Source organism: Podarcis muralis, chromosome 8, assembly GCF_964188315.1.
Source record: "Podarcis muralis chromosome 8, rPodMur119.hap1.1, whole genome shotgun sequence".
In the NCBI taxonomy this organism is placed as follows: domain Eukaryota; kingdom Metazoa; phylum Chordata; class Lepidosauria; order Squamata; family Lacertidae; genus Podarcis; species Podarcis muralis.
The window spans coordinates 600,039-1,106,751 of NC_135662.1; the positions used below are offsets into that span (position 1 = coordinate 600,039).

The 506,713-nt window shown below is 52.3% G+C and overlaps 21 protein-coding genes and 1 long non-coding RNA gene across 47 annotated transcripts in view; 14 read left to right on the forward strand and 8 right to left on the reverse strand.

The window, feature by feature from the left end:
- The window catches only part of LOC144328652 (speriolin-like), a 4,635-nt gene extending 3,496 nt beyond the window's left edge, over positions 1 to 1,139 (forward strand). Inside the window, exon 2 of the mRNA XM_077932649.1 lies at positions 760 to 1,139. Within this exon, the coding sequence (XP_077788775.1) occupies positions 760 to 1,089 (330 nt within the window). The 3' untranslated portion in view covers positions 1,090 to 1,139. The remainder of the gene's footprint in view (positions 1 to 759) is intronic.
- A 3,428-nt stretch (positions 1,140 to 4,567) lies between these two features.
- On the forward strand, positions 4,568 to 25,483 carry LOC114600115 (sphingomyelin phosphodiesterase 5). 5 transcript variants are annotated; one of them, XM_028735902.2, is made up of 9 exons: positions 4,568 to 4,789; positions 7,773 to 7,899; positions 19,254 to 20,296; positions 22,269 to 22,341; positions 23,226 to 23,366; positions 23,462 to 23,551; positions 23,886 to 23,949; positions 24,306 to 24,456; positions 24,640 to 25,483. In XM_028735902.2, the coding sequence occupies exons 3-9, from the start codon at positions 19,361 to 19,363 to the stop codon at positions 24,736 to 24,738; spliced, it is 1,554 nt and encodes a 517-aa protein (XP_028591735.2). In that variant the 5' UTR covers positions 4,568 to 4,789; positions 7,773 to 7,899; positions 19,254 to 19,360; the 3' UTR covers positions 24,739 to 25,483. The 5 variants fall into 5 exon arrangements, with proteins under 5 accessions (XP_028591735.2, XP_028591734.2, XP_028591732.2 ...); XM_028735901.2 differs by lacking the exons at positions 4,568 to 4,789; positions 7,773 to 7,899 and adding an exon at positions 14,797 to 15,238; XM_028735899.2 differs by lacking the exons at positions 4,568 to 4,789; positions 7,773 to 7,899 and adding an exon at positions 17,932 to 18,124.
- Positions 25,484 to 43,112: 17,629 nt separating this feature from the next.
- Positions 43,113 to 70,830, reverse strand: OPLAH (5-oxoprolinase, ATP-hydrolysing). The gene is made up of 26 exons (XM_028735906.2): positions 70,514 to 70,830; positions 69,547 to 69,738; positions 67,742 to 67,850; positions 67,470 to 67,593; positions 64,812 to 65,007; positions 64,442 to 64,607; positions 63,818 to 63,956; positions 63,215 to 63,282; positions 62,866 to 63,119; positions 61,214 to 61,326; positions 60,926 to 61,096; positions 60,580 to 60,717; positions 60,319 to 60,457; positions 58,578 to 58,690; positions 58,267 to 58,418; positions 57,892 to 58,052; positions 54,894 to 54,995; positions 54,438 to 54,612; positions 54,144 to 54,328; positions 47,209 to 47,355; positions 46,281 to 46,415; positions 45,767 to 45,916; positions 45,119 to 45,276; positions 44,535 to 44,695; positions 44,193 to 44,290; positions 43,113 to 44,026 (listed from the first exon to the last, which is right to left on the reverse strand). The coding sequence occupies exons 1-26, from the start codon at positions 70,679 to 70,681 to the stop codon at positions 43,898 to 43,900; spliced, it is 3,843 nt and encodes a 1,280-aa protein (XP_028591739.2). The 5' UTR covers positions 70,682 to 70,830; the 3' UTR covers positions 43,113 to 43,897.
- Positions 70,831 to 71,246: 416 nt separating this feature from the next.
- On the forward strand, positions 71,247 to 73,318 carry EXOSC4 (exosome component 4). Its single transcript, XM_028735908.2, has 3 exons — positions 71,247 to 71,524; positions 71,631 to 71,837; positions 72,694 to 73,318. Exons 1-3 carry the CDS (start codon positions 71,354 to 71,356, stop codon positions 73,051 to 73,053), a joined length of 738 nt encoding a protein of 245 aa, XP_028591741.1. The 5' UTR covers positions 71,247 to 71,353; the 3' UTR covers positions 73,054 to 73,318.
- A 2,198-nt stretch (positions 73,319 to 75,516) lies between these two features.
- On the forward strand, positions 75,517 to 85,730 carry GPAA1 (glycosylphosphatidylinositol anchor attachment 1). Of its 3 annotated transcripts, none has more exons than XM_077932650.1 (13): positions 75,517 to 75,621; positions 75,917 to 76,013; positions 76,127 to 76,306; positions 77,958 to 78,069; positions 78,171 to 78,318; positions 78,726 to 78,827; positions 79,194 to 79,426; positions 79,656 to 79,852; positions 80,290 to 80,443; positions 81,334 to 81,429; positions 82,711 to 82,907; positions 83,112 to 83,282; positions 84,560 to 85,730. In XM_077932650.1, exons 2-13 carry the CDS (start codon positions 75,940 to 75,942, stop codon positions 84,801 to 84,803), a joined length of 1,908 nt encoding a protein of 635 aa, XP_077788776.1. In that variant the 5' UTR covers positions 75,517 to 75,621; positions 75,917 to 75,939; the 3' UTR covers positions 84,804 to 85,730. The 3 variants fall into 3 exon arrangements, with proteins under 3 accessions (XP_077788776.1, XP_028591742.2, XP_077788777.1); XM_028735909.2 differs by having other exon boundaries at positions 75,518 to 75,621; positions 79,230 to 79,426; XM_077932651.1 differs by lacking the exon at positions 75,517 to 75,621 and adding an exon at positions 75,629 to 75,773.
- On the reverse strand, positions 81,759 to 88,679 carry LOC144328653 (uncharacterized). The gene is made up of 2 exons (XR_013393843.1): positions 88,229 to 88,679; positions 81,759 to 84,038 (listed from the first exon to the last, which is right to left on the reverse strand). It is a non-coding gene; the product is annotated as an uncharacterized LOC144328653 (long non-coding RNA).
- Positions 88,680 to 88,758: 79 nt separating this feature from the next.
- On the forward strand, positions 88,759 to 93,712 carry CYC1 (cytochrome c1). The gene is made up of 7 exons (XM_028735914.2): positions 88,759 to 88,912; positions 90,821 to 91,014; positions 92,132 to 92,258; positions 92,499 to 92,656; positions 92,783 to 92,943; positions 93,040 to 93,140; positions 93,393 to 93,712. Exons 1-7 carry the CDS (start codon positions 88,823 to 88,825, stop codon positions 93,495 to 93,497), a joined length of 936 nt encoding a protein of 311 aa, XP_028591747.1. The 5' UTR covers positions 88,759 to 88,822; the 3' UTR covers positions 93,498 to 93,712.
- A 116-nt stretch (positions 93,713 to 93,828) lies between these two features.
- On the reverse strand, positions 93,829 to 110,679 carry SHARPIN (SHANK associated RH domain interactor). 2 transcript variants are annotated; one of them, XM_028735913.2, is made up of 14 exons: positions 110,443 to 110,679; positions 107,951 to 108,125; positions 107,065 to 107,175; positions 105,604 to 105,745; positions 105,352 to 105,442; positions 104,922 to 105,198; positions 103,751 to 103,878; positions 103,289 to 103,462; positions 97,252 to 97,412; positions 97,038 to 97,149; positions 96,536 to 96,715; positions 95,413 to 95,511; positions 94,931 to 95,074; positions 93,829 to 94,445 (listed from the first exon to the last, which is right to left on the reverse strand). In XM_028735913.2, the coding sequence occupies exons 1-14, from the start codon at positions 110,647 to 110,649 to the stop codon at positions 94,365 to 94,367; spliced, it is 2,082 nt and encodes a 693-aa protein (XP_028591746.2). In that variant the 5' UTR covers positions 110,650 to 110,679; the 3' UTR covers positions 93,829 to 94,364. The 2 variants fall into 2 exon arrangements, with proteins under 2 accessions (XP_028591746.2, XP_028591745.2); XM_028735912.2 differs by lacking the exon at positions 110,443 to 110,679 and adding an exon at positions 108,201 to 110,246.
- Positions 110,680 to 113,061: 2,382 nt separating this feature from the next.
- Positions 113,062 to 118,319, forward strand: MAF1 (MAF1 negative regulator of RNA polymerase III). Of its 2 annotated transcripts, none has more exons than XM_028735916.2 (8): positions 113,062 to 113,359; positions 114,408 to 114,551; positions 114,687 to 114,815; positions 115,360 to 115,525; positions 116,334 to 116,455; positions 116,815 to 116,934; positions 117,063 to 117,188; positions 117,393 to 118,319. In XM_028735916.2, exons 2-8 carry the CDS (start codon positions 114,469 to 114,471, stop codon positions 117,412 to 117,414), a joined length of 768 nt encoding a protein of 255 aa, XP_028591749.1. In that variant the 5' UTR covers positions 113,062 to 113,359; positions 114,408 to 114,468; the 3' UTR covers positions 117,415 to 118,319. The 2 variants fall into 2 exon arrangements, with proteins under 2 accessions (XP_028591749.1, XP_028591751.1); XM_028735918.2 differs by having other exon boundaries at positions 113,062 to 113,350; positions 114,405 to 114,551.
- Positions 118,320 to 121,700: 3,381 nt separating this feature from the next.
- On the forward strand, positions 121,701 to 171,071 carry WDR97 (WD repeat domain 97). Of its 2 annotated transcripts, XM_077932652.1 has the most exons (33): positions 121,701 to 122,595; positions 123,875 to 124,068; positions 124,729 to 124,910; positions 126,808 to 127,397; positions 131,483 to 131,604; positions 133,047 to 133,695; positions 135,866 to 136,014; positions 137,932 to 138,168; positions 138,274 to 138,364; positions 139,408 to 139,540; positions 139,648 to 139,775; positions 140,355 to 140,430; positions 140,792 to 140,947; positions 141,258 to 141,404; positions 141,903 to 142,046; positions 142,130 to 142,360; positions 145,814 to 145,927; positions 146,564 to 147,067; positions 147,912 to 148,049; positions 148,689 to 148,784; positions 149,455 to 149,580; positions 151,237 to 151,440; positions 152,469 to 152,590; positions 153,190 to 153,349; positions 156,089 to 156,160; positions 161,559 to 161,621; positions 161,819 to 161,890; positions 162,530 to 162,616; positions 164,136 to 164,204; positions 164,989 to 165,152; positions 166,303 to 166,364; positions 168,650 to 170,587; positions 170,706 to 171,071. In XM_077932652.1, exons 2-32 carry the CDS (start codon positions 124,044 to 124,046, stop codon positions 168,850 to 168,852), a joined length of 5,316 nt encoding a protein of 1,771 aa, XP_077788778.1. In that variant the 5' UTR covers positions 121,701 to 122,595; positions 123,875 to 124,043; the 3' UTR covers positions 168,853 to 170,587; positions 170,706 to 171,071. The 2 variants fall into 2 exon arrangements, with proteins under 2 accessions (XP_077788778.1, XP_028591753.2); XM_028735920.2 differs by lacking the exon at positions 170,706 to 171,071 and having other exon boundaries at positions 161,562 to 161,621; positions 168,650 to 169,776.
- Positions 171,072 to 171,659: 588 nt separating this feature from the next.
- On the forward strand, positions 171,660 to 218,796 carry NUGGC (nuclear GTPase, germinal center associated). 2 transcript variants are annotated; one of them, XM_028735923.2, is made up of 28 exons: positions 171,660 to 171,720; positions 177,519 to 177,703; positions 178,018 to 178,205; positions 185,329 to 185,438; positions 185,851 to 185,922; positions 187,366 to 192,202; positions 193,511 to 193,649; positions 193,946 to 195,010; positions 197,209 to 197,434; positions 199,202 to 199,414; positions 199,711 to 199,917; positions 200,668 to 200,849; positions 201,794 to 201,911; positions 202,907 to 202,996; positions 203,171 to 203,290; positions 205,227 to 205,449; positions 205,633 to 205,766; positions 207,299 to 207,484; positions 208,851 to 209,002; positions 210,160 to 210,319; positions 210,622 to 210,730; positions 211,128 to 211,261; positions 211,631 to 211,742; positions 212,569 to 212,765; positions 213,911 to 214,038; positions 214,381 to 214,480; positions 215,434 to 215,482; positions 216,828 to 218,796. In XM_028735923.2, the coding sequence occupies exons 2-28, from the start codon at positions 177,603 to 177,605 to the stop codon at positions 216,971 to 216,973; spliced, it is 9,498 nt and encodes a 3,165-aa protein (XP_028591756.2). In that variant the 5' UTR covers positions 171,660 to 171,720; positions 177,519 to 177,602; the 3' UTR covers positions 216,974 to 218,796. The 2 variants fall into 2 exon arrangements, with proteins under 2 accessions (XP_028591756.2, XP_077788779.1); XM_077932653.1 differs by lacking the exons at positions 171,660 to 171,720; positions 177,519 to 177,703; positions 185,329 to 185,438 and having other exon boundaries at positions 178,055 to 178,205.
- Positions 218,797 to 225,607: 6,811 nt separating this feature from the next.
- On the forward strand, positions 225,608 to 234,069 carry HGH1 (HGH1 cochaperone). 2 transcript variants are annotated; one of them, XM_028735926.2, is made up of 7 exons: positions 225,608 to 225,750; positions 228,040 to 228,590; positions 230,116 to 230,216; positions 230,742 to 230,840; positions 231,065 to 231,156; positions 232,574 to 232,696; positions 233,428 to 234,069. In XM_028735926.2, exons 2-7 carry the CDS (start codon positions 228,058 to 228,060, stop codon positions 233,596 to 233,598), a joined length of 1,119 nt encoding a protein of 372 aa, XP_028591759.2. In that variant the 5' UTR covers positions 225,608 to 225,750; positions 228,040 to 228,057; the 3' UTR covers positions 233,599 to 234,069. The 2 variants fall into 2 exon arrangements, with proteins under 2 accessions (XP_028591759.2, XP_028591757.2); XM_028735924.2 differs by lacking the exon at positions 225,608 to 225,750 and adding an exon at positions 225,831 to 226,191.
- Positions 234,070 to 236,926: 2,857 nt separating this feature from the next.
- Positions 236,927 to 248,297, reverse strand: LOC114600130 (testis-specific serine/threonine-protein kinase 5-like). The gene is made up of 8 exons (XM_028735942.2): positions 247,567 to 248,297; positions 246,316 to 246,423; positions 244,601 to 244,803; positions 242,172 to 242,227; positions 240,056 to 240,188; positions 239,575 to 239,690; positions 238,198 to 238,380; positions 236,927 to 237,425 (listed from the first exon to the last, which is right to left on the reverse strand). Exons 1-8 carry the CDS (start codon positions 247,768 to 247,770, stop codon positions 236,947 to 236,949), a joined length of 1,482 nt encoding a protein of 493 aa, XP_028591775.2. The 5' UTR covers positions 247,771 to 248,297; the 3' UTR covers positions 236,927 to 236,946.
- Positions 248,298 to 249,300: 1,003 nt separating this feature from the next.
- Positions 249,301 to 307,731, forward strand: MROH1 (maestro heat like repeat family member 1). 7 transcript variants are annotated; one of them, XM_028735930.2, is made up of 43 exons: positions 249,301 to 249,323; positions 256,047 to 256,491; positions 260,832 to 260,977; positions 267,455 to 267,586; positions 268,440 to 268,602; positions 268,865 to 268,963; positions 271,198 to 271,349; positions 272,700 to 272,840; positions 273,202 to 273,294; positions 274,194 to 274,272; positions 280,873 to 280,986; positions 282,053 to 282,126; positions 283,471 to 283,590; positions 283,936 to 284,055; positions 284,622 to 284,766; positions 285,142 to 285,182; positions 285,851 to 285,998; positions 286,430 to 286,482; positions 288,213 to 288,320; positions 288,571 to 288,690; positions 288,834 to 288,956; positions 289,791 to 289,937; positions 290,074 to 290,100; positions 291,417 to 291,539; positions 291,959 to 292,038; positions 292,374 to 292,506; positions 292,967 to 293,062; positions 293,345 to 293,449; positions 295,103 to 295,238; positions 296,052 to 296,164; positions 296,417 to 296,569; positions 297,154 to 297,308; positions 298,173 to 298,338; positions 299,214 to 299,410; positions 301,018 to 301,155; positions 301,791 to 301,905; positions 302,987 to 303,133; positions 303,366 to 303,554; positions 304,120 to 304,275; positions 304,376 to 304,510; positions 305,321 to 305,423; positions 305,553 to 305,618; positions 307,100 to 307,731. In XM_028735930.2, the coding sequence occupies exons 2-43, from the start codon at positions 256,470 to 256,472 to the stop codon at positions 307,183 to 307,185; spliced, it is 4,959 nt and encodes a 1,652-aa protein (XP_028591763.2). In that variant the 5' UTR covers positions 249,301 to 249,323; positions 256,047 to 256,469; the 3' UTR covers positions 307,186 to 307,731. The 7 variants fall into 7 exon arrangements, with proteins under 7 accessions (XP_028591763.2, XP_028591761.2, XP_028591760.2 ...); XM_028735928.2 differs by lacking the exon at positions 249,301 to 249,323 and adding an exon at positions 252,989 to 253,126; XM_028735927.2 differs by lacking the exon at positions 249,301 to 249,323 and adding an exon at positions 253,862 to 253,974.
- Positions 307,732 to 308,160: 429 nt separating this feature from the next.
- On the reverse strand, positions 308,161 to 375,929 carry BOP1 (BOP1 ribosomal biogenesis factor). The gene is made up of 16 exons (XM_028735940.2): positions 375,614 to 375,929; positions 373,577 to 373,765; positions 365,341 to 365,460; positions 314,998 to 315,152; positions 314,561 to 314,678; positions 314,365 to 314,466; positions 312,775 to 312,987; positions 312,426 to 312,587; positions 311,817 to 311,897; positions 311,533 to 311,602; positions 311,281 to 311,413; positions 310,119 to 310,299; positions 309,615 to 309,903; positions 309,292 to 309,376; positions 308,543 to 308,650; positions 308,161 to 308,433 (listed from the first exon to the last, which is right to left on the reverse strand). The coding sequence occupies exons 1-16, from the start codon at positions 375,665 to 375,667 to the stop codon at positions 308,280 to 308,282; spliced, it is 2,214 nt and encodes a 737-aa protein (XP_028591773.2). The 5' UTR covers positions 375,668 to 375,929; the 3' UTR covers positions 308,161 to 308,279.
- Positions 319,743 to 332,402, forward strand: SCX (scleraxis bHLH transcription factor). 2 transcript variants are annotated; one of them, XM_028735943.2, is made up of 3 exons: positions 319,743 to 321,058; positions 324,584 to 324,657; positions 331,749 to 332,402. In XM_028735943.2, the coding sequence occupies exons 1-2, from the start codon at positions 320,528 to 320,530 to the stop codon at positions 324,629 to 324,631; spliced, it is 579 nt and encodes a 192-aa protein (XP_028591776.2). In that variant the 5' UTR covers positions 319,743 to 320,527; the 3' UTR covers positions 324,632 to 324,657; positions 331,749 to 332,402. The 2 variants fall into 2 exon arrangements, with proteins under 2 accessions (XP_028591776.2, XP_028591777.2); XM_028735944.2 differs by lacking the exon at positions 324,584 to 324,657 and having other exon boundaries at positions 319,746 to 321,058.
- Positions 375,930 to 380,912: 4,983 nt separating the features above from the next.
- Positions 380,913 to 426,586, forward strand: HSF1 (heat shock transcription factor 1). Of its 3 annotated transcripts, XM_028735945.2 has the most exons (14): positions 381,038 to 381,284; positions 393,071 to 393,179; positions 394,059 to 394,195; positions 395,491 to 395,615; positions 414,855 to 414,930; positions 415,697 to 415,758; positions 417,158 to 417,254; positions 417,370 to 417,506; positions 419,413 to 419,670; positions 422,071 to 422,157; positions 424,176 to 424,281; positions 424,392 to 424,451; positions 425,132 to 425,201; positions 425,650 to 426,586. In XM_028735945.2, exons 1-14 carry the CDS (start codon positions 381,168 to 381,170, stop codon positions 425,850 to 425,852), a joined length of 1,644 nt encoding a protein of 547 aa, XP_028591778.1. In that variant the 5' UTR covers positions 381,038 to 381,167; the 3' UTR covers positions 425,853 to 426,586. The 3 variants fall into 3 exon arrangements, with proteins under 3 accessions (XP_077788780.1, XP_028591778.1, XP_028591779.1); XM_077932654.1 differs by lacking the exon at positions 393,071 to 393,179 and having other exon boundaries at positions 380,913 to 381,284; XM_028735946.2 differs by lacking the exon at positions 422,071 to 422,157.
- A 1,876-nt stretch (positions 426,587 to 428,462) lies between these two features.
- LOC114600133 (uncharacterized) lies at positions 428,463 to 437,816 on the reverse strand. The gene is made up of 9 exons (XM_077932655.1): positions 437,686 to 437,816; positions 435,850 to 435,905; positions 434,587 to 434,637; positions 434,083 to 434,139; positions 433,489 to 433,524; positions 432,964 to 433,098; positions 432,192 to 432,236; positions 431,743 to 431,788; positions 428,463 to 430,130 (listed from the first exon to the last, which is right to left on the reverse strand). The coding sequence occupies exons 1-9, from the start codon at positions 437,799 to 437,801 to the stop codon at positions 430,025 to 430,027; spliced, it is 648 nt and encodes a 215-aa protein (XP_077788781.1). The 5' UTR covers positions 437,802 to 437,816; the 3' UTR covers positions 428,463 to 430,024.
- An 8,129-nt stretch (positions 437,817 to 445,945) lies between these two features.
- LOC114600134 (riboflavin transporter 2-like) lies at positions 445,946 to 456,798 on the reverse strand. The gene is made up of 4 exons (XM_028735949.2): positions 456,664 to 456,798; positions 450,675 to 451,693; positions 449,145 to 449,268; positions 445,946 to 447,377 (listed from the first exon to the last, which is right to left on the reverse strand). Exons 2-4 carry the CDS (start codon positions 451,640 to 451,642, stop codon positions 447,165 to 447,167), a joined length of 1,305 nt encoding a protein of 434 aa, XP_028591782.2. The 5' UTR covers positions 451,643 to 451,693; positions 456,664 to 456,798; the 3' UTR covers positions 445,946 to 447,164.
- Positions 456,799 to 460,821: 4,023 nt separating this feature from the next.
- Positions 460,822 to 476,525, reverse strand: SLC52A2 (solute carrier family 52 member 2). 3 transcript variants are annotated; one of them, XM_028735956.2, is made up of 8 exons: positions 476,429 to 476,525; positions 474,567 to 474,628; positions 474,147 to 474,252; positions 468,653 to 468,748; positions 466,901 to 467,039; positions 464,028 to 464,889; positions 462,385 to 462,508; positions 460,822 to 462,043 (listed from the first exon to the last, which is right to left on the reverse strand). In XM_028735956.2, the coding sequence occupies exons 5-8, from the start codon at positions 467,028 to 467,030 to the stop codon at positions 461,831 to 461,833; spliced, it is 1,329 nt and encodes a 442-aa protein (XP_028591789.2). In that variant the 5' UTR covers positions 467,031 to 467,039; positions 468,653 to 468,748; positions 474,147 to 474,252; positions 474,567 to 474,628; positions 476,429 to 476,525; the 3' UTR covers positions 460,822 to 461,830. The 3 variants fall into 3 exon arrangements, with proteins under 3 accessions (XP_028591789.2, XP_028591787.2, XP_028591790.2); XM_028735954.2 differs by lacking the exon at positions 468,653 to 468,748 and adding an exon at positions 469,721 to 469,860; XM_028735957.2 differs by lacking the exon at positions 468,653 to 468,748.
- On the forward strand, positions 476,514 to 486,648 carry FBXL6 (F-box and leucine rich repeat protein 6). 4 transcript variants are annotated; one of them, XM_028735950.2, is made up of 10 exons: positions 476,514 to 476,596; positions 479,281 to 479,862; positions 480,130 to 480,285; positions 480,474 to 480,537; positions 481,373 to 481,504; positions 481,656 to 481,763; positions 483,734 to 483,847; positions 484,352 to 484,583; positions 485,399 to 485,648; positions 486,448 to 486,648. In XM_028735950.2, the coding sequence occupies exons 2-10, from the start codon at positions 479,333 to 479,335 to the stop codon at positions 486,614 to 486,616; spliced, it is 1,755 nt and encodes a 584-aa protein (XP_028591783.2). In that variant the 5' UTR covers positions 476,514 to 476,596; positions 479,281 to 479,332; the 3' UTR covers positions 486,617 to 486,648. The 4 variants fall into 4 exon arrangements, with proteins under 4 accessions (XP_028591783.2, XP_077788783.1, XP_077788782.1 ...); XM_077932657.1 differs by having other exon boundaries at positions 476,547 to 476,596; positions 479,285 to 479,862; XM_077932656.1 differs by lacking the exon at positions 476,514 to 476,596 and adding an exon at positions 478,063 to 478,269.
- Positions 486,649 to 488,211: 1,563 nt separating this feature from the next.
- On the forward strand, positions 488,212 to 499,079 carry CATSPERQ (catsper channel auxiliary subunit theta). The gene is made up of 6 exons (XM_077932658.1): positions 488,212 to 488,506; positions 489,955 to 490,052; positions 491,645 to 491,647; positions 494,732 to 494,924; positions 496,120 to 496,205; positions 498,872 to 499,079. Exons 1-6 carry the CDS (start codon positions 488,380 to 488,382, stop codon positions 499,025 to 499,027), a joined length of 663 nt encoding a protein of 220 aa, XP_077788784.1. The 5' UTR covers positions 488,212 to 488,379; the 3' UTR covers positions 499,028 to 499,079.
- The last annotated feature ends 7,634 nt before the right edge of the window (positions 499,080 to 506,713 follow it).

Genomic DNA, 506,713 nt, shown 5'->3' on the forward strand with positions numbered 1-506,713 from the left:
TACGTAGCTCAATCTAAAATGATTTTAGTGAATCACTTTCTAATAAATAAATAAATAAATTGATTAATATGATAAATGTCTTTTTTCCTGTTTGATTAAGCTTAAGGGTAATTTTTGGTTTACGTAAGGCCCTAGTGATATCTGCGTTAAATGCAGTAGCCATTGTCTTCCGAGAGATGGATGCTGTCAACGAAGGAAACAGAAATGTACAGTGGTACCTCTGGTTACGTACTTAATTCGTTCTGGAGGTCCGTTCTTAACCTGAAACTGTTCTTAACCTGAAGCACCACTTTAGCTAATGGGGTTTCCCGCTGCTGCTGCACCGCCGCTGTGCGATTTCTGTTCTCATCCTGAAGCAAAGTTCTTAACCCAAGGTACTATTTCTGGCTTAGCAGAGTCTGTAACCTGAAGCGTTTGTAAGCTGAAGCGTATGTAACCTGAGGTACCACTGTAGCTGCCTATTCACAACATGTGCCTACAACTTTCTCTGACTTTGGGGTTTGAACTCTCAAACTGACTGGCTAGGGCTGATGGGGGGATAGCAGCTCCAAACCAAAGGAGGGTGCCAGCTTGGGGGTGGGGAACTGGCACTGACCATAGGGATTAATCAAAGATGCCTCTCCCCCCTCTTCTGAAGATGCCAGGAGCGGCAGGAGTTTTTCCCATTTGACCCTCCTGGCTGCATAAAGCTGCAGCTCCATAAAGGCGGCTGGGGAGGCTCAGAAACCCTCTTTTCTAACGCTGCTTCTCTCCCCACAGGCGGCCAATGACCCCCTGTCTCCAATGTCAGCAGAGGAGCACCAATCCATGGTGGAGCGCTACGACACCATCATGAATATGCTGAAGCCAAAGGGCTATGACCCAAACTTCCACTCCAAGTTCACAGAGCACATCGTCAACACCTACGGGATCCTGAAGGAGCGCCCAGACACGGCAGGCCCCGAAGGAGACGTCTACAACAACCAGAGCTACCTGCGGCAGGTGATTGAGCAGATCGTGCCTCCGGAGAAGATGACGGACTGCCTGACCCTGCTGGACTGCCTCAGTTTCATGGCGTCCACGGACGGGAAGCCCTTGTTCATCTGGTGACCATCCGCCTGTCCCCCTCCTGGCATACCATCCCACTACAGCCACAATAAACCATCTGGAAACAGCTGGCAAAGCGTCTCGTGCAAAGTCCATCCCACGGGGGGGCCCTGCCGCCACCACAGTCCTTCCGTTACCTGGGAGGAAGCCATTCCGAGGGCCCCTCGGGGTCTTCGACAAACGGACCCCAAACCCCACAGTCCTAGGATGGCGGAAAGCTGCCTCAATCCCAGAACCAGAAGTCCAAAGCAACATGGCGGCTGGCTGAAAAAATGCCGTCCAGTCGGCTGCTGGTGCTATATACCGTATTTTTCTGTGTATAACACTGTGTATAAGACGACCCCCATTTTTTGAGCCCCAAATTAAGAAATAAATAATTGCAACATTCCGTGTATAAGACGACCCCCAATTTTAAACTTTGGGGGGAAATATAGTCTTATATACGGAAAAATCCTGTAATCTTTAGAGGATGTCTGAAGGCAGCCCTGTATATGGAAGCTTTGTGTGAGGTTTTATTGTGTTATTATATATGTTGGAAGCTGCCCAGAGTGGCTGGGGAAACCCAGTCCGATTGGAGGGGGGGCTACAAATAATATGTAATTATCGTAGCCCCCCCCCTCCATCGGACTGGATTTCCCCAGCCACTCTGGGCAGCTTCCAACATACCATATTTTTCCATGTATAAGACTAGGTTTTCTCCCTTAAAAAGAATGACAAAATGTGGGGGGGGGGGCGTCTCATACACGGAGGCCATCTCCCCCATTTTCTTAAATTGGAGTCCCCCAAAATAGAGGGCGCCTTATAGATGGAAAAATACGGTACAGTGGTACCTCGCAAGACGAATGCCTCGCAAGACGGAAAACTCACAAGACGAAAGGGTTTTCCATTTTTTGAGGTGCTTCGCCAGACGAATTTCCCTATGGGCTTGCTTCGCAAGAAGAAAGCCCATAGGGAAATCTCCGGGGACCTCTTTTAAAATGCTGGCGGTCGGGAGCAAAGACTTTCGCCCACCGCCGGCCTTCAGAAGAGGTCCAGGACCTCTTCTGAAGGCCGGCGGGGGGTGAAAGTCTTTGCTCCCCCCCCCGCCTGCCTTCCCAGGACAGCGGAGACTTCTCCGCTGTCCCGGGCGATCTTAAAATGCTGGCGGGCGGCAGCGAAGCCTTCGCTGCCGCCCGCCAGCATTTTAAAATCGCCCCGGGACAGAGGAGGCTTCGCTGCCGCCCGCCAGCATTTTAAAATCGCCCCGGGACAGCGGAGAAGTCTCCGCTGTCCCGGGGGCTTTTAAAATGCTGGCGGTCGGCAGCAAAGCCCTCCTGTCCCCGGAGCTTGCGGGGCGGGAGGTGGGGAGAAGGGCTTTTCTTCCCACCGCCAGCCTTCAGAACAGCCTTCTGAAGGCTGGCGGTGGGAAGAAAAGCCCTTGTCCCCCCCCCCCCAGCCTTCAGAAGAGGTCGGGGGACAGACTGTCCCCGGACCTGGTCTGAAGGCGGTTTCCATAGGAACACATTGATTGATTTTCAATGCATTCCTATGGGAAACCGTGCTTCGCAAGACAAAAAACTCGCAAGAAGAAAAAACTCGTGGAACGAATTAATTTCGTCTTGCGAGGCACCACTGTATATAAAAACACAATCAATGAGCCGATTGAAAGGTGAGATCATTAATTAATTGGCCTTGTTAATGGAAAAATCCGAGAGCTCCCTTGGACAAAAACAAAGACACCAACCAGGATTACTTGGAGCAAAACAGCAGCCTGTAGGCTTGGCCTTTATTGATCTGTTGCAACAGAGTGCTCCCCTCACTTGCAGGAGAGAGGAAAGACCCAGAAAGATGGTGTGCAGGGCCTTATAAAGACTTTTGAAATTGCCGCCCTGTAGATCAAGACCACCCCCAGAAACATCATACATACATCACAGAAGAGGCGGTCCAAAATAGAAATTTTAATATTTTTCTCCTGTTGTTGTTTATCTCCTGTCTGGCAGGTCACTTGATTGGATTGCCTGGGGAGCCTGGCCAGTCTTTTGTAGTGAAAAATACTTAGTTCTTGAGTCAGGTCACAGGCTCACACCCTATTCAAACACGAGACATGCCCTTTAGACAGGATTTGTGAAGGAAAAGACAATGGGGAGGCTTTTCCACTTTGACCTTGCATAATAATAATAATAATAATAATAATAATAATAATAATAATAATTTATTATTTGTACCCCGCCCATCTGGCTGGGTTTCCCCAGCCACTCTGGGCGGCTTCCAACAAAGATGAAAAATAAACTAAAATGTCACATATTAAAAACTTCCCTGAACAGGGCTGCCTTCAGATGTCTTCTGAATGTCAGGTAGTTGTTTTTCTCTTTGATATCTGATGGGAGGGCGTTCCACAGGGCGGGTGCCACTACCAAGAAGGCCCTCTGCCTGGTTCCCTGTAACTTGGCCTCTTGCAGGGAAGGAACCACCAGAAGGCCCTTGGAGCTGGACCTCGGTGTCCAGAGAAAAGATTTGCTCAGTTTAGGAATCAAAATGGTTCCAGGTCGGTCTTCCTGTGCTGATCTATGTATGTGCTTGGTTGGTACACTTATGAACATCACCATATATTTAAGAGCATGAAATTCCTATTACAGCCTAAATCAATTTGGCAAAGGGGGGGGGGGGGTGAAGAGGAAGTCTACTCCCCTTCTTGGAGACCTTTCTGCATGGCAGGCATTGCAAGTAAACCACTGGGAGAACGTTTTCAAGCTCTAATCCGGCCGAAACGTTTTCTTTCCGACTTGTACCTCGCTAGGAAAGTTGAACCTTGAGCTCCGTCTGGAACCTGAAGCTGAGCCACTTTGAAAGGTCAGAAAGGCCTCCTTCCTTGCGGCCTTCCCCGGACCTTTCCGGAGAGGAGCCCCGAGGCCAAGGCCTTCAAGGCCTAGTCGGGGCTCCTTCTGGCCGGCCCCCCCCCTTATTTCTAGCCCCCCATTCGGAAAACAGTGAAAACACAAGATACAGCCATCTGAAATCACAGGCAACCATCAAAAAGTCCTCCAGACTTACGCCTCCAGCGTCCCGAGAAGAAGCTCGTCCTCCGGAAAGGGAGCCGCGAAGGCCCCAGGCGCCCCTCTGGGGGGAGGGAGCCCCATAGCTGGGGGGGGGGTCCTTGTTGTGACAGGGGCATCTCGTCTCCCCCCCCCCAAGACGCCAGGCCAGGTTCTGGGGGGGAGCTTCTGGGGGGGGGCAGAACCTGTTTGGGCTGGCCCCCCTCACAGACCCACTGGGTCAGGTTCTGGAGGGGCGCCTGGGGGCTGAAATCTGAGGCGAGAGACTTGGGGGGGGGCGCAGAAGCAAAGCCAGTCCCCCCACAAAAGCTTTTCCTTCTTGAGGCTGCCCCGTCTGCCATGGGGGGCTGTGGGGAAAGCCCGTCGGGGGGGGGGGTGTCCTGAAAGATGGCGGCTGCCTCTGAAGGGGCGAGGGGGTTTTGCCCTCAGAAAGCGCCCCGCCGCCCAGGCTACTCAGGCCGGCCTCGCTCTCCAGAGGAAAGGGGTTAGCACCGTCGAGAGAGATGGGGCAGCAGGATGGGGGTGCTTCTCTCTTCAGGCGCCCCCCAAATCCCCCCAGGTCCCATCATGGCGCCGGGCGAGGAGGAGCTGCCCCCCAAAGGCGAACCCCACACGTCTCCTCAGAGAGGGGAAAAGGCGGGAAAAGGAGGCGCCACTTGGACAGAGAAGAGGTAGCGCGCGCTTGCTTTCTTTCTTTCTTTCTTTCTTTCTTTCTTTCTTTCTTCCTTCTCTCCGGGAAAGGGCTGAAGGCGGACTACAGATTAGGCGGGGGGAGCACAAAGCGGGGAGGAATAAAAAAAGTCATTTTTTTATATACAGAGAGAGAGAGAGAGAGAGAGAGAGAGAACCTTCCTCCACAGAAAAAAGCAGTGAAAACAGACACGGAAAGAATTTCGTATATTTATATATCAGGACCACCTTCGTCCATGAGGAAAAATAAGTTAAATATAGAATGCATATTTAAATAAGCATAACTGTAATATAAATATTTTTCCCCAAAATTTTTTATTGGTTTTTACAATATTATAAGCAAACAAACAAACACACGCAAGACAAACAAAAATAACCAACAAAAATCGTAGCCTTATTGAAAATTACAGTTATTAACTTTGTTAAATGACTTCCTCGCTTCCCCTTGGTTGAATTTCATTGCATGTCCTTGTAACGGTTTTCCAAATCCCAGTTTTTTTTGAAATTTAACTTAAACATTAACATCCTTAAATCTTCTCCTTAATTTATCACTTAACATAAACAAAATCCTGTAATATACTATACTGTAATATAAATATAAAATATAAAAAAAATAAATTTAAGAAACCACAGAAAGAGGGGGAAGGAAGTCGAGTCTTGAAATGTTAAGGATTGTAAACTTTTTGAAATGTATAAAATGGAAAATTGTTAGTAGTACATAGAAGAAGAAGACCAGGGCTATGAAATGCAGCCAAGAGGAAGGTTGGCATCAAGTCCCAAGAGTCACGTCTGGCCTTCAAAGAGGAAATTTCTGCCCCGAGAGGGCTGCTCAAAACCACAAGAAGCGGAGATCCTGCAGGAATCCATGTCTCAGGTCAGGAAAGGGATCGAGAGAAGGCCAGCATGGCTAATGGGCAGAGTCAAGGCAAGGAGATCTCCCTCTGTAAAATACAAACAAGGACAAGAAGATGAACGCACACGAAATGCAAACGGAGATGTGTAAGAGAAGGATAAGAATTGGAGGAGTATATCGAGAAATACATGAAGACCAACAATTTATAAAATTTAAGACTTACTGATAAATTTCCCTGTCAGGGAAAAACATGGGATGTCAATATAAACTCTTTATATAATCTATACAGAACATTAAACAGTATGGAATATATGAAATATGCACTTTCTGCAAAACCAAATGAACAGAAATCTTATAACTCTCTGAAAGTCACAAAATATGCACTCTTGATGGAGTCTCTTGAAAACATAGAACCAAATAAACATAAGATCAAATAAACATAGAACCAAGTAATATTACTGATAATTGTTTGCAACACAGGGGTTTGATTGCAGGGAAAAACATGGGGCATAAATAAATATACAGAAATAATGTAGTTGTAGTAGTAATAGTTAAAGCGAGATGAGCGCCGCAACCCCAGAGTCGGTCACGACTGGACCTAATGGTCAGGGGTCCCTTTGCCTTTACCTAGTAGTAATAGTAGTAGTAGGGGAATTATAGAGTTAAAAGGGACATGAGGGTCCTCTAGTCCAACCCCTGCAATGCAGGAATCTCATCCATGACAGCTGACCTTCCAACCTCTGCTTTAAAACTTCCAATGAAGAATAATATTAATTTATTTTTAATGAACGAAAACGAACAAATATCTGAAGGGCTGTCACATGGAAGATAGAGCCAGCTTGTTTTCTCCTGCTTTGGAGGAGAGCATGTTAATTCCTCAGATTAATTGCTCTGTCAATGTTGTTTATTAGTTCATGACACCATTAATTGATGCACATTACATCCAATTGCTTTAAGTTACTTTATCTTCGCATATTTTACCTTACATAAGTTGTTTTATTTAAGTTCTAGAAGCTGTCCCAACACCGTTTAGCTTTGAACACTGATAAACCAAATGATGTGTTCCAGTTACAATCTTGAGCAAATGCAAACCTTGACTGAGGAATCGAGTGAGCGTGGCCAGGATCTGGCCTGGGATGTGCCGGCCTTGAATGGATCTCCAAATTACCAGGCTTAGTTTAGTATCAGGAGGAAGCCCAGGGCAGGGGGCGGCTGCAGGGTTGTTGTTTTTTTTTGTTGTTTTTTTGGAGAGCTGAAACTACAGAGCTCCTCAGAAACTTAAGGAGCTCCTTGGCCACCTTACGTTGCCTGGTCCAATCCAACTTGGAAATGTGGGGAGCTTCCCCAAATCACCCCAGTTCACACCCTTAGTAAATGGGGATCCAGTTCAGGAGCCAGGGTCATGTGACCTCTGGACATTTTGAAACAGCTGTAGCCCAGGAACCTTCTTTCAGGCCAGCCCCACATGCAATGCATTGTAGTTGAAAACAATAACTCTGCCTTGTGAGTGGATGGGAAGACAACTATACCCCTTCCCTTTCTGGAAACTGCCTTTCAAGCAAATAGTACTGTATTTTTAATAATCCAGCTGCCTTCTCTCCAGTCAGTTCTCCCCCCTCCCCAATAATTTTTATTGATTTTTTCCAAATATCTTAAACACAATACAGCTTAACAGTATTATTCTCCTTTAAATCTATATCTTATCCCAGGGGTCAGCAGACTTTTTCAGCAGGGGCCGATCCACCGTCCCTCAGACCTTGTGGGGGGCCAGACTATATGGGGGGGTGCATCTCTGAATTAATTCATATGCTCCACAAATGACCCAGAGATGCATTTTAAATAAAAGGACACATTCTACTCGTGTAAAAACATGCTGATTCCCGGACCATCCACAGGCCAGATTTAGAAGGTGATTGGGCCGGATCCGGCCCCCGGGCCTTAGTTTGCCTACCCATGTCTTAACTGAATTAACTTCCCTCCACCCCTTTTCGGGCTTCTCTACATTGCTCTTGCTTAAACATGTTTACTATGTATACATTCTATAAATGTCTATAATTCCTTAATAAATTTTTGTATTATACTTTAGACATACATTCCTTATTATATTACAGCATTACATCTTGTGGTCCAACCAAATGTTTACAATAAACATTATGAGGCAAGGCCAGCCACTTCACTGGAGGTACTGCAGGTAACTGGCTTTTTCAAAGTTGGCAGCAGGTGGAGCTCTTGCTTAAGGTAGGTAATTCACAGGTTTGGTTTAGCTTTTGCTTTCCTTTCGTTGAAGTTGAACCATAACTCATAAGAACATAAGGTGAGTCTGCTGGATCAAGCCAAAGGGGCCCATCTAGTCCAGCATCCTGTTCTCACAGAAGCCAAACAGGCCCCAGTGGCAAGCCCACACGCAAAATTCGAGCACAAGAGCAACTCCCCCCCCCCCCCCGTCCATGGTTCACAGCAGAGTGGAAGGGCAGAGCATAAGCCAGGGGTCAGCAACCTTTTTCAGCCATGGGCCAGTCCACCATCCCTCAGACCATGTGGTAGGCTGGACTATATTTTGGGGGGGGAAATATGAACGAATTCCTATGCCCTGCAAATGACCCAGAGATGCATTTTAAATGATAGCACACATTCTACTCATGTAAAACCACCAGGCAGGCCCCACAAATAACCCAGAGATGCAGTTTAAATAAAAGGGCACGTGCTACTCATATAAAAACACGCTGTGATTCCCGGACCATCCGTGGGCCAGATGGAGAAGGCGATTGGGCCGCATCCGGCCCCCAGGCCTCAGTTTGCCTACCCCTGGCATAAGCCTTCATAGCTAGTGAAGTGGAGAAGAGAAGCCTCAAAGACAGCGTCCAGTCCAGCTTTCCTGCCGTGGGCCCTAGTCCTCTTGAATCCGTTCTTCTCATTGCGCAGATGAGGGCCTGAGGCTGAGCGCCACAGCCACATGCTCCATGTCTGAAAAGGGCTGGGCTTGAACTTGAGTCTCTCCAGCCCAACTCCCTCCCCACCTTCTTCCAGAGGGTCCTGGAGGTCCTGGCCACAGAGCTGCTGGGATTTTCCTGGGGTTTGGGGGAGGTTTGCCAAGGCTGTGACTCAGTCCCCTCAGCACTTCAACATTAACGTAACAACCTCTTTGAAGCCAATGTTTCTGCTTCCTTTCTCCCTCCAGGCCCAGAGCAGGGGTGGGGAACCTTTTTGGCTCCGTGGACCAGATCCTTATCAGGATCCAGCACATGTTTACCAGGCTTGGGGCATGTGGCCCCCTCCTCACCACCCGCTCCCTTCCCCTTCACTGGAGTGCACCATCATTTGCCTCTTTCTCCTGGGCCCGATGGCAAGGGTGGTTTGAATGGGGAGGATTTTTATACTTGCTTTGTGGGGGTTGGACTAGATGACCCCTAGGAGCCCTTCCAACTCTACAGTTCTATGAGGGCCATTGACCAGAGTGCAGTTCAGGTGAAGGACTGCATTCAGAGCCATACAGGCTTTGGGGCCCTTCGCTGCTGCTGCTGCTGTTTCAGAGTCATAGCAGAACTGGAAACCCCTTCACTGCTACACATACACTCTCAGCCCCCACATGGCTTCTGCATTCTCCATGGTCCACCCCCCTCCCTGCCCCCACCATAATTTGCCATGAGAAGCAGAGGGGCAGAAGCCACCAATTCATGCACACCTGTTTGGTAGAGAGCACCCTTGGATTAGCGGGGCTTCCTTTAAACATGCGCAGGATCAAGTGATCAATGTCCAGACAGAGATCTTGTCCCCTTTCCATTCTGAGACCACAAACAGATCTTGCCCGGAGGGGAAGGGAGAAGAAGTAGGAGGAGCTGGGGAAGATGCTGCTATCCAGCCACCAGTGGTGTCTCTCTCCCACAACTGCCACCAAAAGGGCTTCTTGTCCTGAGGGGAGAAGGGGCAGAGGAAGCCCCCCCCCCCCCCCCCGCAAGTGTCCTTCTCATTGTGCATTCATTGTGGTTTATGCTCACAGTACAATTGGGGCTGTGCTTTCCATACCATATGCACCAAAAACAGTTTAGGGGCAGTTGTACTCCTTCAGCTGCAAGCTGTGCATCTCCCAAAGTTGCTGGCTAAACCCTCTAACTTTTTGTACTGCAAATGTTCTGGTTCTGGGCTTACTTCTGAGTATGCACAGGATTGTACTGCCTACGCTTCTGCTAACCTCTTGGATAGATTACTGCAATGCATTATACATGGTGCTGCCTCTGAAGACGGTTCAGAAATTCAGTGGCCAGGTTGCTCACTGGGGCAAGACAGTCTGAGCATGTTACACCGATCCTGGCCTGGCTGCGCTGGCTGCCATTTAGCTTCCACGCCCAATTCAACATGCTGGTTTTGACCTATAAAGCCTTAAATGGCTCAAGGACTGCCTCTCCCCATATGAACCAACCCAGACCCTGCAATCATCCTCTGAGGCCCTTCATGTGCCCCGTCCACAAAATATTTGCCCAGAGGGTGACAACATGAGGACAGGCCTCTTCTGGCATGGCTCCCCATTTGTGAAATGTTCTCCACATCTCCACAGGGGGGCTCAACTGGCGGCCTCACTAGGTTTAGACACCAAGGAAAACACACACACACATTCCCTGTGATCCTCAGATAAAGGTATAGAAATGTAGTGGTAACAATATAAATAATGAAACAAAATTAGCCCGGAGAAGAGGAGGTTAAGGGGTGATATGATAGCCATGTTCAAATATATAAAAGGATGTCATATAGAGGAAGGAGAAAGGTTGTTTTCTGCTGCTCCAGAGAAGCGGACACAGAGCAATGGATCCAAACTACAAGAAAGAAGATTCCACCTAAACATTAGGAAGAACTTCCTGACAGTAAGAGCTGTTCGACAGTGGAATCTGCTGCCAAGGAGTGTGGTGGAGTCTCCGTCTTTGGAGGTCTTTAAGCAGAGGCTTGACAACCATATGTCAGGAGTGCTCTGATGGTGTTTCCTGCTTGGCAGGGGGTTGGACTCGATGGCCCTTGTGGTCTATTCCAACTCTATGATTCTATGAAAACCCTCAGAACAATTGATAGGGTTGCACCAAGTAGTTTTTGAAATCCTCAAAGAATCTTCAAGCTCTTCTTCAGGTGTGGACATTCAAAGCAACCCTTAAAAGGAAAACTCAGTAATATGATACCACGTTAGCACTTGGAACATTGATACCTGAGGGAGCACCCATGAAAGCTTATGCCAGAAAAGTTTCTTCCCATTGTCAAGGTGCTACAAGGCTATTTGTTGCTTTTGATGCAGCGGACTAACACGGCTGCCCTTCCTCCAGAAGTTGTTCAAGTTATTGTCTCACTTTTCTGCCAAGCCTTCCTGTTAGACTTTAGCCTGTTTTTGGGGGTGTTGCCTCAGTCCACCACACAAATCTAATGCAAAGGCTGTGCTTGCTTCAAAAGCTCCTGATACATCTTAATCTAGTTCAGAATCTACAAGGAAGTCAAGAGCACACTCTGGCCAAGATCCACAGGGAAGCTCTCCTGTGCAAGGGAGCCCAGCTGACAGAATCATAGACTTGTAGACTTGGAAGGGACCGTGTGGGTCATCTAGTCCAACCCCCTACAATGCAGGAATATTTCCCCCAACGTGGGGCTTGAGACAGGACTTGCACTCACAGAAGCCATGCTGGTTCCACTTTAGCAAGGCATGTTCTTCTCCACGTTTGGTAATTCTGTTGATAATAAGTTTATTATCATTTTCCTGGAACTGATGTTACTAGCCTGTAATTTTCTGGATATCCTCTGGATCCAATTTTAAAACCTGGCATTCCATTGGTGACTTTACAATTTTTAAGTACAGAGGCTGGTCTAGGGACAAGGTACATGTTATCCTTAGATGATTATTTTCAGCTTGCGCAGCGGAATGTCCCACTGGATTGGCCCTCTGTATTTTCATTCCTTATACAAGAAGGATCTTCCTGAGACCTTTGGAGTCAGTGTTTCAAACCAACAGGAGCCCTGAGTTAAAATCCAACAGAGGTGACTGGTCTTCCTGCGCAGGAGGTCACTGGTTTTTGGCTGCAAAGGACTTTTGTGGGGTGCAGATTTCTTAGGAATTTGCAGAAGTGGGCTGGTTGTTGGCTCACCTTCCTCTCTACTTTTTTCTTTTTAAAAGCCCAGTCATGTTCACTCCCCAAGGCTTTCCACACGGTCCAGAGAATGGCTGGAAACATGCTGCTGAGTGAGAGCAGTGTGTGCACCCTGCACCCTCTTCAGCCAGCCCTCAGGCGCAGTGCGGGATGCTGCCCCACCGATGAGGATGAAGAAGTCAAGATTCCATTTGCCGGCCCAGCCATCTAGTCACAGGGCGCATGCACCTCTTGCCCTCCTCCCCACGGTCGGCGTTGCCAACAGGGCTCTTAATGAATTAGTCGGCGGGTACGGAAGCTGATCCAAGGCAACTTGGTGGTCAGAGGCTGAGCAGCCAGAAGGCACACTGGGATTCTGGCATCCACAACCTGACCCTAAAGCATGTTGACCAAGCAAGGTGGATGCCGTACATTCAACATGGAGAGAACTGTGTCACCTCTGTCACAGTAATTGAGGAAGATGTTAAATAATTACCATTCATTAGTAGAGTCAGTCATGAAGGGAAAGAAATTCCAATGCGGGTAACCAAGAGTGCGGGTCAGGTGATATTTAGCCTTTTAAAAATGAACCTGGACTTGATAGAAATTGCTTCTGAGATCCTCCTAGCCCTCCGTGGAGCTGTGCCTGGGGGTCAGCAACCCACCCAGTGCCCACATTGGCTAAGAAGACTGGATTCCCAGAACCACATCCAAGCAGACCCCGCTGGCTCAGCAGAAAAGGGCCCTGGGCCAAATCCTGTTTCATAACTCCCCATTAAATACCAGGTGTGAGATAAACGTGACAAGAACAGGCAGAGTGTCTGAAAATAACCTCAGCTCATACCTCATCAATCTTTTTTGGCAGCAAGTAACTTGGGAGATGAATTCCTCATCCACAAATCAATAAAACCACCTACACTGTCTTCTGGAAAGGGAGATTACTTGGCAGAGAAAGGGGCTGGGAGTCTTGCCAGAAAAGGGTGAGGGTGAGACTAGGTGTTGGGCATGAGCCACTGTGCAAGTGACACCAGAAAGAAGGGGAGTTGTGCAAAAGCATGGAAGGTGGATGCAGAAGCCCAGACCCAGAGTTCATGGACACCTGAAGCCCACCTGGAGCTCCTGGGGAAGCAGGGGCTTCTTTGCTCTGTGCGCCCACTCTGTCCTGATGCCATTCTCCTCAGAGCTGGAGTGAGGCTCAAGCATCACAGCACCTATGTGCACACTAGGGATGGGACTGTCTGTGGAGTCATCATCTTGCTTTGAGGGAGGGCTGCCTCTGAGCAGCCTGCATGGCCCCTCAGCTGTTGAACCCCACGGCCTATCAGTGATGCACAACAATATCATCTCAGAAACACAGGGAGATAAGATCTCCTGAAAGCGTTTGCAGCAAGAGGCGCTTGCGCAACATCTGGGCAGATGCAATAAATATCTGTATTTATATCGCCACATGTGGGGAAACATGCTGCTCCTGGAACCATCCCAACTCTCAGGTGAGCAGGTGAGGGCCTGCCTCTCCTCCTCAGCCTTGGGGGCAGCATGGCAGACAGCCAAGTCTTCGGTTCTGTGTGTGTGTGTGTGTGTGTGTGTGTGTGTGTGTGACTGTGACTGTGATGCAGCTTGTACTTGCAAGGGCCTATGGAAGGCTGGGGGGATATTTGCAGGCCTTTCTGCTTATGCCTTCATCATCATCATCATCATCATCATCATCATCATAATTTTTTATTTGTACCCTACCCATCTGGCTGGGTTTCCCCAGCCACTCTGGGCGGCTTCCACAAAGACCAAAAATACACTAAGGTGTCACACATTAAAAACTTCCCTGAACAGGGCTGCCTTAAGATGTCTTCTGAATGTCAGATAGTTTATCTCATTTTACCAGACATCTGATGGGAGGGCGTTCCACAGGGCGGGCACCACTACCAAGAAAGCCCTCTGCCTGGTTCCTTGTAGCTTTGCTTCTCGCAATGAGGGAATCGCCAGAAGGCCCTTGGTGCTGGACCTCAGTGTCCGGGCAGAACGATGGGGGAGGAGACGCTTCTTCAGATATACTGGACCGAGGCCATTTAGGGCTTTAAAGGTCAGCACCAACACTTTGAATTGTGCTCGGAAACGTCCTGGGAGCCAATGTAGGTCTTTCAAGACCGGTGTTAAGAGAGCATATGCATCCTCCCAGTCAACTCAGGATTCACCAGGAATGGGGGAAAGGTGGTGGTAGCTCTAGGTTGAATAAGTCACACGACCGCTGGTTTTCTAACAAAAATATGTAACATATAACCTTCTGTACCCAAGGAACTGGAAAGTAGCCAATTTTTAAAAGGGTATGCAGGGTGGATTATGGAAATTACAGGCCAGTTAGCTTAATGTCTGTCCCTGGAAAACTAGTGGAAAGCATGGTTAAAGATAAGATAATCAAACGTATAGAAGAACCATTAGCTGGCTGCAGCCACACACAGAACATGCAACATCTGGAAAGTGTCACCTCATCATGGGAGTAATCCTGAGCAGCCTGTTTCTCCTTCCACCTTCAGCTCCTAATATGAAGCTTCACAAATTTGAAGCACCTTTTTGGCAAACTCTAAAATGCTGCCCACCCCAGAGGCAGAGTCTCACTGGCAACATTTCAGCTCCAGTTTGGTGCTTTGAATTCAGTCTAGAAAATGCTGAAAGGTCCCAAAGACAGTAAGCAAAACATGGCATGTAAGAAATACTTTCCGGGCCCGAATGCTGCATGACCCGGCCGGTGGAGGTGTGTGTCAGCTATTCTGCCAGCTACAAACACCACGCATGGCATCAGGAGTGGAGTGTGGTGGCAAGGAGTTCTGCTAACATACGTTTGATGCTGATGACTTTCTCAGTGCCATGCCAGGAAAGAGGAAGAGGGAAATCTGCTTCCAGGCAAATGTGTTTATGACTGGGATGTGCTCCCTCCTAAATAATCTGCATCTCATTATCTGAAGCTTGGCAGAACACTGTTTGCCTGGAGAGAACGCCCTCTTTCTCTGGAGTGTAAAACCCTCCCCTGCACTCGCCTGCTACTGCACTCTGGCCGCAGCACATGAGCTGCCTTATCACCACTGCCATCATCACCTCCTCACGTGAGACCATAATTAGACCTTTTACCTCTGGGCAGGCTCCTGCGAATTTGTAGCTCTGCAGCGTTTAATCTGCAATCAAACAAGGAAGCTGAAGGAAGTCCGGGTGCAAGACCTGTTAGTCAGCCGCTGGGTCTGAGCTGGATTGCCCAAAGCGCCTGCCCTTCAGGAGCTCTCTGGCGAAGCAGCTGGATCACAATGAGCCATGACTGAGTGCCCGGCTATTTAGAACACATGACAGGACACCTAGAGTGGCTGCCTAGATCCCAGCTGTGCCTCACTTCCCCACCAGGCCTTCTTCTCTCAGGTGCTCTTGGGGAGGATCTCAGCTGGACACAACCAGCAGCCAGCCAGTTACCCCTGGACCGCTTTGGACAAGCACCCAGAGAGGTGAGTGCTTTGGGTTGGGGCTGCTCCCTTTGCCCTCGCACTGTAGTTGGGCAGAGGAGGTCTGTCCATGCCCAGGAGGGCACGGGGGAAAAAGGCTCGTTCCTCCAGCCTCATCCGAACCTCCTTCTGGGCCACCTGGCTTCAGATCCCTAAGGAATTTGCTCTCATAGAATTGTGGAGTTGGAAGGGACCGCCAAGGGTCATCTAGTCCAGCCCCCTGAAATGCAGGAATCACAGCTGGAGAGTTCCTGGCAAATGGCCACCCAACCTCTGTTTAATATCCTCCATTGAAGAAGAGTCCACTGCTTCTCAAAAGCAGAGGACTTTGGTCATAACTTGCAGGTGGAGGTGTTGTGTAATGTGACTCCTCCTCCGTTCAGTCCTTGGCCCTTGCTGGTGCTAGTTTACTCCTAAGCAGCCCCTCAAGCAGGAGGGGCCCAAATGGCTCTCCCTGCACTGGTTCTCTGTGAAGGCCAGGGATGGGGGAGGCTGGCTGCTGGGGCTGCTGGGAGTGCCATGGTCGCATAGTCACTTTGGTGGGACATCTGTCAATGGCCTTGAGCAGTGCTTTTTTCTGGGGGGGATGCATGGGTACGCATACCCCTAAACATTTTGTGAATCTAAGTTTGGCCTCATTGGGGCAGTATTTCCATATGAGTAGGAAATTGAGAGTACCCCTAAACATTTTTTAAAGAAAAAAAGCACTGGCCTTTATTCATACGTAAAAAGTAGTTTGCAAATAATTAGGGTATAAGCACGCACGCAAGTCTGGCCCACCTCGTGACCTGTGGTAATTCTGTTAATCCTCTAGCACCCACGTCCTGTTCCTTGAATACAAAAACAGTTCAGTGTACTCTGTATCTTTATATCTCATCTTCTCTGCTGATAAACAGAACTAATTACTATTCTCGTCCTCTTCCTTTTGACACACTAGGAAAGCATTTATCTTATCTGGTTTGCTGCTCTACCTCAATGGTGCCTTTGCATTTTTACTTCCATGAGCAACATTTTCTTTGGAGCCCTTAGCTGTGATCCCTGCATTGCAGGGGGCTGGACTAGATGGCCTGTTGGGTCCCTTCCAGGGATACCATTCTATGGTCTTCATGTGCTTCTCTTTCATAGAACTGTAGCATTGGAAGGGATCCTAGGGGTCATCTATTCAAACTCCTGCAATGGTGGCTTCCCTCAGTGGGGAGTCTGGTTGGCCATTGTGGAAAACAGGATGTGTGGAACTAGGTGGGTCACACACACACACACCCCTTGGACTGATCCAACTGTAACCAGCCTCTTATCAGGAGGCTCTTGGCATGGGAAAAGGATGGCCTGCGCTGCTCACCTGACCTCTCTCCAGCTGAGCCTCTGCTGCATCTTGGGATGGAGGGACGAGGATGGCGCAGCGCAAATGCTTCAGCAAGATTGGCTCTGCTGGCACATTTGCACCTCGCCCCTCCCCTCCTCCATTCCAGAATCCAACAGCCACTCAGCTGGCAGCCCCACCAATGAGGTATGCCAATGAAAAAGTGCTGCCATTTCACCAGCTCATGAATGTGAAAAAAGAGCGGATGTTCTGGCCTCCGCCCACCAGCACAGGCTCAGGTGTGCTTGCTCTCGAAGGCACTCAGCAGGCCTGTCTGTGCCTTGGAATTGTGGTAATTAGGATGATTAGGAGAATTCTAATGACAAGGATGTTGACGTTGTTGTCCTCGTGGCATCCAAATTGCTTTGCTCACTCAAACCCACAACCTGGTCAAACGGGTCCCTGTTGTTTCTGCGGCACAGCACAGAAGGGATCTGAACCCAGGTCCACCAGCATTGTCCACTCTCTTAGGGGTGCCCCACGGGAGGCTTATATGGGGAGAGGGGGAAAGAGACACCTAGAGGGAGGTAGCGTTTCACCCTACATCAACGCCCCCTAACTCGCCCTCAAAAACTCCAGGCAGCTGGTGCGTCTGTGGCAGAGGTTGAGAGGGCTCCTGAGGAGCAGGGTGGTCCCAGGGCAGGTTTGCTGCGCAGCCTCCAAGTAGCGGCCTTAGATCCAGGCTCTTGGTCCCTCTAGCTCAGCGCTGTCCACTTTTCTCTTTTTATTCTTCATTTCTGTGCCACCTCTTTCTCCCAGGTGGCACACGTGGTTCTCCCCCTCCACTGTTAATCCCCCACAACAACCCTGTCAGGTAGGTTAGGCTGTCAGCAGCGTTGGACTTTGGGCTCTCAAATTTCAGCAGCGTCATTCGTGATGCCAACATCTGGTGCCCCTCCACCTCTTGCCTTCCATTCTGTCCCATAGGCTCTGCACCCACTGCAGCCGAAGCGACACACATTCCCCTAAATCTGCCTTTGCTTAGAGGTGGTGACTGACCCACGCTCACCCTGGGAGCCCCATGGCCGAGTGGGGACTAGAACTCCCGTAAGGTAAAGGTTAATAATAATAATCCGCTTCAACCAAGCCTTGGAAGTATTCCCCATCAATTTAAGGACTTTTAAATGTTATATTGTTAATATAATAAATAGAATATAATTAATACAATGAAACATTAATAGGAGGGGCGCTGGGTGCAAAGGGGTGTCCAGTGGAACTGGGGTAGTTTGGGGGGGGGTCGTGGCAGTGGTCCCTGGAGAGGGGAAACGTCCTCTCCTGAAAAAGCCATTTAGGCTGCTTTGTTCAGAGCAGGTGGGTTGGAAGGGCAGAGGGGGCTATAGGAAGTGCCTCGATGTGGGGCAAGTGGGGTGAGCGCAGGCCCTTTGCCCATGGGCCGAGGAAGGGGCCTTGGGGGCCGGGCCCCCTCCCTTCCCTGCGCGCTCCTCCGTTCTCTCTCCCGCCCGCGGCAACGGGAAGGAGGCGGGCGGGCGGGCGCCTCCGCCCGGGGTGGCGCCCGCAGAGCCCAGGCGGTAAGCTCAGTGGGGATTTCCCTGGGGGCTCCTCTTCCCCGCCTGGATCAAGGGGGCAGCCATGATAATGATCCCGGGGGAGCGGGCACAGGACCCCCCTTCCTTTCCTCTCTGCCCGCCCTCGCGCTCCGCGGGTGCCAACTGCTGGGCTCGCCTTCAACCGCCACGAACCGCCAGGGATGCTTGCGCTGCGCGCCCTGCATCGCGCGGAGTTGGACGGGACGAGCCGGAGCGTCCCTTCCCAGCCCCGCAGGGAGAAGCAGCTCGAGGGAGGCTGGCTAACCATTAACTCGCCCGCCAGGTGCAGCCAGCGCCGCCCCAGTCGCCGGGCAAGCAGGGAGGCCGGGCGGACGGGGCGAGGCGGGTCCTGGAGGGGACGGGCGGCTGGCCCTGGCTCGGAGTCCTCACCTGCCGGGCGAGAGGCCAGGCGCGCCCAGAGGGAGGCGGCCGGGCGCGCTGACTACTCCGCTTCTAGACGCGCGAGGTGGCTGAGGCATCTGCGGGAAGGAGCAGGGAGACCCACTTTCCGGGGAGGGGGCAGCTATCCCGTCTGCCCGAGGTGGGGGTGAGTGTGGAGGCTGGACAGCAGCAGCACCTTCAGCCCAGCCCCCCCCCCCCCCACGTGGGCACCTTCTCCCCCTGCGACGCCCCCTCTTTGCATCTGCTTAAAAGAGCATTTAGCCCCATAAACTGGAGAGCCGTCTCTGCAAGGCGCACCTGAAGAGCGACCCCTGGAACGAGATCAGGCCTTTGGGGCTTGACACGCTCTTCGCCCTTCCGGCATTTTATCTATTCTGATATTTCCCCCTCAATGTTCCTTGTGTTTCAACTGCCAAAAAAGAGCTGATGTTGAGAAGGCATTTTTCAAATGTGGGGTTGAAAAAACGGTGACTGAGCACGAACAGGAGAGCCAGTTTGGTTTGCTCACTCCAGCACCTCTCCTCTGGCAGCAGAGCCAAAGAGTCCTAGTTGGACCCTCTCCCCCCAAAAAACGACTCCATCCTCACTCTGCTCCCTTTAGAGATAAGGGAGGATGCAGAATCTAACTGCCAGACCACATCACTGAGCCCGAGACCCCCGCCTCCCTTAACCAGAGTAGCCTCTCACTTTTACTGCTTCTCTTCCACAGGGTCCGGCCCCCCAGAGCCAAGAGGCCAGCCACCCAGGATCCATTTGGGGCCCAGAGTGGCCCCCCTCGGAAGGCCCTGCTGTTGCTGCTGCTGCTGCAGCCCTAGGATGGGTCTGCGCGAGTCGCCCTACTCCAACTGTGTCCTGGGGGCCATGGACTCTGTGCTGCGGCACATCCTCTTCCCCAGCTATTGGCTGGTGAACCAGCTGCTGGCCCTGCAGCAGACCACCCAGGAAAAGCAAGAACACCAGCGCGGGCTGCCCTATGCCCTGGAGGCGGCGGGCAAGGGGATCGTCTTGGTGCCCCTGCTGCTCCTCTCTGCCCCTTTCTCGCTGCTGGCCTTCCTGCTGTGGCTGCCCCTGCAGGCCGCCCGCCGCCCCTTTGCCTACCAACACACGCCAAACCAGGCCCCGCCAGACCCGTGGGTTCTCCCCGGCCCGGCAAAGACCTTCAGTGTGGTCAGCGGCAACCTCTGCCTGCTTCCCGTTGGCTTGGCCAAGTTCAGCAACCTGTCGCGGACACAGTGGCGTGCCAAGAACATCGGCCATGCGCTGGCGCGGGCGGCCTCCGGCTCCCCACCGTCTCACGAGCCAGGCCCCCGGGGGGACTTCCAGATTGGCTTCAGCCCCTCGGGCGTGAGGAAGTATGGGTCCATGGAGGCCAGCCCCCCACGGTCCAACCAGGGCTCCCCTCAGCTCAGCGGGGATGTGATACTGGAGGTGCCCCTCGAAGAGGAAGGAGCGGCTGCCGGGTCGCCCGGGGAGATCACGACCCACTTCCCCCCCTACGCGGACGTTGTGTGCCTGCAGGAAGTCTTTGACCGGCAGGCCTCGGGGCAGGTGCGCCATTTCCTCGCCCCCTGCTATGAGCACATCATCTACGACGTGGGCACCCTCGGGGTGGTGGGCTGCTCGACCTTGAAGCTCCTGAACAGCGGGCTCTTCCTGGCCAGCCGCTACCCAGTCCTGGCCGTGCAGTACCACTGCTACCCCAACGGCACTGGCGAGGACGCCTTCAGCGCCAAAGGACTGCTCTGTGTGCAGGTGAGAGGCGGGGGGGGGAGGCTCCTTGGCTTGCTTGCTTGCTTATTTACAACAATATTTCCATACCACTATGTCATAGAAAAATATCATAAACATAAAAATAAGTTGAAAGCAAAAGAATTAAAAACAAACACCAGCAGACCATTGTGGGGGATGTTCTCTCAACTGCCTACATAGGCCTGATGGAATAGAAATTTTTTTGGCAGGTATTTAAAAGTTGAAACAGAAGGTGCCTGCTGAATCTCTAGTGGCAGGGAGTTCCACAGGACTGGGCCCATGACACTAAAGGCTCAGTATCTTGTTGTCAAACAAGCCTTGCCAACTCCCCCAACGACACTGCAGATGATCTCAGTAACCAAGCCGGGATATGAGGGTTCAGACAGGACCCTAGTTGTTCAGGGATTTGTAAATTAATACAATAAGCTTGATTTCTGGGGTTGGACTAGATGACCCTTGGGGGTTCCTTCCCACTCTACACTAGACAGACCTACATTGCTCTCTTGTGGCGTGTTTCTGTGACCGAAGGAGGGAAGCCCTCCTGCTGCTGCCTGCCTGCCTCTTCTCCCCTCCCTCCTAAAAGCAGGACTCCCGCTTCTCGCTTATGGGACCCACAGCTAATGCCGAACTCTAGCAATGCCCCCCTCAAACTCGCTGGCACAGAAGGAAATGACATGGGAGGGGCCATTTCACTTCCGGAGGCCTGAACTGGGTGCTGAAGAGCTGCTGCTGCTGCTGCGACTGCTGCCCCCAGGCAGTCCTGGGAGGACTAGGCAGCCTTGAGGGTGCTGTTGCGTTGGCAGGAGTCTTTGCTAAGGAAGGTTGGCAGTGCTGTGCCCTTGCTGCTGCTCCTGTACTTCCCGTGCCAGCAGGGACGTGGCTGGATTAGGAGCAGGCACCTCCAAAGAGAGCTTGTCACTTTGCTGCCATTTTCTGATCAGCATGGGAACCCAGAACCGGGGGGGGGGGGGGCGAGGGAGCAAAGAGATTGCCTGGGGAGCAGCCCTCCCTCCCACGCTCCCTTGGATCCGCTGCAGGGCTTCTCTCTGTGCATTTAAAGCACATGGCTTCCCGCAGAGAATTCCAGGAACTGGTTTACCCCCTCAGAGAGCTACAGTTCTCAGCACCCTTAACAGATTACGGCTGTGAAGCCATATGCTTCAAACATATGTTGTGCGTGCAGCTGAAGATTAGAGAGTCCTTGAGCGTGGGTGGAGGGTGCTTCCTCTTGCAGCTGGGCAACCACAATGAGGTCTCCTGATTTCATGGCAACCCTCCTCCCTGCCTGGAAATGGATCTCTGGGCTCAGCAGGTGCCCTCGGGAGGCGCAGAGCCAGCGCCGCTGGGGCCCAGCAGCAGATTGGGTCTCCTAGCCGAGCACCAAGAACTGGTATCACCCCACACCCTAAAGACCCATTCCAGGGGAAAAAATTATCCACTGGTCCGAGGATTTCCTAGCCCTGCCCTCCACATGCCTCCCTGCCCGAAATCAAAATCACTCTTGTTTGTCCAAGATTTGCACTTTCTCCAGCCCTTGGCAAACATTAACTGGAAGACCAAGCTGAACCTGATCAGAAAGTTGCTCCAGTGTGCGAGTGCGAGTGTGCGGGTGCACGCTTGCAGGTGTGGAAGTTGCAAAAGGAAAAGCGGTTCTGTTTCCTGCCTTTGGGGTGTGTTTGGGGTTCCCTTACAGCAGCCCCAGAGTTAGCAAAGGCGCATTTGAGTGAGGGTCCTCAGAAGCATGGCAGGGGGCGGGGGGCGATGACAACTGCCTGTGCCTTCTGCAGATTCTGCCCTCATTTAGAGGGGGGAGTTGTTTTTCCAGGAGGTCTGTAAGGGGGTCTCCTGGGGGCTGGAGAATGGACCGAGATGGTCTCGGGGCTGCTTGCTGGAATCTGTTTTCTCCCTGGAGTGCCTCCCCTTAGACTGTTTCCCTCGGTGATGCTTGGCCTGCCATCTTTCCTGTGTGTCTCAGGTGCAACTGGGAGCTTCTCAAGGGCAAAGGATTGTGGGGTACCTGAACTGCACCCACATGCACGCTCCAGAAGGTAAGTGAAGGATGGGGAGAGGGTGTCTTCTTCTCCCTCTCTCACATGACGCTATATATAACATACCTTGTGGACATCCAGCGAAGCCGCATGTTGGAAGACGGTTTGAGCATCTCACACTGATCCTGCTCTGACTGCACTGGCTACCCATTAGTTCCCGGGGCCAATTCAAAGTGCTGGTTTTGACCTATAAAGCCTTAAACGGCTCAGGACCACAATATCTCAAGGACCGCCTTTTCCTATATGAACCTACCCGGACCTTGAGATCAACTTCTGAGGCCCTCCTTTGTGTGCCCCCTCCTCGAAAGGTTCGGAGGGTGGCAACACGAAAACAGGGCCTTCTCTGCAGTGGCTCCTCGTCTGTGAGATGCTCTCCCCAGGGAAGTTTGCCTGGCACCTTCATTATATACCTTTAGGCGCCAGGCAAAAACGTTCCTCTTTAACCAGGCTTTTGGTTGATTTTTTAAAATGTGTTGGGGGTTATTGGGTGGTTGTTTTTATTTTGATTATGTACTTTTTGAATTTTATATTCTGGTTTTATCCCGTGAACTGCCCTGAGACCTGTTGGTGTAGGGCGGTATATAAATTAAATTAATAATTATAATAATAATAATTATATTAATTCAGGATGGATAAAAGAAAGTCCTCCTTCGTGCAGAGCAGAGTTCAGGTATGGCACTCGCTTCCCCAGGAGGCAGCAAGAGCCACCAACTTGGACCATAGGCCTGGCCCAGCAGGCTCTGAGGGTCTTGTGTGCTTGCCCCTCCCTGTCTCTCCTCCTGCCCTCTTGCTCTGCTCTCCCCACATCCCGGCAGGAGAGGGAGGGTCCCTCTGGCCTCTCCGCCTCCCCTCTTGGCCTGACGCCGCCTCCCACTTTCTCCCAGCTGACAGCCAGGTCCGGTGCGACCAGCTGACGCTGAGTCTGCTTTGGGCCCAGCAATTCCAGGATGCAAACACTCAGCCCGGGGACATTGTGGCCTTCGACATCTACTGTGGGGACCTCAACTTTGACAACTGCTCGACAGGTACGCAGGTGGGGTGCCTGGAGGGAGCTGGCAAGGGGGGTGTCTGAGGATTCCCCCTCACCTGCCCTCCTCCCTCCCTGCTCCTTTCTCCACAGGGGATGCGCTCGAGCAAGTGCATGAGATCTTCAACATCTACACGGATCCGTGCCGCATCGGACCCCGGAAGGACAAGCCTTGGGTTATCGGTGGGTCTCTGCCCCCACACAGCATGCCTGCCCCACCTTGGCCTTGCCTCTGCTGCTGCCAGCCCTTCCTGCGCTCTGCCCTGTGGCGCAAGGACGGGTTTTTCTCTCTGTGCTCTGCTGTTGGGCAGAGGCCAGGTGTTTCTGCGGGGGGGGGGGGGGCAGGTAGAGGGGCATCATGGGAAGTCAGATGGGGGTGGGCTGTGCTGCTGGCCTCTTCTCTTCCCAACTCTGCACCTAGCCTTGTAGGGCAGCCCCCCAAGCATGAACAGGTGGGGGGAGAGCGCAAAAATGCCACACCTTGAACTGACAACTGTCCCTCCCCCCCCCCCCACAGGCACCCTGATGAATTACCTGAAGATCTATAGCAAGGCTGTGTCGACCCCAAAGCGCATGCAGAGGTGAGGGGCTGAACTGGGCTGGGGGGGGGTTCCTTCCGTGGCAGGATTGCTGGACTTGGCAGAGCTGGGGGTGGCAGCTGCTTTCTTCCTTTGCTGGGGGGCGGGCAGCAGCAAAATTGACAGGATAAAATTTGGGTTTTGCGGGGGGGACTTTGCACATGGTCTTTTCCATGTTGAGCTGGGGGCCAGGGGGGGGGGGAGCCCTCTGAAGAAGAGCAAGGTGCTGGGGGGGCTTTTCTGGGGCCGTTTGCAGTGGAGCATCAGCATGAGGTGTCCCAGTGCGGGACCCCACAGGAGGGGCTGCCCTGCGACCCACAGCCCCTTCCTGCTGGACACGTCTTTCCGTTGCCTCGCAGAACCCTCACAGAGCCCAAGGGGCGGAGGAAGTACCTGGCTGGCCCCATCACGGAGGACGGGACCCCCGACCCCTCGGTGACCTCGAGCGAGGGGCGGCGCATTGACTACATCCTTTACCGGGAACACCTCAACCCCCTGGAGCTGAAAACGGTGAGTTGGGGGGTGCCAGGCAGTGGCTGCAAGTGCGCAGTGCCCTGGGGGGGCCCTTAAATGCTCTCTTGCTCATGAACTGAGGAGGTGGGTGTTGCAGGGGTGCCCAAGGGGCTCCTGCCTCTGGGCTCGCTCTCCTCTCTGCCCTCATGGTCTCTCTCCGCCCCCCCCCCTTGCTTCCAGGCTGTGGAGAAGTTCTTCTTCATCACTCGCCTGGCCACCTTCTCAGACCACCTGCCAGTGGGGCTGCAGCTTCGCCTGACAACACAGCCAGAAGTGTGAACTCTTCCCATGCCTGCCAAGCCAGGGAGGCATCTGTGAGCAGGAAGAAACACACCCTTCTCAGAGCTCAGCAGCAGCAGCAGGATCAGGCCCTGGGCCCAGCTTGAGTGGCGAGGAGGAGCCGTGCTTCTGTACGGGGCAGGGGTTCCTGGGGCAGAGGAGGCCTCAGGCCAAGCTGGAGTGTGGGAAGGGGCTGCACTGGCAGGCCGCTTTGTGGGTGAGGCACTACCTCCACCTGCCAATCTGAGAACGACCTTCAGGAACCCCCGTTGCTGCCCCAGGGCCAAAGGGCAGGCCTGCAACGGCCATCACCCCCCCCCCCCAGCACTTGCAAGCTTTCGAGGGTTTTACCAAACTGAGGCGTGAAAACAAATGTCCTGCGTGACGTGATTGTGACTCGTCCCTCTAAGGCCCTGTGGAGCGTGGAATTGGAGGGGTGACCCTCATTTGTCAACTCAAGGTGGCTTCCCCAAGCGTGAGGGATGGTGCCTGGAGGGTGGCAGCACCACTCAGCTTGGCGGAAATAGGGGAGCGTGGCTGGCGTGGCCTACCCTCTGGGACTGCCATGCTGGCCATCGCCCGCTTCAGGGCTGAAGTTTCCCCACACCAAATGCTTGTGTTTTCACCCAACTGTTTCTCTTTTGTGAAATGCAGAAAGACTTCTTAGCCCCTCTGTGCCGAAGGTGAGTGCTTACCTGCTCACCTTCATACCTTTCAATAAACTTCTGCTCGTTTTTGTGCAAGACCCGTGGCTTTGGAGTGGCACCTGGCCAGAGTCCCAGCAGCTCGCCTTCCTGAGATCCGTGGAGCCCTGAGGCTGGGCTGCACTCACTGCCATCCCAAATAAGCGCCGTTCCCTTTGACGTTCGCTCTGAACACTGCAGGTTTAACTGTAAAAAAGCAGGTTAAGACGGCTTCTGCTGAGATAGTTCTGCCTGCTGCCAAGACGGCCGGCCTGCCCTGCGTTCCCGTCTTGAGCAGAGCTGCCCCAGTGGCTGCACATGGTCATGTGGAAGGAGACTTGTGCGTCTCATGGCATGAGCAGGGCTGGAGGCTCCTCTGCCTTCTCTGCCATGGATTCCTACATTGACAGAGGCTAGACAGAGGACCCTGGAGTGTCCTTCCGCTCCACACTGCTATCATTCTTATGAGGAAGCAGTCTGTCTACTTCCCGACAAGTCTGGCCCTTTGCTGAGGGAGGGGAGCAGAGCCAGCTTCACGTTTCTGGGAGGTCCATTTTGGGCACAGGGTACCATTGAGCCCCTCGTTGTCATCCCCCACTTTCTTCCTCAAAACCACCATCCTCCTCCTCCTCCACGCTGGGCTCTGTCCCTTCCCTTCTGCTTCTTTACTTTCTCGAATATTTCTATCCTTTCTCCCCCCACCCCTTGTCTGCCTGGCATCACCTGATACTCCTCTCTGTGCCTCTTGCCCCACATTAAATTGATGCCACCTTGCCCAAAATCAAAACGAACCAGGGTTTCTGGAGAAGGTCCATCACCTGCAGCAGACGCATGCCTAGGAGCTGGGTACGGTGTCCCCCGCCAGGAGTGCAGGTGGCGGGAGGAAGGGATGCAGAAACCCCACTGCTGCTTGGCACCTCCTGGAAGGCGGACTGGGGAGGGAGAGCTGGGGGCGGGTGCAGCATTGTGCCCTCTCACAAGCATCTCTCAGGAGATGTGCATGCATTGTGGGACTGAGCACACAACATCTGGGGACGTCCTCCTCAGACCTTTCAAGTTTCCCCCATGGGATCATTGCAGAGAGAAAAACTTGCCTGGGTAGGTTTTCCTTCGGCTCAAACTCCTGGTGTGAAACTGCCTTGGTTGGTGGTCTGCTTCCTTTCATATAAGAGCTCAGATAACATCCTGAGAAATCTTCTGCAAAAAGGATGGCTGGAGGGCTTTGTTCTGAGCAGACAGGTGCGGGATTGCAGTGTGAGCTACCTGCCAAACAGGTACGGTAGTTGCTGAATCCCAGCAGCAGGGCATCACCCACAGACTAGAGCAGGCACGAAAGAGAGAAAAGTTGCATGAAGCACTTGTAAGGAAAGGGGGATAAAAAGGATGAACAAATAGCAGCCATGATTGTGCTGGTATCATTCCTGTGGCCTAGGTGGGGGCCAACCATTCTCAGGACCCCCAGGTACATTTGCAAACCAGAGCAAAATGTGGGCACCCCCTGCCAGGTGGGCAGTGATCTCGGGCTGGGCAGAATTCTGAGTGGCTTCAGCAAGAAACCAAGTGAGCCTGAGCTTTGTGTGGCAGAGGCAGCTGCTGCATCCTAACTGACTCCCAGCCCAGGCTGTCAGGGGCCACTAGGAGAAGCAGTTCCCCAGAGCAGCAGAGCCTCTGGTCTCACTGGTCTCTGCTCTGGAATCCCCCAGGGAAGACAGCCCAGTCACAGCTGGAAAACTTCATGCACCCTTTCAAGTGCCAGGAGGACGGAAATCCTGTTTGCCATCAATCAGCGTTTGCAGAAGGTGACCAATCTATGACAACAGAGGAAACCTGGGGATTTTTAACTTTCTCTGGGTTGACTCTTCTTATTCATTTAGAACTGAGAAGCCCCTGACCAGGGTCTTAGACTGTTGTTTCTGGTTATCTTATGAATACTGCAGGATTAATTATATTCCAATTATTTCATCACTAAATAATTAAGTAATAGTTCAGTCACTGAATAATTAAGACAGCGAACCTAATATTATCTACAGAGTGGGCCCTTCCATTGGGCAGTTTGAATAAACCCAGATTCTCCCACACTGAAGAAACATATTTCCCTAATGAAAAGGGTTTTTTAGTTTTCCAAGTCTTGCCATTTTACAATTTAATTTTTAAAGGCCACTGAGCCGTTTTCATTCTGCATCAGTGCTGTGCTTACACTCCTATGCACCCTTAAGTTCCAGTCTGGCCTTCCTTCTGAGTAGGCTTGGAAAGGATTTGCTTATTAAATTGAGTTGCGGTTTAATTAAATTAAATTTAGTTGAGGTGTCCCAAAGGGTCTTGCCTCGTCCTGCAGGGAAGGCTGGCCAGGGGATCCGCAGGCATCTTGCCATGTCTGGGCTGTTGGTCGGGACCAACTAGGAGCCCCCTAGTGCCAAACTTGGATGGGAGGCTGGCCACCCAATCTCTGGCTGGGCCACCATTTCCAAGGCAGAGAGAACAGGGCCGCCCACTGCACTTGGCAAGATGAGGACTGTGGACTGTCAGGAGGAGGAGTCTTGTTCCGGAAGCTTCCTCTTCTTCCATGCCTTTCCCTTTCTCCTCTTTATCAGCTGCTGCCTCTCCTGCCACTTCCATTCCTCCTCCTCCTGCACAGCCAGTCCTGCTCCAGGTTTGCAGCCAGGGAGCTGGATCTTCAGGGTGGGCAGGAGGACTGTTAACTGAGAAATCCGACGGCTCCCTTGGACAAAAAACAAGGACAGCAGCCAGGAATCCCAGAGCAAAACAGCAGCCAGTAGGCTTGGTCTTGATTGAAGACTGTCGCGACAGGACTCCCACCTGCCACCAGGTGGAACAAGATGGAAGCCCTGAACAAAAGAGAACCCAAAGTTTTATTAGCTGCTAAACCCCATGTTAAAAGGTAAAGGCACCCCTGACCATTAGGTCCAGTCGTGGCCGACTCTGGGATTGCGGCGCTCAACTCGCTTTATTGGCCAAGGGAGCCGGTGTACGGTTTCCAGGTCATGTGGCCAGCATGACTAAGCCACTTCTGGCAAACCAGAGCAGCACATGGAAACGGCGCTTACCTTCCCGCCGGAGCGGTACCTATTTATCTACTTGCACTTTGACGTGCTTTTGAACTGCTAGGTTGGCAGGAGCAGGGACTGAACAATGGGAGCTCACCCCGTCACGGGGATTCAAACCGCTGACCTTCCGATCAGCAAGCCCTAGGCTCTGTGGTTTAACCCACAGCACCACCTGGGTCCCAATCCCCATGTTACACCCCCCCCAACTACCGGTACATCACTAATACGGTACATCACGGTTACATCATGAAAGGGAAGGTCTGGTGGCCGTAATCTGAGCATCCTGGACCCTGCCCCATGGTTCTCCTTGCCCTCCACCAAACACCCATCAAGCATAACAAAAGATATATTTACATTTCCCTGTTTCCCAGCCAAGTTCATCCCACCCTTTTGTCTTCATCTGGGTTTGTTATTTCTGGAATGGCTACCTGTCTGGCATTCGGGTATCAGGAGGCCAGGGATTATCACTCAGGCAGAGGGGCTGCTGAGGAGCTGAGCTCACAGGTCTAGATGAAGTTTCCCCAGTGAGCCAGTACACAGATACATTGATCAGTGAATTCTTACATTTGGTATCATGCTGCAAAGACCCTTTGAATCGATAGGAAGAAACTGTGATGAAGTGTTTTGTGGGGACAAATCGCAAAAGGGATTGTGCTGATTTTGGTAGTAGGCTGCATGTGCATGATATCTGCTGGAGGGGCAACCCCCCCCCCAAACCTATACATAAATTCCTGCAACAGGACCAACCCCAGACAAGGTGATTCCCTCCCAGGAGCACCTTCCTGACAATATCCGCCCTCCCTTCCCCACAAGTGGGCGGGGTTTGCGGCATAGCAGGGCTCACCTGGGCGGGTGCCACCCACCTGCTTGGGCCAGCCTTTGACCCGCCCTTGGCCAGGGAGGACAATGGACAGCCAGCCTTGGGTGGGCCTAAGGCCAAAAGAAAAGAGGCTGACTACGTTGTCCAAGCCTCTTTTGCTGTTCTTCCTTCCAGGATCACCTTCCTGACAAAGGTGCCATCCTTAGTCAGGGGCTAAAACTGAGCTGATCCCAGCAGAGCCACCACTGAAGTCAACCCCCTGGCAATGGGGCGGGGAGCCTCCATGGGAGCAGAGCCAGCCCCCACCTACCAGCCAGTCAGAAGAACATCCGAAGAGCCTTGCTGGATGAGGCCGAAGGAGGGCTCGTCTAGTCCAGCACCCTGTCCTCAGTGTCGCCAAGCAGGTGCCCCAAGGGGAAGCCAGCAGGCAGGATCCGGGCACAAGAGCAGCCCTCTCCCCTCCGTTGTTTTCCAGAAGCATCGCTGTCTCCAATTGTGGAGGGCAGAGCCCAGCCGTTGTGGCTGGCAGCCACCAATAGCCCTCTCCTCCAGAAGGGCCAGCTTGGCCCTGGGTGCCATGCCGTGAAATTTGTGGGTGACCGGCCCCTTCATGGGGAATTTTGTGGGTGCTGGGGCACGCAGGGAGTTGGCACCTATGTTCTCCTCCATGCCTATTGGCGTGCTTCACCTTAGACCACCCGAGCAGTTCCTCCCTGGCATCTTGCAAGGCAAGTTTCTGCCTCTGGGGTGCACCCATCCCAGTTGATTTATTGCGCGTCGGGGATTTTGCAAACTTTCTCACTGACAAAGCATTTGCAGCTCTAGATACACCTTTGCCCTGAAGGCTGATGCGACCTTGACTGCGCGTTGGCCAAAGGCAGGAGTTGATTTAGGTGTTGGCAATGCCCACGGGAGCCTCTTTGGCCTCAATCTGGGGCAGGGGGCCCATCCAGCTCAGGGAGTCCTGTGGCACCAGTTCCCACCCACCACTACAATTGGACCACTTGGAATCTGAGGAGGGTCCAGGAAAACCACACAATCGTTTGTCTGCCTGTTGTGGCCATTGGAGTGTGCCATGCAAGGCACTTCAGCCCAGTGATTCCCAGACTTTGCGGGGGGCAATGCTCCCTTGCTCACCCCCAGTGCCCACACACCCTATAAAAAGCAGTATTCAGAATAGAGGTTTGCATGGCCCACTGAGGAAGATAATAACACAAGAGAATTCAAAACAGTAACAATTAATTGCACATTTATTCAAAATGAAATGAAAACTAGTTTAATAAATTCAAGAAAAGTGATGAAGTTGATCTAGTGTCATCAGCTTTTCAAAGTCTGATAGGCAATCCCATTTTTTACCACCCACTTTGGGAAATAATAATAATAATAATAATAATAATAATAATAATAATAATAATATTCTTACCAACAAAGGTCCGTATAGTTAAAGCCATGGTTTTCCCAGTAGTGATGTATGGAAGTGAGAGCTGGACCATAAAGAAGGCTGATCGCCGAAGAATGGATGCTTTTGAATTCTGGTGCTGGAGGAGACTCTTGAGAGTCCCATGGACTGCAAGAAGATCAAACGCATCCATTCTGAAGGAAATCAGCCCTGAGTGCTCACTGGAAGGACAGATCGTGAAGTTGAGGCTCCAATACTTTGGCCACCTCCTGAGAAGAGAAGAGTCCCTGGAAAAGACCCTGATGTTGGGAAAGATGGAAGGCACAAGGAGAAGGGGACGACAGAGGACGAGATGGTTGGATAGTGTCTTCAAAGCTACAAACATGAGTCTGACCAAACTGCGGGAGGCAGTGGAAGACAGGAGTGCCTGGCGTGCTCTGGTCCATGGGGTCACGAAGAGTCGGACACGACTAAATGACTAAACAACAACAACAAATAATATTCTTAATACCACACCCATCTGATCTGGCTGGGTTTCCCCAGCCACTCTGGGTGACTTACAGTACATATAAAAACATAGTAAAACCTCAAACATTAAAAACCTCCTGATACAGGGCTTCCTTCAGTTATGTAGTTCTTTATCTCCTTGACATCTGATGGGAGGGCGTTCCACACGGTGGGTGCCACTACCGAGAAGGCCCTCTGCCTGGTTCACTGTAACTTCACTTATTGCAGTGAGGGTACCAGCAGAAGACCCTCGGCGCTGGATCTCAGTGTCCAGGCTGAATAATGTGGGTGGAGATGCTCCTTCAGGTCTACTGGGCCAAGTCTACTGCTTTAAACCACTGCTTTAAACAGTATTGTGAGAGAAATACCGTGGACCACCTGAATGAAAGTGGTGGAGCACTGGTGGTCCTCAGACCACTGCTTGGTGTTCTGGACTCCAACAGCCTCAGCTGGAGGAAGGCTGGTCTTTGCCAACTGTTGGTGCCTCTCAGGTGATTCCCAGTCTTGCCTGGCAATCCTGGGGGTGGCCTTTCGCATGCAGGGCATCTGCCCCACCCTGAGTTGTGGCCCTTCCCCAAATCAAGGAAAGGCTTGAGGAGCCCCCAGGAGAGGCTGGAGGTGACCGTTGTTGCTGAGCATAGCGAGAGTCCTCCCAGCTTCATAGACTCGCTCCAGGCAAGGCCAAGTCAGGCTCTCACTTGTGCAAAGCGGGAAATTAACTCGCCAATGTGCAACTGCTCATGAAACGGCTACACCTGAATCCAACCGTCCATGCAAATCCTCCCCAGGCCGCAGAACCTGTTTGGGTGAAGTGAGGCATGTCTTGTTCCCTTATCGCTGAGTAACTGGAGATAGTCACGGCCCAGTCGGCTGCAGAGGTCAGCGTGTCCAGGCAGACTTCATTCCTGTCAGGAAGCCTGGAACGCAGCCTCCTCTGGACGGCCGGGTGCGCCACGGGGACTTAACGTTTGCAGGCAGGGAGAGAGCCAGTGCTTGCAGCCCAAGAGCTGCCGTGAGGCTCCCCTGAAATGCGGGGCCCTTTGCAGGATCCCTCCAGCTAGGAGCCACCGAGAGCCCTCTTTTCCATAGAAAGAAGAAAGGCCTATTCGTCCAAATGCCTGTTGCTCTGAATCACAGGTGGGAAGAGGCTTTCCATGAGCATGTGAGAACAGGATGCTGCGCTGCGATGGGTCCCCCTTGGCCTGATCCAGCTGCAGCAGACTCTTCTCATGCTCCTTCAGCACATCCTCCGTGATCCAGCAGAGCTCTTGGCAGCAGCAGGAGAAACTATCCCACAAACGCAGAAGGAAGCCTGTTGAGGCACATTGCAGCCACCGTGACTGCCGCCTCGCCAACCCCATCATTACCTCCCCACACGCTGCCTGCCAGACTCCGGAAGCAGGCAGGGGAGGCAGCCCTCATGCTGAAATGACCCATAGGAAAATGGCAGGCCCTGTCAGCCTGCCTTTCTCTCCGGGTAGATTTGTATCTCGATCATAGAACAGGTCGCCTTGCATTTCTCGCTAGAGGCAGGCAGGACGTGTCAGGATTTTTATCCACCCAAGCGGCTCAGTAGTAGCTCTATGGTTGTTTATACAGTGGTACCTCGGGTTACAGACACTTCAGGTTACAGACTCCGTTAACCCAGAAATAGTGCTTCAGGTTAAGAACTTTGCTTCAGCATGAGAAGAGAAATCGTGCTCCGGTGGCGCGGCGGCAGCGGGAGGCCCCATTAGCTAAAGTGGTGCTTCAGGTTAAGAACAGTTTCAGGTTAAGAACGGACCTCCAGAACGAATTAAGTACGTAACCAGAGGTAGTCTCAGGACTGTGGAGGTTTACTGCTGGAGAAGTTAGTTTCACTTCTGTGTGTTGCTTTTCTGTGCGGGGGCTCAGAGAGCACAGACATGCTGATGGATTCTTTGTATAACGTAAAGGTACCCCTGCCCGTACGGGCCAGTCTTGACAGACTCTAGGGTTGTGCGCCCATCTCACTCAAGAGGCCGGGGGCCAGCGCTGTCCGAGGACACTTCCGGGTCACGTGGCCAGCGTGACATCGCTGCTCTGGCGAGCCAGCGCAGCACACGGAAACGCCGTTTACCTTCCCGCCAATAAGCGGTCCCTATTTATCTACTTGCACCCGGGGGTGCTTTCGAACTGCTAGGTTGGCAGGCGCTGGGACCAAACAACGGGAGTGCACCCCGCCGCGGGGATTCAAACTGCCAACCTTTCGATCGGCAAGCCCTAGGCGCTGAGGCTTTAACCCACAGCGCCACCCGCGTCCCCCCATTTCTTTGTATAGAGACTGTCAATAAAGTGGTTTTAGAGCTACTCATTGACTCTTTCTTCTGCAATGAGATTCCAGAAGATGAGCGCGCTCCTCTCAGGAGGGAAGGGTCTCTCTGGACCGAGGAAGATTTACAGCCAGAGAGTGACCACCGGAGAGACGCCCCAGTGTCTTGGGAAGGTGGTGGCCTTCCTGGGCATTTTTTCCAACACGACGCAAATCCTCACAAACCACTGATAAACCTCCGATCTGAGGCTCCTGTCTAAGCTGTGTGGGGCTGCTTCTGGAAGATGAAGATGCAGCCCTTTGCTGTGGCTTTCTGACAGCTGGGGTGTACATTTTAGGACGCACCTTGTTGTTGTGACTATATGTTGTTTTAAACTCTTCTTAATATTGTATTTTAAAGTTGTAACCTGCCCTGGGACCTTGGGGTGAAGGGCGGGGTGTAATACATAAAATCTACAACCAAGGTTTTGGGAACAAGAAGGTGGTTGTGACACAATAAAACAAAACAAAAAGTTATACTGCAGTGACATCTGAAGGCGAAAAGAGGCAAAAGGAAGGACATGTCTTTTGAAAGTTAACTTTTCAAAGATTTTCTGGCCAGGCATGAAAGCAAAGCCCCGGAGTGGGCCGCTCTGCTCAGAAACTGCCCTTGCAAATCCCACCTGCAAGGAAGGAATGCTGCCCCCCCCACCTTCTCCCACAGCCCCTTTGAACCTCAGAAAGGAGCACCTGAGCACCTGGCAAAGGATGTTGGTTTCTGTTTTCCTTCACTGTGCAGCGAAAGGGCTTGTCACGAGACAGGTGTTTACATTCCACAGTCTGTACTGTTGGAGTTTCTCACGGGAAAGGGAGACTGGATGTGACGTACACTGGTTTCCTGTTTTTCACTGTGTGATTCTCTCCAAGCTGTTGAGGAGAGAGGATGCTTTTTCTGCTCCTGCAGAGGCAAGATGTCTTTCTGTAATTTATCTGCTTTGAACTGTAAATAAAGCAATATTGAGTATGTAGTACGTACTCCTCATCCTTCCGCTGGGCACGGAACTCTGCTTTACACCAACACGTGGTTATGGGCCCAGAAGTCGAATCGGAGTGCCGGCAAAGCATCGGAATGCAGAGGGACAGATCGGATTGGAATCTGCTCTGCGCGTAAAAGTGATTGATGAGGTATGTACTACTGCTCCGGGCAGCCTGCCAGCTTCCAGTTAATGGCTTTATGGCTGGACTTTGAACTTTTAAAGCCGTTTTGCCGGGAATACGCAAAAGGCTCCCAGGCACAAGTTACTATGCTGGGGAAATCGAAAGTAACTTTTAAAAGCGCCTTTGGAATAAAGCAGCTGCAGCAGTGACGCAGCAAGATTTAAAGCAGCATATATGACGCTGAAGGCTAATGCCAGAGTCATGATGGCCCTTCAGGATGCTTGTGGGATTCCTAAGCTCAACAAGAAAAATTATGCGGACTGGGTTCAGTATGCAGAGGCAGTTCTGCGGAAAGAGGGTTTGTTTGAGGTGATTACAGAAACCCCCCCAGCTCCAGTTACAGATGCATGGAAAGCTAAGGATTCCAAAGCACGGGGAACACTTACATTGATAGTATCCCCAGAAGAGCTCTGTCTATTGCGTGATAAGACCTCAGCCAGAGAAATTTGGGAATCTTTGAGGGAGGCTCACTTAAGGACAGAAGCTGGATCTACTATGTTTTACTTTAACAAGCTGCATAATATGGCTCTTGCTGAAGGTGGAGATGTGCGTTTACATCTGATGGAGATGCAAAATCTGAGACATGAGCTGCAACAGAGAGGACTCAACTTTCCAGAGGCTGTGTATTCTTTCATGATACTACAATCTTTGGGTTCAGGTTGGGAGTCTGTTGCAACCCAGATTGCTGTGCAGCCAACAGCTCAGCTGACAGTGGACTTTGTTACTGCCATGATTCAGAATGAAGCAGATCGCCGGGGTGCTAGCTGCATGGGCAAGGGGGAGTCTTCACAGACGTCATCCCATAGTGCAGTGGAACCACCAGATGGCGCCAAAGCTTTGAAGGCAGTGAAATGCTACTCATGTGGACGTCTAGGCCATATGAAGAGGGAATGCAGATATCCCAGGGCCAAGACAGAGCAGCGCAGCGAAAGCTCATCGCGTGGAAAAGGCCGAGGCAAAGGCAAAGGTCCGGTGTCTAGGACAACGCAGCACAAAGCTATGGTTTCACGCTTCACTCCAAAGGTTGCAGAGGTCCAGAAGAAGTCTAGATCTTTCTTCGTTGTTGATTCGGCGGCAACCCACCACATGTGCAATGATAAAAGACTGTTTGTGTCTTTTACACCGCAGGAAGGTGCGATTCACCAGGCGGATGACCACACAATTCCCAGTAAAGGCTACGGAACTGTTGTTCTTCACAGTTTGGACTTATCGATACAGAATGTCCTTTACGTGCCAGACTCCAAACATAATCTTCTCAGCGTAGGACAGCTGAATGAGCGGAACATTGACGTGTCCTTCAAGAACAAGAAGTGCATCATCACAAAGAAAAATGACTATGTATTGCATGCTGAATATGTTGATCGTTTATTTGTTTTGTATTATGATGATGTTGTGCAGGATGACACTTGTTGCATTGCAGGTTCTAACAAAAGTTTGCATGCAGAATGTATTCATGATTTTCATCGAAAATTTGGTCATTTGCATTTTGAGGCAGTATCTAAAATGCCTGCCTTGGTTGAAGGTATGACTATTAAACCCTGCAGGTACCACATGAAGTGCAAGGCATGCGCAGCAAACAAGGTGAAAATGGCTGCGAAAGGTAAGGTGTCTAGTAGGCAAGCTACGGAACCATACCAAATTGTTCATGCTGATTTGGTTGGACCACTAGCGCCCTCTTTGGGTGGAAATAGGTACTTCATGGTTCTCATTGACGCATTTTCTAGGTATATTTTTGTGTACAATCTCAAGCAGAAATCAGAGGCTTTTCCTAGGTTCAAGGAATTCTGTGCTTGGTTGGAAAATGTGCATGGTAAGAAGATAAAGACTCTTTTCAGTGATCGCGGGGGAGAATTCACTTCTCAGCAGTTTGAAGCTTTTCTGACTGAGAAAGGAATTCAACACGATTTGTCTAGTCCTCGCTCGCCATGGCAGAATGGACTTGCGGAACGGGCAAATCAGACATTGCTTCAAGGGTTAAAAACCTTGCTGCATGATGCCAATCTTCCAGAGAGTTATTGGGCCGAATCTCTCTCGTGTTTTGTTTACAGTTACAATCGCAGGTTATCTTCAGCGATTGGTTGTACCCCCTATGAGAAGATGTTTGGCAAGAAGCCATACATCAAACACATGAAAATATTTGGTTCTGACATGTGGATTCACTCACCACAAAACTCCAAGTTAGACAAGCGTGGATTGCATGGTATCTTTCTAGGTTATCAGAAAGGGTCTTACAGAATAATGATGACTGACTCTAAGACAATTAAGCTCACGAGAAGTGTTGAGTACAATGCAAAGTGGGGGGAGAATGTGGGAATTTTCCAATGTTATCCTGATGACAGTGATGAGACTGAGGATAGTCAAAAGCAACCACAACAACCCACTGATGAAGGTTCTGAGTCTGAATCTGAAACTGAATCAGGTGATTCAGAGGATTTCAAGAGTGCGAAAGCCTCTATGCGACCCTCTGAAAGCTCTGATCAAGAATTGGAAGAACCATTGTTCACAATAGGTCGCTTTTCTCCTAAGAAGGAAGAGGAGAGTGTTGAAGACTTAAGGCTAATTCGTAGGTCACAGAGAGCCACAAAGGGCAAACCTCCAAAGAGATTTGCTGATGAATTTGCTACGATAGCAGTAACAGCTGTTAAAAGCTCCAAGAAGGTATTTGAACCTTCAAGTTTCCAAGAAATCCAGGGTTTGGATTCAAAGGAAGCTGAGCCATGGTTAAATGCCATGAAGGCTGAGCTTGATTCCTTGGAAAGGAACAAAACTTGGGAGCTAGTTCCAGTAGTTCCAGGAATGAAACTGCTTGGAAGCAAATGGGTCTTCAAAGCGAAGACTGATCAAAATGGCAAGATAGTCAGACACAAAGCCAGATTGGTAGCCAGAGGTTTTGCACAGGTACCAGGTGAAGACTATCACGAGACCTACTCACCCACAGTGAGATATGAAAGCATTAGGCTTATGCTCAAGCTAGCTGCAGAGCAAAATCTACACATTAGTCACCATGATATTAATACAGCTTTTCTGTACGGATCTCTGGATGAATCACTTTATATGCTTCCACCTGATGGCGTACAGGTAAAACAGGGATTTGTTTGTGCTCTGAAGAAATCCCTTTATGGTCTCAAACAAAGTGCACGGTGTTGGCACACAAAACTCACTGAAGTATTGTTTTCTCTAGGTTTTAAGCAAGGGAAAGCTGATCCATGTGTATTTGTCAAAGAGGAGGGGCAAAAGAAACTGTACTGTTTGTTTTATGTTGATGATTTATTATTCTTTTGGAAAGATGTCGCAATGTACAATAACGCCCTAGCTCAACTGAAAGAGCACTTTGACATGAAAGATCTTGGTGAGGTAAACAACTACCTATCTCTGGAAATAGAAAGAGATCAAGATGGTAACATTCTAGTACACCAGTCACGGAAAATTGCTGATGTGTTAAGCAAACTAAACCTGATGGATGCTAACCCTGTAGACACACCGATGACAACAGGTTATCAGGTAGATGACACTGAAGAAGCATTTTCTGACACTACACTGTACAGAAGTGTGCTAGGCAAGCTAAACTTCATTGCCAGATGTTCAAGACCAGACATTGCTGTTAGCTGTAATTTGCTAAGCAGACAAGTCAACAATCCTAGAGTCAAGGATTGGAAAGCTCTGAAACGCATAGCACGGTATTTGAAAGGCACTATGCATTACAGACTGAGATTTAACAATCAGAAGTCTGGTGGTCTTGAGATATTTGCAGATGCAAGTTTTGGAAGTGACATTGCAGACAGGAAAAGTACGTCTGGAGTTTGCTACATGTACAATCAGGGTCTGTTTGATTGGTCATGCAAGAAGCAAACAACAATTAGCTTAAGTACTTGTGAAGCTGAACTGAATGCACTGTCTTATTCACTTAAGGATTGTGAATGGTTGATACAATTGTGCAAAGATATGAAAATTCCTGTCGAATGTCCAATCCAGGTTTACCAGGACAACAAAGCATGTTTGGCTTTGCTGAAGTCTGAAGGTTGTAAGCAAAGCACGAAGCACTTGCAATTAAAGTTGCAGCATGCTAGGGAATGTATTCAGAAGGGACTCGTAACGGTGTCCTATATGCCAGGTAATGAAATTCCTGCTGATGTATTGTCCAAGATTGTATCAAAGGATCAACACTGTACCTATGTGCAGAAGTTGGGTTTGTACTGATATTGTACGAACACGCTGCCCAGTGATGTTCACAGAAAGGGGGAGGATGTTGGTTTCTGTTTTCCTTCACTGTGCAGCGAAAGGGCTTGTCACGAGACAGGTGTTTACATTCCACAGTCTGTACTGTTGGAGTTTCTCACGGGAAAGGGAGACTGGATGTGACGTACACTGGTTTCCTGTTTTTCACTGTGTGATTCTCTCCAAGCTGTTGAGGAGAGAGGATGCTTTTTCTGCTCCTGCAGAGGCAAGATGTCTTTCTGTAATTTATCTGCTTTGAACTGTAAATAAAGCAATATTGAGTATGTAGTACGTACTCCTCATCCTTCCGCTGGGCACGGAACTCTGCTTTACACCAACAAAGGATGGGGAGAAATGACTGATTGCTGGACAAAGACCTCCGTCTTGGAGAATGCCTGTGCAAGCCTCTAAAGTAAACACCCCCCTTGTGAAGAGGCCCCTTTACAAGGCAGCTGGGGAATGCAAACCAGAGGAACTGGAAGGCCTCATAGCCCCTCCAGCCTCTGAATCAGCTCCCCTGGGCAGCGGAAGAGCAGGTGCCCAGCTGCCCAGGCGGGCGTGCTCCCGAGGGAGGCGGGGCACGGAGGGTGCCCTCCCAGGGGCAGGATAGCTGCTTGGGTGCCCAGAGCAGAGCGCATGCCCTGCAGTCGGGAGGTGGAGCAAGCCACCCAGGGCGGACATTTGGCGTGCCGCCCGCCTGCGACTCCCAAGCCACCCCAAGCTGTCAAAACAAAGGGGGGAAGGGGGAATGCCGCCAGCAAAGCAGCGCAGCTCCTCCCCTTCCAACTGTTAACGGAGAAATCTGGGGGCTCCCTTGGACAAAAAACAAGGACTCCAGCCAGGAATACCAGAGCAAAACAGCAGCCAGGAGGCTTGGTCTTGATTGAAGACTGTCGCGACTGGACTCCCACCTGCCTCAAGGTGGAACAAGATGGAAGCCCCCAACAAAAGAGAACCCCAACTTTTATTAGCTGCTAATCCCCATGTTGCCATTTCTGTGCGCTGCTCTGGTTCGCCAGAAGCGGCTTAGTCCTGCTGGCCACATGACCCGGAAGCTGTACGCCGGCTCCCTCAGCCAATAAAGCGAGATGAGCGCCGCAACCCCAGAGTCCTTTACCTTAATCCCCATGTTACACCCCCCCAAACTACATCATGGTTACATCATGAAAGGGGAGGTCTGGGGGCAGTAATCTGAGCATCCTGGACCCTGCCCCATGGTTCCCCTTGCCCTCCACCAAACACCCATCAAGTGTCACAAAAGAGATCTTTACATTTCCCTGTTTCCCAGCCAAGTTAATCACACCCTTTTGTCTTCATCTGGGTTTATTATGTCTGGAATGGCTACCTGTCTGGCACTCAGGTATCAGGATGCCAGGGATTATCACTCAGGCAGAGGGGCTGCTGAGGAGCTGAGGGTTTCCCAGTCAGCCAGCACAGAGATACATTTATCAGTGAATTGTTCCATTCAGTCTCATGCAGCAGAGGTCCTTTGAATAGATAGGAAGAAACTGTGATGAAGTGTTTTGTGGGGACAAGTGATTGTGCTGGTTTTGGTAGTGGGCTGCATGTGCATGATATCTGCTGGAGGGGCAACCCCCCTCCAACCCTTATATAAATTCCTGCAACACCCCAATGTTACGGGGTAGGCTTGGGAGTCATGGGCAGTCGGCGAGCCAAATGTCACCCCCCTCAGCGATGACACCCAGGGTGGTCCGCCCCCTCCACACCCCCTTCCTCTGCTCCCACCCCTGAGTGGTGGGGGGGGGGCTGGGAGGGCCAGGCACAGGCCTGGTCTGGATGCTGCTCTTAAGATCCAGCCCACAGCCGGGGGGGGCAGTTTTAAGGACTTTGCATGTCCTTGAGGATGTGTCTATGGAGACAAGGGGGCCTGGAAAACCCACCCCCTCCACCTGCCCTCAAAGGCAAATTGAGCTTTGTGTTTTCAGCAGGAAACTGTTGGTGCAGTGGGAGCCCCTGCTTCTCCTTCAAAATAAATGTGGTCAGTTCCAAGTGTGGTGGTCGAGAGCACAAATGATGCCTCATGCAGAGCCCAGAGGGGCTTCTCACCATCCTTAACTGTCCTGAGCAAATCTGAAGAATCATGAATTGTGCAGGCTGTTTATGTTAGCCAGATTTAATATGTTTCCCTCTATGATAGTGAGAGCAAGATATTTAGCTCTCCCAGAATCAGAGCGTCTCTGCAAATGTAGTAAACAGGAACCGGATACTTTGGAGCGTATTTTCTTTCCTTGTGATTTTGGCATTTATACCAGAAGACAATTGTTAGAGGCCTTACCATTCAGTAGAGGCTGAATTCTATGCTACCAACGGTTCAGGACCTGCTTTTGGACACGAATGATCAAATTACTTTAATAGTGGCTGAATTTTTGAGTGCTGTCCATATAGAAAGACTGGGTCATTATAAAGAAAATTAGTGGTTCTTAATTGATCGGGGATTCGGTAGTGCAGTATTGTATTATTTATGCAAATTGATTTTCTCTGGAGTTAAAAGATCTGACTGGGACAAATCTTGTTTTGTTGAGCTCGTATTTTGCACAATTTGTGTATGGTGTCTGTCTGATAATGTGTGGTTTGCTATGCCCAATAAAGGATTATATTATATTATATTATATTATATTATATTATATTATATTATATTATATTATATTATATTATATTATATTATATTATATTATATTATATTATTATATTATATTATATTATATTATATTATATTATATTATATTATATTATATTATTATAATGTTATATTATATTATTAACTGTCCTGAGCTCTGCATCTTCTGCCCCAGGAGGGGCAAGGGGCAGCTCCACTAGAGGGAGGGTCTCTCTGGCAGGACCCCCCCCCCCAGACAGACAGCAAATCTCCCAAGGCTCCTCTGCGCGTGCACAGAGTATGTGCAACCCAAGCAGCTCTGAGAGGAGAGGTCAAGGTGAATCTCTACACACAAGCACCCCCCCCCTGAGTTTCCCCCATGAGGGAGCAATCCAGCAGCTGCTGTCGATGGAGCTTCAGTTCCAGCCGGGACCCAAAAACCCTCAAAAAGTGAGTGACAAAGGCATGGAGCTCCCTCCCCTGCATGGTGCAGAAGTGCAGAGTGTGCACTTGGGTGTGCAAGAAATCACGCAAGGGCCACAACTGGCATCCACATGAAGCAAACATCCCCCCATTTCTGCTCAAAAAGGTGGTGCTCTCATTTAGAAGTGCTGTTTTGTCGGGAGGTTGGAGGTCAACTGGGGTGATGCAGAGCCCCTTCCAATTCTTGGGGTCCTGTATCCAGGGAGGGCTAGAATGATAGAGAGGTTGCTGTACTAGTCAGGCCGTACCTGCCCTAGTGCTGGTTGTGATCAGCATCACAAAAGGATGAGCTGGAATGCAAGAGCTCCAACTAAGTGAGGGGGCCCTCCAGGCTAAAGGGGGGGGGCTTTTCCTCCCCTGCCCCCCCCCCCCCCGTCGCTGCTAGGCAGGAGAACAAGAGCCAGAGAGAGAGAGAGAGAGAGAGAGAGAGAGAGAGAGAGAGAGAGAGCCCTGAGCTGGAAGCTGGAGACCCTGAGCTCTGTTTGCTCTGTGCTGGATCCAAAGCTGTGACTAATGGAGACGCAAGATCTATTGGGGTGTTAATGCTGGGAGCCCCTCTGTCACTGGGCTCAGGCTGTGTAGATGAGTGAATAAACCATATAGCCTCCAATGATCTTCATTCCCAAGAAGTTGAGTCCTTTGTAAGCAGCTGGAACCCCTGGCATCTCTCATCGCCTGGAGATGGGCGGTGAGCAACCAGATTACCCGATACAACCAGCTACTCTCTGTCTGGCAGGAAAGTGCTTCTTCCTGCAGGATCTTGTGGGCTTCGCAGAGAGAGCTGTTTGGGGCAGAAGGGGCCAAGACCCTCCTCTGGCGCTGCTTCCATGCTGGGCCTGAGGCCAGAAGGCAGGCCAGCTCCAGGCCATTTGGGTGCGTTGTGGACCCTTTTTCCGGGAAGAGCAATGCTAGCCCTGACCTCCCCTCCTTCCAAGGGTGAAACCCCTGGGAGAGCCTGGCCCCCGTCTGGGGGGGGGGGGGTCAAGAGCAGGAACGAAAGACCCTCCCATGTGGGAAGGGGACGAGGATCCTTCTGCAGCAACCCCTCAGCCCAACACCTGGTCTGCCCCAGCTGCAAAAACGACACAAACAGTGGGGGAACTTGCTGGTTGCAGCTTTATTCAGCCCACAGGCTTGGAAGTGAAGCTCAGAATCATCCCAGCCGAAAAACCCTCCTTCCCAGGGGAGAGCCGAGGGGCTCCAACTGCAGGACCCACTCTGCCCGAGGCCTTGGGGGGCCCCACAGCTGGCCACTGGAGTGGTTTCGGTGGTGGTGGTGGGGTTTGAGGGAGGAGCCCGGCTTGGAACCAGGAAGAGAGTGGAGGGTCTCCCAGAAGCCTAGAGGGGAGGGCATATAAAGGCTTTGGCCAGGGAGGTACTGCTGGGACCCCCCAGACAAAGTGGGGCTGGCCCTCCTGGTGCTGGGGGGGGGGGCTGGAGGAGGAATGGCTGAGTAGTGAGCAAGCCCAGCCAGGCCAGAAAACCCCCAGACCCCCCCTTTCCAAAGCCGGAAGAGAGGAATTTGTGGGGGGCAAGTGCAGGGTTCTTCCCCCTTCATCCCAGCTTACATTGCCCAGCGGCAAACCTCAGGCCTTGCTGCCCCCTGGTGGGAAGAAGGGGAGTGGCAGGTGCAGCTCTTCTCCCCTCACATGGGGAGTGGGGGCCCCCCTGGAGCGCATGGCATGGCTGACCTAGGCTCATTCAGTTCAGTCGGTCTACCCTGAGCAGGACGAGTGCTGAATGCCACTTGCATGCAACGCCTGCTCCCCACGGAGGGAGCCTTTCAACTCCCCCTCTTGCCCCACGGCTGACAGAGACTGCCCCCCTGCAGACCCCCTGGTGAGGAGGGGGCCCATCACGCTCTCTCCTGGGCCAGGCGGTAGTCATAGAGGCTCCCTCGCTCCAGGAAGGGCCAGCCTCTGGGGGGGGGCTGCCTGCCCTTTGGGGGGTCCCGGGGGCGCGGCGGGTGGTCCGAAGCCCCCTCCTCCCGGGGTCTGCAGGCAGAAGACGTCCTGAAGGGAAGGAGAAGGGAGACGTTTGGGGTGGGGCAGAGGAGGAACTCTGTGCTGGGGGGAAGGTCCGCTTGGGGGGCAGGCAGGCGAGGAAACCGAGATGGGTCTGGGGGTCCAGAGCCAGGAGCAGGGGGAGGGGGTGCGCATGCGCGGACCGGATCCTTACCCCAGGCATCACTTTCACAGACGTTTTGCCGCCCAGGTTGATGGTGTGGCCGTCCTGTCGAATCAGCAGGTTGAGGCCTGGGGAGCCAGACTCACCCCCTAGAATCAGTGGGGTGGGGGAAGAAAGTCATTACAGCGGGGGGGGGGGGAGTCCCAAAGAGCCAAACTGAGAAGGCAGGGAGAGTTTTGGGGGGTGCCTCTGCTCTCTGCCCATAACACAACCCTCCCCCCAGATTCAGCCAAGGCTCCCCGTCCCCACAAAGTACCCCCCTCTGCCCCCCACCCACAAAGCAACCTGGGCGGGAGGTGGGGGGCGAGCGATGGGAGCCGGGAGCCCCCTCACCTTGCAGGCCGTAGGGGCGGAAGGCCCGCCTCTCGCTCAGCACCGACAGCACCATCTCCTCCCGGAACTGCAGTTCCCGACGCACCCCGTCTCCACCTCGGAAGCGCCCGGCGCCCCCAGTGCCCGGGGCCAGCTCAAAGCACCTCAGGACCACCGGATACCTTGTGGGGGGGGAGGGAAAGCGGTGGGAGTCATTCAGGACATGCCACAAAATCTGCCCCCCTAAAAAAGGGTGGGGGGCTGCAGAGATGGGGGCTGAGAGGGACCCTACAAAGGTTTCAAACTATAACTCCCACAGCTCACAGGAACTGAAGCCCCAGACTTATGGAGGGTCCTGGTTGGTGGCACGCAGGGCTCTCCCTGTGGGGCTGGGTCTTTGCTGTGGCTCTTGCCTTGCAGGGGTCAGACTAGAGAACCCTTGGGGGTCCCTTCCAACTCTGCAGGTCATCCCAGCGTGAGCCACACAAGGCCCAGCCCCCTCTCCTCCCAGGGGGCTCAGCTAGATACCCGGGAAAGGAGACGGAGCCCACCCTGGTCCCGCCTCCTCCCCCTGGAGGCCCCCCACCCTCCCAGAAAGCACCCACCGCTTCTCCAAGATCTCGGGGTCCGTGATGCGGGTGTTGGTCATGTGGCTGTGCACCCCACTGCGGCCGTGCCAGTGGGGCCCTGCCCCACACCCACCAGCCACCGTCTCGTAGTAGCCGATGCGCTCGTTGCCAAAGGTGACGTTGTTCATGCAGCCCTGGGGAGAGGGAGGGGCCGTGAGGAAGACGCCCCCCAGACTCCCAGGGGCCAGGGTCCCCGCCTGCCCCCAACCTCTTCCCAGGGGATGATGGGAAACAGGAGCCACGCTCAACCCCCCTCCCCACCCACATCAGCCGGGGGGGGGGGAGGCTCCGGGGAGCAGGCAGGGCAAGGACCCCCCCCCCCATTATGAGGGGCAGGGAAGGTTGTGGGGTAAAGAAAGTGGGGCTTTCCCCATGATCAAGTATCGCAGAGCCAGAGACAAGCGTGGAGGATAAAATTGTGATATGGAATTATAAAAACATCGATGAGAGATGAGAGGCAGGACTGTGATGCAGAAATGCTTTGGAATTCAGATCGTGGGAAGTCACAAAATTAAGGTTATTATTTGGAAGACAATTGGATTTTTTTTTTTTTTAGTTGAGACCTCCCACCTCGCCCTCTTAGGACCACCCTGGCTCGGCCCACCCTCACCTGCCCCCGCTCACCTGAGAAGCTGCGCAGGCCTCAAAGGCCCGGAAGATGACGTCGACCACCCTCTGGGAGGTCAGGACGTTGCCCCCGACCACGGCTGCGTCCGGGGAGGGGTCCAGCAGGGAGCCTTTGGGGATGAGGATCTGCACGGGCGCCAGGCAACCCTGCGGGGAGGGAGGGAGGGATGCCAGGGACCAGCCTGACCAGGAGGGCAAACCCCAAGGAGACCGGGGGGGGGGAGAGACACTGGGGGCCCCAGGCAGGGATGGACTCCAACTGCCAGCAGCCAGCAGGGCCAGTGGGAGGGAGGGGAAGCTCCTCACCACTTGCCCTTTGGCCCCAGTCCAGCACTCTGACCACTGCGCCACACTGCCTCCCCCCAAGGGACTCAGGATCCCCGTCTTTTGAGTGGGGCCATCCCTCGCCTGGGGCTGGAAGGCTCCTCTGAGGGCAGGGGCCCTCCCCACTCCTTTCCGCTGGGGGGAGGCGGGACCCCCCCCAGGGGCCGCTCTCCTCCCCCTGCCCTACCTGGTTGAGGGGGATCTCCTGGCCCACCATGCAGCGCAGGCAGTAGATGAGGGCCGAGAGGGTGATGGCGCGAGGGGCGTTGCAGTTGCCGTAGACCTCGTGGCCGGAGCCCCGGAAGTCAAAGACAGCCGTGCCCTGCGGGGGGAGAAGAGAGGAGGCTGGGGGAGGAAAGGGGGAGAGGCAGGGGTCCCGGCTCCCCACCCCACTACCTCTTGTGGGAGGGAGTTCCACAGCTGAACTCTGTGCTACACAAAGGACTTTCTCTTCTCTGTTCTGAATTTCCCAATAGTCATCTCCCCTGGATGTCCACAAGTCTGAGCGTTACGAGAGAGTGAGAAAAGCTTGTTGGGATACTGCCGGGGAGACGGGGGCATCAGGCAGGCCCCCAGCTGGCTCCAGCCCCCGGCCGGCAGCCGGGTGATCTCCGGTACAGCATCAATCAGCGACACGAGCCTCAGATACGTTTAGAGACTCGGCACGCTCTATCAGCAGAGTGAATAAATCTTCTCACAACGGAAGTGGCGGACAGAAACCATGTGTAAGCATATTTACAGCATTTATTCAGCATAGTTCAGGAATAAAGGAAAAAACATGTCTGCTTCCCTTTGTGTCCAGCAAAATATGCAAAACGGAAGTTCCCAGCAAGCCTGTGCTGGAAGTAAACAGGCATGTGACACCCAACAGTCATGCCTGTTCCTCTTAAGGTGGAATGGAACTATATCCTCTCTCCATCATTTGACAAACTTTTTCCCTGCCTCCTTTTGCCCCCCTTCTCTCTAAACTCCAAGGTCCCAAAGGCAGCCGCATTTCTTCCATCCATCCCCTGCTTGATCCTTTTGGCTGCCCTTTCCTGAACTTTTCTCAACTCAACAAATCTCCTTCTGGAGGTGAGGAGACACAGCACCCCCCCTGAGCCACCTGCGCTCACCTGCTGGGGATCCACCGTCACCTTCAGGCGAATGGGGGAGCCATCGTCCAGGAAGTCCTCCGCCTCCACCTGCAGGGGGCGCCCCGGCTCCCCCTGGCGGGCAGCAAAGTCCTTCAGCATGTCTTGCACGGCCACTTCTGCGTTGGCCTGGAGGGGGGGCAGGGGCAATGGGGAGGGGCACAAAGGACAGCAGAGACTTGGGGGGTGGCCCTGCAGGTCTCTCTCCCCCTGCCCACCTGCCCACCCGAGTCCAGCAGGCTCCTCCACCCACCACGCTCTCCAACCTGCGCCCACGGCGGAACTGGGGAGGCGTTTGGGTGTTTTGTGACAACTGTCTAGTGGCATCTGTAACATTGCTCTGGCTTTCCGTTTTATACTGAGGGCTGCTCTGGAAAGGTTTGGGTTGAAATACGTGAAATTATACACACATATAACCCCATGGATTAAGGAAGACCCTCAGGGTGTTATTGCACACTTCTAATAGGATTCTAAACTACAGAGCCTAGGACTTGCCGATCAGAAGGTCGGCGGTTCGAATCCCTGCGACGGGGTGAGCTCCTGTTGTTCGGTCCCTGCTCCTGCCCACCTAGCAGTTCGAAAGCACGTCAAAGTGCAAGTAGATAAATAGGTACCACTCCAGTGGGAAGGTAAACGGTGTTTCCATGCGCTGCTCTGATTCGCCAGAAGCGGCTTAGTCATGCTGGCCACGTGACCCGGAAGCTACACGCCGCCTCCCTTGGCCAGCAAAGTGAGTAAAGTAATGGTCAGGGGTCCCTTTACCCTTTACCTAATAGGATTCTAAGGTGGGGGTTTGGGATGCAGACCAAAATGCAAGACATCTATAGAGGAGGATGTCAGGATTCACAGAATGCTGTGTGAGATATAAGTCTGCAGGCTTGAGTCTGCAAGCTGATGCAAGTGGCTGATGCAATCAGCCTGCAATACTTTCTATGCAAGTGCAGCGTCAGAAAGACGTGGCAGTAATGTGCTGTCAGTTGACTGGCTGTCATCGGTTTAAAAGGGAAACCTGTCCAGCAGTAAGTGGTGGTGTAGAAGATGAGAACGGCCTTGGGATATGAGTGGCACGGCAGAGGAGATAAGAACCAGATCTAAAGCTAAACTAACACAAAAGAAAAGAGGTTCAATCTCTGGCAACACAGTGCCTGCACCGGACAGTGTGACAGCAGCATCAATGGAATCTATGACACAGGCACTGCTTAAAATAAATCAATCCCTAGAGGCCTTAACAAAGCAATCTACAGAAAACTCAAAAAAATTGACAGAACTTACAGCAAGATTGGATTTAAACACTACATCAGTGGCAACAAATACAGAATCTATAAATAGACTGATCCAGGAATCTTCAGAAACGAGGAAAATTGCAGAGAGTGCGAAATCTGTTGCAGGTGAGACACAGGAAAGACTTGTGCCGATTGAGAAAAAGGTGAATGAGCATGAAGCGGCCCTCTCCTTACTGGAATTACAACGGAAAGAACGGAATTTGAAATTTAGACAGGTTCCAGAGAAAGAAGAGGACAATCTGGCGGAATTTCTCACAGAGGCAATTCTGGAAAATTGGCAAGGAGATCTCGAGGAAGACGAAGTGGAGATAACAACTGCTTTCAGACTTGGCAGAAAGCAAAGCAAGAAGTCAAGGGATTGTCTGATTACCTTTAGAACCAAAGAGGAAAGAGACAAGATACTGAACCTTCACTATCAAAAAGCTTTGGTGATTGGAAACATTCAAGTCCAAATCTTTAAGGACATCCCTAAATACATCTTGGAAGTGAGGACTTTTTACAGAGACCTTGCCAATTTGTTGAGGAAGAACCTTATACCCTTCAGGTGGGAATTTCCACAGGGGCTGTCCTTCAACTACAAAGGGAAGAAAGTGAGAATAAGAACAGTACAGGAGAAAGAGTACTTTTTGGAGAGAAACCTAGAGGACCTACAGAAAGGTACGGTGGACCTGGCAAGAGAAGGACAAGGATCAACACCAGAAGGAGGAGGGCTAACGGACATTGCAAATCTATCATTTGGACTACCACAACCGCCAACTGAAGAGGAAGAAAAGCTTGGAGCAGTCGGAGGATCAAACATTTAACAAACAAAATGTCTCTGCAACTTCTAAGCTGGAATTGCAATGGTTTGAACCATCCCAGAAAAAAACGACAAGTTTTTCACATTTTGAAAAGGGAACAACTGGATCTGATATGTTTACAGGAAACTCATATAACCAGAGCACACAGGAAACTGTTGGTGAACAAAAGATTAGGACAAGAATTTATATCTTCCGATAAAGTAAAAAAGAGAGGAGTAGTGATTTATGCAAAAGAAAAATTGGACCCAAAATTAAAATTTAAGGATGAAGAAGGAAGATATCTGGCAATTGAAGTACAGATCCAGGGGGAAAAATATTTGATAATTGGAATAAATGCACCAAATGATGGGAAGGCAGAATTTTTTAAGAAGTTGCATGAGACTTTATTAGACTATCTCGACTGCAAAATAATAATGATGGGGGACATGAACGGAGTGGTTTCTACAAATATGGATAAGGCACAAAGACAGACAATATCTAAAGAAGGAAGACTACCAAAGACTTTCTTCGAGATGACGGAAAATATGGACTTGATTGATATTTGGAGAACAAAGAATCCTCTCGAGAGAGAGGGAACTTTTTTCTCGGAATCTAAAATGACATGGACAAGAATTGATCAAATCTGGGTATCTAGTGTGATGGCTACAAAGATTAAAAAAGTAGAAATCTGCCCAAAAACCTGCTCCGACCATAATGCTGTAAAGATGGAAATGAAAATGACAACGACTGGATCCTTTAGATGGAGAATGAATGACTCCTTATTTAGAGATGAACAATTCGGTAAAAAGGCCCTAAAGACATTGAAAGATTACTTTGAGATAAATTTGAGAACAGATGTTGAAAAAAGAACAATTTGGGACGCGAGTAAAGCCGTGATGAGAGGCTTCCTGATACAACAGAATTCAATCAAGAGGAAAAAGCAAAATGAAAGGAAAGAAAGAATTTTAGAAAAAATGAAGGAAGGAGAAAAGAAACTGAGGTCAAAACCAAAGTCTCAAGAAATTTTGAGAGAGATAAAGTATTACCAGACGCAATACATGGAATTGACAAATCAAGAGATAGAATGGAAAATTAAACAAATGAGACAAAGGACTTTCGAGTCAGCAGACAAATGTGGGAAGCTCCTTGCATGGCAACTGAAAAAGAGGCAAAAACTGAATACAGTTACCTGTTTGGAGATAGAGGGAAAAAATATTCATAAGCCAAATGAGATAAGTAATTGTTTTCAAAGCTTTTTTAGGAAATTATACACACAAGGGCCAGTGAACGAACAAGAAATAGATGAATTTCTTAAAAATCATGGACTAACTAAAATTTCAGAACAGGGCAAGTTGATTTTGAATGAGAAAATAACAGAACAAGAAATAGAGGAGGCCATTCAGAAGGCACAACTGGGAAAGTCTCCAGGACCAGATGGCTTGACGGCCAGATATTATAAAGCTTTGAAAGAATGTTTAGTGCAACCATTGAAAGAAGTCTGCAACGAAATACTGGAGGGGAAAAAGGCACCTGAAACGTGGAAAGAGGCTTTTATCTCACTTATACCAAAGACTGAGACTGAAAAGAAGCAGGTTAAGAACTACCGCCCGATATCATTACTAAATGTGGATTACAAAATTTTTGCAGACATTTTAGCAAAAAGATTGAAGAAAATATTGATAGGTGAGATTCATAAGGACCAAACAGGCTTTCTCCCGGGAAGACACATGTCTGACAATGTGAGGAATATAATAGACATTGTGGAACTGCTGGAAATGAACATTAACAGAAAAGCGGTTTTGATTTTTGTGGACGCGGAGAAAGCCTTTGACAACATTTGTTGGAGTTTTATGAAGAAGAATCTCCAAGGGATGGGGGTAGGCCAAGGTTTTGAAAATGGTATAGGTGCAATATACTCTGAGCAGAAGGCAAAGCTAATTGTGAATAATGTGGTAACGGAAGAGATAGCTATAGAGAAAGGAACACGACAGGGATGCCCTATTTCCCCTCTACTTTTCATACTGGTCCTGGAGGTTTTGTTAAATATGATTAGAAAGGACCAGTTGGTTAAAGGAATTCAGGTCGGAGTGAGAGAGTATAAACTAAGGGCATTTGCAGATGACCTAGTTTTGACTTTGCAGCAGCCAAACACTAGCACAAAAAGAGTTTTAGAACTGATTGAGATATTTGGTCAAGTTGCAGGATTTAAATTGAACAAACAAAAAACTAAAGTCTTAGAGAAAAATCTAACAAATGAAGAAAAAGAGACATTCCAGAATGAAACAGGTTTGGAGATAGCAAAAAAAGTGAAGTACTTGGGGGTGAATTTGACAGCGAAAAACGTGAATTTATTTAAAGACAATTATGATAAATGTTGGACAGAAGTTAAGAAAGATTTAGACATATGGTCAAGGCTGAAACTTTCCTTGTTAGGCAGAATTGCTGTTATCAAAATGAATGTATTGCCTAGAATGTTATTTTTGTTTCAGACATTACAAATAATAGACAAGATGGACTGTTTCAAGAGGTGGCAGAAAGACATATCGAAATTTGTTTGGCAGGGCAAAAAGCCAAGAATAAAATTTAAGACATTAACAGATGCAAAAGATAGAGGGGGTTTTGCCCTGCCGGACTTAAGGCTTTACTATGAATCAGCAGCGTTTTGCTGGTTGAAAGATTGGCTGCTCCTCGAGAATACAGACATTTTGGATCTTGAAGGATTTGACAACAGATTTGGTTGGCATGCATATATATGGTATGACAAGGTAAAATTGCACAAAGGTTTTAAGAACCATATGGTGAGGAAAGCCCTGTATAATGTTTGGATAAGGTATAAAGATCTGTTTGAAAGTAGAACCCCCAGGTGGCTGTCACCAATGGAAGCAAAAGAGGTGAAAAAATTGAATATGGGTTCTAATTGGCCTAAATATTTTGAAATTATAGAACAAGATGGTGAAAATGTAAAATTGCAGAGTTTTGAGAAACTGAAGTTTAAGGTGAGAGATTGGTTACATTATCGACAGATAAATGAAGTATTCAAACAGGACAGAAAGAAAGGCTTCCAAGTGGAGAAGTCAAAACTAGAAACAGAACTGTTAGAACCCAATACTAAAAACTTGTCAAGAATGTACAACTTGCTGTTGAAATGGAATACTCAAGATGAAATGGTGAAATCCAGTATGATCAAATGGGCACAGGATATTGGGCATGATATTGAGCTTGCCGACTGGGAGCAGTTATGGACCACTGGTGTTAAATTTACGGCATGTAATGCCTTAAGAGAAAACATTATGAAAATGATCTACAGGTGGTACATGACTCCTGCTAAGTTAGCAAAGATCTATCATTTGCCCAACAACAAGTGTTGGAAGTGTAACGAAACGGAGGGAACTTTCTATCACCTTTGGTGGACCTGCCCGAAGATTAAGGCTTTCTGGGAAATGATCTATAATGAAATAAAAAAAGTTCTGAAGAGAACCTTTGTTAAAAAACCAGAGGCCTTTCTCTTGGGCATGGTGGGCCAAATGGTGCTAAAGAAGGATAGGACATTTTTTATGTATGCCACGACAGCAGCAAGAATTCTTCTAGCAAAGTATTGGAAGACGCAAGATCTACCCACGTTGGAAGAATGGCAGACGAAGGTGATTGACTATATGGGACTGGCAGAGATGACTGGCAGAATTCGAGACCGGGGGAAAGAGGCGGTGGATGAAGATTGGAACAAATTTAAAGTTTATCTTAAAAACTGTTGTAACTTGGAAAATTAGGGGCTCAGAGTTATAAGAGACAAAGAACTACAGTTGTATTAATAATTAACAGAAGTTAAATGTATGAAATATAATTAAGTTTATTATCAGAGGGTTGCTGGAAAATCTTGAAATAAGAATGCAGAAAAGGGGTGGTATGGGGAAGTCGATTTTGTGTTTGTCTATGTTTATGTTTTTGCTTTGTTTTTTCTTTATTTATGGAAAACTAATAAAAATTTATTATAAAAAAAAAAAAGTGGTGGTGTAGAAGAGTGTGGTCAGAGAGATAGAGAGAGAAAGGTCTTCCTATTTGCCTATTTGCCTTAAGACCAGGGCCCTGCGGGACTTGACATCTTTCCACTGGCCTGCAAGACAGAGCTGTTCCACCAGGCCTTTGGCCAAGGCACAGTCTGACCCCCTCCTTTGGTCATCCTCATAGAACTCTAACCCAATGGTTGCCATTAATTTGATTCTGAATTGATTTTAGAATGAATTGATTTTAGAATGCTGTGTTACTTTTATTGTTAGCCGCTCTGAGCCCGGCTTCGGCTGGGGAGGGTGGGATATAAATAAAATATTCTTATTCTTATTCTTATGCAGCCTCTGTTTCGATCGGCAAGCCCTAGGCGCTGAGGCTTTAACCCACAGCGCCACCCGCGTCCCTTATTATAGCCCGTAGATTATTGTATATATTTGTGTATCTATAGCTCACAATAAATATACTGCACTACACTGAAGAACCTGGAACTCTGAGCTAAAGTGCCGTGGAGAATTCGCGACAGAGGACCATGTTTGGGGCGGGGGGGGGGGGGGGGGAGAGACAGACCCTGGCTGGCCCAGGGCGGCAGCAGCTGCTGCTTCCAGCCCTGGATCTGCAAAGGAAACGGATGGCTCCATCCCTCCAGTTTACAATAATATCCACATACGAGGTTCTTCAGCCATCCCTCAGGGATTCTTTAGTCGCAACTGCTGCCTTGCAGAGGGTTGGGCTGGATGACCCTCGGGGTCCCTCCCAGCAACGATCAGAGGCTGTCCACTCCTAAAAGCCTCTCCCATTTCCAAGGGCCGATGTAAAGCCCCCCAGCCCCCCCTGCGGTCTTCCTGCTCACCTGGATGTGAGCCATGTAGGCCTGCACCACTTCTAAGCCGTACTGACCAATCAGCTCGTCCACCAGCTGGATCCCCTTCTGATTGGCTGCCACCTGAGCGCGAAGGTCAGAGAGGTTGTCCTGCAGGTTGCGCGTGCCGCTGCTGCCGGGGAATCGGGCGGGAGCCATCAGGGCCTCCGTGACGGCTGCGGGGGGAGCGGGGGGAGGCAGGTGAGCCCCCCAGCAAGGTCAAAGGCCACCGGTGGGCAGAGAGACCCCTTGATTCTCCCCCTCCTTGGCTCAGCCCCCACATACCCTCCTCCTGGAAGACGCCGCCCTTGACCAGCTTGAAGGAAATGAAGACGGCTCCCTCCTCCTGGAGGGAGCGGGAGTGGGGGGGCATGGAGCCCGGCGTGATCCCCCCAATGTCCGCATGGTGCCCCCGGCTGGCCACAAAGAAGACCGGCCTGGACTCTCCTGGCCAGAAGACCTGCGAGGGGGCAGAAGAGCGGAGGGGGCTTGGTCCACGGAGAGCGGGCATGGGGCAGGGCCGTGGGGCAGGGATGGAGGGAGCCACAGGGCAATGGGGGGAGCTCCTGGGACTGCTACCCCTCCCAGCTCCAAGGGCACTGGGCACCCCAACCCTCCCCAGTCCTGAAGGGGCCCAAGCCACACACCCGGGCACGGCTGTCGGTCTGCCAGGGCAGAGATGCCAGGCCAGGCTGCGCCCCTGGGACAAAGACCCCTGCCCACCGGGAGACCCCAACTCACAGGGGTGATGACGGTCAGGTCCGGCAGGTGGCTGCCCCCCGCGCAAGGGTGGTTGCTGAGGAGAACGTCCCCCTCGTGGAGGTCGGAGCCCAGGTTCCGGATCTGGAAGGGCAGCAGGAAAGAGAAAGGGCAGGGGGAGGGAAGCAGGGGCGCCCAGGGCCAAAAGGGGCAGTTCCTCCGGCCCCCGAGTCCTGAAGTCCCAAGACGGCTGACCTGGAGGAGGGAGCTCTGGCCACCAGTAGAGTCCAGCTGCTCCATCCAGGCAGTGTGACCTAGTGGTCAGGGTGCTGGGCTAGGGACTGGGTTCAAATCCCCACCCGACCATCATGGCCCGGGGGAACCAGCGGCTCTACATTGAGCTCCTTGGAGGAAAGGAGGGAGTGAAAGGGGATAAAGAATAAGAGAGAGAAGGACACTTTCCCTTTTCCATTTTTGGAGTCCCAGCAAAGGAAGAATGGAATATGCAGAAACGGCAAAACTCACCAGAAGAATAAGAAATCAAGATAACAAACATTTTATAAAAGAATGGAAATGGTTTATTGAATATTTGCAGATAAGTTATAAACAGATAAAAGCAATGTCAGCTGCAGCTATATAAGAGCAGCTACCGTATTTTTCGCCCTATAGTGTAGCAGGGAACCCCCCCCCCCCAATCATTCAGTTTGTACAAACTTCACACACATTCACACTCACACACTACATACGTTGCGCTTCTGTTATAAATTCATAGAAAATCAACCATACATCGGATTTGCACTGTTCCACTTTTATTTTACTCCATGAAGGAAGGATTACAAAATGGGGAAGGTTTGATACAGGGCAGCCATAATCCCTTCACCATCCCAGTACATCCACAGGAGCCCTGCCCAGTTGCTATGCCAACCCTGATGGTCCTGGACCAGGGGTCTGCAACCCGTGGCTCCGGAGCCGCATGTGGCCCTTTTACACCTTTGCCGCGGCTCCGGGGCGGATACTAGCGAGGGGAGGAGGCGCATTGTGCGCCCCGACACTCCCTACTGTGGCGGGTGTTGTACTAGCTGTGACGTCGCATGGGGGCAGTGTGTGTGTTAGTCACGCACCGTCCCGACGTCACCTTCCCGCCCGCTGTCAGATCGTGGCTCCGGAGATATATTTGTTTTAAATGTCGCAATGGTTTTGCGGCTCCCAGTTTTTTTTTCTTCGGAAACGGGTCCAAGTGGCTCTTTTTGTCTTAAAGGTTGCAGACCCCTGTCCTAGACAGAAGACCATCAAGATCACAAAGAACTTGCATATGGGAGTGGATTCAGCACAGACTGGAACAAAGGACAATAATCAGCTCTTCCCTCTGGGGGCAGGAAACTGGAAACTCCCCTCTGTCACCTGGAAAGTACTCATGGGGGAACCAGCCAGGTGACAGGACACTCAGGCTACCACCACCACCCCTCCCTCAACCCCTCCTTTCTGTGATGTATGTATGAAGTTTCTGGGGGTGGGCTTCACCTAGAGGATGGGAATTTCAAGTCTTTATAAGGCCTTGCACACCATTTTTCTCTGTGCCTCCTCTCTCCTGCAAGTGAGGGGAGCACCCTGTTGCAACAGTTCAATAAAGGCCAAGCCTACAGGCTGCTGTTTTGCTCCAAGTTATCCTGGTTGGTGTCTTTGTTTTTGTCCAAGGGAGCCCTCGGATTTTTCTGTTAACATAGGACACACTTTTTCCCCTCCAAAAATCAAGGGGAAATGTGTGTGCGTCTTATGGGGCGAATGCAGGCTTTCACTGAAGCCTGGAGAGCGAGAGGGGTCGGTGCGCACCGACCCCTCTCGCCCTCCAGGTTTTAGGAAGCTATCCGCAAGCCCGCTGGGCTCCCAAGGCTTGCGGGCAGCAGCCTGCAGCCCGAAGCACGGGGTGCACTCCGGAGCGCGCCCTGTGCTTCGCGCAGATGTCCGCAAGCCTTGCGAGCCCGGCGGGAGTTGCCGCCGGGCTCGCAAGGCTTGCGGGCAACAGCCTGTTCTGGGGGCTGGGGTCGGGGGAAGCTCGGGCTTCCCCCGCTCCCAGCCCTGCAAGCTCTGGGAGCGATGGCGAGGTTCAGCACAACCTCGCCTTCACTCCTGGACCCCCAGCCCCGAGGCTAAAAACGAAGCCAGGACAGCTAGCGGGATCCATCTCGCTCGCTGTCATGGCTTCTTTGCTCTTTGTGGCTGGCACAGGCCACAAAACCACAGCTCGCCCCTATACACGAAGCCAAGCCAGAGCACAACTAAATGTAGTACACCCATCTTCTCAGAAAAACTCTTCGCAAAGTTCAAGAGGTCAAGACACAAAGGCTTTAACAACTAATCCACACCTAATGACCCACCTAAGTGGTACTCAGGATATCACTCAAGAAATCACTCAAGATATCCCTCAAGCAATTAAGGAACAAAAGAAGAAAAGGCACACTAGCCTGGGAACTTCCTCTCTGCCCAGAACATAGGAGGCCACACCTCCTCAACAGTATTTATAGGAACTCAAACACTGAGATCCTGCTCTGTTCCAGTAACAAGAAGCCGAAAGCACCAGCCTGAAGATGACGAGTGAGACCTCGTCGAAACGTCGCCTAGACACCCCAACTTTTACACGGGAAGATACCCGAGGACACCAAAACCTGCATTCCTGTACCCGTGAAAATCTACGAAAGCAAATATATATATATAATTAATAAATGATCAGTTTGGATGTGCAGAAGATATTAAAAATAAATCTAAGGAACCGCAGAAAGAGGGGGAAGGAAGTCAAGTTCTAAAATGTCAAAATGAATGTAAAATAAGTGAAATGTAGATATCTGGAAAGTATAATTTTTATAAAAAAAAAAGACTAAGAGAGGCTGCACTGGGGCCCAAAGCCCATGGCAACTCAAGACCATATATGAAAATACATATAGGGTTATGGATAGAAAGGGGGGAGCCGGGCGCCTTGGCCCCCTCCCTGGCTTGGGTGCAGCTTCGCAGAGTCACCTTGTGGAAGTCTGGGGGGGCGGCTTACCTGAAACTGCACCGTCTCCTGCATGGCGCCCAGGTGGACTGGGATGTGGGGTGCGTTGGAGACCAGCCCCCCATCGGGGCCAAAGAGGGCGCAGGAGAAATCCAGCCTCTCCTTGATGTTGGTGGAGATGGCCGTGCGCTGCAGGATGCGCCCCATCTGCTCTGGGGGGGGGGGGGAAGGGTCAGGGTTTTTAATATTCTGTCGGGAGCCACAAAGAGCGGCTGGGGAAACCCAGCCAGATGGGCAGGGTATAAGTAATAAAACTATTACTATTAATTATTATTATTACAGTATTATTATTCTGCCCCGCCAGGAATCTTCTCCAAGGAGACACTCTCCTAGCCCTGCCCCAGGCAGAGCACGCCCCTCACTCACCTGCAATGCTCATGAAGCGATGGGAGAAGATGGATAGCTGGATGGGATCGATTTGGGGGCCGACGGGGCGCTCCGTCCCGGACCCCACAGCGATGCAGATGTCTCCGAGTCGGGTCACGGAGGCCGTGCAGCCGGGCTCCACCAGGATGGTGCTGGGCGGGGGGCACAAGAGTTGCAGTGCGGCTCCTTCTTCCCCAATCACCCTCCCGCCTCTTTGCCCTCCTTGGAAGCAGCCCGAACCCGGGGTGCCCCACAGCCAGCCAAAGGCACATGGATTCATCGCAGGGCAGGGATGAAGCCCCCCCCCTCACCTGTTCTTGTCAATGATGATGCTGGGACCAGGGATGGAGTGGCCCCAGGTGAGCTCCTCCAGCAGGTAGACGCTGGTGTCCAGGTAGCCGCCCTCAAAATAGCAGTGGGACACCTGGGGGGCAGACAGTGGGGCTGGAAGGTTAATACGAAGGACTGCTGGTTGAACTGTTGCAGTTGAGCTTCCTGCACTGCAATTCTACCATTCTAATTTATTGCCCCCCCCCCTCCACCCGGAGTCCCAGGGTGAGCTGCACAGCCAAAAGCAACTTTCAGCCTTGGAAATGAGGAGAAAGGAAGCCTAGGAATTTACGCTGCTTTCCGGAAGCAAAGAGCGGTGTGGCAGAAAACATTCCTTTTCTATTTCTGACCCACCCAGAGAGGAAGAAGGACAGAACCAGCAGAGTCCAACGCAAGAGCCCCGAGCTGTTGGCAGCTGGGTCTGGGGGGGACCAGGCCCCTCTCTCAAAGCCCCAGCACAGACTCTGGGGGTCCCTGACTGCTCCCCAGGCTGGCCTGCTGTATTTGCAAACAAGTGGATCCAGTCATACCTAGGCTCCCAAACGCCTTGGGAGTCGAATGTTCCAGCTCCCAAACAATAGGAAACCGGAAGTGAGTGTTCCAGTTTTCGAATGTTTTTTGGGAAGCCATACATCCGCTGCGGACACCGCTATTGTTTCCGCCACACCTGCGCAACCAGGAACCAATCGGAAGCCACCCCTTGGTTTCCTAACTTTTCGGAAGTCAAACAGACTTTCGGAACAGATTCCGTTCGACTTCTGAGGTACGTCTGTATTGCAAAAAGGTCACCCATGTCTCCAGGACCTAATCCTGCCAGAGGAACGGTGCCCTGCACTCCCCATCTTCCTGCCCCACAGCTCTGCGATTGTATGCTGGGATATACTGTATTTTTTGCTCCATAAGACGCACCTGACCATAAGACGCACATAGTTTTTAGAGGAGGAAAACAAGGGGGGGGGGGAATATTCTGAACGAAACAGTGGATGTATGATTTTTGTGGTTCATGCTGTGGCCACAGACATGTGATTTGACAGTGAGTTTGGGGTAGCCCAATGCAAAATTCCTGAGAATCCATGTCAATCTGTTCTTTGTAACCACGTTTTTGCACCGTTGCGCCCCCACGCAACAGTGGATGCGTGATTTTTTGGGGGCAGGCTGTAGCCATGGACATGCTATGTGATCTGATGGTGAATTTGGGGTGACCCAATGCAAAAATCCTGAGGATCCATGGGCTTTTACCTCCCCACTCCTAGGCAGCCTCCTTTATCTCTAGAGTCCCTTATCTCCCTCCCGATCCCTTGCTGATAAGCTGCTCAGTGGCTTTGTTTCAACACCCCCTTCCCTCTTGTTTGCCTTAGTGTCTTTTCCTTAGCTGGAGCAGTTTTTTGCTCCTCCTTTTCTTCTAATTTCTCTCCTTATTGCTTTAGTCTTCCTGTCTCCTCTCTTTGCAAGGTTCCAAAAGCACCTGAGCACCCAGCAGTTGGGGGAGTCCAGCTCCCTCCCCAACTCAGGGCCCCCCCTGGATGCTTTGGACTCCAGCTCCCATCAGCCCCTGGGCCAGGTGGGGCTGCCAGGAGGGGAGGAGCCAGAGTGCAGAGTTAAACTGCGGAACTCCCTCCCACAGGGACGGCTGTCAAAGAGCATGGAGCAGGAGGGGGCTCTCAAGGGCAACCAGCCAGGAGGGGGCAGGGGCTGGGAAAGAGGGGCAGGGGGGGTCCTTACCCTTTCCCGGCGGGGGGGCTGCTCACTGGCCGGCACCGGCTCTTCCTGACCCAGCCCGGAGCTGGCCGTTCCCCTCACGCGCACGTCGTCCACCAGGACGGCTCGGCCGGGGATGGTGAAGCCAAACTCCTGCTGGTACCTGGGGGGCCAAGCGCAGGCTCAGGGGGGCGACTGCAAAGCATCTCCCGGCCCCCGCTGCAGAAAAGGGGCAGCTGGGCGCTTCCGGGCCGCGGTGCCAGGCGGGAAGGGGAGCCCACTGACCTGGTGGCAAAGGCAGCGCCAAAGTCCCCGCTGCGGCAGGACTGGGCGGTGGCCGGGTAGCCCTTGGCGGAGCACATGAGGGCGCAGTCCGTGCGCTCGTAGCGAAGGTGCAGGAAGGGCTCCGTGCTGATCTGGGATCTGGGGAAGGCCGAGGGGAGGGCAGTGAGCAAGCGGCTGGCTGGGGGCTGTTTTGCCCACCTCCCCCCAAATGTAACGCCAGCCCCGCTTTCTCACATGCAGCCCCCAGGACTCTGCCTTCCCCTGACAGTGGGCCGTGTTGCCCACAGCAGCTTGCAGGGCCTTCTCCCCCCAGGCCCCTGTCCCGCCCTGCAGGGGCAGCGCTCACCTGGCGAAGCCCTGGGCCTCCAGAGCCTGCACGCACTTGGCCTCCAGGGCAGCGACTGTCTCGTCCAGCTGGGCGTAAGCCTCAGGGCCGTAGGCCAGGGAGCAGGGCTGCTGCGTCTCGTGAACCACGTCCGCCAGAGCCAGGCCAAAGGCGGACAGGATCCCACTGTGCCTGCGGGGAGGAGGAAGGGAGCGAGCGAGCGAGGGGGGGTTCTTCCTCTGCCAGGTCAAGTGAGGGGTCCTGGGGCCAGAGACCCCCCTCCCCTCCCTCCCTGCCCTGGGCACCTACTTGTGGATGAAGACCTTGCTCATGCCCAAGGCCTGGGCGATGGCACAGGCGTGCTGCCCGCCAGCTCCCCCAAAGCAGGCCAGGATGTGGCGGGACGTGTCGTGGCCCCGAGCCTGGAAGGACAGAGCGGCCGTTGGAGCCCAGAGAGAGAGAGAAAGAGCAGGCACTCTCCCCCCACCCCACCTCCCACAGGGGGGCCAGGGAAAGGGCCCCCAGGCAGCAGGATTCGGGAAAGGGAAGCTCTGACCCCCTTCTTCAAATATCTCAAGGGCCGCCCCATGGAAGGTGCTGTTAGTTTCTGTTTGCCACTGTGCAGCTCCTTAGAGTCACAAGACTCTGTTTACATTCCAGAGACATTCCAGGCTGTTGGAAGTCTCACGGGAGACGGATGTGACGTTACTGGCTTCCTGTTCCTTTGTTTGCCAGTTGCTCTCTGCTCTCACAGAGAGAGGGTGATTTCTTTTCTGTCTGCGTAGCTAGAAAATAAAGCCTAGCGATGAAGCCATAAATCTCATCCCTTCCGCGTGCTGCTTTGATTCTCTGCTGAATGGAAACCTTCCTTCCCTAGAAGCAGCCCAAATTTGGCCGGGTAATCATTGTAGCATTCTTGAAACTGTTCAATCCAAATTTTTAAGGCAGAATTTTTCTGTACCACCTTGTGTCCCAAATGCAGCCTTACGACTGGAGGCAAGTCTTCCCTCTGTAGAAGCTTGGTCCTGGCAAATAACTCTTCATTCTTGGCTCCGTCTAAATCTAAATCCACCCTGTCTACTGCCCTTATTGACACAAGACCCCCATAAAAGTGCACGGTCTAAAATTGTGCACCAAAAATCCCTCTCCTGCGGACTCCACCCACATCAGCTTCTCACAATGGACTTTATTAACGCAAAAATGCTAAAGGACTTAGAGCAACAGGGCAATCTGGCCATTATAAAGAAACTCTGTCCTTGGTGTGCCTTTCCCCCCCCTTCTCAGTTTGATTCCCTGGCACCATATTTGTATAAATGAACTATCCCAAAATACAGACGTGCCTTCACACTGGCCAGACTGGACGTGATGCCCTCTGCCATACTTGAGGGCAGATCCCAAAAGATTCCAACTGAGAAACGACTCTGTCCCTGTGGAGATGGCAGTCTGGAAACAGTGGCTCATGTTCTCCTGTCCTGCCCCCTTTATAAAGATCTGAGGAATGAGATCATTACCCCACTCCTACTCACCATCCCAGGCCGCCCATCTGCGGCCACATTGTTCTTTCTTTTATCAGATCAGACAACAGCAAAGGTTGCTCGGTTGATCGAGGGAGCAATGAGATTAAGGGCCACTATCTGAACGATAATCCTGGTTATTTGATTGTCCTTTTTACCCGTTGTTGTATTTTAATTGTATATATTGCTTGTTTTATGTTGCTATGGCCGTTGGCTAACGCAAATAAAGTTTGTCTATCTTTGTGATCCCTGGAAGCAGGCTGAGGCTGCTGCCCCGATCCGCAAGTGGCCTGCCCTCCCACCTTCCCACCTGGCAGCTGGCCTCTGGGGCCGCTCTGCTCCCTCTGTGGCCCCTTCAGGGGCTCCCAGAGCAAGCCAGGAGAAAGCCCCTCCCCCCCCCAGTGCATGGGGGGGCTCTGCCCCACGAGCCTTGGCACAAGCCCCTACCTGCGTCAGGGCGCGGATGGGTCTGCACATGGCCTCGTTGGCCACGCGGATGAAGCCCATGGCCACCTCCTCCACGCTGAGCGGGGGGCTGGCCCCCCGGAAGGCGTTGACCCTGGCAGCCAGCTCCTCAAAGGCCTGCAGGGTGGCCTCTGGCGAGAGGGGGAGGTTCTCCGTGGGTCCAAAGATGTGGGGGAAGTAGCTGGGCAGGAGGCGGCCCAGGCACAGGTTGGCGTCCGTCACCGTCAGGGGACCCCCTGGGGGACAGAGGGAGAGGCGCAGTCAGGCACCCACCCCCAGCACCCTGCCCCCCCCCCCACAATGCCACCCCTGCCCCACACGGCCGCCTCACCCTTCCGGTAGCAAGCGGGGCCAGGATGCGCCCCGGCAGACTCAGGCCCAACGACAAAGAGCCCGGACCTGGAGGGGAGGAAAAAGAGAGAGGAGATTAATTGGGGGGGGGGCGCAAGGAGCTGCCAGGCCAGAGGAGGAGAAGCGCCTACTGGATCAGGCCAAAGGGCTCCATCCAGTCCAGCAGGGAAACCTGCAAGCAGGATTGGAGCCAAGAGCATCCCTCTTCTCCTGAGGAGGCAGCGCAGAGCCGTCCTGGCTAGGAGCTATCTGTGGCCCCCTCCTCTTCCACTAAATTGTCCAATTCTCTTTCATCCCGGTTCGTGGCCCTCCTGTGGCAGGGAGTTCCACAGTTTAACTCAGGGCCCTGAACTCAAGGCAGGGAGAGCAGGAGAGAAAGCCCGGCAGCAGGAACAAGCGAGGCAGGGTGTGAGGCCCCAAGGAAGTGGCCCTCAAAGGAGGCGGGGGCCGCGGGGTCACAAGGACGCCCACCCCATCGAAGGAAGACGGGGCGGAGGCAACTGGATAGGTGCCAGGAGGCCCTCCCAGCAGCCAGAAGAGGGAGCAGCAGCACCCCACAGATCCTGGGGGCCGTGAGCCTGACCTGAAGAAGAGCCGTGAGCCCCCTCCGGCCGCCACGGTGTTGATGTCCAGCTGCGGGGCCTGGATGCTGACCCCGGCTGTCGTGGCCTCAAAGACGTGCTCGTACTCCCCGGCATAGCGGCTCACGTCGGTGGAGGTGCCTGGGCGAGAGACAACAGGTGAGGGACCCGCCAGAACAGCCCCACGCAATTTCTTATTTTATTTATTTACTGAATTTATATACCACAGAATCAGGTCTCACAGAAAAGACCTCCATACACTGGACACTCAGGTTGTGAACGTGATCTGTGCGGGAAGCATGTTTGCAACCCGCAGCGTCCGCAACCTGCAGTGGCGCGTCTTCGCATGTGCAGGTTGCGATTTGGCGCTTCTGCGCATGCACAAAGTGTAATTTAGCGCTTCTGTGCATGCGCGACCGCAGAAACCCAGAAGTAACCCCTTCCAATACTTCTGGGTTTTGGCGGTCCGCAACCCGAAAAAACACAACCTGAAGTGGCTGTAACCTGAGGTATGACTGTATATAAAGTCAAAATGAAAACAATAACCCAATAAGGCTCCCCCTCAAAAGGAGCCACATTTTAAAAGGGTGCTGGATGTCCTCTCCACGCCCCGTGGTCCCTCTTACCTCCCATGTCAAAGCCAATGACAGGCTGTCCATCTTCCCGGCGGTAGGTGGTGACGGCATAGCCCACGACGCCCCCTGCTGGGCCAGAGAGGATGGCGCGGGAGCCGCTGAAGGCCTCCATGGGGGTCAGGCCCCCGTCGGAGCGCATGAACATGACCGGGACGCCCTGCGGAGAGAGGCCAGGCTGAGGTCGTCCCATCTGGCGGTGCCCTAAGGATGCCCCCCCCCGTCTGCTGTGATGCCCCCAGGGAGACTGGGAGCAAAGCAGACCACCCCTCTCTGTTTTCCAGAGAGAGAGAGAGGGAGGGAGCTTGCCAGAGGCGTGACTCGAACCCAGGTCTCCCCGGACAAGTCCTCCCCTGTTTCCCACCTGGAGCTGCTGAGCGAAGCCGTCCCGGAAGCTGCTCAGGTAGCGGTGGATGCAGGGCGTGAGGTAGGCATCTGCGCAGGCCGTGTAGCCCCGGGGCACTGCCCGCACCATGGGCATCACCTGGGAGGAGAGGGAGACCTGCTGGAAGCCCAGCTCCTTTGCCAGGCGCCCCACCTGACGCTCGTGCTCCGGCCACCTGCGGGGGGAGGAGATGCTCAGCGCTGGTCACGCTCCGCCCTGGGCGCCAACGTGCGACTTGACATCTTTCCGCAGGGCCTGCAAGACGGAGCTGTTCCGCCTGGCCTTTGGCATGGACTCAGTCTGACCCTTCTGTTTCCCTCCCCTTATGGTCTTGATCTATGGGCTACTTTTAAAATGAGGCTGCACTTTAAATTGCATTTTAACCTGTATTTTAAATTGGTTTCCCCCCTATTATGTTTTTAACTATAATTTTACTGGTGTTAGCCTCCCTGAGCCCGACTTTGGCCGGGGAGCCTGGGGTATAAATAAAAATTATTATTATTATTATTATTGTTATTGTTGTTATTTGTTACGGAGCAGCCCCTGCTTTTCTTCTGAAGCTGCCTCACTGTCTTGGCCGTCGCTTCCTCGGGGGCTCTGGTCTGGATCAGGCCAAAGGGGGCCCATCCAGCCCCAGTCTCCTCCTCTCCCAGTGGCCAGCCAGATGCCCCACAGGGAAACCAGCAGGATCCGAGCCCAAGAGCAGCTCTCGGCTCCTTGGTTTCCAGCAACTGGGGTTCAGAAGCACGCCAGCCTCAGACCAGGGGGCAGAGCATCACCATCCCAGCTGGGCGCTCTGCAAGGCCTCCTCCTCCTCCATGAATCGGGCCCATCCTCCTCTCATCCCTCCTGCAGGACCTAGTTCCAGAGTCAGACTCTGCGCTGCATGAAGACTTCCTCCGCCCTCAATCTTCCAACATTCAGCTTTTCCGCTGTTTGCCAATGTAAACACAGCTCAGCACAAGACTCTTAATCTCAGGGCTATGGGTCCGAGCCCCACGTAAAAGATTCCTGCCTTGCAGGGGATCGGGTGATCCTTGGGATCCCTTCCAGCTCTGCAGTTCCATGATTGCACTTCCTTTTCCGCTGAGGCTGCCTAGCTGGCTTGCCTGCCGGTTTCTGCTGGCAAAGGACTGGATGTGGGTTGCGAATCAAGGCTCTGGGGCTGGAGAGGAACTAGGCTGCGTCCAGGGCAGCTGTCTCCCATCTCCATCTGGTATGCAGGATGAGACCCTCCCTGCCCGCAGGCTGTCTCGCCAGAGTGGTGCATGCTCTGGTTATCTCCCGCTTGGACTACTGCAATGCACTCTACGTGGGGCTACCTTTGAAGGTGACACCGGCCAAACTTGCAAAAATGTATAGAAATCAAGATAAAAATTGTTGGAACTGTATGGAGAAGGAGGGGAATTTCCTCCATATGTGGTGGACGTGTACTAGGGTGAAAACTTATTGGGATATAATTTACAATGAATTAAAAAAGATATTTAAATATAATTTCTGTAAAAAAAACTGAGTTATTTTTGCTAGGTCTAATTGGAGATGATTTTTTTTAAAAAAGATGTGAATCTATTTACGTATGCCACAATGGCCGCAAGGATAATTTTGGCTCAGAAATGAAAATCACAGGAGATTCCAACACTGGAAGAATGGCGGAGTAAGATGGTGGAATACGTTGAGTTAGCAAAGCTGACGGGGAAGATCCGGAATCAGCACGATGAACTGTTTCAAAAGGACTGGAGCAAATTTATATTATATATGAAAGCATATTGTAAACATCTGAAAACGTTTGTAGCTTTGAGCTGAAGTGTTTTGTAATGACTATATAAGGAACTGATTTACATTTAACAAGGAGAAATATAAAAACAAGAGAGAAGGTAAAAAAGTGGTTATAGAAATGCTAAGATTAAATTAAATATATATAGAAGCCAGGAAGAGGGGCGGGACGAGGTCGATGCTCTGGTAAGAGCAAGGTTTGAGTTTGAGTTTATTGATGTTTGTATGGATATTGTGGTTATAAAAACTAAAAATGTAATAACAATTATTTTTAAAAAATGAAGGTGACCCGGAAACTACAACTAATCCAGAATGCGGCAGCAAGACTGGTGACTGGAGGCGGCCGCCGAGACCACATAACACCGGTCCTGAAAGACCTACCTTGGCTCCCAGTCCGTTTCCGAGCACAATTCAAAGTTTTGGTGCTGACCTTGAAAGCCCTAAACGGCCTCAGTCCAGTATATCTGAAGGAGCGTCTCCACTCCCATCGTTCTGCCCGGACACTGAGGTCCAGCACCGAGGGCCTTCTGGCGGTTCCCTCCCTGTGAGATGCCAAGTTACAGGGAACCAGGCACAGGGCCTTCTCGGTAGTGACACCCTCCCTGTGGAACGCCCTCCCACCAGATGTCAAGGAAATAAACAACTATCTGACTTTTAGAAGACATCTGAAGGCAGCCCTGTTCAGGGAAGTTTTTAACGTCTGATGTTTTATTCTGTTTTTAATCTGTTGGGCCCAGAGTGGCTGGGGGAACCCAGCCAGATGGGTGGGGTATAAATAATAAATTATGGTCATATTATTATAGGCAGCCCCACACCCTCAACCCACAGCGCAAGACTTCCTCCCACCTCAGGAGCAGAACTCACATGTAGGAGTGCAGAAGGACCACTGCCAGGCTGCGGATGCCCTGGGCCAACAACCCCTCCAGCTGCCCTCGCAGGGCATCTAGGTCCAACGGCCGGTGCACCACGAGGGACTCCCCTGTCAAACCTGGGGGGAGGGGGTGAAGAGGAAGAGACCTGCCAGGTGAACCCTTGTCTGGGAGAACCTCCCTGCATCATCCTTACACAGCCCCACAGAGCCAGCCCTCTGGGACAGATGGAGGCAGCAGTGCCCCTGCCTGGGGAGGAGCTCCCACCTGTGACTTTGGGGGCTGAACCGTAGAGCTGGCATCCCTCGCGATGGAGGACCAGGCGCTCGTCCACCTCCAGCACGGCCTCGTACAGCAGGTCTGGCATGGAGACGGCCTGGGGAGAAGGAGGGGGTGGCAGAGGGGGGGTCACAGGCAGATTACTGTATGTTTCTGAGCACAACTCAAAGTGTTGGTGCTGACCTTGAAAGCCCTAAATGGCCTCAAAGGCCCAGGATACCTGAAGGAGCGTCTCCACCCCCATCGTTCTGCCCGGACACTGAGGTCCAGCTCCCAGGGCCTTCTGGCGGTTCCCTCATTGCGAGAGGTGAGGTTACAGGGAACCAGGCAGAGGGCCTTCTCGGTGGTGGCGTCCGCCCTGTCGAACGCCCTCCCATCATGTCAAGGGAATAAACAACTATCTGACATTCAGAAGACATCTGAAGGCAGCCCTGTTTCGGGAAGCTTTTAATGTTTAATAGACTATTGCATTTTAATATTCTGTTGGAAGCCGCCCAGAGTGGCTGGGGAAACCCAGCCAGATGGGTGGGGTATCAATAAAAAATAAATCATCATCATCAGGGGCCGGACATCCTCACTCGCAGGCCGGGAGAGGGATCTGCACCCCTTTCCCCCGTGGGTCATCTAGTCCAACCCCCGCAACCCTGGGATCACCACCACTGGCTCCTCCTCCATCTGCTGGGGGGGGGGGGGACTCTGCCGTCATAAACATGTTGGGTTTGGTGCCACACACGGCTGCCGCCGCTCCCTGCAACATGTTCCTGTGCGTGGAACCAGAATGCCAAGCGCAGGTCAGCCTCCTCCGTGGAGCCACATCGGGTGGTGCTTGCAGGAGGCCTGGCTCCCCAGGGCAAAGCTGCCAGGTGGGCAAGGCAGCCCCCCACGCGCAGAATGGCCTCGTGAATGAAAAGCAAAACCTTGAACTTGGCTCAGGAGCAAATCAGCAACCAGAGGAGATCTCTGAGCAGAGCTTTCATGCGCTGGCATCCTGTTAGCGACCAAGCTAAGAGCATAGGAAACTGTGCCAGGCTGTTGGTCCATCTAGTTCAGTGTTGCCTACTCTGGCCGGCAGCCCCTCTCCAGAGGTCTCTCCCAGCCCCACCTGGAGACGCCTGGGATCAATGCAGGGAAGATGCTATGGCCCTTCCCCTATGGCTATGGCTGTCCTTCAGAGATTCTTCCTGCAAATCTGCAAGTTCATGATTCTATCCTGTTTCCTTGGCCCCCCCCCCCCCCGGCACAAGAAGAATTTAGGGCATTTGAGGGCAAGTCCAGCCATGAAAAATGTGCTGCTCCACTGAGATTCTTCGCAGAACTTGCCGGCAGGGGAGGGAGGGCCCAGACCAGAGTGAGCAGCAGTGATTGGGGTGGCAGGAAGGGAGGGAGATGCTCAAGGCAGCCAGGGGTGGGGGCACCAGCGCATGGCAGCCGCGGCTGCTCCCCCCCCCCCCCAGCCTGCCAGGAAAGCACCTTCTCCAGCCTCTATGGAAACCAGCAGCAAAGCCCCCCCCCCTTCCCAGCTGGCTGGCTGCCCAGTTGGCTCTGCCGAGGGACCTCTAAGCTGTTCCCACATGCCCCCCCTCCATGCCCAGCCAGCAGGAACGCTTCAGCGCTGCCAGCCAATCCCGAGAGTGGCACAGCACCCGCCTACCCCTCCAGGCTGCCCAGGAAGGTGGCACCGGCTGGCACAGGCTGGAGTCCAGACCGCTGCCTCTTGAGGGCAGAAGGGGACGGCCGAGCCCCCTCTCCCGTTGAACACAGAGGAAGGGGGGGGGAGGAGACCCGGCACTGACCAGGTCAAAGATGTGCGGCCGCGCCTGGTTGCCAATGTGTAGCAGGTCCCTGAAGCCTTTGGTGATGAGCAGCGCCAGGCGCTCCCCCTTGCGCTCCAGAAGGGCGTTGGTGGCCACCGTGGTGCCCATGCGGATCCACTCGATGCGCGAGGTGTCCAGGGGCTGGTCTTTGGGGAAGGGGACGCCGCATTCCTGGGGGGGAGCAAAGCGTCCGTCACGGCCTGCCAGGCTGAACACACACACAGGACAAGAGGACAGGAAAAGCTCCTGCACAGCCTTTCCTGGAAGGCAGAGCCCTTGCACATAATGATTTGGAAGGTGCTCCTGTCATATTTTGGACTAAGCTCCTAAGGGGCACTCCTGCTCTGAGAAGCAAAGAACCAGCCCCCTCCAGCCCCCCAGGAGGACCATAGCAGCCAGGGGAGGACACCCACCTGCCCACCAGGGCACTGCTGTCCAGACCCATGGCTCCGACTCCCCACACAGGGAACACACAGGTGGGACACCAGTGCCTTACACTGACTGGCAGCAGGTGGCTCTCCAGGGGGCCTGGCATCCATCCAAGGGTTGCCTTTAAAGCCCCTCTTTAAGACCCCCGTCTAGCAGCTGAGATGGTCTTCAGGGGCTTCCTCCAGGTGCCCTCAGGTGGGCAGGGAGCAGGGCCTTTTCTGGGATGGCACCCCAACTGCTGGAAGAGCCGTTGGGCATCCTGGTCGCCCTCTGCGAAGCCCCTCCCCTTTGCCTGGGGCTGGGGGGCTTCAACTAGCCTCACAGTAGGGCTGGGGGGCTCTCCAGGGCCGCCTCTCCTTGCGTAGGGGCTTGCAAGAACTTCCTCCGGGCCACAATCCTTTCCTGCTGCTGCCGCCGCTTTCTTGGCAGAGGCAACCCGAAGGCGCGTCCTTGCCAGGCGCCCGGGCGGCTCTCTGCCCCGCGCCCCGAGGGCTTTCCCGGCCCGCGGCCGCCTCACCTCCTCCAGGACGCGGCGGATGCCCTCGGTGGGCGCGTCGCGGTAGTTGGCCGGGTCCTCGGAGAGCAGCTTCAGGACGCGCGCCTTCCCTCCGGGGCAGCGGGCGAAGACGTCGGTGAAGGTGCCGCCGCGGTCGATGGCGAACTGGAACTTGCCGGGCGCAGCCATGGCCCGACGGAGCGCCCGCCGGACGGGCGGCGGGGAGAAGGGCGCCGACGGGGATCGAAGGGACGGCCGAGGGAGGGGGCAGAAAGCCCGGGGTCCCCGCAGCCCGGCTCTAGCGCCTCACGGGGAGGAGACTCGGCCGGCAGCCGACTGGCTCGACGGCGCGCCCCTGGCCGAGAGCTCCGCTCGGGAAGCTCCTCCTGCCGCGGGAGGGGCCGGCTCGGCGCCCCGCCTGACTCGTTGGACGGGTTCGGGCAGGGAAGGGAAGGGGGCGCTGGCGAGGCGGGGGGGGGGGCGCCTCACCCCCAGTCGAACAGTCGTGCAACTGCCGTCCCGGGACGCGAGACCCCCATCCCCGCTCCCTCCTGCGAACCCGAGCGGGACCGGGAGGCTCCAGGCGCCCCTTCAACGCTCCCCCCCGACGGGCCGAGAGAGTTGATGCCCTGAAAGGCGGTTCGTGCCCCCGCCCCGACGGGGGGCGCCCTGCAGAAACTTCGGGCGCCGGCGGCCACCCCCTTTCCTGGCCGGGTCAATCCCCGATCCCCACTTCCCGGCTTGTTGGGGGGCGCGCAACCCTCGGGAGCCGCTTGCGCCCCGCGTGGCGAGGGAGGCGGCGAGGGGGCGGAGCGGGGCCGGGCTTCCTCCTCCTCCTCCTCCTTCTCCGGCTGCCTCCTCATGGCGGGGCTGGAGCTGCTGTCGGAGCAGGGCTACCGCGTGGACGGGCGGCGCGCCGGGGAGCTGCGCCAGATCCGCGCCCGGCTGGGCGTCTTCGCGCAGGCCGACGGCTCGGCCTACCTGGAGCAGGGCAACACCAAGGCGCTGGCCGTCGTCTACGGGCCCCACGAGGTAGGCAGGCCGGGCGGGCGGGCGGAGGGCCGGGGCGGGATGGCGGGATGGCGGGGCCCGAGGGCGCAGGGCTCTCCTCTCCTCCTCCTTCTCCTTCCTCCCGCAGATGCGCGGCTCCCGCGGCAAAGCGCTGCCCGACCAGGCGCTGCTCAACTGCCAGTTCAGCCTGGCCACCTTCAGCACCGGCGAGCGCAAGCGGCGGCCCCACGGCGACCGGCAGGCGGGCGAGATGAGCCTGCAGCTCAAGCAGACCTTCGACGCCGCCATCCTAACCCAGCTCTACCCGCGCTCGCAGATCGACATCTACGTGCAGGTGGGACCGGGGGGCGGCGGTCCCGTGGCTGGAAGCCCCCCCCCCGGGAGACTGGGGGGGATGGTGCAACCCCCCTCCAGCATCCTCTAAGAGAGCAGCAAACTTGGGGGGGGGGGGGGCTTGGTCCCACAAATCCATCCCAGCGCCCCCCACCCTAATTAATTAGGTAGGACTCATCCTTCCCATTTGTATGAAGTCGTTCAGAGGGGCTGGGGCAACCCAGTCGGATGAGGGGCATATAAGAAATAGAATAATAATAACAATCTAATAATATAATATCAACCCTGTCAGATGGGTGGCATATAATAAATAAATTATTAAAATTCCAGTAGCCCCTTAGAGACCAACTAAGTTTGTTATTGGTCTGAGGTTTCGTGTGCATGCACACTTCTTGGTCTCTAAGGTGCTACTGGAAGGAATTTTTAAATTTTGTTTCGACTACGGCAGACCAACATGGCTACCTCCCTGCAAATAAATTATTATCATCACCATCACTCTATAAAAAGCATAATTCAGAATAGCAGTTTGCACAAGCCGCTAAGGGAAATAACATCCTAAAATTCAAAACAGTAACAATTAATTGAACTTTGATTCAAAATCCAATGAAAATTACTCAGTTTAATTAATTCAAGAAGAGGGGCGAGCTTGATCCAGTGACCCCAGCTTTGCAAAGTCCATTACCCCTTGACGCCTCCTTGCCGCTTTCCCCGCTCCCCCCACAAGACGTAGCTGTGCGCAGTGGGTGCCCTTTCCCCGGGCGTGCTGGGTGCCTGAGGGCCTGGCTCTGGCTGGGGGCCTTGGGTGGGGAGGGGCTCCTTCCGCCGGGTCCTGAGGAAGCCTTTCCTGCGCCTTCCAGATCCTGCAGGCGGACGGCGGCAACTACTGCGCCTCGGTGAACGCGGCCACCCTGGCGGTCATTGACGCCGGCATCCCCATGCGGGACTACGTCTGCGCCATCTCGGCCGGCTTCCTGGAGGACACGCCCCTGGCCGACCTGAACTACGTGGAGGAGGCGGCCGGCGGCCCCCAGATGGCCCTGGCGCTGCTGCCCAAGTCGGAGCAGATTGCGCTGCTGGAGATGAACGCCCGGCTGCACGAGGACCACCTGGAGCGCATCATGGAAGCCGCCAGCAAGGCCTGCAAGGACGTCTACGCCGTGCTGGACCAGGTGGTGCGGGAGCATCTGCGCGAGGTCACTGCTCTGCTGGGCAAGTGAGCCCCCTCCCGGCTGCAGTGGGGGTGGGGGGCGCAGAGCGGCGGAAGACGCCTCCTCCTCCTCTGCCCTTTTCTCAGGTGGCGCCCGCTGGATGTGGCCAAGAATCTCCCCCTTCCTCCCTGAACTGAGCCGCTCTCTGTGGGAGAGGAACGCGCAGCTAGATGCAGGCCTGTGTTGCATTGCCTGCGGTGCTTTGCACTAAGCCTTTTTGTACAGGGTTGCTTCTTTTTTACATGCCAGAGAATTAAATATTCTTCCAAAGAAAGTACAGAGTGTGGATCACTTGGGCACACGTCACGTAGCTTCCCTCTGGCCTCAGGACTGGTTGAGATTTAAGAGCAGGTGAGCCTCGCCCCCCGTGACCCGGGGTTCTGTGCAAGTGTCTTCAGTAAACGCACCGTTGTGATGCTTGACTTGGCCAGAACAACTCTGGCTGCTGGGGGCCACAGAAGGGGAGTCCAAAGGCCTGTCACTTTGCACAGCTTACATGGGGCCATTCCTTCATCTTAGCTGTACACATGCATAGAAATTAAGTTGCACTCTCAGAGGAAAAGCATGCCTGCATTATCAGAGCTAACCAGTGATAGAAACTCAGATATATAATCGAATTGCCCAAATGGCACCTTAAACCTAGGCTACGGTTGCCACAATGAGATACCCAGGCACTGCTCCCCACCGGTGGTATGCAGGAGCTGGGACCGAGCAACGGGAGCTCAACCTGTAGCGGGGATTCGAACCGCCGACCTTCTGATCGGCAAGCCCAAGAGTGGTTTGGACCACAGCGCCACCAGCGCCCCTAATTTATATACTACTTTATATTATAAATAACAAATCTCAAAGCAGTTTACAACACGTTAAAAATCAAATAAAACAATCCAGAATAAAACAGATTCAAGCTTCAAGGAAAATATTTCACATCCTTCTCTAAGTGACATTTGGCTTTCCTCATTCACCAGCCCGGCATCCAGGGATCTCCACATGGTTGCCGCAGTTAGACGCGCACCAGTCGCAAAACATGCCTGGTGAGTTTCTAACACTGGATAGGAGATCTAGCAAAGCATATACTATAACTTCCACTACAGTTCTCTCCAGAAGCAGCCCATCCACACTGAGTGCCCACCAAGGTTGGCAAGTGCTTATGCCATGTGCTCTTTGCACAGGATGGTGCCTGTGGCATGCCACATGCACCCGGGCTTCTCTGCAGGTCATTTTGGCTCTTGGCTGGCATGGTGGGTTCTACCCTGGGCAGGTAGGGGGAGTCAGAGTGGGTCACTTCTTGGGCCCTTCCAGCCCACATTGTGGAAGAATGCAAGTGGGGGGAGGCTAGCCTGGGCAGGAGCTCCTTCAGTGGCCCTGGGGTCAGGCGAGGGGCACATGCCAGTCTCAAGCTTTGGGGGAAAGGGATTAACCTCAAGGAGGGGCACCAGCACAGCCCCATCCCACGTGGTCTGAGAACTGTTGCTGTGCCACAGAGGTACTACAGTCAGCAGATAATAAATGCAAGAGCCGCGGCCAGGCCTGAGTGAGCTGCAACATTTCCCAGCAGAGACCTTGGAGACAAGTTGTCCTTGCAGGAGCAGGTGGCAGGAGCAAAAAGTGGGCAAGTGGGAAACTGCCTTATACCAAGGGATTGGCCCCCTAGCTCAGTGGGTCTCTGGGGTGTCAGGCAGGAGTTTTCCGAGCCCCACCTGGAGACGCCAGCAGGGACTGAGCATGGCATGCACAGTGGAGGCTGTGGGTTCGTTCCCAGGCTAGGAAAACACAGCTGCCCATGGATGTTCAGGTGATCTCTGTTGGTGGCAGGTGGTCCTTGGAGAGACGCAGCAGGGCCTGTCCCTGAGAGGCGGCCACAGGAGCTCCTCTTGTGCAGAAGACCTGTCTGCTGTGCCATCCAACCGGGAGGGGGGCTGGCCTGGGGCTCCAGGGGGGCTTCCTGGACTTGCCCTTGAGCAAGTCACCCTCTCCGAGCTGCCAGACTCGGCCCAGGACGCAGCCTGGAAGACCAGGAGCCAAGACGCAGGGGGCCCGGGGAGGGCGCCAGGGGGAGCAGAGGGGGCCTTTCCCAGGCAGCCCCTTCTGGCCCTGGGCACCACAGCTGGTCTGGGGCCAGGATCCGGCTTCCAGCTGGCCTTGGGAGGGTCACACGGAGGGGAGCCTCTGCTGCCTCTGCTTCTGCCTCCAGCTCCGGGGAGGAATGCAAAATGAAATGAAATTACAATCCCCCAGGCGGAGAAGGAGAGTTGGGAGCGGGTCTCTGCAGTGCGGGAACCGCAGCTTCCCTTGGCGAGCGAGGCCCCGAGTGCACTCTGCACATGCTCGGAGGACCTCTTGTGTCCTCCCCCCTCGAGAGAGAGTGACCTTCTTGGGCCCGGAAGCACCGCTACACCATAGACTCCGCTAGAGCTCTAGTGGGCTAGAGCGGCCGTTCCGGAGGCGGGACTTCCGGCGGGCCCCTCGCCGCGCCCGCCCTTCCGCTTCCCCTCGCTAGGGCCCCGGGGAGCCGCTCTGGCCGGCTCCTCTCGCTGCTCCCGTGCGCTCGGCCGCCCCGGAAGGAGCCCCGCCTGGACGGTGGGTGCGGGGCCCGGTTTTCCCCGCCCACCTCCCCTCGCCCCGCCCCTCGCGGTGGGGGGGGGTCCTCGTCCCGCCTGTCTGGCCCCCCAAGGGCCCTGCGAGGGAGGCCGGGTGAGAGGGAGCGGGATTCGAACCCAGGTCCCTGTCAGGTCTGAACCCGAGGAGAGAGCAGAGCCAATGAAACGGGGAAGGGGGGGGACGGGAGGGGTGAATGTTGTTGTTGTTCTTATTATTGTTGTTGTTGTTCTTGTTATTAATGGCGTTGCCCCCCCCCCCCTTCTCTGCCCCCCAGGGCCCTGAGAGCTCTGCGCGGCCATGGGGCTGCTCTCGGACCCCTACCGCCGGCGGGCCCTCTCCCGCCTCCTGCTGCGCCTCAACACCCCGCTCTGGTGAGTAGCATCGGGGCAAGACCTGGGGGGGGGGCTCCCTTGGGGCACAGCCCCCTGCCCCACCCACTGCAGCTTCCTGCCCCCCAACGGCCTCCCTCTCCTTCTCTCGGCAGCATCATCAGCTTCCTGGTGGGGCTGGGCTGGTTCCTGGGCTTGGCCTTCCACCCTTTCACGCTGCGCATCTACATGTCGGAGAACGCCATGGGCTCCACCATGGTGGAGGAGCACTTCGTCCACGGGGAGCGCGCCCTCTCCTACGCCCGGGAGTTTGCCGGCCACAAGAAGAAGGCGGGGTGAGTGAGGGGCTTGGGAGCTCCCTGGGGGGCAGAGGACCTTCTGGGCCGCACCCCGAGTGCGTCCGGGGCTGGCACTCTCGGGCCTCTGCAGCCCCCCAGATGAACCCAGTGGCTCAGAGCGGGCATTTTGGTGCCACCCCCAGCATTGCTGAGCCAGGGTCTTGCCCATCAGGTTCAGAGAAACCCCACCGCTCCCTGACTCTACAAGAAGGAAAGTCTTCCATTCTGCCAGGAGTGGGATATCGCACGGAAGAAGCAGTCTTGCCCCCAGTGCAGTTTAGGGCCTTTCTGCCCCCGGTGGGTTGGCCTTGGCACACCTTGGCAACTGGCTTCCAATCTCTTAACAATGGCAATAGAAAGTGAGCATTCTGCGTGTACGTTTTCGATGTGTAGATAAGCCTTGCCTCCCCTTTAACCTCTTATATAGCAAAGAATAAATTGTCAGTGTTGAGTGTTCCCTTCCCTTCCATTTCTTATAAAAGCAGAAATTTCAGAGGTTGAGAACAGGGTTCTTCAAATGTGCACATGATGTAAAGTACGCAGGTGCTCAAATGCAGAGGCAGAGGGCCTTCTCGGTGGTGGCACCCTCCCTGTGAAAAGCCCTCCCATCAGATGTCAAGGAAATAAACAACTATTTGTCTTTTAGAAGACATCTGAAAGCAGCCCTGTTTAAAGGTAAAGGTACCCCTGACCGTTAGGTCCAGTCGTGGCCGACTCTGGGGTTGCGGCGCTCATCTCGCTTTATTGGCCGAGGGAGCCGGCGTACAGCTTCCAGGTCATGTGGCCAGCAGGACTAAGCCGCTTCTGGCGAACCAGAGCAGCGCACAGAAATGCCGTTTACCTTCCCACCGGAGTGGTACTTATTTATCTACTTGCACTTTGACGTGCTTTCGAACTGCTAGGTTGGCAGGAGCAGGGACCAAGCAACGGGACCTCACCCCGTCGCGGGGATTCGAACCGCCGACCTTCTGATCGGCAAGCCCTATGCCAGGGGTCAGCAAACTTTTTCAACAGGGTGCCGGTCCACTGTCCCTCAGACCTTGTTGGGGGCCAGACTATATTTTGCGGGGGGAAATGCACAAATTCCTATGCCCCACAAATAACCCAGAGATGCATTTTAAATAAAAGCACACATTCTACTCATGTAAAAACATGCTGATTCCCGGACCGTCCACGGGCTGGATTTAGAAGACAATTGGGCCAGATCCGGCCCCTGGACCTTAGTTTGCCTACCCATGCCCTAGGCTCTGTGTTTTAGACCACAATGCCACCCGCGTCCCCCTGCAGCCCTGTATAGGGAAGTTTTTAAGGAATGATGTTTGAGTATGTTCTGATATGTGGTGTGAGCCGCCCAGAGTGGCTGGGGAAACCCAGCTAGATGGGTGGGGTATAAATATTATTATTATTATTATTATTATTATTATTATTATTATTATTATTATTAAAGTGTAATGCAGATGATCTCATTGCATCTCTCTTCATACTGTGGTGACACAGTGTAGGATAGCTCAGCCAGCCTAACTGGCCCTTCTGCCATCTGGTGGAGACCCCCTCCCTCCTCAAGGGGGGCATTGCTGTGAAAGCTGGTGGAGCAGAAGAGGAGAGCTGGGCCCTCACCCGCCCCTGGTGCCCCTTCCTCTCTCCCCAGGGGCATGCCGGTGGCCTGGCTGGAGAAGACCATGTGGAACCTGGGCCTGGAGGTGTACAAGCAGTCCTTCTCCCGCACACTGCCTTTCCCCGACGAGATGCGAGAGAGATACGTAGGTGCTTCCAGGCTCCTCCGTGGGCAGGCGGGTGGGCGGCGGTGTGGCTGTTCCGCTGCTGGGGAGATGAACCCTGGGGGCTGCCCTTCTTTTTGCAGATGGTCAAGGGCACCAACGTCTATGGGATCCTGCGGGCTCCCCGGGCAGCCAGTACGGAGTCCTTGGTACTGAGCGTCCCCTGCAGTGAGGGGCAGCAGAACAACCAGGCTGTGGGGCTGATGCTGGCGCTGGCCTCCCACTTCCGAGGTGAGCTGGGAGGGGTGGGCTTTGGCTGCCCTTTGCCAGGCCTTTAGAGATCCTTCAGCTGATCAAGGCTAAGCTAGAGATGTGAAGGTGGGGGGTGTTGTCCCTGTTCCCCTCTATTTGTTTCCCAAAAAATGGAGGAGTGGAATCCAGGCCAAACAGGCTCATTTGCATTTGTGCCAGTTTAAATCTGGGTTTCCCGTATCTCAACCTTCCCAGAACTATATTGCATGAAATTTCCTAGAACGAGACGGGGGTAAGATCCAGCTTCCTCCCTGGTTTCCCTTCCCCTGGCTGGGAGGGAAGAAGCTGCTCTGCCTGTTGCTTCCTTTGGGGGGGGGGTGATGTGTGCCAGTCCTGGGCCTGCCCAGGGGGTTCATGGGGGCTGCTGAGCTTCCCCTCTGTCCTAGGTCAGATCTATTGGGCCAAAGACATCATCTTCCTGGTGAACGAGCACGACCTGATTGGGATGGAGGCCTGGCTGGAGGCGTATCATGACGTCAACGTCACAGGTGAGAGGGCGCTGCCTGGGGGGGATTGCCCAGCCGCCCTGGGGGAGTCTGCCTGGAGCACCCGCCTTGGAGCTGCTGGGGGGCTCCTCTGGTTTCTCCAGAGCGGCCCCATGTGTCTCCCTGCCGGTTCTTTCGCTGTCTGCATTCCCCAGGCCTGGCCCAGACCCCCAACGCCCCTTCACCCAGCCAGCTCTTCCAGGGTCCTGTTATCCAGCCACAAAGGCTCATCTCCTAACCCCCCCCCCCCCACGGGCTTCTGCCCTGCCCTGTCGCAGAACAACTGGCTCCCGTCCTCTGGGAATGAAGGGCAGCGCCCCCTTGCCCCGTGATGCGAACGGCCATCACCCCCATCGGCTTTTATTTTAGCACCCTGGGGCCATCCTTTCTCTCCGCCCCCCGCAGAGGTGCACTCGTCAGGGATGTTGGGTCGGGCAGGAGCCATCCAAGCCGCCATTTCCCTGGAGCTGAGCAGCGACGTCATCACCAGCTTTGACGTGGCCGTGGAGGGGCTGAACGGGCAGCTGCCCAACCTGGACCTCGTCAACCTCTTCTACTCCTTCTGCCAGAAGAACGGGCTGCTCTGCACCATTCAGGGCAAGGTGGGGGGGCAGGGGGGCTGCTGGAGGGGGAGGCCATTTGGGCCCTGCCCAGAGGTCTGGAGCCCCCTAGGCAAAGGCCTGCGAGGGAGGTGGCCCCAGCTGGCTGGAGGGGAGGCTCCGGCCTTGCCTCTTGTCCTGGCCATGGGGTGGATTTCTCCGCTCCTGGGTTGTGAGGGCATGGAGCTGCTTTGGGCCAATTGTCCTGAGCCCCGTCTCCGCTCCCCTCCAGCTGCAGCGCTCCGACTGGGACTCCCTGCCGGCCTTCGTCCACTCTCTGCAGACGATGCTTCTGATGGTGCTCAAGCAGGGCTCCGGCCGGCCGCAGGGGGACCACGGGCTCTTCCTGCGCTACCACATCGAGGCCATCACCCTGCGCGGCATCAACAGCTTCCGCCAGTACAAGTTTGACATGGGCATGGTTGGCACGTGAGTAGGAGGCCTTGGCAGGGTGTGGGGGCGAAGGACCCTCTTTGGGGAGCAGACTTTGGCCTGTGTGGAAGCTGAGAAGGGTTGGGATACGCCCACACCGGCCTCAGGAGGGGGAGGCGATCATCAGAATTGCATGGGTACTGGATCAGGCCAAAGAAGAGCCCCTCTAGTCCAGCCTCCTGTTCTCACAGTGGCCACCCAGATGCCCCAATGGGAAGAAGGCCACAAGCAGGATTCGAACCCAGGAGCTGCTCTCTCCCTTCCTGTGCTTTTTGGCAACTGGTTTTTAGAAGCCCTCTGCCTCTGATGGTGGATGCAGAGCAGAGCCATCCTGACCAGTAGCCATCCATAGCCCTCTCCTCCTCCATGAATTGGTCTCCTCCTCTTTCAAAGCCACGAATTCTGCCTCTCCCCCCGTCCCTTGCCTTTCCCAGGACCCTGGAGGGAATGTTCCGGAAGCTGAACAACCTGCTGGAGCGCCTCCACCAATCGTACTTCTTCTACCTGCTCCCGTCTCTCTCCCGCTTCGTCTCCATCGGGCTCTACATGCCGGCCTTCGGGTTCCTCATCCTCATCCTGGTCCTCAAGATATCCTCCTCTGCTGTGTGGGGAGCAGGGAGGGGGGCTGGGGGGAGTTTCTGTCTCTTGATGCTTCTGAGTTGGGAGGGTCAGAGGAGAAGCTCCCACTTGAGGAGCCCAGCTGGGGGGCCACATAGTGGAGGACTCCCCAGGAAGCAGGCGGACTGATGGTCTCAGGAGAGGCTCCCTCTGACCCCCAAGCGTTGGGGCCTTGCAGGGAGGTGCTGGGGAGCCCAACTCGAGGGTCCTCTGGCCTGAGGGTGGCTTTTTCTGTACCTCTTGGGAGCCAGAGGACAGGACAGGCTCTGGAGCTTCTGCCCTGACCAGCTGCGTGGAAGAACAGAAGCTGATGGGGCCTGGGGCATCCCCTGTTGGGAAGGTGGCCTGAGCAGACTTCCGTGGTGCCAGGCTGCCAGCCCTACCCTTCAGCCGGACAGCGTCCTTGTGCGATGTTGTTCCTGTGCCAGAAGGAACACTGCATCCCTCTGGACTCCTCTCTTCCATGCAGCAACTGCAGCCCATAGGCCTGGCAGCCAAGCCCTTCAGGAGCAGCCCTGGTTTGCTGCAGCCCCTATCAGCGGGCGAAAGGCCTCCCTTGGGTGCCCCCTGTGTCTGGCTGACCAAGCTGTGTGTCTCCCTCCGCTTGCCATTCATCTCAGCAGAGCTTCACCCTTGGAGCAAATGCCAGAGGTGTTCTGACAAGGGGGCAAGGGATGTTAGGTTCCCTGGCGTCCCCTTAGCTAGACCCTGGAAGCCCACCCCCCGTGGTGCTCCTCTGGATACTTGGGGAGGGGATGTCTGGTTGGTGTCCCCTAGGATTTGGGTGAGGGGAGTTCCTGGCTTGGCTCAACGCGTCCTCTGAGGCCCTGCCTTTCCCTTGACTCCTCCTTCCTCTTCACGCCCTGGACCTGTGGATGAAGCTGAGCCGCTACGACGTGGACCCAGATGACCGGCTCTGCGATGGAGACCAAGGACCTAGTCCTGTTGCTCTGGAGGTGAGATGATGTGGCGGGGAGTGTCGGTGGCCCTGGGGAGCGGGCGGAGAAGGGAGTCGGTGGGGGAAAGGACCTGCACGAACATTTCTCTCCTCTTGCAGTCACCCCGGAGCCCTGCACAGCCCATTCCTGTAATCCTGCCCCCCCTGAAAAAAACATGGGTGCTGCTTGTCTGCTTCTGGCAGTCCTCTCACACTGGCTGCTTCCAACGCATGCCATTGTAGCGTTCCCAAAGCAAGGAAGGATTGGACTCTGATTAATAAAATACCCACAGAGGCTTGACCAGCAAGACTCTGGGAGGAGGTGCCAATAATAATCCCTCTCCACTCCTTGGTCCAGGTCATTTTATTCACAAAAGAACTTTCTGCACAGTGTTCGTAAGAACCAACCAGATTTCCTCTGAGCATTTCAAAAAACCCCACGTGGGACAAAGTCAGATCAGAAGAAATCCTTTTAAATACAAAGAAACAATTTCCTACTTGAGCACGCATATGTAGTTCAGAGTAAATAAAATAGGAATAAAAGGAGGAATGCATTCAGCAAAACTCCCAGAGGTCATAAACAGGAGTAAACAGTATTTGCCATCTCCTTGTGAACTCTCTTCCTGGCCCTTAAGATCTACATCAAAGCTACCTTCTATCTTGATGACCCAGGATGCCTGGCCTGTGTTTCAGAATGCTTGTACATGCCTGTCAGGCACAGAGAAAGCAAATGGCCGAGGTGCAGAGACTTGTGGGATTCGATCAGAAACTATTGTCAATGAATCAAACCCAGTCAACGCCATGCTTTCATTGCTGTCACAATGGCTTGCTCCATATTTCATCATTCCTCATAGCAATCCCCCCTGACCCCCACACTCTGGATATTTGCACCCCTACATGGCATGGCCAACAAAGAGAGAGCACCCCAAAAAGACATGGCTGGTTGAGGAAGAGAACGGCTTGGAAATGTGATGCTCCCTGGACACACGGAGACTAAAATGCGCTTGAAGATCCTCCCGAGTCTGCAGGCCCTGAAGAGCCAGGCTTTGCTAGGCCCCTCCCCTCTTCTACCCTGGGCCAGGCATGCTGTGGGGGCTCAAACTCGTCCTGTTTTCGGTGCAGTTGCTGCACTTGTTCCAGCAGAGATCCCCCAAATGCACAACGAGTTCTTCTTTGGAGGAAAGGGTGAGGTTGTTTTCGCCCCACACGAAAACCACACCAGCCTTAGCCACAACTCCTGGCCCTCCCATTCTGGGAGGGGGCCCTTCTCCTGACCCCTCCGCCCTCCTCTCTCACCCAGGAGCCCAAGCCCAGCCTGCTGACGCTGGTGCCCCCGCTGCTGATCTGCCACGCCACGGGGCTCGCCCTCTACTTCGTGCCCATCCTGGGGCAGCAGGTGGCCACGCAGCACTTCCCCGTCTCGGAGTCGGAGGCTGTGGTGCTGACGGTCATTGCCATCTACGTGGCGGGACTGGCGTTGCCCCACAACACGCACAGGTGACGGGGAGGGAGGGGAGGAGACTGCCCGGCCAGGCGGGGGCCCTGTGCGACAAGGCAGGGAGAGGGCGAGACGTGCAGAGCTTGAAGGGGTGCCTGATTGCCCAGCGCTCTCTGGGGCAAGGGCCAGGCTGCTGTTGCTCTTCTTTTCAAGGGGCTGTGGTTGTGCCGCCTGCGGACTGGCTCTGTCTCTCTGCCCTGCAGGGTCCTGACGGGCTCAGGAAGCGACCGGGGCTGGATGACGCTGAAGCTGGTCTCGCTCCTCTACCTGGCCATGCAGCTGGGCTGCATCGCCCTCATCAACTTCTCCCTGGGTTTCCTGCTGGCCGTCACCATGGTGCCTGTCGCTGCCCTTGTCCAGCCCACGGGGCCCAAGTACGTACACCCTGGGGCTGCTTCCTGCTTCCCTCTCTGCCCCCACCCCACAAGAACTGGGCTGCAAAGGACAGGGATCACCAGAATTGCCCAGGGCAGAGGACGGGGTGTCTCCTTGCTGCTCCTCCCCCTGAGCTCTGTCCTCCAGCCACAAAGGGAGACAGAGGCCTCTCAGTGTTGCTGGGAGTTCGCAGCTGCCCTCAGCTGCAGCCAACACATCAGGGAAGGTTGCTGTTGTAGCCTTACGACATCAGTTGGGCACTTGCAGCCTCCCCATCTCTGGCCTAATGAAGTGGCCGCGTTCCCCCTCTTCTGGACCAGTTCTTTGCAGGGAAAGCCAAGGGCCTGTCCAGAGGAAGAAGCAAGAAGGCAAACGCTTCGCAGAGCCAGATTTGTTTCTGTATGTTGGGCTTCCTCAGGACGCGCAAAGCAGAGCTGCCCACATCAGGACGATGTGTTTGGCCTTAGTTTCAAAATAGAGATACAAATAGGACTCTTTTGTCCAAAAGGTGCTTTGCAGGAATAGAGTCCTCCCCATTATCCTTCTGTGGGGGTGTTGCGGGGAGTGGGGAGTGTGTCCCCCAGGCAAGCTTCTCAGCTTTTCAAATTTGTGGCCCTGGACCCTTGGTCCTGTCCTTCAGGGCGGTGGGTGTTTCAACCCTGTCCGTGGCTGAAGAAGGAACGGTTGCTTTAGGAAGGTGGGGGTTCTCGGTTTGTTTTTGTTCCTCAGTATCAAACTTTATTTCTGTCACAGACCTGCATAAGATAAAAAAATACTGATAAATAGAATGCGTAAAACTTAAATGAGGTAAGGGATAAAAACTAGTAGTTAAAAGGTGATATCATACATAACTTAAAAAGATAGAAACAAGGACAAACGGTTAAAAGTGACTGTAAGAGAGGGAGTGTGAAGGAGCACAGGTCTTGCATTTGGGGCCTAGTTTGTGGCGCAAACCGCCCTTTGACGGATATCCATCATGGCAGCGCAAAATCTAGCAATTGAGTATGTAACATCTGGGTTTTCATCTTGAAGTAGCAGGGAGGGATGAAGTTGTTCTGTGCGACTTGGAAATGCTTTTCTTCTTGTTTTTCTTGTGTATTCTCTGTTTTTATCTTGTATTTCTATCTTGTGAACTGCCCTGAGATCTACAGGCAAAGGGTGGCATGCAAATTTTAACAACAAACCCCACAAGACATCCTGCCCTTTCGGGGCGGGCCTGCCCCCGCCCGTGTGCCCACAGGAGCCCAGAGCTTTCTTTCCCCGTTTCGTCCCCCAGGTACCTCTACGCTGTGCTGCTGGTCCTGGTCACGCCAGCGGCCACACTTCTCTTCTGCATCTTCCTGTACCAGGAGCTCATTGAGTACCCCATCTCCCTGCTGGAGGGCTGGCAGCGCTTCTTGCAGGCGATTGCTGAAGGGCTGTTGGACCACCACCTCTACGGCTCCATCGTCTTCCCCTTCATCGCCATCTTCGTCTACCCCTGCTGGCTTCTGCTCTGGAATGTGCTTTTCTGGAAGTAGCCCCCTGACGACGCCCCTGTGCTTGAACTGGCCTGCCCCAATCCACTTTGGACGGGACTTCCCTGGGGCAGCCAGGGGAGATTTCCCTTCCATCCTGCTGGGTGCCACTGTGATTTCAGAAATGTGAAACTCGGGGGCAGGCGGGTGAGGCCTCCTGAAGCCATCAGCTGGAACTATGTAGGGGATGCCTGCTTGGGAAATATCCTGGTCTTGTGGGATTTGACGTCTGCGGCAGCTGCAGCCATGGTTTTGGGTGTGGGGCAGGCTGGGCAGCTGCTCAGAGCTTGCAGGAGAGGGGGAGCTTGGGCTGGGGTAACTGGATCCTGGTTCTTTTGTGGTGGTCCTGCTTGATAAGTCATGAGTGTGACTCTTAGGGGCGGGGGCCAGCCTGGGGTGTGGCTGGTCCCTTTCTCGGTGGCTTCAGCTTGCACGTGGACCACGTGGGGCCAAGAACCAGCTCTGATGTTAGCAATGCGAGATGATACTGGGGGGGGGGGGGGAGAGTGGCTGTGTACAATCTTTAAATAAAAATAAAGACAAAAGGTTTTGATACAGTGCTTGCACTTATTTTCATCCTGACTCTTCACCAGAAACACAGCTCTTGGGGCGTCTGCAAACAATTCAGAATATCAACCATAACCTTGAACTTAAGATGTATTAAAAGAGTAAAGCAAAGCAGCAGCTGGTCCCGTTATAACGGGGGTGGGGCACATCTTTGGCCCTGCAGATGTGGCTGGACTGCAACTCCCATCAGCTCCAGATGACAGGGCAGGCGTTTATACTGCTGCAGTTTCACTGGTTTCATGTTGTCTTTTTGTTGTAATGCTACTGGGTTTTGTTCTAACGATACTGGTTGGTTTTATGTTGTACACAGCTTAGAGATTTTTATTTTATTATTTGTTAATTAAAGTTGTATACTGCTCTTCATCCATAGATTTCAGGGTGGTTCACAACAGAAAAATACAAGATTCTCTCACTCTATAAAAAAAGAACAAAACAAACTAAGACACCCCCCCCACACACACATTTAAAAGGGTATCAAATGTTATTCAGCCCAAGGCCTAGTGGAAGAACGTTTTTGCCTAGCGTCTAAAGGCATATAATGAAGGTGTCAGACAAAACTCCCTGGGGGAGAGCATTTCACAGACAGGAAGCCACTACACGCTTTGAATTGGGCCAGGAATGTGCACCTGCCCTTAAGGGGCCCTTAAGGTGCCAGGCACCCGGGTGGCCCTTGGGCAGGAGCCTCAGCTGCTCCTGGGCAGATTCCTCCCTGTGCCTCTGCCAGCCTGAGCTGAGGGAGCAGAGGGTTGGGGCTGCAAGGCAAGGCTTAGAAGCAGCACAAACCGACCCCACTGACCCCCTTTTCATGTACAACAAAAGGAGGCGCTGGGGAAGGTGAGAAGCTCCTGCCTGAAGCCCTGGAGAGCCATTGCTGCCGGTCAGTGTCGGCAGTACTGAGGTGGATGAGCAGCTGGGTCTAGAAGGCAGCTGGCTGGGCTCCTTTTCCACCCCTTGTTGTTTAGTGGTGTCCGCCTCTTCGTGACCCCCTGGACCAGAGCATGCCGGGCCCTCCTGTCTTCCACTGCCTCCCGCAGTTCGGTCAGACACATGCTGGTAGCTTCAAGAACACTGCCGTCCCCTTCTCCTTGTGCCCTCCATCTTTCCCAACATCAGGGTCTTTTCCAGGGAGTCTTCTCTTCTCATGAGGTGGCCAAAGTCTTGGAGCCTCAGCTTCACGATCTGTCTTTCCAGTGAGCACTCCGGGCTGATTTCCTTCAGAATGGAGAGGTTTGATCTTCTTGCAGTCCATGGGACTCTCAAGAGTCTCCTCCAGCCCCAGAATTCAAAAGCATCCATTCTTCGGCGATCAGCCTTCTTTATGGTCCAGCTCTCACTTCCATACATCACTCCTGGGAAAACCAGAGCTTTAACTATACGGACCTTTGTTGGCAAGGTGATGTCTCTTCTTTTTAAGATGCTGTCTAGGTTTGTCACTGCTTTTCTCCCAAGAAGCAGGCGTCTTTTAATTTCGTGACTGCTGTCACCATCTGCAGTGATCATGGAGCCCCAGAAAGTCAAATCTCTCACTGCCTCCATTTCTTCCCCTTCTATTTGCCAGGTGATGGACCCACCCCCTATGAGGGTCATTAAGGAGTTAAAGGGACGGAGCACGCCGTTCCTAGAGGGGACCTAGAAAGCGCAAGGAGGTGACACTATAGAGCGGCTCCTCCCCGACTGGCATTTCCCGCAAGGGGAGCTGGGCGAGACTCCAAGCGGGCAGCACTGCAGGGCTGTCGTTGGGCGGCCCCCCCCCCCCCCCCGCTTCGGAAAAGACTCAGCGGCGCCTCTCCAGCTCAACGCGGAAGCGTCCCATCCGCAGGAGGAGAAGGACCTCTTCTCCCTTTATAGCTCTATGGGGATTCTTTCGCCCTCCCCGTAGAGCTACAGATATGAAGAGAAAACAAAAAAAGTTCCTTCCAGTAGCACCTTAAAGACCAACTAAGTTACTTCTTGGTATGAGCTTTCGTGTGCATGCACACGTCTTCAGATACACTGAAACAGAAGTTGCCAGATCCTTCTATATAGTGAGAAGGTGGGGAGGGGTATTACTCAGAAGGGGGGTGGGAATGGGTGATTGGCAGATAGCTGTGATGAGCCTGTTGACGACTCTTAACGACTGCAATAGGTCTTACAGGGAAAAGCAAGGGGTGAGAAGGTGAAAAATGGCTTTGTCATGTATAATGAGATAAGAATCCAATGTCTTTGTTCAGACCAGGTCTCTCCGTGGTTTTAAGTTTGGTAATGAGTTCCAATTCAGCAGCTTCTCTTTCCAGTCTATTTCTGAAATTCCTTTGTAGTAAAACAGCTACTTTGAGATATGAAGAGGGACACGCAGCCTGAACTTCCGGGAAGAATAGAAAAGCCGGCCTGGCATAGGAAGCGAGGAAGAAGAGCCCCAGCTGGATCCGGCCAAGGGGCCCCTCGAGTCCAGCCTCCCCGGGGCCCCGAGGGAAAAGCCGCCAGAGCCCCAGCATTACTGCTTCCCCTCCTCCTCCTCCATGAATTTGCCCGGTCCGCTCTTAATGCGCCTGAGTTCGTGGCCAGGGGGCTTCTTCCTCGCGTGGGGGGGGGGGGGAGTTCCACAGCGGAGCTCTGGCTCTGGCTCTGGCTCTCCCAGCCCGCAGCTCCGAGGGCGACCCAGATGAGGAAGGGACTGGGAGCCCCGCCTGACGAGGAGCGGTTCATAGAATCCTAGAGTTGGAAGAGACCACAAGGGCCATCGAGTCCAACCCCCAGCCAAGCAGGAAACACCATCAGAGCACTCCTGACATATGGTTGTCAAGCCTCTGCTTAAAGACCTCCAAAGAAGGAGACTCCACCACACTCCTTGGCAGCAAATTCCACTGTCGAACAGCTCTTACTGTCAGGAAGTTCTTCCTAATGTTTAGGTGGAATCTTCTTTCTTGTAGTTTGGATCCATTGCTCCGTGTCCGCTTCTCTGGAGCAGCAGAAAACAGCCTTTCTCCCTCCTCTATATGACATCCTTTTATATATTTGAACATGGCTATCATATCACCTCTTAACCTCCTCTTCTCCAGGCTAAACATGCCCAGCTCCCTTAGCCGTTCCTCATAAGGCCTCGTTGAAGGAGCGGGGAAAGAGGAGCCGAGGAGGGCCGCCCGCCAGGCTCTCCAGGGCCGCTCCGCTTCTCCCGCTCGGGAGGGCAGGACTCGAACCCGGGGCTTCAGGTGGCAAGGAAGGAGATGCGCCTCGACACCCAGAAGGGCTTTCTGCCTGGCGGCGGAAGGGAGACCTTCAAGCAGAGGCCGGGCGCCCACCTCTCCCGGGCGCTTTGGCCGGGGCTGGACTAGATGCCCCCTGAGTGTCCCTCCTGACTCCTCCCCCCGCCTCCGACGGGGAAGCCCCGCCCCTCCCGGAAGTGACGCCCGACCGTCCCCGCCTCTTCCGCCGCGCGGTGCCTTGTGGTCGGCTGGGCTGGCCGGCTCCTCTGCAAGATGGCGGCGGCGGCGGCGGCGGCGCGGAGCCTGGCGCGATCCCGGGGGGGCCTCCTGCTGCCTCCCCTGCCCGGGGGGCCCCGCCCGCGGGTAAGAGCCGGCCCCGCCCCGCCCCGCCGGCCCCCCAGGCCCCGCCTCGCCCCGACGGGGGCGGCCCAAGGTCACCGCGTCCCCCGAGGGGTCACTGGGGGGCAGAGGCGTCCCGGGCGGCGGGCGGGGCGGAGAGCCGCTCTCCTTCCCGTGGCGGGGAGTTCCGCAGGTCCCGGGGGGGGGGGAGCCTGGCGACCCCGCTGCCAGGCCGGCTTTTCTCCCGAGGGGGCTCTGAAGGGCTGGGGCTCCGGCAGGGAGGCCCTGCCAGGGCTGGAGCGGGGCAGCCGGAGCGAAGGGCATTCCTGCTTCTCAGGATCAGGGCCGGATTAACGTAGAAGCTAAACAAGCTCTAGCTTGGGGGCCCCCAAAAAATTAAAAGGGTGGGGAAACTGGGTGTACTTTTCCAAAATATAAGATTAAAAGCACATAAATTGAAACCTGCACCCAGCAGCCGTGTTTTGTGTTGTGTAAGCTCCTGTGATGTAAGTCGTGGCCCCGCCTGCCAGCCTGCTTCTGTCTTCTTGAGGGTGCCTCCATTCTGCATGTGCAAATGGCTTTAGATACCTGTTAGGGCCAGAAACCTGAATGCGGCCCTGCTCAGGACGCGGCTGGAGAGTGGCAGACCGAGGGAGCTGGGCAGCCAGGCGTGGGGACAGGGACCACGCAAAGCAGGGCAAGAAGGGGGTCTCAGTCTCTGGGCTGCTGGGTCCGGAGGGCCAGAGGGAGTGGAAGCGTCTCTGGGATTCTTGTGGTGAGCACCTGAAGTGCAGCTTGTGGGCTTCAGAGGGGGCGATTTGGGGCATCTGCAGAGGCTGCAGGAATAGAGGTCGACCGCAGCTTATTGTCACCTCTGGGTTTTGCATGAAGAACGCATCGGTTCTGGCGGCAAAGCCTAGATGGGTGTGCTTGGGGTTTGCTTGCGGTTCTTGTTCGCGGTCTCTGCTCAAGAATCCCTCTGCGTGTGCCAGATGCAGCGCGATGACTTTGCCAAGGGACCCCCTTCCCAGGAACATTGAGGCATCTCCTAATGGTTGTAGCGTTGCTCCGCCTCTAGTCTTATCTATTTTACTTACAAAAATATATAGTGCTATATCATAGAAATATATCACAACAGTTTACAACAATGTAAAAGTAGAAAACCATACAGTAATAACATTTTCAGGCTGCCTTTCATGCCCGCTTTCCTCCACCCCCACAAGGCATGTTCTTGGCTTGTAGAGGATTGCCTGCTTTCCATGCAGAAAGCCCCAATTTCTGGTCTCCCAGTATCTCCCAGCTAAAAGGAGCAGAGGTCTTCGGCTGGAGAGCTGTTGCGAGTCCATTCATTCATTCATAGTTTAGACCCTGATTAACATTCCCCCTCCCCTCGCAGAATAGATGAGACTAGATGGATGGAACGTCTGACATGGTGTTTGGGAGGCTACTTGTGTTTTTTTTAAAATTATTATTATTAGTATTATTATTATTATTACTATTATTATTACAGTTGTACCTTGGTTGCTGAACACCTTGGAACTCGTATGTTTTGACTCCCGAACAACTGAAAACTGGAAGTGGATGTTCTGGTTTTCAAATGATTTTTGGAAGCTGAACATCCGGCGCGGCTTCTGATTGCAGCCAATCAGAAGCCGCACTCTGGTTTCCAAACGTTTTGGGAGTTGAACAGACTTCCAGAACCGATTCCATTCAACTTCCAAGGTATGACTGTATTATTATTATTAGAAATTATATAATGCCCTATACCTGGAGGTCTCGGGGCGATTCACAGAACAATACTAGGCAAAAGTCCTCGACAGGAGCCTAAGTCTTGCTTCTGGAAGGCCTCGGTGAAGCCGCTCCTGTTGTCGCCACGACATCGGTCCAGCCAGGGTCTGCCCACGAGTTCACTCTGTTGTCCTTTCCCCCCAGGCCAACCTGACCTCCTTGGCAGGTCTCTCCCGAGGCAAGAAGGTGGCGCTGACCACGCTGGGGGTGCTGACGGCAGGCGGAGCAGGTCTGGCCCTGGCCCTCCACACCGCAGTGAATGCCGGTGAGCTGGAGCTGCACCCCCCCAACTACCCTTGGAGTCACAACGGCATGCTGTCGTCCCTGGATCACAGCAGGTGCGGACGGGGCAGAGGTGGCGAGGGAGGCAGAGCAGCGGGGGGGGGGGATTTATGAGAACTGGGGTACCCCTTCCCTTTTGCAGCCTGCAAGGGAGCCGTTGGAGGTGTGCGGTGTTGGCTGTGCCAGTGGCTGCCCTGTGCCCTTGTCCCTGTCTTGGTTTCTCAGTCGGATGACTCACATCAAGCACAAGCTCCTCCCCTCCCCCCCCCATGCTCTGCTTCCTCTTCCCAGCCCCAGAGATGAACAGATCAGAACTGAAGCTCCTCTCTGTCAGCGCCCTTCCAACAGCTGGCACTTGCCAGGACCTGCCACCCCCTTGACCACCAAGGCCTGTACAGTGGTACCTTGGTGAGGACGCTGGGACCGCTTCCCTGCTGGGTCTCCCACCTTCTCCCCAAGCAGGAAGCAAAGGCTTCTTTATTCCCTGTCACTGTGACCCCATAGTCTCTCTCCTCAAGTCCACACGGTCATGCCCTGCCTTGCTTTGTGCTCTCACCTTTCTTCACCAACCCAGGCACTGACTGTACCCTTTTTTCAGCAGTGGGTGCCACACTCCCCATTCCCTTGCATAGGGGCTATCGCTTCCTGCCTGCTCTGGGCAGAGTTCTGGGGGAGTTGCCCCAGAGCCAGGAAGGTTTATCTTGGCTGGGCCGGATCAGTCCCGTGGAGATCCCTCTGTGGGCTGAATTGCGCACCCGTGATTTTCAGCGTCTGTGTTTGCACAGATGCGATTTTCGGCGCTATGGAAGTGAATCGGTGTGCCGGGCCAGTTTAGCACAGCACGAGAGCAGGCAGCTCGATTCAGGGGCGGCTCATGGGTCGGTCAAACGACCTCCGCGGGCTGCTTCCAGCCCATGGGCCTTAGGTTGCTGACGCCTGCCCCAGAGTGTCCCATCCGCCACCCCAATCCTCCAAGAAGGAAGGAAAACTCTTGCCTGCCTTCATCCTCCCTCATGGCTGCTGCTATCTTTGATTATTTGACTTAGTTTGGTTTTTCTTTCATTTTTAAAAGATATTGTTTGATATATTGTATTAGTTGTAAGCTGTCCCAGGAGGGTTATAACTAGAAGGGGGGCTATAAACACACCAGAACCTTCTTTGGCTTGTCTCCAGCGTCCGGCGTGGCTACCAGGTGTACAAGCAGGTGTGTTCCGCTTGCCACAGCATGGAGTACCTGGCCTTTCGCAACCTGATTGGTGTCAGCCACACTGAAGCGGAAGCCAAGGCCCTGGCTGAAGAGGTAGGCTTTGAGTGGGGGGGCACTGGGGTTGCTGTGGCTGGGAAAGCTATGTCCTGGAGCCCCTTGCACAGCTGGTCCCTGACTCAGGGGCTCTCCTGGGCTGGCTGGCTTTATGGACGGCTTGGTTGGCGGTATTGGAGGGTGGGTGGGTGGAAGTGGGGGGGGGGGAGAATGGGGGGAAGCCTTGCTCCCTGGGGCAGCTTGGGACTCTGGCACTCAAGTCTGCCTGTCCCACATTAGGCTGAGGTGCTAGATGGACCCAACGAGGATGGTGAGATGTTCACGCGGCCTGGAAAGCTCTCGGATTACTTTCCCAAGCCCTACCCAAATCCCGAAGCAGCACGGGCTGCAAACAACGGGGCGTTGCCCCCCGACCTCAGCTACATCGTCAATGCCAGGTAACGCTGCCCAAACCAAGACTGGGGTAAGGCGGGTGGCCTCTGGCACATTGGCACAATTTTGTGCTATTCCTGGCGGAGGAGACAAGTCGCCTTTGGTGGTTTTGAGCCTCCCTTCCCTTCCAGGCACGGAGGTGAGGACTACGTGTTTTCCCTCCTCACTGGCTACTGTGATCCACCCGGCGGTGTGAGCTTGCGAGAGGGGCTTCATTACAACCCCTTCTTCCCTGGGGAGGCGATTGGCATGGCACCCCCGATCTACAACGAGATCCTGGAGTATGAGGATGGTGAGTGGGGCCGGGCAGGACTTCCCTTGGGCCGGTTGTGGAGCCCCACAGCGGAATAAAAATAAAGGGCTGCAACCTCTGCCCTCTCCTGCGCAGGCACCCCGGCCACCATGTCGCAGATTGCCAAGGACGTCTGCACCTTCTTGCGTTGGGCGGCGGAGCCGGAGCACGACCACCGCAAGCGGATGGGCCTGAAGGTGGGTCTGTCTCTCCCCGTGGGGTAGGGAGCCCTCCAGGCGGCAGGAGCTTGGCTGCCCCCCGAGAGCGAGCCGGTGGGAGGTCTGGGAACAGGCAAACAGGCCTGCTGAAACGGCCCCCTTCTGCCTGTGCGCTGCTCTCCCAGGAAGGGCAGGGGGTGGGGACTCCAGCGATTCCTTTCCTGAAATCATTCTGAAGAAAAGTGACTTTATGCTGCCCCCCCCCTGCTGTCTCCCTCCCCCCCCCCCCAGATGATGCTGATTATGGGTATGCTGTTGCCCCTCATCTACTACCTGAAGCGGCACAGGTGGTCCGTTCTAAAGAGCAGGAAGATTGCCTACCGGCCCCCCAAGTGACCCATGCTGCCGGTGGGGCGGACCTCTCTCTGATGCCTGAGCTGCGCTGCCTCTACTGCCCTGGGAATGTATGCACAGACTGGCAGGCGGACAGGCGCTCGTCTCCATGCATTTGCTGTTATTTAACGTCTCCATCCGTTCGGTCACCCACAAAGCCTTGGGAAGAGGACCCTGGGTGGGCACCCAATAAAACGCGTTTCTTCAACCAGAAACAAGCGGCTGGTGTCTGTGTTGAAATCCAGGTAGTACATCGTATGGATTGTCTTGAGTGGCTGTTTTATACACACCCCCACACACACCCCGGGAAAAAATCTCCTGCGCATGCCCCGTGTTTATACTTTTTCTTTTTTATTGAAGGGGTTTTAACCCCTCCTGTGCAGCAGCATACATCCTGGGCACCTTCCCCCTTCCTTGGTGCTGATGTTGCCCCCCAAAGCTTGTTACCCCACGCCGGGGGCTGTCAGTTGAGGCGAGGGTGCTTCCAGGAGTGGGACCCCTTTGGGGAGCCCCGTCTCCTTGGCCAGGGGGTCGCGGAGTGAGATTCTGGTAGTGCAAAAGGGGTGAGGGATGGGACTCAAAGGCACAGTGGGGCGGAGGCAGGGCCAAAGCAGCCCCTTCTTCCCTCAGGCAGGGGAGCGTGGCCGCCCCTCGGAGGTCAGTGCAGGGAGTGGGGGGCAGAGCATCTGCTGCAGCCGCAGTGGGTGGGGCGGGTGGGTCTTTCATCTGCTGCATCCTCTAAAGTCTGGGGAGGGAGCAGCCAGCCTTGCTGAGGCCTCTTCCAACGGGCCGCTTCTCATCTCCGGGTGCAGAGGCTCCTTCCTTGCCAACGGGAGTCCTGGCAGCATCTGATGCCCCTTAGGCAGGCGCTCAGTGGCAGTTCTGGCATTGGGGGTGGCACCTTTCCCCATCCACGTTGCACCGGCAGCCTCCGCTGGTGTCACCGGGACCCTGCCAGGGAGGAGGACAAAGCGCATCAGGGGGAGACCAGCCGCCCAGCCAGAAGGGAGTTCCGCAGAGTGGAGCTGCCTAAGGATCTGGTGCTTTGGAGGCCTCCAAGCCTCACTTCCCAAGGAGCCTGTCTCCCAAAGTCTGCAAGGCAGGGCATTGCTGGCCTCAGACTTGCTTCAGCTTGAAGTCCATCTCCCTCTGAGAAAGCCCTTAAAACTTGCTATCCTCTGGCCGCCCTCACCCCCTCCTTATATCTCTCTACTGGGATACCCTCTGCACATTGCAAAGCATTCTGGGCCACGTCATCTGTTGGATGGTTTGAAGACTGGGAGCAGCTGACCACCCAGCCCCCCTTTTTCGTCCAGGCCCCCCGTTAGTCTCTTCTGGAGGCAAAGCCTGGCTCTTGCCCCTCCTCCTGCCTGGTGTGCCAGCCCCCGTGCCAGCTTCCGTCCTAAGCCCGCTCCCTCCCTCCATCCCGCGCTTACCCCAGGCCCCCAGCGCGGCCCCTTGGTCACCCAGCAGATCTCCGTCTGGCATACAGGGCAGCGGAGCCAGTCGCAGCCCCCCTTCTTCTGCACCACGATGCGGCAGACAGGACAGTGCATGGCCTCTCCTAGCTGCACCAGCGTCTGGCGGAGACAGAGAGAGGGTGGCCATAGAGGGGAAGGGCTCCCACGGGTCATCTAGTCCCACCCTGTCATGCCCTTTGTGCCAAGAGGAAAATGCACCCAGAGGCCGTCTTGTAGGGGGGAGAACAGGCCCTTGTCCAGTCCCTTTGAGCTGCTCCCCATCTCCCCCCCCCCCCTGGCATTGATCCCCTCAAGGTATCCCAAGGGTTGGCTCTGCCGGTGCCCACAGCCCAGGCGATAGGGCTGAATACTGTGCCAAGGAACTTGGACTTTGAATGTTTTGTTGGGGTGGGAAGAAGCGGGCAGGCCCCAGCCCCTCCCCCTCCTGGCCAGCTCACCTTCAGCATGTTGCTGGTCTCGCGGGCAGCAGCGTCGTTGTGAGCCTGGAACTGCAGCTTGTCCTGGTACTGCTTGCAGTTCATGCCCTCGTGGATGGCCTGCGGGTGGAGGGCAGAGAATCAAACCCCTGGCGTCCCTGCAAAGGGTTCCTTCCTGCTGCTGAAACTGGCCTGGGGGTGGGCAGCAGCCCCAGGACCCTCCCTGAGTGGCCGAGGCGTCTTAAGCCAAGCCGACACGTACAGACGGGCATCGCCTCACACCAATTTTAACTGTCGCTCTCAGAAAGTCGAAAGCTGCCACAACCTGGAAACAGAGAGCTTGACGGCGCCTAGTTAAACTGTAGAACTCCCACCCGCAGGAGGTGAGGACGGCCACCAAGGTGGATGAAAATTCATGGAGGGCGGGACTGTTGATGGTGCCCAGCCAGGAGGGCTCTGCTCAGCCTCCAGTCGGAGGCAGTGATGCTTCTGAAGACCAGTTTCTGGAAACTGCAAGATGGGAGAGTTGCTCTTGTGCTCAGATCCTGGTTGCCTGTTTGGAGCATCTGCATGTCCACTCTTGAGAGGCTGGACTAGGAGGGCCATTGGCCTGATCCAGCAGATTCTCTTTATGTTCTGAGGCCTCCCTGCAGGGCCTTTTTATGTGGTGAAACATCCCCAAGGGGCCTTGCCCTTCCCCTGCAAACTGGCTCTTTGCATGTGTCGACCCAGGCTGCCCCCTACCATGACCACCTCCGGTGCCCAGGAGCACCCCCACCATCCTGCCTCCCTTCCCCCAGGGGCTGCTGAAGCATGGGGCCAGGGCGGAAAGGAAGGAACTTGATTCCTTCAAGGAGATTTCTCCCCTCCAGTGTTTCGAAAGATGCTAGAAAACAGTCTGGAGGCTGCTGACAGCTCAGAAGACGGAATGGGGGAGGGAGACCTCCAAGATGCTGGAGGAAGGGGGCGGCTGTGCTCTGGCCACCTTCAGCAGCCTAGCCCCCTCAGAATCACAGAACTGTAGAGTTGGAAGGGACCCCCAAGGATCATCTAGTCTGCCTGCACTTCTTCTTCATTCTTTCCATAGCCAGTCCCCGTGAAGGTGGGGGGCCAAGGGCACAGTGCTTCCCCTGCCTGGGCTCACCTTGCAGACGAGGCAGTTGAGGGCCCAGCAGATGGGGCAGCGGAACTCGTTGACGTCGTCCTCATAGATGCACCAGCCCAGGCAATCGGCCGTCTGGCAGTGGTAGCTGTTCTGGGCCCGGCTCTCGGCCACGGCCAGCCGCCGCTCCAGGAAGCGCTCGTACTCGTCCCACGACACCAGCTGCGGAGACCAGGGAGCCGGCTCAGAGCCCCTGAGAGAGGGAGGGCAGGGCATGGGCTGGCCGGGGGGCACCCCTTGGCTTCCGTGGCCGGAAGGGGGTGGAAATCAAAGGAGCGTCTGGCCATGGCAGCCTCCTCCACTCCCCCCGTCTGCAGGAGGTCCTAGCTCTGCAAAAAAGACCTCCAGAGCTGGCCTGCTCAAAATGCCACTCTGCATCTCCAACCGCTCTCGATGACAGTGGCAGGACAAGGGGGAGCTGAGCTGCCCCGCCAGCCTGCCCAAGGGACCCGGCCGGAGGGATCCTTGAGCCTTGCGGACTCACCGCTCGGATCTCCCTGTCCTGGAGGTGGCTGTTGCAGGCATAGGAGTCGTCCCGGAAGGGACAGGCCACCTGGGGCTCCTCGCTGCAGTTGATCAGCTGGCGCAGGCAGTCCCTGGAGAGGGAGACGGAGGGACGGCAGTGGGGTCAGGCCACAGCACCCTCCCTTCCTCCACCCGCACCCCCGGTCCCTCCTGCCCCAGGCAGGCCAGGTTACCTGCAGAAGCTGTGCAGGCACTCCCGAAGCAGCACGCCCTCGCCAGGCTCCACGTTCAGGTAGCAGATGCGGCACTCAATCTCCTCCCGGTTGGGCACCAGCGCCGCCTCGTCCAGCTGCTGCAACTGCTGGAAGTTCTGCTGCCGCTCTTGCTCCAGGGCCTGGAGGGGGCAAAGAGGAGCAGGTGGTGGTTGCCCAGCAGGCAGGCCGCAGTCCCCTGGTTAAAGGTGGGTAGGGGGCTCGGCCTGGGCACACCCACCACCCAGGCTGGTGAGATTTGGAGGGTCAGCTAACTCTGCAAAAAGGGGCAGAAGCCCCATTACTATTATATTTTATTATTATTATTATTATTTATTATTATTATTATTATTATTATTATTATTATTATACTACCTATCCTCCAAAGATCAGAGGGTGGTTTACAACATAAAAATGCAAAATGCATAACATAAGAAAAACACAACCTGCCCACCCCCAGGCACATTTAACAGGCCGCAGATTGTTTTAACAGTGGAGGAGGAACATTTTTGCCTGGTGCCTAAAGATATTATCACGAGCCGGAGTCGGTTGAAGGTCAGCAATTAAAAAAAACCCCAGTATAGTTGAAGGTAACTCTTTATTCAAGGGACCAAAACAGCTCAGACCCAGTGATCTCAGCAACTTTCCCCAGCAGGTCTTGCCCCAATAAGGCAGTTGCAAGGACTGAAGACCCCCGCAGCTGCCGAAGTCCCCTCCTCTCCAGGGTTTGTTTCAAGCAAGCAGAGACTGTGGCAGCTCTCCTCCTCTTCTGCCCTTTCCGTTTCTCTGCATGTTCTGGGAGACCAGCGGAGAGGGGAGCTAGTCGCAGCAGGAGGGAGAGACCCCCTGGACTCTTCCGCAGCCGGTCTCCCCTCTGTCTCCTGCCTCTGCTTCTGGACTGCTCTCTGCCACAGCCTCTTCCTGCTCACTAAGCCCTGTTGCCTCTTCAGCCTCCAACGCCTCCTGCTCCCAGTCTGCTCCCTCTGACCAGGCATCCTTGTCCCACCACCAATTCATGGGCTCTGAACCTTCTTCCCCTGGGAGTTCCCTGGCTGGAGCCTCGCACCACTCCTCTGCATCTAGCAGGTCCATGACAGAAATGGAGTGAAGGTGCCACCCAGAAAAGCCTAATGGGAAAAGTAGGATACAAGATTCTGGAACAAACGCTCTGGGAAGAGGCATAAAACAAAGGTGGTGATCCCAAAGAGGTGTCTCAAAGCATCACCTTCTGAAGAGCAGCAAGAATGTTGGAAGATAAGGCACACTTTGGGTGCCTGATCTCAGGAGCCCTTTTGCAACACCCCCTCTAAGGCAGTCCAGCAACTGCATGCATGTTTTGGGGAGGGAGCAAGGCGGAGAACGAGACTTTGTAAAGGGGGTGACCTCACCGCCTGCAGAAGACCCTCCCCTGACCAGGGCAACTGGCACCCGCAGGATCTTGCCAAGACGGATCTGCTTGCTCAGGCCTGTGAAGGCCTTTGCTGCTGACCCAACCCAATGGGTGCGCTTTATTCTTCTGCGGTTTTATTATAGGGCTTGTTTACATTCCAAGTGGCTCTCTGCTCTAGAAAGGACAGAGGAGAAGGACAGCTTCTTCCTGCTTTCAGTCTCCAACTCTCAGGGAATCGGGATCCTGAGATGTCTGGCAAGCACATCACAGCAGCATTCACAGAATTATGGAACTGAGTGAGTTGGAACCCAGGGGTCATCTAGTCCAACCCCCAGAAGGAGCTTTTTGCTGGCTCCCTCCTCCTCTATGCTTGTTTAATTGTGCCTCACTTTTTGCAAAATGTCTCATAGCAGTTCATAAAATATTTAATATGCAGAACTTAGCAAAGTTTTAAAAGCCGTGACAGAATAAAACACTGGGTGGAATCCAGTGTAGTGCTAGGCGTGGGGGTCTGTTTGCACAACAGGACTTCTCCCCTCACACCTCTGTGGGGCTGCTGAACGCATTCTGGGGTATCCCCCAAACCTTCAGAGATTTAGCGGGTGAGGGATATGAAGGGAGGGGAAAAACTCCATGTGCAAGCAGACCTCATTGTCCATGCAACAACTTAATTACTGCCCCTTCCGTGTAGTGGGCCTGAACTTGTGGAACTCCCTGCTAGTTGAAATTAGGCACATGACTAAGACTTCCTTGTTCCGGCAAACAATTTAAGGCAGTGCTCAGTTTTATGATACGTTTTTATTCTTTTGCTGTCCCATTTTTGGTGGCTTGTTTTCATGTACCCCGAAGCAGTGAGGCTGCTCCAACCCTTGAAGTGGCTGTAGCAACTCCTTTGCAGGCAAAAGGGCCGTCTGTGGCAAAGAGAGCCTCACCGAAATTCTCTTGAGGGGAAGCTCACAGCAGAGACCCCTCAGTCACCACTTTGTGGCTCAGAGAGGAGAGTGGGGAGACTTATTTGGATCAGGACCCCCCCTTTCTCATCCCCCCACCCACACGCATACCTCCTGAACAGCCCCTGCCCCCTTTCCCCATCAATGACACTACAGAGAAGTACCAGGATGGACCGTCAAGCCAAAATGAATCATTTAATAGAACAAAGGATTTGCTCACCAATTCATTTTTTAAAAAATCAAATTTACAAACACGTTATGCAGAAATCAAGCCATTTCAAAACAGGTCCCGAAACTTCTGCTGCTGAATAATCAGTGTTCAGTACAGAGAGGGAGAGAAGGGCGTTTGCTGCCCCATCAGGGGCCAGGGCAGCAACGACTGCCCCACGGCGAGGGGAACCACCTGCTCCAAGATCTGCTGGCTGGGACGAGCAGGAGCTGGGGCAGACCCCCAACGCTCAGGCGGCAGCACCCCCTGACCCACTGAGAAACAGCCACCTTCGGGGGAGGGGGTTACAGCATTTCTCTTTCAAAGTGCTATCACGGCAGAGGTCCCGCAGAGGGTCTCTCTTTCTAGTCCAGCTTCAGCATAAGCAAGACCCCAAGGCAGAGACTGGCCTTGCGGTTCAAACGTTGCCTGACCTTTGGGGCTGGGCAGGCCATGGCTTCTCCTGGTCAAAGGCACACGGGGAGAGCAGCCTCCATGGGGGGCAGAGGGGGGAGAGACCTTCAACGCAGGCCCCAACCAAGCGAGGAGCACAAAGCCAGCAAGCGGGAGGCTCCCGGCAAGCAGCAACGGCGCTCTGGCTGTGCAGGCCTGAGGGCAGAGCGGAGGAGAGCCAGAGGCAACTAAGGGAGGAAGGCACTGCGGGGCAAAAAGGAAGGAAGCTCCTGTAGGGCAACGGGCTCCGTGGGTTGGGCAGGCAGCCCACAGATCCGATGCACAGTGTCAAATACAGCAGATCGACTGCCTCCGCTGGGCAAACAGTGCACACACACACATTTTCATGGTGGGGATCACAGCCTATGAACAGCTCATGGTATTCAGGTGGCAGCCCCACTGCAGGGGCTCTCGTGGCCCAGGAGACCGACCTGGCTCCAGCCTCTGAGGCTCACACAGCTCCAGTCTTCCATGAGCGAGAGGCAGGGAGGCTCTGTGCGGCTGCCAGTTGAGCTGGGAAATGGGCCGAACTCCAAGACCCAGGTGGAATGGAGGGGCAAGGGGGGAGCCTAGGCAAACCCACAAGCGTTGCATGGCTGCGCCCCAAAAACTTCAGGTGGGACGCAGCTCTTGCTGCTGTCGCAGGGGGCTCTCAAAGCACCCCCCCAATATGGCTTCGCACCCCCCGCCAGCCAGTGAAGCCGCCAAGGGCCAGCAGGGACTCTCAGCTGCTTGCTCTCAGCAGGGGAAGGTGGGGGGCAACCACAGAAGCCCACCCCTGCCGTGCCCCTTGGGCTTCACTGTCCGCTTGGTTCATCTTGGCAGCCCTTGGTGCTGCAGCCGGGACTAACACACGTCCCCACTGCAAGGCTGGGAGGGGCAGTGGTGGCGATGGCGGCCCCGGCTCTGAGGAGGGCTATGAGAACTCCGAGGAGAGGTGGATAAAGTCGTCCGGGGTTCCCAGGCTGTGGGCACAGGGCACAGCGGAACCGTCTTCTCTCCTTCCTTTTTCCTGCCACAAGAGAAAGAAGAAAGAAGAGAAGAGAGTCGTCAGGTGCTGCCGCCACCACTGCTGCTGCCGCCAGAGATTGCTGCCTGGAGCCTGACGCACCTTCACCGCCCCCAGAATGGACTGCAGCCCTCCCTGAGAGCCCCACCTCCTTGGAAAGCACAGAAGGAGAAGGACGGAGCCCAGGAGATTTTGAAATTCTATTATTTTTCTGGTGTACTCTACAACATGTTTTTCGTATTTACAGGAAATGTGACGAAAACAATACACTAAGAATATACCACCAATGAAACATTAAAAGGGACAATCAAATCATAATTATTATCTCATTATTTAAGAAAATGAATCAAGCAAGAACTAAACATCACCTGCATAGTTGGGGAGCAGGATTTGGCCAGTATGTTAGACCCTTAGCTCCCCATCTGACGAACCAGCTGACATCACCATGACGTTGGGAGACAACTTCATGAGAAAGGTACAGGGCTCTTTCCTCCCTCCCTTCCTTTGCAGGCAGAGATTGTGCCCAAAGATGTTTAAACTCAGAGGTGTGACGTCAGCCATAGCAGAAGGGAAGGGGGAACCTGACCTCGCTCTCAGGACCATCCTGGCATCTGCAGCCTCGGAAACAGGACACGTTCATTTCCACCCTGCTTCCACCCCATTCAGCAGTTTTGTTCCTTAATTTACACTCCTCTCGTAGACCACAATGGCTTCTGGGCAGGCAGCAACTTACCCCAGGGCAGAACTTAAGTGATTTTGGATGAACACTTTTTTAGCACATTTCTTATGATGTAAACTTATAGCACTTCTCTTGTAAATAGCTTTGGCACTCCTTTTGGTGAAGTGATCAATAAATTTAATAAGCCGAACTTACCATCATCATCTAACTAGAAATGCCAGAATTAAGAAGAATCTGCATGGAGACTCTACAAGCAAATTTGAAACAGAAAGTGCCTCTCAAGTGGGGAATACTTTTGAAAGCCTCCAGAACACAGCTGGGGAGCTGGCCACAATGACGATGTTTCCTGCCCGCTTTTGTAGGCAGCAAAGACCTCGGAATAACACCAGGTGCTGGGAGGAATCGCAAGTGGGGAGAGTGCTGCTGCTGCTGCTGCCTTTAGGTCCTGCCTGTGGGCTTCCCAGAAGAGGCAGCTGGTTGCCCACTAGGACGACAGCCGGCTGGGCTGGACAGGCTCCCCTTGGCCTCATCCAGCTGCTGCAGGACACTTTTGGGTTTCTTAAGTGTAGGAGTGCAAATATCCAGAGGTGGGATTACTATGAGGAATTATAAAAGATGCATCAGGCCATCGTGTACGTGATGAAAACATTGCGTTGACTGGGTTTGATTCATTGACAATAATTTCTGATCGAATCCCACAAGCCTCTGCACCTCTGCCATTTGCTTTCTCTCTGCCTGACAGGCACGTATAAGCATTCTAAGACACAGGCCAGTTGCCGGCTGCTGCATCAGGCATCCTGGGTCATAAAGCTAGAAGGTAGCTTCGATGTACTTTGTTAATCGTTCACAAGGAGATGGAAAATACTACCTATCCTTTCTCTCCTGCTTATTGCTGCTTATGACCTCTGGAGATTTCTAAAAGCGTTCCTCCTTGCTTCCTCCTTTATTTACTCTGAATTGCATATGCATGCTCAAGTAGGAAATTAGCTCTTTGTAGTTTTAACTTTATTCCATGTGGGGTTTTTTGAAATGCTCGGAGGAAATCTGATTGGTTCTTATGAGCACTGTGTAAAAAGTTCTTTTGTGAATAAAGCAACCTGGGCCAAGGGGGTGGACAGGAATTATTATACACACTCCTCCCAGAGTCTTGCTAGTCAAGCCTAGTGAGTATTCTATTAATCAGAGTCTAATCCTTCCTTTGCTTTGGGAACGCCACATTAAGGAGCTGCATAAGGAGAGAGAGCTGGGAGCAGCACACAAAGCTCCAGACCCCTGCAGCGAGCTTCTCCCGCGGACTGTGAGGCACAGGAAGGGAGCTACCCAAACCTACCTTCTGGTACTGTAAGATGCCCTCCTTCTCCTGCTGCATCCGCCACAGCTCCACCTCATCCGGCCTGTAGCTCCCGGGAACCACATAGTTGGCAGGCCGGTCTGTGCTGCACATCTCGCAGCCGGGCCGGGTGGGCTTGTTGATGAAGGTGCAGGTGGGACAAGACCAGCCAGTCTGCAATGGGAGATGAGGAGGAGGAGGAAGAGACCGCTAGACGTGGCGCCTGCAAGGATAGCCCAGGATGCAGCCACGTGCCCCACGACCACCCCTCTCCCACTTGTGCTTCCTGCTGGGCGATGAGGCTCCCCTCCCCAGCAGGCGCTCTGGCCCCTTTCTTGAGCAGACTACGGGGTGAGGGGAGACAAGGCCACAGGGAGCCCAGGGACTGGGAAAGAGAGAGGGGCCATATATATGGGGAGACGGCTGCCTTGAGTTTCACCCCTTAGCAGAGAGAGTACATACCGGCACGGGAGAGGGAGGAGGGGCGGCAGCCGGGGGCGGAGGAGGGGCTCGCGAGTGGCCAGGGAGGAATTTTCCCAGGAAGTGGCTGCTCTCACCAACATCCCTCTTCCTGTTAGAATTTTTCACACCTGCAACGGAAGAAGGTGGCTTAGAAGAAGAAGGTCTAAGAACTTCGCAATTGCAAAGTTTCTCTTCAACAAAAGCTAGGTTAATATCGATCAGTCTGAATATAAGCATGTTAACTGTTTGAGAGATTTTAATGATTGTTCACAAGCTTTGTTGAAATAAAGTTAAACAAATAAATGTTGTCCCTATGGTTAATTTCTAAACTCTTCCAGATACATTAAAGGAGGCTTTTCTATGAACATGAAAAACTGGTTGGATCATTTCTCAGGTATGCAGATTTGCACTCTAACAAAAATCAGAGACGTTTCCTTTTCAGGAAATACAAGTCCTCCTGACTCCCAGAGGCCATCAGGCCTGACTGCCACCTACAGTCAGACCTCAGGTTGAAGAAGCTTCGGGGTGAATATTTTCGGGTTGCGCTCCACGACGACCACTATACTGGTCATGGGCAGGTCATTTTTGTTGCTGTTGGTTTCCTCTTTTTGGGGTGGGGGGTGGGCCAAGGCAGAGCAAAGCAAGGAGCAACAGGGACAAGAAGAGGGAGGAGCTAAGAGTGCTCAGCATACAAGTTCCTATGTCCCTCACTCACTCAGCCAAACCTAAGCACCTGCCCCCCCCAGCACAAAGGGACAGATTCCTATTAGCATCATTTATGAATTTATACCGTTTTAGGATTGGACCTTTAACCACACACTGTCACGAGCTGTGTATCCAGATGTAACAAAGAGATGCAAAGCTTGGCTGTAAGCATGAAACAACGTTAACAATATGCCATTTAGTTGTAAATTAGGGGTCAGATTTGCACCGCAGAGGAGGAAAGATATGAAAAAATGAGAAACTGGACTTCCGTAACTGAATTTGGCCTTTTGTCTTCCTGATTTAAATTGCCTTGACTTGCAGGCAGAAAAGCCTTTGGGGAGAGGTGTAACCTGTTCTGAGGGTTCCGAAATGAACCCCCTGCTTCTAGCCAGATGCAACCTCTTCCCCTCCCCCCCCCCCAACTAAGAGGCCCCCGCCATCCCCAAAGGGCTCCCTGCCCACTCACTTTTCTTGGGCAGGCAGGTGGGCAAGGTGCTGAATTTGTGCCTGGCCTCCGTGTTGTCCGCCAGGGGCGAGGGGGGCGGCTGCAGCACCACCCAGTCCCTGTCCTCCTTGAAGCGCTGCTCAGAGAGGTGGGCGCCCTTTGCCGAGAGCAGGTAGAGGAAGGCCGTGTCGCCGTCCTTCCGAATCCCGTAAGAGCCAACGGTTCGGTCATCCACACAGAGACACTGGCCAATAATCCAGCGCTGGACACTGGGGTGAAATCCGTAATCCTGAAAGACCTGGGGGAAGCAGAGACGGGGTCAGTGGGAGTCTGAAGGCCTCTGCAGCTGGCCAAGCAGCCAGGCGGTTGTTGGTGCTTTCCCCCAGAAGCTGCACCAGGGAGGGAGCCAGAAGACAGCATCCCCGCCTCTGAAAAGCTGTGCCCGGGTTACCTTCTGCCTGAGACCTGCAATGGTGGTGTACGTGTGGACACGGGTGGTGATGCTCGTCGAGCAAGTGGCGTCTTCCACCTGCACCTTCATGCTAAAAGGAAGGGAATCGGCCAGTGAGACGAGCACAGTGTGTCCCGCAAACGGCCATCTTCACAAGAGGAGGTGTGCAGGGAATCGGCCCCAAATCACCCAGCCTAACCCACCCAGCCTCCTCCAGAGACACCAGCTCCCTGCCCAGCTCTCTGCTCCCACCTGATCTCGCTTGTGGGGTAGCAGGACTCCTTCAGCAGGATCCGCAGAGCAGCGTGTTGCTGGGCGAGCAGCGTGGCACAGCGCATGGCCTCCTCCTCGTCCCCGAGCTCAATAGCAGTGGACAGGTGGAGCGCCAGGTCCTCTGAGGAGGAGACAAAGCCAGGCATGAGTTGGCCAGGTTGTTGTGTGCCCCCCATCTCAGGCAAGCCTCCCGCCTCCCCCCCCTTCTCCAAGGTCTGCGATGGAAAACCTCCAAGGGAGCCACCTACTGCTGAGAAAGAGATCTCAAAAGCAGCCCCACCCCCTGCCCCAAACTTGGCTTGCTGTTGCAGGTGGTCAGACCCAAGACTTCCTTTCAAGTGAGTTGTAAAAGCTTTCTTATCTTATTCTGTTTTAAGCATTTGTACCCTGCTCTTTTCTTAGTCACACAGAGGCCTCGTGCAGCTATTGGATTGGTTTTAGTTGTCTTCAGCTGCAGCAGAACTTGGGCGAGGACCTGGGAGGCCAGGGTTCGAATCCCCAGTTAGCCACAAAGCTCACTGGGTGTGGACCTAAGCTAGTCATTCACCCTCGGACTAACCTACCTCAAAGGGTTCCTGCGAGGATAAAATGGGGAGGAGGGGACCTGTGTCAACAACCTTGAGCTCCTTGAGGAAAGGTGGGATATGAATGCAATAAATGACACTCTTCTCTTCTTTTATGTTGACTCGTTGTTTTACTTTTTTACAAAAAATGAAAAAAAGTTGGGGCAGTTGGAGGGGCTCACAATATGGGTGGCAAGGGCAGCCCCCTCTTCCTCATCCAGCTTAAGCAGCCGCTCTTTCAGGACATCTATGCTGCTCTGGTGTCTTATACAGGGCAAACCGCAAAGCACGGCTGGGGAACCTCCAACCCAAGCCCTGGATGCGGCCTCCTACTTAACTGCATGTGGCCCCTGGGTATTTCCAGCGACTCCTCACCACTGAGGTGGTGGATCAAGCAGGCACGCAGGGAAGGTCAACATAAAAGGAAATAAAACCAACCAAGTGCTTTTAATGCAATCAATAACTGAATACTTGCATGGGCACCAAATGAAACCCCCATCCCAGTGGATTAGCCTCAATGGGAAGGAAAGGCTCAACAGGAAGTGTAAACATGGATTGCTTTTTAAATAGGTATTATTTATTCATCTGTTTACCTCTTGCTTGCCAAAATGGCTTCTAAGCCATAGAAATATGGGGGAGATTTTGGGTAATTACTGAAACCAAGTTCTCTCTCAATTCACCATCTCAACAATACTTCACAAAATGCACCCACTCCTCATTACCATTGTGCAACAAAACCAGCTGCCTAACCTGATACAGGCAGAAGGAAATTTCAGATATGCAAACATCACGTTTCCTAGCAGCTGAGTAGCGTTTATGATGTGTCTTCAAGGGCACACTGCCAGTGGACAAGTGTCCTGTGCCATCAGCCACCCACCTTTCCTGGCAAGCTCCAAGGGCAGGGAGACATCGATGTCAGACAGAGAGTTGAAAAGTGCCAAGGGAAGGGGAGAAGGCCGTCCTGTCAGCAAACCGCTTCCCTCAGTAGCTGGGGAGAGAAGAGACTTTAGAAGAAGTGCTCCAGCAGGCAGACACAGAACATAAGAAGATCAGACTAGCTTGCTGGATCAGGCCGATGGCCCATCTAGTCCAGCATCCTGTTCTCACAGGGGCCAATCAAATGCCTGTGGGAAACCTGCAAGCAGGATTCGAGCACCAGAGCCTATTCAGAGACTACTCCATTAACACAGAAAATGATTATGCTTCAGAATAATAAGCTGGAGAGTTTACCAAAGAATAAAGATGCAGAATTAACCAGTTTCCCTCGGGGGTTTTCTGGAGGGCAGAGCAAGTCTGTCTCCACCCTCCTGCCCCACCAGGTTTCATCACTGCTAGCTCTTGGTCAGCACTGCAAATGCACCTGACATTCAGCTAGACATCAGGTGGCTATAGCACAGCTTACTACCTGCAAAGCCTCCTGAGCTTAGGAGCAGAAGCAGCTCTGGAAAAGGAGTCTATGGTACAGTTCAGGTGTATAGCTGGAAGCGAGAGCCTGGGGGTGACTGGGGGCGGCGGAGAGGTACATTGTTTCCCCCACCCCAGAGCTGTTCAGCCACAACAACCCATTTTCTCAACCTTCCTGCTATACTAACTGCCCTACAGATCAAGGCAGGTGCATCTGATTGCATTGAGAGTGCAGGCCTCTCCTCTGCTGACCACCTCTTCAGAACGGACAAACCATGGCTTGTGTAAGAGCCATGCCCTCTCTCACTACCAGAAGCCAAACCATGGCATTGTAAGTGCCTTCCGGGGCAGGAGCTGACCTTTCTGGAGCTCCTGGAGGGAGCTGCTGACAACTGTCCACCACTTCTGTGCCTCATGCTCATCCTCAAAGTAGAAAACAAGGGGGTCGTCTGGGCGGGCTAAGAACTTCAGCTCATGACACGTGGCAGTCTTCACCTCATAGGAAATGTCTCTGAGGTTGTACTCAACAAGGCCCTGGGGGAAGAAAAGCATTAGTGGGCGAGTGAAAAGTCAAATAGCCCCAACCAGCTCTTGTTGAGGCCTCTTTACCTCAAGCAACATGGGGGTCAAAGCACCCATTCTGTTCTTCAGCCAAGTCTCATCAGGCTCCCCCTCATCAGAGCTCATGCTGAAAGCTGCTCCCACGGCTGAAGAGCTCAAAGGATGGACCTCTCCTTGCACAACGGGACTTGCCCCTCTCCTCCCTCTGTGCAAAACTGCTTGAGAGGTTCTCCCATCCCTCCAGAGCAGATTTTGAGGGTGCATGGTGGACTGCAGGGGAGAGAGAGAGGAGGGGAAAGTTCCATTCTGCAAGTGGAACTCCTCAGAACAGAGGGAGAACCTGCTGAATCAGGCCAATGCCCCATCTAGTCCAGAATCCTGTTCTTACAGTGGCCAGCTAGATGCCTCCAGGAAAGCCACAAGCAGGATTCAAGCCCAAGAGCCCTCTCCCCTCCTGTGGTTTCCAGCAACTGCTATTCAGAAGCATTACTGCCTCTGACTGCAAAGGCAGAGCTTAGCCATTAAGACTAGCAGCCATCAATAGCCCTCTCCTTTGTGAATTTGTCCAGTCCTCTTTCAAAAACACCCAATCTCTCGCAGGAACATTGGATACTGCCTCGAGGGAGGGGGTGTCTTTAGAACTCCACTGGCAGAAGCAAGAGGAGCCTGCATGTCCTTTCCTGTTCTGCCCTATTTGTTTACAGCCCCTCAGGATGAGTGCGAGTCCTGTGTATGGTAGGCAGGGTGTTATAGGGGTAACGAGAATGTATAAGAGGCACAATCCACAAACGGCACTAACCAAAGCAGCTTCAGTGCTGCGCCCAGGCCTGAAGCTGGATTTAAATGGGTCCAGATAATCAGTTTCCTCCAAGCATGCCTGGAGCTGGACCACCAATACTGTCTCAAGGACTCTTAAACTGTTGTTAAACATGTTGACTGCAAGCCATTTTGGGTACCGCTGTCTGCGATGGAAATGAATTTACTATTTTAATGAATAGTACATTATGAGCAGGCATACTTGAAGCACACAATGGACTAAGGCATGCCGAGGAACGGACCCGGCCTTTCTACTTGATCCAAGAAATCAGTGCATTTAACAAAATGGAAGTGCAAGGGAAATGGAAACAGGCTGCTACCATGATCCTTGCTTGGATAGATGAGTTGGATATCCTATGATCAAATCCTTGGATGTTGTTTGTTATTAATTAATAAACACTTAAAAAGGTAAAGGTAAAGGTACCCCTGCCCGTACGGGCCAGTCTTGACAGACTCTGGGGTTGTGCGCCCATCTCACTCAAGAGGCCAGGGGCCAGCGCTGTCCGGAGACACTTCCGGGTCACGTGGCCAGCGTGACAAGCTGCGTCTGGCAAGCCAGCGCAGCACACGGAACGCCGTTTACCTTCCTGCTAGTAAGCGGTCCCTATTTATCTACTTGCACTTAGGGGTGCTTTCGAACTGCTAGGTTGGCAGGTGCTGGGACCAAATGACGGGAGCGCACCCCGCCGCGGGGATTCGAACCGCCAACCTTTCGATCAGCAAGTCCTAGGCGCTGAGGCTTTTACCCACAGCGCCACCTGCGTCCTTAATAAACACTTAGGAAACACCTAATTCTTTTTCTAAGCATTGTTCATACATTGAGACATCCTGTAAAATGGGGGGGGGGGGAGAAACAGATCCTGTAAAGGACGACTTTGCTGGCCTCTTGGGCACCTCTTGTGAAAGAGGCAAGCCTTCAGCGCCACTCAGAGGGACATTTTCCAGCAAAGGCCGACAGCGGCTAGAAGGCCCCAAACAGCCTGGGCTTTGCCCCTGGCGCTGCTTCCCCACGGCGGGGCAGCCCCCTCCAGCAGCTGAAATGCACCCACTCCGGTCTGACGGGTTGGGGCAGCAGCTGCCGGCCCAAGAGCTTCAAGGGCCTGTGAGGAGGAAAGGCAGGGAGGAGGAGGAGGAGGCAGCCGCCTCTGGTAAGCGGGCGAGACGAGCCTGTGCGGCAGGGCCAGAGGGGCGGACCAGGACCTGGGTTCAAATTCCCCTTGGGCCACGGAGCCCAGTGGGCGTGACCTTGGGGGCCAGTCAGCCTCGGTCTACCTCGCAGGGTTGCTGTTGCTGGGGGGGGGGGCGTGACCTTGGGGGCCAGTCAGCCTCGGAGGGTGGTTGTTGGGGGGCTGAGAGGAGGAGGAGGACCACACCCCCCCCGTTGAGCCCCTTGGAGAAGGAAGGCGCGGTGCCAAGGGAGGGGTCCTCCTGCCTCCGCCCGGGGCTCCTTCCCTCCCCTCCCGCCCCCTCTCACCGCTTCGCCCCCCGACTCCGCCGCGCCCCTCAGGCCGAATCGGAAGCGCTCGGGGCCGGGCGCGGCGCTCAGCTGGAGCCGGAAGAGGCGCTGCGCTTCCCGGCCGGCCGGCGAGGGCGCGTCCGGCGAGCGCGGCACCCAGGCCTTGGCCGAGGCCAGCAGCACCAGGCCCGACGGGGACGGCGAGCAGCCCGGCGCCGCCGCCATCGAGTCGCCGCCCGGAAAACCGGAAGCCGAGCGCGGCTCCCCGCGGGGCGCTTCCGGCGCGCCTCCGTCCACTCACCCACCGCCGCCGGGGGGAAACCGCCGCCCGACTCCGAGGTTCCGGGCCAGGAAGGGACCCCGCTCCGCCGAAGCCCTCCTAGAGATAGATTTGGACGGATTTACCTGTAAGCTAAATAAGCTCTAGCTTAGGGTCCCACTCTCTTGGGGGCCCCCAAAAAAAATTAAAGGGGAAAAAAACCTGGATGTACATTTCCAAAATAGAAGATAAAAAACAAAACAAAATAAAACCTTCATACAGCAACAGTGTTTTGGGTTGTGTATGGACCTATTAGGTCCATATATTGCCATATAGCATATATTCAGCACAAAAACAGCAACAGTTTGTTGCTGACAAAGGAGATATAAAAGGCCCCATTACCTTCAGGAGCTTAGGGCCTCATCAAACCTCAATCCGGCCTTGGCCCTCCTATATACAGTATATACTGTATTTGGGTGGTATGTTTGACGTGGCACTTGGGCTTCTTAAAAGATGGTTGCGGCCACCCCCTGGAAAGAACTTGCCTGCCTTCCGCATTTCAACACCCAGCCCTCCTGGCCCCATTGGCTGGGGCTGATGGGAGTTGTAGTTCAAGGCTACCTACCTGCATCGTAGGGGGTTGGACTAGATGACCCTTGGGATCCCTTCCAGCTCTACAATGCTATGATGGCACCTTGTGAGCGAAGTCTGCTGCCCCCTTGGAGCTTGGTGGGAAGGGCAGGCCTTGTGCCAGCTCTCAGGCTGATGTGGAGCAGCGCTGTCAACAGGGAGCATGGGCTGTGCTCCCTCTGCTCTACAGTGGGCTCCTTCCACCAGCACGTTTTCCCCCATTGGCAAAGGAGCATGTTTGGGGAGTTACACTTCTGTCACCTCCGAGAACCCCTCTGCAGCTGGGCTTTCTGCTTAGGGCAGCCCTCTGAAAGAACTTAACACCTGCATTTGTTTGCAATCCAAATTGCCACAGGAGATCTAGCGTCCTGTCATGTTTATTAATAATAATTAGTGACTGACTGCTATATCTTCTATGAAAGAGGGCAACCAAAACTGATTGCAATATGTTTGCCCACAACAGACACATCTCGCAGGCTTGAAGGGCAGCCTTCTACCAGGGGAGCCAACTTCCATGCTAAATCCCTTCCTCAGAGGCTTGTTGCCACATACTCACCCCTGACAAGACCCATGGGCTTGTCGGTGGTGGTGGTGCCAATTTTGTGGAACTCCCTCCTGAGGGACGTGAACCTAATGTTCCTTCCCTGGTATTCCAATACAGAGGCTAGGGCTGTGTCACTCTACAATGCTTTTGGACTAGTGAGCCATCTGGAGCAGAATTGAGCTTTATTATTCCTTTTGACATCACCTTGCCAACAAAGGTCCGTATAGTTAAAGCCATGGTTTTCCCAATAGTGATGTATGGAAGTGAGAGCTGGACCATAAAGAAGGCTGATCGCCGAAGAATTGATGCTTTTGAATTCTGGTGCTGGAGGAGACTCTTGAGAGTCCCATGGACTGCAAGAAGATCAAACCTCTCCATTCTTAAGGAAATCAGCCCTGAGTGCTCACTGGAAGGACAGATCGTGAAGCTGAGGCTCCAGTACTTTGGCCACCTCATGAGAAGAGAAGACTCCCTGGAAAAGACCCTGATGTTGGGAAAGATGGAGGGCACAAGGAGAAGGGGACGACAGAGGACGAGATGGTGGGACAGTGCTCTCGAAGCTACAAACATGAGCCTGACCAAACTGCGGGAGGCAGTGGAAGACAGGAGTGCCTGGCGTGCTGTGGTCCAGGGGGTCACAAAGAGGTGGACACGACTAAACAACAACAACATCATTCCTTTCAATGAATTTGTGCTGGTTTTGCTGCGGAGATATCCTAGGTTGGTTTTAAATTATTAGCATCTGTCTTGTGGCTGCTTCATATGGAAAAAGCAGCGGGCAATTTTTGAAATGAAATGAATAATGCTGGTCATTTAAAAGATTGCCTGAAATGCTTGGCCTTCCCAGAAGGAAAAGAATGGCGGCTGCATTGGCGAAGCGGGTCCCGATTCCGCAGCTGGACAGGCGCCCTCCCCCGCCCTCTGGGAAAGGGGCGTGGCTCCTCCCCGTTGAGTGACAGCTGCCCCGCCCCTTCTTTGTTCCCCGCTCGGCTCGACAGCGCCTTGAGGCGGCCGCCAATGAGAGCCCGGCTCTATCCCAACGGGTGGGGCTGGACACATGCCGTTGATTAGCGTGCAGGGGAGCCACTGGGATGCGTCATCCCGAGTGATGGGCACCCGTTTCCTCCAATGGAGATGGCGGACCTGGCTGGCGCCCAATGGGTGCCCGCGCGGGGCGGAGCCGCTCGCTCTTGTTGTCGTCCTCTGCTCGAAGCCCGAGGAGTCAAGTCGGTCGCTTCGCCTGACAGGAAAGAAGAAGGAAGCAGGGAGGCCCGGAAAGCGACTCCGCGCCGGGCGCTCGACTAGCGGCCTCGTCGTGCCGAGCAAGCGGGGCCATGGCCGGGTCTGCGGGGCCCCTGAGGGCCGCCGGGCGGAGACGGGCCCAGGCGGCGGCCGAGGCGACGGCGGCTGAGGCGGCCACGCCCGCTTCGAGTTCCCCCCGCGGCCTGCGCTGCTCGACGGCGCGCAGCCCCTGAAGGAGGAGGCGGCGGCGGCGGCAGCAGGTGGGTCACGGGGCCTGCCCGGGGCCTGCGCTTCCCGGCATGCCCCGCGCGGGGGCCGCCTCGGCGGGCGCCGTCCTTGGTGCCGCGGGGCATCATGGGAAGCCGAGTCTTTCGGAGGCCTGGGGAGGGCGGGGCAGGGCGGGAAGTGGAGGTGGAGGCCCGTCTCCTTGGCGGGGCGGGGGGGGGGGTCTTTGACGCTCGTCCTCTGCCCTCCCGAGGAGCCGAGCCGCGCTCCGACCCCGAGGCTGAAGCACCCCAAGCTCCTCGGGGGGCTGGCCGGTCTTCTAAGTCCTGCACTAGATGACTCTGGGGGTCCCTTCCAACTCCCCCCTCCTTCTGCGCCCCCTCTTTCCCATCCCAGCCAGACGTGACTTCAGGACTCGTGTTTGCCTCTCACCCAGGCTATGCGTGAGCGTCCACGGGGAGAGCAAAGTAAATGCTCGCTAGCACCCGAGAACGTTTCTCCTAATCACATTTCCCTTAGAAAATCAAAACAGGAAGTACCCCACAAAATCTCAAGGAGGATTCATTGGACACATTTGATCACTAGGATCACCATTTGATCATGTAACTTTTCTCTCTCCTCTTTTAATGCTGTCACATCCGCCTGCACCACATCCACTTTCTTCTTAACCTCATGGTTCTCAGATGATTTTCCAGGTGCCTCCTCCACAGAGACTGTTATTTTAGTTAGATCTAGAGGCCAAGTGCAACTGAGTGCATGGAATGATGGTGAGCTCCTAGTTGGGTGGCAATTTGGGAGTTGAGGTCAAGACGGGAAATGTCAGGGCTTGGGTATCACAAAACTCACTTTTTCCACTGAAGTATTTCACAGGTGCTGACTAGAGCTGGGGGGGAGGGGGGTGTCATCTGCATCCCTGTATGAGTCACTGCCTTGCTGGTCTTCCAGAGCCAGTGCTGGCCGCCTTCCCTGTCTGCCTTTTTTGATATGCTTTGAGTATAGTGTCCCCTTGTGGGTGGGCAGCAGCAGAGCCCAACGTCTTCTGAGGTGTCAATTAACAGGCCCTTCTCTCTCTGTCACTGCCAGGAAGTTCCAACCTTGAAGCGGTAATACTGAGAATTTAGTCCAGCGCCAGGAGGTACAAAAAATGAAGCTGTTGGAAAACTCAAGTTTTGAAGCCCTAAACTCCCAGCTGACAGTGGAAACGGGAGATGCACACATCATTGGCAGGTGAGTGGCAAGGCAGCTCCTGAACTGGGACATCTTGCCATGTGGCCCCAAGGGTGCTTTTCTGCAGCTCAGAGGCCTCTCCAAACTGAGAGACACCCCCACCTCCCCAGCTGAGTCTTGCCTGTCTTCCCTCAGGATTGAGAGCTACTCCTGCAAGATGGCCGGGGACGACAAGCACCTCTTCAAGCAGTTCTGCCAGGAAGGGCAGCCCCACGTGCTTGAGGCCCTGTCCCCACCTCAAACCACCGGGATCAGCCCCAGCAGGTATGTGCTGTCCCTTGCTCACCCCACATGGAGGAGGCAGAGCTGGCTCATCATCACCAGCTTCACTTGGCCTTGCAGGTCGGTGGGCTGGATCAGAGTTCTGTAAGCCAGGAGAGTCTCACCATATAATAATTGTTGTTGTTTGTATATATCCCACCCATTTGGCTGGGTTTCCCCAGCCACTCTGGGCGGCTTCCAATAAAATATTAAAAATATTGCCGGGGGTGGGGGGGACGACGACTCAGAACTTCCTGTTCCCAGCTTGCTGGGGCCAATGGGAGTTGGGAGTCCAGTAACACTGGAGTCCCCCATTCTTGGTTTAATGCTACATGAAATGCTGCTTCTGTTCTCTGGAGCATCCCAGGCCCTGCCCTTTCTCAACTGGTGCTTTGAGGCTGTTGTGTCAAGATCATTCCGCACAGCCCAGATCTTCCTGCACCTTAGCAGTGGGAAAAGTGCATGGCAGATTCCAAGGCCACGGCCTGATGCCCACGGCTTCCTCCAGGAGGAGGTAACAGACCACATCCTGTCCCTTGTGCGCTAGGCTCAGCAAGAGCCAAAGTGGCGATGAGGAGGGCCCCCTCAGTGACAAATGCAGCCGCAAGACCCTCTTCTACCTGATAGCCACCCTCAACGAGTCCTTCCGTCCTGACTACGACTTCAGCGCTGCCAAGAGCCACGAATTCAGCCGGGAGCCGAGTCTCAACTGGGTAAGCCCCCAACCTGCTATGATAATCTGGTCTTCAGACCCCACACAAGTCAGCAGATCTCTTGGCCCTCCTTGTCATCCCAGGTCTCATAGCCCCACATGTGATAGCAATGCTCCAGCGCTGCTTTTTGCATGGATGCCTGCCAATTCTTCCCCCCCTTCCCCCCCCCCACTGCATTGAAAAGTCCCAGGGTCCCAGGGAGAGGCTTCTAGAGAAGGTGGGGCAGGATTTCCTTCACGTTGACCCAAAGGCTCCATCTCCCTCCCATTTTTTGCCCTCTTCCCACAGAGAAAGGGGCATCTTTTGCCCCTGAGATGCTTGGGGTGGGGAAACATCCGCCTGGCATGAAACCCCTCCCTGCGGTTGGTGGTGCTACAGAGGACCTGCTACCTGCCTCCTAGGATTTTTGCAAACTGATGGAAAGGTTACCTGTATGGGATGGATCAGGCCAACCCGTTGGCATATCTGGTCCCTTTTCCAGCTTGGATGCCCCTGGATCCCACCCAGCTCTCCCGCTGGAACCTGCATCTGCTGTCCTAGACAGGCCCCGCCTGTCTATCTCTTGGAGGATGCCCCTCTTCAGTCCAGCCTAAGGCTGGGGCTTCCCTGGCCCCTTCACCTGGTCTAGGACTGGGAGGAGCTGCATCCTTTCTGTCTACCTGAAGCCTCCCACGCTTGAGCTGCTGCAGGGCCACGCTGTAGCCGCCTGGGGACAGTGCAGGGATGGTGGGGGGCAAACGTACACCTGCGCCCCCTCCCTCTTTGCAGCACCAGGCCCTCACCAAGCTCCCCTCTGGGTCTATTTCAGGTGGTGAACGCTGTGAACTGCAGCCTCTTTTCTGCTGTGCGGGAGGATTTCAGCGCCCTGAAGCCCCACCTGTGGGACGCTGTGGACCAGGAGATCTGCCTCTCAGAGTGCGACATCTACAGGTGGGCTCCCAGTGCGGCTCTTGGGCACCAAGGGGTGGGTGGGTGGTGCTTTGCTAGGAGCCCGCCCTTTGGAACACCCTCCCATCAGATGTCAAGGCAATAAACAACTATCTGTCTTTGAGAAGGCATCTGAAGGCAGCCCTGTTTAAGGAAGTTTTTAACGTTTCATGTTTTATTGCATTTTTAGTATTCTGTTGGGAGCTGCCCAGGGTGGCTAGGGAAACCCGCCAGATGGGCAGGGTATAATAATAAGTAATAATAAATTTTATTTATATCCCGCCCTCCCCAGCCGAAGCCGGGCTCAGAGCGGCCAACAACAAATTCTTCTTATTATTATTCTGCTTTTTCTGCCAATGTAGCTACAACCCGGACCTGGACTCGGACCCCTTTGGAGAGGAGGGCAGCCTGTGGTCCTTCAACTACTTCTTCTACAACAAGCGACTGAAGCGGATCGTCTTTTTCACCTGCCGTTCCATCAGGTCAGGGTCCCTGCCAAAGTGGCAGCTTTTGAGCCCCCCCCCCCCCCCGCTCCCTGGGTCCCCTTCCTGGTCCAAAGGGCAGCTTGAGGCCTTGGGAGACGTAACGTGGTGGGCTTCTCTTTCTGCAGTGGCTCCACATACCCTCACCCCGAAGCGGGAAATGAGCTGAACATGGATCTGAGCGAGGATGATGCGGAGGAGGAGGAGGCAGCCGGCCCCCGCGACGAGGACGGGGCCAGCCTTGAGGAGGATAGGTGAGGGGGCTCTGTGTCCCCACAGGAGTTTGCCAGACCTGGAAAAGGCCTAAGGGTCCCAGCTGGGGACAGCAGCAACCTTTTTGTGGCCTGCAGCTCAGGTGGTGGCCCCTCCTGGGAGCGAGGTGCTGGGTGGGCTTTGCTTCTCCCTGTGGTTGGAGACAAAGGCCGTGGGGTGCTGAGGACCTCCTTTCCTGTCTGCAGGAGACAAGTGATCTGCATGTGACTTCTTGGGCTCTTTTGCGCCCCCTCGGAAGACGGCTCCTCCAGCGTGTTCCCCCAGACCAGCCCGGCGTCGTCGTGTTGCTCTGCCTATTGGCCCTGTGGATGCTGCCTGACCAGCTGGTGCCTCCAGACTCCCAAGGATGCTGCCAGCCAGTCCCTTTGCCCGCCTGCAGGCTTTGGCACCCCTGCAGCACTGGAAACTTTGTCCGGCCCCCAAGAAGCACTTTTCTGTTCCAAGTGGCGTCAGAGCAAATGCCCTCCGTTCATCTGCAGTAGCAGCTGCAGCAGCCATGGTGGGGAGGCTGCCCCTGTTTGGGTTTGGGGCTGTGCCTCTCTATCCTCAGGACGCTGGACCCTCTCAGACTGACCCTCCCTGGAGATTTGTCCGTCAGTTTCAAGTGTCTGTGGCCCCTTTTTGCCCCAGAGTTGGCCTCTGCTGGCTTCCAGATGCTACAACCTGCTAAAGACTGCACAACATGCAGAGGCTGGATTTCCTGAGGATGGCATCTTCCCCTCCCTTGTTTTTGACCGCAAAAGACATTGGTGCCGAGTGTCCTGGACTGGCAGAAGTCAGGGTTTGGGCACCTTGGTGGTTTGGCTGCTTTGCTTCCCCCCAAGGGCTCATAGAGTTTTATTTTTATATTCCGGCCCAAACCTCTGTGCTCGTGTCTCCCCCGTCCACCCTCCCTGCACCCTTTCCAATGCCAGCCTCCTTCCACCTGATGCCACACCTCTTCCTCCTTTCAGGCTCCACTCCGTAGCCCAACAGACTCATTTCTGGGTTGGTAGGAGGGAGCGCTTGGTACCTCCTCTGCTCAAGAGCTGAAGGAACATTGGTGCTGGCAGAGCAGGAGAGGGCTGCTCCCGTGCCCTTGCCATCATACTGTGGGGCTGTGAAAGTGCACTGACTTGGATTCCCTTCAGGGGGGCAGGGTGTCTTGCCGTCTTTTCTGCAGTCTTGTGATCTGATTCCAGAGGGCTATGGCTGTAGGGGCCTCTATCCCTTGGCTTCTCATCTGGGCAAAATCACTCCAGGTCCACCATTTGGAGCTACCTGCCAAGGACAACAGGCCTGGTCCCCTGTTCGCCGCCCCCCAAAAAAGGTTGAATTGAGAAGTAGCCTGCCTTTGGTCCCCTTGATGCTTCCCCGCTGCTGCTTCCCGCTGCTTCCCTTGCCCCTGTGCTAGGCAGCAAGTGATTTTGGAGCACCCCTTGGCCTCTTTCCCTTTAGATCCACTGGCTTGTTTGCCACCTCCTGTTTAATTCTGTTGCCTAGCAATTTTATTGTTGCAGTTATAAACGTTTTTCTCCCTGTGACTTGACATCGTTCTGTTTCCTCGAAGGAGCATCCGGATAGGGGGAGAGGGTGCCAGAGGGAAGGGTCTGTTCTGTGACTGCCCCCCACAGCCCTCTCAGAACTTCTTTGTTCCCGGGAAGCTGTAGCTGTGAGCGCAACAGGTGGGGTGTTGTGCGCTTCTGTGGGTCAGCCTCATCCTTCAGGATTGCTCTTGCATTTCTGGCCCAGCCTCTTTCGCTCTCTTTGGGGCAGGCAAAGAACCACAGAGCAAAATGATTTCTAGAATTCTCTCCCTGTCCCTGGTAAGTCTGCCTTGATATCCCAGTGGTGAATTGTATGTGTGGACAGACAGAGGGTAGTTTTGGAGGGTTGGGAAATAGCACTCTTGCCCCTGAACTGGCACAACGTCAGGGGTCTGGGTCTGGACCACAGTGTGGCTCACGGGTTGGGGTGTTGTGACATCATCCACATGCACCAGTACTCTGAGGCCTCTTCCTCCACCCTGCCCACAACATGCAAAGGTCAGCCAGTCCTGGCTCACACCTTGCTAGAGGGACGTGGGGCAGTTGTATCTTCACTGAGCCTAGACAGTCAAGCCTTCAATCTAACTGGTTTGTATGTGTGTGTTTGTGTGTGTGTTATTTATTTAAGACAGTTATATACCATTTAATCAGTAGCATTTCTAAGTGGTGTCTAAAAACCATATAGACATTGAAATAATAAAAGTATCATAAACCAGAACACTTCCTTAAAATGCCTGCTGGGACAAGAAAGTCTCAACAAGGAGGGTGTCTGTGTAATCTGAAGCTTGCCCCCCTCGCCTCCACTGCATGGGGTTACTGGGGGAGGAGCAGCCTCAGGCCAGAGCTGGAGGCCCCGTCTTCAGGAGGAACCTGCAAGACCACAGCCAGGAAGCCAGTGTTTAGAAAAAAAGAAAAAAGGCAAAGGATGCCTGACAGTTCAGTCCAGTCGCAAACGACTCTGGGGTTGTGGTGTTCATCTCGCTTTACAGGCCGAGGGAGCCGGTGTTTGTCCACAGACAGTTTTTCCGGGTCATGTGGCCAGCTTGACTAAGCCGCTTCTGGCAAAACCAGAGCAGCACACAGAAACGCCGTTTACCTTCCCACCAGCGGTACCTATTGATCTACTTGCACTTTGACGTGCTTTCGAACTGCTAGGTTGGCAGGAGCTGGGACTGAGCAACGGGAGCTCACCCCGTTGTGGGGATTCAAACCGCCAACTGCTGATCGGCAAGCCCAAGAGGCTCAGTGGTTTAGACCACATCACCACCCACGTTAGCCTGTGCCAAAATTTGGATTCTGGCAAAAGACCCTCTGCTTTGGATTGCTTCCGTCCACTGGTGCCAACTGGGTGGGAGAGATGTTGCCAGTGGTGACTCTCAACGTTTTCCATCTGCTTCTTCACTTCTGAAGTTCCTGTTTCTCCACTGACATTGGGGGGGGGGGGGCAAAGTTGCAGCATTTCAGAGCAAGTCTGCCTTAATATGTGGGACAAGGGGGCAGCTCCACCAAGTGTTTTGGGGGGGGGAGTAATCTGGGGGACTCTGCTCACTAAGCCTGAGCTCTCCCCACCTTTCTACATAAATCATTCTCAACCAATTAACATTGCCCTCGTCCTTCCGTATGTCTCCTGCCCCAAAACAAATGCAGGCAGGTAAAGAGACAGTGTGTGTAACAAACTCTATTGCCTGCTGGGCTCTCTCAAAAAAGCCCTAACCTCCCTCACAGGGTGGTTGTGAGGATGAAATGGAGAGGAGAACCATGCAGGCCGCCTTGAGATCCTTGGAAGATAAAGGTGGTGTATAAAGGAAGGGAAATAAAGGACATCTGGTCAGCCACTGTGAGGAAAGGATGCTGGCAATTTTATATTCTTCTGACTCCTTGTGGTAGGGAAGGCCAATGGAATTCAACTGGGCCTGCCTCAATTTCAGCTGCTGGGTTCAAATGTCCGTCCTGGTCAGTATTCCCCCTCCTCCCAACAGAAGTCCCACAATGTTCCTTAAAAGCTTGCTCTGGCATGGGGGGGGGGTCACCTGTGGCACCTGAATGCTTCCTGCGCATCATTTCCCTGTTCCTGCTGGTTCCAGGAAGCCACTGGGGACACAGACCATTGGCAGCTGCTTGATCTGGTGCCAGTGGTGTGCGACTCACGGCCCTTTGTGCCTACACTTTGTGCTGTTGCCCTGCAAGGGAGAGCTGGCTGGGGTTTCTAGGGTGCCAGCACCCAGGTTTCCAGCAGCAGGCGTTTGGAAGCATTGATTCCTCGCAACTGGGGGTGCAGAGCAGAATCACTCTGGCTGGTAGCCATTGGGATCCAGCATTGAGGGCCTTCTGGCGGTTCCCTCGCTGTGAGAAGCAAAGCTACAGGGAACCAGGCAGAGGGCCTTCTTGGTGGTGGCACCCACCCTGTGGAGCGCCCTCCCATCAGATGTCAAGGAAATAAGCAGCTATCTTCTTTTTAAAAGACATCTGAAGGCAGCCCTATCTAGGGAAGTTTTTAATCTTTAATGCTGTATTGTTTTTAACACTCAGTTGGAAGCCACCCAGAGTGGCTGCGGAAACTCAGCCAGATGGGCAGGGAATAAATAAATTATTATTATTATTATTATTATTATTATTATTATTATTATTATTATTTATTATTATTATTATTGGTACCCCTTTGCCTAATTCTCAAAGCCATCCACCACTGTCTCCTGGGGGAGGGAGTTCCACGGTTTAACTCTGCGCTGTGTGAAGAAGGACTTTCTGAATCTCCCAACATTGAGCTTCCTGGGATCTCTGCAAGTTCCAGGGTTGTGAGAGGGAGAGAACTTCTCTCTCTCAACTGTCTCCATGAACCTCTGTCATGTCACTCCTTAATCTTCCTTCCCCAAGACGCTGCAGCTTTTCTTCACAGGCGAGTCTCTCCATCCTCTCCCGCTTCCCTTCAAGAACTCATTCCGAAAGGTGGGCACTGAAGGGGGCAGAGCCTGGTTGGGGGGCCACAGCCTGGCTTCCTGCTCCTGGTGCGTTCGTGAGAAGCAGCTCCTTCTCTGCTAACAATACGGAGCCCCCTTTTGAATTGCACCCTCTCCCCAAAGGTGCACGGGTGTCATAGAAGGAAGACCCCCTAACTGTGAACTGAGTCTGGATGCAACCTTTCTCCCTCTTCTGGGGCTCTTGAGGAAACGGACCCCTTGCTGGGGCGAGAGACGGCAACCTCTATCTCAAAGACCTCCTTGGGTTGCAGGGTGGGGCAGTGGTTAGAGCGCCCTGCCAGGATCTGGGAGAGAACAGCATTCCAATCTCTGCTTAGCTGTGAAGCTGGCTGGGCATGACCTTGAAGCCAGTCGCTGCCTCTCAGCCTAGCCTACTTTGTAGGGTGGTTCTGAGGAGAACATGAGAAGGAAGAAAACCCATACGGCCCCCTTGAGCTCCTTGAAGGGAAAGGTGGGGTGGAAACACAATATATAAGTAAATTAATAGCAATAAAAACTTCATCAGAGAAGGCAGACCACAGCCCGGTCACCTAGGAGACCAAAGGGATGCTCACTGATCTGCAGGGCTGGGGAAAACTTAAGCTGGCTGCCCTCCTCGCCCTCCCTCTGTCCACACTCAGGAGGTTGGCATCCCTGGGCCAACATGCAAGTGCGGACAGGCAGGGACCTCTGTTCCCTCCTGAGGACTGGCTGGCATCTCATTGCACCCCCTCTGGGCGTGCCAAGCCCAGCGCCCTGCCTGGAGGGCTCCCTGCGCCCGCCTGCATCCCTCCCCGGCTGCGTTTCCTGCCCCGAGGACCAGGCCCGGCCTGCCCTGCTAGTCAACAGAATGCCTGTCTCCATGGCAACGTGGCTCGGCCGGTCCAGGCTCCCGCAGGCCCCAGGTAAATGCTGCCAGCTTGCGGGTGGGCAGTGTGCTGCCCCAGGAGCCAAAGGAGACGAGGGGAGGCTCTCCTCCTGCTGCCGCCCCTCAGGGATGGGGCTGGGCAAAAGCCTGGGCAGGTGCCAGCTCCTCCTCCCAGGCCCTGATCCTGTGCCCTTCCTGGAGGCAGCCTGAGCTGCGGGCGGCCATGCTGAGGCCGTGAGGGCCTCAGGCGCACCACCCCCCCAGCCTGAAATGCGTGCAGGGGGGCAGCCTGCCCTTTGTGAGGGCTTCCTGAGAGAAATGGGGCTGTCGCTCTGGAAGAAAGTGGAGTTGTCAGGTGTTTGGGCCTGAGCTCCAGAGGGGTACCTGCACTTTTTCAGGGGGGAGAAGCTGTGTAAGAAATGGGTGCTATAGCTTTTCACTGAGATCTGTGTGTGTGTGTGTCATTGGGGTCTCCTGATGATACACTGGCCTGCATTTTGTGGATTTGCATGTAGCAGGTCATTGTTATTCTGAGCTCCCCTCGGATGGAAAGCGCATCTCGTACATTGAACAATTGACCAGGCTGGTTTTCACGTTGCTTTTAAACATTTGCATTTCATCATCTAACCTGCCCTGGAAAGATTCTGTCTGACGATGGGATGGATCTTGATATCTTATTAAGAAACATGCATCTCTTTTACCTCGCCTGGCAGCACCATAGCTGTCAACGTTTTCCTTTTTTTAAGGGAAATTCCCTTATTCCAAATAGGATTCCTCGTAAGAAAAGAGAAAAGTTGACAGCTATGTGCTGAGATAGGACGCTCTCTAGTTGTGATTGTAATTGGTTTTAAACTGTTTTTAAGACTGAATTTTAAATGGTTGCAACCTTCCCTGGGACCTTATGGTGAAGGGAGGGTAAGAAATAATAATAATAAATCGCCACCACCATCACCATCGGGACAAAACTCATGGTGACTTTATGGTTTGTTAAAGAATCCATGGTTTAGGTTGATGTGCGATGAGACCTAGGATGGGTGGCTTCCTTGGGTGGCTCTCATTAGATCTTCTCCCCAATTCCCTATGACAGGCCTACTGTTGTGGGGAGAACTGAGCTGGATGTACATATGAAAAGGCACGGTACAGTACCTCCAATAAATATGGACTATAATTTGCAATTCTGCCTTGTCGCTTCCAACAGATGAGCTGAAAACCCTCTGCATTTCTACAGAAACACTCTCATGCTTAATGGTTACCTAGGGTGGCTAGGCTTTTAATAACATCATTATTAAAAAAAAATATTATTGCTACTTTTCCAGGTTCCAGTGCGGACCCCGTGCCTTGAAAGCTGGTTCCAAGTCCAGCCTAGCAGGTTCTAAGAAGGCGTTTGGTTCCCTTTGCCCTTCAGCATCCTCCGTGTGGATCAGCTGCTCTGTTCTCCCCTGATACGAGGAGTCTGCTGTCCAGAGCAAGGCAGAACTTACAGGGATGATGGAGGCGGAACACAGAAGCTGTAAGCAGGGTTGCATCGGGGTGGGGTGGTGTTTATAGCAGCCCTGGGGGGTCCAGACCCTGCCCCTGGGTGTGTTCACCAGCCTCATCATGCTGCTGAGCTAAGCCAGGACTGGTCCCCGAGGTGTGATGCTCTCAGGGGCTTGTGTGGGGAGAGAGAGACCCAGAGACAAATAGGTACAAATGAGTAAGTAAAGGGACCCCTGACCATTAGGTCCAGTCGTGGCCGACTCTGGGGTTGCGGCGCTCATCTCGCTTTACTGGCCGAGGGAGCTGGCGTACAGCTTCTGGGTCATGTGGCCAGCATGACTAAGCCGCTTCTGGCGAACCAGAGCAGCGCACGGAAACGCCGTTTCCCTTCCCACCAGAATGGTACCTATTTATCTACTTGCACTTTGACGTGCTTTCGAACTGCTAGGTTGGCAGGAGCAGGGGCCAAGCAACGGGAGCTCACTCCGTCGCGGGGATTCGAACCGCTGACCTTCTGATCAGCAAGCCCTGGGCTCTGTGGTTTAACCCTCAGCGCCACCCGCGTCCCCCTGTACAAATGAGTACCTCCTGTAAAAAGGGGGGAACGAAACAGCATCTCACAGGGGTGTGGAGGGAACCAACGGGTCACTTGTGAGTGACATCGTTATCAGCTCCCACCTTCCTCCAACAGCCACTCGTGGAGAGCGAAGGAAGCGGCTGCGCCTGTCCTCAGAGCCCTTTGAAAATACGAAGGAGGTGGGAGCGGAGGAGGAGAAGCAGAATGAGGCACAGCCGGTACCCAAGGCTCAGCCAAGCAGGGCGTACCTGCACTGGATCAAACTCCAGAAACGCCTCCGCCGCGCTCTGGACCTGGTAAATTTATTGGGGAAGAGGCCGGTCTGGCCAGAGGGATCCAGGTGTGTCAGCTGTGTCTCAGTGAAATCCTCAGCACCTGGGGATCAGGAGAGGAGCGGTGCCAGGGCACCAGCCGCTCGGACCTGCTCAGAAAAGGGCACCATGCACCTGTCTCAAGTATCCTGCTGCTGCTTCAGGTGTCCCAGAGATGTTTCCTGCCATAGCAAACAGGCTTTTGGAGGGGCTCACATGAACCCTCTTGCGGAAGGGAACACCCAGTGCCTTGAATGGTCATCCGTTGGTGCCTTATTCCTCTCTTCCTGCTCCCTGCAAATGTGCTCTGAATATCAGGGGCCAACAAGATGCCTGGGTGAGCCCTCGAGAAAGACCCAGGTCCCTCAGGGCTCTCCTCTCCTCACCTGGGATTCCTGGCACCTGGCCTTCAGAGGCATTTTCTGCCTCCAACAGGTGGCAGTAAAACACAGCTGTTGAAGCCAGCAGCTTTTGCTCGCCTTTTACTCCATGAATGTGGCACATATCCTTTTAAAGAAATCTGAGTAGGTGACCATGACCATGAAAGAGAACGTCAGGGCCAAGCCCTGTTGGTTGTCCTGAACTCCTCTGCCGCCCATTCTGAGCCCCCTCGCAGAAGGAGACAATACTCGCCGCTCCCTTTGTGGGACCTTCCTTAACATGTTTTGTTCTGCCATCAAAGTTTTTCCCAGCCTCCTGGTCCCCAAGAGCTCTCCAAGGTCCCTGGGACCTCACAGCTATAGTCAGTGGCGTAGCTAACCGCTCGGGTGCCGGGTGCGGGGGCGTGTCTTGCAGCTTGGGGGGCGGTGATCTGCGCCCATGGGGGGGTCAAGCCTCTCTGATGTTTGGAGCCTCTATTATTATTATTATTATTATTATTATTATTATTATATTTTATTAAATTTTATTTATACCCTGCCCTCCCCAGCCAAGACCGGGCTCAGGGCGGCTAACACCAGTATAAAAACAATTGATTGAAATACAACTTAAAAACAAGATTAAAATACAACATTAAAATGCAGCCTCATTTCAGCAGAAACTCAAAAACTTTTTGGGGGGATGAAAACGTCAAGTCTTCACCAAGGCCAAATATCCAGACTGGTCCTACGTGGGCCAGAAAAAAGCCAAGGAAGTCCCCAAATAGGAGTTCCATCACAGGAGGAGAAAGGGAAAAGGAAAGAGGGGAAGGGAATCAAGTTGATTCCAAGCCAAAAGCCAGGTGGAACAACTCTGTCTTACAGGCCCTGCGGAAATAAATCAGATCCTGCAGGGCCCTGGTCTCATGAGACAGAGCGTTGCACCAGGCTGGAGCCATCACTGAAAAGGCCCTGGCTCTGGTTGAGGCTAATCTGACTTCCTTAGGGCCTCTAGGGTGTTGTTATTTATGGACCTTAAGGTCCTCCGTGGGGCATACCGGGAGAGGTGGTCCCATAGATATGAGGGTCTTTCACCTCCCCCTCAGCTGTAGGGCAGCTGAGGGAGAGGCAGGAGGCAGACACAAGTCCCACGCTGCTGTTACAGGCAGCATGGAACCTGCAGCACCTAAGCCACCACATCACTCTCCTAAAAAGTTTTGTGAGCCCAATTTTTCTTTAATTCATTTTGTCACCCCCCCCCCAGTGATGACACCCAGGGCTGGCCACACACCCCTTCCTCTGCCACTGGCCTGAGCCCCTGGTGCCCATAGGGGTCTCTGCCCATGTCCAAGGAATGGGCAGCTCCCATGAAGCTTCCAGAAAAGGAATCATAACATGGTCAAGTTGGAAGGGACCCGAGGCTCATGCAGTCCTGGAATAAGCTTGCGCAGAGAGCGCTCCACTCGGCCCGATGCTCTTGCTGGTGGTGGGGCCAACGCTGCCTGTCCTTCCTCTTCCTCTTGCAGATGAAGAAGGAGGACTTGAAGCCCATCTACCTGAGCCACGGCCTGCAGCACCTGAGTCGCTCAGCCTTGGGCAGCCCCGTGCGGTGCGTGACGCATGATGTGCACGGGAAACGCTTTGTGGCGCTCGACTCGGAGAACAAGCTGCACTCCTTGAAGGAGGAGGGCTCCTACAAGAGCTGCCTGAGGGCCCCTGCCCCCATGGCGGGAATCCTGCACACCTCCCTGGTCAACCAGTTTGTGGCTTGGGACGAGGGCGGCCTCCAGGTCCTGGACTCCGGCTTCCAGCTGCTCTCCCAGGTCCGCTCCGCCATGCCCATCCGATGCGGGATCTACAGCGAGAACCTGAACCGGATCGTGACCGCGGGGGACGGGAACCTGACCATCTGGGACTTCCGCTACGGCTGCCGGAGCCTGCAGTGCCGCGTCGTCCTGAGCGAGGGCCTGGGGCCCGGAGACATCTTCTCCCACATCGCCCTGGACACCAGCAGCTTGCAGCCCCAGCGCTGCTTCGCCTCCAGCACGATGGGCGCTGCCACCTGGGATATCTCCAATGGGAAACTTCTCTCTTTCAAGAAGGAGCTCCACAACAGGTGAGGCTCCTCTCAGGCCCTGCAGAGAACCGGCCTCCCAGCAAGGAGAGAGGCCCCCACTGGGAACAGGCTGCCCCCATGGAAGGATGGACTTTCAGTGCTGCTCTCTTGGGGGCAAAGCTGGGGCAGGTTCCATCTTGTTCCGTCTTGGACTATTTAAGGAGCGGTTCCCAAACTTTTCTGGTCTGCCACCCACTTGGTTCTGTTAATTCATTTCCACTGGCCCCCCAACCCTCCTTTATAAAAAGCATCATTCGAAGCAATGGCTTGCACAACCCACTAAGGGAGATAATTATTGCAGATATTAATATTGTGCAGCTTGAAGCAATCGGATGCATAAAAACTGAATCCTATTAGAATACAAATTATTTGGACCCATAAATCAGATTCAAAGCTTCACTATCTGGAACTTCTTCAAAAACAGGTACAAAACAATAGTACCTCCAGAAAGTGTATGCATATTCAAGCACAGGTTCTTCTTCTTAAATATATAACATAATTACAATCTGCAAAAATCAAAGCTACCGGTATGTTTATTCCATAGCTTGCTTGTGTGAGCCTGGATCCAGCCTAAGTCTATGTGGCTCCTGGAGAGGGTAATTTACACCTCCTTCTCCTTCTGTTCCTGGGAACAAAGAGCCAAAAGGCAACTCCCTTTCAAAATGGCAAGTTTGCAATTGAATACCTTAATCATGTGACTTAAGGTTAAACACTGACCTGTAAGAGCAGAGAACATCATCAGTTAATCATTAACGCGCTTAGAGAGCTTCTTCAGAATGGCCCAGTGGAATTTTCCACTGCGCCCCACCCTGGCTGCGGCTAGTTTGACCCTCACCCTACCCCCATGACTGAGGAGCACCTCCACTTGACCTCCTGTGGCCCCAGCGTTATTTGTTTTTATGATTTCTTAAATTTGTTAGTCACTTTATATTGCCCAGGGCAACCCAAAGCAACTTGGGACTTGAGGAGGGAGGGGTTGCATTTATCCAAGGAAGCCAATGGGAAGTAGATCCCAAAGAGACGGGAGAGAGAGAGAGAGAACGTCTCTTCGCGCACAAAGCACAACGAACGTCCAGAATTCTCTCCCACAAGTTGTGGTGGTGGTGACTGAACCCTGGGGCTCCAAAAGGAACAGTTGGATGCCCCAATAGCGAAAGAGGAGGTAGAAGAAGCCATAAAAGAGTTAAAAAGAGGGAAGGCACCGGGGCCGGATGGGTTTACTGCCAGCTATTATAAAGAAATGAAAGACATATTGATAGACCCGCTGACTAAAGTTATGAATAACATCTTAAAGGAGAAGGACATGCCAGGAACATGGAGGGAGGCCTTCATTACAGTGATACCGAAACAAGATTCGGATCTCACACAAGTTAAAAACTATAGGCCTATATCTTTATTAAACTCGGACTATAAGATCTTCGCGGGAATATTAGCTAAGAGATTAAAAAAGATATTAATAAAGATTATACACAGAGATCAAGAGGGATTTCTGCCGGGCAGACAGATAAGAAATAATATAAGAAATATAGTTAATGTTATTGAATTTCTGTCCGAAAGATATGATAAACCAGCTAGCTTAATATTCGTAGACGCGGAAAAAGCTTTTGATAATGTAATCTGGGAATTTATGATAAAAAATTTGGAGGTTATGGAGATGGGCCAGGAATTTGTCAACGGTATCCAAGCAATTTATACAGATCAGAAGGCAAGATTGATAGTAAATAATGTCATCACGGAGGAACTGGAAATAGGTAAAGGCACAAGGCAGGGATGCCCACTCTCGCCATTACTATTCATAGTGGTCCTGGAAGTCCTTCTAAATGCAATTAGGCAAAACAAACAAATTAAAGGAGTGACTCTAGGGGCAAATGAATATAAAATTAAGGCATATGCAGATGATGTGGTCCTGACGGTGGAGGAACCCATAGACAGTATACAGGAAATCTTAAACGAAATGGAACAATTTGGCAAGTTAGCAGGTTTCAGATTGAATAAGAGAAAGACAAAAATGATAGTTAAAAATATGGATAGAGATAAGATGGAACTTTTACAGCAAAGAACCGAGATTGAGATAGTAAAGAAGATTAAGTACTTAGGAATCTGGCTCTCCGACAAGAATATTGATTTATATCAATATAACTATGTCCCTGTATGGAAAGGTGTAAAAAGAGATCTGGAGTCTTGGGCCAGATTGAAATTATCACTCTGGGGTAGAATAGAAACAATAAAGATGATGGTGCTCCCCAAACTGCTATACCTATTCCAAACGATACCCATAATAAAAGGTATAAAAATTTTTAAGGAGTGGCAAAGGGTGATTACAAGATACGTTTGGGAAGGGAAGAAGCCTAGAATTAAATTTAAATTTTTGACAGATACTAAAGAAAGAGGTGGCCTCTCCCTACCAGACATGAGAATCTATTACGAGGCAGCATGTTTGTGTTGGATAAAAGAATGGGTCAAATTGGAGAATAAGGAATTATTAGATCTTGAAGGAGTTAATAACAGATACGGGTGGCACGCTTACCTTTGGAGTGATAAAAAGAAGGTACACAAAGGATTTACAAATCACATTTTCAGAGGGGCTTTAATAGAGGTTTGGGACAGATACAAGAATATATTAGAGCCTAATATTCCACATTGGCTCTCCCCGCTAGAAATGAAATGTATTAAGACAATTAATATGAGGGGGAAGTGGGGAAATTATGGAGAAATGGTCTTTAAAGAAGGAGGGAAGTGGAAAATAAAACCTTATGAACAAATCAAGGCATTAACGTATGATTGGCTAAACTACTTCCAGATTAACGAAATGTTTAAAAAAGAGTTGAAGGAAAGGAGTTATGAAGAAAAAGATTCAATTTTTCAAAAGGAGATAATAAATAATGAATATAGAAATTTATCAAAAATGTACAATATACTGCTGGAGTGGCACATGAAAGATGCAGAGATGAAACCGGTGATGGAAAAATGGACTAAGGACTTAGGGTATAATATTAAATTAGAAGAATGGGAAAGGCTGTGGAAAGAGAACATAAAATTTACGGCGTGCACGTTACTGAAGGAAAATATGATCAAAATGTTTTATAGATGGTACCTCTCTCCTACTAAACTGGCAAAGATGTATAAAGTGGATAATAAATGCTGGAAGTGTAAATCAAAAGAAGGGACTTTCTTCCACCAGTGGTGGGAATGTGGTAAGGTTAGAAGGTTTTGGGAGGAGGTATATAACGAGCTGAAAAAGATGCTGAAGTATACCTTTGTGAAAAAACCGGAAACATTCCTATTAGGTATTATAGGGAAGGATGTTAGGAGAAAAGACCAGAAACTCCTCCAGTATGCGGTGACAGCTGCTAGAATTGTGATAGCTCAGAAATGGAAGTCGGAGGAGACCCCGACGGTAGAGGAGTGGAGAACAAAATTGATAGAATACGCTGAGCTGGATAGATTAACAGGGAAAATTAGACACACTAAAGATCAAAAATTTATTAAAGACTGGGAGAAATTCGTGTGTTATCTGGAAAGCAACTATGGGGTAAAAATAACGCTGGCGGGATTTAAAGAGGCTTTGTAATTAAATATTAAATATTGCCAAACAGAGATTGGGAGGTAGGGAAGAACAATCGGCAATAGGCAAAAAAGAAAGGAGTGCGTATCAAAAGGACAGTAACGAAGGATGATCAGCAACGCTGAAGGAAGTCTAAAAGGGACATGAGTGGTGATACAACGATGTGTTTTAGAAGCTTGGTTTTGTCTGTATGTTGTATTCTGTATATTATTTTTTTCTTTTTTTCTTTGTCTTTTCTTTTTTCTCTATTTTCTATTCTGTTATAAGAAATTTCAATAAAAATTTTAAAAAAAGAAAAAAAGAAAAAAAAAAGAAAAGGGGGGCAGTTCTTGGTTTGTGTCCTGCCGCTAATACCCCAGAGCCACCTGGCTGAGCTGCTTTGGGAAGCGGAGGGCTGGTCTGCATGGTCCATGGAAGCATAAGATCATAGAGTGGTAGAGCTGGAAGGGATCCTGGAGACCACGCAGTCCAAGAAGGACCTGACTTAACCCGGGCTGCTCTTCTTCGTCTTCTCTCCCAGGGTGATCACAGACCTCACCTACTGCGAAGTGATCGGCTGCGCCATCACGGCCTCACGGGACACAACCATCAAGGTCTGGGACAAGAACTGGCACATTCAGATGGTCTTTGTGGGCCACACGGGTGAGCGTGGGTGCGTCACTCTCAGCCAGGATGCGGAGAGAAGGGCAACTGAAGAATCCCCCCCCCCCAGCCGCTAGGAAGGCCTTTGGCAAGAGACCAACGCCTCTCTCCCCCTTAGGCTGGGACACCTCTGGCTCCTGCCTCCCTCGCAGGAGTGGCGTGTCCAAGAGGGGTGCCTCATCGTCACGGGGGCAGCCCGGGCTGCAGTGGCCCCTCTTTCCTCCTACAGGATAGTGTGATGGCCAGAAAGTCAATGGGGGAGTTTTTCCCAACATGAAAATGCAACGATGGGAGGCTGAACCTGTTGAATTTCTGTCTAGCACACAGCTGCTAAAAGGCATAAGGCTGCCTAGCAGTTGTTGATGTTGAATGACTCTAGGGCTTTGATAGGGTCTGCTGAGCCACCGTTGGACATTTGAATCCCTAACCTGGCCAAAACATCTAGCTACCGGTGTACAGTGGTGCCCCGCTAGACGAAAGGGTTTTCCGTTTCGGAGGCGCTTCGCAAGACGAATTTCCCTATGGGCTTGCTTCGCAAGACGAAAACGTCTTGCGAGTCTCGCCATTTCCCCCCCGCTCCCCCCCCTTTTTCTAAGCCGCTAAGCCGTTAATAGCCTTTTAGCAGCTTAGCCGCTAATCCTTTAATAGCCGCTAAGGCGCTAAACCGCTAATAGCGCTAATCCACTTAGCCGCTAATGGGGTTGCTTCGCAAGACGAAAAAACCGCTAGACGAAGAGACTCGCGGAACGGATTCTTTTCGTCTTGCGAGGCAAGTAAGGAGAACAAAGAGCTCAAAGCAGGACCAGGTGGAGCCTTTTCTCCTTCCTGCAGCTATTATTATTATTATTATTTATTATTTATACCCGCCCATCTGGCTGGGTTTCCCCAGCCACTCTGGGCGGCTTCCAACAAAATATTAAAATGCAGTGGTACCTTGGGTTACATACGCTTCAGGTTATGTACGCTTCAGGTTACAGACTCTGCTAACCCAGAAATATTACCTCAGGTTAAGAACTTTGCTTCAGAATAAGAACAGAAATCGTGCTCCGGCGGCGCTACGGCAGCGAGAGGCCCCATTAGCTAAAGTGGTGCTTCAGGTTAAGAACAGTTTTAGGTTAAGAACGGACCTCCAGAATGAATTAAGTTCTGAACCCGAGGTACCACCGTACAGTAGTCTGTTAAACATTAAAAGCTTCCCTAAACAGGGCTGCCTTCAAATGTCTTCTAAAAGTCTGGTAGTTGTTCTTCTCTTTGACATCTGGTGGGAGGGAGTTCCACAGGGCGGGTGCCACTACCGAGAAGGCCCTCTGCCTGCTTCCCTATAACTTGGCTTCTCACAGTGAGCTCTTCTGAAGATGCGTGAAGGCATCGATCCACTCCTGTCTCCATCCCCACATGGCTGTGACTGGCTCTGGCCCCCTTTGAGCTTCTTGTGCCCCCAGGTCCGGTCGTCGCTGTGACCATCTACCCTCAGAGGCCCCTCATCTTCTCCGCCTCCCAGGACGGCACCATCCGCACCTGGAACCTCAACACCATTGACCAGGTGGACCAGGTCCATTTGTCGGAGCCCGTGGAGACCCTGAAGGCCGTCACCCTTTCTCACGTCGTCTCCGTCTCCGGCTCGTCCCTGACCCTCTGGAAGATCAACAAGCTCTACTCGCTGTACACGCCCGTGGGCTGCCGCGTCCGGCGCATCAGCTGCGTCAACCTGGAGGCCCTGGGCAGCTTCCCCGTCCGCGCCCTCTGCGTCTGCCAGGACTCCACCGTGCGGATGGTGGACGCTCAGAGCGGAGTCATCATCGCCATACTCTTCCTGGACAGCCCCCGCCAGGGCCTGGACGTGGCGTACTGCCTGCCCCGGGAGACCCTCTTTGTGCTGATGGAGGATGGGGCCGTGCTGTGGGTCAACAGCGCCCAGGACCCCATGCAGGTCAAGAAGAGCCTTCCGGGCCACACCTGGGCGTCTGCCCCCTGCTGCCTCCTGGTCTACAGCCACGTGCTGGACCCAGAGAAGGCCTATTCCCAGTGGCTGGATGTGCTGGATTGCAAAGGCTACAAGAAGCAGTGGCTGAAACACCCGGATAAAAACAGGTAAAGTGGGTGAGATGGACGGGACTCGAGAGAAGCCCCTCTCTTTTTTCTCCAAAATTTTTAAATTGGTTTTCACAACATTATAAACAAACAAACATAAATCATAGCCTTATTGAAACTTTCACTTATTAACATTGTTAAGTGACTTCCTCGCTTCCCCGTGGTTGGATTTCATTGCATAGCCTTTTAACGGTTTTCCAAATCACAGTTCTTATAAAATTTAACTTAAACATTAACATCCTTAAATCTTCACATTATGAAATTAAACATATTAATTCATCACTTAACATAAATAAAATCCTATGCCAATTAAGTATCTGCAAGCTGTTTTCAGTTAATTTAACTTAACATATTAAACTAAGTAATCATTAAATTTAATCCACTCTTCCTGATACTCCTCCTCCTTCTGGTTACGGACTCTTCTGGTTAGGTCAGCTAGCTCCGAAAAATCCATCATCTTCATCTGCCATTCTTCTATCATTGGTAATTCTTGGGTTTTCCACTTTTTAGCTAACAAAATACGAGCGGCAGTTGTGGCATACTAAAATAATTTAACATCTTTTGAGAGAAGCCCCTCTCCCCTCCTTCATTGCCAGGGCTGCCAGTGGGTCTTACTCTCCGGTAGGCGCTGCTGCTGCTGCCACCCTCCCTCCCAACGACTCCTTCATCCTGCCTGGCAGCAGTTGCTGGCCAACGTTCCCTTATGAGTTAATTTGGCGTGTAAAGGCAGCCCACACTCTCGTCTGCAGACCCTCAGAAGAGCCTGCGGGGTTAATAATAATAATAATAATAATAATATATTTATACTCCACCCATTTGGCTGGCTTCCCCCAGCCACTCTGGGCAGCAAAACATTAAAATACAATAATTTATCAGATATTAAAAGCTTCCCCTGCGACTCCATTCCTAAACTCCCAGTAGCAGGACCTCCAGGCGCCCCGGCACATGGGATGCTGAAAACCAGAGTCTGCCCTGCCTAGCAGTGCCCAGGCTCCCCGCTCTGCTGGAAGGGCCAAGGCACCCGGGCTCTCCTCCTGACACACAGCAGACCACAACAGACACGGCTTTTCCATGTGCCTTGAATTCTGTATTTTACATTCCCCATGTCTGCCTGCCTTTTCCTCCACCCCCCGCTATTTTTTTATTTATTAATACTGTATTTTTTATTAATATTTTAACAATAAGAACACCAAACATCACATTTCAAAAGCAGGAGCTGTAGAACACCAAAACTATAATTTCCCCTTTAGAAACACGCACAATCACTGATTTGGTGTTGAGTCAACATATAAAATCACGGACGTGGGTGGCGCTGTGAGTTAAATCACAGAGCCTAGGGCTTGCCGGTCATAAAGTTGGCGGTTCGAATCCCCGTGACGGGGTGAGCTTCCATTGCTCGGTCCCTGCTCCTGCCAACCTAGCAGTTCGAAAACACGTCAAAGTGCAAGTAGATAAATAGGTACCGCTCTGGCGGGAAGGTAAACGGCGTTTCCATGTGCTGCTCTGGTTCACCAGAAGCGGCTTAGTCCTGCTGGCCACATGACCCGGAAGCTGGACGCCGGCTCCCTTGGCCAATAAAGCGAGATGAGCACCGCAACCCCAGAGTCGGCCATTACTGGACCTAATGGTCAGGGGTCCCTTTACCTTTACCTTTTACAACATATAAAATCATGATAGAATATGACAAACTAATCAAACTACAAGTAATAGCTATACCAAGTCATGATACACATAAAAAAAGGAAATAAAACAAAAATATCATGCAAAGTCTTAAAATAAATAATGCTTTGAGGTGGCTTGAAATTAGAAGAAGAATGAAACCTTAGACTATTCATAGAACTAAAGAAGTGCTAAGTGGCAGAAGGATGTTATCCCCCCCCCCCAGGTGAGCCAAGTTCACCCAAGAACCTGGGCGGGGAGAGGGGGGGGGGGTTAGGAAATGATGCCAAGCACACAGTTCAAAGCGCTGGTGCAAGAAGATTACCAGGTTTGGCTATGCTCACGAAATCTATAAAGTCAACCCAAGTTGCAGCAAAATTCTCTTTTTGAACTTGACTTTTCAGATTGGGCTTTTCTTTCCCCCGACCCCAGAAGCTGCCATTCCATCATGCATATCTGTCTGAACATACTTATCAAAGGACGCTTCTCTCTCTCTCCCCCCCCCCCCCAGGTTCCTGCTCATTTTGGGGCACAAAACGGGCTTCCTGACGGTGGTGGAGTGGTTTCTGGCCCGAGACCGGTACAAGGTGGAGGCTCACGGCTCCCAAGCGGTCACAGCCTTGGCTGAATACCCCACGCAGATGTGTATCATTTCGGCAGGTGAGTCCTCTGGTTAGGCAAACCCAAATATCAGGGATAGGGGGTGCAGAGGGTGATCTTCACCCTCCATGCATCCTGCCCCCCCAGGCACATGAGTACTGCCCGGCAGTAATACGGGGAGGAGCTCAGACCCCCGACCCACAAATATTGAGGGGGATGAAGCCCCTTCTGCCCTCTATAGTTGGTGTCTCCAAAGGTCAGAGAAGATCTTTTGGTAGTCCAGCTCTGGAGCTGCCTCCCCCAGGAGACCCTGACCAACGTGGATGGCTTTAAAAGAGGATGAGGTAAATTCATAGAAGCCCCTGGATGGATATTTTGCTCTGGGAGACTTAGCTTGGTCAGAATCGAATCTACCCTTCCAGAGTTAATGCTAAATACATCGCTTCTGGTCAATGAGCCACCAGAGCTGCCAGAGGGCTGTGAAAATTTGTGTCTGGGGCTTTTTAGACTCGCCTGCCCATCATAGCTGTCAACATTTCCCTTTTTGAAAGGGAAATTCCCTTATTCCGAATAGGATTCCTCGCAAGAAAAGGGAAAAGCTGACAGCTATGCTGCCCATACGCTCTCTGAAACCCAGGGGGCACCTTGGTTGCCAGATGTGAAATATCACATTTACTCAAGTGTAATGCTCACCTTTTACATCGTGAATATTAGGGTGCACATTGGATTTGATGGCGCATTTACAATCGCCAGCAAATCCTTTTTTGGTTTCAGGGTTTTGAAAATTGAGGTGTGCATTAGATTCTCATAAGTATGCTATACTGGCAATGTTTTCAGCTCTCCTGCCCCACTGCAAGGAGGGTACAGTTTGCAGCCTAAACGTCTCAATGATTTGTGCCCTTCAGTAGGACTTAGAGAGAGATAGGGGCCAGGAATTTAGCAGTTCAGAGGTTGATATAAATACAGGGATGCAAGAATCAAACCATTCATTGACGCCCCCTATTTTTGGGGACTCAGTTGTAAGAAAAGGGCGGGAGATGTATTCGTGTATAGGTAAAGGTAAAGGTACCACTGACCATCAGGTCCAGTCGTGACCGACTCTGGGGTTGCGTGCTCATCTCACTCAAGAGGCCGGGAGCCGGCGCTTGTCCGCAGACAGCTTCCGGGTCATGTGGCCAGCATGACTAAGCCGCTTCTGGCGAACTAGAGCAGCGCACGGAAACACCGTTTACCTTCCCGCCAGAGCGGTACCTATTTATCTACTTGCACTTTGACGTGCTTTCGAACTGCCAGGTTGGCAGGAGCTGGGACCGAGCAATGCGAGCTCACCCCGTCGCAGGGATTCGAACCGCCAACCTTCTGATTGGCAAGTCCTAGGCTCTGTGGTTTAATCCACAGCGCCACCCGCGTCCCATCCGTGTATAAGACACCCCCTAATTTTTGACATTATTTTTAAGAGGAAAAACCTAGTCTTATACACGGACAAATATGGTAATTCTGCTAAGTGGCTACAGCAAAATTCTGTGACTTTCAACAGTGGAATCCACCATAAGATATTTAGAATATTTGCTGGAACCAAGACCACTGGTGGGGGAAGAGGAGTGCGGGGGGAGCGCACCGCCCCCGGCAGCGCAATCCTGGTGGGGTGCCATCGTGGCTGCCCCCCGCCTGCACTGGGCGCCACACCCCTGCAGGCGGCATGCCCCGCCCCAAGGACACGCACCAGCCCTGCCCCAGCCTGCTCTCTGCCCTCCTGGTGCTGGAGCATGAAGCTCTGCCACTGAACAAGACCCCCGGCTAGAAGGGACTCGTGCATCATGCAGACCAGCCCCTCCAAAACTCAAGGCAATAACATGGTGTAGATCTGCAGAAACCAACCCAGGGACACTGGGTTGGGGGGGGGCAAGAAGGAGGAAGAAAGAGGAGCTTCCTCTGCCCCGGGGGCTGACCCTGTTCCTCTCCTTGCCCCCGGGGCAGGTGCCGACCGCACGGTGAAGATGTGGCGCGTCTTCCCCTACACCACGGAGTGCCTGGTCCCGCTCCTGAGCTTCTCCTGCGCCTCCCCTGCCTTGCACCTCTGCTCCCTGGGGGAGACGCTGGCGGTGGCCTTCCAGGACCCCCAGACGGCCACCTATAGCGTCGTCTACTACAACCTGATGAAGCAGACGCGCTCCGAGCACAAACCCGAAGACGACGCCCAGGACGACATCACAGGTGCGCGGGAGCCGGGAGGGCGCAAAGGCCAGGCCGGGGGGGGGAAGGGGGGCTCGGCTCTCCTGTCTCACGGCTGTCGCCCCCTCGCTGCCTCCCTCCCTCCAGGCCTCTGCTGCTGCCCCAACCTGAAGCTCTTCGCCTCGTCCAGCAGAGATGGATCCGTGAAGATCTGGGACATCGAGAACAAGCTGCTGCGGTGACTGACGGGCCGGATTCTGAATGGGGAATGGGGGTGTCCTGTGGGCCGGGGCAGCCCCCTCCTCCCAATGGGGCTCTCTCCCTTGGGGAGCCCTTCCAGCTGCGCACAGGGCCATTGGGAGCTGCAGGCCACAGGCTCCTCCAACTCAGCATCAGCCGCACCGGGGTCTCCCCAGACTTGGTCTCCAGCTGTTGTCAGACTACAATGCCCATCATCCAAAGCTCACAGGTCCAGAGGCCAGGGATGATGGGAACTGTAGTACAAAACCAGCTGGGGACCCAAGTTTGGGGAGCCCTGGTCTACACTGACTGGTAGCAATGGCTCTGGCAGGCTTTGAGCAGGGCTCTCCCAGCCTCACCTGGAGACGCCCAGGGCCCAGCCCCAGTCTGGCACCCTCTCAGTTGGGAGCAAGCGCCATGGGGATCCATCAGGCTTGATTCGGAGCAAGCCCACTCTGTGTCGTGTCCCACACAGGGATGCCTGCTTTGCTTGCAGGACAGTATGGTGCCCCCTGGTTGTTTTGGAGGCCGTTGGATGTTTGAAACGTCCGCCCTCCCCAATGCCTCTCGCGACACCTGAAGCTTCAAAAGAAAATAGCTGCAGACAAGCCTCATCCTCTTCTTCCCCATTTGGAGTTTCCATCACTGCTGCTCTCAAAATTCCTTTCCCACCTTCCCTTTAATTTCCCTGATCCATGCATTTCTTGTTTCTATTTAGAACTGTAGAGTTGGAAGGGACCCCCCTGGGTCATCCATCCCAACCCCCCACAATGCAGGAATCCCGGCTGAAGGATCCAATGAGACTTTATATCCATAGCGACCTTTCAAGCCACCATGCCTTTCCCACACGTGACAACCGAATGTTTTGCTGGGGTTTTAAAGCGGAGCTTAAGGCGGCCTCCATGCGCCTTATGGTTTTAATGTCCACGGCGGAGAGTCTGTGCTAGGCCCTCTGCTCTGGCTGCCCAGCCGGGGCTTGCGGGGGTTTTGGGAAGGGTCCCTGGAAGCCAAGCTCACCCCCCCCCCATTTCTGCCCTGCAGGCACCTGAAGATGAACAGCATCCCAGAGAGCCTGGCCTTTGCCAACCATTGGGGGGACCTGCTGGTTGGGCTGGAGAAACACGTCTTCCTCATCCACCACAACAAGTACCTGCCCAACTACTACAGGATGAAGGTCTGGCGTCCCTGGGGGGTGGGGGGCAGGCTCCCTGCTGCTGCCCCCATGCTCTTTGCTGGGGAGGTCTGTGCCCTGGGACAACGACCCCTTCCTGTCTCTTGCAGCTGCTGTGCGCCAGGTTCCTGGAGCCCCTCAAGGGCGTCCCTCTCCCCATCAGCGATTCCCACTTTGAGGCTCTGGTCAAGGAGAATGTCCGGCGGCTGAAGCAGGACCCGCCCTTGGAGGAGACCGAGTAAGATTCCGGAAAGCAGCCTTCTTGCTGAGCACCCAGTGCCAGGGGCACAGCATCTGGCTCCTTCCCTCGCTCTGGTGCCCCTTAGCAGGGCTGCTGAGACGAGGACACCTATGGATCTAGCGCTATCCAGGCACACAGGGCAAGTTGAGGGTGCAAAACGACAGGTCCCTGCCCCGAGGACTTTACATTCTGTCATTTTAGGAGGGGAAAGGAAATGGAAGGAGGGAAGAAACAGGGGAATCAGAGTGTTTCTTTGGTCAATTACTGTGTAGGCTAAGCTGCAGTGTGCTTTGGGGGGGGGGGGGCTGCAGGAGCTCGAGGTGTTGTGGCAAAGGCTCCATAGAAAGGTTGGTTTTAGAAGGGAGAGGAAGGAGGGCAGAGAGAAAGATCCCTGCTGGGTCCCTTCCAGATCTACCATTCTGTGGTTCTGTTTGGGGGGGCAGTTCCCAGGGCAAAGAGGCCACGGGGTGGCGCAGGGTGGGGCTTGTTTTCAGACAGGGAGGGCGTCCAGAGTCAGGATGCCAAGCTGCCTCTGGCGTCTCCTCTGTCACTCTCTCTCTCGTTCTCCCCACGCAGGTCCCCTGTGCCTGGAGCCCGCAGGATGGCCTTGCAGGAGTCCAGAGTGCTCCGCGACATCCACGCCAGGGCGGAGGTAAGGCCTGCCGTCCCCCCTGAGGAGACCAGAGCCGCTTCAAAGGGCAGCAGTGCCCTCTCTGGTGCCAAGGCCAGCTCCACAAGAGCCATGCGCCACTCAGCACCGGGGGAAGCGGCCCTGGAGTCCCGTGTGCCATGTTTCACAACAGGCGCTGGTGAGATGGAAATGAGGGTTCAAGGGAGAGCAAAGATCAGGCACTTCCCAAGGGGAAACCAGGCTGCAAGAGGGGAGAGCGTGTCTGGAGGGGGGGGGGGAGAAGGCTGGATCTGGCTGGGCAAGGGGCTCTCTGGCCGTGGGGCAGAGCATGGGAGGGAGGAGAGAGGGGCAGAGACGCCTTGAGCCCCGCACCCTCTTGCAGGGACTCTCCCAGATGGCCGACAGGGACCAGGATCTGGAGCTGGTCCAGAAGGGGAAAGTGAGCGTGACCAAGAAATCGCGGCCCACCAAGGAAATGAAGGAAGAGGCCTTTGAGAAATACCTGCAGATATTCTACAAGCCGCAACCCAAAATTGAGGTGGGGCTGGGCTGCTTCACTGGGCTGGGGGGTCGATGGGACTTGGTGGCAGGGAAGGGGCACTTTCCAGGCAAGGGGGTCTCTGTGGAGGAGGTCCTCCAGCCCCTCCCCGCCTGGGATGGAAGGGTGAGGGGAGGCCAGCAAGGAAGAGGTTAGACTTCCCAGGAGCTTTTGGTCCTTTGAGCATCTCCTCTGCAGAGCGGTGGGAGAGAGACGGGGGGGGGGGTAGTTTTGCATGTTCATCCAGTTGGGCCGCCTCACAGGTGGCGTTTATTGCGTCTCCTCCCCTCCGCCTTTTCTCTCCTCCCAGATCCCGGTGGAGGACACCTTCAATGCCGATGAGGTGCTGGAAGCCATGTGCCGGGCGAAGTCCATTTCGGAGCTCTATGGGCCAGACGGCATGTTCCTGGGGTCCTTCCCTCCCCCCATTTCCTTGCAAGGTCCTGAGACGTTGGAGGTAACTGGAGGGGCGGCGCCCCCCCCCCCCCGCCCTCCATGCTCTGCCTCAGGAGACATGCGGTCTCTTGCCTGGTGTCTCTGCCCTCTGATCGGTGGCTCTGAGCTGAAGGCCGACTCAGTTTCCCTTGGCGAGAGAGGCCTTTGAAGCCACCAGGGTAATACAGCCCTGAGGCTGTGCTGTAGCATTTCCGCCAGGGCTTGCCAAAACCTTTCGCCTCCTCGGTCCTCGGAGCGTCTGAAGGCAGCCCTCTTTAGGGAAGCTTTTAATGTTTAATAGACCACAGTATTTTAATATTCTGTTGGAAGCCGGCCAGAGTGGCTGGGGAAACCCAGGGTATAAATAATCTATTATTATTATTATTATTATTATTATTATTATTATTATTATTTGCCTGAGGTGATGCCACTGAGTCCTTGTCCAAGGTGGCACCTAGGGGCGACTGTGTGGCGCCATCTTGGTTTGTGAGAGACCCCCTTCCTCCCGCCTTCCCCGCAGGACACCAGCCCCCCTGCAGAGGGGAGCCCACAGGCCGTCGTCTCAACAGCCCCGTCTGTGTCTGAAATCAAAGAAGCTTTAACCCCGCTTCCTCCTCCAGCGAGATTCCCACTTTTTGGAGTGAGGAGGTCCAAGAGTGAGCAGGTGAGGGTCTTTGGGGGGCAGCTGGAGTGGGGAAGGGGCTGGGGCAGCGGCAGGGGACTGAGAGTGCCCCTCTTGTCTCCCAGTTAGGCCTGGCGCAAAAGGGAAAGAGACCCCCCATGGAGAAGAGGAGGAGGCTGCCCCCTCCGGTGCCCCCGCCAGTGGTGATAGCCCCTGAGGAGGTCCTGGAGCCCAGCTCTAGCCCCCCCTTGGACGAAGCGGAGAAATCTCCCCCCAGCACAAGACGTCCTTCCCCCGGCCTCATGCTCTCTGGCATGGACACCAGGGGCAGCAAGGTCAAGATCCGTCGGGCAACGGTGAGATTCCAGAGGTGGGGGCAGGGGGCATGGAAGCAGGAAGCCCACAGACTGACAAATGGGCACACACAATATCTGTTGTTTAAAATGTGTGCTCGCCTGATCCCAGAAGTTGTGGGCGCACTTAAAGCTGCTGCCTTTGGTCTGTCCAGCCCAGTGCGGTCTTCTCTGGCTGGCAGCAATCACTCTCTCTAGAGTGGGCTATTTGGGCAGTCAGACCCTTTGAGCTTGAGATGCCTTGAAGGATTGAACCCAGGACCTTTGGTATGCTGAGATGGTTTCCCTCACACATCTCTGCAATCTGAGCATCGGATGGGGGGCTCGCGGCATCCACACCCCGCCCAGCCTGCTTCTTCATCGGTCTCAGCTTTGGATCCAGCACAGAGCAAGCAGGTCTCTGGGGCTCCAGCTCCCAGCCTGCTCCCAGCCCAGCCCAGCTCACAAACACACACAGCTGGGGGTGGGGAGTGGAGGACTAATGGCCCATCCATTAGTCTGGAGGGCCCCATCACTTAGTTGCAGCTCTAGCCTCCCAGCACAGGATTTTGGGAGGCTGATGAAGACACTTCCATGGCCAGCTAGTGTGTTGCCTCCATCTATTTTCAGGGGTAAAGTCAACCCACTGGAGAGTTTTGGCGCCTGCGGTGGCTGTAGAGACCAATACAGGACAGACATGTTTTATGGCAGGAGGGCCTCTTCTGTGGTGGCTCCCCACCTGTGGGATGCTCTCCCCAGGGAGGCTCACCTGGGGCCTTTCTTACATATCTTTAGGTGCCAGGCAAAAGCATTCCTCTTCTCCGAAGGCCTTTGGCTAATTAAACAACCTATGGCTTTTTAAACAGTGGGGAGATGGGGTGTCATTGCTTTTCTTTGTTACCATGGTATGTATTTTTTCATTTTAATATTGTAAACCACCCTGTGATCCTCGGTTGAAGAGCGGTATAAAAATTTAATAGAGAATAACAAGAATAGTTTTTTATTAAAAAAAATTTCCATAAATTCTCCCATCATCATTTTTCCACAACACATATTTTGATTTGTTGAACTTCCCTCAACTCCTCTGAAATCTTCCATAATTATTCCTTTATCTACACATTTCTTAATTTTAATATCACCTTTGAGTAATATTTGAATCCTCATTTATCTTTTTGCGATATTCGTTGTTTTTCACAAAGCCTCTTCAAAGCATACTAGCGTTGTATTCTCCTCACATACACTTTCCAAATACTCTCTAAATTTACCCCAGTCCTCCAAAAACTTATAATCTTTCTGAAATCTAATTTTTCCAGTCAGTTTATCCAGTTCCGCATACTCTGTTAGTTTTGATCTCCATTCTTCCAAAGTCGGCACTTGTTCCTGTTTCCAACGTTGGGCTATCAGCATTCTCGCTGCAGTTATGGCATATTGGAAGAGCTTGAAATCCCTCTTGTTTATTTCCTTTCTGGTTATCCCTAATAGGAAGGTCTCTGGTTTCTTTACAAAACTGTACCTTAGGATTTTCTTTAACTCATTATACATTTTCTCCCAGAAACCCTTCACTATCTTACATTCCCACCACATATGCATGAACGAACCCTCTTTCTCTCTATTACAAGAATAGTAATAATAGTCTTACAAAGGATCTTGTCAGACTAGTTTGGCAATTTATTCTATTGAATTCTAACCCTCCCTACATGCAGGGCTCCAAGTATTGGAAGGGACTCGGGGCATCATCCAGACTGAACCCCCCGCCCTGCCCCAGCCCACAATGACATTGTGTTTTAATGTTGCAACCCACCCAGGAACCTTAGGGTAAAGGGCAGGTCATTAATAGCAATCATTATAGTCCCAAGAGAGGACTGAAGTCTGACAAAAGACCCTTCTGAGTTTGGCCTGCAAAGTTAACCTGAGCTCCTCCTTTTCCTTGCCCTTCACCCTAGAGCCAGTGTGGTCTAGTGGTTCAGAGCAGTAGTCTCGTAATCTGGTGAACTGGGTTTGCTTCCCCGCTCCTCCACCTGCAGCTGCTGGGTGACCTTGGGCCAGTCACACTTCTCTGAAGTCTCTCAGCCCCACTCACCTCACAGAGTGTTTGTTGTGGGGGAGGAAGGGAAAGGAGAATGTAAGCTGCTTTGAGACCCTTAAAGGGAGTGAAAGGCGGGATATCAAATCCAAACTACTCCTCCTCCTCCTCCTCCTCCTCCTCCTCCTCCTCCTCCTCCTCTTCTTCTTCTTCTTCCTCGTTTCTCTCTGGTCGGGGACAGAGGGTGGCACTTGGGGGGGAATTGTCATTGCGCCACTCCTTGGTGTGTGGAGTACCCCAGGGTGCGATACTCTCCCCAATGCTTTTTAACATCTTTATGCGCCTCCTTGCCCAGCTTGTCCGGAGTTTTGGGCTGGGTTGCCATCAGTATGCCGATGACACCCAACTCTATCTGTTGATGGATGGCCATCCTGACTCGGCCCCAGACACACTGATCAGATGCTTGGAAGCTGTGGCTGGATGGTTACGTGGGAGCCGGTTGAAGTTAAATCCTTCGAAGACAGAGGTCCTCTGGCTGGGGCGGGACGATATGGGATTGGGGGGGCAACTCCCATCTCTTGCGGGGGTGCAATTAGTGCCAGCACCGTCCGTTAAGAGTTTGGGTGTAATCTTCGATACCTCCCTCTCCATGGAGGCGCAGATTGCAGCTATAACAAAGGCGGCATTTTTTCATCTCCGCCAAGCTAAGCAGTTGGCTCCTTACCTCTCTCGCCCTGACCTAGCCACTGTGATCCACGCGACGGTCACCTCCAGACTGGATTATTGTAACTCGCTCTACGTGGGGCTGCCCTTGAGACTGACCCAGAAACTCCAGCGGGTGCAGAATGCCGCAGCGAGACTCCTTACGGGGTCTTCGCTGCGAGATCACATTCACCCGGTGCTATACCAGCTGCACTGGCTCCCGGTGGAGTACAGGATCAGGTTTAAGGTGCTGGTTTTAACCTTTAAAGCCCTATACAGCCTAGGACCCTCGTACCTACGGGACCGCCTCTCCTGGTATGTCCCACAGAGGACCTTACGGTCTTCAAACAAAAACATCCTAAAGATCCCAGGCCACAGAGAGGTTAGGCTGGCCTCAACCAGAGCCAGGGCTTTTTCGGCTGTGGCTCCGATCTGGTGGAACACTCTGTCACAAGAGACCAGGGTCCTGCGGGACTTGACATCTTTCCGCAGGGCCTGCAAGACAGAGCTGTTCCACCAGGCCTTTGGCCAGGGCACAGCCTGACTCCCTCCCTCGGCAATCTTCGCGGAGCTCTGGCCCAATGGTTGCCAGTGGCTTGAATTAATTAATTTTTATAATGAATGATTTTAGAATGTTGTTTATGCTGTACTTTTGTACTGTTTTATTGTTATTAGCCGCCCTGAGCCCGGCTAAGGCTGGGGAGGGCGGGATATAAATAAAATTTATTATTATTATTATTATTATTATTCAGTTGAATAAAGACTTGGATACAATCAAAGAGTCCAAAATGCGTCCTTCCGTCTCACCCCCTTCACAACTGTCCTCAACCCCCAGTTTCCCTGGGGAGCCCATCAAGAGCGAGAAGGTAAGAGGGGCCCCCCCTTGGCTCACCTGCTGCTGTCGCATCCCTGCCTCCCTTGGGGGCTGCAATTGGCGGGTGCGGCTCTCATGGGATGTCCTCCCTCAGGACCCAGATGAAAGCTTTATCCTGTCCAAGGCAACCCAAAGTGACTTCCAACCAAACCACGGAAATGAACAGGTTGGGGCCATCATTGCCTCATGAGGAAGGGAGTTCCACAGTTTCGCTCTGTGGTGCGTGAAGAAGGACTTCGTTTTATTCGTCCCGAATCTTCCTACTCTCAGCTTTGTTGGAGTTCTGACACCACCCCAGAGCCCAGCAGAACCCCCAACCCCCTCAGTTCCCCATTTCTCTCAGCCACTGCCAGAGGGAGAATCTCCCCCTCCCCTGTATAAGAAACGGCCCACCCACCGTGGGTGTAATTCTACGTCTTTGGGCTCCAGCGCAGGAGGGGCTGGCAAGGCCCCCGATGTGGACGTTGGTGGGTGTTGGGGTGGTTCTGTGTCCTGTGCCGTTCCCTGGCTGCGGGAGGCATTTGGGAGATGGGGGCAGGAGGTGCAAGCAAGGTGAGGGGGAAAGGAGTGGGGTACGCAGGTGTCCTCCCCTGTGCCTCACCTGGGCGACCCTGGATTGTGTGCCTAGAGTGTCGTCTTCAAGGAGTCTCCTTCGACAGACAAGAGCCAGGGGTCTCCTTCGTCACCAGACAAGAGCCAGGGGTCTCCTTCCTCGCTTGACAAGAGCCAGGGGTCTCCTTCGTCACCAGACAAGAGCCAGGGGTCTCCTTTCTCGCTTGACAAGAGCCTGGGGTCTCCTTCCTCGCTTGACAAGAGCCAGGGGTCTCCTTCATCACCAGGCAAGATCCAGGGGTCTCCTTCCTCGCTTGACAAGAGCCAGGGCTCTCCTCTCTTGCCAGCCAGGAGCCGGACGTCGTCTCCAGCTTTCGCAGCCAAGAGCCAGGAGTCCCATCCATCTCTGCCAGTCGGGAGCCAGGAGCTGCCTCCCTCCTCGCCTGCCAGGAGCCAGGAGTCTTCGGCCAAGTCCCTGGGCTCCGTTTCCCGCATGAAGAGCCAGACATCTTCCGTCATCATCAAGGGCTTCTTTCCTGAGAGGCCGCCTTCCGGCAGCAAGGAATACTTCAGACTGCAGGTTGTGAGGCTTCTCTGGGCCGCTGGCTCCTTCCTCTCCCCCTTGTCCTCCTCCTCCTCCTCCTCTGGCTCCGGGGAGAGGCCACAAGCCAGTCTGCTGCCAGGGCCTGAGGCAGAGAGCTGGCAATGCTCCTCCTCTCTGGCAGCGCCCTGAGCAGCTGCATTTCCAGGGCAGTGTCATGGCCGGGCGAGGGGGGCCTCTCTCCCCCTAGAAAAGCTGAGCTGGAGGACCACTGCTTAGGTGTGCTCTGGCTGGGCATAAGAAGCTAAGAAGAGCCTGTCTGCTGGATCAGGCCCACCTGGTCCAGCATTGTGTTCTCACAGTGGCCAACCAGATGGGCATTAAGGGAAGCTCCCCAGCAGGACCTGAACGCAGCACTATTCTCCCCTCGTTGCCCCCCATTACATGGGATTTAGATGTAGACTGTTCCTGGGCATGGAGGTTCTGCTTTCAAAGCAGACCTCTGTAAGAAGAGCCTGCTGGATGAGGCCCATGGCTCATCTAGTCCAGGAGCCAGGTGCCTCTCTGGGGGACACCCACGAGGGAGACCTGAGGACAAAAGAGCATGTGCCTATGGCTGACAAGCTCTGTGTGACCTTCACGGGAAGGGAGCAGGGGAAGAAATCCAATTCCGCTCACACCTAAAGCTGAATTTAGCAAATTCCCTCTTTCCAAAAGAATACGAGAACTGAAATACAGGCACCTGTCGAAAGTCACCCGATATTCCCTGTCCAATGAGACAAGGTTTACAAAAATTCCAGAAGGGGTGGGGCAAGCCCCCAAGGTTTGCTGTTGGGGTGCGGAAGGCGGCTGCTGTCTGAACTGCTTTGCTCTCCCTTGCCAGGAGCTGGAGAGCCACCACGCCCCGCTGCCCAGGCTATCGTCTGGCTTCATCCCCAACTCGGTGGCCGCCCTGCAGTTTCACAGCCAGGAGATGCTGGCGGATGAGACAGATGAGAGACTCGTGAGGGTGGTGGAGCCGGTAAGGCGGAGCAGGGCGTCCTCCCCCTGCACCCTCAGTGCCAGGCCTGCTGGGGGGAGGCTGGGGGCCTGCGCTGTGCTCTCGGGGGGACCCTGCCTGGAAACCTGTGAAAGGAGCAGGCAGGAAACAGACTCAGCACCCAGAGAGGACAAGCCTTGGCAGGGAGCATGCAAGACACGCTTGAGACACCCTGGGGCAAAACCACAAGGCAATGCCTGCTGCTTCAGCTTAGCTCTAACTGCTGGTCTTCCCTCTAGCCAAGGGTGGCCAACTCCCAAGAGTTAAACCCTGGCAGTGATCTACCCCAGTTTTTGGGGTTCAGGTCAAACTTGTTGAGCTTCTTTGGGGGGAGCAACTTCAAACAACTTCAAAGTTGTTTGGCTTCTTTGGGGGGAGCCAGTGATCTACCGGTGATCTACCACAGACGTCCAGTGATCTACCGGTAGATCGCAATCTACCTGTTGGTCGTGCCTGAGGGCTCCAAATTGGCCTCCCACTTGGAACCTGTCCTGGTTCAGACCTGCTTAGCTTGGGAAGTGCAGCCATCTCAGGAGGCTGTCTGTGGGTGGGGCACTGTGGGGCACAGGGGGGGCTCCTCTTGGCCGAGGGGGTCTGCACCTTCCCTTCTGCTTTTGCCAGGAGACAGAAAGAACGGTCCCAGTGTGGAAGGAGGACGAGGAGCCCAGGACACGGGTTTCTGAAGAGATCAGCATCATCAAACCGAGTACAAAACAGGTAAGCGGGCACCTCTTCCTTACCTGGGATGGCCCTTCCTCTCTCCTGCTGCTGGCAAGGGATGTCCTGAGAGGGTCCCGTGTGGCAAGGGACCCATAAGCCAGGGACCCCCAAGTCAGGCTGTTTCTCTCTCTCTGTGTGTGGGTCTCCTTTGGTTTCTCCTCATTTTGGTTTGTTTTAAATAAACAAAACAAACAAAAGATAAATAACTTAAAGTATTTAATGCCTTAGAAATTGAACTTAATAGGTAAGTTAGGATCGGATAAAATGTCAGCGATGTGGATTAAATAAAGCAAATTACACATACATCTGGAATTGTTCTCAAAAATAAATATTCTGGAAATTGGTTCAGGCTATTATATCTATTAGGATGTCACATACCATTGGACAAAAAATATTTCTCCTAAATATTATGTAAAATATTTTATTCCAGAAAATGGTCAAGAAACTGTGTTTAACCTTATAACTGCTGCTAAGATATAAATAGCTAAAAATGTGGGGAAGCATATATCTGCCTATATCTGAATGGAGAAAATTTGGTCTATGGCAACTATGGTTAATTTAGAAAGGAATGCATATTAACCACTCTAACGGGTTTATGGGGAAACTGGCATTTTTGGCAATGTTTTGGAGGAACATTGTGAAAAATGGTTCCTCCTCTTTATTCCAGACGGATCTTCCTGAGATCTTCCTGACGCAGCTGGATGAGTCTCAATACCCAGAGCCGAAGAAAGAGCCTCCCTTCTTCGTCTTGCCATTCCTGGACATGCTGTGGTTCCAAGATCTCTTTCCTGAGGTGAGAGGCTGAAGGACAAGGAGGATCTGGAGACCATCCCTAAGGGCCAAGGAGGGCCAAGGAGTCCTGCTACCCACGGGGCCTTCTCCCTGCCCCCTCCCTTCTATAGCTGGGGCTCTGCTTGCCACAGACCTGGAAGACCAAGACTTCCTCTACTGGTAGAGCCACTTTTCCTGTAAATGGTCTTCTCCCCAAGAAAGAATGGCAACAGGCCTGCAACCACAGGCTGATCCTATATATAACAATAATAACAATTTATCATTTATACCCCACCCATCCGGCTGCGTTTCCCCAGCCACTCTGAGCGGCTTCCAACAGAATATTAAAATACGAAACCTATTAAACATTAGAAGCTTCCCTAAACATGGCTGCCTTAACATGTCTTCTAAAAGTTTGGTAGTTATTTTTCTCTTTGACATCTGGTGGGAGGGCGTTCCACAGGGCGGGTGCCACCACCGAGAAGGCCCTCTGCCTGGTTCCCTGTAACTTGGCTTCTCACAGTGAGGGAACCGCCAGAAGGCCCTTGGCGCTGGACCTCAGTGTCCGGGCAGAACCAACTAGGCTGGAAGCGACTTTGCTGCCCATCTGTGATCTGAAGGGATCTCTAAACCCAGCTGACAAGGACCCCTCCCTTAAGCTCTAGAAAGGTCAAATGAAAAAGAGCTTTAGATTTGTGTTTTGAAAGCCCAGAGGATGCAGAACAGAACAACTGTGTGTGAGAGAAAGAAAGAATGAAGGAGAGAAAGCTTAACAGCCATGCCACCTATCACATGGGGAATAATTTTAACGAGAGACTCCAAATTCCTGTGTAAACCAGTGAAGTCAAATATCAAAGTATAAACAATTTTATTTGGGAAATGTGAGGGGAGAGAAGCAAAGAAAAGGGAAAGGTGACAATATTTCGCTCACAGGCGACATATAACTTAGCTGGTTGCGTTTCACCTGCTTGAGTGAGTCCTGGGTTTCGGAGGATGTGCAGAGTTCTGTGCAGAAAAGAGATTCAGAGAGAGCGAGAGTGAGCTTCTTCCTCGCCTCTTTGGATGGTTCTGAGGAGGCAGAGGAGGTTGAGGGGATGCCTCCCCTTTATGGGATTTTGAGACTGTTAAGCCCCCCTTTCTTAATGGCGATGGGGGGGGGGTTTGTCTGGGCCAGTGTAAAGAGAAGCTCCATGTGGTCCCACTGGCCAGCCAGAAGGGTATTCAGAGGCTCTTTCCACCTCCATAGTCATTCCTAAACTCCCACTGCAAAAGAACTAGCCAGTTCTGGGAGGTTGGGGTGTTGTAAAAATACTCTGCTGTTACTCATTGGTAGAGCATTTGCTGCTAGAGACCCCCAGAGAGAGAAGATAAGCTGTGCACATATTATCTCTATGGGAGGGTGAGAGTGTGGTCTGAATGAGCAGATTCCTCTGGGGCAGCGTGTGGGTCTGGGGCAGGCTGTGTGCACCTATCCTTTGGCTAAGTTGGCCTCCCGCAGCTCCTGCAACTGCTGGGGCCATTTCTTTTGCTCTTTCAAGACCCAGCAGGCTCTTCTTGTCCTCCCGGGGGAGGGGGGCGCATCAGCTCAGAGGCGCTCCTAGAATCCTCGAATTGGGAGGGACCCCCTGGATCGTCTGGTCCAAACCCCCGCAAGGCAGCTTCCCTTCCCTCTCACCAGGGCTTTCCGCCGGAGATGACCTTGAACGAGTTCTTGACGAAGATGATGGCCTTCTTGGTTACCACCAGAGACTTTGGCCAAAAGGCAGAGCTGGTTGCAGCCATCGCCAGCCTGAAAGACGAGATGGGGAATCGGATGAAAGAGCTGGTCTGCAGCACCTTTATCCAGGTGTTGAACAAGAGGGACGACCCTCCTTCCCTCCGGGTGAGGGTCACTCTGGGCTCCTCGCTTTGTGCGGCCGGGCAGATCTTGTCTTGTATATTCTGCTGGGGGAACACACACGCATGCGCGGAAGGCTGGGCTTCCACTGTCCCCAGCCGCTGGCTAAAGTTTCTGGTCTTCATAACTGAGCAGCCCCTCAAAAGGAAGGTGGGACCTCCTTTTGAGAGCCAGTGTGGTGTAATGGTTAAGAGCGGTAGACTTGTAATCTGGGGAACCGGGTTCGCGTCTCCACTCCTCCACATGCAGCTGCTGGGTGACCTTGGGCCAGTCACACTTCTCTGAAGTCTCTCAGCCTCACTCACCTCACAGAGTGTTTGTTGTGGGGACGAAGGGAAAGGAGAATGTTAGCCGCTTTGAGACTCCTGAAGGGGAGTGAAAGGCGGGATATCAAATCCAAACTCCTCTTCTTCTCTTCTTCTTCTCCCCACTGGGTCTGGTGGAGAAGGTGCTTAGGCCCAAGGGGGACTTTTAAAGGGGTGGGAGATGTTTTTGAAGCAAAGCAACAAGGGGAGGAAGGGGAGCCAGCGCTTGCAAGTGCTGCAGATGTCGTTCCTGAAGACGGTTCTCTCCTTCTGGTGGAAACTGCATTTTCCCAGGAGGGGAAAGAGATTGTGTGCAAAAGGCCAGCAAGTCCCCAGTGTTGTGAGTGCCAGATGGAATGTGCCCCCCTTCACCCCACCAGAGAGGGAGGCCCCCCGGCTGTCAAGAGATTTCAACTTCCCTGCTGGCCAGACCCAGGAGTGACTTGCAGGGCCATAGAATGGTATCATTGGAGGGGACCCCAAAGGTCATTCAGCCCAACCCCCTGCAATTCAGGAATGCCGTATCTCAGGGCAGCTGCTGTGCATAGCCAGTTTGGAAAAGACCTCTGTCTCTCCTCCTCTCTTTGCCAAAGCCCGTGGGGAGCCACTGCCAGCCAGAGTAGGCACTGCTGGCCCAGGCTGGCCCTTGGCTTTGTGGGCTCCTGTGTCTGCCTGCCAAGATGCCCTTGTCTTCTCTCGACATTCCAGGAAAGGCGGCATCGGAGGTTCATCCTGGGCACCTTGCAGGGCCTCGTGAAGATGGACAAGGAGAACAAGGACCTGATAGTGGAGCTCATGACCTTTTACATGCAGGCTTACACCCCAGACAAGTAAGGGCCTGGGCGGGGGGGGGGGGGGCACAGGTAGGAGCCTAGGCCTTAAGGGGGGCAGAGGAAACAAAAGGCTTCAGGACAGTTTGTCAGAGTTGCTGCTTTTCAAAGTCGCCAGCTGCTCTGGCTGGCTCCATCTTGATTGCTCTCTCAATAAGCAAACCCCCCCCCCCTTTAAAAGAAAACGATTTGAAAAGCCTTTACTGCAAGGGCTGTGTTGAGGTTTTGTTTAAAGGGAAACAAAACACATGCCACAGGTGAATTGATTTCAGCACAGCTTCTTTTATCCGCATGGTTTTAAAATCAGGTTTTAGGACCACGTGGATTTCCAAATTGCCCGCCCAAATCTGTTTGCCTTCAGTTAGCAAGTTACAGGCAGCAGAGACCACCCCCTTCCATCCTTGCCTAGATGCACATTCTCAAAGAGCAGGTGGACAGCAACCGGCAGGGGAAAATGGGTGTTTAAGGAAAAACATTCCTTTAGCTCATTGCTCTGACAGGTATTTTATGGCTCAGGTCAGCAAATGTGGTGGAGTGGTCCTGTGGGTGCAATTCCCCCGCCTTGCAGCGTGAGCCCACCTGCCTCTTTCTCCTTTCAGGGTCGTCATTCACAAGCTGATGCAGGAGGTGGGAATCCAGGACCCCCACAGCTATTTCACCAAGGAGCTGAGCTCCTGGCCGGTGGAGGCGAGCCACTCCAAAGAGACGATGCGAGGAACCTGCGACCGCTGGCTGGAAGGGAAGATGCAGGAGCTCAAGGTGCCTCTTCCCCCTTCTCTCTTCCTTCGGCCGGGGAGGGGTCACCTGGCTCCAGCCTGCCCCCCCCGCCCCCCGCTACAGAATCTGTCAAACTCTGCAAGCAGGAGCCAGGCTGAAATCTGCAACGCACCCATTCTCTCCTGGCCTTTTCTCTAGCGTGTCAGGGGGGGAGTCAGGGTCTGTTCTCATCCAGGTGCGGCTCAGAAAATAAGGTTCCCTCCTCTGGGAAGAAACCAGCAATTTGCCAATGCAGTTCCCCAGCCAGCAGCTTCCCCACTTGAGTTGTCTGGGCAGCTAGAATGATCTCCCTTCGTCAGAGAGGAAGGTCTGGCTTACACCGGCTGAGTACAACCTTCAGCTAAGAAGCTAACTTTCATTAAGGCTTTCAGCCCAGTGAACTTCAGGGGTTGGGAACTTCAAATATGGCCCCCTGGGGCCTCTCTATCTGGCCCTTGGGAGCTATGAGCTCCTTGAGTGATTTAGCCAGGCTGGAATCGTCATCTTGAACTTTTCATAGAATATTTCATAGAATCATAGAGTTGGAAGAGACCCCAAGGGCCATCGAGTCCAACCCCCTGCCAAGCAGGAAACACCATCAGAGCACTCCTGACATATGGTTGTCAAGCCTCTGCTTAAAGACCTCCAAAGAAGGAGACTCCACCACACTCCTTGGCAGCAAATTCCACTGTCGAACAGCTCTTACTGTCAGGAAGTTCTTCCTAATGTTTAGGTGGAATCTTCTTTCTTGTAGTTTGGATCCATTGCTCCGTGTCCGCTTCTCTGGAGCAGCAGAAAACAGCCTTTCTCCCTCCTCTATGTGACATCCTTTTATATATTTGAACATGGCTATCATATCACCTCTTAACCTCCTCTTCTCCAGGCTAAACATGCCCAGCTCCCTTAGCCGTTCCTCATACTGTGGCAGTGACTCTTGCGGAGGGGTGCAATTGTGTGCGCAGATGCCAGTAATTTGGGCAAGGGAGAGTTTTCATTCATTGCTCCACCTTAAGGCACCAGCTGGATTCCAGCCTCAGCAGCCAGGAGCCCAAGCTATAGCACCAGAATCCAGTCCAAATGTCAGGGAGAATCGATTAGGAGAATATGGTTGATGGGAGAAATGTAATTCACCTGCGCCGGCCTATAGATGCTCCACTTAACCGCCTCTAATCTGCCAGCATTTTAAGCAGGGATGACTCACCTCCCCGCCCCCCACCACTGCAATATAATAATATAATTGCCAGGGGCTCAGGAGCAGAGAGGCGCAGGGGAGAGAGGAAATGGAGGGCGAAGGGGAAGAATCTGAGGGCAGCGTAGGGGAGTATGACAGTGACCCGAGAGATTCCATAAGCCTCTCCAGTGAATCAGAAGATTCCCAGAAGGGGGCGCCGATGGCCAGGGCAAGGGGGGTCCCAGGGGGGACACACCAGAAGCAGGGGGCCAGCGGAGACTCCCAGAGCAGTAGCTGGAAATCAGGGCCAGCTTCCCCACCAGAGCGTCGTGGGGGGGAAGAGCCCCATAGGTCAGGGCCAACGTCTCCTCCGGCAAGCAGGGAGGAGGAGTCAAGCCCAGCTAGTGTCCCCGAAGAGGGGAGCAGCGAGAGGAGCAGTATAACGGTCAGGAGGAAGGTGGCAGGCTGGGCGCGCGCGCCAAGTTCAAATGTACAGGCGAGCGGGACAGCAGGAAGCCCGGATTGGGAACCAGGTCCTAAAGCCCGCCGGAGGGAGGGGGAGGACTCGGGAGAGTCAGCGTCAGAAGAGTCTAGAAAGGGGAAAGCCCCAACAGACAGGCGGACCCAGAGGAAAAGGGAGCAGAGAAAGAGGTGGAGCAAGGCTAGGGTCTTAAACTGGTGTCTGGGGGGAGGAGACTCAGACGGAGCTTCGGCGGTCTAGGGTTTAAGACGTAGAGCTGCGCGCCGCAGCTGTGAAAGCAAAACTGAGCTTCAATAAAGACTGTTTTATATAGCAATGGACTGGCGTTGGTCCTCTGTGAGCTGGGACCTGGGGCAGCTCTGACAATAATAATAATAATAATTTATTATTTATAGGCCGCCCATCTGGCTGGGCTTCCCCAGCCGCTCTGAGTGGCTTTCAACAAAATATTAAACTCACCTGCGCCGGCCTATAGATGCTCCACTTAACCGCCTCTAATCTGCCAGCATTTTAAGCAGGAATGACTCACCTCCTCCCCCCCACCGCTGCAATATAATAATATAATAATAATAATTTATTATTTATACGCCGCCCATCTGGCTGGGCTTCCCCAGCCACTCTGAGTGGCTTTCAACAAAATATTAAAACTAATATTTTTATGCCCCCTCCAATTTGCCGTTAAAAAGAAATCGACTCCTCCTGTGGATCCCTTTCTGGGATGCTATGACACCAAAAGCTTTCAGTGACACTTTTTTTAAAATAAAAAAGCTTAATTACTTCATGAGAAAAATGAACTAAAAGCCATTTTTCACCGACTATTTCTATAGATCACCTGCTAGGATACTGCGACACCAAAAGTTTTTTATTTGGTGGGCCCCAAAGACCTCACCCGAAACTATATTACGGGTCCATGTGTCCCTCTGCCTGCCCACGACCCGGGGGCTCCTGCTTTTGAAAGCTGCCTCCAGTGGGGGCCGGGGGGGGTCCCAGGCCACGTTTTTGCACAGCAAAGGGATTTGCCCTTTGGGCAACAAACAAACACTCTTTTCTCCACGCTGGAAGCGGCACCTGATGATTCTCTTCCTCCCAGGAGCACAGAGCTCAGCTTTTGGCGCAGAAGGTTCCATCCAGAAGGCATTATTCCTTTAAACCTTTCCAGAAGGTAAGAAGTATTGTGCGTCCAGCCTGGTCTTTGCTGATTATTGTGGGAAGGAGGAAGGGTGAGGGCAGTTCTCACCTTCCTCCGTGTTATGTACTGAAGTTCTCACCCTGGGCCAGCAGGGGGATACTGTAGATAGTTATGCAAATGAAGGATCGAAAGTGATGTTCAGTGATTGGATAGTTTGTATGCAAATGAAGAATCGAAAGTGACATTCAGTGATTGGATAGTTTTAGAAAGTTGCTACAGTAACTGTTGTACTGGAGCTCTATATAAGCAGGCTGACTGAGCCCTAAGCCCAGTTCTGTTCTGGCCTCGGAATAAACAAGAGCTGTTTGAAGAATCGCTGTGTCGTCTGATATGTTCGCCCACAACTTAACACTCCTTCTCCTCTTCCTCCTTTGCCCCCACCTTCCTGCACCTCTCAGCTCAGCTCCCTTGTCCCCCCACCCAGGGGGTCTCCATCCTTCAGAGCCCCCCAGATCATCCAGGTTTTTTAAATTTTCTACTCCGCCTTGTTTATCGATACTCCAGGCAATTACAAAAAAAGCAAATGAAATCACAGTCCGTCCATTACAATATCTATAAAGAAAGATGTCTGAAAATCACCGTATTTTTCGCTCCATAAGATGCACCTAGTTTTTAGAGGAGGAAGGGGGGAAAGCCCCGTTTTTGGGGGGATCAGCTCACAGTTGTGCAGCTTCTTTTGCAAAGGGGGAAAGCCCCTTTTTTGAGGATCAGCTCAAAGTTGTTGAGCTTACTTTGCAAAGGGAAAAAAATCTTGTTTTTATGGGGTTCAACTCACAGTTCTGTAGCTTCTTTAGGAAAGGAAAGGGAGCCGTTTCTACAATTTCCAGACAGATAATCTAATCAGCCAGTCACATGTCGCTGGGGAAACAAACGGCCTCCGTCTGCAGAACATTCAACGATGGAGGCCTGGGCAAGGGGGCGAAAAGGGAGCCAGCGATCAACCACACATTCGCCCCATAAGACGCACGGACATTTCCCCTTACTTTTTAGGAGGAAAGAAGTGCGTCTTATGGGGCGAAAAATACGGTATATATAATTTACATATCAACTGCTGCTGCTGCTGCTCTGCTGAGTGTTTGGTGGGCCGCTCCCTCTCCTGCCAATTCCATCTGGCCTAGGGGGCGGGGCCTGCACTCACCACTACAGTTTAGAGGCCTGAGCAGCTACCTGCAGCAAGGGACAAAATGGTTTTAAATGCTTTAACTGCTTTTAATTTGCTGCACCTTAAATGGTGGTGGTTGTTTTTTATAATGTTTTATAATTTTATAATTTTATTTCTGTTTGCGGTTGGTTAAGTATTTAGTTAGGGTGGGGAACAGTTTAATTTTAGCACTATTGTTTTTTGCTGTGCTTCTATTTTTATTATTCTGTTAAGTTATTATATAGTTTGTATTTTGCCTTTTAAGGGGAAGGGTCAGGGCTGCCTGGGAGTGGGCCTCAGCAAACAAAATGGCTGGGGCAGGTTCCACAGGAGGGAATGTATTGGGACACCCGATCTCAGTGATCACGGGCCGGAGGAGGAGTTACGCTAAGACCAGACCATGTCATTACCGAGGAGGCAGGTTTAGTCGTTGGTTGAGGACTATCCCTGCCTCCAGGTCTGGTCCTGACCGGAAGGATACTGGAATCAGCAAGGGAAACCCACATGACCTGAAAGTGTTGCTGTGCAATGCCAGGTCAATGATGAATAAAACCACTGCCATCCACGACCTGATTGTGGATGGAGGATTTGACCTGGCATGTGTGACAGAGACCTGGTTGGATGAGGCAGATGGGCCTGTCCTTGCCGCTGCTTGCCCACCAGGTTTCTCTTACGCACAGCAACCCAGGTCATGTGGGCGGGGAGGGGGGGTTGCAGTGATTTTTAGGAAGTCATTAGTCTGCACCAGGCGTCCTATTGGGAAGACCCAATTTTCTGAGTGCATGTTCTGGAAGTTGGGCAATAGGGGCAGTACAGGATTCCTATTGGTGTACCGACCTCCCCGCTGCACCAAGGATTCCCTGCCCGAGCTGCTTCAGGTCGTGGCGGATATGCTCCTGGAGACACCTAGCTTGGTTGTCCTGGGGGATTTTAACATCCATGCCGACACGACCTTACAAGGGGCCGCTCGGGACTTCGTGGAAAGCATGGCCTCCATGGGGCTGTCCCTGAATAAGTTTGGCCCAACTCATAGCCGCGGACATGCCTTAGACTTGGTGTTTACCTCTACAGATGTTGGTGATCTGACATTATCTAAAAGCGAAACAAAAGAAGTGCCATGGTCAGATCACTTCCTGGTGCAACTGGACTTCTCCGCAACCCTTCCCCTCTGCAGGGAGGTGGGACCGATTCGGATGGTCCGCCCCTGCCACTTAATGGATCCAATTGGCTTCCAGAGAGTGATAGGAGATGTTTTATCCCAAGTTGATGGCCTTTCAGCTGATTCCCTGGTGGCCCGCTGGAATGCGGAGTTAACCAGGGCTATTGACTGTCTGGCTCCGAAGCGCCCTCTCCGATTGCATGGAGCCCGGACAGCCCCGTGGTTTTCCCCGGAGCTGAGGGTGATGAAACAATCGTTGAGACGGCTAGAGCGCCGGTGGCGGAAAACTCATTCTGAATCAGACCGGACACGGGCTAGAGCTCAACGTCGAGCCTACCAAGTGGCAATGGCGACGGCGAAGAGGGCCTTCTTCACCGCCTCCATTGCATCTGCAGAAAACAGCAGCAGGAGACTTTTTCAGGTAGTTCGCAATCTATCGGAACCACCTGCACCACCGGGGCCTGGTAGGGACCCCAAGATCTCCTGCAATGCTTTTGCAAAGTTTTTTGCAGATAAAGTCGCTCAGATTCAGAAGGAGGTAGACTCCACCGTGGGAGCAGGGCCAGGGCGGGAGAGTGCTAGAGTTCTGTCTGGTCCTGTTACATGGGATCAATTCCAGTCTGTTACCTCCGAGGATGTGGACAGGCTGCTTGGAAAAGTGAAACCGACCACCTGTCTCCTTGATCCTTGCCCATCCTGGCTGATAAAAGCGAGCCGGGAAGGGCTGGGCGATGGGCTCTGCGGGGTGGTGAATGCTTCCCTCTATGAGGGAGCCTTCCCAGACCCGCTGAAAGAGGCGGTCATTAAACCGCTTCTTAAAAAAACATCTTTAGACCCAGCCAATTTGGCCAACTATCGCCCAGTCTCAAATTTACCATTCTTGGGCAAGGTGATTGAGCGGGTGGTTGCCAGACAACTCCAAGCACGCCTGGAGGATGCGGACCATTTGGATCCCTTCCAATCGGGATTCAGGCCTCACCATGGGACTGAAACTGCCTTGGTCGCGCTGGTTGATGATCTCCGGCGGGCTAGGGACAAAGGTGAGAGCTGTTTCCTAGTTCTGCTGGATCTCTCAGCGGCCTTTGACACCATCGACCATAACATCCTTCTGGACCGTCTAGAGGGGCTGGGAGCTGGGGGCACTGTTATACGGTGGTTCCGCTCCTTTCTCCTGGGCCGTGTCCAGAAAGTGGTGGTGGGGGATGAGTGTTCAGACCCATGGGCTCTCACTTGTGGGGTGCCTCAGGGTTCTGTCCTCTCCCCCATGCTTTTTAATATCTATATGAAGCCGCTGGGAGAGATCATCAGGGGGTTTGGGCTGGGTGTTCATCAGTATGCAGATGACACCCAGCTCTACCTCTCCTTTAAATCAGAACCAGTGAAGGCGGTGAAGGTCCTGTGTGAGTGCCTGGAGGCTGTTGGAGGATGGATGGCGGCTAACAGATTGAGGCTGAATCCTGACAAGACAGAAGTACTGTTTTTGGGGGACAGGGGGCGGGCAGGTGTGGGGGATTCCCTGGTCCTGAATGGGGTAACTGTGCCCCTGAAGGACCAGGTGCGCAGCCTGGGAGTCATTTTGGACTCACAGCTGTCCATGGAGGCACAGGTTAATTCTGTGTCCAGGGCAGCTGTCTACCAGCTCCACCTGGTACGCAGGCTAAGACCCTACCTGCCCGCAGACTGTCTTGCCAGAGTGGTGCATGCTCTAGTTATCTCCCGCTTGGACTACTGCAACGCGCTCTACGTGGGGCTACCTTTGAAGGTGACCCGGAAACTGCAATTAATCCAGAATGCGGCCGCTAGACTGGTGACTGGGAGTGGCCGCCGGGACCACATAACACCAGTTCTGAGAGATCTGCATTGGCTCCCAGTACGTTTCCGAGCACAATTCAAAGTGTTGGTGCTGACCTTTAAAGCCCTAAACGGCCTCGGTCCAGTATATCTGAAGGAGCGTCTCCACCCCCATCGTTCAGCCCGGACACTGAGATCCAGCGCCGAGGGCCTTCTGGCGGTTCCCTCATTGCGAGAAGTAAGGTTACAGGGAACCAGGCAGAGGGCCTTCTCGGTAGTGGCTCCTGCCCTGTGGAACGCCCTCCCAGCAGATGTCAAAGCAATAAACAACTATTTTACTTTTAAAAGTCATCTGAAGGCAGCCCTCTTTAGGGAAGTTTTTAATGTTTGATGCTGTACTGTTTTTAATATTCAGTTGGAAGCCGCCCAGAGTGGCTGGGGAAACCCAGCCAGATGGGCGGGGTATAAATAATAAATTATTATTATTATTATTATTATTATTAACTGAAATTAATAATCCATTGCCTATCTAGCCACAGTGCTTGAAACGCATGCTAAGTGATTTCAAAGCTGGGCTCTGACCATAGCTGTCAACCGTCCCTTATTTGGCGGGAAAGTCCATTATCCCAGCGCCGTGTCCCGCTGCTGTCCCTTATTGATGATGTCCCTTAAATTTCCCGTGTTTCAAAGGAAGCAGCTCCTCTCCCTCCCTCCCTGCCGGCCAGGGAGGAGGGAGGCTCCAACTGGGTTGCTTGGCTGCGTTGCTCACCCAATAAGGAGTCTAAGAATGACTGGGGGATGGAGCTTGCATGCCTTGTGCCAATCAAATCGGCCGCGTTGCCTGGAGACTAGCCTTTGCTCAGTGCTTCCCAGCGGAAAGATTATGGTGGTTTTCCTTGCTGTGTTGATCACCCAATAAGGAGTCTAAGAATGACTGGGGGATGGAGCTTGCATGCCTTGTGCCGATCAAATCGGCCGCGTTGCCTGGAGACTAGCCTTTGCTCAGCGCTTCCCAGCGGAAAGATGATGGTGGTTTTCCTTGCTGCATCCCCTTTGCTGGGTTGCTGTGCTGTGGGAACCACCGCTTGAGGCTTTGTTTGGCTGCTGGCTGGGCTTTCTGCCTTTGGCTCGGAGGGGCTCAGAAGTTGAACATACCTGTGCCCGGAAAATCCCTTATTTTGGCTGCCGATCCCTTATTTCCGAGGCTGCTGGTCCCTTATTTTCAAATCTGTAAGTTGACAGCTATGGCTCTGACCCACATGTTGTCGTCCTTGTTCCAGCAGAAGAGACGCTCCACCATGGAGACGGCGAGCAAGATGTCCTCTCCGGAAAGCTACCAAGAGGTGAGGAGGCTTACAGAAGAATCTCATGAAGCCAGCCCAGGTTGGGTGCCTGGAGGGGCGGCCGTTCCTTCCAGGCAGCTCTTGCAGCTTCCATCAGCCACCTGTCCAAAACCTCTGGGCGATGCCAGGTTGGCCAAAGGCTAACCCCACAACTGCCCCTCAAAAGCCCCTTGGTACACCTTCTCTGTCTGACCCAGGAGTGGAGCGGCTCTACCGTGGACCAGGAGAGGCGGCTGGAGGGCAAATATTCCCCCGAGAGCTACAAAGAGGTAAGGTCTGCCGAAGAATCCCACAAAACCAGGCAGGGTGGCACCTGAGAGCGAGGGCTGTCCCTGTGCCAGGTAAGGAGGGGCCTCTTCTTCCTCTGTGATTCTTGCATTGCAGGGGGTTGGACTAGATGACCCCTGGGACCCTTCCGACTTTACATTTCTATGAGTCACATTTCTTTTCCCTCCAGGGGTTTGCCGGCTTCCATGAGGCCAGATCTGTTTAATTTTATTCTTTATTCTGGATGGCTTGCAGGAGAGAGAGAGAGAGAATGCTCAATCCAGTGGCGGGTTGTTCCCATGGAGACCCCCCAGAGCCAATGACCAGCCTGTCCTCCCCTTCCCTGCTGATTTCTCTACAGGGAATGCCGAGACGAAGGAGCAGGGGGAATCTTGACAGCCAAGGCCACCCCAGGAGGGAGGGCAGCTAGGCAGGTGGGGGTAGTTTGGGGACAGTGCCCCCCCCCCGTCACCCTCCACCGAACCACAGAGCATATCGGACAAAAGACGTGAATCCAAATATCCTAAAAAGAGAGGCTGGAACATCCAATCCTTTCCCCTGGCCGCCCACAACAGCCGATAGCTACCATACTGCAAGTATTGAACTGCAAAGTGAGGCTCTTGTTGGCGTCTTCATTCCAGGTGGGAAAAGACCTGAGCAAGAAGGAGAGGGCACAGAGGAGATCCCTTGCGAAGGAGAAGAGGGCGAGGAAGGAGGCGAGTCCACAGGTACGGGAAGACCCCCTGGAGCTCACCACCCAAAATGCCCCTTGTTGTCTAACAAAAGGTACCTGCTATAAACATTCCCTCTAAGAGTGAACTTGGATGGTTGAGTATCTGTCATTTTTTAAAATTTTTTAAAAATAAAATAAAATATTGAGTTTTAGATAATATTATACATCTAAAACAAAACCATTTCAAACATTAAAGTACAAGGTTCTTTCAAACCTTCAGACCTCCTCCTCTCCCTCCATGGGTTCCATATTTAAATTTAGGTTTATTGCATCTTTTACTGAAACCAGGAAGATCAAGTATCTTCTAGAGATTGGAGTAAATTTGTAATTTATTTAAAAGACCACTGTAAACAGTTAAAATCTTTGGCAGGGTTGTAATGACACTTGTAATGTTCAATTATTTATGGTAATTATGTTTTTGTAATAGATGCATAAGGGTAAGAGTATCTGTCATTTTTAGTGAGGTTTTTTAATGAGATTTTGGAGAGAGAGAGTTTTAATGTTGAATTGTTTTTAGTGGTTGTTTTTCTAAGTTTTCAGCTGTTCTTAGTACATCTGTAGGCCACCTTCTATTATATATAAATAACAGAAATAATAAATGAAAAGGGATCTTCCATAAATAAGACAGAGTGAGGCCTGGAGAAGACTTGCAAACCTCCTGATCTAAGTTGCCTGAAACCCTGAACATGAGCAATGCATTCAGAGGCTGCATAACAACAACAAGAATTTATTACCGCATTTTTCGCCCCATAGGGCGCACCGGCCCATAGGGTGCACCTAGTTTTTTGGGGGGGAAATAAAGGGGGGGGAATTATTTCCCCTCCAGGCGCGGGGCTGGGGCGGGGGAAGCCCGAGCTTCCCCTGACCCCAGCCCCCAGAACAGGCAGCTCTCCGCAAGCCATGGGAGCCCTACCGCGGCTTGCGCAGAGCTACCCGAAGCCCGGGCGCGACTGCTCAGCGCGCCCAGGCTTCGGGATAGAGACAGCTCTCCGCAAGCCGTGGGAGCCCGGCGGGAACTCCCGCGGGCTCCCAAGGCTTGCGGATAGCTTCCTGAAGCCTGGAGAGCGAGAGGGGTCGGTGTGCACCGACCCCACTCGCTCTCCAGGCTTCAGCGAAAGCCTGCATTCACCCCATAGGATGCATACACATTTCCCCTTCATTTTTGAAGGGGAAAAAGTGCGTCCTATAGGGCGAAAAATACGGTATTTATTATTTCTACCCCGCCTATCTAGCTGGGTTTCCCCAGCCACTCTGGGCGGCTTCCAACAAGAGGTTAAAAATACATTAAAACATCAGTCATTAAAAACTTCCCTAAACAGCCTTCAGGTGTCTTGTTTATCTCCTTGACATCTGATGGGAGGGCGTTCCACAGGGCGGGCGCCACCACCGAGAAGGCCCTCTGCCTGGTTCCCTATTGCTGGAGATATCCTGCCATGTTTCTTTTTGCATGTTCTGCATGTGTCAGAAACATTTGCCCAATTGCACTCTGACTGGTGGGTTTTCCTCTGACTTAGGAGCCAGAGGGTGGTGATGTCACGGAGGATGCAGAGCAGCCAGTGATGGAGGAGTCAGAAAACCTGGAGGTGAGGCCACCAGTTCCGAAAGTATAATAGATTGGCAATCACTCATGCTAGAGTACTTTCAATTAGCAAAGCTGACCGGAAAAGCCAGAGGAGCCCCAAATCAAAAAATATTCAGAGAATGGAGACTATTCAAAGAATATATAAGATTATATTGTAACAATGACATCCTAGCAGAACTGAATGATACTTGTATATAATAAACAAATGGAATAAATATACTAGATGAATATACAGGAAAAGTTATAAAACAAACTGTGCGATAAAACTGACAATAGAAAAAGTACAATGAGAACGATTGGAAGTCTCTTTCAGAAGACTTTATTAGAAAAGACAGGATGTTATAACCAATATTCATTTCTTATTGTTAACTCTTTTTTGCTTTTTATTTTCTTTATCTTTTTTCTATTATATTTTTGTGTTTAATTTTGATGTAACTGTCTGTAATACATATGTAAGATGATATTTTAAATCAATAAAGATGAATTAATAATAAAAAAAGGAGGTGAGGACACCAGTTCAGAAAGCCCCTTGTTGGTGGAGTGGAAAGGGGAGATCCCCCTGGCCCCCCGACTCAGGTTCCCCCCACCTGCTTCTTCCTCCTCCCGTGCCAGAGCCTGCCGGCCCAAGCTGGGCCCAGAGACTGGACACTTATTGAGAGGAAGCCCAAGTGTCCCGGTGCCTCCTGCCCAGACCCAGCATTGCCCCACGCCAAAGCCCCCTGCTGACCCCCGGGGCGAGGGAAGGGGCCACGCCAGGGACTCTCAGGGCTGCTCTCCTCTTGCAGGCGGAGGCGGCTCAGTTTGGGATACAGCCCGTCTGCCCCATCGACGCCATCCATTACTTCGTCGAAAAGCAGCTGGAGAAGGAGCTGGAGGAGATGAAGCAGCTGGTCTCTTCTTCACTGATCTCGCCCAAGGACACCGTCATGGCCTTGCCTCCCATTAAGAAGTAAGAGGGGCTGTTACACTTGAGGAAGCCCAGGCAAATGCATGGCTTTTCTGGGTGCTGCTGTTGCTGCTGCTGCCTCCCAGATCAGTTCCCCCAAGCTTGGCAGAATGATTCTGTCTGTCCTCCCCACAGATTTCTGGGAGCAGTGAAGGGCTGGGGGTCCTGTGTGGCCCTCCAGAGGTTGCTGGACTCCAGCTTCCCCAACCACCAGGGCTAAAAGTCAGGGATGGTGATGGGAGTTGGAGCCCCAGAGCAAGACCCAAGGGGGGGGGCACAGGCTTTCCGTGGCTGTGGTAGAGTATAGAAGGATCCAACAACTCTGGAACTTTGGGGGGGGGTTTCTCTCTCTACAACGCTGCCCCCAGTCTAGGCCGGTGTGATGGCCTGGGACTCGGGCTCGGACTCGGAACCAGAGGAGTCTCAGTCTGCACCGGATCCTTTGCCTCAGGCAGCAGCTGAACCAAGTCTGGGGCCTGATCCTGAAGAGCCCCAGTCTGCACAGGTTCCCCTGCAACAAGCACCAGCTGGGCTGAGTCAGGGGCCGGAGCCTGCCCTGGCTCCAGATGTGGGGATGACCTCGTTGCCTCCAGCTTGGCCATCACTTACAGCTGCTCCACTGGGTCAGGAGAGGCTGAGGCGGCCCCTGGGTCTAGTAACCCACCCACGTCTCCCGAGCTGCAGAGACTGAGGTCTGAGAGAAGGAGAGACCTGAGTACTCGCAGGAGGAGTGCTCGCCTCCGGACGAAGCAGGGAGTTGAGTCACCGGGGGATCAGGACCGGCCGCTACCCCAACAAAGATAAAAGGCTGTCGGTCCCTGCCCCAGGTTGCAGGAGCAACATTACTGTATGCTAGATCCTGCCTGGTTTCCTACCTCGTGTCCTGCCTCAACCCTGTTGGACTGACTCCTAGTGGAACCTTCGGATTCGGGACCGGACCTGGACCGCGTTACTCGGGTCACCCCCGGGCCCAGCACAGCCAGGCTCACGGCTGCTTCTCCCATATGTGGTGTCTTCCTAAAAGTGTAGCGGGTGAGCCTGGCCTCACCTGTGCCTGCTCCCCGCACAATGGATCACAGGCTGTGCGCGGGGGCAAGTGCCATTTCCGTGGACTCCTGCTGCTCTTGGTAAACCCGTGCCCTTGTTGTGACAGGAAGCGTGCCATCCTGCGGCTTGGAGAAACCAACGCCATGTTGAGGAAGAGAATACCCGAGCGTAAGTAGCTGCAGTGGCCGGGGGGGGGGGGTCTTCACCCCACTGCCTGGCCCTGTGGCTTGTATCTGCTTGCCCCCAAACAGACGTGACTGGGCCTGGATGGCACTGGGGGCAAATGCTCTGCCGCCCCCCACCCAGACCCTCCCACCCTTCCTCCTGCAGCAGCAGAAACTAACTAGTTCTTCAGTTTGACCCCAGATTGCTTTCTGTGACTACAATTGACATGTGGAAAGATTTATTCCAGTCTTTGCTTGTTAGGATGTTTATATCTGCCTTTTTTTATCTCTAAAACAAGACTGGCAAATCAAGGGCCAGGTTTGGCCTCTGGCAGAGAAGGAGATGAACAGACACGTCTTTGTATGTGCCAGCTGCTGGCACCATCTTGCTAGTTTGGGCGCTTGCACTTAGATGCCCAGGCTTGGCCTTTTTTAAAACAACTGGCTGCGATTCAGGGCCATCATAATCCCAGAGACAGCTTTGGAGACTTTTCTGTGGCAGCTCTGCACACACCTGGCAGATTAATCCTCCTAGATGCCTAGCCTTGGGCAAGAGGTGTGTCCTGTGTATTCTGGGGTGTCACTGGCTGGAAAGCATTTGGGGGGGGTCTATTTCTACCCAGAAGGGATTTGCTGTGTGTCCCACTCACCGTGAGCGAGCCAAAATTCCTGTTTGCACAAAGCAGGAAGGTGAAGATTTTCATAGAATGGAGGTAAATATTGTGACTATTGTTGCACACCACCCCAATCTCTGGGCGGCATGAAATTCCAGGTACTTTTCCAGGTACTTTTCCAGGGTTTGTTTCCTTTGGAATGCAGGGCAGCAGAGACCGCGGAGGCTTTGGGATCTCCTGCTTATGTGTACACCACCTGAGCCTGCGATGGAGGAGTTCACAGCACTAACACCCCAAGAGGGTCTTGCTTTTCCCATAGACACAACTGAAATCAGGCAGAGCTCTGACTCTCAGCCGCTCAACCTGCAGCCTGCCAGCTTCCAGCTTGAAAAAGCAATTTGCAACTCTGGCCTTTGTCTTTGAGGGAAGGGAGGGGCCCCACCTATTTGGTTTCTGGCACACAGCCACTTCCTTTGTTACCTTAATGGCCCACATGGAGAGGGCCATTACCTCACTAGGAAGCTAACCTGGCTATTCCAGGAATTGAAACTGTGCTGGATCCAGGCATTAGAAGGGGCCCAGCCCATAACACTATCATCACCCGCTAATCCAAGCAAGACACAGGGATGCTGGTCCAGGTTTTTGGATGAGGGGCTCCTCTCCATCTGGGGTGCTCCTAGGACCTTGGAGCAACGTTGGCCAGGAGTGCCTGAGCACAGCTGTGGTTTGTGCACCTGATGCAACTTGTCCTGCAGAAGGCAGAGCTGTCCAGGGTCACACCTGGCGTCATCATCACATCTACGCTGGGTTGGCGCATGGTCCTGCTTCTGAACATGTTTAGCATCTCAGAACGCTGTGACCAGGCTCCTCTTGGGAGCTCAAGACGTGGGTTATTTTATTCCACCGTTCTTCTGTCTACATTAGCTGCTAGTTCATATCCAAGCACAATTCAAAGCGCTGGCTAGATTGACGTTAGAATTTTATGGCTACTCTGCTCCTTTATCTTCTTTGATCCACTTGAATTGTTTTTTTATTGGATGTACACAATTTCTTACATTTTTATGAGCTGCTTTGTAGGTCTTAGGGATGCGGGTGGCGTTGTGGGTTAAACCACAGAGCCTAGGACTTGCTGACCAGAAGGTCGGTGGTTCGAATCCCTGCGACGGGGTGAGCTCCCATTGTTCAGTCCCTGCTCCTGCCAGCCTAGCAGTTTGAAAGCACATCATAGTGCAAGTAGATAAATAGGTACCACTCCGGCGGGAAGGTAAACGGCGTTTCCATGCACTGCTCTGGTTCGCCAGAAGCGGCTTAGTCCTGCTGGCCACATGACCTGGAAGCTGTACGCCGGCTCCCTTGGCCAATAAAGCGAGATGAGCGCCACAACCCCAGAGTCGGTCACGACTGGACCTAATGGTCAGGGGTCCCTTTACCTTTACTTTTGTAGGTCTTTTTAAAAAAGCAGTTATATAAATATTTAAATAAAAAAGATGCCAGTGCATTGAGCTGTTGTTGAAAGCAGAAGTACAGTGGCTGGTTGAAAAACGGACAGCCGAGTTGTTTCCCAGCTGATCTCTGCTGGATTAGAGTCGGGGGCGAGGAAGGAAAGGGGAGTCCAGGGGCTTCTCCCATGCCCAACGGCCTTCCTCTTCCTCTTTGTTGTCTCCCTCAAACACAGGCTTCTACTGCCCGTACATATTCCCGCGCTACCTCATGAAGGGGTTTGCGCCCTTTGTGAAACTTCCCTTGCCGAGAATCAACTTGGACCCCTTCCCACCCATTCTGGCGAGGCCGGCATCACCCAAGTCTTTCACCGCCATGCAGCAGTTGGTACGGAAGTATTTCATCCCCAAGTTTTCATACGCCGACAACTACCCTTGAAGGCTTCAGGAGACGCCTGAAGTTCCATCCGAGAGGTGAAATTCCTTCTGGCTGGCAATGGCTGGAGGGCTGGCCAGCGCCACGTCTCATGGTGCCCCAACCAGGCAGAAGGCAGCGATGGGAGGCCGCCCGCCCGCCTGCCCGCCACAGATGCATCCAGACAAAATGAAAAGTCAATAAAAGCAAACTTATGCCCAAGGTCACCCAAAACCTCTCTGTCTGGTCATGCTTTTTGTAGTTTCCTAATCATTTTCAAATTGCGACGGGCAGCTGCCACCCTGGGTGTTGCCCAGCTTAGGAATCATGCATGGTTCTGTTATCAGGAAGGATTGTTTGCTAAACGGCAGCACTCCTGGCGATCCAGGGAGGTGGCGTTTTCCAGCAGACTTGAACTTTTGCTTAATGCGCAGGACGCAGAAGGGTCCAGCTTCCCCCTGCGTAACTTGTGCAAGGCAGCGGCGCCAGAAAATTGTACTCAGCAGCAGCAGCCCAGCAGGCTAAGCAAAGTCCACTGCCACGGACTGCCTCCGAAACAACTGCAAAACTTTGCCGGGAGTGAGGAGAAAGGCAGCCGCACAGCTGGATTCTCCACGGTGCCAGGCAGGTCAGAAAGAAGCCGAGCCAAACGAGCCGATTCTGGCACTGCAGGGGGTTGGACTAGATGGCCCCGAGGATCCCTTCAAACTCTGCAAGGCTGATTTGCTGGGGATATGAGCTGGTTTGAACCCGGGGCCTCCTGGGTGGGCTGCCTGCCTTCAAGTGGCCTCCCATTCCCTGCCTCAGCTCTGTAGGGCAATGCCAGGGAAAGCTCTTCGTGGGCAGAGCTCTTCTCTTGGAAGAAGGGGCATCGGGAAGGGAATGTGGGTCGCAAGAAGGGGCAGCACCATAGCTGTCAACCTGTCAGTGTTTGTAAAAAAAAGGGGGGGGTTCTGACCTCCCTTTGTCGCCTCCGCCTGGTCCTCTGACCCTTGTTGGCATAAAAGAGTCCATGAGAAAAGTATCCTGGCAGACTACTTTCTGCTTTTATTCTTAAAAGTCTTTGTGCAAAAGCCACTGACCAACTGCACACACATCAACACTAATAATAATAATTTTATTATTTATACCACGCCCATCTGGCTGGGCTTCCCCAGCCACTCTGGGCGGCTTCCAAAAAAATATTGAAATACTGTAGTACATTGCCAGCTTTCACTAACCAACCAACCAACCCAACACCAAACTAACATTTCTCACTCTCTATATGCAACCCGGTGCAGGCCGCTGACTCATGCTGACCCAGCTTTTTTAAGCATTCAAGAAACAGCGGCCAGCTTTCAGCCGTGACACAAGCTTCCCTTTTTTTGCGGAAAACTCCCTTATTCCAGCGCCGCTTCCCGCTGCTTCCATCCCGGATTATTATATATCCCTTAGACCACGGGTGTCAAACACAAGGTCCGCGGGCCGAATGCGGCCCGCCAGACCTCGTCATGTGGCCCGTGTAGCCGCCGCTGGCCGCCAGCCTTCACCTTTTATTCTCGCTTTTTTTTTTTTTTGACACAAGAAAGCCGCCTCTTCAGCGCATGCGCGGCAGCCTACAAGCCAGAGAACGTCTGCCCTCTAGCGGCACCGGCCGTTCTACACAGGAAACCTCCACTTTACATGCATTCAGGAAACCTCCACTTGTTTTTATATTGAGCGCATGCCATCCTGTGATGTGACAGATCCCACGGCTGCCTGAACCCTTCTCTCCTGTACTGTAAGTACATATGATGTATGGGGTGGGACTTATTAGGGGGGGGGTCTGCTTATTATTCTGCTTAAAAGTCTGAGCGGTAAACTTTGGATATACTGACCACTTCCGTGTCACTTTACAGTGGTATAGGGACCATAAACTACAATCAAATAACCCAAAAATGTCCAAGAAAAGAAAAGTTGATGTAGAGGGAAGGCAATTTCAGGAGAGATGGGAAAGTGAATACATGTTTGTGATTAATGGAGACAAGCCATATGTGTAATAAACAGTGTTTGGCAATATTTGTATGTTTAAAAAAAAAAAATTACTGTCTGTTACCAAAAATCATTTTTCAATAAATTGTACAATAATTGTACATTTGAATATCTACTTGCCATTATTCTGACTATGTTTCTGCTTTCAGAGCTAGTTATTACTTACATTATTACAAAAAACAGTAATAATTGAATGCAGTGACAATAATTTATGATAATAAAGAGTGGACACATAGTCCTATAGATACAACCGGCCCTTTGAGGGTGACCAAACTGCTGATGCGGCCCCCAATGAATTTGAGTTTGACACCCCTGCCTTAGATTGTCCCCGGGACAGGGGAGGCTGCTGATCCCTTCTTTTCAAATCTGAAAGTTGACAGCTATGAGCAGCACACGTGCACCATTTGCGGGGGGGGGGGGGCATGGTCCCTTTCCCCCTTTCCTCCATTGAGGCTGCCTGCCTGTGTGTGCCAAACTGGGTCTCTGACTCGGGTCCAGCACAGCCTGGTTCGCGCCCTCTTCCCCTCGCCCTGGAGCCCTTCCGACGTGCAGAGAGGCAGGTCGCGTGTCGGGCTCAGCCGCCTCGCGGGGCTGGAACGAGGAGGGAGGAGCACGTGGGAGTGGGCGGACACGTGTCGGCGCCGCGGATCCGCCCCGCCCCAGCCAGGAGCGCGGGAGAGTTCCGCGCAGGCGCAGGAGCGCGGCCGCCTCGGCTTTCGCTTTCGCTTCCCGCTCTGGTGGTGGCGCGCCGCGGGGGGCGGGGCTTGGGCGCGGGCGAGAGCCAATGGGGGCGCGGGAGGGCGGCGGGGGCGGGGCCGGGTCTGCCGGGCGCCAAAGCGGGAGGCGCGCTGAGCGAGCGCGGAGACTCCGGCCGGCCGGCAGGTGAGCCCGAGGGGCGGCGAGGGGGCCGGTGGTGCCCGGGCAGGAGGAGGAGGAGGAGGGTGGCCCCTTGCGCCCATTGCATGGCTGAGCAACACTGAGGCTTGGGGCCGGGGAGCGGGACTGGGCGGCCCGAGTCCTCCGCCTGCGGGGGAGATCGAAGAAGAAAGGCAATTCTAGCAGGCGGGGGGGGGGGGCCTACATTACTTAATTGGGTATTTGGATTATTGGTATTAGTAATTGTATCCTAATTTGGCATGGTTACAATGGGGCCATCATTGGGTTGCAATTGAAAACGGATGAAAATGAATATTATTTTTTAAAAAAGGATATGGCAGGGGGCTATTTTGCAGGGCTCCTGCTCAGCCTGGTGCAATGGTTAGGAGCGGTGGACTCGTAATCTGGGGAACCGGGTTCGCTTCCCCGCTCCTCCACCTGCAGCTGCTGGGTGACCTTGGGCCAGTCCCGCTTCTCTGAAGTCTCTCAGCCCCACAGAGTGTTTGTTGTGGGGCAGGAAGGGAAAGGAGATTGTGAGCTGCTCTGAGACTCCTTCAGCCGCAGGGATTCCCAAACTTTTTCCCAAAGAGGGCCAGAGTTGATGAAGTCAACATGCTTGAGGGCCGACCAAAGTGGCTGAGCTTTCCTTAGGATTGAAGTTTTGAGCTTTCTTTAGGATTTAAACCCAGAGTTGTTGAGTTTTTTTAGGGCTGAAGTTGCTGAGCTTTTCTTATAATTTTACCCCAAAGTTGTTCAGCTATTTTTGGGATTGAGGTTTTGGAACTTTTTTTAGGATTCAAACCCAAAGTTGTTGAGTTTTACTTACAATTTTACCCCAAAAGTTGTTGAGTTTTGTTTTGTTTTTTAAGGATTTTACCCCAGGACGTAGTATACTCCCACGGGGGCTGGATTAAATCAACTGGTGGGTTGGATTCATAGCTGTCAACTTTTTCCTTTTTTTAAGGGAAATTCCCTTATTCCGAATAGGATTCCTCGCAAGAAAAGGGAAAAGTTGACAGCTATGGTTGGCTTTGGATATGCCTGTCTTAAGGGGAGTGAAAGGCGGGATGTCAAGCCCAACCACCTCCTCCTCCTCTTCTTCCTCTTCTTCTTCTTCTTCTCAAGCCCAACCTCCTCCTCCTCCTCCTCCTCCTCCTCCTCCTCTTCTTCTTCTTCTTCTTCTTCTTCTTCTTCTTCTTCTCAAGCCCAACCTCCTCCTCCTCCTCCTCCTCCTCCTCCTCCTCCTCCTCTTCTTCTTCTTCTTCTTCTTCTTCTTCTTCTTCTTCTTCTTCTCCTCCTCCTCCTCCTCCTCCTCCTCCTCCTCCTCCTCCTCCTCTTGCTCCCTCTGCTGCTTCTCCTTGCAGTTGTGCAGCTTTCCAAGTGAAGTTGCAAGTCTGGCCTTCTGAGCTCTCTGGCCTCCCTGATGGGGGCAAAGAGGACAGGCTGGCAGTGGCGTAGCGTGGGGGGTGCAGGGGGGGCCGGCTGCACCGGGTGCAACATCTGGGGGTTAGGGTTACGGGGTGCAAATCCACGGGTTAGGGAGCGCAAATTACTTGCCTTGCCCCGGGTGCTGACAACCCACGCTACGCCACTGCAGGCTGGAAAGGGGGACGGAGAACGTTCCAGTTCCAGATATTCCAGAAAATATCCCTTGCCGCTGGTTTGGAAGCAGACCTTCCCTTTTGGATCTCAGCCCTCGCCTCCTTGTTTCCCAGAGGGGGTTGGCTAAGCCCCTTCTTGCGAGCACCAGGAGGGCAGGGGCAAAACCTCCTTGGGTCCTCTTTGGCAACCTCTGCAGGCGGAAGGAACCCCATTTACTCAGAGGGAAGCAGAGGAAGAGGGAGGTTGCATCCTCACAAAGGAGAAGGACTAAGCTGCCCTCATCTAACTACAATATCCCAGAGCTGTGACTCTGCTTTCCGAGTCCTGCAGGACTCTTCATCTGGTACCATAATAATAATAATAATAATAATAATAATAATAATAATAATAAATAATTATTTATTATTTATACCCTGCCCATCTGGCTGGGCTTCCCCAGCCACTCTGGGCGGCTTCCCAAAAAATATTAAAATACCGTAATACATCAAACATTAAAAGCTTCCCTAAACAGGGCTGCCTTCAGATGTCTTCCATTCCACCCTGTGGAAAACCTTTTCCTGCTTATGAATTGGAATTGAATTGAAATTGAATTACTTTATTGTCACTTGTACAACTTGTACACAGTGAGATTACAGGAGCACCCCCCACTCAGCTCTCTTAGTCTTAACTCCCCTCGTTTACTGACGCACACCCACCAAACCTGAAAGTCCGTTGCCCTGTTGTTATCTTTTCATTCAGCAGCCTAACAGCCCAGGATAGAAGCTGTTCTTTACCCTGTTGGTGCGACTAATCCTGCTTCTGTATCTTCTGCCCGAGGGCAGGAGATCAAGAAAGTGCCGGCCAGGGTGTGAATCATCATTCATTATGCTGGTGAATTAAGAAATATTCTCCTGTAACAGTTAATGTGATTAACGTTACACCATTGAGTTGGATTTCTGGTGCTGCAGAGGGGTTATTTTGTACTTGTTGGTGCAGCACTTCGGTGTTTTCGATGTTGAGTGATAGGCCAAGCTTTCTGTAAGCTTCTGCAAAGATATTTTGGATGGTTTGGAGGCCATCCTCTGAGCGTGCGCACACTACGTTGTCATCAACATACTGAAGCTCTATGGCGGAAGTTACGGTAACCTTACTCTTTGCTTTCCGCCTGCTCAGACTGAAGAGCTTTCCATTGGTTCAATATATGATTTCTACTCCGGTGGGGAGTTTCCCTTTGACAAAGTGTAGGATTATGGCAATGAAAATAATGAATAGAGTTGGGGCAATAACACAACCCTGGTTAACTCCTGATCCCACTGTGAATGGTTCACTTTGAGAGCCATTGTTATCTGCGATTGTTGCTGTCATTTTATCATGGAGGAGCTAAAGGATGTTCACACATTTATCTGGGCAGCCAATTTTCAGAAGGGCCGTCCACAGGGCATTACGATTTACAGTGTCAAAAGCCTTAGTCAGGTCAATAAACGCCATAGACAGGGGTTGGTTTTGCTCTCTGCATTTTTCTTGAAGCTGTCGAGCAGTGAAAATCATCTCCACTTTCCCCCTAGAAGGTCTAAAGCCATTTTGGAATTCAGGAAGGTTCACCTTGGTTATTGTTACGAGACAGTTTGCTAAGATCCTTGCAAGAATTTTGCCAGGTGCAGCTAATAGAGAGATGCCTTGATAGTTTCCGCAATCAGAGATTGGTGATTTTGGCATCCCCTCATCCTTCTTTGCAGGGGGTGAGCTAGATGACCCTGGAGGGTCCCTCCCAACACTACGCTTCTGTGAAGGAGGGGCAGACTCTCCTCCTTTCATCCTCCCTTGGCCCCTCAGGAGAGTGAAAAGCAGGCTAGTAAAACCTTGCATATTTCTTTTCTTTTTTAAAAATAGAATTAATCAATGTGCAAGAGATAAAAAGAATACTGTTGAATAAAATAACTCCCTTTTCTTCTTGATACTTTCAGTTTTTGTTTTTATTCAAATTACGAGGTATGACTTTGCTTTGGCTCCTGGGTAGAAGGTTCTGCTCCAAGCACCGGCCAGCCCCTTCTGCGTTTAATTATTTCTGTGACACATTACAAAAATATTTTCTTTCAGCTTTATGTAACGCAAATGAATGTTCCTGAAGGAAGTGCAGATCTCAGCGCCCCAGTCTACTTCTTCCTACAAAGGCCAGGATTTTGTAGGCATCTCTCCTGCATCAGCCTCCCAGTTTCCAGTTTTTTTTAAAGTGTGTAGTATAACTAAACTATGAATTCCAGTTGGGTAGTATGGGGCTTGACGATGTGCTTCTGGATCAGCGCTGTCCTCTGTAGTTGAGAGTCCTTTTCCCACTCTGCTTGGTTTGCCAGCTATGAGCCCTTTTGGTCAGAGATGACTTAGCCACTATGCTCCATGCTCAGGTCGCTTCCAGATTGGATTGCTGCAATGCACTCTTTGTGGGGCTGCCCTTGGTGACGCGACTCAGAAACCTGAGCAGGTCCAGAAGGCCAACTTGCTAGCTGGGGTTTCGGTCAGATCTCACATAACCCCTGTTTTAAAACAACTGAATTGCTAGACGGTGAGTTTGGGGTAGCCCAATGCAAAATTCCTGAGAATCCATGTCAATCTGTTCTTTGTAACCACGTTTTTGCGCCGTTTTGGCCCCACGCAACAGTGGATGCGTGATTTTTTTGGTGCAGGCTGTAGCCATGGACATGCTATGTGATCTGATGGTGAATTTGGGGTGACCCAATGCAAAAAATCCTGAGGATCCATGGGCTTTTACCTCCCTCCTAGGCAGCCTCCTTTATCTCTAGAGTCCCTTATCTCCCTCCCGATCCCTTGCCGATCAGCTGCTTCCTTTCAACATTCCCTTCCCTCTTGTTTGCCTTAGTGTCTTTTCCTTAGCTGGAGCAGTTTTTGGCTCCTCCTTTTCTTCTAATTTCTCTCCTTATTGCTTTAGTCTTCCTGTCTCCTCTCCTTGCAAGCTCGCTGTCTTTTCCTCCCCCCTCCCAGACAGCCTCCTTTATCTCTCGTGTCCCTTATCTCGCTCCCCGATCGCAAACGATCAGTGGCTTTGTTTCAACACCCACTTCCCTCTTTCAAAAAAAAAAAAAAAAGATCATCTGCTTTTTGCCCCTGGACAATTCGACTCCAGGGACCACGCGTTCGCTCCATAAGACGCACAGACATTTCCCCTTACTTTTTAGGAGGAAAAAAGTGTGTCTTATGGAGTGAAAAATACGGTACTCTTTAAGTAAAAACATGAAGGGGGTGGGGTGGGAATCACAGGCTTCTGCTGTGATGTGAAAAGGATATAGGATCTAGGAGTCTTGGTTGACCACAAACTTGACATGAGCCAACAGTGTGACGTGGCAGCTAAAAAAGCCAATGCAATTCTGGGCTGCATCAATAGGAGTATAGCATCTAGATCAAGGGAAGTAATAGTGCCACTGTATTCTGCTCTGGTCAGACCTCACCTGGAGTACTGTGTCCAGTTCTGGGCACCACAGTTCAAGAAGGACACTGACCAACTGGAACGTGTCCAGAGGAGGGCAACCAAAATGGTCAAAGGCCTGGAAACGATGCCTTCTGAGGAACGGCTAAGGGAGCTGGGCATGTTTGGCCTGGAGAAGAGGAGGTTAAGGGGTGATATGATAGCCATGTTCAAATATATAAAAGGATGTCATATAGAGGAGGGAGAAAGGTTGTTTTCTGCTGCTCCAGAGAAGCGGACACGGAGCAATGGATCCAAACTACAAGAAAGAAGATTCCACCTAAACATGAGGAAGAACTTCCTGACAGTAAGAGCTGTTCGACAGTGGAATTTGCTGCCAAGGAGTGTGGTGGAGTCTCCTTCTTTGGAAGTCTTTAAGCAGAGGCTTGACAACCATATGTCAGGAGTGCTCTGATGGTGTTTCCTGCTTGGCAGGGGGTTGGACTCGAAGGCCCTTGTGGTCTCTTCCAACTCTTCTAGGATTCTATGCTCCCAGAGGACAAACTTTGCGTCTCTTCTCTGGGAAACGGGATTTGTAAAGATGGGCTTGGTCTGGTTATCCTCAAGCCGTTATACAACTCTGTGGTAGATCTCCATTCTCCGGGAAGTTAATGGTTGCTTCTCCTTTCCAGAGTGGGTGATGGACTCCGTTTTTGCATGGAGTGCAACAATTTGCCTTACTTCCCCTTGGCTCATTTCCCAGTTCCCTGTCTCCATGTTTGGGTCTTTTGCTTTCTCTTAACAGAACGAGGGACAGAAACCTTGGCTGCTTTTCCCCAGCACCTGCCCTCCTGCAAGTTGGTTGCTGAGCAAGCGGGACTCTCCCGAAATGCCAGCCCCCTGCCAGCCCTGCCGTGAGGGGCGGAGACCCTGTCACCTGCGCAGGATCGGCCGCCGAGCTGCAGCCCCGGACCATGCTGACTTCATCCAGTAAGTAGCCTGGGTGGTCCCGGCTGAGGGCTGTGTCCAGTGAAATAAAAAAATTAAGGTCATATATATATGCTTTTTAAGATGCTATGCGTCTATATAGCTTTATCTTTATTTCAGACATAATGATATATTGATATATTGTGATGCTTGGATTGCGATATATCACAGTGTTGAAAACCAGATACCACCCGGTCCTATTGCACAGTATTGATTTCCTCCCTCCCCACAGACACCACCCCACCCACCCACTGCTGTTGCCGTCCAATAACAGGACCCCCAGTACCCACCCCCTTTCTCTTTCTCTCCCCTGCAAGTTTCCCGAACACCGTCACGCTGGTTGGCCGAAGCGTGGCCGCCGTGGACGCCTTCCTCAGCTCCGCCGCCCAGAGGAGTCGCGAGTACATCTCCCGCATCCACGCCCGGGTGATCCGCACGGCTGGGGCCTACAAGCTCGTGGATTCCAGCCTAACCGGGGTGTATATCAATGACGTCCGGATCAGCGGTGAGTGCTGTGGCCAAGACACAAGGAAACTTTATTAAATGATTTCTTCTTAATAAATTTGAGTATCACTCTGCATCCAAAATCACCAGGCGGTGACATTTGTAATGCTTCCCATTGAGAACATGTTTCTACACATCCTTTAGTCGTGGAGGCGTAATAAAATATCTAGGTTATGGCAACAAGCGCCATGTCTAGCAGAAATCAGAATTAGATATGGTTTGCACACATCTGTGCCAACCCAGTCACCCTGTGCTCCAGGTTCCCCAGTTAGAGGGCGGGGGGTCTCCATCTTTGTTCAGAAGATGAGCAGCTCTTCCCGCATCAGGCTCCCCACACAAGCGCACCCGGATCTGCACCATCCTCTCTCACTTCTCGGGAAACCCCCAACGCAATCAATGGCCTTGTCAGGCAAGCAAGGACAGTCCCGATTCTTTAGGGAAAGAACAAAGAGGAGTGAAGTCATTTCCTGAAATACTCGCAGCCTCTGTCATCTGGAAAGGAGCTTTCTCTCCTGCATGATGAAGCAAGCCCAAAGAGTTGAGCTCAGAGGAAGTCTGCCAGCAGCGAGAGAGTGTGCCAGGCAGGGCACTGGTGCTGCCTGGATGTAAACCTCACAGGGTGGCCTCGGGCAAACCTATGCCCAAGTCTGATGTGCTTCAGATAATTACAGGCATGCCTTGGATCCCAAACGCCTTGCGAGTCAAACTTTTTGGCTCCTGAACGCTGCAAACTCAGAAGTGATTCTTCCGGTCTGTGAACATTCTTTGGAACCCAAACGCCCAACGCGGCTTCCGATTGGCTGCAGGAGCTTCCTGCAGCCAATTGGAAGCCGCGTCTTGGTTTCCGAACCTTTTGGAAGTCAAACGGACTTCCAGAACGGATTCCGAGGTACAGCTGTATTGGAAAAAGTTGGTCTGAGCACCTTTTGGAAAGGAAGGGAGGCCAACACGGAAACTGCTGTCGGGTAGCAGCAAATGACCTTGAGCAAAGGAACAGGCCAATGGCCCATCTAGTCACCCAGGGGCCAAAAAGGTGCCCCCCAAGGGGATCTTGCAAGCGGGATCCGAACCCAAGAGCAACTCTCCCCTCCTGCGGTTTCTAGCAACTGGGATTCAGAAGCAGGACTTCCTGTGGCTGCAGAGCCATTCTGGGTCGTGGCCATTGGGAGTCCTCTCTTCCCTGTAATCTCCAGCCCTGGGTGGCTCTTGATGTGGGCAGAGGTGGGCAACCTGTCCCTCCTTCCCCTGAAGGCCCAGAAAGGTAAAGGGACCCCTGACCATTAGGTCCAGTCGTGGCCGACTCTGGGGTTGCAGCGCTCATTTCGCTTTATTGGCCGAGGGAGCCAGCGTACAGCTTCCGGGTCATGTGGCCAGCAGGACTAAGTCGCTTCTAGCGAACCAGAGCAGAGCACAGAAACGCCGTTTACCTTCCCGCTGGAGCGGTACCTATTTATCTACTTGCACTTTGACGTGCTTTCGAATTGCTAGGTTGGCAGGAGCAGGGACCAAGCAACGGGAGCTCACCCCGTCACGGAGATTTGAACTGCCGACCTTCTGATTGGCAAGCCCAAGAGGCACAGTGGTTTATGTTCAGTTTCTGTTAATTGGTTCTCGTGGGAAACTTGCAGATTCTAGCTTCGCACAATTAACTCAGGCTGGTGTCAATTTACTCTTGGCAGAAAGCCCAGGTCTGCTTGACCTAGAAACTACTTACTCTGATTGGTTAACGACCAGCACTCAACTCTGTTATCAAGGGTTTGCTAGCTCAGTTTGAAGTGAGGTGTGTTAGGAGTAGAAGTGCTGTGTATGGTTTTGAGAGAGAGAAAGAGAGGATTTATTTTGCTTTGTTTTGTATGCAGAAACTCTGCTTGTTTTATTTTTTCCTTTTAATAAATCCTGTAAATAGTTATTCTGAGTCTAGCTGACTTGTCATTACTGCCGCAACTAGCTTCTTCGCTGTGCAGGAAAACTCTGCTACGTTTGGGCTAAAGCCAATAGGGCTATGCTTGACACTCCAAAGTTCCATGAGGTTATGGACATTGTGCTGCCAGCCTGAGTTGCGGTGGTGTCAGCATCAACGGCGTTGGTTCCAGTAGTTCCAGAGGTTGTTGTTCCTGGCTGGTTCCTGACCGTGGTGAGCTGGTGACGCAGTGGACACAAGGACAACAGCTGCAGCGTGTGAGTGCTGGGTGCTGTGGTTCCTGTTCTCTCTCTCGGTGGTCGTGAGTAGCTGGTTCCGGGTTCCAGGGACATCGCTCTCAAGATGGCCTCACAACCAGTTCAGATGGCTTTTGAGCGTCTGAATGACTCCAATTACTTGCTGTGGTCAGAACGCATGCAGGCAGTGCTGCAGAGGGATCGTCTCTGGCAAGTGGTGAGTAAGTTTCCTGCGAAGCCTGATGATGAAGACCTCGATAAAGACCAAAGAGCAAGGGCCACAATTGTCTTGGGGCTGGAAGATTCCCAGTTGCCATATGTGAGGGGAATCAAGACAGCTAGAGGTGTGTGGCAAGCACTTAAAGAACTCCATGTGCGTGAGACAGCGGTTTCCAAGCTGTTCATTCGCAAGGCATTGTACAAGGCAATGTTACAGCCTGGGGTTACAATGCAGGAACACCTACACAGTTTACAGTTAAAGTTTACTGCGCTACAGGAAAGAGACTGTGCGTTAGACCAGCAGGAGAAGGTAGCTATTATTTTGAGTTCTCTCCCGGAAAGCTGGGATAATTTAGTTTTGTCTCTAGAAGGCATGCAGGAGCATGATTTATCAGTCAGTTACGTTACTGGGCGTTTGATTGAAGAATGGCAGAAGAGGCAAGAAAGGTCGTTTGCTGCAGAGGCTTCTACAGGTGGGCGGTTTGGAAGGAGTTCTCATGCCGTGCCAGAGGTGAAGCAAAAGCAGCGTACCGGTGAGGAGTCAGCGTTTGCTGTTAGGCGTTGTTTCCGATGTGGGTCTTCAGCGCATCTAAAACGACAATGTCCGGAGTTGGTCAAGTCTCAGTTGCCGGTGCAGGAGCAGAGACGAGATCAGCAGCAGCAGCAGCAGCAGCGTAAAAAGAAATTCTTCAAACAAAAACAGTCGGCTCAGCTGGTGACCGGCGAGGTCAAGATTGCTGATGAGAAACAAGCGGTCTGGGTGGTCGATTCGGGAGCATCTCGCCACATCGTGAATTCAGATGAATTGTTTGTTTCCAAGAACTCAGCACAGCGCAGCCAGGTGGCTCTAGCAGACGGAAGTACTTCCGAAGTGATTTCGGGGGGTGCAGTTTTTGTTCCTTGTCTTCGTGAATGCCTGCAAAATGTACTGTGTGTGCCTTCATTAAGGAGCAATCTGATGTCTGTAGATTGTTTGCTAAAAGCTGGGTTTAAAGTGTATTTTGAAGGAGACAGTTGCATTATTAAGAAGGCTGGTGAGATTTTAGGCACTGCTAAGTCAGAGGGAGGCTTGTTTTGGCTTAAAGCAGGATCTCAAGTTGCAGCAGTAGTCAGTAAATCTAAGCCTGCAGTGAATAACAAAGCTATACATGACAACTGTGTGCACTTATTGCATAGGAAAATGGGGCATGCTTGCTGGAAAAGTGTACTAAAAATGTCTGAATTGGCTGATGGGGGTAATTTAAAGAGTTGTAACAAGTACCTTGATTGTAATGTTTGTAAGAAGGTTAAAACCCACAGAGTCTCTTACCCCAGAAGCGACAGAGTTAGTGAGGCACCGCTACAGCTGGTTCACATGGACGTAATTGGTCCATTTGCTGTAAGTAGGGGTGGATCGCGCTTTTCATTAACAATTGTGGATGACGCCACGCGTTACTCCTGGGTTTTTCCCATGAAAAATAAGGGTGACGTGTTCACTAAGTTTAAAGGCTGGGTGGCATCTGTGGAAAGATTTCTGTCCATTAAACTCAAAAGGATTCAGACGGATAGAGGTGGCGAATTTATGTCAAATGCCTTTAAAGATTGGTTACAAAAGCGTGGCATTGGGCATAGAAAAACGAACGTTTTTTCCCCAGAGGAGAATGGCGTTGCAGAGCGAAAAAACAGATCTTTACAAGATATGATGTTTGCCATGCTTGATGATGCTGATTTGCCCATGTCTTATTGGGGGGAGAGCATGCTCACCGCGTGTTATCTCCAAAACAGGCTCTTTCATCAAACAATAGGTACAACCCCGTACTTTAAATTGTTTCAGAAAAAACCCAAAATTGACCATTTGCATGTGTTTGGATCAAAGGCCTGGGTATTAATTCCAAAACAAATGAGGAAGAAGGGAGATCCTAAGACCAAACAGTTAGTGTTTGTGGGTTACCAGGAGCTGGGAAAAGGTTTCCGCTTTGCTGAAGGGACAAATGGCATTGTAATCTCCAGGAATGCCAGTTTTTGTGAACATAGTGGCTGGGAGAGACTACATGCCAATACTGAGGTTTGGTTTGAACTTTCCCAGGAGCTTCATGACTCTGAAGGTAAACACAGGGAGTCAGAGTCTGAGGGGGAGGAAAGTTCAGATAAGAGCTCTCAGGAAAGTGAAGTTAGCCAGAGACCAGTGGCTAAGCAACAAAAGAGAGGTCGCAGTTCTGAAGAGGAAAGTGGGTCAGAAGAAAAATTTTCTCCCAGAAGATCTAAAAGACAAAACAAAGGAGTGCCTCCGGTGCGTTTTTCTCCAGATACTGCAAATGTGTTTAGTGTGATTGCAGAGCCCAAGAGTTTTCAGGAGGTGTTAAAGTTACCAAAAGAGGAGGCAGAGCTCTGGAAACAGGCAATGGAGGAAGAGATGTCCTCTCTGAATGAGCACAAGGTTTTTACACCAGTAGCAGCGCCTGAGGGGGCAAAGATTGTAGGCTGCAGGTGGGTGTACAAACTTAAATCTCTGGTGACAGGAGAGTACAAATACAAAGCTCGTTTAGTGGCTCAAGGATACTCTCAGAGGCCTGGAAAAGATTATGATGAGACTTTTTCCCCTACTGCTAAGGGGGACAGTGTAAGGCTGATTTTAACGCTTGGAGCAAAGAGAAAACTCCTGTTAAACCATTTTGATATCCAGACTGCATATTTACATGCATCAATATCAGAAGACCTGTATCTAGCCGAACCGCCTGGTTATGAGACAGGTTCCAATAGAGTGTTGAAATTAAACAAAGCTCTATATGGTCTCAAACAGGCTGCAAGATCTTGGAACAAATGTTTCCATGAGGCCTTAGTGTCATTTGGTTTCAAGCAGAGTACAGCTGACAATTGTGTTTATGTACGTGGTACAGGCAGTGATCAAGAGTTTTGTCTGATTTATGTAGATGATGTTTTGTATGCCTGCAAAACAGATAAACAAACTAAAAGGTTTGCCAAACAATTGTCCAGTAAGTTCAAAGTGAAAGACTTAGGCCCGGTTAGGACATATCTAGGGTTGGAAGTGTGCTGGGCCCAAGATGGCAGCTGTCTAATTAGTCAGCAGAACAAAGTTAAACAACTACTGACTACATACAGGATGCAGGATTGCAAAGGGGCAGTGGTGCCTATGGATCCAGGTTTCATAAAAACACTTCATATAGATGAGAGTCCTGAATTTGAACATCCTGATGTATATCACTCTGTAATTGGAAGTTTATTGTATCTAGCACAGTGGTCCAGACCTGATATTAGCTACGCAGTAGGCATATTAAGTAGATTGGTCTCAAAACCCACACTAAATGCCTGGAAAGGGGTAAAACAAGTTCTGAGATATCTCAAACAGACAATTGGCTATATGTTACAATTAAATTCTTCAGAGGATGAAATGTTGAGTTGCTACTGTGATAGTGACTGGGGAAATTTGCCGGATAGAAAATCTGTCACAGGACTAGTCATAATGGTCGGTGGAGCTTTAATCAGCTGGCGGTCACGCAAGCAAGACGTTGTAAGTGTGTCATCAACGGAATCAGAGTACGCCGCATTGAGTGAATTGTGCAACGAGGTGATTTATTTCAAGCATTTGTTAGCAGATTTAAATGTAAATTGTGGAGAACCAGTACAAGTTTACATTGATAATCAAGCTTGTATAACCTTAAGTAAAACAGAGGGTTTCAAATCGCGTTCCAAACATATCTCTGTAAAATACCAAAATGTACGTTGCTGTGTACAAGACAATGTAATCACCTGTACTTATGTATCAAGTGAAGAAAATGTAGCAGATGTGTTAACTAAACCATTGGCAAAGATAAAGAACAAGCGAATGTGCAAGGGTTTAGGTTTGCTGGAAAAATGATCTCCTACATAGGTGTATTTGATGTTAATTGTTCAGCAGAATCTGTGAGGGGGTGTTCAGTTTCTGTTAATTGGTTCTCGTGGGAAACTTGCAGATTCTAGCTTCGCACAATTAACTCAGGCTGGTGTCAATTTACTCTTGGCAGAAAGCCCAGGTCTGCTTGACCTAGAAACTACTTACTCTGATTGGTTAACGACCAGCACTCAACTCTGTTATCAAGGGTTTGCTAGCTCAGTTTGAAGTGAGGTGTGTTAGGAGTAGAAGTGCTGTGTATGGTTTTGAGAGAGAGAAAGAGAGGATTTATTTTGCTTTGTTTTGTATGCAGAAACTCTGCTTGTTTTATTTTTTCCTTTTAATAAATCCTGTAAATAGTTATTCTGAGTCTAGCTGACTTGTCATTACTGCCGCAACTAGCTTCTTCGCTGTGCAGGAAAACTCTGCTACGTTTGGGCTAAAGCCAATAGGGCTATGCTTGACACTCCAAAGTTCCATGAGTTTAGACCACAGCGCCACCTGCGTCCCATATAAGGTCCATACAATGCAGTAAATAAATGAAGCTTTGCTCTTTCAGTTTTTCGCCTTGCAGCAGGAAGAGTTGGTCCTACACGTTATGAACCGCCATGAGATCCACAGGTGAAGGGCAGTATACAAATTTAACTAAATGGTAAATAAATAAATAATCGTTTTGCTTGGTGAGGGCTGGCTGGTGTTTTTTATTCTTATAGTAATAAACTACCTCACGGCAGCTCACAGGTAGAAACAAGATTTTAAAACAGAAAAAACATAGACCTATTTCTGGTTTATTTGCTTTTGGATCAGAAGCCTGGCCAAGGAGATTTGCTGTTCTTTTTAAACCTTTAAACTGATTGTTTCAAATCTTATTTCTACGTAGAAAAAGTATTGTTGCAAGAAGGCGATACGGTTACTTTTGGGCATCCGTGCTGGAGGAGCGTTAACCCCGGGAGTCGCGTCCGGCAGCCAAATTCTCCGTTTTATTACTTGGTAGGACTCTGCCTTCCTTTGCACATTTATCTGTCTGTCTGAGATAGAATCATACAATTGTAGGGTTGTGAGGGTCTCCAAAGGTCCTCTAGTCCAGCCCCCCTCGCAAGGTAGGAGTCCTGTGGCTCTCCTTGGTGTGGCCCCCGAGTCCCTTGGTGTGCTCACCCCCCTCCCTGCAGTTTACCAGAGGGCCCCCCCCCATGCGTCCTCCCTCTGCCCTGCTCACGCCTTCATTTATTTTATTGGTGGGGGATATTCCTGCAAGCTCAAGGAGGGCATGGAGGGAAACAGCAATGTTCAAAATGTCATTTGATTGGGGAGAGAGGAGGAGGCTGGACTGGGTGGGCTGTCCCAGGAGGGCTCTCCTGATGTTAATTGATCCTCCTTCTCCCACCTTTCCTTCCCTTTTCAGTTTGAGCCCTGCAGCTGCAGTGCGGAGCAAAGGCAAGGCCTGTGCGGAGAGAGGAGACCTTTCCCCCAAAGGGTAAAGTGGAAAACCCCTTCTCCTCCAGACATCTTCTTTTATCCATGGGTGCAGCAGTGGGGAGGGTGGGTGTAAAGCAGCACTTGGGGGGCGGGGAGTCAATCCCAGTGACAACCCCCACAGGCAACCTGGTCAGGTGGTGGGGGCTGCCTAGCTCTCCATCGCCCCCCATCCCCAGGGCGTCAGGGGAAGGTTTTTCCTTTATCTGCATGCTTTGATTTTGGATTGTGTGGGGCACAGAAGTGGGGTTTGTGGCCAGCCTTGCTTTAGGCAGTGGCCGGCTCCCCTCCGCACCTCCCAAGTGGGCCTCCTCTTCTTGCCAAATTTACAAGGGTCTGCCTGTTAGTCTCCCTTGCCCCGGACTCCAACGTGCCTTTACCTGCCCCAGATCTGACTCCACCTGTGATGGCACACCCACCTGTGGGGCGGATGGGCGTGGCATGGGGACCACACGAGGACCCCTGCAGCGCTGAATCAGGACCTTGCCTGGAGGTTCCCCACTTTCTGGCATGCGCAAGGAAGCAGGCCCTCTTAGCCTTGTGTCTGCATTCACTTCCTTAAGTATAATGTTCTGGGGAATTTAAGGCGGGGCCAGAGTGGATAGGAAATTTTGGGGCACCTGAGTCAGGGATGCTAGGCTCCTGCCCCAAAGATCTGTGATCCCACAGGAAGGCGGTCTTTTAGGTATCCTAAAAGCTTCCCTTGTTTCACACAGGCTGAATGTCTACAATGCAGTTGCTTTCTCTGGAGTGTGGTGTGGTGGTTAAGAGCGGTGGACTCTGGTGAACCGGGTTCGCATCTCCGCTCCTCCACCTGCAGCTGCTGGTGACCTTGGGCCAGTCACACTTCTCTGAAGTCTCTCAGCCCCACTCACCTCACAGAGTGTTTGTTGTGGGGGAGGAAGGGAAAGGAGAATGTGAGCCGCTTGGAGACTCCTTCGGGTAGTGATAAAGCGGGATATCAAACCCAAACTTTTCTCTTTTTCATACAGCCATCCTCGCATCCACACCCTCTCTAGGTTCTCCCATTACACGTTCTGATGTGTTTCTTGTTTATTAGATCAGTGCAGGTTGGCACCCAGTTGGGGTTGTTTTGCTCTATAGGCTGAATTCACAGGTCCTCAAATCTCCACAGGGTTTCGCCAGCAAGGAAAACTGACGTGCTCTGTATATTGCATATTTGTATCTTCGCTGCTCTGTATATTGATGTTTTGAATGTTTGCTGTAAAGCTGCTTTGGGCTCAGCTCCTAAGTAAACCCATCATTCAATCAAGATGCCATCAGGAGGAGGAGCTATGCAAAATAACCACGGAGGTTTCCTGACTGGGCTGATAGAGGGACACAACCCCCAGCTTCAGGGGCCTGGAAGTGCTGTAGAGAAGTCGTCTTCGCAGTGAGTAACCCACGCTCCATTCTAACCTCTTGATTCCTTTCTTTCATCTAGCTTCCTGCGTTGGCATCTGCTGGGGCATCGGTGCCAGTGAGCTCAAGGATGGGATTTGCACCCACACTCGCAGAGGAGCCACCTGGCGCTTTGCCTGGCTCGGCCCACCAACGTCCCGCCTTCAGCAATCCGTCCTCTGCAGCTTCATTCCTGCCTCCAGCTGCATCCATAGATTCTCTTGGCCTGGCTTCCGGCTTGCCAGAAGCACCTGGCCAGCCAACGGTGGGGACGTTGCCTCCTTCTGCCCCAGGAGATGCTCCCAGGCCTGTCCCTCTGCTTCTGCGTTCTGCTTCGCCTGGGGAGGGTTCGCGCACCACCGCAGGATCTTCTCCCTGGAGCAGCCTTGAGGCGACACACTTCCCCTTCTCTCAGGGAAGTCCAGAATCCAAGAATCCCTCCACCCCAAGTGGCAGCGAGGAGACCGTTGCAGACGATCCCCGAAGCAGAGTATCCGTTAGCGCAGCAGCTGGGCTCCCGGAGGATCTGGCGCAGGTCCCAGGCGTCTCTCCGGTGGGGGGTTCTGAGCTCTCTGTTTCCAGCACAGAAGAGCGGCTTCCCGGTGACTCTGACCACGCTGAAGAGATGAGGGAGGAGGACGTGGATCAAGGCCCTGAAGACACAGCTGGACCTGATGCCCAGGCGCAAGTCAGAGGGGCTGCAAGCAGAATGGAAATTCAGAGCCCCAGAGAAGAACACCAGGAGAGCTCTAGGGAGAAGGCCTTACCTGAAGCTTCTGGCTGGGCAAGCAACCTCACTGTGCAGAATTTGGCACAGCTCCCTGCTAAATCAGGAGAGGCTGAGCTCGATGCAGCGAGCAGAGCTTCTGATGACTTTTCTTCTGCTGAAGAAACAGATGGCGACTTACTGGATAGTGACTCTTCTGCAAAGTGGAGTCAAGAGGAGTTTGACTCCGAGAGAGAGAGTCCCGCTTTGCTGCCAAGGAACCTGTCCTGTGAGACCCGGAGGAGTGACGACGAAATCAGCTTGCAGGAGTGGGCTTCCGACAGCAGTGACAACATGGACATGGAGCCCCCTGCAAATGCAAGCCTGCTAGTGATGGACAGTCGTGCTGCTGCTGCTGCAGGAGATGGCAGTTTCCTTGAGCCAGAGTCGGGCTCGGGGGATGCAGAGGCTGCAAGTGGCAAGGTCTGCGTTGCAAAACGGTCTTATGCCGAAGTGGGAACCCAGACTGAGTGTGCAAAAAGAAGGAAGTTGGGTGTAGAGATTGCAGAGCCTTTGAAAGAAGGCGACCCTGGCGGAATGGCTTGTGACGACGGCAGCAAGTTAAACACAGACAAGGTGACGGAGGGTCTCCTTCAGCAACTGCCCAGAACTAGAACTTCAGCAATAGGTGCCCCAGCTGACAATCAGCATGCCAAGGGCGAGTTCTCCCCACAAGTAGAAAAGGATCCTGTGGCATCTTCTGGAGGAACGCAGGAGATCCCGTCTTCAGGAGATCTACCAGATACTAATGGAGAGGGGATTGCTGTGGTGGCCACATTGCCTTCAAGCACCCGTCCCCTGGAAGGAGGGGCGATCCCTGAAGAGTCTGTTGAAACACTTGGACATCCAGTGGATGTTGATGGAAAGCTTTTCTGTGGGGTCGTTTCCAAAAGAAAGACACCTCCCTTGGAAGAGTGGGGGGAGGGCAAACGGAGAATGGAGGATGCATGTGCCAGATCTGACAGAGGTCCAGAGGACTGTGCTGCTGATTCCATCCTTGAGGCCGAAGGAGGGATGAGTGAATATGATGGGCTTTCGCTTGAAACTGTTACCAGTGGTGCGTCGGCGGCTGGGTTGTCCGGACAGTCCAGTTGTGTCATCAACGGTGAGATGGAATGCCAAGAGGAGATGGACAACAATGATCTTCCTGAAGGCGGGGAGGTGAAGAGGGAAGGAAGGAGCGTCAGGGCAGCTGGTGGCCAAGATGAAGCCAATGGAGAAGGTGGCCTGGAGAGAGATCCGCGTCCAGATGTGGTGCTGGAGGAGATGGTTGGCAGCGCCAGGGCTGAAGGGACCCTCCAAAGCCCTGGTGGGAACTGGGCGCCATCCTCTCCAGACTCAGCAGGAAGAAAGACAAGGGGGTTTCCTCCTCCTGAGATAAGTGGAGATGACCTTGAAGAGGGAGGGGTCCCCCACATGGAAAGGTTCTGTGCAAACACACCGGTGTCTTCTCAGGCAAGTGGAAAGGAAGCAGGAAGGAGCTTGGAAGCTAAAAGGGGTCACCTTTTGGCCCCCCAAGGTGAAGACGGTATGGACCCGAATGGAGAAAGGGCAGCCGAGGCCCAAGAGTGCGGTGTCAGGGCAAGATGCTCGGATGGGGCGAAGGTGGATCCTGACCAGAACGAGCCTCTGGGGACCTCTGCCCACCTGGAACGCCAGCAAGAGTCTCCTGCACCTGGTCAGCGACCTCTGCAGCCTCCTTTCCCTGAGCCTGAGGATCTGGGAGATAACTTTGCAGTGAAGCCTCAGGGAACCGATGTGGGGAGAGAGCTACTGTACTCTGAAGACATGGAAGGCAGCGTTTGGGAGGAAGCCTGTGAAGGAAACGGGGCTGCTGAGCGGCCAGACCCGGAAAGAGAGAACGGAAGGGTCCACTCTGGGGAGGGAGGGGCTGGGCTTGGACAGACCCCCGAGAGCTGCCATTGCACCAAGGGAAAAGGCAGCCTCCCCTTGGACACTCCTAGCGCTGGCTCTGGGAGCCCTGGGGCCGGAGAGGGGGTCACTGCTGGAGACGCCCCAAGGGAGACCCACACTGACCCTGCAGAGGTCCCAGAGTCCTCTTGTGGCCGTGAGCTCAGCTGGCTCCTCTCTGGCTCTGAAGTTGGAAAGGAGGAGGAGGAGGACAGAGGCCACCTTCAGAGAGGGAGAAGTCCACTTTGGCGTTCAGACAGTGTTTCAGAGAATCAGGAGGCCTGGAGGAAGCTACCTGAGGAATCCACAGCTCGGGAGTCATGTGACACAAGTGCTGAGCCGCCTGAGGGTTCGGGGGTGTTGGATGCAGGTTTGGAACAAAAGGATTCTTCCCACGATGAGGTGTGCTGTGACCCAGAAGATGCTTCAGCTGCTGTGCCTCAGACCCACAACCCAGAGGTGGCCGTGGGGGGGAAATCTCCTCCTTTGCCAAGAACTGCCGTGGTGAGAGAGGAGCTGGAGGATGGAGCTGCCGAAGGAGCTGACCTTGTGGCTGTCAGTCATGCCTGCCTTCCTGTGGAATCTCCTTGCCTGGCAGAAAGCGATGCCAAATTTGGTGCAGAGGATCAGGCCCCAGAGAGTCCTGGAGGATCGGCTGGAGATTCTGGTTCGCATCTTGTTCAAGACAATCGGCCGGCAGATGATGAGTTTCCTGGCCAGCCCAGAGAGGGAATCTCCGGTGCACCTCTTGAAGATGGAGAAGCAATCAGAGAGTCTTCGGGCTGTAAAACACCTGCCAGCCGCACTCCAGGAGAAGAGGCAGGTTTCCTGAAGGGAGGAGCAGAAGCGCCGCTACTCCAGCATCAAGAGATGGAAACAGTGCCGGGCCCAGGAGACGGGTGCCAACCGGAAGGTGGTTCAGACCCTTCTGGGGAGTTTGATGGCTCAGGGCATTGCAGAAGACTTTTGCAGGAGGAGGAAGAGGAAGAGTCAAAAGCTTCTTCCTTCAGAAAAAGACATTTCAGTGAAGATCAGGCCGCCAAGATGACCAGCTTGGAAAATGGTTCTTTGTGTGAGGAGAGGCTCTGCCTGCTGGATCCTGTTCCAGTTCGGGCTTCTACACCTGACCTGCACCCTTTGACCCTGACACCTCCTGCTCCTCTGAACCCAGAAGGGCTTCTGGGCCACTTTGGCAGAGCTGCAGGGAAGCCTCCAAACCAGCACCACAGCCAGGCAACCCTGTCCCTGGGCGAAGCAGAACAGAAGAACGGGGAGAGCTTTGCCCAGGAGGCCAGAGGGTGCTTTGAAGACACACTTTGCTCCGATAAGCCAGCAAGCGAAAACGAAATGGCAGAAGAAGCTGAAACTGCTGGAGAGGATTGCCGGTCGGCCGAGATCGTAGAGGCTGGGAGATGCCCAAGCTCAGGTGAAGAGGAAGTCAGCAAAGTCCAGTCTCAGGACCCCTCCCTGGGTGAACCAGCTTCAACCCCTGGCCAGCCAGGCAGCCTTTCTCATGAACCAGACAAAGACACGCCCGACCCTGTTCCGGAGAGCGTGTGGGGCACCTATTTCTCGGAAGAGGAGAGCTTCCAGTTGTCTGTGTGTTCGGGGATACAGAATTCTCCCCCTAGCTCTCCCGCAGAGTCCCCTGAGGCAGAAAGTCCTCCCAGTCAGGAGAACGGGGACTTTATCTTCTCTGACATCTCCAACAGTTCAGCTGAATCTCACTCCTGCGAACGTTCTCCCAGGCCGCCTGGCAAGGACGCTTGTGGGGCAGAAGGCGATGGGCTCCCCACGGGGGGTTCTGACTGGGTGGGGAAGGGGGCCGAGGCAAACGTGGAACCAGATTCTTCCTCTGGCCCAGAGACTTCTGACATGGACTGGTTTGACGAAGACCCACAGACGCCGTCCTATCAGCCCGTGTCCCCCCGGGAGAGCACCCCAACTCCTAGCGGTGACCCCCCGTCTGAGCCTGACTATCCCATCAGCCTTGCTCCCGGTGAATGTGACGCCTACGACCTCCAAGAAGACAGTGGCGCCTTCGAGGGAGAGGGCGGCAACGAGGCTCCCAGCGTAGAGGGGTCTGGATGGGCTGCCCCCTCTCTGAGCCCCACAGCTGGTGAGGAGGAGGAAGAGGTGGAGATGGAAATGGAGACAGGGGACCTTAGTCCAGAGAGAAGCCCTGGAGGGTCATCATGCCAAGGTAGGTTTCAAAAGCATCTTCTGAAGGGGGAAGGGAGGCAGAACGGATTGGGCCGGCCTCTCCAGGGCAGCCCTGCTCAGGGAAGGTTTGAGGGTGTGCTCCTGTATTTGGCTTTTACAATTTTTTGTTGGGAGCCAGTCAGATGGGTGGTATATTATTATTATTATTATTATTATTATTATTATTATTATTATTATGAGGCAATGGGAGGTGGAGGGCAATTTAGGGCTCATCCAGACTTGCACTTGCTCTGCCTCTTTCTCTTGGGAAAACCTGTTCTTTACCATTGAATGGGAGCAAATGTCAGTTGAGTTTTCTCTGGAATGACATTTGCTCCAATTCAGCTCCAAAGAGTGGGTTTTCTGGGGGAAAGTGACCGGGCAAAGGCAAAACTGTTTGGACAAGTGCCTGAAAATCATGGGACAAGCGGGAAATGGCTTGGGCCCGTTCTTTCTAGGTACGTGGGAATTTCAGACTTCCCATCTGGAGTCTGAAATGGCACAGTCTCAGGATCGTGTGATTTGTCTGCTCGTAGACATAGTGACAAATGGGTGCCAGAAAAGGAAGGCTGTTGTGCTTGGAGAGTTGGGTGGTGGTGGAGGAGGAGCTCCTGGTGTCTCCACCAGGAAAACCACCCCACTGCTTAGGGTAGACCAGAGGTAACCAGCTGACCCAGCCCAACTTGTCTTGGCTCAGGTGGCACCTGGGAGCTCTTCCACACCGGTTTCTAAGGGAAAGGAAGAGCAATGCTTCCAGTTCATACCTTGCAGAGCTGGTTCAGGAGGGACCACCATGGCAGATGGTGTCGGAAGCCCCTGGAAGACGCTGTAGAAATCCCTCTTCCACCATCCCATCAGGACATCAATGCCAGTTGAGTCCCAGACTGGAAGGGGTCTAGACCAGTGGTTGCCCAAGTGGGCAATGCTGCCCCCTAGGGGGGATTACCTAGGGGGGCAGCAGGGGGGCACTGGAGGTGCCAACGACTATCAGACTTCGGAAAGCTCATATCCCAGAACCAAGCTCCATCAGTTCTGTTGAATTAATTATATTGAATAGTTTTCACTGGATGTTAAATAAGCCTGCAATTAATAGTTGCTGTTCTGATTTTTAGTTTGTTTTCTTGAGTGAGTCGTGCAAACTGCTATTCTGAAGAATGTTTTTTATAGCGTAGGGTAAGGGGGGCCTGAGGATGGTTTCATGGAACGAAGGGACTGACGAAGGTTTAGACTTTCTGTAACTTCTAGGAATGCTTGCAGTGGTCCCACCGCAACCCTTTCAGCCACCTTCCTCCAAAATTCTTTTCCTCAGATACGGAGCGTGACTTTGGCGTTGACCCACCTTCTGCATTATCATCTCCTGATGCGAGGAGAGACGTGGGACATCCTCAGTGGCCTTACAAAGAGCATCTTTGCCCAGACGGTGGTGGAAATCGCACTTCCTCTCATGGGTATGTGATGAGCAAATAACGCTAGTGGGGTTTCAAGAAGTTCTGTAAATGAGAGAGGACGATTGTATTGATGAAAACTAAGTGTGTGAAGGTTTATAAAATGCAATACAAAATTAGGAAATGTGTATTTAAAAATTTGAATCATGGATGATTGTCAGAGAGGTTGAAGGAAGTCTAAAAGAGAAAATATCTGATAAATTTAGATTGGATGCTATAAATGTGTGTTGGAAAATTTAATAAAAAATTTAATTAATTAGATTTTAAAAAAAAGGAACTCTCACTTCCTCTCCCTCCAGGACAACGTCTGTTGCTGCTGCTTGTGAGCCAGCCAGCTGCCCCATGTTGGGTGACGTGAAGAGCGAAGATCTGGCTGCTTCTTGCTCCAGCCCAACTCAGGTGAGCAATCCAGGTGAGCGTCCCTTGGTGCTGAAGAGACCAGGCTCACCTCTGCCCTCCTCTGAGGATCCTGCTTCTGCCAGCATGGCTGAAAGCACTGGGAAAGATCCTGAACAGGACCTGATTGGCGGCAACCATGAGGCAGGAGGGGAAGGACCTGAGGACTCCAGCAGCCCTCCCCAAGAAGCTCCAGGGAACCCCTTGCTGGTCATAGGTGCGTCTGGCGATCAGCTGCCTGCTTGCAGCCCCTCAAAACAGAAAGATGGCGCTCTGGGTTGCTTGGCAGGTGCGCCGTGGGTTTCTCAGAGCTTCAAGGAAGAAAAGGATCCGTCTGGTCCTGGAGAAAGGCAGGACGGCCCCAGCTGCGACGCAGCGTACCCCACGGCTTGCTCCCCAGTCATCACAGTCCTGCAGAAACCCAAAGCCTCAGCAAACTGGCAGCCAGAGAGTTTCACAAGCTCTGGAGACTTTGGAAACAGAGACCGGTTGCTCCTTCCTTGTTGGCTAGAAGAGGCTGAGTTGAGCTCGCAGCTGGATACGGAGCGCGTGTGCTCAGACGATGAACCTGTGGCCTGTCCTCCTTCTCCGGGCTCCGAAAGAGACTCCTCCATGTCAGGAGACGGTGCTGGGCCTTCTGCGCCTCGGGAGGCTGAGGTGACGGGGCAGTTGGACGGGGAGCAGGGGGGCTCCGACGATGAGTCTGTGCCCTGCCCTTCCCCTCCGGGCTCTGAAGACGCAGGCTCTTCCTCCAAGTCGAGAGGCCCTCCCGGGGCTTCTGGTACCCAGTCACAGAGCGACCGCTGGCCTTATGCTGCTGGAGCACAGAGTGATGACCCGAAAGACTGGGCATCCTGCGAGCAAGACGTTGAGTTTCAGTTGCAGGAGTGCCAGTCTGTCCTCAGAGAGATCTTGAGGTCCCTGGAGTCCCTGGAAGGGATTGACCGGCTGCATATGGAGAAGTGGAGGTAAAATGTTCCCACTTTCTTTTGCTCGTAAATTTTTATTACGGCTTTTTATGATACAAGATAATAATAAAAATCTGTATACAAACAAGAAAATGAGAGAGAGAAGCAGGTATGGGGGGAGAGGAGAAGAAGAAAGGAAAAGAAAAAGGGCGTCTCATTCTCTGTCTGTCAGCTACATAAAAAAAATTATTCAAAACATTTGCTGCATGATACCGTCTAACTATTCTACCTTCTAGATTCAGGTAGGTAGCCATGTTGGTTGGGGGGAAAAAATCAGATATCTGAAGAAGTGTGCATGCACACGAAAGCTTATACCCAGAACAAACTTAGTTGGTCTCTCAGGTGCTACTGGACATTTTTTTATTTATTCTACCTTCTATAAACCAGTATTTTTCCAGTTTTCAAGCCTAAATATCATGAGTTCATTTTACTTTCCACACAAAAAGTCCAAAAGGGGCCAGCAATAGTTTTTCTCTAATTAAATGGATTAGCTTTGGCTCCAGTACTTTCAGCAACCTGCCTTCCTACTAAATGATGGTAAATATTGCGCGGGAAAGAGAGCGAGAGAGAGAGAGCCCAGCAGGTGAGGTGTGGCTTAGACGTCATCAGCAGAGTTTGCACAGTTCCAGCAGAACACTGGAGTCTTCCTGCTTCCCAGGAGTCAGCCTTTTCCAGAGTTCCTGGTTAAAAAAAACTCCTTTCCCACTAGGTTCGGTACAAAGTACAGTGGTGCCTCGCAAGATGAAAAGAATCCGTTCCGCGAGTCTCTTCATCTTGCGGTTTTTTCGTCTTGCGAAGCAAGCCCATTAGCGGCTTAGCAGATTAGCGCTATTAGCGGCTTAGCGGGCTTAGCGGATCAGCTGATTAGCGGCTTAGCGGATCAGCTGATAAGCGGCTTAGCGGATCAGCTGTTAAGCGGCTTAGCGGATCAGCTGTTAAGCGGCTTAGCGGATCAGCTGATAAGCGGCTTAGCGGATCAGCTGATAAGCGGCTTAGCGGCTTGGGAAAAAGGGGGGGGGGGAAACCCTGCAGGAACTCGCAAGACATTTTCGTCTTGCGAAGCAAGCCCATAGGAAATTCGTTTTGCAAAGCACCTCCAAAACGGAAGACCCTTTCGTCTAGCGGGTTTTCCGCCTTGCGAGGCATTCGTCTTGCGGGGCACCACTGTATAAAGTGTTTATCGTCTCATGGCACAAGCACAAACACCCTGGCTACATAAACTTTTAAGAGATGCTGGTACATCATGAACTAATTGCTGTTTTTCTGGTCTTAGAAGGAAACCTTGTAAAGACACAAGAGCGATCCACTAGCCTCTTAGCTCTCCATGCTCTTCTAAACCAAACAGCATGTCCCCTTCATCTCCTCTTCTGAGCAAATCCCTCTCCCTCTTGCCAGTGCTGCTGAAGGCAGCCTCGGCTTTATACCGGCTTCTGCACATATGGACATTCCTTAGAGGAGGAGTCCTGCTTAGGCCCTTTGGGCTTCTTGGCCACCCAGGGCAGCTGGCATGATAACCCTGAACTAACCCAGACATTAGTAGGGGGGAATGTGGGAATTTTCCAGAGTCACTCAGAGGATGATGAGGAAGCTGAGGATGATGATCAGAGTTTGGATTCCAGCTCAGTGGGCGGTGCTGCTGCTGATGTCAGCGACAATGATGACACAGCAGACCTCAAGAGCGCAAAGGCCTCAATCAGACCATCTGATGGGTCTGACACTGAACTGGAAGAACCACTGTTCACCACTGGCCACTTTTCTCCTAAGAAAGAGGAGATGAGTGCAGGCGGCTTGCCTCTAGTACGCAGATCTGAAAGGGCCACAAAAGGCAAACCTCCAAAGAGATTTGCTGATGAGTTTGCTAAGAGGGCAACTGCTGTTCTTGGTAGCTCAGAGAAGGTGTGGGAACCATCAAGCTTCAAAGAGGTGCAGGAATTAACCTCTAAAGATGCTGAGCCTTGGCTTAATGCCATGAAGGCGGACGTTGATTCCTTGAATAGGACCCAAACCTGGGACCTGGTGTTAATAGTCCCAGGAATGAGGCGGTTGGGCTGCTCAAGACACGGGTTCACCCATTTCCCACATTACACCCGCAAAGATAACTGTTTGAAAAGGTAATCAAACGTCAATGGAATTTAAACTGTGCGCGTCTTAGAGTGAAGCTGCTGGTTGCTGATGCTTCGTTCTCTTCTCCCCTAAAGAGAGCAGGTTGCGTCTCTCCAGAAGGCCACCCAGATGCCCCAGACCCACATCGCGGTGGTTGGCAACACTGGGGCAGGGAAGAGCTGCCTGCTGAACGCCCTTCTGGATGAGGAGGCCGTGCTGCCCACCTCGGCCATGAGAGCCTGCACCGCCGTGGTGGTGGAGGTCTCCCGGGCGGACGGGAGCAGCCCCTACGAGGCAGATGTGGAGTTTCTCTCCCGAGAGGTAGGTTGGGCGGCAGGGGGGCAGGTCCCCCCCCCGGCTCTCTTCTGCAGGGGCTGGTCTCCTGGGTTGGGGTCCGTGGGGGCACCGGAGGCTAAGACAACCTGGAAGGGGCTAGTGGGGAGCGGAGGGGAACGAAGCAGCCTGAGATTGTTATGGAAGGAATTGTAAATAAAACTGCCCCAGTATCATGTAATAAACAAAAATCTGCCCTTATTCCCTTATGGGGGACACAAGAGCCCTTATAGAGTCCTTTGTAGGTTCTCCATCGGTCAGAGAAAATAACAGAGGCCAACCGGAGAATATTGAGAAGCAAAGCAGCTTGTAAGCCTGATATTTATTGATCTGTTGCAACAGGGTGCTCCCCCCACACGCAGGAGAAGGAGGAGGACCCAGAACCCAGGTGTGCCCACCCTTATATAGACATTTTTAATTGCCTTCCCTGGTGCTCAAGACAACTCCCCCCCAAACATCATGCCTACATCACAGAAAGGGCAGTCTACAAAATATTATTATTATTATTATTATTATTATTATTATTATTATTATTATTTCTTATTTATACCCCGCCCACCTGGCTGAGTTTCCCCAACCACTCTGGGCAGCTCCCAATCAAGTATTAAAACAATACAGCGTTAAATATTAAAAACTTCCCTGAACAGGGCTGCCTTCAGAAATCTGAGTGCGTTGTTTATCTCCTGTCTGGCAAGTTACCTACTAATGGTCACTTGACTGGATTACGTATAAAGGTAAAGGTACCCCTGCCCGTACGGGCCAGTCGTGTCCGACTCTAGGGTTGTGCGCCCATCTCACTCAAGAGGCCGGGGGCCAGCGCTGTCCGGAGACACTTCCGGGTCACGTGGCCAGCGTGACAAGCTGCATCTGGTGAGCCAGCACCAGCGCAGCACACGGAAACGCCGTTTACCTTCCCGCTATAAAGCGGTACCTATTTATCTCCTTGCACTTTAAGGGTGCTTTCGAACTGCTAGGTGGGCAGGAGCTGGGACCAAAAGACGGGAGCTCACCCCGCCGCAGGGATTCGAACCGCCGACCATGCGATCGGCAAGTCCTAGGCGCTGAGGATTTACCCACAGCGCCACCTGCGTCCCTGGATTACGTATATATGACCTTAATTTTTTTTATTTCAATCATAATGCCATTAAACAAATATATTTATTGACAAGCTGCAAGGTGTGCAGAAGATGACCAAGGGTCTGGAAACCAAGCCTTATGAGGAATGGTTGAAGGAGCTGGGTATGTTTAGCCTGGAGAAGGGGAGACTGAGAGAAGATAGGAGAGCCATCTTCCAATATCTGAAGGGCTGTCACATGGAAGAGTGAACAAGCTTGTTTACTCCTGCTCTGAAAGATAGGACTCAAACCAGTGGATTCAAGTTACAAGAAAGGGGATTCCCTGTCAACATCAGGAAAGACTTTCCGACCGTAAGAGTTGCTTGACAGTGGAAGGGTCTCCCTCAGGAGGTGGTGGACTCTCCTTGCTTGGAGGTTTCCAAGCAGAGGTTGGGGGGCTGCTTGCCAGGGACTCTCCAGCTGGGATTTCTGCATTGCAGGGGGTTGGACTAGATGACCCTGTGGGGTCCCTTCCAACTCTACGATTCCGTGATTCTATTTAAAAGCAGCCTTTGCCAACCTGGTGCCCTCCAGACTGGACTCCCAGCTCCCATCGCCTTTGTGCTGGTTGGGGATGATGGGAGTTGCTTTTTGAGTAATTTACCTATTCTGTTCTCCATCGCGCTTTTCCCTCCTGCAGGAGTGGGAGAAGGAGCTGAAGGCTCTCCTTGAAGACATGAAGGACAAGTCTGGCCACCTGAAGAGGCGCTGCCCGGATCGCAAGACGGAAGCTGGGGCCGCCTACAGCCGCGTGAAGGCCGTCTACGGGAGAGTCGATGAGCTGGAGAAGCTGGAGGAGATGCAGGAGGTGACGCAGCACCTGGGGACGGTGAAACACGTCTGCGCTGAGACGGCAAGTGAAGCGTTTATTGGCGTGTGCCTTTGAAACTCTGAAATCGGCTTTGTTGCATCAGTGTAAGCAGAGGAGACTGGCTTTCTATCAGGGAAACCGAGTCCTCCAGTTGAAGGGCTAGTGGTGGATCCTGCATTTCAAGGGGTTTGGAGAAACTCAGCCAGATGGGCGGGGTATAAATAATAAACTATTATTATTATTGATGACTCTTGGGGTCCCTCCCAGCTTTTTGACTTGTTCCAGGCGTATCTTGAAAAGGCAGGTTTCGGATGCTGACCTCCCTGCTTCCCTCGCAGGCGACAGAGTTCCGCGCCGCCATCGAGAGGTTCATTGATTCCCGAACGGACAATTTGCGGGAGATGAAAGGCGGGGAGTTTTGGCCCATTGTGAAATGCGTCCGGATCCGTCTCGCCAAGGCTGAAGTGTTGAGGACGGGGGCTGTGCTGGTGGACTTGCCCGGCGTCCGAGACGCCAACGCGGCCAGAGACAGCGTGGCCAAAGAGGTGGGGAAATGCTTCCGTGTGTTTGTGGGTTGGACAAGCGTTTGTTGAATGGTCTCTTTAAATTTGAAGGGTCCACAAGATGTGTATTTCTTCAAGGGCCAGAGCAAATAACGTGACCTAGTTTTACAGCTGTGAAGCAGTTTAGCAGGTGCTGTTAAGTTATGTTAATTAAGCTGTTGGGCATAGTATATAAAGAGCGGCACCTAGCTCTCTCAGTACCCTGGCGGATGGGTTGGTGGTTGGGTGATGCTTATTGATACACAGTGGTACCTTGGGTTAAGTACTTAATTCGTTCCGGAGGTCCGTTCTTAACCTGAAACTGTTCTTAACCTGAAGCACCACTTTAGCTAATGGGGCCTCCCGCTGCCGCCGCGCCGCCGGAGCATATCTGTTCTTATCCTGAAACAAAGTTCTTAACCTGAAGCACTATTTCTGGGTTAGCGGAGTCTGTAACCTGAAGTGGTAACCCGAGGTACCACTGTGTTGTAAAAGGAGATTTTGTTTTTGTTATTAAAACCTAGCAAAAGTTGCTTTTGCGTTCCTTGTAATGTGTGGTCTCCCCAGCACGCCTTCTGCACCGCAACTAATCTGCAAAAAGCCAAAATCTTTGCTCTCCTGGACCCCGGAGCGTTTCTCCCTGGCATGATCCTGGTTGCGTATTGTTGCTTTTGCTCAAACCGCCAGGTTGTGGGTCTGCCGCGTGTCTGCAGAGCCGCCTTGGCTTAGCAGACGCTTCCTCCCTCCCCGCAGTACCTGAAGAACTGCCGTGCCGTGTGGGTGGTGGCCAGCATCACCCGAGCCGTGGACGACAAGACGGCGAAGGAGACCCTGAGTGCGAGTGTGCGCAGGCAGCTGCTGATGGACGGCCTGTACGGCAGCCTGGCTTTTGTCTGCACCAAGTCGGACAGCTTCAACATTACAGATATAGTCAGGTAACCTCTGTTTATGCTCCTCTGTTGTGGATGGGCAGAGAGAGGCACCATAGATTGGCATCACCAAATCACACAATGCTCTTTCTTGGCCGTTGTGAGCTGCTGTGTTGATGATTTCATAGAATCATAGAATCATAGAGTTGGAATAGACCACAAGGGCCATCGAGTCCAACCCCCTGCCAAGCAGGAAACACCATCAGAGCACTCCTGACATATGGTTGTCAAGCCTCTGCTTAAAGACCTCCAAAGAAGGAGACTCCACCACACTCCTTGGCAGCAAATTCCAGTGTTGAACAGCTCTTACTGTCAGGAAGTTCTTCCTAATGTTTAGGTGGAATCTTCTTTCTTGTAGTTTGGATCCATTGCTCCGTGTCCGCTTCTCTGGAGCAGCAGAAAACAACCTTTCTCCCTCCTCTATATGACATCCTTTTATATATTTGAACATGGCTATCATATCACCCCTTAACCTCCTCTTCTCCAGGCTAAACATGCCCAGCTCCCTTATCTGTTCCTCATAAGGCATCGTTTCCAGGCCTTTGACCATTTTGGTTGCCCTCCTCTGGACACGTTCCAGTTTGTCAGTGTCCTTCTTGAACTGTGGTGCTGTGATTTAAAGATCCCAGGCTGCCTTGGCATTGTGCTTGGACCATAAGGGGGGGGGGGGTTGGCTTGCTGCTTAATGGCCAGTGGGACAGAGGATGGTCTGAGACAGCAGCCCTCCCAGGTGTTTTGGACTGCAAGGCCCATCAGCAACAGCCAGCCTTGCCAGTTGCCAGGGATCACGGGAGTTGTAGTCTAAAGCAAGTGGAGGACATTGAGCTGTTGGGTAGCCTGGGATTCTGTCATCCCATCAGCGCTGCTGCAAAGCTAGTGGTTAAAGTGGTCTCTCTGGTGAGAGGAGGCTGGGCTCCCCCTGAAAGTTCTCAGTCGCCCGAATCTTGCAGGAACCTGGACTTGAGAGGCGAGATTCAGCCCATTGAAGATGAAGTGAGAGAGCTGGATAATCAGAAAATGCAAGCCGAGAGGGAGAAGGAAAGGCTCTATGCATCTTTGCAGCAAGAGGTTTGTAAAAGCCACCCATCAAAGCGGTTTGCCCCTGGCCCAGCTGGATGTGCCGTTTCAGAAACCTCCTTTCCTCCCCTGCTGAACCAGCTGCAGCAAGAGATTCGCAGAACGGCAGAGGTGGAAGGTGCTGAGGGTCCTGAGCAAAGCTCCCTGTGATTCACCCTCCCTTGAGTCAGGGGGGCCTGCGCCTCCTGGTGCTGGGGAGGGGGAAAAGGCCCTTATTCCCACGGCCTCGCAGGGTGGCCTTCTGGCTGTCTCTTGGGGGGGTGTGAATCTGGGCCCAGGAGACGAGCCTGGCTTGCCCCTCTTGAAAGACAGCCCCTTCTGTGTTGGGAGAGCCCAAACTCTGCACGCCTCTCGACGGAGCCTGCTTTTAAGGCTTGTGAGATGAGCAGACTGAGAGCGGGAGATGCTGCTGGTGTCTCGCAAGGCCCATCTGAGTCGAGGGAGCGCCTTCTTCTCCAGGGCCATCTCAATTTTGTATTCTAAAAAGAACAACTCAGAATTCAAATTTGGCACCGAGCAAAGCAGAATTCTTTCACCTGTGCGAATTGTGTGTGTTTGATTCCTGCCAGGGCTGGACCACCCATCAGGCAAAGGGAGGCAGCAGGATCCCTGCGGCAGAGGGTCACGATATAGATCTTTATTCTCTCTTTGCTCCTGGTCTTGATCTTCGCTCCCTGCTTCTTCCCTGGCTGGGCGGGGGGTGGGGTGGGGGACCATTTTGTGGTTTGCCTCAGGTGGCAAGATGTCTTGGGCCGGCCCTGATCCCTGCTAGGCTGGATATTCCTGCAACCCTGGGTAATGCCGTATGGCAACAAAGACCCAGCTTAGCCCCAGAGACGTGCTTTCTTCCTGGGGAGGGCTCAGGGGCAGAAAGAAACCCAGTTTCTCTAGGCTAAACTCTTGCCAGGCCTTTGGGGCAGCGGCTGCTTTTTGTTCTCTTGCTATCACAAGCCGCAGATGATAACGCTCTGTGTGTTTTTGAGCAGCCGCCGTCGCCGTGGGAGAGACCAGGATGCGATGCCTCCGACTCAGCCTGGCTCCAAAGACGCCACGACCTTCTGGAGAAGGAGTTCAGAGTGAGTCTTGTATCTTGCCACCTCCAAGCCCAGGCATGGAGGACTTTTCATCCTCCTTGTTTCCCCCTTGCTTGGGAAAGCCCTTCTTGTCCCGTCCCCCCCACAACCTTCTCGTGGCTGTGTCTGGTTTTGCTTGTGCCTCAGTTTCCCCCTTGTTGCCTCTCTCCTGTCTAGATCAGTGCCTTGCAGAGGCAGAAGGAGGCGAAGCTCCGCGAGATTAGCCTGATCTGCGTCCGGGCGCGGAATACGTATTCCAAGCAGCAGATTCAGTTGGAGTTCAGCGCCAGCCTGGAGGTAGGACTGAGCCGCTGGGGTGAGCGAGGCGCTGGCATGCTGGCATTTGCCTTGCCTGGTGAGGCAGCTTTGGCAGCAGGTCCACAGGGGCATTAGCCGGGGGAGGAACCTGCTGCCCCAAACACTCATGAAACGCAGTTGAGGTGGGGGCCGCCCTCCTATACCTGCAGGGTTCAAGGCTGCCACATGGCAGGCGGAACAATACTCTGCTCCAAAAGAGTAGGACCCAAAATAATGGAAAGAAAGGAGATTCCTACTAAACATTAGGAAGGAATTTCTGACGTTCGCAACCCACAGTGGCGCGTCTGCGCATGCGCAGGTTGCAATTTGGTGCTTCTGTGCAAAGCATGATTTAGTGCTTCTGCACATATGTGACCCTCAAAACCTGGAAGTAACCCGTTCTGGTACTTCCGGGTTTCGGCTGGTCCATAACCCGAAAAAACCCCAATCTGAAGCGTCTGTAACCCAAGGTATGGCTGTATTAATACCAGAACAATGTTTTTAATGTATTCCTTCACGCAAGTCCACTCCTCTATCAGTTTTTGGTCTGATTGGCCTCTTGCCACTGCTGTAAGTCTTGCTAATTCTATGTATTCACAAAATCTTATTTGCCATTCTCTTATTGAGGGAGTTTTTTATCCCAATTTTTTGCTATAATCATTCTGGCCACAGCGGTTGCATATAAGAAAACCTTTTTCCTAGTTTCAGGAATGTTAGTCAATAAAATTCCCAAGAGGAACGCCTCTGGTTTTTCATTACATGATATTTTAAGCATTTTTTAAAGTTCCTCTTGAATGTCGCTCCAAAATTGTTTGATATATGCACACTCTCACCACATATGATACATTGTTCCTTTCTCTGTTTTGCATCTCCAGCACAAATTAGATTTTGATTTATAAATTTTCGCCAATTTAACCAGGGTTAAATACCATTGGTATAGCATTTTCATTATATTTTCTCTAATTGTGACGCAGGCTGTGAATTTGATAACATATTTCCATAATTTCTCCCAATGGTCTAATCGAATCGTGTGGCCTATATCTTTGGCCCACTTAGTCATAACTTCCTTCACCTCTTCATCTTTTAATTCCCATTCTAATAATTATACATTTTAAAAAAATATGTTTTTAGGACTTTTTAATAACTGTTTGTAATTTTGATTCTTCTTTGCCAAATCCGGTAATCTTATCCTGCTTGAATAGGTGATCAATTTGGTAATATTGTAGCCATGTATTACAATATTGGCTAAGTTCTTCATATGCTCTTAACCTTAATTTGGTCCTTGATCTTCTTTTACTAATTGCTTGATATGTGGCCCATTTTCCTTCCGTATTTTTCTTTTTAACAGATAATACCTCTAATGGTGGTATCCACCATGTTGTTTTAGGCTCTAACAATCTTTGATGTCTTTCCCAGGCTTTATATGTTGTTGTTGTTTAGTTGTTTAGACGTGTCCTCCTCTTTGTGACCCCCTGGACCAGAGCACGCCAGGCACTCCTGTCTTCCACTGCCTCCTGCAGTTTGGTCAAACTCATGCTGGTAGCTTTGACAACACTGTCCCACCATCTCGTCCTCTGCCATCCCCTTCTCCTTGTGCCCTCCATCTTTCCCAACATCAGGGTCTTTTCCAGGGAGTCTTCTCTTCTCATGAGGTGGTCTTGGAGCCTCAGCTTCACGATCTGTCCTTCCAGGGAGCACTCAGGGCTGATTTCCTTCAGAAAGGAGAGGTTGGATCTTCTTGCAGTCCATGGGACTCTCCAGAGTCTCCTCCTGCACCAGAATTCAAAAGCATCCATTCTTCGGCGATCAGCCTTCTTTATGGTCCAGCTCTCACTTCCATACATCACTACTGGGAAAACCAGAGATTTTACTACATGGACCTTTGTTGGCAAAGGTGATAACTACCTTCTAATAATGGTAGAGCTTCTTGTTGTAGGACATGACCAGGAAAGCAGCATCTCCTGAGAGCGAGGAGGACGGTGACGAAGACCTGGAGGAAGGCGATGCCACCAGGTCGGACTCTGGCAACGCTGGGGAAGTTGAATCCCTTCGCAGCAAGCTTCAGGTGTTCACGGTCAGCTCTACGGAATATCTCAAGCTCTGCGGGAAGCTGATCAGAGACGGCCAGCCTCAAGTCTTCCACGACCCCCAGGACACAGGTACTTGGAGGGGGGGCTACTTCCTCGGGAGAACAGGCTGCCCTCTGCAAGTCAGATGCACATACCAGCGGCCGTTTGCGGTGGGTGGACCCCATCCTCTTGTCGACACACAGGGCGCCTCTTCCGGAATATGAAGGTAGGTGCGCCTGCTGTGTGTTTATTCCCTGTTTTCCTTTTACCCAGAAATACCGGCCTTGAAGGCGTTTGCCATGCGCACAGCCTTGAAGCACAGCATGGGGGCGGCAGAGAAGCTCATCCGGGACTTGGCTCGGGTCCTCAGCCAAATAGTGAATTACCTGACCAGTCAGAGAGCAGAGGTGAGCAGGGGCCAAAGGCTTGGGAACGGGCTTCTTCCTCATGAAAACAGCAGCGGTTAGAAGCCTGCCTGTAGTAGAACGAGCATCAAAAGTTGTATTTTCCACCGTAGGCTTGTCCACACTTCTGCTGGAGCCATGCCTAGCAAGCCCTTTGCTCCAATTGCGTGCATAAGAGAAGTGGTGGGACAAGTGCATATGAGCCCTTAGAAATTATGCTTGCCTCTGGCATTCTCCTGTGGCTCAGACTTCAATCTGAGCCAAAGAAGAACTGTCTAAGGCTGGTGTCCTACCTCGGTTCTCGAACTTAATCCGTTCCAGGAGTCTGTTTGACTCCTGAAACCATTCGAAAACCTAGGCGCGGCTTCCGATTGGCTGCAGAAGCTTCCTGCACTCGCGTTGGATGTTTGGCTTCCGAAAAATGTTTGCAGACCAGAACACTTACTTCCAGGTTTGCGGCATCTGGGAGCCAATTTCTTTGGGAGCCAAGCCGTTCGGGATCCAAGGTACCACTGTATAACCAGGCGCTGAGCATAGGGCACACTTCCATTCCTTTCCTGCCCTGCCGCAGAATCATTTGCAAGGAGAGGTGCATTCTCCTGCAGCCAGAATAGCCTCCGAGGCCAGGAGGTGGCAGCTGTGAATGGAAGCCTGGTGGGCAGAGAGAGAGAGAAGACCCTGCTGCATTACCAGTTAAATAATAATATTTGGGGGTCCCGCAGCGTCCCATTGGGGCTCAGGTTTCGGGGAAATGAATTGCTTTTTCCCAGAGCTGGCTAAGGGAGTCCCCTCCACCCCTTGGTAGGCCCCCTGTGGCCTGATCCTGCAGCCAGGCTCTTAGGAGGGTTTGGAAGAAGGGTGCAATGTGACTTGTGCCCTGCAAGGGTGCAACTCGTCATCCTCAACCTGCGGAGTCGCCTCTCAGTTGCTGCTTACGGAGAGCCCTGCAGCCTCTCATGTCCCTATACCAGCTGGAGTACAGGGTCAGGTTCAAGGTGCTGGTTTTAACCTTTAAAGCCCTATACAGCCTAGGACCCTCGTCCCTACGGGACCGCCTCTCCTGGTATGTCCCGCGGAGGATCTTACGGTCTTCAAACAAAAACACCTTGGAGATCCCCGGCCACAGGGAGGTTAGGCTGGCCTCAACCAGAGCCAGGGCTTTTTCAGCTGTGGCCCTGATCTGGTGGAACGCTCTGTCCCAAGAGACTAGGGCCCTGAGGGACTTGACATCTTTCTGCAGTGGAGCTGTTCCACCAGGCCTTTGGCCAGGGCACAGTCTGACCCTCTCCTTTGGTGATCCTCACAGAACTCTAGCCCAATGGTTGTCATGAATTTGATTCTGAATTGATTTTAGAATGAATTGATTTTAGAATGTATTTCAATTAATTGATTGTGATTTTATGTAAACTGTGTTACTTTTACTGTTAGCTGCTCTGAGCCCAGCTTCGGCTGGGGAGGGCAGAATATAAATAACATTTATTATTATTATTATTATTATTATTATTATTATTATTATTATTATTATTCCTCCCCAGACCGACATCCAGGAGAGTGTGTGGCAGTCTCTGCAGCAGCTCCCCAGCCTCCTCCAGGAGGCCATTGACGGCAGCCTCCGCGACACCCGGCACTGCTTGGAAGGCCTTCTCTTTGCCAGCCTGGCCAAGGGCATCAGCAGGGCTAAGGAGCTGTGCCAGGACGTCGTCAGGAGCTGGGGCTGCCCCGTAAGTCAGAGCTCCTCTCCTCCTGAAAGCCTTGTGTGCCACAGAAAATGTGTGGAGGGAGACCAAGCTGGTGTTGGCCGGTGTTTTAAAAGATGAAGCCCTTTTTAAATAGCAAGCCCCAGGTCTTGAGGCAGCAGCAACCACATTTATTGTGTGTTCATTTCTACTTAAATATGATGCTGACGCAGAGCACTCTGCCCCCCCAACAATGCTTTAAATGCCCACCCACCACCGACTTAGGGGAGTCATGGTCCAAAGTATCTTGGGGTGCCAGGCTGGGTAAGGCTGATAGAAGCAAGGCAGGAGGGAAGTCAGACCCCGGCCTCTGCTGCTGGCTTAATTCCTCCATTTCTATGCTCTAGCGGGATACAGATCCTCTTCTAAAGAATAATATATAGAAGCCAGCCCACTTTGCAAAGGGCACAATCCATCAGGATCCTTTTAGCACTTGCCGGAATGGGTGGGCATCCCGTGACGCTGAATGTTGGGAGATTCAAGAGAGATAAAAGGGAGTCCTCCTTGCAGCACTGCTAGGCGTGGGAGACAGCAACGCCTCTGAATATCGGTTGGTGCAAAGTGCAGGGATCTTGGGCTCAGATCCTGCTCGTGTTGGGATACTGCCAGGGAGACAAAGGCCAACATGCCTCCACGTCGTCTCCCGACGATCCATCAACCTCTGGTAGAACAGCAGTATCAGTCAATTAGCAACACGAGCCTCAGAAATAGTAGTCGACATGCCAGGACTCGTGCACGCCCTTTTCGCAGAGCTTCCACAACGAAAGATGCACCCAGGAGAGCACCATATATACAGCTTTATTCAGCGTTGGTCAGAACAAAGGGAAAACATGGCTGACTGACTGCCTGCCTGCCTGTCAAGGCAACAGAGTGAAAACGAAAGCTATATACAAAACAGAAACTTCCTGTGAGCCGGAAGTACTCAGGCTGTGACTCACGACAGCCGGTCCCCTTTTTAAGGTGGAACGGAAATATCCTAACATCTCGCTGGAGTCCCACAGTGTTCAGCCACCAGAAGAACAGGATGCTGGGTTGGTGGGCCATTGGCCTGATCCTGCAAGCTCTCCTTGCATCTCCTGCTCCTTTCTGTGGGGCTTAGGCAGAAGAGCCCAGAGTCTCATGTGCCCAAACTGGGGGTGGGGAAGGGGAGCCACCCAAAGGGAGCACCCACCCCTCACCTCCTTGGTTTGGCGACTGCAAGGGAAGGCTTCCATTTGTGTCCTTGAGTTGGTCGTCTGATTCTGTGGTTTCCCCCCCCATGCTGGTGATGGCTCTGCCTCCGGAGAACATCCCCGCCCAGCCTTGGCCAGCTCCGCTTTTCAAGCCACGCTCTCTGTTCCTCCCTCTGCAGGTGAACGGCTACCCACATGCCACGTACCGTGCCGTCTGCAACCACCACGGTCTCTACGCCTCTCCGACCCTCAACTGCGTGGTGGATTTCAACAGCCACCTCACCAAACCGATCTGGGAGGCCCTGGCTGTGACGTGGAACGAGGTCTTCAAGTACGTCCCATTTTGCTCGGGGCAGCCGTGGGAATGAGGGGCCAGGCTAGGTGTCCTCATAGTATTAAAAGAGACGCGGGTGGCACTGTGGTCTAAACCACTGAGCCTCTAAGGCTTGCCAATCAGAAGGTTGACAATTCAAATCCCCACGTCGGGGTGAGCTCCTGTTTCTCTGTCCCAGCTCCTGCCAGCCTAGCAGTTTGAAAGCACACCAGTGCAAGTAGATAAACAGGTACCGCTGCGGCGGGAAGGTAAACGGCATTTCTGTGTGCTCTGGTTTCCATCATGATGTTCCATTGCACCAGCAGCGGTTTAGTCCTGCTGGCCACATGACCCAGAAAGCTGTCTGTGGACCAATGCCTGCTCCCTCGGCCTGAAAGCAAGATGAGCGCCACAACCTCAGAGTCGCCTTTGACTGGACTTAACCGTCCAGGGGTCCTTTACCTTTTTTTGGCGGGGCCCCGAGGGTCATCCACTTCAGTGCAGGGATCACAGCTCAAGAATCCCTGGCATGTGGCCATTTGACCTCTGCTTGGAAAACCTCCAAGGGAGGCGAGTCCGCAACCTTCTGAGCGACTCCGTTCTGTCATCCTCGACATTTAGATACCACTTCCTATGTGAATTCCCAAAGTGGTTAACATAAAACGCATAAATCAAAGAGGGAAAATGCATGTGCCGCAATTTAAAAATGAAGCATGCCAAGAAGTACATTGGTAGAAACAGAGAAGCTGTCAATGAAACATTCAGCTAAATATCAATAAATAATGAAACGGAGCAGGATGTGGGTGAACCTTATGCCTGGGGGGGGGCCTGTACCCCTCCTCCTCCTGCACACAAAATCTTCCCTCCCAGCCCAGCCCGCCCTCATTGGCCGCCTGGTCTGGGCACACAGTTCTGAGGCCAGCTCCAATGGCACTCTTAGAAAAGGGCTGGCTGGCTGAGTTGCAGCCCTGGAGGGAAGAGCTGCGTGGCTGCTGCTGGGGGGGGGCAGCCAGAGACACCCCTGCAAGGGTCTCGGGGGCCAAAGGCTGCGTGGTTGGGACTCAGGGAGGCCAGGGATGGGGAGGTGGGCACTGTGCCCTTGCAAGGGGACCCGGAGGAGGGAGCTGGACCAGCCGGATCTCTCCCAACCCTTCTGCGCTTGTGCTTCCTCCCAGCTGTCAGCTGAAAGAGTCCATTCAGGGCTTCGCTGCTGCCATCTTGGACAAGCTGAGGCGCTTCTTCAAAGACCTCCGGAAGAAGCTCTGCAAGCACAGCGGGGCAGCAGCTGCAATACACACCTATCGCCGCCAGCAAATGGAGGCAGCTTCAGCGAGGGTGAGGCTGGGGAAGTGGGGGGGGGCCTCTCTGCCTCGGTTGCCGCGAGGTCTTGGGGGGGCGTTATTAGGTTGTGTTTGTGTGCTGTTGTTGTTTCGTTCTTGTTTTTATTCTGTATTTTGTGTTTTTTACGCTGCAAACAGCCCTGAGATCTACAGAAGAAGGATGGTGTGCAAATTTAATAGTTGTTGTTTTTTAAAGTCAATTTGCAAAGATGTTGGGGTCCTGTGGGGCGAGTGGTGGGTTTGTGAGCGACCACGTGGGTCGGAAGGCTCATCCAGACTCCTGAACCCTTCCCTCAGTTGCTCAACTTCACCCTGAGTCTGATGGATTACATCACTGAAAGGCAGAGGAGCTTCTCCCGCATCCTGACGCCAGAGATCCGGAAACGCATGGAGCCAGCGTATGCAGGTGAAGAATGGCATAGAAGGGCCGGGGGGGGGGGGGTTGCTGCTGGCCGAGATGGCTCTTGCTCTGCCCCCCCCCCATGGTGGGAGGCAGCTGGAAACCGCAGGAGGGGAGATCAGACCCTTCTTGTGGGTTTTCCACAGGATGTGGGACTCAGTGAGCCCCCTTTGGCCTTCTCTTAAGCTCTTATGGAACTTCCTAAGCTCTTAGGTCCTTATGGAAGCCGCAGGAGGGGAGAGCGCTCAGAGCGTGATGGGTGGGGGGAGTCTCTGAGGAAGCTGGGAGGGTTTTTCAGTATGGTAGGATCTGGTCCATCAAGGAAGTCTTGGGGGACAGAGTCGGGGGGTCCCAAACGTCAGGGCTCTGCGTTGTGCTGATGTGCCACGTGCTTCCCCTCCAGCTTGCACCCAGATGTCTGGCCCCGGCTACTTCCAGCGGATGAAGGCCTGCATGGAGCATTTCATCAGCACGGAGAAACACACCGTCTTCGATTCGGCTGCAAACTTGCTGCAGGAGCGGCTGAAACTGCTGCAGGTGAGTTTGTGGGCTGTTCCAGAGAGCAGAGAAATCTATGGCGCTCTCCCCTCTTTCCCCTGCGGTTCTCGGACCAATAGGATGATCGCTTCCACGCTCCCTTCTCAGTCGGCAGGAAACCGGAAGTCCAGGACCATAGAATTGTAAAGTGGGGAGGGAACCCAAGGGTCATCTAGTCTGCGATCCGCCAGGCCCACAGGATCTCCCCACCCGTGTCTCTCTGTTGGAAGGAAAGCCCCCATGTTGCGCGCAGGTGGCTCTGGGTGGCACCCCCCCTGCACTCAGAGCAGGGCAGGCGGTAGAAGGAGGAAGTGGGGGGGGGGGCGCTTCTTGGGCCAACTGCCTCAGTGCGGCGCTGTTTCCTTCCAGCACCACATCGGAGCCAGGTTTCAGGATTTGGCCCAGGAGCTGCAGACATCCCTGAAAATGCAGCTGGAGCCGCTGCTGAGGCCTGTTCAGAAGAACGCAAAGATAACCTCAGGTACGGCTGTCCGCCCCCCCCCCTGCCCCCGCCGACCATGGCACCCCCTCCCCTCAGAGGGACATGCAGCCTTGGTGCTCCAGGGGCGGAGGCAAGTTTTAGAAACTCCTCTTTCCAGGACCATCTTCCGTTGAATCCGAGCGTTCTCCGGGAAAGTGCAAGTGGGCAGCCATTAATGTGGGGTTTCAGCCACTTGTCTTGGCCTGGCCTGCGTCTTACGATGCCCTGCTGTGTCGCTGGCACCTCGGGCCGTCTTCTGGGCATCTTGGGTCCCTTCCCATTCTACGCTTCTATGATAATCGGTCCCTGAGGGGTGAGCACCCAACCTCTGCTTAAAGGCCTCCCAGGAAGGAGACCCCCCCCACACCTTCTGAGGGAGCCCCTTCCACTCTCAAACTGCTCTTACATGCAGACATTGGAGCTTTTTAACTTCCGCAGGTTTACTCCGAGTAGGGCTGTGTTTCATACCACCTTATATACGGAATCAGCGTTAGGAAAAACAGAGTCCACGGGGTCTGGTAGCCAAGTGGGGGCTGCTTTTTCTTATGCTTGTGGGTGGGAATCTTGCCAAGGGGTGAGGGGGGCATTTCCTGCGCCCCTGCCACACACGTGGCCCACTTCTGTGCGTGAAAAAGATTGGAGGGTTGCTGATTCTTGGACGTAGTTTGGACGCACCTGTTTGGCCCCAAAGTCTTTGCTTGCCAGGGGAGGCTGTGGAAGACCCAGGGGGGAAAAAGGGGTGTGGGGTTCAGGTGGTCATGTCTGGGTTCGTGGGGCCTTAAGAGAGAGATTAACGGGCTTTTCGGGCTCCTCCCTCCCCCAACAGAATTAATGACCATCTGCGCCAAGGTTGACAAGATTTGTAGGCGCTCCTGCGTCAGTTACATCCTTCCCTGCCCCACACAAGGAGAGGACAGTTTCCCCAAAATGAGGAGGGGCCTGCAGGAGAGTCAGGATCCCCCGAGCTCCTTGGCCACATGCATGGATGTCCGGATCGGAGCCGTCTCTCTCGCACCCGTCCAGGTAAAACGAACTAACATCCGATACCCTTTCAAATGTGTTTCTGTGGGAACGGGGGTTATTGGTTTGCTTTCGTCCTGGTTTTTATTATGTATTTTGCTTTTCTGATCTTGCGTTTTTGTGTTGTGAACCGTCCTGAGATCTGCGGGTGAAGGGTGGTGCACAAATTCAATAGGCTGAGCCTTGGGACGAATCCCAGAGGAGCCCCTTCTGTGCCTCCCGTCCCAAGCAGACGCCCCCTTCTCTGCCTCTGCCTGATTTTGCTTCCCCACCTGAATTCGGATTCATTGTGTTTTGATCGGAGGGATGCTCCAGGATCTGTTTTAGGAAATAAAGCCACAGGTTAATCAGAATTTTATTTTTTAAAAACGTTTCACTATGTATATTGTAACATAGCAACATATAACTTTGTGGAACTCACTATACAGTTGTACCTCGGTTTAAGAACAGTCCGGTTTAAGAACAATTTGGTTTACAAACTCCGCAAAACCAAAAATAGTGTCCCAGTTTGAGAACTTTACCTCGGTCTAAGACCAGAACGCGGGTGGCTCTGTGGTCTAAACCACAGAGCCTAGGACTTGCCGACTGGAAGGTCGGCGGTTCGAATCCCCGCGATGGGGTGAGCTCCCGTTGCTCGGTCCCTGCTCCTGCCAACCTAGCAGTTCGAAAGCACATCAAAGTGCAAGTAGATAAATAGGTGTCGCTCCGGCGGGAAGGTAGACGGTGTTTCCGTGCGCTGCTCTGGTTCGCCAGAAGTGGCTTAGTCATGCTGGCCACATGACCCGGAAGCTGTACGCCGGCTCCCTCAGCCAGTAAAGCAAGATGAGCGCCACAACCCCAGAGTCGGCCATGACTGGACCTAATGGTCAGGGGTCCCTTTTCCTTTACGTTTAAGAACAGGATCCAAATGGTGGAAGGGCACTGGCGGCGGGAGGCCTCATTAGAGAAAGTGCATCTCGGTTTAAGAACGGTTTCAGTTTAAGAATGGACTTCTGGAACGGATTAAGTTCGTAAACTGAGGTACCACTGTATTCCTTTTGGCACCCGCTGAGGACATTCATAGTTAGACAAGCCTACCCAGATGTTTAGAAACTTTGTATGCTCCTTAATTTGCTTTAATATCTTCTGTTGCCCCTCAACCCCTTCAGGTGACTCTGTACCCGCATGGCTCCAAGAGGGCAGGGGAGCTCCTCCAACCACGGCTGGAGAAGAAGCACAAAGGCCCGGCCGCAGCGCCTGGGGCAGGATGTGGCCCTGCCGGGCTCCCCTCTCCGAGGTAAGCTGCTCTAGAGGAATTCCTGGCGGCTAACAGAATCACAAGATTTTAGAGCTGGAGGGGGGAGCTCAAGGGTCCTGGAACCACAGCGAAAAACACTCCAGCTGCAGGAACTCCTCCTCGCGCTCGAAAAGGACCAGATCCAGGGCGCTTGACGCGAGTTGCTGGTCTGCCCTGGGACCTGCCAGGAGAGCCCCTGCCTGCTCTTGGGCCATTCATCCATGTCAGTCAGGAGAGAGGAGCTTGGGGGGTGCGGAATGGGAGGAGACCCCCCTTGTGTTGGACGTGGAGGGTGGGGCTCATGCTGTTTCTTGAGCTCTTTCCCAACTTGGCTTTCTCCAGCTCCAGGGGGACCATGGAGGCCAAGCCGAGGAGCTGCCCCCCGGCCCTGGAGGGCTGCCAGCAGGAGGCCGGCCTTCTCTTTGGAGCCCCTCCGCCCCACGTAAGTCCTGCCCTGGGACCCAGGAGCTCTGGTTGAAAGCGTCTTCTCGGGAGGAGGAGTCATAATAATAATAATTTATTATTTATACCCTGCCCATTTGGCTGGGCTTCTCCGGCCACTCTGGGCGGCTTCCAACAAAATATTAAAATACTGTAATCCACCAAACATTAAAAGCTTCCCTAAACAGGGCTGCCTTCAGATGTCTTCTAAAAGTCTGGTACAGTGGTACCTCGGGTTACGTACTTAATTCGTTCCGGAGGTCCGTTCTTAACCTGAAACTGTTCTTAACCTGAAGCACCACTTTAGCTAATGGGGCCTCCTGCTGCTGCTGCTGCACAATTTCTGTTCTCATCCTGAAGCAAAGTTCTTAATCTGAAGCACTATTTCTGGGTTAGCGGAGTCTGTAACCTGAAGCGTATGTAATCCGAGGTACCACTGTAGTTGTTGATCCTTCAGTCCGTGAACCTGTTGGCCAGGATCCCTTTTAACGGTGCAGAGTTCACCTGTGGAACTCCCTCCCACAGGATGGCCCCTAACCTGGATGGCTTTGAAAGAGGGTTAGGCAGATTGATGGAGGAGAGGGCTCTGGATGGGCTGCCCTTTTTCGCAAAGGCTCTGCCCTTCCTTCACCGTCAAAGGCAGCAGCAAAGCTTCTGAATAACAGTTTGCAAAAACCAAGGGCGGGGGGCGGATGGGAACTCCTGTGCTCAAATCCTTTTTTGTTGGATGAAGAAAGATTCTCTGGGAGGTGAGTCAGAGTCATAGCTGTCAACGTTTCCCTTTTTTTAAAGGAAATTCCCTTATTCCAAATAGGATTCCTGGCAAGAAAAGGGAAAAGATGACAGCTATGGTCAGAGTTCTTTTTTTTCTTTATGGCTTCAGATGACTTGAGAACCATAAACGGCAAACAAAATCCCCTGCTGTCCCCCTCCCCTTGTTTCCTGCCCCCCCAGGTGCCTGTGAAAGTGGAAAGTGAGCCGTTTGCTATTCCTGGTTCAGCAGGTAAAACACACAAGAATTACTAGGATGGAGTGGGTGGCGCAGCCCCCAGCAATTCCTGACAGGTGTCCGTCCAAGCTCTGTTTGTAAATGGCCCCTTTGCCAGGTGCCTCCCCAGGCAGGGAAGTTTTGCAGGAGACAAGGGCTGTTGTTCGGCTTCAAACAGTTGGCATGGACTCAAAATGAGGACTGGGTTTAATAGTAGTTATAAGAGGGGGGGGTTAGTGGTGGGGCGGGGAAGGAAGCCTTCTTGGGGGGTGGAAAAAGTGCTGCCTTTGGACAGGAAGGGGCCTGGCGAAGGAGAGGGGAGCCCCCTCTTGGGTTCTGGCTCGGTGGTTCATTCTAGTGCTAGAGAGCAGAGCAGGGAGGGAGGGGGGGACCTGGGCCAGGGAGATGGTGGTGGTGATTTCATAAAAATTATGCACAGCTTGTCTGAGGGGGAAAGAAGCCCTTCAATGTTTACGGGACCGCCTCTCCTGGTCTGCCCCGCAGAGGACCTTAAGGCCCATCAATAATCATTGTAGCATCAATTAATTGTTTTAAATTTGTTGTTAGGTGCCCTGAGCCCGGTTTCTGAACCAGGAAGGGCGGGATATAAATAAAAAATTATTATTATTATTATTATTATTATTATTATTATTATTATTATTATTAAAGTGGTTTGCAAAAAAAAGATAAATCACTCAGAAGATTTAACTATAATTTAAGGGCATAGCAAAAGACTAATGGTAAAGGTAAAGGTACCCCTGCCCGTACGGGCCAGTCTTGACAGACTCTAGGGTTGTGCGCCCATCTCACTCAAGAGGCCGGGAGCCAGCACTGTCTGCAGACACTTCTGGGTCACGTGGCCAGCGTGACGAAGCTGCATCTGGCGAGCCAGCGCAGCACACGGAACGCCGTTTACCTTCCCGCTAGTAAGCGGTCCCTATTTATCTACTTGCACCCGGGGGTGCTTTCGAACTGCTAGGTTGGCAGGCGCTGGGACCAAGCAACGGGAGCGCACCCCGCCGCGGGGATTCGAACCGTCGACCTTTCGATCGGCAAGTCCTAGGCGCTGAGGCTTTAACCCACAGCGCCACCCGCGTCCCCAAAAGACTAATAGCAGATTAAAACTCACACCAGCTTTCTAAGCATCTGGGCCGGCTTGTCGGAACAATGTTTTTAGCAGGCACTGAAAAGAACTCAGGGAAAGCGCCTGCTTCATATCAATAGGCAAGGAGTTCCGAAGTTGTAGGTGATGCCAGGAGACGGGTTGAGTCCCTGCCTGGGATTTCAATCACCTGCAGGCCATCGCTTTGCCGTGCCCATGAAGCCTCACGCCTCCTTCTCCTCCTTTTCCAAACGGCAGGTGTCCTCCATGTCTGGGCCGAAGAGGGAACCTGGGGGAAGTGTTCGACTCGCAGGGCCGAGAAGGAAGAGGCGAGTGGGAAGCTGAAGGCTGAGAAGATGGAGACGGGCCCTCGCCCTGCCGGTGCCTCCTGGACGACCCACTGAGGTCTCTTGGCTTGGAAGCCTCCTGGTTCCACAGGAGTTGCTGCAAAAGCTGCCAAGCCCATTATTTCCCTTCCCAGGGGGGCTGTGTGTGTGTGTGTGTGGCTCTTTCTCTGCATTTGACAACCTGGAGCCGAGAGCCACGTTGGCAAAGCAGAGACAGACACGAGAGCGGTGGGGGGGCTCTTGCAAGTTCATGGCTGCCAAGATGGATCATGGGAGGGCCCCCCCCTGCAGATATTGCAAGACAAATCTTTCAGAGCCCCTCCTTGCTTTATTTAGGGCTTCTGTGGCATCTTCTGGGGGAAATAAGTCGGGCAGGCTGACCTTCATCACTCAACACAACATAATGATGTTGGCATGGAGTTGTGTTTGTGGACTCAGTGCTTGGGATGGGAGGGGGGTGTTTGTGGATAAGCTGGCTGCCCAGAGCCGGCGGGGGCAGCTCTGCGTTGGGAGTGCAGGAGGAGCTCCTGGGGCAGCTGTTGCCCCCCTGATCCTAGCTGCCCCCCCCTTGCGGTCAAAGGGTGAAGCGAAAGATCTTTTTCCTTCCATCCTCACTGCTTGGATGGTGCAGGGTTTCTCCTGCCTGCCCTGTTTTTCAGGAGCTGCCCTTACAGGACGAAATGGGGGGGCAGGGAAGGAGCCCTGGTTTTCTTGCACCTTTGCGGAGGGGGGGGGTGTCCTGTGTTTTGCCCTCTACAAGCAGCTACAAAACCTTCTGGTCACTCCCACACCAACATCTCCCCTATTTTGAATCTCCTGTCTTTTTTGGGTCTCAATGAGGGAGATCCACACACTTGCCTTGGTTGGTTTTTCAGCAATCTCTCTCTCTCTCTCTCCAATATCTGCAGTTGAAGCAGACAGCAGCCTGCAGAGAAGGCATTCTGACCAGAGGACGCCTTAAGGACTCTCCATTTCCCGCTTGCCTTTCTTGCTGTTTTCCCTCTCCTCTTTGCCCTACAGACCCTCTCAGGGGTTTGTCTGCCTGGCAGCTGAGTAGAGTTTCTTTCTTTCCAAAGCCAAATATTTACACCACTAAGTGCTCCTTAACTTTTGCGGCTGTCAGCCTCTTTCTGTTTGCAGGGCTCCCATCGCTCCCCATTGCCATTTTTCTGGCATCCTCCACTTCTGTCTCTGCCTCCTTGTGCTTCTAAAACAAAAGTGCTAAGAATTCCCTGGCTAGTTAACTGAGGGTCAGCAACTGAGCAGCCCAGTGGGGGGTGGGACCCACAATTGGACTTGTTTTATTATTATTATTATTATTATTATTATTATTATTATTATTATTATTATTTTACTACTACTATTTGTATCCCACCTTTTCCCCTAACAGAGATTCAAGGTGGTTTACAGAGTAAATCTGCATTATTTTGAAAGTTGCATGAAGTTTTGCATTAAATGTTTGATGCTTGACAGAGCTGACCACATTATTTGGCTCTTTGGGGGCATCGGCTTCCAGATTAAACTTCCTGGGAGAAACAGCACCCAGAGGCCTCACCCCCACTTTGCTCTGCCCTTTCCAGGAATGTGTGCTAGCGGGTTTTGTTTCTGTTTTTGCCCTGGTACTTTCACTGGGAAAATCCATATTTCACCATGAATTGGAGCCCACAGCAATCCGCAGGAAGGCCATTTGCCGTTTGCTCCGATTCAGTGGTAAAATGCCGGTTTTCCTGGGGAAAGCACTGGAGCAAAAAAGAAGCCGCTCAGACACAGACCTGGGAAGGCCAGACCTGTTCCTAGGAACAGGGCACAAAAGGGAGTCTGATGAGCTCAAAGGTGTGATTCAGGACATTTACAGGACTAATAAAGCATGTTTAGTAACATGGATGCCTGCTGAGTGGTTCTTGTTCCCGCCAGGCACGCCTTGTCTGGGTGTGAATCAGGCCAGAAGCGGTGTGGGTTGGCGATGGGGGCACTGTGGGGGCAGCCATGGGGTGGCAGCATGTATTCCAGAACAAGGTTTTCTTCTTGACTTCAACTCAGTGCAACAGGTGAAACAGGTTCCCTGATCTGGATACAATAAGGAGCGTGGAAACCTATAGAGTCCAAAGGAAGCAGTTGGCAGAGTCGAGGGCTGGGGAGTTTATAGAATAGTAGAGTCGGAAGGGACCCTAAGGCTCATCTAGTCCAGCCCCCAAGTGTGCTTGTGTTCCTCGTGCCAGAGGACTCAAGTGTGTCGATCTCCTGCCATCTTTGCACATCTTCTAGCACCTTTTGCCACTTTGCATTTCTTGGTAGTATTGATCTGATGGGCAGAGATCTTTCCTATTCTACTTCATTCAAGAGGGTTCTGGAAGCTTCTCTGCGTAAAAGGAAACAAGCAGAGGGTTCATGATGTTTGGGTTATTCCTTCTGGGAAGCTGAGTACAGGTGGCTTAAAGAGGTTCTCTTATCTCTTCTGTCAAGGTCAGGCTGACTATAATAAGAGGCCAGAAGGCGCCTGGGTTTCACTTTCTCTTCCTTCTAGTGTGATGTTCTGTACATAGTATATAGAGTGTTAAGCTTTAGTCTTACGATAACTTAGTGCAAGTTCAAGTGAAGTCTGCTGCAACTGGATTTCTTATGGACAGTGCCAATCCTGAGTGTATTGGATTTGTGACCATGATGCTCATTTGCCTTCAGGAGCAGCAAAGCTCTGCTGGATGAAATATTCATTGCCTCTGGTCTCTTTTTTGGGAATCCTGCAACCTGCTTAAATTTTTACTCTGCTAACTATACGTCAGAGTTCTGCTCTGGATCAATACTGAGTAGAATTTATGACACCTTTACTCCCCAAAGAGTCCCTTTTCACCTGAAGGAATGAGCTACCAAGCTAGAGGTCACATTGGGCAAATGGGAAATATAAAAGTGCACCAGTTCCCTTTCCTTCTCCCCAAGCCGTCTTGAAGAATAATGTAGAATATAGTCCTAAGAGGGCCATCTTGGTACTGAGTATGAAAGCACACTGAACATGCTCAGAGACCGGCCCTCTCCAACCTTGGCATCAGTGTCAAAGGATGGCATTGTTCATGGCCTCCCCAGACCCATTTTTGGGGGATGCCCTGGTGAGCAGTGGGCTGTTGGTGCTGAGATCTAGATCAGGCATAGGCAAACTCGGCCCTCCAGATGTTTTGGACTACAACTCCCATCATCCCGAGCTAACAGGACCAGTGGTCAGGGATGATGGGAATTGTAGTCTCAAAACATCTGGAGAGCTGAGTTTGCCTATGTCTGATCTAGAGGCTGCAGCATCAGGATGTCTCTTGGAAACAGCAGCCACCTCAGTGCTGCATCCTCCCCTCTTCCTGGGGGTGGAAGAGCCTCAGTCCGAACGCATAAGGGGAGGAATCGGCTGGATGGGGGCAATGGAGGGGAACTGCTGTTCCCCCATCATAGCTTGTCAGCTTGAACCGTTTTTGTTAACTACTTAAGACTTTGCAACGTTAATATGTGACCTGCCTGCCCCAAACACCAACACCCAGGAGGTGGTGAAGGCCTGATCTTGATGGGCCCCATCCTGGGGTGTGGGTCAGTGGCCGGCTGGCTTATAGTGAGCCTATCAGGATGGAGAGGAAACGGCCAGGGCAGCTCAGAAAGAAGAACTTATCTGACACTGAGTGGAATGGGCCCCCTTGGAAGGTGCTGGGCTCTCCTTCCTTAGTAAGCAGAGAGCCAGTGTGGTGTGGTGGTTCAAAGCGGTAGTCTTGTAATCTGGTGAACCGAGTTCGTGTCTCCGCTCCTCCACTTGCAGCTGCTGGGTGACCTTGGGCCAGTCACGCTTCCTTGAAGTCTCTCAGCCCCACTCACCTCACAGAGTGTTTGTTGTGGGGAAGGGAAAGGAGAATGTTAGCCGTGTTACGGTAAAATCTGGGTGCGAGGCTGCTCTGCCACCCAGCTCGTCGGACTAAGTCCGCAGGTCCCTGCGGAGGAAAATGAGCTCAGCCGGAGACAGGAGCAAACTGCAGAAGATCCAAGTTTATTGCGCAACAGGTTCAAGGCGAGATTGAACAGCGAGAAAGGGGTGACATGAACTTTTGAAACTTCCCTCCATGCCCTAGAATACAGTGCAAAACACATCCCAGTTACATCATGAATACATTAAGAAGAGGTTGGGTTACACAGGATTAACATATGGAGGAGGGAGGGGGGAATATGCAGAGCTGGAGATATGCGCAGATAAGCGCTTCCTGAGTACCGGTGATGAGAAGACAATGGTCCATGTATGCATAGTCTGCCACCTGGCATTGCCCGGAAGAAAGGCTTGGCAGAGTGATTTGACAGGATTAGGGTCTTGACACCTTGCTTGAGGGATTATGGAGGACAGGGGAGGTGTCATGGAGTCCTAGAGGAATTGAGCAAATTGGCACGTTGATTTTCTATGAATTTTATAGATTTTAGTCCCTTTTGACATTGACAATTGGAAATAAATGGATATATTGTAGCGAAGAAGAAGGTGAAGAAGACATGCCCCCCCTTCCGTATCAGCCGCTTTGAGACTCCTTAAAGGGAGTGAAAGGCGGGATATCAAATCCAAACGCTGCTTCTTCTGGATGTCCCATCAGTCGTGTGATCTGGTTGAGATCCCTGCATCGGGCAATGGATGATATAAAAATCAACATTCATATCAACATTCATTAGCAAGGACAGTATGAAAGGGACCAAAGGATGGAATCTGAATGAAAATACTTAAGACTACACATATGGATAAGTCTTACAACCAAAATTTAACATCAGACGGCAGACTGCCTAAAACTTTTTTTGAAATGACTGACAATCTGGATTTGATTGATATATGGAGGACAAAGAACCCCCTAGGTAAAGAAGGCACTTTCTTCTCTGAGGCCCACCTGTCCTGGTCAAGGATCGACCAAATCTGGACCTCCAGGGGGCTGGCACCCAAGACCAAAAAGGTGGAAATCTGCCCAAAAACATGCTCCGACCACAACGCTCTGAAGATAGAACTCAGACTAACTCAACCCGGTTCCTTCAGATGGAGAATGAATGACACACTACTAAGAGATCAAGAGATTGTGAAAAAGGCCCAAAAAACACTAAAGGACTACTTTGAGATAAATCTGAACACTACAGTAGAAAAAAGAACAATCTGGGACGCAAGCAAAGCTGTTATGAGAGGGTTTCTGATACAACAGAATACAATTAAGAAGAAGCTCTGGAATGGAAAGAAAGATAAAATATTGGAGAAAATACACCAGGGAGAGGAAAAATTGAGAACCAAACCAAAGTCAAAGGAGCTGCTGAGAGAAATTAAATTCCATCAAGCAGAATATTCAAAATTGATTAACCAGGAGATTGAATGGAAAATAAAACAGATGAAGCAAAGATCTTTTGAATCAGCAAACAAATGTGGAAAGCTGCTAGCCTGGCAGCTGAAAAAAAGACAAAAGTTAAATACGATAACAAATCTAGAGATTGAAGGAAGGATGGTACAGAAACCAGAAGAAATTAGGAAGTGCTTCCACAGATATTTCAAAGAACTCTATACACAGGGGCCTCAGAAAGAATCTGAGATAGATCAATTTTTAAAGATAAATGGACTATCAAAAATAACTCAAGATAAAAGATCAATCTTGAACTCTATAATAACTACTCAGGAAATTGAAGGTGCCATTCAGAACATGCAACTAGGCAAATCTCCAGGCCCGGACGGGCTTACCTCCAAATACTACAAGACTTTGAAGGATTATTTGATACAACCTTTGTTGGAGGTATGCAACCAGATTTTGGATGGGAAGAGGGCACCAGAAACGTGGAAAGAAGCCTTCATCACATTGATACCTAAGACAGAATCTGAAAAGACTCAGCTCAAGAACTACCGCCCCATCTCACTCCTGAATGTGGATTACAAAATATTTGCAGACATTTTGGCAAGTAGACTTAAAAAAGTTTTAAATGAAGTAATTCACAAAGACCAAGCAGGCTTTCTCCCTGGTAGACATTTATATGAGAATACCAGAAACATCATTGATATTTTGGAACTTTTACAAACCAACATGAACACAAGGGCGGTGTTAATTTTTATTGATGCGGAGAAAGCATTTGACAATATATCTTGGAGGTTCATGAAGAAAAACTTGGAAGGGATGGGAGTGGGGCGGGGGTTTGAAAATGGGTTACGAGCAATTTATTCAGAGCAAAAGGCTAAATTAATAGTGAACAATGTGGTGACGGAGGAGTTTAAAATTGAAAAAGGGACACGACAAGGGTGCCCTCTATCCCCTCTTTTATTCATTTCAGTCCTGGAGGTGCTATTGAATATGATAAGGAAGGACCGGTTGGTACAAGGGATAGAGGTCGGAGTGAAACAATACAAATTGAAAGCTTTTGCAGATGATCTAGTTTTGACACTGCAGGAGCCAGAATCCAGTACAAAAAGAGCTCTTGAACTTATATCTGAGTTTGGTCGGGTGGCGGGATTTAAGTTGAACAAGCAAAAAACCAAGGTTTTGACCAAGAATTTGACACTTACAGAAACAGAGGGGTTTCAGAGAGAAACAGAACTGAATGTGGTAAAAAAAGTGAAATACCTAGGGATTTATTTGTCTTCCAAAAATTTGAATTTATTTAAGGACAACTATGAAAAATGTTGGTCGGAAGTTAAGAAGGATTTAGAAATTTGGTCAAGATTAAAACTTTCCTTGTTGGGAAGGATTGCAGCAATAAAAATGAATGTGTTGCCGAAAATGTTATTTTTGTTTCAAACCCTACAGATCGTGGACAGAGTGGAATGTTTTGGAAAATGGCAGAAGGATATATCTAGGTTTGTCTGGCAGGGCAAAAAGCCCCGAATAAAGTATAAAATATTAACAGACTCAAAAGAAAGAGGGGGGTTTGCCCTGCCGGACTTGAGGTTGTATTATGAAGCTGCAGCCTTCTGCTGGTTGAAAGATTGGTTTTTGCTAGAAAACACCGATGTCCTAGATCTGGAAGGTTTTGATAATGCTTTTGGCTGGCACGCATACCTATGGTATGACAAGGCTAAAGTTCACAAATTGTTTAAAAGCCATATTGTCAGAAAAGCAATTTTTGCAGTCTGGACGAAATACAAAGACTTATTAGAGAGTAAAACACCGAGGTGGCTGTCACCGGTGGAGGCCAAGGCTCGAAAAAGACCCAATATGGAGGCCTACTGGCCGAAATATTGGGAATTAATTGAAAAAATTGGAGACAGTTGGAAGTTGCAGAGCCAGGATAAACTAAAAAACAAGGTGCGAGATTGGTTACATTATGCTCAAATGCAAGAGGTTTTTAAAATGGATAAAAAAGTTGGTTTCCAGGAGGAGAAATCGAAACTAGAGACAGAATTGTTAGAACCAAAGACCAAGATTCTATCTAGAATGTATAACTTGCTGCTTATGTGGAACACACAGGACGAGATAGTTAAATCTGCTATGATAAAATGGGCACAGGATGTTGGACATAATATTATGTTTGAAGACTGGGAGAGGTTATGGAACACCGGAATGAAATTCACGGCATGTAGTGCCTTGAAGGAAAACATTATGAAAATGATATACCGGTGGTACATGACCCCAGTCAAGTTAGCTAAGATACATCACCTGTCTGACAATAAATGTTGGAAGTGTAAGGAAGCAGAGGGGACTTTCTTCCATCTCTGGTGGACCTGCCCAAAAGTGAAGACCTTCTGGGAAATGATTTATAATGAATTGAAAAAGGTATTTAGGTTTACCTTTCCCAAGAAACCAGAGGCCTTCCTGCTGGGCATGGTAGACCAGAAAATGCCAAAGAAAGACAGAACCTTGTTTATGTATGCTAGCACAGCAGCAAGAATACTCATTGCTAAGAGCTGGAAGACACAAGATTTGCCCACGCTGGAGGAATGGCAGAAGCAGTTGATGGACTACATGGAGATAGCTGAACTGACCGGCAGAATCCGAGATCTGGATAAAGAAACAATTGAGGAGGACTGGAAAAAAATTAAAGACTATTTGCAAAAATACTACAAGCTGTATGAATCTTAAGATAGTGCATGATTAGGAAAAGTTATGCTTTAGCAATCATGATTAAGTAAATTGTAAAATAAGTGATAAAAGAGAAAAGGAGACAATTTGAATCGAACATGTTATGTTTATTTTAAAGGCATTGAAACTGAGATACAATATATCGAATTTGGGTACATAACATTTGAAAGTTACAATAAGGCATGAAATAAGGTAACAAAATGCTGACATTGTTAATTTAAATAACGCAGAATCGGAAGGGGTGGGGAAGTCCAAGTTGTTTTTGTTTGTTTTTGTTGTTAAAAAAAGGGAAAATTTGTTTCTTGCAATTATGTTATTTGTTTGTAACCTATAAAACTATGGAAAGAAACGCAATAAAAAATTTATATATATAAAAAAAAAGAAAATACTTAAGACTGATTTTGCTTAAACGAGCTATATCAGATTTGGGGTGCCCCCCCCCCGGGATGTTGATATGCAGGAGGAGGAGGGGGCGTCCTTTGGTGTTTAAAGTATTTTCAGAAAGAGGGAAGCAGCAGCAGCTGACTGTCGCGCGGAGAGGAGGCAGAAGTCCGCCCCCCCCCCCGAGGACGAGGAGCCCCAACTTGCGCCCCGCAGTTCCCTCTCCTGCGAAACCCGCCGGGGGAGCCGTCCAAGGCTCTGCAGACTACAAGTCCCGGCGGGCCTTGCGCTCGGGCGCAGCTTCTCATTGGCCCGCCGCATCCGGGACCTAGGCTTCGCTCTCCGCCTCGCGCAGCGATTGGCCGAGCTCCCGCCACCCCGGAAGAGGCTCGGCGCGTGGCGGCTGCGGAGAGGCAGGTGAGGAGCCGGTGTCTCTGCTTGCCGCGTGCGCGCGCAGAGGGGCAGGGGCGGGGGCGCGCCCCCCAAGAGGAAAGCCCCCCCCCAAACGAAGCCCGTCGCTGGCAGGCGCCTCTGCATTCATGCCCGGGGCAGCCTCCCACTTTCCCCGGGGCAGCCCTTTCCCACGTGGAGGTCGCATGCGGGGCCGCGCATCTCTCGCGCATTCCGATCCTGCCGCCAACCCCCCCTCGAAAAGGCCAGGGTTGCTTCCTGTGTCCTTTGCATCGGGAGCTGCTGCTGAACCAGCCCCACAACACAGCCGGGGGGGGGGCTGGTTCCTGCTCAGGGCAGGAATCGGGGTTTGAGCCCGTCCCAGGCCCCTCGATCCTCCTCCCCAGGGATTCCTGGGGGCTTTTCAAAAACTTCCCACTCGCTTGCCTGGCTCAGATCTTCTTGCAGGTGATTCAGCCTCTTCTAAATCCACATCTTCAAATAAACGCAGCACAGACCCAGCGGAGACTGAGCTCTGCAGTCAGTTCAGGCCCCTGGTCCCAATCCACCTATATCAGACCCTGGAGGGGCAGAGAGCAAAGCATCTCTCTTGAAAGGCAGCCAGCGGCTTCACAGGCCAGCATTGCTGGGACCAAGGCTGGCCAGGAAAGAGTTAATCACTCCCTCCTGTTGAATCCCATAGGACCACCACACCTCCCTGCGGAGCCGCTTAAGGGATGCCCTCATTTGCACCCATGCAATCCATGTCCCCCCTGGCTTGGCCCTCCAGGCCATGCACTTTCTGCTTAGCAAGAGAGAATCTTTCTCCCACCCTCAACCTGCTCCCAGAGCTGCCCTCTGCCTGCATCCCATCAGCTGCCACAGCCCTTTAGCCCGGGTTGGTCCAGATGACCCTCAGGGTCCCTTCCAGCTCTACCTGAGCCCCCCTCACCTGCCTGGAGATTCTTCCCCATTGAGCCACAAGAGAGCAGCTCTGTCGGATCAGACCCCTCAAGTCCCAGCCAGCCCAGAGTCGCCTTCCCTCCCGCACACAAAGGCAGCATCAAGGAATTGGGGAAGGGGCCCTTCCGGAGAGAAGATGGGCGCCTCACTCTCTCCTAGCGCCAGAGCTCCTGGGCAGCCCCTGAAGCTGAGTGTTGGGCGGTCCAGGGCAGACGGAAGAAAGGCCTTCTGGGCCCAGCCCAGGGTTGGACTGTGGAACTCCCTCCCCCAGGCAGAGGCAGAGACAGCCACCCATCTGGAGGGCTTTGAAAGACCCATTCAGGGAGGAGGAGCTGGCTCTTGATGTCACCACAATGGCTGGCTCTGCCCTTCGCAGCCGGAAGGCAGTGGGTGCTCCTGATGTCCTTTGGGGCATTGGCTGGTCGTGGTGAGAAGAGACTGCTGGGCGAGATGGGCCTTAGGCTCTTAGGTGTTTTTTGCCTGTGGGAGACCCCCAGGCAGGATCCGAGCCCAAGAGTAGCCCTCTCCCCTCCTGGAGTTTCCAGCAACTGGGATTCAGAATCATGGCTGCCTCCGCTGGTGGAGGCAGAGCAGCGCCCTCTCCTCCTCCTGGGAATTGTCTAATTCTCTGTTGAAGCCATCCAAGTGGGTGGCCACCACTGCTTCCTGCAGGAGGGAGTTCCATAGGTTGTGCTGCACGAAGAAGGCCTTGCTTTCATCCATCCTGAATCTTCCCACATTCACCTTCATGGCATGTCCACAAGCTCTAGTCTCATGAGAAGGAGGGAAACGGTTTTAGCCACTCTCTCCCTGCCATGCATAATTCCATAAACTTGGATCCTGCCTGTTTTTCTTTTTTTATATATACATCTAATTGTTTTTTTTTTAACATATCATTTCCAACAATCATATAACATAACTTCTTATCATATACAATATTTTAGACTTCTGTCAACTCCTCTGATGATTTTTCGTTCTTTATCACTTGTTCTGCATTTCTTAATTTCTCTATTACTCTTAATTATCATTAACTAATAACTCTCCTCATATAGTCTTTCTTGCAATATTTCAAATAGTCCTCCTTACAGAACTTCTTGCAGTCCTACTAGCGTAATCTGTTCATTACAATTACTTTTCAAATAGTTCATATATTTACTCCAGTCTTCTCAGAATCTCTGGTCCCGCAGGTTTCGAACCTTTCCTGTTAATTTATCTAATTCTGCATAGTCCGTGCCTGTTTTTCAAGGATTTATTTTTAAGAGAAAGGGTGGGAGGAAGGGGGAAGCTTCCCTCCCTGCGTAGTTGGGGTCTCCGACCACAAGCCGGCTCATGGGGTGCCCTCTCTCTCTGCAGACCCCCATTTTTTCCAGCATGGCAGAGCAGCCGACCCACGAGCTGCTGGCATTCCTCAGCCCAGATACCCGTGTGGACCTGAAGGACCGGGCCACACACTATGTGATGGGGCTGACAGGCGACCCGGAGGGCAGGCGGCTGCTGGCCTCGGAGCCGGAACTTGTGTCCGCCCTGCTGGCCCTGACCAGCGACTGCTCCCCCTGCATGGCCACGGACGCTTACCTCGCCCTCATCAACCTGGCCACGGAGCCCGCTGCCCACGGGGCCCTGAGGGAAGGGCTTCCCGTCCTGCTGAAGCGCTTGCTGGATCCCGCCTTCCCCATGGCCAACGAGGTCTGCACGCTGCTCTCCAACCTGTCTCGAGAGGAGGCCTCGTGCAGAGCGCTCTGGGCCGCCCTCCAGCAGGAGAGCCTGGGGGGGCTGCCGGCCCTGGTGGACGCCTTCTGCACCGAAGACTTCAACCCCGAGGCCTCTCTGCACTACCTGGGGCCCTTGCTGTCGAACCTCAGCCAGCTGCCGGAAGCCAGAGACTTCCTCTTGGACAGATCCAGGCAGGTGTGGGCAGGGGGGGGGCGCTGGGGTCGGGGGGGGGGTTATGGGGTGCCTCTGCATGTGGAGGAATTGCTGGGGGGGGGTGTTGCCGTGAGGACTGCCGAGAAGAAAGGGGGAGTAGCAAATATATATCAGTCCCAACAGAGGCATGTTCTGAAAAGCAAGTGCAAGCTGCTTTTCTCCCGTTCCCGAGGGTAGGACTCGAACCAGGGGCTTCAAGTTGGAAGAAAGGAGATTGCAACTAAACATCAGGAAGAACTGACAGTGGAATAATAATAATAATAAAATAAAATAAAAATTATTTATACCCAGCCCTCCCCAGCCAAGACCGGGCTCAGGGCGGCTAACACCATATATAAAACAATTGATTGAAATACAACTTATAAAACAAGATTAAAACACAACATTAAAATGCAGGCTCGTTTCAGCAGAAACTCAAAGACTTTTTTGGGAATGAAAACGTCAAGTCTTCACCAAGGCCAGCTATCCAGACTGCTCCTACGTGGGCCAGAAAAAAGCCAGGGAAGTCCCCAAATAGGAGTTCCATCACAGAAGGAGAAAGGCAAAAGGAAAGAGGAAAGAGGGGAAGGGAATCAAGTTGATTCCAAGCCAAAAGCCAGGCGGAACAACTCTGTCTTACAGGCCCTGCGGAAAGAAATCAGATCCTGCAGGGCCCTGGTCTCTTGAGACAGAGCGTTCCACCAGGCTGGGGCCAGTGTTGAAAAGGCCCTGGCTCTGGTTGAAGCTAATCTAACTTCTTTAGGGCCCGGGACCTCTAGGGTGTTGCTATTTATGGACCTTGAGGCTCTCTGTGGGGCAGACCGGGAGAGGCGGTCCGTAGGTACGAGGGTCCTAGGGAACAGATTCCCATGAGAGGTGGCAGACTTTAAGCAGAGGTTGGGTGGTCATCCGCCATGTAGGAGTTAGTTGAGATTCCTGCATTGTAGGGGTTGGACTGGATGACCCCCAGGGTCCCTTCCAACTCTTCAATTCTCTCATTCTATGTTTCCTCTCTGAATTTGGCGAGCTGCCCCCCCCCCATTTGTTCTAAGGCAGCTGGGAGGGGGAGCTTCTTTCCCCCGGGTGATACAATTAGTAAAAAGGGACGCAGGTGGCGCTGGGGTCTAAACCACTGAGCCTCTTGGTCCTGCCCAAGGTCGGTGGTTCGAATCTGTGTGACTTAGTGAGCTCCCATTGCTCTGCCCCAGCTCTTGCCAACCTAGCAGTTCGAAAGCACACCAGCGCAAGTAGATAAATAGGTACTGCTGTGGCTGGAAGGTCAATGGTGTTTCCGTGCTTTCTAGAGAAAAGAGGATGGAGCTCTGACAGGAAGGATGAACAGGGGGTGTCAAGGGGTCTACCTGGGCAGGGAGAGGTCATTCTTTGTTGGAAGGGAGGCCTTTCAGTCAGCGCTCGAGATGCCCCCTGCTTGAGTGACGGGCCTGCAGTGCATTATGGGAGGGAGGGAAGCCCTTGCATTTCCTTAGGGCTCCTCCTTGACCCCAGATCCCCTCTTCCTGCCAGGTGTGTGGTGCAGAGGTTGCTGCCTTTCACACAGTACTCGCGCTCATCCATCCGCCGAGGAGGGGTGGTGGGCACGCTCCGCAACTGCTGCTTTGAATATGGTGAGTGTGGGGTTTGGGGGGGTGCCCCCCCCTCTCTGTCTCTGTCCTGGTCCAGATAAACCTGCTGCCTTTCTTTGGCTGTGGGTTGGTGGGGGCTGCTAAATTTGTCCCTGCATCTGGAGTCTGCAGGTCCTGCCGTTTCTGCGCTCCTTTCGCTGCCAGTGCCCCCAGTCTCTTGCAGGGGGGGGGGGCTTGGACCCCACCCCAGCAGGGTCTTTTTGTTGTTGCTGTTAGAGCACTCATCGATTTTCCAGTAAAAAACATCCAATTAACATATCAGTTCATAATCCAATAAAAATAAAAAACTAAAATAAAATAAAAATCAAATTGTTTTCCGAATTGTAATTTTGATTTCACGGCTTCCCACAGTCTGAACCTCGAAGCATCACCAAATCTCGGTCCTGCCTCTCATCGATATTTTCATATTTCCATATCTTGATTTTTATCTCTCCAACTATCTCTGCGATCCTCCATCATGTCAGAATCCCACCCCAGCAGGGTCTTTGCCTGGCTTGTTTCCCCCAGGGCACCACGAGTGGCTGCTGAGCGACCAGGTGGACCTTCTCCCCTTCCTCCTCCTCCCTTTGGCTGGACCTGAGGAGTTTCCGGAGGACGAGATGGAAAGTGGGTCCCTTTGGGAAGGCCGAGGGAGGGGGGAGGTCATGCTGGACCTTGGGGGGGCAGAGTCTGCCCCAGGAAGCCCCAGCGGGGGCGGGGGGTGGGCAGGGATGTCTTAGCCCCCTCAGTCCTGCGGGGGCCTTGGGGAAGTGGGCCTCCTGGCGAGGTGGGGCTGTGGGGCGCTGTGGCCGCTCGCTTGCCCCTCTCAGCCCGCACTCTCTTGGCCCCAGGCCTGCCCCTCGACCTCCAGTACTTGCCAGCGGAGAAGAAGAGGGAGCCAGACCCCGACATCCGCAAGATGCTGCTGGAGGCCATTATGCTGGTGAGTCCCGGCCTGAGGTGGCCTTCAGACCCCTGGGCAAGGAAGGGCCTTTTCCAAATCTCTGCCGTTGTCATCACCCCCCCCCCCCCTCAGTCTTTGGTTTTTTTAAAAAACAGACCCCTGGAACCTTAAGTCTTGAAAAGAAAGATTTCAGCTCTATTCAAACTTACCGTATTTTTCGCTCTATAGGATGCACCTGACCATAGGACACACCTTGTTTTAGAGGGGGAGAACAAGAAAAAATAAATCTCCCCATCTCTGCTCAGCGCCCCTTCAGCAAAGCGGCAGGAGAAACGGAGCCGTTTCCATTTCTCCTCCCGCTTGGCTGAAGGGGCGCTGCGCAGCTCTCCCTCTCTGCTGAAGCCAGGAGAGTCTTGCTCTCCTGGCTTCAGCAAAAGGAACCCGAAGCCTTTGGAGCGCAGCACGAGTTCCCGCTGTGCTCCAAAGGCTTCAGGCGGCTATCCCTGAAGCCTGGAGAGCGAGAGGGGTCAGTGCGCACCGACCCCTCTCGCTCTCCAGGCTTCAGCGAAAGCAACACGCTCCCTCTGCGCTTTGGAGGCTTCGCGTTGCTATCACTGAAGCCAAGGAGCCTGCATTCGCTCCATAGGACGCACACACATTTCCCCTTGATTTTTGGAGGGGGAAAAGTGCGTCCTATAGAGCGAAAAATACGGTAAATCCATGTGGATTGCAGAGTCGGAGAATGTGGATTTTGCCCTCCCTGCCTCCAACTCTGAAGAACTGGAGGAGAGCATCTGCTGATGAGGCCACGGGGCCCCCTGGTCCAGCCTCCTGTTCTCCCAGGGGCCCCAAAGGGGAATTGGGATGCAGGGCCCGAGCGCAAGGGCACTTTCCTCCCTTGGGGTTTCCAGCGACTGGGATCCAGACCCGCTTCTGCCCCTGATCATGGAGGCAGGGCAGGGCCCTTGTTAGCCCCCTCCTGCAGAGAAAACCCTCACGGCTGATTCAGCAGCCCCAGAGCAGCCGGAGTGTTTGAGGCGCTGCTGCGACCTGCGGGCAAGTTTGCCCCAGAGAAGAGAAGGTCCTCAGTTTGGGTGTTGGGGAGACAATTTGTAGGTTCCACAAGCGCACACAGCTGACTGTCTTCCACCTCACCCTCCTGGCCTGTTGAGCCTCTTCCCTCCTCCAGGTTCCCCCCACCCCATTCACTTCTAGGTCTGCTGCTGCTGCTTCCAGCCGGCCTGATCCTAAAAAGAGCCATATTTGTCGGGACAGGAAAACCGCCTTTGCCCAGTTCCCCTGGAGGCAGTGCATGGGGACTCTTTGTCTTCCGCATGGAGGAGCCCCTCCCTCGTTCAGATTCCTCTGGGGTGCTCGATTCCCACCCTGCGCCTCCAGGCTGACCCTCTGCACGCCACCCCAGCCACAGGCGACCCTTTGCCGTTTCTCTCCACAGCTCACAGCCACCAAGCCGGGGCGCCGACTAGTGCGAGAGAAAGGCACCTACCTCATCCTGCGGGAGCTGCACAAGTGGGAAAAGGACCCAGGTGTCCTGGCCGCCTGCGAAAAGCTGATTCAGGTGGGCAGGAAGGGGGGGGCAAGGATTGGCGGCCTGTCTCCCTCTGGTCACTCAGGCCCAGGGATGGCTGGGAGATGCTTGGGGTGGGGGAATCCCTGAATGGCCGCGGGGTGCTCTGGATTGGGTGCTGTTGTTGGAGGGGGGGGGGGTCCTTTGGAACAGGAGCAGCCCTGGCCTGTTCAGTCTTCAGGAGGGAGAGCGTGACCCATCTGAGAGGGATTCGGGGGGGGGGGGGGGGAGTCTGACATATTCTGCTTTAAAGGAAAAGGCAGGTTGATCCAGATGTGTTTAGCTTGGAGGAAAGATGAAAGAACGTGATGCTCTTTTTAATCAGGAAGCAGGGAACTAAAACAGCGTGTTATCTCCAAGCATCCAGGCAGAGCCCGTGAGGCGGGTGGGGGGCCAGAGCCTTTGCTTGGTGGTGCTTGAGGCTTGTGAGATCCAGTTGGGCTGCCGGATAACCGGACAACTCTCAGGCCACAGAAGGGAGCGGTGCAGAAGCTGCTGAGCACTCAGAATATTCCCCCCTTTCCCCTTGTTTATTTGAATCCCTGCCCCCTGTTCCGTTTCTGCTTCTGTAACCCCCTGGGGTGTGGGGGGGGGGGCTTTCCACCCCCCCAGGCCCTTCCGGTTTGACCTGATGCTCTTGCGCAGCTGTTTGGGGTCGGGACGGACGCTGCTTGGGGCTGAGGCCTGATGGTCCCTTTCCCTCCTCCCTCTGCCCTGAGCAGGTCCTCATTGGGGACGAGCCGGAGGCCGGGATGGAGAACCTGCTGGAGGTGGAGATCCCTGCGGAGGTTGAGGAGCAGCTGCAGCGCCTGGATCTGGAGGAGGAAGGTCAGCTGCAGCAGCATCAGCAGGGCAGGAGCCAGGCGTCCGGCTCGGAAGGGCTGCAGAGATGAGGCGCAGATAACTGGGACAACAAAGACCCCGAGTCCTTCTCTCCCTCCGCCCCTGGCCAGCGTTGAGGCCAAAGCCCCTGAGACTGCAAATGAGAGTTGGCCAAGGACCTGGGCCAAGGAGCAGCCAGCAGTGGGGCGACAGAACTGAGCCCCCTTCAGGAATGGAAAGGGCAGGAGGTGAAGCGTGGGCCCTCCCTGCCAGCAATTTGTCCAGCCATAGCTGGGTGCCCTTCCTGGGGCTGGACGGGGCTGGCCTGCCCAGGGCGTGGGGTGTTTTCATTTTGATAATATTGTGGCTTTTATGTTGAGCTTTTCTGTGAACCGCCCTGGGACCTCTGGGTGTAGGGAGTTCTATAATTTCAGTAAACAAATAATAATAATAATTCTGCCACCACCTACGGAAAGAGGGCGATGAGTTGGCAGCCCCAAGGACACTACTGCCCTCCAATAAAATGTTTGCCAGCACAGAAAGACCCAGTTTGTATATGGCATTTGATTCTCTGAGGTTCCTGCCCTCCTTCTGGAGTCTGAGCAAGAAGACAGCCCTGTGGGTCTGGCCAGTTCTGCCTGGCTATAGGTGTCCCCCCCCCCCCCAGCCGCTTGCCCCCCAGCCTCCTTCCAAGCAGTGTGTCTGCTTCAATGGCGGATGTGCTCCCCCCCCCCCTCTATGTTGTGATCCACACCAGCGATGTCTGGGCTGCCTTTCAGCACAAGGACCCCTTCCAGGATGTTCTCCTCCAGACTTCCCCAACCTGCTGCCTTCTGCGTGTTTTGTACTACAACCCTGGGGGTGATGGGAGTTGTAGTCCAAAACATCTGGAAGGCAGCAGGTGGGGGAAGGCTGCTCTGAGCCCGGAAAGGACGGGGCCATTTTTAGGTTGCCTTCTTGGTCCGTCAGTGATGAGCTGCCTGTTTCCTGCCCAGGGAGGGGGGAAGAGTCCTGTCCAAGGCTTCCCATTTGGATGGCCACCAAGGGAGAGCAATCTTATCGGCTGCTCTTAGTTGCATGAGGCTCTTGGTAGCTCACAAAGTAGCATTTGCAGCCTTCAGATAGTAGCCATCCACAGCCGACTCCTCCATGGATTTGTCTTTCAAAGCCCTCCAGATGGGTGGCTGTCTCTGCCTCTGCCTGGGGGAGGGAGTTCCACAGTCCAACCCTGGGCTGGGCCCAGAAGGCCTTTCTTCCGTCTGCCCTGGACCGCCCAGCACTCAGCTTCATGAGCTGCCCAGGAGCTCTGGCGCTAGGAGAGAGTGAGGCGCCCATCTTCTCTCCGGAAGGGCCCCTTCCCCAATTCCTTGATGCTGCCTTTGTGTGCGGGAGGGAAGGCGACTCTGGGCTGGCTGGGACTTGAGGGGTCTGATCCGACAGAGCTGCTCTCCTGTGGCTCAATGGGGAAGAATCTCCAGGCAGGTGAGGGGGCTCAGGTAGAGTTGGAAGGGACCCTGAGGGTCATTGGGTCCAACCCTGGCCTGTGGCAGCTGGCGGGATGCAGGCAGAGGGCAGCGCTGGGAGCAGGTTGAGGGCGGGAGAAAGATTCTCTGTGTCTCTTGCTAAGCAGAAACTGGATGGCCTGGAGGGCCAAGCCAGGGGGGACATGTATTGCAGGGGTGCAAATGAGGGCATCCCTTAAGCGGCTCCACAGGGAGGTGTGGTGGTCCTATGGGATTCAACAGGAGGGAGTGATTAACTCTTTCCTGGCCAGCCTTGATCCCGGCAACACTGGCCTATGAAGCCGCTGGCTGCCTTTCTTTTCTCTCTGCCCCTTCCAGGGTCTGAAATACCGTATTTTTCACTCTATAAGACGCACTTTTTCCCTCCTAAAGAGTAAGGGGAGAAGTGTGTGCGTCTTATGGAGCGAATGCAGGCGGGAGGCTCTGCTCAGCGCTCCCTTTAAAGAGCCGCGTGGAGAGTGTGTTGGGGCTTTTCCCTTGCCCGGGGAGCCTTCATCCCCTGGCGGGGACAGCCAGGACAGCCAACGGGATCGCAGTGCAGCAATCCCGCTGGCTGTCCTGGCTTCTGGGATTTAGGATTTTTCTTCTTCTTGTTTTCCTCTTCCAAAAACTAGGTGCATCTTAGAGAGCGAAAAATACAGTACAGTGGTGCCTCGCAAGACGAAAAGAATCCGTTCCGCAATTCTCTTCGTCTAGCGGTTTTTTCGTCTTGCAAAGCAACCCCATTAGCGGCTAAGCGGATTAGCGCTATTAGCGGTTTAGCGGCTTAGCGGCTATTAAAGGCTTAGCGGCTTAGTGGCTAAAAGGCTATTAGCGGCTTAGCGGCTTAGAAAAAGGGGGGGGGCGGGGAAAAAATGGCAAGACTCGCAAGACATTTTCGTCTTGTGAAGCAAGCCCATAGGGAAATTCATCTTGCGAAGCGCCTCCAAAACGGAAAACCCATTCGTCTAGCGGGTTTTCCGTCTTGCGAGGCATTCGTCTTGCGGGGCACCACTGTAGGTGGATTCCCTAAAAGGTGGATTGGGACCAGGGGCCTGAATGGACTGCAGAGCTCAGTCTCCGCTGGGTCTGTGCTGCGTTTATTTGAAGATGTGGATTTCGAAGAGGCTGAATCAACTGCAAGAAGATCTGAGCCAGGCAAGCGAGTGGGAAGTTTTTGAAAAGCTGACAGGGATCCCTGGGAAGGAGGAGCGAGGGGCCGGGGACGAGGGACAGGAGATCTCCTTTCTGGAAAAAACAAAACCTGCCCTGAGCAGGGACCAGCCCCCCCAGGCTGTGTTGTGGGGCTGGTTCAGCAGCAGCTCCTGATGCAAAGGAGACAGGAAGCAACCCTGGCCTTTTCCAGGGGGTGTCGGGGGCAGGATTCGGAATGCCCCGCATGCAACCTCCACGTGGGAATGGGCTGCCCTGGGGAAACTGGGGAGCTGCTCCGGGCATGAATGCAGAGGCGCCTGCGAGCAACGGGTTCCATTTTTGGGGGGAGTGGGGGCCAGTTTCCTCCCGTGAGGCGCCTTGGGGGGGTGCCCCTGCCCCTCTGCGCGCGCACACACACGGCAAGAAGAGCCACGCCAAGCCAGGATACACTGTTGTATATAGAGAAAACAGCAGACGCACAGTCGGTCGAGCCAGGAGCACGCGGGCTCCCTGGCGGTGGCGGCGCCTCCTCAGTCCCAGGTCGGCCGTCGGTCGGTGCTGCGCGGGCACACACGAGCAGGCAGCAGCGCGGAGGGACTCTGAATAATCTTTAATAGTGCTCACTGCATCCGGTCCTTGGGCACTGCGTCCCCCGGCCGGAGGCGGCGAGGGGAGGCACCGGCCCCACCGGACGGGCGCACGGACGGGCGGACGGCTGCAGCTTGCGCGGGGACTTGCGCGGCGGCGCACAGCGGCAGCGGCTCACGGGCAAGGCGTCATGGTGTACAGGGAGTGCACTTGCTTGGAGAGGCTGGCCGAGCCGCCCGCGCTGCCGCTGCCGCCGCCCGCACCCAGCGCTGCCGCCCTGCCGGGCACCTTGTCGGCCAGCCGCTTGCTGCTCACGTAGGCGCTGGTGGAGAAGCCCGAGCCGGGCTTTCGGAAGTTGGGCAGGTGGTGGAAGGGCTGCAGGCTGCTGAGCAGGCTGGGCCGGTAGAGCGAGAGGCGCGGCGGGCGCTCCGTCTTGCGCGGCGAGGGCAGCTGGAGGATGCAGTTGGCCGCGCCGGCCGCCCCGTCGGGGCTGCTCTTCTTCTCGGCCGCCGCCTTGGCCGCCCGCGCCGGGAAGGCGCCCGTGGCCGAAGCTGCGCGCGGCGTGGGTCGCACCTGGCCCTCCTTGGCGCCCTCTGACGCCTTGGCCGAGCTCTCCAGGTCCGGCAGCTGCGACGTGGCGCCCAGGGTCTCCACTGCAAAAAGGGAAGCCGGTTACCGGAGGAGCAGCGGGGAGGGCGCACGGGGGCTGCATCGCCCTTTCTGCCCGACGAGGTGGGCACTTTCCAGCCCGCAACACACGGGGCTCGCGAGGGGCTCTGCAAGGACTCCTGCTTCTGCGAGGAGACCAGCTGCAGGCGAAGGGGGTCAGAACGGGGGTAGGGGGGCCGTGGCCCCAGACACACATTTCTGAAGGGGCATATCAGGCACAACGCTTGGCCGCCCCGGGTGCCAGCAACCCACGCTACGACACTGGCTCAAAAGGAGCCTTCCCAGGTCACCCCATAACTCTGAACCTTTTCACTTCCCCACTCCCCCCCCCCATTTGCAGCCCCCCCGGGGTATTTCTTTTCCCTGTCAGCCTCAGCCCAGCCTAAGGAGCAGGACGGCAGGAGAACCCCCGTTATGCCCCAGGGCTAGGAAGAGCTGCCCCTGTTCATTCACCTGCCAAGCTCTGGCCTGGCTGCCACCCAAGGGGTCTGGTCTTCCTGGAGGTGGCTGCCTGCAGGGGGCAGAGCTTCTGGCCCAGAAACGGTGCCCAGGACAGGGCAGCTCTGTACACACACAGAGTCCTGGTCTGTTGTACCTTCCTGAACAGGGTTCCCTGTTACCCAAAGAGGCAGAGGCTGTGCTGCGCCTGCAGGGTGACTCCCTGCTTCCCTGGGTGATGGTGTGTGGGTCTGTCCTGCCTGTCCTTATCTGCTTCCCTCAGGAGGGCAGCTGGGGGGCCAGGGCCTGTCCGCTTACCTTGTGCCGCTTGGGACTTCTCTGGGCTTAGGTTGCACTCCGGGTGGACCCCCATGGAGCTCATCACTCGGTGGAAGATGGCCGACGTGGCAGGCAGCATCCATCGGTGCGTGGCCACTTGCTGCAGGCCCAGGCGGGCAGCTGGCTTCAGCTGGAGCAAACCCTCAATCAGGTTCTGACATTCTGCAGCAGGGAGAAGAGCTGGTGAGACCCAGAGCAGAGGGCTCAGGGAGTGAGCAGTGCCTGGGCCAGGAGATCTGCCTCCATTTCCCTTGTGGAGTCTCAAGTGCCGCTGGCTGGCTTGCAGCCCTGCATCTTGTCCTTGCGCCCTCTGGCGCAGGGTAAGGGGTTGTGGCCGCACCCCTTCACTGGCATCCTGCAGTGGGGTTCATTTTGCCTCTGGGACACCCTGCCAGGCTTCAGGGCTCGGCCTGCCATGTAGCTCTGGGCAGGGGGGCTGGCACAGGGCACGGAACTAATCACATGCCCGCAGTGCAGGTAGCTGTAGAGCCCCGTGATCAGATGCCTCCATTGGAAACGCTATAAAGGAACCACTGATGCCAGCAAGCCTGATGCGTGTGGTCAGGCTGACAGAACTGGGATGCAGTGTGAATGACCATGTGGCTTTTGCCAGAGTCTAGAGCAGGGCCAGAAGCACTGGGTGAACTTGAGACACCAGAGCAGGGGTCAGCAAACTTTTCCAGCAGGGGGCCGGTCCACTGTCCCTCAGACCTTCTGGGGGGCCGGTCTATATTTTGTGGGCGGAAATGAACGAATTCCTATGCCCCACAAATAACCCAGAGGTGCATTTTAAATAAAAGGACACATTCTACTCATGTAAAAACACGCTGATTCCCAGACCATCTGTAGGGTGGATTTAGAAGGCAATTGGGCCAGATCCGGCCCCCGGGCCTTAGTTTGCCTACCCCTGCACAAGAGGAAGGAGGAGCAAAGCCCTGGGGCCACAGCCTTGGGCACTGCCTGCTTTGACTTGACTCTAGCTCCAGCGAGAATTTGCTTGGAGGTGATGGTGCCAGTGGGAAGGGGCTGCTCCAGGCAATGGGTCTGCGGCGGCTGCATCCTCTTCCCTGGCACTGGCTGAGGGTGGCTCTGGTGGTGCTGCTGTTCCTCCTGACCACCGACAGGGAATTCTGCAAGTGCGGTACAGGAGATTCTGCAAAGTACATGGAGATTGCAGAGCAGCCTCGGGGCTCTAGAGTTGTAAGGAAGTGCAACTCTAATGGCATTTTAAAAATGTCCTCCTAGTGGTTTTCAAGAAGGCGCGCCCGTCTCCCCCTCTTCTTGGGTGCTGGGGTGGCAGATGTGGGCCCAGCTGAGCGGCCCCTGCAGCAGAGCCGTGTGTCGCCACGCCGTTACCTGGTGAGATGGGCTGTCGGAAAGCCAGTCCTTGCTTGATCACGTGGATCATCTTGTGTGGCTGGCGCTCCTTGAAGGGGAGCTTCCCTGTCACCATGGCGTAGAGGATCACCCCACTGCGGGAAGGAGGAGTTCAGAGAGGGGTCACCACCAGCCCAAGTGCCGGCTGGCCCAGGGCAAGAGGCTTCCTCTCTGGGCCAGAGCATCCATTGTAGGTCTTGCCTGCCAGGCCAAAGTGGTCTATCTAGCCCAGTATGGTCTCCCCTGGCTGCCTCAAGGGCTCTCCAGCGTTCCTTACAGGATATTTCCAGACCTGCCTTGAGGTGCCTTCTACCTGCAGAGCAGATGCTCTCTAACCAATGAGACACGCAGCCCTTTAAGCACTGGCTTGTTGCCTGTGCCTGCCCAGGCCCCATACCTGGCATGACCCTGGTGCCCCCCCCCACGTGCTCCTGCAGTTCTGCCCCCAAATTGTACTCACAGGCTCCATAGGTCAGCCAGCTCCCCATTGTACTTCTTGCTCATGAGGATTTCAGGGGCCGTGTAGGCCACGGAGCCACAAAAGGTGTTCATTAGGGAATTCTTCAGGGAATAGCGATTGGCAAACCCAAAATCTGCAACGGGGGCAGAGAAGAAGACCAGCTCTCCATCTGGCAGCTGAGAAGAGCCTTTGCCAGCCTCGGGCTCTCCAGACATTTTGGGCTCCCAACACCTGGAAGGCACCAGCTGGGTGGGGGCTCCCTCCTTTCTGTCCTTCCGCCAGCAGGCGAAAACTTCCTTGTTCCAACCGGCTTTGGGGAATGGACTGCTTTTAATCAAAGAGCTGGTGTTGGGCTGTTTTCATCGTAGTTAGTGGCATGTTTTAAACCGGTTTTATATATGAATACAGTAGTACCTCGGGTTACAGACTCAACTAACCCAGAAATATTACCTCAGATTAAGAACTTTGCTTCAGGATGAGAACAGAAATCGTGCTCCGGCAGCTCGGCAGCAGCAGGAGGCTCCATTAGCTAAAGTGGTGCTTCAGGTTAAGAACGGACCTCCGGAATGAATTAAGTACTTAACCCAAGGTACCACTGTATATATGAATATAGTTTTAATTCTGTCAATGGCTTATTGTTTATTTATTGTTGTTTTTTCCAGGTTTTCAGCTGCTTTTCTTGTTTTTATCTGTAAGCTTTCAGGGAAAAAGGCAGGAGAGAGACAGACAAACAAACAAACCAATAAACAAATAAGAAAGCAAATGGCTGTTTTAGGGGCTGCGTCCCTCAGCCGCATCATCCAGCTGGTCATTATTGCTTTGGGGAATTGGGTGGGGCACAGGGACGCGGACTTATAAAAAATATTGGGGGGGCCCGGGAAAGCTCATGAATAATAAATAAGCTCATGAATATGCAAATAAAGTGGCGCCGCCTCCTCGTGAGCGAATAGGGGAGAGCGTGCTGCGCCTATTAATCAGCTCCAAAGGAAATTGGGTGGAGCTTTTGCTCGGGAGGGAGGGCAGGAGGCATGCAGCCCGCCCCTCCCTGTGCATTTTGGGCTGGGGGAGGGGCGGCGATGGCGCTCTGCTGGAGGGGCGCCGGAGATTATTGGGGGGGCGGAGCCCCCCCAAACGAATTTTTGAGGGGGCTCGGGCCCCCTCAAGCCCCATGGAGTCGGCGCCTATGGTGGGGCAGTGGGAGCAACGAAAGGGAAGTTTCCACAGCTGATAAAAGGAGGCAGAAGCTCCCACTAAGAAGATCCTGCTTCTGGGACTGATGTTTCCGCAGCCTCTGCCAATAAGGACCAATAAATCCTTCCATTTTAATTCACTTGAGGCAACTGGAGGATGCAGCTTTGCCGAGCAGATTTTATCCGTCCAATTTCCCTTGAGAGAGATACAGAAATGCTTTGGGGTCATAAATTCTCTATATACCTCTCACAACGGAATTAGTGTGTCCCAGCTGAATTTCTGAAAACATTAAAATTGGGGTGGGTGGGCGGACGGTGAGCCCTCATGTCGTGGTGCTGAAAGGAGGGAAATGGCTGTTTTATGTAGAAGGTAAAGGTAAAGGGACCCCTGACCATTAGGTCCAGTCGTGACCGACTCTGTGGTTGCGGCGCTCATCTCGCTTTATTGGCCGAGGGAGCCGGCGTACAGCTTCCAAGTCATGTGGCCAGCATGACTAAGCCGCTTCTGGCGAACCAGAGCAGCGCGCGGAAACACTGTTTACCTTCCCGCTGGAGCGGTACCTATTTATCTACTTGCACTTTGACGTGCTTTTGAACTGCTAGGTTGGCAGGAGCAGGGACCGAGCAACGGGAGCTCACCCCCTTGCGGGGATTCGAAGCGCCAACCTTCTGATCGGCAAGCCCTAGGCTCTGTGGTTTAACCCACAGTGCCACCCGCATTCCTTTTATGTAAAAGGAAGAGCCTAATTTGATGTCCTAAAAACATGCTCTTATTTCGCTAAGTGAATGCCCTGAGGTCCTCTGGCCATGGCTCCCTTATCTGGGTTACTGGCTGCTGTATTTTGAACCCAGTGCTCACTTGACATAAACAAATGATGTTGGCTGATGGGAGGCCGCTCTCTCTGTCCCCATAGAAGGAAACTCACCAGTCAGCTTAATGAAGCCACGTTCATCCAGTAAAATGTTCTCACATTTCAAGTCTCTGAGGGAACAAAAAGGAGCTTCAATGGGCTACAGATCTTTGCTCTCTCTACTTACCCAGGTGCACCATGAGAGCATGCAGGTGTGCAGATGGAGGAAGAACGAGAATGCGCACTGAAGTTTGCAGACTCATTAGTAAGCACTAGGAGGAGCCTGGAAACAGACCTGCTGCAAAGAATCACACCAATCTGCAGGTTTCCCTTCTTTATTTTCAACTGCTGTTTGGGGCTTTTGCAACAATCTGGTTCTGCTGGAGCCCTGGGGCAGAAGGCGAAGCAGCACATGTCTGCTGGAGGGGACCAGAGATGCTTGAGGAAGCGCCCATGCCCAGTGCTCAGGCCTGCGCACAAGATCGCTCTGAAACACCCAGCAGACATTGCCTGCCTGCCTTGCAATCTTTGGCCACAGGCAGAAAAGCTAAAAGAGAATAATACAAAATGATAGAGCCCGCCTCGGGCAACGAGCTGTGTTTGCATGGCTGTCTGGGTCTGTTTTGCACAGAGTCCTCCTGGCCCTTCAGTGCTGTCAGAATGAAGGCCAACTTGAAAACACTCGAATGAGTCGTATCCTGGAAAGTGTGGAGAACTGCAGTGCCCTTTTGGGCTATTAAACAATCTGTGTATCAGTCCAAAACTGGTGAGTATGAAGGTAGAACTAGGAAGTTGAATTCAAAGCGATATTTGTGTGTTCTGGGCTCTTTTTGCGAAAGACGGCAAGTTAGGAGTGAGGCGCCTCAGGACTGAGGACCAAATGCAGCCAGCCTTTCATATATATTTTTTTCCATTTCCAAAGCTATAAAACTTTATTAATGACTACTGCAGAAATGTCTCACAACACAGTTAATTAGGATTTCACCCATAAATTCAATAAATGAAAGTTATAGGAAGCTGGGCAAACTATTATCTTTACCATTTCAGCTAGATAACTAGTGTTCCTTATGTCTTTTGCACCACATATTTTTGCTTAATGACTTCTTGGACTTTTGCCCTCTTATATTTCATCTGTTCTTGAAGGACAAGCAGTGTAGAGGATACAGTTATATGCATATATCATCATAGTTTTCCAAAACTTTTTTAAAATGCAGCCAGCCTTTCAGGTAGCAAGACTCTTTGGGACTCTGAGCCACGTTTTCTCCTCGGACTGCTCTGCCCACCCATCTATATTTGCCTGGCTGGAATGTGTCCTTCAGCTGAGACACTGCCTCTTGCCTGCCTGGACAACGGATAGAAAGACGTGGGAACTGGTGTAGAAACACCTGGTTTTGAAATGGTCAGAATGTCCCCTGGAGTCCGGAGTCCTGCCCCTGGCTCAGCCCAATTTTGTCTCTGCTCCTGCCCATTTTCTCTCCAATCGCTTCAGCCTCCCCCCCCCCCCCCCGAGGGTTCCCAGCTGGGAATGGGACCTGCGGATGCTCTTCCCAGGGAGACCGTTCCGGTGCACTAAACTTATCATAACTCTGGTGCCAGGCCAAACACTCTGTTTTCCTGGGAATTTGAGCAGCACCCAGAGCGTCTCCTCCCCCATCGTTCTGCCCGGACACTGAGGTCCAGCTCTGAGGGCCTTCTGGCGGTTCCCTCCCTGCGAGAAGCCAAGTTACAGGGAACCAGGCAGAGGGCCTTCTCGGTGGTGGCGCCTTCCCAGTGGAACGCCCTCCCATCAGATGTCAAAGAGAACAACAACTATATGACATTTAGAAGACATCTGAAGGCAGCCCTGTTTAGGGAAGCTTTTCATGTTTGATGTATTACTGTATTTTAATATTGTGTTGGAAGCCGCCCAGAGTGGCTGGGGAAAACGAGCCAATGGGCGGGGTATAAATAATAAATTGTTATTGTTATTGTTCTTATTGTTATTGTTGTTATGCCTGTTCACTCAGGTCCTGCTTTCAGGCTTCCCTTTGGGGCATCTCACAGTCACCAGCCAGAATAATATTATTATTATTATTAATAATAATTTATTTATGCCCTGTCCATCTGGGTATTTATCCCAGCCACTCTGGGCGTCTTACAGCAGAACAAGGGGAGGTGTGGAACAGGAGGCTGCACCACATGACCCCCCCCCAACATTTGGTCTGATCCTGCTGCTGCTACAGCAGAGCTTTTGGGATGTTGTGATGCGATTTTATTGCTGTCCTTGGATTGTGAGTTGATTTTTAGCGGGAAGTGATGCATATTTTAAGAAAACAAACTCTTAGCCTAAAAAAACATTTCCCACCGCGGCCCAGAAAGACAAGAAGGCAGCCCCTTTCTCTGGGGCTGGACCCCTGGGTGCTGCCTTCCTCTTCCCGAGAGGGAATCTGGGTGTGACCCTGGAGGTCTTCCCTGCCACCGCCTCCCGGCTATTTCCCTCCCCCCCCCCCAGCCATTTCTGTCACCTGTGGACGATGCCGACATTGTGGCAGTGTGCCACGGCACTGACAATCTGCCGGAAAAGCCTTCGTGCCTCCTCTTCCTCCAGCCCAGGAAGCTCCCTCCTGTCCGACGTGGCGTTGATGTGCTCCAGGAGGTCTCCCCGGGAGGCCAGTTCCAGGACCAGGTAGGTGCGCTTACTGTTCCGGTACATCTCGTAGAGCTGGATCTGCAGGGGAGCAGCCGGCCCTCATCACAGGGGGACCCAGGTGGACTGCCCAAGAGGATGGGGGACCCAAAAGAGTTTGGCATCCACTGAGCTAAGCAGTTCCACGAGCGCAAGGACTTTTGCCTGTGCAAAGGAGCTTCGCCTTCCTTTCCTCTGCCCGCCTGTGCCCCAAAATGTTGGGGAAAGAACCCAGACCTGTGCAGGGTCGGTGGGAGAGGAGCAAAAGTTCTGCTGAACAGACAAAAGTGCTTATGCCAGGAAGGAAGGAGAAGTACCAACCAAGGAAGAATGGCAGATGAAGCTGCCAGAGATGGTGAAACTGACGAGGAAGGTCCAAAACCAGGAAGATCAAGTATTTTTAAAAGACTGGAGTACATTTTAAACTTTTTTAGAAGATCACTGTAAACAGTTAAAATTGTTGTAATGTGAATTTTTAATGAAAATTATAGATATTTAATAAATAAAGGTAAAGGGACCCCTGACCATTAGGTCCAGTTGTGACCGGCTCTGGGGTTGCGGCGCTCATCTTGCTTTATTGGCCGAGGGAGCCGGCGTACAGCTTCCGGGTCATGTGGCCAGCAGGACTAAACCACTTCTGGCGAACCAGAGCAGCGCACGGAAACGCCGTTTACCTTCCCGCCAGAGCGGTACCTATTTATCTACTTGCACTTTGACGTGCTTTCGAACTGCTAAGTTGGCAGGAATTTAATAGGGTAAAAGATGCAGCAAAGCTGATCTTGAACATGGAACCCAGGGAGGGAGGGAGGTTTGAAGGGTCAAAAGGACCTTGTATTTTAATGTTTTAAACGGTTAAGCTAAAACGTATAAATTAGTGAAAAAACCAATACAAAATTATTATTTTTTAAAAGTGCCTATGCTAGTGGAACTGTTTGGATACTCCCATTATCCTTTAGAACTGCGGCACACTTGACTGCCTGAGTGCAAGGCATGCAATGCAAGATGTGCCACATGAATGACACAAATGGCTGCCACCTGTCTGGACGCAAGGACCGCGGAAGGGTCAGCCCCTGTGGTCTTGGATGTTGTGGCAAAGAGCAGCCATGCAGGTGACAGCCGCTCTAATGCACATGCGCAGACTCTGGGATGCTCAAAGGGAGCTTGGCGTGAGTGAGGGCTGCTCTGCACCAACCAGTGTCCTCTGCGCATCATCCGGGTGGGGAGCAAAATCCAAAGCCTTGCGTTGAGTTTTGGGGGTCAAATTTGTGAGAATATCCTCCCAGTTTCTACTGCATAAGAAGTCAGCCGCAGGGTGTTCACTCACTAGTTAAGGCTGCAGTTCTATAAATGTCCCTGGGAAATAAAGGATTTCTGTCTTGGGGCTGGGCTTTGAAGGGCCAGCTTCTCTTTTCTCTGGGTCTGCAAAGCCTGCGTCTGAATTACAGGTTGTCCTTCACACCTGACATGGGGGGGGGGGTGAGGTCAGCAGGTGGAACTAGTGAAACTTCCTGTCCAAAGCACAAATGGCCGAGTGCAGGCCCCCCACGGACTCACCACATTAAGATGCTTGTAGGTCACATTGAGGGAGTAGATTTCTCTTGGGAGGAACTTTTTGGTATATTCTACAGGTGCTTCTGCCGTTGAGATGATCTTTATAGCAACCTGGGAAAAGAGAAAGCAGAGTTTGAAGGTGGAGCTCAAGGAAGTGTGTGTGAGTTGAGCCATTCTGCCTTCGCCTGCAAGGGCAACTTCCTGGTGGGAGCCGCTTCCTGCATCAACCCAACACAATGGAAGCCCACCGGTGTCTGTGGGCAGGTGAGGATCAGCTGTACAAAGCCATGTCTAGGAAGCAGGTCTGTTCCAAACTTCTTAATTCAGGAAGCAGGTCTTCCTGGCTGGACTCCATTCACAACACTCCATTCTCCCTGTGGGGAAATCTCCCTGCGGGTGAGCAACCCTCCCAGGCTGGCCTGGCACTCGCTGCACCAAGATGCACTGTCTTGGGCTGAAGGCAGGCAGGCAGAGAAGCATCCAGACGCCCGCTCTTGCACAGGTGCCTTCAGTCTGGGGTGTGGAGGTGTTTGTATGAGGGAAAGGGGAGGATGTTGCCACAAAGCATAGAGACCCAACGATGAGAGCTGCACACACAACAATTTGGTCAGGTTGGGGCAAAGAAAGGAAGGAAAGAAGATAGGCTGGGGAAAACGTGACAGTTTCCAGGTGTCTTTTGAATTAATCGCTTGCTTGTGGGCTGCCCAAGGGCATGGACTTGTCCCAGGGTCAGTGACCACAGCTAACATCCTTGGGCAGTGGCGGGTGCCCAGAATCCTTCCAGAGCTCACTCATGGTGCCGCTCCTGGGCATCCCTTTCGGAGCCAGCAGTCCAGTTGGTTCTGGATGGGCTGGAACTAGTATTCCACAGTATCTAGGTTCTACCTTCACTGCAGGAGGCAGTTATTGTGCCCCTGAATGCCAGTCGCTGGAGAGCACAAGCCTGGCGTGTGTTGCTGCTGTGCTCAGAAACGGCTTGTGGGCTCCCCTAATGGTCACCTTGGTTGGCCCCTGTGAGAAGAGGGTGGTGGGCTGGATGGTGGGCTTGGCCGGACCCAGCAGGCCAATGCTTGCTGTAGGAACTGCGGCAAGCAGAGTGGGCAGTTCCACAACAGAGCCTGAAGGAGGCTTCTTGGGAGGAAGGGGAGCCAGCCAAGCCGTGGCGAGTCTTCTGCTGGGTAAGACTCTTTCCTGGTGCCCCCACCCGCTGGCACTCCCCACCTCCCACCCTCCCAGCCCTGCTCTTGTGCCCACCATGGAGTGCCGCTTGCTCCTGAGGTCTGAGGCCAGCTTGTAGTTCTGCATCATTTTCTCTTGGGTGGCATAACCCAGGTAGACTTTGGAGAAGGCTCCCGAGCCTATCTTCTTGGAAGAGAGGAGGTAGCCATTTTCCTTGCTTTCCCGAACCTGTTCCAGGAACGTCCTCCTGTCCGCCTCGCGCTTAGAGAAGCTCTTCATGGCCCGCGGCTCGCTCTCTCGGGAGGGCGGCAAGGAGGACCCTCTCTTGCGACAGGCCAAGGGGAAGGGGCTGCACCCAGGCGGGCAGGAAACTCCAGAGGAACCAGAGTCCAGACAAACACATCAGCTCCACAAGGCAGGGAAAGCACCCCAATGGCGGCCTCTCTCTCGCTCTTAGCACGACCCCCTTCGCATCTTTTGAGTGGTTTGGCTGCCACTGGCCGAGCAGAGGGAAGGGCAAGACCAGAGAGTCCTTGTTGCTATTCAGATGCAGAAGTTTCCACAGTGACGGGGGCGGAACAAGCATTCCAGAGGCAGAGTTCTAGAACCGAGGCGTAACAAGCAGTTTTAGAACCTGCGGCCTCGGGGAGGGGGGCAGGCGCTGCCCTGCGTCACTCCCACCGGGGTCCCCACAGGCAGCAGCCGCAAAGGGCACAGGCAGCGGCGAGCCCATCGCTGCTTCACAACACGCAGGGCTGCTTCTCAGGTGGGCAGTCGCAGAAGCCAGGTGAGTTGTGGGTCGTTTGTTTGAGTTATTGTTATTGCCTAGAACGGACGGTTGGCAGTGAGTGGCCCAGTGAGCCTGGCGACTGATGGAAGATTTGAACTCGGGTCTCCCGGTTCCTGTGGCCACAGTTCAGTGACGGAGGGCCTGCTTGGCATGCAGAAGGTCTCCGTCTTGGTTCCTGGCATTTCTAGGGAGGCCTGGTAAAGAATCCTGCCTGAAACCCCAGAGAGCTGTTGCCAGTCAGTGTAGGCAATACTGGTGTCAATGAACCAAGGGCCTGAGACAGCTCCCTATATTCTCTGTCCAGCTCTCACACCACCCTGGAGCAGGGCCTGGAGCAGCAAGCAAAACTGACGCATTCACAGCAGGTGCCAAGCCTCCCCAGCTTCTGTGACTTTGGCAGCCTAAACATGTCCCTATACCGTCACAGCCTTGTGCTACGACAGAATATAGATCATCCCTGAAGCGAGGATCCGTGTGGATCTGTGGAATCATTTCCAAGCCGCTCCAGCAGGTGGCACAGAGGTCCTTCCCGGCCTCTTCTCTGGGAGCGCTCCTGCGCAGAGGCAGGTCCACAGCAATCTTGCAGCACTGGATATATTTCTCCTTCTTCCTCTCTTGCTCCTGCAGCGGTGAGGGAGGCAGGACAGCCAAACCCTCCCTGGAGGAACGAAAACGGGGGGGCCAAGAAGGAAGGCAAGACTCCTCTTGCTGTGGGCAAGTTAGCAATAGATCTGAGGTCCCGATCTAATAGCTCTGATCGGGTCCCACCTTCCCTTGGCAAGGTAAGCCCCCCACTCTCTTCTCTGGGGCTGGAAGATGCCTCTCGACAGAAACTTGGCTCGTGGAGAGAACAGACTCTGAACACGGATTAAGGACGGCAACCGGCACTTACTAACTGGCCGATTCAGTGGGCATCCCAGTAGAACCTGTGTGCTGATGCCACCATCTCCTCCTGGAAGCTGGTGCCATCAGCTGAAGCTCCCTCTTGCTTAGAGGTTGGTGAAAAACAGTCGCACGCTTTTGCTTCAGGCAGGAATCCCAAGTAAGAACGAGTGTTTGATCTTTGTGTCAGATAGCAACCTCAGTCAGCACAAGATGGATCAAATATATTGGAGAGATCCCTGCTGGGATCTGACCCGCCAGTGCTTGCTGGATGTGGGGTTGGGGAAGGGCAGGCTCAGAATATGGACACCACGAGAACAAAAGTGGTCCACGGATCACAGGAATTCACGTGGCCTGCAGCACGTCTGCTTTAAACCTTCAAATGGATTTCCACTTCTATTTTATTGCTTATTTTTAAACGTATATAGTCTCTTACTGTATTACAAGCTGGATTTTGCCTGTGTGCTTTCTGGGGCACCTAGCTGCCCACTGCAGGGAACGGGAGGCTGAACCCAGTGAGCCTTGAGTCTGATTGAAGAGGGCTCTTGGGAACAAAGGAAGCTGCTCTGTAACCAGTCAGACCTCGCTGGGTCTGTGATCCAGCTCAGTAAGGTAAAGGGACCCCTGACCATTAGGTCCAGTCGTGGCCGACTCTGGGGTCGCTCATCTCGCTTTACTGGCCGAGGGAGCCGGCGTACAGCTTCCGGGTCATGTGGTCAGCATGACTAAGCCGCTTCTGGCGAACCAGAGCAGCGCATGGAAACGCCGTTTACCTTCCCGTCGGAGTGGTACCTATTGATCTACTTGCACTTTGACGTGCTTTCAAACTGCTAGGTTGGCAGGAGCAGGGACAGAGCAACAGGAGCTCACCCCGTCCTGGGGATTCGAACCACCGACCTTCGGATCGGCCAGTCCTAGGCTCAGTGGTTTCACCCACAGTGCCACCTGCATCCCTGATCCAGCTCAGTATTATATTCTATACTGACTTGCAGCAATGGCTCTCCAGCATTTCTGATCCAGGGGAGATGCCACTGGGGACTGAACATGGGGCTGCCTGAACTCCCTGAACTGCAACTGTCTTCTTAGCTTTTATTTATTGAAAGTGTGGATGTCAGGGAGTGAATGTGGGACCTTCTGCATCCAAGACAAATCCTCTTCCTCCGAGCTCCAACCCTCTTCTTCGTAGGCCATGTTCTTATTTGTTAAACAGTGCAGGGGAAGTTCACCTCTTTGCCAATTTTTAACCACCTTCGAGTGTAACGGCAGTTGAACATGATTTTAAGCATGCTTCCTAAGTAACTTCTCTGGCGTGTGGGGATGAGGAAAGGAGCCTTTCTGAAGGAGCTATGTGGAGGAATCAAAGCATTTATTCGTCTGTTAATTTTCCTTTGCAAAAAAGCAAAAAGCCGGAGGATTTGTGGGGGGAGGTTGAAATGTATTTCCTAGCGATGTGTGCAATGTGGTTCTTCCAGAACGGCAGAATGACTTTATTTTACGGTAGGACTGAATGGTAGGATGACGGCGTATAGTTTTAACTTATTCCAGAGATGCTGCACATACTGTTCTGGGTTCTGAACTGTACCCAAGACTGGAGCTCACTGGATTTTGAAAGCATGTGCTGAATCATGAGAGAGTAAAATGTTCAAAAATATGGCCAGAGGATCTGTGAGCTGTTACTCCCTACTGTAGCACTAAGGCAAGGATTTTAGTTTCACGGCACCTTTGCCAGGCAAAAAGTTTGTGCATCAGCCCGAGGATGTTGTCCTTTTTGTGAGAATTCCCATCTTTCCATGGGCTGCGCAGTGCTAACCCCTGTGCTGCTGGGTCCATCTCTGCTGAGTGGGGACATCAATGAGCAGCCAAGCTGGTCCGTCTGGGGCCTAGAAGCGCCCCCTGGACTAAAGGGGACCCTGTCCTTGGCCTCCGTCTTTCTGGGGAGACCATGGAGGAGGAGGGCACCTTTGGGGGGTGTAGGGGGGGGAACCTGCCACATCTTTGAAGCATCAGCAAAAGAGCATCGTGACCCTCTTTTCTTTTTAAGTCCTTTACACGTGTCCTTGGCGTCTTGCAGAAACGTGACAGGGCAGCCCAGCCACCACGGCTTTCCCTGCCCCTTCTGGGGGGGGGGGGGGGGAGGAAGGCGACTCCAGCCAGACCTCCCCTCTCCTGGCACTGGTTTGCTTGAGGAGCACCAGCGCCAACCCCGCCAGCGAAGAAGCATGCAGGGAAAGTCTCTGGAGTCCGAGTGGGAACCAGAAGAGCCTCGATGGGGCTTGAACTCGATTCAGGGAAAGAGGAATTTTATGTGACTGTCACTTTTTAAGCTTTTTTGCATGAGCTGCCTCGAGCCCCAGCCTGGCTAATAATAATAATTATATACACATTATTTTTTATATATAAAAAATATTAAGAAATATATGTATTAGCCCAGCTGGGGCTCGAGGCGGCTTTTATATATATATGTTGTTTAGTCGTGTCCGCCTCTTCATGACCCCCTGGACCAGAGCACGCCAGGCCCTCCTGTCTTCCACTGCCTCCCGCAGTTTGGTCAAACTCATGCTTGCATCTTCGAGAACACTGTCCCACCATCTCGTCCTCTGTCGTCCCCTTCTCCTTGTGCCCTCCATCTTTCCCAACATCAGGGTCTTTTCCAGGGAGTCTTCTCTTCTCATGAGGTGGCCACGATCTTGGAGCCTCAGCTTCAGGATCTGTCCTTCCAGTGAGCACTCAGGGCTGATTTCCTTAAGAATGGATGTGTTTGATCTTCTTGCAGTCCATGGGACTCTCAAGAGTCTCCTCCAGCACCATAATTCAAAAGCATCAATTCTTCGGCGATCAGCCTTCTTTATGGTCCAGCTCTCACTTCCATACATCACTACTGGGAAGACCATAGCTTTTACTATATGGACCTTTGTCGGCAAGGTGATGTCTCTGCTTTTTAAAACGCTGTCTAGGTTTGCCATCACCTTTCTCCCAAGAAGCAGGCGTCTTTTAATTTCGTGGCTGCTGTCCCCATCTGCAGTGATCATGGAGCCCAAGAAAGTAAAATCTCTCACTGCCTCCATTTCGTCCCCTTCTATTTGCCAGGAGGTGATGGGACCAGTGGCCACGATCTTCGTTTATATATATATGTAATATTAATAAATATATGTATTAGCCCAGCTGGGGCTCAAGGCGGCTCACGCCAAAAAACTTTAAAAAGATTTTAATACTGTATATATATATAGAGAGAGAAATATATATATGTGTGTGTGCTTGTTTGCATGCCTTTGGGCGGCCTCCACCCCACCCCAGGGCTTCCTCCGCCTCCGCCGCCCGCCTGGCCGGAGTCCGGACTGGCCTCTTCCTTACAGGCGTGGCCCAACTTAGCCCTCCAGCTGTTTTGGGACTACAACTCCCATCATCCCTACCTAACAGGACCCAGTGGCCAGGGATGCTGGGAATTGTAGTTTGGCCCCGCCTGCAAGAGGTTCAGCGGGGGGCGGTGTCTCCTCAGTGACGGGCGTCCCTCTCCGCCAATGGCTTTAGGAGACCGGGGCGCTTCCTCGCAAACCGCCGCGCGGGCACCTTCGGGCCACGTTGTGCGGGGCGGACCAATAGCGAGGGCGACGGGGGTCTGCTAGCCAATGGCGAAAGGGAGGGGGCGGCGCCTCCCTCCGCATCGCTCGTCACGAGACAAGGCAGCCAGAGAGAGGCGGCGGCGGGGCGGGGCACTTACTCCTCACTGCGCATGCGCCGGTTTCTCTGCCTTACGCGAGGAAAGGGGCGGAGTCGTGAGAGAGCTCCATAGAGGTAGAAAGCGAAATGAGGGAGCCCTCACTTCCGGTGAGATTGCGGCTGGAGCGGGGCAAGCGGGGAAATCGGGGCCGGGGCGCTTGCTTCCAGCTGAGCTCTCCTTTCTCGCTTGCCCGGGGAGAAAGCGGCTTTTCCCCCGAGAGCGAATATGCGCGAGCTCGGGCTCAGGTGAGGCTGGGGACCCGGGACCCGGGCCTGGCGGGGGGTTGGGATGGATGACCCTTGGAGCCCTTTCCAGCTCCTCTTCTAGGAATGCCCCGTTCTTCGGCCCGGGGCGCCTCTGCTGCCCGCTTCCCCTTCGCCGGCGTCACGGGCGGCCCTGGCACGTTGCCTGGGGGGCTCCTGACGCAGGAGGTCTGGCTGGCCGCCCAGGGACCCGGGGGCCGAGGGATGCCCGGGGGGCAGGAGGGCTTTCTGCCGCGCTGGCCCCCTCCCGCCCCGACCCCGCTCTTCCTGCCAGGCGTCCTTGAGAAGAGGACCCTCGGCTCGGCTCGCCCGTCCCCAAGCTGCACGAGGGGCATCAAGCGCCCGTCGGGGGCATCCCATGCCGCCCCTCCTTGCTGTCACTTAAGGAGCCCCCTTGCACCTGTCTCCTTCTCCGCCGATTCGGGGTGCAGCCCCTTCTGGCTCCACATCACCGGCCGAGACCCCCCCCCCCCTCCAGGCGCAGCAAGCGGAGCCCTGGTCGGCTTTTGATCCGATTCTAATCAAAGGACGTTGTCTCCGTTGCGTTTTCCCGCGAGGAGACCGGAGCCGCCTCTTTCCTGGGGTGCAATGCGGGGTTGGGGGGGGCCTCTCGCTCCCACCTGTCCCCCCCCCCCCCAGCCCCGGGCTGCCCCTCCGGCGCGGCGTCGAAGGGAACCGCCAGCGCCTGGCTCTCCCCGCACCTCTAGGGGAAGATCGCCAGGGGGCGGGGCCTCTCCCCCACGCCACGCCCCCTCCCGCAGGTGAGGGGCGGGGCCTTAAATACCCGGAAGCGCAGGCGGGCAGGTGAGACGCGCAGGAAGGCGGACCAGGTAAGGCGGGGGGGGGCTGCGGCTGCTTCTCCCCCCCCCCCCTCGGCTGCAGCTCCCTCGGCTTCTCCCTCCCTCCTTTCCTGGGCAGCCGGCGGAGGGACCCAGGTGTCCGGGGGGGGGGCTCAGCGGCCTCCTCCCCCCCCCCGAGCTTTTCGGGGCTCCGGTCCGCTCGGGGTCTCCGGAGACCCTCCTTCCTTTCCGCCCCTTCCCGGCTTCGTGCCCCTCTGCCCGGGCTCTTCCAGGGCGCGGCTGGTGCCTGGAGTGGGAGGGGGCGCGGGAAGGGAGAAGCCTCTGCCCCCCCTTCCGTCGCCCCGATCTGCCTCCTCTCTCCCCGGCTCCGCTGCTCCGCTGGCTCGGCGTCCCGACCCTGGACGGCGCGTCTCGGGGCTTCCCCTTCCCGGGTTCTGCTTTGCAGCTGCAAATTCTCTTCTGCCCCCCCCTCTCCTCTTGCATCCCCCGACGGCTCCGTGCATTTAAAGAGCCCTCCAGAAATGTTCATTTTCTCCTTCCGTCCTCAAGGTTGCGATGTCTGCAGCTTCCAGAGCCCTGGTTTTGGAGTCTGCTGCTGTAAGAGGAGGCCGTGGTGCCCCTCGCAGGCTGGCAGGCTTAGGGCAGCTTTGGGGGGGCCTGGGGTCCAGCTCCTCAGATGCAGGAAGAGTTTATCCTCCACCACAAGCAGCTGTAGTGTTTGAGGTGCCGCTTTTAGAGGTCTCAGCCTCTAAAGTCCTTGGAAATTCCTTGCGGCTTTTGCAAAGGGTTTTTCTCTGGGGTTTTCCTCACCTGCTGGGCTCCCGCTACATTCAGAATGCAGCCTGGGATTTGTTTGGGGGGCTGGGATAAATCTCGGGTTCTCCTAAAATTCTGTCTGCAGGACTCTTGGGTCTTGCCATTTCCCTGAGCCAGAGGCCAGTTAAATGGTGCTCTGCTTTGAAACGGAGGTTTCAGTGCTCACACCCCTCTCTCTAATCCCAGATGCAGGGGCCGATTACTGAGTGTGGCGGAGAAGCTGTGCTGCCTTCAGGATAAGCTCTTGCGCCATTTCTGGGCTTGGTTGCGCAGGGGCGGAGAGGGTGAAGCGGCTGCTGAGTGAAGCCACCGATTTTACAACTTCTAAAGTTGTTATCTATGTTCTATCACCAATGTTCTATCAGCCAGGGAGGTTAGGGCAAATAATTTAAACCAATTAGCTATTAATTGTCAAGAGGATTCTTGACAATTACACAATCTGTATGCAACTCCCTTCTTTCTGTCGTGGCTTCATTGCATATCTAGTGTCTGTCAGTGTCATGCGTGATGTCAGGGCCTTGGGCTAGTTTGATGGATGGACTGCAGGCGCTGAATGGGCCTTGGCTGTTTCTGTTTGATGGAGAAGGCAGTGGACTAGTGGGAGAGTTTGCTTCCTTGCCATTTGGGTCCCGTATGTTTAGTTTCTGCTGAAAGCATCTCTTGTGTCTTTTTTCATAGCGAACCTGGATAAGGGAGATGGGGGCATCTTCTCATTACTCTCTTTACTTGCCTGTTTAGGGAAGCTTTTAATGTTTGATGCATTACTGTATTTTAATATTTTGTTGGAAGCCACCCAGAGTGGCTGGGGAAGCCCAGCCAGATGGGCGGAGTATAAATAATAAATTATTATTATTATTATTATTATTACTCATGGCGCTCCTCTTGTAGGGGTGATGTACGAATTCAAAGTGTCTGAGGAAGGGAAATTCTGTTGTGCTTCGGAGACTTCAGGTTCCAAATAATGCTAATTGTGTGGCTTATTTGGTTGCCTCTCTGATGTGGGCCAGGATTGTGTTTTGACTTCTGGTTTTAGCTGTGCATGCTGCCTTCAGTGGACACCCTGGTCCAGAAAGGCACCGCTTCTGTGTCACTCATTTTTCAAACCACTCCCTTTCCCAGAAATATTGATGCAGCTGAATTGCTGTGAGCTTGCTTGGCCCGTAAGTTACTTCTGCTTCTCCTGCCTCAATGAAACCCATTTCAATGAGCTGGCCGGCACATGAATAGACGTGAGCATGAAGAGCATGTGTGAAGACCTGTCTTAAGAGCTTTTGTCGTTTTCACAGGCCAGGCAAGAAAGAAGGAAGCGGCTTCAGAACCCAGTGCCCTCCTGCGTCTTCTTCTTGGACGTTCGCTTTGAAAGGATGAGGGAGCTGGAGGCAACAACCATTGTTACCTGTCGTCTGGACATGGCCAGAGATCTGGAGACATAGAGCTCCTCCGCTGGTTGTTGGTTGTCTCTGTGGAACTGGGAATTGGCTCACTGGGGGCTTCCCAACCCCGCCCCTTCCTTGAGTCTCGGAGGATGAACTCTGGCCCTTCCAGCTCTGGAGCTGAGCAGTGACTCTTAGCCTTTGCTCCCAGACTACGAGAGGCATTTGCCCGGGAGCGTGTCCTCCTCCTCCGGCACCAAAATAGGGTCTTCTGGAACCTCACACATTGGGCAGTGGGACTCGGTTCACTGGGCTGGAAACCCAAAGACAAGGAGGATGTCTGAGTCACGGGTGAAACGTAAGTACTGCAGAACCATGGAAGGCAGGACTGGTGTGTCTCTGTGTATTTGTGTGCAGGTAAAAGGCTCGGGGGCTTTGGGGGCAATTTTTCCAAAGCCAATATCACTTTTAGGGGCTTCAGAGGTTACTGACGCCTTCAGCTTGCAGCCATTGGTCTTGGTCTTAGTGGAGTTCCATGGGACAGTCATCTGCCTCCCCCACAACCTCCAATTTAAGGTTTTCTTGCCTAACTAGACTTGGTCAGGGCAAAAGTAACGGCTTCCAGTTTTAGGTTCCTAGCCACCCTTCCAAATGCATTTACAGGAGAGTCAGGTTTCTCTCGTGCTCCAAACTGTGAATGGTTTCTGGTTGCACTTTGACTAGTTCTTCGCCAGCGCTGTTAACAGCCGGCAACATCCCCAGTCCCCACCTGCTTGCTGGGCACAGTGGTCTTGGTTTCTGGTGGCTTCCTGGGGCTCCTGCTGAGCCAGAAGGAGAAGACGGAGCCCAATGCCAGGCTAAGTGCCAGGGCTCAGGGGCACAGCATCAGCCTGGCAGGGAGGGGGCCCCATGTTCAGTCTGAAAGACCACATTCCTTCATACGAGCCTGCCCAGATTCCTGGGGGAGGCCCTTCTCCCTCACAGGCCACGCTGGATGAGGCCTTGGGAGACGGCCTTCTCCGTGGCTGCCCCCAGAGAACTATGGAACTCCCTTCCTAGGGAAGCCAGGCTGGCTCCCTCCTTGCTGTCCTTCCCTTGGCAGGTGAAGACCTTTTTTTTTTTATTCCCCCAGGCCTTCAGGAACTGATTGTTTTTGAGGAAAGGACTGGTGTTGTGATATTTTTATTGTTGTCTGTGTTTTTAATTGATCCTTTTAGGTTTTATTTAATCTATTAATGTTTAATTACAGTTTAACGATGGTCTCTTCTGTGATTTTATCTTTTTCTGTTTTATCTGTGTAAGCCACCTGGAGTGGGGAGAAGACAGCATATCAATATTAACCATCCTCCTTGCACCCATTGCCAAGTAGGGCTGGGGGACAACGCTGCCCGAAACCTGCAGAGCCATTGCTGCCAGTCTGTGTGGACAATATGGAGCCAGATGGGCCAATGGCCTGACTCTGTATAAGGCAGCCAGAACAGCGGTTGAAGGAGGGAGGAGAAAGCAGGTTGTAGCTCTGTTTGCAGGAAGAATCTGATATGCCAAGGCGACTCTCGCCTTTCAGTTTCCAGGCCAAGAGTCCTAGAAGTTTGATGGGTGAGGATCTCTAAAGGGGCAGTTCAGGTGCGTTTGGACTGAGTTTATGTTGACCAGGGCTGCACCTCCTGACACAAACCACTTCTCCTGGCTGAAATTTCTCCCTAACCCATAGATTGGAAATTGCCTTGACCAGCTACGTATTATGCTTGGCTTTTTTCCTGCACCCGCAACTCTTCTGCAATTGCAAAGGGAAGCTTTTTAATGTAGCCTCACTGAAGTTAATGGCTTCAATAAGTCGGCTAATTAACTTTGGGACTCCTGCAAGGATGGCGTCTCAGGGGTGCGGGATTCCTGACTTGCCCCCCCTTTAGACACATAGGCAAATTTTACAGCTGCATGAGATTTCTCTTGCTTATGCACTGCAGAACGCTGTCCATATGGGCTGCTTATGCAGAATACCCCCCCCCCCAAGCATTCTGCCCCTTCAGTACTTTTTAGCAGTAGAGGAGAGGGAGCCAGCAGCCGACAGAGTAAAATATGACAGAAAATAAATTGACCAGGCTAGCAGAATGATTCGCGTTTCATAATACTGTCTGGCCAGCCTGCCTGTGTGCTTGTCTTCCCCGTTAATGCAGAGCAAATATGCGTTGAGATTGCTGTAGAGCCGGCACCAAGTCAAGGAACCCTTATTCCGCATGCAGCAGGCGTCGGCCTTTGCATTTTCTACTTAGGAATAGAACAGAACGTGGCAGATTCATGCAGAAGAGCTTCTGCTGCACAACAATATTCCTGTTGTCAAGCTGGTGGGAAAGCAGGATTCGGCCTCCTGGTCATTGTGGAAGACGGCTGGAGGCTTGAAAGCAGCTGCCGGACTTGCCAGGGTTAGGCACTCCCTCGGGGCTCTCCATTGCAAGGTCGGATGCCTCTGGGCCACCTTAAGAGTCAAAATGCCCTTTGAAAGGGACCTGTTTCTCTTTTGCAAGGGGTGGAGGCAGACAGATCATTCTTGCATGTGGATTTGACTTTTGGTAGAATGACCAGACGGACGGAAGTACCACATTTCCCCCTGTTTTTGCTGCATTCTGTCTTAAGCCAGTTTAGGCTGAAGGTGGCCAAAATTTGTGTGAGAAGATGGAAGGCCTTGTACCCGCATGGTCACAGAGAGCCTTTTAATGTAGTTTGGTTCCGAAAGATGCCACATTCTGTGACAGACTTCCAGTGGCGTTCCATGGCGGACCCCTCCGTGTCTGCCGTGGCTCACGTGATAAGTGGCCATGGATGTTTGCCATGTAGCTCCTTGCTTTGTTCAGCCTTTCCTGCGCTGCAGCCAAGATGTGCAGCCTCTGCAGAGCACACAGGAGGCTGCCTGCTCCTGGCTGAGCTTCTTAGCCCCCCGACCTTTAGCAATGAATAATCATGCAGCTAATTTCATCTTCTGTGCAGCATGCCATCACCCTCTGGGTCAGACGACAGGTCCCTCTAGGCATGCCTTCCTAGTCTCGCTGTGCCCGCCAGATGCTCCCCAGGGGGCAGGCCACGAGTGCAGCCCCATTACACTTGCTTGGATTCCTGTTCAGAGGCCTGCGACGGAGCCACAACTGGATCACAACTCCCACCATCCCTGACTCTTCTCCTGCTGTGGCTGGTGGAGTTGGAGCCCAGGGCTCTCCAGAGAGCCACTGAAGGTTCTCCGTCCCTGTTCTGTAAGGGCCAGTGGCCTTCAAGGGGCGATTTGCCCCATTGTCTCCATGCAGGATTTGGCCATGCTCTGCCAGTTCAGACACCAGCACCATCTCAGCCCCCGTTTAGTCTGGATTGTTTTATTTGATGTTTTAATGTCTGATAAACCACTCTTTTTTCTTTAAAATCTGTATGGTATAGAAATGTGAAGAAAATTAATCATCATCTCCAATACCCAGCGCCTCTCACCCTTCTCCCAGGGAGCAGGAATGCTCCTCTTACCAGCATCCCATCGTGTTCCTCGTCTGCTGATTAGGAGGCAGCACAGAGAATACTAAGCGGCTTGGCCGTTGCCTCACTGCCCAGGGACTCTCCTGGAGGGCTGCTGCCGTCATGGTCCTCTTGTGAGGCCAAGGAGGCTTGTGGAGAGCTCTCTGCGTCCTCTTGAGTGGCCCTGGGAGTGGTCTGTCTCTGGAGCCAAAGGGCTCCTTGACATTGGCCTGGCCCTGGCAGGCTCTTCGAAGAGCAGAGGAGTCCAGCCGTGTGTGCTCTGGGCTTCCCTCTGCGTACTTTCTTCCACGAATGCACAGGCGTTAGAGGAGCTGGGTGGGAGCTGGCGAGGCTGATGGTGAGAGGACCCCAAGGGCTGACGAGAGGAGGTCGTGGCGAATTCTGGGTGCTCCGAGTGCCTGGTGGAAGAATGGAATATTTTCTATGGCGCTCTTAAGTCTTTGCACGGAGCTCAGGCAAATGAGCACCTAGCTAGGATAGTGGCGTCTTAAGAAGGGTGGTCCCGGGTCTCTGTGCCCTGTGACAGGGCAGTGTTGCTTGGGAAGATGGAGTGAAGCCTCCAAGGCCAAAGCCGTTCCCCTTTGCTCCTCATCTCATTCTGCAGTTTGGGGCTCCGAGACCCAGGCAGCTCGGCAGTTTGTCTGCTGCAGCCTGGCCTGCTCCCAATTGACCTTGACCACTTTCTGTATTCATTTAAAAAACACAATTCTGGATCTTTCCATTGGGCCTCCATGCATTTATTTATTTTTTACTCCTATGTCCTTTTCCTAATCCTGCAAGGAATCCTAGGGGGTAGATGTTGCCCTCCCAAACCTGAGAGCTGCGTGCAAGAGATGAGGGTTGGGTTTGGGAGTGCCGTGCTAACAAAGAGGCCGCATTTGCACAAATCCAGGTGGAAGCCTGCAGTTGGGGAGCTCCGTCAGTGGTGCAGAGGCCTCTTGCTCCCTGAGAGGAAAGAAGGAAGGAGCCAGGATAGTCACTCCTGGCACTGTAAACACAACAGCAGCACCAACAGGACTCCTTGAGGTGTGGGCACAGGCAGGGCCCATGGAATGAGCCTGGCAGGAGTACTGACCTCGGAGGAGGGTGTCTGTCGCACCCCTGGATGGCTGGGGGGGAGAAATGCTGTAATGGAAATGCTTGTGGACCCTCCTCTCCAGCCTTCGCTTCCTGCTGTCCCTTCTTCAGGGCTGGCCATGACCCTGATGGATGCCACAACAGATAAAGACCCTCTGGTCCACGAGCAAATATTTAGCGCTCTGTGCTACCTGGGAGGAGCGGAGCCGGAGGAGATCTTGAACGCCTGCGAGGAGTACCTGCGGCAGCACGACAAGGTGAGGCAGGCCAGGCCTGGCTGCTTGGTTGGCTCTGGCCGAATGGCACAGAATCCTGAAGTTGGGTGGGGCCCCTGCGATGCCTGTGGCGCATGGAGAGAGCCTCTTGGCGCATGGAAGCAGGAGAGGGAGGCTGAGGGGGAGAGAGAGCAGGAGGGATTGAGGTCAAAATGAGCCCTGCTAACTGCTGAAAGCTTCTCCTCCTTCTCCACCCAATATTGAAGACATCTGGGTTTTTTTGTTTTTATTTTTGCTGCTGCTTTAAGTGCTAGAAAACTCGCCTTTAGAATCGGGATTCTGGGGCCAGGGAACCTCTGTTGGTTATTTGCAGATTAGTTGCGCTGCAGAAGGCGTGCAGGGCAGACCACACGTTCAAGAAACGCAAAATAACTTTTGTTAGGTTTTAATAACAAAAACAAAAACTCCTTTTGCACTACATTACATTATATCAATAAGTGCGACCCATCTGCCAGGGAACTGAGAGAGCAAGGTGCTGCTCTTTATATACTATGCCCAACAGCTTAATTAACATAACTTAACAGCACCGGCTATACTGCTTCACAGCTGTAAAACTAGGTCCTGTTATTTGCTCTGGCCTTTAAAGAAATACACATTATTCCGCATCTACGAAGATTAAGCTAGCTGGTTTGTCATATCTATCCGATAGAAATTCTATTATATTAATAATACTTCTTGTGTTGTTTTTTATTTGCCTTCCTGGTAGGAAGCCCGCTTGGTCTTCATGAATTATCTTTACTAATATCTTTTTAAACCTTTTTGCTAGGATTCCGGCGAATATCTTATAATCTGTATTTAATAAAGAAATGGGTCTATAATTTTTTACTTGGGTTGGATCTGCGTCTTGTTTTGGGATTATTGTGATAAATGCCTCCTTCCAAGTACTTGGGATCTCTTTTTCCTTTAGGGTATTATTCATCACTTCCGCTAATGGGCCCTTCAATATATCTTTCATTTCTTTATAATAGCTCGAAGTGAACCCGTCTGGGCCCGGGGCTTTCCCTCTTTTCAGTTCCCTTATCACTTCTTCTACTTCTTCTCTGGAGATGGGGGCATTTAACCTTTCTCTTTGCTCTGTCGAGATCTTCCTCACCATTTTCCCTTTTAAGTATCTTTCTATTTTCCTATTGTTGTTTCTGTCCTTATTCCTATATAATTGCTCGTAAAACTCTACAAATCCTCTTCTAATTCCTTTTGGTTCGGTTATCTCTTCTCCGTTTATTTGTATTTTATTAATTGTGTTTTGTTCCTTTCTTCTTTTAACTTGCCATGCTAGCCATTTTCCTGACTTATTAGCGAATTCAAAATTTTTCTGTCTTAATCTTTTAATATTCCACTCCACCTCCTTGTTTATTAACATTGCAAATTGAGTTTGAAGGGACTTTATTTCTTGCAGTATCCTTTCATTATTTGGGTTTTTAATTAATTTTTGTTCGTGATCCATAATCTGTCTCAGAATCTCCTTACTTCTTTTTTCTTTATTATTTCTTTTCCAAACATTTTGTTGGATAAACAGGCCCCTCATGACAGCCTTACTCGCGTCCCATACCACATTTATTTTTACCCCTTTGTCTAAATTATCCGTAAAGTACTCAAATAATTTCGTTCGAATCTTTTCCACAAATTTTTGATCGTCCCATAGGTTATCATTTAGTCTCCATCTGAAGGATCGTCCTTCAGCTCCCTTCAGCTCCATTATTATGGGATTATGATCGGAGATGACTTTGGCCTGTATTTCAATTTTTGTAGTTCTTAATGTTAATTCGTTTGATATCCAAATTTGGTCTAGCCTAGACATCGACTGGTTCGGTTCAGAATGAAATGTGAATTGTTTCTCCAAGGGGTGTCTCAATCTCCATATATCTACCAAGTTATAATTCTTAACCATTTCGAAAAATGTCTTAGGTAGTTTCCCTCCCTCTGACTTATTTTTCCTTAATCTATCTATTTCCGTTGAGACCACCCCATTCATATCCCCCATTATTATGATTTTTTGATCCATATAGTCAAATAATCTCTCTTCCAATAATCTGAAAAATTCTGTTTTATTTCCGTTTGGAGCATATACTCCCACTATTATCAACTTTTCACCTTGCCATTCAATACGGGTTGCAATTATTCTCCCTTCCTCATCCTTAAATAATTGGTGTGATTCGATATTTTTTTTAATATAAAGTACTACTCCTCTTTTTTTCCTTTTATCCGAAGAGATAAATTCGTTCCCTAACCTCTTATTAATAAGGATTTTCTTATGTTTGCTGGCCACGTGGGTTTCTTGAAGGCATATAATGTCCAGGTTTTTCTTTTTTAGAACGCGTTCAATTCCATTGCGTTTTTTCTTATCGTTCATTCCGTTAACATTCCAATTCCATAATTTTAAAGACATATTATTTTAAGTGTTTCTCTAAATTGAGTGTTGCTCTATAACTTTTCTGTCTCCTCTCCTTCTTCCTCCTCTTCGTCTTCTTCTATTTCTCCTCTACTCTGGTCTTCCCCTTCACCTGGTTCTGATTCTTCTCTCAATTTAAGTCCCCCTTCTGCACCTTTCGACTCTTCCTCCCCCAACTGAAGCTCTTTATATCTTCTTGTGAACTTTCCTATTTCCTCAAGACTAGTCAGTCTTCTTTTAACTCCTTTATAAAAGAAAGAGACCCCTTCGGGAAATTCCCATCGGAAGTCTATCCTATTTTTTTTAAGTAGTTGCACTAGTGGTTTGTAGGATTCTCTTCGTTTTAACAGCCTTATGGGGATATCTTTAAATATGATTATGTAGTGTCCGTCAATATATAGTCTCTTTTCCCTGTTTCTTTGCAGAACCAGGTTCCTCATCTCCCTGTCTTTGAATGTAACTAAGCAATCCCCTGGAAATTTCCTGGCTTTATTTGTTTTTATTTTCAGTCTGTATGCATTTATAATTGTCCTTGCCACATCTTCTTCTTCCACTTCCATCCACTGTGCTATTTCCTTCACTAATCTTTCTTTTATATTCTCATTTTGTACTTCTGGGATTTGTCTCAATCTTAAGTTAGTCTCTCTCTGTTTTAGATCATTCATTGCGATGGAATCTTTAATTTCTTCCTGTATTTTGCTTAAATCTGCTATCTCGTTCCTCATTTTTTCTTCTTCCCGCTTCATTTCTTTCATTTCCTGCTTTGTCTTTTTTAGTCCCTCATCCACTCTTTTTGAAACCTCTTTAATCTGTCCTTTTAACTCATTTACTGTCTCTTCGATCTTTTTATCCATTTTTCCAATTTTATTATCCACCTGTTCCAGTTTTATTTCCAGGTTTTTTTCGCTTTGTTTAATTTCTGCGAACATCTTCAATATTTCTGTTCTGAATTCTGTTTCTTGCTTTGAGGTTCTCCTATCCGTTGGGGTACCTCCCTCCGCCCCCTTCTTTTGAATGTTTGACATTATCTTTAAGCTTCAGGAATTCCTTTATCCCTTTAAGTATATTCCTTGTACTCAGACTATTCAGCTTTCAGTTGACCCCAATAGGTGTTAATCCCCCGGGGTAATGTAAACCTTCTTAAATATAACTACCTATGATGACTCGTATCACTTTACCAAAAAATACAAGAGGGCCACCTTACCCACTTATTTACAAATTCTCACAATGCCTGATCTTGTGCAATATACTTTCCCCTCTTATTAAAGTTTTTTAGAAAATTTGGTTGGGTCCCCTTCAAAATAATGTTCTGGTTACCCTCTTTTTACCACCTAACGACCACTTAACCTATAAAGAGCTGAGTTCAAAGTAGTCTTTTCCAAAATTAAGGTGCAGTATCTAATTCAATCCACCAGGGGGAGTCAGTCCTTTCAGCTTGCAGAGTAGAGCTCTTAGGTGTTTAAAAAATTGGTTAATTAGTCTTTCCTGTTTGCCTGGATTTCCGTTGTTCTTCCCCCGCTCCTACCTCTTGCCTTAGCCCCAATATTATATCCAGAAAGGAAAAGTAGACAGACTTAACAAACGTCCCAGATGAATGAAGGCTCCGAAACGGTATTACAGTAATTCGAAGTGTCCGGAGAATATCCGGAATGTGTTTTTCTTCCCTTTCCCCGGAGTTTTCTTTAAATCCACTTACTATAATGTGGCCTGGGATTTTATGTTGAGAAATTTGGAAATTATGGAAGTGGGTCAAGAATTCTGGAATGGTATAAAAGCAATTTACACTGAACAGAAGGCGAAGCTGATAATAAATAATGTTATAACAGAAGATATAAAAATATCTAAAGGGACAAGGCAGGGTTGTCCGCTTTCGCCGCTGCTATTCATAATTGTTTTGGAGGTCCTATTAAATGCAATAAGGCAAAATAAACAAATTAAGGGAATATCGTTAGGCTCAAATGAATATAAAGTCAAAGCATATGCTGATGATGTGGTATTAACGGTGGAAGACCCTATAGACAGTATAAAAGGAATTCTGGAGGAGATGGAGGAATTTGGAAAGTTAGCAGGATTCAAACTGAATAAGAGTAAGACAAAAATGTTAGTTAAAAATCTGGATCAAGACAAGATAGAATTATTACAGCAGCAAACAGAAATTGAAGTAGTCAAAAAGGTAAAATATTTAGGACTCTGGCTCACCAACAAAAATATTGATTTATACCGAAATAACTACATCCCGGCGTGGAACGGAATTAAGAAAAATTTGGAGGTCTGGGCCAGGATGAAATTATCATTATGGGGAAGAATATCAATGGTCAAAATGATGGTGCTCCCCAAAATGTTATTTTTATTTCAAACGATCCCCATAATAAAAGGCACAAAAGAATTTAAAGAATGGCAAAGGGCGATCTCTAGATATGTCTGGGAAGGAAGGAAGCCCAGAATTAAGTTTAAGGTACTAACAGACATCACTGAAAGAGGGGGCTTCGCTTTACCAGACATGAGACTGTACTACGAGGCCGCATGCCTCTGTTGGATAAAAGAGTGGATAAAGTTGGAAGATACAGAACTGTTAGATCTGGAAGGGTATACGAACAAATTTGGGTGGCATGCATACTTGTGGAGGGATAAGATAAAAGTGCATAAGGGATTTTGCAGCCATATCTTTAAGGGACCTTTGATAGAAGTTTGGAATAGATACAAGAACATACTAGAACCAAAAACCCCACACTGGTTAGCCCCAATGGAGATGATAAGTGTAAAGAAAGTAAATATGGGGGAAAAATGGGGCAGGTATGAAGAAATGGTATTGAAGGAAGGAGGGAAGTGGAAAGTTAAACCATATGAGCAGGTAAAAATTCATACATATGATTGGCTGAGTTACTTTCAGATAAATGAAATATTTAAAAAAGAGGTGAAAGAGAGGGGCTATGAAGAAAAGGCATCGAAATTCCAGAGAGAGATTATAGATAATGATCGGAAAAATCTGTCAAATATGTACAAAATATTGCTGGAATGGAATATGAAAGATGAGAAAGTTAAAACGGTGATGACTCAGTGGGCAAAGGACCTCGGCTATGATATTCAACTAGAGAATTGGGAAAAACTGTGGAGAGTGAATATAAAATTTACAGCATGTGTGTTATTAAGGGAAAATATGTTTAAAATGTTATATAGATGGTATATAACACCCGTAAAACTAGCTAAGATGTATAAAACAGACAATAAATGTTGGAAATGCAGGCAGAAGGAAGGGACGTTTTATCACCTATGGTGGGAATGCGGGAAGGTTAAAAGCTTTTGGGAGGAAGTTTATAATGAAATCAAAAAAATACTAGGCTACACTTTTGTAAAGAAGCCCGAAGCTTTTCTATTAGGCATGGTGGGAAAAGATATTAAAAGAATGGATTGTAAAATCTTCCAGTATGCGGTAACAGCAGCTAGAATCGTGGTAGCGCAGAAATGGAAACAGGAAGAGGGACCAACGACTGTAGAGTGGAGATTAAAACTGACGGAATATGCGGAGTTAGACAGATTAACAGGGAAAATTAGATATATTAAGGATCAAAAATTTATAGATGACTGGGGAAAGTTTGCGGGATACCTGGAGAACAAATGTTTAGTAAACACAACGCTAGTAGGTTTTAAAGAGGCACTGTAAAGCACTAATAAGTATTGCTTATTGGAAACAATGTATGAAAGGGGGTACTAATGGCAATATGAAAGAGTGGAATGCGTCACAAAAGAAACAAATACGAATGAATGTCAAGGACGTTGAAGGAAGTCCAAAAATATATGAGATGTATGAAATACGGAAATAATGTATATATATGGAATATCAATAAACTTGTTTTTAAAATGCAAAAAAAAAAAAAAAAAGAAAGAAATACACATTATTGCGAAATAATAATGTACCTTAATATTTAAAGAAACCATTCAACAACCTCCTGGTGGATTGTGCCCCATATTGAGGGGGGGCAATGCACAAGTGACCTTGGATTTTTGGCCTGGAGTGCAGAGCCGTTCTGGGCAGCCCCTGACCCCTGTCCTTCCCCTTCCCCCCTTTCCAGCTGGCTTACCCGCACCGCATCATCATCCTGAGGGCCATGGAGGCGGTGGTGAGGAGCAACCTGGCTCAGCTGGACAAGAGCACAGCCAAGATCGTCATCTTCTTGGCCTCCAACGAGATGACCAAGTCGAAGGTACAGGGAGCGCTGCTTCTTCGCTCAGGGGCCTGGCTGGAGGGGGCTTTCCCAGGTTGCTGAGATGCCTGCAAGCTGCTCTGGGCACGCAGACCCCCACCTTCTGAGGATCTTTGATTTCTCCTCTTGCTCTTGGCAAATAATGATAATTATAAATTTTTATTTATACCCCTCCCTTCCCGGTTCAGAAAACCGGGCTCAGGGTGGCTAACAACAAATTTAAAACACTTAATTGATGCAACAAAAACTGCATAAAATACAGTATAAAACGTGAATAACAATAAATTCAAAATTCAAAAATCAATTTAGGGGGGAAATTCTGATGAACACCAGGGCTAGCTGGCTAAATTAGTCCTATTTGGGCCAGTGGAGAATTAGCTGTGGGATCCCAGAGCGGGTAATCATATAAGGGGAGGAGGAGGGAAGGAAGGGGAATAAAGATCAAGCTAAGTTCAAATTGAAAGCCAGGCGGAATAGCTCTGTCTTACAGGACCTGCGGAAGGAGGTTAAATCCTGCAGGGCCCTGGTCTCCTGGGACAGAGCATTCCAGCAGGTCGGAGCCATCACTGAGAAGGCCCTGGGGGAGGATAGTCTGACTTCCTTAGGGCCCGGGACCTCTAAACTATGGTTCTTCATGGACCTTAAGGTCCTCTGTGGGGCAAACCAGGAGAGGTGGTCCCGTAAATACCAGGGCCCTAAGCCACAAAGTGAAAATGACCTCTGGCTGCCTTTGAGCCACGACAGACCCGCCTGTGGGTTCTCCCTGGTCCTCCTGCCCGCCCCATGGGGCGCCCGGGCACGAGGGGGGCAGTCCCATGTTGCAGCAGAGGCCTCTTCTTCCCGTTTGCTCCAGGAGATCATCTTTGAGTGGCAGCAGGCGGCCAGCAATGTCCTGGTGGCGGTTGGCAGGCGCTTCATCAACAAGGTGATGGAGGAGGTGCTGACCAAGTTCCAGCCTGGCATCGTGCCCCATTACTTCATTGTGCAGACGTTCGCCAACCTCTCCATGACCAACGGTCAGTGGTTCTCTCCTCCCCCCAAATCCCTAGTAGCTCTCTCCCCCTGGAGAGGAGAGGGGCCAGGACACGAATGGGTGGTCTGGAACCACGGTGTGGCTAGGAGAGCACAGGTGTCCTCTGGGGCCAGAGACTAGGTGTGGGGGCTCCCCTCTGCACCACCACCAGCTCCCCATAGGTTATCCAGGCTGACGCTCTGAGTTCGAGTTCCCCAAAGGACTTGGTTTCATCCAGCTTCCCTCCCTCTCCTCCTCCCTGCCAGTGTTTGGGATGGTGCCGTTCCTGAACTCTATTCTGGGGACCATGCTGCCCATGCTGGGGATGGCCAAACAGGACAACATGAGGACCGTCTTCTGCTACGGTAAGGCGGCCAGGGTCCCCCCCTGCTCTGGTGGCTCAGGCAGGAGCTGTGGCTCGTAGGTGCCCTTGTGGAAGGGGAGCAGGCAGGGCTGCATGTCTTCAGCACTTGGGCAGAAAGGGATCTCAGGCCAAACAACGGAATATGCTCAAGTTGTGTATGCCTTCTTCTCTCTGTGAAGAGCGTTTTCCCTTAAGAATAATGGCATCTTCTAAATGCCCCACATTAGCTGTGGCGTTAAATGGCACTCAGTCCCCAGCCACTCCAAAGTTAATCAGTGAGGCTTCTTGCTAACGATGGATATAGGGGCACTCTGGCCATCCATGCCTGATGTTGGCATCGCACCCAGAAAGCTCCTTGCCTCTGTCTCCTGCAAACCGAACTCTGCTCCTGGTCGTTCTCTTGCAGATTTCTTGCCTGTGTCCATATTAACAGGACACGGCTTACATTTGTCCCTGGAGGGCTGTGGGTCAAGTCACTGAATGCCCAGGAGCCAAATTTTATTTTATTTAGGATTCATGGACAGGAAGTGGGATAAATAGGCCCCGCGTTCCATCAGGTAGGAAAGGCATTGTGGCTCCAGTTTCCCCGGCTGAATTAGTGGTGGTCTTCATGCTCTGGACTGCGATGGCCACATTGGGCTCATCCCAAAGCCATGGCTGTTGCCCAAGAACATGCTTGCCTGTGCATCTCTCTGTCTTCTGATTAGTGCACAACTGTCAGAGAATGTGTTGGTGGGACCACATTTACTACTAAACACTGTTGGACTCTCTCTCGTCTTTAAAATCACTAATTGAAGTTGGGGAAAATGTTTGTCCACTCCCCCTCTTAATGTTTTGACCTTTGAATGCAGGGGTCAGCAAGGCTTAGTGGGCAGGGGCCGGATCACTCCCGCAGAGATCCTCCATGGGTCAGGCCAGCGCAGTGTGATGCCAGAAATTGCTTCTGCACATGCCCAGATGCTGGAAATTGCAACAGTGCAGAAGCGATTTCTGGAGTCGCAGAAGACAGTCCCCGCGCTGCGCCAGTTTAGCGCAGCACGCAGGGACTCGCTGAATGGGCAGCTCAGTTTGGGGGCGGCTCTTGGGCTGGGTAAACAGCCTCTGTGGGCTGCTTCTGGCCCCTGGGCCTTAGGTTGCCGACCCCTGCTTGAATGCATCATGACAAGAACATTTGCGCCCATTAACCATACCCATGACTGGCTTCTTAAAAATCAGATTTCCAGCTTTGAGTGCTCAGCCTGTTTATTGTGGTATTAATTCTCACTGATCTCCTTTACATGTACATCTTGTATGTTTGATTTTGTTTTAAAACATTTTTAAAAACCCGTCTTGGAGCTTATCCACACTTAGCTTTTGCCCTGCTCTTTCCAGGCATGGGTCCACATTCTAAAGCGCTGTGTCTGAGCATAGATATTTTTTTGCCCCAGAACTTTCCCCGTGAAAAGCTGCTCTTTAGTGCTCAATCGGAGCAAACATCAGGTTTTTCCCAGATTGCCATTTGCTCCGATTGAGCTTTAAAGAGCAGGCTTCTGCAGGGAAATCTCCAGAGCCCCCAAAAGGTGCCCGGACACAGAGCTTTGAAGCGCAGGCTGTGCCTGGAAAGAGTTGAGGAAAGGGGAGGTGCAGAGAAGCCCCAAACCTCTGTAGAATATGTTGCGTGGGGAGGCTGTGCTCAGGACAATTTCCCGAGAAGCTTTTCTTCCTGCTGAGGTCCAGGAATCCTGAGCCGGCCTTCACATCAAACGGATCCTACGCAAGGTGACTAGTCGCAAGGGGCTCTTTCTGGTCTGGGTGATCAGAGGAGGGCGAAGGGTCTCCTGCCCACCCCTCAAACAAAGAGTCTTGAGGGTGGGGCCTGCAGGGGGCGGGCGCTGTGCATGTTGAACTTGCCGGCAAGGGGCCAAGATCTTGATAAGGCTGCTGTGCTCTGTCTCTCAGGGAAACTAAAGGGCAGCTGATAGTTTTGAGCATCAGAAGAGCCTGCTTGCTGGATCAGGCTAAGGGGGGGGGGGGCGCTGTGCACTCCAGGGCCCAGCTAAGGGGCCATTATGGGAACCCCGCAAGCAGAACAGGAGCTCCACAACCTCCTTCCCTCACTTGGTTGCCCCGGGGACTGCTGGGAGACAAATTTGTGGAGGATAAAAGTGAAGTCCTGTTTTAAAGCCGTCCAGATGTGCTGAGGGAGGACTTGGGGGGCAGTGTGGAGCCACAGCTGGCATGAAATCTCTTCTGTAGCTTTGCAGAACTTCAGCGAGAGCATCCAGGAGTACATGGCGAATCTGGACCAGGCGCCGGACCCGACGGTGAGGCGCGACACCTTCTCCAACGACCTCTTCAGTGCTTACGAAGTCCTTTTCAACAGCTGGCTGCAGACCCGGGAAACAAAGGTGGGGCGAGAGGTTGAGCTGGGGGTCGGGGGTTCCTGGGGAGAGGAGAGCCTTTCCCTCCCCCCTGCCTGCTGCTCCAGACAAATCTCTGCCGCTGGGCTCTCCTTTTTGGCCCTGTGACTCCTCCACCCACGAGGGCCGGTGTGTCGTGGTCGCCTTCATTTATAGACCCGCCTTTCCATAGATGACGCTGGAGGCGGCTGCCGTCAGCTGGCTCCCAGTCTCTCCCTTGCGCACGCACCTTGCTCTGTATGTCCTGCAGAGTAAATCGCCCTTCCAGGGTGAGATGCAGCCCTGTGTCTCTCTCCTTGCCCCTTTAGAGTACAGTCATACCTCGGCTTGAAGTAGCTTTGGGTTAAGCATTTTCGGGTTGCGCTCCACGGCGACCCGGAAGTAACGGAGCGTGTTACTTCCAGGTTTCACCGTTCGCGCATGCTCAGACACTCAAAATGACATCATGCACGGAAGCGGCGAATCACGACCTGTGCAGACACGGGTTGCGTTCGTGTCAAGATGCGAACGGGGCTCTGGAACGGATCCCATTCACAACCAGAGGTCCCACTGTACTGGATAAGGAGCAAACAAGGCATAAGGATGATGTCCTTCGATGAGGCCTGGAAGAGCCAGGGACTGTGGACTGGGAGGAATAGGGCATGGGGAGGGAGAGCTTTTGAAATTGTCAGGATCTCAGGTAAACCTGGTTCTCTGCTGGGGTGGCTTGTTTGGGAGCAATGCTATGACTCCTGTGAGGGCCCAGTAGCTGGCTTTGAAGGCACCATTTGAAAAAGGAGTTGAGTCCGTGTTCTCAGGGTGGTCCCAGTCCCCATCTCCCGCAATGCCCATTTCCAGTATGGAGGCTGCTCCCTTCTGCCCTGTGTTGATGGCGGAGGCCGACTGAGGTCTGCATCCCCAGCCTTCCTTGCTGCAGCAGCAGCTTCAGAGCCGGGTTCGAAGGGCTCTCTCTGGCCAGGGTGGGCGTCTCTTGGGGGGCTCTTAGAGGGCCAGTGGCCCTTGTATTATATATGAAAGAGCCTTGTAAGCACCTGAAAACGTTTGTGGCTTTGAATTGAAATGTTTTGTAATGGGAATATAAGGGGCTGATCTACATTTAATGAGGGGGAATACAAAAACAAGAGAGAAGGTAAAAAGGTGGTTATGGAAATGCTAAGAACAAAGTAAATATGTACGGAAGTCAGAGAGAGGGGCGGGAGGACGTCCGTGCTCAGACAGAGCGATGTTTGAGTTTATTGAATTATGTATGGAAGCCGTGATTATGATAAAATTGGAAATGCAATAAAAATTAATTAAAAAATAGAAGTCCCGTGACCCCCCCCCCGCCCCTCTTTGCAGCTCCGACTGGCTGTTGTGGAGGCGCTTGGCCCCATGAGCCACCTGCTGCCCAGTGAGAAGCTGGAGGAGCAGCTCCCTCGCCTCATCCCGGGGATCCTGACCCTCTACAGGAAGCCAGCAGAGGCCTACTATGTGTCCAAGGTAGGCAGGGAGAAGGGTGCCGGGGAGAGAGGACGGGGGGTGGGGTGGGGGCCTCTCCCCTTGGGCTTTGCTGCCAAAGCTCACCGGTCCTTTAGGCTTCAGCCCTTCCCTTCCCAAGACTTCGAGAGGCAGAGCTGCCAAGCGTCCCACTTTCCCAGAGTCCGTCTGCTTTGCGGGCTGGGCAGTCCTGCCAAGACCGGATGCGGAGAAGGAGCCATTCTCCCCTTGGTCTGCAGGGGGGGGGGGGCTCACCTGGGTGTGGGGCTGGGAAAGGGCCCTTCTCCCCTGCTGCTTCCCCAGAGGGTGGGGCTGCTAACCTGGGGCTGCGCTGTGTCCCTCCTGCCCTGTGTCCTCTGAGCAGAGCTTGTGCCAGATCCTCGAGGCAGCAGTCAACATCGGCAGCCGCACACTGGACACGCAGCTGGAAGCCCTGCTCAACGCCCTGCAGCTCCAGGTGGGGAAAGGGGGCCGGGGGGGGGGGCGACAACAACCTTTAAACTCTGCCTCTCCAGCCTAAGCAGGGGCCCTCCAAGCGCTTTGGACCACCCTTCCTATCAGCCCCAGATGGTGCACTGGCTTGCTGCTGCTGGAGAGCAATAATAATAATAATAATAATAATAATAATAATAATAATAAATAATAGTTGAGACATTCCCAAAGCAAAGGAAGGATTAGACTCTGATTAACAGAATACACACAGGAGGCTTGACCAGTAAGACTCTGGGAGGAGGTGCCAATAATAATAAACCTCTCCACGCCTCGGCCCAGGTCGTTTTATTCACAAAAGAACTTTTTACACAGTGTTCGTAAGAACCAATCAGATTTCCTCTGAGCATTTCAAAAAACCCCACGTGGGACAAAGTCAGATCAGAAGAAATCCTTTTAACTACAAAGACTACTCTGAGCATGCATAGTAGTCCAGAGTAAATAAAAGAGGAAGCAATGCTTTTAGGAGAGGCTGGATGGCAGTATTTGCCATCTCCTTCCTGGCCCTTAAGATCTATCTAAAGATTAAACTACATCAAAGCTAACTATCATCTTGATGACCCAGGATGCCTGATGAAGCAACTGGCCTGTGTTTCAGAATGCTGATACGTGCCTGTCAGGCAGAGAAAATGGCCAGAAATGCAGAGGCTTGTGGGATTTGATCAGAAATTATTGTCAATGAATTAAACCCAGTCAACGCCATGCTTTCATAGCGGACACAATGGCTTGATGCTTATTTTATAATTCCTCATAGCAATCCCACCTGACCTCCACACTCTGGATATCTGCACCCCTACAATAAATGTAGTAAAATGGCTGCCCCCCTGTTCCTGCCTCACTGGCCTTTTCTCCTCCTCCCTCGAGCAGATCTGCTCCCCTCTGGACTCCTCCACGCCAGTCCAACTGAAGAATCACAATGAGGTCCTTCGCTGCTTCACGGTGCTTGGTAAGAGCCCAGGGAGAACTCTCCTCTCTCTCTCTCTCTGGATAACCACTGTGAGTTGGCTGTGGCTGCTGATTGTGGAGCTGAGTTTCCTGATAATCTTTTTTTTAGAAAAAAGAAAAGGAAAGAAGCAACCATCTTACTAGTCCTCAAGGCTGCAAAGCTGACTTGGGCAGAGTGTGGTGAAATGCTTGGAGGGAGAGCAGGGTGGGCAGGGCTTTCAGTGGGACTTCAGGACCTTTCATTGCTTTTTGCAAGCGCTCCATCCGTTGTAAGTCAAAGTCCCACTTTTAATTTTGCTATTCTTGGAGAGGAGCAGACTTCTGCTCTTCCAGTTACGGAGGAGCTTTTTCCTTCCTGTTCTGCAACGTGCAGAGCTTGCACAGCCGCTGCCTGCTTGGAGGCTTGTGGCCCTGGGAGAATGGTCTGCCCTCGGAGAAGGAATGCCCCTTCCAGCTGTGCCTTGTGGGCACCTGCTGAGGCTGTCCTCCGGGTCAAAAATGTAGGGCTGGGTGTCCTGCGTCACGAGTCCTTGAGCAGGAGGGCATTGCCCGCTGCAGGTTCCCCAGTTCCTGGCGACAGTGCAGAGTTGAAAATTCTGGGTGTGACATGTTGAGCAATAGGAGCCCATGTGCGTGTGACTGGGAACGAAATTCAGAACTTCCTTTTTGGCACTCGGGGTTGCAAAGGTTGGCTGCCCTGCTGTTGTGCCGCCTCTGGCCTTGCTGTGTTTTGCTCCCTTCCCACTTTGGGGTTCCTGCAGTGCCATAAATCACAGGGCTCTCTAGCCATCGCTCTTCAAGGAGCTGTTTCTGGCAGGGACATGGACTTCTGGCAATATTTGTCCATTGTCAAAGTGCGACTTCTTTTCTTTTCGCCCTCCAGTTCACACTTCCGTTGTGCAAGAGCTCTTCCTCTTTCTCTCTCCACCTCCCCATATCTCTTGAGTAATCTTTTGGCAAGCCTGTATTTCCTTAGAGCCCTGTCGTTATCTCTTTTTACGAAGCACAGAGGGCCTTGCTGCAGTCCCAGCACATCAGTACAGTTGAAGGAGGCGGTCGTGAGACTGTTTTGTCTTAAAAAAAAAATCCTGACTGGACCCAAAAGATTAGAACAACTATCTCCCATTTTCCAATCCCCCCTTTTGGGACGAGGTGCCTGAAGGTGTCTGGGGGCAGCCTGAAACGGGGTCTCGTTTCAGTTAAGCTTTTGAGCCAGGGTTTGGCCCAGGAGCAGCTTTGATGGATAACCCGTGTCTGGACAGGGGAGGAGGGGGCCCATGTGGGTTCTCTTGGCTCTCGCGTTGGCTTTTGGTCGTGGTGTTTTGTGGGATCAGCTCTGGAGCAAAACTCTGGCTCCTCTCCTTTCAGAAGGGGGCGCTGGGGGATTTCAGCTTCAGTGTTTTGAGCTGAGGGGTCTTCAAGTTCCCAGCTGGAAAAGGTTCAGAAAAGAGCCACAACATGTTGAAGGCGATGGAGCACATTTTTCAGTGCAGCAGGGAAGGGCCTTTTCTGTGGTGGCTCCTTGAGTGAGTGGAACGCCTCACAAGCGAGAGCCTCTGGCACTGGCACCACAAACTTCTCAGTGTCAACTTAAGACCTCGTTTGCCCAGGCTTTTTGAATTATGGTATCTTTAGTTGGTGGAATGCTTTTATTCCTCTTAGTTGTATTGTCTATGTTACAACATACAGTCCTACCTCGGGTTACAGCCGCTTCAGGTTTTGTTTTTTCGGGTTACGGACTGCGGAAACCTGGAAGTACCAGAACGGGTTACTTCCAGGTTTCGGCGGTCACGCATGCGCAGAAGCGGCGAATTGCAACCTGGGCGTGCGCAGACGCGGGTTGTGAACGCTGCGGGTTGCGAATGTGCATCCTGCACTGATCACGTTTGCAACCCGAGCATCCACTGTAGTTGTAACTTTGCATTTCTTTCTACACTGCCTTGGAATCTTCTTTCATTTTGACTTGAACGGCAGCTTATAACATTCACTGCTGCTGCTGCTGCTCTGCTGAGTGTTTGGTGGGCCGCTCCCTTTTCTGCCAACTCCATCTGGCCTAGGGGGCGGAGCCTGCACTCACCGCCACAGCATAAGAGGCCGGAGAGAGGCCTCCGGGACATCACTGCTGCTGCTGCTGCTGCTCTGCTGAGTGTTTGGTGGGCCGCTCCCTTTTCTGCCAACTCCATCTGGCCTAGGGGGGGAGCCTGCACTCATCGCCACAGCTTGAGGGCCTCCATCAAGGCCTCTGAGACACTGCTGCTGTTGCTGCCTGCTTGAGTGTTGGGAGGACCGCTCCCTCTCCTGCCAATTCCATCTGGCCTAGGGGGCGGGGCCTGCACTCACCACTACAGTTTAGAGGCCTGAGCAGCTACCTGCAGCAAGTGACAAAATGGTTTTAAATGCTTTAACTGCTTTTAATTTGCTGCACCTTAAATGGTGGTGGTTGTTTTTTATAATGTTTTATAATTTTATAATTTTATTTCTGTTTGCGGTTGGTTAAGTATTTAGTTAGGGTGGGGAACAGTTTAATTTTAGCACTATTGTTTTTTGCTGTGCTTCTATTTTTATTATTCTGTTAAGTTATTATATAGTTTGTATTTTGCCTTTTAAGGGGAAGGGTCAGGGCTGCCTGGGAGTGGGCCTCAGCCAATAGAATGGCTGGGGCAGGTTCCACAGGAGGGAATGTATTGGGACACCCGATCTCAGTGATCACGGGCCGGAGGAGGAGTTACGCTAAGACCAGACCATGTCATTACCGAGGAGGCAGGTTTAGTCGTTGGTTGAGGACTATCCCTGCCTCCAGGTCTGGTCCTGACCGGAAGGATACTGGAATCAGCAAGGGAAACCCACATGACCTGAAAGTGTTGCTGTGCAATGCCAGGTCAATGATGAATAAAACCACTGCCATCCACGACCTGATTGTGGATGGAGGATTTGACCTGGCATGTGTGACAGAGACCTGGTTGGATGAGGCAGATGGGCCTGTCCTTGCCGCTGCTTGCCCACCAGGTTTCTCTTACGCACAGCAACCCAGGTCATGTGGGCGGGGAGGGGGGGTTGCAGTGATTTTTAGGAAGTCATTAGTCTGCACCAGGCGTCCTATTGGGAAGACCCAATTTTCTGAGTGCATGTTCTGGAAGTTGGGCAATAGGGGCAGTACAGGATTCCTATTGGTGTACCGACCTCCCCGCTGCACCAAGGATTCCCTGCCCGAGCTGCTTCAGGTCGTGGCGGATATGCTCCTGGAGACACCTAGCTTGGTTGTCCTGGGGGATTTTAACATCCATGCCGACACGACCTTACAAGGGGCCGCTCGGGACTTCGTGGAAAGCATGGCCTCCATGGGGCTGTCCCTGAATAAGTTTGGCCCAACTCATAGCCGCGGACATGCCTTAGACTTGGTGTTTACCTCTACAGATGTTGGTGATCTGACATTATCTAAAAGCGAAACAAAAGAAGTGCCATGGTCAGATCACTTCCTGGTGCAACTGGACTTCTCCGCGACCCTTCCCCTCTGCAGGGAGGGGGGACCGATTCGGATGGTCCGCCCCCGCCACTTAATGGATCCAATTGGCTTCCAGAGAGTGGTAGGGGATGTTTTATCCCAAGTTGATGGCCTTTCAGCTGATTCCCTGGTGGCCCGCTGGAATGCGGAGTTAACCAGGGCTATTGACTGTCTGGCTCCGAAGCGCCCTCTCCGATTGCATGGAGCCCGGACAGCCCCGTGGTTTTCCCCGGAGCTGAGGGTGATGAAACAATCGTTGAGACGGCTAGAGCGCCGGTGGCGGAAAACTCATTCTGAATCAGACCGGACACGGGCTAGAGCTCAACGTCGAGCCTACCAAGTGGCAATGGCGACGGCGAAGAGGGCCTTCTTCACCGCCTCCATTGCATCTGCAGAAAACAGCAGCAGGAGACTTTTTCAGGTAGTTCGCAATCTATCGGAACCACCTGCACCACCAGGGCCTGGTAGGGACCCCAAGATCTCCTGCAATGCTTTTGCAAAGTTTTTTGCAGATAAAGTCGCTCAGATTCAGAAGGAGGTAGACTCCACCGTGGGAGCAGGGCCAGGGTGGGAGAGTGCTAGAGTTCTGTCTGGTCCTGTTACATGGGATCAATTCCAATCTGTTACCTCCGAGGATGTGGACAGGCTGCTTGGACAAGTGAAACCGACCACCTGTCTCCTGGATCCTTGCCCATCCTGGCTGATAAAAGCGAGCCGGGAAGGGCTGGGCGATGGGCTCTGCGGGGTGGTGAATGCTTCCCTCTATGAGGGAGCCTTCCCAGACCCGCTGAAAGAGGCGGTCATTAAACCGCTTCTTAAAAAAACATCTTTAGACCCAGCCAATTTGGCCAACTATCGCCCAGTCTCAAATTTACCATTCTTGGGCAAGGTGATTGAGCGGGTGGTTGCCAGACAACTCCAAGCACGCCTGGAGGATGCGGACCATTTGGATCCCTTCCAATCGGGATTCAGGCCTCACCATGGGACTGAAACTGCCTTGGTCGCGCTGGTTGATGATCTCCGGCGGGCTAGGGACAAAGGTGAGAGCTGTTTCCTAGTTCTGCTGGATCTCTCAGCGGCCTTTGACACCATCGACCATAACATCCTTCTGGACCGTCTAGAGGGGCTGGGAGCTGGGGGCACTGTTATACGGTGGTTCCGCTCCTTTCTCCTGGGCCGTGTCCAGAAAGTGGTGGTGGGGGATGAGTGTTCAGACCCCTGGGCTCTCACTTGTGGGGTGCCTCAGGGTTCCGTCCTCTCCCCCATGCTTTTTAATATCTATATGAAGCCGCTGGGAGAGATCATCAGGGGGTTTGGGCTGGGTGTTCATCAGTATGCAGATGACACCCAGCTCTACCTCTCCTTTAAATCAGAACCAGTGAAGGCGGTGAAGGTCCTGTGTGAGTGCCTGGAGGCTGTTGGAGGATGGATGGCGGCTAACAGATTGAGGCTGAATCCTGACAAGACAGAAGTACTGTTTTTGGGGGACAGGGGGCGGGCGGGTGTGGGGGATTCCCTGGTCCTGAATGGGATAACTGTGCCCCTGAAGGACCAGGTGTGCAGCCTGGGAGTCATTTTGGACTCACAGCTGTCCATGGAGGCACAGGTTAATTCTGTGTCCAGGGCAGCTGTCTACCAGCTCCACCTGGTACGCAGGCTAAGACCCTACCTGCCCGCAGACTGTCTTGCCAGAGTGGTGCATGCTCTAGTTATCTCCCGCTTGGACTACTGCAATGCGCTCTACGTGGGGCTACCTTTGAAGGTGACCCGGAAACTGCAATTAATCCAGAATGCGGCCGCTAGACTGGTGACTGGGAGTGGCCGCCGGGACCACATAACACCAGTTCTGAGAGATCTGCATTGGCTCCCAGTACGTTTCCGAGCACAATTCAAAGTGTTGGTGCTGACCTTTAAAGCCCTAAACGGCCTCGGTCCAGTATATCTGAAGGAGCGTCTCCACCCCCATCGTTCAGCCCGGACACTGAGATCCAGCGCCGAGGGCCTTCTGGCGGTTCCCTCATTGCGAGAAGTAAGGTTACAGGGAACCAGGCAGAGGGCCTTCTCGGTAGTGGCGCCCGCCCTGTGGAACGCCCTCCCAGCAGATGTCAAAGCAATGAACAACTATTTTACTTTTAAAAGTCATCTGAAGGCAGCCCTCTTTAGGGAAGTTTTTAATGTTTGATGCTGTACTGTTTTTAATATTCAGTTGGAAGCCGCCCAGAGTGGCTGGGGAAACCCAGCCAGATGGGCGGGGTATAAATAATAAATTATTATTATTATTATTATTATTCAACCAACAAATCCTTAAGTCCTTCTCTCCCGCTGCCTGACCTGGTCGGCAAACGGTTTTGTGTCACGTGTCCATTTTGGCTTCTTCGTTGCTGCACAGGACCCCCCTGGTTCCTGGATCGGTGCAGGGATTGGCCTGGCCTAAGGCTGAGGAGGGGTGGGGAGGCTGCCCTGTGACTCCAGATCCTGGGTTGGAGCCCTTTGTGTGTCCGCATGGAAGGCTGACCTGGTTGTCCGGCCACAGCTGGCAGTGGCTGAGTGAGCACAGTATTACGCTTGGTGTTAAGGTTTTAGACTTATGATAAGTTATTGTAAGTTTAAGTGAAGTCTGCTGCAACCGGATTTCTTACGGACTGTGCCAATCCTGAGTGTATTGGATTTGTGACCATTATGCTTATTTGCCTTCAGTAGCAGCAAAGCTCTGCTGGATGAAATGCAATTGCCTGATTTTACAACAAATTAGAAACACTTTATATTTTACATTTTACAGACCTGCTATAAAACCATTAAAGACCATCTTCTGGCCTCATCAACCACCTGCTCCTTTAAGATAGGACTACAACTTATTTTACTGCTGTTGGAAGGCCAATATAAACACCCCCCTTCAGCACAAAGAGATGCATTTAAACAACAAACTAGCATACAATTAAATGGGGAAATAACTCGGCAAGAAAACGCAAGCCTTCCCCTTCCTCATAGTCTATCCAGCCTGGAGCCCAGCTTAAGCAATGGTCACCAGTCCAGTACTGAGGACACTCCTCTTCCTCGCACGGCGGTGACGATCCTGGTCTCGACTTTTCCCTCTTGCAGCCTCTTCCTTCCCGGACCGTTTGCTGGGATTTCTGCTTCCAAAGCTGGAGTCGGGCAATGAGCGGACGCGAGTGGGAACCCTCACCATCCTACGCCAAATCATCAACAGTGCCCGTGAGTGGCGGAGGGGAGGGGGCTGCCTTTCCCAGGCTCCCCAGAGAAGGAGCAGCTGTGGCCAGATGCCCCCTGCACTTCCTCAGGGGCCCTTGCAAGCTGAGCGCCCCCCGCCCAGTCCTTGGGGGCCTCCAAGCTCCCAGGCCAGGGACTTGGCCCCAGCCCCCCTGCGGCCGTTTACACTGCTGCACTTGGGTCCCCATGGTTGCTGTGTGGCTCATCCTGCGTCCGGTTTTGGCAAGGGTGGGTGAGCTTTGAGTTGGCTGCCTCTCGCCTTCTTTGAGTCCCAACCTTTTTTTGGCCATGCCCCACCTAAGCATCTCTAAAATCCTGACCCCCCCCTTCCACCGTGACATATAATTCTTCTTATTCAAAAAGTGAACTCCTGTTCACATGGAGGAAGCCTAAAGGGCCATTCACTGTTCATAACTCATTCTTGAATTGCCCCCCCCCTAAGCATCAAATTGCCCCCCTGTGGGAAACCCCAGGTCTAGACCCTGTTTGTCCTCCTTGCTGTGACTCTTTGGGGTCATTCTGTTGGCTTGTCTGAAAAGGCCTGGGCCGGGAAATGCAATCCTGCAGCAGTCTTTCCTGGTCCCTTTTTGAAAGAGAAAGGTGCGAGGCTGTTTCCAGGGTTGGGCCAATTCAGAATGAGCAAGCCAGGACTGCAGAGGGAGGGTGTTGTGGGTGCATCTCCAGCAGAAGCAGATTATCCCTATCCTCGGTTCAGCCAGGCTCCTGGGCTCTTGCTAGGACAGCCCGCTCTGAGGCCGGGACAGAGAAGCAGCTGGGTGTCTCCGCATGAGAAGCGCTGCGTTGCCTGGCTGCCGGCCAGCACTGCCCAAATAGCCTCCGTGGCCTCGGCCACACTCCTTTCCTCCATGGGTGGCAGTCTTCAAAGCTCTGGGTTGGGGGGCAGTTGGGGGTCCCACGCTGTGCTCCCTGATCGAAGGAGCATGGAGGGCTGGATATGGGGCTGGGGTGGCAGTGGTGCAGGGCTGCCTTGCACCTGCATGGAGCTTTGGCCGGCTAAATGGCCCTTTCTGCTTGTCCCTCTTCTGCCCAGCCTCTCAGATGGAGATTAAGAAGCCCTTCATCCTTTCTTCCATGAAGCTGCCCTTGCAGGACAACAGCAATAAGGTGAGTGGGGGACGGGACAGAAAGAGGCAGCTCTCCTCCCCTCCAGGCCTGCTCTGCTAACTTCCAGCCGGGCTCAGTGCACACCAGAAGCTTCTTGCAAGCATTTATATGCCTCCCTCAAGCCCTCTCTGCTCTGCAAGGTTCCTCTGGGTTGCCCTTTATGCCAGAGGGCCAGAGGGGGCAGTGGCGTCCCCTGTGCCCAGCCTGTGGTTTCCACTTAGAGATGCAGGGGGGGGGAGTTGCTCCTCCTGCCTAAGGCGCCCTGTGGGGCAGGAGTTTGCCCAGCCCAGTGCAGCTGCTGCCCCTGGCGACAGTCTGGATCTTGCAGAGGACATGGCCAGGCCAAGCCCCTCATCCATACCAGGGCTGAACGTGGCTCCCTTTCTGGGCAGGGGGCCTGGAGCTGCTGCCTAGGCCTGTTTTTCATGTAGGAAATTCATCATCCTACTCAGGGCAGCTGCCCTGAAAGGGTCAGGGAGGCTGGAATTGTGCAACCTGATGTTTTGAAAGGCCTTTCCGTGGTCCTGGGGGAGCACTGCCAGGGCAGCAAGAGCCCCGCTCTCTGTAGCATTCCCAAAGCAAGGAAGGATTGGACTCTGATTAATAAAATACACACAGAGGCCTGACCAGCAAGACTCTGGGAGGGGTGCGCATAATAGTTCCTCTCCACCCCTTGGCCCAGGTCGTTTTATTCACAAAAGAACTTTTTACACAGTGTTTGTAAGAACCAATCAGATTTCCTCTGAGCATTTCAAAAAACCCCACGTGGGGACGAAGTTAAAAGTTAAAACTACAAAGAGCTAATTTGAGCATGCATAGTAGTCCAGAGTAAATAAAATAGGGAGCAAGGAGGAATGCTTTTAGGAAACTCCAGAGGTCATAAACAAGCAGTAGACATGAGAGGAAGGATGGGTAATATTCCTGGCCCGTAAGATCTATCTAAAGATTAACAAACTACATCAAAGTAACCTACTATCTTTATGTACTGAGGATGCCTGGTGAAGCAACTGGCCTGTTTCAGAATGCTGATACGTGCCTGTCAGGCGTAGAGAAATGGGCAGTAGAGGAAAAATGGCCAGAGGTGCAGAGGCTTGTGGGATTTGATCAGAAATTATTGTCAATGACTCAAACCCAGTCAATGCAATGCTTTCATCATGGACACGATGGCTTGATGCATATTTTATAATTCCTCATAGTAATCCCATCTGATCACTACACTCTCCTCTGGAGACCTGTGTGCAGGGCAGTCCTGTGCAGCCCCCTCCCTTGAAGTCTTGGGGGGCAAGAGGAGGGGTCCCAAGGGCAGCCCACCCAGCTGGCAACTCCCTGGATGTTTTCCCGCAGGTGAAGCGGGCCGTGGTGCAACTGATCAGCGCCATGGCCCACCACGGGTACCTGGAGCAGCCAGGCGGAGAAGCCCTGATCGAGTTCCTCGTCCGGCAGTGTGCCCTCCCCACGGACCAGGTGAGGCTCTTGCAGAGGAGCAGCAGGGCCCAGGAAGGCAGCCTCAAGGCCAGGCCTCTCCACAACTCAAGATCCGGGTCCAAGGCAGCGGCCAGCTTCTCCGGTTCAGTTTCCTTGACCTGGCCCTGGGAATTCCAGGCCCCCACAGGCCTCAGGGTTGGGTCCCCAGTCTTCCCACATCGGTTGATGGGGTGCCGAGGGTCTCAGTGAGGGTTTGTGGGACCCACCTGCCATTCCCGTGTCCACGGTGGCTTCACTTTGCAAAGGCCTTGTGAGAAGCGAAGTGGGGGTTGGGGGTTGGGGGGGGGTTGGGCTCTCTACCTATGTAACGTTGATTCTGCCCAGCCCCCCCAGCTCCCGCGGAGACATTCCCTGGAAACGGAGGACTTGACGGACGGCCACGTCCGGGACATCAGTGTGAACACGCTTTTCCTCATCAGCACCACGGTCGACAGGATGGCCGACGTGAGTTTCCCTAAGGAAAGGGCCTGATGTGGCTGCTTCCCGGGTTGCAGATCAAGGATTTCTGCCGGGCTCCACCAAGTGCTGCCAAACATCTAGCAAAGGCTGGTCACGCAGAGTCCTCTTTAAAACCAGCTGCAGAGCGGCTGTCCCATCCTGGGCTCTTGCACGGGGCAGCTATGACCAAACTGCGCTCCCTGCAGTGTGTGTGGTACAGTCCGTTGCCTGACCTGCAAAGCGTCCCAGGGATTTGGGGGCCTCCCCTTGGCTCCTGGTGGGCTGCTCCAAAGGGAGCGCAGAGAGCTTCCAAAGCGGTTCGGAGCCTGAGAAGATCAGCAGGCGCTGAGCTGTGTGTGGGTCTTGCTCTGGGCCCTGGACGCTGCACCAGCGGCTTCTGCCTTGCTTGGAGTGCTCTGGCTAGGGCCAGTTTTTGAGGCATGCGCTCATCAGTCTGCAGTGGCTGCGCTGGGGAGGTGGGGAGCCTCCCGCATCACCTGGCTTTGCCTGCCTGCTCCAGGGAGACCTGCTGCTCTGCCTCGCCAAGGCCTGCTTCTCCCTTTCCCTTGCAGGTCCTCTGGCCGTACCTCCTGGAGTTTGTGATCCCCATCCACTTGAGCAACGCCCTGACCCCGCTCTGCAAGAGCCTCATCTTCCTGGCTGCGCAGAGGCAAGAGAAGGATGAGCCCGACTTCCAGCTCCTCTACGAAGCCGGGGGTTCGTATCCCGTTGCCCCGAGGCCGGCTGGGTGTGCCCTTGCCGGGAGCGCTGGCTCTTTGCTGAAATCTCCGCTTTCATAAAGTCAGCTTGCGCAAGCGGAAGGCAGATGTTGCCTGATTCGGGCAGATGTTGGAAATGCTGTTCTTCTGCAAACTACCTTTCTGAGGGTGGGGGGGCTGCAGCTTGAGTCCTGCACAGACCGGCTCTGATTTCTGAAGCTTCTGCGCAGGCCAGGCCCCGGGACCCAAACTCTTCCCTGCAAGGAGCCTGGCGGAGACCTTGGGGTTTTGCTGCCCCCCACGCCTGCTTTCTCCCACAGTGCGTGGACACAGGAGGTCTTGCCTTACTGTTCATTCCCCTCTTTATTTGCAGCCACGCTCCCGACCCCTCATGCTCTCCTGGCAAGGCTTCTGGTAAGTGTGAGGAGCTGGTCTGATCCATGGGTGAGAACGCCTGTGGAGCCACACTGGGTGGTGCGTTGGCAACCCTGGCAGAGATGCCCCCGTGCCCTGGAGAACGGCTCTCCCCTCCCCAGTCCAGGCGCTCTCTCCCTGTGCCCAACTGCCCTCCAGTTAGGCACGTGGCCGTCCTCAGTCCAGAAGCTGTTCTTTCCACAGGCCGGGTCCTTTGCTGTTGCAGCTGCCTGGATCTCTAGTGAATACAGGATTTAGACCAGGGGTTGGCAAGGTTTACCTCGCCTGGGCCGGTTCACTCCAGCAGAGATTCCTTTGTGGGCTGGATTGTGTGTGTGTCACAGCAGTGATTTTCAGCGTCTGCATCTGCGCAGACACAATTTTTGGTGCCGCGTTGGGCCGGTTTAACGCAGCGCATGGGGCTTGCTGAGCAGGCGGCTTGGTTCGGACGCAGCTCGTGGACCGGTTAAACAACCCCTGTGGGCGGCTCATAGGGTTGAAATGACCAGCCCCCCCTTGCCCCAGGGAGAGCCAGGGTGCTGCTCTCAGCCAAAGGCTGTGCTTGGAAGCTCCCCCCTCCCCAACTTGCAAGGGCTTTCTGCTTGTGGCTCTGGCGTGTGGCTCCAGGAAGGCCCCCTTGCAACCCCCCTTGTTCTTCTCCCTCCCAGGTCGTGTCTTCCCAGCCTTACGTGGGGGAGGGCCGTGCTGCCGCCGTCCTTCGCCTCCTGAACGTGCTCCACCTCAGCATCCACAAGGCTCTGGGGCCGCTGTGGGGCAAGCGGATCCCCGCGTTGGTGGAACACCTGGAAGGTAAAGGTGAGGAGGTGGCCGCAGAGCACCTCTCTCAGGAAGGGACCCCAGCCCTTGACTCTTCTGCCGCCCCTTTTGATCGGGAGGGGGGCACCTCCATATAGAGTGGGAGCTACGAGCCTGGCCCCAAATGCAGAGCAGCCCCTTGAGGCTCTGGTGTCCACAGGATCCTTCCAGGGAATCTGTGGCAGTAGAAGCAGCCGCTCTATAGGGGGTGCGCCAGTTGTTCAAATATGGCATGTGTTGGGTCTGCCATTTCCGTGTCAGGAGCCTGAACTGCATAGCTTTTTTGGGGGGTGTGGAGAAGACTCCCCCTTGGATGTGAAGAGAAGCCAGTCCCAGCCAGGAGGGGACGGAGCACTGAGCTTGGGGGGTCCTCAGTTATCGTGATGCAGAGTAGGAATCCTTGTGCGAATCCCCTCTCCTCTGTCTTCCAGCAAATACGAAGGCTTCTCTGTCCCAGAAGGAATGGGAAGACCAGCTGCTCAAGGTGAGCCAGTCTCCTCCATCCTCCTCTGCGCAAGGGGCCCCTCGGAGCTGAGCAGCAATTCTTTAAAGATACGCACTTTTCAAATTTACACATTTGATTAGTTTTACCATCCATTTAAAATTCCAAAATTTGACTCCCCCCTCTTTCTGCTGTTCCTTAAATTTATTTAATATCTTCTGCAGATCCAAATTCATTTAACTTGCTCATTTAATTATTTTCCATAAATATATACTCTTATAAAACTGCAGGTTATTGCAGTAATCCTGCTAATGTTTTTATCTGTCTACTGAATATTGAATATTTACAGATAAATTGTACACAGATAAAAACAGACAGAGCTGAGCATCACTCTTGATGGTCCACCGGGAGGTTTGCTGATGCCCCTGTCCAGATGCCTCGCTCCCTCCCTCGCTCCCCCAACTCCAGCCTCTTAACCTTGGCTCTGTGACAGAGACGGGGTCCTTGGCTTCCTGGAGAGCGACATGCCCACCTTGCTGCGCCTTGCACACCTGAGCAGCGCAATCTGATGCTTCCTCAGCTGTGGTGTGGTGGTTAAGAGCGGTGGACTCGTAATCTGGTGAACCGGGTTCACGTCTCCGCTCCTCCACCTGCAGCTGCTGGGTGACCTTGGGCCAGTCACACTTCTTTGAAGTCTCTCAGCCCCACTCACCTCACAGAGTGTTTGTTGTGGGGGAGGAAGGGAAAGGAGAATGTGAGCCGCTTTGAGACTCCTGAAAGGGAGTGAAAGGCGGGATATCAAATCCAAACTTCTTCTTCTTTCTGGGTGCCTCCCTCCCCCCCCCCCCAGTCTAGCGTGCTCAGATGAGACCCGCCTGTGGTTCTGAGGCTGCAGCCCTGGGCTTCATGCGCAGCTTCTCCCGGCACACTTGGCTTCCCTCCAGGGCTTTGGTGCTTCTGGTTCCTGCAGAGCCTGAGGGGGAGGGCAAGGGAGCTTCTGAAGGGCTGGATCAGGCCAAAGGGTCCAGCCTCTTGGTCTCACAGGGGCCCCAAAGGGAAACTCGCAAGCGGGATTCGGGCACAAGAGCAACTCTCTTCCCTCCTGCCATTTCAAGCAACTGGAGTCAAAATACTTAAATTCATTTAAAATAAATAAATCATTGATTTGGTTTTTCAGATTAAAATTTTACAGTCACATATCCGACATACAACATAGAAACAAGGCTCTAAAGACCATTTGGACTATTATAAAAGATGGAGGGGGAAATGATTAATAACAGGACCCACGAAGAGGAGGAGGAGGGAAGTCCAGGAGATTCCTTGGAATCTTGTTTTTATGTTGCATGTTTGCGATTGTAAAATTTTAATTTGAAAACCGAATAAATTTATTTTAAAAAAATAATTCTAAAGGATCTCCTGGACTTATTCCCTCCTCCCCTTTGTGGGTCCTCTTGTTAATCATTTCCTTCTGCATCTTTTATGATAGCCCAAATCTTTTACCCCTCCATTGTCTCCAAAATACACCATGAAACTATAAGTGTTATTCCAATCCTACTGACGATTTTAACTGTTTACAATGGTTTTTAAGATAAATTATAAAGTTCCTTATTAAAATTTTGGTCTTCCTGATTTCTGATTCTCCCGGTGACTTTCGCCATTTCGGCATAATCCACCCACTTGATCTGCCCTTCTCTGCTTGGGGACTTTATCGAAATCCTTGGCAGTGCCCTTGGACTAATGCTCTCCCTCCATGCCAATGCCTCTGCCCGCAGTTCCTTCGACAGACCCTGGAGGCCATTTCGGACACACCTTGGACCAGTCAGCTGCTCCTGGAGATGGGCAGACAGCTGAGCAGTTACAACGGGTCTCCTCAGGAGAAGGTCTGTGGCCTGGGCTGTTTGGGGAGGGGGCGAGGAGAGAGCAGGGTCAGGATCCAACCTCCTGGCTCTTGACCTAGGCTGAGTGATTCCTGCCAGGGGGCTGTGGGATTGCTGCTCTCTTTAGGCCAGGGACTGCCCAGCTCCCCCTCTCTCCTTGGGGTCTGCTGTGTCCTGGGGGGCAAATTCTGGACAGTTCCCAGTGGGCAGTTGTTACAGCGGCTCTCATCCCCCTTTTTTTCTTGTGCGCCAGAACTTCCTCTACAAATGCATCGGGACGGCCCTGGCTGCTTGTCCAAACAAGGAACTGGTGCGGAAGCAACTCCAGGAGCTCCTGGAAACGGCCAGATATCAGGAGGAGGCCGAGCGAGAGGTGAGGGGGCTGGAATGGCTGCCCAAGGGGTGGGCAGAAGGAGGGCTCTGGGCGAGGAAGGGGGGCCCCTGCCTGGTCTCCTTTGCCTTCCAGCTGGCCCTGCTGCTCTCCCCTGACGCCTGGCTCTCCTCCCTTCCCTCCAGGGCCTGGCCTCCTGCCTGGGGCTGTGTGCCATCACTCACCTGGATGAAACCCTTGCCAAGCTGGAGGAGTTTGTGAAGTCGGACGTCTTCAAAAAATCTGCAGGGCTGTTCAGTATCTTCAAGGTATGAGCGTCACTAAGACACACTTTTCCCTCATGTGGGCAGCAGGCGAAAAGTTACTCTCCGAGGTGTTTGAAGAGTGTTTGGTTCCGTTACTTGAGATTCATGCCCTGTCCTGTTTATCTTTTTTAAAGGACCTGTGTGTTTGTACAATACCCAGATGGATCTATCTATGCGAGGTCTTACGTATTCTAAGCATCATTAACTTATAACAACTGAATATCTAGAGAGAACCCTCTTTTTCGCTCCATAAGATGCACCTTACTATAAGACGCGCCTAGTTTTTAGAGGGGGGAAAGCAAGAAAAAATTCTGCGCAGAGCATGTAAGCGGCTCTCACTTTTCTTGCTCCTGTCCATCCCTCCTCCCGCTTCTCTGTGAAGCCAGCAGAGCGAGAGCGAGAGCAGCGCAGCGGCTCTTGCTCTGCTGGCTGCACAGCAAGCGACAGACGGGAGCCATGGCTCCGGCTGCAGAGGCATCCCTCAGCTCGCAACTGCAGTGGTAGCTGAGGGATCCCTCTGCCGCCCAGTGCCTTCGCTCCCTAAGATGCACAGACATTTCCCCTGACTTTTTAGGAGGAAAAAAGTGCGTCTTATGGAGCGAAAAATACAGTATGTATGTAAATAAATTGGACAAGATTAGCATCAATCATAAAATATAAGCGTAATAAATTGCTGCTTGAAATCTTTCCATCAGTGATACTTCCGGTCTGCTGTGGAGGACAATGGCAGTGTGCTGAGTGTCGTCCGCAACACGGAGCCGGCAGAGAGGCTTGGAGGGCAGCGCTAGAGCTCAGCGCACTGGCTTGACCCATAACTCTCCCCCCTTCCCCCTCCAGGATCGCAGTGACAACGAGGTGGAGAAGGTGAAGAGCACCCTCATTCTGTGCTACGGCTTTGTGGCCAAGCACGCCCCCAAGGAGCTGGTTCTGGCACGGATCGATGCCGACATCCTCCGCAACATCTTCCTCTACTTCAACACCAAGGTGAGCCTGGCTCCCCCCTCCTGTCCTGGGGTCTTGGGGTCAGGCGTGACCAGGGGGGCGGGAGGAGGGCAGCTTCAGTGGCCTCTCAGTCCTGGCCTCCTGGAGGGTTAACGCGTCTCTCCTTTATTTTGTCCAGGTTCTGGGAATAAAAGTAGAAACCAAGGTACAGTGTCAGGCCCTTGGCTTGCACTCGCTCTGTCCTCTCGGTCTGCCTCTCTCTCTTCTCTAGTCAGCTCTTAGGAGGAAGGCTGGGGGGCAAGGCTGGGGGGCAAGGCTGGGGGGGGGCAAGGCTCCCTGCCCCGTGGCTCCCATTGGTTCAACTGGCACAACTCAGCACCTGTGGCTGGCGCCTGTCTCTCCTGCCAAGGCCAGGATGCGCAAGCTGATGGCCACCTCCTGCCGCACAGAAGAGGGTCCCCGAATCCCACCCCTCCCCAAGCCCCCCTCTGGACAGAAAGGAACCGGTCCCTGGTTTGCCAGCTGATCCTGGAAGTGCATGCCCAGTCTGCTCAGGGCAAGCTCTTGCCTGCTGCTGCTGCTGCTGCCGCCGCCCCCTTGCAGGGCTTTGGGCAGCTGGTCCACAGGAAGGGGAAGGGCTGTGTAGCCCAGTGAGGAGAGCATCTGCCTCGCAAGCAGAGGGTTCAATCCCCCCTGGAATCTCCCGGTAGGGTTGGGAGAGACGTTTGCTTGAAGCCCTGCGGAGCCACAGCTGCCGGCCAGTGTAGGCAATACTGAGCTGAATAGACCTGTATAAGGCAGCTCTCCATGTAAAGGGCATCATAAAGGGGCTACCCACTTTCTAACTCTGCCCTCACCCCCGAGGCGAGGCTGAGGCCCCCAGTGCCCCTGGAAAGGGTGTGTGTGTGTGTGTGTTTGGGTGTGTACGCCCATTGCAAGGAGTCTCGCACTAACATTTTTCTTCTGGTCTGTCCTTTGCACTAATCTCTCTGGGGGGGGGTGTCACGCTGGGTGTTCTGAGATGCTGGCCTGGAAGCCTAGTTGGCGCTATGTCCTCCTCCCCTCACTGGGGGGGGGGGTTTGACCTTGAGGCCCCCGGCAGCGAGGGTCCTGCAGGGGGTGGGATGGGGGCGGAGGGCACTCCTGAGCAGAAGAGCCCAGGGCAGCAGAACTAGACTTGCTTCCGAGCAGCTGGAGGTTTGGCCACGGCCCCCTTTGACCCCGGGTCCCCTGGAGCTTTCTTTCCTGGGGTCCGTCTTTGCATTCCTCTGCCACGCAGAGAAGGGCCTTGGGATGGAGCACCCCCTATTCCGGCCACGTTTCAGGGGGAGGCGGGTGCTCAGCCCCTTCCACTTTTCCTCCTGCACTGGGCCTTCCTCTCCTGACCATGTCTGCCCCTCTGGGCCTGCAGAAGCCCCCCTGGGCGGGTGGGTGGCAGTCGACCCTCCCGCCTCCGAGCGAGAGAGGGGCTGTGAGGCTGGCTCTGGTGCCCTCAGTGCCACCCTGGACCTTTGTCCTCAGGACCTGATGCTGAAGCTGTGTCTCATCCGGAGCATCTGCCTCATCTGCCAGGCCATCTGCAACAGCACCCAGTCGGGCGACTTCACCTTCTCCCGCAAGACAGAGCTGGTTTCGCAGATGATGGTGAGGAGAGGACGTCTGGATGATGTATCCCTGAGCACGCCCATGGGGGGAGAGGGATTCGGCCCCGGGGACGGTCCGCAGGGCCAGCTCTTGCAGAACGTGACATGCTGCAGAGTTCTCTGAGCCCGTGCAGAGTGCCTTCCCCTCCCTGCCTGGGACCCAGTTTCTCTGGGCCGCCTGCTCCATCTGCAGAGGGGTCCTAGATGCACACCTGCTGGGCTGTGAGCCTTGGCTGGCCACCCCTCTTCCTCCTCTGCGCAGCTCTGAAGACGGCGGAGACCTCCCCTCTGCCTTGTCTGCCCTTTTAATCTGCCTCCGCATCTCCCGCGAGGCTTGCAGCGTGGGAGGGGGCGTCATCCCGGGAGGGGCCAGGGGCTGGGGCTCCCGGCCTCCCTCCTCTCACGCTTTCTCTTCCGCAGGATTTTATCAAGGCGGAGCCTCTGGACTCCCTGCGAACTCCCATCCGCCAGAAGGCGATGACGGCCTGCATGTTCCTGGTGTATCCTTTCCCCCCTGGCCTGTATCTGAGGCACAACTGGAAACACCAGCCGGGGATGCCACAGGGTGCCCAGCTGAGGGTTTTTTTGGGGGGGGATTCAGACTTGGGGGTTTGCTGAGAGGCATGAGGGCAGGTCTGGCCAAGAGCTGTCTGGTGTCCAGCTGGCCTCTTTGGCCTCCAAACCTGTCTGGTGCCACTTCCATAAAATGGACTAAGCCCACCAGATCTGAGAGCCACACATGAACGATGCTTTGGGTGGAGCTCTTCCCTTTCCTGCCCCCTAGGGGTGCCCCTGCTCAGGAGTTTTTTCCAGGCCCCCTTAACTTGCTCCGCAGGGTCCTGGAGCCGCCCCTGAGTGAGGCTGAGAAGGCTGAGCTGGTGGAGTCGTGTCTGGGCAGCGTCCTCCCTCTCCCCCTGCCGGAAGCCCCCAGGGAGAAGGATGGGGGGCTGGAGGCGGAGCACAAAGAGGTACGGCCGGACGGAGCTCCTTCTGCCTCCCCCCTTTTCCATGCTTGCCTGAGCAGCCCCTTCCCTCCACAGCTGGCCGCTTTGTTGGGCATGCAGGGATGGGCTCTGGCAAGCACCCGGTTGCCCTTGTCCAGGTGGCACTGGTGGAACTCCTTGCCGCAGGTCAACATGGTTCCTTCTCTGGAGTTTGTCAAATGGCCCCCCTCCCGGGGGGAGTTCCATGTGGCTTTGAGTGGGGGAGCTGCATCCCTGGGTCCCCTCCGCTTGGGTGTGCTCAGACGGGCCTTTGGCGCCCGGGACGGGCAGAGGCAGAGACCCGCCCAGGAGTGTCTCTGGGCTCCACAGGACATGTGACTGGGCTTCTGGGGTGGGCGTGGGGTGAGAGAAGCTGTGTGGAGCTTTCGCACCCAGGTGGGAGGCATCACCTGGGCATCACCTTCCCTTCCTTTTCCACGCTCAGCCTCTGTGGTGCGACACCCTTCGTGCCCTCAAGGACCTGCTGAAGAGCATCCTGCACAGACACATGACGCCCCACGGCCTGCAGATCATGTTTGAGGTAGGGGGAGCAAGGAGAGAGACCCGGGGGGCTCCCACAGCCCTCCTATGGCGGGCGGGCCTTGCGCATTGAGTGACAGTCCCTGGAGAGAGGGGGGGCATCCTGTCTGCCCCCTTCTCCCCCACCTTCTCTTCCCTCCTTCCGGGCAAAGGGCTGAGAGATCTTTCCTCCCAGGGCCACCCTTTGCCCGGCCTCTGCTGCCCCCTTCCGGGGGCTCTTGCAAGGGGTCCCTCTGTGGGATCTCTCTGGCCGAGCTGCCATTTCTACCTTCTGCCTCCGCAGCACCTGAGCCCCTGGATCAAGTCCGCCAAGGAGCACGAGAGGGAGCGAGGCGTGGAAGTGAGCGCGGCCATCTTGGAGTTCTATCGGGAGAAGCTGAACGTCAACGTGAGTTCCCCTCCCTCCCGCAGCCACAGGGCTGCCTTTGCTTTGCTTTGCGGCCTCTGTCCAGTAGACCTGAAGGAGCGTCTCCACCCCCATCATTCAGCCCAGACACTGAGGTCCAGCTCCGAGGGCCTTCTGGCAGTTCCCTCCCTGTAAGAAGTGAAGTTACAGGGAACCAGGCAGAGGGCCGTCTCGGTGGTGGCGCCCTCCCTGTGGAAAGCCCTCCCTTCAGATGTCAAAGAGAGAAATAACTACCAGACTTTTAGAAGACATCTGAAGGCAGCCCTCTTTAGGGAAGCTTCTAATGTTTAATAGGTTATTGTATTTTAGTGTTCTGTTGAAAGCTGCCCAGAGTGGCTGGGGAAACCCAGTCAGATGGGCGGGGTATAAATAAAAAATATTATTATTATTATTGCCTGGTATTTGGGCTGCTCAGGACCACAGGTGTGTCTGGAGCACTTTGTCCCTCGTTTGCGGTCCCTCGCGTTGGCACTAGACCCAGAGCCACTGGGGAGCGGGGCCTGGTGCCCGCCTGGTGCTGCCGGCAGCCCTCCCAATCTGGCACACTGGCCGTGTCTCCCTGACTCCATCCCTGACTGCGTGGTGCCTGGTGGAGAGTGCGAAACCTCACGCCTGACTGGACTGTGCATGGGGCGGAGGAGAACTGCCATTCACAGTGCTCAGTTTATTCAATCATTATAATAATTGTAACTCACCCATCGGACTGGGTTGCCCCAACCACTCTGGGCGGCTTCCAACAGAATATAAAAAGGAAGACCTTATATATTAAAAGCTTCCCTGCCCAGGGCTACCTTCAGATGTCTTCTGAATGCCATAGAGCTGTTTATCTCCTTGCGAGAGAAATTCTCAGGGGTGACTCACACCCTGGCCATCACCTCTTTAATCTTCTACCCTCGCGCAGGAGATATAGACGTATAATCAGCCGTACCAACAGGCTAAAAAACAGCTTCTATCCGTGGGCTGTTAGGCTGTTGAACGGAAAATAACATAGCGAAATTGACTTGCGCGGTGGTGTATTGTTCAATAAGAGATTGTTTGGCGGGGGGAGGGAGACTCGTTTAATTTCATTGGTTTTTTTTGTGTGTTTCCCCCCCCCCAAAAAAATTATTCATTTTATAACACAAATAAAAAAACACAAGCAGAAAAGACAAACAATACGGACAAGTTCTTGTCATAGTCTTATTTTTCTAAACATTGTTAAGTGGGCTTCCGCAAGTCCCACCTATCTGATTTTCATTTTACTCATTTAATTTCATTGTACACAGGTTGTACAATGACAATAAAGCTTTATTATTATTATTTATTTATCATCATCATAATCATTTAACGGGAGGGCATTCAGCAGGGCAGGCCCCTTCTGTGCCAAAAGAGCTCCTGACGCGAGCCAAGCTCTTGCAAGAGTGGTGAGCCACCTGCCGCCTTGAACAGGGTTTGAGGCTCCCTCTGGGCCCTGCCTGCTCCTGGGGGGCTCCTGTGAGCCCTTGGCCCTGCTGGCTTGCGTAAGTTTGACCGACAGCGGCTCAGGTTGTTGTGGCCCAGTGCTGCCCCCTTGTGGGGACTGTAATTGGGGCATGGCATGGCAGCCCCTTTGCCGCCGTCCTCTCAATGGGCCTCCCTGGTGCCTTGTGTTCCCAGACGGTGGTCCCTTTCTACAACGTGGGGCTGCTTATTGCGCTCTTCGCCCCCCGCTGCACCGACTCCCTGGCCGGCACTCGCCAGCACGCGGTCGACTGCGTCCACAGCCTTTTGTACATCCAGCTGTACTATGAGGGTAAGAGCCGGGGCCAGCGCTTGTTTCTTGGGGGGGGGGGGGGGGCGGGTGGCAAAAGCGTGAACCTTCCTGGTGGGATCTCTCTGTCCCTCCCTCTCCTCCTGTGTAGGGCCAGCTTGGCCTCTGCAATACTTGGCTCTGCCAAGGCTGAGTCCAAGGTGCTGGTCCAGGTGTAGGAACCCTTCCGTACCCCAATCTCAGGGGTCCCTGCAGATCCCATCTCCCCAGGAGGGCCCCTTGCATACGATGCACAAACAGGGCCCCCCCTGCCTCCTGTGACATCCCATACAGGGGCCTTTCTGGGTCCCAACGAGGACTTTGCTTTGTCAACCAGCCTTTAAAGTGATTTGCTCGTCTCCGTATCTGGACTTGACATTGCATTCATGTGCTTCTATTGTCAAACTTTACAGCAATTCATTCAAATCCCAAATTCATCAAAAGAGTATTTTAACCAGGGCTTGCTCCCACCTCCTAGCTTCCACCGGCCTTGTTTTTCCTGGTGGGGGGGAAAGCAAAATGAGTGGGAACTGGAGAACTTGATCTCACCCTTTCCTCTGAACTCGCTGGCACTCAGTCCAGTACCCCCCCCCAAAAAAAAAGATGAAGAGCAGCGGTTGTTTGGGATGCTGCTTCCTTCTCTGGGCAGCAGAGGGGGGTATATCACTTGCACATGCAGGAGCTGCTGGGATTACCAAGGGGGCTTGCAGGGGAGGGGGGAGATGGTCCTGGAAGGGCAGCTGTGTGGCCCAGATGGGCAAAGCCCCCCCCCCCCGATGCCCCCAAAGACCTGGCTGCCCTTCTCCGTCCGCGCAGGGTTTGCTCGAGATCACAAGGACGAGTCTCTGGAGAAACTGAAGGCCCTGAAGACCGGCCTGAGAGACCCCGACGTCAACACCCTCTTCCAGGCCTGCTGCAACATAGCCCAGGTGGGACCTTGAGATGCTCAGCCTGGGCAGGGGGGGGCACTTGTTGCCCGAGGGGGTCGGGGGCTTTCCCTTGGTCTCCTGGGGCAGCTGGGCCAGTTCCTTGCCTAATGAGTTCCTGTCCTTCTTCTAATGTCTTTTTAATCTTCTTTATTGGAAGTCGCCCAGAGTGGCTGGGGAAGCCCAGCCGGATGGGCGGGGTACAAATAATAAATTATTATTATTATTGCCTATTATTATTATTATTACCAACAGGTAATAGCCAAGCGGCTCCCCCCCGACCAGCTGCTCAGCCTCCTCCTCTCCATGTTGGAGGGCTTGGCGGATCCGGACAAGAACTGTTCCCGCGCAGCCACCGTGGTGGTCAACTCCCTCCTGAAGGAGCGTGGGGCTGTCCTGCTGGAGAAGGTGAGGCGGAGGTGGGGGGGGGCTTCTCTCCCTCCCACCTTGGGCTCTTGAATGTCCATGGGTGCTGGGAGGAAGGCTGGGGGGGCCCCCTCTCCCTGGATTGGGATCCTGGGTCTTGGGGGCAGAGGCTCGGCGGGCTTCTCTGTGCTGCCCCTTCTTAATCAAAGAATTGTAGAATTGGAAGAGACCCGCCCCCCCCCCCAGGGTTGTCTAGTCCAACCCCCTATGCAGGGGTCACTACCAAATCATCCCTAATGGGTGGCCCCCCAACCTGTCACAGCTGCTTCAGTTGTGATTCCTGCATTCTTGTAGAGGAGTTGGCAACAAGTGCCAAGTGGGGGGGGGGCGCCCACTCCAGAAGCCCTTATGTGCTCCCCCTAGGGCAGTGGTTCTCTCCCTGTGGGTCCCCAGATGATGTTGGACTACAACTCCCATCATCCCTGAGCTCTGGCCTTCCTAGCTAGGGGTGATGGGAGTTGTAGTTCAACATCTGGGGACCCTCAGGTTGAGAGGATGGAGTTGAGGGTTCACTCCCTCCTGCTCTGCCTGTCGCGGCAGCCTCTGAGCCCCCTGTGCCCCCGCAGGTGCCGGAGATCCTGGCGGTGGTGCACTCCAAGCTGCAGGAGGTGGAGGAGGAGGCTGTCCGGAAGGCGGCCCAGCAGACGGTCCACATCCTGGCCACACAGCACAAGGCCGCCGTGGTCTCCAGCCTCCTGGGCAACCCTCTGCCCTTGGACAGGTAGGCGGCTCTGCACCTGCCTCCGCTGGGGCCCTTTGGCCAAAGCCTTTGCAGCTGCTTCTGGTGTGTGTGTGTGGGGGGGCTTTTCTCCAGGAGAATCTCCCTTCCCTCCCCCTATGGTATGGAGGTGGCGCACAACCCTCAGGAAGGCTCCAGCCGAGGTCAGCCATGCCAGGAGGAAGCCCTGATGGTGCCCAAGGGGTCTCTTTCTCTCTTGCCCCTTCACACGTCTGCTTCCTGCAGCCCAGAGGGTCTCTCCTGCCAGGGGTCTGGCTCTGGCTCTTTGGAGCCCCTCTTGGGTTCAGCCCCAGGGACTGTGAGTCCAAGGTGGGGGGAGGGAGCTCTGCTGAGTCAGGAGGTGGAGCCAGAAGAGCCTGTGACTGAGCATCCTGGGCTGGGGGAGCCCCTGTTTCTGGCCGATGCCTGAAAGCGCGTGGCTCCCCGTCTCCCAGAGCAAGCTTGTCCCCCGGCAGCCATATAATAATAATTTATTATTTATACCCTGCCCATCTGGGTGGGTTTCCCCAGCCACTCTGGGCGGCTTCCAGCAAAGATTAAGAATACATTAAAATGTCTCACATTAAAAGCTTCCCTAAACAGTTCTGCCTTCAGATGTCTTTTAAAAGTCTGGTAGTTGTTTTTCTCTTTGACATCTGGTGGGAGGGCTTTCCACAGGGAGGGCGCCACCACCGAGAAGGCCCTCTGCCTGGTTCCCTGTAACCTAAATAATCGCAACGAGGGAACCGCCTGAAGGCCCTCGGCGCTGGACCTCAGTGTCCGGGCAGAACGATGGGGGTGGAGACGCTCCTTGTCCTGGGGAGCCTCTGACGCTGGCCCCCTCCTCCTTCCCCTTCCCCGTTTCAGCTGCAGCTGCCTGATGTGGCGGGCCCTGGCCTCGGAGCCCCCCCTCGCCACCCAGGTCTTGGAGCTGCTCCTGGAGAAAGTGAACCGGGACGTCCCCTACAAAGAGAACAAGTCCTTCTTGCGGGGCAGCGGCTCCGAGCGCGTGGCCACTTTCTTCCCCCTGGCGGTGAGTGTCCGGCCTGCTTGCTAAGAAGCCCTCCTCCTCCTCCTCCTGCTGCCTCTTCCTCCCCCCCCCGCCCCCCACACCTGGGCTGCTGCCGCCGCGCCCCCTCCGCTGCCCTCATTTCCTCCCCTCGGGTGTCTGTGCCAGGCCTGGTCCCTGGAAAAGAGGCCTTGCCATATAATGCCTATTAGCGCTAATCCGCCGGCTCATAAAGGCCCTCTCAGGTGTTCGTCCTCCAGGGAGATCGCTTTGCGTTTTATCCCCCCAAGAAAATAAACGCTGCCGCTTGGCAGCTCTGTGAGCAGGAAAGCAGCTGTGAAAATTTCCTCCTCCTCCGCCGAACCAGACGCAGATGCCAGCGGATCCGTCATGCTTGAAAGCCAACCCCGGCCCCTGCAACCCCCCCCCCCCGGCCCACCCCAGGGCCATTGTTCAGGAGCAGCCCAGCCTCTCCGCTTTCAAGTGGCAGCGAGATGCGACACACAAACACACACACGTATTGGAGTGTGTCTGCTGTGGTCGCTTGACCCCGAGGAGTTCTGATTCAGCCTTCAGACCTGCCGTTGCTCTTCAGGCCCACCTGCCTCCCAGCAGCCAACACTTGGGGGGCCCCCAGGAGCAGAGCAGGCCCATCTCTCCCCCACTGGCCGGCAGCAAAGGCTCCCGGGGTTCCCTGCTGGGGCTCGAGCTGGGGAAAGGGGGGACCTCCTGCCCCCCAGGCCCACGGAAAGCCCCAGGGACGGTCTCTCCATCCTCCCAAGGACGTTTGAGCGGCCCAGACTCTGCCCCTCTGCCTTGGGGGCACCCTGCTTGAGCGCCCCAGGGTGCCTCTCCCGGCTCTTGGTGCCCCCTCCTGACCTCCCCTCTCCCCCCTCCAGGCCACATGCGCTCTGCATGAGATCATGTCTGTCCCGGAGTGTGGCCCGGCCATCGTGGGCCTCTACGCCGAGCTCTTCGTCTCCCTCCTGCTCCGGGTCAGCTGTACGGTGGGCGTCCATCTCCCCAAGAACATGCAGTCCAAGGAGAGGAAGAGCGCCGGCCGCGGGCAGCCCCTCCGGCCGCTGGACCCCTGCAGGTACCGCTGGGCCAGCCCCCTCAGCTGCCTCCCTCTACCTGCCATGTGGAACTGATTTTGCGGGGGGTTTGTTTTTTTCACCAACACGGCGGCAGCAGCGAGGTCTCCGCACGTAATCTGATGGTTGGGTAATGCGCCACGGCCCATAACGTATTAGGTATGAAGGCAGGCCTGACCTCGGCGGGGGGATTAGCTCCCCCCTCGCTTTCCACACACTCGCCTCCCCCTAAATCAGGAAATATTAAATCGCTCTTCCTGTTGCAGCCTGGCTTGTGGTTTTCGCCTTCGCATTCTTTGCATGGTGCGTGCAGAGGTGCCCTCGCTCTCTCTCTCTCTCTCTCACGGCTGCTGGGTTGGGTTACGTCTGCCTCTCCAGCAAGGCAGGGAGGAGCTGCTCAGGGCTGCACAGGCCAGGGAAGCGTTTTCCTGAATAAAAATGGAATTTTGGGGGAGTGGGGAGAGAGGCACGTTCAAAGCAGCCTTGCTGTGAATTGCTGGGAGCCTGGCTCTCCCCCCTGCGACATGCAGAGCAGCAGTGCTGTGGATGCCCCGGCCCAGGAGGGTACAGGGGGCACCTCTGGCCATCTTCTGCACTTCCTTGTGCCCCCTTGTGCCCCTGGCTCTCCCTGGCACCTTGGCCTGGCAGGCAGCGGCTGTACTGGGTGCTCCAATGCAATCATGTTTCTTAGTGGTGTCAACGCCCGTCCAGGGGCCACAGCAGCATTCGCCTGCCAAGGGAAGGGCCTGTTTGGCCAGGGGGTCCCTTGGCCCCTATGCCTGTGGGTGCTCACTGCTTCTGCGCCATTTCAAGTTGGCTGCTCCACTTAGAAGCCGGCAGGGTCAGCCTCCCAGGCATGGTGGGTGCCCCTCGCTGGCCTACCGGCAGGCAAGGCACAACTTTGGCTTTGCTGCTCCAACTCCTGGCTTCCTTTCCCTGCGCCAGAGATGGGGAGCCTGCCGCCCTCAAGAGCTTCTTGGACTCCCAGCAGGGCCAGTGGAAAGGGATGCTGGGAGATGGGGGTCCAGCAACATCCCTGGGGGGGCCACAGAATCACCCCCCTCCCCGGTCAGTCGGCAAACTCCCTTGGTGCGTTCCACCAGAGCTGTGTGCAGACAGCAAACAGATTCCCAACTGGTTGGCGAACAGGATCCTGGCAATGGCTGGAGCGAGATGGGAGTCTCCATGCCAGGCCCCCCCCCCCCCACATAGCCAGGCTGGGTCCAGAGAAGGGCATCTGTCTCTCCTCTCGGACGCTGGTGGAGAAGAGCAGGCTGCCCTCCTGGTCTGTGTGCGAATGCTGGTTTCCTGTTTCGGGGGACCCCAAGTCATCATATCCTCCCCTCGTATTTTGGGTTTAGTGTGACAGGACAATGGAGGTTTTCCAGATGTCACGCTCCGCTCACGGCACAATAATCCCACCCCCATAAAATACTAATGCAGGCAAAAGCTCCTCTGAGCAGCCGCCCGGGGCTTCTTAGCGTTGCGGCCGACAGCCTTGAGCACCTCCAAGAGGCGCCTGGGGTGGCAGGAGCCACGGATCCGGCCCCTCCCCCCCCCAAGGCAGAATCGAGTGGACCTTCTCTCTCTCTCTCCCCCCCCCCCCAAGCTCTGCCGTGGAGACCCTCAAGGCCATGCTGACGCAGGGGGGCAGCGAAGAGGTGGCCAGGGCAGTGTCTGCCTCGGGCGGCTGGGAGTCCCTGAGAAGCGTGGAGAGGCACCACGATGGCGTCGCCGTCCTGGCCAGGTGAGCGGGTGGGTGGTAAAGGAGGCTCTGCCCACTTGAGCCCGTCTCCTGGGGCTGCCCTGGGCGGGGAGGCGGGGCTCAGCTGGCACACTTAGGCCAGGAGCGGAACAGGCTCTTGTGCTGAGATGCTTGCTGCAATCCCAAGAAACCTGTTTGCCAATCCCAGGGACAGACATCCGTCTGCTTCCTTAGCGCCAGGGGAGGCCATAGAATTGCAGGACTGGGAGGAGATCCCTAAGGATCAACTAGTCCAACCATCACTGGTTGATCTGCTTCTGAAATGTGAGCTGGGGGGGGCTGTTCTCCTGGGGGTGGGCAGCGTTCAGTCAGTCCTGGTTATCTCTCTTTGCACCCCAGGCTCTTGGCTACTGAGCCTCCCAGTTTGGCCCTGGGACTGAGCGGAGCCCGTGGGTTCAGTAGCCAGTGCGATGGCAGGGAGACAGGAGAGGAAGAGCTGCTGGGCTGAATCTCTCGGCAGGCTGTGGAGTCATGGGAGGGGGGAAGCCGTGGCGGAGATGGGAGCCCCCTCCTCTCCCGCTTCCCAAGGAGCAGAGCAGAGCTGGCATGGGGTGGGGGCTGCGCCCTACGTGGTGAGAGGCGATCTCAATTGGGGTGGGTGCCCTCTCCTTCCTCAGCGCCATGGCAAAGCACGCTGGGCCCAAGCTGCCCCTGATTGTGAAGAACCTCTCCCCCATGCTGAACAGCATCTACGACAGCCAGCGCTTGACCACCACGGCCTTCTTTGCGGAGGTGGGTCCACGAAGGGGCTGGGGGGGGGGTCCTCCTGCTGGGGGTCCTGCTGTTGGCCCTGGCCAGGGTGGGCAAGGCAGTAATGAGAGGGGGAACTCTGCAAAGAAGGAGACTGCCAATGGCTGGCCGTGTCTCTGTGTGTTGTGGCCATGGACCCCTCCCTGGAGACTGGCTTTATTCTGATTTGTCCTCTCCCCCCAACCCCTGACTAGTAGGCTGGTAGGAAGGTGGCCAAGGGGGGCCCCTCCCTAGCCATGGCTGTTGTTTAATGCTGTTTAATGGGAACCTAGGAAGTTGCCTTCCCCTGTCTTGCTCCCTATTGCCTGCACTGACTGGCAGCAGCAAGAACTGCTGCCAGTGGGGACTGAACCTGGGACCCACTGCATGCAAGACAGGGGCTCTGCCTCTTAGCTCCCTTCTCCTGCCCCCCACCGGAGGGGAGCTGCCCCTCAGCCCCAGGAGCCAGCAAAGCCTCAGCTCATCGCTCCTGACATGCCACCCTGAGGAATGGAGTCCAGCTGCTGCGTCAGGCACCCCCCTCCCTCCCTGCTGCTGTAACCCCTATACCTCCTTGCCTGACTCCCCACCTCCAGCTGGGGCTTTCCAAGTGCCTTTGTCGCTGCCCGGCTCAATCCCGGCTCATAAACCACCTCTTTGCGTCTCCGCTGATGGAGTGGCCTGGGATTGAGCGGCGGGGAGTCCTGTGGCTGGACGTGGGCCCAGAGCCAGAGGGGCTGGCTGCCTGCCTGGGCCTGCCGTCCGGCTGAAGCTTTAAAATAGCAGCTCTGAGGAGCAGGCGCCTGTGGCCCCCCAGCCCCCTCGGGAAGGTGATGAGGTGTGAGCTGCCCTCCACTCTCCCCCATGTGCCAGGGACAGAGGGAGGCGTCTGGCCCGGAAAGGCTCTGAGGCAAGAGAGCAGGGCTGGGGGGGGGGGACTTGGTCCTCCTCCCTTCTGGCCTGACCCTGAGCCCTGGGGCGCCTCAAGGGGAGCTGCAGACTCCGACTCTGAGCCTGTGGCCCTAGGGAGGGTGGCCGGTGTGTCTCTGGGTGTGTCTCTGTATTCGCCGCTTGTGCCTTTCAGCTCCTCAGCAGCAATGTGGTGAACGACCTGGTCCTGCTGGCGTCCGTGATGGACAGCATGACGGCCCGGCAGAGGGACCCCTGCACCTCCGTGAGGATGCTGGCCCTGCGCGGCTTGGGCAACATGGCTTCGGGCTCGCCGGAGAAGGTGAGGGCGGATGCCAGTGGATGGGCCCCCTCTGCTTCCCCTGCTCAGGGGGGCACCTTTCCTTTCCTCCTCCCCAATATCTGCCAGGGCGAGGCCGCTCTTCCTTGGGCACAGGAGGGGTGCCAGGGTGGGCTTTGGCCCCCTCTGGCTCAGTGCTGCCACCCTGGTCTGAGGGGCGCACCCACCCCTGGCACTGCCACTGACGGAGCCTGGTGTGTGCCCCCGGCTGCAGGTGAGGCGTCACGGGGCTCAGCTCCTGGCTTCCATGATGAACGGCATGGACGACAAGGACGACCCCCACAGCCTGGTGGCCCTGGAAGCCATGGGGGGCCTCGCCAAGATCCTGGGCTTTCTGGAGGAGAGGGACGTCCGCTCCATGCTGCTCCACATCGCCATCCGCATCCGGCCCTTCTTCGATAGCGTAAGCGCTTCCGGGAGGGGAAGCTGGCCTGGATCATGCCCTGGGCGAGGGGCTGCTGGGGCAGAAGGCAGCTCAGCCCCTGGGGGAGGGGGGGGGAGGAACAGCATGCCAGAGCTCTTCCTAAGGCAGGTTTGGATCCTTCCCTACTGGTGGGGATCCTGGTCTGTGGCTGGGGGGGAGCTTGTGTTTAATAATAATAATAAATTTTATTTATACCCCGCCCTCCCCTGCCAGAGCCAGGCTCAGGGCGGCTTACAACAGTAAAAACATAATAGGGAAAAGAAAAGAAAAGAATTTAAAATACAGGTTAAAATGCAACCTCATTTTAAAAGTAGCCCATTGATCTAAACCAGAAGGGGAGGGAAACATAAAGGTCAGACTGAGTCCGAACCGAAGGCCAGGCGGAACAGCTCTGTCTTGCAGGCCCTGCAGAAAGATGTCCAGTCCCGCAGGGCCCTGGTCTCTTGGGACACCACCCTGAGGAGGCTGGATGGCAGAGGACAGGCAGGGCCCTCCCTGGGACGCTTTTGCCACAGCCCAACAGCTGGCGCTGCTTCGCTTGCAGGAGAAGCACGAGCTCCGCCGGTCGTCCATCCTCCTCTTTGGCCACCTGACCAAGTTCAGTGCTGGCAGCTGCGAAGAGGCTTTCTTTGAGCAGATCCTGAATGGGCTGGTCACTCTGCTGCTTCACCTGCAGGACCCAAAGCCAGAGGTCGTCAAGGTGCGTCTCTCTTCGGTTGGAGGGGCTGTGGCTGGCACAGGGGGGTGGGATTTGCTCTTGGGGCAGCTGACAGCCCCCCCCCCCCGTGTCCTCCTTGCAGGCTTGCAAGTTTGCCCTGCGCCAGTGTGGCCCCAGCATGGGCTGCCCCGTCCTATGCGACATGTTCCAAAACCACCTCCATGAGGACCGGAGCCTCCACTATGGCGAGTTCATGAATGACGTCTGCAAACACCTGGTGAGTATGAAGGGGGGGGTAGCGGAGACCCTGCCTGAGCAGAGTGCATGGCCCCCAAGCCCTCCCTCCGAGGTGGCACAGCAAGGAGCCCCACTCTCGGCCTCAGAAATGTTTTTACTTTCCCTCTTTGTCCAGAGACCCCCTCTTCCTCCCTGGGCAACTGGCAGCCACCTTTCTAAATTTTACCAAGTCTGTCTCTGGACCACTGCAATGCTTTTATTATCATCTACCCCCCTGTGCTTTTTGGTTTTAATGTTTTGAAAGTCACTCGGGTATATTTCTAGTGAGTGCCTAGCAAGTCTAATAAATGATATTTTTAAAAAGCAGTTAAAAGGCAGGAAAAACCACCTTGGTTTATGCCAGGCCAGATCCCCAAAGAAGCAGGTAGCCTCACGCAGCCCGAGGGTTGAGATAACCCAGATGGCAAAGAGCAGCCCTGGTGCCCTGGCTGAAAAGGCCCCGCTGCTCATGCCCGTCTTCCAAATCGGACGCTGAGCAGGGACTCGGGCGTTTGCCCTGAGAGCTCAGCCGGGCTCACGGGGGTGGGAGCCGTTCTTGAGAGGTCCTGTTTAGGGCTTTAAAGGACTCCAAAGTGGGTTGGGGAACAAATGGGGTGGCCAATGGAAGCAGAACACCCCTTATTCTTGGTGGTGTTGGGGGGGGTGGAGAGGAGAGACCTCTGCGCTCCCTTCCTCCAGCTCTGGTGGGGCCGGGGGGGGGGCAGGTGGACGGACTCTCCTCCTGAGGGGGGGGGTCTCCCCTCCAGCACCGACTGCTCACCTCCGCTGGGTCTCCCCTCCCTCTTGGCAGATGCAGTCTTACCCCGACACGCTGAGTCGCCTGGTGGCCACAAACCTCTTCTACTTCAAGAGCAACTGGCCAGACATCCGGGCAGCTGCCCCCATGTTCGTAGGTGAGGCGGGCGAGGGGCACCCTGGGCAGAGCGGTTCCTGGCCACCCCTTTGTCCCCCAGCTGGGGGGGCATCAGGGGATTTGGCCCTTCTGTTGCCCCGAGCGTCACCCTCTTGCCCTTCCCTTCCAGGCTTCCTTGTTCTCCACGTTGACAGAGAGCACAGCCAACAGCTGGACCTGGATGAGCTCATTGCCGGTGAGTCTCAGGGCTGGCGCAGGACGCTTTGCCGCCCGAGGTCTCCCCTCCCCCCCCCAGGTGGTTCCTGGTGCCCAAGGCCAGCTCCTGTCCCTTTGGCAGCTGAGGCCGGTCTTCCCACTGTGGTGCCCATTCAGGGTACTCAAAATTGGGTGCCCCCTGGCAGGGGTGAGGGTGGCAGCTCATGGGGGGCTTTTCCTAGGCTTGCCTTGTGCCCTTGCAGCTGGGCACTCGGGTTCTGGGGCAGAGGCAGCCTGCAGGGGTGCAGGTGGCAGAGGCTGGCAGGGAAGTGTCTCCACCTGAGGTTCAGTGGAGGCAGAGTCGGCCTTGACACCCATCTCGGAAAGGTGGAAAATGCAGGTCATGTACCAAGCATGTATGCTGCACTAATGGGCCAAATGTTCTCCTTCTCTTCCTTGGGGACCATCGCCCCCTTTATTGGTCTTCCTATACAAGGAGGTTGTTAATGAGGGTTGTGTCTATGGGGAGGTGGGAACTGAAGAGAGCTGGAATCCTTCCTGCAAAGTGCAGACAGCACATGGCCAGGGACCACCCAGGCACTGCAGACGAGGGCTGCCTGTCCTTTGGGTGGGACCTGGGGGTCACCTGCACCTCTGGCTGCCCTCAGGCATGCTGGGGCTGGAGGCCCAGCGATGTGAAGTGGGGCGATCAGACATGCCCAGCGCATGTCCCTCCCTGAGCAGGGACCTGCCATTCAAAGCGCAGCAGAGGAAGCCAGTTTGAGTAACGAACTTTCCTGGATTTCGGGGCTGTTTTTCCTTGTCAGCAGTGACCTCATCGCTTCGAGTAAGACTCGGAAAATCTCTGAGCTTTCCAGCAGAGCTTAAAAACCACTAAAAAAGGGAAAACTATCTTTCCGTTGGCTGTTGGAGTGGTCCTGAAGAGAGGCCCGTCTGTTTGCCGGAGTGGGGGATGCAATTTGGGAGCGGGGAGGCCAGGCTCCGGATGGGGTCACCGCAGCTTCCCGTATTGAGCGGGAGGCGCTCTGCCTGCCAGCGCCCCCGGGGGGAGCTCCTGCAGCTGGCCAGTGCTGAGCCACGGGAAGCGGCTCTGCACATAAATCAGGCCGCCTCGTTCGCTCTGCAGGGACGCGAGAGTCTCGGATTTGCAGTGTAAACATGCTACTGGAAAAATATTATTGTATCTCTGCTGCTCGAGAGGAACTCTTGGCGTGCGCTCCCCTTCGCAGTTGGGTCTGTGCCAGCAGGCGGAGCGGCCCAGGGCCCTTCAGAGGCTCTGGCGGGGTTTGCCAGGCTGCGTGCTGTCTGGCCCTCCAGGTCACAGATTGGGGCTCTGGCTCCCAAGCAGGATAGGGCCCAGTTGGGGGTCTTGGGGTGGAGGAGACTGAGGGCACCCGGGAGGCCGAGGATAATAAGGGCCACTTGGGCCCAAGCTTGCGTCTTGCGCAGCGAAGGGAGTCGTTCGGCTTGTTGCTGACGGGCTCTGCTTCCCACCCCCAGCTCTGACTGTGCTGCTGAAGGACCCCGTGACAGCCGTGCGGGTGAAGGTGGCCGAGACCCTGGGCCGCCTCGTCAGGATTGCTTGAGGGCCTCCGAGCATCCCGTGTGGGACCCTGGCAGGACGTCTTCACCGGACGATCTTCCTCCCTGCTGCACCTCACGTCTTCCACAGCACTCACTGAACGCCGTCTGCCTGGGGCAGGGGAGGCCCACGACCCCAGGACTCTTCCGGCGGTGCCGCGCCCCCCACTTGTACAGTCCATAGTCACGTGTCCCAAACGCACCCCCCCCCCCGAGGGACAGGCCAGAGCTGCTCTGCATGAGCCGGCTGGTCCAGGCACCAGAGCACAGAAAAACCCTTTCCAGTGCTGCCTCTTCCACCCCCACGGGCTTCTCCCTCTCTCCCCACATCAGGTGTGGACTATCTGCTGCTCTTAACACAGATCTGGGACTTTGGGGAGAAGCGGGGGCACTTCTCCCACTGTGCACAGAGGAACTGGCAAGACCCCTCCCCTCCTGCACTCTCCTGCCCCTTCCAAGAGCTTCCACAGGTTCATCCATTGTTCCTCTCAGTAGAATTTGTACATAAAACCAGACAACCTATTTTTAATAAAGTATTTGCTTCTCAGAAATGCTGTGTCAAGGCTTCTTTGGCTATTGGGAACCAGTACTTTGCAGAGGATTTTGTAGACCTGCTCTGGAGGGTAGGACTCGAACCCATGGCTTTGAGTTACCAAAAAGGAGATTCCAACTTTCTGAGGGTAAGAGCTGTTTGACAAGTAGGTCAGGCTCCCTTGGAAGGTGGGGGCCTCTTTAAGCAGAGGTTGGATGGCCTCCTGAGAGGGATGCTTAATTGAGATTCCTGCATTGCACCGGGTTGGACTAGATGACCCTCAGGGTCATGCACAGCTGTATTCCGGTGTAAAGGTGTAAATGGGTATAGAAAATTAATTTATAATAAAAATAGTTGAGCAGGAAGACCTTCCTTGAGGCCGCCGCCAGCTCTGCCCTCTATTTTTTAGGAATCCTTCCCTTCCTGGGACAAAGGAGCCCATCCACGATCACGTATCTAAACCATTTAATCATAAAACAAGTATTTCAGGCTTCAGTCTCTGCCCAGGGCACTTCCGCTGCCCTGGGAAAGCGAGTCAGGATGCGCAGTCCCACCCGGGGAGGGAGGTTACGTGAAGAGCCGGACGGTGGCATCTGCGCCTGCAGAGAAGACCCAGGGCTGGCTGGGGTGGAAGACGACGTCCAGGACCCCCAGGTCGTGGGTCAGCGCGTGGCCCTTCAGCACTTTCACCGGAACGATGAGCGGATTCTGAAGCAGGTCACTGCATGGGGGGGGGGGGGGAGAGTTTGATTCCCTCTCACACACTGGCTCTTATGCAGGAAGGTTTTCCCCAACCATTCTTCCACCCCCACCCTCCCCCTCCTACTCACTTGTAAACCATGCCATGGCAAACGATGACGCTGCCGTCGTCTGAGCCAGAGGCAAAGAGCGGGTAGTGCGGGTGGAAAGCCACGGCCCTCAGCGCTGCCTTGTGGTGCCTGCCGGGAGAGAGAAGGTCAACCTCATCCAGCCACGGCGGTGCTCCTCTGTTGCTTCGCAAGCCCCAGCGGGAGAACCTCCGTGCAAGGAAAGGGGTGGGGGGTTTCTTTGCCTCTCACTCCTCCTTCTGCCAGCAAGCATGTGTGAGAGGGAGACGCAGTAATCTGCGCAAAAGTGAGTCTACAGTGGGATAGAGGCAGGGAGTCTGGCCAAGGGAGGTCAGCCTCGCACTCGAGCAACTATCCCAAGGGGCGGCCACTGTAAGATCCCTTTCAGGGCCATTCCCAAGACAACAGGGCACCACCGCCTTGCGGGCAACCTGTTGTGCTTCTCTGCATGGGGAGGGGAAGATTCAGACAACCAAAAGTGATGCTGGCAAATGGGGGCGTGAACTGAGATCCATCCAGCTTCCACTGGGAGGCAACAGCTGGAGTGGATACAGGAGGGGGCTGGACCTGCCTGCCCGTCTCTGCAGCCACACAGGCGGTGGAGGAGGAGGAAGAGAGTGTCGCCTTGCCAGTCAAGGGCAGCAGCAGCAGCAGGTCTTTGGGTGGTTGGAATGGGAAGGGGGGAGCCTAGAGGCCCTCTACCCAGATCCGCCTTGGCCCTGCACCCATCCCTGGCTTCTCTGCTGACTGACCTCAGCACCCGGTAGGGCTTGGTGGACAGGTCCAGATCAAACCAGGCGAGTTTGCTGTCGTAGCTGCCACAGATCAGGTTGTCGCCTGAGAGGAGAAGGAAGCAGGGAGCCTTCAGCAGGGGCCTCTCCCCCTAAGGACTCCCAAGCGCTGCAGCTCCAGTCTGGCCCCAGCGGGCAAGGGCAGCACCCAGGGGAGGGGAGGCATAACATCCTCTGGGGCAGTGGGCAGGCACCTCCCCCTTGGAGGGCCCACCACGCCCACCCCTGTCCAGCTGCCCCCCCCCCCGTGTGCCAAGTGGGTCTTCCCCGTGGACGCTGCTCACCTGCCGGATGGAGGGCCATGCTGGAGACCCACTGGCAGTTGGCGTGCAGCTTCTTGGTGAGCTCCTGCTTGAGGAGGTTGTAGACGCGGATGAAGCGCTGCGTGGCCACGAAGAAGAAGGGCCTCAGCGGGTGGAAGAGGACGCGCTGCACTTGGCCCTTGCTGCGCCGGAAGGGCGCCTGGCTCCAGCGCTTGCTGGCCTGGTGGATCAGCACCTGCAGGTGGCTGTTGTCCTGCACCACCGTGGCAAAGTAGTCGCCTTTCGCGTGCCAAGTCACCTGCTTCAGGGACTGCAGGAGAGAGGGAGGCAAGACAAGGTTCTGAGTGCTCACACAAAAATCATCACAAGCACCGTTTCTTAGATGAGACATAAATAAGGTTCATTAGCAGAGAGGGGGCTCCCCTCCTTGCTTTGGGCTTAGCAGAGCAGGGACAAGGCTAGTGGGCATAGCAATAGCCTCCTCCCACCCTGGGCTTCAAAGCCCCCCTTCCTCTCCTCGGGTACCTTCCCATGCCGGACAATGAGGCGCACGCCCCGGCTCCTCTCCTCTCCGGTTGCCTCCTCCCAGGTGACAGGCTGTGGTCGCTCCTCCTCGGGGGGCACGTAGGCATCCAGGAGCTGGTCAGTGGCCCCATAGAGCAGCTTGTCCCCAAGGCTGGGGTTCACCAGCAGCACCGACTGCTCCCTGCAAGGTGGGGAATGGAAAACAAAGGTGAGGAGGAGGACATTGTGCTTGCTGAGTCCCAGGGGCGCAGAGAAGCAACGGTCCCAACCAATGCTGCCCTGAGGTGGGTCTGCAGAAGCCCCCAGGTGAACCCTGGGGTGTGGCACAAGGGCACCCTGGCTGGGCGGGAGCAGAAGGGGCTCCTCAAGTCCCACGTTCTGGGGCCAGTTTCACTGGCTGTTCTGAAAGCTGCCAAAAGGGGGCATGCAAACATTTTAACAGAAGGAACCAGAGGCCGGCCAGACGTGCCACAGGTTCCCCACAAGCAGGACTTGATCGGAGTAAGTAGCCCTCTTCTGCCGTCCACCCGCCCAAGCCCTTTGGTGGCACAGGCTGTCCCTGCCCCTGGACCTCCCATCCAGCCACCCTGCGCAAGATTGCCCTTCCTCCATGAATGAACTCTCACAGCCCTCTTTTGGAGCTGCCTAAGTGGGTGCTCAGTGCATCTTGCAGCAGCAACAGACCCCGGCAGTGGGGGACATGCTGTGTGAAGAAGGGGCTCCTCCTCTTTCTCCTGCGTCTCCTGGCAAGCAGCTTCATGGGACGACCTCCCTCTCTCCCTGCCCCGAGTTCAAGGATCCTGGGGGTGTCTGTGCATTTGTCCTCTCTAAAGAGTTCACAAACTACGCTGTCACCTCCCCCACTCCTTAAGAGTGGCCCCATGCAGAAGGGCACCATCTCCTTTTGAGGAGGTGGCCAGAACCGTGCTCAGCATCTCTAGCTGAGCTGCCACAAGGCTTGCGTAAATGCCCTGCCAGGGTGACATGGGCCCTTTTGCTTGCGACCGCTTCCCTAAGGACAGCAAGCAGGAGCCGGCCTTTCCCTTAGGATCCCTTTTGTGCCCTTCACCCAGCCAGAAGAGCCCCGTCCGCAGATCCTTCAGAGACCCTGCTGCCTTCCCTCCTCCGCCCTGGCTGGTCCCAGAAGGGAGAGGGTACTCACACGGCAATGCCCACCAGGCAGACGGTGGGGTTGGGGTTCCAAGCCAAGCTCTTCACTGCGCCTTCCACTGGGAGGGTCTTCACACACCGTGCCGTGCAGACCTCCCAGAACTTCACCGTCCCGTCATCGGAACCTGCACAAGCCCAGGCACAGCCAGGGTGAGGGTGGGCAGGGGTAAGTGGCCCCTGCTCCCCTCCCCACCCACCGAGAAGCGGCTTGTGCTCCCGGCGCCCGTCCAGAGCCGCTGCTTACCTGAGGCCAGCCACTGTCCACTGGGGGAGACGCTGAGGCAGCGCACCAGGCTGGTGTGGCCACGATAGACCTGGCGAGAGAAGGAGGGGAGTGAAGCAGGCAAGGCTGGAAGGATGGGCCAGAGACTCCTCACACAGCGCTCTCACTGCCCACTCCACTGACCAGGGCAGTACTGGACCCCTGGCTGTCTCTTCCCTTCTGCACCCTGCTCCCACCCACAGCATAAAAGCCAGAGGGGGAAGCAGAGGGGGTCCTGCCTCCCCTGGGTCCCTCCAAAGCCTTACCAAGGCCTGCACGGTGGGGAACGGCTGCAGGTCCCGCGGCTTGGGCAGTTTGGGGATCAAATCCTCAGGATCCACGTTGACCTAGAAGAGAAGGAAGCTGTGAGCAAACGGCATGCCAAGGGCTCCCGCTTTCCACAGGGCCCTCTGCTCCAGGAAAGCAGCTTGCCTTAAGCGGAGTGGCCAGACTCCTTTGAGCAGGCTCCCAGGGGGGCATATCCCTGCCACCCCCTCCTCCCAGAGGATATGTCTGCCTCTGGAAGCCGGACCGACCTTTGCAGTCTCAGCTTTGTGACTGCCGAGCCCCCTGCCACTCTCCTGCACACCAGCATCTCAGGTGGTGACTCTGTTCCAGTCCTGCCCCTTAATGGCCTTGCGTTACTGTACAATTTATGGATGTGTTTAATGTTTTGATGGAACTGTTCCACTGTGGATTTTAATTTGGTGTGGATTTTGTACTTGCAAGCCGTTTAGAAGCCATCTGGGAAGGTGAGTGGCATATTCCTTGTTCACAATCCTGCCCCACCCAGGGGAGGCAGGCAGGCCTTGGTCCCAGCCGACCTGCCTTCCTGGCCGCCCCCACCCTGGGAGAGACCCGCGGCTTCTACATACCCGCATCTTCCTCTGGCGTGGGCAGAGGTAGAGGTCCAGGCAGCGCTCAAAGCGCTCGTGGATGAAGCGGGGGTAGGCAGGCACCCGGCGCAGACAGTCATGCCGGCGGGGCACAAAGTTCAGCTTGCGCTCCGAAGGCTCCTGCTGCTCCCAGGCCAGCTTCTGCAGGAAGAGGGAGAGAAAGAGACCGAGGTCACCCGGAAGTAGAAAAGCGGCTGGAGATGGGACCCCAGGAGACCCTCTGCATGTTCTGCCTCCCCACCTGAGTGGGGCACACAGACTCTCTTTCCCTGATCCAAACACACACACCCCAGCCACCCCCAGCCTGCTCCACCTCCTGCCGGCTCACCTCTTCCTCAGTAGGGAGGTACTCTGGCGGAGGGTTGTACGATTCCTCATGGCCGGGCAGAGGGAGCTTGGGGGCGGGAACATGCATCTTGTGCCGCCCCAGGATGGAATTGGGATCTTCCTGAGCCCAAAGGTCATAGAAAGCCGGCGTGTCCTCCTTGGGCTTCCGGGGCTTGATCCAGCCCATCTTGATGGCATGGACCAACTTGGAGACCTGCAAATGGGGACCTGCTCAGTAAGGAAGCAGCTCCTGGCAAAGGCCTTTGGAGCCAGGAGAGAGAGATGCCTGTTCCTCCCTGTGGGTGGAAGGAGAACCTGGGAAGAGGCTGCCTTCATGGTGCTCAAGGCTCCCCTTGGCCAGAGACGGAGCTGATGCGTCTCTTTTCCTCAAGGGGGGCCATAGAATCGCCTCCTTCCTAGGAACCTGCTTCTTAACACTAACAATCTCCTGGTTTTCCTGTGTTCCAGGCAATAAACTTTCTTCTTGCTCAGGTACATTTAAGCTTTCCTGACCGCCTAAATCAGGGGTCGGCAAACTACGGCCGCGGGCCGCATCCAGCCCAATTGCCCTCAGGATCCAGCCCACAGATGGTCCGTGGATCATGTGGATTCCTTCGTTAATTTTTTTTGTTAATTTTTTTTCTGCACCTTTTTTTTGGGGGGGGCACCATTCCCCCTCTCCTTCTCACACACCATGGAGTCTCCTCCTGGCTTCTCCCTGCCCTGTGTAGAGGAAGGGGGCTAGGCTGAGCTGGCTGAGCGCCATTTTGGGCAGCGTCTCTCTGGAGCCAGCCAGCCCTTTTGGGCCGCTCATCCCTCTGCTGCCGCCAGCCTCTGCTGCTCGTAAGGGCAGGCACAGGAGCCACGGTTGGCAGAGTGCAGTGCCTCTCTGGAGCCAGCCTATCCTTGCCCCAGCAGCACCATAGGTAGGCAGGGGCTGGGGGAGACAGAGAGAAGCCCTCTCTGCTGCATGTGCAGTCTGGCCCGTCACAAGGTCTGGGGGATGGTGAACCGGCCCCCTCCAAAAAAAGGTTTGCTGACCCCTGGCCTAGATGTTGCTTTCTCTGCCCGCTAGCGAGTGTTTTCAGGGGCAGACAGTGCTGGCAAGCCCTCCAGGGCCCCTTGCTGGACCCAGAATTGCCCCAGGCAAATGTTTAGGACCAGGTGCCTCCACCTGCCTGGGGAGCAGTTGGCTGATGCAGAGCTCAGGTTTTGCACTGAGTGGATGTCTCTTCTGACCAGGCTTGACCAGCAACATCTTGGTCTGCAGCAGCTGCTGTGGCCAGTTCAGTGGCCTGACTTCCGTGCCCAGAGCCAAATGCTCGCTGTGGCTCAAGGCATTTCCAGCATGGGGCTCCTCAGGGGCAGGGCTGCCCCCAGGGTGTACTGATGGGGGGGGTCCTTCTCTCCACCAGGGCGGGGCCCTCTAGTTGGGGAGGAGCATATGGGGATTAATGAGAGCACCTCATGAGATCTGGGTAGGATTTCCACCCCCTCTTGGAGATACAGGCCTCATGTTGCCTGAATCTTCTGTCCCCGCCCCACCTGTGCTTGATGGGAGACACCTGGCCCAGACCCCTCCCCTGCTCACCTTCTCCTTCTCAATGAGGGAGGGGATGAAGCTCCGCTTGTCGGCTGGGCGGTTCGTCACGGGGTGGATCATCACCTGGCTGCTGAAGAAGTCGATGGCGGGCTGCAAGAGAGGCGGGGCTTAGGAGGGCGGAGCTGAAGAGTGGCGGGGGAAGAGGAGGAGCCTCATTGCCACTGGGCGGCAGGCCTTTCCTTACCTCGTAGGGGTTGAAATTTACATCCCCAAACTGGCCCCTCTGGAGACGGTGCACCAGATCCACCTGCTCGTCAGACAGCTTGATGTCCACTCCGGTCATCTTGTCCTGGACGGTCCGCCTGGGGTGGGGTGAAAGGGGAGGGTGAAAGGGGGGGGGCAGACAGGCTGCCCACCCTGCTGGCCAGTCCTTGTTGGGTGGCAGAACTATAAGGGCCTGAGTTGTTGGCAGGACCCGAGTCTCAGGCTAGCCCTGTGCTGGGCACACTTTCTCGGTCTCAGCCCTGTCTGTAACGACCCTGGCTGACTTTCTGGGGCAGCTGCAAAGACTGGTGAGATAATGCTGCACATGAAGCACTTTGGATGCGCAGAGGACATGACTGACCTGCTTGGTGTTTCCCCCCTCCCCTTGCCATCGCCTGCCAACTCAGAGCCCCTCACCAGTAGTCAGGGCTCTCCATCTTCTCCAGAAACTTGTCCAGCTCATCCTTGGTGCGGATGGGCCTGTAGATCTTCTTCCCATCCAAGTCATAGCCAATGTGGGGGAAGTCCTGGTACCACTCCATGGGGATGTTGCCCACTGTGTTGCGGATGTCCTGGAGGAGGAAGAGGGCGAGGGATCAGACAAAAGCCAGCTCTGGAGGCCTGAAGGCAGCTGCTCAGGTTCAGGGGAAGGTCTGCAGGGCATCTCTCACGCACACACATCCCACAATGGCATGTCCAAACCTGCTCCCCTCCCTCACCCACGAATGGGCTCTTGCAGGATGTCCAAGGGAAACCAAGACTGCTCAGCACCACCCCTGGCTTGGCCTCAAATCCTGACTCTGCACCCCCAAACCAGGCAGGGTGGATGCAGAGGCGCAGAGAGAGAACCACAATGCCTGCTGACAGCCTCTCCCCAATGAAGGCAGCCTCACCCACCCTGCTGGCTTGCAGCTGGCGCCATCTGGTAGGGAGCCAGGTGTGTCAGAGTGATGAGGAGCAGCAGCCACCACAGGTGAAGGTGGGGCAGGGCATTGGGTTGGCCTGGCCTGGCCTGTATCACGGACATGGAGGGATGCTTCTGAAGACCTTCCCAGGGGACCAGGAAAATGCCACCAGATGCAACCAGCTTCCCTCCTCCCTCCTGATGGCATGCAAGGAGGAGGCCCTGCTTTGTATGCAGAAGGTCCCAGATGCAATTCCTGGATAGCCCCTCTCTCTCTCCAGTGAACAGGACCAAGGGGCAGGGCTGGGAAAGACCTCTTTGCAGCTGAAGAGGCTGCCTGTTTGAAAAGACAGCATGGGCCTAAGTGGGCTGGGCTGGCACTGGGCAGCCTCCAAGCCAGCCGGGGCAGGTGGAACAAGGCCAGCAGGCAGGGCAGCCTATGGTTTCAGGGCTCCCGCCAGGGGGCAAAGCCTCCTCTTCTTCTTCCTCCTCCTCCTGTGCATCTCTTTCCAGCATGGCCACCCCTCGGTTCCTCTGCCGGGGTGTGGGGGGGGAGGTGGGAGGCCCATCAAGGCCGGCATCTGGCAAATCCCGAAAAAGGGCTGGGTGGGTTACACTCAGCTTCTGCTGCCTCTAATGGCTCCATGATTGGAACCACGGCCGGGCGCCACCACCGAGCGCGGCAAGCGGCTCATTAAAGGCAGAGCTGGGGATTTATGGGCGCCCTTCAGAAACTTGTTAAAGTACAGAGGGGGTGGGGGTGGTCAGCAGCCGTGCGCAGAGGAGGGAGCCTCACACTTTCCAGCACTCGCAGGGCTGGCAGCCCCCAGCTCTGGGTTCGGCCAGCTCCGCATCTGCTGTGATTCCATCTTCGCTGGATTGGCCCCCGGCTGGGAAAGCAGAACTCAGTCTACACCCCCCCCACATGCTGATTAGATTGCCACCTTTAGGTGGCAAAACCACTATCACCACTGGGAGCGTGTGCACGTGTAGCATCTGGACTTGCCAAAGGACACCACTGGAAACACATCTGGAGAAGCATGTCAAGGCAGACCATGTGTCCCAGAATGCAATGTGCCCAAGGTTTGGTTTAAGGCACAGGCGCTTGAAGAGATCTAAAGCTCTCTCCCCCCAGAGGTGGGAGGTGTCACAGCCCTTTATTCATGGGCTCCTCAGCTCCATCAAAGTGGAACCCAAAGGACCACTGCAGACCTAACTGAATTTACCACTTTTGGCATGCTCTGGAAAGAGGGAGCAGAGGAGGCAGGAGAAGTAGCTCTTTTGCCTTCGGGTGTGAGACTGGAGGGCACCCCAGGGAGCACCCCTCCAACCCATCCTCTTCTGTGGGGAATGGGGGTGGCACGTGTGGTGATGGGGAAGCGTGAAGAAACCAGACAGAAACCCCTTCCCAGAGGGGGTGGAGATAGATAGATAGATCTCCTTGTTTGACTTCTTACAGCCATTGCACTCTCTCTCTCTCTCTCTCTCTCTCTCTCTCTCTCACACACACACACACACACACACACACACACACACACACACGGTGCACCCTCTCCCTCTTGCTCAAGGGCAGAGTGCACAAGAGAAAGAGAAGGGGGACCCCTCCTCCCAATTACAGGCTGTCTGGGAGGGAGGTGTGAATGTGACCTCTGCCCTTGCATGCTCAGAGGCTGCACCATCTGGTTCCCATAAGCGCACACACAGGAAGCAACAAGTGGCTGGGGTGACGGTGGTGGAAGTGGGTGGTTAAGGGCCCCGAGAGAGAGAGAGAGAGAGAGAGAGAGAGAGAGAGAGAGAGGCTCCCCTAGTCTGTCCACTCAGCACCCCTGGTCTCCCTTTCTAGGGTCCGGCCAGGAATTTTCCAGCCGGGAAGATTTGGCTGGGCCTGGGGAGGAGGAGGAGGATGCCAGCTCCAAGGACATCCAGCTGACTCCCTTCCAAGGCATTCCCCCGGCATGACCAGGCTGCACGTGCAAAGAGCACTGCAGAGCCCCTCTGCGCACTGCGCCAGGGAGAAGTGTCTGGGGTGCTCCCGCCTTAGCCACAACACTGGCTGGTGATCCCAGCCGCACTCCTGGATTACAGCAGGCCTTGCAAGGAAGAAACAGTTCATCCCTCCCCATGCCACCCCCTGCATTCTTCCTTGGCTAGCAGGCTGCCAGGTACATATTTTCTGCCTACCAGTTGCCTTTGGCGTGGAATCACTGGAACCCCCCCCCCCCGCCACAAAGAAGGTTCCAAGCACCCACACCAAGAGGGAAATAACTGGCCGGAGCAGCATCCTGCTCTGGTGTCAACCTCAGGTCTCAGCTCCCCCTTATTTAAGTTTTGGTAAAAGCAAGCTTCGGTCCCCCACGGCTTTGCCAAGTGCCGTGTGCCTGAAGGGCTTCCAGCTTCTCTTGCAAAGTCCTCAGAAACACAATGGCGGGTTGGGCAGAATCCTGACCTTGCCCTTCCTCTTGGTGCAGAATTTTGAGCCTTTTCTTTTGAACTGGGGAAGAGGTCAAGCTGGCCTGCCAGGAGAGGGCTGAGAGGGGCTGGGGGTGCCTGTGAATCTGCTGCTGTTGCCACCACAAAGGTCAGGGCAAGAAGATCAACAACCCCTTCCTTGCTTGGATTTCAAGCGCCTGCCAAGGCAGAGGCAGATTTTCCCCTCCTCTGTGGAAGCAGCCAGTAGCCATCCATCCATCCCCTCCCTCCGCCTCCCGTGTAGTTAACACATCAGCCTGAGCGCTTACTCACAAAGGAGGCTGCAGCCCTCTACTCCCCCCCCCCATAGTCCTCCCCCCACTCCACAAGGAGCTGCCGTCACTCAGCCACACGTCTGGAAGTTGCTCTTGGAACAGCCCAGGCATTCCTCGGTGTGCATTCCTGGCAAGGGAAAGGATTCTTTTCCCAGTAGCACTTTCTTGAAAATAGCTGGTCCACGTGGAGGAAGGGGGAAGGGGGAGAAGAGAGGGGCAGGGGGAAAGGCAGGAGAGTGGAGGGATGTGGAACTGGGGGGGGGGGGGTGGAGAGGGAAGAGGAAGGGGTGCCCCCCTCCACACACCGGACTGCTCAGATCTCTCCCCTCCTTTATGGAGACCCAGCGTTTCTTCATCTTCTTGGGAAGGAAGTGGAAGTGTCAATGGATGGCAAGGAGGGCAACCTGGTCACTAGGCTCCACCCCCCCCAAAAAAACCCCACCTGAGACAGCTACCCTGCACTCTGCATTCCCATGAAAGGGCTGATCTGGGAGAAGGAGGGCTGGGAAGAGCCTTGCTGCTCTCAGGCGGAAGAGGAGGAATATCAAACCTGGTTATTCCAGTCTACTCCTGCTGGCCACCCGCTTATGAAAAAGGCTATATTTTATGTGCTAAGTTGGTTGTCCTCTTGGCTGTGTAAACAGAAGCAAGATAGGGATGGGGAGGGAGGCTGAATCCTGGGGGTGTCTAGGCAAGGGAGAAAAGTCAGCCTGGCATCCTGGTCTCTTCTTGCGCATTTATCCCCCACCCCCAAATCTCCTGGCTTCTGAGCTTCTGCAGAGAAACAGCCAGGAGGCGCCCAATTCTTCTGCACCTCAGTGAAGGCTTTACTCTGCCTCCACCCGTTTGGGAGAAAAACTACTGGGTATGTAGCTGAGTGGCAGAAAGTCCCAGGCTCAAAAGCCCTGGTATCTCCAGAGGGCAGGTGCTGGCAAAGGCCTTTTGCTGAAAGAGACATGCTGCCAGTCAGAGCCAGGCAATATTGGGCTATATATGGACCAAATAGTCTGGCTCATTCCTAGACACCATCTGTATGTGTAAGCGCCGCAGGAGAAAAAGCTCAGGGTGGGGCCACAAAGGCAAAAGGAAGGAGCGGTGTGCTCCTTGCCTTAGCTTTCCCAAACTTGGGTCTCCGGCTGTTTCTGGACTACAACTCCCATCATCCTTAGCTGACAGGACCAGTGGTCAGGGATGATGGGAGCTGTAGCCCCAAAACAGCCGGAGACCCAAGTTTGGGAAAGCCTGGCTTAGGGTATCAGGCATTAAGAGATAAATGAATGAACGCCCTCGTAAGGTGGAAAGGCAAGTGCTGCTCCGTGGGTCCTGAGGGGCTCTGAAAAGGCAGGCCTCCCGCGAGAAATAGGAGAGGGAGCTGCCTCTTCTGCTGCTGCTGCTTCTCCAGAGCAGACCTGATGGAAGCAGGAGGGCTACTCCTTCCTGCTGTGCCCCATTAGCAGCAGGATCGATTTGGTTCTGCTTGGTGGCTCCCCTTCATCTTCCACCTCCAGCATTTGCTCTCCTGGGCGTGTGGCGGCTTCTGAGCAACCAAATGGAGACATCTGTGCCCTCCCCCCAATCCAAAACCCCATCCTTTCAAGACAAGAGAGCAGTCACCATGCACTTCACACCCCATCCTTTCAAATAATACGCTGTGCAGGGCTAGACGTCTCCAAGCTACTCTAGTCTGAGCGCACGATAGCAGCGGAAGAATTTTTATGGACAAAGACCTCTGTGGTCCCCACCCCACAAGCACATCTGCCAGGCTGGGAGTCTGGGGTCCTGGAGGCAGCAACAGGTGAAGCCCACACAGGGCTCCCCCTTCTCCCCACAGCCTCCGGCCACCGGCTGACAACCCCTCCTCCATCCCAAACGGAAAAAGAAGGAATGCTCAGGTAGGCGTGAAACTGCTGCAAGCAGAGCAAGAGGAGGAGAGGGGAAGGAGGGGCTTGTCTGACAGACCACTCACTGGTGCTATAAAATGCTCTCTGGCTCCTGCCACACTCCAAAAGCAGCTTTAAGCGCATGCAAGCACGCACACACACGTGTGCAAAGAGGAGACACCAGCTGCGCAGTGTGTGACCACGGAGCTTAACTCCTTCTAAGCTAGCAGAGCCAGCCAGAGAAAGTGGATGAGCACCACCGGCAAGGCGTCAGGGGGAAGGAGTTGCTGGGAGCTGCCTGCCCACCTCTTCCTTGCACTGCGCAGAACTACAAAAGGATGAGAGAGCAGAGGTAACAAGGCAGCAGGTCCACAAGGAGGAAGCCACCCCCCAACTCTCTTCTCACCCACCTCCTGGCCATGTCCTCCTTTGCCATGCTGCGCTCGGCCCCCAGCCGCTTCCTCTACCCGGACATCAGCATGCTCTCGGAGGACGAGGAGGATGGGAGCGAGAGCTCGGGGTCCGAGGACAAGCCCTACCACCTGGACGCCGGCGGGTACGGACTCAAGAGCAGCAAGCGCCGCAGCAAGAAGGCAAACCGGATCAACAGGGAGCCCCGGCAGCGCCACACGGCCAACGCGCGGGAGCGGGACCGCACCAACAGCGTCAACACGGCCTTCACCGCCCTGAGGACACTCATCCCCACCGAGCCGGCCGACAGGAAGCTCTCCAAGATCGAGACGCTCCGCCTGGCCTCCAGCTACATCTCACACCTGGGCAACGTCCTCCTGGTGGGGGACGCGTGCGGAGATGGGCAGCCGTGCCACACCACGCCAGCCTTCTTCCACCACAGCAGCGGCAGCAGCAGCAGCAGTCCCCCCATGAGGGAGAGCGAAAACTCCCAGCCCAAACAGATCTGCACTTTCTGCCTCAGCAACCAGAGGAAGATGGTAAGCCCTGGGGTCTCCTGGCTTGCAGGGGGTGCGGGGGGTGGTGGTGGTGGTGGTGGAAGGAGCACAAAGAAACTGCCGGTTAAGACGATTCTGGGATGCGGGAAGGAACAGTCAGCGCTGCTGACAAAGTGGATAAACTCCTCCATGTGCCACAGGGTTCTGGGAGACTTCACTTCCAGAGGGAATTATTAACTTCTCCCATAAACAGACCCAAGGGAGATGGTGCTTGAAAAGGACTGGGAGGGGAGCTGATAAGTGCAAGGAAAGCAGGGGAAACAGGGCAGAGACCAGGGGGAAGCCAGAGGTGTTGGCGAAGGGGCCCAGAGAATACACACCCTCACCAAGACCCCGAGGTCACACTTGGTTTGCACATCACAAATGGCAAGCCGACACTGGGGTGTGTGTGTGGCTTTCTGAAGGGCATCTGTCCGAGGCAACACCTACTTTGCCGCAGTGCTTGAGAGGGTTGGGTAAAAATGTCTCCGTCCAGAGAATGAGTGGCTTGAGCTCCTTGGTGAGTCTGGGGTAGAGAGAAGGAATACTCCACTCCCCAGCCCTGAGCAATGGCAACTCGGCTGTCCTGCACCAATTCTCAGCTACCACCCAGTTTCGCCGCCACTTCTTCAGTCTGGGAATGAGTCTGGGGGAAATGCCCAAGATGAAGAGCTAGAAGGGGCTTCCAAGGAAGGAAGGATTTTAAGTCACTGCCTGTCCACCCATCACTTCCCACATTCATCTCCTTAGCTTTTCTCTCTCCAGTGAGCAACTAGAAAGACACCCCCCCCACACACATCTTGCCTGCCCCCTTCCCAACCTTCGTCCCAGGCATGGTGGTTTGGGCTGCTTGAGATTCCTCCTCTACTTCAACCCAGCCAAGTTATGGGCAGCAAGCACAGCTCACCTGGCCCTCCTGCGAGATCCCTCACCATCTTTGCCCCTCATCCTCCACACTGCTCCTCTCATAAACCAAAGAGGGGGAGTCTCTCTGTAGAGGAGAAACCAGCCCCCCTTAGTGTAGATGTAAGCTTGCTTTTGTCTTCTTACGCAGTGGCTGGATTTGCAGCCTGTTCTGCTTAGCAGGAGATATATCCTCACCCCAAAAAAAGTTTAGGTTGGGAGGTTGAGACACCTCCACCTCGTCCCATTCTGATCTTTACTCAGCCCTGAAGTGTAATAGGAATGCTGAGGCAAGCCGCTTTCAGTCTCAACTGCCTCGGAGGGCTGTTGTGAAAATAAAATTAGGATAGTAAGGAAAAAAGCCAGAACAATGGTCCTTTCCAGAATGCAGAGGGTCACCACCCCACCCCACCCCCAAATCCTACTCCCCCCCGAAAAACATATCCATTGGATATGCAACAGCTGTACGTTGGTCTCTTATTAAGCAGGTCAGTTTAACAAGTGCCCCAGCAATTTCCATTTGAAGAACAGGAAAAAATTAATCCAAAAGGGAGTTTTAACATACTCCAGCAGAAAGGACTATTTTGACTGTGTTTTAACAAGGAATATCCTTTCAGCTAGCATGAAAGCAAATAACCTGGAAAATTGCCTAGCAATCTTTTTGTGCTGTTGACCCCCTTAGAAGATGATGGTTCTAGTTTTAAAACCCCACATTTGAAACCTGTGGTTAATTTATTTTATCAGATTATTGGTTTGGGCTTCCAAGCTACTGGGAACTGGCTGCATTTTAGTCTGAAATCTTGGGGGGGGGGGGGAGAGAGAGAGAGAGAGAGAGAGAGAGAGAGAGAGAGAGAGAGAGAAAGAAAGAAAGAAAGAAAGAAAGAAAGAAAAAGAAAGAAATTCCTTACTCACACTAATTGCATAATGGAACTTGTTAGGAAATGCAGTGTGTCCGCATTTGGAAACTCTGAAGAGAAGACAGAAAATGGGCCAGCAAAACTACCTGGTTGTTGGCATGGGCCATAAATAATAGTAGTAGTAGTAGTAGTAGTAATAGTAGTAGTAGTAGTAATAATAATAATAATAATAATAATAATAATAATTGCTGATGAAGCCTTCACCTTGTAGCTGTTTTCTGCATTGTGTGGGGTGGAGAGGGGGAAGTAGGTAACATGGGGAGTGGAAACTGATAAAGCCACTGGCAATGCAGAAAGAGAAGTGACTCCTTAGCAGTCAGGAGCATCAAATGAAATTGGCTAGAAGCAGGTTCAGGACTAACAAATAAGTGACCTGCAGAGTTCCTTGCCAACAGCTACTGGCGTGGCCATTGTTTTAAGAGGGAGGCTACCCACGGCTGGCAGGCTGGAGGCATCTGGTGCTGGGGACCAAATCCAGAGAGTGGCCACCAGTATGGCTTGCCTGTGAGCATACCAGTTGGAGGGCTGGGGGCTAAGCAAAGCCCCCTGTGGCAGCGAGGTCGCCCTGTGCATTTGCTACTTCCAGCCCCGGCAGGAGAGGGCCATACAGACCACGCACTGCAACGCATCTGGAAGCATTCCCAAAGGCAACCTCCTTCCCGCCCCCAAATCTCTCTTGGTTCAGACACACCACTCTGGCCTCTTCTTGCGCCCAGTTACAAAACCTCAGCTGCAGTTAAGGTGTGATGAAGCTCTTAAATACTCAGTAAATAAAGACGTTTATGGCATATGGAAAAATGGGGGGAGAGGAAAAGGGATAAAAATCCAGTCCTTGCTGTTCAGGCTGCTTCACCTCAGCCCTTTATTTACAGAGAGGAACCAACTGACTGAGGTGCTGCACATCTGCAACCGTCCCAAAGAAAAGGGGAAAGTTGTGGGCTTGTGTGGGTGTGTAGACAAAGCGCCCCACACAGCCTTTGTTTTCCTATCAGAGTAAAAGAGGCAGGGAGTCCAAGGAGCTTCAAGTGCCAAGACGGCTCCATCCACCTAAATATCAGACTCCAGCAGCTCTGGGTAGAACCACAAGCATCCCCTGGACGGTCCATTCCACCTTCACCCTCCCAGAAAGGCAAAGCAAGGGGGGCAGGTCTCCTTTTCGCAAACTCTCAGCCCATGAGGGGCAGAAAAGGAAGGGCAGCTGACAAGCGTGACTTTGCTGTGAAGACCATACATAGGATAGGCAAGGAAGCTGGTGCATAGAAGGGTGAGGCTCAGATCCCTTAAGCTGCTGAGCAAAGCAGCATGAGCAAGAATGACCGGGGCAGAGGGGGAAAGGCAGGCAGGCTGCTATGCCAGCTGGGACCTCTGCTCCTTTGACCCCCTCGTCTCGCATGCCCTCAGCTGTCTAGGGCACAAGGCTCGGCAACTGCCACATTCCAGCCAAGTTCTTCCTAACTGAAATGGTGTGTCATAAACAGATCCCCCAACTGATCTAAGTGGTGTGAAGGAAGGAAGTAAGGAAGGAAGGAAGGAAGGAAGGAAGGAAGGAAGGAAGGAAGGTAGGTAGGTTTAGGACACTGCAAAACAAACATCTTTGCTATTTGTGGGGCACTGACAGAGAACACACTGCTTAAAAAGCAAGCTGTTTTAAAAAAAGTGGTGTAGCCCTGAATTCGCAGTGTAATTTCCAAATTGCTTTCACTCTCAGAGTTGCTGTCTTTGGGCTGAAATTGTTGAGAGAAGATTGTGCCTCTGAGACCCGTTATCACGCAAATTTAAAAGGTGCGTAAATCTACATTATTGGTCTATTTGATGAGCTCTTGGCTTCCGCATTTCAGAATGAGCAAATTCCTACACCCCATGAACCCAAAGCTGAGAGTTCAAAATGCCCAAGCTAAGGGGATTTGAGCATGTGGTGAGGGCAGGGCCACAGCTTCCTAGCAGCCAAATTCTTAAGGCTTCTTGGGGCAGAAAGCGCAGAGCAGCAGCCTCAAAGCTGTTCCAAAAAGCTCAGCCCACTCCAGCCTATGTGCAGATCCCCACATAAAGCAATGTAGAACAAGGGGAAGAAAAAGCAAGGAGCAACTTGCTTTCACGAGGGTGTTGGCGGAAGAATGCTCTTGACATTCTGGGGGAGCAGCATGTTGGATAGGTGGGCATGCATGTGGCACATGGGAACAGAGAGGCCTCCAGACTCAGTCAAGGAACTCTGGAGGAAGCTGGGGAAAGGCACCTTCTTGAGTTTCAGCAGCGTGAAAAGGGAGATTTGCAACAGAAACTAAATCTGTAAACTTATCTGTGAGGCAGGGGGACTTCAAAAGGTCATGGAAGAGGAAGCTCCACCCCGAACAATAGAGGGGGAGATACAGGTCAGGAAAAGTGACCATCTCTAGCACCCCACTGGCTTTTGCCTTAATACTTTGCCAAACATTTCCTGTGCAGAGCAAACCTCCTTCTACAGTGGTGCCCCGCAAGACGAATGCCTCGCAAGACGAAAAACTCGCTAGACAAAGGGTTTTCCGTTTTTCGAGTCGTTCCGCAAGACAAATTTCCCTATGGGCTTGCTTCGCAAGACGAAACGTCTTGCGAGTTTGTTTCCTTTTTCTTAAAGCCGCTAAGCCGTTAATAGCCGCTAAGCCGCTAAGAGCCGCTAAGCCGCTAATAGCTGTGCTTCGCAAGGCGAAAAAACCGCAAGACGAAGAGACTCGCGGAACGGATTAATTTCGTCTTGCGAGGCACCACTGTACTATTATCAACTGATCTGCTAAACACAAGCTTGCCCCATCGCAACAGCCTAGTTATGGCGGTGCAAGAAGTCATTTCTCCACTCTTCTAAAAAGAGACCGAGGTGGCATTTCTTAGCTTATCAATTAATTCAATCTGAAATAGACAAACAATGATTAAAACTCAACTTAAAAAAAAAAAAAAAGCTGGGAGAATTGAGGAATGTCCCTATGGAGAAGTGCAGAGGTTGAGTGCAATTTATTTGCAATTAATGACGTGGAAGAAGGGAAATGCTGAGAAGCAGCCTGGGAGGAAGGCTTTTGATTCTCTCTGCTGTAGGGGTGCTCAAATGCTATGCAGAGGAAGCAAAAGTGGAGCGAATGCCCTCAATTTGTACTCTTATGGGCATTTTACTGCTAACATTGTTGATACTGCCATATTCCTGTGAGATCTGTCTATGTCCGACCCAGCAAGTCGCCTGTTTTTCACTGGGGATGCCTGAAAAGTTAAAGGTAGCAGCACAGACACAACGGGGAAGAGTAGCCTAATCCGTGGCAGCGTCTCCCGTCTCCCTAAGTCAGAGACTGCTGCCCTCTTTCTTCTTCTTTGCATGGAGAGAAAAGTGAAGGAGCAGTTTCTTAATCCCACTGAATTGCTTTCTTGCTGCCCTGAGCGTGGGTGGAGATGGCGGCTGCTAGTTGAGAAGATGGATGCGAAGACACCAAGTGGCTTTTTGGTGTCTTTGCTTTGTGGAACAGAAGCAGCAGCAGCCTGAGACTCACTGCCTGCCTGGCCCAGTATGGTCCACTCTAGTTGGCAGTGGCTTCTCAGGATCTGGAGCGGGTGGTAGGTCTCCCTTCTCCATCCCCTCCTATCTAACCTTTTTACCTGGAGATGCCCGTAAGGTTTCGAACCTGGAGCCTTCTCCATACATGGTGCTGTACCACTGAGCTCCAGTTTCCCACCCACCCGGAAGGAAGGGAAAAGAGCAAGTTAGAAGTGTGTCAGGGGCATTCACAGGAGCCAAGACTTATAGAGGCTGGTTCAAAGAAAGGCCAAGTCCTCCCCTTTGTCCCACTGGCTCCTTCAACTTGTGTCCCCTATGCAGTCCAGCCTTGCCAATACTTTCCTGGGGCAAACTGCCCTTTGACCTGATCTTCAGGGCTCCACCTTCCAGCCCACCGTTGCTGCTGCCTCTCCCATCATGCCAACTAGGGACGACTGACGGAGGGGAAGTGCAGGCAGATACACTAGGAATGGAACAGCCCTACACTTGCCATGTACACGTCCCTACGCCGCTTCCCCCCCCCCCCTTCACATAGAGCTGCTCTCCTGCTGTGAAGAAACACAACTGGCAGCTACCAGTGATTTTAGAGGACCACCACCTCTTTCACTGGCTGTGGCAGCTGCCACTTGCCCCGACATGCATCAATGCAGGAGCGGACCACAGGTGTACGTGGTCCAGCATCCTGTTCCCCACAGTGGCAAGAGGGTTTTTAAGAGCATTTTATTTATTTCTAAAGTGCACGCCCTGTGCCTTCAGTGCCAGTCGCCATGCCTAGGGAGGCTTATAAACCAGTCCCCAAGGAGGAGGTGAGCTTGTCCACCCTGAACCTCCCACCAATTGGCTGACCTGATCCATGGAAAGCAGAGGGTAGAAAGCTCTGAGGGAGGAGAGGGCACCTTGCATGTGTTACTGGGAATGGATTGCTAAATTAAAGGCTGCGGCTAGATCTATTTAGCTACACTCAAGTAACGGCACGTTCATCAACAAGGCAATGAAGCAGAGCAAACTGTAATGGCGTGGGTCGCCATTTTGAAGCATCCTTTCAAAATGTTTGATAAACGCGCTGAGGCACTGCCTGCTGGCCAGAGCAAAAATGTGGGGTGTTTTTGTACTGGCCACACATGCAAAATGTGGCATCTGCATCAAGCATGAGGGGCACCCGTACCTGTCTCTTGCCATTTCAAATGGTGTTGTGGTTTGGGGTTTTTTTCCTTAGTAGAGGGGCTGGGTTCTCCCCAGCAAACTGGCACGACTGCTGTTGAAGTTGCTGGCCCAAGTTCACAGAGATAGTCGGGTGGTGGGGAGATTGGTGTCAACACAAGGCTGTAATGCCACGTTGCCCCTCATTTCAGAGATACAAACAGACTTTTTATTTGTATTTTTATGCCACCCAATTAACCATGCCCCTTGGGCAGTCCACAGATTTTTAAAAACCAACAAAACACAAAGCAGAAAGAACTGGCCCCCAAAGCCATCGTGCAAGCAGTACTCCGTGAGGCACTTTTCAGCAGCAAAAAGTGCAAGCGCAGCCTTCGAAGCAATTAAACTGGGCTGCTTTTTCCTTGCCACCTGATCTGACCTTTGACTCTTTTGAGCCACAACATATTCTAGCATCTCTCTGCAACAATAAAGGAGGTTGGGGTGTTGGGGAGAGATAAAGTATTGGGGCTTCTCGGAATGCAAAGAGCAGTTTGTGGGCTGTAGCAGGACAGGATGCCTTCACTGCCTTTTGGCTGTCCCTGGTTCCCTGAGAGGAGGCTGAGGGACGGGAAGAGTCTCTTTCTCTTGGGCGATCTCTCATAGTTGAGTAAGATTGCCTTCCATAAGCATGGTGTTAACAGTGAGTCCATAAGTGACTGTGGAGGCCAGTTCTGGATCCACACTTCCTTCCACAGTGGGGACATAGGTTTCCAGGTGGGAGCTGATCACGGTGTGGATTTGCCTCTTAGCACGTTTCTCCCTTGCGGCCTGAGTTCAAGTGTCTTCAAAGTCTATGACACCTTTGGTAAAGGCTGTTCTCCAACTGGAGCGCTCGCAGGCTAGTGTTTCCCAGTTGTCAGTGTTTATACTACATTTTTAAAGATTTGCCTTGAGACACTCTTTAAACCTCTTTTGTTGACCACCAGCATTACGCTTTCCATTTTTAAGTTCAGAATAGAGTAGTTGCTTTGGAAGACGATCATCAGGCATCCACGCAACATGACCAGTCCAACAGAGTTGATGTTGAAGAATCATTGCTTCAACACTGGTGAAGTCAATGGAAGCAAGCGCAGTTGGCTTGCTGAGGACTCCCCCAGCAAAGAACTGCGCTGTAACACCCCCCCCCAGCAGCTGTTTCTTTAAGAGCAGGAAAAGGCTGCCACTTTGAAGTCCCAGCTCAGCAGGGGGCTAAGTGGACTCAAAAGCTATAGAGGCAGCCGCACCTCCTAAGGTCTATGGGGGTCAGGCATTCAGGACAGGGAAGGGGGGAGGAGGGGGGGAGAGAAACAGCAAGACAGTGCTGCCCTCGCCCCCAGGCTGAGTGGGAGCTGCAAGAAAAGTCCAGGTCAGAAGTGAAAAGCAGGTTCCTATGTAATGCTAATGTCTCAACAAGTGAATCTGATCTGCAAAAAATGTACCGTAACTTGAAAAAAGAGACATTGCACATACTTTTGCAAACCAAGAAATCTTTAATAAAAATATATTAAAAGAAGAAGAAGTGAAAAGCAGGGACAGAATAAGCAGCAAGCTTCCTGAAGATATAAAATAACTTTTTCACTGCCTCTTCAAATTCAGGTGTGATTAGAGCCACCAGGGAGCCAATTCCTTGAGCTCCACTCGCAGGAGGCCACTCTGAGAAACAGGGAAAGTGCCACGTGGGAATTCTCACTCATGTTAGTGATAGAAAAAGCAAAGCTTAACTAGTATGATGTGGAAAGGGAGAAATTGTGCAACAGGCAGCAGTTGCTTGCTTGACGCACTCAGCAAAAACCTTCCCCACCTCGTCCAAAGCAAGCACCTCTCCTGGAGGTTAGACGAAGCTCAGGAGCTCACTGTGGAAAGCCAGAAGTTAAAAGCATGAGCAAAGGCTGCTATGCCACGGTGAAGATGACCAGGGATGTGATTTTAAGAGCCACCTTCCCCATCTGGAACCCAAGGCGAACATCACACACAAGAGGCCCTCTGCCTTGTGCTTGCTAGCTCTCCATGGTGACGTGGCCTGTGGACCCAGTGGCTTCCTAGTCCACATAAACCCAAGGTGGATCAGGAGAGAGATAGGCAGCACTGCTGCTTAATGCTGGGTAAAGGAGTCCTATTTGCACCTCCCACCCCCTGGCAAAATAGTATGGGGTGATTTTGCTGACCACCTTTTTACTTGTGCTTCCAAACTTTTGCAGATGGATGCCAGTTCATTAGAAGACCCCCTGTGACCTAAGAGTGCTACAGCACTGCCCCCCCAATCCATTCCCTCTTAAGCTCTAGCCACAGCACAGCGCATATGGGGGGGGGGGGACTGAAGCAAGCAGAACCTAGCCAGTTAAAAGGCAGGAGAAGCTACTCCAGGGTCCTTCTGTCCCCTGCCACCCTTTCTTCCAGTGGCAAGAAGGGGGGGGGATGGGACCTGGAGGCCGGCTGTGCTGCTCTCTGCTTGGGGCAAGGCAGCAGCTTGGAGGGGCCTTTCCTGCCCTCCCCCCCCCAAAGATGGGCCTGCTCTGCAATCCCCTTAATTTACTGTTCCTGCTTAACTTAATGGCAGCGGAAAGGCAAGGTGATAGGGGAAAAAATATGAGGCGGGATTTTCCGAATCCCCATTTCCTCTCCAGACAGCAAGAGAGCTCCTGGGGCCTGAACATCTGGGAAATTTAATTTTACCATTTCTGCGCTCCCCCCTCCTCCCCCCATCTCCCCTTTAACAAAGGATGAGGTTGCCTGTTACGGGTGGCTGTGGCAGCCAGGAAGCCATGCCGGGGTGCAGCGTGTGGTGCTGGGGAGAGGCACCAGGCAGCTCCTTGAGAAGCAGAGGCCCCACTCACAGCACTCCCACATCCCACGTCGAAGCCCCAAGGAACCCCCCCCCCCCACTCTGCCCAGCATTGCCCAGGGTTTGCCACAATGGGCTGCTCGGCAGGCGACCCCAATCTTGCAAGAGATAACACGTGCTCTGTGTAGAAGGGACCTGCTTCTCTGGGCACTGGGTCTACTCAGAGTCTAAAGCTAGTCCTTTCCCAAATGGCGTAGTGTTGTGATCTATTCAGACCAAATGAGCCCTCCTGCGATCTGCATGCAGCAACAGAAACAGATCCCACTGATGGAAAAAGGGCTCCTCTGTTTTAGCTGCAGAAGGAGGGAGGGGAATGGAAGATGAAATTTTGCAGCAGGAAACCAGATTTCAGCACCCACAGAAAAATGAGTGCCGTGCTGTGAGCTAGAATCACTGAAAAACATGAAGTAACTGTGGTTGTGCTGACCAAGGTCTTGGATGTATTTTAAACATTTTATTTTATAAAGTTGTTGTTGTTTTTACGATCAAACAGTATATAAATTTTGTTAAACAAAGTAATAGTATAATAGCAGGAGAGGCTACATGGGAGAAACGGCCAGTGATTTGGGGTATGTGTGGAGGGAGGTACAGAAAGTGCCCCTGGGAAGCAAGGGGGGGGGGTTTGCAGGGCTAGAAAATGGGCCTGGCACAAGTGAGTTTTGGCCCAGCCTCTCGCTGGGTAGAAACAAGTGAAAAGCAGGACGGGCCATACGGAACCACGTGGCACCGGCTCTGAACAAATGACACTGACTGCCTGTTTGGTTCTGAGCCCCATTCAAGCTGCTGAGGCTTCATTTTAAAGATTTTAATGGCTTGGGCCCAAATACCTGAAGAAGCGCCTCTTCCTATATCAGCCTGGAGGGTTTTCTAAAGAAAAACTTGTGATCCATCATGGGGACTGGTATAGCTGGGAGAATGGTGCCCAGCTGTAAAATGGTGAAATGGTGCCCTTTGCACTGAGAAAGGCGCAAACATTGTTACCGTCTTGGTGCCAGGTTAAAACTTTTTTTTGTTTTTTTTAATTGGCGATTGGTTTTTGTTTTTTTTAATTGGCGGTTGTTTAACATGCTCTTCAGTTTCAGACGAAGCTATTTGTCTTTGATGATGTGTTTTATAGTTGGTTGTTGCACTGTTCGCTATTTCATGCTCCAGAACTAGTCCTGAAATCTGCGCAGATCGAGGGGCAGGTTATAAATATTTTTAATAAAGAGAGAAATAATGAGCAAAATCCCTTGTGCACCTGGCTGCTCTCTGGAGCTTTGGAACAGCCACACTTGCAGCTTGCGGTCCCAGGTGTGTTTGTCTAACTCTCTCTTCTTTTCCAACTCTGGCCCTCTGCAGAGTAAAGACCGAGACAGGAAGTCGGCGATTCGGAGTTAAATGATTATGGATTCAGGAAGGAGGAGGAGGAGGAGATTACGAGGGGAAAGATGGAAAAGCCACACGCGCAAAACAAAGACAGAATCTTCCGGCCTGTGCCTGGCTGCTGCTGCTGCTGCTGCTGCCACTGGGAGCCCTGTGGTTCTACCCAAGATGAACTTACGGCAGCCCATCCCTGGGGAGAGACTGAGCACCCTCTAGGCCTGGCTTTGCAAGCAAGAAAAGCAGGCTTTCGTCTGCAAAGGAAAGCAGGACTCTGAATGACTCTGCTCTGCAGGGCTGGGAGGCGAGAGAGCCGGGGACCCTTGGCGTGGCCACTGGGGCAACTGGAGAGGAGGGCTTTCCTGACCAGCAAGCAGAAGGACATGGACTTGCACACGGCAGAACAATCCTCACGGACCTGAATCCCGCTATAGGGAGGAGGAGGAGGAAGGCATGGTTCCCCATGGGGGGTGCAAGAAGAATGACCACAGCGCAACCCCTGGACTTGCCTTCAAATCCATAGTTATGGGTCATCCTGTTCTCAGAACCTCGGGTGGGGTTACAATCAATACATGCTGGAGTTTCATGTCATTGATAATAATATAAATCCAACTTGTTTGTATAGTGAGAGAAGACTATGTCGTACTGACCGGATGAAAACTTCCTTTTAGGCTCATGCCATTTGGCCAACAGGGTCCTGGGTCTTGGCATTTCTAGATGAATTTAAGGGGTTTGGGGGGGGGCAATGCTTACTCCACTTCTGCAACATTTGTGTAGGTGTGTGAGGCGAGTGGGAGGCAACTCTGAGAAGGAGGCAAGAGGCCACTTGCCAGCACCTTGGCCATCTTAAAACAAGAAGCACTGGTGGGAGGGGGGGAGGAGAGAAAGAGCTGCTGCCTCAGAGCGGAGCATCCTGGGGAAATAAATCAGGGAGGGAGGGAAATAAATCAAAAGTGGACAGCTAGACCCCAAAGCCAGTCCTGAGGTTGGCAGCATCCAAGGTATGCCTTGTGTAGAGAAGGCAAGAAGAGCCATCCCTGTGGCTACTGGCCATTGACAGCCTTACCCTCCTCCACGAACTACTACATCTTGTGGGAGGGAACTGCATTAGCCCTTTGCACCCTGCCCTTTGCTCAGCGCCAAAAGAGAAGGCGCTCTGCCTGCAGATAAGGCAGCAGCTGGGGGAGGCTGGGGGAAGAAGATGAAGCTCCTCCCAGGAGTCTCCCAGAGATGTGAGCTTGTGAGCAAGCAAGAAAGGGTCACTGGACCCGAGCAAGGCATGGGATGCTAGAGTCAGAGGCATCCATGGAGGGTCAGGCTATCCATGCGAAAAGGGGGCAGACAAGGAACTGAGCTGCAACTAACTTACGGGAGCACCCAGCTGTCTCCTAAGAGGTCCACTTGCCATAGATCCCAGGAAGATTAAATAAAAGCATAGCATTATAAAATCATAACATTCAATAGAATCATATAATTGTAGAGTTGGAAGGGACCACAAGGCTCATCTAGTCCAACGCCCTGCAGTGCAGGAATCTTTCCCCCAATGCAGGGCTCAAACCCTCAACCCTGAGATTAAGAGTCTTAGGCTCTGCTGACTGAGCTATCCCACAGGATCAGATACAGGCCTACAGAGCTATCTAGACTACCTGCCACCCACCAAGCAGGCAGCAATGCTTAGGTGCCAAACAGCAGTGCACTGAGCTGGTGGCGAACCCAGGAAACTGCCTTACATTGAATCAGACAACTGGGTCCATCTAACGCAGAGGCGCCTAGGGTTCCAGGCAAGCCCTACCTGGAGATGCCACTGTGGACTGAACCAGGGACCTTCTGCATGCCAAGCAGGTGATCTGCCACTGAGCTGTGGCCCTCTTCAAATGGGGCTCTTCCATCAGAGGAAGAACAGATGCTCATATACTTTTAACAACAGCAAGGATTCAAACCTAAACAAAAGCTGTTTTTCCAAACATGGACAGAATTAATTTGCCTGCTGAGCTCAGAGTTATTAAGGGAAGTTATAGAAACCCACAAAGCATGGTGCAAATTTATACAATATCTGCCTATTAGTGACGACCTCAAATCTAGCTTGCAGGCAGCAGATGACTATGAGAAGGAGCAACTAAGGTAAGCCTGGAGCCTCCAAAGTCCTTTAGTGTCCCTAAAAATCCGCCCCCCCCCAAGAGGAATACTATATTCAATAGTATCAAGTGGTGAGAATTCTCACCAGCAAGCCAGAACTTTTACATAACTAGAGCAGGAGAGGAATATTGAACAATAAAAGAGGTTTATTCAGAGAAAAATGGAACAAAACCAAACACTTTAAGGAAATAAACACAAAAAACAGCCATGTTCATAGCCAAAATTCTTATTTGGTTGTAGAGGAAAATGCTACGCCAGAACAAAAATATTATTATTTTATCGCGGTTGTGACTAGGAATTTCTAGTTAACACAGAGCATAAACAAAGCCTTCTGTCACATACTGCATCATCCAAATTAGATTCTCCATGCATGCTGCACCCTTAAAAAATGGAACACACCTCCTTAATTCAAAGGAGAGAAACTTCTAGTTTCAGGTCCTCTTAAGTCAATGACTTTGAGCAACTAAAAAACATTCAAGGGGAATAATGAGGCAAGTTCAAGACCCCCTGGAGAAAGTGGCAACTTACTTCCTCACAGGGAGTGGTCAACATTTAGCAGAGGAAGTTTCCACTGGATGGCAATAAGCACGTAAGAGCCTGGCTGCTGGGTCAGGCCAATGGCCCATCTAGTCTAGCTTCCTGTTCTCCCAGTGGCCAACCAGATGCCAACTCTCAAGCAGGATGCGAGCACAAGAGCTTCCAGCAACAGGTATTCAGAAGCATTACTGCCTCTGTCCCTGAAGGCAGAGCACAGCCACCCTCCAGTCCATGGTTATCCTTCTTCATGGCCATGCTAGACAAGCCTGGCAGGCAGCCAGGCAGGCGGAGCAACCTTTGGCTCTTAGTGGCTGGTATTCCAAATAGCCGTATCCTGGTCAAGAGTAACACCACATTAACACGTGTTACACCTCTGCAGGACACCTGGCCCTGCACCACCACAGCCAGCAGGGGCCCTCCTACCATAGGAGGAAGGGGGTGATCACAGGTTCCCCAGTTCCCAGTGCTCTGGGGACGAAAATACAGCTAACCTAGATTTTTGGAATGGTTTCTGGCATGAAAGAGCCAGGATTGCAAAAGAAGAGAGACAAAAGAGAGAAGGTTTAACTGGATGCCTCGTACTGGAGATGACACAATCTCCAGGCACTCACAACCGCTGCTCTGCTACGCAGCAGGGCCTCCTAGCAAGAAGCCCTCTCCTTTCCCAGATGCTGCCATCACATGTTGTAGGGGAAGCGTTGCCATTATGAATTATTTCCAGTAGGTTACAATTTGCAAAAACATTCCTCCCATTCCTGGTTGAAAATGCCACCAACACTGGACCCGCCCATCCCAACTGGAGGGAGCTTACGTGGAAGATGTGAATAAAGCGTGTTGGGTTGTTGACCTAGAAGGGTCATAAGCATTTTTTTCCCCAAACAGTCAATGGCTAATAATAATACCTCGGGTTAAAATCACTTCAGGTTGAGCATTTTCAGGTTACGCTCCACGGCGACCCAGAAGTAATGGAACGCATTACTTCTGGGTTTTGCCACTCGCGCATGTGCAGACGCTCAAAATGACGTCACGTGCATGCGCAGAAGCAGCGAATCGCGACCCATGCACGCACAGACGCGGGTTGCGTTCTGCTCTGGATGCAAACAGGGCTCCAGAACGGATCCCGTTTGCATCCAGAGGTACCGCTGTATAGCTTAACCACAAAAAACGTATTTTTGGGGACTCAAAATTAAGAAAATGGGGAGATTGCCCAGAGTTGCTGAGCTTTTTTGGGGGGAGGATTGCCGCGTCACAAAAGCCACCTATCATCTGTCCCCTTGCCAAAAGAAGCCACCAATCACTCGCCCAACTGCTGCAGCAACAACAACCCATCAACACCAGCCCTTCCCGCAGACACCAATAACATACCCAATAGCCGCTGAACCAATCCCATGTCCCCCCATGTACTATCCATGTATAAGACAACCCCCAATTTTTACCATAACTTTTAAATTAAAAAAACTCATCTGATACACGGAGAAGTACGATAAAACAACAACAGTCATTCTTTAATTAACAATGTCCAGATAGGTCATGAAAACAATCTTTTTAACTGTCAAAGACCAGAGTAAAGAAACAGGTATGTCTTCAGCATACATTGAAAGCTATATAGCGAAGACACCAGATACACCCATAAAGGGGGAAATCCCACAGCTCAGGTGCCACCACAGAAAGAGCCCTTGAACCTCTGAGAGAGGCAAATGTACCCAGATGGCCTCCTCTACCAATCTAACATCTGGCAGGGTCTGTAGGGAAGGTAGGAGAATGGGAGAAACTGTTTAGAACAGAAATTGTGTGTTTTCTACATATCACCCTGGCCAATAAGCTGGCTGTCTCATTCTGGACCAGTTGCAGCTTCTGAACCATCTTCGGGGGGGGGGGGGGGAGCACGTAGAGTGTGATCCAATGTAGAAGTTACCAGAGCATGGATTATAGCAGCCAATTTATCTTTGATCTGGTAAACCAACTGGCAATAGAAACAGGCACTCCTAGTCACCAAGTGTACCTGAATCTCCAATGACAATGCTGGTTCCTACTTGCCTGCTCCTTCCAGGGGTCTGCAACCCTGTCCAAAATAGGCTGTCTCCCTGCCTCTTGGACAGAAAAAAACTGTCTTGCCTTCTGAGCCTCAATCTGTTGACCCATATCCAAGCTATCACTGCCTCTCATGATTCAGGTGGCTCAGAGATAGATATGCCACCAGCATATTGGTGACACAACACTCCAAATCCTCTGATGACAGCTCCCTACAGATATTAAATAGTACGGGGGAAAGAATGGAACCTTGTGGGGTGCCACAGGATTAACTCCCATGCTGGTGAGCTCCTACGCCCATAACTACTCTGGAAAACAGGCCCAAAGATAGGACAGGAACCACTGTAATGAATTGCCCCCAACCACCACCGCATGGATCCATTCCAGGAGATTACTGTGAGCAACAGAATCAAAAGCTGCAAAAAAGTTTAAGAGAATAAGCAGGGCCACATACTCCTTTCCTTGTCTCTCAAGGCAGTTTTGCTGCCATACCAAATGTAGTGCTGGGCTAGGATACAAGAACTGGCGTACCCCCATGACTTGCATCAGGAAAGGGGCTTTTAAACTTGTTCATAAATGACCTGAAGTTGGGGTTGAACACTGAGATGACCAGGCATGCGGCTAGGCTGGCTCCCAGATGTGTCAGCACCCACACTCCCTTGAGGCTTTTGCAGCCAGAAGCATGGAAACAGAAACAAAGCGATGGTGTTCTGAGCCTCTGGGGCTGTCAGTTCAGAAGCCATTATTATGGGTTACTGAATGGGGGAAAGGGGTGGTTTGCTTTCTGACATTCCGTGTTTTGTGAGGAGCTGCATTGCCCTTGCATAATTCTGAGCCTCCTCCTTGCTGGTGGGTCTGTGTCTCCAGTTTCCTCAACACTGTGTTTTTCCTTAGCAGCAAAGGTGGTGGGGAGGTGCTGGCCTCCAGCCTCCCGTCACGGATCTGGGGCAAATTAGAGACTCCAAAGCACCAGCAGCAACCTGAGCCTCGGCTGTCGCTACCAAGACAGCACGGGGCCTCCATCGCCCGAGTCTCCCTCCCCCCATACTGACCACAGTGTGGTGGTGGGGCTTCCACACCGGCCACTTGTTGAGCCAAGAGCCAAGACAACGGGCCGTCTGCCAGCCGAGAAGCTTTATGGCACTTTCATACACATTAGCCAAACAAGCACCGGGGGAGCCATTGCCTGGCAGCAGCAGCAGCAGCTGAGGCAGGCTGAGCAGCAGATGCCTCGCTGGCCGGCGTCCATCCCAGCCCCAGCACCCCACCCCAACCACCAAACACGGGAGGGCAAGCGAGAACCACCTAAGAGCGAAGGGGTGCTCCCCATTTGCTCTGTGCCCCTGGCCTGCAGAGGGGACAGCCAGCCTGTGGGAGGTGACAGGGTCGCCCTGAGCACCAGCCCTCAGGAGGACTGGCTTGCAGCCCTGGAGCCTGCCTCCCAATTGCTTCCATGCGCATGCCTTCCCCATGCAGGCCCCCTGCCAGATACCCTCTGGCAACGCACACAGCTGGGAAGGCATTAAAAGAACACAGGTGAAAATTATAGGGTGGCTGTTAAAGTTGCAAAGGTCCCGCAGAAGAAAGGGAAAGCCTTTTTATACACACCTTTCCGGCGGCTGTTGAAAAGAGTTGCCCCAGGGCACCAAATTTACTGGCAAGGCTGTGCCTGGGTGGACCAGTGCTCCATGCATGTGGGCTAGCCACAGCTCTGAAGAAGCCGCCAAGAGGCCTTCCAAGCCCCACCATGCTCCTTGGCATTCGCAGCGGGTCAATTTCATACTATGCTTTGCAGCTGTCAGGTGAGAGGCGAGAGCCTTGTCCTAGGGACCTTAACGTGGAGTGAGGTCCGATGAAGCCAACCTGCTGCCCTCCAGGCGCTTCGGACTATAACTCCCAGCCAGTGTGGCCCTGTGAGGCTGATGGGAGCTGTGGGCCTACAGAAACTGGAGAGCACCAGGTTGCTGAAGGCTGCGGGGTGGGCAGAGAAGGGAGACTCTCAACACTCACATTTCTTTTTTTTAAAAAAGGCGCAATAACCAAAAGTCAATTTATTTTTTTCTTTCTAAAAAAAGGTCTTTTGGGGGAAAAAACTATTTTGACCAAGTTTGCACGTGTATGCTCAAAAGAATGGCAAAAAGCTTTGCCTAGTGGAAAGTTCAGTATATTCTCACAAAATGTTGTGACTCTTTTTTTACATCTTGCTTTTCAAGGCAAATATGGCTCACAGTATAGATAAGCTAGAATAAACACAATTTTAGAATTAAAAATAAAATCCAAAAGCACTGTGGTGATATCTAATGTTGTGTGAGTGGGCTTGTGCTTGCATGACGGGATTCCCTTTCCTCTCCTCCCCTATGCAGTTTCCCCCCAATCTGCCCCAGAGGGTGCCCCTCTAGCCAAGAGGTTAACCTGGGGCCAGGTGAGAGAACTGACCCAATTTGTGATGACAGTAGTCCTCAGCTTGGGGCACAATAAGCTGCAGTTATTAGCACAGGAAGTATGGAAATCTTTCCCAGGTGTGGGACATCACCGATGACAGGGTCTAGGAGACTGCTTCAACAGTCCTAAATATCTGTCTGTATTCCACAACTGGGGGAGGGAAAAGGACATTTCCAGAGACTCACTTCCTTCTTTGAGACTTGGGAGTCTGCTTCCACATGGAGACAAACACCTTTGCCCGACTCTTTAAACATCAGGTTAAAATTACCCTCATCTGCAGCAGACCATACCTGCAGATGGCAGTGCAGGTGTAGAACGAGGGACCCGATCTCTTTGCATGTTTCAACTGAGGTGCTTTGAGGGTTAAACTATGGAACTCACTCCCACGGGAGGCAGTGATGGCCACCAACTTGGATGGGATTCTCTTTCCTCTCCTCCCCTATTAAGTTTCCCTCCAATCTGCCCCAGAGGGTGCCCCTCTAGCCAAGAGGTTAAACTGGGGCCAGGTGAGAGAACTGACCCAATTTGTGATGACCGTAGTCCTCAGAGGATCAGGCAAATTCATGGAAGAGAGAACTATGGTGGCTTCTAGCCCTGATGACTCTGCTCTGCCTCTACACTTGGAGGAGGCAGCAATGCTTCTGAATCCTAGTTGCTGGAAGCCACAGGAGGGGAATAAACGTCAAAGCCTGATTGCAGGTTTCCCACAGCCTTTGGCCTGATCCAGCAGGTTCTTCTTTTAATTATTATTATTATTATTATTATTACCCCGCCCTCCCCAGCCAAGGCCGGTCTCAAGCCTTTGGATAGGCTTGTCTTCTTGCCCAGGTTTCCCTGACCCATAAACTGGGACTATTTGTTTAAATTAATGCTTTTAATATTCCGTTCTAATATTCCTAATATTCCTTTCTTTCATTCACCTGTTTTACTGGTTTTATGTTGCATTTCTGTTTCAGTGATATTGTTTTTATATTGAATACCACCTAAAAGTTTTATAAAACATCAGGCTGTTTATAGATGCTCTGAATAAATATGAAGGTTGCCCAGGGTGCATAAGGTATGCTGACAATGGGCTTGCTGGATGCCTCGTTGTTTCTATAGACTTTGGCTGACAGAGCCCTATAAACCTACAATTAACTAAGGACATTCTCCTGAATGCCTCACCTGAATGGCAAGTCCAGGTGGCAAGAGTCTGAGAGGTGAACTATTCACTCAGCGGTTGTCTCGCAGGGCTGAACGTCTCCTGGAAGCATCAGAGAAGCTTTTCATCTGGGCCCACGTTTGGTGGCCAGGGTTCTGCTTTTAGGAAGCCATATTTTGAGGGGTTTAACCAAGCAAGGGAAGCTGAAGCAAAGCAAAGGCATTTCCTTTCTGGATCACTTTCAGGGGTGTCCCATTGGGGAGAGAGAGCTAGAAACGCAGGCTGGGCACTCCCAGGAAGGAAACTCCCAGATGGGAATAGCTGCTCTTTGGAATAGCTCTAAATCCATGCACCAGGAAAAGATTCTTGACGTAGATAGGATGGGATGTGTGTCTGGACTTGGCAGCTGGCAAAGCACTCTCAGGACCTGCCAAAAAGGGAGTGGAGCACACCACGGCCCCAATCCTGCAGCGCTCATGGGCAACGGGCTTCAATAATAATGATTATGATAATAATAATAATAGGTATTTCTTGTACTCTACCCATCTGACTGGGTTGCCTCAGCTATTCTGGGTAACTTCCAACAAAGTATGAGGGCAAGCTGGGAGAGGCATCTCCAAGAGCTGTGCCTCCATCCTAATACAAAGTGGCGCCTCTTTGGTTGCTCAATGGCTCTCAAATCTGAACACCAACATGGCAATGAAGTACACTGCAGAGCGGTGGGGGCAGAAGAAGAGGTCAACTGCCACAACGAATGCCCTTCGGCAGAGAGAGAGAGAGAGAGGACTTGAATGACAAGGGGCTGAGAGCAGTTAAAGTGGGGGGCCTCTTCACACTCACAGAGCCATTTCGTATAAAAGCTTTAGAGAAGCTTTTTAGACAAACATCCTCAATGTATTGTCCAGTAAGACAAGTTTGCATGCAGTAGGAAGTCATTGAAACACTGTCTGTACCAATACTCATCTCAACCCAGAAGGACCGGCAAACTGGTTTCAAGAAAAATAAAAGCATTCAGCTTCGGTTCAGGAGTGCAGCGTCTACAGGGCTGAGAAAGACTTCAAAAGTAGTCTACAACTGAAGGTGGTAAGTAACTGGGAGGTCTCTCTAAGACAGAAGACTGTGGTCCTCTACTGATGAACATGTCAGCAGCTTCAATTGCTTTACTTGTTCATCTGACAAACAGTGTTTCATGAGTTCAATATACTTATTTGAAGAAATCCCTTAAACACCTCCTCCTCCTCCTCTTACAGGCACCATTCCTCCACACCCAACTTTGCTAGTTTGAAGTAGGCCAAGCAGTCAAAGAGCGCAGGTGAGGAGCATGTGCAGCATTGCTAAGCATTACCAGAACTGGCAGGAGGAGTCTCTGCTCTCCCGCCCCAGTGGGGATTTTCTCCAGACCAAACGCACACGCCACAACCTGGATCTCGATTTACAAGCCTCCAGCCTTTGGTCCCATAGGGCAAGTGAAATCTTCCAGTGTGGAAGAACACAAGAGTAAGTGGGAGCCAGCAAGCATGCTCATTGTCAGATTAAGCGCCAAGCCCTCCAGTGCTCCCACCCCATGGACCAAGTTCCAGTCATCTTCCACAAGGCTATGGACCTCCCCAGGGAGCTCTAGAAACAAGAAGCCAGAGGAGCACGTGGAGAGGAACTGCTCAAAGCCAAGCTATTAAGGGCTTTGGGGCTGGGGAGAAGAGAGACTCTAGAGCCAAAACGATCAGAATCAAACAAAATTAAAACACAATATTGAGAGTAACCTAAATCCAGATTTCCTCTTCCTAATCCTCCAGGAACCCACAGATGGCTGGGATGGAAAGGATGCCACTCTGGCTTCAATCCCGGCTTGGAACAAGGTAAAGACAAGAAGAGGCCTCAAATATTCATGGGTTCAGAACACGGACAACTGGCTTGGGCATCTTGGGCACGTTTGGGCCTCCTATAAAAGCCCCCTCTCCCACTGTGTGGGGCCGGGATGAGGAAAGAAGCAGATGTCAATGCTTCCCACACCATCTCAGGTGCCACTAAAAAGTCAAACGCAAACCTTAGCACGTCTTGTGCCCCCGTAACATGTCACTACAGCCACCACATGAAGACACCTCCATGGATCTGTGCAATCCACAGCCTTAACACAGCAATCGGGCTGCAGTGCCTCAACTCTCCTCCCCGCCAGCCCTGCTCTTTCTGCTCCACCAACGCCACTCCACCTTCCCTCCCCACACCCTGCCTGGCCCCATCTGTGCTCTGAGCAGCACCTGACTGACTCCAGCTACAAAAGTTGAGGCTGCTGAACAGACTCTTGGGCTGGGGTGCTGCTTGGTGGTGGTGGTGGTGGGGTTGTTGGTTTTTTGTATTATAGATCATGTTGTGATTGATGTGGAAATTGATCAGCTTTGTTTTTAAATGTTTTATTTATTGCTTATGACTACTTTTTTCATGTGGTAAGCCGCCCTGAACTGTGCAAAGGTGGCATACAAATAAGAGTCTATATGCATGCATGTATTTGTATTGGAGAAGCAGCCGGAAAGTAAGGCAGGCCAGAGGAGCCTGGAGAAGGGCTCAGGTGTACTGGGGGCCCAGCTGCCCTCCAGCCCCTCCCAGCCCTTCTCCCACTTTCCCACCCTGCACTGAAACACTCTCCTCTCCGCACAGTAAGAGGCAAAGGCATCACATTTTGGGTCCAGCAGCCACATGCACAGCTGCCCCAAAGAGGGACCTTGGCACTCCTAGTGGGGCTTCCTCTACACCCAGGGGGAGGAGGACTGAGGACCCGGGCCTCCTGCCTCAAATTGGGTGGGTGGAAGAGTGAATGAACTGCTGCCCTCACCACATGATCCATCACAAGGTGCTTATGCCTGCGTCACTGTTTTGCACCTGCAAGGCTGCCAAGAAACACATGTGCCCCCTCCCTCTTCCCCCGGTGGGACTGGCGTGGCAGCCCTTTCTTCCTCTGATTTAGCTGCTGCGAGGCTCTCCCTCCCCCAGGGAGGCTGGCCTGCTTGCTCAACGCTTGCCAGCTGGGACGGTGTCTGCAGATCTGTCCCCAGGTCTGTCCCGTCTGGCCTGAGCTCAGGGTTGCAGACTGCCTGGCTGAGGGTCTCTGGCTGGCTCCTCTGGGAACAGGGTATCCTGGCACCCCTCCATTGCCACTGCTTTGAGACTACGGCTCCTGCACCTCCTCCACCACGTCCAGCAGTGGCAGCAGCAGCAGCAGCCGCCCGACTTCACAAGGCACCATCCCTCCCCTTTCCAGCGGAAGAGCCTGCATGCTGCTGCCCTGCCTGCCTCCCCCCTCCCTCCCCTGCAAAGTAGCTCCAGCTGTCAATGGCCCAGATTGGAAGTGCAGGTACAGGAGCTGGCGCCCTGCCCGTCTCCCTTGTGTCTGTCTGGTGAAAGAGGAAGCCAGTCCACCTCTGGAATCCTTCACTCTCTCCTCGTTGCTACTCTCCCCGCGTCCCTCCAGGGGATTGGGGGTCAGTCTCGCTCACTCGGTCTCTCCCCCCCCCCCCTTGCCCCTCTCCGATTACAATGCAGGCAGTGTTCGCTCCAAATCCCCCACTGCACGTTAATTCTGCTCTTCTGTCTCTAACGACCAAACCGCCTTCCTGTGCCTTCTGTCTTTCCATTACTCCTCTGCTATTTTTTATCTCCGACAAATAGCGTGCGTCAGCTCCAATTGAAGGGAATGGGGCGGGAAGGGGAGCACGCGGCAGCGGGCGGAAGAGGGGGCACAGACAGACCCTTGTTTGCACAAGCACAGCTCACAACACTGAGAGCCCAACAGGCCCAAAGGAGCAGAAACAGCAGCCCAGAATCTCAATTATCGAAGTAGTCAATGTCCTGAGCACGGTCATTTCATAGCTCACACCAGGGCGGCTTATATTATTGGGATTATCCCATAGGATCTGCCATAGTGAATGGTTGCAGAGGTGTCTGTCTGTCCTACAGTACTTTTAAGCCATACAGCATTCCAGATACCCCCCTCCCTCTTTAAGACTGTAGCACTGATTATTTTTTTTGGGGGGGGGGAAGACTGTAGCACTATTCAGGAGTGTGAATTTCAAGGATTAGAAGATATGAGATGTAGGCAGAACCTGCCAGTGAAATCAGTAAGGAGCTCTTAAAACAACTGGTGCATTTTATTGGGAAAAGAAAAGACACAGAACTAAGAGATAGCAAAGCAAACACAAAGCAATAAAACTACTAGCACATTTGCAAAGCTAAGCAGGGTCCAGTATGGTTTCAAATTGGATGGGGCACTGTGGGTTGAGATTCTTGCAGTGCAGGGGATGGACTAGATGACCCTCGGGATCCCTACAGCTCTGTGATTCTATGAAAGAAGCCCATGTTTCTTTCTCTCCCTTTGTGTGCATTTGCGTCCCAAAGCAGCAGACGCAATCCTCCCATCAGGCCAAGGTAGGCTGCACTCCCTTTAGGGCATTAAGTCCTCAAGGGTCTCCTTCCCTTCCCCAGCAAGATTGTTCCAGTTTCTGCCTCTCTCCCCTGCACATCCCGGCAGAGACGGGAAGCAGCTCTTCCATGCCAGATCCTGAACTCCCCTCTTTTCCAGGCTGATTTATGGCCTGCAGAGAAAGTTTCTCTTTCTGCCTCCAAGATTCCTTGTGTTTTGGCCTCAGCTGCCGCTACCCCAATCGGCTGTTGCTACTGGCACATCCTGCTCTCAGCTTTGACAACTGGACTTTTCCATTCTAGACACCTCAAGAGCCACTCCCAAAGGGCACAGATATCCCTTGTTGGTGCCCTGGGATTTGCCAAGGTCCTCCGGCAAGAGAAAGAAACGAAGCTCTCTGCTCCAGGCCAGCCTTCCCTCAAGCTGGCTGGGAATGGGAGGAAGGAAGGGCTCATTGCAGCAGGACCCCTTCCAGCCCTCTCTGTTAAGCAGACCAGGCCTGCTTATTAACTGCCTGGCTGGTGGGATGGCAGCACGTTGCTGAAGATTCAAGAGCTCCATGTAGTTGGAAGTTTTGGAGTTACAGGGTGCGTCTGCATTTGGCAGCAACACACGCGTCTCTCTGGCAAAGGACTCGCTACCCCCAAGGCTGCATGTTCTCACTGGAGAAGGTACCCAGGGCACCTTCCAACACTGTGCAGTCCAGAGGCAAAAATTGCTCACTGCGCCCCCCAAACCATCCTCCACAGCTCCCTTATAAAGGAACCACCCAGATCTTGCTTCTGTGCAAACCAGGCCCAGCTTGTTAAAGGTTATAAGAGACACAGATGAAGCACAGCCCTCTGTCAGCCTCAAACTGGGTGGGTAAGCAAACTTCCCTGCCCCTCCCCAGAATGAGGAGGAAGCAAGGCAGCATCACAGTTGGGTCCTGAGGCAGCTAAGCCTGAATAATAATGATAATGATAATAATAATAATTTTTATTTATACCCCGCCCTCCCTGGCCAAAACCGGGCTCAGAGTGACTAACATCAATTATATAACACATCAAGATAAAATCAAGCAATCAATTAAAATCAAAATCAATTAGAATCAAATCAGAATCAGCATGGTTCACATCTTTCTAACAGTAGCAGACGAATTACTTTCGCCTTTTCAATCACAATCAAGCACTTCGCAAGCTGCCTTGCTGCTGCCATTATTATTACTTTATTATTACACCAGCCAAGCGAGCCTCTGTTCTTCCCATTTTACAGGTGGGAAATGGTGGCAAAGAGATAATGGGGTGTCCCAAGGTCATGGCTGAGAAGGGATAGGAGCCTGTGCACTTGTCCATCCCTCTGCTTTCCTGGCTGCCTCTCAGAAGAACTTACACACACAGCCGTGACTGGTGCCATTCTTAAGCAGTCATTTCTGTTCTGAAAGAATTATCATCTTCCTCCTGTTACCCCTCTCAAAGCACCAAGGCTTTCACCTTCAGGAAAGGGCCATAACGAAGTGCCGTAGGATCTGATTTCCACACAGAAAGTCCCAGCTTTAATCTCTGGCACTTCCAAGTAGCGTAAAAGCCTGGAGAGTTGTTGCCAGTCAGTGTAGACAACACTGAGCTGGATGGGCCAATGCTCTGACTCAAGAAGAGGCAGCTTCCTGTGTTCTTGTGTACTTTCTCTGCATGCAATGTTAGTAATCAGGTGGGGTCACAGATTGTGGATGAGACAAAATGGCTAAGAGGCACTGGACGTAGGGAAACAGTAAAGGTGACAAAAGTTGGCCTTGGCCTATACCCCTCCAGAATGCTGCAACCACACAAACTCTCTGAAAGCGTAACAAGGCAGCCCAGAATCCCAGAAAACTGTCAGAGAGAAGCTGCCAAGACTTCCATGTCAATATCCCTCCTGCTTAGGCAAACACAGGCCCTGCTCTGCAGAAAAGCCCATTAAAGAAAGATTTCCTTCAGGAGGCAGAGCAAGCAAACGGAGGGAGCTCAAAGCCTTGCCAAGACTCCATGGCAGAACTGTAGTAACAACGAAGATTACCATCAAAGCAACGCTGCAGGCCTCTTTGCAATTCCAGAGCAGAGGAAGGCAAACCACAGAGCTGAGGACACATTCACGAGGAGCAGAACCCTGAATATAACACTGTGCATCTGCCGCAGAGACCCAACCCCAAACTTGGATAGACCGGAGGTCCCTGAGTCTTTGCAGGTGTTTCTCATTTGGGATGTTTGCTTACAGTCAGGGTGGGGAGCCTGTGCTCCTCCAGACTACGACTCGCCTCATCACCATCCCTGACCATTGACCACAACACTGATGGGCGCTGGAGTCCAACAACATCATGGGGTGGAGGTACAGATGTCTCATCCTCCGTCAAGTAAGGGCATCAGATGCCTGGACAACCACCAGGGAATCCTCTATCTCACAGAGCAAGCCGCATCAGCTTCACAGCCACAGTGACTTGGAAAGAGGCCTGTGTCCTAACAACACTGGGGGCAGCAGCTGTCAAGGCTCAGCAGGGGTGGGGAACCTCTTTGGCCCAGGAGACCAAGCCTTTATCTCCCCCCCCCCCCCGCAGGCCAACTCTGACAGGTGGGTATCATGATGATGTCAAGTGACTAACAGGCAGCCATGTGCACCTGCCAATGTTGATCCATGAGGGCAACACAACGCAGCAGCCAGCAGGACTGAACCCTCTGCAGACCAACCGATGAGCAGAGGAAAGTGCTTCTCTCTCTTCGCAGCATGTAGCTCGGCTGGTGTGTCTGAGACATCTGGAGCCGTTTGCTCTCAAAGCACTTTGCTCAGGGCACCTTCTGTCTGCTCTGAGCTCCTGCACTGTGTGGGCTTGGGAGGTGTCCTTTGAGTGGGTGGGGGGAAGAGGACTAGACAGCCTTTTGCCACTTCCAAGTCTACTATTTGGTTTCTCCTTCCCATACATAATATTTTACAGATTTGTGGAGCTCCACCTTACTGTTTTTAAATCAATTCTCCAATTTCCCCCAGGATCATTTTTTATCTGTGTTAAAGGCTGTATGATGAGATTCTTGATGCAGTTGTAACTCTGCTCTAAGAATTCTACTCTCCCCCCGCTCTCAAGTTCTCTTCCAGAGTCAAGATGCTCTGACAGTCCTCAGATCTGTGATGTTTTTTCCCCTCCCTTCATCTTTTAAAGGTTTCCTCTGGCAACCCTCATGCAGGGAAGGGCCTGTTCTAGGAGTTTAAGGTTAAGGCGGGCAACTTTCAGAGAGCTTTCCAAATCATGCCCTGCAGCCAACTGCCCCAACAGCCATTTTTCTCACTCTGGGGAGGGGCTTGGCCCCTTCAGCAGCCTATCTATGGAAAAGAGGGCTTCACATCCGGACGCGGGTCTTTGGTTGCCATCTGCATGCAATGTGCAAATGAGAAAAACTGCTGTTTTTCTGTGATAGGAAAACCTGACTCTAGCAAAGGAAAGATACAAAAATTTCCTGGGTGTGGGCAAATTGGGAGAGAGGGGATCTGGACAGAGAGCCCTTCTTCAGCCCAATTGACCCCAGAAAGCCATAAGGAAGGGAGGGAGTGAAAGAAGATGAGGCGCTGGAGCTGCGCTTGCAACCTGGCACCTCCGCTTTGAACGACAAACGTCAAGATACAGGCGCCACAATCAAGGAGCTCTTACTCACGTAATAAGAGCTTGGCTGCAGCCGGATCAGGCCAAAGCTGGCCCCTCTAGTACAGGCCCCTGTTCTCACAGGAGTCAACCAGCTGCCTCTTCTGGGAAGCACACAAGCAGGACTGGAGTGCGACAGCAGCGGTCTCCCCACTTGCGATTCTCAGCAACCAGCATTCACAGGCAGACTGCTTCTCCTACTGTGCAAGCAAGACTAGGACCCATTGGTAGTCATCCTCTATGAATCTGTCAAAATTCTCTTTTAAATTCAGCTAAGCTGGTGGCCACTACTACATCAAGTGGGAGTGGTGAGTCTGTCCTGAATTGTCCAACATTCAACTTTTATAAGATGATCCTGTTGGGCCATTATTATGCTTCTTCCCGAAAGAATGGGGAAATGGAGCAGGTGAGAAGCAAAGAGAGTGCCATAGACAGGATACCCAGGGCTCTTGGCAGCTCCTTCCACAGCTGTCAGCTCCATCACAAGTAGAAACCAGTAGCAGCTGGGAGAGAGCTGTGCCCGAAATCCTGGAGAGCCGATACTGATCTAGCTGCACTGAGGGCACTTCCCACGTTCAAGAGTTTGCCACATAAATTTAGACTCTCTTCTCAAGCATGGAGGTTGGAACGAGGGCAGATCCATTACTGCACCTTCAAGTACAGCTTATGCCTGTTTGGGCTTCACTTGTGTGGGCGCACCATTTGCGGTCCCTTCCCTCCTAAAGGTTTATCATTTCTTGAGTTGGGGAACTATATCTCATGGCTTTCACTGTCAAAAGCGATTGCAATTGCCTCCAGATTTGTGGCCTATTTGAAATCAACAAGGACTGTCTACTCCTTTTCACATAAAAATAATAAGTACCCATGAGCTGGCATCTTCCAGTCTAGCCGATCCGATGACGAGTGAATTCCTAGCCCTGCAGAGGAACTGCTTTTCTTCCTGAGAAACCTTTCTGGATCTATCTTCATTAAAGCTCAATTAAACTGAGGGGAAAGGAACTCTGAAACCCTACCCTTGCCTTCCAGAAAAATAAAATACTTCATGCTGGGTGTAAATTAAAACCCACGTAGCAGCAGCAGCCTGGGGGGAAAGACGGGCAGAGGACAGGATGACGTGGGGCTCAAGCATCGGAGCATCGTCCCTGGTGCCAAGACATTCCTGAGCATGGCGAGGAGAGCTCCCTGCTGCGGGAATGTACACAAATGCACGTGGACGGGAGGCAGCCCAAGGCTCACCTACCGAGGAAAAGGAGATCAGGTCTTTGCCAGCTTTGCCCCTCCTCACCTCCATGCCACCGGGATCCATCATCTCACTGCCCATAAGCTCTCCAAGCAGAAAAGAAAGAACCTGCGTCTTCTCTTCTTATCATCATTTCCCACTGATGTGTCTCTATGTCTCCCCCAGGTGCCCCCCCCGGAAAAGCATGTGGCTGAAAGGTAATGTGGGAAGCAACCAAAGTATTTCTGAAGGGCTCCACAATGCCCCAAGGTTTGGCTGGAGACCAGACACCTGGGCCACCCACTGCTCTGCCCTCTCCAACCCCTAGGATCCGCTTTGCCAACTTCACAACCCATTTCTGAAGATGTTGATGTTACAACAACTCATTACCCTTCCATTGAGCAACGGTGCCCCTTCATTTTCTAATTACTTAATTACCCAAGCACCAACTTCTCTTAATAGTAGCAAGAAATGAAATCTACTTTACTAACGCCAAAATGGGACGGGTTAATGTGATGCTTAGGACCAAAGTTTACAATGCATTTTACAAGTTTTCAAGTTTCACAGAATTCTTCTTCAGACTGTAGTAGCCAGGATGGGCTCCAGGAATGAGAAGTCCACAAATCTTGAATTTTCATGGTAATTTGGCCAGTTTTGTGGTTCCCACCCAACCAGGATGTACAAAGGAATTATTTATTTATTCTCCCTCCAAAAGGAAATAAAAACATTTTGAAACACATTCTAAAAACAGTTTTAAAAATTCTCAACCAGTGAACTCAGTATTTCCAGAAACAGTATCTTTCAGTATCATCAAATGCCTGGGTAAACAGAAATGTTTTAAATCCCTCCTAAAAGTAAATAATGAGGGAGAAAGATGCCCCTCACCAGGGAGTGCATCCACAAACAGGGAACCACCTTTGAAAAGGCACTGCAATGTGTTAGAGCCAACTGAGCAGCCTCCAGTGGCAGCATTGGGGAGCTGAGGGGGGCACTTGGCCATGGTGGGCTCTGGAGACAACCAAAAAGTGAGAACCACTGCTGCTGCTTCCAAGTGTCTCCATCACTAGGGATGGCGGGAGAGAATGCAGACAATGCCAAGGAACTTGGTACAGGACCAGAGTTTGCTTTTCCTCAGGGTGGATAAAAATCAATGATTTGAAATAAATAAACAAACAAATAAAATCGGATTCTTTTGATATAAAACAGATTTTTAAAATAAAATGCTTTTGGTGGAAAAAATGTTTCTAAAGATAATTTTCTATTTAAGTTACATTATAGTCCAAAGGTTATTCATCAGGAAATAAGGATTTAAGTTTTTTTTTTAAAGAAACCATTTAACCACATCAGTTAACAAACATGGATACATACGCTATAATGTTATTGTGTTAGTTAAATAAACAATTGTTTAAATTGTTATTAAGGAAATGATTATTTTTCTCCTTCCAATAAAGTACAGCAGAAAAGTTGTCCAAATATAAACAGTTAACTTATTAAACCTTACATAATTTCATAATTATCTGTCTGTGTATTTCTAATAGTATAACCAAATCAGTGATTTTTGATGTAACTGTAAAAACTACTCTGAAAATTTATTATTCCAAAAATGAAACCTTCATCTGGTTGTCAATATTAAGATTATACCTGCAAGAATGAGTCTTTCTGTAAAAAAAAAAAAAGATTTAAATCCAAGTCATACTGACTAGTGATTTAAATCAAGTCTTACTGACTAGCGATTTAAACTGTGATTTAAATCAAATCCACCCTGCTTATTCTTTCTCCGTAGTTTGCAAGACTATGTTCCCTGGCCTGGAGAAGAAGAGAAATCTTTCACAGCATGTTGGACAACCAGAGTCACCACAAAGAGACCTGTGATGGCCAGAGACCACATTTGTGCATAACCTCTCTAGGTGACACCTGATGTCTCGTACCATGAACTGAGAAGGCCGTAGCTATCCATCACTCCTAACAACTGCACAGGTGGAAGAAATGGCCCGTGGAGCACAGCTCTCAGAAAGCAGCCCTGCTGAGCTTCTGCAACTTGCGCTGGGCGTTTTGGAGAAAGCAAAGGCAAGTAGCAGCAGCAGCAGCAGCTGCCGGGTGCCGACAGCACCAGACACGGCTGGGTTGACTAAGCCCACTTTCCTTCCTCCTTGGAGCTCTGGTTCCGGCAGCAAGGCAGGAATCCCAGCAGACCCCGGCGGGATGGAGGTAAACTTGCCTCCAAAAGGGCAGCCGTAAGCCGAGACGAACCCAGCGCACAGAGGGGGAAAATAAATGGAAAGAAAGTTTCCACTCCTCACCTCAAAGCTGCTGTGGGTTTCTCTCCCTTTCTGGGTCAGAGAGAGAGAGAGAGATGATCGTTTCAACTATTCACTGATGTCATTTTTTCCAGGATAAAAAAAGCTCTCCCTGCCAACCCCCTCTCTTTTTCCTCCCACATAACACACTTCTATGCAAACACTTCTAAAATCAATTTGGGGGAGGCCAGAAGACAGAGTAATTCCTTCCCTCTTTTTATGAGGGCACCCACACCCGTTCTTCGGCAGGGGGGCCTCACACCACACCCAGCCCCAAGCCGAGAGAGAGGGCAGCTCTCTGCCTGGAGAGCCCAAAATAGAAGTGCCGCTGGGCTTCCTTGCCATGCCGGCGTCTGCACACAGGCGGTGAGACGTCAGCCAAGTGGCTAAGCTGGACCAGAGCAGGATGCCAGGCAGCACTGACCTCTCTGAGGGCAACAGCGGGCAAAGCAGTCTGCCCGCCACAGCCCAATATCCCAGCCACCCTGGTTTCCTCTGGCTGGCATGCATGCTGGGCCTTGCTGTGTGCTCAGAGGATAGGAGAGAAGCTGAAACGAACAAGCAAGCCCTCAGCACCCAAGATGCCCACTTGCAACACCCCTGCGAAGCCCAGGCGGCAGCATACAAGGCTTGGGTTCCAATGCCAGCCACACAGAGAGAGAGAGAGAGCCCAAGGCAGAAGGACAAAAGACAAGCGAGCTGGATCAGGCCCCTGGCCCACCGAGTGCAGCACCCTGTTCTCACAGCGACCAGCCAGGCTGGACCTGTCAATGGTTTTCTCTCTCATCAGGGGCCTTGAGAACTCTCTTCTAGGGCAGCTTATGAACACAGCTAACAAACAAGGCTGGATTTGGTTTCTGAATGGTTTAACCCATGCCTGCAATGTTCTCTCTTCCAGCATTAGAAACTGGGATACAAAAGTTAGGAGCCATATGGCTCCTGGGACCTGGATTGTGGGCACAAAAACAGAATGCCTGGTCACCAGTTTTCTTTCTTTAGTGGATTTCTTTTTAAAAGACAGATAGCAGTAGTTTTACTTTATTTTTATTTTTTTTGCTGCCGGGTGAATCAGGGGATTAGCAGGCTAGGGAAGGAGCAAGAGACACCTCTTTTGCTACCGTGCTACCCCCCGCCAAACACCTGATTCACTTGGTAGCACAGTAGCAGCAGCAAATAATAATAATAATAATAAAATAAAAAATTGCTGCCTGGTGATTCAGGGGGTCAGCAGACTAGCAAAACAGCAAAAGACATATCTTTGTTTTTGCTGCTGCTGCTGCGCTACAGGTGAATCAGCTGTTTGGCGGGGTAGCGCAGTAGCAACAGACCCCACTAACCCCCTGAATCACCCGGCCAGGCAGGTGGAGATGCTAGGAGCCAAAGGTGGCATCTCCATCCAGTTGCAAAAGGCTGGCTGCCAGTCGAAAAATGCAACTGGCACCTGCTAATTTCGGGCGCTGCTCTTGACTATGGGTCTGTGAAGTCAAAGCAAAAGTGGTTTTCAGTCATCCCTGCAGGTTATGTTTCACACTGCACAGCAAATGCAACCTATTTTTCAAACAGCTCCTTGCTCAAACTCAGGAGGTGCCACCATCCACGACTCTTCCTACTGCTGCTGGCACATAATAACTCTTGTAAATTCTTATTTCTAGACGCATGTTGAAAAAGAAACATAAAAGAACTATATGATATGATATAGACTTCCAACAGATTTATAGTCCTCAAAAAACCGAGGTATGGAACCAAATATCATGATATGTGCTAATTCACTTTAGAATGTATATACTTTATTATATTTATGATCTATGGAATTGAAGAACCTTGATTTATTTTGACATATTATTTGATATTACCAGCTGAAGAAGGCGTTTACTCCGAAACAGGGCCCTGTCCTGGTCACCACTACTGAGTCGTACATCTGATTCATACTCCGGATACTCCTTTTTGGCTCTTTATTCTTTATTCTGAGTTTATATAATATGGACTCTTTTTGACTACCATTGAGACTTGTATAAAACTATTGTTCAGGGCTCTACCATCGCCATCGATCCCCGGCATTGAATGTGTTGGCCTAGTGTGGGGCTCCGAGGTGAGCTTGGCTGTCTGGCTGGTGTACCGGCCACCTAGCGCACCAGCAGCCACCCTGTCAGGCCTGCTGGAGGCGGTGGCCGGCTGGGCCTTGGAGTTCCCTAACCTATTGGTATTGGGGGACTTCAACATCCATGCTGATGCCACTCCCTCCTCACAAGCTCTGGACCTGGTGTCTTCCATGGCGACACTAGGGCTCTCCCAGTTTGTTTCGGGCCCCACACATCAAGCAGGCCACACGCTGGATTTGATCTTTGGCGTCGGTATAGATGTGATCATGTTTCCTTCGATGAAGGTGCCATGGTCTGATCACTACGCTCTGAAAGCCAGGATTGACGTTCCACCCCCACCCTGCTTGGGTGGCGAGCCGATTTGGGCTCGCCCGCGGAGGCTGATGGACCCTGATAGATTCCGTCAAGCCTTGCGGGACCTTGCTCCCCCTGGCGACTCATTGACTGAGCTTGTTGAGGGCTGGAATACCCAGCTCCTGGCAGCCATCAATGAGATCGCACCTAAGCGCCCTCTGCGACCCCGCAGAAACCGGGCTCCCTGGTTTACCGAGGAGCTCCGGAAAATGAAGCGGGACCTCAGACGGCTAGAGCGAGTATGGCGGGGTGCCCGTGACGGAGCTTCAAGAACATCTTATAGAGTTTTTATGAAAACCTATGAGATGGCAGTGAAGGCCGCTAAGAAGTCCTACTTCTCGGCCTCCATTGCATCCGCTAGCTCTCGCCCGGCGCAATTATTTAGTATAATTCGGTCTTTAACGTCCCTCGAAGGACAGCCAAATTTAAATAACAATTGGACACACAGCTGTGAGGCATTTGCGAGCTTTTTTGCGGAGAAGGTCCTGTTGCTCCACCATGACCTCCCCGCCAATTTCGATACAATAAAGGAACTGGAGGCCCCTCGACTGTCCTCGGGTCCAGTATTGGACCACTTTGACCGGATATCCCCAGCCGATGTGGACAGACTCCTCCGAGCTGGAAAGCCCACCACTTGTCCTCTCGACCCGTGCCCGTCCTGGCTGATTAGAGCGTGTCCAGACGAGGTGCGGGCCCCCCTGGGGGATATCATCAATTTGTCCCTTGGCACCGGGACATTCCCAGGGGAACTGAAGGAGGCAGTGGTGCGCCCGCTTTTAAAGAAAACATCATTAGATCCCTTAGATCTATCCAATTACCGCCCGGTTTCGAATCTTCCATTCCTGGGTAAGGTGATTGAGAGAGCGGTTGCGGAACAGCTTGGTAGGTTTCTGGATGAAACATCGGCTCTGGATCCATTCCAGTCCGGCTTCCGCGCTGGTCATGGGACCGAGACGGCTCTGGTCGCCTTAACAGATGATCTCCGTAGGCAGCTGGATCGAGGCGGGTCGGGGCTGCTGATTCTTCTAGACCTGTCAGCAGCCTTCGACATGGTCGATCATGAACTCCTGGACCACCGCCTTGCCGACGTGGGGATCCAGGGCACAGCCCTTCAATGGCTGCGCTCGTTTCTCTCTGGTCGGGGACAGAGGGTGGCGCTTGGGGGGGAATTGTCATCCCGCCACTCCTTGGTGTGTGGAGTGCCTCAGGGTGCGATTCTCTCCCCGATGCTTTTTAACATCTTTATGCGCCCCCTTGCCCAGCTTGTCCGGAGTTTTGGGCTGGGCTGCCATCAGTATGCTGATGACACCCAACTCTATCTGTTGATGGATGGCCATCCTGACTCGGCCCCAGACACACTGATCAGATGCTTGGAAGCTGTGGCTGGATGGTTACGTGGGAGCCGGTTGAAGTTAAATCCTTCGAAGACAGAGGTCCTCTGGCTGGGACGGGACGATATGAGATTGAGGGGGCAACTCCCTTCTCTTGCGGGGGTGCAATTAGTGCCAGCACCATCCGTTAAGAGTTTGGGTGTAATCTTCGATACCTCCCTCTCCATGGAGGCGCAGATTGCAGCTATAACAAAGGCGGCATTTTTTCATCTCCGCCAAGCTAAGCAGTTGGCTCCTTACCTCTCTCGCCCTGACCTAGCCACTGTGATCCACGCGACGGTCACCTCCAGACTGGATTATTGTAACTCGCTCTACGTGGGGCTGCCCTTGAGACTGACCCAGAAACTCCAGCGGGTGCAGAATGCCGCAGCGAGACTCCTTACGAGGTCTTCGCTGCGAGATCACATTCATCCGGTGCTATACCAGCTGCACTGGCTCCCGGTGGAGTACAGGATCAGGTTTAAGGTGCTGGTTTTAACCTTTAAAGCCCTATACGGCCTAGGACCCTCGTACCTACGGGACCGCCTCTCCTGGTATGCCCCACAGAGGAACTTACGGTCTTCAAATAAAAACATCTTGAAGGTCCCAGGCCACAGAGAGGCTAGGCTGGCCTCAACTAGAGCCAGAGCTTTTTCGACTGCGGCTCCAACCTGGTGGAATGCCCTGTCGCAAGAGACAAGGGCCCTGCAGGACTTGACATCTTTTCGCAGGGCCTGTAAGACAGAGCTGTTCCACCAGGCCTTTGGTCAGGGCGCAGCCTGACTCCCTCCTTTGGTAATCTCTACAAAGCTTTAGTCTATGGTTGCCATCAATTTGTATTTTAATTAATTTTTAGAATGTATTTATAATGTTGTACTGTTTTAGTGTTGTTAGCCGCCCTGAGCCCGGCTTCGGCTGGGGAGGGCGGGATATAAATAAAATTTATTATTATTATTATTATTATTGTTGTGTACTGGTATTTTATGTACCTTTATACTATATTATTGTATACTAATATCTAAATTTATTATTATCTTAAAACCATTGTACTCACACGTTGTGTTCAAATTTACTATTAGCTTTAAACTGTCATTCTTTGCAGAATATACACGTTTTTTTCTTTTCAACTCTTGAGTAGTAATTAATCCTTACATTGAAACTTGTGGCCAGAGTTCTTGGTTTATCCTTTTCAGGGCACAGCATCCTAGTCAGTCTCCTCAGACCCTCCTTGCTACCTGCCCCTAATCTAGCTAACCCTCTCCAGCCCCTCCAGTCTCAACGCCCACCCCCCCTCCAACTGCTGGTCCTTCCCATCACTCCTCCATGCTGTTAGCACCAGCCAAGGTCCCGTGGCTGCCTACTTGCCATTTCAAGCTGGTTTTTGTTATAAGTGAGCTGGTCCTGAACACCAGTTCTCTACACCCACACAGAGATCCCTAATGTTTTTTTTAAACTATGCTTATATATAAAAAGTAAAGAAGGCACTCAAGACTTCCAACAATTACATTTCCAGTACAATTAAAACCGGGAACCATTAAGAAGTCAGAGGAAAACCAACGAAAACAAACCCACAGCCAGCAAGATTCCAGTGCCCTGAATGCCTCCTGTGCTTCTTGAAAAGGTCACAGAATGGACCAGTCTCACCTCCTTTGAGCAGTCACCCTTGAAAAGGCTCTGCCCTGTCTCCTTCAAGGCAGAATGCAGAACAGGCCCTCCAAAGATGAGAGCAACTGAGAGGGAGGTCCAGACACCAAGAGGCAATCCTTCAGATGCCCTGAGGGTCTCAAGCCCTTGGTGGCTTTATTGGTAAGAGCCAGCACCTTGAACTGGGGCCAGAAACAAACTGGAAGGAATTGCAACTTAAACAAGACTGGTAGAATATATTTAGAAAAAGTGAAAATCTGCCATTTTATTATGGATCTCTTATGATTATAATTGTATTTCTATACCTGTTTTGATTTTTATATTGTATAGCTATTATGTTAAGCACTGACATTTGTTTTCTGTATTGCAAACCACCCTATGGTCTTTTGGTGGTATATACGATTAAATAATGATAGCAATTCTAACCACGGCACTTTTCAAGGGAAATCCCACATACTGTACTCTGCCGTAATCTAACCCAGATGCAACTACTATCTGTATCAAAAGCAAAAGGTTGAGCTTTGCAGAGCTGTGTCTATTCTGCAATTCCATTCAAGCAGTGAAAAAGCACAACATCTTATATTGGGTTAAGAAGACCAACTGCAGAGACTTGTGAAAGCCGCAGTAATCTTAGTGTTTAAAGTATGATTTTAAGTGATTTTTTAAATGAATAAATGCACACCACCCTAGGACCTAGTGGTGAAGGGCAAATATAAATTCAAATAAATAAATACAATTTTAAAAAGCAGGCTTCTTTGCCTAGCCTTGAAAACATGTGGGGACCAGATCCATGAGGTGGTGGAAGTGTCCCAAGGGCAGGAGGCAGAGCCTGTTACCATAATTCCAACAGAGCCTTAAGCCTTTCCCTATTGCCAGCAGGAAGAAAATCCTCTATCCAGAGGCAAGCAGAAACCAAACAAACTCAGGAGTGGGATCCCAATTGCTCAAACATGCTCCCTGCTGAAACTCTGGAATCCCAACCAGCTCAGCGGAGTCTGATATGCCTCCCAAAGGCATTTCAAAAGGTTCCTCGGTGTGACTCTGTGCCCATTTCTCCTGCATCATATTTGCTGGCATGATTTCTTCATTATGCTTTGCTTTCCCTTGCACACTGAGGAGAGCCTGGTTTAACAGCCTCCAGATTAAGAAACCATATTTTCTCCCCAGGCTTGAAATATGCTCGCTACACCCAGTTCTGAGCTCCCCTCTCTACGACAGCGGGGCGAGGGCCAGAATCCAGCTCTCCTGAAGCATCACATTCATTCCTGTGGCGTCACCACAGCCCTTTCTGCAGGATTCCCTCCTGTTTCCTGCACCTCCTGCCCAAGGCATTCTCCTTTCTCCACAGCTGATGCTCGTGGAATGGCTTCCCTCCCAACTCCCCCAACACGGACTCCTTTTGCATTAAGAACCCTGCAAATTGCGCCTGGAAGGGCCTCCTTTCGGAAGTAGCCCAGAGCAAGCAGGGCTGCAGGAGACCCCAGCAAACCCTCCTGCCCCAGGGGAAATAAATGTTGTGGGGCGGGAGGGGGGGGGGAATGCTTGAATCCTGGGGTCCTCCACAAGGAGAGCAGGGTGCGGTCCATGTGACAAAGCATGGCCATCCAGCTTTCCCAGCCAGCTGCTAAAATACCTTCTGCCCTTACATCTTCCTCTTACTCATGGGTAGGCAAACTAAGGCCCGGGGGCCGGGTCCAGCCCAATCGCCTTCTAAAGCCGGCCCGCGGACCGTCTGGGAATCAGCGTGTTTTTACATGAGGAGAATGTGTTATTTTATTTAAAATGCATCTCTGGGTTATTTGTGGGGCATAGGAATTCATTCATATATTTTTTTTTCAAAATCTAGTCCAGCCCCCCACAAGGTCTGAGGGACAGGGGACGGGCCCCCTGCTGAAAAAGTGGGGGGGGGGGGGGTTGATGAAAAAATTCTTTATTGAAATTCATTAATCTCAATACAGATTTAACTTCACACATACACATACAATATATTCTTAAATTAGTTTAACTTAGAATGTTAACTTAACCTTCTAATTTCACTTGGGGGGGGAGTAAAAGTTTGCTGACCCCTGCTCTTCCTCCTGGCGGCTGCCCAGTCCCCCTCTCAAGCCCTGCCTTCATTTCCTTATTGGTCTCTGCATAAGCACACATGGAAGACACCTGGGGTTGCACCCAATGAGACTTCCGCTTCTTCCTCTCCCCAACCCATATATGCCCCCCAAATCTGCTCCCAATGGTCCCTCAACAGTCCAGAGCTTATTTTGAGAGGCGGGGGGAGGCGGGAAGAGAGGGGAAGGAAGTCCCTTGCACCAGTGAAGCTGCAGCACTGAACTGTGTCCAGGGTTCAAGGGGTTTGCCAGGAGTAACAGAATTTGTGAGGCATGCCACTGAAGAACACCAGGCTACCATAGCAACTCCCGACCTAGTGCACTCCAGGTGCTGGTGGATACGAGCTCCCATCATCCCTGGCCATGATGGGTGGGGTTAATGGGAGCTGTAGTCCAACAACATCAGGAGGGCACCAGGTTGGGGAAGGCATGTCCACCGTAGGACACTCAAAGTCACCAACTGGGAAGAGCAACAAAGAACCTCAGGGCTCCCCCGGCAACTTTCCATGACTCTCAAGGGGAAGGCAGATTAAGCCTTTGGAGAATCTGTGCTCCAGAGGTGCCATCCTTTGCTGTGTTTTCCTTTAAGCACCTTCAAAGTCTTGTCAGAGCAGCTTTGGTATGAGCAAAGACTGATAATTAACTCTGAGTGCAAAGCAGTGGCTCCCTACACAGCAGGGAGAGGACTGCAGCCCTTGGATGAAGCCCTGTGGATTCCCCTCCAACATGCAGCTGAGACACCCAGTCAGCTTTTCAAGGTTGGGAGAAAGTGCTGGCATGGATTTCAGCAGCAGCAGCACCTCAAAGCATGTCCCCTCCACCGTGGGTCTGGCAGAGAAGCCGACATTCGCAGACAGCTTTGCTGAGCTTCACACCGTCTGCAGGAGGGAAGGCCGAAGCAGCTGTGAGCGCTGGTGGGTTGGGAAGCCATGCCCGCTCTTGGCGCAGGGAGTTCAAGAAGCCGCCTGCCAGGAGCACATTCTGAATGATTCCCCCCTCCCTCAGCTAATCAGCTACTGAAAGAAGAGCTCCCTCCGTCCTGCCAGGCGCTGCACACTCTCCCCCCGCCACCCACCTCCTGGTCAGCTGCACCATGGAGGAGGGAAGTGGGCTTGGAACAGCCGCTGGCTCGCGGAGGAGCACTCAACGCGCCGTCATTCATTATCCACCGACATATGGAATAGTCATTGTGGGAGGAAGCAGAACCAAACAAGAGCCCCAAACTGCTTCCTCCCAGCGAGGCCTTGACAGCCTCTCCAGCTCCCGGCCATTCATCTCCGGGCAGCGGGAGGGAGGCTCGGTCTGCCCAGCAAGCAAGCAAGTGCGGCACACACAGGCAGTGTTGGCGGGGGGGGGGGGGAAGGAGCACAAGAGCAAGGGGGCCGGGGATTTCCCCAGCTCCAGCCCTCCGCCTGACGGGGACATAGCTGCACAGACGGCACCTCTGCTCTCCCCACTGTGCAGCAGCCACCTCTGCAGCCAAGCGGGGGTGCAGTGGGAGACGGTCCAAGGCGCTGCTGCTGCTGCGAGGAGGCAAGGCGAGCAGAGCTGCCTTATCCGGGACGGCCCAGCCAGGCCACGCCAGGAAACCAATTTATTTTGTTGTGTCTCTTCCCAGAACACACGGTAGAGAAGGAGTTGGGCGGCACGCCAGGCCCAACGCCGGCGGCTGCCAACTGAGCAGGAGCTCAGTAGGAGGAAGTTTAGTCTGTGCTCAGCGCAGGGGCAGCCGTGTGGGCCTCCCTCCGCTGCTTGCTAGTCTTCGCTACACAAACCCACGCAGGCCAGGAGGGCGGCGAAGGTGGGGTGGTGTAGGGGGGAGAAGCACCAGCGCTTGCAGAGGGGGCAGGCAGGTGAACAGGAGCTGAGCCACAACACTGCTAGCACGGCAGTCATGCTCCAGAAAGGAAGCAGAATCATCCCTCCCCACCCCGTTCCCTGCTAAGGAAGCCCAGTTCTGCTGCCAACAAGGCAACTCAGCAACTTGCAAACTTTTACTGCCTTCTGCTCACCTTGCTACCTCTACGATGCAGACAGGAACCAGGTTTGCAAATAATCAGGAAGGGAAACAGGGCTATGCCAGGAGGAAAGGGCATGGAAAGGAGGGATACTGGGCCTGTAGGCAGGACTGAAGAACCAAGAGTTGTGCATCCCTTCCCCTCGGCCCCAAGTTTGGAAACTCCAAGAGATCAGGGGACAGTTCTGCACCAGATCCCAAACTGCATACCTATGTGTACAATCACAGATGTGGATAACACACTTCGTCCCAGCCAGGCCCTGGGCCAAGGCTCCTGGGGCCAACCTCCCGTCCCCACAGGACGCTGCCCGGCCGGGCCAAACCTCACAAGCCAGGCACATCCAGGGGGTGAGGGGAAAGGGCTGCACCCAACTGCCGCCTCTGGAAAAGGCACCTCTTCTGGCAGGACACCTTCTGCCTTGCAAGCCTTGGCATTGCCCAGCAAAGACCCGTTGCCAGCTCTCCTCGCTGCTGCTTTGGCTGGTAACACTTAGTGGCACAGCTGCAAGAACAATCATCCAGCTGGACAGAATTGCCTTGGGAAGGAGACAAACTGCAAACCTAGAAGGGCTTCTCTTTTTAAATCCATGACCTCATAGCAAAACATCTCCACTTGCCGTTCCATTTGGAAATGGGTAGAGGAATGTGCCCAGACAGAAAGCCCAGGGCAGGGCAGACCTGAAAGGGGAAGGCTGGGGAAACCAAGAGGAAAGATGGCGGAGCAGAGGAAAGGAAGCAGAGCTCCTCCGTAGGAGTGCGCGCGCACTCATTCCACTCATTCTCCCCACGCCTCCGTTCTATGCCCATCCCCAAAGGGGGACTTTGCCAAGCCTGCAGCTGCGCAGGACAGGCGCCAAGCCACTCACAATCTGACACTTGCCAGGCTGAGTCACACTACGGGTTCAGAAAGCCCAGCATCCTGTTTCCAATGGGGACCAGTCCCATTTTTTCCATAGGAGACAGAGGGTAAGTGAGTGGGTTGTGTGGTGAAGCTCATCCTTTGCTTCCATCACTGGTTTTTACACCCATTTTATTATCCTCAGTGTAATCATCAAGCTTTTCTTCTGAATGTAGGCTGGAAGACTCCGGAGCAGGGATTGTCACACTTCTAAGTTCCAACCTTTCAGGAGTTCAAAGCTCTTTGCTACACCTGAGTTTTTCAATTTGTGTCCTTAGGCTCCTTGAAACAACCTTCTGGGCTCCCAGTCCTCAAGCCTGAAGATAGAGGGACTTTAATTACCCAAAGCTTTGTGTCTCTAACCAGAAACATTGGGGACACTGGCCTTGCCAATCTAGAGTTCAAGGGAGCAACCTTGTGCCTCGGGGTTACAATGCACAGTGAGAAGCGCACGTTCTGGGCACAGGAAGCAGCAGCATCCAGACTCTTCTGGAGGAGAGATAAATGCAATTACAGAAAGAGAGGGAGGCAGGAACAAAGCCACTGGAAGCCTCTCTGATGTCAACAGGTTCTGAATCAGTGCTCCCCTCAATGGGGCCCTGAAATAGGACCAGCTGGGGAGGGAGAGACCTTGGATTCAGACATGAAAGAGCTGTGTCCCTGGGTAATGCTCGAGACATTACACAAGCGTGCGTTTTGTATGGCCATATATTTCATTACGCTCTCAATCTCTATTCCAGACCCGGCACTTCCGCAGCTCCCGCTCCAGACCAGGTGGGCTTCTAGTCTGTGGATGCCCTGAACGCATGACTCTGCCGGGTCAGAAAGGCAAGCAGGGATTTCATTCCTTGGGATGCTAAGTCCAGGTCCAAGCCCCCTGCTCTCTTGTGGCCTCACCCACTCAGACTCCTCAAATAATCATCCCACTCAGACAACACCATATGCAAGCAGCACTCCTCTGTGTCACCCTGGGCAGTTGGCTCTGACTGACTAAAAGCTACACAAGCAGTTGATAGGGAAGCCTGTCCCAAGTCTTCCCCAACTGGCTGCCGATTCAAATAGCCTCTCTCAAAGTGACAGGCAGACCCTCCAAAATGCACTCCTTACCATCCAGCTCTTGGGTATTAGTAAACACCATCAGGTCCTTCTCTGGATTGACAACATTCACAAACCTGCCCCCCCCCCAATGATGTCCCTCATTTCCTGCTTCACAGAAGACGAACCCAGCCAGCTTTAAGCAAGTCTTCAAGCTGCTTCCGTTGCTTAGATTGGGACTACCACATAGGGAATCTGATAGAGAGACCGGGTGGAAGAATGGGAACTGGAGGCAAGCAGTTGCAAATGCAGCCACACGCTTGCTAAAAAAGAATGACAGGCAGTGCTAATGCTGTTGTGGCAGGCATTGTGGGAAAGAGATCAGGCTGCTGGTTGGGAAAGAAAACTGGAGAGAACCAATGGCAGGCTGGTGAAACAGGGGAATGGGGAGGGAGCTTTCCTGTCCTTCAGCCAGAAACTGAGAGAGTTCAAGGACTCGGGAGGTGACAGGAGGTTAGGAACGCTGACCCACATTCTGCTTGCTGAGAAGGAACTAACAAGTTATTCCACTACATTACTCAGGGCAGATGTTTCCACAAGAATGACAAAGGCAGCAAGGAAATCCCTGTCTTCTTCAACTAAAATGCCAACAAATAATTCAATTATGTCTTACAGAGCAGACTTTTGTAAAAACAAACACACACACACACACACACACACACACACAAAAACACCTCCTTGCACTGATTCTGTCAAGGAGAAACAGCTGTGTCCGTGTGCCTCACCAGAGCTACATGACACTCAGGCCACAACAGTCAACCTGGAACAATTCTGCCCCAATGTCTCAAACTCAGAGACCTCCCTATTTCCTTGCACGCTTCTGAACTTTCCACCCTGCTAGGAGCAGTATTTTCCCCACCCGCTCGCTTTTTGTGCAGGCAAAATACACCACACAGAGCTCCCGCCTCTCTTTTGAGGTCTTTCTTTACAGTCTCCCACTATTTTGCTCTGAACTGCCTAGAAACAGAGTGCCCAGAACTTGATTAGGTGTCTGCCCTTGGACATGATGATTTCTGCAGTTTATGGCTCAGGACCACAACTTCTCAAGAACCACCTCTGCCCATATGAACTGACCTGGTCCCCTGAAATCAGCATCTTTTGTGGCAGGTCTGTGGGGTGGCTCTGTGGTGGCTCCCCATTTGTGGAATGCTCTCCTCAAGGAGGCTTGCCTGGTACCTTCGTTACGTATCTTTAGGCACCAGTCAAAAACATTCTCCTCCTAGGCCTTTGGATAATTCAGCGATCCACGGCCTTTTAAACTGCGTGTGTGCAGAGGGGAGGTGTTGTTTTTGTTTGTCCCAATGGTATGTATTTTTGTGCTTTTATTTTGTAAACTGCCCTGTGGTCCTTGGATGAAGGGCGGTATAGAAAGTTAATAATAATAAAGAATACAACTTTAAGAGGTCTTGGCAATTTTGCAACAAGAGCATCAGGGGCTCATTCAAAGTGCATTACCTATTGTAACCTCCAGACCCTTTTCTGCAGTGACGCCTACCCAATTATCTTCTCTTCAGTGTTGTGAATATTTTCCTCACTTGTGTTTACCACCATTTACCTTCCTCATTCACCTGGAATTTAGTCCAGTTACTTAGAGTTCAACACTAAAACATCAGAGGTTTTTTCTTCCTTAGACCGTGAGCCCAGAAAAGTGCAGCCTCTTACATTTTGCCTGAGGGAAGGTAAACAATGGTCCTCCTCCGGCCTCAAATCCTACACACATCCTCTTGCAACTTTGCAGGCACAAGCCAACCTAATTGTCCCCCCTCCACCAGCCTTTTTCTCACTGCCCTGAAGCTACCCCATAATCCACCTCTCTGGGCCCTGTGTGTGACTCACAGACTCATCCACTGCTCTTAAGCTTCTTGCAGGATGTCAAGTCAGTCTCTCTCTCCCCCCCCCCCCCAAACCACCAGTTCCTCTGTAAAGAACAAACATCAGTGTAACCCATGCAGCCAAATGTCCATATGACAGAAAAATTGGGTCAGCAGTGGTTGAAAAAGCACACAGGAAACACAGAGACACAAGGAGCCAACCCACCTTTCATTCAAAGAGCAGGAGACCTTGATTTGTTTAGCATTGCATGGCCTGGCAAGCCATCACAGCCCACAGAGTAGCATAGGAGACCACCTTACCTCCTCATCGGAGCTGTCTTCCACATATTCATTCTGCAAGAGTGGCTCCTCCTGTGAATTGTGTTCTGTGCCCTTGATCTTACGGTGCAATCGCACTTTCTTCCTGGAAACCTCTTCAGCCTGAAAGACAAGCAGGATGGCAGAAAGAGTTACCATGTACAGGCAGCGAGCGGCTGTGTGTCTTACACAATTGCATGGGAGACTTCCCTAACTACACAAAATGGCCAGCAATGAACACTCAGTGTAGCGAGGGCCTCCCTGCCTCGGGCTATAGCCTAAGGTCTTCTACTACGTACATCCTGGTGCTCCCTCTCAACACATGAAAAAGATATCGTTACAGTCCACAAAGTTGAGACCTGCAGCCACCCTCTCCCAGGAGAATCTCAGAATCGTAGATTTGGAAGGGTCATCTAGCCCAACCTCCTGCAACACAGGAATCTCAGCTAAAGCATCCATGGCCATCAAAGCTCTGCTTAAAAACCACCACCTTCCAAGAGAGTCCACCACCTTCCAAGGGAGTTTGTTCCACTGTTGAACAACTCTTACAGTCAGACATTTTTTCCTGATGTTTAGTTGGAATCTCTTTCTGGTAACTTGACGCCATTGGTTTGAGTCCTACCCTCCAGAGCAGGAGAAAACGATCTTGCTCCCTCTTCCGTGTGACAGTCCCATGTGACAGATATTTGAGCATGGAGAAAGTGGACAGAGAAAAGTTTTATCCCTCTCTTATAACACTAGAACTTTGCAGGCATCAAATCAACTTGAATGTTCAAAGACTCAGGACAGATGAAACCAAGTGCTTATTCATGCAGCTCATAGTTAAACTGCAGAACTCACTCGCACAGGAGTTAAGAGACAGCCACCAACTTGGATGCCTTTAAATGAGGATTAGACAGATTCATGAAAAAAGGCTTTCAATGGCCACTAGTCGTGATGGAGGCTATTCTCTGCCGCCACAGATGGAGGGACCATGAAAGCAATGCTCCACCTCCACACCCGGGAGGCTTCTGAATGAATACCAGTTGCTGGAAACCACAGGGGGGAGAGGGCTCTTGTGCTCACGTCCTGCCTCATGTCAGAACAGGAAGCTGGACAAGATGGGCCACTGGTCTGATCCAGGACAGACAACAGACAGCATTTCTTTGCAGAATGCAGAATGAATCCCCCAAGTTAGTTGTCAGAGGATGTCGTGATGGCCGTCTCCTTATGTAAAGTCAGGGAGGTAGATGGGTGGTTCTGAATATAGGTCACCCTTCCTCAAGGTGGGAGCCCCCCACTGTTTTGGACTACAAACCCCATCAGCCCCAGCATCATCTGGTCATGCTGCCTAGGGCAGTTGTAGTCCAAAGCAGCCAAAGGGCACTTTTCTGGGGAAGGCTTACCATAGTGCGGAAACCCCAGACGACACATCAAGCAGTAATCTCTATGCTTTATGCACGGACGGAATGGAAACTTTCAGTACTTTAGATGGCTTGGCCTATCGGCAGCCATGAGCTAAAAGGCAGCAGGCGTCTGCATATACAATAACTGCAGAAGGCGGCTCCTACTTTCTACGCCGTGTTTGTGGGCTTCCTGAAGGCATCTGGCTGGCCACAAGAGGCTGGGCTAGATGGAAGCACCTTAGTCTGGTCCATCAGGGCTCTTCTTAGGATCTGAGACAGAACAGGATCCATCCCCAGCCAGATTCCAGCCCACGGGCCTGGCGTTCCAGACTGCACCTACGCCTTGGCCTGGCGTGCGGGTGCAAGCAGAACTGCACATCCTTCCCTGTTAAAGAGATTCACCCTCCTCCCCCGCTCAGAGGGGACCCAGCCTGGAGTGGGCTTTACCGGAGGATTTGATAGAATAATCAGAAAAGCAGCCCTACAAAGCACCCCTCCTGGGAGCAGTAAAATCTGCACAGTGTGTGATCACCTTCTGCTGTACGCAACCCATAACACAGCCCTTTCTGCCCCCCCCCCTGACTTCCACCCTTCTGGCCAAGGGGAGAAAGTGGGGCTGGGGGCCTAGAAAGTACAGGGCCAACTAGAAGATGGGATTACAGCAAAAACAAAGGCTTTATTAAAGTCTTTGAAAAAAGGAGATCGGAGGTAAGTTTTTTCCCAGGCTTTTGGCATTGAGAAGGTTTTGTCTGTCTCTCCCGCTCTCCCCCCCTAGTTCTCCTTCCTCCCAACACTCCATGAGCTTGGAGCAGAGCCCCATGCTGCAGAAATGGGCCACTGGTGCAGCAAGCCACCCTGGCGACCTGCCAGGTCATGCCAAGGAGGCCCAGGGTCACTGCCAAGGGCACCCTGGCCTAGCAAGACTGGCCCAGTTCCTCATCCCTCACAGGCAACAGAGCTGCTTTCTCGTGCACCTCCAGGAAAAAAAAAGTGGAGAAATGCTGCCGTGGAGACACCCACAAACCAAAGTGCCCCTAGAATGACCAAGGTCCCCTTCCTGTTGCTGCACTCATGTCCCTCTGGCAATCAGCTGGAAGAGAGCTAGGACAAGGCAGGCTGATGTGGGTTCTTCAGACAACACCACCCAGTGCTTCTCCTCTGGCAGAATGTTCCAAGGCTCACGCTTTGATACTCATTTGTTCATTTTCAAGATGGAGGGGCAGGCTTGTGCCACCCTCCTGACTCAGGAGATGTAAGGTCGTGATCTCAGCTTAGGTGAGATGAAGTGTAAGGTACTTCCAAGCAGCTTTTATCAGGAGGCATATAAAAGAATTCCCTTGATGACACCTAGCCTGGATACGTGCTGGGAACCTTCCTTCTTGCACAGCAGTCTTGTTCTTGGATTTTTCTACAGCCACACTCTCTGCATTTCTGATTAATGGACACAAAACGGGGCCTTGCTTCCTGCCCTGAGCAGTCAGTTCAGAGGCTGCTGCAGGAAGGTGGGCAAAGAGGCCACCAGAGGGCAGCATGCAACTCCAAAAGGAATGTGCAGGGGGGAGCAGGGGGGCAGGAGAGACAGCCAGGAAAAGCAATCGGAAGGAGTAATTGCAGCAGCTGCGGCAGCCAGGGCTTCCGAGGTGAAGAGGTCAGGCTGTGAGCCGCTGTGTCTGCATCTGCTGATTCAACAATGCTTGTGGCCAGGTGAGAAGCACTGGCTGGTGCTGAAAACTCACCATGGAAGCCACTGAGACAGTTCAGTTCTTGAACGGGTGGCACAAGGATCTGTTCTGCAACTCTTCTCTGCTTTTCAGTAACCATCTGTACGACTCCTTTAATCTGAAAACTGTGCTGCAATATTTATTACATTTGTACTGTCCACCATGAAAACTCTTCTAACACGGCAAATGCCTTTTTGTCAGAAGCCCTGCAAGTGCTTCTTCAATTCTCTCTTTGGCACCTCGGGGCATCACCAAGGAAATCCAGGACTAGCAGGCTGAGCTCCTCTGTGCAGAGGATGCTGGTCCCATGCAACTCTCCAATGCCAACTGGAAGAGAACCAAGCTCCCTCCCTGCCAAGGTTAGAGGGATGCAAGTTCCTCTCTTCCTTACCACCCGGCTTACTTGGAGGTCTGTGAAGTCGAGTGCCCTCTTCATTATTTGAAACTTGAATCCTACCCTTCCTTCAGGGAGCTAAGGCCAGCACACACATATTGCCTCTACAGTTCTAACTCTGTGTGAGGTAGGTTAAGCCAAGACAAGGATGTGCCCAAGGCCAACCTTTGAGCTTCACAACAGAACAGCAACGACACCCAGGCTCCTCAGGCCAGCAGCCTATCGCCCAATGAACTACCCAGGCAAAAGCTGGCCACTGCGGCTGAAGGCCTGCCAGAGTTTTCCAAAGATGAAACTGCCTTGCCTCCCACTGTTTTGTGTCTGAACACTCCAAAGAATTGTGCATGCTTGCAACTTAAGACAACCTACCAGGGACAAAGAATCATTTATTTATCACAAATTTATGCATCCTGAGCCAGCAAAATCAAGGGAAGTTTCTTAAGCCCTGGGTCCTTTGCTTCCTCCACCTCCTCCTATGCACAAGAGAGGAGGTTTTGCCTTGAGGAAGGAGACCCACCAGTAACAATATAGAAGAATTCCCAACTTTGGAGCGTGCGGCAGAGCTGCAGCACGCACAGGAGCTTTCCATCTCCACCGCCGGCTGATGGTTGTCTATTCCGTTCTACACGTTCATGCTCCCCAGGATCCCTGCCAAGTTGACTGGCTGCCAAGCCCTGATGAATAAGGCTGATGACAGAAGCAGAGAGGCCTTGCGCATATATATATCTATTTGCTATTATTTTTATTTACAATGCACAGAGCATCAGGCTCTTGACACTGAAGAAACTTACTGTCTAAAGCCAAGCCAGAGGGGAAATTGTGTGCTGGGAGAGGGAAGTGAGCACCACACGCCAAAAGCAGCTGCTCAGCTCAGCTACAACAGGAAGGCCAGAGCATGAAAGGCACTGACATGTTCTCTTAGGCAAAACAGGTCGGATCATGGACAGCAGCAAAGCCTCACAGATCAACGTATCAGGGAGTCCTAATAGGAATGCAAATATGCCAACCACACTAGGAGGCCTGTCGAAACCAAAACAAAAAAAAATTCCTTCCAGTAGCACCTTAAAGACCAACTAAGTTAGTTCTTGGTATGACCTTTCGTGTGCATGCACACTTCTTCAGTGTGCATGCACACTTCTTCAGATACACACTTTAAGGTGCTACTGGAAGGAATTTTTTTTGTTTTGACTATGGCAGACCAACACGGCTACCCATCTGTGTCGAAAACCAGTTACTCAAGTAAGCACGTTGTCAGGGGCTCAGGAGCAGAGGCGCAGGGGAGAGAGGAAATGGAGAGCGAAGGGGAGGAATCTGAGGGCAGCGGAGAGCAGAATGACAGTAACCCGAGAGATTCCATGAGCCTCTCCAGTGAATCAGAAGATTCCCAGAAGGGGGCGCCGATGGCCAGGGCAAGGGGGGTCCCAGGGGGGACACACCAGAAGCAGGGGGCCAGCGGAGACTCCCAGAGCAGTAGCTGGAAATCAGGACCAGCTTCCCCACCGGAGCGTAGTGGGGGGAAAGAGTCCCATAGGCCAGGGCCAGCGTCTCCTCCGGCGAGCAGGGAGGAGGAGTCAAGCCCAGCTAGCGTTCCCGAAGAGGGGAGCAGTGACAGGAGCAGCATAACGGTCAGAAGGAAGGTGGCAGGCTGGGCGCGTGCGCCAAGTTCAAATGTACAGGCGAGCGGGACAGCAGGAAGCCCGGATTGGGAACCAGGTCCTAAAGCCCGCCGGAGGGAGGGGGAGGACTCGGGAGAGTCAGCGTCAGAAGAGTCTAGAAAGGGGAAAGCCCCAACGGACAGGCGGACCCAGAGGAAAAGGGAGCAGAGAAAGAGATGGAGCAAGGCTAGGGTCTTAAACTGGTGTCTGGGGGGAGGAGATTCAGACGGAGCTTCGGCGGTCTAGATTTAAGACGTAGAGCTGCGCGCCGTGGCTGTAAATGAGAAACTGAACTTCAATAAAGACTATTTTATATAACAACGGACTGGCATTGGTCCTCTGTGAGCTGGGACCTGAGGCAGCCCTGACACACGTCAATCCACATATTCAAAAGCTTGCCTAGTCACCTCATCTCAAAAAGGAAAGGGTTCAGAAATGAGCCATCAAAATAATCAAGGGGGTGGACTGAGTCCCCTATGAATAAAAGTTGCTGTGTTTGGGACTGTTTAATTTGAGAAAAGGTGAGTAAGGAGGGACACAATAAGAAATTTATAAAATTATGTCTGGGATAGAGGTAGTGGACAGACAGAGAAAAGTTCTTCTCTCACACACACGACACTGGAACTCACGAGCATGAAATGAAGCAGAACGTTGGAACATTCAGCAAATACAAGAATTTCCTTCACGCCAATGGCCCAGCATTCTGTTCTCACAGTGACCAGATCCCTGTAGCAAACCTGCAAGCAGGATATGAGAGCAACAGCACTCTGCCCACCTGCAGTTCCCAATATTAAGAGTATTAATAGGCCTACTGCCTTGGACAGCTGAGGTAGAACACAGTCACCATGGGTAGTAGCTATTGGGGATGGCAATATTTATTTATATCCCACCTTTTCCCCAGAACCAGGACTAAAGGTGGCTTTAAAAAATCAAAACACCATGGATAAAACATAAAGTTGAAAACATTTAAATGGCAGTTGTCGATTCTCCTTTAGGTATCTGCATGATTATATCGGGGGGAAATTCCCCTCAGTAAATCCTTACCCAGAATAAAACATCCCTGCTCTTCCCTAGGGAAGCACATTTTATATTCAATGGGAGAAAAGCTCATCCAGGTTGCAACAGAGTTCTTTCACTGAGGATCTCTCTCTCTCTCTCTCTGCACATACATATAAATTTGTTTGCTTTGTTATTTATTTAAAGCCTTTTATTTTGCTTTTCAGGAAGATACCTTGCAATGTGACAGTGATATGGGTCTTCCAGAAAATTTTGATCTGGAAAATGCCCCAGGGCATATTAGGATAATTTGCATCAATAATATTTTAATTCACATTGGGCTATTTTCTGATGTCCTCTAGAGAGTAATCTAATTTAGCACATTTATTTTACTTGTATTTAGTAAGCAAAACTAAAAAAGATACCCCATATTAAGCATTTTGTACCAATACAACACATGTATTTGATCTAAAATTTGTGAGAAATTAAAGCATACTTTTTGAGATTTAAATGTTATGTAAAAAAATAGTAATTGGTATACTTGTATAAATGTAAATATTTCCTTTATATCCATGGTAGAGAAGTTGAGCCACCTCTCTGACAAGTCCTTGGGACTGTCCACAGGCCACACCCCTTACCAGCCCCCCTCAGCACCCTCCTGAGGTGCAGTTTCCTGGCTGGAACTGTCCTTGAATGTGCTAATGCCTCTTCCTGGCCTGGATGGAGGTGCGTGCACTTTCCTTTACTTTTGCATGGCTAGAACATACAAAGCTAAGTCACATTCTTTGCTTCACCCACAATTAACATGTGACCGCTGGAAGGCTGCCTATGAGGGGATGAGGACCTTGAGCTGAGGTTTCCGCACCCCTTCCAGACGTAACTTAAATGTTAAAAAAACCAAAGGAACTGAAAACTCTTGGCTTACTAGTACATTTTAGCAACCGGAGAACTGTGCATGCTTCACATAGGGCTGTATCCAAAGCTGCTGTTCCAACTGCACAATACAGTGGCACATTGGGTTAAGAACTTAATTCATTCTGGAGGTCCATTCTTAACCTGAAACTGTTCTTAACCTGAAGCACCACTTTAGCTAATGGGACCTCCCGCTGCTGCCGCGCCACCGGAGCACGATTTCTGTTCTCATCCTGAAGCAAAGTTCTTAACCCGAGGTACTATTTCTGGGTTAGCGGAGTCTGTAACCTGAAACGTCTGTAACCCAACGTACCACTGTACTCCCATTTGCACAATGGCTCTTCCTCATCCTCTCTCCTGCAGCCTCCATGCACCCCCAGAATACACTTTCTGGAGCAATTTTGGGGGTGCACAGGGAGAAAAGGGGAAAGGGAAGTTCTCTTGCATAAGTGAAACTCCGCTTGCACAGCGTGGCATACAATCACCTGAAAAACATTAATTACAACTTTGAAGCTGTTGAGCTTGCCTAACATTGTATGTGCACCTGAACTTCTTAAATGGGAAACTTCCCAAGGAAAACCAACTTCACTGCAAAATGACAAGCATAACATATGAACTGAAGGGATAGCTCAGGGATAGAACAAGGCTCCTAATCTCAGGGTTGTGGGTTTGAGTCCCACTTGGGGCAAAGATTCTTACCTTGCAGGAGTTGAACTAAATGACCCTTGAAAGTCCCTTCCAACTCTACAATTCTATGAAATGAAGAAATGCAACATATGTGTAGAACAGTGACAGGATGACAACCTCTGAAGTGTTGCCACTGAAGGAATACAGTCATACCTCGGGTTACAGACGCTTCAGGTTGCATTTTTTCAGGTTATGTACCCGCCAAAACCAGGAAGTACCGGAACGGGTTACTTCTGGGTTTTGGGAGTTGCGCATCCGCAGAAGTGCTAAATTGCGCTTTGTGCATAAGCGCTGAATCACAACCCGAGCATGCGCAGACACAACACTGCGGGTTGAGAATGTGCATCCTGCACAAATCACGTTCACAAGCCGAGTGTCCACTGTATGTGATTTCTTTGTCCAGAACCTCCCTCCTGAAAAGCTACATGAAAAGAATCACCTAAAGACACAGTGCCATAGACGCAGCACTCCAGAGTATTCTATACTTACAAGTGTATTTTCAGGGGGCAAGACGCCTTCTGACTTCTCCTCGACCCCACTGTCGTGGTCTTCCTCCTCATCCTCTGTGATGCTGTCACTTCCAGAATCTTCTAGTCCAGAAAATACACTTTCATCACTGTCTGTCAGATCATCACTTTGCCCTTCTTGCTCCTCGAGGGGAAGGAAGCGGAGGAGAGGCTGCCAGAAGGAAACAGAAAGCATTAGAACAGTGTACTAGCAGGGGTGTCAAATCCCTATATTGTAAGCCACCCTGTGATCTTCAGATGAAAAGCAGCATAGAAATTTAATAAATCATCATCCTCCCCTTGTAGGCCAAAAGGTTCTCCCAAACAATGCTACAAACATCACTTGTGGTGTCAATAGGCTGCAGAGACAATAACTAATTACCGTCCTTCCAATAATTGCCTTGGGCACCAGAAACATATACCCTGCCATTCAGATATGCCTCTTGTCTTCAACAACCCACCCACCCAATAATGCTAGACCCAGGTCTTGTTGATACAATTTTACCCAGCTTCCCAACATCGCTACCCAGTTTTCATTCCAGACTTAAAAATGGAAAGCGTAATGGTGGTGGTCAACAATAGGTTTAAAGACTAAAAAATCTTTAAAAATGTAGTATAAGCACCAACAATTGGGAAACACTAGCCTGCGACCGCTCCAAGTGGAGAACAGCCTTTACCAAAGGTGTTATGGGCTTTGAAGACACTCGAACTCAGGACGCAAGGGAGAAATGTGCTAAGAGGAAGGCACACTTGGCAAATCCACAACGGGATCAACTCCCGCCCGGACACCAATGTCCCCACTGTGGAAGGACGTGTGGATCCAGAATTGGCCTCCACAGTCACTTACAGACTGAATGTTAAAACTGTGTTCATGGAAGACAATCTTACTCGGCTACAAGTGATCGCCAAAGAAAAAGGTCCAGTTTTGCTTGATGTAAAGAATAAAGAAGGCTGATCGCCGAAGAATGGGTGCTTTTGAATTCTGGTGCTGGAGGAGACTCTTGAGAGTCCCATGGACTGCAAGAAGATCAAACCTCTCCATTCTGAAGGAGATCAGCCCTGAGTGCTCACTGGAAGGACAGATCCTGAAGCTGAGGCTCCAATACTTTGGCCACACCGTGAGAAGAGAAGACTCCCTGGAAAATACCCTGATGTTGGGAAAGATGGAGGGCGCAAGGAGAAGGGGACGACAGAGGATGAGATGGCTGGACAGTGTTCTCGAAGCTACCAGCATGAGTCTGACCAAACTGCGGGAGGCAGTGGAAGACAGGAGGGCCTGGCGTGCTCTGGTCCAGGGGGTCACGAAGAGTCGGACATGACTAAACAAGTAAATAACAACAACAACGATTGGCTTCATTTCACAAAAGAATTCATTTTTATTTTATTAGTAATGGTGATGAGGTTGGTGCCAAGTGCCCAGAGAGCCCTTCTGCCTCTTGATAAGACAGAGACTGTTGCTCATCAGGAGCTCTTGGGGCACCGTCCTCATCCCCATCACTAGATTTCTATGGTGCCCTTCATCCGAGGACAAGATGGTGATTTACAACACAACACGTGAAGGTGCCTCACCCCACACCTCATGCCCCTGGCCCACCTGACCCAGCACTGCCCACTCTGACTGGCAGCCGCCCCCCAGGATCTTGCCACCATTCTGCAGCCAGGGCTGGGGCTGCCTGCCCTGGCTCTCCAGGCGCTTCTCGGGGCTCCACCTGCCACAGGGAGAGCAGAAGGGGGCGAAGGCTGAGGCAGGCCTGGGTTCGAATCCTCCACGGGGCCACGTGAAGCTCAGCGGGCGTGGCCTGCGCACCCGCAGCCTCTCAGCCCGACCGACCTACCTCGCGGGGCTGCTGTTCTGAGATGAGGAAGGGGCGGGCCAGGTCCCCGGCCCCTGAGGGCCCAGCAACTCCCGGAGGGCCTTCCCGCCCCCTTTCTCTCCCGGGGGTCTCGCGTGGGGGAGAGGCTGCCCCTTTTCTCCTCCCCCTCCCCCGGGCCCCCCGCCCCCTGGCGCCCCGGCCCTCACCCGGCTGCCGCCGCCTCCGCCTCGGCTGCTCCCTTCTCCCCCGGCGACCTTCATGCTTCCCCTCACAGCCGCCTCACGTCCCCGCCGCGTGCGCTCGCCGCTCCAGCTGCCGGCCAGTGCGCAGGCGCGCCGGGAAGGAGCAGGCCCCGCCCCTCCTCGCTCGCTCCCTCGCGCGGCCTTCGCCTCCAAGCCCAGCGCGGTTTCTTTTCGGTTCCCTCAGGGAGGCGGCGTCGCCGTCTTTGCCTCAGCGATAAGACTCGAATACCGGCGGGGAAAGCGGGTCTGAGGGGAAACCTGAGGGGAGAGGTCAGAGGTGAAGCTGTGACGTCGGCACACGCGCGCCGGTCTACCTCTCAGCTCCGCGCATGCGCCCCACAGGCCAGAGCTGCAAAAAATCGCGCCTACTGCGCAGGCGCCACGATGGCGTAAGTCTATGGTCGCAGGAATGGCTTGGAAGGGACCCTGGTGCACATAGACATACGAAGGGTAGACGTGCACATGGAGCGCAGCTTTCGGGCTGACTTTGGAACTCTTTTCCTCCGAAATGAGAGCGGTCCGTAGAGAAAGCTGCTCCTTACAAGGGGTATATTTCCCTTTTTTTAAAAAAAAAAAAATTTTATTAGTTTTTAACACACAGAATTATAAAACATACCACACAATTTATCACAAATACATTCTTATTGGACTTCCATCAGCACCTCTGATAATCCTCCGTCTTAATCACTTCTTACGCATTTCTTAACTTAATATTGCCTTTACATCTCTTAACATATCACATCTCCTTCTCCATTTTTGCAATATTTCTAATATTAAAAAATATATATTTTTATTAGTTTTTTAAACATATCATTTACAACAATCACATAACATAACTTCTTATCTTATACGTTGTTTTAGACTTCTGTCAACACCCCTGGTGATTTTCCGTCTTTTATCACTTATTCTGCATTTCTTAATAGATCTATCACTCTTAATTGTCACCAACTAATAATTCTCCTCATAGTCTTTCTTGTAATATTTCATATAATTCTCCTTACAAAACTTCTTACTGTCCTACTAGTGTAATCTGTTCATTACTATTACTTTTCAAATAGTTTGTATATTTACTCCAGTCTTCTAAGAATCTCTGGTCCCGCAGGTTTCGAATCCTTCCAGTTAATTTATCCAGTTCTGCATAGTCCATCAATTGCATCCGCCATTCTTCCATCGTCGGTATTCTTCTTGCTTCCATTTTTGTGCCAATAATATTCTTGCTGCCGTCACAGCAGCTTCAGCTGGGGAGGGTTGGATATAAATATTATTATTATTATTATTTCCACCACGTCCGCTGTCAGAGCCGGGATGGTGGACTAGATGGGCCTTTGGCCTGATCCAGCAGGCTCTTCCCCTGTTCTTAAACAATGTTGTCGTTTAGTCGTGTCCGACTCTTCATGACCCCCTGGACCAGAGCAGGCCAGGCCCTCCTGTCTTCCACTGCCTCCCACAGTTTGGTCAAACTCATGCTGGTAGCTTCGAGAACACTGTCCCGCCATCTCGTCCTCTGTCGTCCCCTTCTCCTTGTGCCCTCCATCTTTCCCAACATCAGGGTCTTTTCCAGGGAGTCTTCTCTTCTCATGAGGTGGCCAAAGTCTTGGACCCTCAGCTTCAGGATCCGTCCTTCCAGTGAGCACTCAGGGCTGATTTCCTTCAGAATGGAGAGGTTTGATCTTCTTGCAGTCCATGGGACTCTCAAGAGTCTCCTCCAGCACCATAATTCAAAAGCATCAACTCTTCGGCGATCAGCCTTCTTTATGGTCCAGCTCTCACTTACATCACTACTGGTTCTTAAACAATAGAAAACTGCAAGACTTCAGCATAGTTGTGATTGAGCAACAGACAGCTGTCACTCCAAACCAACCCCCCCCCCTTTCTCAATGAAAGCTAGCGGCAAAAAGAAAAGCTCTCCTCCTTTCCCTTTGTGTGACTGCTGTCAATCATTGAAACACACGGCACAGTTATACGCAAAGTAATGAAGCACAAGGTTAGTGCATGGAATTTTGGTCGTAATTTGGACAATGAGGGAAACTCTCAATTTAGTACTCAAATCAATGGCTACTAGCAGGGTGGGACGCGGGTGGCGCTGTGGGTAAAAGCCTCAGTGCCTAGGGCTTGCCGATTGAAAGGTCGGCGGTTCGAATCCCCGCAGCGGGGTGCGCTCCTGTTGTTCGGTCCCAGCGCCTGCCAACCTAGCAGTTCGAAAGCACCCCCGGGTGCAAGTAGATAAATAGGGACCGCTTACTAGCGGGAAGGTAAACGGCGTTTCCGTGTGCGGCTCTGGCTCGCCAGAGCAGCGATGTCACGCTGGCCACGTGACCCGGAAGTGTCTGCGGACAGCGCTGGCCCCCGGCCTCTTGAGTGAGATGGGCGCACAACCCTAGAGTCTGTCAAGACTGGCCCGTACGGGCAGGGGTACCTTTACCTTTACTAGCAGGGCTGGCTCAACATGCTGGAACCCTAGACAAACCACAAAATGCTTGCCCTTCACCTGTCTGTGAAGAAGGGTAGCCGTGTTGGTCTGCTGTAGTCGAGACAAAATTTAAAAATTCCTTCCGGTAGCACCTTAGAGACCAACTAAGTTTGTTATTGGTATGAGCTTTCGTGTGCATGCACACTGATATAACAACACAAAAAGCTCATACCAATAACAAACTTGGTTGGTCTCTAAAGTGCTACTGGAATAAAAAAAATTTATTGTGAAGAAGGGGTAAGTGAAGATCTACATCGGGCACAAGCAGGAAATAAACCTCTACATTGGGAACAAGGGTGGGAGGAGAACTATTGGCCAAGAGGCCACTGCAGAGGCAGCATGCCGGGCAGATTTGGCTTCCAAGGAGAGCACTGCTGGATCTGCTGCCCCCTGCCTCACTTTGCCTCATGGGTGGCTTGGCCAATGGAGGCCATGCTCTGTCTACATGAGAAAGCAGCGCTTCTGAGAATACCAGTTGCAGGGAACAACAGGAAGGGAATGTGCCCTTGTGCTCAAATTTTGCTTGCAGCTTCCCATAGGGCAGGTGTTAAGTTGTGGGTGAACATATCAGACGACACAGCGATTCTTCAAACAGCTCTTGTTTATTCACAGGCCAGAACAGAACTGAACTGAAAGGTTCAACCAGCCTGCCTATATAGAGCTCCACTACAACGCAACAGTAACAACTTTCTGTAACTATCCAATCACTAACTATCCAATCACTGAACGTCACTTTCAATTCCTTATTTGCATATGTGGACCTGAGTGAAAACTATCTACAGTATCCCCCTGCTGGCCCAGGGTGAGAATTTCAGTACATAACAGCAGGCATGTCCAAAGTCCGTTTCAGGGGCCTAATCCAGCCCACCGGTCGGTTTAATCCAGCCCCTGTGGCAGTTTATTCCCTAGGGTAAAAAAAAAAAAATCTCAACAACTTCAGTCCTAAAAAACAACTTCAGTTGGTCATTTCGTCAGCGCCCACAGCCCTTCACTTCATCCAATCTGGCCCTCTGAAAAAAGTTTGGACACCACCGCCATAGGGGTATCTGGTTGGCCAATGTGAGTACAGGATCAGAGGATCATAGAATCGTATTAATTGGATGGAATCCCAATGGTCACCTAGTCCAACCCTCTGCAATGCAGGATGCTGGACTAGTTGGGCCGTTGGTCTGATCCAGATGGCAGTTTTTATCTTTCCTGAAAACTAGAGGGGAGGGTTTTTTTTAGGTACGGGGTGAGTGCAGCAGCAAACGCGCACCAGCTTCATCCACACCACACCTATAACCTGCTGCGTTAACAATGGACTACATTACACGGTTGTTGTAACCATGCCCACCCCAGCTCCAGTACTCCTTCCTCCCAACATCTGTAATATTAAAGGTGGAGCCAGAGTGGGGGGGGGGGGCGGGATTTTAAGAGCAAGGAACAAGTTGGACGCATAAGCCAGGCAGAATTGTTGGCAGGTGGCCGAGTAAAAGAGAGGTAATCAGGGCCTGGACTGGAAGCGCTGCAGATGTTCTGCAAATTGTCTGAAAGCATTATATACCTGCTATGCATAGGAAACTAAATTATCCTGTGTATATGATGCTAATGATATTTTGTGAGCCATTGTGAGTATGTATAAAAGTAAGCAAATGTTTATTTAAATGTTTTGAATACCACTCTTCAGCCAAGGAAGACTCGCAGGAGATTGATAAAAAGATGGCAGGAGCCTCTTCTGGGAAGCTCACAAGCAGAACCTGAGCACAAGAGCAGCTCTCCCCTCCTGTGGTTTCCACCAACTGGGATTTAGAAGCATTGTATGGGAACTATTTATGGAACCGCCTCTCCTGGTCTGCCCCGCAGAGGACCTTAAGGTCTATGAATAATCATAGTTTAGATGTCCCGGGCCCAAAGGAAGTCCGATTATCCTCCACCAGGGCCAGGGCCTTCTCAGTGGTGGCTCCGACCTGGTGGAATGCTCTGTCCCAGGAGACCAGGGCCCTGCAGCATTTAACCTCCTTCCGCAGGGCCTGTAAGACAGAGCTATTCCGCCTGGCCTTTAATTTGAATTCAGCCTGATCTTTTATTCCCCTTCCTCCCCTCCCTTTCCCCTTTCTATGAAGATTACCCGCTCTGGGATCCCATAGCTAATTCTCCCCTGGCCTCCTTGCTGGCCCAAGTAGGACCAATTTATCCAGCTAGTGTTTATTGGATGAATTTTCCCCGTAAATTGATTTTTTAATTCTGAATTTATTGTTATTCATATTTTATACTGTATTTTATGCTCTTTTTCTTGCATCAATTAAGTATTTGAAATTTGCTGTTAGCTGCCCTGAGCCTGGTTTTCTGAAGTGGGAAGGGCAGGGTATAAATAAAAAAGTATTATTATTATTATTATTATTATTATTATTATTATTATTATTGCTGCTGCTGCTGCTGCTGCTGCTGCCTCCAGCCATAAGGGAAGAGTGTATCCATCCTGGCGAGTTATTGATAACCCTCTCCTGCACAGTTTCACCCCCTTCTGCGTGCCACGCCCCCTCTGAGTTCAATAGGGGCAGAATGGACTGATACATATGCAAACCTGCACAACCTCTATCCATATATACCCCCATGGCTTGTGCATGCAAAGCGTGTATTTTAAAGGGGCAGAATTATATTTGGGGGGAGGGAGCCCAGAGGAAGAGCAGCAGCAGCAGCCAGTGGCGGCGCATGCGCGCGGCGGCCCTTTCCCCTCCCCGGCCGCCCATTCGCGAGGGGGGCGGGGCCTCTCCTCTTCCCGGCGCCTGCGCGCTGCGTGTGTATCTGGCGTCACAAGATGGCGGCGGCCATGCCTGGCTCCTTCTGAGGGGCTGAGGGCGCAGGGAGGAGGAGGCTGCTCCGGGGCCGCCGCGCCCGCCCACCACCCACCGCCCCCCACGGCCCGCTCTCTCTCTCGGGGGCCGGCGGAAGCAGCCTCGGGAGGGGCGGCGGCGCCTGGCGCTGCGCGGAGAGGGAGGCCTCGCCTGCGGGCGGCGGAGGCAGGCCCGGCCCGGGCCCCGGAGGCCTCGGCCAGCGAGGGGCGGCATGGAGGGCGCCGGCGGCGGCGTGGCGGGCGGGGGCAGCAACGTGCCCGCCTTCCTCACCAAGCTGTGGACCCTCGTGGAGGACCCGGAGACGGACCCGCTCATCTGCTGGAGCCCGGTGAGGGAGAGGGGCGGGCGGGGGGTCTGGGGGGGGCGCCCTCCTCCCCTCCCCGCCCCACGGATCGCAGCCCGGCAGAGGCTCCCCGAGGCCTTCGCTCACGGGCTGCGGCGGACCTGAAGCCGTCCCCGCCCAGCCAGACCCTTCGCCCATCGGCCCCGCTATTGCCGGCCCTGGCGGCTCCCCAGGCTGTGGGGCAGGAGAGGCCGGTGGGGCTTGAACCCGGGACGTCCTCCTTGCGAGGCGGAGGCTGAGCCGCCTTCTTCCGCCCCTGCCCGACTCTTCGGTCTCTGGGCTCCGGTGCCATCGGCCCCCGGCCCTCCCAGCTCGTCTCTTGCGGGTGTGACTCTGGTGCGCAGGAGATGCGCCGCTTCCTGCGTCGGGACCTTCGCCGGTGCCCCGTGCAATCCCCTGGCAGGGCTGCCTGGCGTTTCCAGATGAAGGAAGGGAGCGCGTGGTGTTACCTGGAAACTTGTTTTACTGTTTCGGCTTCGTGTCTAGTTGGGCCTTGTTGTCCCGGAGAAACTCTCAGTGTTTGGGTCATGGACAGCAAGTGTCCTTCAACATGCTGCAGGGAATGGAAATCTCTGGCCATCCAGACTTCATTAAACTGTAGCTTTGGTCAGCAGCTGTGCTGTTTGGGGTGAGGGAATTTGGAGTTCCGCAACACAGGAAAAGCCACAGGTCCCCCGTCCCTGTCGGAATGGGTTTGGGCTATAGAATCAATATAAAGTGCGAGTTTATTGGCTGTGGCCGAGTACCGTTACATGGCTAATGCTACTTTATATCTTTCACTCGAATTTTGCACTAGCGTTTCTGAATTTCACCTTACAGGGTTTCTGAGAATGAAGTTTTGCACATTCAAAAGATGCCATGGTAATATGCAGTACAGTTTCAAGTTTTCCAATATTAATAATAATAATAATAATAATAATAATAATAATTTTTATTTATATCCCGCCCTCCCCAGCCGAAGCTGGGCTCAGGGCGGCTAACAACAATCAAAATAGTCCGACATTCTAAAAACATTCATTATAAAATTAATTAAATCAAATTAATGGCAACCATCAAGCAAAATTCTGTGCAGATTGCCAGAGGAGGGGGTCAGGCTGCGCCCTGACCAAAGGCCTGGTGAACAGCTCTGTCTTGCAGGCCCTGCGGAAGGATGTCAGGTCCTGCAGGGCCCTAGTCTCTTGTCACAGAGTGTTCCACCAGATTGGAGCCGCGGCCGAGAAAGCCCTGGCTCTAGTTGAGGCCAGCCTAACCTCTCCGTGGCCTGGGATCTTTAGGATGTTTTTATTTGCAGACCGTAAATTTCTCTGTGGGACATACCAGGAGAGGCGGTCCCGTAGGTACGAGGGTCCTAGGCCGTATAGGGCTTTAAAGGTTAAAACCAGCACCTTGAACCTGATCCTGTACTCCACCGGGAGCCAGTGCAGCTGGTATAATACCGGATGGATATGATCTCGCAGCGAAGACTAGAATCATAGAATTATAGAGTTGGAAAGGACTCTGAGAGTCAACTAGTCCAACTCTCAACTAAAGCATCTATTATATATGGCCATCCAAATGCTGCTTAAAAATCTCCAAGGACAGCCCAACATCTCCCAAACAAGTTTGTTGAGTCTAAACAGCTCTTGCCATCAGAAAGTTTTTCCTGGTGATTTGTCAGAATCTCCTTTCTTGTAGCTTAAAGCCATTGGTTCAGGTTCTATCCTCCAGATCAGGAGAAAACAAGCTGGGTCCATCTTCCACATGACAGACCTTCAAGATGTTTGAAGATATCTATCATATCTCCTCTCAATTCTCTTTTCCAACCTAAACATACTCCGCTCCCTCAACCGCTTCTCATAAGGCTTGGTTTCCACACCCTTGATCATGTTGGTTGCCATCGGCACACGTTCCAGCATGTCAATATCCTTTTTAAATTGCTGTGCCCAGAGCTAGGCACATTATTTCAGGTGTGGTCTGACGAACACAGAATAGAGCAGTACTATTGCTTCCCTTGACCTGGACATTATACTTCTCTTGATGCAGCCCTAGAAGACAGTCTTGGTTGGAAACTTTCCGCTGGCCTAGGAGCCCATGCTGACCAGTGGCCACAATCTGCAGGCAGTGTCCACATTCTGGTTGCTCCCTGGTGCTGTGCCATTCTGGCTACAGAGATCAGTATTTCTTTACAGTAATTCTGGCCCCTGCCAACAGGCCACACTTAGTGGTCCTTTCCTGCCTCTTCCCTACCATTGTAGCCATTGATTTCCCATATCCTTTGCTGGTTTTGTCATCTTCTCCTTGCCCCCTTGCTCTTTCTACCACATTGTTCCTGTTTGCCTTTTTTTTCTAGACCATTTGTGACCTTTTCCAATCACATAACCTCCAGTTTGTATTTAGTTGTCTTTTTCAGTGTCAAGGTTGTGGTCAGAATTCCAAGCATTGTGGTTCCAGCACAGCTGAGTGAAGCTGGTCACTAGTTTTCGTGGGAATGTTTATGTCTCTTGCAGCGAGATTCAGTATCTGTTCTCCAGATTGTTCAGCTTGAATGCCAGGAGGTCTAGAGGAGAACGCATAACTCTTTGCTTCTTCTCAATTCTCTAAGGTGAAAGTGTGTAGTTAGATTCCCCCTCTCCCCCCACGGACATTCCTTTCCTACCGAAAGGCATATTGGGAATTCCTGTCGTAAGGAGCACTTGCCTGAGTCTTAGCAAGAGGGCCACTGGGTGGCAAAGGGTGCTTCTTGTGCCCAGCTTATTCTGTTTCAGAGGCAGTGACCCAGTGCAGAACGCTTCTATGTAAAGAAATGAAACAGGAATATCCACAGTGTTCCACCCCATGGGAATACAGGCTTCCCTCAAACAAAGTTCTGTTGACTTTGCACATCAATCTGTGCATGTGTTTCGTTTGTTCTGAGGTATGTGTAGTTAGCACTGCAACCTTAGCTCTTTAAACTTTTTGTGTCATCTCAGGTGTTGATTTAGGTTGAAGTCCTTGAGAGCAGGAAAGCAAAGCCTCTCATTCTTTTCTTCTGTACTCTTGAGGGGTTTCTGAAGTAAGCATCAACCTAATGAGAATGAACAGCAGCTTAATTCAATACAGCGGGAAGTAATTCATGGAGTCCCAATTATAGGATTGAAAATGTTGGTTTTATACAGCCATGTTCTCATTAACATGAGGAAATAGTTGCTTGAAGAGGAGGGCAAATCCCACTCTTCTCTGTAAGTAAAATAAAATAAAATACTATTGCTGGGAGAGAATCACGGGCAGCAGCCTGTCTCTGAACCTCAGTTGCTGGGGAACAATAGCAGGAGTGTTGCATTGGGTTGAGGTCTTACTTCTAGGCTTCTAAGAAGGGGCGCCTGGTTGCCTGCAGTGGTAACCAAATGGTGGATTACAGGTGAAACTCGGAAAATTAGAATATCACGGAAAAGTTCATTTATTTCAGTAATTCAACTTAAAAGGTGAAACTAAAATATGAGATAGACTCATGACATGCAAAGCGAGATACGTCAAGCCTTTATTTGTTATAATTGTGATGATTATTTCGTACAGCTGATGAAAACCCCAAATTAACAATCTCAGAAAATTAGAATATTAAATGAAACCAGCAAAACAAGGATTGCAAATAGAGCAGTATTGGACCTCTGAGAAGCAGAAGCATGCATATGTACTCAGTACTTGGTTTGGGCCCCTTTTGCATCAGTTACTGCCTCAATGCGGCGTGGCATGGATGCTATCAGCCTGTGGCACTGCTGAGGTGTTATGGAAGACCAGGATGCTTCAATAGCAGCCTTCAGTTCTTCTGCATTGCTCGGTCTCATGTCTCTCATCTGTCTCTTGGCAATGCCCCATAGATTCTCTATGGGGTTCAGGTCAGGCGAGTTTGCTGGCCAATCAAGCACAGTAATGCCATGGGCATTGAACCAGGTTTTGGTACTTTTGGCAGTGTGGACAGGTGCCAAAGTCCGGCGGGAAAATGAAGTCAGCATCCCCATAAAGCTCGTCTGCGGAAGGAAGCATGAAGTGCTCCAAAATCTCCTGGTAGACGGCTGCGTTGACCCTGGACTTAGTGAAGCACAGTGGACCAACACCAGCTGATGACATGGCTCCCCAAATCAACACAGACTGTGGAAACTTCACATTGGACTTCAAGCATCTGGCATTGTGTGCCTCCCCATTCTTCTTCCAGACTCTGGATCCTTGGTTTCCAAATGAGATGCAAAAGTTGCTCTCATCAGAAAAGAGATTTGGGGAGCCATGTCATCAGCTGGTTTTGGTACATTTTCGAGCACAATGCAAAGTGTCAGTGCTGACCTTTAAAGCATTAAATGGCCTTGGCCCAGTACAGTGGTACCTCGGGTTACATACGCTTCAGGTTACAGACTTGGCTAACCCAGAAATAGTACCTTGGGTTAAGAACTTTGCTTCAGGATGAGAACAGAAATCGTGCTGCGGCGCAGCAGCAGCGGGAGGCCCCATTAGCTAAAGTGGTGCTTCAGGTTAAGAACAGTTTCAGGTTAAGAATGGACCTCCGGAACGAATTAAGTACTTAACCCAAGGTACCACTGTATACCTGAAGGAGTGTCTCCACCCCCATCGTTCTGCCCGGACACTGAGGTCCAGCTCCGAGGGCCTTCTGGTAGTTCCCTCACTGTGAGAAGGGAAGTTACAGGGAACCAGGCAGAGGGCCTTCTCGGTAGTAGAACCCACCTTGTGGAACAGCCTCCCATCAGATGTCAAAGAAATAAACAACTATCTGACGTTTAGAAGACATCTGAAGGCAGCCCTCTTTAGGGAAGCTTTTAATGACTGATGATTTAATGTATTTTTAATCTTTTGTTGGAAGCCGCCCAGAGTGGCTGGCGAAACCCAGCCAAATGGGCAGGGTATAAGTAATAAATTATTATTATTATTATTATTATTATTATTATTATTATTAGTGCTGCCAGATAGAGATACTAAACTACTTGTGCTCTTTTGGACTTCATACTAATATTAAAAGTTACTGGAAGGCAATTTAATAATATAGATAAAATAATAAATAAAAGAGTTATACAAATAACCCTGTATTCGTTTAAAAAATAGTAGTGAAAGTCCATAACTCTAGTTAGGGGTAGGGGAAAGGGATTAGCTGCTCCCAGTATTTCTGATTACTTCAGAGGCAAGGCGGCTTAAAAAAATTACGGAACTACAAATATAATGAAAGTAGTCATAAACAATAAGCAAAACATCAAAAGTACACAACCAAATAGAACAATTTCCACATAAATCATAGGATCCAAAATAAATATACAAAATATTAATATTGCCACCCCCCCCCCAAGCAATACCCTAGTCCAGGAATGCTGCCTGTTTGTAACTTCTACTCAAGCAGTGGTTTCTTTCTTTGTTAATCTTCTGACTTTGGCAGAAGGTGTGTTAAGGCCCCGTTTAAGGACGTCATCCAGCTGCAAAACTGGGTGGAGTGTGTGGAAGGTGCAGGGGCTTAGTTTTTGGCGCTATGACTGGTAGCTGGTAATTTCTTGTGTCTGGGGTTGGCCCACCATTACCACCTCTTAAGGCCCTCCCTTCAAAATGGCCTTGCCATAAGATTAACTGTTGAATAGGGTTTTAGTGGAATGAATACTTCTAGGTGCGCCTTAAAGACTTTGAGATATATCCAGCATGGAATTCTGTTCCTTTTCTCTCCCCATCTCCACTCAAATTCAGCTCCACGGGGTCCTCCAACAGCCACCGGAAGGAGAAGCAGACACTTAGCGAGTGTGTTGACTGTCTTCCTTGGCCTCCGTATGTACATGGTTAGAAACCAGAGACAAGTATTCTTTCCGTCTTTATCTTCAGACTTCCCGGTCATAATTTTGTGGGCTGACCAAAGTGACAGCCGGTCTGGAGTTGATTTGTGTGATAGCTTCCATCTCAACGGAAGGCTTTCGCTTTATAAATGTGCCTCCATTAATAAACTAGGAAGATTCCTTGCAGTCTTGATAAGATGATGTGAACATATATGTTAGAAGCATCCCTTGTAAGCAAGGCATGGGTGTATGTTGTAAAGCGCCCTGTGATTATGTTACTAATAATTGTGTATTGATTGGCAAGCTGACACCTTTAGCAGCTAGCCAGCTCCATCCGGCTCCTCCAGCCTCTGAACTATGCCAGCTGGTCAGTATAGGAGACGTTGGTGCCTATGTTTTGAATTTTATTTTCCTTTTCCTCCTTGTCCCTTTTCCTTTGTGTATTGTGTATTTATTTATTTATCATATTAGCCTGTAGGTAGGGAGTGTCTTGTTTTGATTTCATACAAGCTGCTCTGGGAGCATTTTTGGCTGAAGAACAGGGTACAATTACTCTAAATAAAATAATAAATATACTATTGCTTACTAGCATGGCCTCTTCACATGGTCTGTGTCATATTCCAAATTAAGTTTTACTGACTTCATGTAGCTCTCCCAAGTGCCTTTATTGACTCAGTCAATCTGAGGTCGGCTGCAGCTTGCCAAGATCAGAATTTAGAAATGTACCCTAAACCTGCATGTTAGATTTCTGACTCATCTACCTTATTGAAGTTTTGATTGATGGTGACAGATAATGTGCAATGGATTTTAATTTCAAAGAGTTCACACCCTCCTGTTTTGGCAAGGCAGCCAAAGCAGCTAAAAATAAAAAAAACCAAGTTTAAACTGCAATAAACAAATGAAAAATGAGAACAGCGAAAGGCGGCGGCAGCAGCACAAATATAAACACTAGACCAGCAGGTAAAAATTAATCGGCAGAAAGTGAAAGCAGGAGACCACAAACCAACAATTTCCACAGGCCAAGCCAAAAGGCAAAATTCTTAACAAATGATGAGGGCAGGTGGATCTTCCTTGATACTTTTAGGCATTCGTAAAGGCAGATGTCACAGCCAAAAAGGCCCTGCTGTGTGTCATCATTTTTTCAGGGTAAAAGTGGAAGGTTAGGTGGAAGGGAGACAGGGTGGAGAAAAACCAACAAACCAACCCAAAAACTAGATTTAAAAAATTTAAATCGCATTTTTAAAAATAAAATGCTATTTAAGTTACATTATAGTCCAAATGTTTACATTTTTTTGTAAATGAATTATCCAGAGGTTTCTGTAAAATTATTTCGGGCAGTTTTTCTAACAAGAAGATATCACAGATGCTTGTTTTTGCAATTCTCAAAAGTGTGAATTTGTGTCTGCAGAGATAACATGCCTTTTCTTCCTAGAAAAAATGTTATAAAATAAACATCCAGAGTTTGCAAATTTATATACCCAGAATCAATCCCTTACCTCTTAAATGCTAAGCTCCAAGAGTTTCAATGAATAGATTGTTTGGAGTGGAATAGATTTGCATGAGTAGCTAAGTGTGAAGCAGTGAAAATGAAAGTGCAACCTTGTGAGCAGAATACTCCCCAAATCTTGGTATCTTTGTGTAATAATTGTGCAAGTCAGTTGCATGTCTGTTCAAGTCAGACTTGAGGCAAGTGCTGAAGGCTCTTCAGGGCTGGCAACCTCTTCCCAATCCCACTGGGTCCCAACAACTGCACTATCACTTAACTGTACAGAACACACCTGAATGTAGAAGCAAATCCCAAAGGGTGGTGGAGGAAATAGTAACTGGAATCTGTAAGTCTTTGGTGAGACCTGCTTGCCAGTCAGCTAATAAGAGTTCACAGTTAACTTATTAAACCTCACAATAATTTCATAATTATCTGTCTGCGTATTTCTAATAGCATAACCAAATCAGTGATTTTTTATATAACTGTAAAAACTACTCTGAAAATTTATTATTCCAAAAACGAAACCTTCATCTGGTTGTAAATATTAAGATTATACCAGCAAGAATGAGTCTTTCTGTAAAAAAGTGATTTAAATCAAGTCTTCCTGACTAGTGATTTAAATCAAATCCACCCGGGACGGAGAATTGACATACATTCAAGACTCTTCAGCTGAAAAAGTCTTCCAAAGTGGTTTACAGTGATTGATAAGAAGGCAGTCTTCTCCCTCAGGCTCACAATCTTAAGACACACGACAAAAGGGAAACGGACTGGAAGGGATAATGAAAAAAGTCGGCTCAGGCACTCGTTCTTAGTTACAGAGGTAAAAATGTAAAGGTAAAGGACCCCTGGACAGTTAAGTCCAGTCAATGGTGACTATGGGGTTGCGGTGCTCATCTCGCTTTCAGGCTGAAGGAGCCAGCGTTTGTCTAGTTCAGGGGTCAGCAACCTAAGGCCCATGGGCCACAAGCGGCCCATGGGAGTCGTTTAACCGGCCCATGGACCCCCACCGCCCACTCGGTTGGCTCCCATGCAGCGCGCTAAACTGGCGCAGAGCAGAGTGGGGACCACCTTCCGCGATGCTGGCCAGCTTCCCATTGGCTGAAGGAAGCTCCTGCAGCCAATGGGAAGCTGTGCACGCCTCCTCCGTGCCGGAAATAGCGTTTGTGCATGCACTTGCGCACACCCGGCCCACCACAGAGTCTGCGGGATCGTGAATTGGCCCAAGCCACAAAAACTTTGCTGTCCCCTGGTCTAGTTACAGAGACCTTGTAGTCAGCAGGAGTAAAACGATTTGGAGAGGAGCCAAAAGTTTGTGGTCTTGCAGCAGAAGCGAGGAGGAGGTCCTGCAGTGGAATCTGTTGTGCTGTTATTAGATCCTTTTGGAACTCTTCACAGTCTGTCTTCGTTTTACCACCTCAAAACAATCTGGTATTATCAGCGCACTTGGCTGCCTCACTTCTCACCCCCAGCTTTAAGTTGTTCGTGAACAAGTTAAGCACGGCTCTCAGTACTGATCCTTGGGGTTGGGGGGGCCTTGGACTCCTTGCCTGCAAAAGTTAGTTCAGGCGCAGCAATCTGCTCTGCATCTTCTGCTGTGAAGACAGATGCAAATAATTCATTCGGCTTTTCTGCAATCTCCTTATCCTCCCTCAGCACACCTTTGACTCATTGTGATCCAAGGGTTAAACTGCCTCCTCCTACCCAAAAAAGTGGGCAGGTAGGAGAGAATAATAAGAGGTGTTTTTGTTTGTTTTTGCTTTTTAGTGTTTCCCAAATTTTCCAGGTTTTCCTTGGGGAATAATTGAAATAATCCTCAGGAAAATTCAAGAAAACTTTCCCCCATTTTCAGATTTGTGTTTTCCCCCTTCTGGGCCCTTCACATCTCACCTTCTGCAGAGACTGGCTTTGCTGTCTTTAAAATGACAGAAAATGAAAAACTCGGCACCTTGTCTCTTCCAGCATCAGGCTGCCCTGTCCCTCCAGACTCTTGAATCTTGGCTTTTTCAGAAGGCAAATAAGTGGACAGTAAGACCCTGGTTATTGTTGGCTTTTGGTATTGAGTGATCTAAGGCCATGTGCGTACTAAAACTTTGTACAGCACCTCATTATTTTAGGCACTTCATGTAGCAAATGGTATTTATTTCCACTTGAGTCAGTGGTGTTCTGATCCTTTCAAGCTGGAGCCTCTTGTGTGGATAAGCCCACATCTGGTGTTTGGAGGGACTAGGAAGGGCCTGGCAGAGATGTGGGGGATGTGTGACCTTGCGCTTGGGGGCAATGTGCCAAGTGATCCTTTTGGTAGCGGTGGCTCCAGAGACGGGGCTCTTGTAGCAGTCCCTCGCCCAGGACAGGCAACCTCGGAGAGGGGCAGGGTGCATGTGAGCAGGGCTTTGGCAGTCGGTGCATCCTTCTCTGCTGCATTTTTGGGTGGTCCGAGATGCCGTCCTCTTGCTCTGGAGCTAGCACGCTTTTGTTGCAGGGTTGTGATTTGTCTACAGCTGGTGTGGTTTGGTTACCACCTACCCTAGTATTGGCATTAGCTGGTTTTGTTCTCCCGCCATATGGAATTGTCTTAAAAAGAAGATGACTCAGTGGCAGGGCTTTTTCCTGCCATGAAAGAAAATCCAGTTGTAAAAAGCCTTTCACTATTTTATATCACTCTGCCAGATTGAAATCTCTCTCTCTCTTTGTCTCCTGTAGAGACTATTATATTTTGATAATAAAATTCCTGCTATATGAGACAGAGAAGTCGTGTCATCTTGCTCAGTAAAAATGGTTGCATGCTTTTCGCATAGCCAAAGCTTGAAATATTGCTCCTGCTGGGCAGCTTCTAGTCTTGAGGCAATTCTGAGCTGGGGTGGCTATTGTCAAGCTGGAGTTCCTGGGCAGCCCTTTGGCTCAAGGGAGCATGCAGGAGGGAAGGGAAATTCCTCAAAGGAAGGGAAATGTGGTTAAGACAAAACAAAAATTACAGTCAAACCTCGGTTGTCGAACGTAATCTGTTCCAGAAGCCCGGTTGGCTTCTGAAAGGTTTGAAAACTGAGGCACGGCTTCTGATTGGCTGCAGGAGCTTCCTGCACTCAAGCGGAAGCCTCATCGGACGTTTGGTTTCCAAAAAAACATTCAAAAACCAGAACACGTCTGAGTTTTCGGCGTTTGGGAGAGCTGAAACGTTCCAAAATGGAAGCGTTTGGGAACTGAGATTTGACTGTATATGGAGAAAGCAGAGGGCAAGAGGAGGCCTGTGGCCACCTGCAGTGCATCAAGAGATGTGCTCTTTGTGTGCACTTCTCAGTGCCTTGCTCCGACTCCCCTCTGCCTTCTGTCTTTGCATCTCCAAAGAGAAGGCATGCCAGTTCTGGATAAGAGAGCCCCAGTTAGCTATTGCCTTGGCCAGTGCACTCAAGTAAATCTCAAGGTTTTAGCTTATCCGTTCTTCACATGGGGACACACTGAGCAGACCACAGGCACTGTTGGGTCCCTCACTTCATAGGTCTTTCCCTAGTCTGCCTTGGAGCTAAGAAACTTGGCTCCTGTGTATGTAGCTGAAACGCTGGGGCTGCCGTGCTATCCAATGGGGTTGGCACCAGTTAAGGAATGTTGGGTGAGTCAGCCACACATTCTTGCCGGCTGCCTTGCCTCTCTGTCCTCCCCTCTCGCTCCACCCTCCAGCTCTTGGGAACTCTGTGGCTGAGCTAGGAAGAAGGCAGCCTGGCTACTGAGGCAGTTAAGATCAGCAGATGCCACACAGTCTTCCAGCCATTGACATGGGCTGCCTTTTTGCCTCATCTCTCTGCCCACTTTGCCATAGTTACAGCAGGTGGGTTTTTGCATCTGGCAGGCCAACGATACCTGCTCAGCTCCCCCTGCAAATCTGTGGTCAACCCTGTGCCTGTGTTGATTTCTCTAAGGGCTTTGGCTCAGGGAGTTCCTCAGGTTTAGTATACTAAACAAGCCACACTGGTGTTCTGTACAGGCCGCCCGAAGAATCCTATTGGTCAAATCTTCTTATGGACCAATAGTAGTGTAGAAATAGGAAAGTTTTGCCAGGGGGTAATGGAAAAATTGAACCCCTCCCCCCCAAAAAAAACCATTCTTCTGGGTTTTTTTCCAGGCGTTGACATTTCGAGAGTGATGTGTGAGCAACCACACCCATTGTAAAGGGTGTAAAAATCCACTTGTCAGGTGACTAAGCCCAGTTTACCCCCCCCCCTGCTTCCCAGACTTCCCAGTTTCTCATGATTGAATGCCATGATCAGTGATTACCTGCAACCACTGTGGGCTTTTATGTTTTGCCCTTGTGTGCATTTAAGTGGCTGCCATGTGGTTCTTGATTGCCTGAATCTGGCCCCTATTTCTACTGGTTGAAAGCATAGCCCTGTTTTCACATCTGTCGGTGCCTGAAGGGCGACACCTCCGTGTGGGGTTGCCAGCCATGGGGGCCAGCCCAGCCGCTTGAGGTCAGTGGCAATGCTGCCGCACAGCCTTGCTCATCTCTCTTTCTGTTGTTGCAGAGTGGAAACAGCTTCCATGTCTTCGACCAAGGCCAGTTTGCCAAGGAAGTCCTTCCTAAATACTTCAAACACAACAACATGGCCAGCTTTGTCCGGCAGCTGAACATGTGTAAGTATATTCTCTGTTTGGTGCACAGTTTGTGCACTTGACTTCAGAAGTCTCTTGCGAGGGGCTTGCCTGAAGGTGGGGTTAGGGCACCTTGGCAGTTCGTCAGAACATGAGCTGCAGGACTTGTGGGCAAAAGTGCTGGGGCTTCTCAGACTGGCCTAGTAGCTTCTTCAGGTGTAGTGAAGAAAAGAGCGACGTCCTCTTCTGCTGTACGGCGGGTCATTTTGGCAAAATTAGGTTAGGATCAAATGTTTGGCACTGTTAACATAGAATTGGCATTGTCTACGAAAAGTGTTGGGTTAAAGAAAAGGTTGAGTACCAGGCCTGCAAGCAGGACTACAAGGGGCCTGTCATGGAGGAGCTTGTGCCTCCTTACGTGGGACTCAAACAGGAGGTAGAAGGTTCATGGAGACTATGACTGTGAACAGCTAATGGCTCTAAATGTGAAAAACGAGAACTCCGTCTTCAAAGAGGGCGTATTCTGAGTTCTAAGCAGGAACGTCCATCACTGCTTGTGGCCAGCCAGGTGCCTCAGGGGGAGACGAGTTTGGACTAGGTGAACCGTGCTCAGCTCTAGCAAGGCAATTTGTGTTTCCTCCTCCTGGAACACCTGCCTTGCATTTTGGGAGCTGAGATCATTCGCTGATGTGCTATTTTGTATGATTCACTTTGGAAAGTTGGCTCAGGAAAATGACAGCATTAAGCAACCTGCAGACTCAGCAGATACTACTTTCTGGTTCTGATGCTGGGGGAAAGCAGAGTCTGGGAGTTGGGAGGTCCAGTTGCCCTACAGGCGTACACTGCATGTGAAATACAGGCTGGCTTCCCCTTCATTCCCCTGACCTTCTTGCCAACCTGCTCTGCTCCTTTGCCTTCCAGATGGCTTCCGGAAAGTAATCCACATCGAGCAGGGCGGTCTGGTGAAGCCCGAGAAGGATGACACTGAATTCCAGCACCACTACTTCCTCCGCGGCCAAGAACATCTCCTGGAGAACATCAAGAGGAAAGTAACCAATGTGAGTCCTCCGTAACAGTCGCTGGCCCAGATTCAAAGGAGCTTTTGAGGAACTGATGGAACGGGATGGAAACAGCACTGTTTCTTTCAGCCATTAGCTGCCTTGGTGCTTCAGGATAGTGCAGAGGGCAGATTTCTGCTTCTTCCTTCTCAGTGTTTTTGGCTTTTGCCTTGTCTTGTCTGAACTGTGGTTCAGATCACCCAATTTGAGGTGGCCTGTGATAGGCACCTGGGTGGGTGAGTGGGTGCGCATGCATAAGTGAGCTCACAGAAGAATATGAACTTGCCAACACGCCACCTCCTCCTGTGTGCTTCTGTGTATGGCAGGAGGCCCTGGCAATCTCTCCTCTTGTTGAACTTTTCTTTTTGCACTGCTTGCCTTGCTGAGCAGCCTGGAAGTCCCTGGCTCAGCTGAAGCCATCCTGTAGGCTAGGATGTCTTGCATATCATGTCACGTTAATCAGGGCACCTCTCTTGCATTGAGAATGCTCCCTAAATAAGCCTGTCTGTAAATTCTGCAGTCTGATGGCTGTCCTCATGTCTCTTCAGTCTCTGCTTATCTGTAGTGCTGCTTGTTCATGTAAACTGTTCACCAGAAGCAACAAACCGTGTTCCCAAAATTGTTTCATGAAAGCAGCAAATAGCTTTCTCTCTGAAACTGAGATTAGCGGTTTTCCTAACTGAGGAGAAGGCAGAAGCTACACAGAACTATGTGCCCCTGTTTCCATACTCTCACTGCCCTGCCCCCCACTGTTCAAACTTGCTTGTTTCTGTTACTTCCCTGAGCCATGCCCCCTGAGCCATGCTTGAGGGTGTTTTTTTAACAGTCAAGTGTGTGTGTGTGGGTGTGGGTGTGGGTGTGGGTGTGTAAAATTGCAGTACACACACACACACACACAGAGAGAGAGAGAGAGAGAGAGAGACAGAGAGAGACAGAGAGAGAGCTAGAAAATTCAGAAGCACACCATTCTTTCATGCAGTAGCCCAGGTTGGATAGCAGAGGGGCAGTGCATGCTGGGAAGCACAATCAAATAAAAGTACACTTCAGTGAACTGGTGTGCTTGCCTGCTGTGCTGGCAAATGGGTGATCCTACCACCTTTTGAGATGGGCAAAGGAACCGCCTTTGCCAAGGCGTGCATTTTATACGGCATTGGTCTTCAGCAGCTTTGTTGGACTCTGACTGCTGCTCTCTTTGAGAAGAGGCAGTGCACACCCTGTCTGTGATGCTCAGCCAGCTATTTTCTCGTTTGGAAGCCATGAAGAGCCATAAGTAAGAAATCTTCCTCTGCCCGCAGGTATCTGGCATAAAGAATGAAGATATCAAGGTTCGCCAGGACAGCGTGACAAAGATATTGACTGATGTCCAGGCAATGAAGGGCAAGCAGGAGAGCATGGACTCCAAGCTGATAGCCATGAAGCAGTATGTACAATGCGAGGGGCAGGGGGGGAAAGGGGTATTCTGGGTTTGGGAGGGGGAGTCTACCTTGCCCTGTGTTCTAGCCCCCTCTGCTGGCAGGTAGCATAATATGCTAACCTCCCGATTGCTGCAGGAATTGAACTCACTCCTTAGCAAACTTTCTTGCCCGGTGATGGACTGCCATGTTTTTGTCTTCAATTCTCTCACCCAGCATGTTGAATTTTCAATGCTAACGTTGTCTCTTCCATCTAGGGTGGTGTATCGCCCATTAGCCGCCAGGGTAGCGTTAATAATAGCAAAGCAACTATTGATGCACCCATAGCACAGTTAAAATGATAAGCGGCAACCACAGTTGTTAACTAGTTAGCAGCCCTTCTGACATGTCCTTGCTGTGTAACTTGCAGCACTTTACCATGTGGACTTTGCCCTGTTATTGGTCAGTTTTCTTCTTGTATGGTAGTGCCCTTGTTAAGAGAAGAATGAATACTAATTTTTAAAAATTACATCGGCAGCTAAGATTAATTTTTTTTACAAATTAAACTCTTGGTGGAACAGTGCTGCTTTATTTTGGCACTGACGGATAGAGGCACAGGCTGGTTCCAGCTTGGGAAAGGCCTTATTTTAGACCGCCATAGTTGTGAAGGGCAGGGGAAAGGCATCTGCACTCAGCATGTCCTGCTTGTGGGCTTCTGCTTTCTGTTTGGCCACTGTGAGAACAGGATGTGGGACAAGATGAGGAGCCCCCTTCGCCCTGATCCAGCCCCAAGGCTCGTATGCTCTCCACTTGGAGTTTACAGAGCAGGGAGTTTCTTGCATGTGTGGGACAACTGCTTAACGTTTGCTTATCCCAGGCTATTGAGGACTTGAAAAATTTGCCTTGCCTTCTCTCCAGGCACAGGTGGAAGGTGAGGCATGCAGTGAGCCGCTGGCGGTTGGCAGTTTGCATTCTGGCTCTGTTGTAGGGGAGACCCAGGAAGGAGTGTCTGACGCGTTCCCTTGTGGAGTGAAGCCTCGAAAGGAGGGCTTAGCTTGCACCAGAATTCCCCAGAGCACCTTTTCCTGCACCCACACATTTGAGAACTTAAAGGAAAGAGTTCTGGAGCCCAGGGGACATTTCTTTAGGCTGGTTTGATGGCCAGCACTCCGTTCAGCAATGAAGCCCCGCTGTAAATCATCTGCAGCTGCAGAGGATGGCTCATATCGGTGGGTTGGGGCATGAAGGCAAAGGCTTGCAAATCCCACTTTTCCTGGAAGATTAGTCAGTGGCTTGAAGCAGCAACCCCTTCCTGTTTTATGGCTGCTGTGGTGCCCCTCCTGGCAGCTTTGGGCCCAGCTGTTGTCTTGCCAGGACAGGAACCCTGATCCCTCCAGCCGTAAACAGCTTGACTCCTCACCCATGGAATGTGGAGCTTGATGACCACTCGGTCTCTTGAGTCATCCAGCCTTGCGGCTTTCTGGTGGGGCTTTTACCATTCTGAATGGTTGCTGGCCAAGGTCAGGTTTTGCCAAGCTGCCTGAAACCACTTACAGAAGGGAGGGTATTCCAGGGGGACTTGTTGCCTGGCTGTGCCCTAGAGTTCCTCTTCAAGCCCAGAGACCAGGCCTGCATGCTTCTTGCCTGCCCACAGCGGTGCTGCTTGGGGTCATGGTATGGTGAAGCTTGGCCTCCCTGTCTTGGTTAGACTGGTGTCTGGGAATTAAAGGCTTCAGTACCACCTCCCTATCTGGCAGAAGACAGAAGCCCAACGGTGCCTTTTTGGAACCTCATTCTCCTTGGTGATTCAGCTCCACGGTGATTTTGTTCCTGCTCCACCAAGACTCTGCCAATTTTGACAATAACTGCAAAAAAGGGAAAACAATATTTCAAAGTAGACTCAGTGCTGGGTTTGGCAACTCGCCTCCTCCCCTCATCATCAGTTTGAGGCTGTGATGAGTGGGCAAGGGAAGAGGGGAGTGAGTTGCCAAACCCCTTCTCATCTGTGCAGGAGGGACAGTGTGTGTGCCGGTGTGTTTCTGCCCACGTGTGTCTTGTTTGTATATGGTCCTCATGTAGACAAGGAAACGGCTGACTTAAGAGATCAAAAAGCTGAGGGGGTGCTTTCTGTTGTCCGTAGAGGGCACAAAGCCTACTTGCTTAAGCATAAGCTCTGACGTTCTTGAGGAGCCAGTAGTGTGAAGGTTTGTTAGCTGTGCTTCATCTTGGGCCTCCCCTCTGGCCAGTCTAGGGTTGTAGCAAACTCTCACGGGCCCGAAAGAGACAAGCCTTCCCAGGGCAGCTTCCTGGGCTGATTCTTCTTAGCTTCTGCAGGCCGTGCAGAACTACTGACCGCTACTGTGGCCTGCGCAGGCCAAGCCAATTGCCGGGATCACCTTGTTCTCACTGTGCAAAATCACAGTGCCCCGGAAGAAGGGAGGGGTAAGGACAATGCCTACAGTGGCCTCCTTGAGTTTAGTGATCCCGAACTTGAAGGGTCTAAACGCAAGATCCACATAGGAAGACTGGCCCTCTTTTTTGTTAAAGTATTGTAACACCATCAGTTCAAGTGGCACCTCATGGAGTACAAAACAGAAAACTGGTCCCTCATTAGCCCCCCCTAAAAAAGATCACTGTCTTTGGTTGGGAGGTAAGGGAGAGGCTGGCCTAATGTGGGATGGCTGTGAGCAAGTCCACCTCTACATAGCTGGCCTTCTTTTTGGTATGTCCCACGGAGGACCTTACGGTCTTCAAACAAAAACATCTTGAAGGTCCCGGGCCACAGAGAGGTTAGACTGGCCTCAACCAGAGCCAGGGCTTTTTCGGCTGTGGCTCCAATCTGGTGGAACGCTCTGTCCCAAGAGACTGGGGCCCTGCGGGACTTGACATCTTTCCGCAGGGCCTGCAAGACTGAGCTGTTCCGCCAGCCCTTTGGCCAAGGCATAGCCTGACCCCCTCCTTTGGGAATCCTCACAGAACTCTAGCCCCATGGTTGCCATCAATTTGATTTGAACTGATTTTATAATGAACTGATTTTAGAATGCTGTATTATTTTACTGTTGTTAGCCGTTCTGAGCCCAGCTTCGGCTGGGGAGGGTGGGATATTTATAAAATATTATTATTATTATTATTATTATTATTATTATTATTATTATTATTATTATTATTATGAAAATTGGTAGCCCCATGTTTTGGCGTGCATCTGAAGAGCTTAGGTGCTGCATCCGACCAGTGGGCCCTCTGGGGAGACCACAAGCAGGACATGAGCATAAGAGCACTCTGATGTTTCTCAGCGTGGCATTTAAAGCGCTGGATGTTAAAAAAAGGGGGGGGGTTGAGGAGTTCTGAAGGAATAAAGTGTTTGTAGTGAAAGGTTGGATGGGTAAATGCAAGAGGCCATTTTGGCTCAGGGGGGCTTTTAGAGCCCTGGCTTCGAATCCTGCCCCGACTGCGAAAAGGAATGTTTTTATTGTCTGCCTCCCTTGCACTCTTGTAAAGGGCCTGCACCTTGTGGTGCATAGTGCTGTATAGGAGATGTTAATGTTTAATAACTAGCCAGTCCCTCCAAAGCCAGAACAACGCTTAGGGGGCTGCTGTGGGGAAGGCAGGTGGGCTTTGGGGGCCCAAGCTTGGCAGTGATTTGCTTTGGAAAATCTCCCTCTCGGCCCTTGAGAGCGTCAGCTTCCGCTGGCCTCTCTTTCCCCTTCCTATGTTTTCATTTGTTTTCAATCCCTAACCACCTCCTAAAAATGGAATCTGCGAGCCAGAAGCTTCCTTTCAGGGATTTTTTTTTTAAAGTTTGGAGCGGTTGTGGTTTTGAACCTGATAGCTGCCTTTTAAAAGCTGCTCTTGGCTCTTTTATCACGAGACGTGTGGCTCCTGATGTCTCCTAGGTGAGCCTAGCAAACGCTTCCTGGGGGTTTGGGAAGCCAGACTCATGTCAAATGCAGGACTAATGGCCTTAGGCCTGGTTCCAGATCCCACATCCAGCTGGGCTGAGGCTGAGGGTGATGAGGGAAATGGCACCAGGTGAGTCGCGTGCGCTCTGCTTTGGTCCTCTTGGCTGTGGAACCATCCTTGCAGTGGTGGGGCAGCACCTGACACTCAAAGTACGGCATCGGGGTGGGGCATTTCTGGTGACTCTCAAGGTGCTGCTGGACTCCGACTCCCAGCATGCTCCCTGACAGTTGGCCAGGCTGACCGGGACCAATGGGGTGGCTTGGAGCCAATCAGCGTTTAGAGGGCGGCCGTCCCTGGGACATGAACCCATTTATTCTGGCCTTTAGTGGAAATTAAATCCACATATCACTACAATTATGTAACATGTTTATGGCCTGCCTGGAAATTGCTAGTTAGTATATGACTGTTTTGCTTGTTGGCTTGATTTAAATGGTATCATTTATGTTATTGTAACCAGCCCTGGGGTCTCCTGCTGAGGGGCGGGGTGGTGATAGCAGCAGCAGCCTCTACCAAACTTCCAGTATAATAGTCAGGGTGGATTTGATTTAAATCACAATTTAAATCACTAGTCAGTAAGACTTGATTTAAATATATATATTTTTACAGAAAGACTCATTCTTGCTGGTATAATCTTAACATTTACAACCAGATGAAGGCTTCATTTTTGGAAAAAATAAATTTTCAGAGTAGTTTTTGCAGTTATATAAAAAATCACTGATTTGGTTATACTACTAGAAATACATAGACAGATAATTATGAAATTATTTTGAGGTTTAATAAGTTTACTGTGAACGCTTATTAGTTGGCTGGTAAGCACTTCAAGGTCTCGCCAAAGACTTAACAGATTTAGTAAGTTAACTGTTTATATTTGGACAACTTTTCTGCTGCACTTTATTGGAAGGAGAAAAATAATAATTTCCTTAATAACAATTTAAACAATTTATTTAGCTAAAACAATAGCATTATAGTATATGTATCCATGTTTGTTAACTGATGTGGTTAAACATTTTTTTTTTTTTTAAAGAACTTAGACTGAGTTTTAGCACACATGAAAAACTTAAAACAAATCCTTAATTCCTGATGAACAGCCTTCGGACTATAATGTAACTTGAATAGAAAACTATCTTTAGAAATATTTTTCCTCCAAAAGCATTTTATGTTAAAAATCCAATTTAAATCAAAAATTCTGATATTTTTTTTAATCATTGATTTTTACCCACCCTGATAGGAGTATTTTGGGGGGATAACAAAAGAAAGGGTGCAGATCATCTTAAATACGATCACTTTGATAAGTTCACCACCAAGGTGGTGAGATTGGGGAAGGTGCAATCAGCCGGTCCTGCCGCTCTCGCTCTCTCTGGTCTCTGAATCCTCGCAGGCCTTTCTTTCCAAGCAGGAAAGCGAGGCAGGAGGGCTCTGGTTGGTCTTGCTGCAGTGTCTTCTCCGTGAGCCTAATTCTAAACAGCTTTCTGGGAGCGGGGGCCGAGAGGGGTGACTGCACCTGTGTTTACCGGGGGCCTTCCCCCAGCCGCCTTTGGGGGCTCCGTTTAGCTTGGCTCGGCATGTCGAAGGCCTGCCGCGGGGACGCCGCAAGTACTTCCTCCTGGCCAGACTGCGTTTACAAGGCCCTGCCGTTTTTACAAGGCCCCCGTCGCCCACAGAACGAGGAGGTTTAAAATTTCTCTTGGTCAAAATAAATCCGAGCAGACACCCTTATCTGGCCTTCTGCCGCCACCATCCTCTTCTTCCCTGCAACGGAATTAGTTTCCCTGATGCGGCACCTCTCCTTCTCCCCCTGCTAAATCATACCAAATAATAATTCTGACCTGTGTTGCTCTCTTTATGGTTCCAAAAGCAACAATATATATTATCCTTCTGACACTCACCAGAGGGGATATTTTTTGCGCTGGAACATTTGCAGAAAAGATTGTGTCTGTCAGTAACGGGCTGCAGAAAAGCTGAGCTTGGGCCTAATGGAGCCAGCGGAGGGATGGCCAAGCTGGAGCCGCCAGCCGCCTCGGAAATGCCTCATTAGAGGGAGCTGCCGGCCTGCAGGGACCCGGGGCCCGAAAGCAGCCTTGGCTAGCAGTGGACAAGCAGGAAAAGGAAAAAGGTCTAGGCTGGGAGTGGTGGCATGTGGGTTCGCTGCTTCTCCCCACTCTCCTTCTGTGTGCAGATTGTGTCCTGGTCCTTGGTTTAAGCCAGTGCTTCCCAAGAGTTCGGGGGGCCCTGCCCTCTCTGTTCAATCAAATCATCCCCAGTGCCCCCTACTGTATAAAAAGCATTATTCAGATCAGCGGTTTGCACAGGCCACTGAGGAAGATCATGGCACAATAGCATTCAAAACAGTAACAATGAATTGCACATTTATTCCAAACCCAATTTACACTGTGTGATTAAAATAATTCAATTAACTTGACCCAGTGATACCAGCTTTTAAAAGTCGGATAGCCACTTCCACACTTCTGCCCCCTCACCTCTTAGCACCTCCCTGGGTACTAACCCCCAGGGGGCGCTACCACCCAGTTTGGGAACCACTGGTTTAAGTGGGGGATAGAAGGGGATCTCTGGGGAAATTCTCCCCCCCCCCCATGTGTGCGCGCGCATGCACTGCTCAGTGGGTTGGATCAAGTTTCCAGCTGCCAATTTCACCACTTTTCAAGACAAGCCTTTTGAAAAGGAGGCTTGGCCTGGCCTTTGCCAGGATCAGCAGCTAGCATCTTGAGTTGCCCGGTTCTCTCCTTTAAGACTCCCCCCCGCCCACTGCCCCCCAGGGCAAGGAAGGAGGCTTCCCTGCCGGCACTCTGCAGTGTGCAGTGTCCCGTCACGTAACAGGAGCCAATACCCTGCCTATGCAGCTGGCTGAGGTTTGGGAATGAGACATCACTTGCAAGGCCTGGACAAGGGGAAGACGAATCGCTGTAAATCTCAGGGAAGGGAAATAAATGCTTGCTTCCATTAAGGAGGTGCAGGAGACTGGAGCGCTGGCCTCTTCCTTTCCAGCTGTCTCCTATTAATAAGGCTTTGTCCTTAAGAAAACTAGAGTGGTGGCAAGGTGGCCTCCTGCCTCTCTGACAGTGACCCCGGCCCCCTTGTGCACAGAGAGTCAGAGTTGTGGGGCTCCAGCCTTGCCTAGCCAAGGAAGGTGGCTGGTCAGTTTTCTTCTTCCCTCTGCCCCCTGGCCCATGTTTCCAGGTTCAGCCTTGCCTTGTCAACAGCTCCAATTAGCTGGAGCATCTGAGGGGTGCATATTGAAGGCAGGTGAAGCTTTCTGAATGTTGGAAGGTTCTTCATGCAGCGCAAACTGTGGAACGCCTTCTCCCAGGAGTCATTGGTGGCTACCAACCCGGACGGCTTTAGGATTAGGCAAATTCATGAAGGAAAGGGTTGTTGAAGGCATGATAGCTGTTCTGTGCCACCAGGGTCAGAGGCAGCAATCCTTTAAATCTCAGTTGCTGGAAACTGCTGGTGGGGAGTCCTTTGGATTTTCCACGGGGGCATCTGGTTGACCACTGTGAGAGCAGGTTACTGGACTGGTTGGCCACTGGCCTGATCCGGCAGGTCCAGCTCCAGCCCTCCACTTCCTCCTTGTGGGGCTGGTGGGGAAGCTGCTTCTGCTCCATCTCCTGGGCTTCAGGTGTCTTAAGCCACAACCAGTGTTCTTGAACCCCAGGGGTTGGGCCGCAACTCCCACCATCCCCAGGCAGCTTAGCCGCTGGTCAGGAGGGTTGGGAGCGGTGGGGTGACTCCACAGCCCGCCTGAAGGGCTGGTCTCCCCCCTGCACCCACACACATAGTGTGCACGGCCCTCTCCGCCTTGCCGACTTTAACGACTCCAGTCTTCTGGCTGATCCTGCCTGAGGCAGAGGCGCTGGGCCAGGCTTTTATGACCTCTACATTAGAGGGTTGTAATGTGGTGTGTTTCTGCCTCTCTGTGCGAGATGCTGCATGGATTCCAGCTGTTCTGGCGAGTTGCACCGCAGCCCCTGCTTGTCACGGGGGACTCTGCTGGCCCGCAGTCAACCGTCAGCTTCATCTCAGAATTGCTTTGATGGGCTCCGAGCAAGACACTCGTTGTGAACTCTCTCACTCCGCGTCTGTCTTTTTTCCTTCTCCTTTCTTCCTCCTTGCGCACAGCTGCGCTTTGGGCTTAGTCACTGCTTGAGATCATCTGAAGCTGGTTTTACTGGCCACGGTGTTCCATGAGGTTAAGGACTGCTGGAGTCGTAGTTTATGGCGGGCTCAGATGTGTGAGCTGCTGCCAGCTGCGGCCTGAGGCCGTGCCAGGAAAGCCTGTGCTTCTGACTGCAGGCTTGCTGCTTTGTTGTGCCGAGGCACCTTGTCCTGCACCTAAAGTGGCCTCTCAGCAGGCACCCACCGCTTGCCCCAGGGGAGGGTGCTGGGGGAGGGCTGGGAAAAGTACTGGGAAGAGGTGCTCCATCTCTTCAGAGACATGGCGTTCAGCCTGTTTTGGGTGCGATCAGGTTTGGTACCGGGGGGGGGGCTACTCCTGGCAAGGAAGGGGTCGCTTTCATCATCTTGGGCTGGTGGCAGAAAAAAACTGGCCACAGTTATATATGAAGTGTCAAGGCCCACCTTTAAGGTAAAGGTAAAGGGACCCCTGACCATTAGGTCCAGTCGTGGCCGACTCTGGGGTTGCAGCGCTCATCTCACTTTACTGGCCGAGGGAGCTGTCATACAGCTTCCAGGTCATGTGGCCAGCAGGACTAAGCCGCTTCTGGCGAACCAGAGCAGCGCACGGAAACGCCGTTTACCTTCCCGCCGGAGTGGTACCTATTTTTCTACTTGCACTTTGATGTGCTTTCGAACTGCTAGGTGGGCAGGAACAGGGGCCAAGCAACAGGAGCTCACCCTGTTGCGGGGATTCGAACCGCCGACCTTCTGATCAGCAAGCCCTAGGCTCTGTGGTTTAACCCACAGCGCCACCCTCGTCCCTATCCCACCTTTAAAGCCCTATGCAATTTAGCAGCACCATGTCACCCACAGCACCCCTATCTGAGGTGAGGTGGGTGGCGACTACCGAGCCAGTTTTGCAGTAGTGGCCCCATTATTGTGGCATTTCCCCCCTGTATGGACCTGTCAGCCTTGTTGTCATTTCAACACCAAAGACATTTTAATTCTCCCAGACCCGTGTGTGTGTGTGTGTGTGTGTGTGTGTAATTCGTTGTTTTGTATAGCCCATCAGATTTCTGAAAATCAGAAAAAACTGCCGCCCTTGCAGAGCTTGTGGTGTGCAGTCTGGGATTTTTGTTTCCCTACTGTGGACAGGCAGGCTTTGACCCTGTGCAGCCATTGCCCAGTTCTGTTTGATTCTGGAGAAGGGAGCAGCTTTGCATCCCGCAAAGTGAAGAGGCAGCAGGCTGAAGCCAGCAACAAGCCCACCCCTCAAACAAGATGGCTGCGTCTCCCTCCTTCCTTGGCTGCCTCTGCTTGGGCACCTGCTGTCATCGCCCTTGCCATTATTATTTTTTGCAAGACTCGCCTTTCCCTTCCTCCCACATTCCTGCCAGCAGCCATGTGATGAAGTTGCTGTCTGGCTTCCTCCAGGCCTTTGAGAAGGCCTCTCTGCAGGTGCGGCAAGCCCCTCTCTGCTCTTTCTGGGTCGTACCATCCATCCTGGCTCCCTTTGATGTTTAAACATTGCACAGTGCGAGGGAGAGGGTCGAGGGCTCAGCAGTGCCTCATCTCCCAGCGCTGGAATGACCAAATGGGAGGGGGCTCCTTTCAGAATCCTGTTAAAATAGTTCCCCTGAGGATTTTAATTCTGAACCGCAGGCGCAAACCACCCGCTGCACCCCTGGCTCTCCCGCCACATGGTGCGCCTCTCAGCGTAATGCCTTGCGAGGGTCTGTAACACCCCAGTCCCAAGGCAGGTGGTCCCCAAGTGCCCTGGCGCAAGAGCCTTTGTTTAAAGACTCTGGCCAAGGGAATGTGTGGATGGAGAAGCTCCTCCTCTCCTTTCTTGGAAGGAGTGGGGTGAACCCACACTATAATAATAATTACTTATTATTTATACCCCACCCATCTGGATGGGTTTCCCCAGCCACTCTGCAAAGGAGTTGGTGCAGCCGGTGGTTACCTGTTCAGTTTCTAATAAGCAGGTGCCTTCTGGTTTAACTTTTAAATGTCTACTGAAAACTCCTATTCCCCCAGGGCTGTGCAGGCAATTAAGAATACATTTCCCTGCAATGGTTTATTGATGTCTGTTTATAACCTTTTTTTACATGTTTTTGCTGCATGGTTTTATACATTTTTGTTGCAAATTGCTTTGATTTTTTAAAAATTAAATAGCGTTCTATAAATATTTTTATAAACAAAAAGTGTTTTCCCACCCTGCAGAGAATAATTCCTGGGATCACAAACACCCACCTACTAATTGAGAGCAACCTTTCATCCCTTCCACAGGGGAACCCTTTGGAGACCCCACCTTAGGACAGTGAGGGTGACTAGCAGACGCCTTTATTTAGCACATCCCCAGAGCTTCCTGCAAGCAGAAAATGGGTCTTCTGCACTCAGGAAATACTAGGGCAAAGTAGGGGGTGCCTGTGGGAAGGAAATGCTGATCAGAGTGTTGGGTGCAACTGAGGCTGAGGAAGGAGTCAGCTGTCGCTTGCCGCCTTGAGCAGAGCAATTTTGTGTGCATTTGGGACTTCCGGTCGGTGCCAGCGCTTAATGGCGGTCCTACCTCCGAGCTCCGGAGAAGGACTGCTCCGCAAGTTCGGGTCTTACCCGCTACGGCGAGCGGGGGACCCCTAAAATCTCAGGCGCGGAAGCCTGAGAGCAAGGAGACTCGGTGGGCACCTTTGCGCCCCCCGGTACTGTGAAAGAGCCTTTTTAAAGGCTCCGGAGCGGCATCGGGAGTGAGCGCGGTGCTGAGAGTCGCTACCCAGCCTGCGGAGTGAAGCCGCGTCGCCATTAGCGGAGAGCGCCGATTCCTTCCTGAAAAGAAAATCTGGACTGGATTCCCGTGAGTAAGAAGGGAAAAAATTAGGAACCTTAAAAAATTGAAAATTTGGCTGAAAACGGGAGGGCAAAAAATAAGGAAGTCTGCCCCCCCTGGACTGCAGGAATTTAAAGCAACGAAAGACCTCGCTGCAGTTATTAGAGACTTAGTTGCGAACTGTCAAACCTGAGCTGTCAAAAGTATCTCTCCCCTCCAGATTGGCAGGAGAAGGGGGAAAAAAAGACAGTCTTGCGAAGATACTTTTAACTTAAAGGGAAACAAAGTTTTTCACTGCTCTGATCCCCGGGACGACCTGCCAGGACTTAACACCGGGAAAACTGTTCTTTAAAACAACTTTGAAGTGGATATAGACTACACCTTAAATGGTGGAAAAATTTTAAGACATTTAAGACTTAAATGGGATTTTGTTACTGATATTGGACTAACCAAATTTAAATTGGAGAAGAAGTTTTATAACTTTAATGGCGGACTTGAGATTTTCTACATCCGGCTTTCTGTCTCTTTGTTGTTTCTAACTTGGAAACTTTTAACTGCTCCCTCTTGAGGGCTAAGAGGGAAAAATTGTAAAGTAACTGACTAATACTGGGATTTTCCATTGCAAGTTTTTCCTGTGAGAACGGCCTTGGGATATGAGTGGCACGGCAGAGGAGATAAGAACCAGATCTAAAGTTAAACAAACACAAAAGAAAAGAGGCTCAATCTCTGGCAACACAGTGCCTGCACCAGACACTGGGACAGCAGCATCAATGGAACCTATGACACAGGCACTGCTTAAAATAAATCAATCCCTTGAGGCCTTAACAAAGCAATCAGCAGAAAATTCAAAGAAATTGACAGAACTTACAGCAAGATTGGATTTGAATACCACATCAGTGGCAACAAATACAGAATCTATAAATAGACTGATTCAGGAATCTTCAGAAACAAGGAAAATTGCAGAGAGTGCAAAATCTGTCGCAGGTGAGACACAGGAAAGACTTGTGCCGATTGAGAAAAAGGTGAATGAGCATGAAGCGGCCCTCTCCTTACTGGAATTACAACGGAAAGAACGAAATCTGAAATTTAGACAGGTTCCAGAGAAAGAAGAGGACAATCTGGCGGAATTTCTCACAGAGGCAATTCTGGAAAATTGGCAAGAAGATCTGGAGGAAGACGAAGTGGGGATAACAACTGCTTTCAGACTTGGTAGAAAGCAAAGCAAGAAGTCAAGGGATTGTCTGATCACCTTTAGAACCAAAGAGGAAAGAGACAAGATACTGAACCTTCATTATCAAAAAGCTTTGGTGATTGGAAACATTCAAGTCCAAATCTTTAAAGACATCCCTAAATACATCTTGGAAGTGAGGACCTTTTATAGAGATCTTGCCAATTTGCTGAGGAAGAACTTCATACCCTTCAGGTGGGAATTCCCACAGGGGTTGTCCTTCAACTACAAAGGGAAGAAAGTAAGAATAAGAACAGTACAGGAGAAAGAGTACTTTTTGGAGAGAAACCTAGAGGACCTACAGAAAGGTACGGTGGATCCGGCAAAAGAAGGGCAAGGATTAACACCAGAAGGAGGAGGGCTAACAGACATTGCAAATCTATCATTTGGACTACCACAACTGCCAACTGAAGAGGAAGAAAAACTTGGAGCAGTCGGAGGATCAAACATCTAACAAACAAAATGTCTCTGCAGCTTCTAAGCTGGAATTGCAACGGTTTGAACCATCCCAGAAAAAAACGACAGGTTTTCCACATTTTGAAAAGGGAACAACTGGATCTGATATGTCTACAGGAAACTCACATAACTAGAGCACACAGGAAATTGTTGGTGAACAAAAGACTGGGACAAGAATTTATATCTTCTGATAAAGTAAAAAAGAGAGGAGTAGTGATTTATGCAAAGGAAAAATTGGACCCAAAGTTAAAATTTAAGGATGAAGAAGGAAGATACCTGGCAATTGAAGTACAGATCCAGGGGGAAAAATATTTGATAATTGGAGTATATGCACCAAATGATGGGAAGGCAGAATTTTTTAAGAAGTTGCATGAGACCTTACTAGATTATCTCGACTGCAAAATAATAATGATGGGGGACATGAATGGAGTGGTTTCTACAAACATGGACAAGGCACAAAGACAGACAATATCTAAAGAAGGAAGATTACCAAAGACTTTCTTCGAGATGACGGAAAATATGGACTTGATTGATATTTGGAGAACAAAGAATCCTCTCGAGAGAGAGGGAACTTTTTTCTCGGAATCTAAAATGACATGGACGAGAATTGACCAAATCTGGGTATCTAGTGTGATGGCTACAAAGATTAAAAAAGTAGAAATCTGCCCAAAAACCTGCTCCGACCATAATGCTGTAAAGATGGAAATGAAAACGACAACAACTGGATCCTTTAGATGGAGAATGAATGACTCCCTATTTAGAGATGAACAATTTTGTATAAAGGCCCTAAAGACATTGAAAGATTATTTCGAGATAAATTTGAGAACAGATGTGGAAAAAAGAACAATTTGGGACGCAAGTAAAGCCGTGATGAGAGGCTTCCTGATACAACAGAATTCAATCAAGAGGAAAAAGCAAAATGAAAGGAAAGAAAGAATTTTAGAAAAAATGAAGGAAGGAGAAAAGAAACTGAGGTCAAAACCAAAGTCTCAAGAAATTTTGAGAGAAATAAAATATTATCAGACGCAATATATGGAACTGACAAATCAAGAGATAGAATGGAAAATTAAACAAATGAGACAAAGGACTTTTGAGTCTGCAGACAAGTGTGGGAAGCTCCTTGCATGGCAATTGAAAAAGAGACAAAAATTGAACACAGTTACTTGTTTGGAGATAGAGGGAAAGAATGTTCATAAGCCAAATGAGATAAGTAACTGTTTCCAAAGTTTTTTTAGGAAATTATACACACAAGGGCCAGTAAATGAACAAGAAATAGAAGAATTTCTTAAAAATTATGGACTACCGAAAATTCCAGAACAGGGCAAGTTGATTTTGAATGAGAAAATAACAGAACAGGAAATAGAGGAGGCCATACAAAAGGCACAACTGGGAAAGTCTCCAGGACCAGACGGACTGACGGCTAGATATTATAAAGCTTTGAGAGAAGGTTTAGTGCAACCACTAAAAGAAGTTTGCAATGAAATATTGGAGGGGAAAAAGGCACCTGAAACGTGGAAAGAGGCTTTTATCTCACTTATACCAAAGACCGAGACTGAAAAGAACCAGGTTAAGAACTACCGCCCGATATCATTATTAAATGTGGATTACAAAATTTTTGCAGACATTTTAGCAAAAAGACTGAAGAAAGTATTGACAGGTGAGATTCATAAGGATCAATCTGGCTTTCTCCCGGGTAGACACATGTCTGACAATGTGAGGAACATAATAGACATTGTGGAACTGTTGGAAATGAACATTAACAGAAAAGCGGTTTTGATTTTTGTGGACGCGGAGAAAGCCTTTGACAATATTTGTTGGAGTTTTATGAAAAAGAATCTCCAAGGGATGGGGGCAGGCCAAGGTTTTGAAAATGGTATAGGTGCAATTTACTCTGAGCAGAAGGCAAAGCTAATTGTGAACAATGGGGTAACGGAAGAGATAGCCATAGAGAAAGGAACACGACAGGGATGTCCTATTTCCCCCCTACTTTTCATACTAGTTCTGGAGGTTTTGTTAAATATGATTAGAAAGGACCAGTTGGTTAAAGGAATTCAGGTCGGAGTGAAAGAGTATAAATTAAGGGCATTTGCAGATGACCTAGTTTTGACTTTGCAACAGCCAATCACTAGTACAAAAAGAGTTTTAGAACTGATCGAGATATTTGGTCAAGTTGCAGGATTTAAGCTGAACAAACAAAAAACTAAAGTATTGGAAAAAAACCTAACAAATGAAGAAAAAGAGACATTCCAGAATGAAACAGGTTTGGAGATAGCAAAAAAAGTGAAGTACCTGGGGGTGAATTTGACATCGAAAAATGTGAATCTTTTTAAAGACAATTATGATAAATGTTGGACAGAAGTTAAGAAAGATTTAGACATATGGTCAAGGCTGAAACTTTCCTTGTTAGGCAGAATTGCTGTTATCAAAATGAATGTATTGCCTAGAATGTTATTTTTGTTTCAGACATTACAAATAATAGACAAGATGGACTGTTTCAAGAGGTGGCAGAAAGACATATCGAAATTTGTTTGGCAGGGCAAAAAGCCAAGAATAAAATTTAAGACATTAACAGATGCGAAAGATAGAGGGGGTTTTGCCCTGCCGGACTTAAGACTCTACTATGAATCAGCAGCGTTTTGCTGGTTGAAAGATTGGCTGCTCCTCGAGAATACAGACATTTTGGACCTTGAAGGATTTGACAACAGATTTGGTTGGCATGCATATATATGGTATGACAAGGTAAAATTGCATAAAGGTTTTAAGAACCATATGGTAAGGAAAGCTCTGTATAATGTTTGGATTAAGTATAAAGACCTGTTTGAAAGTAAAACCCCCAGGTGGCTGTCACCAATGGAAGCAAAAGAGGTGAAAAAATTGAATATGGGTTCTAATTGGCCTAAATATTGTGAAATTATAGAACAAGATGGTGAAAATGTAAAATTGCAGAGTTTTGAGAAACTGAAATTTAAGGTGAGAGATTGGTTACATTATCGACAGATAAATGAAGTATTTAAACAGGACAGAAAGAAAGGCTTCCAGGTGGAGAAGTCAAAATTAGAAACAGAACTGTTAGAACCCAATACTAAAAATTTGTCAAGAATGTACAACTTGCTGTTGAAATGGAATACTCAAGATGAAATGGTGAAATCTAATATGATTAAATGGGCACAGGACATTGGGCATGACATTGAATTTGCAGACTGGGAGCAGTTATGGACCACTGGTGTTAAATTTACGGCATGCAATGCCTTAAAAGAAAACATTATGAAAATGATCTACAGGTGGTACATGACTCCTGCTAAGTTAGCAAAGATCTATCATTTGCCCAATAACAAGTGTTGGAAGTGCAGTGAAACGGAGGGAACCTTCTATCACCTTTGGTGGACCTGCCCGAAGATTAAGGCTTTCTGGGAAATGATCTATAATGAAATAAAAAAAGTTCTGAAGAGAACGTTTGTTAAAAAACCAGAGGCCTTTCTCTTGGGTATGGTGGGCCAAATGGTGCCAAAGAAGGATAGGACATTTTTTATGTACGCCACCACAGCAGCAAGAATTCTTTTAGCAAAGTATTGGAAGACGCAAGATTTACCCACGTTGGAAGAATGGCAGACGAAGGTGATCGACTATATGGGACTGGCAGAGATGACTGGCAGAATTCGAGACCGGGGGAAAGAGGCGGTGGATGAAGATTGGAACAAATTTAAAGTTTATCTTAAAAACTGTTTTAATTTGGAAAACTAGGGGCTCAGAGTTATAAGAGATAAAGAACTACAGTTGTATTAATAACTAACTGAAGTTAAATACATGAAATATATTTAAGTTATGATCAGAGGGTTGCTGAAAAATCTTGAAACAAGAATGCAGAAAAGGGGTGGTATGGGGAAGTCATGTTTTTGTTTGTTTATGTCTATGTTTTTGTTTTGTTTATTCTTTATTTATGGAAAACTAATAAAAATTTATTATAAAAAAAAAAAATTTTGTGTGCATTTGTGAGCACCTTTCCTAGGGTGGCTCCGGGAAAGTCCAGGGGGCTGTCCGTCCTCTGCAGAAAGATCTGGAACCCATGGGATGCAGAGTTTTGGCCGAGCTTGGACATGATGCTCACCAGGTGACCCTGAGCTGGCTCCCAAATCCCCATGTGAGCCATATATAAGGCATAGGGTGCCGTTTCTGCCACACACCCACACCCACCCGGTGCACCGCCTCCCGTCATCAGCAGAGCAAAGGGACAGTCTTCTGACTCCTCTAGCGGCCTCATAGTTTTTAGGAGAGCACGCAGAGGGGGGGTGATCTCCAGAAGGCCTGCAAAGAGTTAACAGCCCCTTTTTTGAGACTTTCCTTCGCACACTGTTTTATAGAGCAATTAAATGGCGGTGAAGAGTTTATATGGGCCGACTTCAAAGGTCTCATTTCAGGGGTTATGAAAAGATCTTAGGAGTGTTTTATTTATCCAATTTTGTACCAGAATGACATAAACTCTTACCCTCTGCCCACCTGCCTCTCTTAAAACTCCCCCTCCCCGCCCCCAGGGGAGGGCCAGAGTCCAGGCTCCCAGGCCTGCCTTTCCACATCCTCCCCCCAAGCAGTTTGTAAAGTGAGGAGGCAGGTGGGGCTCAACATCGGACCCAGGATCCGACCGCCCTGATCCTGAGAGGCGGTGAGGACCTGCCTTTGTATTTGCAAGCACAGTTTGTGGGGAGGGGGCTTTTTAGTGGCAAATGAACCTCGGTAGTCTCTGTCTTTGAGGAGAGAGCACACCATGGCTGCCGCTACATCACCGACAGCACCTAGCTGAGATTCCGTCATTGCAGGGGATTGGACTGGGCCAGACAACCCTGAAGGTCCCTTCCAAACTCTACAATTCTATCCAAAGTCACAATAAATTTACACTAGGTTTGAGAGTTTCTGAGCCCTCTTGTTCCTGAAGATCCTCAGGAGACGTCCTGCTTCCAGTTCTGCCTTGCTAATGCGTGAAATAGGGAAGGGTGTGAAATGGGGTCTTCCCAGTTTGGGGTACTTCCCTAAGAAAACCTGCCAGAAATCATGGTCAGGGTTTTCCGAAGCCACCGCTAGGACATCCCTCCTGGGCCAGACCCAGGGTCCTCCTCTAGCTCAGCATCCGGGTTCCACCAGCCGCCACCCAGATGTGCCTGGGGAGCCCACAAGCAGAGGCATGAAACAGCCCCCTTCCCTTGATGTTCCCCCACCCCAGTCGCTGCCTTGCTACCCGTGAAGGGAGAAGCTCCTTTAGCTGTGGTGCTGAATAGCTGCCCACCGACCTGCCTCCCTCAAATTTGTTTCACTTGGTGGACCACCCACCCGTGTGCCTGTATGAAAAGCTTCCCCAAGGAGAGAGCGCTGGGTGTCTGCGCATTTCTGCTGCTTTTTATTGCTTGCCTGCATTCTGGGTCGTTAATTGCTTTTGCAAATTTTGTGATGCTTGTTATCACACGGCTAGCTGCTGCAAGCTGCTTTGATGTTAAAAGTGTGATGCAAATGAAGGGCAGTATAGAAATTTAATAAACAACAACAACAACAACAACAACAACAACAATTTTAAAAGTAAATGAAGCTTCCAGTATGTCTAGCCCAGGATTAAAATGGGCACATATATTTTTCAAATATAAATAGTGGAAGTATATAAAAATAAACACTATTTTCCATCTTTCTGCAGGTTTTGTTTCATTTTGAAAAATAAACTTTTAATTTACAGTCGTTTATTGTTTATATTTTGAATTGGATATTTATGGGGGCACCGTATTTTAAGTGCTGAGGGCCCTGTGAGATGTTCATTCAGCCCTGCAGACTTCCTCAGGCAGGCAAGAAAGCTGCCGCTCCCAAACAGATTGGAGCTGGGGGAGAACAGATTTCTCAGCATTTCCTAGGAGTCGGCTTCTGTCAGCTTCTCGAAACGATTCGGTCACTGTGCTGCAGCCTTTTCTGTCTTCACCAGGCCATTTTCAGCTGCAGTCCTGAGCCATCCCCCTTTCAGTCCCCAGTCCTCTGAGCCATGAAATAATGTTTCCACAGTCTCTTTGGAATACAACCTGGAGACTTGCATGGAGGGGGAAGAGTGGGCAGGAGGGCAGCACTAGCTCAGGTGGGGCAAGGGTCCTTTGTTGGGCCACTGGCTGGAGGAGCGAGGCCCTGTGCCATCCTGCCCACCCCACACATGAAGTGCCCAGCCTCTTCAAAAAGCATTGCAGAAGGCAGCTGCTTCCACATCCCACCTGGGCATTGGGCACCAGCATGAAGCAGCCCCCCCCCAACTCTTTGCTTGAATTTTGTGGCAGGAAGACACTCTTTAGTGTCTTTAGTGTCATTGAAATGCCCAAATTCAGAATGAAAAGGAGAAAGTAAAGATGGGGAGGCTGCTGCAGTCGTGACTCGCACAGACATGACCAGAGAGATGTTGGCTGCCTGTCCTCTCACAAGTTGGGGCCTGCCTGGTTCCTGGCAGGGTTTCTGTACCTACTATGCTCCTTTGTGGGAGTTCTGCAAGGGTTTCCACTGTTGCCATTCTGGGGCTGTGTTGCAGACAACCAGGCTGGACAACCACATGTTTTAGTTTAAACTTCTGCAAGGCGCTTCTTCATCTTCCTGCAGTGGCTGCTTGCGGGGTCTCTCTGCCCAGGCTAATTTAGCTGCCTTCTTCCTTTTCAGTGAGAACGAGGCGCTGTGGCGGGAGGTGGCCAGTTTGCGGCAGAAGCACGCCCAGCAGCAGAAGGTGGTGAACAAGGTGAGCCCGGCCCTCACTTCTCAGCAAAGGGCAGCTTCCTCCCTGCCCTGTGGGCCACACAGTCAGCTGGAGGCCTGGGGCTGCTGACCTGCAGGGGGCTTGATCAGTGGACCCCCCAGAGCCTTGAGGGTGAAGGGCCATTGTCTCTTAAGGACAGGAAACAAGACCTCTTTCAGCCAGCTTCCCACTGCCTTGGCATGATTCTAGATTGGAAGTTTTATATCATGGTCTTTCCGATCCAATTTTTCTCTCTGTGTAGTTGGCCCATCAGATCCCCACATTCTGTTGTGGTTTTTTTTAGTCATGGATTTTTGTTGCTGTTCCACCACCTGCCATACACACCAGTCAGGAGAGCCTCGCAGAATGTAGGGGGATTTCCCCCTTCCACCTGTTTTGGGCACATGCACAGATATTTTTCCCCCTGAGTGTGCACCGTTCTCAAACCAACAACAACCATTTCCCCTGTGTGCATGAGCAGTGCCAATTCCACATCTGGAAGCACTCATGGATGATGAGACTACAGAGCATGTACAGAGTGGCTTCTTTTTGCTCCTGGGAGAACCCCACATACCTGTCACTGGGAGTGAGGTCTTGAGTCCAGCCTGCTGGGTTTTACATGCTGGTGGTCAGCTGTGCGTGTGCTGGGGGAGATCTGAGCAGGGTGGTCCTTTCCAGAGTGCCTTTGGATCTCAGTCCAGCAGGATTCCCCCTCCTCCAGCTAGAAGTGTGCATCACACTTGGTGACATTTCGTTTTCTCTCCCACAGCTCATCCAGTTCTTGATCTCGCTGGTGCAGTCCAACCGTATCCTTGGAGTGAAGAGGAAGATGTAAGTGGGCCTCATCCAGAGGCCGTGCTTTGATTCTCCTCTTGGCTGGGAGCATCTCCCAGGGTGACTCAAGGACCATCCGTGGCGTTTAAGCGCAAGCCCAGCCTCAAATTGAGACATTTGCACCTGGAAAACTCCAGACGTGCCCCTGAGAAGCACCTCTGGGAGGAATTCCCATCTGCGCCTGCCTCTTCCTGCCTGTACTCTTGCTGTGCCCTTTCTGCAGGAATACTTTGGGTGTGGTTATCTGCTCATTCCCCCCTAAACTCTCCTCCTCCCCACTCCTGATCCATTGATTATGTTTCTGCTGTGCTTTGAGTCTCCTTTTTGTAGCTTTATGATCTGTGATTCCTATATGACGGGGTTGGACTAGATGACCCTTGGTGTCTCTTACAATTCTATAATTCTGTGATTCTTAATTTTCTTCCTCTGCATAAGGCTGAGAAGCACCTACATGCTGCTTGTGAAGTGGGGGGTGTCTTTGTGAAGTGGGGGGAGAGCCAGTGTGGTGTAGTGGTTAAGAGCGGTAGTCTCGTAATCTGGGGAACCGGGTTCGCGTCTCCGCTCCTCCACATGCAGCTGCTGGATGACCTTGGGCCAGTCACACTTCTCTGAAGTCTCTCAGCCCCACTCACCTCACAGAGTGTTTGTTGTGGGGGAGGAAGGGAAAGGAGAATGTTAGCCGCTTTGAGACTCCTTAAAGGGAGTGAAAGGCGGGATATCAAATCCAAACTCTTCTTCTTCTTCTTCTTCTTCTTCTTCTTCTTCTTCTTCTTCTTCTTTGAAACCAAACACACAGGAAGGGATATGGCTATATGATTTTGCAAGAGGGCAGCTCTCTTTGCTCCAGCAGGAAAGCAGGAGATGCCTTAAGGCTACAGATGGGCTCAGATGCTCCTTTGCAAGAAGGCAGTCCTGGAGTGGAGCACATGCAAGTGGCTTCGGTGGGCCCAACGAAATGGGAGGAACCCCCAAGGCCAGCTCAGTCCCCTGTGGGCTGCACACCTGCTCTGGTCCCTGTCAGCCAGAGTAGCAACACAGCCTGCAAACCCAAACCTGTTTCAGGGCTCCTGCTTCCAGAAAGCATCCTGAGCTGACCCTAGAGCAGGCATAGGCAAACATTCCCCTCCAGATGTTTTGGGACTGCAACTCCCATCATCCCTAGCTAACAGGACCAGTGGTCAGGGATGATGGGAATTGTAGTCTCAAAACACCTGGAGGGCCGAGTTTGCCTATGCCTGGCCTAGAGGGTGGGCTGCCTGAAACTGCCTGTCAGGAGTGATCTCTTCAGAAGTTCTGTAAGCAGGATGGTGCCCTCTGCAGTCTGGTAGCCCCTTTGTTGCTTGCCTGCCGCCTCTGCTCTCTGTGCCTCACGGCTCTCTCTGGCTTTCCCTTCCAGCCCCTTGATGTTGAACGACAGCAGTTCGGCCCACGCCATGCCCAAGTACAGTCGCCAGTACTCTTTGGAGCACGTCCACAGCCAGCCTCCCTACTCCGTAAGTATTTGGCTGGGGCAGAGGGAAGCTGGGCTCGGGCAGCCCCAAGGAGGCAACCACCTTTTGGACCCTCAAGGCTCCTAGGGCCTCATGCCAGTATCTGTCCTCCTCACAGGCCTCCCCCCCGGCATACAGTGGTGCGAACCTGTACTCCCCGGACCCCTCTGCCAACTCCGGCCCCATCATCTCTGACGTCACAGAACTGGCCCAGTCCAGCCCCTCTGCCTCTCCCAGCAACAGCCTTGATGGAAGGTACGCAGCAGCCCGTCTTTGCTTGGTTCCCTGTGTGGGTGCCCAGATGGGCCTGGAGGGCACAGGCACTTCTGGTTGCAGGGGGAGGGGACGTCCAAGGCACCGAAATGGGGAAGCTGCCTGGGGGGGTGTGGAACAGAACTGCCGACTGCACAGGCCCCAAGGCTCTCTTGCGCCTTGGGCAGATGTGGCCGGCAACTTTTCCCTCTGTGTCCAGGATGGCTGAAAAGTGGGTGGTTAAAAATTCATTTGAGTCAGTCAAGATTTTCAGCAAATTTCTAAACCAAAGTGATGGGGTGTGGCATGGAAGTCACTGTTGTACTGTTTTATTGTTGTTAGCCGCCCTGAGCCCGGCTTCGGGGAGGGCGGGATATAAATAAAAGTTATTATTATTATTATTATTATTAAGGGCCAATCAAGTTTCTGAGGCGGTAATCTCAGGGTGGTTCTTCCCGCAGAAGAGCTGCTCAGGCTTTACACACCCTTTGCTGGGGTTCGGTATTCTGGGTCACTGTGTGCTTCTGTGGAAGCCTGAATTCTGCCACCCAAAGAGGGAGGGAGAGAGAAGCACCTCCTGCTTTTCGTTCACAAGAGGTTTTGCCCAGGAGTCCCCCTTCTTCCCAGGTGTGGTTCATTTTCCCTCTGCTCCCTTTGACTCACCCAAGGCTGGTGGACTGAGCTGAGCCCCAGGACGCCTGGCTGGGTAAAGGGACCCAAAGAGTGCGAGCAGCGTTTTCTGTTGGTGCTTGGAATGCCAGCTTGAGATTCGCGGCAGATGCAGGAGCTTTCTTGCTGTGTAGCTTTGCGTCTGGGCAGAGCTGCCTTGGCCTCATGGAGGGCACTCCCTTCGGAGGATCTGCACTGAGGCCACTGCTGCCCCACTGCAGCTGCATGTTCCCCATCCCTGCACGCAGAGCCTGAGCTCCTGGAGGGCCACCAAGGGCGCTTTTCTCAGAGCCCTGTGCCCAGAAGCCCTTTGTCTTGTGCTGCTGAGCCATGAAGGGTCCGCTTGGCAAAGCCTTCTCTGCGTCCAGGAACCCATATATCCCGGCCCTGGAGGTGGAGGGGACCTTCTTGGTTCTCTGCCCCAGACAGTTCCCAAGGCGAGCGGAGTTGTGAGCCGGACGCTGCTGGCACTGGGGCAGAATCACTCGCCACAGCGGCAGCCCCCGTCTCTTGCCCTGAGTGTGCCTCTCCGCCAGGAACCTTCGCTTCGAAATGGGAACCAGATGCTTGCCTAAGTGGGTCATCACAGCTTTGTTCTTTTATACCTGGCGACAATTCCAGTGGGGCTAATTGAACCTCCCACATAAAGCCGTTTCGGGGAGTTTGGGTACTGGAGGGAATTTCCATCTGCCAGAGAAACTATGTCCACCCCCCCTTCCCATCCTCGTCTCTCTTTTAAAAATCCCCACTGCTGAGAAGCCACGGGTGGAGGAGGGGGTGGCAGAGCTTAGACTGATTCATTTCCCAAACCTCGGAAGAGAGGAAACGTGCGGCAGGGCGAGCAGATCCAAAGGGCGGAAGCTTCCTGGGGTTGTCTGAGAGTCCCGCGTTTCCCAGAGTGAGCCGTGGTGTCCCCTGGCAAGGGGGCGCTGGGGGTGTAAATGACTTTGGAAAGCTGGTAGCACAGGATCAAGCTCATCAGTTTGGTTGAATTAATGAATTAAGTTTATTGTATTATTAATCTTCCTTAATGGAGTGTGCAAACTGCTATTCTGAATAATCTTCACAGGGTAGGGCAGGAGGCACTGGGGAGGAGTTAATGGAACCAAGGGGGTGGGAGCCAGAAAAAGTTTGGCACCCGCTGTTGTAGAGAACAAATGGTGGCAGCTGCTGACCATGTAGGAATACCACTGTCTGCCCAGGGCTCACGTCTTACTTTCCTTCCATCCTACTGTCTTAGGAGTAGTCCCGTGATCCACATCAAAGAGGAGCCCCCCAGCCCCTCTCGCAGCCCTCTGATTGAAGAAACCAGCCCCATCGGCACTCCTGCCATCGAGAGCCCCCTCTCTCCCTCCGCCTTCATCGACTCCATCTTGCAGGATGAGAAGCCCAGGGGTGTCATGGCCGCAGCCCCTCTTGCCGACAGTGGCGGCAGCAGCACAGCCGCTGAACAGGCCCAGTCCCCTGAAAAGTGCCTCAGCGTCGCCTGCCTGGATAAGTAAGTGTGGGGTGCGCAGGGAGCACCTGGCTGCCGCCTGAGGGTTACGGGCTGGGTAACCCAGTGGGTCCCTAACCCTGTCCTGCTGTCACCATCGCCATCCTTATCCCTCCCCCCCTTCTCTTTGCCAACCTGCTTCTTTGTCGGGGGGGGGGGTGGTTTTATTGACAGCATTTATATTCCACCCCCCCCCAAGGAGTTCAGGGTGGTGCACTAGGTTCTCCTCCTCATTTTATCCCCACAACCCTGCAAGGGAGGTTGGGCTGAGAGGAGGCAGTGACTGGCCCAAGTGGCGATGTGAACCTGGTCTCCCAAGTCCTGGTCCAGCGCTGCCTCTCGCCAATGTGGCTGTAGCCCCTTCTTCAGGCACAGTGCAGCCTGGATTGCCAATTGCTGCAGCCCTGAGCTGAGCCACTTTGTCCCAGGCTCGAATCCTGCTTGCCTCCCTCCCTCTGGGGCACCTGGTTGGCCACTGTGGGGCAAGATGGGTCACTGGGCTGATTTAGCAGCCAGGCTCTTCTCATGCTCTCGCATCAGTCCTGACAGAGGCAGTGAGTCTGCAGCTGGACTGAAGCCATTCGATCTGAAGCTGGGGGCTCCTCTGTGGAAGAAAGCTAAATGCCAGGGAGAAGATCACTAGGCTAGTCTGCCCCCCGGCCTGCAAGTCTTCTAGGCATGAAGGCGGATGAGGTTCTTCCATAGAGTCACAGAACTGTATAGAGTTAGAAGGGACACGCAAGGGTCGTTTGGTTCAACCACTGGCAAGAGTCCTTCCCCCCACTTGTCCATGGGTGGGCTCGAACCACCAACCTTCAGGCGCACTGTTTCATTTTGGCCTCTTAAGCCCTCCACTGCAGCCGAGGCTCAGGGGGAGCCGGGCTTCTGCATGTCTCCTTTTGTCCCGAGAAGAGGAAAGGCCAGGATTCCCCTCCAGCCCAGGGATCCTGAAATCTGTTTGCAGTGCCGGGAAAGCCAGCTGTGGGTGTCTTGACCCTCCAGGTCTTGGAGCAGACTACCTTAAGGCTGGTTTTAAACTTCTAGCCAGCCCATCCCAATAGCCTAGCCAGGAGCCAGCGGGTGGTCAGTGAGGGAAGCCCAGGAGAGCAAGAGGCAGCAGCCCCTTCTCTTCCTCTCTCTCTCTGTCCAGCCTGGCTGTGGATTCCTGGCCTCCCTCATCGCCTGCTAGAGGGGTGGGGCTGTCAGTGGTGTGGAAGGAAGGCTCCAAAACTCAGGAGGAGGTTCCCTGGGCCAGATAAGAGGGTGCTCCTGCAGCACTGACAGAGGCACAGGGGTCCTAGCAGAGGATGCCCAATTCTCCGTGGCATATTTGGAGACAGGTGTGGGCTGTGTCTCCTCCTCTGCAAGGGTTGGGTGTGGGCCTTGCCAGCTAACTGGACATGGGGGCTTCATAGTGCTGGGTGTTCATGCCTCTGTGCCCCTCCCACAGTTGCAACTGGATTTCAGCTCCGGACAGAGCATCCTGGCTTCCTAGGCCCATGGCCCTCCTTGCTCTGTGCTCTGGCTATTCTTCAGTGCCCTGTGTGTGAGGAAGCAGGAACTCCCAGGGGCTGCATGGCAGAGATCAGGGGTTGTGGGTCAGCAGCCCATGCCGCAGGACAAGCATGTCCACACTCAGATTGCAGACTTTCAGTGGAGGCCTGCCAAGGAACCTGGAGACCTGGAACTGAAGGGAGAGGTGATCTGTTTGGGGGGGGGGGGAGGCACCTACTTTTGCTCCCCAGGAACAAGGAGAAGATGGTGGATCACAGAAGTGCTGAGAGGGCTGCTGCTTGCCTGTTGCTGGAAACCGCAGGAGGGGAGAGGGCGTCTCTTGCACCCGGGTCCTGCTTGTGGGCTTCCCATGGGGACACCTGGTTGGCCACTGTGGGAACAGGATGCTGGACCAGATGGGCTATTGGGCTGATCCAGCGGAGTTCCTCTTAGGTTCTCACCACCAGGGGGCAGAGGACTTCCTGTCTTGGGAAAGTCGGTTGTTGGATGCAAAACAAGCAGGTTGAGGCCAGTGAGTTGCAAGGACCCGGTTCTGCTGGTGGGATTTGGAGGTTTTGGCCCTCAGTCCCCCAGAGAAGCGCAGTTTGGATCAGGCCCCTGCCCCAAGGAACAGGACTCTGTTGCCCCAGGAATGTGCTTGCTGGTTCCCTTGTGCAGGCAGCATCCCACCTTCCCTTCTCTCCCTGCCTGCCTGCCCCCATGTGGGATCCCTCCGGTCAGCTGCTCTTGGCTCTCTCCCACCCAGGGCCTCCCTCTTGCTCTCCCTGGAGGGGGTCGGCTGCCTGCCCATCCTTGCCCTTTGAAAGTAACCTCCGTTTCCTCCCTGAAGGTGCCGGACTCTCTGGGGCTCCTGAATCCGAGTGTTCCTCTTCTCTTTGTATCTTTCAGTTTGGCTCGCCCTCCGCAGATGTCCGAAGTCACCTGCCTTTTCCCCAGCCCTTCCTCTGCCTCACTGCACTACAGACCACAGCAAGGGTTAGCATTTACATTGCTTGCTGCCCCCCAGGCACGAGTGCTGGGGGGAGGTGTCCCTTCTGCCAGGCCACCCGGCCCTCCTTCCACATTGTGCTGGGAGGGTCATTTACTTTGGGGATCGGGTGCCACGCTCAGTTCAAACTGGAGTTGAACCCACAACGTTGAAAACCACATTTTGAAACGCCTGTCCCTTGTGGCTCGGGGGGGGGGGGGGATGGGGAAAGGTAAACCCTGAAGCACCTTTGTATGCTGAAGTAATCTCCATGGTGGAGCACCAGAAGATCCCAGGTCCAGTCCCTGCTGCAGGGCCGGCCCACCCATGAGGCAAGGCAAGGCGACTGTCTCAGGCGGCAGGGCCCACAGATCCTGCCCCTAAGAACTGCACCTCCTGCTTGTTCTGTTGAGTGTCCGTCTTCTGCGAACAGCAGCAGTGCTGTGGCGTCCAGCCTGCTTCCTCTGCGTCTCCCTGCTTCTCCCGGCTGCAGCAGAGTGTCTTGCGCAGCGCTGGGCCAGTGCGGAAGGAATCTCAGGCCTGCAGAAAAACTCTCCTACAACTGCTGCTTCTATTCTACGAAGCGTTTATTGTATGTACAGCAGCAAAACAACAACAGCCAGGAGAAAGCGAAGACAGGCTTCTCCTGTCGCAGCCAAAACAGAAAGTGAGGACGTTTTCACTTCCCTAGAGCTGTTAACCCTGTACGCTCTGGGTATCCTCACACCGTTAGTGCTGCAATGGCAGCAACAGCCACAGCGCTCTGCTCGAAGGCCAGATCTTTGTGACAGGCAGCAGGTTTCCTGGCTTTTAAAACACGTACAGAACTGGCCTCCTGCCTGAGCTGTCAAGTCTGCTTCAGGCAATTTGCCTTCGGACTGAGCGGCCACAACTCCTGGTGGAGAGTTTACCCCAAATGCACATCACTGGTTCCCCCTTTGTCTTTGAACGGCTCCGCCCTTCCCAGTCCCCATCTTCAGTCCACGTCTATAATCTGATTGGGCAACTCTGGGGCGGCCCCCGCCTTCCACTCCATAGCAGGGGCTTGGGCCCAGCCCTTGCGCCCCCATTGGCTCTTCACCAGCCCCAGGTTTAGGCTGCTTCTGCTGCTTGGGGAGGGCGCTGGCCCTTGAGAGCCCCGAGTCTAAGCAGTGAGGCTTTTCCTGCTGATCTGTAAACTGAACCAAGGCAGGCTTGCAGAAACCGGAAGGGTTACACATGTCAGTGTTTGGTTTTTTTTTAAAAGGAAAGGGTTCTGACCTCCCTTTGTCTCCTCAGCCTGGTCCTCAGAGCCTTGTCAGCATAAAAGAGTCCACAAGAATATCCTTGCAGAGTGCTTTCTGCTTTTATTCTTAAAAGTCTTTGTGCAAAAGCGACTGACCAACTCCACTACCAGCTTTCACTAACCAACCAACCAACCAACCAACCAACCCAACAACAAACTAACATTTCTCACTCTCTATATACAACCCAGTGCAGGCCGCTGACTCATGCTGACCCAGCCTTTTAAGCATTAAAGAAACAGCGGCCATTTTAGCCGTGACAACACACTGGTAGCCGTAGCCACTGGGTCTGTTTGGGGTGGGAGTGATGGCAGGCCTGTGCAACGGCTATTCCAGAGCAGGAAGGAAGGGATGTCTTGCTCCTCGTAAGATTTTGGGCAAGGAGGCTTCTGAGAGGCAGCCGGGCTCAAAGCCATTTCCTCCTCGACCAAAGAGCAAGCTGGAGCCCTTGGTGGGTGATGGGAGCACAGGGGGGCCAGGAAGATGGGGTGGAGAAGCACTTGGCCCAGGAGGACCCCTAGGAACCACGAGGAGAGCCCTGCTGGATGAAACCCAAGGAAGCCCTCCTCACCTTGTGGCCAACCAGGTGCCTCTTGTGGGGAGTTGAACTCTGTGGCAGCCCTCTCCTCCTTCCTGCTGTTCCCCAGCCGCTGGCAGTTCAGGGACAGGGGCCTCTGGTCCTGGAGGAAGCAGGCAGCCATCCTGGCCCTCACTGCCACCTCTCTCTTCTCTCGTGGCCCCAGGAACGAGCTGAATGAGCACTTGGACACCATCGACTCCAGCTTGGATAACCTTCAGACCATGCTGAGCACCCACGGCTTCAGCGTGGACACCAGCGCCTTGCTGGACGTGAGTCCTTATGCCTAGCGGGAGGGGCAGCTTGCGCGGGGGGGGGGGGTTGTGCCTCATTCTGCTAACATTAATGTCTGCTTTCCCCCCACTCTCTCTCTCGCCAACAGCTCTTCAGTCCTTCAGCGACAGATCTGAACTTGCCAGATCTGGACAGCAGCTTGGCCAGTGTGAGTTTGCTGAGGGAGCTATCCGTCAAGGACCTCCCCTTTCCTCATTTGTAGGCCAGCCCCACATGGCGGGTCTGAAAGTGCTCTCCAGCTGCCCTGTGCAGAGGCTGCCTCCTCGGAGAACCCCGCCGGGTGATGTCATCCCATCAGCACCTCTTCTCAGGCACTGCTAATGAGGTGCTGAGTGGGCCTTTCTCAGCGCAGCCTTCTGATCAGCCCCGCCATCAGCTGAGCAGACTCCCCAGAGCTGCTCGCTGGATGTGATGATGGGAAGATGAGGCTGAGGCTGAGGCTGCCTAACTCCCAACACATCCCTCTAAAGCCCTTCCCCCGTTTATTCACCGCCACCCACCAAGGCACAGCCTGGAGGCTGCAGAAGACTGGTCCAGATCTGATCCTGGAGGGTGCAGTTCCCCAGGAGGCTCTCCTGCACCAGCCCCATTGAACTGAACGGGAGCTCTTGTTTATTTCAGTGGGGCCTGTGCAGGAGAACGTCCTGCCGGATTGTGCCCTGGAGTCAGGGAGGTGGTAGACCCACGTAGTGCCAGCCAGCTAGGGGCTCTCCTGTGCATGGGCGGGGGGGGGGGTAGTACGTCTGGGGCTTGACTCCCGTGAGACACGCCCAGCAAAGCCCACTCCCTGCTCTCTGGGCCTCAGCAGCGCCTCCTCTCCCTTTGCAGATCCAAGACCTCCTCTCCTGTCAGGAGCAGCAGAAGCCGGCGGAGGTGGAAGACTCTGCAGCAGACACAGGTGGGCATCACGGCTGCTCCTCTCCTCTCCCTGCCCCCACCCGCCTGCCAATTCCACACACTGCTTCTCTGCATCGACCTTTTCCCCACGGCCAGGCAGGAGCATGGACATCCTCACAGCTGAACAAGCCATCCTAGCCCACACAGGGGGAAACTGAGGCATGTGGGGGGTGGATGGGGGTGTTTCTTTTGCCTGTTCGACCCGCCTCCTCTCCCTCCAAGTCACGCTGCCTCAGTGGGGGTCTGCCTTGCTCTGGGGGCAGTCATGGGGTTTCCAACCGAGAAAGGGTCCTCCTTCCCATGGCCTCAGAATCCTAGAATTGTATGGTTGGGAGGACCCCAAGGGTCATCTAGCCCACCCCCTGCAATGCAGTCCTCCCACCTGCCCCCTGGCCCTGCAGCCTTGCCCCCCCACCCCCTTTCTGATGGTGTCTCTGCCCTTCCCGTAGGCAAGCAGCTGGTCCACTACACAGCGCAGCCCCTCTTCCTGGTTGACTCAAGCTCCATGGACATGGCCAACACGGAAATGCCCATCTTCTTTGAGCTGGACGAAGGACCCTGCTTCACGGAGGACGAGTACTTGGAGGACCCCACCATCGCCCTCCTCTCGGGGGCGGAGACGCCCAAGCCCAAGGACCCCTCCGTCTCCTAAGGCCGGGCCCTGGGCCAGTGTGGAAGAAGGCCGGACTCAAGGAAGGGCCAGCCGCCCCCTTGCTTTGCTCCAGTGACGTTGCGGACGAGCCCCCTGCTCTCCCCTTTGGCCAGGCTGCGAGGGTGTGTTTGTGTCTGTGCTTCAGGTGCCCACCCCTCCGGGCGGCGGCTCTGGGGCGGGGGGATGCCCATTGGCGGAAGACGTGTGTGTGTTCCTTGGCTGCTGCCAGCACCTGTTTTGGGTGCCAGGCGCCCTAGGCTTGGACACTAAGCGCTGACCCCTTGCCTGCCCTTTAGGCGGAGAGGAAGGAGAGCAAGCGAGCGAGGAGGGGGGTCGCTCTCACTGGGGAGGGGAAGGAGAAAAGGAGGCAGAGAATTCCCCCTCCCCTTGGGATGGACTTGTTGGCATTTGGAGAGAAGTGAGAGTGCCTCTCGCACCCGGGGCTCAAGGGCTGGGTCCCTTTGTCACGTCTGCTGTTGCGTGTGTCCCCGAATGTTACAGGGCGCCTGGGCGGGAGGAGGCTGCCCCACCCCACGCCCCCCTCCCCCATGGGGCTTGTTTCCCTTGGCTTAGCAGTAAAGAATTTGTACATTTGCATTTTGATTGTTACTAGAAGAAAATTGTATTTTGGATTTTTACATGAGAGAAGAAGCCCCCTCCTCCCCCTCAGCCTTCCTCTCTCCTGCTATATAAATACCTATATATACATATTCAAATATATCTATATATCTATATCTATACGTGAAGTGGCCCATCACTCTCTAGGCGCAGCACACTTTTATTTCCAAAACGGACGAGGCGCTCTCACCGTGGGGCCCATCCTGCCAGCCAATACTGGGAAGCGGATCCCAGTTGCTGCCCAGGGAATATTCCTCCCACCCACACCGGAAGAGTGGGGAGAAGGGCCCCATCTACCACCTGACAGACTACGGGTCCTTTTCTGCCCCCGCCCTCACAATATCCTGTCTCTGCAAAGGTCTAGATAGAGCAGGGTGCCAGTGGTGTCTGTCTTCACCGTGCCCCCCCCCCCCCGTGGCCTTTTGTCTGTCAGGTTCACTCCTTCATCAGCTGGACGCTTCCTCCTCTGCACTCAGGTCTCTAAAGTGGTCCTGAGCCTTCCAGCTGGCCAGCCAGCAAATCCTGCCAAGCTCCATTTAGCAGCTGGAACCAGCGGATGGGTGGGTGGGGGGGGAGAGCAGAGCGCTGAGTTTGCGGATCAGGATCAGTGAACTGTGGCCTGCCTTGCCCAAGCAGCTGGGGGGGGGGGGATCCTACAGAGAAGCCTGTGGGTTGCCTCCCACCCACCCACCCCAGGCAAGACTCTTGGTTGCAGCACGAAAATGAGCCGGTTTTAGCCTTTGAAAGAAAAGCAAGGCAGGGGCCTCTCTCTGCTGATCTTCTCAGCCTCTCCTGTCCAGAGGAGGTGGAGAATTTGGGCCCTCCAAGCAGGGAGCAGAAGGGCCTTGCAAACTGTCCGCCTCCTTACAAAAACCGAGGTGGGGGGCTGTGAGGCTCTGTCTAGGCCTGGGGCGTCCGTCAGCCCAGTACGCTTGCCCCACAGCTCAGTGGGCTTGCAGAGGGGCCGCTGTGGGGTGCCAGGGACCTCGGCCTTCAGCTCTGGATTTCCCAGCTATGAAGCTTTTCATGCTCCAAATGCTTTTTATGCTTTTCCGATTCTGGACCTCCTCCCTTGTAATGGTCTCCATGTAACAATCCCCCTGTTTTCTCATTTGCCATGGGAGGATCAGGCCGCTGGTCCAAGACCTTTAGGGGAACGTGTCAGCGGAGGGGGTGGCATGTGGAATGTGACAGCGAGGGCGAGTCAGGGGCACAAACGCAGAGTCGTAGAAAGGGCTTCTGGTCAAGAGGGGTTGTGTGGGTTAGTGAGAAGAGCCGGCAACAGGCAGCTAGCCTTAAAATTGGCTGCAAGTCTCCTGGTCAGTCACAAATTCAGCACAGTGAACTGCTCAGCTCTGACAACTCCAGCCCTGCCACATTGAACTGGGCAAAAATATGCCAGGCTTGCCCTGACATGACCTTTCGGGGTGGGAGGTGGTTTTGGTCAGCCTTGTCAAACCTTTAGAACTAAAGCAGGCATAGGCAAACTCCGGCCCTCCAGATGTTTGGGGCTACAATTCCCATCATCCCTGACCACTGGTCCTGTTAGCTAGGGATGATGGGAATTGCCGTCATCTGGAGGGCTGGAGTTTGCCTATGCCTGCTTTAGAATAATGGGATGGTAGAGTTGAAAAGGACCCCCCAGGTCATCCATCCAGCCCCTGCAATGCAGGGATTACAGTTAAATAATCCCCGGCACCCAGCCTTCCCAGGGAGTCTGTTCCATTGTCAAATGGCTCTTTCTGAAATTTCTTCCTTGTGTTGGAATCTCCTTTATTGCCATTTGGATCCATTGCTTTGGGTCCCACCCTCCGGAGCAGCAGAATACAAGCTTGCTCCGTCTTCCACGTGGCAGCCCTTGAGATGTTGGAATATGGATCTCCTGTCACCTCTGTCTTCTCCCTCCATCCCTCCCGGCGTTCTGAGGCCCCAGTTGGAACGTGGCTCAAGGGCCAGCGCCCCCCCTGCTGTGCTGGGACACCAACTCTGAACGTGGTTTGCTTGTCTTTATTGAACAAGGAGGCAGGCCCACACCTGCGTGCGTGAGCAGGACACAGTACGGCAAGAGCAGGTCAGGACAGCAACAGAAAAGGCACCCCAACCTCCAGGGCCAGAGGGAAAAGGCTGGCGAGGCACTGGCTGGCCACACGACCCCTTGGGAACAGCAGCCCCCTCCCCAAACCAAACACACACAGCAGCCTGACTCCTGGCCAGCACCCAGGCGCTGCCTCAAGGTGGGCACTGCCCTCAGAAATCCAAGTCTCGGAATTGGGACGGGGCTCCTCCGCCCTGCCGCCTGCCTGGTCACAATCCAGCTGGGGGAGGGGGTGGAGCTGATGGCAGAAACTGGTGCCCTCCAGAGGGTTTGGACTACCTCTCCTGCCTGGCAGGGGCAGTTGAGAGTTGTAGCCCCAAACACCTGGTCTAGTCCTAGTGCTTCTCTCCCCCCCCCCCCCAATTCTGGGGCAGGAATCAAAGACTGGCACTGCTGCCAGCCAGCCAGCCTACCACCCAGCAATCTAGGAAGCTGCCTTCTGCTGAGTCAGACGGTTGCTCCACCTAGCTCAGTATTTCCCGCACAGGCTGGCAGCAGCTCTCCTGGATACCAGAGGGAATCTCAGCCCTTCCTAGAGAGGCTATCTGGGAGTTTCTGCTTGCACAGCAAATGGCATACCAGTGGCCCCCGGACTGCCTAGCTCATTTCTGGCCAGTTATGGGTCCTTGTGCAGACACAGCAGGAAACCCCTCTGTTCTGCGAGCTACTCCAAGCTCCCAGACAACCGGACTCTGCTTTGTTCTTCCTCCACTTCTCGGGGCCTCACCTTCCATGCTGGGACACGTTCTCACACCCCACCAGTGGCCCAAAGGCCACAGAAAGCTCTGGCTAGAAACTTGCGTGGGCTGGCCAAGAAGGCAACCAAGACCCCTGAAGGCTGGGGTGAGAGGGACCTGGGGTACCCTGAGACCCAACAGGCGGCTGGGGCTAGCTGCCTAGGATCCGGAAGCGAAGCCTGGGGAGGAGGCTCCTGCAGCTGGAAGCAGCTGGAAGCAGGACACCAGAGAGCAGCGGGTCAAAGCTGCTGTTCCAGGTTTTGCTCTGCTAATGACCAGGCTTGGTTGCTTGGCAGCAGGCAGGGAGAGGCCTTTTCCTTTAGGACACCTTCATTTGGGTTCCTGTGCGCAGGCAAGCAGCGTGTGGCTTGGTTGGCTGACTGGAGCTTTGGCTTGTGCCCCTTTGCAGCCTGGCACACCTGGGGCAGTGGGCAGGTTTCTGCGTTTGAGCACAAGAGTCAGGCTGCATGGCCCTGGGGTCCCTTTCAACTCCAAGGCTCTAGAAAAAGCCCCAGTCCTTGAGCCTCTGTGTCCGAGGAGCAGCTCAGGCCGGTGGGCATGGCTGGAGAAGAGGAGGAGGCTGGGGGGCTCAGTGCGGACCGGGGGTGGCACCTCCTGCTCCCCCACCCCCAAGCGTATCCTGTGGCCAGCCGTGGCAGGAGAGGTGGCGTGAAAAGCACAAGGGGGTGGAGAGAGGGGAATCTGCAGGAGGAAGCAAAGGCTCAGTCGGCAGCGCAGGAGCAGGCGGGCGACGGCTGTCCACTGGGGCATCTCAGGGCCTTCAGCAAGGGGGGGAGGAGGAGGAGGCAGCAGCGCTCCTCACATGCCTGTGGAGAAGAAAAGAGAAGAAGCCGCTCACCTCATCTCCCTGGCCGGCACCTCAGGCCAAGCGGCCAGCCCCACAGACCCCCACAAGCCTCTCAAATAAGCCATGGGTCTCCTGCATGGAACTCCCTTCCAACTCTGATTCTGTGATTCCTGAGCAGAGTTTGCCAAGCAGTCAGTGACGGATCTGTTGGACCAAGGGTGGTCCTTGGTGATGTTTGGAGGAGGGGGGCGGCAGTTGAAGGACCCTCCTGGGACAAGCCTCCTTTGAAAGGGCCCTGCAAGGAGGCCTGGAGCTGCTGCTTTGGGAGGCTGAGTGACCCCCCCCCCCCCGGCTGCCACTCTTTTGCAGGAACTCAGGGAATCGAGGCTCATGCCTGAAGTGTTCTGGCACAACAAATCTACTTTAAAAAATAAAACATTTTGATGGGACAAAATGCACCAAGAAACGCAATAAAATTCATGGTGGTAGAGGAAGGGAGATTGGGATGGCACATAGGGCGCTCCCTTGCACCACGTCAGAGCCCTGGTCCATTTAGAGCAGGGGTAGGCAAACTAAGCCCGGGGGCCGGATCCAGCCCAATTGCCTTCCCACAGACGGTCCAGGAATCTGCGTGTTTTCACATGAGTAGAATGTCTCCTTTTATTTAAACTGCATCTCTGGGTTATTTGTAGGGCATAGGAATTCATTCATTTTTTGCCCCAAAATATAGTCCATCCCCCCCACAAGGTCTCAGGGACAGTGGACCGGCCCCCAGCTGTAAAAGTTTGCTGACCCCTGATCTAGAGCCCAGTATTGTCTACACTGGCAGGCAGCTGCTCTCCAGGGTGTCAGGCAGGGAGTTTTTCCGTTGCACGTTGAACCTGGGACCTTCTTCTGCAAGGCAGATGCTCCTCTGTCGCTGAGCTGTGGCCCCTGCTGCAACCCGGAAACACTCCTTGCTGTACAATCTCCCAACAATCTGACGGGAGTGAATGCTCAATAAGGAAAGGGGGCCTTATCACTTCCTTTGCAAGGTTCCTGCAAGCAAATCTGGTTGGGTGCCTAATGGGCCCAACCTGCCCCACATGCTCCCTCTGTGTAGGGCACAGGGTGGGCCTGGAGTGCATCAGGGTTTCCCTCCAGACATGATGGCATGCCCACTTCCCAGGGCTCCGTGGTGCCAGGGAGGAGGTCTTTGTTCCTGGGAATGGCACGTTCTGAACCAGCCCTGCTCCCTGACACTCGAGGGACACAAGGACATGTGGCAAATTGGTGGCCCTGCAAATGTTGTGGGACGGCAGCATCCTCACTCCCTGACTGGGGCTGGTGCAAGCTGGAGCCTGGCAACATCTGGAAGACCCCACCCCTGATTTTAGGAGTCAGAAGTGCATTTCAAAGTTTGGTAGAGGCCGCAGCGGCCTTGAGCAGGAACCGGACCCAACTGCAATGCCTTCAGGGGTCAAAAGTGGGGACATTTCAGGGGTCAGCATGAAAAATCAGGAATGGGGCCCCAGCGGATGAGAGCATTGGAGAGTCATCCCACTAACTCAAGGTGAAATGAACCTCAGAATCAGGCCAGCAACCTGTTCTCCCCGGGGCCAACCAGTGCTGTGGCCCTTCGTGGGACACTTATCTTGGGAGGCGAGGGTCTCCTCTGAATCCACTTCATGGTCCAAGCCTGGGGAGGAAAACATCCCAGATTAAAGCCAGAATAAAGGTAAGAGGAGCCTGCAGGATCAGGCCAAAGGGGGCCCAACCAGTCCAGCATCCAACCAGATGCCAATTAAGGGAAACCCGAAAGCAGGATTTGTGCGCAAGAGCCATTTCCCCCCTTGTGATTCCCAGCCGTTGCCGTTCAGAGGCAGAACCACCAAGACTAGCAGCCATTGAGCCAAGACTTGCCCCGGACGGGTCTCCCCTAAGTCTCCCACGCTACTTGCCTCCCCCAGGACAGAGCCTTGCACAGCCCTCTGGAGGCGTTCTCCCCACACAGAGGCTTCGCATCAAACGCAAGAGACCCTCTGTGGAGTCACCCATTTTCCAAGACCCCTGATGTGACTCCCAACCTGGGAAGAACTTACTTTCTTGGGACTCGTGGGAATGAGCAGGAACATCCATGGCGGGACCTAGAGAAACCAGAGAGAGACAGAGGTCCCTTCCATATCCCACAGATGGGCACGTGGGGCTCAGAGGTGGCCTGGGCAGCGCTGGGTCTCAAGGACTTTCCACTGCCCTCCCAGGGGGGTTTACAAAGGTCTCCAAGGAGCCAGCAGCTCTTCTCCTTCCCCAAGAAGGTGCCCTCCAGATGGACTACATCTCCCATCAGCCCCTGCCAGTAGGACCAGGTGACACTGGGGTTTTGCGAACCGACCTGAACATAGGAGCCATCTCCTAAGAGCTCCCCCCCCCATTAGATGGGCATTGCCATTCAATTGTCGTGCGTGCGACCACATAATGTGATCGAGGGGCGGGGCTTACCAGGACGCCCCATATTTTATTCAAGTTGGCACCCCTGGACCCGAACCTTGAGAGGATCAGAAGAGGCACTGGCAGGGCTTTCTGTGGAGTCACAGCCAGGCCTGGGGGAGGGCTGGCTTGTAAGTCAGGGCAGCTGAGGTCAGAGCCCCCATAAGAAGGCAATAGGGGAGTTGACAAGGAGGGGTTGCTAGACAGTGGAAGGGTCTCCCTCAGGAGGTGATGGACTCTCCTTCCTTGGAGGTTCTTAACCAGGGGCCACCTGGATGCTTTAGATGAGGTTCCTACATTGCAGGGGGTTGGACTAGATGACCCACAGCGTCCCTAAGATTCTATGGACCCATGGGAAGGCAAGGGCAGCCAGACTGGCAGACGTACCACTCTGGGTGTCTCCAGGCAGCGGGTCCAAGCTGAAGGATCCGAGGTTGGAGGCATCACTGTTGAGCATCATGTCCCCATTGACCTCATCTGTGTGGGCGCGATCGGCCCCTGCAAAGCTCACGGGGGCCACCTCTGTCCATGGATGGAGTAAGAGAGGAATCAGCAAACAGGGGCATCGCCTCTGGGTATGAGGGGGTCATACTGTGGGGCAGGGGCCCCTCAAAGTGAGCAGGGATGGTGCCAGCCCAGCCCAAGGCATTTTGCCACCTGAGGTCCAAAGGACAAGGTGCTCCCCACCCCTTGGCTGCTGGGAAGCTGCCTTGACTGGCAGCTGGGTCAGGCCTTCGAGTCGTGGGCTGGCAATGGGGGCAGCACACCCTCCACCTCGCCTGGGGGCAGCCGGTCCATTCATGGGTCCCAGAATACACAGCTGTGTCCTCCAACAGAGAAGGGGCCAGTTGGAGGGCTCAGGAGGCAAAGGGGCACAAAGGGGGCTGGGAGAGCTTGCTGGGTCATGCCTACCTGTGGTCATGGGATCCGCAGGAGTTCCAATCTCACCTGTGGACATGGAGACAGGTGTTCAAATGATGCACGGCAGAGAGGCTGAACCCCACTCCATCTTCTGCCTCCCCACAACCCTTTAGCCTCTAGACATTGGATGAAATTCCAGCCAAGGCCTCCATCTCTCTGTGGGCTGTTGGTCAGGAGCCAAGCTTGAACAGCTCATTGCAGAACGTGGACCCAGCTCAGGGGCTGAGCCTCTGCATGGCCAAGGAAGGTGTAACAGGGGTAGCAGCAGCATGCAACTCATGCAGGCAGCAGTTTGTGGCCACCCTTGGACTGCTAGAGCTCTTCTCCAGCTGGATGTTGTGAAGCAGCAGCAAGGGCAAGAGTGTCCCTGGGCATGAGCAGAGGGCGTCACTCTCACACCTGAGCCACCACAGCCATCTCCCCTGGCTTGAGCCATCTCTCAGAGATTATTTAGCTGTGATTTCTGCTTGATGGGCAGGGTATAAATAAATTATTATTATTATTATTATTATTATTATTATTATTATTATTAGGGGCTGGACTTCTCTGATTCTCTGATCCTCTGGCCTCCAGGATTCCACTTACTTTCTCCCGAGGCCTCCGATTTACCGGAGATGATGGGTTCTGAGTTTGCCATGGGCTCTGAAAGAGACGGGGGGAGGGAGAGAGAAGCTGAAGGGGGGCCGGGGGTCCCGTGCGATGAAGCCCCTTTGGGCATTTCCCCCTCAGCCACCCAGAGCCCCAAACAGATTCAGGCCAGCTGCCCCCACCCCGGTGTCCTCCAGATGTTTGGAACTACAGCTTCCAGCAGACAGCATGGCGCCTGACTCAGGCCGATGGGAGTTGTAGTCCCAAACATCTGGAGCTGGAGGACTGTGGGGAGTCTGCTTTCCTTCCTGCTTTCTGGAGCCTTTCTGCTGCTCTCTTCATCGCAGGGGATTCTGGAGCAAGAAAGTGAATCCCTGGCACCCAATCCTTCGCTCTGAGAGCTGAGCTGATCACAGCAGCACTCGGTTCCTGCCCTGGCAAGTGGAGCAGCTGCTCTGCCTGCAAAGGGGAAGAAGGACTTTGCCCCTCCCTTAGACATACCTGTTGTCTGGCTGCCTGCGGGGGACGTGGGACTTGGGGAGCTCAGGGGCTCTGCAGAGAGAGAGAGAGAAGCGGTTGTTTATTATCGTCTTTGTGGGTTGTGAGGCTCAGTCTGCATGATGCCCCAAGTCCCCTCCATTTATTGGGGTCCTGCACCCAGCGAGGGTTCGAATCGTACAGAGGAGGTTCCTGAACTAGTTGGTCCAGCCTCTTTGTAAGAGAGGGGTCCGCAAACTTTTTCAGCAGGGGGCCGGTCCACTGTTCCTCAGACCTTGTGGGGGGGGCGGACTATATTTTTTTTGGGGGGGGGGATGAACAAATTCCTATGCCCCACAAATAACCCAGAGATGCATTTTAAATAAAAGGACACATTCTACTCGTGTAAAAACACGCTGATTCCCGGACCGTGGGCCAGATTGAGAAGGTGATTGGGCCGGATCCGGCCCCCGGGCCTTAATTTGCCTACCAATGTGTAAGACCATGGCCTTAGCTGGCTGCTTAAGTGTCCTCATCAGCGTCACAAAGGTGTGAGCTGGGATGCAAGAGCTCCAACTAAGTGAGGGGGCCCTCCAGGCTAATGGGGGGGGGGCTTTTCTGCCACCCTCCCCTCCCCTGGAGAACAACAGCCAGACGATGTGCATGTGAGCTGCAAGCAGGCCGGAAGCCGGAGACACAGAGACCTGCTTGATCTCTGCTGGATCCAAAGCTGTGACTAATATAGAAGCAGGATCTGTTGTGGGGTTAACACTATGAGCCCCTCCAGCCTATGCTCATTGCAGATATGTGCTTTTTAAAAAACCCTATACAGTGGTACCTCGGGTTACAGACGCTTCAGGTTACAGACTCCACTAACCCAGAAATAGTACCTCGGGTTAAGAACTTTGCTTCAGGATGAGAACAGAAATCGTGCTCTGGTGGTGCAGTGGCAGCAGGAGGCCCCATTAGCTAAAGTGTTGCTTCAGGTTAAGAACAGTTTCAGGATAAGAACGGACCTCCAGAATGAATTAAGTTCTTAACCCGAGGTACCACTGTATTCTAAACTGCTCACCTTCTTCCCAAGGAAACTGGACAGTGGAAAAGTGCTGGGAGTCCCTGGAGTCTCTCACCACTCAGAGGTTGTGCATTTGGGGTGCAAGCTGCTTCTCTGCTTTGCAGGATGCTGGCCATCTGCAAGTGCCTCTTCCTCTTTCCTTTCTGGGGGTCCCACACCCCCAACTCCAGGGGTCCCTCCCTCCACCCACCCAAGTGCCAACTGCAACTCACCATCTGCCACCACAATGGCCAGGAGCAGAACCGCAGCTGCCGTGAGCAAGAGGAACCTGCGGGGCGAGAAGGAAGAGGTGGGCTGAGAGTGGAGAGGGGGCTGGAGCATTAACACAACAGTGGTTAAGAGTCTGAGCTTTGAGCCACGGCAGAAATCTCAGCTCAGCCGTGAAGTCCCTGGCCCTGCCTCGTGGCTTTGTTGTGGCTGGTTGTGCAAAGGTATGGGAAGAGCTTTAAGCGCTTAAATCAGAAATAATATCGTTTTAAAAGTTCATCAGGTTCTTCAGCAGCAGAGAGGGGCCTGCTGGGAAGCCACCCCCTGATCCCAGAAGTGGGGGGCATTCTGTACATGCTCAGTGGCACTCCTGTTCAACTTTGTCTTCTAGGCTGGCTCTTGGCTCTCAAAATGGATATTGGGAGTGAGACCTGAATCTCACTCTGACTTAGGGTCCTCCAGGTCTGTGTTGCCAGCAAGTCTTGCGTTGTTCGTTAGAAGCCCAGGAATTGCCAGAACCACTCTGGGGCTGCCTGAGGTGGGAGACCCCCCACCCAACAAGGCAGCAGTCTCCTCCTCTCCTGCCCAGCTATGATGGGGCACAATTCCCTCCGAAAATCTCCTGCAGAACAACCACATGGCAGTGCAGAGGAGCTGCTGGAGAGACCCTGCCCACTACAGAGGAGAAGCTGTAGAAGTGAGACCCTGCTGATCCCTTGATGATTTCATTATTGATACCCCACCCATCTGGCCACATTTCCCCAGCCACTCTGGGCGGCTTACAGCACATAACAAATTGTAAAAGGTACATAGCTGTCATACACAGGTGAGTCCGGGCAGTTTCCTGCTTGAGTTTTCCCTTTGCTCCTCTGCCTTCCAAGGGAAAACCCGCTCTTTAGTGATGCATCAGAACAAATGGCAATCTGGGGGAAACCCAAATTCCTGTTAGCTCCGATTGAGCACTAAAGAGCAGGGTTTTTCCCCAGGAGGGTGAGGGAAGCAGCAGAACAAGGGGAGGTGTGGATAAGCCAGTCGGTATATACATATGTTTTGATTGTGAAATCACTTTGGGAAGCTTTACGAGAAGCAATTCATAAAGGAAATTAAATGAATAAATAAATATTCAGCTGAACAGTGCTTTGGGGTTTACATCTTTGCGGATAAAACATATTTTTCAATTTGTCAATTCAAAGTAGATTATAAAGCATAGCAACTGTTAAATATTTCATTTTGGTCAACATTTGCAGGAGGAAATAATTAAAAAGTGCAATGGATACTGAGCGACAGAATCAGCTCCCCAGGGTTCTAGGAAGAAAAGGAGTCTTTGATCAGGCCCACCTGGCGATGCCATGGGGAACTGAGTCTGGGGCCTCCTGAGTCGAAACAGAAGCTCCACGGCTGAACCCCAGGCCAGGGCAAGAGCACAGCACCGGAGGGGGGGCCTGCCTCCCCCCTGGGTGCCACCTCCCACACCTCCTCCGGTCCTGGGGGCAACTCAGCAGGTGCCCAGCCCCCGATGCACACGGACCCTGCTACAAGGCCATCCTTCAACAGGTGGCTGACTCCAAACCACCCGCTGCCCAGTGGGGTCCACAGTTGGTCAGCTTTCTGGCCAACAGGCCTCCACCCCAGGCACTGAGCCAGGCTCCCTGGCAGCAGATATAACAGGAGGGAAACTGAGGAGAAGAGAGAGAGGGGAGGCTGATCTGTTCTGCGGGATGCCCTGCAAGCCCCACACCTGGGCAGGGATCTAAACCTGGATTCACCCGGGGCAAACAGGTGCATGGACGCAGCCCACCCACAGGAACCCCTTTCTGCACCCAAGCAAAGTTGGCACCCACCTGTGCTGTGCCCGCATGATCCTGGGCGTCTGGCGCTTGGGGCGGTGCTGGGGTCCAGTCTCAGGAGCTCTGGGGGAGGCAGAAACACTCTGTGTGCTGAGCCACGGGAGGCCCATTATATGGGTCTGTCCCCTCCAGGGGGGAGCCGGCTGCGAGGGGCCAGCCAATCCAGAGGCGGGCAGGAGGGTGATGGGTGGCTGCTGTGGGAGGGGCAGAGCCACAGAGGCCCCTGAGCAGCCCCTGGGCTCCCTTCCTGAGGGGCGGGGGCTTCCTCCCCACCACCACCTGCCGCTGTGCAGCAAAGGTGTGGGGTGCCCAGCCATGAGGGGCAGCCCTTCCTCGCCCTGCCTGACACCAGCCCAAGTCCAACCCGAAACCCGGGCACAGGTACCCCTGCATCGCCTGCTGCTCTCAGGCTGCCAGCAGCTCCTCAAGGAGAGAGAGAGAGAGAGAGAGAGAGAGAGAGAGAGAGAGAGAGAGAGAGAGAGGTCCTTCCCAGGGAGACTGCTGCCTGAGATGCTTTTAACTGGAGGGATTATTTACGCCATGATGAAAGTCTCAGGTGCCCTTCCTGGACCTTGGCACCTGCTCCCCATCAATTAACCCAGGCAGCAAAGAGGGGAGTTTGTTCGGTGGAACGCAAGCACTCCTTTATTAGCACAAAGGACAATTGGGAGTTCAGTGCGGGGTGTGTGGGGGTGTGTGCCCTCATTCGCTGGATCGGAACAGAGCCCTACTGCGAAGACTGTGCGTTGGTCAGCATGCACTGATCTACACACACAAAACAAATTCACGCACAGGCGTCTTCCAAAAACCCAACCTAAAACCCAAAAGTTCCATGGCGATCGGCAAATGGTAACGGGGGCAGGACTGTGAAATCTGGAAGCCCCTAGTCATGAACCGGCACATGGCCGGTGGATACAGATTCAGTCGTCCTGACTCAAGGAACGAGGCAGTTGAGCAGCTCAGCAGCTGTATCCATGACTGAAAAGCCCTTTTTAGGATCCACTCTGCTCACCCCGAAAAGAGGGAGGGGCTAGAAAAGGTGCCTTAAACATAGTCTGCCTCCCTTTTTCCCTGACTGGATTACCGCGCCCAGTGGGGTCACCACTGAGTCCCTATTGTGGAAGGACGTGTGGATCCAGAATTGGCCTCCACAGTCACTTACGGACTCATTGTTAAAACTGTGCTTATGAAAGACAATCTTACTCGGCTCCGAGGGATCGGCAAAGGAGTGAGGGTGCAAAGACTACAGAGAATAACTTTGCTCTGATTATGGATTATCTGTACACTGTCTGTCTGTCTGTCTGTCTGTCTATCTATCTATCTATCTATCTATCTATCTATCTATCTATCTATCTATCTATCCACCCACCCCCAAGCCATGACTGTAGGAAGAACCTGCCAGGACGGTCCAGGCCTGGGGTCCTCCCTCCTGATTGCCTGAGCAGATGAAGCCCCCCATGCCCCCCCCAGCCAGATACACCTCTCCAGCCCACCCCCCCAGCAATGCGGAAGGTGCCAGCGCCAGAACAAAGCTCCCTTTGTGGCTGTGGAGCATCTCAATGCGCTTTTGTTCGGGGCCTCTCTCGGCTCTCCTGGATTAAAGGCTTTCTCAGGGGTGACACAGGGCCTGTGGGGCTGGATCCGGTTGCAAGGGCTGCTCTGACTGTGTGCCTCCCCGGGGGGGGGGGACTGAGGCAGCTGCAGTGGCCCCTGGCACCCGGGCTGCTCCTGTGCCAGCTCCCCCACCCACTGCCAGCGTCTTCTGCCAGGTCCCTGTCCTCCAAAGAGGGTCTGAAGCGAGGGGTGGGGGCTGGACACACTCCGTCTCCCTGCCTCTTCCTCCTCAGAAGGGGGAGCCCCCAATCTCCCCAGAGGGGGAAAGGGCTGGCTGCCCAAGGGGTCCCCTGAACGGGGCCAGGAACTCGATGCAACTGGCCCCTGGAGCTTTGTTGCCCATCTCACTGCTGGCCCACTCCTCTCCTTGTGGAAGCCAGACCAAACCTGAACTGAGCCCCAAACAGAGGGAGCAGGTGTGGGATGGCATGCTTTTAAAATAAAATGTTATTGTATTTATTTAAAAGATTTATAATTTGCCTTCTGAGCACACACTCCATAAAGCAGCTCACATCTTCAGTAAAAACAGAGCCATATATGACCTGAAGCCATCACAAGTATCTGCTTGTAACAGCAGTGGCATCAGAGGGACTGAGAAGGAATCTGGAGCCTTAAATTGCACCACCAATTGTTCCTTGGCTTCCTCATAGCTGAGTAAGATTGTCTTCCATGAACACGGTTTTAACTGTGAGTCCGTAAGTGACTGTGGAGGCCAATTCCGGATCCACACGTCCTTCCACAGTGGGGACAGAGTTTTCCGGGAGGGAGTTGATCGCAATTATCCTTGGCAAGCAGGAGGGTTGTTGTTTAGTCCTTTAGTCGTGTCCACCTCTTCGTGACCCCCTGGACCAGAGCACACCAGGCCCTCCTGTCTTCCACTGCCTCCCGCAGTTTGGTCAAACTCATGTTGTTCTCTTCGAGAACACTGTCCCACCATCTGGTCCTCTGTCGTCCCCTTCTCCTTGTGCCCTCCATCTTTCCCAACATCAGGGTCTTTTCCAGGGAGTCTTCTCTTCTCCTGAGGTGGCCAAAGTACTGGAGCCTCAGCTTCAGGATCTGTCCTTCCAGTGAGCACTCAGGGCTGATCTCCTTCAGAATGGAGAGGTTCCAGGTGCCTTTTTAAAGTGGTGCTAAATGCAGATCCCCACTGGATGGAAGACTGATGGGAGTGTGGAACCAAAGCAGGGTGTGTGTGTGTGTGTGTGTGTGTGAGTGAGTGAGAGAGAGAGAGAGAGAGAGAGAGAGAATGTTAGAATTAGCAAAATTGTAGAGTTAGAGAGACACCCCTGGGGTCATCTAGTCAACACCCTGCAATGCAGGAAACTTAGCTACAGCTTGGCAGAGCATGAGACTTGTAATCTCATGGGATCAAGCCCGCCTCGAGCAAAGGATTCCTACACTGCAGGGGGGATGGACTAGATGACTTGCGAACCCTTCCAGTTGGCTGTGTCAGGCCTTAGTCCAGGCGGCCTTACTAAGGCGACTGCCCTGATTCTTGAACAGGGAGCAGCAGTCTTTGATGTGCATCTCTGGCGACAAAGGGCTTGGAGGAAGGAGAAGTCATGCTTAGGAACCTGGAAATTTGGCCCCCGGACAATGCAGCCGAAGGAGTGAGAAGCTGCTGGGGGTGGGGGTTTCCTGCTCCCCCCCCCCTCCCACCTGCCTGGAGAACACTGTGCAGACCCCGGCCCGGCAGCTGGCCGGCAACCAAGCTGGGGCGCATGAAAGGCCGCCGCCAGGCTCCCCGTCGGCTCGTAAAGCCTTCCCCGGGATCAGCTCTCGCCTGCAGCCATGTGCGCGGGCTCCAGGGAGTCCCCGGGGCCTGGCCCTCCGGGACGGGGCTTCTGGCACCTGGCTCCAGGCGGGGAAAGGGATGAAGGGGGCCAGCTGCGCCAGAAGCCCCGCCGCACCTGAGCTGGGCTGCTGGCGGGCGGCGGGGCAGCGCGCAAAGAGGCAGCGCGCATTCCGGGCGCCTCCGGGGTCCCAGCTGAGCAGAGCCAAGCCCGGAGCGAGCCATGGGGAGGAAGGCGAGGGGAGGCTGCCAGCAGGACCCCTGCATGCGCCACACCAATCTGGGGCGGGAGGGCGACCTCTGAGCAGAGGAGAGCTGCGGGGGCAAACGGGTGGCACCCGCCCGCCCCTGCCCCTCACCAAATGCCTGGGGTAACTTAGTCGGTCGAGCATGAGATTCTCTTTTTAAAAAATTTTTTATTAAGAATTTCAACATAACAATTTATCAAAAACATATCATCCTCATCCACCCCCCTATTTCCCCCTCCTCCCTCCCCAAACCAGAACCCCCCCCCCAACTTCCCTCAGCTCCTCTCTCTGGTTTTTCAGCACATGTTAATCTCCGCATATTATAAAATTGTAAAGATCCTTAATTTAACTATCTTTATGTTACCAATAATAAAGTTGTGTATGTTTATTCAAAACCTGCCAAGGAGTCCAGCTCAATTTGTTGTTTCTTTAAATACTTTGTAAACGGTTCCCATTCATCTTTAAAGTCAGTTGTCCTTATCGCGCAGTTTGTGCCTCAATTTCGCCAATTCTGCGTAGTCCATCAGTTTCTCTTGCCACAGTTCTTTCGTCGGGATTTCTTCATTCTTTCACCCTTATGCTATTAAGACTCTTGCCGCCATTGTCACATACGTAAAGATGTTTTTCAATTTCCTTGGCAGGACTTTTCCCACAATCCCTAACAAGAATGCTTCAGGCTTTTTTTACAAATGTTAATTGGAACATTTTCTTCAACTCATTGTATATTGAGCATGAGACTCTTAACCTCAGGGTCGCAGGTTTGAGCCCCGTGTTGGGCAAAATATTCCTGCATTGCAGGGGGTTGGACTAGATGACCCTTGAGGTCCTTTCCAGACCTACAGTCCTGTGATTGTCAACGCAGGCATCTTGCAGGCCTGAAGCATGTGTCTCACCAGGTTAGTTGTCTCTGGGGGTACAGCTGGGCTTCTTGACATTAAAAGATGGCAATAGCACAGTCTTCCTTGACTGGGCGCCCTGCAGAGGTTTCAGACTACAGCTCCCACATCCTGACTGGGGCTCGTGGGAGTTGTAGTCCAAAACGCCCAGAGGGCGCCAGGTTGGAGATGCTCCAGTAAATCCGCAACAAACTCCCTCCTGAAACCTTTCTGCTCTAAGCAGTTGTGTAGTTGGCTCCCCCTCTTTGCGCCCAGGTAGGCCACGGATGCCCCCCAGGGGTCAGGAAGGGGGGGCTTTTAATCTCCTGAGCAGGCAGGTGTAGCCTGGATGTCTGCGAAGGGCGGCAGCCCCTCCCTCCTGGCATTCTTCCCCCCACCTCCCTGGGCCTGGCAGAACAAGGGGCTCTTTGCTCCGGGCTCAATGCGCTTTTGTTCCCAGATGAAAGGGTCTCCAGGAGGGGTGGCTCAGGAGATTGCAGAGGGCGATTGGGCTCTGGGGCCTCCAGAGAGTGTGGGGCTCAGGGGGGCTCTGGAGGCAGCGCCACAGCCGACGTCCTCATAATGACAGGCCAGCTTGCCAGCCAGCCTTGAAGTCTCTTCCAGTGCTCTGGCCCAGAAGGGAGTGGACCGGCAGCAGCGGCTGCTTGAGTGACCCTCCTGCCTGGACCCAAAGGCAGAGGAAGGGGCTTCTCTGGACCTCAACTCAAGGGCAGCAAAAGCGGGAGGGACTGTTCACACAATCCATCTGCACGCAGGTTGTCTGTGGGAAGCAGAGACTCCAAAGCTCATATTTCAATGTTGCATTAGGAAGGTTTTGGGGACTGGTTCCTGCAAAACTACCAAGGGGACCCCTCCAACATGGGGGTAGGGAATGCCCCACCTGGATTGGGGTGAGGGGTGCCTCAGATTAGAGCAGGCTGAAGGCAAAGAGTAAGGTTACCATAACTTCCATCATGACAACTTAGTGTGTGCACACTCAGAGGATGACCTCCAAATCATCCTAAATATCTTCGCAGAAGCTTACGAAAAGCTTGGACTATCGCTCAACACCAAAAAAACCCAAAGTGCTGCACCAACAAGTACAAAATAACCCCTCTGCAGCATCACAAATCCAACTCAATGGTGTAATGTTGGAAAATGTCGGTCACTTCTCCTACCTGGGCAGTTATCTTTCCACAAGGGCCAACACTGATGCCAAAATCCAGCATCACCTGAGCTCTGTGAGTGCGGCTTTCTCCTGATTGAAGTGCAGAGTGTTTGAGGACCAGGACATTCGCAGGGAAACCAAAATGCTTGTTTACAAATCTATTGTACTACCGACATTACTATATGCTTGTGAAACATGGACCACTTATAAACACCATCTCCAATTCCTTGAAAGATTACATCAACGGTGTCTCTGAAAATTGTTACACATCACTTGGGAAGACAGGTGAACTAATGCCAGTGTACTGGAAGAAGCAAAAATCACCAGTGTCAAAGTGATGATTCTTCAACATCAGCTTCGTTGGACTGGTCATGTTGTGTAGATGCCTGATGATCGTCTTCCAAGCAACTACTCTATTCCAAACTTAAAAATGGAAAGCGTAATGCTGGTGGTCAACAAAAGAGGTTTAAAGGCTATCTCAAGGCAAATCTAAAGAAATGTAGTACAGTTATTATACAGAACAGTTATTATACAGTGGTACCTCGGGTTACATACGCTTCAGGTTACACACTCCGCTAACCCAGAAATATTACCTCAGGTTAAGAACTTTGCTTCAGGATGAGAACAGAAATCGTGCTCCGGCGGCGCGGCAGCAGCATCAGGAGGCCCCATTAGCTAAAGTGGTGCTTCAGGTTAAGAACAGTTTCAAGTTAAGAACAGACCTCCGGAATGAATTAAGTACTTAACCCGAGGTACCACTGTATAAACACTGACAACTGGGAAACATTGTCTGGTGAGCACTCCAATTGGAGAACAGCCTTGACCAAAAGTGTTGTGGGCTTTGAAGACACTCAAACTCAGGACTCAAGGAAGAAACGTGCTGAGAGGAAGGCACGCTTGGCAAATCCACACCATGATCATCTCCTGCCCAGAAACCAATGTCCCCACTGCGGAAGGACGTGTGGATCCAGAACTGGCCTCCACAGTCACTTACAGACTCATTGTTAAAACTGTGTTTATGGAAGACAGCCCAGGCAGGTGTGAACCCAGTTTCTTGAGGGGGAGCAAAACCACGTTAGCTTTGCTAGAGCAATGATGAAGAGTCTTTGTGAGACCTTGAAGGCTAACACATATGGTGGCAGAAGCGTTTGTGGACTACGGCCCACTTCCTGCTGCCGTCCTTAAGCCAGAGAGGACTTGGAAGTTTTCAAAGTGCCACAAGACTTTGCGTTGTCCTTGTGGGAATTCAGGCTCTTGGGAAACAAACACAGTCCCTTTGCACAGCTTCCTGTGAACTGAGCACCGTTGCTGCGCATGGATCTGCTGGTGTCGCCAGGTGAGAGTGCTTGGATCTGCTGGAGGAGTTTTCACAGTGTGAAATTAAACCCAACCACCTGCGAGCCGCTGCCACTGAGAGGCAGGAGGAGGCCTTGCCTCCCAGTCCCCCCCCCACTTTTAATTCCAGTGATTATGGAAGGCAAGAGGGGGGTCATTTCTAGAGGGCGGGTGGCACAGCCCACACAGGACAATGGGCACACTCAGCGCTCTTGCCAGCGACGCTGCCTCCCTTCTCTCTTGAGTCCTGCTGCCTGGAATGTGTCCCCCCCTGCACACATCTTTCTGGGTGCCTGGCTGTGTCTTTTTGGGGGGTTCTGCTGCCCCCTGGGAGCTCTGTGAGGCATTGCAGATGGCGGCTGGGCTCTACATTTCTGGAGGAAATTGAATTTCAGATCTCTTTCGATCTGCAGGTTCTGCTAAATACAACACAGACAGTGCCAGATTTATGTATAAGCTAAACAAGCTATAGCTTAGGGTCCCACTCTCTTGGGCCCCCCCAAAAAAAAATTAAAGGGAAAAAACCAGCATGTACATTTCCAAAATATAAAACAAATAAAATAAAACCTACATACAGCAACAGTGTTTTGTGTTTTGTGTTGTGTTGTGTAGGCTCCTATGATGTAAGTAATGGGCCCCACCTGCTAGCCTGCAGAACGCAACAAACAGGGGCAATTTGTTGTTGACCAAGGAAAGCTGGACATATAAAGGGCCCCATTACCGTCAGTAGCTTAGGACCTCATCCAACCTCAATCCGGCCCTGAGCACAGGGAATCTCTTTTGCTACCCCATGTCAGGTACCACATGGGTTGTATTTTCCAGGAAAAGGGTATGTTCTTTGTCATGTGGGAGTTGGTTGGGTCGATGCTGTGTTGGTTGTTGTTTAGTCGTTTAGTCGTGTCTGTCTCTTCGTGACCCCCTGGACCAGAGCAGGCCAGGCCCTCCTGCCCTGTTGGTAACACAGGACTATTTTGAGTGGCACCAAGTCATGAGTCTGAGGTTATGAGATTCAGCCGGATCCTATTTTGCTTCCTCCTAACATATAGGAGGATTATTATTACTACTATTAGAAATAATAGAGAAATGGTTATGGATGTGCTCATAATGCCACGGGGTGTGTATGCTGAACAGTGAGGAGGAGAAATAAAACCATCAGTTAAGATGGATAAGAAAAACAACTTGCCTTTGGTACGAAAACGAAGTCAGGCAACACTGGGACACCTTGTCTAAACTGTCAGCCTTCTGCTCTTTATTTCAAAAGAAAACGTGATGTTGATTTGTTTCAAAGCAGCATCTGCAATGCCTTGGAAATTAAAAGGGGGGGGGATAATAGCTTCGGGATTCTGAGCAGTTGGAGAAGTTGCTGCTTTGCCAACAGAGGCACCGAGAAGCCCATGTCCACACATCGCATTGTACCCTCCAGATGTTGTTGGATCAGCACTCCCACCCCCACCCCTGACCATTGGCCATGCCTGCTGAGGCTGGTGGGAGTCCAACAATATAAGGGGGGCAACACAGGTGTCCCACCCCTGCCAGAAACCTTTGCTTAGTGTGCATAATTAATCTCACCCCTTTTGCTCTCCCTGGTTCATGCAACAAACCACCATCTCTGGCTTAGCGTGACCTGCATGTTTCTTTCCAAACAAACCAGAATCCGTAACGTTGCAGACTGTGGTTTGCTGGAGCAAAACAAAGGACAGTTCCCGATCCAAGCATAAGGCCATCCCAGGGACCGTGGATTGTTGCCTCCTAGTGTGAGTGAAGAGGAAAGAAGCAGCCCAGAAAGGGGCACTGATGCTAAACCATTAAGTGGGGCTGCCCATGACACGCAAACAGGGCAATGAGTTATCTGAACCCATGTTGGACCCTAAGGGTTTGGGGGTCAGCTTTTGCAGATGGGTGCTTAGTCATTTTCAGTCCAAGTGGTATGTTAGAACAGCAGAGCCTCCAACAAACTGGAAAAATAAAAGACAGTGAAAATGTAATTCACAGATTTGCACAAGCGATAGAGACGACCTGTAGTTCAGGAATGCTTGGTCCCCATGTCCTGTCTGGTGTCAGGGCAAGGAAAGTGGCCTCCCTGGCCTAGAATGTGGCAGCAGCAGTTGGTCCAGCTGCCCAGTGGAGACCTTCGTTTCTCTGCTCTTGCGCATGAGTTGGCTCAGCAGGGGCAGCTCTTGATGCCATTTGCCATGAACTGCAAACGTTGCACCATCTGTGCCCATGACACTTGCGCAAGCACATTTCCACACAGCCGTTGCAACCATCATGGGGGTGGGTGCAGTTGTAGCATCTCCCCAGGTCCCAAGCACTGTGTCGCAGGTCCACCCAACCTGATGCAGCTGTGCAGGGTTCTAGGCACTGGGTTCCAAGTTCCCTCTGGGTTGTTGAGATTGCGCGACCCTCCTTGGCTCATAAAGTCGTGGGCCTCTGAGACCCCTCTAGACAGGGCAGCTGGTGTTGCAAGGGTCTCCGGAGTGGAAGAGGTTGTAGACGTTGACCAAGGGGAACATGAGGAGGGCGCCCACCATGGAGCCCAGCTGCACCATCGCCCCGCACCAGACCAGGGCGCTGTGCCCCTCATCCCGCAAGACCACCCCGATCATCAGCTTGACGTAGGAGAGAAGGCCGACGAAGAGCACCCAGCACAGGATCTGCAAAGGAAGCCAAGCATCAGCAGGGGGTGGCCAAGGGCCTCTGGGTGCCCCATCGATGAGCAGTGGGTGAAGGCACAGGGTCTCAAGGCCACCAAATGCAGGTTCACTGAAGCACCCTGACATTGGGCCACCTTCAGGTGTTAGCTCATGTGCATGACTGATCCCTAGGGGCTCTGACAGTCCGCACTGGGGAGAAGAGGGCGCTGGTCTCCATGATATCAAGCGCTGCCTTTTCTTACATGAAGCTGCCCGCCTCCAAAGCAGCTGCCAGGGGTCTTTCCCTGGGTGCCCCTCACCCAATGAGGTCATGTGCCTGGTAGTGCCTGGAGGGAGGGCCTTTTTGGTTGTGACACCCTGGACTCTCAGGCGAGGACCTCTTCGCCCTCCTGGACTCTTAAAACCTCACCTGGTTTTAAGGTTCTGCTGCTTTATTGATTTATTGATCCTGCTGCTTCCTTGATTAACAAGGGCTCCCTGACGGAGACCCCAAAGATCCACTGCTGTCAGTTCATGGGAGCCCATTAGATATGTCTGCCAACCTATGCCTTCTGCCAGTTCAGCTGGCTAAAATATTTTCCTTAATACAGTGGTACCTTGGTACTCAAGCAACTTGGAACCCAAACACTGCAAACCCGGAAGTAAGTGTTCTGGTTTATGAACTTTTTTCAGAAGCTGAACATGCTCCGTTTTGAGTGATATGCTGAGGTCTGTCTGTTTTTGCTTGGGATTTTGTGTTTTTGTGGCTCTGTTTCTTTTGTTCTCATGACAGTGTGGAACCCAGTACAGCTACTTATTGATTGATTGTGTGACTGCAGTACATTGTTTATTGCTTTCATTTTATGGATCAATGGTCTCGTTAGATAGTAATATTCATGTTCAGTTTGCTGTTTTAGGGGTTGTTTTTAACAGCCTGGAACGGATTAATCCGTTTTGCATTACTTTATATGGGAAAGTGTTCCTTGGGTTTGGAACGCTTTGGTTTTGGAACGGACTTCTGGAACGGATTAAGTTTGAGAACCAAGGTACCACTGTATGTTGGTTTTATAATTCTTATTGCTCTGTTTCTGTGAGCTGTCCTGAAAGTAATAGAAAAGGATAAAAAGGTAAAGGTAAAGGGACCCCTGACCATTAGGTCCAGTTGTGGAGACTCTGGGGTTGTGGCACTCATCTCGCTTTATTGGCCAAGGGAGCTGGTGTACAGCTTCCGGGTCACGTGGCCAGCATGACTAAGCCGCTTCTGGTGAACCAGAGCAGCGCACGGAAACACCGTTTACCTTCCTGCCAGAGCGGTACCTATTTATCTACTTGCACTTTGAGGTGCTTTCGAACTGCTAGGTGGGCAGGAGTAGGGACCGAGCAATGGGAGCTCAACCCGTCACGGGGATTCGAACTGCCGACCTTCTGATTGGTAAGCCCTAGGCTCTGTGGTTTAACCCACAGCGCCACCCGCGTCCCTAAAAAGAAGGATATAGCTATATAAATATAGTTACATTTGTTTAGATGTCCCATAATAAACGAGAGGTGGGGGTTTCTCTCCCCCTGCCCACTTTCCTGGCTCCTCCTGTACTTGCTTGCTTGCTGATGCTGGACTGGTGGAGCAGGCCTGACTTCCGATGTGTGTGTGTGTGTGTGTGTGTATTCCATGGTGAGGCAACTTGGCATCTGATTTGGGAGACGGTAGAGGAAGGCGTTGGCTCTGAGTGCCTGAGGAAGCTGAAGAGGGAGGAAGGGTGCAAGGGCCTTATCCTGTCCCCTCATACTTACAATGAGGACGACTCCATGGGATCCATGCAGCAGGAGAGGGCAAGGGCTGAGCACCGCCATGGCCATGATGTAGCAAGCAAACAGGGATCCGGCCAGGGACAAGACTCCCATGAGCATCAAGGATCTGGGGGTGTGGAAAGAAGTCGGGGAGAGCGAGGGGGAGAGAAATGGCTCAGGACCCCAGCTCAGGACCCTCCCAACACCCCTGGTCTGGTGGAGGCCGCCAGGCTTAGCAGCAGGGCATCCTGCCCTCTCCAGGTTTAGTGGCACCTCTGCTGGGGGGCTGCATTCCCTCCAACCCCCCTCTGATCAAAACAGAGGTGCTCGTTTTTTGGTCTCATGCTCTTGCATGAGTCAGCCGGATCCCGCAAGAACATGGGACCCCAAAACAGGACATTCTGGGGTCCATTCGGGACCTGGGACGGCTTCTGTATTTCTGGGATGTGCTGCTCAATTCGGGATGATTGAGGAATTTGGTGCTGGAGCCAATCTGGGCACTCTGCCTTAATGCCAGCCACCCTTGCTGGGCCAGCTCCGTTACTGGTGACATTTCTTGTTGAAAAATGTCTTCCATCCCCACAGACCCCAAGCGGGCATGCAAAGGGCATGAAGAGAAGGCGGAAGGGCGAGAGAGGTGACCTGAGTGCCACCTTCAAACTTCTATAGGGCTGCCACTCAGCAGATGGGGCCAGCTTGTTCTCTGCTGCTCCAGAGGACAGGACAGGACCCGAACCGACGCAGTCAAATCGCAAGGGAGGAGATTCTGACTAAATGTCAGGAAGAACTTTCTGACCATAAGAAACCCATTACGTTTCTGAGCACAATTCAAAGTGTTGGTGCTGACCTTGAAAGCCCTAAACGGCCTCGGTCCAGTATATCTGAAGGAGCGTCTCCACCCCCATCGTTCAGCCCGGACACTGAGATCCAGCGCCGAGGGCCTTCTGGTAGTTCCCTCACTGTGAGAAGGGAAGTTACAGGGAACTAGGCAGAGGGCCTTCTCGGTAGTGGCGCCCGCCCTGTGGAACGCCCTCCCATTAGATGTCAAAGAGAACAACAACTACCAGACTTTTAGAAGACATCTGAAGGCAGCCCTGTTCAGGGAAGCTTTTAATGTTTGAGGCATTACTGTATTTTAATATTGTGTTGGAAGCTGTCCAGAATGGCTGGGGAAACCCAGCCAGATGGGCAGGGCATAAATAATAAATTATTACAATTATTATAATTATAATTATTATTATTATTAGACAGTGGAACGGACTGCCTCGGAAGGTGGCGGAGTTCTCCTTTGTTGGAGAAGCTGGGTGGCTTCTGGATTAGGGATTCTTTTGCTGCAATTCCTGCATTGTAAGGGGTTGGACTAGATGACTCCTGGGGTCCCTTCCAATTCTAGGAAATCTGGGAGATCTGCCCCACACCCCTCCATTGACAGCGCAAGCCCTGACTCAGCCAGACCATCTGCACATATTCTGAACTGACCCCAGCCAAGGGCCCTGCGTGTGCCTTCTGCCCCCTTCCCAGCAGCCCACTCACCTGCTGGGCAGGTACATCCCCAGGAGGCAGGCCAGGGGGTTGGCCAAGGCAGCCAGGGTGGCGGAGAGGTGGTACGTGGTGTTTCCATAGGGCAGGCAGGAGTAGGACTGCACTGCAGGGAGGACGCCGTTGGTCAGGGCGTTCACCCAGCCCAGCAGCCCAAAGATGTAGGCTACCTGGGGCCAGGAGTAGGTTCCGGATCCGAAGAGGCTGCCCGCGGGGTCGCTGAGCCTGGGCCGCTCCTCCACCGTGGCGCGCCCGCCGCCCGCCACCTCCATCTGGACTCGCACCCGGTACTTTTCCTTGGCCTGCTCCCGCCTGGCGGCTGGCAGGTGGTTGAGGAGGAGGAAGGAAGCCAGGCAACAGGCCGTCATGGCACAGAGGAAGAGGAAGAAGGCGGTGGCGGAGAAGCGGGCCGGCTGGTACTCTGCCCGCAGGCCTGTGCCGTTGCCCTGCTGGCTCCCGTTGACACAGCGGAGTGTGCCCACCCCCTGGCCCAGCGCCACCAGCCCTGGCAGGAGGCCGCTCAGCCCCTCGCCCACGAAGTAGGTGCTGAGGTAGGGTGCCCGCAGCCTCTGCATGTAGGGCAGGAAGGTGACGGAGGAGGTGCAGTCCACCAGGGCCAGGAGGAAGAAGAGGCTGAGGAGGGCCACACTCCGGGGGGAGCCGCCCACCACGCTGGTCTCCCCCCAGAAGAAGGCCAGCAGCAGGCAGGCCAGGGAGCCGAGGGAGAGGATGGTGTAGATGACGCCCACTTCGCTGAGCCGCCCCGGGAGGAATCGGTGCGCCAGGGTGACGGCCAGGGGCCCCACGTTGGCCAGCTGGGTGATGACGGTCAGGCAGGACGGCAGGAACCAGCCCTCCGGGGCGCTGGGCACGATGAGGGGCAGCTCCACCCACATGCCGTTGATGGCCACCCAAGAGCCGGTGCCCAGCAGGCAGACCAGGGCGTGCACCACCAAGCTCATCGCTGTGGCGGGAGGGTCAGGGGGAGGCGAGTTGGCAGCTGCCGGCCGCTTCTGGAAGAGTAAAAGGAGGCAGTGGATTAAGGAGAGAAGAGCAGATGGTATTTATCACCGGTTAAATTGTCAAAAATGTATAAAAACAAAAAGAAAAAGTGTTGGAGATGTGAAACAGAAGGTACATTCTATCATATGTGGTGGGATTGCAAAAAGGTAAAATCCTACTGGGAAATGATATATAATGAATTGAAGAAAATGTTGAAAATAACTTTTGTAAAAAAACCAGAAGCCTTTTTGTTAGGTATTTTAGGTCAAGACATACCAAAAGAAATGAGGACTTTATTTGTGTATGTCACTACAGCAGCAAAAATGCTGATTGCACAAAATTGGAAGACTGGAGAAATACCAACTAAAGAACAATGGCAAGAGAAGTTGATGAACTATGCAGAACTGGCAAAAATGACAGGAAGACTAAGAGAAAAAGGCGACAGAGACTTTGAACAAGATTGGGAACCATTCATATTATATTTGCAGAAACAAAGAAAGGCAATAGACTTGATGGCAGGATTTAAATAAACATCCACAATATTAGCATCAGAAAATATTTGGAAGATAGTGAAATAAGATGATGTATTTAATTTTATTTTTATGTTTTTAAGGTTTGATGTGATGTTAGTAATAACTTTTTCTGTGGAGAGATAGCAAAGCGGGTGAAAATAGAAACAAACCAGAAACGCAAGTTGAGGGAAGTCGTGGAGGGGAGGGAGGGAGGAATATATAGCAAACGTTAAGAATTTGAGATGTATGTAATGAACGAAAATGAATAATGAATAAAAAAATTATTAAAAAAAAGAAAAGAAGAGAAGGGCATAAGGAGAGGCTGATGGATCAGGCCAGGGGCCCACCTGGTTCTCACGGGGGCCGACAGATGCCCCAAATGAAACCCGCAAACAGGACCCCAGCACAAGAGCCTTTTCCAGCAAGCATTGCTGCCTCCGACTGTGGAGACAGAGCAGAGCCATTTGGCTAGGAGCCATCAATAGCCCTCTTTTCATCATTTGTCTCATCCTCTTTTAAAGCCATTCAAATTGGTGGCCATCACTCCCTCCTGTGGCAGGGAGTTCCACAGGTTAACTGCACGGTTAACGTGGTTAATGCCCTGAGATTCCCTGGGGTCTGAGTGAATGCCTGGCCTTGTCTGGTGGGCAAGCCAACGGGTGACTCCCTCTGCCAATCCGCCTCCGTTTTTGAGAGGTGGGTTTGGGCTGCAGGCTTCACAGTTGCAGGTGTTGGGGGTGGGTGCTGCTTCCGGGAGCCATTCAGGCAAAGGGGTTCAAATATTTGTGGTCCTTCCAGACTAGTCTGGGTTGGGATTCAAGTCCGTCTCAGCTGAATCCGGTTGCATGGTTAAAGTTCCTTTGGCGCTTTTACGCAACAAAGGAACAGGAAAATGCCCCCTTGCTTGTGCCAAGGCCAGCTCAGCTCCCTGCTAATAAATCAGACCAGGCGCTCAACAGACCACCAGCCACATCCGGATAAATGGTTCTGGAAGTGGCCTTGGGGAGCATCAGAGAAGCCCAGCTGCAGCAGCTGGGTCAGGCCAAAGGGGGCACATCTGGCCCAGGCCCCACTCCCCTCCCAGCAGAGAATGAGATGCCCCCCATGTCACTGTGGGGCCAAACTCAAGCTGGGTCACAACAGGAGCACGACCACCATGCAGATGTATAGCAAAGGATTAAGAAGCAGCTCCCCAATGAATGTCTGGGTTAAAAGTGGGTCTGAACAGGGTGACGATCCCTGCTGTAAGGGAAGCCCCCAGGCAGGAGCTGAGGGCAACAGCAGGCCTCTCCTGGGCCCACCCCCCAAGACGATTCTCCCCTGAGCTTTCCCTCCCTCCAGCATCACACAGCTGACTCGTGTTGGGCTTGTGATCACGGACGATCCCGAGATCCTTGTTGCTGCTGCTTGCACCCCTTCTGTCGGTCTGACTCGTCCGCCTGCTTTTTTCTCAGGCTCTCCTTTCGGGTGACACAAAGCAGAAGTGTCGGAGGAGCCTTGGGCTTGAGGCAGCCTGTGCTGCAGGTGAATCTCCCTGTGAAGCAAGAAGCAAGCAGAGAGTATGTGTGGGTCAGGCTTGCTCCGGCTGCTACCCAGGTAGAATCCACCAGTCTGTCTCCTCCAGCAGAAAGAAGCCTTTCAGGGTCTGGGGAGCAAATCCCCCAAGGTGTTGCTGGGGGGCAGGGAGAGGCAAATCTGCCAACTTCAGTTTCTCTTGGTTTCTCGCTTTTCCACCCTCGAGTTTCGGTCTCCACATTTCCACATCAGTTTTCAATTTCTTTAAAAGGTCCTCATCACAGCTGTCAATTTTCAGATTTGAAAATAAGGGATCAGCAGCCTCCCCTGTCCCGGGGACAGTCTACGGGATATCTAACCATCCGGGATAGCAGCAGGAAACGGCGCTGGAATAAGGGAATTTCCCACAAAAAGGGAAGGTTGACAGCTATGGTCCTCATGAAAATTCACCAGCTTTCTAGTAGAAATTTCTCCTAATGGGCATATTAGTATGCAACATTGCCCGAATTACACAATTTCCCCTAAAATTATGCTGCTTTCACTAGCATGTATGTCATTATCGACACTTCTCCCCAATATATGCATTTTTGCACATATTATGTGGCTGGTGAACTGCACTGCAAAATTCAGAGAAATGCAGATTTCGAAAGCTAGATGTGTTTTGATTCCCTTATTGTTTGAAAGGCGTAAATTAGGGAGATCCATGTTTAAATGTGCACTGAAGGGAGTTTTGGAGACTGGTTCTGTCCAGGGACAATCTCCATACCTCCCATCTCTCCTGCTCTTGGCCAGGACTCTCCCTGTCCTGGGTCGGCCACAGGCTAAAGGGCAAAGGGGCACCGTGCTTGTGGAGCCTGGCACAATTAGGCTTTAACCTCCTCTCCATCGAGCTCTCAGGCAGCCGCCTCTTCCTCCTCCTCTTGCAGACACAGTCTTTGGACTTGGCCAGGAAGGGGCAAAGTCCCGCCACTTTTTCCACATCGGGGCCTCATTTTAAACTGTCCCTGCCCCTCCCAAAGAGGAGAATTGTTGCACTCTGCAAAAGGGGTCCTGCTGCAACCTGGGGCAGAGACTGAAGCTATGGGGGAACCTTGAGGGAGGAGGAAACGTAGGTAGGATTTGGGGGTGGGATGAAAATCAGATGGGGGGACTTGGGGAAGCTCACCTAACAATGTTTAGAAAAAATAAGGATAAGACATTGTATTATTTGTTTTTCTGTTTGTGTTGTTTAGTTGTATAATAAAATGAATAATTTTTGGGGGAGGAAGGATTTGGGGGTGGAGGTGGACAAAGAGGCAGACAGCAAGGACAGAAGTAGTTCTGACCCCCCCCCAAAAAACCACCACCTGTTGATGCTCCAGGAGCTGCCTCCTAGTTTATTGGATATTAAGAACTGTCACTGCTGCTCTCACCTTTTCTATTTCTTCTTTCTTACCATGTTGTTTAGTCGTGTCCGACTCTTCGTGACCCCTTGGACCACGCCAGGCACTCCTGTCTTCCACTGTCTTCTTACCTTACTTTCTTTAAAAGGTAGAAGATGCCATTTGCCCCCCCCCCACCTCCTGGCCCAGTCCAGGGCATTACTGTCTGCACAGAGTAGACCCCTCAGCAGCCTTGGACTGCTTCCCTAATGAAAGGCAAGCCCCACTGCCTTCAGGGATGGATGGGGAGTTAAATTGCATCGCTGAAGCGTTTTGTTTTGAATTTTCAATTTCAATTTTTCTCAATAGCTTCCCCACAACTGTGACAGAAAAAAGAACAGAGAAATTAGATTCCTGCATTGCAGGGGGTGGGACTAGATGGCCTTTAGTGTCCCTTCCAACTCTAAGATTCTATGAAAACTGATGTAGACACAAAAACACACACAGAGCCAAGTGCTGGTGGGGAATGGCAGAGATTATTTCCCCCTGGCAGTGAGTGACAGCTGAGGGCCCCAACCCCATCTGGTGGTCGGGGGAGCCCATGATTTCTCCAGGCAGGGAAATTGCCATCAAGTTAAGACCCAGGACCCCTCCGCCTGGGAATTAAGGTGTGGCTAAAGAGCAACAGGGACGCAGGTGGCGCTGTGGGTTAAAACAGAGCCTAAGACTTGCCGATCGGAAGGTTGGTGGTTCAAATCCCCGTGATGGGGTGAGCTCCCATTGCTCAGTCCCTGCTCCTGCCCACCTAGCAGTTCGAAAGCACGTCAAAGTGCAAGTAGATAAATAAGTACCACTCCAGCGGGAAGGTAAACAGCGTTTCCGTGCGCTGCTCTGGTTTGCCAGAAGCGGCTTAGTCATGCTGGCCACATGACCCGGAAGCTGTACGCCGGCTCCCTCAGCCAATAAAGTGAGATGAGCGCCACAACCCCAGAGTCATCTGCAACTGGACCTAATGGTCAGGGGTCCCTTTACCTTAAAGAGCAACTCTGACTCATGCCGCTAATAAACCCATCCACCTTGTGTCTCTGTCCCCCCCACCAGGGGGGACGCCTTTGTGGACTTGGAACTCCTTTGCTCTGAAACCAGAGGGTCACCCTGAATTCCATGGAACCATTAAGGGGGGGGGTCCCTCCCAACTCTGCAATTCTGTGGTTCAGGGAAGGCGCCATCCTGGCTCCGTCTGTTTGTTGGCTTGCCTTCTGAAGCCGTGAGTCTAAGTAAACTACCCATAACCTTTTCCCCAGCTCCTGACTCAAGAATGCCGAATCAATCATTACAGGGAATGGCTAAAGAAGGGAACATTGCGAAACTGCATTTTGTAGAAATTTAACTTCTGGGGGGCTGGAGGAGGAAAAGGTGGAGAAGCTCTCCGGCAGGTGAGGAGGGTTAAAACAACCCTCCCCAAACAGAAGGGGCACAGAGGCTGCCAGATTGCCCCCGCATTTACCCCAAGCCTCTCCCTCCCCTCGCTGTTACCACCTGCAGTGTGCGTCCAGACCCCCCCCCCCAGCACCCCCCAGGCTGACCTCCTACCTGCTCAAGGGAGGCTCATCCTCCTCCTTCTCCTCCTGGCCCCTGGGGCTCCCTGCTCCACTGAGCCGAGCGGAGCTGAGCAGAAGGAGCACATGATGGCCTTCCTCCTTCCCACCACAGATCTGCCACATCTGTCAGCTTGCAGATGTCACACCCTGCCTTCCCGGGGGGCGTGGCGGACAGGGAAAGGTTGCAGCCTTTGGGGCTCCTTGGCTTGGAGTAGAGGCAGGAGGTTAGAAAGCGATGAATGGCCCGGAGGCAGCGGACAGGGAGAAGTTCCCTTCCCTCTCCCCTAACATTCAATGGAAGCTGAATGCGGGAATATTCAGGGCAGCGCATGAATCGACTATGGAACTCCCTGCCACAGGCTTCCAAAGGGGGTTAGACAAATTCATGGAGGATGAGACTGTACGCGGCTACTGGCCACACTGGGTAGTAGTCCGTTGGAGGCAGAGATGGTTCAGAATACTGCTTCTTGGAAACCACAGGAGGGGAGAGTTGCTCCTGTGCTCGAATGCTGAGCTTGCAGGTTTCCCACAGGCAACTGCTCATTCAGCCATTGTGAGAACAGGGTGCTGGACTAGATGGGCCATTGGCCTGATCCAGCAGGGCTCTGATGATGGTCTTAGGCATGCCTTCTTCTTTCCTTTGTAGCCGAGTAAGATGGTCTTCCATAAACACAGTTTTAACGAGGAGTCCGTGACTGTGGAGGCCAATTCTGGATCCACACGTCCTTCCACAGTGGGGACATGGGTTTCCGGGTGGGAGTTGATCATGGTGTGGATTTGCAGCAGAAGACACAACAGCACCAGGGCAGTGGCCACGCTCCAGCCCTGCCTTAGCAGTAAACACCTCCCTGGTGGGTCACCCTTGCAGGGAGGGCATTTATGGCCCAGAGGCACTCCACAGAGCTCGCAAGAGGACGCCTGCTTGCACGAGCCCTGGGTTGCCCTCTGGTCCCGAGTTTGTCCGTGACGCAGCTCCCCACCCCTCTTCCTGCGGCCTCAGACAGAGGGGGGTCTGTTTGGCACAAAGGCTTTCCAGAGCTCCACAGCCTCAGGAAAATCAGGGTGGAGTGAAAAGGATGGAGTCTCTGGCAGAGCAGAGAGCATCACTGGGTCCTGCTAACCAGTTCGGTGCTGGATGTTCCTTTTTTAAAAAAAATAAGATGGTATTAAAACTTTTCCTAGTACATTAGACTCATCATCACCATCAACATCATCTAAACACAGTGGAAAGAATGCAAAGTCCTCTTTCACAGGTAGATCTTGTCCCATACAGTGAAAGGTGATCCCTTCTGGCTCTCACCTGGGACATCTTCCTTTCCCTCTGTTGCAGGAATTTATGTACAGGTTGGGGGGAGGGTTGCCTCTCCTGCAGATATCATGCACATGCAGCCCACTACCAAAATCAGCACAATCACTTTTGTGATTTGTCCCCACAAAACACTTCATCACAGTTTCTTCCTATCTGTTCAAAGGGCCTCTGCTGCACGATACCAAATGTAAGAATTCACTGATAAATGCATCTATGTACTGGCTCACTGGGGAAACTTCAGAAATTCATCTAGACATGTGAGCTCAGCACCTCAGCAGCCCCTCTGCCTGAGGGATAATCCCTGGCATCCTGATACCTGAGGGCCAGACATGTAGCCATTCCAGAAATAATAAACCCAGATGAAGACAAAAGGGTGTGATTAACCTGGCTGGGAAACAGGGAAATGTGAATATCTCTTTTGTTCCACTTGATGGGTGTTTGGTGGAGGGCAAGGGGAACCATGGGGCAGGGTCCAGAATGCTCAGATTACGGCCACCAGACCTCCCCTTTCATGACGTAACCATGATGTATTAATGATGTAGTTTGGGGGGTGTAACATGGGGATTAGCAGCTAATAAAAGTTCGGGGGCTCTTTTGTTCTGGGCTTCCATCTTGTTTCACCTTGTGGCAGGTGGGAGTCCTGTCCGTCTTCAATCAAGACCAAGCCTACTGGCTGCTGTTTTGCTCTGGGATTCCTGGCTGGTGTCCTTGTTTTTTGTCCAAGGGAGCCCTCAGATTTCTCCGTTAACACCTTCATCAGGTGCTGAACATTCCCCTGGCAGGAAAATGCTGCTCCAGAATGTTTGCCCTGTGCTCTTAAAGTTTAGGGACTGCAAATCTGTGGCAGATGATGGGATGGTACCGCTAACTGTGGTGGTTTGCAGCCAGAGTCCGCAACGGAGGAAGGACAGAAGGGCTCTTCCTGGCAGACTGGGGAAGTTCAGCTGCTCTCAATTGCAGCAGCCAAATCACTGGCTGGGATGCTTTCAGAACTCCCATTAACACCCCCCCTCTCCAAAACTGGCTACCAGTTTGTTTCTGGGCCCAGTTAAAGGGGCTCATGCTTAAAGCCCTAAATGACTCGGGCCCCAAATACCTAAAGAGCTGCCTCCTTCAGACACTTTTGGGTATTAGAAATCAGCAGAAGGGGCTGTCTTGACAGTTCCAGCTCCCACAGAAGTCCGGGGTGGTGACAGCCTAAGAGGGCCTTCTCTGTGGCAGCCCCGAAGTTGTGGAAGTCCCTCCCCAGAGAGATGTGTCAATATATAGTTTTTGGCAAATGCTGAAGACCACCTATCTACCCTGAGATGTGTATTCTCCATTTTATGTGGGACATGATGAATTGATGACAACCCAGCAGGTAAAGTCTGACTCTGATTCATTTTATTCATTTAAAATGTATTGTTCATTTAGGCAATTTATACTTTCTTTGCAAAAGTTTTTACTCCATCAACATTAAGGGAAAAATATATTCCAGTAGTGTGCAGCGTAAGAAAAACAGTAAAATTACATCCGTAAAAGAAGTGCATCACATACAAAATAGACATATAAGCTTCAGGCTTCCAAGATCTCTAAGTGCTTTAGAACATCCTAAAAATATCGCAAATAAAATACAAAAAAAGGAGTAAAAATATATCTTGTCTTTGGTCCCCAGCCCCGCTCAAGCCAGCTTACAAGGAACGAAACAATCAATTACAACAAGATAGCCATTTGGATGATCCTTGAAAGAACAATCGGGGTTCCGTGCTGCCCAGGGCTTGGCAACTGAAGGTTTAACGGATGCCTGAGAGAGAGTCACGTTAACGGATGCCTGAGAGAGAGTCACGTCCGTGACTGGCGGCTGCGTGTGCCTGGGGCCCGTCTGCAGTGGCTTCCATCCAGCCAGAGGAGGAACCCCAAGAAGGACCCCAGAAAAGGAACTGGCAGGGAGTGGGGGGGGGGCCCTTCCTGCATTTAAGGGCTTCCGGTTGAAATAAATAAATAAATAAGCCAGCACATTCAGTTGTGGCCAGAAGCCGGGGCGGATCTTCCAAGGACTGGCAAACTGTCACCAGGTTGAGAAGCCCCGTTTAACGAACTGGCTGCTGGTGTTTTCTGAGCCAGGTGAACTTCCCAAACTGCTATGCTGGGCAGCCCCACAGAGGACCCACCACAGCCTCTGCCGGGCTGGCCAGGGCTTAAAAAGGTAAAGGGACCCCTGACCATTAGGTCCAGTCATGGCCGACTCTGGGGTTGCGGCACTAGCTGACCAATACAGTTCAAGGCAGCAATCCTAAACCCTCTTTCCTGGGAGTAAGCCCCACCAAATGCAATAGGACTTACTTCCAAGAAGAGCATAGAGCATTGGTCTTGAAAAGTTTGCACCGGCTGCTCATTCACTACGGAGCCCAATTCAAGGTGCCGACCCTGATTTATACTGCTCTAAACGGCTTTGCACCAATCTATCGGAAGGAGTCCAGCCATATTCTTGGCCCTCTCATGAGATGATAGCTACCAAGGAGGCCCTTTTGCCCTTCCCATTGCTTCCAGCTCTTCCCAAAGCTGGGAAAGTGCTAACTTGGCTTTGGGAAGGAGGTGTCAGGACACTCAGAGCCTCACGCCACCTTCCCAGAGCCCAGCGCCTCACTTACCCGGCTTTGGGAAGGCGGCACAAAGGCTGCAGGCGGGGGACAAAAAATGCCTCAAGGGCCGCATGTTGGTCTAGCCCCTCTAGTGTCACAGGGAAGTATGAAAAAAGACCAGCTCCTGTAGCTGAGACTTACATAGAACAGGCCTCAGAACATGATTCTGAGGGTAGGCCACTTTCGGCAAAGTCTAGTTCCCTACCCTGGGACCTTACTGCTCCCCCCCCCGAGAGTCCCAGCCCTTTCTTAGCTGTCCCTCTTGCTTCATCACAGTTATGCCCCTTTTCTCCCAAGGAGCTCCAGGTAGTGTGGATTCTTCTCCCCATTTTATCCTCACAACCACCCTGGAAGGTAGGCTAGGCTGAGAGGCAGGGACTGACTCCAAGGCCGCTCCGTAAGAGCTTCAGGGCTGAGCGGGGACAAACTCCCAGGTCCAACACTCTTGCCACTACAAACCACCCCCGGTTTAGTGTAAAACCTCAACAGCAATTGTGCAGATTTTGCACAGAATGCAAGGTATGTAAAACTCGTCCAGGTTACCTAATTTATTTCTATTGGGGGGGTGGGTGTTTTGTTTTTAAAAGCCAATGGAACTGTAGCGAGCCCATCTTAAAAAATAAAAGTATTCCTGACTCCCCACTTGCTCCCTGAAGCCAGTCGCCAGTAACAGGGGGGTGCCCCTCCCTCTCCCCACTTCCGCAATGCAGCCTGACTCCCCCCATGGCAGCCAGTTGTCCCCTCTGAAGACACCATTCCCGAGAGGTTAAAGGGGCCTGGATCACCACTAGGGAGGAGTCAGTATGTGGGGGGGGGGGGGTGAAGTGCTTTGGTCCCAAGGGGGGGGGGGGGAGAGGTTGGTTCTTAAGGCATGGTGGTAAAGGCCTCTGTGTCTGCAGCAGCACCCCTCCCTCCTAAGCACGTGGCCACACAGCCTCTCCAAACTACCTGTTGCCCCAAGATGGCACTAAAAAAACCCACGGAGAGCAGAGGAGAGAGAGGCTGCGACCAAGCAAGGTGGGCCGGGGGTCTGTGTGCTTCGCCCCTAAGCTTCTCTCCTCTGCCTGGGGGGCAAGAGCATGAGATGGTTCAACTGGCAGTGCTGGAGGGGAGCCAGGAAGAGCAGCCAGGACTGCGCCCCCAAGTGCTGACAGCCCTGGAGAGGGGCGGCAGAGGGTGGCTCCTCAGAAGCACGGCCTCCTGCTGCTGCTCCTTGCCGGCACCGGCCGTCACGGCCTGCAGTTGTCCACACAGTCCTGCCCACTCGAGAAGAGCCTGTAGATGCTGGTGAGGGGGAACATGACGAGCGCGCCCAGCAGAGAGCCCGCCTGGATGATGGCGCCACACCAGACCAGGGCGGCGTGGCCGGCCTCGTGCAGCAAGCTGCCAATCACCACCTTCAGGTAGGAGAAGAGGCCCATGAAGAGGATCCAGGAGATCACCTGCCGAGAGAAGAAACCCTCAGCTGAAACAGAAACACCTGGACAGCTGGGGAGGGGAAGGCGGAGGACGCAGGGGGACTAAAAGGCTGTTGTGACTTGGGGATCGGAGCTCACCTTCGTTTTGGTGAACGGGGGGAGACTCACCCTGGGGGCAACGCTGCTGCCACTACAGCCTGACCTGGATAAGGGCCTGCGGAAGAACGTGCAGGATCTGCTCCTGGCCAGAGGAAGGGCTCGGCAACCACAGCAGCAGCAGCAGCAGCTCCTCCTCCTTGGGGGAAGGACCAGCATCCTCGCTGCCTCCCCCTGTGCCCAGAGATCAACAGCTCAGCCATACTCACCACCACAGCAACTCCTGCAGGGCTGCCCACCAGGGGAGGGCAGGGGCTGAGGGCCGCCAGCACCATCAGGTAGGCTCCAAACACACACCCCACGGCAGAGATGATGCCCAGACCCAGGGACGACCTGGCAAGAGGCAGAGAAGCAGGGAAGCACTTGAGACCTGGAGCTGATGCAGAGAAGATGGCTTGAACTCAAGCACCAAGTTACGCTCTCCCCGTCTCCAGGCGTTTGTTGGCGAAAGGGACACACGCTCCCGCCCCAGATTTTCCCCTGCAGTCAGGAGAAATCTCGCCAGAGCCTTTCCCCACTGAAACATTGGCCACATGCTGCCTCCTTGTGGTCCAGTGGGGCAGCATCGCCCTACAGAAACCTTCAGTGTTCGCAAGTTGCTCCAAGACTTTTCCTCTAACTTGGAGCAATTCCCCCATTTCAGGGCGGAACTGCAGCCTTGGGCAGGTGGGCATTTGAAGCAGGACTGCAGGGCAGGCCCCCCCATCACAGCCCCAAGCCATTCCTCATCCCAGAGGTAGTGCAGCTCAAAGTGGGGAAATCTTGTGGGCCTTTTTCTCAACACAGAACTCTAGTCACGGTATAGCATGACCAGATAATACAGATAAGCAACTTCTAGCAGCTCTCATAGCAGGAAGTGGTGTGTGTGTGTGTGTGTGTGTGTGTGTGTGAGAGAGAGAGAGAGAGAGAGAGAGAGAGAGAGAGAGAGAGAGAGAATATCATTTGAACCAGAAAACTGTGTTGGGACTGTTGTTATAATTGGTCCATGTCTTGATCAGTGCCCCTGCAACATCTGGGTTCTGATCAGGGTTGTCATGCCAGCTGCCCTGGGTGGCCAAGAAGCCCAAAGGGCCTAAGCAGGACTCCTCCTCTAAGGAATGTCTGTATGTGCAGAAGCCAAGGAGAGCTAGTGGATCTCTCTTGTATCTTCTAAGACCAGAAAAACTGCATGACAGTAAATTAGTTCACGATGTACCAGCACCTCTTAAAATGTAGCTAGGGTATTTGTGCTTGTGCCATGAGACAAGGGATGAGAAACTGTTAGGATATTTCCGTTCCACCTTAAAAAGGGAGCAGGTTGTTGTGTCACAGCCTGCGTATTTCCTGTTCACAGGAAGTTTATGTTTTTGTATATAGCTGTTGTTTTCTCTCTCTGTGCCTGGACACGCAGACAGGCAGTCATGTTTTTCCTTTGTTCTGACCAACGCTGAATAAAGTTGTAAATAATGCTCTCCTGAGTGCATCTTTCGTTGTACGAACTCTGCTGAAAGAGCGTGCACCAGTCCTTGGAATGTGGGAGCTGTTTCTGAGGCTTGTGTCGCTAATTGACTGATACTGTTCTACGGGAGATTGACGGATCGTCCGGAATCGACGTGGAGGCATGATGGCCTTTGTCTCCCTGGCAGTATCCCAACAACAGGTTATGGGCCCAGCACGCTTCCGCTGCGCCACTCTGCTTGGAGAGAGCAGAGTGGCGCAGCGGAAGCGTGCTGGGCCCATAACCATAACCCTGCCTGATAGATGCCTGTTTTGTGGGGAATGAAAGAGGCTGCTGTTCTTGCTGGGTTCACAGCCAACGGCCCAGCGGCCCCCAGCCCAAGGGGAGCCCCCAGCCCAGCCTTTGCCCACCCACCTGCACAGCAGGAACATAGCGGTGAAGCAGGCCACGGGGTTGGCAATGTTGCTGAGCACCACGGACAGGTGATAGGCCATGTTCCCGTAAGGCAAGCAGGAGTAGCTCTGCACGGAAGGCAGGACCCCATTGGTCAGGGCGTTGGAGACCCCCAGGAGCACCAGCAGGTAAATGTTTCTTGCCGTCCAGAAGGCGGAAGCTGGTTGCTTGGTGGGCTCTCCGGCCGCGGCATCCTCTGTGGCATGCTTGGAGGCGGGCACGCTCTCGGACTGTAGCGGGAAAGACTCCTCCGTCTTCACGCTGTCCTGGGAAGAGCTCTTCTCCTCCACAGGGCCGCTGCGGCTGTGCCAGAGCACCAGAGCCGCAAAGGCCAGCGCGGAGACGACCAGCAGGGCCAGGAGCATCCAGAAGTACGTGGTGGCCGAGAAGTTCTCCTCCAGAAAGTGCGGCTGGGTTCCGTTGGTGCCGTTCTGGCACTCCAGCTGCCCCACGCCCTGGCCCAGGGCCAGCACGCAAGGGAGGAGGGCGCTGAGGCCCTGCCCAATGAAGAAGGTGCGGATGTACAGCTGGGGAAACTGGTACATGAAGGGCAGGAAGGAGACGTTGGAGGTGCAGCACACCAGGGCCAGCAGGAAGGCCAGCACCAGGAAGGCCAGGCTGTGGGGCTCACCGGCTACCACCACGATGCGGTCCCAGAAGAAGGCCAGGAAGAAGGCCGCCACCACGGCCAGGAGCTGGATGCCGTGGATCAGCCAGCGCTCCTTCAGCCGCCCGGGGGCGAAGTGGTGAGCTAGGGTCACGCTCACGGGGCCCACATTGCCCAGGGCAATCAGGACGGTCAGGTAGGCAGGCAGGTTCCAGCCTGGGAAGAAGAAGCAGAAGCTTCATTAGGGGCTTTCTGGGCGGCTCAGAAACAAGGTGACTTTGGCTATTGCAGCCTCTCTCTGCAGCTGAACTCTTGCTCTCCAGTCATTCATCAACTGACCCACTTCTTGCCTCCCCCCCCCCCCAGCTAGAACTCTGCAGACACCCAACCATGGCCATTCAAGGAGGCAGCACAAGGCCAGGACATTTGGAGCGACACGTGGAGAAACGTTCTCCTTTTCTGCTGGAATTACAGAACGTCCCCCGACCCGGCCACGAAGGGACGAGCAAAGTAAGGGAGCAAGAAAGGCCTCCTTTGTCTCCCAGGCCCTGTGTCCCCCGTGAGGGAGCAAGCGTGATGCCTCCACGCAGACGCCAGGCAGGGCAGCTTCTGCCCAGAACAAGGAGTTCTCACAAAGAAGGGCTTATCACAGGGAGCCTCCCTGCCTTACTTTGTTTTCTAAAGGAAAGCAGCATAATCCCCTCCCTTCCCCAGGCAAGGCGGCAAAGAACACTCTCCTTTCATTGCAATCACTGGGTTCAGCTTGCGAAGGAAGGAGGGGCCGCCGTGGAGACGTCTGAAGTCCCTTGGCCTCAGCACTCGCTCCCCAAGGACCAGGAAGCCAAGCGTCTCCCTGGAGCTCTTCAAGAGCCTGCTGGATGCGGTCAATGACCCACCGAGACCAGCATCCTGTTCTCACAGTGGCCAGTCAGGTGCCCCAAAGGGAAACCAGGAGCCGGGTGCAAGAGCAACTCTCCCTCCTGTGCTTTCCAGCCACTGGAGGCAGAGCAGAGCCACCCTTCGCCCTCTCCTCCGCAAGTTTGTCTCATTGTCTTCTAAAGCCATATCGCTTGGTGGCCCCCACTGCCTCCTGTGGGAGGGAGTTCCACAGGTTAATAAAGAAGTACTTTGATCTGTCCTCAATCATCCAACTATCAGCTTCTGTCAGATGCTGGTGGTGGTTGCTCCTGAGTAACCAGGCAGGCCGGACTCCGACCTGGCTCTTACAGGTTTCATTGTGCAAACTATTTACAGTGCAGATCTACAGAGTTCATGTCCGTCTCAGTCACTTGCAGAATCCGGGAGTGGCCCCTTCCGGCTTCTCCCCCAACGTAAGAACTTCGGCACCCCAAGCCTCCTCCTCCCCTCCTTGCGTCTCACCCCTCTGTGCAAGCTGGACGACAGAAGGGGCGTGCGTCCCTCCTGGCCAGTCTCCTGGCGAGGTGAGGCACTGGGGCTCTCAGCAGCATCCTCGAGCCCTTTCCTCACTCGGCTGGCCCCTTCCCTCTCTTCCCCACTGGAGGTGTGGCTCCTCAGGAGTTTCGGAGGCTCTCTGTATCCCAACGGCCCCCCTGCCTCCCTCCCCGGTTCTGATGGCAGTCCCCTGACAGCTTCCTTGGATGCCCACAAGTTACAGCGTTACGTGAGAGAGGGAGGAAAACCTTTCTCTATCCACTTTCTCCATGCATGCATAGTTTTATAAGCTTCTATCGTCTTGTCTCTTACACACACTGTGTCTGCATGTCTTTAAGAGGAGAAACCTGTCCCAAGTCTTATGGCTTGCATGGAGGCAGCCTTGGAGAGGGGCTAGCCCCTCACTCTGGACTTTTCAGAAACATGGCAACAGCAGTTTCTGGTGCCTCTGAGCATCTGCAAGCGAGAAGCTGGCTACTTTTCCACAGGGGGAGGGGAGGCACCTATAACATCCGTTTCCAGGTCTAGCCAAAGTGGGTGGGGCCTTGCCATATGCTTCCAGAGCCCAGCAGGGGCTGCAGCCATTGGAGTCTCCCCAGTCAGGACACCAAAGGCCCTCCCAAGGCCAGGAGAGAGGTGGCATTGTCCGGGCACCCCCCCCAGGCCCTCTTTCTTTGTCCTGCCCCACAAGAGCTTGGCCGATCCCTCTCGCCCCTTCCTGCCTCTCCACAGGAGCCGCTTCCTTCCTACTGCAGCCAAGGCTCCTTCCCTCCCGCCAGAGGGGCCAGCCAGCCCCCCAGCCCCTGCTCCTCACCTTCTGGCAGCAGTTTCACCACGACGGGGAGCTCCACCCACAGGGAGTTCACGGAGACCCAGGAGCCCATCCCAAAGAGGGCCACGAGGATGTGGGAGGCCACAGTCTGGCCGCTCAGTGAGGCCGACATCCTCTTTGCCTGGGGAGAGAGAGGGAGGGAGGACGGACGACTCAGTGGGATCCTCACCTTCGGCTGCAAAGGAACCCAAACTGCCCACATGCACCCCCTGTATGCCACCCCGGCCTCGCTGGTCCCTCCCCTCCTTCTGTTCTCTCCTCACTGGCAAACACTAGAGCAGCCACCCCAAGAGGGATATATTGGAGCAGAACCACCACAGGAGGGCAGGTTCTGGTAGCCTCTTGGCCAGACGACTGCAACACGCCCTGGAAGATGACCCGCAAGCGGCAGGCGGTGCAAGATGTGGCAGCCAAGATGCTGACAGGTGCCACATAGGGGGCTCATAGGTCCCTGATCTTTAAGGATCTGCAGTGGCTGTTTGCTACCAGCGCCAATTAAAGGTGTAGATGCTGGAGTTTAAAGGCCTGTATGGCGTGTTGGGACGGAGTGCCTCTTCTCTAATCTGCTGACCTTCATGCCTTCAGGTCTGCAGCAGTGAGCAACCAATATAGTTTCGCAGTTAAGAACCCGGAGAAGGGCCTCCATGGCCATGGAACCCCAGGGGCAGCGTTTCCGCCTTGTTTTTGGAGTCAGCAAATGACGTACCTTCCCTTCCTGGCATTTGGGGAAGGCTGAGCTGAAGAACTGCTCTCTTCTAATGCAAGACTGATTATTATTATTATTATTATTATTATTATTATTATTATTATTATTATTATTATTACTGGCATACAGCCCTATACCCGCAGGTCTCAGGGCGGTTCACAAGATCCATTACGTGTGTGTCATACTTTAAGCTTTAGTTTTTTTGTTTTAAAAAAGGAAGTAATTCAGTTGTACTGCCGTGCAAGACCTGAGGTTGAAGGGCAGGTTAGAAGAAGAAGAAGAGTTTGGATTTGATATCCCGCTTTATCACTACCTGAAGGAGTCTCAAAGCGGCTCACATTCTCCTTTCCCTTCCTCCCCCACAACAAACACTCTGTGAGGTGAGTGAGGCTGAGAGACTTCAGAGAAGTGTGACTGGCCCAAGGTCACCCAGCAGCTGCAGGTGGAGGAGCGGGGAAGCGAACCCAGTTCACCAGATTACAAGTCCACCACTCTTAACCATTACACCACACTGGCTCTGGTTATAAATGGAATGACTAAATCTGGTAGCCTCAGCCAGGCTTGCTGGCGCTGGATTGAGCTGCGCTCCAAAACATTTGCAGGGCATCAGGCTGGGGAAGGAAGATTTAGGCAGCGTTTCTCAAACCTGGGTCTCTAGCTGTTGTTGGACTACAACTCCCATCATGCCTCACTAGCAGGACCAGTGGTTGGCCATGATGGGAGTTGTAGTCCAACAACAGCTGGAGACCCAAGTTAGAGAAGCACTGATTTAGAGTGCAAGCTCCTTGGGGCAGCGCCTCCCTCCCTCCAAGCACACAGCTTTACGCTGCAGTGAAGCACCATGGGGCAGGGATGGCACTGTGTGAATCCCTCCTGCCTGCTTGCACATGGGATACTCAGAGGCCTGCAGAATGCCTGGCAGGGCACACTATGCCCTGCTTCAGGAATCACATGCAAGCCTGCTCCGTGCGGACAACTGAGTTTTGGAACCTAGAGGAATGGAAAGTCCAGAGCAACGCAGCTTTTACCTTGAGGGAAGACAGCCAGTCCAGGAATCTGAAGCAGGGCTGTATCTTGCAGCATAAGCAATGCCAGGAGACTTTATGGGACGACACTAGCCATCCCTAGAGGGAGAGGGGGAGGAAATGAACCTCTATTTAATCAGAGGCCCAACGCGCAGATGATGAGAGGAAGCCTTTTTAAGCAGAGCCAGACCCTTGGCCTATCTAGTCTGAGAACATCCAGTTTGGCAGTGGCCCTACCAGGGCTGAGAACGGGCAGAGAGACTTCGGCAGCGCCTCCTCTCCTCTCCAACCCATTTTTAAACTGGGGGCTGAATGTGGTGCTTGCTGCATGCAGGAAGGATTCCCAAGTTTCTGCACCCAAAATAAATCAAGCAAAGAAATGCAATTTAGACAAGAATTCTTGCTTGCCTGCGGCTGCACTCTGAATCCAACATGAAGAGGTGGCGGCAGTTGTTTGAAAGAGCAGAAGGCCACAACCAGAGTGATACTATAAAAACTCAGGGAGCCAAGATCTCCCTCCTTATCTGAGATTTCCCAGTAAGCAAAACACACAATCAATACAAAACGAAGTAATCAGTATAAGACAATATAACACATTCTCTACAGAAACCAAGCAAAACCACTGGAAACAAAAAACAGCTTCCAGTTAGTACTTCTGTCTTTCCAAATATGTTGCTGCATGTACATCTCCTAAAAAGTAAAAAGGTAAAGGTACCCCTGCCCGTACAGGCCAGTCGTGTCCGACTGTAGGGTTGTGCGCCCATCTCACTCCAGAGGCCGGGGGCCAGCGCTGTCCGCAGACACTTCCGGGTCACGTGGCCAGCGTGACAAGCTGCATCTGGTGAGCCAGCGCAGCACACGGAACGCCGTTTACCTTCCCGCCGGTAAGCGGTCCCTACTTATCTACTTGCACCCGGGGTGCTTTCGAACTGCTAGGTTGGCAGGCGCTGGGACCGAACTATGGGAGCGCACCCCGCCGCAGGGATTCAAACCGCCGACCTTTCGATCGGCAAGTCCTAGGCGCTGAGGTTTTACCCACTGCGCCACCTGCGTCCGTCGTACATCTCTTATCTTATTATTATTATCAAACAAAAGATGATGTGCTGGGAATCAGCTTCTGTGTAGAAAGAATCACAGACCAGCAGTTAGTGGCTCTCTCTTTCGTGTCCTTCCGTGGTCAGTGTGGGGGAGATGGCCACCAGGGCATGAGGCTGCATGGACAGAGTAAGGAGGGGTCCGAGTCAGAGGACTGCTCTGAACTGCTGAGTCAGCTCTTGAAGGAGAAAAGCCGCTCAGTGGCTGCCTGGGAGAGGAGCAGCCGAGCCCTTTGTGCCCACGAGAAAGGGCTCCTGTCCTTTGCTGCCTGGCTGGTCTGACCAGTTGGGTCACCCACGGCAATGAGCTGCTCCAAGGCCTCCAGTGAGTCGAAAGAGGCAGGCGGAACATAGGAAGCTGCAGTCTGTCTGGCTCAGTTATCTCGCCTATGCTGACTTGAAGCCATGGCTCTCCAGGATTCCAGACTCTGCTCTCTTGGTCCTCCCTAGAGATACCACTGGGATTTGAAACTGGGGCCTTCTGCATGCGAGGCAGAGATGCTCTGGCGTTGAGCTATGGCCCTTTCCCGTCTGGAAGGTGCCCTCATTTGTTGTTTGGTGCACCATCTTGGTTTCTGGTTTTGATGTGTCCTCTTCCTCCAGTGAATTGCAATCCTGTGCGCCTCTCCCACTCTCTGCCTTTCAGACACACACTCACACAAGTTTCCCCCTTGAATAATATTTAAAAAATAAGAACTGAGAAGGACGCGGGTGGCGCTGTGGGTTAAACCACAGAGCCTAGGACTTGCCAATCAGAAGGTCGGTGGTTTGAATCCACACAACGGAGTGAGCTCCCGTTGTTCAGTCCCAGCTCCTGCCAACCTAGCAGTTCGAAAGCACGTCAAAGTGCAAGTAGATAAATAGGTACCGCTCTGGCGGGAAGGTAAACGGCGTTTCTGTGCGCTGCTCTGGTTCGCCAGAAGCGGCTTAGTCATTCTGGCCACATGACCCGGAAGCTGTACGCCGGCTCCCTCGGCCAATAAAGCGAGATGAGCGCCACAACCCCAGAGTCGATCACGACTGGACCTAATGGTCAGGGGTCCCTTAAGAACTGAGAAGGTGGCTTCATTTTTACCATAAAGTTGTAGTGATCAAACACCCTGCATTTAATAACAGGAGTGAAATATTGATAGCTGAGAAGTTCAAAAAGCCTCTGCTGATTTTAAGCTAAGGCTCTGCACGGAAATGCAGCACAAAACAGGGTTCTTTCCTGCCCACTGACACCCTGCTTTGCCACCCCAATAAAACCTTACCTTTGAGGAGGGTGTGTAATCAGCAATGAAGAGACAAGAGAGGCGTTCCTTGACTTTCCTTATCTAGAAGTGATGCTCCTAAGCATCATTTTCTGCCAAGGAGCATGAAATTGTAAGTTCTCTGCCAAGGAGCATGAGACTGCAGATTTCTCTGCAAGTCTATTCCATGCAACTGACTTGCAGCTAATGATCTGTTATGTATTTTGTATTTACTTACATAAGTGGAAATCATTAAGGGTGCCTTACTTGGAAATATAACAGGCAGAGCAGTGGTTGTAGTGAACTTTACTTCTGAAATATGGCACTTAATGGTGTAACAAACGAAAGGGTAGCTGCAATTCCCCTTAACTACATGCACAGGCATCACTACAGGATATGCTAACATGCAATGACATGATGCACAATTAAGTTCAAACCCTCTGGGTTAGCCTTGTAAATAAGCTCACAAACCTTACTAGCCTGGTTTTTTTATTCACTAGACTGCTTGTGGCTGGCAGAGGAGGGACACAGATAGTAATAATTATTGTTCCTACCCCGCTAGGTTTCCCCAGGCACTCTGGGCGGCTTTCAACAGAACATTAAAAACAGAACAAAACTTCAAACATTAAAAACTTCCCTAAAGAGAGTGCTGCATTTTGATTAGGGGTTTCCTCCTCTAACAACCTGCCGGGTTTCTAGGCAGAGGAAGGGCAGGGAGTTCCTTTCCTCCTCCATTTACTTGTCTGCATCCAATTCCTGGCTTCCGGGCTTCTGCTTAAAGACAAGGCGGCTGTAGGATTTGCCTAACCTCTGAGTTGCAGGGGTTGGGAACCTGATCTGGCTGATAAGCGAGGGTCAGATTCAATGACCTGTGATTAAGAATTCAAGCACGGTGATTATCACGGGGCTTGCAAAGAGCCCTGCTTGATGCTTTGAAAAGCCTCTGACCCGGTGGGTTGATGGGCTTCCAGCCTGCTTTGTGCAGTGACTGGCTGTGCAATCACAGGGAACTTGATGAAAGTTGTGGGAAGGGTGGTCATGCTTTGGGGGAAACAGTCTCGGGGGACAAACTGGGACCCACGTGAGACCATACTTGGCCCGGGGGTTGGAGCTTCCCCACCCCTGTTGGATGACATACTTCTGAATGAGTAAAAGACAGACAGACTAAACGGTGGGAAAGAAAGCAAGTGTGGATCTGAGTTCGTATCACTTTGCCATGCACTCAGTATTCGATTTGATCCTAAAGGCCTGTGGCATCCTGAGTTCTGTCCTTAATGCCAGGAGGTTCCAGCCTAGAAAAGGCTATAGGATGCTGCAACTGGAGTTTCTCCTGCACCAACAGCCGCCCCCTCCCCCAGCGTTCAGCGCGTACAAGGAGAGGGAGGAACAGGACTAGGCATCCCCCCCATTGGCTATAGCTTCAGACTTTTGCATGCAAAGTGGGAAGGTCTGAAGAGGGAAGTTCTTGCATCAGAAATCCACCAGGGTTTCTGATGACATGGGAGGATGGCAAGCTGAACCTGCAGAGATCCTCGCTTCAGATCTCCCTTCTGTATGTGCAAAGGTTGGAGGTGGAGTTGGTTGAGATGGGGGTAGGACTTGTGCATGCGGCCTCGCTCCTCCCTCCACACGTTCCGAGAACATGTCAAGGCAAATGCTCCTACTGTCTGAATAAACTATGTTCCCTTCAGCTGAGGAGACGGGTTGCTAAAGAGAGACCGTTCCATCTGTTCTTGCAAAAGCAACAGTTGCAAAGGAACCAAAATGTTCCCCCCAGTTTCCCCCCAACTTGACTAAGAAAAATCCCCTCCGAACTTTACAAAAATGCACGCTGGGACGTTAATGCCACCACTCCCATGACGGCACAGGCCAATGTAATTCCCCTCCGTTTTCCATGATTGTTTACCGTTCCAGAACCACCACCTGTTCCCTGCCTAATCACCGCAGTGCTCTCCAAGTGATGTGTACCAGGCAGTGTTAGAAACGGAGACAGGAAAGCCAGGAGCTAAGGGCACCTTAAACCAAGGTTAAGGACGCCACAACGGAATGTCTAGGCGTGCATTTTCATATCAAGAATACACAGCTGAAAATCAATGAACTGCAGCTAAAATATTGTGTTCATTTTTCACATGGTCTGGTCATTCCTCTGCCCATCCTCCTAATATTCCTAAGAGGGTCTCTTCTCTAGTCTTCAGAGAGGAGCTGGAAGTAGGGAGGCAGAAAAAGGTCCTCCTTTCCTTCCACTCTGCAGTTTTACTCTGAAATCTCAGGCGCAGGACTGCACCCAGAGAAACTGCTTGCGCTAATGAAATTCCCTGTCGCAAAATGCGCCTAGAACAATGGGAGTTTCGGGCCCTGGTACGAGGCACCTGGATTTGCAGATGAAAGCAGAGGAGGACCTTGGCCTGCTCAAAGAAGCCCCTTGTGCAGGAATAGCTGATGCTCCAGCACCGCTTCCTTTCACCAAAACAAGTTTGCCTTAGAAGGGAAAATGGCAGGCAGGCTGCCTCATCTGCCATGGAGCAAGTTGCATCCTGCCTGAAAGGAACAGAGATTGGGAGCAAGTCCAATTCCAGAATGGCACCACAAACATCTGCTCTCCCTGACAAAATCCAGCCCCAACAGGCAAGAAGCTGCCCCCACCCCCACGGCACTTTTTAAATTTATTTCTGCACATTCTAGGGATGGGCCTCACCTGCAGAAATAAGTTGCACAACGCTCTCTTGCGTTCCTGCCTGAAACATTCCCAACTGCCAACGTCGAGGGAGGCAGAAAGTGAAGAAACAAAATAAAAAAATTCCTTCCAGTAGCACCTTAGAGACCAACTAAGTTTGTTCTTGGTATGAGCTTTCGTGTGCAGGCACACTTCTTCAGTTACACTGAAACAGAAGTCACCAGACCCTTATATATAGTGAGAGGGTGGGGAGGGGGATTACTCAGAAGGGGGGTGGGAATGGATGGTTGGCTGATAGGTGTGGTAAACCTGTTGACGACTTCTGTTTCAGTGTCTCTGAAGATGTGTGTGCATGCAAACGAAAGCTCATACCCATAACAAACTTAGCTGGTCTCTAAGGTGCTACTGGAAGGATTTTTTTTATTTTGTTTAGACTACGGCAGACCAACATGGCTACCTACCTGTAACTAGAAAGAGAAGAGGCACAGAAACCTTACCTTCCACCAGTCTCAGGCGCAAACCCCTCTGGGAGACTGCAGAGGGGGACGTAAAGTTCAAGCGATGTCACAGCAACACCGGCTAACTTCTCCCGGGTCAAGGAACCTGGAAGCACAGAGCCTATCAGCAGCAGAATCAAAAGACAGCATGTGCTGCTGGAATGAAAGTGGTGACCAGAGTCGAATTCCTGCTCAGTTTGATGGCCTTGGACAGGTTCCTGTCTCCTTCTGCACAAACAGTGGTCCTGCCGGTGTTGTTGGACTCCAACTCCCATCTGCCACAGCTAGAACTTTCCACGGTCAGAGCAGGTAGGAGTTGGAGCACATCAATACCAGGAGGGCCACATATGTTCCTTATACTTGCCTTAAGAATAAGGCTAAGATGCAAATGTGAGACGTAAGACCAAAAGGGTAACTCACTCTTCCAATGCATGTCCTTCTTCCCCCGCACTCTCCTCCAGCCAAATCTTCATTGTGGGGTGCTACAAAACAGAGGAGTTCTCATCAATCTCTCCAGAGTCTCTTAATGCCCCCCTGCAATTCTTACTTGCTACCTCCACCAAGCCATTAAGCTAATTTCTCTAATATCCTCAGCACCTGAACCCCTGCTCCCATCAGCCTTTCTCTGAACCAGGCAGCTGCAAGCTCCCCAGTAGCACAACAGCAGCAGCAGACTTTGCTCCTCATCCCTTAAGTTACTCATTGCCCTTTACAACTCCAAGTGAGAACTTTATCAAGAGCTTCCAAAGAGGAAACGGAGTAAGTCTGCTGCTGCATCAAAGGCAAAGAATCTTTCTACACTTTAAGAGGCACAACACAATGGATGAAAGAAAAGGGCCTTCCATGATATAGCAACTGGGCAAAGAATAGGAAGCAGATGGTTGGAGTAAGCAGACAGGTCCCACAATGGAGGGAAGCTGAGCCTCTAGTCCAGAGGACTTGTGCTTTTGAACTTGTATGTAACTTATCTGGAGCCAGGAGTGAGCAGCAGAGTGACCTAGTCTGCAGATAACAACAAATTATTCAGGATGGCAAAAGGCCAAGTGGCCTTCAGAGAGCTCCAAAAGCCCCTCTCCAAAGTGGGTGAATGGGCATTACAAGGGCAAACCCCCCCAACCCCTTCGTGTACACAGTCCTGGGGTCTGAACAGGCAGTGACCAGGAAAGAGATGGGTAACTCAATGAAAATGTCAAATTAATCTGCAATAGCTCAGGGTGAGGGAGAAGGAAGATTCTGTGCTCGGTGTTATCAGGAAAGCTACTGAAAACATGACGGCCAGAATCTTGGCTTTACACAAATCTACGGTGCGACCACACTGGGAATAATGTGTACAGTTCTGGTCACATCTCAAAAAACGAATTGTAGATGCAGAAAAGGGCAGCCAGTGTGACCAGGGGCAAAGAACACCTTCCCTGCTAGGAAAGATTAAAGCGCTTGGCATGTGTGCCTCATGTTAGTTTAGAAAGGGGGAAAAAGATGAAGGAAAGCCATGATTGCTTAGAAAATTATGCATAGTGTAAAGAAGGTGGACAGAGACAGGTTTCCCCCTCTCTCTCATAATTTTAGAATTCAGGCCAGCAAAATTGATTTCAGAGCAGACAAAATCCAGAATTAAGTTACAGAACTCAGTGCCCTGAGAAGAGGCAATGGCTACAGGCTTAGGCAGCTTTGAAAGGGGATTAGGCAAATTCACGGAGGGTGACAGAACTATTACTGGCCATAGAGGAACTATACCACTGAATAGCCATGACTGTGCTGTCAGGTGGGGAAAACATACAGACATTATTATCAATAATAATAATTACATTTCTACCCTGCCTGTGGCCTTCCCAGAAGCGTTTGGCCGGTCCCTGAGGGACAAAGGGCGCTGCACCAGGCAGACTTTGCCTCTGATCAGGCCTCCCTCCCCAAGGAACTTCCCAGGGCGCCTGTCCCGGGCTGACCCCGCGGGCTTCCTCCCGCTCCGGAGGGTAGGACTCGAACCCGGGGCTTCCGGGGGCAAGGAAGGAGATGGGGAAGCCCTTTCTGGGGGCCGGAGGGCTCTCCCGACTTGGAGGGAGGTGCCCCTTCGCTGGATGACCTCGAGGGGTCCCGGCCTCTCCTCGCCCCCAACGCCCCCCCCCCGGAGTCCAAGTCCCACCCCGAGGGAAGGTCGGCCTCGGGGCGCCGGAGGAGGGGGGGTTGCGGGGAGACCCCGAGGAGGGGCTGAAGGGGGCGGGGGGCGAGCAGGCGCCGTTTGCCCGGGAAGCCCCCCCCCCTCCCCGCGCTCCCGGGCGACTCACGTGCTGCCGGCGGCGTTGGCGGCGACCGGGACGCAGCCTGGCCACGGGGAGGACGGCCTGCAGGCCCCGCCCTCCGCCGGAAGCCCCGCCCCTTCCTCCCGGGAGCCCCGCCCCCCGACTAGGCCCCCGCCCCGGCTGAGGGGACGCGGCGGAAGCCCCGCAGGCCAGGTAAGCGCGCGGCGGGCCTCCGCTCGGCCCCTCTCCCGGCATCCCCCGCGCTCCTTCCCACAATGCCCAGCGGGCCCTTGGGCCCCCCACAATGCCCCGCGCCCACCCCACCCCCGCCGCCTTCCCAGACTCCTCCGCGCGCGCCTGGCCGGGCAGCGCAGCCGCCTTCCCACAATGCCCCGCGGCGCCTGGGTCGCTCCCCTCCCTCTCCCCCCTCAGGAGCAGCCCTCCGCGGCTCTTTCCCAGCAGCCCCTGCGCCCGGGCTGCCTTCCCACAATGCCCCGCGGCGCCCTGGACCAGGGAGCCAAGGGAGCAGCTCCTCCTTCCCAGAGTCCTCCGGGCTCCCTTGGTCCATCTCTGAGGGGCTGCCCTTTCCCCCTTAGGGGGTGTCCAAGAGGCCCTAGAGAGTCCTTACGTAGGTTCCCTATCGGTAGGAGAAAAGAACAGAGACCAACCAGAGAATACAGTGGTCAGTGGCGTAGCATGGGGGGTGCAGGGGGGGCCGGCTGCACCGGCCGCAACATCTGGGGTTAGGGCAAATCCACAGGTTAGGGGGCGCAAATCCACGGGTTAGGGGGCGCAAATTACTTGCCTTGCCCCGGGTGCTGACAACCCACGCTACGCCGCTGACAGTGGTACCTCAGCTTACATAGGAGATAAATAATGACAGGAGAAAAACAACTTTCAAATTTCTGTTTTAGACCGCCTTTTCTGTGATGTAGGTGTGATGTATCTGAGGGGTGGTATTAGGTTACACCCCTTCTGTGATGTATGTATGATGTTTCTGGGGGTGGTCTTGATCTACAGGGTGGCAATTTCAAAAGTCTTTATAAGGCCCTGCACACCATTTTTCTGGGTCCTCCTCCTTTCCTGCGTGTAAGGGGAGTTGCAACAGATCAATAAAGATCAGGCTCACTAGCTGCTTTGCTTCTCAATATTCTCTGCTTGGCCTCTGTTATTTTCTCCTACCAATAGGGAACCTATGTAAGGACTCTGTATGGGCTTTTGGATATCCCATAAGGGAAAAGGGCAATTTTTGTTTACAACAAAGGTTACAGACTCGGCTAACCCAGAAATAGTACCTCGGGTTAAGAACTTTGCTTCAGGACAGGATGAGAACAGAAATTGGGCTCCGGCGGCGCAGCGGCCGCAGGAGGCCCCATTAGCTAAAGTGGTGCTTCAGGTTAAGAACAGTTTCAGGTTAAGAACGGACCTCCGGAACGAATCAAGTACCTAACCCGAGGTACCACTGTATTGAGAAGCAAAGCAGCTAGTAAGCCTGATCTTTATTGATTGTTGCAACAGGGTGCTCCCCTCACACGCAGGAAACAAGAACCCAGAACCAAGGTGTGCCTGCCCTTCTCTAGACATTTTAAATTCCCTGCCCTGGAGCTCCAGACCACCCCTCCATACATCATACATACATCACAGAAAAGGCGGTCTACAACAGAAATTTGAGTGTTGTTGTTTTTCCTGTCTGGCAGGTTATCTGATAATGCCTTATCTGATTGCCTTTCCTGGTAGTCTGCCCACTCCTTTGAGATGGTGATTACCCAGTTCCTGAGACAATGGGAAGGTTCCCCCACCCCCTCCCTCCTTGCAGAGAAAACATTTGGTCAATTTGGGAGTCAAAATGGTTTCAGGAAGGTCTCCCTGTGCTGCTCCAGACATTGGTACATTTATGAACATTTATTATATATATATGGCCTTAAAATTCTTATAACAGGGCCAAACTCCCCAGCACCTGGCTCCGTTGGCAGCTGTGATTTCCCCAGCCAAAGCAAGAAGAGGCTGAGCGTTGATGGCAGGAGTGGAGGGACAGGGCTTGGATGAGGCAGTGCCTGGGCACCAGGGGAAGAAGAAGAGGGTACTTGAGCTGCTCTCTCATGCCCTGTAGGCACTTAATTTATTTATTTATTTATTTATTTATTTATTTATTTATTTATACCCTGCACATCTGGCTGGGTTTCCCCAGCCACTCCATTGGCATTCGGCAGGAAAGGGGGCTCTGGAAGACGGCTCCAGCCCGCTTGTGCCCTGGCAGCAGGAAGTATGTAATCCTCAGTGGTTCAGGTGTGGCCATAATAAAGAAGGGGGTGGCTTCTTGCTCTAGGCAAGGCTGGTCAGAGTCAGACCTTAGACTTCCTTGAATGTAGAGAAGATTCTAGTTGCGAATAGGAGCTGTGAGGTGGAAGGCCCCAGCTCAGCTGAGCCATAATCTTACGATGTGGCCTTAAGCAACTGCCATGGACACGTGTGTGTTTGTGCGCACATACACAATGTGGGAATAATGAGACAGGCCTGCTTTATGACTTACTGAAATAGTACATTTCAAGGACTTGGATAACTTGGGGAAAAGAACTGTACAGTGGTACCTCTGGGTACGAACGGGATCCGTTCCAGAGCTCCGTTTGCATCCTGAGGTAAATATAAGACGTGTATGTGCAGGTCGTGTTTCGCTGCTTGTGCGCATGCGCGTGACGTCATTTTGAGCGTCTGCGCATGCGCGAACGGTGAAACCTGGAAGTAACACGCTCCGTTACTTCCGGGTTGCCGCGGAGCGCAACCCGAAAATACTTAACTTGAAGCTACTTCAACTTGAGGTATGACTATATAACCACCAGGTGTATATAAACTCTGTTATCCCTTCTTGCCACAATGGTTTTTCTTTCACGTTTCCCCAGGAAGAATTCACTGGACACCCCCTTATGAGCCACCATAAATGAGAAGGCCAGCATGGATGAGAAGCCTGGAGGGAGTGAGCTGTCTCCAGGGCTGCCCCCCGGCTCTCTGCGACGGGTTCCCCGCAAGAGGGGGGCAGAAGTGAGTGGGAAGAGGGGGCATGCCGGCCAGGCCCCAGCAAAGAAGAAGAAGAAGGCGGCTCGCAAAGCCCCACGGAGAGTTGCCCCTCATTACCTTGTGCACGAGACGGACAATGACATGCTGCTGATAGTTTCCAACGTGGAGGAGGCCCGACAGCGGCTGCTCCGGAAAGTGCCCAAGAAGAAAGGGAAGCAGAAGCAGCAGCAGCAGAAGAAGAAGGGGTTGAAGAAGCAGGCAACGCACGGGAGGAAACGCGTAAAAGGAGAGACTTTGGCAAACCGGCATGTGGCTGCTGAGGATCGAGGAGAAGAAAGCAAGGCACTCCCTCTCAGCACCCAGCCAGCAACTGGAAGTTCCTGGGGCGAGTGCCTCCCAGTGGAGATCCTGGTCCAGATATTCCACCATGTTGTGGCATCGGAAGGCTCAGTGCCGTTCCTCTGTAGGTAAATGGAGCTCTGTGGCCACAGCCAAGGGGCAGGAAAGCATCTTGCCTGAGGAGAAGCAAGCGATCCCACAGAGCAGCCTTTGTCAACCTGGTGCTGGCTTCATGGTTTGGATTGTGCTGTGTGGGCTGGGACTGATGGGAGTTGTAGTCCGAAACATCTGGAGGGCACCAGCTTGGCAAAGGCAGCCATAGAGCATGCATTATTTTGCCAGATACTCACAGTGGCCCTGTGAGACGTGACAGTCATTGCTGGTTTTCTCTCTAGGGTGGCCCGCGTGTGCCGGCTCTGGTACGGAGCAGCTTCCAACCCTGTGCTTTGGCAGAAGGTGACTGTTGGCCACTGCTGGGTTGCCCCAGGCCAAAAACATTCTGTTCTAGAGAAGAAAGTCCTAGACACAATGGGCTGGCTGGTTGCCAACCGGTGAGTATGTGCTTTTCTTTGTGGGGGATACAGTCTTTGTATGTGAGGAGCATAAGTCACCTGCCAGGTTTCACCCCCTTTTCTTTGGCAGTGACTCTGTGGCTTCCCTATCCGTCTCCCTGCTCCTCTGGAGCCTATATGCATCAGGTCCGGAACGCGGAATCATTTTATGCGCTTGCTCCTTGCAGGTTTTCTCACCTCCGAGACTTTGCTCTTTGCCACTGGAAAAGCCACGTGCCTTTTGTCCTGAAGGTGGGTGAGGCTACTGCAATCTTATGCCTTTTTAAAGGTAAAGGTAAAGGGACCCCTGACCATTAGGTCCTCCAGTCGCGGACGACTCTGGGGTTGCGGCGCTCATCTCGCTTTACTGGCCGAGGGAGCTGGCATACAGCTTCCGGGTGATGTGGCCAGCAGGACTAAGCCGCTTCTGGCGAACCAGAGCAGCGCATGGAAGCGCCATTTACCTTCCCACCGGAGCGGTACCTATTTATATACCTGCACTTTGATGTGTTTTCAAACTGCTAGGTTGGCAGGAACAGGGACCAAGCAACAGGAGCTCACCCCATCATGGGGATTCAAACCGCCAACCTTCTGATCGGCAAGTCCTAGGCTCTGTGGTTTAACCCACAGCGCCACCTGCATACTTTTTACTGGCATGCAAAAACCCGAATTTTGGAAGTGGGCAAAAGATGCAAAACAAGACAACTGCTACCGTTTTGTTTAATTTTTGTGATACAGTGCTGTGTTTTTCCACGGAGAGCCAGTGTGGTGTAGTGGTTAAGAGCGGTGGACTCGTAATCTGGGGAACCGGGTTCGTGTCTCCGCTCCTCCACATGCAGCTGCTGGGTGACCTTGGGCGAGTCACACTTCTCTGAAGTCTCTCAGCCCCACTCACCCCACAGAGTGTTTGTTGTGGGGGAGGAAGGGAAAGGAGAATGTTAGCCGCTTTGAGACTCCTTCGGGTAGTGATAAAGCGGGGTATCAAATCCAAACTCTTCTTCTTCTTCTTAATGTATAGAGCACATTGATGCCGGAGGCAAGGTATATTCTGTCAACTAATCTCCCTTTCCTGTCCCGGACTATTTAGGCAATTGGCAAATCCTGCCCACTCCTTGCATCTCTCAAGCTGTCCCACTGCCGTGGGGTGACCACTGAGTCTCTGTGCACACTGGCTGGATGCTGCCTGCAACTGGAAAGCCTGAACTTGCAGAATTCTCAGGTGAGTGGTGGCTGTGCTCAGCAACTCCAAGGTAGTGTCTCAAGGAGAGGGCAGAGTTCCTGGATCCCACTGCCTTCTCTTGTAGATGTTCAGCTGCAGATTGGTTGCAAGATTGAGCTCCATAACTGATGTCTCTCTTCTGCGTTTCCAGGTCGACCCTTCGGCCGTGGTCAGCTTTCTGGAAGCTGCTGGCTCTCGGATCCGCCATTTATGGTTAACGTACAGCAGCCGGCTGAATGCCATTTTCTCTGTGCTTTTGGTAAGCTTAGCTGAAACCCCATGGAGGGGTTGGCTTGTCACAGAATAGCTATTGTAAACAATGTTGAATCTCTGGCTGGGGAGCAGTCCTCCCTGAGGGGGCAGCTCACAAATGATAGAGTTGGAGTGGGTGCGTAGTGCATTTAGTTCAGCCCCCTGGGACTCAGTGCAGGACATGCAGAACTGAAACACCCCCAGCAGATGCAATCCTTAGGCTGTGCTTGAAAACCTTTCCATTTTTGGGAAAGAAAGTGCTTTGCAGTCTCTCGTTCAGTTGGCCTCATAGTAGCACTTTTGTTCCTAAGGTTAGGGCTGGAGAGAGAGTGTGGTCCAAGGGGTAGAGCCTTGGCTGTAGATCTGGAAGAACCAAGGTAACAGAATTGCTTATCCAATGGACTCTCAGGGTCATGTTACATTTGCCATGTACCTCTCTTCCTGGGTGGCCAACTCCATAGAGTTGTAAAGTTAGATAAGAGGACATAATGTGTGCAAAAACTTTGCCCATTAGGAGTATTGTATAAAAATGTAATGATTTTAATGATGTGTAGTTGGAGTACCGCAGCTCACATCCAAAAAGGAAGTCTCTTAAGGACTACACTCTGGAGGTTTCGTGGTGCATATTTTTTCAGTTTGTTCAGCTTGAGGATGTGAAAAAGATCCTAGGAAAGTTTGAGGCAAACCACATGAATGCTCGACTCTTGTGTCCACCCTAGTAGCTTAAAGCATTTAGTTTATCCAAGCCCCCCTCCCATGAACTTGTCAATGGAAATACTGGGTGTAAATGTATTTATTCTTAAACCAAGAATTTGGGGGGGGGGGCAGAGGCTGCATCTCCCATCAAGCCTAACCATTGGCCATGTGGCTGAAGCCAATGGGAGTTGGATGTCCAACATCTGGTGTGCCACGAGTTAAATAAAAAGGTGCCATAATGGGATTGACTAAATGGATTCACAAGGTAGGAAATGTCTCTTTATCATAAGGGGAGGTACTGGAGAAGAAAGTTGTGAACCCTTATTCTTTTTGAGCTGCATTGGCTCACAGTCAGTTTCCGGTCCCAATTCAAAATGCTGTTTTTTACTTCTAATCATGTAGAACCTCCGGAATGAATTAAGTTCGTAACTAGAGGTACCACTGTATTAAGAACAGCTTTGGCTCAGGGTGTCTCAAGGAACACTTCCTGGCCTGTGGTAATAATAATAATAATAATAATAATAATAATAATAATAATAATAATAATAATAATTTATTTATTTATACCCTGCCCATCTGGCTGGGTTTCCCCAGTTACTCTGGGCAGCTTCCAACAAAACACTAAAATACAATAAGCTATTAAACATTAAAAGCTTCCCTAAACAGGGCTGCCTTCAGATGTCTTCTAAAAGTTTGGTAGTTATTTATCTCTTTGACATCCAGTGGGAGGGTGTTCCACAGGGCGGGCGCCACTACCAAGAAGGCCCTCTGCCTGGTTCCCTGTAACTTGGCTTCTTGCAGCGAGGGAACCACCAGAAGGCCCTCGGAGCTGGACCTCAGTGTCCGGGCAGAACGATGGAGGTGGAGACGCTCCTTCAGATATACTGGACCGAGGCCATTTAGGGCTTCCAAGGTCAGCACCAACACTTTGAATTGTGCTCGGAAATGTACTGGGAGCCAATGTAGGTCTTTCTAGACCGGTGTTATGTGGTCTCAGCGGCCGCTCCCAGTCACCAGTCTGGCTGCCGCATTCTGGATTAGTTGTAGTTTCCGGGTCACCTTCAAAGGTAGCCCCATGTAGAGCGCATTGCAGTAGTCCAAGCGAGACTGATCACCAGCTGAGATCTTTAGAGAAAGCTTGACTTCGTACCCCACTGTTGTCTGAGGCTAGGCTGGTGGGCGTGCAGGATCAGACCTTCTCGTGGTATCTAGGTTTTAACTGGTCCTGCTGGACCCCAGTGCCATTTTTGGTTGTCATTGATATCTGACTTTGCTTTCCAGAATGGCAGCTGCCCAGAACTGCAGCTTCTAGAGGTGAACACAGAGATAGAGCAAAGTACGCAGCACTTCCAGCTTCCGATTGAACAGCTTCAAGTAGCTTGTCCACAGCTGCAGGTGTGTCTGGATTAACTGGGGTTGCGGGGCTGCCTTCTCTTCTTCTGAGATGTGTAACAGGGAGGCCTTGGAGCACCCCACAGTCGCCTAACCTTGACTCCCATGGGTTCAGGTCGGGGGTCACAAGCAAGTGACTTCAGCCAGGCCAGGGAGATAGCTGGTTGGTGAATAGTGAATGGTGGAGCGGAGAGTCTTTGTCTTTGCTTTGTGGTGTGGAGAGGCAAGCCTGGGGGGGTGGGGGAGGTTTTTCTCCCCCCTTCCAATTATCCGGTAACAGATGGCGTGGCTTGGCTTTCTTGCTTGAGTCACCTGGAGTTTTTAACCGCTCCACAGATACACGGTGGGTGTGGCTTTATTTGTTGGTATGTCAGAGAGGAACTCATGCGGGAAGATTTTCCCTCGGGGCAGGGATTTGGGTTTGGTGTCTCCTTGCCCTGTGGCTGATGAGTAATTCAGATCTCAGGGCTGCCCTCCTGACCCTCCTGTTCTGCTTGTTCCTTCCAGGTCTTGCGCTTGCTCAACCTCATCTGCTACCCAAAGCCCATTCCCCGCTCGGCTCCCACTTCCCCTGGCTTCCCGCAGCTGCAGGAGCTGTGCCTGGCCACAACCTCTTTCTCCTTTGTCGACGACAGCATGCTGAAACGGATCCTGTGCACTTCGAGCCGACTCCGTGTGCTCGACCTGCGCGGCTGCTTCCGTGTCACCCCCAAGGGGTTGGAGCTGCTGCCCTGTCCAGGTGGGTGTGGAAGGATCTGTCGCCTCTGTGTTTTCTAGGCCACTTTCTGGGCAGCCTAGTCATCATCATCATCATCCCATCACTCATGCTCATACTTACCTTTGTGGGCAAATCTGCTTGTTTAAAGCAGGGCCTGGCTCAGTCATTTGTAGCATGTGGTTTGGGATTCCTCCTTTTAGGAGCTTCCTTAGGCTGAGTTGGATCATTACCTAATACTGCTGGGCTGCTGCCTGAGGGAATAAGGTCTCCTCTTCAGTATGGGTGCCTTGTTTGTGGAGGAAGCTGAGCCTTCCCCCTCCGCGTCCATTATCTCTGTGCAGCCATTCTTTCAGGCATTTATTCCCCCCAAAGATAAAAGAACTCAGCGGGGGGAAAGGGGAGTTTGTATGCAAAACCACAGTGAAGTAAATTGTGTGTGTGGAGCACACAGCTCTGCTGTTGCCGTGTGTAGTTTCAGAGTTCTTAGGCACATGAGACTACACAGATCTTGGGTGTAGCGAGGTCCTCTTGGCCACCTCATAAGGAGCCCTTAGCAGAGTTGTCCGGCCTGCAGTTTATGGCAAGAGGATGGTACATGGGATTTTTAGAAGTTATCTAAAACAGGACTGCTCCAGTCAAAACCAGTGGCGGTAGCGATGATATTTGTTTCAGTGAAACATGGCTGTATCACTAGATAATGAGTTTGGCCTTCCAGCCCTGTTTGGTGTAAGATACATCCCCATGGCGGTTGTATCATGTGGTTTTATTATTTAATCATTGCACGTTTCCTTGTTGTCGCTACGCTTATCCCTCCTGACGCCAGCTGTCTTCCGCAGACCTAGAGCAGCTCTACCTGGGCCTGTACTGTAGTGCCAGCCACCTGCACCTGCCCCTCCAAGGCAGCCCCCTCATCACCTGGAAGTGGAACCACAGCTTGAGAGAGCTGGATCTGACCGGCCAGAGCTTCAGCGAAAGTGACCTGGAGCAAGCAATGGCTGCCTTCACTCAGGGAGACAGCGCCAGAGGGGAGCCAGTCCTGCGCTCCCTCAACCTCACAGGAACCAAGGCTGCCCTCCATACGGTCAGGTGAGCTGCGGGGGTTTCCCCTGAGATCATCTTTTCCCCTCCTCCAACCCAGCTCTCTTCAACTCTTGAGGAAAACAATGTGGGGGCCACTTATATACTACTTGGGTGCTACCTTCCTTAGAGGAAAGGTGAGAATCGTTGGACAGAACCACTTCTGGGCTGTGTCTTGCTACTGTTCAATATATCTATATAATCATTTAATATCCATAATCCTTCAAAGTAAACACAAGCAAACAATTTCACTGTGGCTTAAAACATACATCTTAATAATTTTTTTAAGAAAATAAAACAGCAATAGTCAAAAACAGTTTAATCACTATTTGGATCTTTGGTGAAATGAAAACACCCTCTGTCTGGTGCTGAAAGACAGTAGTGTAGATGACTGCCAGCAGTACAAAAGCAGAGGCGGTGGATTTCTTCTGGTTTGTGTAGGATTATGGTTAGACCAAAAAGTAGCAAGTGCCACTCACAACATGACCTCTGCTGAATGTTGCTCCCTGGACCGAATAATGGCTGCTTTTCAGGCCAGCTTTCCCACCCACAAGCCCCCTGTCCCCGATGGGACGGAAGCCACATTCCCGAGTAGTTGGGAGGAACTTTGCACTATTTTCACATTTAGGGAATCTCTTGTTTTCAATCCATTTGGGACATTTTGGTGTTTCCTCCTGTTACTGACCTTTATATTATGAGTGGCCTTGTGATAATCTAATGCTTTGCCAATTCCCCACACCAGCAAGGTTGAGAGGGAGCAAGCAAGGTGCACTGCTTAACATTGATCTCCTTTCCTTCTCCCCATAAGCACCCTGATTGCCAGCTGCCCTGCTCTCAGCTACCTCAACCTGTCATCCTGCCGCCATTTGCCACGGGGCATGAAGAAGGTGTACCGGGGTTACGGTGAAATCCGGCAGTGTTTGCAGCAGCTCCTGACCAGCTCGGAAGAGCCAGCCACACCAGGAGATGCCTCATAGCAGCTGCCTCATCAGGAATACCGTAACAGGAGGAACAGGAGAGTTCTGTCTCTCCTTGCCTCAGCAGGCCAAGTTCCTGTCCTTTTCAGCACCGACACCTTTCCCAGGGGGGTCTTACACCTTCCTCAAGGCAGCAGAGGTGCAGGATCTGTCCCTTGCAAGGAGAAAAGAGACTGTGATGTTCTGGCTGCACTACTGGGAGGGGAAACATTCTAGTTGCTCTGTCCCCACCTTTTTTGTAACTTATTTCTGTTGTCTTTTCTATTGTTTGTAGCTCCAAACTCTACCAGAATAAAAGAGTTTTTTTAAAAATTTGCACAGTGGGTGTGAATCTGTGTTCTCTCTGGGCCTGGGTTGTAGAAAGCTGGTTGCTCAAACAGGAGTTATCCAGCAACTTCTGGATGTTTTCTTATCCTTGCACTTGGACCCCCCAAAAACACTTTGTCCAATCTAGACTAGGAAGATAAGGGGGAGCTGCTGTTCGTAACATCTGGGGGAAGTTGCTGCCATTGAACATTGACTTGTTTTGCCTACCCATGTCAGGGATGTGATTTAGAAGACCCTTTAGCGAGCTCTTAGTGTCATTGGCCCAGTCCTGTGGAACTCTCTCCTACTAGAGATTCAGTGAGTGCCTTCTGTGCCAACTTTCATATGCCTGCTGAAAGCTTTCCTGTTCCACCAGAACACATCTTTTCACAATAGTCAATGGATGTCTGTTTTTATCTTCTTAACATGGTTTTTATTGTACTGGTTTATGTTATACTGCTTTAAAGCGCTTTGATACGTATTTTTATGGCACAGTGGTATACAACTGTTTTTAATAAATAAACGAATGACATTCCACTTTAACTCCAGCAAGCTTCCCATTCAGGTTGGTGAGAGGTGGTCTTATGTTCAGCTCTTGGGGAGGAGAAAGTGAAGAGGGAGGCATGGGGTGTGTGTGTCACTCCTTGAATTAAGCACGTTCCTGTGTGATTCTGCAGAGGGCAGCAGCTGTGGTCTTGTCTGCGGTGTAAGCCCGGTTTCCATGGGGATGAGTGATTCTGTTGGCCGCCGTTGCTACGGAAGCTGTCCCATGACTGTCCCACACCTGCTGCAGGACCAGGTGGAAAAAGGTGCACAGAAATAATTTGGGCACTGGTTGGTCCTGGTTTTTGGTCCTGGCTTTTCCTTAGCAACGCCTTCTCTGAAAGACAGAGGCAGTCTTTATAAGGAAAGGAAGTCAGATTCTTAGGGGGTAAGTAAGAATCTGCAAAGGGGACGTGGGTAGCGCTGTGGGTTAAACCACAGAGCCTAGGACTTGCCGATCAGAAGGTCGGCGGTTCGAATCCCCGCAATGGGGTGAGCTCCCGTTGTTCGGTCCCAGCTCCTGCCATCCTGGCAGTTCGAAAGCATGTCAGTGCAAGTAGATAAATAGGTACCGCTCTGGCGGGAAGGTAAACGGCATTTCCATGTGCTGCTCTGGTTCGCCAGAAGCGGCTTAGTCCTGCTGGCCACATGACCCGGAAGCTGTACGCCGGCTCCCTCGGCCAGTAAAGCGAGATGAGTGCCGCAACCCCAGAGTCGGCCACGACTGGACCTAATGGTCAGGGGTCCCTTTACCTTTACTTTAAGAATCTGCAAATGCTTACCATTCAAAAAGGACTGATAGGAGTTGCAGCCACAGTCTGTCCGGCCCGTGACGAGGGTCCTCCCTCTTCTCCCCAGCAGTTCTTTTCCAGGAAGGAGAAAGTGCAGAGACACTCCCTTAAAGACCCAGCAGGATGGCCAAGGCTATACTCAAGGGCCCCCTGGTCCTCTGGCACTGCAGCTTTGCCAGCAGAGAGAAAAACCTCCCTGAGCTGCTCAAGGAGAACAAGTATTTCCCGTTCCAAGTACAGCAGCCCAAAGGTGAGGAGCAAAGCCTTAGGGAGGCCTCTTGGGTCTTCTTGATTGTGCTGAGGACGGCTGGAGAACTGTCTGAGACGGGCCACCGTTCTACTTGAAGTCTGCTCTAGCAACCATTGCACATATCGTAGGGAACCATCAAACGGTACCTCCCCCCACCCCAGCCCCCCCAGTGCTGGAAACTGCAGTCAAACATAACTGTGCATGCGGGCTAGTTCATGCATGAAGGAGTTAAGACAACAGAGCCATGTTCCTAGACTGAGCTAGGTCATGCCTCCCCCTTGAGGGAGGAAGTGAAAGTGCTTCTCTTCCTTTCTCACGCTCTCTTCCAGCCATCAAAACAAAATTTAAAAATTGCTTCCAGTAGCACCTTAGAGACTAACTAAGTTTGGTATGAGCTTTCGTGTGCATGCATACTTCTTCAGATTCGTGCATGCACATGAAAGCTCATACCAACACCAAACTTAGTTGGTTTCTAAGGTGCTACTGGAAGGAATTTTTTAATTTTGTTTCGACTACGGCAGACCCACACGGCTACCTACCTCTTCCAGCCATGTAACCAACCAGTATGGACATGTCTGAACTTGCAGCAAGTTCAGATGGCATGTTTGAAACTATATTGTGCATTTTGCACCCAACAGTAATCTGCCTGTGTTATCCTTGCTGCTGCATGGATCAGTGCATGAATCAGACCTTTGGATTTAGTAAGGAAAGTCTTTAAACGTACTTAACAGTGTGTGTCATTGCTACAGGGGTAGAGGGAGGGGACATGTGTTTTAAGGCAGGCTAAACGGGATACATTGAAGGGTCTAATAACCCATATTCCACACTATGCTGCTGGTTAACTTAAGAGTGTTTTTGACCCTGCTGGGGGCTGTCTCCCCCTTGGGAGTGTGCAAAGCCCCACATTTTGAATCCAGGCACCCAGCCGATTCTTTTGTTAATTTACCCACGCATGGGTCAGATCTGTTTTCATCCCACAAACCCAGCCCTATTCCTGTCTCTGACACGGGAGAAGACAGGAGAGGGAGCTATTCTCCGGAGTTATTCTCATGCAAGATGCATGTCTGGGGTTGGGCAGGGAAGCTGAGCGGCTTAAACTCCCGTGTTTCAGAATATCTTCATGATAGCAAGGGGGAGTCTGTGTCTTAGCTTGCTCACCCAAAGAAAAAGGTGTCTAAACGGTTCTCCACTGTTGCATTTTTTGTGTCCTTGAAATATGAAACACAATTTCAATTGCATGCGCATCAGGAGCTCTAATTTTGTGTTTTCTGTGCTTCCCAGCTCTGGCCACGGGGATTCTGGGTTCTGTGGCCTGGGCTGAGGGAGGGAGGTTGGGGACTTGGGAAGAAGGATCAGCCCTGGCCATTTCAGCCTGGGCTGTGGTGGCCTGTAGCTCAGCTCCGCGGGGCTTAGTCCTGAATTTTGCCCTTTCTGCCTCCCCCCTACAGTATTTGTGATTGAATATTACAAGGACATGATCTGGAAAGGACTGGTGATTTTCCTGCTTTCTTTGGGGCTCAGCATACTTCACTTCAAAGCACCGCGGGTAGGCACATGATTCTTGCCACTGCTGATAACCAGGTACCAACGAGATGTATTTGTCTTGCCACAATTCCCCCGCTGTGGGAACACAGATTTCCCCTGAAAGTATTGAGCTAGTCACTTGGCCCACACCCCAAAGGGTCTGTGCGACTGCGCTAACTCACATTCCTCCCTCGCTGCTCTCTTGACTTTGCCTTCTGTTGTCTCTCCTGACACCGCTTTGCAGTTGGGCACCAGCTAATTCCTCCACAAACTACCAGGTACAGTGGTACCTTGGGTTACAGATGCTTCAGGTTACGCATTTTCAGGTTAAGGATGCGCTGAAACCCGGAAGTACCGGAATGGATTACTTCCAGGTTTCGGTGCTCGCGCATGCGCAGAAGAGCTAAATCGTGCTTTGCGCACGCACAGGGGTGCAAACGCTGCGGGTTGTGAACGTGCCTCCCTCATGGATCGTTCACAACCTGAGGTTCCACTGTACATTCACAGAATTGAATAGGAATATAAAAGGGAGTTGTCCTGTAAGGGAGATTACCATTGCTCCCATTTTGCGTCTAGGGAACTGATCCAATCAAGTACACAGCCTCAACTGTGCTTCTTCACAGTTGAGGGTCCGCGTGTGTGTTTGTACAAATTGGTATTAGGAAGAGCTTGCTGGATGAGGCCAATCTAGTCAGGCATCCTGTTCTCCCTTCAATGAGGCCAAACTTAGATTCACAAAATGCTTAGGGGTATGGATACCCCTGTGTACCCCCAGAAAAAAGCCCTGGCTAGGAGCCATCAAGAACCCCTCTTCTCCATTGAAAGCCGCCCCAGTTTGTGCCCATCCCTGCCTCCACAGTTTAACTCTGCACTGCATGAAGGACCTTCTTTTTATTCGCCCTGAATCTTCAGACATTCAGCTTCATCGTATGTCCACAAATTCTAGTGTTTCTGTATCAACTATATCCATGTCCTGCTTAATTTTAAACACCTCAGTCATCAGGACCCCTCTGGCTCACCTGACCTGTAAGCTCACAATAACAGACAGTGCAAAACACCGGGACACCGGGTTGAATTTTTCAACTTTCAAATTCCAAAAATTAGATATTTTGTGAAAATTAATATAATTTGATTTTGCTTGGTAAGTAAACGGTGCATAAAATTGCATAGAAATAATAAAAAATGATTGCCAAGCGCTTGCATTTATGTTATTTTATTTATTTATAGCATTTCATGACATTTTCAGGAGGTAAAATTAGCATTCATTGGTTTTCGGAAAGCAGTTGATGTGCTTTTTCATCAGATGTAGACTTACCGAGCTAAATGTTGTCCAATCACAAAAAGAATAGCAGATTTCAATTCCTTACACCTTAGAACATATTTTTAAGACCTGGCACTGAATAAATTAGATTTCACCCCCTAAAATGACCCCCTCCTACCCCCCTCTATCCTTGCTGGCTTTTCATTGGCTTTTTTGTGACTTTGTTGAGAGTTTGGGGTTTTGTTGGGCAGAGTGGGGTGCCCTGGCCTCCTCTGTTGCTGAACTCTCACGCCTGCCGAACTTGCCTTGAAGTTTTTTCCGCTGGGACTTCCCCTGCCCCCCCCCCCCGGGAGCAGGTTCCTTTGCTAGCTGGACCCACATTTACCGTATTTTTTGCTCTATAAGACTCACTTTTTCCCTCCTAAAAAGTAAGGGGAAATGTGTGTGTCTTATGGAGTGAATGCAGGCTGCGCAGCTATCACAGAAGCCAGAACAGCAAGAGGGATTTGCTGCTTTCACTGCGGAGTGATCCCTCTTGCTGTTCTGGCTTCTGAGATTCAGAATATTTTTTCTTGTTTTCCTCCTCCAAAAACTAGGTGCTTCTTGTGGTCTGGTGCGTCTTATAGAGCAAAAAATACGTATATGCTTAGCAGTGAGTGGAGCCAGTTGTCTCGGGGGTTCAGTTATGGTCATCAAAGGTGCAGAGAAGTTGGCCTGAGCGTCAGCGGTAGAAAAACAGGCCACACCCAAGAAAACACCACTCGGAGCCCATTTCGAGGCCAGTGGGAGGTCCATGATGGCACGTGTCAGAGCTGCCCTAGGTCCCAGCTCACAGAGGACCAACGCCAGTTCGTTGTTATATAAAACAGTCTTTATTGAAGCTCAGTTTTGCTTTCACAGCCGCGGCGCGCAGCTCTACGTCTCAAACTCTAGACCGCCGAAGCTCCGTCTGAATCTCCTCCCCCCAGACACCAGTTTAAGACTCTAGCCTTGCTCCACCTCTTCCTCTGCTCTCTTCTCCTCTGGGCCCGCCTGTCCGCTGGGGTCTCGCCTCTCCTAGACTCTTCTGACGCTGAGTCTCCTGAGTCCTCCCCCTCCCTCCGGCGGGCTTTAGGACCTGGTTCCCAATCCTGGTTTCCTGCTGTGCCGCGCGCCTGTACATTCGAACTTGGCGCGCGCGCCCAGCCGGCCACCTTCCTCCTGACCGTTACACTGCTCCTGTCACTGCTTCCCCCTTCGGGGAGGCTAGCTGCACCTGACTCTCCCTCCGTTCCCTCACTCTGCGATGGAGGCGTGCCCACCCATTACTCATCTTCTCTCCCTGCTGGAGGAGACGCTGGCCCTGACACATGGGACTCTTCCCCCCCACTACGCTCTGGTGGGGAAGCTGGCCCTGATTTTCAGCTACTGCCCTGGGAGTCTCCGCTGGCCCCTTGCTTCTGGTGTGTCCCCCCTGGGACCCCCCTTGCCCTGACCATCGGCGCCCCCTTCTGGGAATCTTCTGATTCGCTGGAGAGACTCATGGAATCTCTCTCGGGCCAGTCTCATACTCCCCTACGCTGCCCTCAGATTCTTCCCCTTCGCTCTCCATTTCCTCTCTCCCCTGTGCCTCTGCTCCTGAGCCCCTGACAGCACGCAACAGGTTCCACGTTATGTCTGAAGAATGCCTTCCAACTGCTACTTCCTCGTAGCAGTAAAGGCCTTCTGCAACCCTACAGAGAAAGGGTGGGTTGCAAAGAGAGCGCAAAGCTTTTTAAAAAATAAACAAATGAATTTTATTAGTATTTTCCACACAACAACAACAACACAAAATATATCAAAAAATAACAATACACAACTCACAAAAATCAACATTTGAAAACTAAAAAAACAACAAAAACAAACAAACAAATCCATATCTTACAAGTTAATATTATAAACACTAGAACAACAACAACAAGACATTGACTTCCACCAATCCCACAGCACCTCCTTTATCTCTCGTCGTGTCTTCCTATTTTCCTGTTTTCTTTATCCTCTCTATCCTAACATCTAGATATAAATCCTTCTTTTATATCCTTTCACTTCACAAGGTTATTCCAGACTCAGCCAGATTTCTGCCCTCGAACCTTGGCTTTTGAGGTATTCATTTAGGCACTCTCATTCTTTTTTTACTTCACTTTTTGGTTTTTGTCTTATTATATCTGTCAATTTGGCTAATTCTAAGTATTCTGAGAGCTTACATAGCCACTCTCCCCTAGTGGGTAACTGATTCCCTTTCCAGTACTTAGCCACCAGGATTCTTGCTGCAGATGTTGCGTATAAGAAAAAATTAGAATAGAATCATAGAATCATAGAGTTGGAAGAGACCACAAGGGCCATCGAGTCCAACCCCCTGCCAAGCAGGAAACACCATCAGAGCACTCCTGACATATGGTTGTCAAGCCTCTGCTTAAAGACCTCCAAAGAAGGAGACTCCACCACACTCCTTGGCAGCAAATTCCACTGTTGAACAGCTCTTACTGTCAGGAAGTTCTTCCTAATGTTTAGTTTTTAGTTTTCAGGAAGTTCTTCCTAATGTTTTAGTTTTTAGTTTTTTCTTTTGCAATATCATTAAAAATTCCTAAAAGGAATGCCTCTGGCCTTTTACTATATAATATTCTTAATGTTTTCTTTATTTCTTCGTGGATTATGCTCCAAAATTTCCCAGTTTCAGGGCATGTCCACCACATATGGTAGAAGGTTCCTTTTTGTATCTTGCATCTCCAGCACTTATTATTATATGCTTTATTCATTTTTGCAAGCCTTTCTGGTGCCCGGTACCACCTGTGATACATTTTCATATAGTTCTCTCTTATTAGGTAACATGCTGTAAAATTTATATTTTTTGTCCGTAGTCTTTCCCATTCATTATATTCAATTGGGTGGCCCAGATCTTGTTGCAAAGCTTTTTCCCAGATAAGGTTGCTCCCGTCCACTACTTGTGTTGCGTTTCATCAGGAGACGTCCCTGCGCAGTCCTTCTGAGCTGACTTATCTCAGATCCCCCACATCTGGACAAGGGAATCGGCCAAGCTGGGGAGGAGATTCTCCAGGGGTTTTTTTGGTGGGGATGGAGAAAACAGATTGGCTGGACCAATATACCCCAACCTAGTGCCCTCCAGATGTTTCGTACTGCAATCCTCATCAGTCCCATTTAGCTCAGGCCTGACTGGAGTTGCGGTTGAAAACATCTGGACGGCACCAGGCTAGGGAACGCCTGTCCAGGTGAATACCTGGCTCCGAAGAGCAGCTGTAGGGCAGAGATTTTGCCTTCGATTCCCCTGTTTTTGAGATTCCTGGAGGCAACAGGTTGACCCTGATGAGGAGCAGGGTTCTCACGCGGATGGAGCTCTTTCTAAGCTTCATTCCCCCCCTGGCACCCCTAACCTTCTCTGCCTGGACCCTTTGCTCTCCTTCCAGGGCACTCAAGACTTCACAATTTTCTTCGTCTTTGGCATGTTGACCGGACTCTGGCTGTCCATCAGCAACATCCACAAGCGCCGGCTGATCATCAACCACATCAAGGAGGTCTACCAGTTCTATATCAAAGGCATCCTCTGGCAGGAGGGACCGCTGCATCAGATCTACGTGCGGCTGATAGCCCAGACCGATGGTACCACCAGCATGGCGGGGGGGGGGGGCATGTAGAAGGCATCCTTGTCGCCTCCTCTGCTAAACTCCTCCTCCTCCTCTCCCATTACGTCCAGGCCTTCCCTCTTGAAATATACTCAGAGTCGAGAGTGGATTTCATGCTCTTTATTCTGCTCATAGTGGTGAGGAGGAATGGAAGTTCCCCCAGAATGTCTGCCTTATATACATTATTTACACAATAGACCCCACATGATTGGCTAATTCCGGGATTCTCCTGTAGGCCAATCAGGTTGCAGATTCTCTTCCACCTGGAGCTGGATTGGGTGGCTCCTGTGGACCAATCAGACTACTGCATTCTGGATCCTATTGTTCTAGGACCAATCAGACTGCTGCCAAACTTTTTTCAAAGAGGGATCATAGAATTGGAAGGGACCCTGAGGATCCTCTAGTCCAACCCGCTCCACTGCAGGGATTTCAGCTAAAGCATCCATGACAGGTGGCCATACAGCCCTTGCTTTAAAACCTTCAAGGCAGGAGAATTCACAACCTGTCAATCAGCTCTTACTGCCAGAAAGTTCTTCCTGATGTTTGAAGAAGAGCCTCTGTTCTTCTTGCTGCTGCATGGAATAACACATGAATCTGACCTTTAGAGTTTGTAAGTAAAGCATTTAAACCAGGGGTCAGCAAACTTTTCCAGCAGGGGACTGGTCCACTGTCCCTCAGACCTTTTTTGGGAAAATGAACGAATTCCTATGCCCCACAAATAACCGAGAAATGCATTTTAAATAAAAGGACACATTCTACTCATGTAAAAACACACTGATTCCCAGATTGTCCATGGGCTGGATTGAGAAGGTGATTGGGCCACATCCGGTCCTTGAGCCTTAGTTTGCCTACCCATGATTTAAACCTACTAACGGTGTGGTCTGTTTATTGAGAGAGGGGTAGAGAGGGGGAGCCCTGTAAACAGGATATTTAAAATGTCAATCAGCCTCTATTCCTCATGCTTCACTGCGCTGCATGATACTGTGATTTTAATACTCTGCTGGGGTCTCTTTCTAAAGTGTGTATCGCCCCACACTTTGTATCTAGGGATCCAGCCAATTCTTTTATCAATTACCCCACACAGGTGATTTACATCAATCTATTTTCCACCCCATACCCTGGACCAGCAATGGCAGCCTCCATAGTAACACTCTGTTTCCTCCTCATTCCAGCCTACGGAAAACGCTACTACAGCCTCATTATCAATGGATACCGCCTGGAGGTGCTCACCCTGGCTGCACTGACGGACCAGTTTGAGGTATGGGGTGGGCCCTTACTGTGCCAGTTATGGGGCTCCGTGTCTTGACCAGATGCATGGCAGATGGAGGACCAAAGGTCCAGCTTCACATAGGCTATCTGATACATTTATTCGCTTGATATACATGTAGATACTCCGCTTCCTCTCCTAATGGTTGGAGCACCTTCCAGAACAATCCGAATGGTAACTGCAGTAAAGACGTTGGCCCTGCAGATTCCTAAACCTGAATGGTTCTCCATTTCTTGGCCTCTGCCTCTAGGAAAGTGTAAAATATAACTAGCTAAAACCAGACTCACACAGCAACAATAGTTCAAAACACAGCGAGTCCTTTCACTGGGCAAACGCCCCCAGGCGATGTACCAGGGCAAGAGCGTTTGACATACCAAAATTTCCCAGCTACAGCAGCAAACCCTCAAGACACTCTGAGTCGCTTGCCCACGATCCCAGGGATGGATCCAGCCTCTCCCATGTTCTGATCCCCCTGCAATGGGAGAAAAATCTCTACACTGGGGGAAATCCCTACACTGGGAGAAAAACTCAATGCTTTCTCTCTCTCTTTTTTAAATGATATTTATTGAAAAAAAAGTTTTTTTAAAAAAATTACACACACACACACACACACACACACAAACCAAAAACAAAACAGAAAAATAAAAAATAAAACCATCATTCTCAAATTCTCCACTTTCAATACCTTCTTTCTTTGACCTCCTCCTCCTCCCTTTTCTTGTATCCTGATTAATAATAATCGCAGCAAATCCTTTCCTTAATTCATAAAATTCTGTCATTACATTACCTTAATCTATTTTCATCTTATCATATAAAAAACCTTAAAGTTTAAAACTTAAATCTTATTTTTACCAACTTCTCCTAACTATAACATTCTTATCTAATTCTTTAGACATTTTTACAAGAGCCAAATAATTTCATTTCAACATTTTTCTAACATTCATCGAAAAACTCAATGCTTTCTCACAAAGCTATGGGGCCACAAAGTTTCTCTAGGTTGTCGTCAACACTCCATTAGTGCCTGCTTCACGACTTTCTTTTCAGCATGATCTAAACCATCACGGGTGCTTCCGTTGTGATTCCTGCATTGCAGTGGGTTGGACTAAATGACCCTTGGGGTCTCTTCCAACTCTACCATTCTGTGATCATAGGGAGAGACATTGCACATGTGCCACCTGGTGGTTGGTTCTCGTGTGCATGTGTGCTTCGGTGTGTGCATGTTGATTTTTCTTTCCTTGTTCTTAAAGGGGGCGCTGCTCCTGTCGGTCTCCTGGGTAGCTCTTTAGGTAGTTGAAGTGGAGGTGGGTTCCCACGAGGCAAAGCACAGAGATAACAGCAAGAAACTTTGTTGAACTACATCACTGGGAACCAGGGGCAAAGTAACTGCTTATATACATTTCTGAAAGCCTGGGACACTCCCTCTCCCAGCGTGATTGGCTGTCTAAACTTCCAAGCTGCAAATCACGACTCAAGAGTTCAAGGGCCAATGGCAGAGGCCCAAATCCTGAAATGCTCTGTGATTGGATATCATGTATCGGTTCAGAATACAGGAGCTCAGAACTCCAGACTCAAGCTCAGGCAAACACAGACCGCTAACTATATAACAGTCCAGTGGTACCTCTGGTTGCAGACGGGATCCGTTCTGGAGGTCCAGCCAGATCCTGAGGTTTTCGCAACCTGGGAGACCGCTTCTGCACATGTACATGCAGCGTTAGAGTGCTTCTGCGCATGCGCAGAAGCGGTCTACAGCTTCTGCACATGCGTGTGCGGCAAAAACCTGGAAATATACTTCCAGGTTTGCCGCTTATGTATCCCGAAGTTTACGTAACTGGAGGTACAACTGTATTTATGATTGCATTCCAAATATAATTAACCCTCTCAGATAAGACCTACTATTTTACTGACCCCACCCCAATTCTGGGACCTAGACGTGGAATTCTAAGCACTAATGCCCCCCTGCAGCCTCTGGTCATCCAGCATAAACATCTCTCTCTGTGTGTGTATAGAAGGGGCAAGCCACGTTTCTGAAGGGGGCAGGCTTTGTCCCATATGTTAGATTTCTGAATGAGAAAGGGAGGCGTGTTTCACATCACCCTTCCCACGGAATCACGGAATCGTAGAATCGTTGAGCCATCTACTCCAACCCCCTGCAATGGTAATATTTTAGCTTTCTGTTACGTTGCTTTGACTGTATGCTCTATATTGGACTTTCTCCAGGTTGTTTTATTTATGTTTTATTGATTTAATATGCTGCAAACCGCTTTGAGATTTTTCTTAAAAGTATAAAGCGGTATAGAAATTCAAAAAATCAAATCAAATAAATAAATGGACTGCTACTGGACCGCTATTTTATCCGAAGTCTACTCCTACTGCTTTTGACGGAGTTCACTTCCCAGCAGCCACCTTGTCTTCATTTCCACTTTTGGATCTGACTCCCATCTGTATGTAAAAAGGGCCTTTCTGTCAAGTAACCGCAGAGGTCCAGCAAAAGGGGTGGTGAGGGTTAGGGGGCTCCCTCTGCTTCCCCCGCAGGCCTCAGGTGGCCCCTGGGGCTCACTGCCCGGCTCTCCCCACCTTTGAGAGTTGGAGGGGTGAAAACAGGCTCCATCCTTCCAGGCCTGTTCAACCTGCCCCACTTTGCCTGTGTCTCCCCCCAGCTTCTCGATTCTGTGGGGCGCCGCATCGCCCGCAACCTCAACCTCAACTTCTTTGACTATGAGGATGTCTCCACGCGTCACGTCATCAGACACCTTCCGCCGGAGAGGTACGACGACGACGACGACATGGACTACGGGGAGAACACGAGTGTGTGAGGGGAGCGGGCAGGGGTGGGTGGGTGCTTGGCTATTAAAGGTGGGCACTCTGTTCTGGGTGATGATTGTGTCCAAAGTGTGTCCTTTGCCAGGGTCTGCCTGGTTCCTTTCTTCTCTGTCCATCAGCAGATGTCTTCTGAGCTGCTTTGTGTCTACGACGGCCCAGGTTCAATCCTGGGGAGATCTCCATGGAATGGGAGGAGGAGGGTGGGTGGCCCAAAGGAACTGGGAGGAATGGTTCCAGCATGACCAGACCCAAAAACCTCTTGGCGCTGGAGTGGTCCAAGAGGAACTCCACCCAAATTCATCCTGAAAGCCCATCTGTTGCCCAGCTCCTAGTGGTTAAGAGCGGTAGTCTCGTAATCTGGTGAACTGGGTTCGATTCCCCGCTCCTCCACCTGCAGCTGCTGGGTGACCTTGGGCCAGTCACACTTCTCTGAAGTCTCTCAGCCTGACTCACCTCACAGAGTGTTTGTTGTGGAAGGAAGGGAAAGGAGAATGTCAGCCGCTTTGAGACTCCTGAAGGGGAGTGAAAGGCGGGATATCAAGTCCAAACTTCTTCTTCTTCTTTAAGAGGAGCTTAACCCTGCCCTGTGGAGCAGCCAGTCAAGTCTGACTCTCTGGTATCCCCGACTTTTGAAATAGAAATAGAAGAGTTTGGATTTGATACCCCCCTTTCACTCTCTTTAAGGAGTCTCAAAGCGGCTAACATTCTCCTTTCCCTTCCTCCCCCACAACAAACACTCTGTGAAGTGAGTGGGGCTGAGAGATTTCAAAGAAGTGTGACTGGCCCAAGGTCACCCAGCAGCTGCATGTGGAGGAGCGGGGAATCGAACCCGGTTCCCCAGATTACAAGTCCACCGCTCTTAACCACTACACCACACTGGCTCTTTATTGTCACTTGTACAACTTGTATACAGTGAGATTACAGGAGCACCCCCCACTCAGCTCTCTTAGTCTTAATTCCCCTCGTTTACTGACGCACACCTACCAACCCCAAAAGTCAGTTGCCCTGTTGTTCTCTTTTCATTCAGCAGCCTAACAGCCCACGGACAGAAGCTGTTCTTTACCCTGTTGGTGCCACTAATCCTGCTTCTATAATTTCTGCCCGAGGGCAGGAGATCAAGAAAGTGCCAGCCAGGGTGTGAACCATCCCTGAGAATTTTCCTCACTCTCATGTTCTTCCGCTATTTCATCCAGCAGATTCACGGGACAGCCCATAATATCTTGTGCTGTATTCACCACCCTCTGTAGGCACTTCCTATCAGATGATGTCAAACCAGCGCCCCACACCCTGATGCAGTAGGAAAGGGCACTTTCTATTGTGGACCAGTAGAAGGAAAGCATCAGATGTTGATTGACATCGTTCTTCCGCAATACTCTGAGGAGATGGAGTCTCTGTTGGGCTTTCTTAACCACCTGGGTTGTATTGATTTTCCAAGTAAGGTCTTCACTGAGATAAACTCCTAGGAATTTAAAGGAAGAGACTCTCTCCACACAGACCTCCCCGATGTACAGCGGGGCTAGTTCTCTCTTCCTCCGAAAGTCCAACACCATCTCCTTTGTCCTTTTTGGTTACCTAAAAAGGTAAAGGTAAAGGGACCCCTGACCATTAGGTCCAGTCGTGACCGACTCTGGGGTTGCGGCGCTCATCTCGCTTTACAGGCCAAGGGAGCCGGCATACAGCTTCCAGATCATGTGGCCAGCATGACTAAGCCGCTTCTGGCGAACCAGAGCAGCGTACGGAAACGCCATTTACCTTCCCGCTGGAGCGGTACCTATTTATATACCTGCACTTTGATGTGTTTTCGAACTGCTAGGTTGGCAGGAGCAGGGACTGAGCAACGGGAGCTTACCACGTTGCGGGGATTCAAACCGACGACCTTCTGATCAGCAAGTCCTAGGCTCTGTGGTTTAACCCACAGCGCCACCCGTGTCCCTTTTTTGTCACCTACAGTCCCCCAAACAAGGAGAGAAGCTGGGGGTGCAGCAAATGAATTGATTTTTAAACCAGACTCTGAGCCAGGGCACTCTGCAGTGCTCAGTTCAGCCTTCCCACAACTCGCTGGGGGAAAGCAGGGATCGGTTCCCGCCGCCTTTTCCCACTCCAAAGCATCCTGCTCATTTCACTAACGCGAATGCCAAACTTTCGGCAGCTTGAATTCCAAGCCTCAGTCTCAACCCAGGTGCGCTTGCTTGCGTGCGGATTTCAGAACCCAATTGCACCCATTTCAGAGGCCCAGATGGTGGGACTTTTCTTGGGCTACAACTCCCATCGTCCTCCCTGAGCGCTGGCCAGGCTGCCATGGGCTGATGGGAATTGGAGTCCCGCACCAACCGGCGTCCCACATCTGGACCCCAGTCCTGCAGCCTCGGGGGGGGGGGGGGTTCTCTCTCCTTGCTCTCCTGTTGCCCCCCCTTCACCCACTAGATGGCGCTCCTTGACTTCGACTCGGGGCCTCTGCTGAGCCGCTGGCTGCAGCACTGAGAATTTGGGAAAGTTCCTTGCTGGCTCCCCAGCCCGGCTCCTTCCTCCCTTCCAGCAGAAGGCAGGGACCAGCCAAGGGCGGGCGGACAGGGACGGGGGCTGTGCAGAGGCTCCGGGCATAGAGGACTTGGCTTTGGGCGAGGGTGGTGGGGAAGGGGGCTTTAGGAGAGAGGGGCTGGAGAGGGGCAGCTTTCTCTTTCTGCGCATCGTGGGGGTGTCCCTGTGGCCGCCTGCGCACCTTCCAGAGGCGCCTGCTCAGCTCCCCCACTGCGGCCCATTGCAGCAGCACTGAATCGCATCTCCTTCCCGCGCGCGCTGCTGCAGCGCGTCCTCCAAGCGCCTCTGCCTTGCCAGCTGCAGTCCCGCCGCTTTGCACAGAGAACTGTAGAGTCGGGGAGGAGGAGGAGGAGAAGGAGGGACCGAAAGGGACACCCAGCCCAGCCCCCGACACATGTGCGCCGTGCTTAAAAAATGTGGGAAACGAGAGCGGGTGGGAGGCCGGATTAAAGGAGTTTACTGAAGGTTAGGACCGGGAGAGGTGCACAGGAGGGTTTGTTGAAAAGGCTAAGATACAGCCTGCGAAAGCTCTGAATGTGCTCAGAGCAGTGAACTTTTCCTCTGCAGCTGAGATACCCCAAACAACACCCCACCCCCGTTAATTTTCTCCTTGCACCGGAGCAGGGCATGAGCCCACCCACGTGCCATTTCTCCGGCTGGTGGGTTGCGGGAAACAGGTTTGGGAGCAGCTGCCCAGGGTGGACCCCACTGGAGAGGGAACCCGTTAGTAGCGAGCCCCCCAAACTCCCCTCAGAGGAGGCACCCAGAGGAAGGTCTCAGATGGAGATAGGAAAGTCGGTTCCTACTGGGAGAGGCGCCCTGAAAGATCCCGGGGTCCTGATCCGTACCGGGCTTCTTAGGTCCAAACCAGCACTTGAATTGGGTTTGGCAACCTCCAGACATTCAGCTCCGCTGTGGCAGGATTGGTGAAATAGGAGCTGCTTGCCTTGAGCCTGCCTGTGATTGGGCGGCCACATTGCACACCACTTGCAGTTTCTGAACCAACTTCCAAGGCAGCCCCACAGAAAGCGCATTGCAGGAATCCGACCTCAAGGTTACCAAAGCAAAGGTGGCGGCTGCAGGCAGGTTGTCCCAGTCTAGGCAGCTTAAGCTGCTGGAAGGCCCTCGGCCCCACTGTGGACACTGTGGAATGTGAAACACAAGACCAGTCAAGTACAAGATCCCTAGAGTGAACATGTTTATGTTGGCTATTTGCAGTATGGTAGCGCTGCAGATAGCTTGCTGGGGAGATCATGCATTAAAAATGAAAAGGACTCAAAAATAACTTAAACAAGGTTTTAATAAGAAAAACAAAAACTCCATTTACACTAAATACATTAACAACCAAACCAGACCCAACCACCAACCCAACCCCCAGGGTAATGGGAGAGCTAGGTGCTGCTCCTTATATACTAAACCCAAATGCTGACACACCTTAATCAAATACAACTCAGCAGCACCTGCTATGTTTCACAGCTTTAAAGTTGGGTCTCGTTATCTTGCTCTGGCCCTTGCTCTGGCCCCTTTAAGATATACACATCGAGTGGAACAATGATGAACCTTTACATTTAAAGAAACCATTCAACAGTTTACACATGGGGAGGTGAAGAAGAAGAGTTTGGATTTGATAGCCCACTTTATCACTACCCAAAGGAGTCTCAAAGCAGCTGCATGTGGAGGAGCGGAGACACGAACCCAGTTCACCAGATTACGAGACTACCACTCTTAACCACTTAACCTCTACACCACCCTGAACATTCCCACAGACACCTGTGTCCCCAAACGACAGACAGGCTCATTCAGAGGATGAACCCTCAGACTCTGGGAGTTTGGATGTACATGGAGCACAGGGGTTGGAGTTAGAAAACTGTGAACCTCCAAAACGTCAGTCCATGTCCAAGCAAAGTTGGTGTCAAGATAACTCATTGAAAGACCCAGGAGCCCCACTTTCACCCCCTTCCTGGGAATCATTCCATGCGCATAAGAACATAAGGAGAGCCTGCAGGATCAGGCCAATGGCCCACCTAGTCCAGCATCCTGTTCTCACAGTGGCCAACCAGATGCCTCAATGGGAAACCAGTGTGGGAATGTTCAGGGATGCAGGAGAGGATATATTGTTTGATTTATAGCCTTTCCAACTTGTTCCTTTCCAACAAGTTCACAATTTAGCAGAGTAACATTCCCCTTTTTAAACTCGCAGCGGATGCGTTTGCTCAGGCTCGCTAAAGCCTCTATAATAACTGTTCTGGTATTTCCCCCTTATTCCCTCATAAAAGATAAGACACGACACAGTCTTCTATAAAAGTATAAAAAGGTTTACTCACACATCATTCTGTTCACAATAGGATCCCAGAAGGCAGACTTAGCTTAGAAAAGTAACATACACATGGAAACTATCTCATAAGGATACAGGCCCTTTGTCCTCTCTTGGCTGGAAGAGAGCATCTTTGGCTAAGCAGATGTTGTTTCTTTGATGCATGTAGTCAAAGAGAGAGAGAGAGATGGCTGCCCTGCCCTGTGCTTTTGTCCTTACCTGCATAGGTGAGGCCACACCCACCTCTAGTCACATGCAGAGGAAGTATGTCCCAGGCCAGAAGGAAACAGGAAGTTTACCTGCTGGCTGGACAAACATTCCTCCCCATGAGTAAACATGTTCACTCTAGGAATGTTGTCCTTGACTGCTCTTGTGTTTCACATCCCACAACCAGCAAGCGGGATTCAATCACGAGGGCCCTTCTCCCTCCTTGGGGCCCCTTCCGACTCTTCCAATTCTCTGTTTCTGTGATTCATAAAAACCTAAGATTCCTCTTCCGGGGAACCAGCAAGCATGACCTGAGAGCGAGAGCAACTCTCCCCTCCTGTGGTTTCCAGCAAGAGACATCTGGGATCATGGCTGCCTCCGACTGTGGAAGCGTAGGAGAGCCATCCTGGCTAGGAGCCATCGGCAGCCCTCTCCCCCTCCGTGAATTTTTCCAGTCCTCTTTGAAAGCTGTCCAAGTTGGTGGCCATCCCTGCCTCCTGAGGGAGAGAGTTCCACAGGTTAACTGTGTGCCGTGTGAAGAAGGACCTCCTTTCCCCTGTTTTTGCTGCTTGCCGTGGAGGCCAAACCAAGGCCTTCAACATTCTAGTCCACAGGTAGGCAAACTAAGGCCCGGGGGCCGGATCCGGCCCAATCGCCTTCTAAATCCGGCCCGTGGATCCGGCTCAGTGTGTTTTTACCTGAGTAGAATGTGTCCTTTTATTTAAAATGCATTTCTGGGTTATTTGTGGGGCATAGGAATTCATTCATCACCCCCCCCAATATAGTCCAGCCCCCCACAAGATCTGAGGGACAGTGGACCGGCCCCCTGCTGAAAAAGTTTGCTGACCCCTGTTCTAGTGCCCCAGATCTTCATGGCACTCCCAGGAGAGGAGTCTCTCTCTGGACTCCTGCTTTCATTAGCCTTATCGCTGCGGCCACCTTCACCCATCCATCTTTCAATCCCTGCTCCCGGGGTCAAGGGGGTGTGATCAGGCTTGGAGTTGCAGGTGTGTGTGTGTGTGTGTGTGTGTGTGTGTGTGTGTGTGTGTGTGTTTGCCTGGCCTCTCCTCCTTTCTCTGCTCTCCTGAGGGGGTGTGTGAGGGTAAAACTCCTGTACAGGAGGTACAGCCATTGCCCCCCCATCACATCTCCATCACAGGGGAATGTAAAGGTAAAGGTAAAGGGACCCCTGACCATTAGATCCAGTTGTGACCGACTCTGGGGTTGTAGTGCTCATCTCGCTTTATTGGCCAAGGGAGCCGGCGTACAGCTTCCGGGTCATGTGGCCAGCATGACTAAGCCGCTTCTGGCGAACCAGAGCAGCGCAAGGAAACACCGTTTACCTTCCCACTGGAGTGGTACCTATTTATCTACCTGCACTTTGACATGCTTTCGAACTGCTAGGTTGGCAGGAGCAGGGACCGAGCAACGGGAGCTCACCCCGTCACAGGGATTTGAACCAGCAACCTTCTGATCGGCAAGTCCTAGAATCATAGAATCATAGAATCATAGAATCATAGAGTTGGAAGAGACCACAAGGGCCATCGAGTCCAACCCCCTGCCAAGCAGGAAACACCATCAGAGCACTCCTGGCATATGGTTGTCAAGCCTCTGCTTAAAGACCTCCAAAGAAGGAGACTCCACCACACTCCTTGGCAGCAAATTCCACTGTCGAACAGCTCTTACTGTCAGGAAGTTCTTCCTAATGTTTAGGTGGAATCTTCTTTCTTGTAGTTTGGATCCATTGCTCCGTGTCCGCTTCTCTGGAGCAGCAGAAAACAACCTTTCTCCCTCCTCTATGTGACATCCTTTTATATATTTGAACATGGCTATCATATCACCCCTTAACCTCCTCTTCTCCAGGCTAAACATGCCCAGCTCCCTTAGCCGTTCCTCATAAGGCATCGTTTCCAGGCCTTTGACCATTTGGGTTGCCCTCCTCTGGACACGTTCCAGTTTGTCAGTGTCCTAGGCTCTGTGGTTTAACCCACAGCACCACCCACGTCCCATATCACAGGGGAATGAGTTGGAAGCAATTCTTGCCTGTGTGCGAAGCATTATCAACAGAAGCCTCTTCCAGCAGGATCCATCTTGCCTGGAGCTCCTGGGACATCCAAACAACAGGAGAGTTTGGCATTTGCACCAGACCTGCTCCAGCATCCTGTTTTCCCCCAGGTGCCAAGGAGATGCCCTTGGAAAGCCCACAGGTAGGGCATGAAGTCAGCAAACCTCCCTTCCCTTGTTTGTCTCCCTGCAACTAGTGTCCAAAGGTAGACTATCTTGGACCATGGAGGGTCCATTTAGCTTGTCTTCGGGATTATTAATTCATGGCTAAAGATCCTTGAACAGAAAGTTCCCGGAATTTGCAACTCTGAAATGCTGAATTAAAAACCACAGGGTTTTTGTTCACCATTTTACTGCTGGAAGTTCAAAGGCCGGTGGGGGGAGGACATTTGACCTTCAAACAGACTCAACAGCAGGAACAAAGTGGTTATTAAGAAATAAACACCCTTTGGTTGCAGTTGTCGCAACTTGGGGCACTGAATGCCCTCAGATAAAAATTATTTGTATAAAATCTGCCATGTACTCAGTCAGTTGCCCTGAGTGAACCTGGAATCTA

Coding starts and splice junctions, on each gene's coding strand:
- EXOSC4 (XM_028735908.2), top strand. CDS start 71,354: ATGGCGGGGCTGGAGCTGCTGTCGGAGCAGGGCTACCGCGTGGACGGG. Junction 71,525..71,630: donor TCGTCTACGGGCCCCACGAG/GTAGGCAGGCCG, acceptor TTCCTCCCGCAG/ATGCGCGGCTCCCGCGGCAA. Junction 71,838..72,693: donor AGATCGACATCTACGTGCAG/GTGGGACCGGGG, acceptor TGCGCCTTCCAG/ATCCTGCAGGCGGACGGCGG.
- NUGGC (XM_028735923.2), top strand. CDS start 177,603: ATGCCAGCCCCCTGCCAGCCCTGCCGTGAGGGGCGGAGACCCTGTCAC. Junction 177,704..178,017: donor GACCATGCTGACTTCATCCA/GTAAGTAGCCTG, acceptor CTCCCCTGCAAG/TTTCCCGAACACCGTCACGC. Junction 211,743..212,568: donor GAACGCAAAGATAACCTCAG/GTACGGCTGTCC, acceptor CTCCCCCAACAG/AATTAATGACCATCTGCGCC.
- BOP1 (XM_028735940.2), bottom strand. CDS start 375,667: ATGAAGGTCGCCGGGGGAGAAGGGAGCAGCCGAGGCGGAGGCGGCGGC. Junction 312,588..312,774: donor ACCTCCCTACTGAGGAAGAG/GTGAGCCGGCAG, acceptor CTCTTCCTGCAG/AAGCTGGCCTGGGAGCAGCA. Junction 310,300..311,280: donor TGCCTGGTGGGCATTGCCGT/GTGAGTACCCTC, acceptor CCCACCTTGCAG/GGAGCAGTCGGTGCTGCTGG.
- CYC1 (XM_028735914.2), top strand. CDS start 88,823: ATGGCGGCGGCGGCGGCGGCGGCGCGGAGCCTGGCGCGATCCCGGGGG. Junction 88,913..90,820: donor CCGGGGGGCCCCGCCCGCGG/GTAAGAGCCGGC, acceptor CTTTCCCCCCAG/GCCAACCTGACCTCCTTGGC. Junction 92,657..92,782: donor AGCTACATCGTCAATGCCAG/GTAACGCTGCCC, acceptor CTTCCCTTCCAG/GCACGGAGGTGAGGACTACG.
- MROH1 (XM_028735930.2), top strand. CDS start 256,470: ATGTCTGAGTCACGGGTGAAAC. Junction 283,591..283,935: donor GTGCCCTCCCCACGGACCAG/GTGAGGCTCTTG, acceptor GATTCTGCCCAG/CCCCCCCAGCTCCCGCGGAG. Junction 305,619..307,099: donor CCTGGATGAGCTCATTGCCG/GTGAGTCTCAGG, acceptor TCCCACCCCCAG/CTCTGACTGTGCTGCTGAAG.
- WDR97 (XM_077932652.1), top strand. CDS start 124,044: ATGATGGAGGCGGAACACAGAAGCT. Junction 140,948..141,257: donor AGCCGCAACCCAAAATTGAG/GTGGGGCTGGGC, acceptor CTCTCCTCCCAG/ATCCCGGTGGAGGACACCTT. Junction 145,928..146,563: donor AGCCCATCAAGAGCGAGAAG/GTAAGAGGGGCC, acceptor TTGTGTGCCTAG/AGTGTCGTCTTCAAGGAGTC.
- MAF1 (XM_028735916.2), top strand. CDS start 114,469: ATGAAGCTGTTGGAAAACTCAAGTTTTGAAGCCCTAAACTCCCAGCTG. Junction 114,552..114,686: donor GATGCACACATCATTGGCAG/GTGAGTGGCAAG, acceptor GTCTTCCCTCAG/GATTGAGAGCTACTCCTGCA. Junction 114,816..115,359: donor ACCGGGATCAGCCCCAGCAG/GTATGTGCTGTC, acceptor CTTGTGCGCTAG/GCTCAGCAAGAGCCAAAGTG.
- SLC52A2 (XM_028735957.2), bottom strand. CDS start 467,030: ATGTCGGCCTCACTGAGCGGCCAGACTGTGGCCTCCCACATCCTCGTG. Junction 464,890..466,900: donor GGTGAAACTGCTGCCAGAAG/GTGAGGAGCAGG, acceptor TCTTCTTCCCAG/GCTGGAACCTGCCTGCCTAC. Junction 462,509..464,027: donor GCTATGTTCCTGCTGTGCAG/GTGGGTGGGCAA, acceptor GCCTCTTGCCAG/GTCGTCCCTGGGTCTGGGCA.
- HSF1 (XM_028735945.2), top strand. CDS start 381,168: ATGGAGGGCGCCGGCGGCGGCGTGGCGGGCGGGGGCAGCAACGTGCCC. Junction 419,671..422,070: donor AGCGTCGCCTGCCTGGATAA/GTAAGTGTGGGG, acceptor TGTATCTTTCAG/TTTGGCTCGCCCTCCGCAGA. Junction 424,452..425,131: donor TGGACAGCAGCTTGGCCAGT/GTGAGTTTGCTG, acceptor CTCCCTTTGCAG/ATCCAAGACCTCCTCTCCTG.
- LOC114600115 (XM_028735899.2), top strand. CDS start 17,947: ATGTGGGGCAAGTGGGGTGAGCGCAGGCCCTTTGCCCATGGGCCGAGG. Junction 20,297..22,268: donor AAGGACTGCTCTGTGTGCAG/GTGAGAGGCGGG, acceptor TGTGTGTCTCAG/GTGCAACTGGGAGCTTCTCA. Junction 24,457..24,639: donor ACCCCCTGGAGCTGAAAACG/GTGAGTTGGGGG, acceptor CCTTGCTTCCAG/GCTGTGGAGAAGTTCTTCTT.
- LOC114600130 (XM_028735942.2), bottom strand. CDS start 247,770: ATGAAGAGCTTCTCTAAGCGCGAGGCGGACAGGAGGACGTTCCTGGAA. Junction 242,228..244,600: donor AATGTCGGCATCGTCCACAG/GTGACAGAAATG, acceptor TTGTTCCCTCAG/AGACTTGAAATGTGAGAACA. Junction 240,189..242,171: donor TGGCTTCATTAAGCTGACTG/GTGAGTTTCCTT, acceptor CCCCCGTTGCAG/ATTTTGGGTTTGCCAATCGC.
- LOC114600133 (XM_077932655.1), bottom strand. CDS start 437,801: ATGGGCCTCCCGTGGCTCAGCACACAGAGTGTTTCTGCCTCCCCCAGA. Junction 432,237..432,963: donor GCCTGGAGACACCCAGAGTG/GTACGTCTGCCA, acceptor TGGTTTCTCTAG/GTCCCGCCATGGATGTTCCT. Junction 431,789..432,191: donor TTCCCACGAGTCCCAAGAAA/GTAAGTTCTTCC, acceptor TTTCCTCCCCAG/GCTTGGACCATGAAGTGGAT.
- CATSPERQ (XM_077932658.1), top strand. CDS start 488,380: ATGGCCAAGGCTATACTCAAGGGCCCCCTGGTCCTCTGGCACTGCAGC. Junction 488,507..489,954: donor CCAAGTACAGCAGCCCAAAG/GTGAGGAGCAAA, acceptor TCCCCCCTACAG/TATTTGTGATTGAATATTAC. Junction 494,925..496,119: donor GCTGATAGCCCAGACCGATG/GTACCACCAGCA, acceptor TCCTCATTCCAG/CCTACGGAAAACGCTACTAC.
- SCX (XM_028735943.2), top strand. CDS start 320,528: ATGTCCTCCTTTGCCATGCTGCGCTCGGCCCCCAGCCGCTTCCTCTAC. Junction 321,059..324,583: donor TCAGCAACCAGAGGAAGATG/GTAAGCCCTGGG, acceptor TTTCACTCTCAG/AGTTGCTGTCTTTGGGCTGA.
- GPAA1 (XM_077932650.1), top strand. CDS start 75,940: ATGGGGCTGCTCTCGGACCCCTACCGCCGGCGGGCCCTCTCCCGCCTC. Junction 76,307..77,957: donor GGCCACAAGAAGAAGGCGGG/GTGAGTGAGGGG, acceptor CTCTCTCCCCAG/GGGCATGCCGGTGGCCTGGC. Junction 79,427..79,655: donor TCTGCACCATTCAGGGCAAG/GTGGGGGGGCAG, acceptor GCTCCCCTCCAG/CTGCAGCGCTCCGACTGGGA.
- SHARPIN (XM_028735912.2), bottom strand. CDS start 108,416: ATGCACCCTCAAAATCTGCTCTGGAGGGATGGGAGAACCTCTCAAGCA. Junction 97,413..103,288: donor GCATCTTACAGTACCAGAAG/GTAGGTTTGGGT, acceptor TGCCCCCTCCAG/GCCCTGGAGCAAGAGCGGCA. Junction 95,512..96,535: donor TCAACTGCCTCGTCTGCAAG/GTGAGCCCAGGC, acceptor CTCCACCCGCAG/GCCATCCACGAGGGCATGAA.
- OPLAH (XM_028735906.2), bottom strand. CDS start 70,681: ATGGCTGCGCCCGGCAAGTTCCAGTTCGCCATCGACCGCGGCGGCACC. Junction 60,718..60,925: donor GAGGCCCAGGGCTTCGCCAG/GTGAGCGCTGCC, acceptor GGCCTTCCCCAG/ATCCCAGATCAGCACGGAGC. Junction 58,691..60,318: donor AGCCCCCCCGCCGGGAAAGG/GTAAGGACCCCC, acceptor TCTGCCCCCCAG/GTGTCCCACTGCTATTTTGA.
- HGH1 (XM_028735926.2), top strand. CDS start 228,058: ATGGCAGAGCAGCCGACCCACGAGCTGCTGGCATTCCTCAGCCCAGAT. Junction 230,841..231,064: donor TCCGGAGGACGAGATGGAAA/GTGGGTCCCTTT, acceptor TCTTGGCCCCAG/GCCTGCCCCTCGACCTCCAG. Junction 231,157..232,573: donor TGCTGGAGGCCATTATGCTG/GTGAGTCCCGGC, acceptor TTCTCTCCACAG/CTCACAGCCACCAAGCCGGG.
- LOC114600134 (XM_028735949.2), bottom strand. CDS start 451,642: ATGAGCTTGGTGGTGCACGCCCTGGTCTGCCTGCTGGGCACCGGCTCT. Junction 449,269..450,674: donor GGGATGTACCTGCCCAGCAG/GTGAGTGGGCTG, acceptor CCACACCCCCAG/ATCCTTGATGCTCATGGGAG. Junction 447,378..449,144: donor CCCATGGAGTCGTCCTCATT/GTAAGTATGAGG, acceptor CTTCCTTTGCAG/ATCCTGTGCTGGGTGCTCTT.
- FBXL6 (XM_028735950.2), top strand. CDS start 479,333: ATGGATGAGAAGCCTGGAGGGAGTGAGCTGTCTCCAGGGCTGCCCCCC. Junction 479,863..480,129: donor TCAGTGCCGTTCCTCTGTAG/GTAAATGGAGCT, acceptor TTTTCTCTCTAG/GGTGGCCCGCGTGTGCCGGC. Junction 483,848..484,351: donor TAGCTTGTCCACAGCTGCAG/GTGTGTCTGGAT, acceptor TGTTCCTTCCAG/GTCTTGCGCTTGCTCAACCT.